At 41.8% G+C, this 576,716-nt stretch overlaps 1 protein-coding gene and 2 long non-coding RNA genes across 5 annotated transcripts; 2 read left to right on the forward strand and 1 right to left on the reverse strand.

Annotated features, from left to right (window-relative positions):
* Window positions 1–2,738: 2,738 nt before the first annotated feature.
* Window positions 2,739–472,524, reverse strand: CA10 (carbonic anhydrase 10). 3 transcript variants are annotated; one of them, XM_070226348.1, is made up of 10 exons: window positions 472,405–472,524; window positions 470,180–470,813; window positions 391,010–391,084; window positions 278,376–278,518; window positions 99,720–99,905; window positions 25,368–25,463; window positions 20,828–20,900; window positions 7,831–7,985; window positions 5,741–5,915; window positions 2,739–4,036 (listed from the first exon to the last, which is right to left on the reverse strand). In XM_070226348.1, exons 2-10 carry the CDS (start codon window positions 470,238–470,240, stop codon window positions 4,014–4,016), a joined length of 987 nt encoding a protein of 328 aa, XP_070082449.1. In that variant the 5' UTR covers window positions 470,241–470,813; window positions 472,405–472,524; the 3' UTR covers window positions 2,739–4,013. The 3 variants fall into 3 exon arrangements, with proteins under 3 accessions (XP_070082449.1, XP_070082448.1, XP_005597558.1); XM_070226347.1 differs by having other exon boundaries at window positions 471,748–472,480; XM_005597501.4 differs by lacking the exon at window positions 472,405–472,524 and having other exon boundaries at window positions 470,180–471,630.
* On the forward strand, window positions 92,016–92,617 carry LOC138916154 (uncharacterized). Its single transcript, XR_011422987.1, has 2 exons — window positions 92,016–92,184; window positions 92,276–92,617. It is a non-coding gene; the product is annotated as an uncharacterized lncRNA (long non-coding RNA).
* Window positions 271,261–299,492, forward strand: LOC111775668 (uncharacterized). The gene is made up of 4 exons (XR_002811523.2): window positions 271,261–271,378; window positions 293,644–293,785; window positions 294,303–294,343; window positions 298,478–299,492. It is a non-coding gene; the product is annotated as an uncharacterized lncRNA (long non-coding RNA).
* Window positions 472,525–576,716: the final 104,192 nt, after the last annotated feature.

The following is a 576,716-nucleotide window of genomic DNA, read 5'->3' on the forward strand; positions in this document are numbered from 1 at the left end:
CAGTGTGTCAGTAGGTCTTCAATGCAGTGTGGTTTAAGACTTTGCATTTCCATCCAGTTTCCCAGTGATGCTGATAGTCAAGGCCACAGTTTGAGAACCAGTGGCTTAAAAGAGCTGGATCTGGCTGTACCACTCAGAAGCTATGTGATGCTGAGCATGTCACCCAATATTTTTTTTTTTTAAGATTTTATTTTTTCCTTTTTTTCCCCAAAGCCCCCCGGTACATAGTTGTATGTTCTTCTTTGTCGGTCCTTCTAGTTGTGGCATGTGGGATGCCGACCTCAGCGTGGTCTGATGAGAAGTGCCATATCTGCACCCAGGATTTGAACCAACGAAACACTGGGCCGCCTGCAGCACAGCGTGCGAACTTAACCACTCGGCCACGGGGCCAGCCCCTCACCCAATCTTTAAGAAGTCCAGTTTCTGCATTTATAACGTGGGACGGCAATGGTGATTACCTCATGGGTCTCTGCGGGTGAAATGAGATGATATTTGTAAGTTGCTTAGCACAGGGCTTGGCCCACAGGAAACGATGTACCCCATAGTGGATTTTATTAGTATGTTTCCTCAGTTGGGGTTTTGGCAGATCTTGATGTTCAATCCTGCTAGATGGTGAAGCATGTTAAAGTGAGTTTCTGCTCCTGGAGGTCCTATGTTCCTTTCCGGAACAGGAAAACTGGGATGCTGGCATCAACTACGAGCGCTCTGGGGTCCAGCAGGGTAAGGGCCCACCTTCGAGGTGTTGGCATCTGTTAATTGACGATCATCCATCAAACCCTTTGGCCTGATGTGGGTGGCCCTTGGCTGTGACTGAGGACTGCTTTCCTGCCCAAACTCCAGGTTACTCTCACATTCCAGACACATTTAGTGCCCTGAGTTGTGATTGTCCTGGTGTCCCCATGGAAACTAAACTGCTGCCGAGGGAGGTGGGAGCAAGCCCTAAATGGTCTTGAAAACCACAAAATGTGTCCTCGAGAGGGGGACTGGGGACCTCGACACTGCCTTCTCTTTTTTTCATGCAATTTTCCCAGAATTCTCTTCTGTATTTACCTCCCTCCCCATTTCCATTCAAGTTCTAGTTATCCTCCCCAGGTGGAGGGGAATGCCCATGTAAGCCTGTGGCTCCGCGGGCAAAACCAGCTGGCCTGCACACACCGCAGAGCACGTGGCCCTGCTGCCCGGCCCTTCCTGAGCACCCATGGACTTCACGATGTCCAGATGTGTTTTTGTTCCTTTATGGCGTCACCAGGTCAACTCTCAGGGGCTTTTTGGTACTTTTAAAACTTCTTTTCTTTTAGAGTGGCACGAATCTAGCTAATCTTTATTACTTCCATGTGGTTTGAGGGCAAAGTGTCCCTATTTCCATGTTACAGTTTGGGCAGCCCAGTGAGTGGGGAGAAGGGACATTGAGGATTGGCCCAGAAGGTGGGACATGAGCTACTTCACTCCATCCTGAGTTCTCTTTGGCCAGAGAAAAATTCTTCCTGTGCCTAGGGACCTCAGGGGTGAGAACCTGGGTTTTCCTTTGTTCTCCCTGGAGAGACAGGGAGTGACAGGGTGAAAAGGCCAAGGGAGGTTGTCGTGTCCAAGTCATTTCTAGTTAAGGACGCTGTCCCAGGGAGGGGAGTCGACTTGCCCAAAGTCACAGAGGATGCGAATAACAGAACAGAGCTTAGAAACCCAGCCTCTGCTTTCCTTCCTCACCTGTGCTCCATCCTCTCTGTCCCGACACACATCAGGCATTTACGTACCTGTGTGCTGTCTGCTGGGTATCTATTGCTCTCGCTTGATATTAATTTGATGCCCCTCTTGTGATCAATGCTAACTGCTCCCTGTAGAGGGAGGTATGGTGTGGTCCAGATAAACCCTCATAGCTAGGCCACACATATGCTCTATAGGCACCGTTTATGGAAAAATCATTGCAGGTATTGTGCTAGCTGCCTCAAGTAGCTATACAGCAATTAAGCCTCACAATTTGTGGAGGCAGTTATTAGCATCCCCAATGTACAGATCAGAGAAGTAATGCAACTTGCCTAGGATCACACAGAAAGCAGGCAAGTGGCAGAGTGAAGTCTGAAGCCAGGCCTGGTTAATTTACCATTGATATTGTTCAACCATTACACCATATGGCTGCCTGCCCTTGCAGGCTAAGGAAAACTGACTCATAGAGGAAGCAGCAAGCCGCACAAAGAGAGACTGCCACCTGCCCACCCTAGACCTCTGCAAACAGATCTGGTTTGCTGGAAAAACACGATTGCTCAGAAACAGGTTCATCTGTCATCACGGCAAAGGCCATCATCTAACTAACATTGGTGCAAAAAGAGAAAACGAATCCAATTAAGTGTATTATTTCAAATTTGAAATATCTGGCTGCTTGCTTTTCTTTTTCCTCGTCAATATACCTAGTCTCTTGGCTGAAGTTTTCCACGGGTTTGAGAAATCACCCATCTGCATGGCCCCTAGCTGCCTGTGCTTTTCCCTCTTTCTGGGGACTGTGACAGAAAGGAGAGACGAAAGTTATTTTTAATTTGGCTGCCGAACGAACATCCAGGTCTTCCCTTCTAGCAGCTGAGTCTATATGTTTTCTCACCAGGGTATTAATTACCTGGCCCTGGGAACGGCCAGACGGGCTATTCCGGCGGCTCTGGCTACCCTGCTGGTTGTAATGCAATTGCTCGTGGACGCGGCAGGACTCCGAAGCATCCTCCTCCTCAATAAACTCAGACATGGGTACCGGATAACTTGTTAAACACATTTATTGATTTCTTGACAGTAACCAAACACAGTGAGTGACCATTATAAACAAGAAAAGAAAGGCATTCGTTTGTACTTTGTGAGATCCGGCTGCACCTGGAGAGAAAAGACACTCCTTTCCCAGGAATTTACAAGGCAAAGTGCATTCCTTCAAGGGAGCATCACAGGGGGGATGGCAGTTTTGAATCGCAAGAAATCTGTCGCCTGCTATCAGGCTGAAGCTCACCTTGTATGAATGATCGAGCCATGGAGTGGAATTAAAGTTATACTTGCTTAGCAAATGCATTCCTGATTGCCACAAACTCAGTAAAAACTGGCTGCAAATGAACCAAACATGTAGATGAAGAAACAAGTGAAATCAAAGAATGCACTCGCATGGAGCCAGGGCTTAGCCTGTAAGGAAAGAGAACAGACCCAAGCCAGAGAATGAAATGAACTCGTTAAACACATTTATTGAGCTGTTAACAATAACCAAACACAATGTATGACCTTTGGAAAACAAGAAACAGCAAATGGATCAATTCTGATCTTGGCAAATCCTACTACAGATATGTGACAAAGAGGGGAGATAATTCCATTTCTTTATAGTCTGTGGTGATAGATATATACAATGTGTATCTCTTCAATGTCTGTCCTTTTTTTTTTTTCTTTTTAAATTGTTGAGTAAACGGAAGAATCATAATCTAGAAATAAGTGTCCTTGGCCAACTTTGTCCTGGTTCACCTGTGTCACCAGCACCCTCAGAAGATCCTAGGACACTATCCAAGATGATTTGATGCAAAGAACAAAGTCTGCTGGATGCTGTCGGAGTTGCGTTTGCTCCTCTCTCTCTTTTGGAAGAATTTTGTATGTACAAAGGCTGAAAGGTCTCATTGGGTAGAGTTATTAGTTCAGGAGAATGGTATCAAAATTGTTATCAGGTTAACTGGTTATTTTCTTCTAAGACCTCTTCTGAATGAGCCTTTTGTTCTGAAACGTGACTTCCCATCTTGGAGGCTGGGTGAGTTTACATGTATACAGATATGTTTGCATGTGTGTGTATGGATGTGTGAGTGCTTGCGTGTGTGTGTTTGTGTGTGTAAGAGATGTGTTCCTCTGCCATGGTTTTGCAGACACTTTTCATGTAGAAAGGGCCGATCCAAAGAGTGAATGAGGCTTGAGGGGGGGAGGGAGAGAGAAAAAAGAAGGGGACATTCTGGGTTATGTCAATTCACAGTTGTAGCATTTCACTGAGGTGGGATTCTTCTTGGCCTAGTTTCCTATTTGAGGAGCCACTCATTTACTGGAAAGAGAGAAAGGAAAAAAAACACAAACACAAAACAAGGCATCAATGAATGAATTTGCACACAGTTTGGGGGAAGGGACAGTTCTGCTTACTTGTACGTATCCCAACTACCTCCTCTCCTTCCTCAGGAACCTCTAGGCCTGAGCTCTCCAATATGGCGGTCACTAGTCATATGTGGCTCCCATAAATTTAAATTAACCAAAATTAAATTAAAAATTTAGTTGCATCATTATACTAACCACACTGCAAATGTTCAATAGCTGCATGTAGTTAGTAGCTACCTACCATGTTGGACAATGCAAATGCAGAACGTTTCCATCATCACAGAAAATTCTAGTGGGTGGCACTGCTCTTGACAGGGGTGGGGAAATGACAGCCTACAGGCCAAATCCAGCATGCTATCTGGTTTTGTAAATAAAGGTTCATTGGAACACGGCCACACCCGTTCATTTACATATTATTTATGGCTGCTTTCACACTACAATGTCAGAGTGTGGCAGAGACCGTATGGCTCACAAAACCTAAAATATTTACCATCTGGCCCTTTACAGAAAAAGTTTGCCGACCCCTGCTCTAGACTAAGCTCCTATGGATGGGGTCATATCTGTCTTCATCACCACTATATCCCTATAACCTAGCTAAGAGCCTGGCACATAGTAGGTACACAATAAATAAGTATTGACTAAAGAGAGAGATCAGTGAATGAGTAGACTATTTGTCTGGTAGCTCTGGCTGGAAGGGAACAGAAAATTATAGTTTTGGCACTCTGCATGTATCTGAGAGAAGAAAAAGAAAGAAGGGATGTGGGGAAGTGGGAGCGATGGAGTGGGGGATCAAGGGACAGCAGTGGCAGCTGCTTCTAAAAGCTGCCTGGTAACATCCACAGCCCCTGTATTTGGGCAGCACATTATTGCTACAAAGGGCTTCCCCATCCAGCCTCTCATTTGCTCCTCACAAGTTGTGATGTAGAGGGTATACGGACTGTCATGACAGAAGCCAGATCCAGAGGGGTAAATGACTTCGTTGGGTTTGCATGGCTTGTGAGTGACAGAACCAGGCACAGAACTCAGGTGTCCTGACTCCTGGTCAAGGGCATCTCCATGACATGGTTCTGCCTGCATCTTCCTTCCCATTTGGAGGGTTTACTACAATGATCCACAGATACTTAGTGTGCAGAAGGGAAGAGAGAGGGCTGGGTGTGGACCAGAGGGTTACAGGAGGTGGGAGTCATCTTGCATGTCCCTTTAGTAGGAATAATAGTCACTTCTAGGGACATAGCACTGGGAAAAGATGTATTCACACACATTCCTCATTGGATCCTAATGGCCTGGCATTCAGAGTATTTGCTCACCTTCTAGGGGGAAAGGGTCCATCACACACATAACTAAGAGCTCTAACGCCTCTAGCTGTCCTGTCCTAACACATAACCTCAGGAAAATCAGCCTCTCTGGGCTCTCTGTAAAATGACAATAAAAAGGCTGTCTTGCCTGAACCAGAAGAGCTTTAAAGGTTTGATCTCTATCTCCGATATATAGGCTTTACCAGCAGAAAAGCCCCATGCAAATGGAAGGTGGTGATTTCAACTGTCATTTATAATCACGATTGCTATAATGGGAGATAATGCCAGGCTCTAAGAGCAGGGCTAAGCAGGAAGACTGAGCTCTGGCCCGGGTCCACTGTCCTCTGAGCTGCTGCACCCACCTCTATACTGAAGCTTCTGGGCTCGGTTGTTTGGACAGTCCTTCCCCTGTAAACTGAAGTTGATGTTGGTGCGGATGCAGCGGTTGTTGAGCGGCTGGACGGGCCTGAAGTTGTCACTCATGCTCAGAAAGATCTGAGATGGCTGATTCTGGCTGAGCAGGCGTAAGGAATGCATCTGAGGAGAGAGAAACAACCATGAGGTCCACCAATCCCCTTAAATGCACTTCGGAAGAAGTAAGACCATGCAGATTGTGACCGAACCAGGCTGTACTGGCTGTCTGGGAAAGACGACCCTGTTCCATGGGTTCAGCTGCGCTGGAGGCCCAGTGATGCCTCCATGCGTGGAGTGGGCCTTGCTTCTAGCTCACTAGCTCATGCATGCCTCAAGTCAGTTCCTCTCTTTCATCCTCAAATATGCCATCATCAAAGGTGGAAACCCAGCTAGGTGTTCTCCAGGGTCTCTTCTTTCTCTTACACCCCATGGTTCAATAACTCCCAATAATTCAGGGAATTATTCCCCTACATGGCTATTATCCCAACTATCGTGATTGGCCCAGGAGCCAAAGCTAAACTAGCTGGATTAATTTGGTTCCTTTTCTGTGAATATGACGACCAGGGGCTGGACTAAAATGTTTGCAGCCGTGTTCCACCCCAGGACTGTGAAGGAAAGGAGGGGTCTCTAGCAGGAGGAAAGAATGAAGCAAATGTGTAGTAGGAAGCAGAAGACAGCAGAGAGAAAGGGCTGCTGGGGTTCAGATTCCAGTGAATTCCTGACATCAACTTCTGATTTTAAATTCCACAAGATGCTCCCATATCTTTTGAATAAGTCCTTTCCTAAGTTGAAGTTACGTGGAGGGGTTCTTATCACCAAAACAGTCCCAATCAATACAGATCGGATCAGGGACTTTGAATGTTCCAATTGTTGTCGGGTTGTGAGGACACATCCTGTAAAGGAGATTGGATTCTGTGTCCTTTGCACCTTGGCCTCTGAGTTTTTACAGACTCTCACAATCATAGAATATCAGAGCTGGAACAGACTTGTGTAATTTACCCCCTCGTTTATAAAGAGGAGTATCCATTCACAGAAGGAGGATGGCAGGCCTAGGAGTGCATAATGAGCCATTAGCAAAGCTGGCCTCCGAGGCCAGTCTCCTGGCTCCCATTTGGTTCTGAGAAATACTAGCCAGGTTTACTAGGAATCCCGTGAGATGCTCTAAAAATTTCCGCATTCAAATACATTTGTGAAATGCTACGTAGCATGTTGCCTCCTCTTGGAGACTGACATATGTATTATCATTTTCAAGGCCCCGAGAAGTCTCCCAACAATGAAATCTATTTAACTCTTTTTGAATCCAGCTTTTTCAAACATATTTGGCTGTATCATCCATTTTGCTCCTTTGTTTTTGAGCACCATGGCTGTAGAGCACACTTTGGGAACTAATGCTGCTGTCCTTTCTCACTCAAGGGTGGAATGCTTCTACAATGAGTCTGTGCTAAGCCTTTTCAATTGCAGATTCTTTAAACAAAGGTGTGATGAGTTGAATTATGTGCTCCCAAAATTCACAAGTTAAAAGTCCTAAACACCAGTACCTCAGCATGTGACCTCATTTGGAAATCGAGTCATTACAGATGTAATTAGCTAAGATGAGATTATTGGGGTGGGCCTTAAGCTAATATGACTGATTGGGGCGGGCCCTAATCCAATATGACTGATGTCCTTATAAAAAGGAGGATTTGGACAAAAAGACACAGACACAGGGAAAATGACATGTAAAGATGAGGGTAGAGTGGGGTGATGCTTCTACAAGCTGAGGAACACCAAAGATTGCCAGAAAACCAGCAGAAACCAAGGGAAAGGCAGAGAACAGATTCCTCCTCACTCCCTCAAACGGAACCAACCCTGCTGACACCTTGATCTTGGATGTACAGCCTCCAGAACAGCGAGGCGATACCTTTCTGTGGTTTAAGCCACCAAGTTAGCGGTACTTTGTTAAAGCAGTCCCAGCAAACTAACACAATAGGCACTCCACAAAGTCAGCCAGGCTTCACACCATCTTCCCCATTAGCTAAAGGACCACAGAGCAGCTCACCTGCATCCTGGTTATATAGACGGGTTTGTTCATTATTATCCAACTTGCCGTCTCATAGCACGGTGGGATAGTCATCGACCCATCGTAAGTAATGAAACTAGAGGTCTCTGGATAGAGTGCCTCTATGTTAAGTCCCTGTAGTAAATATGCATCATCTAGAGAAGAAAATAAGAGATTTAAGAATTAGGTTTCTCGAGAAAGTGCTGCTATCGCTGGTAACTTTTTTTCTTTTCAGATTCCAGAAGACTGTAGCTGTCAGGATGGGCTGCAGTAACACACAGCCCCCCACAGCTCAGTCATTTTAAATAACAAAGGCTTATTTCTTGCTCACACTGTAGGTTGGCCGAGGGCTTCCTCCATGTCATTGGTGTCCACACTCTGGGATCTAGGCTCTTACAGTAGATACTATCTGGACCCTCATGAGTCACAATGATAGGAGGAAAAGCAAGAACAGTGACACATGCGTTGGCTCTTAAAGCTCCCATCCAGGAAGTGGCAAATGTCGCTTCTGCTCACATTTGGTAGCCAAAGAAGTCACATGGCCAAGGCTGCTGTTAGGGATTCAAAGAAGCACATTCCTCCCACAGGGTGGGGCACTGAATATCGGTGAACAGAAACGTGGTCTACCACAAGGATACAAGGAAGAGCCAAGTTCTTGGTTATGGTCTCTGAGAGCTAGACTGCTAGCATTATATTTATTACAGTCATAATGAAATGCACAATTTAAGCCTTCAGGACCTGTTGAAACGTTGTCTGGTCATCATTCTTATTTATTAACATTGCTTAATTAAAAGAACACTAAGAAAATACTCTTAGAAAGAAAAGTATATCAGGCCAAATCTTACCATGAGATTCAACAGTTAAGCTCAACAACTAATTTCAACTTTTTGTAGATCTCCTCTTTGTCAGGCCCGTGCATGTAGCCTTCTCTCTTATACCTATTTGAGGTATTCACACTCATATATCTGTTATTATTAAATATACTTTTTCAATAATAAAAGTGACATAAGTACATATCAGACTATACGGAAAAAAGAGAAAAAGAAAATAATGACAGCCCCGATCATCTAAAATAGTTGCCATGGGCATTTTGGTGTATTTCCTTCTGATTTTTTAATTCAGTGTTTCCGTCGTATTTTTATAAAAAGTGTAATGTAGCAGAGTTTTCAAATAACAATAAATTTCAAAGGACCTTCATATACAGCTGGAACCTCATACTGACCTAGTGAGATTGGTCAGACAGATAACAACATTCTTATTGACAAGAAACTGAAGATCAGAGAGGGAGAGTAACCTGCTCAAGGTCACAGAGGTAGCGGGTGACTGCAGAGTGGGAACTCAAACCTAGCTCTCCTGACTTCCAGACCAAAGTCATTCATTCATTCAGCAAATGTTCGCTAAGCACCTCGTTGTGCTGGGCACAGGGTTAAGCTCTGGGGATAGAGCAGTGAACAAGATGGATGCAGTGCCCACCCTCATTCTGGTCGAGGAGGCAGATGACAAATGGCAGAATCAACATACATGAACTCTAATATCAGGTGGTGGTAAGTGCACCTTGGCCTAGTCTGTACCTATCTATTGATCCTGAGCATTAATGCTGCTAATCCGTTTTCCTGGGCAAAGGCCCCCTTCCTTCCTCCATAAATTGCTCACTCACGTTTCTCTGATAAGAAAGAACTATCTTTGCCAAGGGAACTTGAATTTCAGTGCTCCTTCGCTTGTCAACTGAATTAAGAACCAACCAACTGATTCAGTGGTTTGGAATGATGTAAATAAAACCACTGTTTGCCTGCTCCATCCCAAACGGGCCCTCCTGGCCTCTGACAACCCTGATGGGGTAACGGAACCTCTCCAGGGCTCTGGCCACAAAATGCCCATGAGAGAGAGAGATTGGTCAAGCTAGATTTGGAGACCAACCCTAGGAGACAGGACTTCCTTTCACTTTCCATTGAGACGTTTCTACCTTTCCACCAAAACACCAGGGAATCAGGACAAGCTCAGGAGAGACGTCGCGGTTGGAATATGGCTGGGATGGGGCTGCAGTCTGGCCTGTGGGGTCAGGTGCTTCCACGACAAAGCCTCAGTGCCCAGAGCACACACTGATACGATGGTTCTAGGGAATCAGATCCAGCGTCAACACAATAAGCTTATGTTGAGTATCCGTCATATGGCTCTGTTTCTTAAGCCCCTAATATGTGTCAGGCACTAAGCTAGGTGTAGGCGAGCAGGACGTAATTAAGTGACTGCAGCAAGGAGCCACAGAGACAGTGATATGTATCTGCACTGGGTACACTGAGAGGTTGTCAGTTCTGCCTGGGGGTGGGACTCAGGAGAAGATTAATGGAGGAGCTGACCTGAACTGCATCTTGAATGACAAGAGGTAATCAGTGTGTGGCTGGCAGTGGGGGGTGGGGCTGTCAAGGGCACTCTAGACAGTCCCGCTAGAGAAACAGCTAAGGACGCAGAGAGCGGTGCACACTCGGTGATGGCTAGAGCGTGGGCGAGATGCAGGGGGAGGGGTGCTGTGAGAAAGCAGGCTGGCGGGTCAGCACAGGCCACACCTAGGAGGTCCTTCTTTGCGCTGTTGGGAGTTTGGGCTTCATCCTGTAGGCAATGTGGAGCCACTGAAGGGTTTTAAGCAGGGAGTAGCATGATCAGATTTGCAGTTAATGATGCTTGCTCTGACGGTGGTTTGGCCTGAAGATTAACATATTGAATGAGAGAAGGAAGCATTCGGCACATCTTTATTAAAGGTCAATGTGATTTGTTTAACCAAGCTTGCACGCAGAGCATATTGGGTACTCTAGCATGCTGCTATTATTGTATTTTATTTTATCGGGAGTGGTGGGCAGGAGGGTAGGAGGGAGGCGGTGGAATGAGGGACGTTCCAGTCATGACTGGAGTAAAGAAAATGAACATTTATGTTTCTCTGAAACTATAACCAGCCTGTGTTGCATCCACATTTGAGGAAAGAGTTGGTGTGGGTGGGGAGGGGCAGGCTAGGAGCAAGAGGCAAAAGGTATGTTCCTGGGTTGAACCCACATGGCAGGGTAAGAACGTGCTTCTAAAACACTGTTTTGCTGAAATCTCAGACTCCACCCGAGTGGTCCTGCCAGGGAGTCCTCTTCGTCCACATCCCCTGCGAGATGCAACAGTCGTCAGAGAACGCGGGCAGCTTCCGCCCTCCCAAGATCCTCATTCACCACTTTGTTCTGTGCGTGAGCTTGGCTAATACTCACACTTCACCTTTGCCCTTTTTATTTCCTCACGCTGCAGAATTTGGAAGGACCCAGTGTGATGAGTGTGAGCCTAGGACCCAGACCTGAGTTTGAGGGCTGGCTCTGCTGTGTGCCATCTGTGTGATCTTGGACACGCAGGTAACTGTCTGAGCCTCATTTGTGACATCTGTAGTATGCAGATGGTTGGAGTAGGCAGTGGACTGATTGTCTGTGTCCCCCCCACACTCATATTCTGAAGTCCTCACTCGAATGTGATGGCATTTGGAAGATGATTAGGTCATGAGGGTGGAGCCCTCAGGAATGGGATTAGTGCCTTTATAAAAGCCACCCCAGAGAGCCCTCTGACTTTCTTTCTGCCATGTGAGGACACAAGAATTCCGCAACCCAGAAGAGGGTTCTCACCAGAAGCCAGCCATGCTGTCTCCCTGATCTCAGACTTTCAGCCTCTGGAACCGTGAGAAGTAAGTTTCTGCTGTTTACATGGTACTTTGTTACGGCAGCTCGAACTGACTGAATACTTGCCTCACAGAGTTGTTTGAGGAACAAATGAGATTACACTTTCCAATGTCCTGGCCCATGGGAAATACTCAGCAATGCTGGGTAGCATTGATGCCATTCCTCCCTTCCCGGAGTGTCTTTGCCCAGCTTCCCCAGGATAACCACGGCTTGACCTCCCCGAGGCCTCTTGACTCTCCCTAGCAAGGTTAGTGCCTTCCTTTTTCACCATATTTACTGAGTTAGCTTGCCAATAATTACCTACCAATTTGAACGTCTCCACTAAGCCATGAGCCTTTGGGGGAAGGGCTTCCATCTTTTATCTCTGAATCCCCAAGCCCCAGTATGGGGTCTACCATATTGGATGCTCAATAAACACTGGTTGAATGAATGAATGAAATGGTTTCTGCACAAAAGCTCCACCTGCTGGTGGTTCTGAGCAGAAACTAAGGGAGGAAGAGGCAACATCATCTGTCAGATGACGGGGAAAATTGTCTGAGGCTCGTCTGTACCATTAACTTAAATGCCTGCTGTCGGCCACCATCTCCATATATATCACACCACAGAAATCAGGGTGAAACTGAGACTGTTGACTGTCTCCTTATGGTATTCCTGTGTTTCTACACCAAACCAACCTCTACCCTTATATTTACATTGCTGAAATTGGTGTGCATTTAACACATAACATTTGTCCTCATGACTCACCACACTGCCTTATAGGAAGCCATTAAGTCAATGTTCTGTCTCTTAGGGACTGGAATTTGAGAGCCACAAGCTACCGTCACATCTTCTTTTCTCCTCATTGCTTGCTTGGTGTATTAGGCAGCACAGAGGCAGTGGAACCCAAGAAAATGATATAGGCAAACCCAATAGTTTTCAGCTCTACTGTCAAGGAACACTGCGGTGTCTCCATGGCTGACCAGGCCAGGAACTAATTATTACCCACAGGCTATCTCATCCACGCAGCAGCCAACACAAAACCATTGCTTTGTGCATGTCAGTGTTCTCCTCTGGGTTGTGGCAGACAGAAAGGAGCCTAAGAACTAGCCCACCGGAAGGTGGATTCTGCTCTCCAAATTCTCATGGCTCTATTCATTTGTAAGGATGGCAAAGATCTGCGGAGGTCAGAGCTGCTTATGAACAGAGAGATACAAATTTGGGGGTGAAGCTCAGAGGCAAATGGGGTGAATCATGCAAGCTTCTGCTTGCTTTAAGGATATCTATTCAGAGGAAGTGATGGCAGAAGTTCAAATAAATTTTCATGGATAGTTTTACAGAAAGGTTTTCTTCCTTCCTATTATCTAACTCTGTATGAATCGATTGATTGATCTATCAATCAATCAGTCCTATGAGAATATAGCTTACAGAGGGCAAAGCCCTGGACTTCAAGTCAGGAGTCTTAATTCAAGTCTAAGTTCTAATTGTGGCTTTGCCAGTGATCCACTCCTCCTTCAGGGGTAAGTTACATAACCTCCTACTTGTGGGTCAGATTATTCTGGATAATTGCTGAAGTCATCTTCAGGTTAAAAAAAAAAAATCTATAGAACCCCAAATGTCCTTCAACATAAATAAGCTTACAGAGGCAAATTTATCTTAAGTAGGTCAAATTTCTGGTATGACATTGTAATTTTTTACATGTTGGCTATATCTTTATAGTACGAGAAGATCCCTCGGATAATCAGTAAGTGTAGAACACTTAGGCATAGTTTATAGCCCAATTTTATTCTTTTAATTGACTGTAAGAGTTGACAGCTTGGCTTCTGATTTTATGACATGCTCTTGCTGAATCTATGATTTATGTTACACTGAGTTCTTAGTCATGGACACAACTTCTAAGTTGACTTTTTCTTTTTTTTTTAAGAGAAACACACTATAATGAAATGCCTAGGACCACACAGTTGGGGGATCTTTATCTCAGTCTGAGCGTCCAACAGCCGCCTCTGGTAAACGCATTGTGTTTACTTATGTGGACCACTGATGAGATTTCACATCGCCCAGCTTCCTGCTTATGAAGTTCCCATTCAAAGAGAATGATGCCAATGAGAAAAAGGCACGGCAGTTCCCGAGATCGATACTGGACTTGCTTCTGATCAATATGGAACTATTTGGCAATTTACTCATACGGAATGACATTTCCTCTTGTAATCTGGGGCAAATTGAACCGAAGTGAAAAAAGGTAATGACTAAAGAATAAAGTAATATGATTTTTTGTTTTACACAAACAATAAATGAAAAAAAGGTCCTCTGAGAATTGGATTCACGCAGGCAAGCCACTCCTTCTCTGCTCCTCGCTGACTTGAGTTACTACTTAGATTGCAACATGGGAAGTGGTGCGCTGCATTTCGCCTTCTGTGAAAACATTTCCAAAGCCGTTCCTTTGAAATGAAAGTACAAGTTCAATTAAGCATAGAGAAAGGCACTGGGAGCAATAGGCTGAAACTCCCCTGTGATATTTCACCACATTTGACACCGCGTCCCTCTGCGGAGCAGGCGCACAGAACACTTTCTGAGGAACTGAGGAGCTCACGGCAGTACAGCTTGGTCCCTCCTTGCCTACACACTCATTTTTCAGCTGGCGTGGGGGTGGGGGGCCAAAGGAAAGTTATAAACAGGCAAGACTGAAACAAATGTTTTCACGGGGTCATACTGGGTGTCAAAACACCATGTTTAAAAGCCCTCCTCCAAACCCCTCCAGTCGTGTGCTTTCATTTCCTTGGAGGAAATACGTTAAGGCATTAGCCAGATCTTTCTAAATTTGGAATCTGTGATCTTTTGGATTCTTACTGGTCTGAAGTTCTTCACTGTATTTACCATCTATGAAATGAACGGAGTGTGTTGAAATTGGAAGAGAATGAAGCTACCAAAATGATACGCCGTCCTAGGAAGACATTGGAAGAAAGTGTTCATTTATACGTAATCTTCTAGTAATGACCCCCTCTTACCCACTTAAGAAGGCTCTTTGTGCTCCATTAGTCACTGGCTTCACCACTTGAAATTATCATAAAATCTCTTTTTAAAAAAATAACGCTAGCTCGATGAAATCAGGTGGGTACGAAAATGACAAGAATGTTACCTTTTATGTAATTGGGGCTCTATGCCTACTAATTGATTAACAGAAGGAAAATGTAGAGATTTGGCATTATTCCAATATACTACATTAGAAAAACTAAAACACTTGGGGTAAATTACCGATATCTCCTCCAGAAAATCCATTCAGAAAATCCATATTTCAATGTCATAATTTCAGTCTTGACTCTCAATCTGTCGAAGGGGAATTTAATTTTAATGAAATGGATTTTCTTTAGAAGACTTTCTAAATTCAGCCTGAAATGAATTCAGGCTGGTCGTTTCCATTGTCAGTCTGGGTTAGGGAGAGTGTTTTATAAGCCTTGCTCAGATGTATGAAATCTAAGCTTCTAAGGAAAATAGTGGAAGCCACTAGGCCATTACCACCCACTCCATGGGCTCATACACAGGACTCTGCTTCATTTGAAGTAAGCGAACTCTGTAGCCTGTGTGCCTTGTATCGGATTCACCTGGAACATAATTTTTATTTGGCACCATAGTGACCTGCCTCCCACTCTTCAGGAAGCTGGATTTGACCACCACATACCTTAGGACAATTTAGGAATACAAAATTATGCCCCTAGTTTATACCAGTCACTGCCCAGGCAATTGACTCATTATCTTGCTTAATCCTCACCTCAGCCCTTTAATATCAGTATGAAAATCTTTATCTTACTGATGAGAAAATTATTATCTCAGAGATGTTAAGAAACTTGCCTGAAGTCACACAGCAAAGGAATCGATAGAGCCAGGAGCCCAGGTCTGCTTTGCTCCATCTCTCATCACTAGAACACTCTGCCTCCATAAGTTTGGTGACCTTCACCAGCATGGTATCTGGCTTCTGAAATTCCCAGTCCTTGTGGCAAGATTCTCCCTTTTTCCTCCTTTTACAGGTTCCCTAGCGCACTGATTTTCTTAACTGGTTAAATAGAATGATTTTGCATGAGTCCTTTTTTTTGCTAGTCATCTAATCTATGCTCAAACCAAGCAAATGGACTGCGTCCCTACTGGCTGCCATCTCGTGATTTCACCCCACGCTTCCATATTTGCTCCCACCTCCCTGCGCCTCCTCAGCCAGTTAATGAGACAGACACATGGGAGCCTCTCCCAGGGTGGGATTTAAAAGATATCTTTAGAAATAATTTGCAACCCTAAGTCATGGGGATTTGAGCTGCTCTTTCAAAAGTGAGGACATGTCCGCCTCTCTTCTCTATTTATTCCCACTCACGATTTCACCCAGGTTTAAATGCCATCTGGATCCCAATGCCTTCCACATTTATATCTTCAGTTCTCTCTCCTAAAATCCAGGCTCATATACCCAACTACCTACTCCACACCTCTTCTTGGATGCCCAGTAGACATCTCAAGCTTAACACGTTTGAAATTTCTGATTCCCTTCCCACCCACAAATATGCTTCATCCACGAATATGCTTCATCCAGAGTCTTCCCCAAATCAGTTGATGGAAACATCTTCCTTCCAGGAATTCGGGCTAATAATCTTCCAGTCATCCTTGACTCCTTTCTCTCATATCACACATCTGATCTTTCAAGAAATCTCTTGGCTCTTCCTTCAAAATATACCCAATTGCTTCTCACCACCCCCCCACAGTAGTCTGGTCATGACTGACATTGTCCCAGCATTTGGATTGCTGCCATCATCTCCCAACTTTTTTTGTCAGCAGATCATGTCACTCTCTGCTCAGTATCTTAGAGTGACTCCTCATTACTACAGCCTCCAGGAGAAGGACTGAGGGGGATGAGTGGACCCATCCTGAACCAGTTGCTAGCCTTCCTCTGATTACTGTGTGTGCCAATAGCAACAGTGCCACTGTGTCCCTCTGGATGACACTGATTTCCACTGGGAGTCTCATGCTGAGGGACAGGCAGGAGTTGCAGAGAGCTCAGGATGTTATGAGCCTGAACTTTCAAAGTGCCCAGAAGGTCTGTGGCTAGTTTATGTCCCTTTCAAGTAGAAACAAACAAAAGCAAAAAGCAGAGAGATGGCTCTTCCAACTGAACCAAACTGGGAATTCAGAGAAAACCATGCTGACATGTTTCACGTAATGTGAAAGTTTGAAGACCTCAGAGCTAAATTTTCCTTGTTCCTTAGAGAGGAAGCACGATAGAAAGGTAAGAGCATAAAGTCCCTGGGAGGACCTATGTTTAAATCCTTGCTCTCCCACTCTGCAAGAGTAGATCATCGTTCAGGAAATCTTTCCTCTCTCCTCAACCCCACCTCCTTGGGAGGATTTTGATGTTGGGCTTGGCCACGTCACTTGCTTTGGCCACAGGAAGTGGACAGAAGGGACAGTTTGTGAATTTCAAGCCTAGGCCTTAAGTCACATTACAGGTTCTGGTCTCTACCATGAGAAGTACTTGCCCTGGGTATCTACCTGATCCTAGAAAAATGAGAGCCACGTGCAGCTACACTGCCCTAGCTGACCTGCAGATCTGCAGCTGGAAGCAGAGCCACCTGGCTGACCCACAGATGCAGCAGTGAGAAATCAATGCTGATTGCTGAATGCTTGTGCGCTACGCAGAAGTTGCCAACTTAGCCGTTTACTAGATGTGTGTCCTTGTCAAATGACTTCACTTCTTGGAGCCTTAGTTTCCTCATTTGTAAACTGGGATAGCGATCGGACCCACTTTGTGAGTACTGGGCAAAGTGCTGTCTGTAAAGCTCTTAACACGGAGCCTGGAGTGCAGAAAGTGCTCACTTAGCATCACTTCCATACTCTGGATGCTCAGCCTATTGCAGAGTGGGTACCACATCTAAATGAGTGGGGCAAGTTGAAGCTACGCTGGGGTATAATTCTGGGTAGCAGCAGAGTGGGTGGGGTTGAGGTCAGGTGTCCTGGGTAGTGTGGCTGGGTGGCGGTGGGGGGCACTGGTTTATTTCTGTCTTACTTAGAAGCATGGATGCAGAGTACTATGATAAGTGTTCCTGAGCAGGTGGCGTTGTCTCCCTCTCGCCCGGAATTCTCGGGCTGATGCCAGCATAACCTGCTGCCTCCCGCAGAGCCTCTGGAGAGTCTTCCAGCCTCGTGTTTCCCACCCACTGGCTGTGTCCTAGTGAATGACTCCTGTTTCAGAAAGTCCCCTGCTTTCCGCCAGGCCAACCTTCCCTGGGCTGGCTGCCTCAGGGAGTTTAGCAGGAGAGACCAGTGCTGGCACTTTCCTGCTGAGCAAATCAATCCCTTTCAGCCACAGTGTCCTGGGCATGTGGTGTCGAGGCTGCTTCCCTGTCTAGGGCCATCATTATCCGTGTGGTGTTTCTCCCTTTAGGTCTATGATGAAGGCGCTACCAGGCACACCTTCATTATTCGCCAAGCGTAAGAGCACAAAATACCTGTGATTAGCGGCCTAAAGCAGTTACCTCTCCCCATGAGAGATCTCTTTGTCTTGCTTTAGTTCCCCTTCTTTTCCCTTGGCCCTGACAGATAGAGGATGAGGGAGAGAGGAGAAGGGGGTGCTCCTGTTCTCTCCTGTTAGCATTTCTAGGATTGTGTCTCTAGAGAAGGCGAAGGCATTTCTTCAAATGCATCTCCTGCGTAAACTCCTCAGCGTGGCATCAAGACCTTTCAGGATCTGGCTCCAGAACATCCTTCCCACCACTCCTTCTGCCCTTGTCACTGCTACCACAGGGGGCCATTCATTCCTCCATTAATTCAGGCTGTCACCAATGTTTACTGGGTATTCTGTGGGGCACTGAGGTGAAGAGCTGAGGAAGGCAGAGTTCCTCCCTTTGAACTCTTCATAGTCCTTTTACTGCTCTCCATGCCTTCGTACATGCTGCCTTTCTAGGCTTGAAACGGCTTCCCTCCTTCCTTCCACCTCTCTCTCTCCCCTTCCCTCCTTCCTTCTTTCCCTCTCTTTCTCTTCTCCTCTCCTTTCTTCTTTTTCTTCCATTCATCCTTCTTCTCTTTCTCCTCCTCCTTCTGCTCCCTCTCTTTCTCTTTCTTTCCCCAGCAAATAGTTATTGATCTATTCATTTGAATAGTACTTACTCTGTGCAACCTCGCTATGTATGTAATTCTAGGCAGATTTTCTGTGATCCCAAAGAGTTCTGTTCATATTGTTAACACTGCATTTGTTACGCAAATCTTTATAATACACTATGATATGACTGTAATGAGAGAGTGAGGGCCTTATGGACAGGAAACGTGTTCTTTTGATCTCCCTATCTCCCGGCACTCAAGAACCACTCAATAAATATTTGCAGAGTGACTCAGTGAACAAATGAATGAAGGTCTTGGGTTTTAACATTGCTATCCTGTTCAGCTACTGCCAAAGTGTTTCCTTCTCAGTTCCCACAGACCCGATGGGGCTGGCAGTCAGCAGGGACACCTCATTTGAAGTAGATGAAGTTCAAATTCCCCTTAGCCACAAAAGGGCCATCCACCATTGGTCCCAACAAGATCTGTCACCCTGGCTCTCCAGCCCCTCTCTGTAGCAGAATCGATACCTGTTCCCGAGGGAGGCCACCTTCCTGGAGCACAGACCCACGTGGATGCCTTCATCTTCGGCAGCAACCACATCACTTAATATTAAGCAGACCAGTGCTGGGGGTGGGGGGGTGTGGGTGGGGAGGGAAGCCCCACTAATGACTTACTCTGCAGTTGGCAATCTGTTAGATTGTGTGTTGGGGCTTAATGTGTGATTTCACGGTTTTTCACGGTCTCTAAACTGCAAATTCAAGATTATTTGAAAACATTTTATTTAATTTTCATGCTTTTTTTAATCAAAAAAGTTAAAAGACTAATAATCTTTTATGGGCAATCATAAAATGTGCCATTTGCACACGAGACAGAACTGCCTCCCTTCGCTGAGCAACCCATGTGCGCTTAGAGAAGACTTCCTGGGAGTGCTGGTGAGGAAGGCAGGTGGCTGTGGAGACCACTTAAGGTGTCCTTCTAGGTGATGTCCTTCCAGGTGGAGTGCGATTCCCCAGTTTCATTTATCGCCCTCACCGCCCAGTACCCAACCTTCTTCATATAGGAGTGACTTGGCAGTGAGCACCTTGTGGGGAGGGCTGGGGTCTGGTCCATCTTTATATTCCAGGAGCCTTGCCTGGTGTCTGTCATGGGACAGCCATGTGGGAAATGTTTGTTGAATGCATGAAGAAATGAATGCGGGAAGGTTCTCCTTACTCTCCCTCCCGCAGTCCGAGGTGAGACCCGTGAGCATTCACTCTGTCTTTCCCGCATCACCTTTGGAGGCAGGAACTGCAGTAACAGCTAAGTTTCTCTCTTGGCGGACGATGCGCCAGGGGGATGCAGGGTGTTAGAATGTTTGCGTGCTGTTTTTTACTTTTGTGAAAATCATTATTTACCTATTGCTTGATTCAGAATCCTAGACCTAGAAGGACCTAGAAACCTAGGGGGTAACTTCTTCACTTTACAGATGATGGAACAGAGTCAAAGTGAGGAAGCTCCTTGCTCGAAGTCAGGACTGGAATGCCCCTTTCCTGCTCACTCCTGGTTCATAAATTTGCCTTGCCTGTGCTGACCTCTTTCCTCTCCTGGTGTGTGCTATTTCACGTAAATTTTCCCAAATCCTGCAACCCCTGAGATTGCTGTGGATGACAGTGGCACCCTTTTTCCTCTTCCCTCTTCAACTTTGCACCGTTCTCTCTTTTCTGCTTAAAGATTCTATGGAGAAAACCCTCTGGAAACCCAAGGAAACTGGACAGAGTCCTCTGGGTCAGTGGATCACACGTGGGGATGAAAAAAGATGCCACCTGCCTCTACCTGAGAGGGAGACGCAGCGACCCGGAGAGGGAGGTCTGGTCCAGCTGAGGGCCTCTGTAAGTGCTGAGGTTGGAGCCAAACTACCTCGTGAACGCTTTTTCAATCACATAATTGGCAAAGCCCCAAATGTGGCCAGCTGACACGGTGGAGTCTGTCAGCTTGTAGAGTCCCCCAGCTCGTTACCAATCCATGGGATAACGATGACCATCATCATAATAACCATTATTGCCTTAGACAGGCGTGGATGACAAAGACACCGTTGGGACTTCTGTTTGAAAATGAGCCGCTTCTTTGCCAACCCTGACTCTCCAGAGTGACTTTCTACAGAATTAAAGGATTATGAACCGGGAAGGGGCCCTCGGAGATCCTCGGTCCTGGCTTTCTGCCTTCAGACAGGACTAACCTTTATAGAATAGTTGCTGTATAGGAAATTGAACCAAACTTACTTTTATACGTTATTCTCGTGATAGTATCTCTGTTGAGCATTCGATTAAGAAATGGGTTTGATGAATCAGAAACCTAGGGGGAAAAAGAAAATAGTGATGGCTGGGCAGTACTACCCTAGGATAAACATTGCTCCATGCATTCACTTATTCATTCATATTTACTGAGCACCTCCCATATGCCAAACACTATCACGGCTGGACATTCAGAGATCAAATAGACAGACTCTACTCTCCAGAAACCCAGTCTAGAGAAAGAGGACAGGGAAGTAAACAAATGGTTATAATTAGTGTGAGGAGTGCTCTGAGAGAGTCACAGGTGGGATGATATTAGAGGGAGACCACCCACCTGGGGACTCTGGGGAGCTAAGGCATGAGCTGGGTCTTCAAGGATGGTGGAAGTTAACCAAGTGCTTTGGTGATAGAGTGTAGAAAAGCAGGAATGGTAACGAACAACATTACGTACAGGAATCTGTGCATGGATGGACATGGGAGAGTGAGAACTGCCGTGCTCAGGCAAGTATTTCAGTGTAGTTGGAGCCGAGAGTATGGGAGAAGGACAGAGGTGAGGCCAGAGGGGGAGGCAGGGGCTAGCTCATGTCAGGCTTTGAATATCAAGTTAGGGCATTTAAACTTTATTCTGTAGGGAGGGGGAAGCATCAAAGAGTTTTAAGCGGGGTGTAGGGAGTGACATGTTAGTAGGGAATAGTAATCTAAGTCGAGAGTGAGAGAGAAAGAATACCCAGAACAGAGGTATCAGGAGATGAAAAAAAATCTCAAATAATATAAAACCTTATTATATCACTGCTCATTATTGCATGAATCAAATATATCATAAGCCATGTCATTCAGTCAATCATCCATCCATCCATCCATGCATCCTTACATACAACAAATATTTACCAAGTGCCTATTATGGATGAAACATTGTACTAGATGTTCAGGGATCAGTTCCCATTTTATGCCTATGCTCTGAGGTCTCCAAATTCCTTCTTTAAGAGAACAAGCCAAGCTTCAAGGGGCTTAAGCCAGGGGACCACCATTTGGAGACTGTGATGTGCCCCAACATAACTGTGTACACTGTTTTCTTAACAACTCCCTTTTTAGTCAGCCTTTTCCGAGGCGCCATGGTTCATCCTAGTCATTTCTCTCCTACCTCGCTCAGCTCTGCTCTGCAATTTACGCCTCAGCTGCTAATCGGATGTTGTGACACATGAACATTTTAAATCTGATTTCTTCTGAGGGTTGGAAAAATTGTAGCAGATGATTATTATTATTAGATAAGCAACAGGTAATTTTTAGTTTGGAGAAAGTGCAGACTGTTTATTTTCCCTCCATCCATCTCTCCTTCCCCACACGCTTTCCTGGGTGTGTTGTGGTGAGACACACACCAGGGGGAGATGGGTGAGTGACACTGCTCCATGGAAGCAAAAGCCCATCCCCCAAAAGGAGAAAAGTCCCCAATCAAACCCTGCTGCCCCCTGGAAGCTTCAGTGCCACGTCCAACTTCTACGTTGACATCCTCTTCAGCCATTTAAAAGGTAGCCTAAAGCTGCCTGTTTGTGCCAATGCACCCCATGAAAGGAGAGCCAATAATATTTTGTCATGGGAGGTAAGGAATCTGCCATGTCCCTTACTTGGGTGCCTTGGGCTCCTGGTAGCTGGTGAGTCTGGCCAACACTAACATTGGGACTGGACCCTTTTGAGCTGATTAAAAATAATTGAAAAAATTCCAAAGTGCACACAGATGATTTGTGGGCTCTAGTGTGTTGGCTGCGTGGGTGAGAGGATAAAATATGTACTTGGTATAAGTGAGCTTAAGTGGGAAGTTAATGGTGTGTGATTGAGCAGCAATTACAGCCAAATCTCAGTTCCCTGTGGTCACGGGAAGGCTGGGGGATTAGGAGGGAACAGAGATAAATAAATCCCACAGATAAATAGTTCTCTTATTTCAGCCAACAACCCCAACCCTTCTAGGGCTCAGCTGTTGGCCAAGGTGACATCTCCAGGACTCAGCTGACCTAGACGTGGTGCCTCTGGTTCTCTGTTCCTGCCTACCCTGCACGGAGCTAGGAGGGGGAGGCAGAAAGATGAGAAGGAGGGCAGGACTACCAGAGGTTGTGCGCCCTCCGAGGCCCAGGGCCTTCTTCATCTCATTTCTAGGTACCAGTGCCTTGCACACGGCTGGCCTGTGTCCCACATTCATTCGGTGTTTTGAGATGAGTGAATGACAAGTCACAGCTTGGATAACTCACTGTGGAGCATCTGGGAGACGATTATGTTGGATAAAGATAGAAATGCTGGCTTATTTTGAGAGCTAGCCAGAAAGCCTCAGGTTTGCTCAGGGAAAGAACGGTAGCATCCCTGGCGGCCAAACTGGCCTGGGAAGATGCAGGAGCTAGTCACCATCCTTTCACGCACCTCAGGGTCTAGGGCATAAGTTCCTCCCAGCAACCCACAGGGAAGCAGCCGGGACCTGCGGCCGTAATCTCCGTGGAGCGAGCGTTTCTGCAAGAGCTTGTGAAACACGCCAGTAGTTTGCTGTTGAGGAGGCTGACTTCCCAGCATATCAATCACTCTGTCAGCTGTAATGTGCCTGTGCTTCCAGGATGACATTCACTGACTCAGGAGCTTCAAGCAAAGTGAGGCAAAGTCAGGGGCCAAGGTTGACGCACCCATTAAGGACAGGAGTTGCTGGGCAGCCCATGTTGGCCGTCGGAGTTACTCATGGATGGCTTGGCATCAGGAAAGCCATGGGGGAGGTGAGCTCCTGGACACGCATGGCATGATATTGTGATAGATCTGCAGGCTCCACAACAATGAGTGTGGCCCAGGTTGAACGCACCAGTTGGCTGTCAATGTCATAACTGGGGCTGGTGAAGGGGATACAGGAATTTTCCCCGTGCTTGTGAGCAACATGGGGACGGTGGGGGGAGATGTTTTCAAATGTCCTTTTCTCTCTTCATCTCACTTGGGTTGTCCCAGCTCGGTTAGGAAGGCATAAAGTGCGAATAACGTCATTAGTGTTAAAGTCAAGCAAGACCTGGGGGGCTTTCCTGCACGGGCTGTTATGAATTACATGAACTTGAGGGGGGATGTCAAAGATTCTCGGGACCATTTTCCTCATCTGCAAGATAGGGACACTAATGCCCAGCCCACAAGTTTATCATTAGGGTTAAATGATAAAATATACATAAAGCACATGTCTCAGTGCCTGGCATTCAGGAATCTACTGTTTATTATACCAGGTTTTTGCTGATGCCAAGAGGGGTTGGGCGGGGACCAGCGGGATCTGTGCCAGGACCAGTTTCCTTCAGGATGTCACATTAGGTTTTAAGAAGGCATGATAGCCTAAAAATATGCTTTCCCGGCCAATAGCCCCTTCCTATATTGCTAATGACAAGCTAGAGGAGTTTGGGGTTGGTGGCCAGGGGCAGCAACACATCACAAATGCCCCTGCCCAGTGTACAGCTCTGCCTGGACCACGAAGAGGCCTGACCTGACCCAGGGGAGGGAGAGGAAGTTGGGAGAAGGTGTGGAGTCTGGAGAGGGATGACTGGGCAGGGCTGGCCTGTTGCCAAGGGAGATGCTTTCAGAGAGGGAGTGGTGTCTGAGGTGCCTGTGTGCCCATTCTTTTGAGTGATGTCAACACGAGAACTGTTAAAACTCCCTAATGGCAAATGCTGGATTTCTCTTGATTATTTTCATCAGATGAAGTTCTGATCGGCCACTTCCTCTAATGGTCAGGCTGGGACTTTCCCAAAGGGCTAGCACAGTGACTGCCGAGCTTTGGAACTGTCACCTATTACTCTTTTCTCCTAACTGGAAAGACAATTTCTTATTTTCTTTTTTCCTTTAAATTTGCATTCTTTCTTCACTCTACATCTGTCAAAAACGTTAAAGGTAATTATTTTTTTTAACAAGTTAGAATTTACTGGGTTGGAAATTTGTCGTTGTTGACTCTTAGGAGGATGTGGAGCCTCCCTAGAGTGTCATAGATTCAGCAGGGGGATCTTGGCTTAATTCTCCCTGGGGATGCTTCCGAGGGAGAGGGAGAGACGATACTCAGAGCAATGGCAGAAAAGCTGGAGCGAGCTGCTTACTGCAGTGCCTGGAGGGAGGGACCTCTCAGAGCTCCTTTGTATCTCGTTTTCCAAGGGGCAACTGATGGACAGGGCTTAATCCAGTGTGGTGTCAGTAAGGAACCCCCTCCCCTTCTGTTGCATCCTTCTGGTCCTTCTGCATGAGGCAGGACCTGGGCCTGCCCCTGGGGCCGGCACCCTTTGTCTCACCAGAGCAGAAGCTGCCTGAATCCTCAGGCTCTGATGCTCTGAAATGGAACTCATCACTTTTGCATCTCTCTGAAAGGGATCTCATTTTTCATAAATCTCATGGATATAAAAGTCACCACCCTGCAGCTTTTCTTGGGCACGGACATCACCCTTTTTGTTATTTCTAAGATCCAACAGAGACTGTAAACTGATATTCCGATTGGAGTGGGAAATGGCAAGAAGGAAAGAATGAAGGAATGCAAGACACTTACTTTTATAAATATAGAAACTACCACCAATCCATTTGGGCTCTTTGCAGCTTCTGTGACATTTGTGTATAACTCATGGTTATAGTGGATGAGCTGCACCTGGCAGGAGGCAAAAACAATAATAAGAACAACAATCTAGCATTAAGAGGTGTGAGGCACAGCATAGCCACCCTACATAAGAGTAAACTGTAAAGTATATTATAGAACAATTGGAAAGACAATCTTGTAATAGAAGGGATTTCACGAAGATGTGTGTGTGTGTATATTTTGTACGTGTGTGTGTAAAATGCATGCACACACACACACACACACACACTACAAAAATACCCATACCTATTTGCAAATGTTTCCTGGTAACAATTATGCCTTTAATAGGCTTAGTGCCCATCTGGCTTTGGTTCCATCTCAGGATATTTCCCCTCAAGTGCGTGTAAAGTGAATTTCCCTTATTAGGAGCAGAACTGCCCTGCAGGGGCGGACGTGCTCTCTGGGCTGCACCACCAGCTGCCACTGGCAGCAAGTAAATCTTCCTCGTGGCCTCAGGCGAGCAGGGAATTGTCAGGTCCTGAGTCAGCCCAGTGACTCTGAGAAGAGACTGGTCAGCCTGCAAGATGCAGTGGTCCTGAGGGAGAGAGAGCGGATGGCTTAGGCTCCCAAAGCACCAGCCTGCCCAGGTCATCTGATTGTGCAGGACTTAACTTCCTCCCTGTTGAATGAAGATCTTCAATCTGCTTGTTGAGCCCCGGTGCAAGAGACAGCATAGATAGCAAAGTAGTCCTGGACCTGGGCTCCAGCAAACTAGGTTCTCCCTCTGTTACCTAATTTTTAAAACTCGTTTTTTTTTTTTAATTGTGAAACATAGCATACAAGTATGTTCAAACTAATGCCCCACCAATTTTTAGCCACATGACTAGTTACTCCATCTCACTGACTCTTGATTGCTTCCTCTGAAAAATGGGTATGATTATCTCTCCTTGGAATTCATCTCAGGCTGTGGTTTTAAAGTAGACTTTGTTTTGTTTTCTTTTTTTTTGTTTTTTTTGAGGAAGATCAGCCCTGAGCTAACATCTGCTGCCAATCCTCCTTTTTTTGCTGAGGAAGGCTGGCCCAGAGTTAACATTCGTGCCCATCTTCCTCTATTTTATGTGGGATGCCTGCCACATCATCTCTTGACAAGCGGTGCGTAAGTACACACCCGGGATCTGAACCTGCAAACCCTGGGCCACAAAGTGGAATGTGTGCACTTAACTGCTGCGCCAGACCCTAAAATAGGATTTTAAGAACAATATAGAAGTACAATTTTTGTAACAAACTAAAAGATGGAGAAATAAAAAAACTGTGATAGCCGCCCCCACCTCTGTCTATTCTCAGCAATATGACTGTTAACAGTTTAGTATATATCCTTCCAGATATTGTTTTGTGCTTATAAGTCACTCACACATGGACATATAGGGTTTGAAAAACAATGGATGGATAAATTCCTAGAAACATACAACCTATCAAGACTGAATCAAGAAGAAACAGAAACCTGAACAGATGAATACAAATGAGGAGATTGAAGCAGTAATCAAAAATCTCCCAACAAAGAAAAGCCCTGGGCCAGATGGCTTCGTGGGTGAATTCTACCAATCACTCAAAGAAGAATTCAGACTGATCCTTCTTCAACTCTTCCAGAAATAGAAGTAGAGAGAATACTTTCAAACCCATGTTATAAGGCCAGCATCATCCTGATACCAAAGCCAGACAAAGACACTTCAAGAAAAGAAAACTACAGGCCGATATCCCTAATGAACAGAGATGCAAAAATTTTCAATAAAATACTAGCAAACCAAATTCAACAGCACATTAAAAGGATTATACACCATGATCAAGGAAGATTTATTCCTGGATGCGAGGATGGATCAACATATGCAAATCATACCACATTAACAGAACGAAAAATAAAAACCACATGGCCATCTCAATAGATTCAGAAAGAGCATTTGACAAAATCCGCCATCCATTTGTGATATAAACTCTCAACAAAACAGGTATAGAAGAAGCTTACCTCAACACAAAAAGGATATACGTGAAAAGCCCACAGCTAACATCATAATCAATGGGGAAAGACTGAAAACTTTTCTTTTAAGATCCAGTACAAGGTGAGGATGCCTACCTTTGTTAAATCTATTCAATGTATTTCTAGAAGTCCTAGGCAGAGCAATCAGATAAGAAAAAAGAAAAAAGGCATCCAAATCAGAAAGGAGGAAGCAAGATTATCTCTGTTTGGAGATGAGATGATCATATACATAGACACACTAAAGACTCAACCACAAGAAAAAACTATTAGCACTAATAAATGAATTCAGGAAAGTTACAGGCTATCAATTCAGTATGTAAAAATTGCTGGCATTTCTATACACTAACATTGAACTATCTGAAAAGGAAATTAAGGAAACAATCCCATTTACACTAACAACAAAAAGAATAAAATACTTAAGAATAAGCTTAACCAAACAAGTAAAAGACTTGTACACTGAAAACTATAAAACATTGATGAAGGAAATTAGAGAAGACATAGATAAACTGAAAGACATCCTGTGTTCCTGCGTTGAAGGAATTAATATTGTTAAAATGTCCATACTACTAAAAGTGGTCGACACGGGGCTGGCCCCGTGGTGGAGTGGTTAAGTTCGTGTGTTCCGATTCGGCAGCCCAGGGATTCTCCGGTTTGGATTCTGGGCGTGGACATGGCACCACTCGTCATGCCATGTTGAGGCAGCATCCAACGTGCCACAACTAGAGGGACCCACAACTAAAATATACAACTATGTACTGGGGGAATTGGGAGAGAAAAAGCAATAAAAGTGGTCTACAGATTCAATGGAATCCCTATCAAAATTCCAATGGCATTCTTTGCAGAAGCAGAAAAAACAATCCTAAAATTCACATGGAGCCACAAAAGATCCCAAATAATCAAAGCATTCTTGAGCAAGAACAACAAAACTAGAGGCATCACATTTCCTGTGTCCAAAATATATTTCAAAGCTATAGTAATCAAAACAGTAGGGCACTGGCATAAAAACATATATATATAGACCAATGGAACAGAATAGAGGGCCAAGAAATAAATTCATACACTTATGGTCAACTGATCTTTGACAAGGGTGCCAAGAATACACACTGGGGAAAGGAGAGCCTCTTCGATTAATGATGTTGGGAAAACTGGATATCCCATGCAGAAGAATGAAATTGGACCCCGATCTCGCGCCATATAAAAAATCAACTCAAAATGAATTAAAGATTTATGTGTAAGACCCAAAACTGTAAAACTACTAGAAGAAAACATAGGGAACAGTTTCTTGACATTGGTCTTGGCAACAATTGTTTGGTCATGACATCAAAAAGCATAGGCAACGAAAGTGAAAATAGACAAGCGGGATTGTATCAAACTAAAATACTTCTGCACAGCAATGGAAACAATCAAAACAGTAAAAAGGTAACCTATAGAATGGGAGAAAATATCTGTAAACCGTATATGTGATAAGGGGTTAATATCCAAAATATATAAGGAACTCCTACAACTCAATAGCAAAAAACCAAATAACCTTATTAAAAAATGGGCAAAGGACTTGAAGACATTTCTCAAAAGAAGATACAGAAATGGCCAACTGGTACATGACAAGGTGCTCAACATCACCAATCATCAGGGAAACGCAAATCAAAACCACAATGAGATATCACCTTGCACTGTTAAATGGCTGTTATGAAAAAGACAAGAGAGAAGTGTTGGCAAGGATGTGAAGAGAAAGGAGCCCTTGCGCACTGTTGGTGGGAATGTACACTGCTACAGCCATTATGGAAAACAGCATACAGCTTCCTCAGAGAGTTAAAAATATAACTACTATATGACCTAGCAATCCCTTTCTGGGTATATGTCCAAAGGAAACGAAATCTGGATCTCAAAGAGCTATCTGCACTCCCGTGTTCACTGCGGCATTATTCTCAATAGCCAAGACATGGAAACGACCTAAGTTTCCATTGATGGATGAATGGATAATGAACATGTGGTATATACATACACAATGGAATAGTATTCAGCCGTGAAAAATAAAGGAAATCCTGCTACTTGTGACAACATAGATGAACCAGTAGGACATTATGCTAAGTGAAATAAGCCAGACATAGAAAGGCAAATACTGTATGATCTCACTTATATGTAGAATCCAAAATAAACTCATAGAAGCAGAGAATAGAATGGTGGTTGTCAGGGGTTCCGGGGTGGGGAAAATGAGATGTTGGTCAAAGTGTACAAAGTCTCAGTTATATGAGATGAACGAGTTCTGGAGCTCTAATGCACAGCATAGTGATGATAGTTAACAATGCTGTATTGTATACTTGAAACTTGCTAAAAAGTATAGATCATAAATCAAATCTTCTTAACACACACACACAATAGTAACTATGTAGAGGTGACGGATATGTTATTTAGTTTGATTGTGGTGAACTTTTCACAGTGTACACATATATCAAAACATCAAGTTGTACACCTTAAATACATACAATTTTTATATGCCAAGGGTATCTCAGTAAAGTTGTTAAAAATAGAAAACACAACAGAAACGGAATGTATAATTATGCTTCAGAACTTGAGGTTTTAAATTTAAAAATAGTTTGTGGCTATCTTTCTAAGTCAATGTGTATCGATCTACCTGTCTTTCTAACAGCTGTGGAATTCTCTGTTGCATGAATGCCTCGTAACATATTAAACCATCCTCTCACTAGCTTTTGGGTTGTTTCCATTTTTTTGTCTCTTATAAACAATGTCACAGCAAGCCCAGCATATATCTTTCTGTAATGGCGTGAGCACTTTCCACAGGCTGATTTGAGAATCTAATAAGAGAGTGCATGTAAAAGTGATTTGTGACTCTGAAAGCATAAGAGAGTGTTTATTATTACCAATATCCTGTATTACACTAAAAAAAGGAAGGGAAGTTTTAGAAGTCGGGAAAGTCAATGATCAAAAAAACGTGCTTTCCCTTGATCTTTGAAAAAAAACATTTCTAACACAGTGGTTTGTAACCTTCACTGTGCATCCAAATCACCTGGGTGCTTTTAAAACCCACCTATGCCTGGCCCCCCCCAGTCCTGATTGAATTGACTTAGGGTGGGAAGAGGGCACTGGTATTTGCTAAAAGCTCTCCAGCTAGAGAGTAGCTGGAATGGAGAACTTGTGCAACATAATCAATGAACATCAACACCCCATCAGTGCCTGCGCAGACGGATGGTACCTTGGATCAGAGAACACCCTGAATAAGTGGAGTCAGCAGAGCTTCTCATGGAGGGAGCACACAGTATTGCTGCTCTTGAAATATCCTATTTGTTTATCGCTTTTTCACTTCTTGTGAGTTTTTCCAATGGTGGCAGATGGTTATGCAGCAGCTACTCTGCCATCAGAAGGGCGACCACAGGCAGGGGCTGGTGAATCTGCTCTGCCTGTGCAGGACTCAGGCCAGGCAGGTTCATCAGGCCTGTGCTCATCAGTTGCCTCCCTCCCTTTCTCCCGCCCACACACAGAGCCAGGACTTTCTGCAGGTGCAGAAGTGTCGCCATGTGGAAGAACCAGGAGCTGTGGGGGACCTGCCGCACCTCCCTTCAATGTTGAGTAAGCTTCTTAATGAGAATCAAAACACATCTTGCCATCTGCTAAGATCTTCCTACCAGGTGACTTACGAAAACCACCTGGGGATGCGCCAGTGCTTCAAGGCATGCCTCGAAATTTCAGCATCTTCTGGGAACTAGGCCTTGGAGAGCAGGGAAGTGGAAGGCAATCCAGTGGAGTGATCCTCCTCTCCAACTTACAAGACTGAAAAAGGCAGGAAGAGTCTCCTGGGCGGGATTCTACAGGGGCCAGGGGCCGTGAGAAGGAGGCTGGCAAGGATGGGGTGAGGTTGTGCTCTGCTCTAAGCTCACGTTAACACATTTAGAATTTTGATCTGAAGTCTCGCCTCCTCTTTGTTCCGTGGTAAGTCGGCTAGGATTCTGAGATCGTGAGCTTTGGTTTCTATTAGGAGTTGTTGATAGACTGCCTCTTTTATTAGGGTGGACCAAATGAAGTTGACTCTTTGATCTACAGAAACGGTGATTTTAGAGAGTTAACATGATCTTAAAATAAAGCTATTTTGAATCTAGCATTTCTCCCCCCCTCCACAAATTAGATATTAAACGGATGACATAGTGCTTTGCTACTCAATGTGCAGTGTGGGGACCAGCAACAGCCAGAGCATCTGGGAGCTTGTTAGAAATGCAGAATCTTGAGCCCCACCCTAGACCTTCTGCATCAAGATCTGCATTTTCACAAATCCCCAGTGATTCGAATGCACATTAGTAGTAGCTGAGAATACTGGTTTAGCAGATACTGTTGGCTGGTTGGCAGAGCCCTATAGGGTCTGGCTGTTCACCGCTCCTCTGCTTCAGTTTGGCTGGGTGAAGGGGTACATACGTCATATATGTTGGAGGATGGGCTGAGTATAGACCATAGGAGACCCAGAATAAGAGCTATGGAAGAGTTCTGAGCAGGGATGAGCTCATCAGCATGGACTGTCAGAGGGCAGATTAGAGCAGGAGAGACTGGAGGTACAGAGGTTGTAATTGCAGGTGGTAGCTATTAAGGCAGAGAATGTTCCATAGGACTTTGCAGTTTAAAGAATGTGCATATGTGTGTGGTGAGTGGGCACCAAGCCATCCCCTGGGCCTCAGAACAGTCAGCATCACCAGAGGAGCCCAGGAGGCAGCTTGGCAGTGGCCAGGCTTCTTGTTCCCACTTGTCAGAACACAATTTTGGCATCAAAAGCAAGAGGGGAAGATGCCTGGGGCCTGCACTGCTTCATGCACCAACAGTAGGGCTTACTTCTGAAAAAGCGCTGCTTCCCTTCCACCTCCCCCCAAGGTCCTCTCAGTGACAATTACAGTTCCCGCAGCCATTGCCCCTGTTCTTCCCCAGCCAGGCCTAGTGGGGCCAATCTGATACCCACTAACCACTCACAATGTGCACAGGTGCGGGTGGGTCTGGGGGAAGGGGTCTGCTGCTCACCCTGCTGTTCATTTGGGCTTAGGGAGCAGCCATGGGAGATCCTATCCCACTAGGGAGAGAGTGTCAGATTGGCAGGTGGGTTCTGAAGGTGATGCCTGTAGATTACTTCTTGCCAGTTATGGGTAACATTTTAAAATCCCAATCCTACAAAGTCGGAATTTTGAATAATTTGGATGAGTACTAAGCTGTGGTTTAATTACTACTTAGTTAATGAGCCTCAACTTTGAGGTTTATTCAAGGTCATCAGGGTGTCTGACATGAAATAGGCGATCAACAAGTGAATGTTTGACCTTCTGAGCAAGTGCACGAGGCAACGACGGCTGCAGGGACAATGTTGAAACTGCTTACAAGAGCAAACTCTTTAGGGGCTCATGATGACATGCTAATTAAACACCAAGTTTAGCTATTCATTAAAGAGACGCCCCTAGGGCTTCTGCTGGCTTAGTTGGAATTACCATGTGAAAGAGCTAAACCTGGATTACTGGAAATTATTTTATAATCTCTACTTTTTTATTAATTTAGATGGGTGTCCTCCTAGAGAAGCTTTCTGGAAATTCAAGCCTGAGAAATAGCTGTCTTAGAGGAAGAAATCAGATCTTTTGGTCTTTCGATGATGCTCAGATACGGTGGACGCCATGATTCAGTGCATTCTCTGTACTTAAGTGCTCTGTGACCTGATGTAACTTTAGTACTAGCTTGAAACTTGTGTTCTCATCCTAGAACATTGTGCCTCCCCTCAATCCTTTACAAGGATCTGGAATTTGTTTGTTCAAAAAGTCTCTGAGAGCAACTATGTGCCGAGGCCGGCTGGAACAAGACTGGTAAGTGCTTGACCTCTTAGAGATAATTTCAGATGGTAGTAAGTGCTTTGAAGGAAATAAAACAAAGTTTTGGCTTGCAAAGCGAATGACAGCAGTGGAAAAATTTGGGGGAGCATGCAAGAGTGGGAACAATGTCAGGTAGTGTCATTGGTGGAGGCCTCTCTGCAGAGGTGACGTTCGAGCTGAGTTCTGAGGATGAAGAGGAGCCAGGCAGGGGAAGATGGGAGGGAGGTGCATGGCTGGTAGAGAGCGCAGCCAATGCAGAGAGCCTGAGGTGGGGATAAATGGCTGAGTACGCTGGGGAAGGGTGAAGGTGGCTCAAGATGGGACCAGCTCATGCAGGGCTTTGCGGACCGTGGGGAGGAGCTTTGATTTTATTCCAAGCGCAACGGATAGTGATTAGTTTTAAGGAAGAAATCAATTGATCTGATGTGCATTTTTGAAAGCTCCCTCTGGTCACTGTTGGAGGGCAAAGTGGAGATAGAGGAGGCCGTGCCTACCCCTCTTTACCTTACAACTCAGCTCTGGCCTCATCTTCCTCAGGACGCCTTCCATGAACCAGTGACACTGAGCACCAAGTGCAGCTCCTCCCTGCTCCACGCACTCTCGTCCAGAGGGAACGTTGAAAATATTTTACCAGGAGGGCGTGAGTACTGAGAGTTCAGAACAGACGTAAGCCATAGACAACCGGTACAGTCACAGGGTGCTGAATATTGTTGTCGACGTCAGTCATCATCATCATTTGTTGATGATCATCACTAACATTTGTTGTGTACTTCTTTGTGCCAGAGACAACGCCAGCAGTAACATCGTGTCATTTAATTCTCACAAAATTCCATGAGTTAGTGCCATTATCTCTATTTGAATCATGGGGACACCAGGCCACCAAGAGATTATTTGCTCAAGAAAGCGCTCAGAGTTGAGATTGTGCCTAGTTCCTATGACTAGAGAGTTCACACTCATGCGCCATGCTATTTTGAAACTCTTCTCTTTGTGTCTGTCTCTACTTTTGAATAAACATCTCAAGAGCAGGGATATCCATCAACATATCCCTCGTGCCTGTCATGGGCCTTGGCTTGGAGGAGATGTTGGCAAGTGTTTGCTGAATGAATCCCTGTTCTGCATCTCATAGAGTCTTCATCCTGGAAGGGGCCTTATAGAAAACCCAGGCCAGTCGCTTATTTTACAAATGAAGAAACTGAGATCAGAGAGGGGCTATGTCTTGCCCAAGATAATATAGTCATTCATCCATCCATTCATTCAACAAGAGTTCAGTGAGCAGCTACTAAGTAAAGGAGAGTGGTCTGAGTTGAAGTCAAACAGGGAGGCAGGACTAGACCACGGAGAGCCTGGCAGGCCAGGGTAGGGGGTTTTCATTCCACTCTAAGGGAGATGGACAGTCGTGTTTATGCCTAGAATTCTCTTACGACTGAAGGCAAAGCTTGTTTTGTGCCCTAGAATTGAAGTGAGGGGCCTGAAAAACATTGACGTTGGTGACAAGAAACTCAGCTTTCAACTAATAGGTAAGTACTCATTTTTACTAAATGAGCAGACTGGCTGCAAGCAAGCTTCCCAGTCGACAGCAAGCTGCCCTTGTCATCGGTTAGGCTGGGAGCCATCTCTGGTGTCAAAGTCTCACACAGAGTTTTCCCTTCGTAGCCGGGAGGTGACTCCCCAGGACGTGCCAGGCTGCTCCTGGCTTACCCCTCACGCCTCAGCAGAGCGACCAGCTGTGTTTTCAGACCCTGATGTATACACCTTAGTTCGTCTTTCTCAGCGTGATGCTCCATTAGCAGAAGCCCCTTAGTGAACTCAGGAAACAGCAGCGTTGTAATGGGAGACCACACACAGCATTCAGTGTGATACCACCACCGCCTTACTCACCCCTGCTTCAACCGCTCAGTGACTTCCCATTGCCTTTAAGACAAAGACCCGAATCTGAGCACAAGCCTGATTTTTCCATCTGCGTCTCCTTGTTCTGTGTGCTCTGGCCACAGTGACCTTCTTTCAGTTTTCCTCACGCCCCGTGCTTCCTCCTTCCTTAGAGCCTGTGCACACACTGGTCCTTCTGCTTAGAGCGCCTTCCTCTCCCCTCTGTGCCTGACTCTTCTTTATGAATTCCTTTAGATCTGAGCTCAAGGGTCAGCTCTTGAGAGAGATCCCCATAACCCACGCTCACGGCATCCTGTGGCTTTCCTCTTTGAAACACACATCACAGTTTCATTCAACATTTCTTATGTGATTGATTAATGCCCATCACTTTCACCAGACTTTAAGCTGCATCCAGGCAAAGACTGTATCTGATTGGTTCTTGTGATGGACCCAATGCCCAGCACAGTACCTGGCACATATTAGCAGTAGCAAGGTAGAAATAATTATTAAATGAATGAATGAGGCCGTGCAGGCTGGCGATAAGACAACAAAATATGTTGTCTTGAGGATCAGGGAGAGCAAGGCACTTGGCTGAGCTGGTAAAGGAACAGCCTGGAATCCTAAAGACTATCTCTAATGGGAACTCAGAAACCAAGTCTCACGCTGGGCTATGCGGACTGCGAAGCCTGGCTTCACTGCTGGTACCCTTCAGCAAGGCAGGCCTCTCGTCTATGAACAGAGATAATAACACTAGCTACTTCGTAGAATGGTGGGGACGATTTTATGAGACAGGATCCATAAAGCATTTAGTGCAGGGCCTGGCATGCAGTCAGCACTCCGTAATTAGCTATTACTACTGTTGTTGTTACCCTATAATTATTATAAAACAATAGATAATAGAGCCTTCCGCTCCGGCAGAAATAGGGGTTCGGGGTGGGCAGCCCCCTCTTCTGGGTCCTCACTTGGAGTCTGTTGTCCCAAGGAAACTTGAGGACGGTGTACCTTGTCCACAACCTGGAGCACTTTCCGATTTATTTTGTCTCCTTCAGCCATGGATGGAGCACCCCATGTTCCAGGCACTGGATGAGGTGAGAGCTGTTAAAGAAAAATACATGCCCAGTGGCTTATACCATAGTTCTGAGGTCAGCAGACTTTTTCTGTAAAGATTCAGAGAGCAGATATTTTCAGCCATGTGGGCTCTATGGTCTCTGTCACTATTCAATTCTGCTTGTATATGAAAGCAGCTGTAGACAAAATATAAAAGGGCATGGCTGGGTTCCAATAAAACTTTATTTACAAAAACAAGCGCAGGCTGCAGTTTGCCAGCCCTGCTGGTTTAAATTTGAGAGATGAATAAAAAGTGTTAGGGGCATATATTTACCAGTGAGTGTTCTATAGAACAGGAAGAAAACACATGTTGAAAGAATCTAGTATTACCCTCTTCCTTCCCTTTAAATGAGAATGATTTCCATCGTCACAGTTCAATAGGCTTTTAAACTTTTCAAGACTTATTCAATTCAACTAAGTTTATTTCCAGTCAACACAAAAGTCCCAAGTGTCGACTCCATGCCAGACTCCAGGAATCCACAGAGAAATGCTATACATTCCATATCATTGAGGAACTCACCCGTAATGCCTCATTTGTTCCTAACATAGGCAAAGGATGAAATGAAGGCACAGAGAGGTTCGGCAACTCTTCTGAGGTCACAAAGCCAAACAGTGACCCTGGCCCACTTTGCTTTTGAGTGTCCAAACATTTTCTTTCCACAAGAAGGTAAAGAGAAAAGGAAAGGTATTTATATTTAGGGGGAGCTCACATTTCAGCAGCTGTTGCTGGAACAACAATTATAAGCTAGAACTTACTTACAGAAAGTCATTAACAAGTTTGGCTTTAAGTGTAAGAGCACACACAGCCTTCAGAGAAGAACGCCGTTTGATATTTACCAATTGTCACATTCTCACCCTAAGGTTTGGCAGTTATCACCAATCTGCCTGGTGACGGATGATTTCCTGCACTTTAAGACATGGAAGGCAATTACGGCTAAAAATAAAAAGAAGTGCCAATAATTTCATTGATAGAGCCCCCAAAATGTGGTCCAGCGATCACAGCAACCTATAAAACCAGAGTGAGCTATACAGTAGTTCGCACAAGTGTAGAGGGATCTGATGGGTGCAGGATGGTGCTGGAAAAGACAAGGCTGTGAACCTCAGGGACCTCTTCTGTCCAGGTAACCGTTGGCTGGTTGATGAGCCCCTCTGTGCCTTGGTTTCTTCATCTGTAATATGTGGATGCCTCTAAGGATCATCGTGAGAAGGAAACAAGAGAACCCACTACCAAGTCCTTGAGGAACTAGGTAGGGTATAATTAAACAAGCGGCATCAATGAGGTGGCACACACTGAGTGCCACACGGAGAAAAGGCAGTCATCAAATATTCCTTCTTTTTCTTTCCATGATGCAAAGATTGGACATACTTTCCTTCTTATTGGTTGCTAGACTTGAAATTCATTATCACAAAACAGACGAGACGCCAAGAATCTTCTGGACAGTTCTTTCCTCTGAGGTGACATGTTTCCCACATCTTTATCTAGAACTACTGACTTGGAATGTTCCCTAATGCTTTTTTTTCCTGAAACATTCTGAAATAGCCACTTCTAGAAGCCAAACTTTCCTCCTACGATCTTTTTTTCAAAGCATCTGTAGCCCTTCCACTTCTCATGAAAGAAGCATCTGAAAGGCAGAGCAGGATGCTCCCCCTGAATTGTGGTCCAGATCCTCCCGGAAGTGACCTCCAGGCAGTGGCTGCTACCTGCCAGGAGTTACAGGTGAGGTCGACAGGTACTTTCTGCACCTGGGCTGATTCTAGGTGATGCTCGGCCTCACTGACGTCCTGCCACCCAGCCTTCACTGCTCACGTCCTCCTTTTCTCTGCAGTCACCTCCTCCCATACTCCCATTACCTCAAATCATCCCAGAGAAGGGCAGGGATAATGACTGTTCATCGGCTCTGGAGTCAAACGCCCTGGGTTCAAGACCTGGGTCATGTAGTCTCTTTGAGCCTTGATTTCTTCACATGCAAAACTGTGATTACAGCAGAACCACTCAAAGTGTTCTTGGGGTGATTAAAACAGCCAAAATATGTCAATAAGCTAAAGTGCCTAAATGAGATAAAGCAGGCTTTAGACGCAGTGCCTGGCACGAAGCAAGCCCTCATTCAATGGGAGTTGCGATTATTGCTATTAGAACTGTCCGGCTGCTGGGGCTCAGATAAGGGAAATGAGACGCCTGGACGATGAAGTGACTCGTTCAATCCATAGATAACAGCAGAGCCAGGCATGAATGCTTCTAGACCATATTTCTCGAGAACAGGGTCCGTATATTATTCATTTTTGTATCTTACTTTATCTTATTGTCATCTGACTGCCAAAAAGATCCTGCCAGCCTTTTCTTTCCGTAGTTCATATTATAATAACTGTAGATGTACTGAACACATTGTTTTAAACGATCTATGCACCGCCTCTCTTAGGCTCATGATCATCCCTGTGGAAGAGCTTGTCCTTTGGGTAAAACCACGGTTCTGGTGTGTTCAGGTCATTTTTGTTAAGTGTTTATTGAATAAGTAGTTCCTGAGGCCACATAAGGAAGGTTCACTTTGTTCTAATTATTGTAGAGATGTAACGTTATTCAGTTCCTTTGATTAAGTCAAGAATTATTTTCCTTTGTTTTTCTATCCACAAAAACTACTACCCACAAAAAAGCTTTGGTCAAGGTGGTTTTATAAGTACGTTCTGTGAGACTTCTAAAGGGCAGATAGGCCAATGTCTCTTACAATCATAAATGCAAGAAGCCTAAATAAATATTAGCTAATGGAAAACAACATGGTAAAAATCATTTTTATTTTTTATTTTATATATTTTTAATATTTTATTTAATATTTTTATTTTATTATGATCAAGTAGGGTTCATATCAGGAAACAAGAGTAAGTCAACATAGTAAAAAATCTTCCAATGTAATTTAGTTGAATGAAGTAGGAAAAAGACCCACAAACACCCCCATAGGGACTAGCTATACTGAAGTCACACCTGTACCAAGTTAACACCCGTTTTAGTAGGATTATTTCTCATTTCAGTCGAAGAACATGACTTTAACAGTTGGCTCTTCTGATTTAACTGTGATGGGTAGCTGTTACAACTCTTAGACACAGTAGAAATTGTTAGTAAGTTAGTTCTGTTTTATTGTCCAGGTTAAAATGAGTGCAGTTGTGAGCGGTACTTAAAAAAAAATACGCCAATACTTCAACCCCATCCCAGAAGGTTTTTGCCTGAGGTCTGATCTCTGGGAACGAACAAGGAAGGCAGCCTCCAAATGCCCACGTGATGATCTGGTCCAAAGCCTGTCCGCAGGAGGCTGCGGAATGCTCTCAAAGCCTCTTTCTCCATTGCTTGAGGCTGGCATCCACACTGCAACGCGGAGCCCAGAGCACAATGTGAAAGACATTTCAGGGGACCACGATGTACGGTTTCCGTCCCCTTATAGTTATTTGTAAATGTTATGGCCTCACCGGTTTAGATATAACTAAACTGAAGAGGTTTGTGATTTGTCAAACATCCAGGGGCAACAAGCATCAATAGGTGCCCTGCAGTAGACGCACACCCGGGATTTGACTGAGAAAGCCTTTCTCAGCTACACTGTACAGTCGGGCCTGGAATCAGCCAAGCTCAACTCACAGAGAAACAGAATAGAAACCAAATTCTCCTTTCTAATAAGAGGCAGCTGTGTGGCACTGGATTGCCTGAGGGCCTTAGACCCTCACTTTCTGCTACCCAGACTCCAAGCTCTGTTCCTTACTTGCTTAGTGACCTCAGGGAATCACCTTACTATTTTCTGCCTCAGTTTCCCGATCTGTAACAGGAGGCTAACCACTCGTGCCTTCTAGGCTTTTGGGAAGGATTTGGAAAGATAATGGACATACATCCAGTTGTATTTTCAGTATATAGCCTGATACCTGGTATATTCTAAGTACTTAAACACTTGAATGAACAAAGGCATGTATGAAAATCCTTTATAAACTGTAATGCAATATATGTATAAGGAAATACATATATTTTTCTGAAAACTGGAGTACTCAATACTCAATCTTTTTGGAACTCCAATAAATACTTCCTACAGGTATGCCAGCAGGAGCAGCTGGGGGTGGGGGTGGAAGGTTTCTTGGATGACCTCTTTAGAAGAAAAAGAAAACAACTCATCTAAAAAAGAGTGAGGCTCCTCTGGGGGCAATAAATGGAGATCACATTAGGCAAATTACAGAAGCAGAACCTGTCACTCCAGGTTCTCAGACCACAGCAAAGGGACCACCGGCTCGAGAGTAACAGCCCTCCAGTTTCTCAGATTCCAACTCTAGAAGCAGGTAATGCTACCAAGAATTTTATGACATATCACTCAGTCACATCTGCTTTCTGCAGAGGCTGAAAACACCCATCACGGAGGGAAGAAAGATTCAATGCCCACAACCACTTGCTAAGGCCCCCGCGTTCAGCTGGTGTTAATCCAGAAGAGTCCCTTTCCATGAGCACTCTAACTGTCACATTAATGGAAATAGAAACACAACATCTATCAGATAAGAGGGGAGGGTTTTCTGTCCTCTTGTAAATCAAGCTGCAGAGCAATTTGGATAAAACGTTCATAAAACTAGGCTTGATTTTCTACACATTAATTGTAGAAGGTGTGATACTTAATAACTAGAAATGCAGACTTTCAAAGCCATTAAATAGACATAAACACCATCCATGATGGATTGACGCTGGGGATGAGGAGTAGGAAGAGCCCGGAGCTGGGACTCAGGAGAACTGGGTTTTAAAGGGCAGTTCTTCCTTTTAGACCTTGGGTCTTTATCTGGAAACATGGAGATCTCAAGGACAGGGTTTTGTGATTTTTCCAAAAAGTGAAAGCACATTGGTGGGAGGTATGGGCTATTGCCTCCTGAATTTCTATCAAATTCAATTAAATTACATTGAATTGAAGTCATATATTTAAATGAAACTTTCAGTAGACAGCATGTGTAAGCCTGGGGTTGCAAGTGGAATGCCAGGCAGATTGTAAAGATGAGAGAAAGGGGCTAGGAAGGGACCGAGCTCAAAGATTTGTGGCCAGGTCAGGAACAGTCTCTGGGCCTGTTGGCTGCCAGTTTGTGATCTCTGGTTGCTTCATTTGATAATGTTTAGGCCAAACCAAATCAAATCCATTCAAAACACAATACCCTAAATCTGAGAATTGACTCCTAAGCCTTCATTCATTTATTCTTTCCATAAACACTTATTTGTGTCTCCTATGCACCAAGCCCTGTGCTGGGAATGACGTGATGAAAAGAGGAAAGATATTAAAGGCAGAAGGAAGCACATGCGCAAAGGCCCTGTGGCATCATGTAGGGATGTGTAAGAAGAAAAGGCTGAAGCCCAGAAGGCAAAGGGGATGAAGGTAGGATCACGTAGGAGAAAAAAGTCAGGACCAGACCATATCCAGTCTTGGAGACCCTGGTAAGAATTTTATCTTTATCCTAAGCACAATGGAACATCATCAAAGGTTTTAAGATGAAGGAGAGGGTGTGGGTGGAGGGGTAAGGGATGGTGACAACATCAGATTTACTTTTGGCACAGACCGGTCAACCAAAAACTGTAGAGAGACGTGACTCTTTCCTACAGAACACTTTCTCAGTATGCTGGCTGACTCTTCCAGGAATCACACTGCCAACCACCTGCCAACTTTCCCCAAATCTTGCCCTTCCAGAACCTGCCCAGGCTCTCAGTGAGCCAGCATTCCAAACCCTGGACTCAGACCACCCAAATTCAGTAACATGCCTCACGCCATGGTGCCTGATGAGTTAAAGGTAATTTGAATATCTGCCTAAATCTGTTAACCATAAAAGGCACTGCAAATTATTTGGTAATTTTATTTCTTTTTAAAAAAGAAAATAAGAAAACAACATATCGATCCAGATTACAGGGAATGGGAGACCCTCAAATAGTCTTCCGAAAAATCAGGAAAAATATTCAGGAAGATTATAAAAGATGAGTAATGAGTGAAAAACAACTTTTGGCAAACACAGAAAAGTATTTGCTTATTCTAAGATATAAGAAACAGATCATTGGAAAATAAATGGCAAAAAATACAAAGAAAGCCCCAATACCTATTTGGAAAAGTACAAAAGTGATAAATCAAGAACATTTGAACAATCCAGGGATGGCCACATTGGTTCTGGCCTATTACTGCAGTTTAAAATGAAGCCAAATGCCAGAGGATAATATGACCTGTTTTCGGGGTTCGTACATGCTACATGGGAGAGAGGGAGCCACAAAGACATACCACGTTGAAGAAGAAGGAAGGGATTATGAATGCTGAATGGGTTTACTGGCCAAGTCAATATGGTCTTAGAATCCAGCCCTCCCTCTGCTCACCAGGCAGTGTTTTATAATCAGCGAGCTGTGGACAGTTGGTCTGGACAAGTCTTCATGGGGTGTGACGGTCCTATGCACTTCAGGGCCTTTAGAACCTTTGTACTCCTCCCACTAATTGCTTGTAGTATTCCCCATCATGGTGACAATCCCAAATGCCTCCCATACATTTTCAAACAACCCCTCCAGGACAAACAACTGGAGTGTATGGGGGGTGGAGTATGGATTGGTGGTTCTGCCCAGACTGAAGGGCATGGCTGGACAGCCGGGTTCCTTATCTGTAAACTGGAGGTAATGATGAGGCTCTCACATTACACATCTGTGCTATATATCTTCATGAAGGCTGCAATATCTTGGGGATCAAGAGAAAATGACCATGAGATGCAAAACCCTTGCTGCTGCTCCCCTGTGTGGTCTGATTGTCATTCAGTGAGGATTCTTTGCACTAACCCTTTAGAGGGTATTGTTTTATAGATGGACCCTTTGATCCTGTTACTGAGGAGTGGGTCTGGGCTGACAGTGGGGAAAAGGAGACAGAAGAAGAGAAAGCTGAACTGCCCTCACTGTATGACAGGGAAGCCCAGATGGTGCCCCTGTCCCAGGCTCCCAAAATATACTCTGGGAGGGAAACAGAGACAGCGTTTTGCTGACAGCATTTGGGAACAGGCATGTGGGCAGTCTATAATAAGACTTCAACATCCATTCCAAGCGAATCTGTGTGCATGTGAGAGAACCATGGCTTTCCTTGGAAACCACTGGGCCTAAATCTCTGGGGCAGACCTCATTTTCATTCTTTCCCTCCTCTCCACTGTAAGGCAGGCTTAGCTCAATATCACGGCCCCAGGCTGTTTCCAATAGAACTGAGCCAAAGGAGAAGGTCTGAGTCTCTTGTATAGCCAGGGTCCGGGGCATTCCCAAGGGTGAGTGGGAACAGTGCGTTCACATCTACAGCAAGGTAGCACCCACTCTGTGCTAGGAACTGGGCCAGGGGTGATGATTCAAGATGGAGACCCAGTCTTGGCCTCAAGCAGTTCCCAGTCCAGGGAGGGAGAAAACCAGCTCATACACGGAGAGCTTTGTAATTTACAATGCATCTTCATGGCCATCTCCTCATTGGACCCACACAATAGCCCTGCTGTGAATTAGGCCTAGAAGAGTGGAAACTGACTTTCAGACAGGAGAAACTGAGGACCCAAAGTCGCTCAGCTGGTAAGCAGTCAATCTTAGAAATCCAGGTCTCTGATTTTCCAGCCTATTTCTCATCTCTAAACTTTTGTTCAAGCTGCTTCTTTCAACTGGTGTGTTTTCCCTACTTTTATCCACCAACTTTATCTTGCCTGACCTTCAATTAATAAAAAATTCAAAGGAGTTACCACATCCTGAGAGTTTTCCACAGGCCAGTGGGGTCCTCAATGCCCTATGGACTCATCTCACTCAATTATTGTAACCGGCAGATGTACTGGCAGAAACTGTCGTCCCCACTTAACAGATGTGGAAACTGAGGTCAGAGAGGTGGAATGACTTGCTGGAAGTCACCCAGCTAGTAAAAGGTGGAGCCTTGCGTCAAACCTGGTCTGTGGGTCACAGGAGCAGCCACTGCTCCCCGAGGATTAGCGAGATTGCCCGCCTGCTCAGGGCCTCCCTCAGCATTCTGGCCCACATTCCTTTCTCTTCCCTGGACCTCTGGGACACCAGCTCGTGTGTGAACCTGGGCAAGTCACCTTCCCTTCTTGGGACCTGGCTGAGGGCTTGAACGACCTCCAAGCCGCCTTCCAGCTCTGCCTTTCTGTGGCTCTACGTGTACTGTCCATCCTACCCCCAAGTCACATTTATCTCTTATACTCACGGTGAGCAACACCAGCACCACTAGTGAACACTATCGGGCCTGCAGTGTGAGCCTGGACTGTGCTAGCCAGTTCACGTGCATTGTCTCATGATCCTCACCAAAACCTCAAGCATGAGAACCTTATCACTACCTCCAATTTACAGCTAAGGAAACTGAGGCATAGAGCTGTTAAGTAATGTGTCCGAGTCACACAGCTACTCACGGATAGAACAAGGGCTGGTGCCTGAAGCCAAAGACAACGTGCTAACTACCAAGCTGTACGGCCCCCACGTTGGATGTGAAGGTTTTGGGACTCAGGATGGTCAATCAGACTTGGGGGCTGGCTAAAGAAGTGAATCCCTGTGGAGTGAAAGCCTCTTGCACTGCAGGATTTTACTGCGTGTCAGCTGTGGAGAAAGAGGCACAGGGGTACGTTCTCCATAATGCTCCTTCCTCATCCCCCAGCCCCCACTCCAACTGCTGGGGATCCTGCCCTCTAAGGCTGGAAGGGAGCTGGCTCGGTGCGTTGGTTGGTCGTGAGTCTCCGGTTCTCTCTTTCCCTGGTAGGAGCTACTCCGGACACACTGCTAATCCCTCCTCTGTAAGTCCCGGCCAGCGGCCAGCCTCTTAATTTTCCCAACTGCTAACGCTGTCTCCTTCTTCCCACCCCCAGGCCTGCCTGCCCTTGGTAGGCCCTCAGGGCCCTCCACAGCCTAATCCCAATAATTCCAGCCCTCTCTTGCCCACTTCTCTACAATAAACAACTACCCTTTCAGGGGCTCCTTGCTGGTCCCTGCACATGCCCCAGAGTTTCAGAGTCTGACCTCTGTCCATGTTGTTTGTCCCCACCTGGAATGGCAATTTTTTTTAGCTGTCGTTTCTGCCAGTTGGAAGCCCCTCCTAATCACCATTTCCTCCGTGCTGGCTTTCTGGATTTCCCCATCTAAATTTGTTCTCTTCCTCCTTTTGAATTCTCGTAGCACTAAAATGTAGATCTTAGTCTGCTTTAAATGATAACTTTTGTGACTTGTAGCCTCTGAGTAGTGGAAAGAGGTAGAAATCTGACGCTCATCCTGGCACTAACTCTGGCCTTAGGGTCAGCAAGTTAACGTCTCTCTCAACTTGAGTTTCTCATTTCTCCAGCTGTCCAACTTATTAGCAAAGGATTATATAAATTAATGCATGTAAAATACTCAGCATGCACCAGACATGCACTAAGCACTCAAGAATCTTAATTTACCCTTCTATCCTACTTTCTTTATCACCTTTTACCCCCGAGACACATACTTACATATATACGCCACCACCACCACCACTGACATGGCTCAATGCCTAGTGTACATGGGATCACAGCAAGTGAGAGCTGTAAGGTTCATTAAGAGTCCATTGCATTGTCATTGTTGTGCATATGAGTAACTAACACCTGGGCTAGGGGGTCCGTCGCTCTCACTTGCCTTAAGTTAGTACAGCGATATAGCTAACATTTATTGGGTTCCTACTAAATTCCAGGCATTGTATGTGGTGTTTTACAAGCATTATCTTATTTGATCCTCCCAGTGAATTCCCCTTTGAGGTCAGGGAATAACCTCTTCATCATCCACATTTTGTAAAGGAGTTGGGGAGCCAAGGCTTAAAGAAGTTAAGGAGCTTGCCCAACGTCTCACTTTGCTAGTAAGTTGAAGCACTAGAATTTGAACCCCAGAGCTTAATTCCAGAGCCTGGCTCTTATCCAGAAGCCAATGTGAACATGGACGCCAGCTATCCTGCATTCTGTCCAGAGTCCTGGCCAGAGCCTTAGGAAGGGCTGCGGGAATTCAGAAAAGCTCACTTCCCGATTCCCACACCAGGGCTATTTGCCCAGCTCTGCCCAGTGCAGCTGAGCCGAACAGAAGTGAATTCCATCAGGCTAGACCGCTTGCCCTCCCATCTCCTCCCTCAATAGCTAAAATCAGCTCCCCCAAGGAAGCTGGCTGCTTCCCAGTGGGGAGGTCCAGCGAGCTCTGCAGGAGAGGAGGCCTGGAAGGGGAACTCCAGCAACGCAGGTTGTTCCAGGCATGCCCTTAGGCCTGCCCGGGAGACACTCTTCACTTTCTCTCGGGCTGACACAAAACACACGGCTCTCTTGCTCGTCATTCTGAGTTAACAGGCTTGTGGGGTTAAGGCCTGTTGAACGGGATGGGTACCAGAAAGGGCCATTCTTCGCTGTCCAGGTTCTCAGATGGAGAGCTGGGTAGAGCAGGGATGGAGCAAGCGCAGCCTCTGCTGCTCATTCTTGTTCTTCGGCATTTGGAAAGCGGGACACCTGCAGCCCCAGATGGCAGAGACGCAGGGCTACCCTGAGGCGGTTCCCTACAGCCGCCCCAACGGGCTGCGGTGAATCACTGAGTCATGGCGACGGAGACTTGTGAGCGCGCACAGGGAATTTTATACGCCAAACTTCAGCCTATCCCAAGCCACGCTGGTGATCCCGCCGCCCGAACCTCCCTCCAGATCTGCTCCTCCTGCATCCCCTCTAAGGACACCATCACCCGCCCAGCACTGCTTCTATAAACCTAGGTGCCTAGGAAGACTCTTGTGTCTTCCTTATGCCGGGGATCCCGTTAGTCACTAAGTCCTACGGATTTCGGTAATATTTCTAACAGTCCTTGCTACGGTCCCCATCCTCTTTATTCCCAGTGCCACTAACTCAGTTCAGGGCCTCTCCTCGTCTTACCTGGAGTATTTCATAACGTCCTAACTGGCCTTGCTGCTTCCAATCTTATGTCCTTCCAATCCAGCCTCTGCACGGTGGTCATGATGATGACACTATGTCTAAATGTCTCACTCCCCTGCTTAGGGAATCCTTCTGTGGCACCTTACTCTCCTTAGGGAAATGTCCAGGCTCTTTTCCATGGCCTGACAGGCTCTCTATGGCCTCCAGCTTCACCTTTCACTTTCCTGCCAAACCACACCTGCCAGTCCTGCCAAGCCACTGCAGCTTCCTGGACAGACCTGACTGTTTGCACACCTGTACCTTTGCATATGCCTTTTCCATCACCTGAAATGTCCTTCTCCCCTGTGTCCATCTGGCAAACTCTTACTCATCCTTCAAAACCCTGCTCAGTTTTCACCCTCCAAGTGGAAATGCTCATGTGTGCCTCTGTGCCACCATCATATCTACAACATACTTCTATTAAGGCCTTTACCCCACATTACAATTACTGTCCACAGGAGCATCTCCCAAGCAGAACGACAGCTGCTTGAAAGCAGGACTATGGCTTGTAGAAGTCATTGCCCTAGGATCTAGCACAGCCCCTGTCACATCATAGGCACTAAATACACTTTGTCAATATGGATGTTCCCCAAATTGATCAAGGCCATTCCTCTCACAAAGGACAACGACCACAGGGAAGAAAAACCCTCCTCTTACTTAGGAAAAAATTTACTTGACATGTCTTAAAACTGTAAAACCCTTGAACAAGCACTTTATTCTTCTTTTGCAGTTACTTTTTCTTTTCTATTGTGTGGCTGTAGGTCTGAATAAGTTGCCTGAGTTTATTCATTTTCCAAACTCTGATCGTTAACTTGCGGGGTGGGGGGGGGGGGGCGGGGTGGGGCTGGGGGGGGGAGGTGCAATGAAACAACAACCAATATATTGTAGCTTTTTTCTTTCCCAGAGACATATATAGAGCAGCCTCTGAAGAAGTATTAATATTGGGAAAGATGCTATTATCTGCATTTTATTAATTAATCCATACATCTACTTGTCATTCTTCCTTTTCTATGGCCTTCCTCACAGCAGTGGTACACACTTCTGCTGTTGGTAAATTGGCACAATAAATCTGGGGGCCCACCTCTATTTCCAGAAGTTCACTTAACACTTTATCACATGGTTGTGGTCTCGGGATTGAAGTCAGTTAAAAAGATTAATACCATTTAATACCACCCAGAAGGAAGACGCCAGAAATCTGTTTAAAGTCTCGTTATTCATGTCTTCATTTCCTTTGTGCGTGTATTGTGATAAGCATAACCATCCTTTTTAGGCTGCTGCTATTAACTACTTAAAATGATTAAGGTAACTAGTTATTTCCTGTAAGGAAATTGCTCTGCTGTCATTAACATGGAATTAACACGGCTTCTGTTTCATCTTTACCACACAGCCTTTTGCCCCCCAGTTGCCTTAAATAAACAGAGAACCATGTCAAGGAGGCTGCGTGCTCCTTCATAAAAGATTAGCTCCGAAGAGGCAAGAAGGTAAGAAAGCAGAGCTTGCAGACGACACTGGAATGGAGACAGCTACCGGGAGGGCAGACTGAGCTTCCTTCTGTGTTGTAGGCACAGTCTCCCTGACCTGCCATGGGGTTTGCGGGAGTATAATTGACATAACTAGCATAATTATCATTATTCCCCTGTGGTCTGAGCAATGTGAATGGGATCCACGACTCTTTAAATCTCCCAATACTCCGGACGAGTGGTTCTAAAATTTTTCTCACTCAGACAGAAGCATGACATTCATGTGAGAGACACTCCTATGAGAATACTCTGCTCTTGAGAAGGACTCACAAATATCTTATAGGGACGTAAAGCACTGAGATCATCTACAGCTGCCCTAAGTATTCATGGTACATCAGTAATGGTTGGTTATTGGGGGTTTCAGCATAAACAGATTGGCCAGCGCTACTTAAAGTGGAGTGTGTGAACATGCATGTACCAGTTTTTGTTTCAGCACCATTTTCAACTCTTTTGGAGATATACCTGGGAGTGGATGGCTGGGTCATATGGTAATCATATGTTTAACCTTTTGAGGAGCCGCCAAACTGTTTTCCTACATTTTAAAGTTGAGCACTTACCTGTGCCAGGCATTGAGTTAAAGAGTTCACAATTAAATTAAATTAAATTTTAAATTGAATTAAAGAGTTTACTGTGCAAGTGCAGTAAACACCTAGAGACAGGCGGAGATCAGAGGGCTGAAGCAGACCAAGGTCTTTAGGGATTAGTCATAGTTGTTTTTCTCGCATGCTCACTCTTCTCTCTGTCCCCCACCTTAATCGCCTGTGGTGAGTGGCAGCATCCAGCGTCAGCCTCACCCAGGAGCTTGTCAGAGATGCACAGCGTAGGGCCCCACCTAGACCTTCAGTTCAGCCTTTCTGGGGGTGAGGCCCAGGAATCTGTCTTTAAGAAGCAGTCCAGGTGATTCTGATGATTTGTCAAGTCTGAGACGCTCGGAGAGAGACCGAGGTGCAGCCTTACAGCCACGCACTTCCCTCTCACATCAGAAAACCTATGGGCAGCAAAGGGAGTGAGAGAGATGCTGCATTAGGGGTGGCTCTGAGTCTGCTCTAATTTACAGAAAACAAATCACAGGCAACACTCCTCACTTTGAGCAAACTGTGAGCACCCCACTCCACTTACAATAACAATACCTGACCGTTCCGGGCAGTTCTGCACGCAGAGTTACCTCGGCCCCATGTCATGTCAGTTGCTCTCAAGTGCTCCCTGCAGAAATAATCTAGCTTCTTAGGAATTCCCGAGACTGTGTTCTAACTCAGCGCCCACGTCAACCTGCAGGTATGACGATCGCTCTGCAGCAGGGTCCACGGCAGTGGCTTAGTTCTCTACGGCTTCCTGACGGCCAAGGGCAGACTTGACATGTGAGATGTGGTGCCTGTGTTAAGCCTTTCAAGTTTCTGCTCGTCAAGAAGTAGCAATGTAGTAGTATGCTGACCATGCATTTTGTTGTTAGACAGACCAGAGTTCAAATCCTGGTTTTGGCACTTGAACCAGAACACGTTTAATTCCCCGAGTCCTCAGGACCCCACCTGCAAAATGAGTTAATAATATCCACTACATGGAATAATATTTGTCCAATAAATAGCGGTTATTGTTATTAATCCTTGCAGATGATGTGTGTGGGAGCTCTTCCCCCTCCCTCTCATCTCCTTTTAATAATAAAAAAAAGAAATACATGGAAAGAGGTAGTTGGTTAAGGTTGGGGAGAGAGCGAGAGAGTGAGCAAGACTGAGAGACAGAAAATTGTCATGGATCCCTAAAGACTTCTTGGACTGCTTCAGCCCTGTGGTCTCCTCTTGTCTCTAGATGTTTACCACCCAAGGCACTGTCTTATCAACTCTTTAACTCAGTGCCTGGTGAAGGGTAAATGCTCAATTAAAAATACAGGAAAACAGTTTGGCAGTTCCTCGAAAAGTGACACCTACAATTACCATAAAATCCAGCAATTCCACTCCTAGGTATATAGCCAAAAGAACTGAAAATATGTATTCCAACAAAAACTTGCACGTGCATATTTATTGCCACACTATTCACAATAGATAAAAGTTGAAGACGACCCAAACGTTCATCAACAGATGAATGGATAAACAAATTGTGGTATACCCATACAATGGGATATCAGTCAGTCATAAAAAGGAATAAAATACAGATAAATGCTACAACAGGATGAACCTCAAAAATATGCTGAGGGAAAGAAGTCAGACACAAAGGGTCATATGCTGTATGATTCCATTTATATGAAATATCCAGAATAAGTCAATCCATAGACGGAAAGTAGACTGGTGGAAGCCAGAGGCTGGAGGATGGGAGAGTGGGAAGGAAGTATTTAATAGGCATGGGTTTTTTGGGGGGAGGGCTATGAAAGTGTTTTGGAACCAGATAAAGGTGGTGGTTGCAGAACATTGTCCATGTACGAAGACTCATGGAATTGTTCACTTTAAAATGGTTAATTCAATGTTACTAAAATTAAAAAATAAATTAAAAAATATGTATCTATGTTTCAGGAACAATAAAAGATGAAAGGTTGAGCCTGAATGATTGATTTAGGTATTCCTGAAAGCAAGCATTTAAAAAGATCTTTTATTTCTGTTGTTTCTTGCTATAACTAAAAATCCCTCGGCCCATGTGGGGAACTCAGGTAAAGGATAAGTGGCTCTCTGGCAAGAGTATGTGGTCATAAATTTGGCCTTGCTGGTCCAGGGATTTCAGGCAAAAATCAGGAACTATGAAAGTTGTTACCTTCTAAGACAGGTGAACCTCTGAGACAGGGCCATAGGAATGGTTTAACGCAGGCAAGAGAAAAACATGAAGGAAAAGGATGCAGGCCAGCCCTCCTGAGAGACAGATTCAGGGGCATAAAATTGGCAGTTCTTCTCCATTAAGCAGTTTGGGATGATCTGAAGGCTCCTCCAGGTTCCTGTCTCTCTCTTTATCTTAATTAGCAAAGCAAAGTCTTAGGTATAGAAAGGCCTCTCCTTCCCTAACGGATTAGCCAGAAAATAGGAAACGAAGCTTTGGGGAGAGATTAATAATAAAGGAGTGAAGGGAAAGATGGAAAAGGACGGCCTAAGAGGTATGTGCTGGTAGGTGAATTAAGCTTGCCCAATCCATGAATTCACGTATTACTTCATTCACTCTCAGAAACAACTGCCTTCCTTTTTTGTGGACTGTAAGGAGTCAAAGAGATATATGACACAGCCATTGTCCACCCTCAAAGAGTTTACTCTCTACTGAGGGAGGAGAAGAAGATGTGGATACAATTACTCGACAAACCAGAGCAGTGCATGTCAGACTGAACTGTGCACACGAATCACTTGGGATTCTTGTTAAAGTGCAGATTCTGACTCATTGTGTCTGGGGCAGGGCCTGAGATTCTGTATTTCTCAAAGTACCGAGGTGAAATCCATGCTGCTGGTCTGAGGACCCCCCTGGGCATAGCAAGGAGTGAGGATATGTTAACCACAGTCAGAGAGGATGATATAAAGTGGGTTCAGCAAACAGTGGCCTGTGGGCCACATAAGGCTTGCTGCCTGTTTTTCTATAGCCCACCGATTAAGGATGTTATATGTTTTTAAATGGCTGAAAAAAAAGGAAGGGTGGTATTTCATAACATCTGAAAGTTATATAACATTCAAATTTTAGTGTCCATAAATAATGTTTCTTCAAAACACAGACACACCCATCCCTTTTTATGTTGGCTCTGGCTGCTGTCTCACTACAAAGGCAGAGTCGAGTAGTTGCAATGGAAACCATAGGGTCCAGAAAGCCTAAAATATTTACTCTCTGGCCCTTTACAGGAAAACTTTGTCTACCCCTGGTATAAAATAACAAGGGATTCCAGGAGAGAGGGAGAGACCATTTCCCGCTGGATTCATCAGGGGAGATTTTAAGGAGGAAGGGCATCTGAGTGTCGCGACCAGCGGGTAGGATCTGAATGGCAGCCCTTGGGGAAGAAGGAAATCCAGCTGGTACAAAGTCTCAGAAGTGGGAGAAGCAAGGGGTGTGACTGCAGATCTCACTGTTAAAACCACGAACAAACCAGGCCACTGTCTGGACTGCCCATGTGGAAGCACCCTCTGAACGGGAAAGAGAAATGGCCTGACAGAAAGAAACCCTGTTCCCAACTCTAGGAAGATGGCACCAGCTGGGCAAGGGTATGGTGAGCTACGTGTGTGTCTGTGAGCACCAATGAAGCCCAGGCATACCATTAACCACATGTGAGCAAGGATCTGGGATCCAGCGGTTCTCAAAGTTGGGGGGTGGCATTGCCCCCCACGGAGTGTTTGGAAATGTGTCAGGGTGTTTTTGGTTGTTACAATAACTGGGGAACATCTACTGACATTCACTCTTCAGGGGCCAGGGATGCTGGAAGGATTTGCAGTGAGAGGCAGAGGACTGTGGTTCTGGGCATCGTCGAATGGTTTCCTTCTAAACGCCAACAGCGCCTCCATTAACAAAGTCAGGCTGTGTACTCTCCTTGGTGTGGAATAGCCATGGGCTGAGGAATAAAGAGACTGGGAGAAGGGGATGCAACCTGCTTGGATACTGATGAATGGTGCCCAGGTAAGAGGGTATATTGATGGTTAGTGCTTGGCAGTTAGACTGAAAGCCTTCTATTTTTTCTCCCAGATTCCAGGAGAGCCAGAATGCCAGGGGAATGTACAAATCCAAAGAGAACCTATGTTTTAAGGGATATTTATGATGCCTATGGAAGATAAGGTTTGGGCGGTGGGTAAAGGCCTTTTACTACCATTTACCTACAACCACTCTTTCAGCCTCAATCTGCAGAGTGGTTAGATCACTGGCTTTGGAATCACAGAAAGCTGGGTATGACTTCAGCTTTGTCTCCTCCTAGCTGCCGATCCTGGGCAAATTATTTATATTTTCTTAACCTTAGTTCCTGACCTGTAAAATGGGTATGGTGAAGGGTTTTTGTAAGGGTTGATTAAGACAATCTGTGGGGCAGGCTTAACACAATATTGGGGCCCATGTTGGTGCTCAGGAAACGTGTTTCCTTCTCTCTTTGCTTCAATGAGCACAAACGGATTTCTACTGCCAACGGTGCTGCTATTATAGGCTAGTTGGCAAAATTAGAGGGAGATCAATTTTAGCCAAGCATGGCAATGATTGGAGTAAGGTAGATTTCTCACCCTCAGCAGTATTGACATTTTGGGCTGGATGATTCTTTGTTGCGGGGGCTGTCCTATACATTGCAGGATGTTTAGTAGCATCCCTGGCATCCATACACTAGATGCCCGTAGCATCCCTCAGTCATGACAACCAAAACTGTTTCCAGACACTGCCAAATGTTCCCTGGGAGGCAAAATCGCCCTTGGTTGAGAACCACTGGTTTAAGGTAAGAGAAAAATAAGTGGTGGCTGTTTTGGATGAAGGGAGAAATGTGGGATTGCTTTGTTTTTTTGTCTAAGCAAAAATTCTGACCCATAAACCTCCAAACTCCATGGCCTATAAATACCCCAACGTACCATGTTTTCATTCAATGCCCGGCACTACACTAGGTCCTGCGGACAGATGGAAACAAGGCATGGCTCCTATGGTCCAGGCAGGGGGAAACCTGTTTTGCAGAGTCTCATCTGGGGAAGAAGGTTCTTGAAACTCTGGCCACCAAGCAGCCATTCATTTTCCAAGCAGGGCCCGCTATCGGGTCTCTGGAAAACACGTGGTTGGGCAGCGGGACTGGTAATATGGGAGGCTGGGTAGATTTATGCCAGTGTTTATTCTGAAAGCTGGGCCAAGGCACAGGCTGAACCCACTGGCAAAACGAAAGTTCCCCTTGCCGCTGTGGGGAGGCCGGATTTATCTCAGGGGATACGGTGTGGTGACAAGACTGATTATGGGATGTATTGTTTATATGAGTGTAATGTACTCGGAGCCTGAGGCAGAAGGTGAGTTTTATAAATCAGCAGATAAGCAAAATTAATGCACTGGGCTAGAGATTCCTGCTCCCTTGATAAAGGTGAAGAGGGATGGTGAAATACAGTTAGTCAAGGCAATTCAATAAACTTAGTGGATTCTCCCTTTAATGATCAGTCACCGCCACCACCCAAAGGCTTTCCCCCCATCGAAGGCCATATTCTCTAGGAGAAAGCTCTGGAACTCTGGCATTGGAAACAGGCACTTGTCTTCTTAACATCAATAATCAAAAGTAAAGAAATAGAAAGACAGAACACCGCCTGATGAAGGTGGGGAGAAAAGAGGAAACGCAATGTTTATAAAGGGCTACATTGTGCCAGGTGCTTGATACAGACAGCATCTCCTTTAATTCACACAAAAATCCCATGGAGCAATTATTTCCAAACGTCTGCTTCTAAGACCCACCAGGCATGCTTATCACAAACCCAGAGGTCTGAGTGCAACTCAAAGACCTTCTGAATCTGACTTTCTGGGGAAACAGGAAAATTTGTATTTTTAACCATCATCTCGGGTTTCTGATGATGAGGGGTTTCCGATGATCAGGCTAGTATGGAAAACACTGCAGCAAACTGTAATTTATCATCCGTAAGTTACAGATGCGGAAACTGGGCTCTGCCTGACCCCTAATTCTAAACCCTTTTCATGGCTTCCCGCTGCCTCCTTAGAAATGACAGGTCCAATTAAGACTCAGACGAGATAGGCCTAAAATTGGTCTCTGCTTTGCATATCGGCTCCTTAGAGCTTTCAGAGTCAGTGTGGTGGAGAGGACAAAACCTGTGATTGGCGTCCAAGGACTCGAGTTACAGCTCTGCACTTTATTAGCTCTGTGACCTTGGGCAAGTTTCTAAAGCTCTCCTGGTCACAGTTTTTTCATCTGTAAAATGGTGATAAAAAATAATACTTGCTCCAACTGCCTCCAGATTCATTGTGTGGAGCGAATGAGATAATGGATGTGAAAGAGTTTTGCAAATGATAAAGCCGTCTGCGAGGTCTTAATATTGTGGAGTCCTGATTAAGTCGATGCCCAATTATCTGCATAACCAGTTTCTATTTTGTGCAAAGCTTTTGTAAAGGTCTGAACTTTCCTCTCACCTTTGGATCACTTCCCTTTGTGTAGTCAATGTGAGAACAAGGAATTCACGCTTATTGACAGATTAAATAAAGCATGAACAGTGCTCCCCATCAAAGGCTGCTACTCAGTGGACGCCACCCTCCAAAGGCATCTGTACATGTGTTCTGAAACTCCTGACATGTGACAGCAAATGCTCCACTGGATTAATTTGGATAACTGAATATTAACCAGGCCACTGCTTTAGCAGGGATAATTGAGCATGGCCTGAGTCATGTGAGGCCACCCTCTAGTGGCTGAAGCTGTCAGTGCACCTTCGGCCCCTAAATAATTCGTCTCCCACTGTTGCAGGCAGAATAATGGGCCCCAAAGATGTCCACATTCTGACCCCTGGAATCTGTGAATATGTCACCTTACACGGAAAAAGGGACTCTGCAGACTGATTAAGTTAAGGATCTTGAGATGAGCACATTATCCTGGATTATTCGGGTGAGCTCAATTTAATCACAACGGTCCTTGTAAGTGAAAGGGGCAGGGAGGAGAAGAGAGGAGATGTGATGTCAGAGGCAGAGACTGGAGCGATCGGGTGTGAGAAGGACTCAACAGGCCATTGTTGGCTTTGAAGACGGTCTCTTCTCCTGGAGCTTCCAGAAGGAACATGGCCTTACCAGTACCTTAATTTTAGCCCAGTGAAACCCACTTTGGACATCTGACCTCCAGAAGGGTAGGATAATAAATCAGTGTTGTTTTAAGCCATGAAGTTCATGGATCAGCCACAGGAAACTAATGTCCCCAGCTTTCCGTGTTTATCAGTGGGGTGCTGCCAGTCTCTTAGTGAAGCTCGGTCCCGAGCACAGCAGGGCATCCAGAATCCTGATGCCCCTAAGCACTAGCCTCCCTTCCAAGTCACCGTGACCACCCAACACATGTCCACATGTTCCCAAAGGCCCCGTGGTGGGGGCTGGCATTGCCTGGGTTAAAAAGAACAGCTCCTATGGCCGGAGCATCTGGGGAGGAAAGGTGCACGTGGGAGCTTGCTTCAGCGAAGCCAAATTTAAAAAACACATTTAAAGCTCCACGGTGCTCATTAGCATTACTGGCTCACCACTCCACTGGAAACTTCTTCATGCCTTCGTGTCCCCTGCACATCAGTGCCCACCACCTGGCCCCGAGTAGGTGCTCTCTAAGTGTTTGTGAAGAAAATAAATGGGTTCTTTGATTAATTATTTCTCAGGCCTCCGAGAAGGATTTATGGTGCTTTAAAATATTAAAAAGTGTAAGCTGAAAATAATGAAGTCAAATCTCATTAGAAGGAGCAGGAAAAGAGACGTCTGGGCACCCGGGATGGGAGGTAGGAGGGATGCGGAGGGAGTTGGGGTCCCATTTCTGATCCCCACCTTTGGATTTGAACTCCTGACTGCAAAATGTAGACAGGCAACACCCACTGAAGCACCCCTTGAGGTCTCACGTGCAGGTCAAAAGTAAATTGTAGGAGGGTGTCAGGAGTGACAAGTTGTGTACCAGAAATGGCCGCACGGAGACTGGCACACTGGAAATGCAAATGTATGTTTGATCTCCAGAAACGTCCCATGCAATTAGCTGAGAGATGATGGGAAAATGCGCCCAGCTTGATGAGAGATAGCCAGAGGCATGCTGGTGTGAGCAGTTTAGTAAATTTTTGAGATTTCTGGAGGTTACGGATGCCAGGGAGGATGGCGTGAAGAGTCAGAGTTGGAGTCTGCAAATCATCAGAGATGCTCTCAATGTCAGTGTCGGGACAGGAGGGGAAGCCATGGATGAGGGGAGGGCCAGAGGGCGGGCGAGGGCGTCACTGTGACTGCCAGGCAAAGAAAACAAACAAACTCGCATCCAGTCCCTCGTGTCTCTTCTTGCCTCTGCAAAGGTGCCAGGTACAGCCCCTCCGTGTTATTGATGCTAATAACCCACCTAATGGCCCTGCAAGAAGGATTTCAAATCTGCAAATGACAGTTTTTGCAGGCACCACAAATCATTGTGCCTTGCAATCAAATGCAGAGGAGCCCAGATCACTGAAGGACTTGGGATAATGGGTGATAAAATGCAGTTTAATGGCAACAAATGTGGAATAATATGTCTTGGAACAAACAATCAGAAGGAGGAACAGCTGCTAAATGAATTGGTTTGCATTACACTGACTAGGGGCCAGAAATGGCCCTGAGCAGCAGCCAAAGAGTTGACAGAGGGAAAGGCTGGAGAGGCTAGTCTCCATTGGGTGAAAAGGACCCCAGAAAAGGCAGAGGGAGGAGAATGACCAGGTTAACACCTGCCTTACAGCCACCCAAAGCTCCAGAAAGAGAAATAAAAATGGCTGACATCTGTTCTGTGAGTTAGGCACTGGCTGCCGCTCTCAGGCTCCTTCATCAGCTCTTCTGCTCTACCTCCAAATGTTGGGATACCTCAGGGCTTGGGGGTGCCCTAGGGCTTCGACCTTGGCCTTCTCTTCTCCAGTCTCACTGTCTCTCCAGAGAATCTCAATCAGTCCCTTGGCTTTAAGTATCATTTACACCTTGATGACACCCAAAGTTAAATCTTCAATTGACTTCTTGAACTCTAGTGGGTCTCAAAGTTTCCTAAACATTAGAATCACTTGGGGGATATTTTTTTTTCTTTTTATTAAGATTATGATAGTTTACAACCTTGTGAAATTTCAGTTGTACACTATTGTTAGTCATGTTGTAGGTGCACCACTTCACCCTTTGTGTCCTCCCCTCACCCCCCCTTTCCCCTGGTAACCACCGATCAGGTCTCTTTGTCTATATGTTAACTTCCACCTATGAGTAGAGTCATACAGAGTTCGTCTTTCTCTATCTGGCTTATTTCACTTAACATAATACCCTCAAGGTCCATCCATGTTGTTTTGAATGGGACTATTTTATCCTTTTTTATGGTTGAGTAGTATTCCATTGTATATATACCACATCTTCTTTATCCAATCATCAGTTGATGGGCACTTAGGTTGCTTCCACGTCTTAGCTATTGTAAATAATGCTGCGATGAACATAGGGGTGCATGGGACTTTTGGAACTGCTGATTTCAAGTTCTTTGGATAGATAGCCAGTAGTGGGATGCCTGGGTCATAAGGTATTTCTATTTTTAATTTTTTGAGAAATCTCCATACTGTTTTTTCAACATAGTGAGAAAACTATAGTTTCCTATGGTTTTCTATAGTATAGCCACATAGTGGCGGCACCAGTTTGCATTACTTGGGGGATATTTTTTAAAATCCTAATATCCAGACCACACCCTAGACCAATTAGTCAGAATCCCTTGGGGGTAGGACCCAGGCATCAGTTTTAACTCTCCAAGTGATTCCAACCTGCAGTCAGGTTTGAGAACCACTGCTCTAGACTTCTACTCCCAGCTGCCTACCTAACCTCTCCACTTGGATGTATAACTGTTCTCTCAAACTTAATATGGCCAAACACAATTGATTATTATCCCCACTCCACACCTGGTCCTCTCGATACATACATACATACATACACACATACATACATACATACACCAATTGCTCAAGCCTCACATCTAAGCTTTATTCTAGTTTCTTCTCTTTCTCTCAGTACCTACATCTAATCCACCAGCAAATTCTTCAACACTAACTTAAAAACATCCAACATCATCCTACTATCAATTGTAACCTGGGCCACTGCAAGTCTGCTTACCTTTGGTTTCTCTCTAATCCATTCTCTCTCTGGTATCCAAACTGATCTTAACATTAAAACCAGGCCATGTCACATCCCTGCTTCAAACTTCTGATGGCTTCCATCCCATGTAGCATAAAATTCATACTAATTACCCTGATGTCTGAAGCCCTCCAGGACCTTCCGCATCCTATCTTTATGACTTCATTTTGTGTTTTTCTCCCCTTATCCACCAGGCCTACCCGCTCTGACCTCAAACACATCAAGCTCATTCCCATCTTTGGAATTTTGCACCAACTACTTCATCTGCCTAGAATGTACTTTTCTTGGTCTTCACATGGCTCACTCAGTCTTAACATTTAGATCACACCACAAATGTCACCTTTTTAGAGAGACCGTCTTAACCATCCAATATCAATTAATCACATCACTCATCTGCTATTTTGTTTATTTTCTTATCAGACCTCACTAGAATATAAATCCCTTGAATCAGGGACCTTGTTTATCCTGTTCACTGCTGAATTCCCACTGCCTAGTACAGTGCTTCGCACATACTGGGTGCTCAATAAATATATGTTGAATGAATTTACGAATTTTATCAATGAAGAAGTAAGGCTCAGAGAAACCGGCTTAAGATCTTACGGTTTGTAGTGGCCAAGATCTATGGCCTATACCAGTGGTTTTCAGACCCTTGTCCAGAACAAAGTTTTCATCAATTCATGGTGAAACGAGAACAAAGAGATCATTGTGGTTCTATCAAACTTAAATAACTGAGCTATATTTTGAGATCATTTCCCTCATTCTTTTTTGGTGTTAAAATGTCCTTGCCTTTATAAGATACTATTGATAACATATGACAAGTGATTTGGGGGTTTATTGTAACCTCTTGATAAAATAAAAACTGTGCTAATGCAATAAAGTTTATTTCTTAAAAAAATTATTATGATCGTAGTATTCAGCCTCCAAGAATACCCCAATGATCCCTGCCACCTGCTGTGCACGCTCCTAGGTAGTTCCCTCTCTCGTTGAATAGGGTTGAACTTTGAGTAAATGACAGCATGTGACTTCCAAGGCTGCATCATAAAGCATTGCGGCTTCCTGCTCATACTCTCTTGGACCACTTGCTCTGGGAAAACACAGCAGCGATGTTGTGAGGACACTCAAGCAGCTCTGTAGAGAAGTGTGTGTGGGGAGGAACCGAGGCCTCAGCCATCAGTCAGCATTGACTCATCGTTCACATGAATGAGCCACCTTGAAACCAGATCCTCCAGTGTAGGAGCAGCCAGGATACCAGCCCAGGGCTGTCCATCCAAAGGCCATTCTCTTTTCAAGACATCAGAACACTCTCATTGATCTTTGAATGAATGAACATGTGATGGACTATCATCTGCCATATACACAGAAAAGAAGAAAGGTGGATGATCCATGTGCACTTATTTCTACTTTGAGATAGATACAGTTTGAAGTAATAATGAGGTTATCTAGACAAAAGGAAATGATGTCACAGGAAGTAGAATTTTGGCTTGGTGCCGGACAACTCTCTGTTTTACGTGCCCTGCTGATTGCCAATGACCATTTCCATTATACAGTCTGACATCCTGTCCTGTCTGAGCTGTCCTCACCCGCCATAGGCCCCATGGTGCTGAGAATGTGCCCTTGCTTTCCTATTGGCCTGAGTCACTTCCAGATTTTGCTGAGAAAAAAATCCCAACCAACAGAAGTGCTTAAAAATGAAACATGGCTCTCAAAACTTGATCTAAAAGTGTGCGTCTGTGTCCATGTGTTCTGACTACAGGGAATAGTTCAGTAAACCACATCATCTTGATTTTAATCTATGCATATGGGTAGGTATCCAACAGGGGCCTCTTAAGAGGTGATAATTCAATGTAACAGAAAAAGCATCATGCTCAACAGGGACTCCCCATCACCAATGTGCTATATACATGTGGGAAAATCACTTAAACTCTTAGAACCTCTGTCTTCTCATTTGTAAAATGGGGATAGTAACATCTATTTCAGTTTCATTGTGAAGATTAAATGTATATAAAGTCCTACCTGTCTGGACCTCCCATTCCTCTTTGAGCTTGTATTCTATGATACCCTCCCAATGCACACTCCTCTCCAGCTGCACTGACTTGCTACCTATTCCTAAAATTCATCAGGGAAGTGCCCACCTCAGGGCCTTTGCACCAGCTCTCCCCTTTGCTCAAACATTTCCCCTTTGGATATCTAATGGCTCACCCCTTCAAGTCTTGGCTTGCATGTCCCCTCCTCCAGAAGGTCTGTCCTGATGACCCTAATTCATTCTGCACCCTTCTCCAGTCACTCTTGAGACCTCTTGCTTTGCTTCATCTTTCCATAGCAATTACCAGCTTGCTATATGCAAAATAATGCATTTATTTATTATTTATCATCTATCTCCCAATGCTAGAATATAAGCCACATGAGGGCCAGGATCCTTGTGTTTTACACACTGATGTGTCCCTGGCAACCAAAAGAGAGCCTAGCACATAGAAGGCACACCATAAATATCTACTGAATGAATGAATGAACAAAGACATGAATGAAATCACTCAGTGTGGTGCCTGGCCTCCAATAAAGTTAGCTATTACTATTGCTGTAACAGAGATACCCCCAGTCTTCTTCATCCCGGTTTCACTACTTGCCACCCCCGCGTGGCTGCAGGATCTCACCCTCTCTCCCTCGCCACTCCCATGTCTTTCCCAGTTATTTTTGAGACCCCACAGGGACCCACGTGGCATCTGCTTCTGTTCTCCAGCTCCAGGCTTGCAGGTGGCATCAGAGATCTGAGGTCACGTGGAGGCAGCCCCTGCTCTGCCGCAGGCCTCCGTGGGACGCTGCTTCCCTGCCTCCCTCCCTGCCCAGTGGGCACTGCTGCTGCTCTCCCACTGTCCTCCCAGCACAGCAGATGCTCCCACTGCCGCGCTACCATCGGCTCTGACTGCCGTCGCTGTGTTCGCCCCAGAATCCGAGAGAACGTTCCTCTCCCCTGCCCCCTGTTGCGATGGCTCACCTGGACCCTGAATCCAAATACCTTGTGCTTCAAGCCTCTCAAGGTCGCTGGACAAAACAGTCTCCTTCAGTCTTTACTTAGGACCAGCGCCTGATAAAGAGACACCAAGCTGCTCCCCATCATCTTGCCTTCCCTCTGGTCTTGGCTCCAAGCTTCCTTTGAACCAACCTCCTCCCTCTTCCTTCAACCAGAGACGCATGCAGCGCCCAGGCCTCCCAGTTCATGTGAATGCCTGTCTGCCAGTAGGTGTCCTCCGACCCTACACCCACTCTTTGCTTAGCTTCAGCCTAGATATCCCTCCAGATCATCAAAAACAAAACCAGCCATCATTAAAAATGACATTAGAAAGGAGTATTATCGAAGAACCTAATGCCTTAACTTATTGTGTGTTGGTATTCTGCTGTTCTCGTGAAGGTCCAGTTCTGCATGACGAGGCTACTTTCACATCCCAACAGATGGCCCATGGTAACAGGGCAAAGCGGATCTTGTTACAATGAAATCTATTACATGAAAAATTCTCCCTAGCAGATGTGTACACCACTTTCATCCCCACGTGGGGATCAAACTCTTCATAAAGACACTGTTTGTGTGGTATTTATAGGCTGATGGTTGCAGGGTGAAGAGAGGGGTGACTGTTATTAGTATTAATTACAATCACTTCCATTTATCCAGTGCTTTATCCTTTTTCAAAAATGCTTCCACAGCTGTTCCCTTATTTGATTCTCGCAACATCCCTGTGAGGTAGACATTATTGCTGAGGGCACCTGCTGCTCCTGCTACCTGCCTCGTTCTTTCCCCATCTCTGCTTGGCTCACTCCCTCACTGCCTTTGAGCTTTGCTCACATCTCACCTCAGTGATGCCCGCCCCGGTTTCTCCAGACCTCGCTTGCCTCACTCACCTCCTTCCTCCCTTGTCCTTCTCACCCAGGTCTATGTCTTACTTGTCTCTGTAGTACTTACCATCTTCTCACATACTATATACATTAATTTCCCCGGGTTGTGGTCATTTGTTATGACCACAAACTGGAGGCTTAAAACAATAGAAATTTATTCCCTCACAGTTCTGGAGCTAGGAATCTTCACATGGCTGTCTTCTGTCTGTGTCTGTGTCCAAATTCCCCTCTTCTTATAAGGACACCAGCCATTATATTAGGGCCCATCCTAATGAGCTCATCTTAACTTGATTGATTACATCAACAAAGACCTATTTCCAAATGAGGTCACACTCACAGGTACAGGGCATTAGAACTTGAACACGTCTTTTGGGAAGACACGATGCAACACACAACACTATATAATTTAATTTTTACTATGTTTCTTGATTATTACCTGTTTCCCTCTGCAAGATAAGCTTTGTGAAGACTGGGACCTTTGTTACACAGACTGGTTGGATCCCAAGATGCTCAACAATGTCAGCTTCCTTCCTTCAAGTTCTTCATCCTTTAAGTATTATTTATATTCCCAAATGAAAGTCTCATAATAGCTAACTGTCAATTATCCACCCATATTTGGGAACTGGCCAAGAAAGTAATTTCACAGTCATTTCTAATGTATTACCAGAAGAATCCTATTTTGACAAATTGGACATTCTATCAAAGTTTCTAGCTTAAATTCAAGTTCTGTTTACACAGAGGCTGCCACAGCCTAGAGAAGGCTATTTAGCTTGAGATCCAGTTCTTCCATGTGTTGTCTCTCCTCAGAACCTATTTTTTCTGCACATCTTACAGTTACATGCTCACCTCCAATCACCTGTCCTGCCCTAGGTCTAACCCTCAGCTTGGTACCTCACCCACATGTCACAAGTTCTTCCTCAGAACCTGTCAACGAGTCTAGAGAATCAGACTCCTATCTTCTGAGAACCAGAAGGCATCCTACAAATCATTCATTCATTCACTCCGTAATATACTTCTTGAGCACCTATTAAGTGCCAGGAATTATGAGTTCCCCTTTAAACGTCGCAGCACCCTGTAAGGTGGGCGTTATGGTCCTTGCATTCCACATGAGGGCACAGAGGCAGAGAGAAGTTGAGAGATTTGCTTTCATCCCTCAGCTGGTAGACGGTAGATCCAGATTCAAACCTGGATGCTCGAGTTCTAAGCCCTTTGAATGACGCTGCCCTGAACCCAGCTCCTCATCATTAAGTCTGAAGACGAGGAAAGCAGATCCTAGCCTGGCTCTTCTTTTGGGTCTTCTCATCCCCTTGGGGGCACACTGAACACCCTATAGAGGGCTGCTGACAGTTCTTCTCCCCAGGTTAACCAATAACTTTTTTTTTTTTATTACTTTGGCATTCTCTATTTTACGGAGCAACTCCCTCCACGGACTCATTTCATTTTCATAAGGTCACTGTGATGCAGGTAGAGCCGGTGCTGTGTGCTGGTGGCTCCCACTTGTGCCTCCAGACTCCCTCTCCACCCCTCTCCACTCTGCATGGGGACTGTAACTGGTGCCTCCTGGCTATCCGAGGGTTCCTGCCCTGTGAAGTTGTCTCGGGCTGGCTGTGTCTCCATGGTCACTGCCCCCTCAGGGCTGCCAACCCTACAATAATCTCTCTCCTTCTAGCTTCTGGTAACTTCTTCCTCCCTTTGTCCCTTTGGACCTGGGGTAGAAACAAACAGGATGCTCTATCCCTGACTTTATTACCCCCAGTGGCTCCCTCACACTCAAACCCTTGTGAATGGTCCTTTTGTAACACACTTTCCTCAGATTATCCAGTTTTGAGGTTGTCATATGTATCCTGTCAGGAATACTGTATATAGGTTACTGTGCCCACTTAGTAGAGGAGGAGACAGAAGCTGAGGAAGGTTAAATGTCTTTCTCCAGGTCATACGTGGAGAAAGTGACTGACGAGGGGCTGGAATGAGGTCCCTAGTTTAGTGCTCTGAGGGTGAAGAGGAATGTCCAGTTGGCTTAAGATAAGCCTCTGATAAGACACCCTGTGTATACTAGGTGATCAATAAATGCTGGCTGATGACATGTTTTCTTCGTTCATTAGTTACCATGATCAAATTCTAAATGACTACAAGTAGGAAGTCAGCCCTTTGGGAATATCATTATCATGGAGAGAAAACGGGGTCCATCCCTGGTAAATCTGAGCCCGAATATCAGCCCTGTGGTGGGCAAGCCCCTTAGAGCCTATGGTCTCACTCTTCTTGTCTATAAACTTGAGACGAGTTTCGAATGAGTTTTTCTCCAGTATTGTGGTGAGGATTAAGTGAGAGGACATCTGTCAAGGCTGTCCCTGAGCCACATTCCGAGCACCTCCATGCTTCCTGTCACTCAAGATAATATTTCTTCAGTATGTCATTCAGAGTTCTCCCTTAATGGGGTGTGGGATGAACAGGAGTAGTGGGGTGCAAAAGAACGAGCTTCTGAGGAAACACTTAGGAAACTGGGCTTTCTGCCATTAAAAGAGACAAATCTTTATGGTGACCTAATTAAAGTTTTTAAAATACAATTTGGACAGTTAGCAAGCTAGGCTCCTTTCCAGAAGGGAAAAGGAGTCAGTGCAATGACTTCACTGAGCTCAGGCTGCTTGCCATCTCAAACAACTGGAGTGGGTTTATCAGCTTCTTTCAGGGACCCAGGCTGCCTGGGTACAGTCTTGGGTCATGGTCTTCTGACCTCTGTGGAGTCATACTGATGTTGGAGCCCAAGAGTGACTGCCATGACTAGAGGACATGCTTTTTGGGATGGAAGGTCATGAAGTAGGATTCTCATGAACGGAAAAATGATTTTGCTTTCAACTGTTGCTATGGAAGTTTATGGAGTCTAGAAAAAAGAGCATCCTTCCAAATCCATATGTCCACCCATTTGTCCTTCTATACTTCCATCCACCCACCCATCCATCCATCCATCTACCCACCCATCCATCCATCCATCCGCCTCTCTGTTTATCCATTCAACATATACTGAATACTTACTCCCATAAAACACTGGAGATACAATATTAAATGTGGCACAATTACTACTTGGGAAGGGCTCAGTCTTCATGCAAATACAGACAACTAAAACAATGGTTACAAGCACAAGGCTGTAAGTCAGAAGACCTAGGTTTGTGTGCTCACTCTGTAATTTAAGTGGCCATGTGGTCTTGGGCAAGACACTTCTCTCTAGGCCAATTTTCTCATCCATAAAATAATGCAGCTGGACTAGAGGCATGCTCTCTAAGACCTCTTCCAGGTTAGACATGCTAAAAGTCTACGACCAGGCAAATTCAGTGTAAAATAGGCTTATCACATGAGTGTAGATAGCACAATAATCCAGTAAGCACTCTCCTCCATCCACCCTGCCCCTCCAATCTCTCTCTTATAATGTAGGCAGAGCGGTCCTTTCTAAAGCAAACCTATCTTGTTTCTCTTTGCATTTGTCCCTCTGAGGGTGGATTCCTATTCCTCTTACACTAAAGAACAACATTCTTAAGGAGGTCTTTGTGGCAAGGTGCTCTCTAAACCCCGTCAAATGATTAAGGGTGTCTCAAATCCCCAAGGGAGGACTCTCTGAACCAGAAGGGATGTAACATCACTGTGATTCTGAAAGCTGTGACACATCACCAGCTATGAAGTCACTGCTGAGCTGTAGACTTAGGGTTTGGGTGACAGGTAGAGAAGGATGCCAATGGAAGGCTAGAGAGTCAGAATTTCACAACGGGTCTCTACCACTGGCCAAGGTTGGGGGTGTTCTCAGTCTAGAAATCTGGTTCTGTAGTTTAAAAAGCTTTAGACAAAGAAAGACCATTCGTAGTTTCTCTTGAGCTCGGTTAAAAAGCATTTTGCACGTGATCTTGGTAGCACAGTGGTTGAGAATACGAGTCTGGAAGCCAGACTTGCCTGCTTGGAGTCACAGTTCTAGCACCAGGCCAGTAGCTTTGTTCTAAGGCCCAATTTCCTCATCTATGAGGACGATGGTACGTATATCACTGGATTGTTGGAAAAGGAAACAGAGTTACATAGGCTCAGTACTTAACACAGGGCCTGGCAGGTATTCACTGCTCCGTGAATGGAAGCTGTTATCAATGAGATCAATTACGCCCTTTGTTGTGATTTTCTGCTCACTGATGGGTCCATCTGGTCTACATCTGATTCCATAGTGGATCCATTTGCCAGAAGTGGGCTCCATGGGAACTGTTCCCCTTCACAGCCCCAAACCTTGACTCCTCTGCTTCTCTCCGCAGCACACCAAGTCCATCAGCTACCAGAGCTGGCCCTCTTCCCAAAGCGTATCCAGAATCCAACTGCTTCTCTACCCTTCCGCTACCACTCTGGTCTAGGCTGTCAGCGTCTCTCACCCAGATGACTGCAGCGGCCTTCCCACTGGCCTCCCTGCCTCTGCCTCTATTTCCCACAGTCTTCCTGATACAGCAGACAGAAGAGGCCTGTGAAAATCCAAACTGGATCGTGCCATTTCTCTGCTTGAGAATCTCTGATGGTCCCCATCACACTCAAATGAAACCAAATCCAGATCCTGCCCTCCAAAATCTTCATGATTGGCCCAGCCAACCTATCTGATCCTACCCACTCTCTCCTAACACCTAAGTTCCAGCTACAGTGGCCTCCTTGCCACACATGGGGCACGTTCCTGCCTGAGGGCCAGAAGCCTTTCCACCAGGCAACTTGCAAACCGGCCTCCTCCTCTCCTTTAGGTCTTTGTTTACATGTCACATCCCTAGTAAGGCCTTCCCTGACCGCCTTATTTAATATTGCAATCCCCACCCCCATACCTGGCACTTTTTCCTATAACCCATCTCCTACGTCATTTTTCCCACAGCACTCATCGCCATTTGAGGTACTATATTTTTTACATATTTGTCCACTGTCTGTCTTCTCCACTAAGTTCCATTACAAAGGAGCTTTTGTCCTTTTTTCTGGTTCTCTGTTGCAGGCTCAGTGCCTAGATCCTCATAGAAGCAACATGCTAGGTGCTTAATAAATATTTACTGTATGAATGAATGACTGGTCAGTCCAGTTCTTGGGGTATGGATGCCTTCTGTGTATACTCAGAAAGTGTCCTGGATTATATGGTGGTGTGAGTCAGGCTCCCTGAGCCTCTTCTTTAAAGAGCGACTCCACTACCATCAAGTTACTGAATTCTCTGGGCTGCAGAGTCAATCCTGGACCATAGATGTCCTTAATACACAGCTCAAGCTGCGGCAACAGTGACACATTTCCACAAGAGTGGAGAATGAGTCAGACTATGAGATGGTATACATATTTAGCTACTTACCTCCTGAAGGCGAATTAGTTCTCTCAAGTTACCAGAAATATCTCTCAGTTCTGTGAAGCAGGAACACACTTACTGATGGGCATAAATAGCCAAGACAGGTAAGAAGCTGATGTTTATCATCTGGTCACCAGGCATTACGCTTACTGGGCAGGGAAGGAAAGTAGATGTATATATATTTATATGTATACATACATTTGTTTCTCATGTTCTTATCCTTAAGCAGAAAAATGGAATCCCTTCTGGAAGACTGGCTGGCCAAATTTAGGGCTATCCCCTCTTTCTGTTTTGGAGAATAGTGGTTTAGCTTTTATAGAAAAACTAAAGGGAATTCCAAGAAAGAAAGAGGTAAATGGTGGTGGTGGTGCCCAGAACAACTCGTGTTGGGACAGCTGTTGGTCAAAGGACAAACACTGGGAGATTCATTACAAAGGCACTTGCTGGGGTGAGATGCTTACGGAAACATTTAGAGCAAGACATCAACCCAGGAAAGATCTGGGAGTGGAGATGAACAGAAGATGGTACTAAAAGTAGTGGAGGATCCCCAAAGACATGATCACTCCTTGCTGCTTTGGTGATCAGTTATTCCAGTCAGATTCCACTGAAGACCAGCACATTATCTAAACGCTCCTCTGGAAGCCTAGCTGGGATGGAGGGAGACGGAACAGAGAGGGAGAGAGAGGAGCTCTTATGCCTCTCTATGGCTTGGCAGTGGGGTGGGGAGGGCACAGGTGCAGGATGGTAAAGGATTCACTTGCTGGTCTGATGGCCACATGGGGGACACATGGAAGCAGAGGATATTAAAAACCTAGAGTTTCATAGAAATTCCAACATTGATATGCAACTTATGATGTTGTGGTTATATAAATTTGTTGTCGTTCATCAAAGTTTTCTGCATCTTCAGGTTAAGAGAAGCTCAAAGCAGAAAATTATGGCTGCCTGTAGAATAAGAATATTTTCCCCAGATGTACTAAATGGGGCCTCTTATTAAGTGAAGAATGCTATCAAAAATAGTAGCTTGGACTCTAAGGACAGAAGCTCATTCGTTCACTCACTCATTTACTCATTTATTCATTTGTCCATAAACTTATTCATTCACTTATTTACTTACCCAGCAAATACATTTTGAGTACCTAATATGTATCAGGCATATGTCCTGTGATACAGAAGTCAACAAGATGAACAAGATCTCTGCTCTTTTAGAGCTTGAGTTATAGTAGAGACAACAGCAATAAACAGAACACAGAAAAGATAACATTAGATAGTGGTGAGTATTATATAGAGATAATAAAATCAGTGAGTGATGCAGAGTTTTGGGCATTGGAGTTCAGGCTACTTTAGACAAGATGATCAGGGAGGGGCTGGCCCTGTGGCGCAGCGGTTAAGTTTGCATGTTCCACTTCTCGGCGGCCCGGGGTTCGCTGGATCGGATCCCGGGTGTGGACATGGCACCGCTTGGCATGCTGTGGTAGGCGTCCCACATATAAAAAAGTAGAGAAAGATGGGCACAGATGTTAGCTCGGGGCCAGGCTTCCTCAACAAAAAGAGGAGGACTGGCAGTAGTTAGCTCAGGGCTAAGCTTCCTCAAAAAAAAAAAAAAAAAAAAAAAAAAAGATGATCAGGGAATGCTTCTCTGGGAAGGGATGTTGGAGCTGAGACCTAAACAAGGGGGAGGACCCAGTAACATAAGGATCTAAGGTGATAGTTCACAGCGAGCTTTAAAAAAATACTGATGGTGGACCCCATCTCCAGAGGCTTTCATTTAATCAACCTAGAGATGAGGTCTAAGTTTATTTTAATGTGTAGTCAGGGTTGGAAACCATATATCTAGACTAGAAGAAAAACTTAGTAGGTAGAATAGCACAGGCAAACATCCTGAGGTAGAGAACAGCTTGGAGTGGTCCCAGAGCAGAAAGATGGTGGGTGTGGCTGGAAGGGGGTGACTGAAGCAGATGGAGGTAACAGATAGACTTGGAGAAGGAGGCAGGGATTATATTGGCCAAGGTAAGCTGGTGAGCTTACTGTGGATCTAGAACTGGACCCCTGAGGTACATAGGAAAAAAGAGTTCCCGGCCACATGCAGGGGAAGGTATTGTCTTAAAGGCAGACAGGGAGGCAGGGTGGATGGTAGGGAGGAAACGCCACACATTGCACTTCTTCAGTGTCATCAAACAGCAAACTAATCTTAACTGCAGAATTTCTCTGGTGATCAGCTGCCTGTTTTCCTGGGGTGATCAATCTATGAAAAGTTTCCAAATTGTGTTAAAACTGCCAGTTTCTCGGCAAACAGCACAGAGCGTACTTTCCAGGGAGAGAAGTTCAATAATTAAAATGAGTCAGCACGGAAGAACTGGAGGGCGGTTTGATCTAGTTTAGCAGCCGACATTTTCTTAGGAGGAAAATGCAATATCCATAATACATTATTTTGTGCTGAACAGGAGTCAACTAGAACAGAAGTGTCTCAGGAGACACCAAGGGCAGCTTGCCAGAACATCTTTTGGAAGGCAACAGAAAATGTGGTCTTCCAAAGCTGGAGTTGGGAAGTGGTCTGGGGGCCGCGTGTCAGGTGCCTGCAGGTCAGGGGTGCTCCCCAGAGCTGTTCCAACGTGCCTCTCCCCTCTCGCTCCCTCTGCTGGAACTCTGGAGGCCAGGTAAACACAACCCCTAGGCTGTCCAAACGCTGGAGTTCAGAAGCCCAGCTTCCATCCTCACCCTCTGCTGAAAGCCCTTCTCAGTGTCGGGCAGCTCTCTTCCTAAGGGTTAGGTTTGCATCTGCCTGGGGTGTTACTACAGGAGGTGGGCGGTTGGGGTGATTTGTTTTTCTGAGAAAAAAAGAGCTGTTCCAAGAGAACATCACTTTCTCTGGATGGCAAGCGTTCCTGCAAAGCATCCTCCCACTGAGATGCCATGAAGAGTGAAATCTGCCAGAACTGAAAGTGGCTTGGCTTGAAGTCGAGGTCCCAGTGAGAGGTTACAAGAATCCCTTCCCTGTGCCCACTGCATAGACGCCCTTCCTGGGGCTGCTCTCCAACTTCAAAGGAAACAGAGAAACTGCCTCTGGTCTGTCCTCCCTAAGTTTCACGCAATTATGTGCCAAACTAAATTTGTGTTAGATGATGCCAAAGACGAAACACCATTTTGCTTTATTTTTTGCTTCACTGACAACAGTCCAAGAGAGGAAGCCTTCAATTAGAGTAGCAGAAAATACTGATTAGAATCAATCAACACCTCTGGAAGTTTAAACACTTAAGTTAATTAAATGGTTTGGTAAACTTGAAGCTAAACTTGCAAACAGAAATCGCAATGTATAAAAGGATGCTTAGATTTTTACAAAACAGATAATTAGCCAACAAGCTCAACATCAACCTCACCAAAGGCTCTGTGGAAATGATCAGGCAGCCCATTAATTTTCAGGCAGCTCACACTTACGTTAGTACCATTACTCAAAAGAAAAATTCGTGACTCCTATCAGAGCACATGCTGTTCTCATAAAGAATTGATTTAGAGGGGCCGGCCTGGTGGCGTAGCGGTTAAGTTCATGGGCTCCGCTTTGGTGGCCTGGGGCTCGCTGCTTTGGATCCAGGGCATGGACCTACACACCAGTCCTCAAGCCATGCTGTTGCAGCATCCCACATACAAAATAGAGGAAGATTGGCACAGACGTTAGCTCAGGGCTGATCTTCCTCACCAAAAACAAACAAACAAAAAAGAGGAATTGGTTTAGAGATATTACTGGGAAGTTGGCAATGACCATGTGGTTTTTAAATAGTCTTGAATATGATAAGAGACCACTGTTTCCTCACCCTCAAAACACATAAATTCATGCAAATACAAGCAGATCTTGCTGATTTTGTTTAATTTTAGGAGAAGGCCCAATCTGAATGAGTGAAAAAATGGTATACAGATTCTTTTCAAAGACCTATATTTTGTAACTCTTCTGCTAGAAAATACAGTCAAACTAGATGTCTTTGGCTGGGTTCCCGTAGACAAAGCCTGAGATGGGGAGTCTAGTTCAAGCGATTTATTGAGGATGTATTACCCAGACGAGGGGAGGGAGGGACACAAGATAGAGCAGAAGCCAATATCTAAGCAAGGATGTTGACTTAGCTGGAGATTGCTTGTCTGAGCCTTAGGGAAGCTCCGGAGTAGGAATTACACAACTAAATTAGTCCTACCTGAGGCAAGGAAGTCAACTCGTTATGTACCCTGCCCTGTATACATCAGTCACTGGCTGTGGACTTCTGCTGGGGGTGGGGTGGGCGTGTTAAGGCATGGTCTCCCGGACAATATAAGGAAGCAATTCCCCAGGGAAAGGGGCAGCTGTCAGGTGTGATCAGACAAAGTCATGGCCACTGGGGGATGAGCGCAGTGGCTACCAGATGGGATCTGAGCAGAGGGTCTGCTTTAATGGACCAAGAAACTTGTGTCTCATGGAGATCATTGGGTGATCTTAGGTAAGGGCATCTTTGATGAACAAGCTACTATAAAATATGAGCTATTCTGGGCTCCAGACACTGTCTTGTTCACCTCTGAACGTATTAATGAGTCAGTCAACCAGTGCGTATTAAATGAATGCCCAAGAGATTGCTTATAGTGTCAACTGGAGACAGAGCAGCTTTCATTCCCTTTTCCAAACATTGCACAAACACCTGTTGGAGATAAAACAGTAATATGCTACTTGTGGTTCACTCTCATCAGGAGACATGGGTTGGAGCCCAAGTGAAGCTTCTCACTGGGTATGTGGCTTTGGACCTCAGTTGTCCAATCTTTAAAATAGGGATAATACAACTTCACAGGCCTCTCGTGAGGATTAACAGAACTGGCACAGTGAAATGCTTAGTAATTTGGCTTTTTCTTATAAAATGCTTTCCTTTGGCAGACAGCCTGGAGTCCAGGAATATAGACACTTAAAGCTAAAGGATCAGAAACTTCTAATAATAAAAATTTATTCTGCAAAGATAAAGCAATACTGGAACCACGCTGTAAGTCAATGGGCATCATGGGTTGATGTTGACCTACAGAACACACTTTTAGGAATGAAACTACTACATAAAGTGAGGCAGACCTAGAACAAGTGACTCATTGTTCTATCTCCCAACAGAATTTGCACCTCAGGTTCTGAACTCCCCTTAACTAGAGAAATTGTGAGTTGTAAACAAGACATGAGTTTCCCACGTGTTGGCCATTTGCGACATCTCTATGCACAACACTTACTACTCCTTTTCAGACTATGTGGTGTGACTTCTTTTTGGGGGTTGCCAAAAACAAACACTCCCTACTACCTGCCAAGAAAGCGAAGGAAAGTGAGTCAGCTTGTCAGGTTAAGACATAGTACTGCAGGCACTCTGTGCCCTGGTGTTCCAGCTGTCTGGTGACCTATCTTGGCCTCCACAGACTCTCCTTTCCTGCTCCTGCTGGGCAGCTGTTCATGGGTCCAGGACATAAAGTCATCACAGAGACTTAGGCAAACAATAAATCAGAGGTCGAATTTTAATAATTTGGAAACAGGAAGACTTCACTTGTCCAGTTGGGTGACTTCTTGAGAAAGTATTTTCCACTTTTAGAGTTCCTGAAGAATTGCGAGCTGCTGCTCAAAATGACCTTCTTTCACACTCATTGAGTGGTCTGAATGTCGCTCTTCTCATCATTGACTAAGGGACTGGACTAATTCATGGCTGGACTTCAGGCATGGTCAGAAGGAGGAAAGAGCCTATGATTGACGATTTCTTGACTTGGTCATGACCACAGTGAGGAAACAGCTGCCTAACCAGAGGGTGTAAGAGGACACTGAGAATCCTGTATTGATATTGACTCACCTCATCAAAATGTCCATCAATGATGAAGTCATCATAGATGGGAACAAGGAGGAGCACCTGAGGACACTGGGCATGGTAAGTCATATGAGAAGAGTAGGGTCTGAGAACATACAAATTTCAATTCTGTATCTTTTGTTGAGGATGGCTCTGTAGCTATCACTTAAGCCTAGGACCAAAGGCTAGCTTCCCTGACCACTAGGCTACTTAGACTAGAGCAAAGAACAGAGTGTGGGTAGTGAGTATTTGTAGTTGTCTTGCTCAACATCTATTTATTCCCCCTTCTCTTGGTAACAGCACCCTCAAAAAGTGACATTTATTCTGGAAAAAAAAAAAGGAATATGCCAGATGTCCATCCCTTGGCTCCCTTCCCCGCCACCTGTCCTCCCCCTAGTCCTCCGACATTGAACCCTAGCTGGAGTAAGTGACAGGACTGCCCCTCAGGTGATGTCAGCACCACGGTTAAGTAATGCCTCACCACTTACTAAATGTACCAACTAGGGAACTTCATTTTGCCACTTTTAGCTGCAGTTGCCTCCATATTATCTTGTAGGAGAGTTATTTAAGCATATGCTTATCTCCCCCACTGAACTGTAGGCATCAGTCAATGTTGAATTTAATATAAAATCCTTTCCTTATACATCCTTCAACCTTAAGGCCTGCTGCTGAAGAACTGGTTTTACATTTGACAGAAATCCCAAGGGTCCTCAGGTTCATGGGGGGCCCAGCATTGGCTCATCAAGTTTATGGTCTTCAAGCTTTGACTATGCAGGCAAAGGGATCTTAAGTAGGATGTGAACATGGGCGACATGAATTACAGTGTTACTTGAGTACTTTATGAAATAGCTTGCTGCCGTCTTTGGAAACCTATGTCAGTGAGGAAGTCTTCTGCGCCTCCTTTTACACTACAGTGTTGTAGACTGGAAGCAGTGGACATTTCCCAAAATGGTCACAGCTTTTCTTCTGATCTCACTCCAGTCCCTTACTCCCTTCAGAGAGCTCATCTGAGCACCCTTCACATCAGCACATGTGCAAAACTACATTATGGAAAAGAGGGATTTGATGAATCGTAAAATCTTACATGGCACTGGAAAAAGTCCAGAATAAATGGGCTTTCAATAAAATAAATGCCACCAAAACCCCCACATAAATGATGCATGACATCGCCTGCAAATTGAGGCATGAAGGCATGAAATTTTAAACTCCCAGATAGCTCCCCCTCTGTTTCTTTTCAAGTTGTCCTCACAAAACATGTGCAATAGTCACATCACCCACCAGGGAACTTAGGTGACACCTGAACTCAGCCTATTGCTGAAAAGTAGACTGGGAAGTTGAGTCACTGGGATTTGAAGGCCATGTCCATGTTGCAGGTACCCCTGTAGCCCCAGCACCTAATATAGGATTGGGGCACAGTAGGTCTCAGTAAGTGTTTCTTGCATGTTTCTAAATGGGGAGGAGAGCCGTCTCTGTCTAGGAGAGGTTAAGACTCATCAGCAGATATCTTCCTTCATGGTGTAGGCTGTTAAGTATGTGCAGAGGAAGATGAACCTGGGTTTTCCAGCCTTTTAAGGAGGCAATAAGGTGGGCTTTGAGACCAGATAGGCTGGAGTTTGGTTCTCAGCTCTGGAATATAACAAGCATGTGATCTCTGAGCCCTGGTTTTCCACCATTGAGAGGATTATAATAATAATAATAGGAATAATGATAGTAATCAATTACACATTCACAGTATTATTTCAAAGACTGTGCTAAATTGTATAATACACTCAGCGTGACCAGAATACAACAGATACCATGTGAATGCTTGTTTTACTCACGCCCTCCCCAACCCTTCAATGATCTGGCCTGATTCCACTAGTCCAACTTTTTGCTCCAACACCAAGGTCCATTCCAACTTTGTGGGTGTGTGACATTTGACCCCTAAAAAGCATCTTTTCGACAGGACAGATGTGGGTGTCTATTTTGTATGCTTGGAAAGTTTCATTGAAGAAATGAGGAAGCGGGATGCATATTCACAGTCACAGTTCATATAAGTAATTCTACTAAACTTTAGGTGGTGGGATGGCTTCAGGGCTTCCCATCTCCCTACCCCCTTACCAAAATTAACAGTGTGCCACGATCTTTCACCCATTTTCTTATTTGAACTCACAACAGCCCTGGAAGGGAAGTTTGGACTAGACATATAATCACAATTTTCCAAGTGAGAAAATGGAATCTTAGAAAAATAGACTTGTAACAAAAGAATTAAAGCTTATTAAACCTGGAGGGCATCTTGGAGATCATGTGGTACAGTCTCTTCATTTTATGATTGGAAAACGAAGCCTGGATCAGAAAGTGACTTGCCCAAGGCCACATGGTCATTGGTGGAGCCAGGATTGAAATCTCTTTCTTTATTTGTGATTCTTAATTTGGTGTTTTCTCCCTCCGTACATCCCTTAGGTCTCAAATGCAGATTGTCTTTATAACAAAGGGCTTATCCCCTCTCCACCCCTTAATACCACCATCTATGAAATACTATAGGCTCCTCATGAAGTTAGTTCCCCTCCTGTTGAGACAAAGAGTGGCTAGTTGATTGAAAAAATATAATTAGACCAACAATACTAACTCAGCTATATCAATGAACCTTTCAAGATGGTGCGCAGTTCCCACTTAGAGGACTGAGTCAAATGGGAAGCTTGCCCACTGAACAACTTGGGAGAAGGAGAATGCCAAGATGACCAAAGTTGGGCATGTATTTATTCAAGCTATCCCAGAGCACGTCTTTAGTGGGAGAACCTGAATTGTGACAGAGAGGATCAGGGTTGTAGCTGAAAAATGAATGTCAAATGTCAAGTCCAGAGGGTGAGACTAGGGATGAAATTGGAGGATGAGCCATGAAGTTGAAGCTAAGAGGTTCGAGAACAGGATGGATTCAGTATGAGGAACAGTGGTTCAGAACCAAGGACTTGAATGGCCACTAAAGTCTCTTGGTGCCTGGGATGTGGCCTGGGGACCAGCATGTTGCCTAGAGGTACCAGGTAGGACTGGACACATGGTCTCCTGAGCGATCTTGTGGGTCATCTATGAGAAAGACATACATTTTAGGGAAGTAACTAGTCATAATTTCAAAGAATTACATATATATGTATTTTTTAGGTCTCTAAGGAAGTTTTTTGAAACTCAGTTCATCTTTCCTTTGATGTGAGAACAGCAGAATCAGACTGAAACCTTTTTTTTTAACTTACTTGCCATTCATATGGGGTACTTGCTGACCCTTTTATCTTTGCTGAAATCAGAATCCTTTCCATCTGAGGAGTGTGCTGGTGCAATGCTATTGGGCTTCGATGTGAGGCTGTTTTCCCCTCTGTCTCCTTCCCCCATCTGTCCTCACATTTCCGAGTACAGATGAAAAGCCTGGCACTCATGAGTTGGGCCCCACAGCCAGCCAGCCAGCTAGTGTTTACTGGGCGCCCGCGGGGTGCATGACATCGCCCTGGGCACCCGTGTGAGACTCCGACGGCCCCAACATCCTCTGCTCTGAATCCTGGCTCCCAACAGTGCTGCAGGGCTGCGTGGGCCTGGGGCACAGCAACAGCAGACAGACAGGCCTGGCGAATAGTAATCAGAAGGATGAGCTGGCCTGGGAGTTTGGAATTTTGAGGGGGAAGGAGAGGAACAAGGTTTTGGCGGCTAGAATTTAGGAGTGTGAGAGATTTTGTAAACAGCCACCTTAAATAAAAGAAAGAGCTTCCAATAAGTGCAGTTTATATGGTCCTGGCAGAGTGGCAGGCACACCCACTCGCATGCATTCTGTAATTGACACAATATGAAAGGGTAGGGTCATAATACAGGACATCCCCCGGTTGGGAGATGTGTTGAGATTATGGAGGCCTGCCCACTTATCTTCCACTTAAGGAAGCTGTTTTCCACATCCGTGCTTAGGAAGGTCTAGTCGGCGTAAGTACTTTTAAGCAACGTGAACACTGGGAATGAGTTTTTCTCTGTAAACACTGGCCGTTACCAATAAAAGTACAGGATGGGCTAACATCCCCATTTTTTGGATGAGGGAAGAGGCCCACTTGCCTCTGAATAAGATGCTGTTTCCCACCTCTGTCTTTGCTTAATGAAATTTCACTCATCCTGAACTTGGGAAATCAAAAACGTTTGATTTGTTGGGGTGGAGGAGTCAGGCCATATTTTTCCTTTCTTTTACTTTGTTTTCTCAGAATATTATGATGATGTCCGTGTAATGCAGGAAAACAATTACCTGCTCTCTCAAGGAATGAAGGTTTGCCACTGAAAAAACAATGTAAGAAAGAATATTTCCTTTCCTGATTTGAGAATAAACGAAAACCATGCCTATCCCTGACGGCCCAGGGAAAATTCCATCTCCTGCATGAAATTCCTCTCTTAAACATCTCGTGCCTCCCCGGGGCCCATTGGTGTGAGCCTACAGGTCTCTCAGTAAATACTAGTTGGAAATGAAGGGCATAGCGATAGCTAGTCATAATGATAATGGTTCCCACTGTTGAGTGTCTACCAGGAGTCAGCACTGGTGGGAGCAGCTTTATAACCATCATCTCTAGTCCTCATGACAAACCAGCAGGGAAGGAGTTATAATCCACTTGACAAACGGTCAGGCTGAGACTCAAAGAGATGAAGTCATTGTCTAAGGTCACAGAGGAAGTAAGTGGCAGGATTGGAACTTGATTCCAGGTTTCCTGGGCTCCAAATGTCTTGCTCTGTGTGGAGATCTTGGTGGCTTCTGCATGGGACAGGACACATGTTAGTGTGGCTGGCTGGTGAGCACGCCAGAGCCTCTCTGAAGACAGCTTTTGAATAAACCACAAGAGAAAAGACCAGTAAATTAGCCTAGTTTCTTGGGTTTCCCACTACTCTAACTTGAACTTTAATACAATGCACATCTCCCCCCTTTCTAGTTTCACTAAATGTCAAGATTTCATTAGCATGAGCCGTCCTTTTCAGGGAGGGAAGTGTGCACTGCTGCCCAGCATATCAACAGGGCAAGGGAGGCTTTCCTAGAAGCCCTCTCCATGGTAGCTGGGTGTCTCCACACATTCGTGGCAAGTGGGAGTGGCCACATGGGAGGTACCCCATGGCCTCTTGCTGGCTGATGGGTGAAGGATGATTTTTGGTTTCTCTTTCCTTCTCTGGCATTCAAGAGGGTATGTTTGCTCCTTGAGAGGGATCTTTGTTTTGTTGTGATTCCTGTCTTTTCTCTCTATTCATCCTGAGTGCCCGTCCCTCAGGTTTGAGTAGAAGGCAGACGCTGATAGTCAGCTGCATCTGGTTCAGAGCTAGTTCTTACAGTCTTCATTCATGTGTCTGTTCATTCATTCATTCACTCACTCATTCATTCATTCATTATTTATACAGTGTCTACCCTCTGCTGGGCATTGTGTCCTCTGCTGGAGATAGAGAGATAAGAGACAGGGACCTTGAACAATCATGGAGATGGAAAGATCATCCAGGTGCAAAAGAAGGTGACGTGCAGTAAGGACACATTTACACATTCTGTAGGAGCTGCGAGGAGCCATTAACCCTTTCTGAGAGCGGAAGAGGGGATGCTGTTGAGGCAGGGGGCACAGAGAAGTCTCAGAGTTGAGGTGGACATCGGAACTGAAACCTGAAGGAGAAGTGGGATTTGATAGGCAGACGAGCAGGGCAGGAGGGCCGAGTGTCCCGAGCAGAGGAGCTGCCTATGTGAAGGCCTGGCAATGGAAAGGAACATGTTGTTCTCAGAGAAGTGACTGGAAAGCTACTCTTTCATCCTCTGTTTACACAAATATCATTCATGCATCCTTTAAGGTCCAGCACGAGTTCCACTTTATGTAAGAGGCTGACCTAGACTATCCTAGGAAACACCCTGGTGTCCTTTAATATAATGCTATAGAATTATTTGTCTACACTTAATCATTTAGCACCTGTGTTGTTACTTAACTTTCCAAGGTATGTCTGTCTGGTTTTTTTTTTTCTGACTATACTGGTAACTCTTGAAAAGTATAGAGAATATCCTATATATATTCTGTTCCCCTACTATGATAAGCAGAGCACAGAGTACTTAGAAATAGTTAATACGCACCTTGAATGAGCCAGAAAAGGACTTAGAGACTTTTCTAGACATTTGGCCTCATTTGAGAGATGAGAGGCTCAGAAAGATGAACTGAATTGCCCACGTTTATGAAAACATTTGGTGGGATCAGAACTCAGGTCTTCTGATTCTCAGGTAGTGGTCTGTCTGTTGCATCAGCTGCTCCCTTATTTGTTGAACAGATGAGTGGGTGGATGGATGGATGGATGAACGGACAGATATCATGGTGTGTGTTGTGCATCAGTTGAAGCCTTGTCTCAATGCTGCCCACTCTTCAGCCATTTGCTAAGCCCCTTCACCCTTCTCCCTGGTGCCCCCATACTACCTTAGGGGAGGAGAGCTCACATTTCCAGAAGCTGAGACTCCTTATCAATGGACTGTCTTCTACCAGAGCCTCGTAAGGACACCTTTGACAGAGCAGCTGGCACTTAGGGGTCTCCCTCTTGTCTTTGGCAATTGTTTTCAGAGTAATAATCAGCTGCGGAATAGGAGAGGTAGCCCACATTCTTATGAACCCAGATTAATAAGATGTTACCAAGACGATAGATAATTTTCTTTAACTTTTAAATGAAGTTTCTTTTCTCTCAGAACCTTAGAGCTGCAAAATCTTTATGAACAGAGTTGGCTGCAGGTCAGTGATGCCCAGTAATGGTTTGATCACATACAGTGGCTTCTAGTGGTCCCTGGCTAAGCTGTCACTTTTTACAGATATGCCCCAGGAAGTGGGCAGTCTTTCTTCCATTTTAAAAATAAAAATGGGACAATGATGATATTCTTTTATATTTTTAAAGAGCTCCTTGCAAAGTACTTCGCCCTGGGCAAAGCACTTTAATTGCTTCATTTATTTTTTCAGCTATCATTACGGAGATGACCGCGTGCCCATCCTATTTATTTATCAAATGTTTATTGAGCTCCTATTACCAGCCTAGACAGTTAGGGGCACAGCAGTGAAAAAGAAGATGGACAATGTCCCTGATATTGCAGAGCTTGCTTTTTTCCAAACTTTTTTAAATGAAATGCTTTTATATTCACAGCAGAGTTGTAAAGATAGAGAACAGAGAGTTTGTGTATGCCTTTCATCCATCTTCCCTCAGTGTTACATAATCATGTGAGACTTTTAGCAAAACTAAGAAATTAACACTGGCACTACACTATTAACTGAAGTAAAGACCATGTTCAGATTCTACCAGTTTTTGCTTCCAGGACCGATCTAGGATCCCACGATTCGTTTAGTTGTGGTCTCTGCTCAGACTCATCTAGACTGTGATAATTCTTCAGTCTTCCCTTGCTTTTCATCATCTTAACACTTTTGAAGGATGCTTATCAGATATTTGGTAGACTGTCCCTCACTTTGGGTTTGTCTGCTGTTCTCTCACGGTTATACTGGGATTATAGATTTGGGGATGCAGATCACAAAGCTATTATTTCCCCTGCCCACACTCGAGAACAAATGGTGGAGCTTGCTTTTTAATGAAAGGAGATAAAAAATATACAAATAATCGGATAAATAAGGGAAATTATCAGTGAGAGATGAATACAGAGCTGAGAATTAAGAGGGTGATGTGACTGTGAGTGACTGGGTATTGAGGGACAATTTCAGCTGAGATCTGAATAACAAGGAGTTAGGCATGAAAAGGCCAGGGGAAAGAATGTTCTAGGGGGAGGGAACAGCTTCATGCAGGATCAAGCTTGTTGTCATCAGACCATGTCACTAGGCTCCAGTGACTCCCTTCCCACACAGAGGGAAAGCCAGAGGCCTCACCTTGGCCCACAAAACCAGCAGGATCTGCCCTCCCTGCCTCCACCACTCTGACCTCATGCCCCTTCTGCCCCACCCCACTGACCGCCTCACAGTTCCTCAAACACACTAGGCACAGTCCATACTAAGGCCTTGGCACTGGCTGCTCCCTCTGGGGAAATTCTCTTCTCCCACCTACCCTCATGGCCAACCCCCTGACCTTTAAGATTTTGCTCAAATGTCATCTTGTCAGTGATGCCTGCCTTGATCTTATTAAAAATAGCAGCATGCCCTCACTGCTGGTACCTCTGAGGTACTTAATCGGTTCTCTTTTTCTGTATCACCTTTAGCTTGCAACACACACACATCCAGACCCAGTGAGTCTGTAGGTACCCCCATCACTGGGAACATCAGCACTGACTCAGAGCGAAGTCCTTGTATATAATCACGTCTTACGCACTTCTTTAGCCAACGGGGCCCGCGTGACAAGCCAGTAGGCAACTGTGACTCTTGAATTTCCACTTCTTTAATGCTGTTTTTTCTGACCCTTATCACAGCAAAGTTTACAAGCAATCAACTCCCTCTGTCCTTGCTTTAGACACTGCCTATAGTTCAGGCGATCGTGAATTCTGTTGCTCTCTCTTCATTACTGGTGGCTGAAGAGGCACCTGCATCACGTTCCCCACCAGCCTATGCAGGAAAAAGCTATTTTGAGGAGAAGCTGACATTTTGAGAGGAAATTTCCAGTATTTCTAAAAGAAATATAATGCAGGACTTCTAAAACTTCCCTGAAAGTCATCTTTTTGGTTCACTTCTTGCCCACCCAGCAAATAGCCAGCCACTGCAGCCCTCTCTGGAGGCATTTCAGGTGGGACAGACAAAGCTGACCTGTTAGTAGCCACACAGTGAGGGTAGAGAGGATGCCTGGGAAGACCAGGAAGGCAGACTCAGAACTTCAGCTGGCTTGTGCTGTACTGTATCATATCATTTCTGCTGAATCTCATAAATCTCTTTTTTCTCTAATCATGGGGATACTGAGGTGACATTTCTTATCAGAAAACACAAAAGGCAAGTGAACTCATATGGTCAGATAAAGGGAAAATAGTCTTAAACAGATATCTATCTTAAATGACCAATGGACCAGGACAGAAGGTGAATCAGTGCGGCATAAGTTGGTACCACTATTATTCCCACTTTACAGATGAAGAAACTGAGCCAGACGCTGGTAAATAACTTGCTCAAGGCTAGTACTGGCAGTAGAGCCAAGAGTCAGGTCTGCGCAATCTGGCTGTGCTCACAATCCCACGCCAGTGCGTGAGTGCAGTGAATAAAGGGCTTTCCTCCGGATTCTCACTGCAGACAGTGCCGTCTCCTAGAATAGAATTTGGCAAGAAAGACTGGAAAAGTCTCCTTACCTGAACAGAACTGTGAGGACATGGATTGTGTAGTATTCATATTTGAATTTAGAGACTGGCAAAATAATTCACATAGTAGGAACTCAAATATGTGTCTATGAGGAATAAATATAAGTCATGACACAGAGTTTTGGGATTATTCATTATTTTGCATTACTCATTCTTCTGTTTCCTTTATGAGGAAGCTGCTAGACACACTGGTTGGACCGTGTCAAGCATTCTGATGTAGGAATATATTCTCCTGAGCCAGATTCTCTTTCTGAACTTATTGGCCATTATTTCCTGGTAGAAACGTTTTGTAAATCCGGCCAGAAAATCAACAGGGACTTCAGCAAGGTAAGAGGGATTAATGTGTATTTGTAGTGAAGTGAATCTTACTATACCTAAGAAGTAGTTGGTTTTGCAAAGTTAACCCTGATCCCAGCTCTTAACTCAAGCAAACATTCTTTTCCCTTTTGAAAAAAAAATCGAATATATGCCAGTATGAAAAAAAAAAATGCATCTTCAATATTAAAGGTCCACTGTAACTGAACTTTTCTTTTAATTAAAACAAGCACCGGAATTAAATAATATAACCTGCCATGTTGATTAAGCTCAGCCGCTGCCCCAGAAAGCCGTGTGCTTCTAACCTGTTGGCATTTTTCTAAATGTGAATAATGAGAAAACTATCCCAATGGGGATATCCTGGACTTTGAAATTCAAAAGGCTTTTGGAGTGTCCTACATCCGGGACTCTTAAAAAGTTAAGTCAACACTAGGGGCAGAATAAGTCCTCCAGTTGTTGCAGTCCTCAGAAGGGACAGACACTAGATACAGTTGTCACAGATTAATCACCAGGGCCCAGATAAGATGGTCCTGACTGAGGTGGGCAACAGGAAGCCAGGAGGATTGGCCATACAGGATGGCTCACACCAACAGGCTTATTATTGAGAAAGTGAAAATGGCGCCTAGTCAATGAGTAACTGTGAACAATATAAATAATTGTTTTCTTTTTGTTCTGAGGTTTGGAAACTGACAGTGAGACAAGAGATGACATGTGTAAAGGCCCATCGATTAAGGTAGAAATGTTCCTTTTTTTCAGGGGTGGAGTCTGTATTTTAACTATTCTGTCCCATGTTAGATCAAATCCATCCCCACGTCCGCATTTTCTTATCCACGACATGTCATCAGCCAAGTGGAGAAGAAAACAGACGGAGAGGGAAGGGGCTGGAAGCACACATTCTTGACAGCCACTCTGTGCCAGACACACTGCTAAGGTTCTTCACCTCATACTCCCGTTCTAGCCAAACAACAACTCTCTGAGGTTGATATTATTATTACTATTTTTCTCATTTGGGAAGAGCCTACATAACTTGTTTAAGGGCACACAGTAAGTGGCAGAGCTGGGATCTGAATGTGTGTTTGATTGATGCTAACCCCTAGGCAATTTATTTAAGCCCATCCTGTGGCTTATGCATTCTTCCTTATGTAGAAAGGAAGGAGGGAGCGCGATGACAGCAGCCAGGAAGATGGGTGACATGGTTGTGACGTGCCACGGATGTCCCTGTGATGAGTAAGATTGTTGTGACCCTCAATCACCAGATGCTAAATTCTGTGAGAGCACGTTATGGACTGACTATAGTCCTTCTTTCTGTTAATAAGTGATATTCCTATTTGTCTTGGATGGTTTTATCTTATTTCCACCACATTCATATTTCTCTTTCAAGAGCCTGCTCATGTCAGAAAGCTTTCTCCAACTCCCAGATGTGGGTCAAACGTGCCAACAGCACTTTAGTTTGTGGATTTTCTTGCGCTGAACAGAAAGGAGCTGTTGATCTCCCCCACCACAGGAGACATTTTTTGAGGTGTCTACATAGCTTACAATGCCAGCCTTCTCCATATAACTGCTCTCCCCACCACAGGGACAGGTCTCCAAGACCTGTTTATCTACATGAACTTGTCCCACATGCATAGCTGATTGGGTCACAGAGGACATCAGATCCGGTTTGGAAAATCAAATCTCTTCTTTGGAAAATTTGGAATTGGGATGAAAAGCCAGGCAGCCAGTCAGTCCAGGCTGGTCTTGACCCAAAGGAACACAACTTGGGAGCTTAAGGGGGGCCATTTATGCCCTCCACATGCACAGAGAATCAGCAAAAGGACAGCTTACAGAGAGAATGGGAACAAGGCAGCCATGCAGAGATGAGAAATGGAGTAGGAGTGGTTCCTGGGGTCATGACCTTGTTTCAGTTCCCGTTTCCAGTCTCTTCACGGCCCAGTCACCTCTGAGTCCTAGGACATATCCCAGAGGCCTTCCAGTAAATTCTCCTTGTAGCTTAACCTAGCTTGAGTGAGTTTCTGTTATTTGCACCCCAAAGCACCGTAGCTAAGATGCTCTCAGGAACTTGAGCTCCACGAGGACAGTGGCCAGATTCGTTCCTCAGTGTAGCCCTCGCCTAGCATGGTTCTTGGCTCAGCTCCATGAATTTTTGTCGAATAGCACTGACTGAATACAGCTTTTCTATCTAAGAGATAAACATAACACTACCGGATCCTCCCCCAAATTGCCATATCGTCTAGGAAATTAAATGAATTGAAACCAAGGGTTGGTTGATTCCATTGAAAGACCGGTCTTGCTTCGTTGTCATTCTATCTCATTTCCAGTTTGAGAAAGCAGGTGTGGTGCAAAGCTGAAAAGCACTCAGCCAAGAGAGACCAGCAGGAGAAAGTGACAAGCGAGACAGGGTATGAAAGGGGCTTGTTTTGTTCTGTGTGCTTTGGAATCCATTTGTTCCTTAATTAAGGGGAAAAAAATCACCCTCCAGCTAGTAAAGACACCCCTAAGAAATTAAAATAACGTAAATCAAGCTAAATGAATACTCCAGAAGCAGCACTGGAGCTTGATGGAAGAGAGTATGGATGCCCCCGAGATTTTAAAAGCAAAGCCTGCAACGGCTTTCTGGAGCAGAAACACTCTCCCTTTTGTCTGATGGCACTTAGATGCCAACACCAAGAGGGATTTATAGAGGAGTTTAAGGGGACAGCGTCTTCTTGCTGTTCTGGCTCTCAAAAGACAAGAATTGAAACAAAGCCTAAATGGATGATGATGATAATTCCCGGAGTTTCTTCCCAGGGGCACTTAGTGTAGAGAAATCACTTAAATTGTAATTAAAATACACAAAGCAAAATGGTTCAAGGGGAACGCATAGTTTCTAGTAAAATATCTTACTAACCACAGGAACATTTTACCTGGGAAGTAGCTGAATGACTGAAGTGTGACAGAACACGTGTGTGGGTGTGTGCTGGTCGTACGGTGGTGACAGCAGGGACATGGTTAGGAAGTTCAATATTTTAAGCATCATAACAAGTAAAGGTGAAATCCCCAAGTGGGCAGAAAATCTAAGCTTTAATTTTTGGTGTCACATCAAATGATCCAAATGTTCCTTAATTTCTCAAGCTTTTACCTTAAAGGAGGTATGATGGTGGCTACTTAGAAAGTATACACAATCTTGGGGGGAACCTCTCCAAGACAACATAAAGATTTTACTACAGATCAATGTTTCTGACTCTCCAGACAGCACAGTGAGCCCTCAATCAATGTTTATAGTGATGATAAAATTATGTAGGGAGATTGGACTTCCATGGGCCTCTTGGTGCTGGAAGGGCCCTGGTTGAGCTACTCTGATCCATTGATTTTTTGGACGTAGGAAAGGAGGTCTGGAGGGGTTAAGTGGCTTGCCTAGACATAGGGTGACCATTTGACTCCTTGTGCAAACTGCAGCAATTTTGAGCGTTAAAGGAGGTACCATTACAATGACACCAGGACCAACTGGTGTCAACCTGGACTGTCCCAGGCAGACCAGGGAATGCAATCATCCTATCTAGACAGCTCCAGGCTTGGCCTCAGACTTACAGGCAATGAGAAAATGCTCTACTTGGTGGTGTCCTTTGCAAGAAGGAGTTGCTATCTGGAGACAGGGAAGGGGGTTCCTAGGTGGCCAGATGGGGAGTGCACATCACACGTGCTTCAGCTGATGAGTGTCCCCCACAATTCTAAGCTGGTGTTAGCAGGGACTTGACAGGCCCATGCAGGGCCTCTGTGAGCATTAGAAAAAGGTGTAAGTCTGAGGAGGACAAACATCTTGGCCAGCAGATGGTGCCTTTTGCAAAAAAAAAGGAGACTCTTCCTCCAGGAAGTCCTATTCCAGGAAGTATTGGCACTGATGAGAAAGTGGCAATCAGGAAAGGGCTCTGGACCCATCTTCTTGGAATAAGCATGTTTGCAACCAACTCACAATGGCTGATGGAATTTTTAAGAATTTCATCTCTGGTATGGACACTACTCTGGATTCCTGTTAGATGAGGATGGAGGATAGAATGCTGACCCTGGAAGACGGAGCTCGAAGAAGCACGCCGTTGCTGATATCAGCTACCATTTTTGGAGCACTCACTGTGTGCCAGGCACTGTTCTGAGCACTTCACATATATTGATCCTCTTAATCCTCCAAACCACCCTATAGGGTGGAACCCTTCTGCACTCTGGTTGTAATGATGGTTATGCAAATCCATGCATGTGTTATACCTTCAGAGAATTGATGCCCAAAGAGAAAGTTAATCTTACTGCATGATAATTTAAAAGATAAAGTTAAAAAAATAAAGACTATACTGCTTGAGCCCATTGATTGAAATTTGAGAAAAAGTAAAAATAGTGATAGCAGATCAGTGGTTGTCAGGGGTCAGGGCTGGGGGGGATTGACTGCTGAGGGACATGAGGGCAATTTTTAGGATGATGGGAATATTCTAGATCATGGTGGTAGTGGTGGTTCCATGAGTATCTATTTGTGAAAACTGCACACTGAATTGTACAGTTAAAATTGCTGAATTTTATTGACTGTAAACTATACCCAAAAAAGCTGGGGGGAAACAACCCTATTGCATGGGCATCACTGTTAGTCTCATCTTATTCATGAGGAAACTGAGACACAAGGAGGTTGAGCAGCTTGCCCAAGGTCACAGCTAACATGTGATAGAACCAGATTCAAATATAGGAATGAATAATTCCAGCCATCTTAACCTCTCTAATTAATGCTGCTCATGCAAGTAGGTCACAGATCCTCACCTGGGGCGGGAGACACATCAGCCCTAGAGAGGCAGGTGCAACAGACAGGAAATGCACAACCCCCACAGAGGACCCTACAGAAACGACAGCTGTTCTGGGGTGGCCATTTGGGTCCACCCCAATGAGTCTTTCCTGAAGCAGACACAACTATTTGCTTTGAAAGAACTGGTGCAGAGGCACTGAGGCCCAGTGCAGGTATCTGGTGGTCCCTGGGCCTTCCCCCTTTTCCTGGCTGGAAGTGTGATTTAAAACCTCCCCAGCTAAGCTCATTTTGCCACATAGCTCCTGCAGGATTCATTTTCAAAGCTCAATCCAGAAATTTCTAGCTGAGCAAATAGATCCAAAGCAAGAAAATGTATTCACCCAAGTTACCTCTGAGACAGAGGAATATGGTTTCTCATGCTTTGCAGAGGGAAACAGATGTGTGTATACACAAACAAATTTGCAGATATATAACACTTTGCTTATTATATTTCAAAGACGTGAAAGAGAAAACAACCATGCATCTATATGTAACTTCCCAGTTGCTGTCCATCTGAGACGGGAAGGTGAGTGATCTACGGTCCTCAGCAGGTACATGAAATGATGCTGTGTCATATTTCACCTCGCAATTGTGCCACTTGGAGAAATAGGCTCCTGACTCACTTTACAGCTGGAAAAGGGACAGGCTATTCTTAAGGCTTATGCACAACTGGGAGGGGCTCAAAGATCATCTCAGGTAACACACAAGGCACTTGTGATTAGAGGGAGCAGACTTACCCATGACCAAGCAACTACTCAGAGGCAGAGCCACACAGGTGAGGTGACTTGTCTAAGGTTACTCAGCACAAAGCTGGAGTCAGAGACCTGGGTTCAAATCCTGACTCTTCCTTGTACCAACCTTCTGATCAAAGGCAGGTTCTCTAACCTCTTCAAGTTTGTTTTTTCCTAAGTAATATGCTGCTAATTAGTGCTAGCTCATAGGTGTATTGTGAGGATTGGTGGGATAACGTACTGAGCCCAATGCCTGGGTCATAGTACTTGCTCAATAAATGAAAGTTGATGGTAGTAATCGCATTAGTACATTGTGGTTATCTTTCTAAGTCTCATCTGCAAGGCTTTCGGACAAGATGAGTTCTAAGGCTTAGGCTGGCTAATAACTGACTTGTACAGCACTTTACAAAGCCCCATCACAGGAGTATTTTCTTTGCACAGCACAATCACCCTATAACGTACATAAGATTGGCATTATTAGCCCCATATCGCAGTTTAAAACGTTAAGGAAGGCCAAGAATCTCGCCCAATTCTGCCCTCACCGAGATCAATCACACAGCTAGTAAGGGACAGAATAGGGTCTTGAAATCAGATCTTCTAAGTCAAGATATTGCCCTCTGCCCGATGGACTGAGTGTCTGACTCCTAGGCCAACATCCTTTCCCCATGGTGTGCTTGTCTCCGCTTCCCTGCAGCCCTCTTCCAGGCCAAGGCAATACGGCTCTTGGAGACGGCCTCTAACAAGCCGATCCAATGAATAATCATGAGAGCAATCCTTGTGTTGCCCTTTTACCGCTGAGATGGGGACAGATTTATAGAGGCTGACTCTGGCTGGTATTTGGGAATGGATAATTACCTTCACTTACTATATTCTAGGCTGCTTCGGCTAAATATTTACTGCCCAGAATTCTGCCCTTTCCAACCAATTCTGAACACGAGCATGCCACAGGCAACTAAGTGGTGTAATTCATTCGGGGCGACCATAAATCTAAGGCTTCCACCAGAAATGATGCAAAAAATTAATGGGACATGAAATCAAGTAAATGGAATTGAGTACAGTAATTAGTTCATATTTTAATCCTCAGGTCTGTTTATTATCCGTCAACTGGTGAGCAATTAAGTCGGCACCATTGAGATGATTAGCTTTGTTTCAGCAAAAGTTTATCGATATGTCAGAGCAAATGATTCTGGGGCTTTAAACGGCTTCATTTTGAATTGTAGAGGAGCACATCAATGGAGCGGCTAGACATCTAATGATTTAATTTTGCAATATTATTATCTAGATTACTTATATTTAATATTATGGAGCTGTTCTGGATGGTTAGTGGGGAGAGTGGGCGGGAGGGGGTATTCAAACCGTAGAAAAGCATTGTTTATATCCTTAGGTTCTTAATGCCTTTTCATACTGAGACCAAATGAGGGATCTTTAAGGCATTTCACTTTCTATTTCAGTCTTCCAATCTTTAATTTCCGCATTTCTTGCAATCAGGCATTATAATGGTTCTCACACTGGGGGTATTTTTGTTGGGGGTGATTTGGTTGACTTCCAGATCCATTTCCTCATGGATGCTCCTTAGGGCTCATGTTTGTAAACTAATCTACCAGTGTCTTTGCCTTTTTGAGGCTGACCTTATAAATGCTCTTATGATGGGGTTCTGCTCACTAAAGCCAGAAATCTGAATATCAGGCTACCCTTGTTCTACTAGGTAACTAAACCAGAGCACCTAAACAGGCCTTTTGAATCTAGGATTTGATATAATTTAAAATTGTATTTGAAAAATTTAAAATCCCAAACTAAGAGTCAGGAAACTTGGGTTCTGGTGCTAATTCTGCCATTGGATCTCGGTGACTTTGGGTAGGTCTCTCGCGCTCTCTGGCACCCGATTTTTCCTTTGTCAAGTAAGCAGGTTAGAAGAGATGACCTCAGTGGGGCTTCCGACACTGACACTTCAGATGGAGGCTTCGAGCAGCCTTGCTCTTTCCAATGGCAGGTCTGTATCTTGAAGCGGGAGGTTGATCTTTCGGGGAAACTACAAATTTTAATATAGTGTTGACAGTGGTCAGACTGGTCATGAATGGGTCGTTCTTACTTTGCACCTTGTTTTTCAATTGATTTTATTCCTGTGGCTTTGGAAATGGATTTAAAAAAGAAGAGCTATGGGGCTAGCCCAGTGGTGAAGTGGTTAAGTTCGTGCGTTCCACTTCCGTGGCCCGGGGTTTGTGGGTTTGGATCCCAGGTATGGACCTACATGCTGCTTGTCAAGCCAGAGGAAGACTGGCATGGATGTTAGCTCAGGGACATCTTCCTCAAGCAAAAAGAGGAAGATTGGCCACAGATGTTAGCTCAGGGCCAATCTTCCTCACCAAAAAGAAAAAAGTAGAGCTAGTTCACACAAGTGTTAGAAGCAGTACTCATCCTCTAATTGCAGTGTTGTTGGTTCCTAAATAAAGGAAGATTCCACTCAACCCTCGTAAAGCCATGACCAGTGATGGTCTCCATGGTGACAGTTAGGTTCTAGGCTGAACCCTGATCAAGCCCCAGTTGCCCGTCTTTACTGTTGTCTTTGTGATATAACACCCCTTTGCCTGCTTTAGATGGAAGACTCGGGGATACCAGAGTCAAGTGGAGGAGGATGGTGGTCATCACAGTGCCATCCTGGTGGGACCAGGTCAGAGTTACAGTGCAGGTTGGGGTGGAGTTAATGGGATAATGAGTTGACCTCAACAGGTTGTCTTCAAGTGCAATGTCTTCTCTCTTAGGTGGCCCCACAGCGTCCATCTAAAACTAGCAATCCAGGAAGCTGCAGACTTGACTGGGCTGTCCGTTCTCAGAAGTAATTGTAAAGAAGTTCAAAGGGAAAATTCCCTATCCTTAGAGTCATCCTCTGCTGGTATCGTCATAATCTGTCCTACCACCATCTGGGCTTCTGACCTTGGTTTGCTTTGCTTCTTGAAGGCCAGTTTGCTCACTCTGGGTGGTACTGGCTCCCGAAATCCACAACTATGGCTTCTAGCATCAGCCAAGACAAGTCCCCTGGTCTGCTCCTGGGAGTAATTCCAGGGCTGAAATGAGGAATTTAAATGAATTTTACTAGTACTTCAGCTATCAATTGTTCCATTACTCCTCCCAGGTACCCTGAAGAATTCACTTACCTAGTGTTTGTGAATAATTTAACATAAAACGCCTAGAACGTCTGTTCATATTGACATTAACTTTATTAGGTTTGCCATTACAGCAATAGAATTTAATGCATGATATATTGGGCATAATTAAGGCACTCTGAAAGCTACAGTCTTTTAAATTATCTTCATTTACTCATTGAATCTCTTCGTTCAACAGCATCTACCAAGTGCTGGTCATGGGTATGGGGAGATATTAAAAAGTACAACCAATTCTGTGACTGCAGTTAACAGTTCATTTGGGAAGACAGGGTCCTCTACTAGATTGTAGGTTCCTTAAAGGCAGGCCCCATGGTCTATAGGTCTTTGAATTTCCCCCCGGGCTAGGGCCCGGAGTAGGTGAACACTCATTAGTATGGGGTTTATGGATAAAACTTGGCCTATATTAAGCCATGTTATGAATCAGAAGGCCTGAGCTACGTCCAAACTCAATCATTTATCATCTGGATGGTCTTGGGCCTTAAGTCCCCACGTGAGAAGGAGATAATTTAAGGACAAGTTCATTGAGCTAGTGTTTAGTGATTAAATGGGAGAATTTATATCATCGTGCTTTGGAATTCATTCAGAGTGGAAGCCAAAGTCCATACGAAGTCCATGCGAAGAGGACAAGATCTGCAGCAGCCCCCGGCCCCACCCCTATCTCTCTGTCTCCCCTACCCTGCACATGCGCTCATGCTGCTCCGGCTCTTCCTAGGACGCTCACAGCTCTCCCCCACTTCAAAGCCATGGTACTGGCTGCTGTCTCTGCCTGGAATGTCCTTCCCCTAGACATCCCATGGCAACTTCACAAATGTCATCATCTCAGTAACACCTACACTGGCCACCCTATTTACACTTGTAACTCTCTATCTCCACTCCTCATCCTCTGGTCCCCCTTACTCTGTTCTATTTCTTTTTCCATAGCATTTGTCATATGCTAACTTACCATGTACGCTTACTCATTTCTTACGTTTATTATTTATTATCTGTCTACCCCCACTGGACTATAAGCAACTTACAGGCAGGGATGTTTCATCTATTTTATTCACTATAGCACGTGGTAGGCACTCAGTCAATATTTGTTAACTGAATGAATGAATGAATGAAAGTAATTCACAAAGCACATAAACAGTAGTCAAGTGTTAGCTGTGACATTCTGTAGCCATCTACGGGCATGACTAAGTTCTGGACAGCACTGCACAGTAATTGACTCAAGTCTGTGCCTTGTCCCTCCAGTGGATCTAAGATTCCTCCAAGGTGACAACTGTTCAATCCTTTTGTGTTCTTTGACACATTTAGAATAGGACTAGGTTAGTGCCTCATGATTACATTCTGAATTTCTCAAAGCACACTTCTTTCTTAGAGAAAGCCTAGAATATGTCTCAGTGGTTACTGCAAACTAAACCACTCTTCCCTTTTTCCAGTTTCTAATGAAATTTGATGCTTTGGACAGCCTTTATTGAAACACTTGATCTTCAATTTAAATGAGGCCGTGTATTTCCTGTACAGTCAATGAAGGCAACACATGCAAAATTCCAGCAAAAAAAGCCTATAAGGCTTGAATTGCTAGGACTTCAATAGTTTATTGCATTATTGATTCAGTGGTTGAACGACGCATTCCACAAACATCAATTAAGCACCTACTGTATGGCGGGCACTGTGTTAGGTGTATGGTGTACGAAGATGAATAGTAAAAAACGTCTGTCCTTAAGGGCTTTCCCAAGATCGTTTACTCCTTCCTTCGGCAAACATTTACTGACTCTGCCCTCATGTGTCAGACAAGGTATGAGATGCTGAGAATACAGCGATGATCAAGATAAAACCCCTATCAACAAAGAACTACGGTTCCAACAGAAGGGAGAGGAAACCATTACAAAATCTACAGTGATGGGCAATTCAATAGTTTGGGGTCAGCAACATTTTTCTGTAAAAGGCGAGGTAGTAAATATTTTGGCCTCTGGAGGCCAAATATGGTCTCTGTTGCATATTCTTCTTCTTTTTAAAAAAACACAATCCTTTAAAAATGTAAATCATTCTTAGCTCCTAGGCTGAATTTGGCCCAAAGGCTACCGTTTGCAGACTCTTGTCATAGACGAACATACAGGATTCTCTGGAAGTCAAGAGGAGGCAGCATGTTACTGGCTGGGAGGAGGGAAGGGGGCTTGGAAAGCCATATGGGAGGAGGGGCTGTGCTGGATACAGAGGAGGGGAAGGGGCAGAGGGGACAGCTTCACCATGGCACTCGAGTAGCGCTTCCTTATGTATTACCCATGCATCCTTTATTCTTAAACATCTAAATTCTCATACCCCTCACATCTCCAGTTGTGCCAACGGAGCATCTCTACCAGGAGGTCCCAGCCTCCCAGCAAAGCGCTAATTAGATTGCAGGAGCGCTTCCCATCAGAGCCATTCAATGCCTGCTGGGGCTCTGGTCCTCAGTCCTGTGCTCCTCAGCACTTTTTATACCCTGGCACACTGCAGGACAATTTGGTGTTAGTTGCTTATGCCAACGAATCTGTGTTGCTTTAGTGAAACCAGTCTCTCAAGGATGCAAATAACTGATTCCTGTAAGAGGACAAGGTCTGCATTTTCTGTTGTTTAGTCTCAGTTGTTGGCTCTGAGATAATTGTTTTCTCGTTTCTGATTCAGAGCCACTAAGAAATATATATATTTTACATAGGACTTTTATTTCCCTCTTTTAATTAAACAAATCTTATCTACATTACCATAGCGACAGCTATGGACTTCTTCCTCCCTCAGATGTATTTGAGCAGAATCGGGGATTCGAGAGGCTGATAGTTGCAAGGAGGATGTGTTTCTACCCCACCTTCAGGGGCAGCAACTGTGTCAGGCCACACAGCTGTTCCTCCATCCTCTCCTTCATGCAATCCAGAGAGAGCCATTTCATAATCCTCTTCTGGAACAATCCTCAATATAATCCGCATTACTTTGTATTAAAAATACAAACAACTCTCTCAACAGACTGTAAGCTTCTCTGGGCAAGAGCTGGGCTGTGGAGCACAAGCACAATAGTCATGTGAAGAGTGAGTAAAATACAAAGGAGGATGTGGCCACAGGTACCCCGTGACGTGGCTGGTGCAATTCTCAGGGTACCGCCTCATCTCTTTGAAAAGAAGAACTTAAGGAAGGTTTTCAAAATGAATATTTCCAATTTCCTCCAAATAAGAAAGATCCTTCTTTGTCTAGCCTCATTCCTGCACCTTAATCCACAGGCATGATTCTTTTCAAATATTATCTTTCGCCTGGTTAATGTATTCGTTTCTTTTCATAAATACCCTACTTTATACCGGACGTTAATCTAACCACTTTAGACATGATTAGCAAGCTACTTTCTTATTAAAAACAGTTAATTTTCCCTTCTTAAAAAAATCGAGACATTTGAATCTCTGAATATGCTCATTTATCACCAACCCCCAACAAGGCATCCAGGAGTTTTTCGTGTAGGACATGAATAATTTTTATAAAAACGCAGTTGCTGACTGTGTCGTACATCCACGCAGCTTTATAAAACAAAGCAAGTGATTACCATCAATTATAATAACCTCACTAGACAAGACTGCAATTAATCTACAGCTCTTCAGAAAATGACTGTTGCACTGTGCCAAGGAAAATGCCTGGCATTAATTGACTTATCACTATCAGCAATGATAGATGGGGCAGATGGCAATGTGATTATTCATTGTCAACAAAGTAAACACATGCTTTGTTGCTAGAGGGCCTACTTGAGTCCTCACAGAGGGTAGCCAAAAATAGAGACCAAAGGTGGCTTTGAAGTCAGCACAAAATAAAAATAAAACATTAACTTACAGGACGGGATATATTTACTTGAACTGGGGCTAACCCTCAGTGGAATCCAATCCGAGGACATGTTCTTTAAGGAAGTCATCGATTGTGTAGAGTTTCAGCATTAGAAGGTGCATTAAAACTAACAGCCCATCCGCTCATTAGGATGTGAGTGTCTTTTATGAAGTTCTCAAATTCCACTCCATGCTAAATAATTCCAGTGACGGGAATTCCCTATTTTCAGAGGCAAACTCATTCCATTGATGAACGGCTCTCATTGTTAGAATGTATATTTAGCTGAACTCTGTCTTTCTAGAACTTCCCCCCATTGACCTAGGTCTTTTCTCTGATACCACAGAGAAGATGCTAAAATTTTCTTGCTCACTAAAGCCCTTTAAACATATCAAAGGCCAAATGCCTATCCAACTGCTTTCCACATGACATTGTTTTGGTGCTTCCAATCTTCTGGTTTCTTGCATCTAAACCCACACCTGTTTACGGATCACTCATACTGAGACCCTTCACACTGAGGTGCTCAGAAAGAAAAGTGATACAGCTGATGTGGTCTACCCGGGACAAGGTATGACCATGCTTATGCTGAGCCTAATGCTCAAGGTTGCCTTGGGCAACGGATGTGTGTGTGGCAGTTCTGCTTGGGAAGCTGTTCTCCAAACCCCATCTGTCTAGACAGCAGCCCAGCTCTGTCATTTCTGGGGGCAGTTGCCTCTGGGTTTCTCTTTTTTATTTTTGCTCAGTATGGTTTTATGGATTAAGTCCTCATGCTGAGAAACCTGGGATAATTCACAGCCTGAGTTGAAATTGGCATAGTGGTCACTAACCAAAATCTCTTGGGGGGATTTTTATAGACGTGCATAACTGGACCCCATTCCTGGAGACTCTGAGTCAGTTGCTTTGGGGAAGGACTCATATATAAATATTTTGATAATATTCCCCAGTTAATTCTGATTTGAAACTCTGTTTAAATGCTTTCTTCATTGAGAACACGTAAGGATGTACTACTGAGTGAGTGCTTCACAAACCTAACCATAAGACTCTCCTGAGCTTTAGCAATGCAGATTCCTGGGAGTGCCTGATACCTGTGATCTGGGTTAGGTCTAGAAAAACTAACACATTGAGAGATCAAATTGTTATAGATTCCCCTTAAGGATCTCGGAAGCACTCAATTACTGCAAAATTGTAGTTCATATACAGGTTACAAAGCACCCTTATTACCTATTGAAGAAACAAGCAACTGTATGGAATTCTACAATGGAAAGATTTTAGCCAAGTAATCATTTACATTTTTTGACTCATTCATTTCATAAATTGATTCCTAAGTGCATTTTTACTCTGAGGTCATATTGTGAGAGGCTCTGGACTATAACAGTTCAGCAGGGGAGAAAAACAAAGAAATAACAGCAAACAAATAAATGAGAAAAGAAGTCCACAAATGAAATAACTACAAATCTTAAAATAACATATATTTAAAAAAGAAGAGTTTATCTAATTCTGAATATTCTCTAGTTTGGCCTGGCCATCCACAGTCACTCTCAATTCATGAGCTTTGGCCCTGCTCTCATCATAAGCTCTGCTATACTCTAGCTCAGGGTCTGCATCGCCTGGGAGTTTCCCATTACAGTGCCTTTGGCAGACATTCCTAATCAATTCTAGCAATTTTTTCCTACAGATCCAGAAAGGAAACTCATATGCCTGCTCAACCAAGTCCTCTATGAAGCCATTACTAACAGATCACAGATGAAATCTATGGGTAGCTTCCCCAACACACAGTGCCCTACACGCCTGGAGCCTTGGGTGCCCCTCATTTCCTGCTTTATCTTTGTTGTCTATCACCTACTGAGTACCTCCAGCGCTCCCTGCATCTGGAATCCCACTTAATTTCCAAAATAACCTTGAGAAGTGTCTAAACTTAGAAGCCTTAGAAGGCTCAAGTAATCATTCTAAGATCACACAATTAGCATGTATCAAAGCAGGGGGTACAAACTCAGGCTTTTTGACTCTGAAGCTGATGTTCTTAAAATCGTTCTGCCCAGTTCAAAAGGCACCTCCTCTGTGAAGCTTTCCCTGACCCCTTCAAATAAAATTTGTCACTTCTTTGAGTTCGCCAGGGCCTTTGTACATCTCCACTGCAGCATGACACTATACTTTAACGATTTGAATATAGCACTCTTTGAGCAACTCTGGCAGGAGCTCTGTCTTTTTTTTTTTTTCTTTTTTTAATCCCTGTGTCCCTGGTAAGTAGTAGAGTGCCCAGGCAGGTTCTCAGTGGATGCATTTTGAACAATCATTAAAATCTGGCCACTGGACTCATTAAGGTTGTGGATCTCTTTCTCAGTGCATGGCCTTACTATATTAAAAACAATGCCAGGTTTAAACATGATGCTGATTTAAAAACACTTAAAAAGACCAAGTCGATAATGGATACATACTTCTGCTATTTCAAAATATTCTTGACATCAGTTATTGAGGACTCTTAAGTAGAAACCTAGTTACAGGATATTTAGCATAGAAGGACCAATGATCCCTAGTTGGTAACTGTCTTCAAGTGTAACTGAGGTCAAACAGGTCAAATTAACTACACGCTGCTTGTCAAGTGTCATAGCACAGATGACATCTGTTTAGACTATACCTCTCATCCTATAATTGAAACTGGTTTGGCTCACTGCTGTGGCCTGAGTTCTGTCTGGGTTGATGGTGGCACATAGTGACACTCACTGTTAATGGTGGCACATGATGACGTCTCCATTCTGCAGAAACTCAGGCAGACTTTTCAGTTGCCTGACACAACTATTTTACAGTAAATTATTGTTTGTGCAAATAAGACATATTCTATCAGAAGGGAAATTATAGACTCTGTGCTATCAAATGTGACATATGGGAGGCTGAGTGCCCACAGAGGGGTAAGAGAAGATGTACATGAAAGGTGCATTTGGGTTTTGAATAATGCTCTGGAGATATCTTAGGGCATGAGTCACAAGAGAGCTGTACCAATGTTGCAGAAGGAAATATATATCCAGTTTCACTGTGGCCTTTTCTGGAAAATGCTGGAAGCTTGTTATAGACTTTCATGTCAACTTGAAAAAGATAGATGGAGAAAGGAGGCACAAACCTACTTGTTTCATAGATTCAAGAGAAATCTTTCTCTTCTCCTACCTTGGGTATAACGAAGCACCAAATCTTATTAATTGGCACTTAACCTTAGTACTTCAACAGCCCCACGTACCTCCCCAGAGAAGGCTTGTCCGTTGAGGAGGTGCTCCGACCCCTGGCTGTCCTCACTCCCAAAGTGTAGCCGGATCTCCTCCAGCCGGTGGCTGTATGTCATCGGCCCTCCTGATATGTTGACCAAGTGCTCCTTGTCCAGGCGCAGGGACACGTGTCTTCCAGTGTTGTACATGGTCCCACTGACCTGCAAGGCAATGGCAGCAGGTGAAGCAAGGCTCTCCTCCTTCCACTTCTCACCAAACCCAGCATGGTGCTTAGACCAATGCCTTTTGCTTCCTCCTTCTGGGAAGACATTAGGCTAAATCTACCTGTGGAGCAGGGAGTGGCAGTCTCCCCAGACAGCCCTCCTGCCCCTACTTGGCTTCCATGGTACCTTCTGTGAGGCAAAAACCATATTATCATTTAGGAAATTGAGGTAGGAATTCAAAGGAGACTTTATCAATTGTGGCTAATATTTTGGATATTGCACCTTATAAAAAATTAACTTGTCCCTCTCGCCATAAATATTTGGAATGTAGAGATATTGCAAAAGTTAAAAATCTGAGGAGTGAGAAAATGGAGAAAGCAGTTAGTAGGGGTGAGATGCTATGAAGGCCAAATGAGGGACAAGGAAGCCAAAATGGGTCAACAGGAGTAAACTCTAGTGGGAGACCAAAGGCTCAAGTCTTAAGCGTCCGGTCCGGTGTGCCTTGGTTAGGTCCCTCTCTCGCCCCTGCAACCAGACACTGCAGAGAGTAGAGAGCGGTGACCCTTCCTCACTGCCCGTGGTCCCAGTGCTAAGCTAGAGATTCATACACGCTTCCTGTTTCACAGATTCCCAGACTCCCTCCTCACTCCTGATCCCATCTTGCTTCAGCCCCTGCAAGCTGCTAACCTTACTGCTTCCTTCCTCTTTGAACTTGATGTTCAGCTTCATCTTCCTGCCTCTGGCCTTAGCACTTCTCAACACTTGACTCTAGAACACTGATTCCGGGCTGAGACTCTACTGCCTTAGTCTCCTGGGTTGACCCAGCTCTAGGAGCAGATCAAAAGCTTTGAATGGGTCTGGATGGAATGCCTCTGGGCTATTACATGTGGATCTTCTTGGATTTTCCTCCTGCTTACTCTGACTCCTCTTGGCCCAGCCTTCTGCTCTATGGGCTTCATGTAACTTCCTTACGGGCTTCATGTAACTTCCGATATATTTATTAGATGCGGTTTTCACGTACAGCTCTATAGCACTAGCCTTACCTGCCCCTCCACCTTTCTGACACTAGTCTCATGAATGATCAGTTAGTTTAGTTCTGTAGATTGCTCTGTGTGGCAGAGACAGTAATGTTCACCAAATACTCTGTTGACTCATTATTCCACTGTCTTGCCATAAGTTAGAGCCCATGTGACTGGTGTCGGCCATGGGCTGTGTGGGGACATGTCAAGTGTCACTTCCAGGCTGAAACAGTGAAAAGCTTTTGCACAATTCTCCAGTCTCTCTCTTCCCCTGCTATATCAACCAATGGTGCAATGTGGAAGTATGTAAATACGGTGCAGCTACAAGTTGGAGCCTGTGTCAGCCTGGGTCTCTGGCAGATTGTGTGCAGATTGCAAAAATGGCCAGAATTCTTTCCCTCCCTGTAACTGCACTCCTTACAATATGCCTTTGTAGCTGTGCCCATTAAGATAGAGGTCTCTTTCTCCGCCCCTTGAATCTAGGCTGGTATGTTACTTGCTTTGGCCAATAGCATGTAGTGGATGCAACATATGAGTTCTGAGAGTAAGTCTCTAAAGAGACTTTGCACACTTCCTCACCCCTTCTTAGAGCCTTGAGACCACCATGCAAACAAGCCTGGCTAGCCTGCTGGAGGATGACACCATAGTGAGGAGAGTTATTCTGGGAGAACCCATCCTAGACTGGCCATTCCACGGCCCATCCACCAGTTGACTGGTCCAGCCAAGATCAGCTTAGCCTGGCTCAGACCAGAACTGCCCACAGACTAATAGACTTGGGAGCTAAATAATTGGTGTTTTAAGTCCCTAAGTTTTGGGGTAGTTTGTTATGTAGCAAAAGCTAACTGATATACACTAAGTCAATCATCCCTTTCTCCTGTGAATCTGGAATCATCAACAAAAACTCTGGACACTCTTTGCTGAGCACCTGAACTGGAAAGTCACATGGGCCCAGACAGTCAACGTGTTGAGCAGCTGGAAAGTCAGACCAGAGAGAGAGAAGAGAGAAGCAGATGTGCCAACAGCGACAGAGGAAACCATGCAGAGCTAGAAGAAGAATTGGAGAGAATAAGTACTTGACCCTCAGAAACCCTTCGCGCCTTCTTGTTCCAGTTCCTTCATGAGGCCTGAGCTGTGCTTTCTCAGATACTTAATATCTTAGCAATAAATGTATTTTTTTTTCTTAAGTTATCTATTCCTTACAATCAAATGATCCCTGTCAAGGGGTCTACTCCTGTTCTTTAGCCTCAAATAAATGTCTATTTAGTCACTAGGAGATAATGAGAACTTGTCTTCTTTTCATGTCCCAATTCATGACTTTCTTTGCAGTAAAATGGTTTGAGACAGGTTTGTGTTGAGATTGCTTCTATTTTTAAGTAAAATTTATTTTTCTAATTATTAAGATAATATACAGGCATTACATATGGTTAGGAAGATATAGAAATAGCTGAAGGAAATAAAAATCAGCCTCAATTCCACAATTAACCAGTAATAACCACAAATATTTTGTATGTATACTCTTCACACTTTTAACTACATATACCCATATTTTAATGAGATCATTTTATGTATATGTATGTGTATAAATAGATAATAAATGATTTTTCACATACATGTGTATATATATGACTTTATATATATAAAATAATATATTAAATATATATTAATATTATATATTAATACATTTGTTATATATTACTAATAATGTTAAATATTATTTATATTATATAAATATACAATATAATCATATTATATATTAATATATAGTAATATAATTTATTTAATAACATATATATTATGTATATAAATATTTATATAATAAGCATATTATAAATATTATTTCACTAATATTAATATTTCCAGGTCATTAACTGTTTTGCAATATCACTTGGAAATGGTTGCATAACGTTCCACTGTAAAAATGGATATCTTATTGTTGAATCTTTACATCCCCTCCACTTTTTCACTATTGTAAAAAAATACCGCAATGAGCATCCTTATAGACACGTATTTTTGCCAATCCAGGGATATTTCATTAGGCAAATTCTGGGTCCAATGGTGGACACGTTATTACAGCGCTTACTATCTATTGCCAAATCCATCTGCTGTGGAGAGTAGATCTCGCAGGGCAGGCTGGACCTCTAATTCTCTTCAAATGACATTAAGAATAGAATCATGAGATGAAACCAGTCACAACCATGGGCACCTCTGGGGTCAAGGAAGCAGAAGAGGAGCTGCTCTGAATTCTTACAGGATATACGCTCTGTCCCACGGGGCAAGTATCTTGAGCTTCCCTGCCCTTCTAGAAACCCTTTCCTCTGTGTCTGTCTAATGTTCCTAAGAAAACCATTGCCCACTGAAGCATGGCAGGGACCATGTCATACGCTTGTCTGCATTTTCCCAGTACTTTGAAAACACACTGGCACATAGCAGGTGGAAGAACCAAGGAGCCTTGAATCAAAAGCTTCCCATAAAGTAGAGATAAGAAAATTTCCCCCATGAAAATGAAGGAGAAAAAACCTGTAAGGCATATAGAAAACAAATATCGAAGTGACTGAAGTAAATCTCTCCTTACCAGTAACTACTTTAACTGTAAACGGACACCACTTATATGAAGCTCCCAGAGTAGTCAAAATCAGAGACACAAAGTAGAACGGAGGCTGCCAGGCGCTGGGGGAGAGAGGACTGGGGCTATTGCTTAATGGGCACAGAGACGCGGTTTTACAAGACGAAAAGAGTTCTGGAGATGGCGGTGACGGTGGCACAACAACACGAATGTACTTAATGCCACTGAAATGTACATGTTAAAACAGTTAAGATGGTAAATTTTCTATGTGTATTTTACCACAATAAAAAAATTGGGAAACATTGCCTCCCAAGAGGCTGTTTTGAGAATTAAATAAATAATACATATAATTTTCATTCTCTTCCTTCTCTTCCTTTTGACTTACTGCCTGGGGGCCAGCTGATGCAGAAGGACCCTTGCTGATCTTCCCCACTTCTCAGAGCCTGGTGGAATACAGTGTTGCTTGGTAAACATCACAATGAAGAACTTTAACTGACTTCGGCGCTGTGATGATCCACTTGCTTCCCACTTTGGATTTTAAAGCTCCAGGGGTGGGAAGCATCCAAGATCATTTTGAAGGCCATGAAGCAAACACAAAACCAGAAAAATCAGGAGTAGACCATTGATTGTGCCTTCTCATTCCTCCACTCTACCAGCAGACCCCTTCTGCTTACATGGCTCTATCTTCATTCATTCCCTTTGTCAGTCACTCAGAAGACGTTCAGTGCACGTGAATGTGTGCAGGGAGCTGGGGATTATATGGTGAGCAAAACCAGGCACGTCCCCGCGCTCATGGAGTTCACACTCTCCACTGTGTAGAGACCAGAGCCGGGGAAGGAAGCTATGGGGAATCCATCTGAAAGTCTGCCATTTGCCTATGTGTTCTTACAATTAAAAGCAATACCCCTTATCCCCACCCTTTCCCTAGACACCAAAATAACATTAATTTGTACTAATCAAAAAAAGCTGTGTAGCCCGGGTATGGTTTGTTGCACTTTAATTTAAAAATAAAGGCTTGACAACATTATGTATGATATCTAACCGTACATCTGCACTGTAGTAATTAACATTGCAGCAGTGTCATTTTATCTGTAACTCTAATTACTGTGTTTCCAATGAACTACTTTGGTGCACAGCATGGCAGAAGAAGTTGTATTATGCAGACCAGGAGACGGGGCTGAGCAGAGAAGTTGGACCTGCAGGGGAGAGTCGACTGCCTCTAGCTGCCTCACAGTTCTGCTTTTGTTTTATTTTAATCCACTGCAAAATGAGGTGAGAGATGTACGTGATGCCCATCTTACAAATGAGGGAAGTAAGTACGGTCGGTAAATGCTCAGTGACTTTTCCAGGATCACAAACCTGGCAGCGGCGGCAAACCCAGGTCTTCTGATTCCAGGACTAATGATCTCGATGTGAGCCAATGCGAGCATCTCAGCTCATTTCAGATGGAAACTAAGTCAGGGATTTTCGCTTCTTCTCCAGTGTGTAGACACGGGGCTTACGCAGGGGCCAAGGCAGCGGATTCTTCGTCAGGAAAGCAGAGGGCTGGAATGGATGCTGGGCTGCTCAAGTTCATCCCAGGAGGGGGCCTGGAGAAACCCGAAGGTCAGGGAAGTCCCGGCGTATCCTCACCTGCAGACGTTTACACTGGTTTGAGACTGGGTGGAGCCATATGTGTTGAGAGACACAGGTATCAGATGCTCCACAGATATGCCTGTCAAGATTGTATGTCAATCAATACCATCTTGATAACTTGAAACCATCCAGAAGCAATGTGTTCTTTTGCAAAGCAAAAAATTTACTCCCATTTATTCATTTTGTAAAACCGGGTGTCCTTATATAGCAAACACACTGCTTTGCAGCAGCTCATGACTAGCCAGGAACTCTAATAAATGGACTCGTCTCCTCTTTCATTCTGGTGACACTGCTGTATTGGAGGAAAATAAATTCAGTCAGTGTAACTTTTTTAAAATGGTAGGTTTTTTTTTTTTTTTTTTTTGCAGGGGAAGATTCACCCTAAGCTAACATCTGTTGCCAATCTTCTTTTTTCTTCCTCCTCCACCACTCAAAAGCCCCAGTACATAGTTGTGTATAGTTGTAAGTTCTTCTGGTTCTTCTATGCGATCTGCCACCACAGCATGGCTACTGACAGACGAGTGGTGTGGTGCCACGGCCTGGAACTGAACCTGGGCCACCAGAGTGGAGCATGCTGAACTTTAATAGCCAGGCCATCAGGGCTGGCTCAGTGTGTTTTTGAGGTAAGGAGAGTTTTTATGCTTTGAAAATCAAGAATGATCCCGTTCATAATAGTTGCCATCTTGGTTTGAACCTTTAGTTGGTAAATTCTGAACCTGAATTTAACTAATCCTCACAATTTCTCCCTCACCAAACTCACCACCAAACACAGCGTGGTACTTAGACCCAAGCCACTTGTTTCCACTTGGATGGGGAGACATCGGGCTACCCTGCATGGAGCACAGGCTGGAGGCCTCCCACAGGGCATGTCTGTCCTCGGCCTCGTGGTGGTTTCCGGCCTTGAGGCAAACAGCCCATCAGTGGGGAGCCAGGGCTTGACCCCACGTATCTCTGGCTCTGAAGTCTGCACTTTCAACCACTTTTAATCACTTCTTAGATTGCCTAGCCGATTACTTAAAAATTCAATATTATAAGGTTTCCTTCAAATATGGGTTGATAGTGTAGGAATCCCACAGTGGTTTAGAGTTCAGCGTCCAGGGTTACTTATGATATTAGGGTTCTCCAGAGAAACAGAATTAATAAGATGTGTGTATACACATAGAAGGAGATTTATTTTAAGGAACTGGCTCATGTGATTATGGAGGCTGGCAAGGCCAGAATCTGTAAGGTGGGCCGGCAGGCTGGAGATCCAGGAAAGAGCCGAGGTCCTAGTTCAAGGCCTAAGGCCGACGGCCGCAGAGCTCCTTGTTGCTCTGGGCAGGCCAGTCCCTTTGTTCTATTCAGGCTTTCAGCTGATCGGATCAGGCCTGTCCATCTTATGGAGGCCAATCTGCTTTCTTCAAAGCCCACGAATTTAAATGTTTATCTCATCCAAAAACACTCTCGCAGAAACATCCAGAATAATGTTTGACCAAAGACGCAGGCACTGCGGGCCGGCCAAGTTAACACACAAAATTAACCATCCTCCTTATCTTCAAATCCCATTTGCTTTCTTCACGACATCTTGCTCAAACAGCTCTTCACCAGTTGTGCTGACAGCACACGTACCAGGTTAATATATTTAATATCTGTATATTATATATTTTCTACATCACATAATTTAAAAAGTCAGCTGTACTAAATCTGTTCTCTAAACCTCAGTCATATGGTAGGACAGCCAGTTTGCAGTAATGTACGTCTGGATTATATAACAATTTTAAAGAAACAATTTAACTTCTTCTGTCAAAAGCTACGTGCACAACAAGGTAGATTTATTCTTGAGTCTGTGTGGGACCTCAGAGACGATTTGATGGAAGTCCCTCATGTTGTCTAACTTCCTATTAGCAGATTGGGAAAAAAAAAAAGAGGAGGTGTATCTTTTTTAAAAGACCCAATTCACAAAATAAACGTACTGATGGTCTTTTGGTTTAATGCGGATAGTACTTGTAGGGTTGAGGTTTATGGCAGACAGCTAAGCTTGAGTAAACCTTCCCTTCAGAAATTCTGATTCAGTAAGTAGTTACTTGCTTGGTATGATGCAAAGCTTACGTGAGGTTTCCATTATATTCTCTCTCGAGGCAGTCTGACCCAAATCTCCACTAATATACTCAGAAATAATTCCCCACAGCTTAAATGGAAATGTAACACCACAGACGGAGTAGTGGAGAGGAAATAGAATTCTAATTGTGTAAAAGGAGGAGATGGCCATCTGACCTGCATGCGAGCTACAGGGTTGGGTAGGAAAGGGAGGGCGGAGCGCACCCTCAGATTTTGAGGACTTAGCATGTGTCAGATGCTATGCCACTGTTAAGATCAGGAAACTAGGTACAGAGATGCTAAGGACTCTACTCAAGGGTATCAGGCAAGCAAGCGAGGGGACTAGAACTCAAAAGAAATCTTTATGACCCAAAGCTCACAGTCTTCCCACCGTCTCAGAGAACAATTTCAAAGCCACCGGAGAGAGGCTGCACTCCACTTCACAGTGACCCTGTCAACTGCAGAAATTTAATAATGGTCCTTTGTTTATTTTTCTATATGGAATTGGCAGAGGCCCTGTTCACTCATAAATAGCACTGCTGGCATTCTCGCTATAGGATACGGTCTTATTTAGCGATTGTCTTTTACTGTAATTTGAGTGAACACCCCGGGCTGATGGGGTACCGTGACATCCACAGCAGCAGCAGTGATTACGGTGTATTCTAGGCCTTGCACTTAGTGTCTTCATTTAATCCTTGCACCACCCATGTGAGGAAGGCATTATTATCCACATTATACAGAGCGGGAGGTGGAGACTCAAAGGGCTAAATGACTCTACCTAAAGCTCCACAGTTAGAATCAGCAGAGCCAGAATTCCAGCCCAGGCCTGTCTGATTCCAAACTCTACAGCTCTTCAAAGAGGAGAAGTCAGAAGTTGGCAGGAAGAGTGTTGGGGATATCACGTGGCGTGGCTTAAAAGTAGCTTCTGGGACCAGGGATAAAACATGGTGTCCCCATGGATATGCTAGATTGAGTTGGACTGGGCCTGGCTTGAATACCCTTGGTGGTTTCTAGATCCTGGGCAGCAGGGGAAATGCCAGTCCCCACTTGCTGGGAGTTCAGAGATGGTCATACCTGCCTATCTTAGCAACTGGGTGGCCAAGCCCTTAATGTTGGCTCAGTGCCAAGAGGGGTTAGTGAAGATGCTCCAACAGCCACGTCACATAAATTAGGTGTCCTTTCTCTGCAACTGATGTTTCCTATTATATGTCTCTGACCGCTCTGCTGATGTGTGTAATAGGTCTTCCAATGTAATTAGTGAGCCTAAGAGATTTAACACCACCACTTAGTCTGGTTTCCTGTCGAGTAGCTCAAGATGCCAAAGGGCTGATTTTTAAAGGCTGAATCCAAGAAGCCAGTGGGCTGTTTGCTCACATGGACACTTCGGAGGCATCACAGAAAAAAAAAAAACAACAAACAACCAGAGTGAAATGATTGGCTTCATTGCAGCGTAGCATATACATGGATTGGCAAATTGAGGGCGTTGGGGATTCTAGAGCTACAAGAACCTCAGAGATAATCAAGACCAACCTTTTACTCAATAAACCAGGGAACTGAGACACAAAGAGGTTGAAAGACCTGTCCAGGATTGGACAACAAGTCAGTGGCTGACCCAAGACTAGAAATCAACCAACTGACTGTTCCTTCCTCTGTGCAGCATATCTCCTCCTCCTCTTATTCTTTTGTTTTTCCTTTAAAGTATTTTATGCTGAGGGTACACAAGCATAGTGACTCAGTTAGAAATCCTGCGGTACTAAGGGTGAATATACACAAATACCATAACCCACGGAAAAGCAGAAAAAAGTTCAGCCTGAATCTGGACATACCATTTACACGACATCATTCATCTGGATTCGAGCTCTTCTCAGAGCCCGACCGGATGTTTTAAGCTATGTAGATTTCAGAGTAATGATTGGAAATGGAGGGGATTAGATTTGAGAAGAGATATAGAGGTAAAGGATATGGAGCGTTAGGAGAAGCGTTGAGGCTTTGAAAGAAAGCAGAAGATAAATATTTGGAGCTTGTGGGTGGGGTTGTTAGGAAGGAAGTGGCTGAGATGTGGGTAAGGAAGAAAATGGAAACCGACCAGAGTGATCTGCATGGAGTTACCATACATGGAGTCGTGTAGGAGGACTGAAGAAGTACTTCCAAGTCTCACGCACCACTCTTAACCCTGCAGGGAGGATGGAAGTTTCTTCCTTAGCAAGGCTCAGGTTACTCCAGTCTTTCTCTTCCCATCCATCTGAGTCAGTCTGCTTATCCTACGTGAAGAGACTAGGATTTTGGAGTGAATGTTGAAAAACCAGATGAAATGGTCACTTGTGCTACTTATTATTATATTAATCCTATTATTATTAAGATAAAAATTGAACTTGTGTATGGTAATATTGATTCTTCAAATAACAGTTAATTTCTTTGCGACCTCTACAAGGATGCTGGGCATCGCCGTTGCAGCAAAGCATCTCTTGAACATGATTGGTGCTGGTGGTAATGACAAGAGGAGTGGAGAGCATGTGTGAAAGATGTTGTCTGGTCCACAAAGGTGTGGGCTCTGGAAAGAGAATGCTCTTTATCTTCCTCAAAGGGGCCAAGGGCAGGTGGCCAGCATTGGGCTGAGCACGTTCTGCCACACAGAGCTGTTGGCACTGAAGCCCTTCACCCACACCTCAGCCTTGCCCAGTCTCTGACCAGGGAGGGGACCCCAAAGAATGGGGTCTGGAATCAGTATTTCCATTACAGTCTTGGCATATGGGTTTCCAGGTGTGAGTCCCACGCACTCGTTGTCTATTGAGCTACCACTGCCAACCAATCATTTTATTAATTTAATATTATTTTAATAATTTGATATGATGAGTAAAATTTAAATTTGTCTTGTGTGTTTCCTTAGATGCTTTATGAACATTGAAAATCCCTACCCCAAATCTGCAAGGTAGGTGTACTCTTCTCATTTTCCGGATGAGATAATTGACAAATGGAGGGTTAAGAGACTTGCCCAGTGTCACATAGTTAGTGGGTTAAGGAGCCAGAGTTTGATCGCAGACTGATTTCAAGTTGGTCTCTTTCTGCATCACTGTGCTTCTCCTAGCACTCAATGAGTAGACCTCATCTGTATCACATCACCATGGTTCATGGATTCAGGATTAGTTCTCCAATTCCCATAGTTGGGCTAAAACTCTGCTTTAAATCTTAGCCCACTAGGACTTTGAGAGCCTGCAGAGTTCTTGCCAAGCCTCTCATTGTCGGTTGCCTGCAGCCACTCCTTTTGACTCTGTAGTGAGAGGCCAGTTGGACAGACCAACCAGATCCAAGATGGTATCAGCTGATTGCCCAGCAGTACTGCCCCCACGGGAACATCTCCTCCTCTGCTCCTTTCTTCCGCTGGGAGCCCACCCAGGTGCTGCACTAGATCAAATCAAGCTTGGGTTGAGTACACTCCTGTAAATTTAAATATATGTATGTTTTTTTTTTAAGATAATATAGACACGTTTGTTTGTATTTATGCTTCCTGCGGTATCCCCAGCACCTGAAAAATGCCTTGTTTCTATTGGTTGCAAAGAAACGGACAAGATGATGCTTTGAGCGTCTCCGGGGTGCTCGGCCCCAGCTCCACCCCCAGACTGACTCAGTAGGTCTGAGGTGGGACTTGGGAACTGCCGTATTTCTCTTCTAGGCATCCCTCGGTGTTCATTTTAACCAACGCTGACAGATTTAATGCTGGAGTAATCTTCTTTATCCTTTCTCCATCCTCCATGCCTTAAGGAGTTGCTTTGATAATTATAAAGACAAAAGCATTAAAGCTCTCTTAAATATATATCACAGGCTACACACTGACTCATCTTCAGGCCACCATTTTCCCCTAAACTGTGAAAATTCAAGGTTAAGCCACCTTAATTAACATACTAAAACTTACCTTAGAAAAGTTATTTCTAGCTTAATCTCATTTAATTCAATCTCTGATTCCCAAGGCTTTAGGCAAATAACTCCCTATCTCCAGTTATTTCATATCCAAAGAGGAAAATGCCTTTTAAGGGGAGTCTGGTGGGACACAATGGCGCCTGGTGCTGGCAGGGCACATACGTCACCTTGTTAACATTCCCCTTTGTGGGGCGTCGCTGGTCCCACTGGTCATGTTAGAATCCTTGATGCCAGTTTTTCAAAGAGATTAGAAATGGCAAATGTTTGGGGGATAATTAGATAAGTCCCTTTGCTCGTTCTTCACATCATTGTACACAAGTTAATTATTTAACGTTTATCTCCCACAGTGTCCTTGCCCCCATGGACTCTTGTCCACTGTGAAGCTGTCACCCTCTGGGACATACTCAAGTACCCACAGTGGTCAGCAGGATAATGACAATAAGCGAGACAGGCCGGGGTGAGACAACAGGGGGTGGTAGCCATGGTGGGGCTCCTGGGGAGCACCATTCCTTGGACATCTCTGGAAGGATGTACAGGACACTGAGGTGATGCTTGCCTCCGGAGGACAAACCAAACGGAATCAGGAAAAGGAGGGGCAGTGATATAAGACACTTTTCATCTTGTGCCCTTTCGCATTGTTCGAATTTTAAAAGTAAACAAAGAGATCTTTACAATGAAATCAGAGACTCTGTAGACAATCACATCTGATGCTAAATCTGGGCCGTGGGGTGATGGTTATGATGTGGGCCCAGGAGCTAGTCTAGAGCAGCTGCCCATGAAGCAGAAAGCATGCTACAGCTGCAATTTTAAATTTTCTAGCAGCTACGTTAAAAAACAATAAAACGGTGAAATTAACATTAAGAATATATTTCATTTAACCCAATATATCCCAAATATTATTTCAACATGTAATATATACAGAAATTATTAATGAGATATTTCCCATTCTTTCTTCATACTAAGTCTTTGAAATTCAGTATATATTTTACACTCAAAGGACATCCCAGTTTGGTCTCGCCACATTTGAAGTACTCAATAGCCACGTATGGTTAGTGGCTACCATATTGGACAGTGCAGCCTGGTCAGTCTTCCTTTCCAGTCTGTTCTCTCACATGTAAGCAGAGCCAGATCAAGGAGTGTGCCAAGTGAGCAGCTGCAGAGGGTACCAGACTCTGAGGAGCACTAAACAGCCCAGGAATAAATTAGGAATATAGTGCCAGTAACTTCTGTTACCCACCCAAGTAGACAGCTCCCAGTCTGTTGAGGTTTTTTTCTCTTTTCTCTTCTCTTCTCTTTTCTCTTCTCTTCTCTTCTCATCTTTCTTTGTGAGTCATATTGCAAATTTTATGGGGCAGCCATGCATGGGTGCAAATGACAGTGACCTGGGTTGGTAGTTAGAATCTACTGACCTTGAAACCCAGTAAGGCATGGCCTAGTGCTATTTACCAGGAATGTATAATATGTCCCATTATCTAAATTATGAACCTCTTAATATTCCTCCTAAGAAGCTGGTTGACTCTGAAAATCATAAAATAAACTGAGAAGATAGATGAAATAAAAATGGGAAACCTTTCTTTCACAGGTGTATTTGTTGGAGGAGCATAGACATATTCCCCAGTGCTTCCATCCCACTGCTTCTTCCTCCTCCCAAGATTAGACAGCCTCTGTTTCCATCTTGAAGGCCCTTTATTCTATATTCATCAAAGCTCTTCATCTTGTTAGCCAATGACCGTGCATTTGAGATTTCGCATTGTTGCCCAGTTTTCATGTGCTCTGCCTTTCTCAGGGGCTCTGCAGGTGTCATGAACATTTCTTGTGCCCTGGAAGGAAGGCTTAGGGTCTTGAGCCAATAAATAAATATCATCCATAAGCAAAATCCAAACAGGACTGCACCTCTGATGCCCTTATTTTATTGGAATCATCACTGTTGCCACTTCCTACTGCAGCCCTTAACAAGAGAGGGGAGACCATGAAAGAAGACACTGATTTCTAGAAACAGCATGTGTCCTTTCTAGAAGCAAGAAACCAGGGGAATTACATTTTCTGACCAGAGGTCACATCTAGATATACTTCTACTACTACATCAGCAGTACTACCATCTATTGAGCTCCATGTGTTTGCCACTGTGCATGCATTAGCAACTTGATCCCTGCCACCGCCCCGGGAAACAGATATTTTTATTATCACCATTTTGATGAAGAAAGTGAGGCTCAGCAAGGGTAAATAGGTCACAGAGCTATAAGTGTCAGAAAGAATATATGAGACAGAGCCTGTGTGGACTGCCACTGAGCAGGTATATTGGCTCTGAGGTGGGAGACATGACTTCCATTCAGGAGAGTCAGCGACGTTTCCCAGAGGAGCTGGCATTCGAAATGGGCCATGGAGATGGGCGGGACACGGACATCTGGAGATACCTAGAATAGCGAACAGCATCAGTGAAGACCTAGGGACGGGAAAATACAAGGCATGTAAAGGGAATGGCAGGAGTGGCCAGCCAGTGATCCCAGATAGCCAAGGGTGGGGGTTGTACAGGGTATCTGACAGTAGGTACTAGACACCTGCCAGGTGACAGACTCCTTGCTAGTGGTTTAAATAGGTCACCTTGTTGACTTTTCAGCAAAACCTGTGAGGTACAACGTATTACCATCTCTGTTAAAAATAAGGAAAATGGGGCTCTGAGTGGTTAAGTAACCTGCCCAGGTCACAAAGTCAGCAAGCAAAGGCGGGAAGATTTGAGTGTGTGTCCGTCCCACTCTTTCCACTGCAATGTGAAATCACAACAGAAAAGGACACATTTCCTCAGAAATAATTTCCTGCTATAATGCTGTCTTATTCCAACGACTCTCCCACTTGGCCACATTTCAATATCAGAGGGAGCCCCCGCTCTCACGCCTCCTCTGTAATGCCTAGTATCACCACGACCACCATCACCACCCCGTCTCCCTTCTCCTTCTTCCCAAGTCTTTGACTAGTAGGAATAAAATCTAAAAATCAACAACCAAGAAAAACCTAGTGAAATGATTAAGTAGCTGACAGCACCAACTAGAATCTCACCTTAGGGATGAGAAGATAAATACTGCAATAACCAAAACCTCAGAAATATGTGGCTCAGTTTCATGCAACTGATACTCCATTTCATGGCTCCAAAGCAACGGTTATATCAGCCAATTTGCATCCTCAATATAGTAAAATGCCTATTGAGGGAAAGTGGTGGAACGTGTGCGCTGCAGGGATGGGACAAAAGTGCTAAGTGGCTCCAAAGTTATTTGTACAATTGATCCAGCTGATATCAGGAGAGTGTATTTGCCAGGTGAATTAGAGCAAATTAAATGCAATGCTGTGCTCCTTAAGAAGACAATCTTAAACTCAGAGGGCCAGAAAGAAGTCATTCAATCCTTTTTCACTTCTCCTCCCTGCCCCACTTCCATCATTGTGGTCCGTTGAAAACCGGCCCAGATTTTTATTCAATGAGGTGATCTCATGGTGCCTTTTGGTTATGTAACTCTCCTACCTCTTGGTCAAAGAACTTAAAATAGTCAGCAAAACTGTTTTCACTAGTTTCTTCCAGTTGTTTCTACACACACACACTCCACAGAGGAACTCTCCTCTTTGTCTCTGACATATAGTCATTCAACAACTATAAAAAATTCCACCTCCTAAAAACCTCTATAATCTTCCCCTTCTGTCTCCACAGCCACCACCTCATCTTATTCTGTCCCTTGATTTTACAGTGTCCGCCCCACTCCATCCCTCAGCCACAGGCTCATTTAAGCCCCTATATTACTGTATTTCCTCAAATCTCAGATGCCACAGATTGTAAAATGCCCCATAATTTTACGTCCCTCCATGAAAAGAGAAAATACTACAAATACAATGATGACACACCATCGTTTCAGGATGCAGGAGACATCCCAAAGAGATGTTAAAACATGAGAAGAAAATGTGTATCTTAAAAACTGACGATACACAGTATCTCAACTAAACTCATAATTGCCTTCTAACTGCTCATTCCCGTCATCTTGTAGTGGCACAGCTGACCCTTCGCAACCAGGTTCTGACCGATGTCTCCTTTTCCTCTGCTTGGCAACCTCCTTCTCATCCTTCCAGACCACCTCCTCAAAGTCCTGAGACCCCTCGGGTGTGGTGATGACGATTTCCTGTTCCCGCAGCATTGTGAACTTCCGCATGTGTGATAACACATACACACTGCTTTGTAATTGTGTGCCTATGTGTCTTCCTTCTGAGGACTATGAGGAATCTGAGGACAGGTGGCGCCTCTTGTTCACCTCAATATCCCCAGTCCCTGGCATTTAGCAGATCCTCAGGAGATATTGCTGAATGCACTTGAAGACTGCATGATGCTTCTAGTAGCTTCTGGGCACAGCCACTAGAGGGCAGTGTGGAACTATTCCATTGCCCAGAACTGCTGTTGCCAGGAATCTAGGTTGCAGAGGTTGAAGGAAGCCGGCCTCCTGTGGGCAAACTGGCTGAGCGCCTAGGAGGCTATATTGCTCTAAGGGCTCCATACCATTCTGCAGAATCTACTTTGACGATGATCCTGCATCTCCGGATCCCCTGCCAGACCCCTCCCACTAGGTGCTTTCAGGTGACTGCCTCAGCATACTTCTTTAATAAGAGCCAAACGCTCTTCCCAGCTTTCCATCCTGGGTGGGAGGGGGAGGCCATGGAGAGAGAAAGAACCATCTCCCTAACATCCCCATTCTCATTTCTAATAAAGACAGGCTTGCCGAGAAGGGCCTGCAGTATAATTGCTTCACTTTGAAGAACAACAGGTAGCAGCATCAATATTTGATTTTTAAAAGGTTGTGCGAACAGTTTTAAATATTAAAGATAAAGGCAAAGACTTGGATCGCCTTTTCATCTCAGCAGTTGAAGCATTTTAAACGAAAAACGGTGCTAATGAGCAGAATAAGACTGTTTGCCCATCAAATGGTATCGGGTTGCAATAAAGCAAAATCATTTCGAGGTGGGGAGGGAAAGGGTGGGAAGCAATATCTGCACCAGGGAAGCCTTCTGTTCATTATCTCTGTAATGAGAGAAAAGTAACACAACCCTACCCGAGTAACTTTCTTCCATCTCATTGAGGGCTGTTGAGCTCCCTCAATGAGTGGTCTGGGACAGGCTCTGAGGGAACCTCATAAATTAACTATCCAACTTCCTGGCTAATGAGCCCAATATGTCAATTTCCAGTGATCAAAATGATGCAATTCAATAAAGCACAGTTCATTTTGTAAGGAAATATACTTTTAATAGGGAGAAATGTAGGGTCATGGTCCTCCCGAGATAATTATGGGCCAGAAGAATTAGAGGCGTGGAGCTGTACTTACTCCCTGGAGATATCCCATGGGGTTTGTGTGGCAGATATTGTCTTTCAGGGACAATAAATTCCTTCATTATATTTCCATTACTGCACTAATGCAGTGATCTCTGATTTACATGTAACTAAGAAGGCTGGTTATTCCTGAAACCTGGCATTTAATGCTAATGAGTGCTTGCAAGTCAGGCAGCTCCCTCTGTGTGTGTGTGTGTGTGTGTGTGTGTGTGTGTGTATGTCTGTCTTTGACTCAGGCAATCCAGCAGGAAAGTCAGGAACCTGGGAGAGCATTAGGGTAGGTCTGGAGGGCTGAGATGACCCAGGCCAGATAGACAAATGGATATTTGGAGAGAGTCTGAGAGTTCTGAAATCACACCTGCAAAGAGAAGCTGAGTCCTCTACTAGGTAAGCAGTACCAGGTGTGAAATCCAGACTGACAAGGCAGGGGGTCCTTTAGGCAAGGCAAACAGATCTCACTTGAAAAAATGGGGTCAAGATGGTGGTGCAGGCAGAGTCTGAACTCACCTCCTCACACAGACACAACAAATTTACAACTACTCTGGGGACAATTACCTCTGAGAGAGAACTGAAATCTGGACAAAAAGAACTCCTGCAACAAGGGACAGTGCTGACTGAGGTGGAAGAGGCAGAAATTCCTTTCTGGAGAGAAAAAAAAGGCACCTTTGCAAGCTGCGGCACTTCATGGCTGACCGGAGGCAATCTTAAGGTACACAGCCTTCCCTGGAGGAGTGAGGGACCTGAGCGGGGGAGTGTTACCTCTATAAGCATCCTTCGGGCTCAGCACAACCAAGATGAGTGTCATAATATCTGGCTTTGCTGGCTAGTAACTACCATGGGGAATACCCCCAGACATAAGGGGGAAAAAGCCTGCTCTTAAAGGGACAAAGCACAAATTCACCCATTTTGGAAAGCAACCTAAAATCACCAGAAAGAAAGGTGAACAGTCCTTTGGTGAAAAGAGACTCACCTGATAGGCTCTGAGTGCATCTCGGTGAGAGGTGAGACATCTCCAGGGACTGAGATGTTGGCAGTAGCCATTATTGTGACCTAGTACAGGTGTGCTGACACAGATGCTGGCAGATGCCATTGGAGTTCTTACTCTGGCCTGTTAGCCCAGTGTTAAACCACTAGAGCACTGATTTAATCCTGCTCAGCCAGGCCAGGCAGCTTACCCTAGGGACTGGCCCCACCCAACAGCAAGCCCTCAAGCAACTTGTGGGCTTGCATAGGCTGGGTGCCTGGATCCTCTGCAGCTGGGTGAGTGGGTCCACCTCTGCAGGGCAGGGCATGCATGAGAAGTGGGTGGAGTGTGTGGGGTGTTGGTGAGGTGTATGGGGCCTTTCCAGTGGGCCAACTGGGTCCCCTTGAGGGGACCCCTGATGCATGCATGGAACAGGACTGTTTTGATAGTGTGTGTGGCCCTGTGGGAGGTGGGGCTTGTCAGCTGCAGAAGACTTGTGCTTCTCAAACAGCCACATAGTGGATTGGTCCCACCTTTCAAAGCATGAAATAATTGGGTGCTCCTGTGCCTGGGGCCAGCTCCACTCAGCTTCAATACTGAGAAAGCTGACAACAGCCTTGCAGGCTGGAGACCTACAGCAATTGTAAGCCCCTGAGCCCAGCAACCAGCCATGCTGGAGGCCTAGTCATTTATCAGAAAAACTGCAAAAGGAATGTGCTATTAGTCGTTGCAGCCAACTGTGCTAGGGCTCCCCATGCCTGATAAAGTGACTGAAGAGTCCATAGCAGCCAAACACAGCTGAGCATTACAACCAGCTGGCCAGGGAGACAGTCTAGACTTCCTGTGAACTTGCAGAAAGGGCAACCCTACCACAACAGAGGGACATATATAAGGGGTTACTCCTGGAACATTTGGAACTGGTGATGAGAGGGAAGCACACAGCTGGGCCTTATAAGGCATCTCTTACATAGGGCCACCTCTCCAAGATCCAGAGACATAGCTGACCCACCTAATACACAGATATTGAGCACAGAGAAAGAGGAAAATGAGAAGGCAAAAGAATATGTTCCAAGTAAGGGAATGGGACAAAAGCCCTCAAAAGAACTGAATGAAACAGAAATAAACAATCTACCTGACAAAGAGTTCAAACAAAAAGTCATAAGCATGCTCACTGATCCTGGGAGAAGAATGGATGAACTTAGTGAGAACATCAAAAGAGAACTGGACAATATAAAAAAAAAATCAATCAGAAACAAAGAATATTGGAAATGAAAAATTCACTAGAGGCTCTCAATAGCAGAGTAGATGATACGAAAGGATGGACCAGTAAACTGGACAAAAGACTAGAGGAAATCACCCAAGCTGAACGGATAAAAGGAGAAAGAATTAAAGAGAACAAGAACAGTCTAAGGGACCTCTGGGACAACATCAAGCACACTAACATCCATATTATACATGTCCCAGAAGAAGAAGCGAGAGACAAAGGGGTAGAGAATCTATTTGAAGAAATAATAGCTGGAAACTTTCCTAACCTAAGGAAGGAAACAGACACCCAGCTATAGGAAGCACAGAGGGCACCTAACAAGATAAACCCAAAGAGGCCCACACCAAGACACATTATAATTAAAATGTCAAGAACTAAAGTAAGAGAATCCTAAAAGCTGCAAGAGAAAGGCAACAAGTTAGAAAGGACACCCCATAAGGCTATCGGCTGACGTCTCAGCAGAAAGCTTACAGGCTAGAAGGGAGTGGCACGATATATTTCAAGTGCTGAAAGGAAAAATCCTAGAGCCAAGAATACTCTACCTGGCAAGGTTATCATGCAGAATGGAAGGAGAGATCAAGAGTTTCCCAGACAAGCAAAAATTAAAGGAGTTTATCACCAAGAAACTAGTCTTACAAGAAATACTAAAAGGACTTGTTTAAGTAGGAAAGAGAAGACCACAAATAGCAATAAGAAAATTATCAGAAAAAAATAGCAATAAAATCACAGGTAAAGGCAAAAAGACAGTAAAGGTAGCAGATAAACCACCTATTAAGATAATATGAAGGTCAAAAGACAAAAGTACTAAAATTATCTATTTTAAGGATAAGAGGGTAACGGATACACACACACACACAGATTAGATATTATTTCAAAAAATAAAATGTGGGAGGAGAGGAGTAAAAGAGTAGAGCTTTTAGCAAGAGGTCAAACTAAAGAGACCATCAAATTAATATAGATTGCTATATATGTAGGTTATTCTACATGAACCTCATGGTAATCACAAACCAGAAACCTATAATTAATACACAAAAAATTAAGAGAAAGGAATCCAAACAGAAAAGAAAGCCATCAAACCACAAGGGAAGAGATCAAGAGACAAATACTGAAGAGAGAACTACTAAAACATACAGAAGAAAAGTGACAAAACGGCAATAAATACATATTTATCAATAGCTACTTTAAATGTCAATGGACGAAATGCTCCAATCGAAAGGCATAGGGTGGTGATCAGATAAAAAAACAAGACCCATATATATGCTGCATACAAGAGACATATTTCAGACCTAAATACACTCACAAACTGAAAGTGAAGGGATGGAAAAAATACTCCATACAAATGGCAATGAAAAGAAAGCTGGGGTAGCAACACTTATATCATACAAAATAGACTTTAAAACAAAATCTGTAACAAGAGACAAAGAAGGGCACTATATAATGATGAAGTGTTATCCTACAAGAGGATATAACACTTGTAAATATCTATGCACCCAATATAGGAGCACCTAAATATATAAAGCAACTATTAACAGACATAAAAAGAGAAATAGACAGTAACACAATAATAGTAGGGGACTCATTCCACTTACATCAATGGATAGATAATCCAGAGACGATCAATAAGGAAATGTTGGCCTTAAATGATACATTAGACCAGATAGATATATACAGAACATTCCATCCAGAAATCACAGAATACACATTCTTTTCAAATGCACATGGAACATTCTCCAGGATTGATCACATATTAGGCCACAAAACAAGTATCAATAAATTAAGAAGATTGAAATAATACCAAGCATGTTTTCAGATTACAATGGTATGAAACTAGAAATCAACTACAGAAAGAAAATCAGAAATGCCACAAATATGTGGAGATTAAACAAAATGCTACTGAATAACGATTGGGTCAATGAAGAAATCAAAGGAGAAATAAAAAAAATACCTGGAGACGAACATGAAAATACAACACGTCAAAATTCATGGGATACAGCAAAAGCGGTTTTAAGAGGGAGGTTTATAGCAATACAGGCCTACCTCAACAAACAAGAAAAATCTCAAATAAACAATCTAACAGTGCACCTGAAGGAACTGGAAAAAGAAGAACAAACAAAGCCCAAAATCAGTAGAAGGAAGGAAATAATAAAAATCAAAGAAGAAAGAAATGAAAGGGAGACTAAAAAAAAAATAGGAAAAATCAATGAAACCAAGAGCTGATTTTTTGAAAAGATATACAAAATTGACAAACTGTTAGCTAGACTCACTAAGAAAAAAAGAGAGAAGGCTCAAATAAATAGAATCAGAAATGAAAGAGGAGGAATTACAATGGACACCTCAGACATACAAAAATTTATAAGAGAATACTATGGAAAGCTCTACACCAACAATTTGGATAATCTAGAAGAAATGGATAAATTCTTAGAATCATACAACCTTCTGAAACTGAATCAAGAAGAAATAGAGAATTTGAATAGACCAATCACCAGTAAGGAGATCAAAACAGTGACTAAAAACCTCCCCAAAAAGAAAAGTCCAGGACCAGACAGCTTCCCTGGGGAATTCTACCAAGATTCAAAGGAGACTTAATACCTATCCTTCTTAAACTCTTCCAAGAAAATGAAGAGGAGGGGAAGCTTCCTAACTCATTCTACAAAGCCAACATTACCCTGATACCAAACCAGACAAGGACAACATGAAAAAGGAAAACTACAAGCTAATACTGCTGATGAACATAGATGCAAAATTCCTCAACAAAATACTAGCAAATCAAATACAACGATACATTAAAAAGATCATATACCATGATCAAGTGGGATTTATTCCAGGGATGTGGGTATGGTTCAATATCCACAAATAAATCAACGTGATACACCAGGTTCACAAAATGAAGAATAAAAATCACACGATCATCTCAACAGATGCAGAGAAAGCATTTGACAAGATACAGCATCAACTTATGATAAAAACTCTGGATAAAATGGGTATAGAAGGAAATTACCTTAACAAAATAAAGGCCACATATGACAAACCCACAGCTAATATCATTCTCAATGGAGAAAAATTGAAAGCTATCCCTCTAAGAATAGGAACCAGACAAGGATGCCCACTCTCACTACTCTTATTTAACACAGTACTGGAAGTCCTAGCCAGAGCAATCAGGAAAGAAAAAGAAATAAAAGGGATCCAAATTGGAAAAGAAGAAGTGAAACTGTCATTATTTGAAGATGACACAATTTTATATATAGAAAACCCTAAAGAATCCACCAAAAAGTTTTAGAAATAATAAATGAATATGGTAAAGTTGCAGGATTCAAAATTAACATACAAAAATCAGTTGCATTTCTATACACTAACAACAAAGTAGCAGAAAGAGAAATTAAGAATACAATACCATTTACAATTGCAACAAAAAGAATAAAATACCTAGGAATAAACTTAATCAAAGAGGTGAAACATCTGTATACTGAAAACTATGAAACATTGTTGAAAGAAATTGAAGAAGACGCAAAGAAATGGAAAGATATTCCATGCTCCTGGATTGGAAGAATTAACATAGTTAAAATTTCCATACTTCCTAAAGCAATCTACAGATTTAATGCAATCTCTATCAAAGTTCCAACAACATTTTTCACAGGAATAGGACAAAGAATCCTAAAATTTATATGGAAGAACAAAAGACCCCAAATAGCCAAAGGAACCCTGAGGAAAAAGAACAAAGCTGGAGGTATCACACACCCTGATTTCAAAATATACTACAAAGCCATAGTAACCAAAATAGCACGGTACTGGCCCAAAAACAGACACATAGATAAATGGAATAGAATCAAGAGCCCAGAAATAAACCCACACATCTAGGATGAACTAATTTTTGACAAGGGAGCCAAGAACATACAACGGAGAAAGGTAAGTCTCTTCAATAAGTGGTATTGGGAAAACTGGACAACCACATGCAAAAGAATGAAAGTAGACCATTAACCTTCACCATACACAAAAATCAACTCAAAATGGACTAAAGACTTGAATGTAAGACCTGACACCATGAAACTTCTAGGAGAAAACATAGACAGTATGCTCTTTGACACTGGTCTTAGCAGCATATTTTCCATCACCATGTCTGACTGGGCAAGGGAAACAATAGAAAAAATAAACCAGAGGGGAAGGGGGGAAGGAGCAGGGCGAAAGGGGGGATTAGGCACATGTGTGTGGTGATGGATGGTAATTAGCCTTTGGGTGGTGAACACGATGAAATCTACACAGGAATCATAATACAATGATGTACACCTGAAATTTATATAATGTTATAAGCTAATGTTGCTGCAATAAAAGAAAAGAGGTTAACGTGATATATATGAATAGCAAGCATTTCACTCACCAAAATTTCTACATTGTACCATCATCATGTACAATAAGAACATTTTTAAATCATATAGTGCTTTGTGGGTTACAAGGAACTTAAAATTTTTATTTTCATCTAAAACAATAGCTCACATCTATTGAACCCTTTACTGTGGTCTTGTCATTCTAAACGCTTCATTTATGATCCTACTTGATCCTCAGACAACTATGAGTTACAGCTATTATCAACCCGATCTTATGAATTAGGAAACTGAACTCATAGATGTAGACCAACTCGAAGAATATCAAATATATAAGGAGTGTAATAGAAGATATTTGAGTCCAGGCCTGCTCTCTTATCTCTTACACCAAAAGTGTCTCTACTGCACCTGTGTTAATAAATCAAATGTTATACTAAATGAAATGAAAGTTCCTTAATGAAAACTTCAAGCTAAAAAACATTAGGGAGCAATTAGAAAAAAAACTATAAAGGAGACTAAGACTACAGGAGCAGAGTGGCAAGAAGAAAACCAAGGAAGACAAAACTGTTGAAAGCAAAATAATACTGTGTCCGAAGATAATAATAATCATAAATCAAGAAGAATGAAATAAATAATCCAGTAAAGATGATGTTGATAGATCAAATAATATAAGTATTGAAATAAATTGAATTCATGAATTATGCTTGCTGCCTAAAACAGAAATTGATACATAAAAAGATTCAAAATAAATAAATGAATGAATGACAAATAGATCATTAGTGTCTTCAACAAAAGCAGTTTCAATAAAAAGGAGAAAAGAACACAAATAACAATGTTCTGAATAATGATTGGAAAGTGAGAAAGTATATAATCTGTGTCCATTTTTCGCTCAAGTGCATTGACTTTGAAGAGAAACTTATAAAAGGGGTGATGGAAGAGGGATGATAGAGATGCATGGGTATATTTATGTCTTGAAGGTAATGCATTTTAAATGGAAGTGGCTGCATATATATGAGGAAGGGAATTAATGAAATAAAACTTGAAATACTGTGGGGCTAGGGGGAAATGGATCCAGAGTCTATTCAAAAGCAGCCTCTGACAGGATGTGTCTTTTCCAGTAGGACAAGAAGCAAGGAATTAATGTAAGCGAAATTGACATATTTAAGACCTGCTAGGAAGGAAGACTTCAGTGAGTAGCTTGGAAAATAGATGACTTCAGAAATTTTTTTTTCTTTTGGTGAGGAAGATTGGCCCTGAGCTAACATCTGTTGCCAATCCTCCTCTTTTTGCTTGAGGAAGATTGTCCCTGAGCTAATATATGTGCCAACCTTCCTCTATTTTGTATGTGGGATGCTGCCACAGCATGGCTTGATGAGTGGTGTGTAGGTCTGCACCTGGGATCCAAACCCGCACACTCTGGGCCACTGAAGGGGAGTGTGCAAACGTAAATACCACACCACCATGCCACCAGGCCGGCACCCAGAAATTTGTTTTAGTTAAATCAAATTTAACTTTATTTACTTTATATTACTATCGATATTTCTGTTTGCCGTTTTTTGTACATCATATGTTAAATCATTTATCACTTATATTTCCTGTTGTATTTGTTCTGAAGGCTTGTTTCCAAGAAGTCACAACTCTAAATGAATAAATTTTAGAATGTAAAAAAAGAAAAAAGGGGTGCTGGGCGCCAAAAGGGTGCAGGACCCAGGCTTGGAAGCAATAAAGGGTGCTGGGAACTCATGCCCATTCAGGGCTGCCCATGCAGCATAGGAAGAACCAGGCACTTCATGGTGATAGGGCCAAGGGCAGCCCAGCCCAATGGGTGTCTCTTTAAAGAGGCTCCACCTTGAGACAGGTTCTTTAAGAGCAAGCGGCCCATGGTCAGGCTCATGGGAATTGCTTGATTCTGTAATCTGCACCCAAGGGTGAAAAGATACTTGTTTGGTTTTAAAGACATAAGTGGATGGAATGAATTTCACAAGTCTTCTGCAGGAGCAGATAATCTTCTAACATGCTACCCAACCATGCCGGGAAGCTCTGCTGTTGAGGAAAAAACCATGTAGGAAAGACGAGTTCCACCAGCATTCTTCAACTTGACTCCAGGGGAGTGGACAAGGATGCAGCAGGAGCCGAGGATAGCTCCTGGAGTCAGGTTCATGTTCTGACTCCTCTCCTCTTAGCTGGATGGTGTTGGGCAGGTTGCCCAGCTTCTCTGAGCTGTAGTTTCTCCGACTGACATTTAATTTGCTTGACTATCTATTTGAAGGGAGATGGGAAGATAAATGAATACGTCAGTTTGCTTATTTTTTATTTATTTCTCCAACACCAGAGATAAGAAAAATAAGTTACAAACAAAATCAGGATTCTTTCCCTTGAAGCCATTGTTATCTATAATGGGACTTACCTAGGAAAGTAAGGTTGCTGTTAATTCAAGGAACTTGGAAATAAATTTGTGAAAAAAGAATTTTTCCATGAGTCAGAGGGCTCAAAATGATAATACATTAATTAGAAGGTGTTGACTTAAGGTGAGAAATGGATTGTGCCAAATTCAACCTTATGCAAACTCTTGCCGGAAGTCCCTGAAGGGCAATGACTAGAGATGCTGCTCAGCTTGCCCTGACCTTGAGATGAGGCTCCTGGTTGTCCAGGAGTTGTGGGAAGGGACTTGGCAAAGATTTTTCTGCTATTTAAAAAAAAATTCTTCTTTGACCTTTGACTTTTACCTTGTCTTGGCCTTTGACTAAATTCAACTAATGTGTATGGAATATTTATTACCTGCAAGTTCGACTTATACGTTCTGTCACTTAATCATCATAATAATTGAATAAAGAGAGTTTAATTATGCCCATTGTTAGAGATGAGAAAACTAAGGTTCAGGTAGGGTAAGAACTTAATGATAGGGACAGCTAATAAGAGGAGAAGGGAGCCCCATATTCACGCCTTTGGATGGATTCCATGTCTCACATTTTTTTTCATATTCCACATCTCATCCTCGGTGACCCCTGGGTTTGATCCTCCTACATTTTTAAAATAAACAATATTTTGGAATAATTTTAGCTTTATAGAAAGTTGCAAAGACAGTACAGAGAGTTCCTGTACACCCTTCACCCAGTTTTCCCACTTGCGAACATCTCACTTAAGCATTGTACATTTGTCACAACTAAGAAATTAACATTGGAACATCACTATTAACTAAACTACAGACTTGATTTAAATTTCATCAGTTTTTCCACTTGCGTCCTTTTTCTGTTCCAGGATCCAATCCAGGACATAACATTGCATTTAGTGATTCTCAGTTTTAACCTGATATTTGTTGCAACTTCATTTGGGAAAAGGTTGGAGTAGGGATAACGTTTAAAGGCTAACCTTTTTGTAGAGTGTACCAACTTGTAAAAATATGCTAGTTTTTTGTTTGTTTTTGATTCTGTTTTTGGCAGAAGCAGTTCTCAAAACTCATTGCAAATGACACTTTCATTTCGGCTCGAAATCTTGGCTTGCTTGCACCATGGCTGTGAAGGTTTGAGATTGAGATCCAGCTTTCAAAAGCAACTCTCCATCATTGTCTTCTTTCAAGGATGGGAAATTTCAAATCAACTTTAAACTTTAGCATTCACTGCACTAAACATTCCTGAAGTTTCCACGATTGCTAATAAATAAGACTTTCCATCATCTTTAAGGCGTCAAATCTTATGATAAATTGAATTTCATAAAATATTGCTTTATTGATCTTAGTGCTCAGCTTTCAATAAGGCAAGCTAGCCAGAATTGCTGGCTGGGGCTTTTCTGCAAGGAGGATGTCGTGTGCTTACATGGGTGGGGACATTTACGATGTCAGGGTCCCTGACTCTCAATTTCAGCTCCTGGCACTACGTCAAATCCAAACTGATGATAGTGACCTTCTCTCCATTGCTGTTGCCTTAGCTTCATAGTAAAATTTCAGTAATGCTTCTAAAAGAATGTGGGAGGAGCCCTTTGAATCTACACTGTAGTTAGTACCTGGCACATAGTGGGTGCACAATCTGTGTTTTGCTCCCCTTCTTCCTGGAACAAAAGAAAATCAAATTTGTCTCAGGACTCAATTTTGAGAGTTCATCATGATTACGGAAAGAAAAGAGCTAATGATGAAAACTGATGATATGGCAAGACTGAGAAGGAAAAAGTCAAAACACAGAGTCTTCCCCCATGCCAGCTTCCCCAGGGCTGCTCTTAAAATAGTCTGCAGTTATGTGCGGGTTCTTTTAAGATTTTTAAAAAAAAAAAATAGCATGTTCATCCTTTTATAATGACAACATGCCTTGAATGCCATCTGTTCTTGCCATTTGTTAACGCAACTCAATGAGAAAATAGTATTTGAATGACTAATATTTAGCTTGCTCATAGTCTTTTTAAATGGGTGGACAGCTTCCCTTGAGATAGCATCCCAGGATCCATGGGAAGCTAGTGGGATGGGAGAGCTAGAAGCAGGGCTTTGCTACCATTAAGCAAATTGGGTCATTCATCCAACATTTCTTAAGCAACTGCAATGAGCCAGTCAATGTGCTAGGATGAGAAATAGAAAGATGAAAGAGAGAGTCTCCTTAGGCTGGTGGGGACTGAGCAGTAAATCCATAATTACATATAAAATGTTAAGTGCCATGACAGAGGTTTGCAAAGGGTGCTACTGGAATATCTAAAGGGGGCCTGTGATCTAGTCTGTGTCTGTGTGTCTGGGAGGGGCATGGTGGTGGAAAAGGATGGCCAGGAGAGTTTCCCTGAAGGAGATAAAACCTGATCTGGATCTGGCAGAATTGGTAGACATCAGCTACAAGTAAAAGAGGAGAGTGTGTAGCTCAAATGAATCCTATGAGAACAGCATGATGCATCAAGGATACACATTTCATCTTCCATCTGTTTTAACTGGACCAGAGAGCAAGAGCATGCAACAGAGCTAATAAATTGAACGCCATTTCCTGTGCATCCTGACACAGTTAATCAACAAGGATTGATTGCCCAGCCCCAGACCAGGTGAAAGAGAGTAAAAGAGAAGACAACGTGGTCCACCTTGGGAGGGCAGCCACAATTTCTTCTCAGGCCACAATCAGATAGCAATGTGAGGTGGTGTGTTGAATACGGGGGTCCTTTTGTGCTTAAGGAGCAGATATAGCCTATGTTAGTCTGATGCCATGAAGTTGCTTACACAGGGTTTTTTATTTTTGTTTTTTTTAAGCCAATTACTGGAGAACCTGGTGCAGGAGGGCTAGACAGAGGATCCAGGAGGCTTCCTTCCAAAGCTGAGTCTGTATCTCCACTGCTCTCTTAAAGGACTGAGGTTAAACCCTTTTTAAATAGCCCTTGCAGTGATTTTGTGTTTCTCCTAGAGGTATTTGGGAGTACGTGTCTGTTTTTAATGAATAGGAATGCATAGTAGCTGCACATTGTAAAACTGCTTTTTTCCCTAGAAATAAAAAGTGTTCAAGGCATGACTTCCATGTTCTCTAAATCATAGTTATCTGTGGTGTGCAGCAAGTTACCAAGTGTGGCTGTAACATCCCTCATTCTTTCCCTATACCATGGAGGAGCAAAGAATCAGAAAACAACTAAAGCAAATAAGACACAAAGCCCCCCAGAGCTTGGAGGGTCGCAAAGTCAAACAAACATTAATACCAATGTTTGCTAAACTGTACTGAATGCTTCCTATGTGCCAGATCCTGCACTGAGCATGATCTCTCACTGAATCATCCCAGCAATCCTGTGAGCTGGTATCAATGTTATATTTCCCTTATAGATATGAAAGTAGAGGCTCAGAGAGGATAACTGACCTGCCCAAGATCACACAGCTAGAGGGTAATGAAACTGTACCAACCCAGCCTTGTCCACTGCAAAGCCTTCTCTCTATTGTATCACCTCCCGAGAAGTTAGTCAAGGGAGCGTCCCCATGCCATACTTGGCAATGCTTACTCCATGTAATGGCTATGGTGGATCAGGGGACCCTTTGACTTTCCATGAAACTCAATAGTCACACCCTGAGAATTCTGTGAAGTCCATCTTCCCCCCTTTAGTCATGGGCAGCTCCCACCATGTCCCAGCCTTATCATTTATTCTTCCTACATTTGAGAAAGTGCATGTCAGCCAGCCCTGGCTCTTTCCTGGTTCATTCAGCAAGCACTAAGTAAGCATTTACCGTGTGCCAATGTTTTCCTAGGTTCTGGGGTGGTGGTGTGGGGCAAGGATGGGAGGAAACCAGGGAGGTGAGACTTGACCAATCCTGAGCTGGCTAACATCACTATGGCTCCTTAACATTTACAGAGTATGTTCACATGCCCCTGGTCCTATGGTTCCCAGACAGGAAGCCCTGACGTGGGAGCAAGTAGCCCATCTCATGGAGTTTAAGTGACTATTCCATAGCTGACCTCTTGCAGAATTGAGTTTGACACCATCCATGTGATGTTACGTGGAGTGTTCTGCATTGCTGCTTCAGTTCTGTCACTCCTCTTTCTCATTCTCATACCCTATTTAACCTCTCTGTGCCTCACTTTCCTCATCCTTGAAATGGGGAGAACAATAGTAGCTACCGATTTGTCTTGAAGATTAAATAAGGTATTACATGTAAAAATACTTGGAAGAGTGCCTGCATACACAAAAATTACTTAACAAACATTAGGCACTGCTAATAGTTATTAATATTGCTAAGACTACTACTACTACGATGCCCACACAACAAATAAAAAACAATTCTAAAGAAATATGCAAATACATGCAAATGAGCACAAGCCCTTGCTTATAAAATGTGTTAAGTGATACGGGACAAAAAAGTGAGATAAAATAAAATTTTCTAGACTTGGTTGTTTTTGATACACAGCTCCAACAGCTCATGTTTAAGTAATTAAGGCCACAAGGAGACCTAAAATATGGACTAAATCCTAGAGAAATTCACAAATGGGAAAGACACAGAGGCAGACACCCACACAGGTGAGCAGGGTAAAGTGAGGCAAGGGCTACAACTGGCATGGAGCAGGGAGGAGGAGGAGAGAGGAAGAGAGAGAAGAGAAGTAATTTCCTTTTATTGGGCCCTCTAACACAGTCTAATAATTTAATTCTAATAACTGTCATGGGAGACAAGTGGTCTTATCCACATTTTACAAATGGGGAAATTGAGACTCAAACAAGTTAAGGAACTTGTCAAGGTCACAGAATGGAATGAAATTGTTTTTTGGTGAGGAAGATTGGCCCCGAGTTAACATCTGTTGCCAATCTTCCCCTTTTTGCTTAAGGAAGATTGTCACTAAGCTAACATCTGTGCCAATCTTCTGTTTTGTATGTGGCATGCCACCACAGCATGGCTTGATGAGCAATGTGTAGGTCTGAGCCCGGGATCTGAACATGGGAATCCCAGGCTACCGAAGCAGAGTGTGCGAACTTAACCATTATGCCACTGGGCTGCCCCTGGAACAGAATTTTAACACAGATATTTTACTCTGAAGCCCATGCTTTATCTCCCTCACCAACAGCAACATTCTAATCTGGGGAGCATTGTGGGTGAGCAGCTTGTGATTTCTCCTCTCCCTGAACTCTTAAGTATCTCTAATTTATACACATACTTGCACACCCAACATTTACACACAGCATGCATTGCATTATTTGCACACCAGAGCGATCTCTGCAATCAGGCTGTAAGTACCTTGAACGCAGGGTTGGTGCTGACGTTGCACAGCGCTTAACACATGGCCTTGTACATGGTAAGTGTCTACTGAAGGACGTGGGGGAGGGGAAAGATTCTGCGATGTGCAAGACAGGGGAAGAGGCAAGCACTTTCATAAGCAATGGCTGCTTTTGGACCAAAGGAAAGCCAGAGCCCCTAAGAATGTTCTTGGTGTGTAGAACTCTCTGGAAGCCAGGTCTGAGCTACAAGCTCCCACTTCTGGGCACAGGTATTTGGTCAACTCTGGATCCTTTACTGAAGTTGGACTGCTTGCGTTCTTTTCTTGCTAATTTGGGGCTAGGACTAGGAGATTCAGTCTGGGCTGGTCTCTTAGATAAAGAGGATGTAAACTCAGGAACTGTGACTGGTCATCTTGTGCCTGAGAAGCAGAGAGAAGGATGAAGTAGACATTCAGAGAGAAGACATCCTCACAGCCTGGTGGAGAAGTCACTAGATCCCCGCAGGGTGGTGCACCATGGCAGGAGCCCATTGGGTCTGTGGAGCCAGACTGGTTGGGTCCTAATCTTGGCTCTGTCCCTTACAAGCAGTGTGGCTGTAGGAATACTGTTTAACTTCCCTGTGCCTCAGTTGATCACAGTATCTTCCTCAGGATCCCATGTCACCTGCTTCAGCACAGTGTTGGACACATCCTACACCCTCTTGGAACTGTAGCTATCATTTTAAGGCTGTAGCTCCATTTTTATTCTGCTTGTTTTTTATCTGTATGTTTCTGGCATCTTGGGCGCTTTTTCTTCCTTTTTTCAGAACTCTTGCAGGCCCAATTGCTACTCGTAACACAAAGCAAATCAAGTTGCCAGTAAAGAGACTGTCTCTTCAGCAGCTTCTGCCTGAGCATATTTATCAGCCACTAGCCAGAAACACACACCTGTCTTTCCATAAGCAACACCCCAGGCCCCAGCGCATTTCAAAGCACAGACGGTTCTCCTACGGAGAAGGGGCTCTGCTTGTTTGTTCTCTCTGACTCTCGGGGCTTCTTATTAATTTGGCACATGGCTGGGGATATTAATGTCCTCTCATTGTCAAGAACACCCTCCAAAGTCATGAATAATCATGTTGTCATGCCTGTGTGACTTAAAACACAAAAGGTGCAATTTATGCAAGTTTTAAAGTTACTTTTTCAAAAGAGTTCACCAGTGAAGCTGTCAGACTGTCAGAATAGAAGCACCAGACTAGATCCTTAGCTGTTAGTTATGAATTTTCAAAGGACTTTAGCACATTTTTAATTGGAGTTTTTTCCCCCCTAGCCTGCAAATCAATCTGTTTGGCTATTATATTCTGTTGAGTGGAGTGGCAACAGAATGCTGGGCTGGTGGGAGGGGTGGGTGGAAGGCTAGCTTCATTCAAGGCCACTTTCTAGGCTCAAGGCCATGGGCCAGAGCCCAGGTTTGTCAGACAATAAATAACTTTTATTTATTTTTTTAGAGAAAGCAGGATGCTAGCCAGCCTAGGTGTGCGTGAAATATCTTAATAATAGCTTATATTTTCACTGCATTTCTCAGAGCACTCACACACACCTTAATTCACTTGACCCTCCCAACAATGGTGTTTCTGCTCATCCTCCTACAGATGTGTGGGCAGATTCCCAGGTCTTGGAGAGACCTTTGTTCCCCATGCCTCCTGACTCATGAGGAAGGACTCTTCCTAGACAAACACTTCTGGTCCCTCTGTCCTCATCTCACTCCTCCCCAAGGAAGAGGAGCCTCACTTCTCTGATTGGTGAGTTTGAGAGAAAGAAGTAGGCCTGCGAAGCTCGGTGCCTTGCTCTCTGCTCAGAATGGCCTGCCCACAGAGGTGGTACTCTGGTTGGTTCTCTTGGTCTTCCTGGGACCTCCATGGTAGACTTGTCTCCTCTGAAGTCAGGCCTACGACTTAGGAGGATAAGTTCAATTTGTGGTGATGGGTGGGTGATGTTCTCAAATTTACTTCACAGCACACCTTAGCCACATCCTCCAACATAGTTTTCATCATCAATAAAGTTGACATTTTAGTCTCCAACTATCTGATTCCTAGGTGTAGCTCTTACTTAACTTAAACCATGTAGGATGCAAAGAGGGGTAGGGCATGCTATTTATTAGTCCCCTCAAACACAAATAAGAAGAATCAAATCCAAGATTAAACAGCACATAGTGAGGCTGTTCTTTTATTTATTTCACACATACTTATTGGGTATCTACTAAGTGTCAGGCCATAGGTTTTACAATGAAGAGACCTTATCAAGCATATATTTTAATGGTGGAGAAAGGCATTCAACAACTAAATACACAATTACATGGTAATAAGGACTAAGAAAAGAAGTACAGGATGCTAAAGAAGGTACAATGAGGGGACTGACATAGTTTTGTCTGGAAATTGAAGGTTGTCTTCTTTGAGCAAGAGACATAAATTGAACTCCTAGGATGAGCAGGAGGAGGCTGGCCAAAGTATTTATGTGGAGAAAGGTGAAGGATGATCCAGCACGTGGTCCCTGGGATCCTTAAAAGAGGTCAGATGTGGCTGAAACAGAAAAATGGAAGGGGACTGGGGCACATGGCCAGATGGAGCTGGTGAGGTAGGACAATCATACAGGATCTTGTGGGTCAGATTTAGGATAGTCTAGCTTTTCTCTAAGATCAGTGGGAAGGCACTGAAAGGTTTTTAAACAAGAACAGCTATGTTGAGATTTGGGTTTCACAAGGAGCCCTATAGCTGTTGTGTAAAGAATGGATTAGAGTAGAATGAGAACAGAAGCCAGGGACCCAGTTATTAGATATTAGATATAGGAATATTAGAAATAGAGACTTATCTTTGGTTTAGGTATTTATAGTTTGAGTTGTCCCCAAAGCAAACCCTGAGATTCTAGTATGCTAATTTGTTTGGGAGGTGATTTCAGGAAACAATAATGTGGGAAGAAGATATGAGACAGGGAAGGGAAGGAGGTCAATAATGGTGAGTAATCAAGAAACCGAGGGTAACTGGAACTTGACCCTGCCAGAAGGCATGCCTTAGAGCAGCACTGTCCTGTAGAAATATAATGCGGGCCACATATGTATTAAAATTTTATACTCATCACATTAAGAAAAAGCAAAAGAAAACAGGTAAAATTAGTGTTAAGAATACATATTGTTTAGCCTAATATATCTCAAGGATTATCATTTAACATGTAGTTAAAATAAAAATTATTAGTAAGCTATTTTACATGCATTTTTGAATACTAAATCTACATACAGCACATCTCAGTTGGAACACTAAATTATCTTTGGAAATACTTGATCTGTGTTTAGATTTCATAAAACTTATAGCTGAAAAGTAGATTCATACACCTAAGTTGTACTGAACATACTTGAAACTTTCCCAATAACTGAATTGAGTGTCAGTTTTTAACTGAGTCTCCCGAGGACCCATCAACTCTGAGTGTCCTGGCCCATGGGACAAGCCCAGTACCAGGCACACAGACAGCTCTCCCCAGACTCAACTGATGGATCAGAGGAGGACCAGTGACACAGCCTGCTAGTCCTTCAGACCCGGCATTCTCTGGAAGTCAAGCTTGGCTGGCTTCTAGGCTGGTAGGCTGGTTCTGGGACATGAATCTTTGCATGGGTACCCTGCAGACAGCCTTCAAAGAACAGGGCCACTGTAGGTGGTCCAGATGATGAAGTCTTATAGGATTTCACACTTTGTTAGGAGGCCTTGTTCCATCAGTTCAGATGAGACTGCAGAAAATACACCTTGACCACATGGTAATAGCCCTGATAGCTGTAACATCACATCGAACACCTTTATATGGAGGAAATAATCCAGTGCTCAATCATGTGTTCAACCTGAAGTTGTAAAGTGCTGACATTTTCCCAAGCCTTGTGCTAGGAGGCGGACCAGAGGCGAGCTGTCTCTGCTCCCACTCAGGAGGGAGAGTCAATAAACAGAAAATCTAGAGTGTGCGAGAACGTAGGACAGAGGGGATCACAGAAATGAAGTGTCTAGCTCAGGCTGTGCAGGGAGGAGAAGATGGGGACATTTTCCTGGAGAAAACAACCTCTGAACTGAAATCGTTGAGGGAACAAGAGCACTGAAGTGCCACATTCTCAGGTCAAAGAGTTGAGAGGGGTCCCTGGGAGTCACAGAACCATTTCCTGCCTCCTGGAAGGCTCTGCCAGACATCAGTTAATTATACTAGTCACCTTCTGATCCACAGCAAGATCAAGAGAGAATTTATGGTGGAAAGTGCAGGACCTGGAGCTGAGGGGAAAAGGAAAACCTTTCTGAAATGGTCAGGGCCAGAAGAGGCATTCACGTGGGGCAGTGGTGTAGGTATGTGGGGGCTGGTGGGTTAGAAGCACTGTTTTCCCTTTTCCAAAAATGGGGGAAAGCTAAGTAGCACTAGTGGCTAGAGTGAGAGCCCTGCTGAGGGGCTTGGCATCTGGGGGCTCCCCGCCTTGACTAGCAACCTCATTCCGCCCTCCACCTGCCCTCCCCAGATAAGATTCTAGCCTGCAGATGAACACACAATGCTTTTATTTTTAACTGTAATCATTTCCCCCTAGAATGATTCATTGCAAATTCTGTGTCCATCAGATGCATTAATATTGATTAAGAAACAGGTGCTCTCTGATTCAATTAGCAAAACTGCAATTATTCACAGAGGGTTATGCTGGAAAATTGGGGAAAATATGCAGGTGTGCAAATGAGCACTAGCTGGAGGCGCTGCAGCAGGGCTCGAAAAATGCCTCCCCTCCAGCGAGAGCTTCCCTCGCATTACCCTTTGTGTGGGTGACAGATGGAGCTGCCATTTCAACCAAATAGTGATGATGAACCTCTGTGGCTTAGGAGCCAGTAGAACTTCATCCTTGACATCAGACTCCCAAGTCAGGATTCCCAAACTTGCCTGTTGAATGACTACTCGTGAATATAGATCCCTCGATGTCACTCCTGGTGCTTCAAGTTCAAGGAGCTCAGGTGAGAGGCTCAGAAATCTGTAGCTTAAAAAGTAACTCATATGACTCTTGTTATGAGACCAGTTTGGGGAATGTGCCCCAAGTGAAGGCTGGAGCTGACTGGAGCTGTGAAATGCCCTCAGTGGGGATGCATGATGCTGGGACATGGAAGGGACATTTACTATCCCTTCTGGTTTGGCTTTGCCATATGCAGTATCCTAAATGCTGAATCTCTCTGGATGCTGAGTGAATAATGGTTAATCCAATAACCACGAAAATGAGAAGAGGGCATCATGATTTGCCAGTTAATGCTCTTTTTTTTAAATAAATAAGAGAGAGAAAATAAATAGCTTTGGGTGTGTAATCATGGACACTCAATCTGGACTTCTGGAACATTCTTGGGGTTCTTGCAAATAAAACCTCCCTTGACAACAAGAGAGGAGAGTTTGTGACTTAGATCCCTCCCTGGCTAACTATATTTATAACTGTTGACCCTCAGTCACAGACGTCAGGGTCTCAGAATTTTTAGGGCAGGAAGAACATTCAAGATAATTGAGTCTGACCTCTTTACAGTGCAGATGAAGGCAGGCTGGCTCAGAGAGGTGAAGGGACTTATCCAAGGCCACTCAGATGGTGAGATAAGAGATCCAAAGATGGAAGGAGAGACACCACGGTTCCTGAACCTTGGCTTCTGGCTCCCAGTGCCTCCTTCTGGCACACCGCACTGCCTCTGAGATCCTCTCCTCACACAGCCACAATATGCTAGGGAGCAGGAAAGGCAGGAAGAACTCCAATTTGTTGCAATAAATATTAAGTGAGAACCCAATATGTTCAAGGAATTGGGTCACATGATGAGCTACGAAGATGCATAAAATAAGATTCCTGTCCTTTAGGTCACACAACATGTAAATGGACAACCGCAATATAAGGTGACAAATACAAAGTATAAGGATACATAAGACACTGGTAACTCAAGAGAGGAAGCAACTAACTCCTTGAGAAATTAGGGAAGTCTTTTCAGAGGGTTTTGAAAAGTCCAAAGTCAAAGCTCATCAGGTCCTGATGGAAGAAATGGCATGCCTGGGAGAAAGACCAGCATGTGCAAGAGTCTGGAGGTGGCAAAACTCTAAGGCAGGTGTCAACAAACATTTTCTGTGGAGAGCAAGGAAGTAAAGATTTTAGGCTTTGTGGGTTATACATTTTCTGTTGCAACTGCTCGACTCTGTTATAGTGTGAAAGTAGCCACAGGCCATATGGGAACCAACAGGCACGGCTGTTCTCATGAAATTAGGCAGCGAGCCAGATTTGGCCAGTGGGCTGTAATTTGTTGACCCCTGCTCTAGAGGATATGTATCGTAAGTAGTTCAAAATGGTTGGAGCATGGAGCTAGGGAAGGAAGAACTGGGAGGAAATACGGCAAAAGATCAATCTGGTCAGCTTGGTAAAGAGCAGATCAAAAGGGAACTTACATGGTAAAGACATGCTTGATGAGTTACTTGTGTTCTCTGAGCCTCAACTTCCTCATCTGTGAAACAGGAATAAAAGTACCCACCATCCCAACGGAAGAAGGACTGCTGGGGGTATTATCTTAGATAAATCGAGCGCGATTCCTGGCATTGGGTAGATGCTACAAAATCTGAGTTGCTATTGCTCTACAAGCAGGACACATTTAGAGATGGGGATGTGGAGTGGTCACAGATTCAGAGTAGGCACAGTGAGCAAGGGGTCTTGTTTCCTCCAGCAGGTTAATACGGAGAGATGCCGTTTGGCCGTAAGTCCAGAGGGGAAGTCTTCAATGGGCTATCTCCTTGGAGGCTGTAGGTCGAATGGCCCCTTATTATCTGACCTTATTTACATTAATCCTAATGGAAAGCTTTTTGTTCATTTCCTCCACTGGATGTGAGCTCCTTGAAAGTGGATCATTAATCTTTGTAACCACAGTACCCAGCACACAGTAGAGCTCAATTAATGTCTGACAAAGATGCCTTTGTGTCTGTCATTCTCTCTGCATGTGGTGCCTTCTTTCTCTTCTCCCTTTCAAGTCCCGCTTTTATCCCTCTGACATGTAGACCTTTGCTTTTCTAACAATCATGATACGTAACATATTTTGAATACTTACTACGTGCCAGGCATTATCCTTAACAATTTATGTACATCATTTCACTTCCTATATAATACGAGATAGATATCATAACACAATATAGTTATATAACAATGAGGTAGGTATTAGCATCACTCCTATTTCACAGACGAGGAAACTGGGTGCAGCTCAGAATACTTGCTCCAGATTTTACAGCTTGTAAATGGCAGGACCAGGATTTGAACCAGGCTCGTCTGATTCCAAAACCTGAGACAGTGCTGTGGGGTGACATGTGGTATTTGTGCACTGTCTTGTGAGGTTCCAAATCCTTCAGTGTCAGTGAGTCTCCTTCTCCAACCAGACTGTTCTTCTGAATATTTTTTTCCTCGCAATACCCAATCTAATGTAGAAAAGCTGATGTTTATTAAATACTTGGAGACTTAACTTGAAGAGATCTTCGTCCCATGGTCACCTGGATTGTTCCAAAGAATGTACTACTAACTCATTCTGGCCTTTGGGAATTACTGCTCCTTTGACATATGGCAAGAATGAAAATATTTTTCTCTCCTTATATGCTAAGCAGCATTGTAACAGCTGCCTGAAAATATAGGCCTGCCATCTATCACGCAAGCACCTGGATGTTGTAATCACAGATGACAAGCCAGCTCAGAAGTTCATTCTCTCTCTAGAGCAGGCCTGATACAGGCATCTTCTTGAAGAAAACATTTTCTCAGTTCAATTGAAATCAAGGCCCCCTGGACTGGAATCTTCCTTTTAACAACGGGGGGTGGTGTCAGGCATTGGTCCTTTCTTTTCTTCTTTTAAAATTATTTTTTGAGTTCATATTGACTTTTAACATTGTGTAAATTTCAGGTGTACATTATTATATATCAGTTTCTGTATAGACTGTATCACTTTCACCACCAACGTCTAGTTTTTATCTGTCACCGTACATATGTGCCCCTTTACCCCTTTTGCCCTTCCTCCTGCCCCTTCTCCTCTGGTAACCACCAATCTGTTCTCTATGTCTGTGTGTTTGTTTATCTCCCACATATGATTGAAATCATATGGTGTTTGTCTTTCTCTGTCTGGCTTATTTCACTTAGCATAATACCCTCAAGGTCCTTTCTTTTCTGATAAGAAAAGGCCACACTTACTCTCTTCATCTCTCCCTTCACTATGGAAACAGGACATACAACAGATATATGTCAGTTTCCTGATCACCTGGAATGCAAACCCCCTCACTAAAAGGGAATCTCTCTCCTCCTGTGTGTATGGTCTTGGCAGGAAAGCAATTCTCAGTGCCTGCCTGCTACTCTGGAAGTCTGGGGCTCAGATCCTTGCAACGTTCCCTGGTACAGCTAGAAGGCAGGACATTGCATTTCATGACAGCAAATGGCAGCCTGGTGGAGGTCAGCTCGTCCTAGCAATGGTGGAGCAGTGACAGCAGCAGTGATGTCTCAGAGTCTTTGACGGCCTCCTGATCAGAGCTGGAGTTCCTGTGCTTGGCATCCCTTGTTCCAAGTCTGGTCCTCTAGCCTCCCACTGATTTCCTTCCAACAAATCTCCTTTTTGTTTAAGATAACCAGAATTGTTTCTAGTACTTGTAACCAAGAATCCTGGGTGACACAATTTGGAACATACAATTTTATCAACCATCTCTCAACCAATTGTTGTCTATTATATTAACCTCTTTTCCTCAGAGGTGATTCAGTGGAAAGCCCTCATTTCCTTCCTTCCTTCCTTCCTGTATTTCAGGGGTGCTGAGAAGCTGGAAGGTGCCCTCAAAGCAGGAACTTAATTGGAAATGAATACTTAGTGGAGTGGCCCAGAGGGAAGTAAGAAAGCTTGTGTTTTCTCAGTTCACTGCTCTATCCCGGAAAGGTGGAGCAGTGCCTCGAACACACTGTGTACTCAGTCAATATTTGTGGCTTAATGAATGAATTAATTGCCTATTAACAGCTAGATAACCACTTAAGTATTTTCACATTTAGTCTTCCTTTTCTTTAAACTGTATGATTCCCTTTATATGAAGGTTAAGGACAGGCAACACTAATTTAGGGCAGTGGTTCTCAACCAGGGGTGAATCCCCACCTCACCCTCCACTGGGGAACATTTGGCAATGTCTGGAGACATTTTTGATTGTCACAACTTGGGTGGGAAGTGGGCTACTGGCATCTAGTGAGCAGAGGCCAGGAATGCTGCTAAACATACTACAGTGCCCATGGCAGCCCCATGACAAAGAATTATCTGGTCATAGTGCCAAGGTGGGGAACCCCTAGTCTACAATGACAGAAGTCAGAAAAGTGGTCACCTTTTGGGGAGTGCTGACTGGAAGGGGCACATGGGAACTTTCTCGGGTGATGGAAACACCCTTTGTCTGTGCTGTCCCCTCTAGCAGCCACTGTTTACACAACAAATACACAGCCAAGCTATTATTACCTACATTATATAGATAAAGGAATGGAAACTCAGCAAGGTTAAGTCACTTTCCCAAGGTCTCACAGATCATGAATAGTGGAGCTGAGATTCACAGCCAGGACTGCCAAATTCCAATTCAGGGTGTTCTACTCCCCATCCTGAGGCAGGTAAGGAGACGACTAGAGAAAGGAGAGAAGGACTGAAAAGAAAGAAAAGAGAAGTCGATGAAGTGAAGAAAAGGCCCGGTTGGTTTCCAGATGGGTCCCCTTTTTGGGATAACGAGGATTTCCTAAGGCGTCTCTTCCACTGGCCCACAGGGAGCGGGCAGCGTGTGCTGGCGCTGATGTTGTGCAGGGAGGCTGGCCCCTGCTCAGAGGGAGCCCGCAGCTTGTCAGAGCCAGGCTGGAAAGCTGGCCCTGCTCCCTGTCTTCAGAGCCTGGGATCCTTGCGAGGCTGCTGACTGGAGAACAGAGGAAAGTTCTATAGGACAAGCCTGCCTGGGAGGCTCGGTGCAGGGGCAACAGCGCTAGGAGAGGCCAGCTTCCCCAGGCTGGCGGCACTAAGTAAACACAACCTGGAATCACTTCTCTTCGCCTGCCCTGGCCGTGCCCACTGGGTTAAGTATCATTTCCCCATTTTTTAGGCAGGGAAGCCAACCGGACAGCTTCGGTTGCCCAGGGCCAGATAGATGCCAAGTGCAGACTCTGGGATAACTTCTCAGAGGAGTTGGCTGGACCCCTGGGAGCTGGCAACCCCAGACTGTGTGAATGCTGTGGCGGGGGACTGTTACCTTCTCAGCCAGGAAGGAAGACTCCAATCCAGCCACCACCCAGAGCCTGGTGCCCGAGGCGGAAGGACTCCGCAGGGCTGTGGTTCTCCTTAGCAGCTGGAAGGTACTAAGAGAACGCAGGACGCAGTTATATCTGGTTCTGGAAATTAGGGAGGTTTTCATGTAAAATGTGTTCGTTTAAAAGGGCTCTCATCAAAATCTACTATGGAGCATCTCCAGAGAACCCCATTTCTCCTCCTCCAGGAAGCTCCACCCCGACCCCTCTAGCGGGGCTTAGAAATTAATAGACTCAGGTTCAGTGCTGGCTCTGCTGCTAGTTATCCGTGTGATTCTGGGCAAGTTACTCTACCTCCCTGAGCCTCAGTTTCCTCCTCTGAAAAACTGGGATAAAAAATCTACCTCACGTACTATAGCATCCTAGATAGAATATACAGTGGCAGAATAGCTAAATAAATCTAGTTTCCTCCCCTTCTTTTCCTCTTTCCTCTGCAATTCAATGGCACTTATAGGATTTGTCATAAAATTCAGTTCTCAATTACACAGTTTTCTAATAAAGGACATTTATCTTATGGCAATGCTATATTTATCTTTAATTCACTTTATGCTCCCAGATAACGGCTGAAAGGAAAAGTCCAGTACATTCGCCATTAGCTTTTTCAATGCATCATAGACAGACCTGGCACGGAACGTCCTCTCTGATTCTGCCCTTGTGTGGAACACACCAGTACACGCTGCATGATTTACAGCTCCCTGAGCTCATCGCCCTCTGCCTCTGTGTGTGCACATGGTACAGCCTGGAAACCAGCTGCTCTGCCCACTCTCGCCCCCATTCCACCTGGCTGACCTTTTCCCACATTTCCCTGAGGAATCCTTGCCTGACCTCCAGCCTGTGATGGTTCCCGATGCCTGTTTCACATGCTGGACACTCATACACAGGTAGTCGTTACACCTGCAAACACAGTCTCATTTGTCATTTTCCATTTTAAATACCTTGGCTAACAGGTCCACCTCACCTTCTACCTGTGAATCCCAGCAAATGTCTCTGGTTCTTAGCCTTAGGAGATATTGAGGAGATGGGTCACCAAAGGATGAAGATCTTTGATGCTCCTAGACCCGAACTCTTCTTGGCATGAGAGATGTTTCTCACCTCCCTATCACCCTCTGGGCTCTTTGGTGAGTCTACAGGTTGCACCAGCAGCAGCCAGCCCCATCCTTGCCCTGCTTGGTAAAGCCCAGCCTGTGGCTCACTTCTTAGCTGCCTCCTTTCCTGCTGGCCATAGGAGGAGCCATTGCACATCATAGGCTTAGACAGACTAATGAGTGGGGAACCAGGGCTCATTCCAGGTAGTGGCCAGGGACCCAGGATCAATGTGCTGCTCCACTGGAGCCCAGACCTCCGACTTCCCTTGCTTGGCTGGGCCCCTGATGACTGTACCACAGTGACAAGAAGAGAGGGGAGCTCAGAAAGAACGTGACAGTCTAATGTGCCTGCAGCTGGGGCCGGACTCCTGCCTGCAGCAGGATGATGCTCCTCTTGTAACAACTGTCCTCTGAGTTTCAAGTAATAAACCTCTGGCTTAAGTGACTGCTAACTGGGATTGCATCTTTTGCATTTGGTAAACTCATAATGATTTGCCTTCCTTCTCTGCCTCCTTCCTACCTCAGGTGAACATTCTTTCCTCTCTGTTACTCCTCTGCCTTGAACACAGTTCTCTTCCTGAAACTCACCAAAAATAGATTGCAATTCATTTGCTGGCAAGTGTGTTTTCTCTTAGGCTGAGAGGACCCTGAGGGCAGGGACTCTGTCTATTTATCTGTCTTCTGGGAACACAGTGGTCTTAACAAATATTTTTGCTATAAATATGTGTTCAGATAAACTTGATCTCAAATTCATCCCGTTACCCTGAAAAAGTTAGATGAGTAAGTGGATCAATTTTAAAGGTTCTACCACCTTTGCTTTGCATCTTGGTCATATTAACGTCTGTTAACAATGCACTAAATGCCACTTGAAATAATCACCAACATCTGTTTTCCAACACATCACCACTTCCATATACATTATCTCCACTTTGGGAGCAGGAAAGTTATCCAAGAGGCAACTTGCATAGAAGTAGCATAGCATATTGGTCAAGAGGATATGTTTTGAGGTGAAACAGACTGAGGTTTAAGTCCAGGCCTTCCCAGCTATGTAACATGTGTCTTTGGGCAAGTTACTTGACTTCTTACAGCCTCAGTTTCTACATCTGGAAAATAGGAACCAAGATATACACCTATACTCTGGGAAGAGTAAGTGAGACTATGTAAGCACTCAGAACATCGTTTGCTCTCTGTGCTCAGTAATGGTAACAGTATAGTTGTCACATACCTAGTAAATAGTAGAGGTAGACTAAACCTTAGGCACTCCATTCACGATTTGTCTACTCTACTAGTCTAATGTTGCTAATAGAATAGTCTACCATTTTGAATTTCTATTCAAAATCAATTCGTGTGATCAAATGACAATATGACAATGAATTTTCACATTTCTATCTTCATTTACAAAGGTGCAATTAACATCCCAACTGTATATTCACTGAATTTAAACACACAGTGTCTGGCATGCAGTAGATGTTCAACTAACGTTTGTTAAATGAAATGCCCTATGGATTTTTAGCTCTTCATCTTGCATGGGCTAGACTTTCTCACTAACTACACCAGGAGGATATCGACATGGATATTGGGATTGCCTGATCTAATCCCATTCTGTGTGGCTCACATTAGGGGAACTGTCTGTGATCAAGAACCTAAAGAAATTCACCCATGATCCATAAGGAGATGGAGGCCTCTGTCTGGGAATCATCAGCACTGTGGTGCCACCGAGTCAGGTGACCAGACACAAATGACTTCTTCATGGTGCTATGTGGAATCAGCTTTTCTGGGCTAACTACCTAAGTGAATATTCTCTCTTTTTCACTTATTTGGTCCTGCTAGCCTTTGAAGACAATTTAAAGTATTTCCATTTGAACCTCTATTTTAGAACCTATTTAGCTCTATTTTGTATTGAAATTACTTATGTGTATTTCTCTTTTCTACCAGCTGGAAAGTTCTCGAAAATAAAGACATTTATCTCTGCACAGAGAAACATCATGCACGATGTGCAGGAGAGAGAAACTGAAAGACAAATAAATGGAAAGGTACTCCTATTTCAGGTGTCATGCCAGGCGCTGTATAGACATCATGGATAACTCTCCTCTCGGAGACTGGTATTACTTCCCCAATTTTACCAAAGGGAAAACAGGCACAGGGAGGTTAAGCAACTTATTCCAAGTGATGAAGACAGCAAACAGTGGAGCTAGAAAAGAACCCAATTCTGTTTGGTTTCAAAGCCTATTCTTCCACTTTCCCAGCTCCCCCCTAATGCTTTGCACATAACAGAGGCTCGGTAATTGTTGAAGCGTGACCTGAAAAACCCAATAACAGATAGAGGGTATGTGATCATAACTAAACATAATCAAATCCCTTTAACAACTTGAACATACTTGAGCAGTAGATGATGGGTGACAGCATATGTTTGTCAGAATAAGTACCTTACGAGAAGTCAGTTCATTTAAATAGGAAGCAAAGACTGAATTAATGAATGAAGCTTAGTGTAGAAGCTCAGCGTCAGTTGCTGGATGTGTGCAAAGCCATCATCATAGCACGCTGTTAATTATGGTCAAATCAAAAGTAAATTGACTGGTAGCTACAAATTATGTTTTCATGCATAGAAAAGAAGAAAAAAAATAGAAAAATAAGCACCAGCATCAACAGATCCAATGGTGAGGCTGGTCTGTATCATGCAGAAAGGAGCCATAAACCATGTGTAAATGACCTTTATGGATGATCAATGTCTCACTCAAATGCCACTATTACAACTATAATAATATCTTATGTTCATGTAGCTCGTTGTAGTTTAAACATAATCTCAAATCCTTCATCAATTTTAATCCTCAAAGCAACACTATGTAGTATGAATCACCCCTGTTTCACAGATGAGGAAGCAGAGGTTCAGGGGTTCAAGCACCTTGCCCACGTTGGCCCGTAGTTAAAGCAAAAGCAAAGAAGAGAATGCAGACCTTCAAGCAACTGCCTTTCTTCCAAGAGTTTTGTTGTTCCTAGTGAGGTCCATGGAGAGAAACTGATTACCCCGATTACTTAATTCCTATCTCATGCTATTCCATCTTCCTTCCTATCTCTATGGCTCATGCACTGAGGACACAGCCTGACTTACATCTGAGTCCACTTGAATTGAAGGCACAGGAAATGATGCTTCATGGTTTAAAATAAACTTAGGGTGGAGAGGAGGGCAGACAGAATTCTGGACCGTGAACTTCTTAAGAATCTGGAATTCCTGACAACTTCCTTTGGATCAGTGGCATTTTGGGGGGAAAAATTCAAAGAAACAACACCCAAGATGCCTGTTCTGGAAACCATGTGGTTGTGGTTTCAGGTGATGGGAATGGGTCTAAGGTGATTTCCCTGCCCACCCTGGTTAGCCACATTTCACACACATAATAAAGTCCAGAAGTCCCTGTGGTTGAAGAAGGAGGAAAGACTACAGATTGCAAAAACCCTGAATAATGGGCCACAATTGGAACCATCATTCTTGATGATCTTTAATTTGGTGCAAATATTATAATATTCTCTGGGAGGTTAGGGACCCCACAGAAACCAGGTTTTGCCCTGTATTGAAAGTATTGGCAAAGAGAGAAGGATAAAACAAATGGTTTTTGACTAGAGGTTGGGCGTAGAGAAATTTGCTGTAGCTTGGTAATAAACTTGTCTCTTGTACAATGGATGGTGGAAACACGGAACAGCTGCTGATTGGTGAATGAGTACACAGACCCACATGGTATCTGCGGAGGAAAGACAATTTCTTTTCCCCTTGCATCTTTTAGACAGACGTTTGGTGTTCGTTGTGCTTTCTTTCCTTACCGTCTCATTTCTGACCTTTCTTTGTCAAATCTTCACTCAGTGTAGGATTACCATTTATCTACCTGCTGTGCCTCCATCTGCCTTCGGATGCCTGAGCATGCTCAGATTCTGGACATCCAATACAATCTGATGGGGATTTGCTTTCCAGAGTCCTTTTCTCTTTGTACACAATACATCAAACAGTAAACGGTGACCATGGGACCCACCTCTGCAAAGTCAACAGATGCCAGGTACTTGTCCGGAAGAAAGTTGAATTGAACTAGGCAGTACAGATATTTGCAAATTAAAACAACTGCTTTTCTGCCAGGGTTTTTGTTGGGTCTCGCAAGGCCCAAGGAGAGAAATTAATTACACCAGTCACCTTGAATTTCTTGGGTATCACAAGAGGGAAAGGTATATTTTCAGTGTGTTTCTGGTTCCATTGTTAACAAAAATGAGCCTGGGCACCCACATGTATAGACCCGGCATATGAACTGGAAGGAAAGCTGCTAGATGGGCCCCTTCTCCATTTCACCAGTAGAAACTGAGGTCAGAGAGGTTACATGCTTGGCTCAAGGTCACACAGCTAATTGGTGGCAGAGGTGGAATTGGAGACCGAGGTCATTTTACCCCTGGGTCTGCAGGTGTCATCCAAGTATATTGTAATAATTTTAATTTCTACGTATTGGGCTCTAAGATATACTCTCCTATCCAGGTGGGGTTCTTTTTTCTATCTTAAATTCAATTGTATGATATTTAAAAATTGATACCAAGCAAATAAAACCAAATAAGTATTATGTATTATATATATACTAAATATAATATGCAATGTCATAAATTTCCTCACTCTTTCAACAAATATTTACTTAGGGACTTTGAAACACTGGAGTAGAGATAGAGTTTCGATATAAGAAATTTATAATAGAATGGAAAAGTAGAGAAAGAGAAAAGTAGAGTGAAACCCAGGATATGTATCCATTACAGCAAAATCAAGGATATCTCCATGAATAAAAGGCAAAATACTTGAGACTTTTTAAAAACATCTAAAAGTCCTCACTTTAAATAGGGTCTACAGAGGGAGACTTGGTTAACTAGAAGGGGATTATATGGGACTTCCAGTTAATCAGAACTGGATTGCTGGTTCTGATTTGGGAGAAAGAGACAAATCACAAAGAATATAGAGCATAGCAGGCAGGATGGCATCTGCAATGGGCCTGGATTCAGATCCAGATTTTCCAGAAGCCTTAACTTTTCTACCACTCAGTTTCATCTCCTGTAAATGGCCAATGAGAGGCTTCATTGTATGGGTGGATGAGGTCATATGTGCAGAATACCCAGCCCAGAGTCTGGCACACAGCCTCTGCTCAGTAAATGTTCATGTTCTTTCTTCTTTCTAAAAATTCACTTCCAGAGCACATTCCTGGATTTGATCCGTATTCAGAGCTGTCTCTGGCACCACCTTCCTCAGAAGATGGAGCAGGGAGGACCAACATTCAGAACGATGTGATGAGAGCACGGGGAGCCGCAGCCATCCAACTACAATTCCATTCTCACCAATGTGTTCCACTTACCAAAGGGGTATCATGGAATGACACATTTTGGAAAGACTTTTAGCCATCAAAAAGGAAATAAAAACAACTTTTAGCCATTGAAAAGTCAACTGGAAGGTTCAACTGAGCAGAACATGGCTGCTCTAAGAATTGTGGATGATTGAGGTTCTGTTTTACACTCACCTAACAAAGGTGCCTTTGGATGCAGGTCTGTGTTTCTTGGCATCGGCTTCCTCCAGGAGGTAACGGACTCGAATGCCCTTACTAAAAATAGCATCGGCTGGCTCTGACTGGTGCTGACAGAGCTCAGGGCTGACCCCGGGGAGGCACAAAGTGTCCTCTGCAAGGCCCTTGCCCACACTCGTGGTGGTCACAGGGCAGTCCCGCACTGCGCAGCTGTAGGAAGGAACAAGAGAGCATATATGCTGATGCCTCTGAAAGTGTCAAGTCTCCCCTGCTTTCCAGAAATGGATTTGGAGGCTAGGTGGGAGTGGGGAGGGTCCAAAGCACAAGAAAATCGTGGCATAAAAAAGTCCTGAAAATAAACCAATCTGAAGAGGCTACATACTGTGATTCCAACTATCTGACATTCTGGAAAACGCAAAACTTTGGAGCCAGTAAAAAGATCAGTGGTTGCCAGAGGTAGAAGGGGTTGGGATGTAGGCAGAGCAGAGGATTTTTAGGGCAGTGAAAATATTCTGTATCATGTTATAAAGGTGGGCACATGTCATTACACATCTGTCCAAACCCAGAGAATGTACAACACCGAGAGCGAACCCTACTATGAACTATGGACTTTGGGTGACAATGTTGTGTCAATGTAGGTTCATCAGTTGTAACAAATGTATCCCTCTGGTGGTGGGTGTTGATAACGGGGGAGGTTGTGTGTGGTGGGGGGTAAGGAGGTATATGGGAGATCTCTGTACTTTCCTCTCAATTTTGCTGTGAATCTAAAACTGCTTCAAAAAAATAATGTACCTTTTTCTTTTAAAAGTCTTAGGAAGCAGAGCTATTTATCTAGCTATTTTATTTTATAGAATGAGAAATTGCAGACTGGAGAAAGACAGAGGTTTCTAGTGAATGGAAGCAGTGGGACCACAACCCAGGGATGCTAATTTTTCATCCAAAGTCTTCCTGCCCTCTCTCTGATGACCTGGCTCTTGACTTTCTTTCCTAGGGCCATCCATGGACCACTAACGTGGAGTCGGATGTGACATGTGGAAGACATTTATAGACTTCTTGTTCCAGTTCTGTTCTTTTTCAGGGGAGGACACTGAGGCCCAGAAAGGGAATGTGCCTTGCCCAGGATCTCATGGAAGTTAGTAACAGAGTCTGACTAGTGCTCACCTCCCCTATCACAGGCTCAATGCCATTTCTATTTCAGTATGCAGCCAGACCTCGAAGGGGACCAATGTGCTCCTGTCACTCCCAGGAATTTCAAGTTCAAGTGCCATGTCTGCACTGTCCTGAAGACATTCTAGGGCATCATGCAGAGAAACATATGGAGTGAAGGAGATAAGGTCAACAATATAGACGAGAAGATCTACCATCCGCTGGTCTAAATCTTTTTAGGTAATTCAAGCAAAACTCATGAATCCTGGACCACTCTATAGCTTGAGGTGAAAGCTAAATTCACAACAGTCATACATCTTTTTTGTTTTGGGCTTTTTCTCTACCTGTAGTAGTGTTTCCTGGAACACTTCAAATCGGGGAAGCTGTCTCCTAATTACAATGTAGCACCTGTCATTCCATCCCCTTCCTCTTCAACTCCCTGAAGTTTTTTCCATTGCCAAGGCCTCCAGCATCTGTGCCAGGAGCACTGCTGCTTTCCCTGAAGCCACCAAGGCCTGAGAAGGTCACTGCAAAGCCAGATCCCACAGCTGTCAGAGACACTGGGACTTTTTTCTATAAAACATAGAATGAATATCTTTAAAGAAGAGGATGGTGACCTTGGTAACAATTAAAGACATCTCTCCCCACACCCCCCAAAGCATCCCAGGTACACTAAGGTTCTTACCCACAGACCATCTGCTAGCTGTGTCTGCCAGAACAGCTGCCTGTCAGGTGGAAGATGGACCCAGAGAGCCTCTGCACAGCCCTGGAGTGCTTCTCCAGCATCAGCAATGCAGGCAGGCCTGTCACAGACAGCCCCAGCTGTTGGTGGCTGACACAGCCAACTTGGGCATGAAATAGCTACTGAGGGCAATCAGGCAGCATGAAAACGGACGTGCAATTGTACACACTGTGCAAAGCGCTGCTGTTTCTGTGGACTTCCCAGGCTCGAGCTGCAAATTCCACTCTGTCCTAATTCATAACACACACACACACACACACACACACACGACCACCGACTCATGGAGTGGTGGTGCTAAAAGTGGCCTGAGGGTCATTTAATCCAGTGGTTCTTACATTTGGCCATGTCTACAGACCACACTAACCACCTGGGGAGCTTTCAGAAATCAGAGATCCCTGGGTCCCATCCCCTCAACTCAGAATATCTAGAGATAAAGCCAAAAAAAAAAAAAAAAAAAAAGGAAAAAGAAATTTATATTGGAACAAGCTTTCCAAATGATTTGGATGTAGTCTGCCCAGCATGCATCCACAGACTATCATTTGGGAGTCATTGATCATAGTTCAAATACCCTCCCTCCACTGCTATAATTTCTATTGAAGAGGACACCATGGCCCTGTGAGAGGACGTGACTTGCCTTGAACCCACGGCAAAGCCCTGACAGAGATGTTCTAGAAGTAAATCCTCTGACTTCTTATGTTTTGCGCCTTCCCACAACGTGCACTGTACTGTCCCTTATTAATGACCAACCTTCCTTCCCATTTTCCTCATGTTCACAATACAACACGCACACTTGGCTATGCAAGCTCATTTATTGATCAAAAAAAATACTTAATCTAACCCTGCCTCCCTCTGGAAGCTCAAATTCCCTCTACAACATGAGTCTTTTAGGTCTGGGACTTCAAGGCTGTAGAGAGACTTGGGGCTTTAGAGACCAGACTCTGAAAATGTAGAAATACTATTGTATACACGCGTCTGTGCTTGTTTTGTGGAAGACGGTTCCTAGCTTTCATGAGATGCTCAAAGGCATCTGTCTATATCTCTAAAATAGCTAAAACCTCTGGTTTATAATATCCCTGATAAGAGGTTGTTTGCCTACTATTTTAAAGGAGATGGCTTAGAACTTACAAAAAAAAAAGAAAGAAAGAAAGAAAAGAAAAGAGAAAAAAAAAGTCTACTTTAGAGACCCAGCTTAACATACCGTTTTTTGGCCCATCTAGCTGTGCTAAGCACAGTGAAAGTGTTTGATAAAGTGTCAACACAGAAGACATGATCATAAAAGCTACTGCAGCTTGAGAAAATTTTTTAAGTTGGCTTAAAGCTGCATTGTCACTAATGTGAAGCAAAAATATGGCCAAACCAAAATGCCTCAAGGAAAAGGGAAAGGAAGCCAGAAAAGGCTTAAGACTTAGAAGGATAATAAACCAATTTATCGGGGTAGAACTTGGGAGAAATATGGAGCAGTAACTTTTAATTAAAGTTATGCTAGTACACTAATTTGGGCAACCAAGATTCATAATTAAAACTTTATGCCAACTCTCCGCATCACCAAACATTTTTAATGGCTCCAGGAAGAACATGATGTGGGTACAGGATACATTGCAGTGAACATCAAGGGAGCCAGTCAAATGCACAAGGTGAGGAAATTCGGGGGAAAAGCTAGGAAACCGTCACTCAAGCTCGCAAAGCCTCCTTCTTTTACAAAATGGGCAGGGATAGCTACCTGGTCAAAGGAGTGTCCCAATTCTTTCAGAGCACAGACTGAACTATATTATCACTCTTCGGTACATTTCTGCCCTCCCTAATTCAATATGGTCCAGGGACTGTGTCTTTCATATTTCTATCCTCAGTACTTAAGACACTGTCTTGTATCAGTTATCTAGTCCCATAATAATGCAACAAAACAAACAATCACAAACCCTCAGTGGCAGACAACAAGAAACATTCATTTAGGTCATGAGTCCTTGGGGTCCAGGTGATCTGGGATGGATTTGCTTGCATGTCTATGCTTAGCTGCAAGTCATCTGGACAGATCTGCCAAACTTGCCGGGTTCGCTCAAATGTCTGGGAGTTGCCTGGCTATTGGCTGATCTAGGATAGTCTTGGTGGGGATGATGTGGCAACTCAGCCCTGTACCACACATCACATCCTCCAGTAGGCTAGCTTGGGTGTGATCTCCCAACATCTCATGGGACAAAAAAAGACATGTGGCTAAGTTCCAAGTCTGAATGAGAGGGTACTACCAAATTACTTGGCAAAGGGTATGGCTACAGGGAGGTGTGAAGAATTGGGGCCACCGATGCAATCAGTCTCCCATGTGCCTAGACTATGGTAAAGGCTCAATAAAGGTTCGTTGCAAAAAATGAATTGAATGTTCACCAAAGAAGATATACAAATGGCCAATAAGCACAATGAAAAGATGCTTAACATCACTGGCCATCAGGGAAATGCACAACCATGAGATGTCACTTCACACTTATCAGGATGGCTAGCGCCAAAAAGTCAAAAAAATTACAAGCGTTGGCAAAGATGTGCAGAAATGGAACCCTTACTTGTAGGAATGAAGTTGGTGCAGCCACTTTGGAAAACAGGCTGGCAGTTCCTCAAAAAGTTAAACATAGAGTTATCATTTGACATAGCAATTACACTCCTAGGTATACACCCAAGAGAGATAAGAACATATGTCCACACAAAAGCTTGTATACAAACGTTCACAGCATTATTATTCATAAGAGCCAAAGGGTGGAAACCATCCAAATGTCTATCAGTTGATGAATGGATAAATAAAATGTAGTATATTCGTCCAACGGACTAACTCATCCAGAGAAAGGAATGAAGGACTGATACACGCTACAACTTGGATGACCCTTGAGAACATTATGCTAAATGAAAGAAGCCAGACACAAAGGGCCACATATGCTATGATTCCATTTATATGAAATGCCCAGAATAGGTAAATCTATGGGGCTAGAAAGTAGATTAGTGGTTGCCTAGGACTGGTTGGGTTGGGGTAATATGGAGGTGACTTCTAATGGGTATAGGGTTTCTTTATGAGATGATAAAAATGTTCCAAATTGATTGTGGTGATAGTTGCACAACTCTGTGAATATATAAAAAATTGAATTGTAACTTCAAATGGATGAATTGCATGGTAGCTCAATAAAGCTTATACAAAAAAAATAATCAAATGAGGTAACTCTTATAAACATACCTGGCAGAGTACTTGGCCATGTTAACCATACTTCATGAAATCAATGATGCTACAGATTGTAAGATGCACTCTTATTTTATGTACACCAAGAAATAAAAAACACTGCCAAATAAACTGTGACAGATCATCAATTATAAGATGTATTCTAATTTCAGAGATGTTAAAATGTGGAAAAATATGTGTCTCAGAACCAACGAAATATGGCACATGTTGAAGAAATGTTAGTAGCATCTGAAATTAAATCTATTCAACAGGAAGACAGATCCTTCTGTCTTCAGATTCAATTTTTAGGCTCACACATCTTTCCTACATTAATGGGTTTTTTGGTATCCACTCTTAACTCCCAGTCTCCATCAAATTCAGCAGGTGTGTCCAGGTGAAGTGCCTACCCTCCCTGGTCCAATATGCCCTGCCATTGCCCCTGAAATTGTGTCCTACTCCTAGGAGTCCCTGGTCTGCTTGAAAATTTCTTGTCTCTTTGTAGGGAGGGAGGTCTGGGCATGGAAGGAGCCTGCCTTTCCTTGAGGGACTGGAGGTCATTTTTGCCTCCGAAGCCCTTCAGGCATCTTTTCTCTCCCCTGTGATGGGATGTGACTGGGACAAACAAGGAGAGCGTTTTGTTGTGGTAAGAGACATCTGGCCTCCAGTGGCAGCTTCCACAGAGGAGAGAGCGAAAAACCACATACATGTTCACTTTTGTTTGGGTGATGAGCAGTCAGAGCTGTTGACTGATGGACAATGGAATGAATAAAAGCACTACCCATCCATCTTTTGATTGTCAGTAAATCTGCAGTCTCCTTTGGGAACGGGGGAGAATTATTTTCTCCTTCTTGCAATTTACCAATCTCATCTAGGACAGATAGGAGAATAGCTTCATCGTAGGCAGGCTGTTATGTACTTTCTTAACAGCATGAATGTGCTTTCTAATTTTCACACTAGAGGAAAAAAACCACGCTCTTCAGTTCTATCTTCCATATCTACGAATCTCAAGTGAACTATAGAATGTTGTTGTGGGGAAAGGCAATTAAGAAAAAATAGTGATCAGAAGCAATCTTTCTCAGAAACAAAATCTATAAAGAGAACTGTGAGAAGCATTGTGGGTGGCATGTCTACTTTATGACAGTTCTCCTGGGGCTGGCATTTTGTTCTGAATGATTCCAGGTTTATAGGATAACTTCACGAAAATTACAGTGAGATAAAAGAAGACATTCTGGTGCAAGACGACCCATGTTTCATGAAAGGATCTAACCCAGTGACACCAGGAAGTCGTTGATCATGGTGTTTGAGCTGTGTAATGCTCATAGTGGTGCTTGTACTTGAAACACAGGAGATTGTCCCTCTGAAGCCCTAATTTCAGCCCTACTGGAGACACTGCTCAGAGAACAACCCCAAGAGACCACATTGAAGCTTCATGAGGGGAAGGATTGCAGGGTGTAGTCCACAGGGTCTGGGTGTCTGACAGTTGGGTACCATGAACTCAGACATGGCAAATTGCTTCATCATTCATCCAGATTCCAAATGCTGGGAAGTGGCTGCTTGGCATGCCATGTTGAGGAAGATTCAGAGCTGCTTTAGAACGTCCAGTGGAAAAAGAGCACTATTATCAATTACGCCTAGCTACGCTTTTAGCAGGGGCTGGGGTCAGGCTGGGTCTATCTGTTATAATGCTTCTCATTAGTTTTTCCCAGGGAGGTAGAAATCCTAGAAAGAAAAGATTTGGAATCAAGCACACCTGGTTTCACTCCTGGTTCTGCTTTTTGTCACATGACAGTGGGGCAATTTACTTAATCTCCCTGAGGCTCCATTTTCTCATTTGCAAATGGGGGTAATAATGAGAATTGCGATCTCTTGTATATTGTTCACTTGGTGCCATGCACTGTTCAAAAGGGCTTTGACTATCTTAGCTCATGTGGTCCTCATGAGTGTCGAGCACAATCAAGCCCTGGCATTGCAGAAGTAAGATGCTTTCCACGTGGGAAAACTCTTCCTCCGCAGGCCAGTGTCTTTGGACCCAGCCTAGACATTCTGCAGGCTCCGCTTGGAGGGGAAGACTTGTGCCTGAAATCTGAAAAAACAGAAGCACTTCCTACATTTGAGCCAAAGGGTATCTGATGATTAAGTTTAAAGTGAGGGGGTTGCTGAGTCCTGAGAGGCGGATGGCTAGCGGCATCCATAGTGTTAATCTGCCAGATAATCTGCAGATGACACTAGAAGATGTGGTGAGGAAGGACCTGGCCACCTCTGTTTCATGCCCATTAGGACATAACACCCAACAGCCTATGCATAGCTCTGCAACCTGTGCCTGCTTTCAAGTAACGAAGTTATATTTGCTTCCCGGTTCTGCTGAATATGCCCATATTTAAGTGCACTATCGCTTCACCAAGAACCATGAAACAATCATCTTATTGACATTAAGTGCACAGTAGCAGACAGCAAGACTCATACCCTAACATCCCAGGATCCTGCCAATTAAGCCCAAACACCCTTCTGGCTAAGGGATTAACGTGCTGCTCCTGGTTAAATGGAGCATTAGCCTGTCACGGTACCAGCCAGTTTTTCCCTTACTTTCCCTGGCATTACCTGAAACCCTACCAGAAAATGGATAGTGCTCACATCTCCGATTGGTAGGCAAGTAAGAAAGTCCAGCTAAAGGGCTGTTCAGGAGGGCGGATTTGAGGTTTGGGCTCTGAGAAGCTGATGAGCATGGGAACTCTGCCCAGTGTGTCCTGAAGCAGAAGCAGCCCGGCCCTCCATCCTCCTGGGACTGGTCTCCCCTCCCTCAGCCTCCACTGTTCCAAAATGGCAGCCGGAACTTTCCCTATTGCTTCTGCCTCCCTCGCTTTCCTAAATTCTAGGCCTCGGCTAGAGACTTCATTTCCTCTTAACTGCCTCTTCTCCCCAAATCCCGATTTCTGTCTCTCTCTCCCAGCTTCATGATCGAATCTAACAATGAAAAATTTCTGGAGATTTTCAAACTACGGAGAATTTTTGGTTTATTTTTATGTTTTTTTCTTTCCTTTATTTATTTTTTGGTGGTGTTGGGGGAAAGCATGTGTGGAGGAACGAGCAAAGAAACACCACATTTGAGAGAAAGCAGAAATCTGCACAATGCTTATTTTTAAGTGCCAGTTTTAGTCAATTTAGGAGCATAAGGCTACTTTACAACTCGGTTTACTAATTAAGTGGTGACTGGTATATTAAATTTTAAAGTATAATTTAGTCAGACAATAATTACCAGCAAACTAATTAAATTCACTTTTCAATGTTGTTAACTTTCGCCACAAATGGAGCTGCAAGTTACCAGGCTGCAAGGAATCTAGCATCTTTCCTTTGATCAGCGAACAAAAAGCAGGCAAAACAATGATCATAGAAGAGAGTTTCTTCCCACATTGTATTTTATATGACTCATATAGTAGTTAAGCGTAGAGGCCTAGGAGCTAGGCTGTCTGGGTCAAAGCTTGACTTGAACCCTGACTGGCTGTGTGATCTTGACGAAGTTACTAAAACCCTCTGCGTCTCAGTTTCTTCACATTAATCTCATAGAGTTGTCATGAGGAATAAACGAATTAGTTCTTATAAAAGTTGTAAAATGTTGTCTGGCACACACTAGATACTAAGTGTTTTCCATGATGATCTTTAAACAATCCTTATGCTTTCTGAACTTATCTCCTCCAATGTCAAGGCTACTCAAAAATACACATTTCTAGAAATGGATCTGGAGAAAAGAAGAGAACAAGAATCTACACTCATTGATGGCAGCATCTGCCACATAGGATTAGCCAATCCTTCTTAATTTGTGACTGACCTATCATTGTCTCTATTTCTGCATCCAATGTTTCTCTCTTGTCCCCTTCTTAAATTCTGACAACTGAAATTTTGTAAGTGACTAGGGTTGTTGTTCATTTCTTGATTTGGGTCAGGTCAGGACCTTCTTGGGAACAGTTACAGAGGTCATGAGAAGATAGAAGCATTAAAACCGAAACTGCTTGAGGTCCTTCGGCAATAGCCCGGTTTCTTTCACATGCTTCAAAATAGGGAGGAAGGTGGAGGTGGCAGGAGGTGGAGAAGATGAAGTTAGTCAAAGGGCGTGGCCACCTTGCTCTGGGGGGACTCCTCAGCGGAGTCACAGACCGCATTTCTGGCTGCATTCTTAGTCATGCACAGGGAGGTAGCTCTCTAGCATTCATTGTATGTACGCTGCTGCTTGGTAATCCACAACCACAATCTAATTAATAGATAAAGTGTTAGCACAATCTAATTAAGAGATAAAGACTCTCTGGCCCCCAGAAGAGTTCAAGTCCTTTCTGACTGGCAGTCTTGACCCTTGCCAACCTGTTTACCTTCATAAATACCATGGCATGTTCACACTTGAATGGATTTGGCATAAAATTTACCCATCTTCAAAGAGGGTATGCTTTTACTCCCTATAAAAAATTGGTTGGATAGCACATATCCACAAAACTTGGATATATAAAACATAAAAACTTAGTTTCTTAAGCTACAGGTCAGGGTTTCTCGTGCTAATATTTTTCTTGAGGAGCAAATAGGCTTTATTTAGGCAAAGTTCATCATCTACTGACAGCTGTCATGCTTGTTATCATTTCTGAAACACTTTTCAAGAATAATACAAAATCTTTGCAGCTTTCATTGACCTCTTCTTGACCTTTAACTTGACCTGGTATGGCTCTAAGTTACAGATTCTTAGTTACTGACATAGAACAAATCTGCCTCGTAATCCTGTTAGGAGACCTAAGGTCAGTGTGCATCCTCTTTTGAGAAATCAGATAATTATGTTTAGTAACAAAGGGCCATACTAGGAAACCTCTTCTTACCTTACACATTTACGATCTTAAATAGCTTTGCAGTCATCTGCATGCAAACTCCTCAGGCATAGAAATTAGAAGGACTGTCTTCTATGATGTCACAAACTAGGAGTGACTGAAATTGACCAATGCTTTTGCTATATAACTCTTTGCAACATAATTGCTTGACTATCAACTATACTAAAAGTTAAAAATGACTATTGGTGACAGCCATCTTCTAAAACAGAACTGGATTGTTTTCATTAACTTTATTCAATAGGATCAGCTTGTTCTTAGCTCGGCTTCTTGCATTCCCGCTCCTGAATTTTCAGCCCAAGTGGTCTGTAGTAACACGAACTAGCCCAAAAACCTTTTTTAAGGCAGGGAATTAAGATAAGAAGTACCAAATGGGAATTACATATGTAGGAAAGAAAGCCAACTACTCTCTTGGGGCAAATTCTCTCCCATCTTGCTTTCTCTAAGCTGTTTCCCCAAGATTCCCCAGTCCTGGACTCTCATTTCTGTCTACTGGGTCCTCTCCTTTGAAACCTGCCTCCGCAGCCTGTTCATGGTCAACTTTTGACCTCAGGTTGGATGCTGCGGTTTCTCCTTTTTGATGGAAGCCTCTGCTTCTCTCTGCACTCCCAGTCTTCACCCAGACTTGACCTAAGTTCCTGTCTTCACTCTTCCAACTTGGATGCAGCACCAGAGAGAAAAAATAAATTTGCTTTCCCAGGAGAAAATTACCTACAACAATGCAAAATGAAGTTATACACATCTAACTGAAAATGAGGGCGGGATAGCCTGAAAATTTTCTAGCCCATTTTTACCAATTAAATATGTATGTGACGTCATTTATATTTTATATTTTATTATTTCGTGAGCTGTCTGTAATCCACCTTAGTGAATGCAAAAACATCTATAAGGGCTTGCAAAGGTTTACAGGTGAGAGCACTTTTGTTAGCCTTCTTTTTGGTATAAGGTCATTTTTTGTTTTTTTATCCCAGCTCTGTTGAGATATAATCGACATATAACATTACGTAAATTTAAGGTGTAAAATGTAGTGAAAATATATATATATATACTGAAAAATGATGACCACAATAAGCTTAGTTAATATATCCATCACCTCACATAGTTACAATTTTGTGTGTGTGTGGTGGGAACTTTTAAAATCTACTCTCTTGACAACTTGTAAATACACAGCACAGTGTTGTTAACTATAGTCACCATGCTGCACATTACATCCCCAGAAGTTTTTCATCTTATAACTGGAAGTTTGTAATCTTTGACCACTTTCACCCATTTCTCCCACCCCGACCCTCTGCCCCTGGCAACCACCAATCTGTTCTCTATTTCTATGAGTTTAGTTTTTTGGATTCCACATGTAAGTGAGATCATATGTATTTCTCTTTCTCTATCTGACTTATTTCACTCAGCATAATGCCTTCAAGGTTCATGCAGTCTGTTATAAATGGCAGCATTTCCATCTTTTTTATGGCTGAATAATATTCCATTGCATACATATTCCACATTTCCTTTATCCATTCATCTGTCGATGGACACTTAGGTTGTTTCCCTGTCTTGGCTGTTGTAGATAATGCTGCAATGATCATGGGAGGGCAGATATCTCTTTGAGATAGTGACATAAGGTCTTAAAATCCTCAACTGCAAATTTTCCTACTTTGAGGGTGTAGAGTTGGAAAGGAAGGGACAGTATTTTCTCCGAACTCTCCATTTCTGGGCTCCTTTACTGAACACCTCTATTTCCTGTGTCCAGGGTCTTCCCACACTGCTTTACAGGGTTATGAGACCATCTCACTGTCCCTGTGGTCTCAGGGGTCCCTCTCGGCACTGACTGAATGATTCTCCGACACACAGTTCTGGTCACATGTCTGCCATTCTGTGCAGCTCTTTGGCAAACACGCCATGCTAACACTCCGTGTTCTTTCGTGTTTCTGTGCCTTAGTGAGGGCTTTCCCTCTATCCTCCACTTTTCTATTCATTTACTTAATAAACATATATTAGGCAGCTACTATGTGCTGGATACTGGAGAGTCAAAGGTGATCCGGTGACAGTCTCTCCCTTAAGGAAGCTTTTATTATGTTTCATCAGGACAATAACTTAAGTAAACAATTGAGTAAATAAGGCAATTACAGGGCTATGAAGGCAATAAACAGGGTGATGAGAGAGAAGTGGTTCTCAGTCATGGTTGTACATCAGAATTTCCTGGGGAGCTTTAAAAATTTATAGGTGCTTAGGCCCCATCCCCAGATTAATTAAATCAGAATTTCTGGGAGTGGGTTCCAAGTACCAGTATTTTGTAAAAGCTCCCCAGGTAATTTTTAAGGACGGTTTTACGGAAATATAATTCAAATACCATAAATGCACCCATTGCAAGGGTGTGGTTCGATGATTTTTAGTAAACTAGAGTTGGGCAACCATTCCCACAGTTCAGTTTAGAACATTTCCATCTCATAACAAGATCACACCTGCCCATCTGTAGTAGCTTCCTATGCCCACCCCAGCCCTAGGCGGCCCCTGAGCTGCTTTCTATAGATCTGGCTTTTCTAGATGTCTCATCGCCAGGTAGTTTTAATGCGCAGCCTGGATTGAGAAACACTAAGATCGAGTAAATGTGGGGAGGGAGAGGCTAAACTAGAGTTGAAGGATGAGAATAAACCAAGCCTGCGAGGGATGAGAAGAGGAGCCTTCCTGGCAGAGGGGACAGCAAAGGCAAAGGCTCAGAGGAGGGAGAGAGCATGGCATGCTGCAGAAGTGGAGAGGAGGCCACTGTGCACAGTGAGCGAGAGTGACAGCAGAAGAAGATGCAGGATCCAGAACAGCAGGCTTTGTGGCATGGCTAGGAGCTTGGGTTTTCCTTTGAGAGCAATGGGAGATCACTGAGAGTTTTATGCAAAAGTGTGACATGATTCTCTTTTAAAAGAGTTTCACGGGGCCAGCCTGGTGGTGTAGTGGTTAAGTTTGTGCACTCTGCTTCGGCAGCCCAGGGTTTGCAGGTTCGGAGCCTGGGCACAGACCTATGCACTGTTCATCAAGCCAGGCTGTGGCAGCGTCCCACATACAAAATAGAGGAAGACTGGCACAGATGTTAGCTCAGGGCCAATCTTCCTCACACACACACAAAAGATTCCTAGCTGCTTTGTAGAGACTAGATCAGAGAGGGTCAAAAGAGAGAAGCAGAAGAAATTAGAAATAGACAAGGCACTATTTCCCTGTGGCCAACTCCTACTCATCCTTTAAGGCTTGATTAAAGCTACTTTGGGTAGCTTTCTCAGTGTCCCTGCTTTTGCTCCCATAAAGCTCTGTTCACACTTCCATTAAAAACCAATTATAAAAGATTGTTAATCTATTTACTTGTCTGTCTTCCCTATAGGCTAAGGATGCCTTTGGTGGTTTGCATAGGGGAGAGAAATCTCACCAAATAAGTAAACTAATGGAAAATAAAACAAATAAAAATGAGAAACAAAGACGTGTTATTTATCCTTCTATTCCTACCACCTGGCTCTATGCCTGGCACAGTCACAGGTGTTCAGGAAATAAATGTTTGTTGAAGTGAATGAGGCATCTCTTCAAGGCCTGAGACCATGCCTCATGTTCTGAATCCCTTTGGCAAGCAGCATGATTTAGGGCGCAGGAGAGGCAAGGTGTAATTTCATGTTGCGTAAACGAATCTGTCTTGAGATTTGATTCCATCGGTGCATGGAATACAACATGTGATGATAATGAAAGCTAAGATTTGTGCAACAGTGTATAGCTTTCAAAGTGTTTTCATTCATTCAAGAAATAGCTGCTGAGCACCTCCCACATACCAGGCACTGTGTTGGGTGTTGGTGGGTGGTACGGGGTTTGACAGAGAGTAAGTCTTCTGGCACTGGGCTGTGGTCTTGTTAAGGATCAGAGTACGATACAGCGGGCTTGGAGGGGTGGTGAGCCAAACTGCATCATCCCCATTTTACAGATGAGAAAACCAAGGCAGACTGATGTACTTGGTTAAGATATCAGCCAAGTCCCAAAGCTGTGTCTTCTGCCTCCAAGTCCCTTTGCTGGATAGTGGCTCTTGGGAAGAAATGTCACATCTGGGACACTTGGGAAAGCAATGATTGTCTCTGGGATATAGACCATGTTGGACTCTTTTGAAACATGGAATTTATAGCTGGAAGGAATGTTGGGGAGCATTTGGTTCAACTGCTTTATTTTACAGGTAAAAATTTTAACTGAGGCCCAGAGAAATGAAATGACTTTCCTTCAGGTTACACAGGTATTTAGTCAGAAAGCCATGAACTCTCAGTGTGAAAAGTCCTCATTTATTTTATTGTTGAGAGAATTTGGAACCAGAAACATGGAACGATTTGCATAAAATTACACTGCTAGGAAATGGCAAAGCTCCAAAAACAACTCGGGTCCCCTGGCTCTTGGTTCACGGTTCTCACTATAATTTGTAAAACACCCAAAAGCTTATATCTGTTGTTCACCAAAAAACAGATTAAAAATGTCTGTAGTACCTTTAATCATAGTAGCCAAAAAGTAGAAATAAGAAAAACATCTATCAATGGTAGAATGAGTATAGGCACACAACGGAATACTATACATCGATGAAAAAGAATGAGTTACTGCTTCACAAACAACATGGGTAAATCTTAACAGATATAATGATGAGCAAAAGATGTTAGACCAAAAAAGAGTTCATACCATGTGATTTTCATTCATATGAAGTTCACGAATAGGTGAACCAGCGATAGAGGTCGTAATAGTAGTTATACTGGGGGCTGCTGACTGAGAGGGGACACGAGGGAGCCTTCCAGGGCTCTGGAAAAGTTCTGTGTCTTGATCTGGGTGGAGGCAACACAGGTATAAACATGTACAAAAATTCCCCAAATTGTCCTCTTAAGATCTGTGCATGTTTCTCAATACAAGTTACATCTCAATAGATTTGATGAATGAAAAAAAAAAGTTTCCAATTGTCATCTCCTTTTCCTCTCACTCTGAGGAACTCTGAGAGGTTAAGACCAGGCTTAGGAGAATTAGGCTCAGGGAATTTGCTGACCAACCCCGCAGCCCTTGGAACGGGCTGCCCAGTTGCTGCTCCACTTGAAAAGCTGTTGGTTTCAAGTCTTCAGTCAATAGAGAGAAGGTTTTAAGTTTCTTACAGAGTTTATAAATGTGTTAATTACAGTCATCAGGATTTTGTATTGCAATAAACGCTTATCTAACAGGCTCAGAGTAGGCAATTTACTCAACTTGCTTCTTATTTCCCAGTTAACTTCTTGAAATCTTCTTTCTCTGACTTTTCAACCTATACCAATGCAGCCAATGAGGTCTGGATCTCAGCAATTTTTCTAAAAGTAGTATGTATTGTTTGCTTCACCAGTGAAAAGTTCTGGAAGCAAGTTCAGATTTACAGCTGCATCTCTGTTTCTTGAACTTTTTGTTTTGTTTTGTCTTGTTTTTGAGGAAGAATCTTTATCCACACAAACGCCGAAGGCAGCATTATTTATAACAGAAACTAACAGAAGCAAATAAATGTCCAGTGATAAGGAATGCCTATGGGAACTATGGTGCATCTCTGCTAGGTGGAATATAATGCAGCCAGTAAAATGAGACAATACCTTGGAAAGTGCTGATGGTATGTTAAGGGGAAAAAGCAAATAAAATCGTACACACAATGTGTCACAACTCAGCAAAAGTACAAGTTTAAAAAACACATATACTCAAATGTCAAGAGCGATTATGTTTCGATATGAGAACTAGGGTATTCTGTTATTCTTTCTAGTCTTCTATATTTTCCAAATTTTCTTTAATGAGTATGTACTTTATAATTTTAAAAATCACATCTTTGAAGACAAAACAAATTAATTTTCAATATCTTTGAGGCGTACTTTCTAAATGTCCTCCATTTTTCAGAGCTATTGAGTGCTTCACATTACCAATAATATTGTATTTTTAAACCAGTAAATTGAGATTTATTAAGCCCTAACCTTGTGTCCGAGGTTTCTCATAGCACTATGCGGGACAAAATGAAAATATAACAGTGCAAATAAAAGAGACAAAAGCAACAGGAGAGAAACAGAAGTTAACATAAGAATGAAAACTAAGAGTTAATTTTGACCTATTTCCTATGAGACACTTGAAATCAGTTATCTCAAAAACATTCATTGATAAAGGTGGATATGATCATTCTCATCCACGTACTCCACAAACATTTATAAACACCTACTGTGTGCCAGGCACTGTGTTCAATGCTGGGGTTACAAAGACAAATAAGATACAGTCCTTATGGTATGTAAATTACACGTAAAGAAAAAAGTATAGCCCTTTATCTCAAGGGAGCTTGCCCCCTGAACAAACGTGAAAAACATTTAGAAAAGTTAAATGACTCATCCATTGTCTCACAGAAAGACAGCGCTGGAGCCGGGGTTGAAGGTGCTCCTCTGAGACATCCTGGTTTTGAAGACCATCACGTGATACAGGTTATGGATGCTGTGGGACTGACGAACTCTTCAGTAGCTGGTAACGCTTTCACGGACAAGGGACCATCTTTCTGGGCCTCACAGTGGGTAAGCTTTGGAATGCTGATATGACAGGGAAGATATTCCAGCAGCTCAAACAGGCAAGGAGGAGAGAATCATCCCATGGTATTACAGTCTTGTAAAGGAAACGGGCCCCTAATCAGATGGCGAAGCTAGAATATGGGACAGACTATGTTGTAACTCAGATTTTAGCCTCAGATTCTCACCTCTGCAGAAATGTCCAACCTGAACTAGGTATCCAGTCCTTTTCCACAGCACCCGATCTTAAATCTATACAGAACATTTATCAGTATTGGTGATGTGTCTTGTTTTGTAGCTTTTTTTTCCTTTTTAAATTACTGCTTATTTCCTTCCATTAGAATGTAAAATCCAAGAGAACAGGGACCATGCCTGTCTTACTCCTAGCTGAATTCTTAGAACCTGGAACAGAATCTGGAAAAGAAAACACTCCCTAAATATTTGTGGAATAAATTAATTGGTTTTATGGGCGCACCAAGGAGGGTTCCTAGCCTGGACAGGAATGGGGAGTGGATGTCAGGGGAAGGTTTCCCGCAGGAGGTGACAGTTGAGATGGGCCTTAGGATGAGTAGGTTCTCTCCAAATCTGGGGTAGGAGAGGGAGGGCTGAGAGAAGCGGGGAAAGACATTGTGAAGCAGGGGAACAGCACAGGCAAGACATGGTGAAGAAGAATGGTGCGAGAGGAGCTGGAAAGTGCGATGCAAGGGCGTGCCTACAGATGAGGCTCAAATCAGGCAGGGACCAGACTCCGGCAGGAGTTGGAATCCATTTATTTGGAGGGTGAAGGAGATCGACTGAAGGGTTTTAAGTGGGATGTGACATGATCAGATCTGTGTGTTTTAGAAATTTTGGCAGTATGGAAGGACACATTTGGGGGAGGGGGAAGATCCCTGACCCCCAGGGGCTGGTCTGGAACTATCGGCCAGGTCTTGGTGTTCTCCTGATGAATGTCAACACCGTCACAGAACACAGCACACAAGGCCACTCGGTGACTGTGATGGGTCAAGTCAAAAACAAGGCCACTCCACAATCACGTCTGAACACAGACCCAAAGCATGAACGTCATCCAAACTACAAAAATGACCAAAGCTCCCTTCTCTTGGCTAATGTGAGTGGCTGCTGCTTCTTTATCAATTACAGTTCTAACTTGCTTCATTCTTTCAGCTTCATAGATAAGATTTTCTAAGATATCCAACCTTAGAATTACCCCCGTTTCCTGACAACAAGCCATTCAGAGCCAAGCCCTGCTTTCTTGAAATCTCCAGAGAACCTGACACAAATCTGGATTCAATAACAAGTCCTTCCTAGCACCTCTTATCGAGATGCCGCATGATGCCCTCCCTCACTGGAAGGAGCAAGAAACTAAACTTGTTCAACTGCAGACGTGTTCCTGGTGGCCTCTGGCTACAAGGCAGCGACACTGCTAAAGGCTGCAACAATCAATGACGTGTCAGAGTCGCACCAGCTCGCGAGAGCCTATTGTTAAATTTTTAGGCATTTTGCAAGCCAGTTGTTGAACACATCATTATGAATAATCAAATTATACCAACTTCCAATTAAATAAATTTAATTATATTGAAACAACAGTAATGCATCCTCAAAACTCATTACTTCCTAATTCCTTTATTACATTTTGCTATTATCTCTGCTCTGGGGATTATTGGCATCTATTTTTTCTGCGTGGTGGAAACAGTACAACGTCATGTGCTACTGTGGCGTCTCTTCCAGACTCCGTGTTTACTGATGTCATGTCGTTACTGATGTCATGTCGTTAGCTGATTGGCCATAGTGAGAGTATTTACACCACGGAAATTGGTAAGTACCACACATCAAGGCTCCTCGCCTTCCTGCAGCTTGTTGGTAAACCAGCACACCACCGCTATGCTAATCCACAAATGTCAAGCCCTTGCACTGAGGCACTAACGCGGAGCAGGACATCAGTGGTGGCCTCAAGAACTAGTTAGGTGATAAGAGAGCTGAAAGAGGAGGGAGTTAATTGTCTGAATTCTTCCCCCATCCTCTGGATGAAAAGTATGAAGCCTTGATTTCCTTTGCCTAAGGAGGCTTGGCTTTAGGTACCCAGATATCCTTTCCCGATTCTCTTTACACTGTCCTGGGTCCCGCCTGCTCCCAGGCTGATTTCCGGCCTTTGGCTTGAGTACCAGCACAGGCAGGAAGTAGCTCCAGGGAGTTGTGCTGGCCTTGGAGCACTGCTGAGAGCCATCGGGATGAGGGGGCCCTGCTCAGGCATCTTCCAAGTGGCTCACTATTCTGAACCAAGAGAACAAGCAAACGTGTGTCTTAAATTTACTTCAGGGGTGGTTTAGAAATAAAGATGCATAACGTTTATTTACTTTGTAAAATTTTCAATCAGCATTAAATTTCACTTGGACTAAATCAGATAATAGAAAAGCACAGGGCCAACAGAAAAGATCAAAAAGAGAGTCACATGTAACAGATGAAAAATTACACCACGGGGAGAGTGACAAGAGCACCGTGCTCTGAAGGAAGAAGCTTCCTCCAATGATGGTACCTGGCACCTAAGTAGTCCAGGTAATTAATGCTTGTAGAATACTTCAAAAGCACAAACCACTGCACCGATACTGAGACATAACCGTTCCAGTCAATCAGGACGTGGAGCTCCACTGCACATGCTCGCGATGGAGACCCTTAAACGGGACATGTTAGCGCCGCAATTGGCGCAAATCCGTGGACTTGCATCAGGCAGTGGCTGGGGCGGTGAGGACCAGGGGTATGGGAGGGGCTAGGCTGACGCTTACAGGGACGTGGGAGGCCCTCAGTACAAGACCCACCTCCTGCATGGGGCCTTTCTAGATCACCAGGCTCTCCTCAGAACCCAGCAACTCTCCATCCCCGGGTCACCCTGGGTCAGTGTGGTTTTGTGCGATCATTTGCACGTTTCACCTGAAGGTCTGGGACCAGGCGAGCCCCTTGCTTCTGCTGCATCCTTGGCACAGGACCTGCCCCCAGCTGCAGCCCTGGGGACTCGCCATAAAGCTGCGTGTGACTGCACGGTGAGAGGGAAAGCTTTCTCCTCTGAATGGCGTCCGTCCTCACACGACAGTCCTGCGACACCAACCCCGATACCTGGTGGAATAGGCCAGTTCCTGCAACCACTCTGGGAGGCAGGGAATACACAGAACTCCCACTTAGGAGAGTGGAGAGCAGAGGCTCAAAAAGGCCAAGCAGCCTGCCGCAGAGCTCGAGCCTCGTTCAACTCCATCTAGCACCCTTTCCTCATTGTTCCCAAACTCCTGGGTGGCCCCTGCCACTGTCTGATTTCCTGCTGCCTTGTTTCGCCTACAGTCAAAATAATACCCATCCAACAGCAAAAACAACTGACATTGAAGAGTGTTGTCCTGGGCTCGGAGGGCCCCGCGCTGGTCATCTTGATTAATCTGTGCTGTGACTCCATTCCTAGCTACACGACCTTGGGCAAGACCTTCACCTCTTGGGGGCCGCTGTTACTTCAGTTATCACATTCATCAACTCCACATCTAAGTGAGGTAGGGAAGATTTTATTAGTAGTAAATTATTAATCAGGATGCATTAATAATGACCGCTTAAACTTTTATAACTCTTCGGAGTTTACAAAGCACTTTCTCAAGTGTTTTCTCGTTTCTTCTTCCAACAGCTCTGGAAGGTCACTGAGGCAGACAGTATGGCCCCAGTGGGAGGGTAAAGAAACTGAGGCCTAGAGAGACTCCTGCAGCATTTTATAAAAGTGCATTTTGGCAGCATGTTAGTCCCTGGAGATACTCTACGAAAAAGACATGAGTGGGAAATGCTGCATCCCATGTTCCCTGCTTAGAAAGTGCATGGAACATGAAAGGCTCTGATCAGTCCTGCAGTAAGGAAATGGCGTACTTTTGTTTAAACAACGTTTGCTAAAACTTAGATAACCATAAACAATAACCCCTTCTCTGAGCACTTATTAGTATTTTGTGAAACTAGGTTTCTGTGGAGCTCGTGGAATTGCCCTTTAGTAGTATTTGGACTAAACTATATATATATTTATTTATTTATTTATTTTTGGTGAGGAAGATTGGCCCTGAGCTAACATCTGTTGCCAGTCTTCCTCTTCCTTTTTTCCTCTCCAAAGCCCCAGTACACAGTTGTATATCCTAGTTGTAAGTCATTCTAGTTCTTCTATGTGGGACGCCACCACAGCATGGCTTGATGAGTGGTGTGTAGGTCTGCGCCCAGGATCCAAACCAGCCAACCCTGGGTGGCCGAAGCTGAGCATGTGAACTTAACCATTATGCCATGGGGCCGGCCCCCTGGACTAAGCTGTTTAATCCAGGTTGTGGGGCTGGGAGAGCTGATCTTTCTTTGCGTCAGTCTGCAGTTGATATGGTCACTAGCAGAAACATATTATAGCCCTCTGTTCCTAATACATTTAACTACCTGTACGGGTCAGTTTCCTGTCTGCTTGGCCTAACAGGGCTAGACCACCACTCCAGACCCTGTGGACTTTGACTTGTTGCCAAGAAAATGCTGAGTTGCCTGTACCCAGCTAACTTCCCATCACTGCCTGGTTGGTCTGAAATTCTCCTATGTCCGGGAGTACATTTCTCCTTCAACATCCAGCCCAACGTAGGGGAGTGGGAGAGTGGATGTATTGAGGCTTCTATGCCCCAGTCGTTCAAGTCTAAAAGGATCACGTGTTGTAAACATAGCTTCTGGGGTCTTGTTGGTTCTTCTTTCTGAGTTGTTCGGAACACTCCAGAGATGGTACTCCAGATACCAAACACCAAGGATTAGGTAAGGGGACGGAAACGGCGGTTCCCAGCCAGGAGCAATCCACTCCCAGCTCCTCCTGCCAGGGGACAGTGGGCAGTGTCTGGGTCACCCCTAGGGGGTGCTACTGACAGCCAGTGGGTAAAGACCAGGGATGCTGCTCAATATCCTATGATGCACTGGACGGTCCCCACAACAAAGAATTATCCCGCCCAAAGTGTCAATAGTGCTGAGGTGGAGAAACAGAGGACTATAGGAAGTGAGATGGTTTGGGTGTGTGCCAAATTCCTGAGGCCACGCAGAGCAGCAGAGGAGCACGGATTGCTGGCCTGAAGGCCAAGGTTCAAAGCCTGGCTCCACGCGTGTAGGAGGGACATCCGGGGCTCACTGCTGCGCCGTTCTCCTCTCCTCCCTGATCCAGAGAGCAAGTCCACACAGCAAGCAAGGGGGAGAAGGTGGTCACAGGATTTGCCCAAGCTGGTGTCATTAGTAAGTGGCTGAGCTGGAGTTTAACTCAGCTTGGTTCCATGCCCAGCACAGTGTATACTGCCCAACACTGCTTTCTGCCATCTTTTTCACTGCCCCTAGCATTGTCATCAAAGAACCTTCATGCAGTGTATGTGGTTATTGAGTATAACTGTGACAAGGCCTCTGCCATAATCCAGTCCTGAATGGTCTTTCAAATGAGTCAAGGTCAACTCTTGTTTATTGTCTACCGTTGAATTGCTGTGTGATCCTAAGTAAGTCACTTAACCTCTCTGAGCCTCAATTCTTTCAACTGTCAAAACAGATTTATAACCTTTATTCTACCTCACTGGGTAATTTAGCACTCATTCAAAGATGAAAGGAAATAAATTTGTTGGGTAGATTTTTCTTTTTTTAGTCTCGGCAGTGAAAAAAAAGTATTTTTCTTTGAAAGACTCACAAAACGACAGCTGCCAAAATTAGCATCTGGCTCTCTTCCTTTTATTTAAATACATCTTATTTGACTCCATTCCTTTGGCACATTGTAGAACGATCTAATGCCAGGGCTAGAAGGGAGTTGACGAGATCTTTCTAAAACAACCTTTCTTTTAGCAGTTGAGGAAACAGGGGCCCCAGGAGGCCAGGTGGTTTGCTGTGGATCAACCAGGAATGTGAGCTGAGGCTAGAACTCCGGATTCCTAGGGATGTGTGTTCTCCACGTTTCTTTACGGCCTCCTGAAGGAGGCGCCTGCTCCAAGCGTCCAATTTCGTGATGATGGTTATTCAAACAGAAGTTACAATGGGTGTGCCCCTTTCCTTTGGGGGTAGGTGTGCAATGATAAACCCACCATCTTCGATTTAAAGAAGCTTGGGCTTGAATGGTTCCTCTGCCACTGACAAACGATGAGACCTTGGGCTCATTCCCTAAGCCCTCCGGCAGGGTCTGTTTCCTTGCCTGTCAAACAGGGAGAATAATAGTACCTATTTCATAGGCTGTGGAGAGTGCAATAACATGATGTAGATAAAGCATGTATAATAAAGTCCCTGGCCTACAGCGAGACTCAGTAAAGGCTAACTGCATTACAGCTATCGTTCCAGCAGCTGAGGGTAAGGATTCTGCATCCACGCGTGCGATCCACGCACGGGGCAGGAAAGAGGCTGTGGTGTGTCATTCCGGGGTCCATACAAAGGGTGCCAAGAAACAGGGCATTAGTAGCCATGGCTATCTGCCCAGTTTTATGCTGGAGAAAGCCTGCATTCTAGAAAATCACTGTGAGTTTAGGTCTCTCACTCGATATCACTAAACGGGCATTTAAATACATATTTATTTCATGTTCTGATGTCAGCCAGTGTGAGTATGGAGGAAATCACCCAGAAACAACTTAAACCTCCCGAGTTAGACCTTCTGCGGGAGTTTCTCTCCAGCCAAGAACTCAGCGTTGGATTTGATCTGCACACGGGGCCTCATGGCGGCAGCCACCATCCTGGCCACAGAACGGGTCTTCAGCATGGGCTGGCTCCGGGGACCCAGGGCCACCTCAGTGCCTTATTACCTGTGAAATGTCTTTAAGCATTAAGCTTTGGTGAGGTCGATGCCCATGAACCAGGCCTCTCAGCCACTGACGGAGGTCACGGGCTCGCTGGTTCACACACAACCAAGCTCTCAGCGGAGCCCTGGGAGGGGGGGGCTGGGGAGTGGCAGCTGTTTGGGGCTAATTAGCCTCATTATGAAATGCTGATGAGCTAATGGAACTAAAATGTAGTCACCTTCTGAAGTCACTTAGCAGATCTTCGACCTAAAAATAAAGTAACTTTCTGGCAGTTTCGGAAGGACTTCCTCCAGGAGGAAGTATACAGGTGTGGTCTTCCTCCCCAGCTGAGCTGGGGCTGGAGCCTGGAGCCTGGTGCTCTTTTGTACTTTCTTTTGTTTTAGATTGAGAGGTCTGTCTGGGGAGCTCCCTCCCCTCTCTTCTTTTTGCCTCTGGATCCAACCCCCAGAGCTCTGCTCAAACCCTACTCCCTATCATGTGTGCCTTATTCATGCTCTTTCTCTCTTTCTGTCCTTGTCTGATTTACTCTGTGCTGAGTTCTCATATGCATTTTCTCATTTAACCATTGTAAGGACCTTATAAAGTGGTTATTGCCATCATTCCTATTTTATAGATGAAGCTCAGAGAGGTTAAGTGACTTTTCCTAAGTCCCACAGCTAATAAGTGGCAGAGCCAGAATGTGAACCCAAAATAACTGACTCCAGAACCTAAAACCCTCACCTAATACTGCCTTCAACTGTGAGCACTTAGAATGTTCTCACTCTGCATCCACATCATTTCCCACTCGAATGTGTCCTTGTTTGTGTATGAATAATGGGCCTCCCGACTGGCACACAGTAGGCATTCAGTAAAAATTTGTTGCATGACTTCATGCGTTGTAAACTTCTGGAGGGTAATGACTTTGTTTTATGCATCTGGGGTCCCTGCCTCCCCAACTTGAGTTCCTGCACAATGTTGAGCTCAGAGTCTGAAGCTATTACATTCTTCCTGAACATCAGATAGTCCTATGTATTGGGCAATTTCTTTCTCATATCCAGATGAAATCTCTGACACAGCAATTTAAACATTTCCTTTAGTCTGAACCATAGTTGAAAACTTCCACCTACACCTGCTTAGATGCTTAACACCGAGCCACCTTAGTGGGAGAGAAAAGCCTGGAGTTCACAAGACCTAAGTTTGAGTCTCATTCTGTCACCTGTTAGCTGTGACCTTTGGCACCTGGCTCAACATTCTTGAGCCTCAATTTTCACATCTGTAAAACGGGCATCGTAGCACCTGCTCACCCAGACCACCTCACAGAGCCGGTGGGAGGGTCAAGTTAGATAACATACACTGCATCAACTTGTACATCAGTTATTATTTTTACTGACCATAAGCTGATGGCAGAAGTGTTTCTTTTGTAGAATAAATTGTGTCATGGTTCATTTTGGACAGCAGAGTCAGCAGAAATCTTGAAGATGTCTTTCCCAGGTCAAGCTACTAAGTAGAGGGGCTGTGATTGATATCCTTTTTAAAATTCTTCCCTCCTTCAAATATTTCTTGTGCACTTAAGGTATGCCAGGCACTAGATGCTAAACGCGGGATATTCAGAGGCTAGATGCTGGATATGCAAAGCCATATGAGACCGAGCTGCTGCTCCTCATGGAGCCCAGAGTCTAGAACGACATACAAACAGGTGGATCCCAACCACCATGCAGTAGGCCAAGTGCCATGGAACAGGTGGAAAGAGGGGGAGCCAGTGTAGAGCGAATGTCTACAACCCTTGGAATCGCCCTTGACTTCTCCATCTCTCTCACATCCCACAGCCCAGCTCCCAGTAAATCACGCCAACTCTACCCTCAAAATCCATCGCGAATCTGACCACTTCTCATTGCCCCCGCCCCCTCCAGCCAGAACTTGTAAAAAAGGAAAGTCAGAACACGTCCCTCCTCTGCTCAGAACCCGTCAGTGGCTTCTTATCTCACTCAGAGGAAAATCTGACGTCCCAATAACAGCCTACAAGGCCCTGTACCATCTGGCCCTGGCAACCCCCTGCTCTCTGCTACCTCTCTTCCCAGCTCAGCCCACATGCTGGCCTCCTTGCTTTGCCCTGACTGCTCCAAGCACATGCCTACTTTAGAGTTTTTACAAATCCTTGGACACCAGTCCTGGTCTAGAATAGCCATTTTGCAGATATGCATGTGGCTTGCTCCCTCTCTTCCTTCACCTCCTCTGCTCACATCTCATAACTGCTTAAAACTCCATTCCTGACCACCCTATCTAAAATAGCACCCACGCTCTCCCCTTATCAGTACCGTCTTGCTTTATTTTCCTTCAAAGGACTTAAGGCCACTGCACACAGATCTAATTGTTTAGGTGTTTATTGCCCTCCACCCCGGAGAATGGAAGCTCCGTGATGGTTTGTTTGGTTCACTGATGTTTTCCTAGTGTATAGAACGGTGCCTGGCACATAGTAGGTACTCAATAAATATAAATAGATAGAATGTGAAGGGTGGTGCGCCAGAAACACAGAGAAGGGGCATCTCACAGGACTTGGTGGGGCAGAGGGAGGGCTCATGAGTCCTTTTTGGAGAAGGTGCTATCTGCTTTGAGTTTTGAAGAACTGAAAGGTAACAGCTAGATAGAAAAGGGGAGAAGAGTGTATTCGATGGAGGGCCCAAATATCATGTGCAAAGACCCAAAGGAATGAAGACCATGATGCATTTGGGGAACTTGAAGTGGTTCTAGATGGGATGAAGTCCGGAATCCTCCTACAATGGTCTAAGAGGAGATTCAGCCTTACTCCCACCGCCTCCCCCCTCCATCATCTTGTGCTCCCTATTGATTCACAAGAGGTTTTATTCACTGAGAGATTTAAAATCTTTTTCTAAGCCCTGCTCTTTCTAACCTGGGGAGCACTTTATTTTCTCTACTTTTGTATTCTTTTTTGCTTTGTTTTCTTTTCCTTGGTTTTTAACAGGCAGAAAAAGTCCAGATGAAGGAAAGGAAACTTTCATTTCTTTCTTTACATGCTGCTTTGCCGGAACCCAAACACCATGAAATGAGTTGGTGAAATGCCAGACAGTCACATCCAGAGCATTGGCAAAGGGCCACATGGGCTGGGCCGGATCAGCCAACCCATGGGAAGCCGTGGCTGGATGTGGTCCCGAGCGTGGGGTGGCCCCCTAGCTCCAGCCAAAGGCAATGGCTTCGCTGATGTTTTCTGCCCACGGATGCTGTGCTGGAAAGGAATCACATCCACTTGGGTATGCCAATTACCTAGGGGCTGTTTCTGGGTTGTGCTCATCCTTTTTACTCTTCAGCATATCTGGTTTTTCTCCTCTGTTCCCTTTGTAAGGAAAAAGCTGAAGCTCAAGTGTGCTCACTATGAAAGGAGAATAGAGTGAAACTTTTTTCAGATAATTGCATTTTCTGGACCTCAGGGCCAGAGACCTCCATGCTCTCAGAGCTGAGCCAAGTGATAAAGACAGCTGTTAACACTTTCAGGCTCTCTCTGTGCACTTAGTGGTAGAATTGTCCAGAATCCTGTAGTTTCAGCTTCCAAGGTGGCTGCAGAGCCATGTCCATTGTCCAACTTGCCTTCCAAACTGACCTTTCCCTGCTTGAGCGAGCTCCACACCCATCCTTTACTGAGGCACTAAGGCGAGGTGGGCACTGTGCTGTCCTTTGGGGATAACTATTACCTCCTTTCTTCTCCTCAATAACCCTTCTCTGAACCAGTCCCACCTCTTTCGTCCCCTCTCTGCCACCCGTCATCACTCTTGGTCACCCACCCTGCTTTATTTTTCTTCTAAGCCTTGACCATAACTATGCTACCTGATATTATGTATTTACTTTTATGGGGCATGACTCTCCCAAACTAAAGTGAAAAGGTCATACAAGCAGAGACTTTGTTTTGTTTTGATAACTACTATATCCCCTGGGCCTCAAGCACATAACAGGTGCTCAATAAATATGTATTGACAGATGAATGAACAAACCCATGGGTGAGGTTTTTGTTATCCTTTTGCTGAGGAAGAAACCAAGCATTTAAAGGGGAAGTAAACTGCCCAAGATAACATACTCAGGGTTTGATCCCAGGCCAGCTGACTTTAAAGACACCTCTTTTCATGCATCTCTTCATGCCCCCTACACTCTGTAGGGACTGCGATTAGGGTGAAGCCACTGAGGCACCCATCTCTGTGCAAAATTTAAGCAGGTAGCAAAAATCCAAAAATCAAAATAAATAATAGTCTAATGCACTTTTTTTGAAAAATCAAAAATTTTAATGCCAAAAAACCCATGATGATCAAAACATCAAAATTATAAATAAAGGATCAGTATCCCTGAGTTTTCCTTTTGCCTCAGGCTCCATGGCTCAGCCAGCACCGATCCATCTTTATTTAAAATGTTGATATCGCCCTGACCCCTGCCCTGTGCCTCGTCATAGTTATGTGTTAAATCTCTTATTCTTTAGGCACTTCTTCCCTCCAGGCCTTTGTTCAAATGCTCCTGGATCTTGGGATATTGGCCTCTTGCATCATTTGCACTTGTGAGTGCTTTACAGATCTCTCTAAGCCACGGTGGATTGGTCACGTGCCACTGTGTGACATCTCTCATGCCCTGCTGCTCTGCTGTTTTGACGCCACAAATTCCGCCTCCCTCACCGTGCTACCCAATGGCCGTTGTGGAGGTGGTGCTGGCATCGCTTGCCAACTACTAGTTCCGTGTATCAGAACCGCGGTCTGGACTGCTGTGTTGTTCAATTATTGGACCGTTTCGTTGCATTTCCTTTATTGTTTTGTGAACTTCAGTGGAAATCAGAAAAATGGAACCGCTGAGTCTAGTGAGAGGAAGCGTTAAGTCTTATCATCTAATTGAATTGAAACAAAAAAGGAAATCATTAGGCACGCCAAAAGCAACGCTTCCTGGGCTTCAGTCAGAGGCTTTGCACTTCTCTGTGGACTGTGTTTCTACACGTGGAAGAAAAGAACCGGATTAGAGAGTGCGTAAAAAAATGCTAAAGATACATTATCAGAGACTGTGTCAAAAGGTGAGGTTTAAGCAGATTTTGATGCTTTTTTTTTTTTTAGTTTTTCTGGGAACATCTTTATAATGTGATTATAATTGTTAATCTAGAATGTACTCTGTGCCAGGCACTTTATGTGTATTAACTCATGTAATCCTCTAAACAACTCTAGAAGGTGAGTGCAAATATTATCTATTTTATCTGTTTTACCTGTTACAGATGAGGAAACTGAGGCACAGAGAGCCTAAGCAACTTGCCCAACACCACACAGCTAGTGAGTATCAGAGCCAGGATTTGAACCCAGGTAGTACGACTCCAGAATCTCAGCTTTCAGGACACCAAACCTCTTATGTAACGTATACATCTATCAGACTTCATGTTATAGGGGAGGAAGAATTTTTCCTCTCCCCTTCTAGGTTCTTCTTGCTGGTCTAAGAATTAAATTGACAGGAGAAAGAATAAAAGGAGGAAATCAAACAGTTTAATAACATGAGTATATGGGAGAGACCCAGGAAATCTGAGTAACTTGCCAAATTGGTTGAAGCCACCACCTTAAATATCACCTTTAGCTAAAGACAAAGGAGGATGTTGGGGGTAGTGGTTTGGGACTTCAAATGGGAGGAAGACAATTCACATGGAGATGGAAAAGCAAATGTTTGGTAAACAAATGTTTGCCATGCCATGCAGAGACAATGGGACCTGGAGAGGACTTTGATCAAATGGGCCTTGCTAGGTTCCTCCCTGTCTATCACATGTAGTTCTTATTATGCTGTAGTTATCTCTGTGTATTAGCTCCTTCCTAGAACAGGCAATCTATCTTAAATTCTTTTAGGCAGTTAGAAGGAAGGTCAAAATTTCTTCCTGAGTCTTTTGTTCTTAAAAATAATCAGCCAGGGCCGGCCCAGTGGTGCAGTGGTTAAGTTCACACGTTCCCCTCTGGTGGCCTGGGGTTCACCGGTTCGGATCCCGGGTGCGGACATGGCACCGCTTGGCAAGCCATGCTGTGGCAGGCGTCCTGCATATAAAGCAGAGGAAGATGGGCATGGATTTGAGCTCAGGGCCAGTCTTCTTCAGCAAAAAGAGGAGGAATGGCAGCAGATGTTAGCTCAGGGTTAATCTTCCAAAAAAAAAAAAAAAAATCAGCCAGAGACCCATTTTTGGGTGGCAAATTCTGTTCCCCTACAGTGTATTTTACTTTTGCACATATTTATTTTTGTCCTTAATTCCATGAGCATTACACCCAGAAGCAGTGCCCTGCCCATGACCCTCTCCCCTTTGGCTGGTCCCAATCCTAGCCCTTTTCAAGGCTCAGATAAAAAGCTACTTCTTCCCCGTTGCCTTCTCTGGCAAGCTGGAAGCACTCCATCCTGCCTAGAATGCTCCATAGCACTTCATGTCTCCATCTCTCAAAGCACTTTATTGTCCTTTAACTCAACATACATGTGATCTCTCTTAATTGATTGTGTGGATTTCATCTTTGCATCGTGCAAAACAGCATAGTAACAAGTACTTGCTGAAGAGGGAACAGAGGCATGGGATCTGCCCAGCAGAAGTGGTCTCACAGCGTCTGGGAGGCCACAGGGTTCTGTGGATTTTCCCATGACCTTTCTATACAGCAGATGGCAAGTGTAAAGGGCTGTAAATATGGAAGAAGTGAAGGGTACTACCTACTGAAGAGTGTGGCAGTAAGTGACTAATGAGAACATCCTTTCATAGAGATGACCCTTCCAGGACACCATCAGCAAAGTGTGTCATTCACATGGTAGAATCAGCACCAGGTTGGTTCCAGGAAATTCCACCTTCACGTCCCAACTAGACCTTTGAAGTTCGGATGTGGGGAAGGCAGCTTCATGTGTAAAATATGATAATTACTCCCTCTCTGTGTACCTCACGGGGTTGTTGTGACAGCAAATGAAAGAAGACATGAAAGGGCTTCACAAGCTCCAAAGCAATGAAGAGTCAGGGCGGTGATCATATTTTCCCTGGGTGGATTTAATCGTGCTCAATCCATATTCTCACATCCTTCAAAGCCCTGCTTGTGCTGGCTACTCTGCTTCACCCTGAGGTCCCGCCTCCAGCCTTTTCTACCTGTCTCTGCTCTGGGAGGCTGACCCTCATGGTTGCCACCAGCTCTCTTGCTCTCTGACTTCTGCTTGCACTTGGTCCATGAGGGGTATTTGTTCCATTGTCCACCCACCCACTCAGGGTCACGTTGGGCTGGCTGTGTCCCTGAACAGAGGTCACCGCTCCCCTTAAGGCAGCCCTCTCTCCCGGCCTTGTCCTTCATTCATCCCTTGAAGGACAGTGACAGCCAGTGCTGGGCACTGCACTCTCCCTGTGGTTTCTCTAGACCCTGCACACACCTACATACACAGTCCCTCTACCAAACCCTCCTCAAGTTAACTTGATTTGTCTTATCGTCTCCTGCTGGGACCTTCACTGATTCACTTGCTTCATGAGGCCTTCCTAGCAGACTTCAATCCAGAAGACAGCTAATCTGCTTTTCTCTGAACTCAAAGCTCTCGTTGTTTAAACCCATTTTTGTCAAAGTGAGTACCATGAATATTCGCTCTAATGGATACTAGTAAGTGATTTCAAAAAAAAGTTTTCATGGGCTAGCCTGGTGGTGCAGCAGTTAAGTTTGCATGCTCCACTTCAGTAGCCCGGGGTTTGCTGGTTCAGCTCCCACACACGGACCTATGCACTGCTTGTCAAGCCATGCTGTGGCAGGCATCCCACATATAAAGTAGGGGAAGATGGGCATGGATGTTACCTCAGGGCCAATCTTCCTCAGCAAAGAGAGGAGGATTGGTGGCAGATGTTAGATTGGGGCTAATCTTCTTCAAAAAAAGGAAGAAAGTTTTCATGTTCTGATAACTTATAGAGATACAAGTTAAACAAACTACATCACCAACACCCCCTTTTTCATCTGCAAGACTTTTCAGAGCATTTAATTTGCTATTATGCATATTATGTACCACTAAGAGAGAAAACACACACATGCCCATATATACACACACAAGCTATGTAATTGTAAGAAGCCATCTACTGTAAAATGTATTACTATTTCAGAGATATTAAAATGTTAAAAAGATATTGGTCTTAGAACTGACAGAATATGATAGTATGCATATCTTCCAAATTTTCTTATTTGAGGAAATCTGTCCGGGTAGAAAAATCTCATTGGAATAGAGCTCTAAGGGACATATTTTGGCAAACCCCAATCCATGCTTTTATCAGCTAACAACATATATAGCACTTGTGCATTTCTTTTATTATTGAATTATTGTTTAACTATGACTTGGTTATTAATCTCCTAATGGCAAGGAAATCGCTATTAACCCCATCTTGAGAGCAAACATCCTAGGGCTCAGCAGATCTTGGCAGCTGCGTGGGTTCTGTGGCAGAGGCTGGCTAGCTGTTTACCAAGCTGGGTTCTATTTCCTCCTGCGCACACAACTAAGGGCATTTCGCACTCTTCCTTACAGGCAGGTGTGGCCATGTGAGTTCTGCTGTGGTTAGAAATAACGTGTGTGGCTTTCAAGCTTGGTGCCTAAAACTTTAGTCTTCATGCTCTCTTCTCCCATATCCTGGTGGGATGTCAACACCTGGAGCCAACTTGGAGGCCATGTGCTGAAGATGGCAGAGACATCATCAGCTTACATCTCTGAACACGTGAGCTCCCCTCCACCTATCCTCCCATTACTGCTCTTTGGACGTTGAGCAGGAAATACACATCTGCTGTACAAAGTCACTGAGATCGTCGGTTTCATTTGCTTCCTACTGTGGCTGGTGTTGCATAAACTAACACAAACGCCTTGTGACTAGGGAGTGGCTGGGGTTCAGAGAGTGGCCTGTGGCTGGAATTGCACGTAGCTTTGGGCTCTTGAAACTCAGAACATCCCTCACGTCCAACCTTCTCCTCTCTGAAGTCTTCCCCATGTCCCAGCTAGCCCATTCTTCCTGCTCCTTTGGGCGTAACTTTACTAGAACACTTGTAAAGCTGCATTTCCTCTCTTGGTGTCGTGTTTATCCCCTCATTTCACAAGTTCCACGGGGTCAGGGTCCTGAATGTATCAATGTCCCTGCTCTTAATACCCCACAGAGGGCTTGGCATTGGGTGCATACTCAAAAAATATTTTACCGAGTGAGTGAATTGCTAGAACTTTGGATAGTCAAATAAAGCATTTTGGAACCTTCCCCATATATGCAGAGTTGCTTCAAGTAAACCCCACGATCAAACAAATATATAATAAAGTGAACCCAAGAGTCTCCAAGAGGAATCAGAGTTTTGAGAAAAACAAACATTGCAAGCAAAAGTATCTTTCATCCACACACTTTCCAAAAAGACTGTTTCATAGCTATAAATATATTTTTTTCATGAAATAAAAATAAATCTTCCAAAGATTGATTGTTGGTCATGGTTTAAAGCTGGGACTCTGGAAACCATCCAGCTCTAGGCACTGAGTTGCTTAATCCTCTTTGCCTTCTTTTTCTCATTTGTAATATGCAAATAATAATAATGCATAGTTGTTATAAAGAGTTAATGTATGTAAAGTGCTTAAAATAGTGCATGGCACACAGTAAGTACTCACTAAATGTTAGCTATTTTTATCATTTCATAGGCAAGGGGCTTTATCTCCTGATTTCATAAAGATATCTGGTTCTCAGCTGGGCCAGGAAACTGTGTCCCTTAAGTCAGGTCCAGCACGCAGCCTGTGTTGTGCGGGCCCTGCAAGCTACAAACGGTTGTTGTATTTCTAAGGTATAAAACAAAAACAAAGAAAAACCAAACAGAACAGGCGACAGGCCATATGTGTCTGGCAAAGCCTAAGATATTTCCCCTCTGGCCATTTCCAGAAAACGTGTGCCGGTCCCTGCTTTAGAGTAACAGTTATTCACTGGTGGAAATGACAGTGTTACCTCTTCTTGAGAGGCAGAACAGCAGAGTAGGGAATAGGAGGAACACTGGATTCAAACTCCCGACCCTTTCAGGTCTATTAGCTTGGACAAATTATGTAGCTTTTCTAAGCCATGGTTTCCTCATTGTAATATGCAAAATTTAATATTTTATCCCTATAAATGAGAGTGGATTGGTGGTCAGGCCTACTCCAAGGGCTATTTTAAGAATTAAACATGAGAATGTGTGTCTAGACCCCACTTCAGTGCCTCACTGAGACCAGGAGTTCAGCAGCTACTGTTTTCTGTCCCGTCATGTCAGCATTGTACTATTGGGCTAGGAATCCAATGATTCTTTTTAAGGAGCAAAATGGAGGATTCAGAGCACAGTATAAGCCCTGGGCAAATATCAGCTGGCGGGGGCCTGTAGGAGACTGTGGAAGCCCCACCTTAGAGGGCCCTGATGTTATAGGACCCAGGAGGCCAACAGAGTCCTACTCTCATGGCCCGACAAGCCCCCTTTCAAGAATTGCTCTCCAGCTTGTCTTGGTTGTTCCTGATTCTCTTGACATACAGAGCCCTGCTGCAGCCTCTAAGTGACTTTCCGGCAGCGAAGGTGGTAGGTAGGAGAGAGTCGTGTTATTCAAAGACTGCCCCCAACGGATGTGTTCTGAATCCTCGGAACAGCCCATTGCAGCCTCCCTGAAGTTGCCTCCTTTAATTTCTAAAGCGTTTGAAATCTTTACCAAGTTTATAGCTTTGGTGACTGTAAACATTCAGTATGTGCATGGATTGCCGAAGCCTCAATTTCTGCTCCCAAGAAACTCAAGCACTGCCTGCCTGGAGCCGCCTGTCAGGGGCTGGGCTGCAGAGGGCAGCGAGATGCTGACGCGGTGCTCACTGGGGTCGAAGGATTCCTCCCGTGACATCTTGCAAAGACAGCTCCACGCAAATAAAAGCGGCAGCAAGGAGCTACATGTAAACGCTTCATGCTAATACTTAGGAAAGCGAGTCACAAGGGAGAAATATGTAATAGCACACCAGTGCCATCCCAGAAGAACTACAGAGAGATAAGGGAGGAGAAGGGAGCTAGCATTTGTTAAGGCGCCTACTATGTGCCAGGCATGGTGCTAAATGCTTCATTAGCAGGTTAGCACTTCAATTCTGGGCGGCGGCCCAGTGAGGCAGTTGCAGTCATTACCCCAACTTTACAAACCAGGAAACTCTGGTTTAGAGAAGCAAGTGGCTTGTTCAAGGCCTTGCTCAGACAGAACCAGAGTTCTAGGCTAGGTTGATTTCCAAGCCTTTGTTCATTTCTAGACCAGACATGGTTGAGAATCCATTATGAACTTCAGGAATGACCCCGACCCAAAGGGAGGAAGGGTCAAGGTGACATAAAGAAGTCTAGAGAGTATACATGGGCGACTGAGGGTGAGGAGGGCGCTGGAGTCCTTTAATCGAATGTGTGAGATTCAGGCACAGTAGAACAGTGACGCTTTTGTCTTTCTTTTCTCTCTCTTTAAGATGCACCTGATTTAGAAAGCATTCCGTGCTTTCTAAGAAACCATTTGAGATCCACCCAGTCTTACCATCCTATACTTCTATCCTTTGTAGCGCCTGTTAGCCTCATTCATGAAAAGTTTATGACCAGCTGATGCCAATAAGCAGCAGCTCTAGAAAACTTCAGGAATCCACCTCATTAAATGGCTTTTGTGCAGTCCTGAGCTTGGAGTGTTGGGCCCAGGTTTTCCAGGGATGGAAAGCTGATACCTTGCTTCAGCAAGGAGGCCGGCAAGCGACCTCTCTGCTTACTCCACATCAGATAGAGAGGAACAAGCCAAGAAACAGAATACTTGACTGACACTGGCTTAAGAAATGATGGCATGTGATTGTCTCGCTCTAGTGGCTATTTGTCACTTGTGGCTGCCCCATACTCTCCCTATATTTTGGTTACATCTCATATTCCGAGTCCACCTTTTTCAACAATAGAGACCAGAAAACTCATATTCCCAGACTCCCTTGCAACTAGAGTACAGGTCTGGCTTCTAGCAACTGGCTGTACCCATGGAAGACTGGGATTCAAGACAGGCCCTGTGAGCAGGTGGCCAGGTATGGGGCACTCAATACGCTGGTGATCACCGTGGGGGAGGTTTTTACTTCCTCAGAGCTTCTAGCATCCAGGCATGAGCAGCATTGGAGCTGAGGGGTAACAGCTGAGACAGTGACATTTTCACCAAAATAGTTCCCCTGTCACGTTTGGACATTGTTGTTATCTCTGTATCTTCAAAGCCTGCCTCCCTGGTCCTCCTGGAGAGTCTATGAGTCACCTAACATCCTTTCAAAATGATTTTTTTAACCAATCCACAGTGGGTGCTGTTATTTGCAACTCAGAACCCTGACCAGTGCTGTCCACTGACAAGGAGCAGGTGATTCCAGGGCCAGTGCGGTGGCTCAAAGTGTCATTAAGGATTCGCCTCCATCCTCCCAAGTTTCGTGTGTTTACTTTTTATCTTAAGGTTGTTTGTCTCATGGTCATTGTCGGTGACCAAGATGACTGTCAATGGCTCCAAACATCACATCTTCACACTGTTGTTCCAAGGAGAAAAAAAATGAATGGGCAGAAAAGGGGCTTGCTTGCTTTCTTTTTAAAAAATTTTTATTAAAGAGGAAATATTTTCTAGAAGCTCCTCCAGGTCCCCCTTATTTTTCACTGACCAGAACTGGGTCATAAAGCCACCACTAGTTGCAAAGGGAGTATCTGACAAGGAGGAATGTGATAGCCACTGAGAGAGCTTGGACCAACCATGATTTATTATCAGGGGCCGGAAAATCCAGATTCCATTATCAAGAAAGAAGGGAGGGGACTGGCTGCTGGGTAGGCAACTGATGTCTACCACCATTACATTGTAAGCTTAGCTGCTCTTGACCAGGCTTGGCAATGGGAACCTGCTCCTAGCAGTGGAAGCTTTTCTAGCAGATTCTGATTTTCATTTCCCCCAGGCCAACTTCCAGGTGCTTCAGAACCTTCCGATGGGCCCATTGTCAGAGAGATCTGGGTTTGAATCCTGGCACTGTCATATGCCCCAGTGTGGTCTGGACAGAGACCTTCTCACTTCTTTTTCTTCATCTGTAAAATGGGAACAGCAAAGTGCTGCCTTATGGGTTGTTGTGAAGACTGAAGCTGTAGGAACACACAATTCCTGGCACTTGTTAGACAATAACATTTTTGGAAGGATGGGGAGGACTACATGGGGAGGAGACAATAACTATTTGGAAGGATGGAATGTTCTGACACCTAATCCTTCTAGAGACGGTGACTTGACAATACACGCATATAATCAGGTGATTTTAGAATACAGACACCCTGATGATATCATTGGTATGATACCAATGACAAGGTAAGGTGTTTACCAAATGTGTGTTTACAAGTGTACTGTAAGAAAATGTTATGAGTATCATCTCATTTAATCTTCATACAAACCCTTTTTACAGTTGAAGAATCAGAGGCTAAAGGATGTTCATGATGGATCTGAGGGTGCATTTGGTAAGTGGCAGGGACAGACTTACTCATCCAGGTCTACCTGGACTCTTTGCAGTCTACCTCAGCACCTGGAAGCTGACCAGGAAGGTCAGTAGCAGGTTTCTTGATAACCATTGAGGGTTAATCTGGAGAAAACTCAGGAGCACAATGCTGGCTGTCTTGAAATATCAACAGGACTGGCTTGTGACAGAGTGACTTCACTCATATTTTTAGGCTCCAGAGATTGAAGACATGGATCATATTAGTGGAGGGAAATTTTGAACTACAGAAGGAATGCAGTATGAGCTAAGCAACAGTGGAATGAGTGGCTTTGGTGAGAAGTGAGCTTCCTGTCACTAGAGGTAATCAAGTAGTACTGGTCTTCTGTAGAGATGATTTGTGCTTTGGATGGAGGCAGGGAAGTAAGGCTGGGTGATTACGAGGCCATTTTCAGTTCTGATCCAAGATTTTGTGAGAGAGGGGGTAGAGCAACACCAGCCTCGTGGAAGGTTCTGGAGTGGGTGGAATCTACCCTTCCAGCAAGAGTTGCTGAACTTAGACAGGCAATCTGCAATCAAACACAGGTGTGATTTCTCTGCCCTTCTCTTAGTGCCTTTGCTGGGTGATTCCTGTAAAGTGTTTTGGGTATCCAGGTTTCTCCCTTGGGCATTAGCAGGAGTGGCCTGTTCCAAAACGAAAGCAGCCAGACCATTCTCACTGGTGAATCTCAGTACTGCCACCATCTTAGAGGCCAAGAGAAACCAGCGCACCTGTGCTCCTCCTGTCAACATTCTCTCCTTCCAATATGATGCAGATGAAGAACTCATTTGTCCGCTTTGATGTGTTTTAAAGCATTTACCCTCAGGATTATTTCTCTTTCTTTCTATCTCTCTTTTGTTCTCTCAACTTCTAGCCCGCTGATTAAAATTCCAGTTAGACTGAAATACTCTTTCAAATTGGGCCATTCAGAATTAAGGGAAAAGGACTGAACTTTCTACAGGCCCAGCACTTTGATTAATCTTTAATTAATACTTCACTTTAATTTTCAATGCTACCTTTAAAACACAGAGCTGTGTTCAAGCCTCAAACTCATTATCTTATCATTTTGAAAGGCAGGCCTGTCTGCCACAGAATAAAAAAAGGATGCTGTGTAATAGTCTCTTCCTGGAAGTCAGCTTCGGAAAATCCTCTTTGATAGACGGTAGTCCTGAAATATATATATTTTAGAAGACAACTGTTTTGTGAAAGATCTAACAAGAATCAGCTGGGAGAAAGTTATTGTAACACAGGGTAAAATAATATGGTGCCAAGTTGACATCAATTTATCTTTGTTATTTATCCTAATGATTTTATGTTTTTATTGGTATGCTACATGGCTGAAAATGTACTTTATAATTTAACTTCCACGGCCGAGTACAGAGAAGCCACTGGGGGCACCATAATGATGAAAGAACAGCCACGGTGAGACCACAGAAAAGGATGTGAAGATGATTTATGTAACTTTCTTTTCCTATTTGCAGTTCATTAAGTCGCTGCCTTCTCACAGTGACCAAGAGAAAATTAAAACACTTCAGAGAAGAGCTTGGGGTTCAGCATCATTAGAGGAAGAGAAATGGGCGCCTTGATGAACTTGACTGCAGAAATCTATAGAGCACAACTTAATCAGCCTCTACATTGATCTTGGATGCTCAGAGGCAGGTTTAAGACTGAACAAATCTTTTTAATGCATATTCTTTCCCTTTGAAAAGCGGCATATGATGCATGAGAATGATTTAAAGATTATCCCAGACTTGAATTTCATAAAGTGAAATTGCACATAGCACTTTCCAAGTTTTCATGGAAAAACAGGAAGAGGATGGATACTTTTCATGATGCCGCCTCCTTTCTTGGATTCTCTGCCCCTGCTCCAGAGAAGCATCGTCCGGACAATGGCAATTACTTAGAAGAAAGAGAAACTGCCTGCTGTCCTGATGATTACAATACCGTTGGGCCACGGATGTTTCACTTCCTTTTTAACTGTAGGTTCAGAGAAACCAGCACAATCTATGCATCTGGGCTGGCAAGAGCTGTGAGAAGGATCCTTTTCTCCAGTAGTACATCTCTCCCATCCTTGTGGGGAGTGATAGCTGCCTTGTGAGGCAGGGAGCAGGGGTACTAAGAATTTGGTGTCAGACAAGCTTGGCCTTGAGTCCTTGCTTCTCCACTTACTACAAGTCCTTGAGCAAGTTACCTAAATTAATTGAGCTCCAGATTCCTCAACTGCTAAAATGGGCTGATGAAACTTATCTTATATGGTTATCCAGGGGATTAAAGGTAGTCGTTGATGGGGACCAGAGGTAATGGCAACCATCCCAGTGTCATGCAAAAGCAGACTTTATCAGAGAAATTTACAAGCAGAGGGTCAGCAAGATTTGTCCCCTATTCTCTCCTCTGCCACAGAGAGGTGTCCAGGAGCCAAGTTGGCAGGACACAGTGTGAGGCTGTGCTCTGGGAGCAGGACCCACCGCCCTGCTACTCCAGCCTTTCATAGTGAGTTCTCAAGAGTGGAAAAACCAATCTGGTCTTGTGGTCCACCTGCTCAAGACAGTTGTAGATAAACATTTAGTAGCCGCACATCAGCTTTTTAGTGGGGTGTTATTCCTGGAATGGTATCAGCCCCAACTTGTGGGATGTCTAAGCCCCTCCAACTGGAAGAATAATAGTCAGTCACCAAGAGTGACATGTCCTGGAGTCATGGGGAACTTGAGGAGAAGGTGGCAAGGTTTCAATCTGAGTTGAGGCTGTGCCTTGGACTATATGGTTGAGCAGAAAGACCACTTTTCCTTGACCCATCTATTTTGCGAATCAAGATTTACTTTGGGGCCCCTCAGAAGTGGAACTGCGGTCTACTGACAATAGGGCTGTACTTCTTAAACATTCTAGCTATCCATGGCTTGCTACGCCCCATCTGCTCTCAGGCTTTCCTCCTCTGCTACACCATAGGTCCAGCACAGACACTGAAAGCAAACTAGCATAAGGTGAGATGTGATTAGGTTTCTAAGAAAGGTGTTTTTGTTGTTGTTATCTTTCAATTCAATAAAATAAACATTCACGTTGTACCTCCTAGGCGCCAAGGGATGTAGCAGTGGGAGGGGGTTAATACCAACAAGAATAACTCCAACAGTTATTGAGTTTTACTACCTGCAGGCAGTACTCTAAGTACATTATGTGTTTTATAAAAAAAAAAAAACAACTAACATATAACACCTGCCTTTGAGTTAGGCAGGGAGTCAGCCACTTACACAACTGAATGGGTGATGCTAGTACTAAGTGCCGTAGAGTGTAGTTGACAAATGCTATTGGAGCCCAGAGAAGGGTTAGGAGAACGTAAGAGAACACAACATTTGAGCTAGAAGATTGCGTAAGATTTAGCCAGACAGAAGAGGGGTGGAAGGAAGAGCACGAACAAAGGCATGATGGTGTTGATGATGATGGTGAGCAAAACCCAAGGAGGGGGAGGGAAAAGAGAAGGAGGAGTAGAAAGGAAAAAAATTAGGTAAGATTTAAGAGATCTAGACTCCCAACCACCATCAACACATCTCTCCCATCAACACACCTCTCAGTGCAGGTTTTCAACACACATTTTTCACTCATCAACTTGAGGGACCGTGAGAAGCAAACATATATAGGACTAATACAGCCTTTGTTGACTTCACCAAAAAGCAAGGCACCCTTTCTGTAAGCTGAGGTTGGCTCTCCATCTCTCACCTGCCATCTTGCTGGCCTAGGTAAACACACTGTAAAGCAAACATGTCATTACTTCTCCTGGGATCTTTCTTCCTAAGATCCCATGACCCCTTTGGAAATCCAGAGAGATGCTCTAAGTAAAAGTACTTTGAAAAAGGTACCAGGAGCCAACACACAGGCAAAGTTGGGGCTCTAAAGAAGTCAGGCTGCTCCTCTGCAGTCAGAGCTCACAGGATGGAGACAGCCATGGTAAAGCAGTCTAGCCCCTCTGAGTATCCTGCCCACACCCATTCCCACTAGGTAGTAAACACTCAGAGTGGGGAAAATACATAGGTTCATTTCATCCATCCACTTGCAGCCTAACATCTGTGGAATGCCTGTGCCAAGTGCTGTGGACACTATGGTCAAGGATCTCCCAGTGTATGAGGAAAATGGACATGTAAAAAATAATTGTATATGCCATGTACCAAACATTGTGAAACTGTGGTGGCACAGAGAAGTGAGACAATTGATGGGGTGGGGTTTGACAGGGAGGCGTATGGCTGTAGGAAGTCCTCCCCGGAAGTGAACATACTTGAGTTTGAAAGAGAAGGAGGAGCTGCCTTATGTTCTAATTCTTACTGTATATACATAGTCTCTTTCATGGGAAGGTTTTACCCAGGGAGTAAAACACTCGGCAGAGAGTACAGGGGTAATGAAGGAGGCACCGGGGATGTGAGGCTGGGGAGAAAGACTAGGAAGTGAAATATCAGGTGAACATTTACGATGTCACAAGAAATGGTACATGTAAAGTGGTTTAAGGTCAGATGATACACAGACACACACACAAATAACTCGGGGAGAAAGTCAGTGAAAGGATTCAGGTTAGTGCTGCGTAAAGTCCAAGACTTCAGGAAAATTCTTTGAGGAAGAAGCATCGAAAACAGAAGAGAGTTAGCAGCCCTCTGTATAATTTTCCTTTGCAAGTTGAGTTTCCAGAAAATATGAGCCTCCTCTTTTAGGCTTATCATGGCATCTGATATGGAAGTAGGACACTCCTGTACCAATTACAGTGGGATGAGGAGGTGAGGACTCACAGCTCGGAGGGTCCGCCCTCTGCCAGATGCTATATACGTATAACCCAGGTCTTCCCCACACTAGCCTGCGGGGAGCCCCCCTTAGTATCCCGCCCACCCCTATTCCCACTAGGTAGTAAACACTCAGAGTGTAGCTACATATATATATAATTTCATTTAATTCTTACAATACCCTATATTGTTGGGTATGAAAGCCTAGATCCATTTCCCCAATGGCTGGAAATTGTGACTTGGAGTTTTGAAATACTTTGCCTAACAAAGGTCATGCAGTTGATCCAAGTCAGACCTCGCTTATTCCAAAGTGTATGTTTTGTCCACTATATAATGCTACCCTGAAAACATGAGCCAACACCATTACTGAAACAGATAGTGCCTTTTATGTGTACATGATCAAATGTGAGAATGTAAGATATTTTATAGATTTCAAGTATATCTATATGAAGGATTATTATGATTTATTATCATTATTTCAGTGTTATTGAAAACTTTCCATTGTTTACAACTTCTAAATTTTATTTTTGAGTCTGGTCCATAGGAGGCTAGATTTTTGGAGCTCCTAACCAGCTAATTATCTAACAGAAATTCAATATAACACCTGCTCTTCAAGTTAATATTTCTTCTTTCCTGGTCAAGGACATATTTGGATGATGAAAGAATCTGTATATTCTCAGACTTTGAAATCCTTAAAGTGATATTTATCACCACTAATTTAAAAATCAGAGTGCAAGTGTCTTGAAGTATTTTATCATTTCAACGTATAATTAATTACCTTGGTTAAAACTCTTATGAAGGAGGTGGTGCAGGCATTATGATCCTCATCTTACATTCATCCATAAATTCCTTCCCTTTACAAATATTTATTAACAGATTCTAAAAATCTAAGCCAAAAGAAGCTAATGACAGACTGAAATCAGGGCTTCTGGCTCTGGTTCTGAATTTGGGCCATTTCTCACTAACCTGTCTTGCCTGCGTCTCAGTTCTAGTCCAGGTCTTTGGGTATATATTGTTGACGTCTTAGCTGATTTATTCTATTGTAGGAAAGATCCTGATGCAACTAGCACCTTCTAAATCAACTTCTATTTGCCTCCAAACCCCATGGAAATATGGCTCCTAGAACAGCTGTACCTTCAGAAATCCTGAGAAATGTATGCGGTGGCTTGTGTGCTAACTAAATTATAGGGGATGGGACTGCTTAATTGCTGTGAGGAGCTGAATGCAGTTATTACTCAGAGTGAAAGAGCCTTGTTTCTTATTTTCTTTGAAGACTGCCAATTATTTTCTGGAATGACTTGATATATTATCAAAACTTCCATAAAAATTCATTGAGACATTCCACAACAGAGCAAGTGCCCCCTTTCACATAGCAAATGTCTCTACCTGTACACCCTGTACTTCTCAGATAGTAGAAGGTTGGAAAACACACAACTCTTCTCAAGGGAGTCATGGACTAGCTCTCTGGCACCTTCTGTGACCCTGCTCCTGCCTTTCCCTTCTCCACTTCCCCCATCGAAGACTGGATCACTCCTTCTCATCTTTTACCATTGCCCCCTTTATAGACCTCTATGAATAATACAGTTATTTTGTTTTAATTTCTTGGGGTGTTTTTTTTCCTACTAAATTGTGTGCTTCCTAAACTCAGAGATCTTGTTTCATTAACATTTGTAGCATTGGTGCCTAACACAGTGCCTGGTACAAAGCAGGCATTCAAAAATGTTTGCTGGAGGAAGACACAAATGCATGAAATCAGAGATTTACAGTCCTTGGTTAATTACATGTCCATTGTTGAGTAAAAGAAGCAACAAGCAAGCAGGCTTTGAATATATCTATTGCTTTCCTATCATGCACAGAACGCTATGGTTAAACGGCTCGACCTTATAGAACAGGGAAGGAAACACATAAATGATATTAAAAAAATCATTGATTCTTTCATCAGATATTAGGTAAATTCCAACTTTTGTCCAGGCACTAGCTGATGACTAGGTATAAGAAGGAATGACAGGGACCCTGGAGGGGCTTACGGCTTGGTAGGAAGAGGCTGGGCTATAATTAGGTAATTAAAATAAAGTAAACCAAGGGCCTAAATGGGAAGGAAGACTGAAACAGAACTGGAAAATTTCAAAAAAGATACAAATACAGCTCTGGCAGAGGAATCCACATGAAAATCAATTCTAAGAAAGAGCAACACATACCCAATCAATGAGCAACAGGTCTCTAACATTTAGATGAAGTGTTACTCAGTATCGGCTGGTGTGGTAGATGTCTTACCTTTGCTGTATAACTTATTCCTTACACTAACCCTAGAAAGAAAGCCCTGGACTTCTTTCACAGATAAAGACTTGGGATCAAGGAGGTAAAGTAAGCAGAGTGGAGGGGTTAAGAACACCAGCTTTGGCATTTGGCAGAACTGGGTTTGAACCTTGGGTCCATCACTTAACCATGTGACGCTGGAAAAATCATGTCAAGCCTCAGGATTTTCACCTGTAATAGGGGAGGATGATAGAGCGCACCTCATTGGTGAGGCAGGTAAGGTACTTATTAGCTCAGTGGGCAACAGAGAATCCACTGAGTGCTGACTGTTTCTTTAGTCCAAGACCACCCAGCTAGCAAGGGCCAAGGCAGGGCTTCCCACCCAGCCTTTTTATTCCCAAGTTCATGCTCTTTCATGTTTATTGCCTCTCTGGGCAAACTGGGAGATTTGACACACATTCATTAGATGTCTGATATGGGCAAAAGGCAGAATGCAGCTCTTCTGATCGCATTATCAGGGCATTTCTGTCTCAACTTGAACTCTGAACACAATCTCAACTGCAGTATATACAGAGCTATACATTATGTCTCTTGTGGCTTGTGGCTATAATAACACAGAGCTGATAAATTATAAGATAGGGAAAGGGAGGAAGGACAGCTCTTCACCATGTTTTTGACTTTGGAGAGTAAATCTAAGCCTGAGGATGGGAAGTATGATTTTAGTTTTGAATATACTGGATGTGAGTCTCCAGTGGATCATGCAAGTAGGGAGGAAAGTACAAATGGGGAAGCTATCACAGGGTGTTGTCAACAGGAACTGAGCACACGAGGGAGAAGGCCGGGAGGTTTTGAGCATGGAGGCAAAACATCAGAATCACAGTCCAAAGATGTGTGCTTATTACCCCAGATGTCTTAAAGCAGGTCAGCATTGAAATCAAAGCAGCAGTAGAGGCAGACCCTGGGGAGAATAAACTCTGCTTATTCATCAAGAAACAGAAAGCAAAACAGAGCTGAGTCCATGTCCTGAGAGCCATGTGCTCGCTCAGAAGTAGAGGTGAATTAATATTCGAAAGGATTAAGGGACAGCGGCAGAGACAGGTGGTAATGGCCTCCATTTCCATCAGCCACACAGTCAGGCTCCTGCTTTCCTGGACAGGACCAGATTCTTGTACGACACAGAACCCCTTGTGCCTGCCTTCAAGAATGGCATGCTTTCTCGCTTCCTTCCCCTCCCTTTCCCACAGCAGCGACAGACTTCACCCTCCAACCCCAACGTTAAGTCTTCAGTCCATGAGTCATTTTTATTTGCCACCCCATGTGACTTTATCTGTGTGCATATACTAAAGTCAGATTTCATAGCCCCTTTCAGGTTTCATGGCCTCCAGACATATCCATGCTACTGTTATTACCTCTAAATCTAGCAGCATATTCTCCAATAAACCAATGTACACAAGAATGCATCTTCTTTCCTGGCAAACATTTAATTCACTGGTGCCCCTTGTACTATTTCTGGTGCGGATCTGGCTCTTCTGTAGGGGAACTTCCAATGCGAAGACAAACCTACAAAGAAGCCCCAGGAAACAGGAATAAATAGCAGGATGTATGCACAAGGGTTCATGAGAAATTGGATGAGGGAGGGGTCCATTCCACTCCCAAGAGTGGGCACCTTGGCTAGTCTTCAAAACCACCACGTAAACTCAGGCAGAAGCTCCCTGCAAGCAAAAGACACAGCATGGCTTGATTTATTATTTGGCTCCTGAGTCCAAATACATTGGCAGCAAGTAGCAGAAAGCCTGGACTCGACCAGCTTAAATTTAAGGAGATTTATGATCTCACAGAGCAAGCTGTCCACAGGTAGGGAAGGCTCCAGGCAGGGGACATCATGGGTCTGACCCCACTTCACTGTGGCCCTGTCTTTGTGGATTTTGCTTTGTCAGCAGTTCCAGGCATCGCAACCAGGCATGCCAATGACTTGAGAAAGGGAAGGGACTGTCTCCTCCTTGTGCCTCTTTTTAGCACCAAGGGAACATTTCCCATAAATGCCCTAACAGTTTCTCATCTCACTGGCCTGGATAGGGTCACGTGCCTGCCTTTAAGCCCATCACTTAGAAGGGGTATGAGATGACCATGATGGTCTTAGACTATTTGGGATCTGCCCCCTGGGTGGTCATATTTTCTGAGCGAGCCCACTGGAACAAAGCAGCACTCTATCCATGAAGACAAATGGGAGAACAGATTTGAAGCGAGTAGCTCACAGAGTCTGCTCTGCAGCCACTCTCTGCATATAATGCTTTTTATTTTAAAAGAGAAAAAAAAATGAAAACAAAGAGTGCTATTAGAATAGGAGCAGGCTCAGGAAGACAGACTGATTCTGGGCAAGGGATTTAGGTTATGGACAGCGTGACACAATTATAAAGAAAATCTGGAGATTTAAAGGGCCAGCTGCCTGTGAGCAGCCACTGCAGAAATCTCAAAATATCTTGGTGTATCCATTAGACATGACTGTGATTGAGGAGTGCCATGTCAGACCACTCTGCGCTCACTCTTGGAATATATGCAGTGTGACAGCCGACAGGCACTATGCATAGTTTTAAAGGGTTGGTAGTTAGCAGATTTACTTGTTGGAAACATATTCCCGTAAAAGACAAGACATCATTGGCATGAAACTCTCACATATGCACTTACACAGAGAAATATATATATATAACTAATCACTTATTTTTCATGCATATTAAACCACTTTTGCTTTTAGTAAAAGTCACATCAATAAATCAATAAGTAATTAAAATTTAAGCTTTCAGTCTGAGAATAACAGTATATGGAACCATATAACCTGACTCCCTATCTTCAGCTGGCTTTTAGTTTTTACAAAAGAATCTATGAGAGACAAGCAAAAATTCGTTTCTCTTGCAGAAAAGTGAGCAGAGTGAGGGCTGCAAAGGGGTTACTTCCAGACGCTGAGCAAGGATGCTTATACATGGTTTTGTTAAGTTACTTGCAAATGATAAGTACTATGACTATCTCCATTGCTGAAAATCCACTGTGTATGCACTGAAGCTGGGACTGACAGAGATACTGAAGTGGGCAGCCACATTCACCCAGAGACAAGCTAAAGTGAAGGTATAAAATAGCCACAGAAGAAAAGAACCATGGAGACATGCAGCAGCTACGGCAGTCTGTTCTTTGAAGCCAGTGAGGAAACTCCAAGCATCTAGCACATTCCATGTGGGTACTTTGGGACTGAGTGGGTTGCTGTGGGAAGGAGCCATTCTCTTAAGGAGAGGTGGGCAGCCTATGATGGCTGGACCCCTAATATTGGCTCAGAAAACTCCTCTAATTGGCAACTCTCTAACCACATAGCCTTTGAATAAACCACTGCATTTCTAAGTCAAGAAAGACTCTCATTTATTTTGTCACTCTAATTGCCTTGAACACTAGTTTGAAACTGCATCTGGAAGGGACTGTTAAAGGACAAATTCCAGATCTCAGCTACAGGGAAGGTTAAATCAGAATCATCCAATGCTGGTTGACTTTTCTCCCACATGAGGGCTCTCTTGGAGCCAAGGCATCACACCTCCTGGTTATCTGAAATGAGGTGGGCCCACTGTGAGGGGATGGACTATAATTAGTTTTTGGGTGGTGAACATGATGTAATCTACACAGAATTCGAAATACATTATGATGTACATCCAAAAGCTATATAATGTTATAAGCCAATGTTACCGCAATTAAAAATAAATAAATAAAATCTGAAAAAAAAAAAAGAAGTTCCTGAGGCAATTTGGTCTTAGTAATAGTCTCCAGTTGTATACACCGTCCTTTTCCTACAACAATATACCAAAGTAATTCTATCTAATGTTATTTGTTTTTTACAGTATTGCTTTAAACAAGGTGCAAATATCTTAATAATATCTTTCGTGGGATGGGGGTGGAGTTGTAGAAAGAAAGAAAAAAAGGTCAGGAGTCTTTCTTATCTGGGTTTTCACGATTATGGGCTCCACAGTTGTAAGGTTTCAGAGAGAAGTAAATTCACGACTGCATGAACATATTCATTACTGGATTGACCACTTAAAAAATCAGTTCCCATTCAAAATCAGTGCCTACTTAACAGTAGAGTCTCACTCAATGTCATTACAAGTCTCTCATTGATGCCTGTAAAATACAGGCTTATGTAAATTGATTAAAAAGTAAATTTAACAATTTTCCCAAAAATGGAAGATTTCATGAAGTTAAAAAGAAAAGTGCTGTTGAAGAATGGCTGGAATCACACAGAGAATTACTGATGAATGATGATGTGGCAGACACATAACTAGGCATTATTTGAAGAGGAAGGAATCCACAAAGATAATGACAGCCCAGGCATTATAGGCGAGAATGCCAAGAATAGCAAAGGAATTAGAGAATAACGATAAACTCCTCGAATTTTGAAAAATAATCCTCTTTATGACTATGCTGAGAAAGTCAAAGTGAAAGTGAGAGATATGTTGTGAAATCATGTGATTTTGTTGGAAAAATTAAACCAAAGGGGGAAATAAAACAAGATCATTCTTTGTTTTAAGAATTAGTGCAGTTATATTTATAACCTGAATTTTTTCAAATTTAAGTAAAATGCATTCATTTTCATAAATTTTCATTATAAATTCCAAATCAAAAGATTTTTTTATTCAGTTCTTTAGAAATTTTGATCTCCATTTTAAGAGAATTCATTGTAAATGGCCTTTTGGAATTATCCATTATTGTTAAATAAGATGGAACTTCGGTAAATGCTCTCTTTCACTGGGCCAGATTACCTCACATGACACTAGAAAAGCCCAACATATAAGATATCTGATATGGAAGCACAACGTTGTCCTTGTGGTAGTTTTAAAATACGTCCACAAATTGTTGGATCCTTCTCTCTTCAAAAGACAGAGTCTAATTTCTCTCTTCTAGAGTGTGGGCTGGTTAATGACTCGTTTCTCAGAAATAGAATAAAACAGGTGGGTGTACTGGGTTGAATATGTCCCCACCAAAAGAAAACTCATGTCCACCTGGAACCTCAGAATGTGACCTTATTTGGATATAGGGTCTGTGTGGATGTCATTAGTTAAGATGAGGTCATAGGGGATTAAGGTGGGCCCTGATCCAAAGACTGGTGTCCTTATAGGAAAAGAGACACACAGCCGGAAGACAGCCATGTGAAGATGGAGGCAGAGACTGGAATGGTGCTTCTGTAAGCCAATGAATGCCAAGGGCTGCTGGTAGCTACCAGAAGGTAGGAAGAGACATGGTAGGATTCCTCCCCCAGAGTCTTCAGAGAGAGCAGAGCTCTGCTGACACCTTGATTTGGACTTCTCCCCTCCAGAAGGATGAGAGAATAAATTTCTATCATTTTAAGCCTCCCCGTTTGTGGTACTTTGTTATGGCAGCCCTGGGAGACTCAGATAGGAAAGACTTCGGAGACTGCATTATAAAAGGCACTACAGCTTCCTCTTTGTCCACTCTTTCCTGGATCTCTCACTCTAGGGGAAGTTGGTTGCAATGTCATGAAGAATCTCAAGCAACATACAGAGAGGCCCCATAGTGAGGAGCTGACGCCTCCTGCCAAAGGCCATGGAAGTGAACCATCTTGAAAGTGGACTTTCCAGCCCCAGTCAAGCCTTCACATGACTACAACCCCTGCTGACATCTCGACTGCACTCACCTGGGAAACCCTGAGCCACCAGCCCAACTAAACTGCTTCCAAATTTCTGACCCACGGAAACTCTGTGATAATATTCATTGTTTTAAGCCACTGAGCCTTGGCATAATTTTTTATGCAGAAACAAACAACTAATCCCTTTGTTCCCTCAGATCTAATTTCCCCACCTCCGAAGTTCCCACAGATCCAACTGCAGTCAAAACACATTTAGAATTGAATAGAGATTTCCTCTCCCAAGGTTATTATAATTTTCCATAACTTCATTTCCACTGCTTATGCACCTCCTACTTCTGATAGACTAAAAAGTGGGCTTGTTTCTTCCATAGAAATCTCTCAGTCATAAAGCTCCATCATTCTTAGATGTAAAGATTCTAAATAAAGGGTGTTTGCCACTTTCATAAATGAGATTTATTAGTTTCATTATCTCAGATATTTCAAAAACGATCTGAAGCTTCTCATATCCCCTTGGAAAATTCCATTGGATGCAGATTCCAATACCAGCATTCTGTCCAGCAGGCTTCAGAGGATGTCCAAGGGGTGCATGTAGCATGTATGTGGAAAATAGCTGGTCTCTGGTCTCCCCCACTCCTTGGAAAGCTCAATGAAGACAGTTCTGCCGCTCTAGCAGCTACACTGTGAGGACACAAAGGAAGGAGAGGATCCCTGAGAAGGAGCAGAGAGAAAACAACTCTCTCTGTGTGGACACAGGTCCACAGAGTCAGGCTCTGGTCATTGCTGATTTAACAGATTTATCCAGTGCCTGCTGTGTACCACACACAAGATGTTAGGTCCTGGGCAGGCAAGAAAGAATAAGATAAGGGTCTGTCACTGTCCATCAGGTAGACGGACCCATGAAAAGATCATTACGTGCCATATGATAAGGACAATAATGGAAACATGTACAAAGTTCAACAGGAACCAGGAGGAGATGAAGTGAGCTTACCAATTTTTTTTTTTTCTGAAATCTGTTTGCCTGCAGGTTTATTTGCCATTGGAACTTGTATGGGAACTGCCTTCAAGGGGACAACTGCACCCCTGCAATGTTGGAGGAAAGGGAGGAAGAACAGGGGAGGGGAAACAAGCCCACTTACACTGCAGGCTCTGTACTACCGCCTCCTGCCCCTGGGATGAACGAACGTGCTCTGATGATCATCTGTGCGTGGAAACCCTGTGCTGGGGCTGCCTACGGTCAGAAACGCCAGCTAATCTTGTATGCCAGGTGCTGTGCAATACTCTAAGTGCTTTACAAATATTAGCTCATTAAATCCTCATAACGACTGGAAGAGGGAGGTATTGTTATTATCCCCTTTTTACAAATAAAGAAACTGAGGCACAGTAAGAGGCAGAGCTGGATTCAAACCCAGGCAATCTGTTTCCAGACTATGCCCCGCCATGTTAATCTCTCAGGTGTCCTAAATGTCGGTAAAAAGGATGTTTACTCTGGACTACAGCTGATCTGGAATTTTGATAAAATATGGCACAAGGCAGAATTTCAGGCCTTCTAAGCAAATCGCACAGGTCTGACACTGGTGAGCTTGCTACCACAACATTAGGCTGATGTGTCTGTGCTTGTTTGCTGTTTTGTTGTTGGTTCCATCCAGTCGATTCTGACTCCTGGTGACCCTGTGGACAGCAGAGCGGAACCCTGCCTGGTCTTTTTGCGCCCTCCTCTCACCTTCCGGCGCTCTCCCAGACAATGCTCTGCTGCTATTCATAGGGTTTCATGGCCAATTTTTTCACAAGTGGGTAGCCAGGTCCTTCTTCCTAGTCTGTCTTAGTCTAGAAGCTCCGCCATGGGTGACCCTGCTGGTTGGTATTTGAAATACTGGTGACATAGCTTTCAGCGTCACAGCAATGTGCAGCTGCCACAGTATGACAACCGATAGACGGTGGCATGGTTCCCTGACTCAGAAACGAACCTCGGCCTTGGGGGTGAGAGAACCGAATCTTAACCACTAGACCACCAGGGCTGGCTTGTAGTTGGTAGATATGTTAAAAAAAAATTAAATAAAGGGTAGGCAGACTCAGCTGTTTCATGTTTTGAGGCCATTCCCTAAAATGGTTAGGAAGTCAATGGCTGACTCTGATAAATGCATCAGTACACAGATTTTAAGTCTAAATAAATTTTAATATAATTTTGGAAGGCAATTAATCAGGTGTGCTCATAATTGCCTGGTGGGGTAGGCAGAGGAGTTGGGTGTGGACTAGTATGGACTGCTCAGTATTATATAACAAACTGAGACCGTTGTATGAGACTGTGGAAGCCAGCCGGGGAGTCTCTGCAGCTCATCCCAGATTTACTGCACATGGAAGCTGCTAAGGAGAGCGAGTCTGAGTCTCCAGGCAGCTGCACGGCATCAGCCCTTCCCTCCTTAATCCATAGCTCCAAATAATTTTATAAGTAGATAAAATTCTTAACCCATCCAAGAGTAATAAAATCGGACCACTAATGCTGCCATCTTGTCTCTCTCGGGGAAATCTCTCTGAGTGCAAGTGAAGCAGTCTCCTTCTCCAGAATCCTCTGCCTTCCTGTTAGTTTAAAATCTATCTCATTGCAAGAATTGCATCAGCCTTCAGCAAGCCGAGGGTGGTGAATGGACTCTGGGTATTCAGAGATGCACAGAACACCAAATCCTTTTATGTCTGTCATTGCTGTGTACTCTTGCGTCTCCCCAACCTTTTTTGAATGTCATGGTCACTTGGGATGTGATAATAACGTATTTTATCTCCTTCCAAGATGCACCATTTTTTTGCATTATAACATCTGTGAAGTTGGTATGAATTGTTAGCACCTTCCAAGTGCTGTCATCTTGGTGGCAGCAGGGACATGGTGCATAAAATCACAGTGCTTCTTATAAAGGCTGGAATCTTGGGGTTCAGTGGACTCTGGTGTTTGTGAAACATGCTGGAGTACACGCATGAGGCTGCTTCTGGCTGGAGGCGGCCAGTCTGGGGGTGCCTGTGGCACCAGGTTCTGGTCAGCTCCCCTTGGGGGCTGAGAAACTCAACATCTCAGGCACACCTGTGATTCATCTGTGACACCCCAGGAGGGCATCTTGGCCTCAAGTCTCAGACATGCTGTCTGTAAACAGAGATCATAACAGCACCTTCCTGATGAGAGGCTTCTGTGGGCCCTCTGTGAGTTTACATAAAGAAAGCACCGTTCCTCTAACATGACATCAAAGGCTCTTAGTTACTGCTGCTGGTCTTACAGGGCCAGGGCTGGGGGAGGAGAGTGAGGCATTCGCCTTGGATGCAAAATTTAAAGGGCGTCAAAATCTCGGTGATCAAGATAAACAATATTTCCATTAAGTATTTTAAAAAAATCAAAATTAATTTAAAAAATCCAGGATGAAAAAAAATTCAAAATTTTACACAAAGACAAGATCTGGCTCTTCACCGGGATGACACCCTTCTTTCCCTTTCCCTAATCTCTGCCCTGTTGGATCCCATTTTGATTATTTAAAATATTGCATTAAAATATTATAAATCTTGATTACTAAGCTTTTTGGTGTGCCCTTAAATTTTGCACCTGGGGCTAGTGTCTCACTTCCTTTACCCCGAGGCGGACTCTGGTTACATTTCTGATGCTGGACTGATCATTGCTAATTGTGCCTAAGTTGGCCTGTTGTAAACTACCCTTTCACTCATGCAGCCATTCAGCAAGCCCCTGATGTATGCCAGGTGTTGCACTGGGGATGCACAGTGACGAGACACAGCACTGGCCTGTGGAGAACACGGATACACAAACAGAGACGTGTCATACATTCTTTAGGGGCATGGCAAATGTATCCATTCATTGGTTCATTCCAAAGTGTTCAGTGAGCGCCCCCTCTATGTGCCAGGCACACAATATGGACAAGCTAAAACACGGGCCTCAGGAAGAGAAAAGTCACTTCTGTTGGCAGAAGTGGATCAGTATTTCCTTACAAAACACTCATTTACAGTGGCCTAGGGGGAGGTAGTGAGAAAGCCATTTGGAATTCAAAAATTGCTGTGGCTGCTTCAAATGCAGTGCCAGCACAGTGCCCACCACATAAGACACACTCGAGAAATAAATGTTTGCTAATGAGGGTTCGAACTAGTGAATTCCTATAAGTAAGATGGAGATGATGAAGCCACACTCAGCCCACTGGAATCCCTCTCTTTCCCTTGGATGCTGGCGGGCCTGGTGCAATGGGATGAACCAGACTTTGCAGTTGACAGATTTGAACTTGAAACTCGGCTCCACCACTTAATTAGCTGTGTGACCTTGGTCAATTTACTTAATTTTTCTGAAACTATCTCCTCTAATAAGGTTAATGCCAGCAAACTTGCAGGTCTTTCAGGAGATTACGGATCTGCAAAGTGTTTTGTAAAGAGTCAGGCTCATAGAAGGTACTCGGAGATGTACATTTCTTTCCTTTCCACTTTGTTACAGAACTCAACGGAAGCGCAGGTCAGAAAGTCTGAGTCGACCCCAGGCAAAGAGAACCATTTGGGAAAAGGGCAATGAGATTTCACAGCTGCCGTCATGCCAAGGGCTCTGACCGCACAAAGAATGGGACCATTCTGTTTCTTTGCATCAATACCCCATAAGCAAGTGGGCTGTGGGATTTGAATAATTCAAGTTCATTTCCACAAGATGGTCACAAATGGATTGGCTTCTCCAGGAAAGATGCCAAACTGGGATCTTTAGCAACAGCCTCCTGAAGCAATGTGGGCCTGAAGAAATGCTTCAAGGACAGGAGAAACACACCTGCTATGAGTAGGAAGTCCTGAGTGCTACAGCAGACATGCAAATTGGGGCTGTGTCATGAAAACAAAAGTTAAACCATAAAATGTCACTTCACATGCAATTTAAGAGAGATCTATGAGAAATAAACTTTAGAAAACTGCTTACATATATCAGCGTATTACAGGTGCCTGGCAAAACATTTCCATGAAAATATGCAGCATGGCATGTGTATAAATCTATCCTGAGTTTTATGGTTCTGTATACAAAGTCATAATGTATATAAAGTAGAGGAATATGGAGAACCAGTTCATTGCTTTACTACTGGTCAAATGGACTTGGAATAATCTATCAAACTTATATAGCATCAAACAAATACAATCGCCATCTAACAAGGGTCCAAGCAGTAAAGGCCAGTCCGGTCCCACCCATTTTATAGGGTGGCAGGGGGGTGGGGAACAGACTAAGATTTCTTGACCCCCTGAAATGGGCCAAGTCTCTGCAGAACACATTACATCCATAACCTCACTTCAGCCTCTCCACAACTCTAAGAGGCAGGTGCTACTGTCCCTAATTCACAGATGGGAGAACTGACACCCAGAGAGGTTGAGTTACATAAGTAAGGACACAGAGGCAGCAGATACTGCACTAGCTGGAAGACTCATGAAAGCAAGGGTCTTCTACACAACTTTACTCTCAGTTCAGAGAACAGTGCCTGCCAATAAATATTTATTGAGCAAGTGAGTGAAGATGGCAATCCCAGGTTCAGTTGACTGTATGTCTAGTGTTCTTCTCGTGGGGTCTTTGCAGCGATGAGAGAAATGAAGCAGCTCATGTGCACAGAAGAGAGGATTCATGGGGTGCAATGAGAGCTGTGGCCTCTGAGAAGACAGGTTATGGAGATCGTTTGGGAAATTCCACAGTTTAAGGAGCAAGCTGCCTCTTCTCCTCAGTGCCTGCCCAGACCATATCTCTAGACTAGGCTGTCCTGAATGCCCCTTCCTCGTGCTCCTACAGTAGCTCATATGGAGCAAGGTGGAGGCAGCATGGGATCTACACAGAGCACGACGCTGAGAGGCAGCAGACCCAGTTCCAACCCTCCGCAGTGCCACTTACTAGACACATGACCGTGGAGATGTCATCAAACCTCAATCTTCTTGTCACTGGCAAGAGTGTATTAATACTCATGTTATTTTCTTCCAGGCTGGATATAGCTTCACAGGCTGTACACCGCACAACTCCACATCCTATAACCTACAATGTGAATGGTGCCCCTGGCGTCGTGCAACACAGCAGCCCTGCTCTAGGATGGAGCACACGGGAAAGAAGCCACAAATGGAGCCAGACAGACCTGAGCTCAAATAGCTCTGCCACTCTCCAGCTGTGCAATCTCGCCTCTGTTTCTTCACTTGTAAATGGGAATAGAAGGAATATGTGCCTCACAGTGTTGTTTTGAGGATGAAATGAATTAATACATGTAAAGCACTTAGAAGGCATGTAGTAAATTCTCAAAAAATATTATATTATTATTATTTTATTATGTTATTTTATCATTTTTTATTCTGTATTAAATCAATCTATTTTAGAGTCAATTCTCCTGACTAGACCAGAAGCTTCCAGAAGGCAAGGCTGTGTCCACTTATCCATCTATCACCATTCTCCCACTGCTGGGCAAATACTGGACCCTCGATACATATTTGTTGAACCAATCTGAACCAGCTGTGGACAAATGATTCCGAGTCTCTTTGACCAGGTCTCACCATGAATTGTCTTCTTCCGCTTCACAGACTCTTGAGCCAAAGATCTCTTCATTTGTCTTAGTTAAAGGGCGTAGATTTCACTAAACTTTCCTTCCCCACCCTTACTCCCAACTCAAATCCTTTTCTTCTGAGAGAAATTCACACTTAACACAGGCTCCTATTTGTAAGGAATTTCTTATCTGCTGTTCTTTGGGTTATACAATCAAGTGGAAGAAATACATCGGCAACACGGTCTCCCCAGGACCCAGCATGACGCAGCCTTTAAAGCTCCCAGGGCCAGAGGTGGAATCAGGGTCACACAGCACTGTGCTTGTCTATGTTTGCAAGACAGTATGGGGGTGGGGGGCCCCTAAGCCATGACCACAGTCCAGCTCCATTCCAGAAGATTCTAGCTTCACTGAATTCAAGGGGAGGAGATCGGGTTTGTCCATGGTCTCCACACCAAAGAGGTGAGTGAAGGTGACTGATTGCCAGAGAAATTTCAGACCAAAAAACCACCACTGATTTTCTGAATTGTTTAGGAATTTGGGTAACAATTTTTAAGTAGTAAATATGTGCCAATTATGGTACTATCATAGTACTGGGCACGTGCTTATATATTGTTTAATTTAGTCATCATAGAAATTAAGGTAGGGATTATGAACCTCCAGATTACAGACTCAGAGAGGTTAAGTAACTTGCTCAAAGTCACACAGCTGAAGTTCAAATATAGGTCTGAATCTAAACACTGTGTACAGGGTTAAGATTTGGGTTCTGGAGTCAGAAGGATCTAGATTGAAATTCTAGGTCTGCCTCTTAAGAGTTGTGTTGTATTAGGGAACCTATTAAAACTCTCTAAGTCTCAGTTCCATCACAGGTAAAATGAGAGTAATAGCTGTATTCATCTTACAGAGTTGTTGTGAAGGCTAAATGAGATAAGGCATCTGATTCAATTGGCACAATGTCGCCCACAAAGTAGTAGGTGCACCATCAAGTTTAGTTATTTATTACTACTTTTTTGTTTGTTTTTTGGTGAGGAAGATTGACCCTGAGCTAACATCTGTTGCCAATCTTTCCCTTTCTTTTTTTTCCTCCCCAAAGCCCCAGGTCATAGTTGTATATCCTAGTTGTGAGGCTTTCTAGTTCTTCTGTGTGGGATGCTGCCACAGCATGGCCTGATGAGCAGTGCGTAGGTCTGTGCCCAGGATCTGAATTGACACATCTGGGCTGCCAAAGTGGAGCGTGAGAACTTAACCACTGGACCACAGGGCTGGCCCTACTACTTTTAAAATTTACTATTCCTACATCATCCTCTTAACATAATTCAGATGTTCCCCATTCCCCCCACTCTTAAGAGAACAATGGCTTTACAAGTTTTTTTTATTTTTTAGGAAGATTAGCCCTGAGCTAACTTCTGCTGCCAATCCTCCTCTTTTTGCTGACAAAGACTGGCCCCGAGCTAACATCTGTGCCCATCTTCCTCTACTTTATATGTGGGACACTGGCACAGCATGGCTTGCCAAGCAGTGCATAGGTCCGCACCTGGGATCCAAACTGGTGAACCCCAGGCTGCCGAAGCGGAATGTGCAAACTTAAGTGCTGCACCACCGGTGGGCCTGCTTTATGAATTTTTAATTTAGAAATCCTAACTGCCTCATCTGTTTTATTTAAATGAGGAAGTATCCTATTTAGAATAGGGGGCTTTATCTTACGTCCTTGGGAAAACTGGAAGGAGGTAAGTGGATACTCAACAGAGCTTGTGGCTACTTTACTGCAAGACATTAGCCTGAATACTAATATAGTAGTTGTTTAATAAAAAAGAGAATTTTTAAAAAGGTCCTGATGATATTTAACTGTATAATAAAACCCATAGAAACTGCTAGATAGAGAGTAGGGCAATGAAATACCGCCGAAACCTAATATTGCTGGAAGCTACCCAGAGCTGGGGCTCTTCAGGCTGTTCTGTGTGAGGCTGGAGACGGGCTGGTCAGCAGCAGGCATGGCCGGGAGCTTGGCTGCTGTCTCTGCTCTGGTCAGTGGCCCCAGTCCATGCACCAGAGCACCGTTACCTGGAGCGTCTGTCCCAGAGAGTCCCTTAAGCAGATGTGGCCTGCCCACGCTGGAATGCCCCAAAACCCAACAGAGGTTCTTCCCCATGACTACTTACTTAGCCCAGGTCACCCCCTAACTCATTTACTCCAACCTGCACTTTTGTTTACACTCCGTGCCTGGGTTCTCCTAGGTTCTCCATGCCCCTTAGCCCTTGGCATCCACTTCCGGCTTCCCCGGCTTTCGGATCTGTTATACAAACGTGTTTTCTCGCTGAGTCTCTGGACCTGCCCGCAGCACACTTCAGATATTTACCCTCTGGCCCTGTGCACTTGGCTGTGGAGGAGAGGCACCCTCTCCGCACCAGGATTCTGAGGGAGTGCTTAGCCAGTCTGCTCAGTGGGAGTTTTCTTTTCTTTCACCGTCCCTCCTAAGGAGGTCACTCTGGCCACCCCATGGTCCAGAATGAGAAACTGAGGCCCAGGTAAACAAGCTCACAGTGCAGGGCGGCAACAGCTTCACCCCCTGCTGGGCAGTGAGAACCTCCAGTGACGTCTAACTGGCTCTGGGCACTCAGGAGGCTGAGGGTTAGGACCGGGCAGCGGGCAGCAGTATGAACTGTGGCTGGAAAATGTTCCCCCGGGGGAGAGTGAAATGCATTTCTGTGCAGTTTTTAAATGGGCAGCAGGCAACAAACCTCTTGGGTTTACTAGTCCTGGGCTGTGTGGTTTCTGGGACTAGTCTCGTGGGAAGCTCCTATTTTGCTGGGGACTTTGGATGAAGGGAGTGGCTGGCTGAGAACTCACTGCCTAGTGACAGTGGCGTCTGAGGAAGGCAAGCTCTGCTCAGGCCGCCTTCCCAGGACTGTTGAGAGGGGTCATGGAAGGCAGAGTCATTGAGTCTTCAGTTCCCTTCCTGCTCTCTTAGAAGAGGGCACATGGTACAGGCATCCCAGAGGCTTCTGGGAACCTGGCTTATGACCTGATGGAAGGAGCTGAAGGCCATTTCTAAGCTGAAGATGATGCCCACAGGGGATTCAGCAAATCTGAGAATGACGAGATCACTCCACAGTTCCTGAACCCTCAGTGTGGGCAGAGTCAGCGTTCCCAGCACTGTATACAGCTCATCTCACTTAACCCTTACAACCGCCAGCCTACAGGAAGCTGCTGTTCTCATTTCTACTTTACAGATGAGGAAACTGAGGCACAGAAAATTCGAGTAGCTTGCCCAAGGTCCCTCGAGAGTCTGTGTTCTCACACTGCCCATCCTGCTATCCATTTGGCTCGGGGGCGAGACTGAGAGCAAATTGCGACAGGAGGAGAGGCCAAAAGAGCATCATCAACTCTGCAATAAAACCCCGCTGGGTGTGGCTATGGCTCTGCATCCTACTGCTTTGTGACGTTGCAAAAATTACTTTACCTTAGTTTCCTCATCTGTAAAATGGGATGGTGCCAGCTTGAAAAGTTGTTATGAGGAGGGGATAAAATCATTAGTGTCCACAGTGCCTAACACACACTGGGCATTCTATATATGTTAGTTCTTATTAATATATGGGAGAGCACTTCATACAATTTGAACTATCATATACTCTTCAACTCCACAATGGTAAGATTGCAATATGCACCATCATTTAAGGAAAGAAAAGACAGTGACAAACTCTCACACACCATTGACTGTAAAACACATCTCAATTTCAACAATGCTAAAATGTCAAACACAGCTAACCACATGCATGTACAAACAAGCTACAAAGAATCTAGGACTTCGCCCCACTACCACCACAGCAAGGAAGGAAAGCGATGCAAAGACACAAAGACCAAGTGCTGGTTTTATGAGGAGCACAGGGCCCAGACCGGAAGGGAACCGAAGAGCCGCGTGCAGATGTTCACCTGCTGGAAGGCAATGCACGAAGGCAATGAAGCCTAGCCAGTCTCTGCATCATTCGTGGAGCCGCAGAGTTCAACAACGGTGAAATGTGGTGCCACCTCAAAGTAAAATGGGTAATGACAAACAGGCGTGATTAATTCCTTAGGAGGACCCTTGAAATGTCAAAATTTGGACTACGCAAGCAATCCACAAATGGGAAGAGGCCACAGGGTGTAGGAGAGGAAAGAGCGGGACTTAAAGCCTGAAGACTCTTGTTCTAGCCCAAATTTTCCTCCCTCATTATCCACTGGACTTGGGCAGGTCAGTTCACCTTTGGATCGCAAATATTCTGGCTACCAATGAGGGGCTGAAAAAGGAATAAATGAGGTTGATCCTACTTCTCTGAACAAGCATGTGTCTAGGCCTAGGGCAAATATGCAATGGTTAAACTGAAGATGATTTTATGAAACTGGACTGTCCAACGCTTCAAGCCTTTCCAGCCTGTCCCCTGGACAATCCTGGCCCTTTGCTGCCTGAGCTTTTTACCTGCAGAGGGACTAACATGCTGGAATAAAACATCTTCCTAAAGCAGATCCAATCTTAATGTATTTGAGGTTTTTCTTTCATTCCATGAAGTAGCAGTGGAAGAAACTCTGCATTCCAAACTCTTGTTTTAGCTTGTTTCCCAGTGTTGATGCTGGTTCTTTAAGGGGTCACCCAGGCGAAAAACAGATGAGAGACATTTCAGTAAAACAGCAACAATGACAACTCCCCAAATCCCCGACTGCTTTCCATGAGGCCACAAAGAGTCTAGAAATGCTTAATATAGAAGGATTGATAGTTGTAAAGTAAGTGGCCGCCGAGGAGCATGAAAATAATGACAAGACACACAAATCACAAACAAACAACTAGAAAATTCAGAACAGTGAGAGGAGCAGCACAAACACTAAACTTCAGCTCAAATGAACATCCATTAACTTGGTCCACAATGAGGAGGAACATAAAGGTGAATACGCCACAGTTCCTGCACCCAGTGGCGTCTCCCATCCTTGCGAGGCAGAGAGAAAGCGTCCAGACTCCTTTACTACAAAGCTCCCCGTGCAGAGTGCTGGGGTAGAGGTCCACACAAAGCCTCCTCAGAGAAACGGGGAATCCTAACTTGAACTAGAAGGCTTGTGCAAAGATCTCTGGAGGAGGGTAGATGGACTGGAACAGCTTGATAAATTAGTTCAAGAGCTGGAGAAAGGAGGAAGTGGCATTCCAGGTGGCTGGGGCAGCAGGAGCAAAGCCCATGTTTCAGGACAATAGTCCAGAGTTGATGATGATTCGGTCTTGGATTTCACATGTGTATGTGTTTGTAAGAGGCAGAGAGAGAGAGAGAGAGGGAAGGAGAGAGCTCGATTTTATCCTACATACAGTGCAGCACAATCCATTTGTTTTGAGGAGGGAAGTGACATGACAATTAGTTAAATCAAAGATTAAATAAATTATCCTCCAAATCAATCAAAACCACCACTTTTCTTCGCAAAACCATCCACGCCATGATAATAATAAACAGCATGGACTGAGCGTCTACCATTGCCAGGCATTGTACAACTGTGATCTCATTTACTCCTCACCACTGCCGTCTGACATATGTATTATTACATCCATTTGATAGATGAGGACACTGAGGCTCTGAGAGGGGACATCACCCACCTATCGTGGCAGAGTGAGCACTAAAGAAAAGGCAGTGAGATTCTAAAGGCTGCTTTTTCCCACCTGCAGGGCTCACCTTTCACCATGTGCTACTGATTTTATCAGACAAAAACGTGGCCCTCTAGTTTCACAGAAAGAGTCACGGACGAGAAGCGCCATCATCAGCATAGCCCTTCAGGTTCACTCTCAGGAATCCCAAGAGCCACACCCTAAGGTGCTGTACAGTAAACTGGTCCAGGATTACCATTAGGGACTCGCCTAATTTCCCCGCCATGATATGGCTAGACACACATGGCTTTGTTTTTCTTCTATTCTAGCAACAAACCACTGTTGGGTTTGGGGGAAGAGCAACATTCCCACGTTTCATTCTGTAGTCATTCTCTTACGAAAGGCTGAAAATAGAATAGTCTGTCTTCATGATCTGAATGATAAAAAAGGCAGTGAATGACACAGGCACGATACTCCATTTTCATAATTTTATGATTTCTGGTCTAGTCGGCAGGAGCAAGCATAATAACAATCCTTCCGATTCTGTGATAGTGTCTCCCCTTAGAAAATACTCATTTTTAGCACAGTCAGGGTCAAGACTGGATGAGAAACTCAGGATGTTCTCTTTAGCCCCCACCACTCAATCTGCTGAGGCTCGCCTTCTGGAATTCAGAGAAAAAAGGGCTCAGTAGCTTCACATGGTCTTTTTCTGAATATGCATAACTGTGACCTGCAACTCTAATTACAATATGTAAATCGTGAAACAGAGGAGGAAAGAAATGACTCATCAAAAATCTCTCTGGGCACCTCCATCAGTAATGCAAATCACGTAAGTTTCTGGATTCTAGGTGGGCACCTGGAATCTCAGCTTGTAGTTTTCTCTGGGGGAAAATTAAAAACAAAGAAAACCATACGTTCCACTTTAGTGAGCAGGAGCTAAGGAACATAGGTATTAAAAGCAGAAGTAAAATGAGCAGCTTAGAGCTTCATTTTATACTGAGAAGTCAAGGTGCGATTCACTCCGTGCTTTTTACCTTATTTTGCTCTGTGCATGCCTTTCCCACTGGGAGGATGGGGAAAACGTGCTCTGCATGCCTTTCCCACTGGGAGGATGGGGAAAACGTGCTCCTGCAGAGGCAAGGAGTCCCCACAGCCTACCCCTTCCAACAATTTTCAGGATTTTCCTGAACAGATTTCCAGCTACAAAACACTCAGCTGCTGTGTAATAGCTCTGGTTACAGCTGAAAATGTTAGTCATTTCATTATACACACTCCAAAAGGGGTATATAAAAGTTGTTTACAAGGGCAAAGCCGTAGTTCTGAAAGCTGGCTTTAAGTACTCATTTTTGCCATATTTTAATTCTTTGAACCTGCAACAACAGTTACATTTTTATAACTGCTAGTAGAGGAAGTTATTAAAACACTCTGCTCCAGTCTGTCTTGGTCCCTGCCTCTGCTGGAATGCTGTAAATTGTTATGGCCAGCGCATTTGTGCAAACCCACCGAGAAAAACGTCATATTGAAATAATTTCTGTGGCTAGTAAAGGGAAGTTAAGGACAGACTTCAAAACTAGGCTATGTGATGTAGGGATTGAGATGACGGGCACTAGAGTCAGAGTAAGCTTGAATCCTAGAGCTATCTTTTAATCCCTGCGTGAACAAGTCACTTAGCCTCTCACAGTCCCAGTGTTGCCATCTGTAAAATGGAAGCAATAATGGTACCTGCCATATACGATGTGGTGTGAATTAAATGAGACATGTAAAGCACATAGTAAGTGCCCAATAAGAGTTAGGTATTATGATTGTTGTTGAATTAATATTATTTTCTCTTCTGCATCATAGCAGAGTTCTGGAATCTGTGGCAGAATGAAATTTCATGACCATATCCCCCTGTGGTAATCACTTACTTTTTTAAAATGACTTTGAGATATCTTTGACATATAAAAACTGTACATATTTATATGTACAACTTGATGTCTTGATATATGTGTATATTGTGAAAAAATCACCACAATCAAGCTAAACAATTTATCCATCATCTCTACCATTATCATCTTGTGAATGTGCATATATGTTGAGAAGATTTAAGATTTATTTTCTTAGCAAGTTTTAAGTATACAATACAGTATTGTTATCTGTCATCACCATGCTGTGTGTTAGATCCCCAGAACTCAATCATCTTGCATAAATGAAACTTGTACCCTTTGACCAAGATCTCCTCATTGCCCCCTCTTCTTTCCCTCCCCTGGCAACCACCACTCTACTCTCTGCTTCTATCAGTCTGACCATTTTAGATTTCACATATAAGTGAGGTCACGCAGTATTTGTCCTTCTGTGACTGCCTTATTTCACTTAGCATAACGTCCTTCAAGTTTAACCTTGTGGTCACAAATGGGAGGATTCCCTTCTTTTGTAAAGTTGAATAATATTTCTGTGTGTGTGACATTTTCTTTATCTGTTCGTTCGTTGACAGACATTTAGGTTGTTTCCACATCTTGGCTATTGTGAATAATGCTACAGTGAACACAGAGTGCAGAAATCTCTTCAAGATCCAGATTTGCTTTCCTTTGGCCATATACCCAGGACCAGGATTGAGGGGTCATATGGTTGTTCTATTTTTAATATTTTGAGGAACCTTCACATTGTTTTCCATAATGTCTGTCATCACTTTCTTAAAAGAACTGAAAGTGAACAATGATGAACTCTACCTTTTTCTCCCTTCACCAAGGGGTTCCAGCCCGTGGCAAGATTTACACTCCTACCTGGCCTTGTTGGTGAATGAACGAAGGCAGGACCTGGCACACGATTGTCAGCATCCTGCACTAGAATGTTAGTACCTCCCCAGTTGCCATGTTCATTATCCTTTACCCTCATCCTGTAATTAACGTGGCCTAGAAGGGTGTCCGGATTATCCTCTTGGCTGGGTCTGGAAATAACCTTGGGAGACCCGCCCACCCAGGGAGGCACGTGATTCCTTGTGCCACATTCCACACAGGCCACTGCGAAGCTGTAAACATGGGAGTCAGGAGAGCTGGCTTCAGTCTTAGCTCTGCTCCCTATTGATGATGTGATCTTGAACAAGTTACATAAACTCTCTGAGCCTCAGTTTTCTCCTCTGAAAAATGGAAATAATATTATTATTTATTTCACATAGTTTTTGTGAAGGCTGAAGGATGTAACACAAAAGAGCATTATGAACTGTAAAGAATGACATAAATGTTGTTTAGTATGACTTTGGGTAAGCAGGGTCACCATTGATCAGTTCCTTATATTAAGAATTCTAAGGGTTTCTGTGGCTGAAGACTGCCATGATACACATAAAAATAAATGTTACATTTCTTACTCAAAGGTCAGAGCAGTGGGATTGGACAAGGATAGGGTATAAAGATGAGAGGCAAGGGATCGTTGTATAGGGCCATGTCGGGCTACGCGGCTGTGGAAAGGGAAGTTTTCCAGCGACAGAGCAAGGTCCACGTACTTTTGATTTATTAGAAGTGAACTTCTTTATACTTTTCTTCCTTCCTTGCAGACGTATCCCATTTCATCTGTATGTTCTTTCCAAATCCCATTCCTGGAAACTCTTTCTCTTCTAGTCTCTTGAGATGCTTAGGATTTAGCACTTATCAGGCATGAATTTTTAAATGGTAGACGCTTTTACGGGACCCAGCACTGACCCCGTAAAATGAGTCCTTCCTATTTAGAACCATCCAATTATGGAGAGGCTCAAGCAGAGCCAGATTTGCAATTCTCTTGGCCTCATCAGTTCTAGAGGCCTCATTTACAGCATTCTCTTGTTTCCTTTTCCTGAAACACCCAGAAAACTGAGTGGCTGGAAGTCTGACTGCAAGCAATGGTTAGGAAAGTGGGCCGAACATACAAGATACATCTTGATGCCATGGAGGAGGTGGGCCTGCCATTTCATGCTGCAGAGCTGCAAGGATAACTATCTTAAGGAAAGAAACGACTGATGGGGGATGGTTGGCCGCTGTCCACACTCCCTGCTCTGAGAGACAGTCTGGTGAAAGGATGCTCTCCTCGATGTTAGCTGTCCCCAACACTTCCCAGTGACCCTAAATTTGGAGGACCAGTAGCAAGTAGGTTTCCTCTTCTTCCAAGACTTTTATGCATGCAACAGAAGCGTGTTATAGACGTTTAATGATATACATGCCAATGACAGCATAGCAACTATTGATTTCTCTCCTCCACTAAAATGTCATTGGGGGTATTCAGAATACAGGCCCCTGCAATGGCCACCCTGATGGGCTGAGATTTGGAAAAAAGGAAAAGGACTGAGAATGGGACTAAGAGATATTGCACTAAGAACTTGATTTAGTCCTCCTCCCCACTTTCCACTGTGTGTGAGCTGTATGGAATGACCTCCTATTAAGCCAAGTACAGATACTACACTCTGAAATTTTAACATAAAACACCTCCCGTGCCATGTATGAAGCTATTGTGCCTAAGCTTCAAATACAGCTTTCCATACTTTGCTTCGTGATGCTGGGGCTAGGACTCTGCAAACCACATTTCTGCTTTGCCAGCTGGAGCCATGTCAGGTTCTGCCAGTAGGGGGCGCTGGAGGAAACTGAGAGGCCAGGGAGAGAGGAGAAACTGGTATCCTTCAGGTGAGCTTTGTGTTAGGGGCCATGTTGCTGGCCTCGCTTGCTTTTCACTCCAGCAATAGCACTTCCTCCTTGTAGCAGCAATTTAATGCCATTTGTAGTTTCCCCAACATTGCAGAAGCAGCCCCATGGTGACCCCTCAAAGACACCAGCACCATCCGGGGCTCCTGGGGGATTTGGGTCCTCTCAGCCCAGAGATGCCAGCACTGGCCAAGCAGCACCCATTCCTCAGAGGTTTGAGTTCCAGCTATGTTGGCCAAGCTCCTAGGTTTTAATATTCCTTTTGTTTTCCCTGCCTTAGAAGTGGTGTCTGCCCCCTGCAATTGTTACCTCTGCAATAACTTTGTGTTAGCTCTTTGCCTTTTCAGATACATATTCAATACCTAGTTAACTATCTTTTATATTAAATTCTGTTACAATATTGCTGTGACTTCTTTCTCCTGATTAGACTCTGATAGATGCACTCCTTTTGCTACCTAACACGCCTGGCAGTGAGAACTAACAGCATTTCTTTTAATCAAAGACACAAGTGCATACTCTAGGGGTTGTCTGTTGAAAGGCCGTAAGATACAGCTGATATTTGAGAGAAAATCTAGGAACCATAGTAACTACTCATACCTGAAAATTCTCCATATTTGATTAAGCCAGATCACCTGAAAGCTACCTGCTGCGATCATGGGGTACACGCCCATCTCATAGAGCTACTGGGAACACTAAATGAGATAACCATAGAAAGCCTAGCAGATTATAAGTGCTCAAAAAAGACCAGGTAATCATGTGTGTGCATGTGCAAACGTGTGTGTGTGTGTGTAAATACTCTTTAAAGCAGGACAAGTGATTGGCTGTTTTCTGCAAAGTTGTTATAGAAAGGGACACCACTGAATTTGGAGATTTAGGAAAACAAAATTGGCAGCTGTATCTCTCTCCTGTTTTTGCCTTAGAAAATTAGCAGGAATAAAAAGGAGACGACTGACATTCCTTTTAGCCCAGAGAAGAGAGGGCTTGAAGAGAACAGAGGGGCCTGAAGTCTCACGATTGAAGTCTGTTTATCTTCAGGGCTCTAAAGTAAATGGGAAATAAGGCATGTTTTCCGTGACCTACGAGGTCAAACAAGGGCTAATAGGAGAAAAAGAGTAATTTTTGATCAAGATAAACAGGAATTCTATGCAAGTGAGAAATAGCCAAAGGCTTACTTCCTGGAGAAGCAGTGAGTTCCCCATCAGATGAGGTGATCAATCAGAAGTAGGTATCTGCTGGGCTAAAGTAGAGAGGCTTTGAGTAGCAACGGAAGTGACTGTTAAGGTTCCTTCCAAATGCAATACTATGTAATTCTCTGATTTTAGTCTAAGTTTTCTAAATTCATGGGTTAAAATCACAAAGGTGGAAAAATAATAAGGATGTGAGAGAGAGAAGAAAAGTTCAACAGACTCAAAGTATAATGTTATAAAGGCATTAGGAAAAGCTACATCTATGAAAAATTCGCCCCCCCCCACTTATATTTTAAGCCCTCTGAGTAGGAAAAGTGAGAAATAGGTCACAATGCGTGTGTGCGTGTTGTTTTTTTTTTTTTAAATGAGATCATTTGGGTCAACTTTCTATATACCAACTTTACATGCTGTTGTTTCAAAGGCGACTCTCGACGTAGCAAAGAGAGAACATAATAAAAAATTCATGGAAAAAAAGTTGCAATCAATGTGGAATAAGCCTTTGAAAATTAGCCAATTAATCTGGCTTTGCTTTGTTTCTCCATATCCGGGGACTTGATTTACATAAAAGAAGTCTAATGTGAACAATGAACGCATACACAGAAAATAAGAGTTGAATAAAAGATTACTTATGTGTATGACTAGACACTTCAAAGGCTCATTGTGAAAGATGAATCACTAAAGGCTACATCTGAAAAGAACTCCAGAACCATGACTTCCTTAAAACAAGCTGTAATGGACTCTGCAAGACTAGAAGGGGTCCAAAACAGAACTGCAAGACTTCTGGTATGGTTCGCCATATACAACAGCTCTCTCTCTTGCTGTTGACACTATTTCTTCTTTAATTCTCTCGCAGACAGAGCCAGGATCAATGAGAGGAAAACACACAAAGGTAAATTTCAACTCCTTCAAGAAATTTTCAGATGATCTGATCTGTAGGAAGGAGGCTCCGGCTACCTACAAAGGCAGTCAAGCTTAAGTTGGAGGACAACCTGAATCTAGAATCAGATGGGGAGGCCCCTTCTTGCACTGAGATTCACAGGGTTCTTTGGCAACTAGTTCAGTGAGCAAGAACGTGTTACAATAGATGTTTACAGCTCTATTCATTCAGATGAGAGATTTTAGACAGAACCATAACTCAACAGGACTCCAATTTTTTTGGCCTCAACCCTAGCACCTTCCCCCATCTCCAGGTGTGCCATTACACCCTAGAGAAGACAGGATGCCTTACGCTGATCATATTTTTCAGAGGCTAAGGTGCACTTTCCAAAGGAAATTCAGTGCACGCATCATGTACTGGAGTTCTGGGTTCAGAAACTATCTTGTCAGCTTGGGCTGCCAGAACAAAATACCACAGACTGGGTGGCTGAAGCAATAGAAATTAATTTTCTCACTGTCCTGGGGGTTTGGAAGTCTGAGATCAAGGAGCCAGCATGGTTAGGTTCTGAGGATGGCTTTCTTACTGTGCTCACATGGCCTTTCCTCAGTGCCCATGCATGGAGAGAGAGAGACAGAGAGAAGTGAGAGAGAAGCAGGCTCTCTGGTGTCTCTTTTTATTAGGGCACTAACTCCATCATGAGGGCTCCTCCCTCATGTACTCATCTAAGTCTAATTACTTCCCAAAGGTCCCATCTCCAAATACCACCACATTTGGGTTAGGGCCTCAACATATGGATTTTGGGGGAACAGTTTTAGTCTATAACAGAAATCAAAGTGCAAAGCAAAGGTCTGCCAACTCACTAGTTGGGTGACTTTGGCCCAACTGTGTACCTAAATCTCAGATACTTCATTGGAAAACAGAAACTCCAACAATACCTTCCAATAAGGTTGTTGTGGCGATTAAATGAGTCAATGAACATAAAGCACTTTTCACATAAAAACAGTCCAAGAGATTTTAGTTGCTACTGCTGATGTTGTCATTATTAGTATTTTTATCGTTAATTCAGATGACAAGGATGATTGTGATAGTTGTTCCATGTGCTGCTCTCCATGTCCTTGCCTTGCTTTGCTAATTACCATCTGTGCTTGAAATCAGCTCAGATTTCACTTTGTCCCGAAGGCCAGCTCTGATTATGCCCAATGAGTTAGATGGTACCTACCTTGCTCTCCCATGACTAAGCCTACATTTGTGAGCAAACAGCATTGTGAATGCAATTTTTCTTTTCATCACTCTACCTAGGCCAGGAGCTACTTGAGGGACCAGCCAGAGTTAAGCCAAACTTCATAGTTGAGGGCACAGTCTTTCACAAGAATGCCCTCACTGCAGATACCAACCACAAGTTCAGGGTCCCTTGGGCCACACTCCCTTCTGACTAGCTTGCTATCAATTCATGGGTCCTAAGGACTCCCTCTGGCTTGATAATTTACTAGAACAACTCACAGAACTCAGGAAAGTGCAATACTTATGATGAGAATACAAATCGGAACCAACCAAGGAAGAGGTGCATAGAGTGAGGTCTGGGGGGGGTTCCACACGAGAAGCTTCTCCACATGAGAAGCTTCCATCATCCTCAGGAATGCATTACCCTTGTGGAACATCAACGTGAGACAATATGTGGAGTATGGTCAACCAGGGAAGCTCACTTGAGCTTTGGTGTCCAGAGTTTTTACTGAGGCTTCAATAAATCATTGGCTACATGGTTGAAGTCGATCTGCAGCCCCTCTTCCCTCTTCAGGGCTGGGCTGATATCAGGTGGCTCAAAGCCCCAACCCATCTCATCACACGGTTGGTTTTTCTGGCATGGCCGGCTCCCATCCAGAGTCATCTCATTAGCATAAACTATTTGGGGGCTCACCAGGAGACACCTTGTTAGCAGAGACTATCAGGTGTGTGGTCCAAGGGGTCCACTAGGAATAACAAACACTCCTAACACTCAGGCAATTCCAAAGGGTTAGTGTTTACCTCCCAGAAAGATCAGCCAAATTCTTTATTACATAGGGACAGAGACTACGTGTCCTGAGTCTTTAGTAGAATTCCTGGTAGGTGGTCAGTAAATATTTGCTGAATAAATAACAGAATGGGTAATAAAGTCAAAACGAGGCCATTGTCTTAACCCCATGGAAAGAGAGAGTTGGCCACTTACCTTTATTTTTGTGCGTAGGTTCATTTCTGGCATTTGAAGCCCTTACATCCCTTAGTCTACTTCCTCCTCTCCTTTCTTCTGTTTTCACTGAGTTCTTCCCACCCTCCTCATTCCTTACTACTGTGAAATAGACTTGAAGTCCCTCCTTAAAGCTCTGCCTTTGCCTTTCACACCTTTTCAACGGGATTTTACAGTGCTGAGAGTCGAGGAAGTGAGACCGAAAACATTGCACAAGAAAATCAAATTCCTCTCTCGGTGGCAGAGGGGCCTTGATGCATGACAGCATTTCAATCCTGGTATTCATTCCCCTTCACATTATATTAATGTCACTTCAGTTGCCACTCCATTACTTGTTATTAGTCAAATCAATAAGCAACCTGCAGGCTGGGCGCTTACTGCCTGTCAAACCGAGGCACGCGGGCGGAGCTGTTAGCGCAAACTGATATTTCAGGGGTCAAGGGGCACGCTGGCTTCCGAGAGAGGTCTGAGGAGTGCAGTTTGGTTCAACAAACAATTATTGAGTGCCTAGTATGTGTCAGATGTAGTGCTGGGGGCTGGGGAAACCAGTACTAAGAAGGCACAGTTGCCTTCCTTGAGAAACCTAGTGTCTAGGGAACAGGGGAGATGGCAGATGCGCAGAATGTATTCTTCCTCCTAGGGTCTTTCTACCCAATAGAAATTCCTCAGTATCCCTATGTCACCTTCCGAGATGTGACAGGCATATTTAAGATCCCAATCTTTCCACTGCACCCTGGCATGCCTCATCTCACCTCCCCACTTTATTTTTCTCCGTGGCATTTATCACCATCTGACACCCTATATAATTTGCCTATTTGTTTATTTGCTTGCCTCTTCCCACTAGAATGTATGCTCCATGAAGGCAATGATTCTTGTCTATTTTTACTCATGGTTGTATCTTCAGTTCCTAAATCTGTGCCTGGAATGTCGAAGGTGTTCAATAACAATGTGCTGAATGAATGAATGAATGAGTCTACTAACTAGGGGCTTTTTGTCCAACCGTCTAAGACTCCTGTCTACTAATGAAAAAAATTTTAAAGATGTGTTTACGACAAGATCATCCCTCCAGAGTGGGCTGGAGATGTTCCGACTGCTGGGACACAGCGGGGTGTCCGGGCTGCAGAGAGGAGGCAAAGGGAACCCACAGGCGCTGAAAGCCAGACACTTTAGACGTGTCGTCTCATTTAATCCTCACGGTAACCGTGCGAGGCAAGATTCATCATCTTCATTTTATAAATGAGGAAATGGAGGGGAGGTGACACAGCTTGCCTGTGGTTGCACACCTCATCAGTGCCACAGCTGAGCTCTAAACCCAAGCCTATGAGACTCCATGGCCCATGTTCTTCCCATCGGGGACGTTCGGCCCTCTCTATACCAAGTCTCAGGGAACACAGAAAATGGGCAAGATGCCTTCACTCCACTGCAGGCGCTCACAGACTAAGCTGGACAAATCGGCACCTAATAAATCATACTGGTTTGTATGGTTGGGACCACACACACCCCTTTGCACCATTCATAGAAGGCTGGACAGTGTGGATATAAAATTGCTGTGTGGAGCCAGCCCTGGTGGCCCAGTGGTTAAGTTTGGTGTACTCCACTCCACTTTGGCTGCTTGGGTTTGGTTCCCAGGTGCAGACCTACATACACTGCTCTATTAGCAGCCATGCTGTGCTGGTGGCCCACATACTGAAAAACAGAGGAAGATTGGTAGGGACGTTAGCTCAGGGCGAATCTTCTTCAGCAAAAAAGAAAAAAAGAAAAAAAAGCTGCGGTGAATGAGTTATTGGCTTCCCTCATCTCCATGTTCATTGGGCTCCTGGAGACTTACTGTCAAGCAAGATCAAAGAAGCAAAACTAGGGAAGAAAAAAATAGGCTATTACCAAATAAACAAAAGGCAATGTTTTAAAAATCTCTGTCAAGTCCTGCTAGTTCTTGAACTACTCCAGTGAGCGTACTGCAACTGTCCTTAATCCTAATCTGACTCCTTCTGGTTTAAGACACCCCCTCCCCAGATCTGAGCCAATAAACTCCCAGTGAGGGGCTAGGTTAGGAGCCACTCCCCAAGCAGGGAGAGGGCTCTGAAATTAGTATTCTGTCTCCACGACTTGCTTCAAGATGGACTGGAGCTCATGTAACAGCCTCTCCATGTAAACACCCTCCCTGCTCCCCTCCCTACCACCTTGTGGCTATTTCTCCTGGCAGCTAATTTTTCCTGCAGTTCTTTCCTGTGCCTCTTCATTTGGCTCATGTCAGTCTTTCCCCAAGACTGGACCATGCTTCCAGCAAATCCTTAGCCCTAGTCTCTCTGGACCTAAAGCAGAAGCAACTAAGTGATGCTAAGACCTCTATTTTCTAAGAATCCTTGCTCCTCTACCCCCTGAAAATCACTGCCAGCCTGCACTGGACTGACTCTCAGGATGCCCCCTGGACTTTAAGATTCCTGGCTTCTCCTTTAGAGGCGACAGGAGGGCACCCTTTTTGGCTCATTAATTTCTCAGCCACTATCATACCACCTTGAGGATGGCCAGGCAGACAGCCAATGCCAGGATGTCTTCTAACAGTCATGTGGCTTATGATATTTACTTTTTAAAGCTTGGTAGAAATTTAGCCTTATTTAATGGCTTTTAAACCCCATGACAAAACACAGAAAATATTTTTAATGCAAGTTAGACAACTATTAATAGAAAAATTAAAGGGAAAATTTGAAAATAATAGTAGGAAGCATAGCTTCTCAGAAAAAGCACCCCTTGACTGAGAAGTTAAAACTCAGAAATACCTCGATTGCACTCAGCTGATGAATCCCCAGTATGAGAAATGACTACATGGTTTATTTCTGTTTGGTTGGCAATAAGATTGACATATTTCCTTGGCTCTCCTGTGCTATTAGAAAAAGGGCCTCTAAAATTGAGACTACTGCCCATTTTGGTAAGAACTGAGGCCACATGTCAATAGAATATAGGTAACTAGACATTTATAACACTGGGCAGTGATGCAGAATTGATTAGCAAGTGTAATTGCAGTAAGATGCTTTCTGCTACTGGTAATGATGACTCGTGGCATATTGAGAGGAAAAACCATGATTTGCAAGGCGATGAGATTCCCAATATTAAGACTGGGTCTAAAAGTGCCCAAATAGAGTTGGAAATAACCTAACTATTGAATGAAACTCTACAGTGTAATGGTTTAGAGCATAGGATTCAGGAGACAGATCTGACTTCAAAGATCAATTTTAACATGTATTCGTTTCTTGACATGCAGCAAATACTTTAAATCTAAAGCCTCAGTCTTCTCTATAATGAAATGGCAATGCTAATAGTGTCTACTTCTCTAGGTCAGGAATAAAAGAGGATTGTGAGGATTAAAAGAGACCATGCAGGGGCTGGCCCCGTGGCCAAGTGGTTAAGTTTGCGCGCTCCGCTGCAGGCGGCCCAGTGTTTCGTTGGTTCGAATCCTGGGCGGGGACATGGCACTGCTCATCAAACCACGCTGAGGTGGCGCCCACATGCCACAACTAGAAGGACCCACAGTGAAGAATATACAACTATGTACCGGGGGGCTTTGGGGAGAAAAAGGAAAAAAATAAAATCTTAAAAAAAAAAAGAGAGATCATGCAAGTAAAGCAAAGTTTGTGTCTCTCACACAGCAAGTGCGCAAAAAAAAAGCTACCAATATTGTTTTATTAGTTCACCAGAAATTCTAGTTACTGGAAGGCCACCATTCAGTGATCTACTGAAGCTAAGTCAGGCGACCAACGAGATGCACTTTTGTAGCTGATGAGATTCAGACCTAGAGGCAAGTGGCAGGGTGCACTCCCCAAGGCGGAATCTGAGGTCTGCCTTGTGAATTCAAGTTGCAAGTAGCAGGGAAAATCTCCCCAGAACGGGAAATGTAAAAGGGAAGTGCCAATGGTGCCTAATTATTTCCAACGAATTCTAAAAGCCTCTCAGCATGAATTTTGCATAAATGTAAATCTAAACAGCTTGATGATGATCCACAGTTTCTACATTATTCAGTCTTTTAAAAATAAATAAATCTGAGTTTTCCTTAAACAATTCTATCAAGATTCAAAGAAAACAGGTGTAAAATGCAAAAAAAAAAAAAAAGTCATGGAAGGATACTCTACTTTGGCTTTCTGTTGTATCTGGGAAACCATTCATCTTATCGGCTTCTCTCCCTCTCTCTCTCTTTTAGTAAACATTAATCCGCACAGAAGGTGAACCATGGTAATCTCTGCTACCAGCTGCACAGAGGAATTTTTAATGAAATGGGAATTTAAAGGTTTTTACACAAAGCACTAGAATCTCTTCTACTTTTTCTCATAATGCTCAAATTATTTCTACTGCCATGGGTTATAAATGCATGATTGTGGCACTGCTTCTGGAAGAAACTGGCCTAGTGCTCAGAAGATGCTTACTGCCTTCAGCATGCTCTTCCTGCCCCACCCAGTATGAGGGTGCCAAGTCCTCGGTGAAAGACACTCAGTGGCTAAAGATTAGAAGATTTAGCCCTGAACTGACCTAATTCCACACTATGAACCCTGCCCAATCTCTGTCTGGCTTTTGTTGATATGCCTCTTGATCTCTGGCCTCCCTTTTAATAAATTCCACAGAGTTGTGGCCTTGATTTAGCTGTTTCTCTAATCTCCACCTGAAAGATTTGTTTCCTCTTTTTTTCCCCTGGCCCAGCACCGCTCAGACTGACCACCTGGTATTTTAACATCTGTTTGACCTTAAGACCCTCCTTTACAAACAGCAGCATGAGCAACTCTGTTGGACATGGCTCAGTGTTTCTATAGTCACTCACCCTCCTCAGTTCTTGCCCAAGAAGGTTGATGCTAGACACTTATGATCATTCTCAAAGAAATCTCATAGGAAGGAATTCCAAGCTAGCTATGAAGCCTAAGTCTTTTTATAAAATGTTTTATAAAAAGTTATACACACACACACACATAAAACACTGAAAGTCAAGACAATGTCTAATCTAAGTCATATTAATCACTTTTAATAGGAACACATTACTTTAAAAAGATTTGTGCATCTCTAATACACTCAAAATATAGTGACACAGGATGATGTTGACACTTATAATAGTTTTTAAACATAAAATATAAAGGGGGAAAAGTCAGAAAGAAACTCTAATAGAAAAGGAGAACTATTGTCTGCTAATTAAGGTTAGACACAAAAGAATAATACAATCTTAAGATTAAGAAGTTCACCTCTTTTGAAGCTAAATTGTGAAAATTTCACTCTTGAACACTGAATTCTCACGTGTATCTCATTAATGACCAAAACCCCAATCACAAACCATTTCAAATGCCCGGGGAGAATCTTGAAGGCAAAAGGAGGAGATCAGAGGGAACCCACCATCATGGAAAGACTTGCTGCTTCAAGATCAGGAAGCCTGGGATCTGGTCTTGGTCCTGCTATGAACTCACTTTATGATCCAGGCCTTTTTGAGCCTCAGTTTCCTGATGTGTGCCCTTGAGGTCTGATTAATATAAAAGATATCAGGAAACAATACAAAACTCACCTAGAACTAATCAGGAGGCTCTTCCAGATCCTTGATATTATTTCATATGATGGTCACATGGAAGGCAGGTTTCAGAACCCTGGACAGAGCTATTTTGACTCAGGATGAGGGAAGGAGAAAAAGCAGCTCATCTGACAGAGTAGAAAAAATCAGGGGATGTTGGGTGCCAAACTCTTTAGAAAGCCTGGCCTCAGCTACCCCATATGGAATTTGTCACTGTATTCTTTTGGATCTCATAGCATAGGATGTGTATTATTATAGAGATGTCTATTAGAATCCATGTTAACATCACTGGCAAGATGAAAAGATTCTTAAAGAAGGACTCCTTGACATTAAGTGCTCACTTGAGCCCTCCATCTAGAGATTCCCATATCTAGGAATGTGTATTTTTCACAGATGCACTAGTGATTCTGACATGCACTGACATTGGAGAGATTTAAAAGCAGAGCCCAGGTCTTACTAAATGCCTGGCACCTACTACACTGCCAAGAAAGCTTGCTGAAAGAACACACACGCTGAATGAATTAGTGTGTTTTAGATGCTGCAATCCAGCACAAACACTGACCTTTATAGGACAAGTGACTCTGGGAGACTGCCCTGCTGATCGAAGAATCACCAGTAGCTTTTCTTGGGCCACGGCTTTGCAGGGCATGCTATGCTATCTTGCCCATTATGAAAGAGCTGGAAGTCCACAAATCACCTAAGGGCAGGATCCCACTCGGAAGCGACTTGAACCAATGATTTGTGTAAGTTAATGTGCACCTCCTATGGCCATGCTGTCATCAAAACACTGGGTCAAACCAAATAAGTCCATCAAGGTGCCATAAAATATGCATGCAAAGAGAATGCATGTGATGTTCTTGAGAATAATAAAACAGTCCATAAAAGCGAGGAAATAAATCAGCTGTTCTTTCAGGCATGGAATACCAAACACCGCATACAGCCATATATATTGTATATGCTGTAAGCACACATATATTATATAAGAGCACTTATTGACGCGCGCAGAGAAACACAAAATGATTAAGGTGTTTGCAGCACGAAAGCATTCGCTATCAAGGAGGCAGTGACATACTGACTGAGACAATGCTTTGGCCTCTGATCAATGGCTTTGCTAAGGACAATCTCTCTGAGGAACACATCTCATTGAGAACACATATATCCCTAGAAAGGAAGAATCATAAATAGGAAATACATGGAGACTACATTTATGTCATGAAAGAAAGTTCTTAGGTAGGTAGTTCTGAGATGTTCTAAAGGGGTTCTCTGCCTTCCTCTAAAATCATGTTTTTCATCTCAGATCATGGGGAAGAAATGTACCTCCAACCTTCAGGTCAAGCAATGAATGAGTTGGGAGGTAGAGATTCCTTCCTTCCTTCCTTCCTTCTACCTCTTTCACCTTCTTTCTCCTTCCTTCCCTCCCTCTCTCCCTCCTTCATTTCTTCCCATCTAATAGCTTCTCTCACTTTTTTTTGGAAAGTGAACTTCAACACCAGCTGCTCCTGGGCACGCTGTATTAGCAATGCCAGCATTACTTAGGGAGCATTTGTATGTGACTGGCCTTTTGCTATGTAAGCAGAGTTACAGATTTGAATGAGCCGCCACCCCTACCCTCAAAGAGTTCAACATCTATTGTCAGAAAGTCACGTAAGGGTAATTAATGAGAATGCCAGCAAGAATGAAGTGTGCACTTCAAAAGAGAACATAAGCAAAGGAAAGAATGACTAGTTCCAACTGCAGAGATTGTAAAGTGTCTCATGCAAGATGGCATTTGAACTTTAAGGAATAGGGTTTTCTAGCTAAGGAATAACACGCTGAAGACCTGGAGAACAGAAAGGCAGTGGTTACACTTGGTCTTCTCTGTGGAGCACCACTCAAATGCTGGCAGTCACATGAGTCTCCGGAATGGAGCTATCTTCTTCTAGCAGAAAGAATAGGAGCTATTCCACAGAGCGACTTGGAACCTTCATCACAGAGTTTTTTCAGCTTCATCACTCACCTACATGTGGGGAGGGCTCCCCTACAAATTGTCTTGAATCCCTAAAAGTTCAATTTTCTCTCCTTTCTAGTGCTTGTTGTTAACCCAAGGGACTAAGATCAGGGAAATTCAAGAATAGCACCCCAAATCACTGTTCCCACAGACATTATCAAGCCCATCCTGCCAGGCTCATGCCAAACTTACCGTGTTTTCTCCCTCTGAGAGGCCTCTTTGTGTCTCCCCGCTATCTGCCTTTTATTGGGATATCTCCAGTGTTTAACTATCTCAATATCTGTCAGAACTCTAAACGTAGAAAGGATTTAAGTTTCCTTGCAAGGGTATCCCGAGTCCTGAACAACAAGGAGTATTTGTGTTGCTATCTGGAGCTGACTCATTCTGGCTTGCAGGAGACAATTATTAAATTTTCAGGAATTTTGTGAGCTGGTTGATACCATATTGATATCTTGAAACTGACCACGGTGGGAGAACTTATACCATGGAAACTGGCGAAAGCTACAAATCAGGGCTCTTATTTTCAGAAAGCCAGTTGTTAAGATTTTTACTAGTACTGTACTGAATATTTGCCTTTTAAGAGTCCCCAAATATTCCACACCAGTGAGCTAAGAGCACACAAATGGCTTTCAGAGGATTATCATCTTACTCCATAGACCAATGGAATGTTGGTGTCCCAGGAAGTATTGACAGATGGACATTAACAATGGTGCTGGTCAAATACACTCACTGTCAGGACTGCAGTGTGCTGCAGGGGAAAGAGGAGAAGGGCTGGTGTCCAGTGTCTAAGAATGCTAGCTCCATTCCTCATTGACTGTGTGACTTAGGGCAAGTTATTTAAGTCTCTGTGCTTTGTTTTTCTCACCTGCAAAATGAGGATCCTAATACTAAAGTAACAGAGTTACAGTAAAGATTAAATAAGATGATATTTGAAGGTACTCAAAACAATGTATAGAACAGAATAAACACCCACTAAATGACTCTGGAGACAAACTAATATAGGATCATATGCTGGTATTACTACTTTCCAGCTTATACAACCTTGTTAAAGTTATCTAACTTCTCCGGATCATTGTTTCTTCACATAAAGAATAACATTAGCAACTTTACAGGGTGCAATGAATTAGATAGTCAGCACTCAGCATTCTTCTGGTCTTTTCAGTACTGTAGAGGCTGGAAAGGTCAAAACTACACTTCCCAGATTCCCTTGCCATTAGCATTCCCAAGTGAATCAGGTTCCACCATTAAGATGCGCTTGTGTGGGGTCTAGAATGCAGATGCAAAGTAGAGACCAATGTTTTGTTTCTTAGCTTTTGTTGTTGGCAAGCACAGTTGTGGAGACACTGGCTTTTCTGCAATGGAGTTCCAGGGTTCATGATTGGCTGTAGGGGCTTGAAGAGGCAACTGTGCTGGTTGGGGTGGGCCTCTGACCCCACCCCTCCTAACTGAGGCAGAAGGAACAGCTCCCCAGGTTCCACAATGTTCTGGGAGTCATTCCTGGACGCCCAGCCTACAGACCTCTTGCAGCCCTTCTAATGATGTTGCAAGTTGTGTTAAATAACTCTAAGTGATCAAAGAGCTGTTTGCTTTCTGCAACTGAACGCTGACCAAGAAACAGAGTTTGGGGAGGATTTCACAGGTACATGGGACATCTAGTCCTGTGCCTGGCATGTAACAGGTTCTTAATAAATGGAAGTTACCTTTTCTTTCCGTACTCATCAACCCTCCTTTCTCTATGGAAGAAAAAGACTCAGCTCACTATGGCTTGCAATCAGGATAATTTATTTTGTGACCTTTCTGTGCAGAGTGTGGGGGCAATGTGTATTCACTCCCTGGAAAGCCAGACCACTGCTCTAAGCTCATTTTTATACATGCAAATCCTCAAATGATGCCAAACGATGTTAAAAGACGGTTGCCTTCACAGACAGAGCTGTACGGTAGCTGCTAAGAAAGCAAGACCATTCCTTCTGGAAATGGAGAGAGGATAGCATTGCTTGGAAAAAGTTTTCCTTAGGATGCAGAAACAATTTTGCGTGCATTTATGACCATTTCTTGTGGAGGTAGTGTCCAACCTCCACTTGTATCTTATTAATTTCACTTTTAAACAAAATTGCCATCTAAGCATCTACCCCTAAAGTAATTATTTTTTAAAAAACTCCACAAAACTCAGTTCTCTCTTCTCTGCTTTTTTATTCAAGCTGTTTCCTAAGCAATAGTAATTGTTTCAGTGATTAAAATGTCAGGAGGTGGGCAAAGCTGAGTAGAATAACCTCTGACCACACACACCAAGAAAGCCACAGGAGAGGGAGCTGGAATCTTGACTATGACCTCATTACGAACATGGTGCATTTTATTAACCTTGTTCCAAACATAAAATGTGCTGAAAACACTGACACTCAGCTCTTCCTGGTTTTGTTTCTGGCACCTCAGGCAACTGCTCACTATTAAAGCTAAAAATTGCAAATATTACAAATCAAAGGCCTGCAGAAATGAAACGTGGATGTGAGTTGAAATAACACTGTAACATGAAACTTAATGTCTGCTTCTATCGCTCCTATAGAATGTCTGCTTTACCTAGGGATGATGCATCTTGGACCAGGTCTCTCCCGTTGGTAGCATGTCCCCACACTTCCCTTTGGGCACCCTGTGTGAGGTGGGGGGAGGGGCAGGCAGAGTCGGGAGGGTGGTTTTAATGTGTGTCTGGATTTGTGTTCACAGACAGACAGAGAACTATGGTATTACCACGAGGGTATGCAAGTTACCATGAGTAAACTTAACACTCTCATCAGTCAACACGATTGAACATCAAATACCTTTGATCCTAAAAGGTAAAAGTCATTTAGCTCAATGTCCTCCCCTGTGCAGACAGCTTTATGGAACAGGAAGAGCGCTGCCTCTGCCGTCATGCAGATCTGGGTTCTATTCCTTACTCTACCATGTCGAGCTCTGTGTCAGAGACAAGTCTCTCAGGTGCCATTCTTTGTGTTTTTTACTAATTTTTTCAACTTTAAAAATGATTTACAATAAAACTTACTTTTGGGGGAGAGTATAGTTCAGTGAGTTTTAGCACACGTGTAGACTCATGTAAACACCACCAAAATCAGGATACAGAGCAATTCCATCATCTCCAAATTTCACTCTCTGCCACTTTTTACCCTTGGAAACCACTGATCTTTTCTTCATCCCTATAGTCTCATCTTTCCCAGAATGTCACAGAGATGAAATCATACAGCAAGCAACTTTCTGAGACTGGTTTCCTTTGCCTAGTGTGGTACATTTGAGATTCATCCATGTTGTTGCATGCATCTTTCTTTTTTACTGCTGAGTAGTATTCCACTGTACACGTGTACCACAGTTTGTTTATCCATTTATCCATTGAAGGACATTAGGTTGTTTTCAGTTATTACGGACAATGCACATAGAAACATTCATGTGCAGGTTTTTACGTGAACAAAAGTTTTCATTTCTCTAGAGTTGAATTTTTCAACCACCATACTATCAGCTATTAAGCAGGATAATTCTTTTATGTAGGAGGCTGTCCTGTGCGTTGCAGGATATTTAGTAGCATTGCTGGATCTACCCACTAAATACCAGTAGGGTCCTGATCCAGTGACAACCAAAAATGTCTTCTCACATTGTCAAATGTCCCTTGGGGGACAAAATCATCTTGAGAATCAATGCTCTAGAGTAAAAGGGAGTAGTGGTCCACATGGAAAATAATGTTTAACTTTAAAAGAAACTGCTATTTTTTAAGGCGTCTATACCATCTTGCCTTCTTACCAGCAATACATGAGCATTCTAATTGTTCCACATCTTTGTCAGCACTTGGTATTAGTAGATTTCTTAATTTTTAGTGATACTAACACTTGGATGGTTTTTTCATTTTAAAATAAAGGATAACAATACAATACTATGGTGGATATTAGTGCAGCTCACCAATATTGCTAGTTCTGTGACTCTCCTCACTTGAGAAAATTTCATTTCCTGACCTCACTAAGTTGCCCTTCACTATGTGAATTGCCTTGGCCAAAGAGATGAAGTGAGGTGGGTCACTTCTGGATGGACACATATAAGAGCTGATGCACTCGTCTCTGTCTTCCCTTCTCCCAGCTTCGGCAACTGGTTACATTCCAGATGGTGGAGACTTCATCAGCGAACGGCCTTGAGGGAGCATGACATGGAAGAGTGAGTCGCCTGCCAAACCTCAAACGGACATGAAGTATGAGCAAGAAATAAACTTTTCTCATTTTAAGCCACTCATGTTTGAGACTGTTTGCTACCTCATCGTATCTAGTCTATTTGACTAAAACAAATTCCTATGTGATAGGCTCATTGAGAGCATTTCTGAGATAAATGCTGTTAATGCATTTGGCATGGTTCTTGGCTCAACATAAGTGCTCAGTAAATGGTTACTATTATTATAACTATTTACTCTTCCCTGACCATCCCACCCCATAGTGATTCCTTTGTTTACAAACTCCCAGCTTTCCTTCTGTGATGCTTTAACAGAACTACTTCAGCTCCTTCAAGGTACCCCGAGAACAGACTGACCTCAAAGAGACAGACTGCAGCAAGCACACATTTCATTGGCCACCTGCCCTTCAGGTGTGCAGGTACACCATTCAGAGATCAAGGACATAGCATCACTGTGATGCTGCAAACATATTCTTTTGAATGACAATTAACTATATCAAGTCATTTTAAAACCCGTCCCCTATAGGTCACTGTATGTGTTGAGGGTCTTACATTCGTCAGCTAACCTTTTCACATCTTCTGACTACTTGCCCATTTCCCAAGAATGCAAAGAGAGGTAAAGAAGTATAAAAACAACAACAAACAGGGGCTGGTCCCGTGGCCGAGTGGTTAAATTCGCGCGCTCCGCTGCAGGCGTCCCAGTGTTTCGTTGGTTCTAATCCTGGGCGCGGACATGGCACTGCTCATCAAGCCACCCTGAGGCAGCGTCCCACATGCCACAACTAGAAGAACCCACAACGAGAAATATACAGCTATGTACTGGGGGGCTTTGGGGAGAAAAAGGAAAACAACAACAACAACAACAAACAAACACATAGATACAGAGATTAGATTGGGGGTTACCAGAGGGAAAGGAGGGAGGGAGGAGGGCAAAAGAGATGTCAGGGCACATGTGTATGGTGATGGATAGTAATTAGTCTTGGGGTGGTGAACATGACATAGTCTACCCAGGAATAGAAATATAATAAAGTACAGCTGAAATTTATACAATGTTATAAACAAATATTATCTCAATAATAAAAAAATGCAACCATTCTCAAAGTTGATGGCAAATCTGGATTATCTGCAAAAATGTGAAAGTTCTGATTCCAAGATCTAATCTCACTGAGATTCTAAAGCAATAGATCCCGGGTGAGGCCTGGGATTTAACATATTTTTTAAGAATTCCCTCCATAATTCTGATGAGTAGTTAAGTTTGGGAGCTGCTAGATTAGTTGCAGAGGGGCAGGAAGGGGGACCCTAGAATCCTTGCAAGACTCAGAAAACCTGAAATCCTCCCAGCTGTTTAGGAATGCCAAGAGTCCATCCTACCCGCTTGGAAGAATTAAGAGTTGCTATAGGATTTTTTTTCATGTTATTGCCCAATATTGAAATTTATCCCTGGCTCTGCTTTAACTTAGCAGAGAGAACCTAGGGAGAGCACCCAGTTCTCTGGGTACCAGGGTCCATATCTGCAAAATATGTGAAACCCATGAAAGTCTTTGATCCATTATCTTCTATAATCCAAACCCTTATTTTGATTACTCAACGAGACTGCTGCATGAGTTGAGGACCCTCTGCTTTTTCCAGGATTTTAATGCATGATAGGGACCCAGTAAATATTTTTCAAATTTATAACTGTTCGTTCACTGACAAACAGGGGGTCCACTTGAGTGAAAGTCTCAACAGTTCCAGTTTTATTTCTTTTTTAAAATAATATTTTTCATCATTCCAAATATAATATATGCTCATTATATAACATATGAAAACCAAATACAAATAACAATAAAATTCCATAATCCCAACACGCAGAAATATCCACTGTTAATATTTTAGATTATTTTCTTCATTTGTTAAATAAAGTATAGAATATATAGCTCTGTACCTTTAAAAAAAATTTCCATTATAACATGAGAATTTTCTCATGATTCAGTCTTATTCAAAATGGAACTTTAAGTACTTGCATGGTATTTTATTAGATAGTTACCATACTCATGTAACCATTTCTCTACTGTCAGACATGTTAGGTAGTTTCCAATTATTTTCCATTGAACATCATGCTATGATGAATATTCTTTGTCCATATATTTTTATGTGTAGCTCTGCTTATTTCTTTAGGATAAACCACTAGAATTGGAATTACTAGGGAGTCAAACATGATGAATAGTTGCACAAGCCTTCTAAATGGTCGTCCTATCTCCACTCTCTCCCTCCCATACTCATCCTCCCTACTACTGCCAAGAATATCTTTCTAATACAGATTTTACCCCCTTTCTCTCCCATCTGATGAAGCCTAGGGTGGGATCTCTGTTCAAGATGGTGGTACTGAGCACAATGCTTTACCTCCCCTTAACCCCCCAATATTATTAAAATGAGCAAAAATGTATCAAGAATTAAATCAATTAAAGCTCTGGGAAACAGGAATGAACAGAAACTTTGAGGAATTTCTGAATAATAAAGAACAAAATGGGTTTGGCACAAAGCGAAGACTACAGGACAGAGGACCCAAAGCCCATCAAAGAAAGACTCCCTGTAGAGAGGAGAGCCAACTGCTCCCAACAGAATCCCAGAGAAATTCCACGTGCCTATCAATAAGTACAAGGAGCAGGAATGGAACACAAAGAAGCTCCCCAAATCCCTGTTAGAGACAGGAATTCTTTTAAAAAGGAGAGACAGTGAAACACTCCTAGAAATGAAATTCACCGACGGGTGGCACTCTGTGAGTGAAGGTGTATTAACTATGTCTTTTATATCCTGCATTCTGATGCTTTGACACCTGGGGTTTTGCTGATCCTGGAAGAACTGCCCCTCACAAGGTTAGCAATTCCTAGATAGTAAACAATTTGCCTGGGAGTGTGCTTTCCATACGCAAGGCACCCAATCCAGAGTCTACACCTCTACCACTTCCTTTACTGGGCCTCTCACAATCAGGTCTACTATTCATCTGCCCTAATTACACCATGGCCAGGTACCAGACAACTAGGGACAGCCCCTCTGCCCAGAGCCCGCTGAAATTACTCAAACTAGCTAATCCCTGCTTACCCTCCCTCCCTGGTCCCTTCTCAAGGAGACCACAATAAAGGCTCTGGCCCACAGTTCCCTTGTCCCCCTCTGCCTTGTGTCAGACCCTGGCGCTTCCCGGCGTGGCCCCCATGGTGTGGTGTGCCTCCTCCTCTTGGGAACTGTGAGTAACAAACTATCTTTGTAATGGCAATCGTCTCCTGATCAGGTTGGCCTTACTGTACCCTCAAGTTTTCTATTAATACACTACATTTTAGGACAGAAGCCTTCCTTAATGTGGTACTCCTGGTGTTCCCAAATTGACTGCCAACTCTCTTCCCACTCTCCTATAGGAAACCCCGCTTATTGGCATATCCAACAGGTTTTAGTAATAAAAACAACAAAGTAGAAAAGACCTATGTAGAAGCATGCTGAAAAAAAGTTAGGTGTGAAAACATATAGAATTTTGAACAGATGGCAACAATTAAACCCTGTGGCATTGGTGCATAAATAGATGACAGAAACTGAAAGAATAAGTATATTAAAAACCCATGCGCACGTAGGAACTCAGCTGCATTTCAAAATTAGTGGTGATGGATGATTTATTCAAGAAATTGAGTACCTGGAAAATATTAGATCTCTTTATCAAAAATAGACTAAAAATAATTTTCAGATGGATTATAGACATAAATGTAAAAAAAAATCCCAGTGATTAAATTAATAGGATAATGTTTCTATAAACTTATGCAAAAGGAGATCTTTCCAAGCAAGGACAAAACCCGGAAATGACAAAGAGAAAGATTTACAGATTTTATATCTTAAAAATGGAAGTTTCTGTACACTAACAAAAGTCACTGTAATCACAATTAAAAGACAAACGATAAACTAGCAAAAAAATATTTGCAACACCTAAAACAGAAAAATGGTTCATATTCATAATACATAACAAACTCATAAAAATCAATACGAAAAAGACAACCTAGCTAATAGAAAAAAAAGAGCAAAGGGTATGAATAGGCATTCACGTAAAAATACAAAAGGCAAATAAACATATGAAAAGGCGATGAGCCACACTAGCAATCGGGGAAATGCAAATTCAGTCAACAATGAGACAGCGTTGTTCACATATCAGATGGGCAAAAACTCTAAAGACTGATAATATCCAGGGTTGGCAAAGCTCAGGGGGAAAAAGGAGCATCTTGTACTGTTGTGAGAGACATACAGCTCTGGGGAGGACAATTTGGCAGAATCCATCAAAATTACAGGTTTGTGACTTCTTTGGCTCAGGAATTCCACTTACAGTAACAGATGCTACTAGAAGCCTTGCTCAAAGGGATAAAGGTACGTGTGCAAAATGTGAGATGCAACATTGTTTCTAATAGCAAAGAAGTGGAAGGTTCTAAAGGCTCATCAATGGGGGCAGGGCTGGATCCTGTTGACAATTTTCACAGTGGCTGAAAAGAAAGAACAGACTTACACGGCCTGACTTTAAAAATAGATACCTATCTTATACTGTTGGTTAAAAAGAAAAAAACAGAATGAAAGAAAGTTGCAAAATAATATAATATGTACTGCATTATCTGTGTTATATGTGCACATGTATATGTTTATATATACATATATAAAGACATGTTTCTATATAAAGGTATGTATTTATACATGTATATACATATATAAATATACATAAAGTAATTGATAAAAAGCTGTTCCATAAATTCATAGTATTACCTCATCATATCCCTGGAATCTACCAGCTCAGAGACCCAACGTGGTCACCCTCCTTCCCTCTCTAGGGAATCCACCAGGCAAGTTTTCCTTTGAAAACCTCAGAAGGCATTTCTATTCTCCTTTCCCAGAAGAGAGTAATAGCTTGGCCCTTCTTCTAGAAAAGACAAGGTGTGCTCTGGTGGGGACCATCTTAGTTAAGGTACTGGTGGGACACTTTGCTGATAGGATAGATTTTATGTGCATAGTACAGGTCTGGAGGGATTCACACCAAACTATTAATAGTGGGTGATCCCCTTGTGGGAAGGTGGTGATAGGGGAGTGGATGTTAAAGAAATATTGTCATATTTACTCCATAGAAATTTGAATGGACTAAACTTTGGTTTGATTCTATTTTGGGAGGATTAATGAACTTGCGTGTGTGTATATACACATGATTCTACTAGATCGCTCCCATCAGCTTATACACATGTTGTTATTCCTCTCAACTTAAAAAAGAAATCCCTTCTTGATCACTCTTCCCCCTTGAGTGATAACCCTATGTTTCTGCTGCTCTTTACAGCAAAAGTCAAGAACTGTATAGATCGTTTGTAAATCTCCTCCCATTTTCTCATGGACACCTGCTAATGATGTTTTCCCCCTTCCACTCATGAATACTGCTCTTGTCAAGGCTACCAATGGCCTCTATTTTGTTGATCCAAAGGTCAGTTTCAGGTTTCATTGCACTTGACACAGAAGCAGGACACTTACTCCTTCACTGGCAGCTCCATCTTAGTCTCATTGGCTGATTTTGCCTCAATTCCTTCCCATCTTAATGTTGGGTGCCCCAGGGCTCAGTCCTTGAGCTTTTTCCCTGGTGTGATTTCATCATTCATGGGTTTAAATACCATCTATGCTAAACACACATCAATATTTTACTTTCAGTTTGGCCTTCTCCTGAATTCCAGATTCATACACCTTACTACCTATTCAATATCCTCACTTGGATGTTTGATAAATATGTCAAACTCAGCATACCCAAAACTGAACTCATCATATTCTCTCTCAAATGTGATCTTCTTGCATTCTTCCACAAAACGATAAAATGGTAACTCCATCCTTTTTAATTGCTCAAGTAAAAGTCTTGGCGTCATCCATGACCCCTCCCTTTGTCTCACATTCCATATTTAACCCACCAGCAAATCCTGTTGCGTCTACCTTCAGATTATATCCAGAATATACGCACTTCTCCCCAACTCTTCTGCTTCCCCCTCGGGTCAAGACACAATCACCCACCTCCTGGATCCTTGAACAGCCTTTTCACTGGCTGCCCTAATTTGCCTTGAGTCCCTTCAGTAATTCTCAACACAGGGATTCTGCTAAACCATAAGGCAGATTGTCACTTTCCTCACAACCCTACGGAAGTCCCTCATCTTTCTCAGAGCAAAAGCAAAGTCCTTGCAATGGCCTATTTAGGCCTTACATGACCTGGCCTCTGGGATCTCTTTGACCTCATTGCCCTTTACATTCTCTGCCCCTTATTTCTGTCTCCTAGCTTTCTAGGCCTTGCCTCTGGACCTTTGCATTTGCTGTTCCCTTTCCTGTGCTTGGAACACTCTCCCCCCAGATATTCAATGGCTTACAAATTTAACCCATCCAAGTCTTTGACTTTATGTCCTATTCTCAGTGAGGCTTTCCATTACTGCAGTATTTACAATAGTATTCCTCCCACCCTCCTGCCATTTCCTAGTCCTTTTTCTGGCATTTTCTTCTTCATAGCAATTATTTCTATCTGCATTAGTTTCCTAAAGCTATGGTAACAAATTACCACATATTGAGTGGCTTAAAACAACAGAAATTTATTGTCTCACAGTTCTGGAAGCCGGAAGTCTGAAATCCAGGTGCTGGCAGGCGTAGTTCCTTCTGGGGGCTCCGAGTGAGAATGTTCCATGTCTCTCTCCTAGCTTGTGGTGGCTCCCGGCAATCCCTGGTGTTCCTGGGTTTGTAGACACATCACTCTAATCTTCTCCTTGGTCATCACATTGCCTTTTTCGTTGCATGTCTGTGTCCCTGTGTCTTCACATGAGCTTCTTATAAGGAGGTGGGGCATTGGATTTAAGGTTCATCCTAATCCAGTAGGACCTCACCTTAACTTGATTACTTCTGCACAGACTATTTCCAAATAAGTTTGCACTCACAGGTACCAGGGGTTAAGACTTCAACATGTTTTTTTGGGGGATATAATTCAACCGTTAGCACCATGGTGTACAATGTATTTTACTTATTTTGTTGTCTTTCTCTTCATCTAAGAATTCACCAGAAAGCAGAACTTTTTTGTCTGATTTTTTCCCTCCACTACTATACTCTCAGGGACTACAATGGTGCCTGGGTGGAATGTACCCCTGAAAGACTTACTGAATCACTGAAATCTCCCTGCTAGCTCCCCGTGACGAAGAGGATAATGGTCCCCCCCACTGGATAGAACATTCACACTCTGTGGACAATCTGTCCCTCAAGTTTTCACTCTATTCTCGTCACCTCTCTCAGTGTCCCTCATTTCCACCAAAGTGAACTCCTGGCTCTTACTCAAACAAACACTTCTACTCCCCATCTTGTCTCTTTCTGCCGCTCCTAAAATATGCTCCTTCTCCCCTTCACAACATGCATTTCTCTGCTAAAATCTTATACATCCTCCTAAGGTCAGCTCAGTTCTCACCTCCTTGAAACCTGCCCTGAGTCCATATGCAATGAACAGCCTCTTTCTCTGGCCCCCTCCCCGTTGTTCTGATTTCCCCATTAGAAATCTTATTATCTTATCACGTGGTTTGTTATTATGACAACCATGACCTTCCCATTAAACTGGGAGCCCCTTGAGGGAGAGGCCATTGCCTTCCTTATATTTCCATCTTTCCTTCACTTTAACCTGCAGAATCTACCCAGTGCTTGGACTGTAAGAGCTACGTGCTAAATACCTGTTGACAGAATGAAGGAAGCAAGGCAGATTTGCCATCTTGGGCTTGGAAGTAACCACAGATGTAATTTTGGCCACTGGGCCCCAGAGCATCTGTACTAGAGAGACAGGCAATGAGTAGGTTGGGAAAGATGAGGTTTCTAAGGCTTTTTTTGAAGTTAATAAGTGCCTTTCAGGAAAGTCCTCAGTCTGGGCAGAGAGTGCAGAGATTAGCACGGGAACACTCAAAATACACTGTGCAGGAGGCCAAAAAAGGGACTTTGCCTCCCCAAGCTAACAGCCATCACCAGTCCAGTAAGTGGAGTGGGCTGGGGGTGAGGGGTGAATCTTCCCCAGCCACCTGCATCGTCTCTAAAGACCCATCCCTTAGAGCCATTTCCAGAGGTATTTTGAGCACTGTAGGTGAATTTAGCAGTGTGGTCTTAGACACAGACGAGGCTGAGCGGCTATAAAATCTGCAGCTGCCAATGATGACAATTTCCTGGAGTAACAATCCCCTCCCCCAAAGTAACTCCCAAGGGCCATTGATCTGTCTCATTTTTAGGCAGTGTTCCACAAAGTCCTACAACCACTCTGTGAGAATCACTTGAATGCTTTTCAAAAATCTAATTCCTAGGTCCCCTCTAAGATCCCCCTGAGCAGATCTTTGGGGTAGAGCCCTAGAATCTGCATTGTCAATGAGCCCCCCAGGAAAATATGACACATACTAAGGTTTAAGGATTCCTATCTTAAAGGAACCCACCTCGAAATCCACCTATATGACCTACCTTGGCCAACCCTATTCTTGACAAAGCTGGAGAGAGAAAGGGGTGAAAAAAATAGCAAGCCTTTGCATCAAGTTGGGATTTCTCTAAATACTCCCCCACCTCCAAATAGAGCTATTCTTAGAGAATGGATGCCCAGAAAGAAGCCTGTGGTCTGAGGCAACCAGGCCCACAGGCCTGGGACACAGAATAAAAGAGACAGCAGTTCTTGAGAGCTTATTAGCAATTAAACCCAAAGACAGACAGGGATTCTGAGATGAGGAGACACTATGGACAGTCATTCTGTGTATTTTTCAGCAGCCCATGGAACTAGACATAGATTTCAGATGCAGGGAGGGATAGTGCAAACAGCAAGGTCTTTGGAACAAGAAAGAACAAGGTTTTAATTCCTGCTTTACCAGTTATTTCTGGGTCAGTGAATTTGGGCAAGTTATTTAATTTATCTCAGCCTTAGTTTCCTCATCTGTACAATGGGAACATCAGTTGGCTGCCCTGTTGTGAAGATTAAATGAAATAAAGTATGTGAGACAACCCAGCATAACGCTTGACACTTGGGAGGTCGCTGAAATAAGACTTCTTCTAGATTAATTTCCCTTGTCCCCAAGAAGAGATAATGAGAAGTTGGCATTGATTTAAAAAAAGAAGGAAGAAAGGAAAGGAGGTGGGGAGTGAAGGAGGAATAAAAGAAGGGAGTAGAGGGAGGGAGGGGGGAGAGAGAGAGAGAAGAAGGGAGAAAGTGAGAAAGAGAAAGGGAAAGAGAAAGAAAAAAATATACTGAAAGAAAAGAGAATTAGCTTGGTCAGTTTGGCAGATATAATAAGCTACCTGTACATAAAATGTTTCACTGCACATTTCAATTAAAACCTTTAAAGGGTACATCCTGCCACTGTAGACTGTTCCAAATAACTAGACAGTAGAATAAGCACTATTTTCTGAAGCTCAGAGTGAAATAATATGAAAGTAAACATTGGAAAGCTTTTAAAACATCCAAATTATTTTTTTCTCCCTTCAAATGTCAAAATACCTGTCTCAATAGATATTTTTAAATTACATTCGTTTTTCAGGATCCTTCCATTCCCAGTGTCTCACTTAGGAATGAAAGAAATAACTTAGCTGGAAACAGTACAATCCAGGGTGGGGTGGGAGGGGAGTTTAAATAAATTTCAATTTGACCATCTTCTAGATCTTAGTAGATATTAATTATGTTTTACCACTGAGTTTTGTGGAAACTGGAAAAAAAATAATCTTTTGAGGTTTTCTACTCCTCCCACTATCTAATGCTAAATAACAAATCATCTCAAAACTCAGTGGCTTAAAATAATGATTTATTATTGTCACTCATGGTTCTGTAGATGGAAGGGGCTCAGCTCTCCCATGGGGTCTTTCATGTGGTTGCAGTCTGGGACTACAGACATCTCAAGGCTCTCTGGGCTGGATGTTAAGATGGGTCACTCCTAAGACTGGCAGTTGGTTTTAGAAGTTGGCTGGCAGCTCAGCTGAAGCTGTCAAGCAGAACACCTACACAGGACCTCTCCAGGTGGCTTCGGCTTCTTGGTCATGGTGGCTGGCTTCTGAGAGGGAAAGTCCCAAGATTTAGTGTTTCAAGAGACCCAGGAGGAGGCTGCCAGGCTTCTTATGACCCAGCCTTGGAAGTCATGCAATGTTACTTCTACCACATTCTACTGGTTACACACAGTCAACCAAGAATCAAGTGCACCAGTACTTGAGTTCAAAAGCGTGACCCCTAGGAAGCATGGTTCATTGAGGGGCCATCTTTGGAGACTAGCTGCCACACCTACTTACCTTCTAATCAAACTTTTTTGCTCATAGGGACATTTCTACCTTTACAGCATCATTAATGGGGCCACTTACCATTTAACTACAAATTCCAAATGCAAGTTTCACCTGCACATACGGAAACAAGGTTACCATCAAAGGTAACAAAATGCATAACCAAACGCTGCTGGCTAAAGCTTCTGTGAAAGTCCTTTTATTAGATGGGGGCCCACTGGAGACACCTATCCTTTGAGAGTTTCTGATCTCAATCCCTAGACAGAAAGGGAGCTGGAGTCTCCCAGCTGCTAAACAGTCCTGGGAGAGTAAGCTGGCACAGATGAAGCATCTACGGTGAGTATCTTGGGCAACTCACTTCCCCTGGTTTCTTCACCTAGAAAAAAGGAGGGAGAAAAACTAGATGATTTTTAGGGTCTCTTCCCTCCAGACATTCCCTTAATGTGCCAGTGGCTTAGGATTTTGCCGGGAACTTCACAGAATAGAACACTGTAGTTATTTTATGATTGTTGTAAAGCATTTTTCTAAATCATCCATCTCCTTCTTGTCTTTTGGTTCATTCATGAGAATAGAGCAGGGAGGCTGGGTACAATCCTAGTTCGGTCTCAGCGTGAAGCAGAGTAGAGTACGGACCACGGGGTCAGCAGATGCTGGGTCTGAGTCGTGGGCTTTGAAATTCACAAGGGTGAGACCTGTTCCCATTTGCTCAACCTCTCTGATCCTTGGCTTTCTCGTTTGTAAAAAATACTAAGCCCATAGTTTAGTTGGGAGGGATAAGTGAGTTGAACTTTATGATTCTACCCTAGGTCTTTCTACCACAATTTTTGTTGTTTGGGTTTTCGTCTTTTTAACCTCACTTGAATGGCTTAATGGTTATGGTGTACCTGTAGCTTTCAGTTACCATGAATCTGTTTGAGAGGTAGTCAGGGTATGAATAATACACATAAATAAAAAACGAGTGAACAGTATTTCAAAGCAAAGCAACCCAATTTGAAAATGTGGACTCAAACCACAGTTTTAAACCCATCAAAAATATTTATTGGGTCACTAGCATTTACAAGGCACAGTGCTAGGCTCTGTAGAAGACAAGATTCATATTTGGTCCCTGTATTCAAAGCTTCTTCCAGTCTACTTATCCAGAGATTGCTGAAGTGGGAGCTGGTTGACAGTTATGCCAGCATCAATCTGCCTGCCAGGGAGAGACCTGAAAGTTTGCTTCTGCTCAGTGCGTAGCAGATGGCTCGGAAAGAGTCCTGCAAACCGAGCATTGCAAGCAAGGCCATTTCTCCTCCTTTCCAGGTTTTCATAAGTAGGTCAAGAACAGTTCAGGAAAGACGCACTTCTGAATAAGAAAGCTGTTTCAACGGACAAAGATTCAAACAGCAGAAGGGACAAGTAAGAGTCACCAATGATTGTCTTTGGTAGTTAAAACAAAAGGAAAGAACTCAGAACCATAACATGTGCTACCACCCAGCTAATTACCACAGAGGTACTGAGGACCCACCTGGGCAAGATGACATGGGAATCGAGGTGGTGTGGGGGCAGGCGGCAGGGGGCTGGAAGAATAACACAAGACTTTTAGGAGCTCCCCAAAGGGGAGATGAGACAGATACCTAAATAACTATATAATTCAAGAGAGGAAGCACTAAGGATTATGAAGCTCAAAGTTCTAAGGAATGAGAAGTGACACCTGTCAGGTAACCTGAGGGGGAACTGTTGGAGGAAGAGGTCACACTTCAGCCTGTCTTTGAAGTGGAGGTGGCAAGAGTAAGCCATTTGGTTTAGATGAATCATAGAGTTGGCGAATGAAAGAAATGGGAAAAAAGTCTGCATGTAAACAAGGTCAAAGCTAGACCCCAGAGCATTTTCAAGACTGACCTTGTGGGTTTACATTTTACCTCGTAGGAAATTGTATCAGATAAGAATGTGTTTAGCTGCAGTTGACAGAGAAATACAGCAGACAGTGGTCTAAATGAGAAAGGAGTTTGTTTATCTCATGTAACAAGAAGTCAGGGGGGCAGGCAGTCCACGGTCAATATGGTAGCTCAATGACAACATGGCCGACCCAGGCTCTTTCCATTTGCTCCGCTTTGTCATTCTCCACAGGTGGCTTTTGTCCTCATGTTTGCTACCTCATGGTAAAATGGCTGCTCCACCTCTAGCCTCGTGTCTGTGTGACAGGCAGGAAGATGGGTTAAGGGTAAAGGGACGTGCCGGTCAGCCACTCCTAAGACTTTCACTCACATCTCACTGGAAATATGTCATGCCATTCCTAGCTACAGAGGAGGCTGAGAAATTTCGAGTATTTTACATCTCCTGCATCGGTGGTAAAGAAAGCTAAGGGAAAGTAGCCAGCTCACAGTGTCTACATAGATCTATTGATGGCTTTGGAGCAGAGGGATAACAGAATCAAAGCTGTGCTTCTTGACAACTAATTTGGCTGCAATATATAACTGGACTTGGAGAGAATGGTGGCAGAGAAAGATGAGGCACAGAGAGGTTAAGTGATGGATTCATAATCATGTATTAGTAAGTGGTGGAATTGGGATTTGAACCCCGGCTGGTGGCTACAAGCTCTTTCAACCCATCTCTTAAAGCTGACTCTAAGGATTTGATCCTTACAATTGGGAAGGGCCCTTAACAGAATTATCTCTTACGTACAGTCATGTGCACAAGCACCAAAGCTAGTAAGCTAATCATTCACTTATTCCTTCAATCCTGCTTTAGTCTACTGGTGTCTCACAAAGGATCCTGAGAGAGACTGTAATAACGTGGAAAGAATGGGAGTTCAGAGAAAGATGGAGATGGGTTAAAATCCCAGCTATTCTCTTTCCAGCAGTATGATTTTGGGTTAGTCACATAAATCCTTTGACCTTCAATATCCTTAAATATAAAATGAGCAGGGGAATAACAACGACAGAGATACGTAAAATAAGATAATGTAGGTATGGCAAACATACAGCCAACATGGGTTAGTTGGCCCAACCTGCATTCTCACATTTCTTCTCCAAGACCATTCCAGCCAGGGTGGTTGTGCATTGCCATTCTGGCCAATCAGATACAAGTGAAGCTGGTTATATTTTTAGGAATGCTTTTACTTTTCTGATACCGATTCCTTTCTTTTTCCTTTCTTCCTGATGGTGGGTAAGATAGCTGGAGCTAATGCAGCCGGCCTACCACAATGAGGAAAAAGCCATGAGAATACTACAGGCTTCATCATAGATAACAATGAACAAGTGGACTAGCACTAGCAGCTGTCAAGCTCCCCAACCTTTTGTTATATGACAAAAATAAACTACTTGTTGAAGACATCATGGTTTCATTTTCTATTACTTTCAGTTAAAAGCTCTTAAAATAGATATAGTATATAAAAGACTTGGTGCATAGTTGACACTCAATAAATGATGCTAATTATTATTTTCGTCATCATCGATATTATTGCTATTGTTATTATAGGAAGTAGATCACATCCAGCTGCAAACTAACTTGCAGATGAAAACACTGTAATCAAAATACAGGAACAAATATGTGATATCCTCATAAATATGGAAACAAAGTCACTGCAAAAGTTCGAGATGATTCTTTTTGAGATGATCAAAAGATCATGTTGATTCTCCGGGGGTGGAAATTGTCTGTACAGATGTTGGGAAAATCCAGGCTATAAACCCCAAACCAGGATTATAGTAAAAGACTCTCTATCCAGGTGCAGAAACAGAGTGCACGTGGAGGGAGGGAAGCATTTCTCCGGGAGAATTCTGAGTGTTGGCTACAAAATTAATGCTCTGACTCTAGAAGACAGATTCTGTGGCTCTGACTTAAATTTAGTGTTCAGGGGGTTAGAGAGAAATCAAACTAGCAAAGAGAGACTGGTTTCTGGTTAAGAATTTAGAAATCAAGGAAGGCAGGTTCCATGGAAATGAATTCTCTGACCTTCAGAATTCTCTAGCCAACTACTCGAGATAAATTGTTAATCTATAACATATGCTAAATGATCAGATTTGCATGAACCTAAAGAAGAAAATTGAATCTGATGAACAATAGATACCAAGAAGAACGGAAAGACTGTTTAAGAAAAAAATGATATATTCCAGTGCATAGCATAGCCCTAGGCATAAAAATGTTTGTTAAAGAAGTGAATGATCAAATAAATAACATAGGGTTGTTCAGACAAAATCAGAGATTCTATATTCATGAGGTCAAGAGATCAAAATTCCTATCAATATATTTACCATCTATCTATATCATTTTTATTTATACATTTTCAAAAATATTTGTTAGAATTTACAGAAACACATACACAGTAGTACAATTAACAAGTGATAAAAGAATTCTGTAGTTCAAGATAGTTGACTATGTCTTCTGCCTCACATTCCATTAAATGACACAAGATATATACAAACGAGAACAAATTGTACAATCATTGGAAAAGTATAGGGAACTTGCCATTGACAGATCAGAATATTCAGGAATTTCTGAAAGGTGTAAGGTAGATGGTAACTTAGCATTGACTAAGAATCTTAACAAGCTAAATAACCCACAACACAAAATGGGGAAAAGAAGGGACCAAGAAAATATGAGTCTTCTCAGCCAAACTCTGAAGGGACCCCAAGATCAGGGAGCATGGAAAGGGTGAGGGGTAACTGAATAAAGAGCCCTGAAAGAGCTGGACCATTCAAAAGTTGATTCAGCATTTGCTCCCTGAGTAAAGCTGAAAGAACGGCTCCCTGAATGGGGTGAATGATCCATGGGAGGTTCCCAGAGTGAGCACTAAGGTCCAAAAAGATGCAGTGCTGTGCTCTGTAATAACTTCGGTTACCATGATGGGCCCCTAAGGGTAAATCCCCAGACCTCCTAAAAAAAAGACTTCCCAGTCACTGAAAGGAGCCAGCATTCCTGTCATCAGAATCCATACCCACCGTTGGAGAAACAATGATTTTTGCACGTGATGAACTTTGAGGATAAAGGAAGGGGTCACAAGCCAAGGAATGCGGGTGGCATCTAGAAACTGGAGGAGGTAAAGGAGTGGCTTCTCCCCCAGCAAACTCAAAGTACCAATTCTGTTCATTTAGATCCTGATGTGTAAGTATGAATAAGTAACATCATCACTAATAGTGAATGAAAATTCATAGTCTGAAAGTGAGTCATAGGATGAATACTGTGGGGGACTGCAATTGGCCACTCCAAAATATGTCTCTTTGGCATGAGGATTATTTTGGGCTGGTTACTTTTAAAAACTGCAGACACAGAGAAACTCTGAAAAGCAGAAGTTACCCTTTGTTAAGAGACATTTACATTTGTAAAGGAAACTTCCATCTGTAAAGGTGTCTCCCTCTCTGTACTAGGAAGAAGGGGGGATGACCTTATTATCTCTAGAAACTCTTATCAATGCAGAAAGCAAGGACTTAAATCTGCATAATAACCTTACTCTTGTTTACTGTGCTTTTCTGGTAATCTCCCATAACTGACTCCCCCCCTCCCCAACATCTTCCTTTGTCTTTAGCTGAGGACCATATTTAAGGTGAGAGTGTCCACCACTTTGGTGAGTTACTCAGTTTCTCTGGGTCTCTCCCATGTATACATGTTATAAAGCTTTGTTTAATTTTCTCCTGTTATTCTGTTTCATGCGAATTTAATTTGTTGTCCAGCCAGAAGGACCCAGAGTGGGTAGAGGAAATGTCTTCCTCCCCTACAATATACAGACGAATTCCCTAGGAAAAAGAATTAATACAGAAGACAGAAAAAACTTTAAAGCAAATAAAATTAGTATTTTCAGAGATAATTGTGAGTTTTCTCCCAGTCTAAAAGAAAAAAGATGAATCAGAATTCTTGAAAATTAAAAATATCATTGTGGAAATAAAGCGTATGCATATCTCTGAGATATGGAAAATACAAAGAACTCTTTCAGAAAAGAGTAAAAAGCCAGAGTAGACTTATGAAGAAAGCAAAGAGATCAGTATGGTAGGCAGAATTACAGCCCTTTCAAAGATGCCCATATCTAATCCCTAAAAATAGTGAATGTGTTACTTTACACAGGAAAAGGGACTTTGCAGATGTGATAGTTAAGGATCTTGAGATGGGGACAGTCTCCTGGATTATTCAGATGGGCTCAACGTAATCATGAGAGCCCTTATAATTCAAAGGAGGAGGCAGGAATATCAAAGTGAGAGAGAGATGCTATGCTGCTAACTTTGAGGATAAAGGAAGGGGCCACAAGCCAAGGAATGCAGGTGGTCTTCAGAAGCTGGAGGAGGTAAAGGAGTGGCTTCTCCCCTAGAGACTCCAGAATGAATGCTGCCTTGCTGACACCTTGATTTTAGCCCAGTGAAGCCCATTTCAGACTTCAGACCTCCAGAAATGTCAAAATAATACATTTGGTTTGTTTTAAGCCACTAAGTTTGTGGTAATTTCTTACAGCAGCAACAGGAAACTAACACACATGGAGAACAGGTCCAGCAGACCCAATAGCTCTGTAGGGAGGGTTCAGAAGGAAAGAAAGATATGTGGATGGAGCGTAGGATGTAACGAAATAAATAATAAAAGGAATGTCTCTGAGCTGAAAAGCGACTTGAGTTTTCAGAAAGAAAAAAGCCAGCTGAGTTCCTTATGGCAAAACTGTAAAACAATGAGATCCTTAAGGATAAAGAAAAATTCTACAAGCTTCTAGAGAGAAAAAACATATAAAGTTGGTATAAAGGAACTGTTATCATTCTAATCACTGAGTCCATTATTTATTTGTGCTAGGTATTTTATTTAATCTTCGTCACACAAGGACCCTGCCCCATACCCTTATCTCACAAATGTGCATGAGGAAGAAGAAACTCAGTGATGGTAAGCAGTGATACAGTTGGGAAAGTGGCGGAAATGGATTTAAAACTCAGGTTGCCTATTTCTGAAACCCATGACCTTAATTGCTCACATGAAACTTCTGATCTATAATACAGAAAGCAGAAAACAATGGGCCAATGATTACAAAGAGCTAAGAAAATATATTTTGAAGCCCAAGTCCTATCATTAAAGTACCGGGCAAGGGGCAATGACATTTTTAGATAGATAAGAACTCAGAAAGTTGACCATCCATATAACCTTTTCTGAAAACAAAACACCAAAAAAGATAAAGTTTCCAGTTGCATTTCAGTAAAATAAAGCTGAGAAACAGAAATACATAATGTACCAATAAAACGAGCAATGATACCAGTAAACCTTTCAGTTAATACTAAGTAATTGTTGAAAATATGGCAGTGAAATTTAATGGAATTGTTAAGTAGGTATTCATAAAACAGAAGAGGCACAAAGTAAAAAATTAACAATCTGGAACCAAAATTCAAGATAATTTTAATAGTACAGAGGAGATATTAAAGAAGAAATAAAGGGAAGATATAAAACACCTGGTGATACAATTTTTCTTTCGTTTAAGTGAGGTGGCTGTACGTACTGCTCTATTTTTATGGAGAAAGGAAAATAATTTTTGTTTGTGAAGAGCTTAAGGATAACACTAGCAGAACAAAAATATAAGGTGGAGCTTTTAAACTACCAAAAGGTAAAATATAAAGAAAAAATAGCCAAGAAAATATGACAGGGTATGAAAAATGTGAACTAAGAACAAACATATCAGACATAATGAATGACTATCCATTGAATTTTCTTAACTTAAAGGACTCTCAGAATGGAGTGGGGGAAACACACCAACAATATCACTATATTTGTTTAAGGAGAGATACTTAAAATAAAACCACATAAAGAAACTGAAAATAAAGAAACAGACAAAGATTTATAAAATCAATGCCACTACAATCTGGAAGTTATCGATAAAGTAGAATTCAAGACAAAAAATATATACAAAAAAAGTATAATTTATATTGATAAAAATGTATGTTTTAATAATATGTTGTAATAGCTGTGAATGTTAAGACCTGGGACAACACATCAAAAAAAATGATGAAAGGAGAATATTATTAAAAAAAATACTGGGAGATTTTTCAATTGAATTAAGTAGTCTCAAAGTAAGGATATAGAGGATTTGAATAACATAGTTAACAATCTAGAAAGAACAAGAGGGAGAGAGAGGGAGAATAGAAGGAAGAAGGGATAGAGAGATGGAAATAAGAGATGGAAGGAGGGAGAGAGAAGAAGGGATGAAGAAAGAAAGGAAAGAAGAAAGGGGGGAAAATTGAAGTGTGTTCCAGAAAAGAATCCAGCCTATGCATTCTTTTTATTTGCCTATGAAATACAAAAATTGTCACGTACTAGGCCATAAGAAACTCTCAACAAATACATAAAAGCCCAAGTCCTACAAGGTGCATTCTCTCACTACAGTGCAATAAAGTTGCATACTAAACCAAAGGTATAACAACAACAATAAAAAAGTAGAGGAAAATCAAAATTCTTGGACATTTTTTAAAGATTCATCTACATAACATTTTGTTTAAAGCGAAAGTCAAAACTGACCTTGCAGACTCCTTAGAAATGAGAACACTATATGAAACCTGAGACATAAAAGTCATAAAGAATCTCAGGTTTGGTAACAAAAAATTAAACCTTTTATGTAGAAAAAGTCACTGAATGTTTAAGAGAGAGAGGAGAAAAACACCTGCAGAATATTTAATAAAGGTTTAGTGCTCATAACATACAAAGAGAACCTATAAATTAAGGAGAAAAAATAGGCCAATAGCGAAATGGCAACGCCCCCAGGAAGAAATAGAAATGGCCAGGAAACATAGGAACAGATGTCCACACTGGTTCTGGGAGAAATGCATGTTGAAATAAGACATGGTTTTTGTCCATGAGATTGAAAAAATTTAACTGCTAATAACCAGTTTGGTTAGGATGTGGGGCAACAAGCACTCATACTTTTTGGCTGGTGTTTAAACTGGTTTAGATTTTCGGAGGGAAATTTAGCAGTACTTATCAAAATTTTATAACATTCATCCTTTGAAACAGCAAGATTAACTCTAGGAATCTATCCTGCAAGGATACTCAATGTATGATTATTTGAAGAGGGAAAAACTGAAAATAACTTCAATTCTGACAGTAGAATGGCTAGATAAAATACAGCCCAGCTATACCACACAATACTAAAGTAACTCTTAAAAACAGTGCGGTAGACCCTTATGAACTGCCATGGAAGAATGTCCATATATTGCTGAGCTAAGAAAAGAAAAGCGTGTGCACACACACACACATGCATATGCATATATATGTACAGACATTATTTATATGTGACTATATCTGCAGAAAAGCCGCAAAGTATTCCCATTGCTGAACTGTCAACAATGACTTTCCCTAGAGAGTGAACTTAGGACTTAATTTTATACAACTGTATTTTTTTTTCACCTTAACATAGAACATTACTTTCGAAATTCAAAAAGCTAACAAAAATAGAGAAATTAATCAAGGTGGAAGCAAGATAAGGATATAGTAGTAAGAGGACACCAGGGGTAGGTGAGTTCACATAAATTCAGGGCATTTGCTCTGGCTAGGTGGGTCATAATCCATTACTGAGCATCCTGGTGGTCAAAGCAAGAGGGAAAACATAACCAGTATAATGATCACAGAAACCATCAGAACCAGGTAAAACAGTTTCCATACTCTTCAGAGGCACCATTTTCCCAGGCACTCTGGCCTAACAGAAATTTCTTCTGGGGCTTCATATAAAGCATTGATGTAAATGATGTTAATAACTCTACCCTCAATAAATACCATGATTAATTTATAAAACTGCTTCTGAAACTGACCACATAGTCACTCATTAGATTAATCCCAAGGAGGAGCAAAGCCCTTTTCTGAGAAAACATTAGTGAGCCTGAGTAAAGTTCTTTGGATAGGAACATCCACAGCAGCAGCATCAGTGAAAAAAAAATCAGTACCTACTTGTACAAAGCGAAGAACAAAGGGATTTATGGCCAGGGGGCATTTGAGATGAAGCAAGCCTGTGCTCCCACCAGCTCTCTCCTCAAGGATTGCAGCGCTTCTTAAGTCAAAGCCATGACTGGGGCTGGACACAGAGTATAATGACAACCTGAAGATGTGGAGAATGTTTCTAGCTTATTCCTACCTACATGTAAGCAAATATGGGTAATTCACTCATTTATGTTAGCAAGTGACAGATTTGTTTCTGAGCAGAAGAAACAAAATGCAATAATTTATTACTTAGAAAAAACATCAGGCCAATAAATTCCAACAAAGGGACTTCTGCTATTTTATGATGTCCTACCCTTAGAGAGGCTACCAAGCAGGGTAAGGGAAGGTATGATTCATGCCACAGTGATGTGAAATGTTTACCTTGCCTTGTTTTAGGGTGGGATGTAATTATTACCGTCAATATCACATTTGTTCCTCTGCCTTCCTAGCACAGGAATCAGATTTGCCACTTCGTGAAGCACAAAATTACCTTTTCAATACTAATTCAATAATAATGTTGAATAAACTGTGAGCAATTATCACCTGAATCAGAAAATAGTCTCCCCACCTCTGTCACCTTCTAGTCACTAAGAATAACCCTCTTTGCTCACACCATAGAAGAGGATGACATTGATGTGATGAGTATTTCCAAATCAAGATAAGTAAGAATATTCCAAAGACAACTGATCAGAATCGCAATCCCCCTTAGACACTTCCTGCATCCTTGGATCTATCAGAAAGATAATAGTGTTGTCATCTTTATGATGTAAAAAATGCACTTATCAAGTCATCTAAAGGTAGTAGACCTTGTAAAAGAATGTAAAAGAGAGATCTCTTGGAGAGATCAGGTAATCAGATTACAGAATTATGCATAGAGAATAATAATGAAAATAGAAGTAAATAGTGATAAGAATTTGATAGCAATTATGGGAATACTAATAGTAAAAATAATAGCCACTCTTCAATGAGTGTTTATCATTTTCCAGGCATTTATTATTGAATCCTCACAGCCATCCATGAGGTACAGGTGACAAAACTGAGGCTTATGGAGGTTCAGAAATGTATACAAAGTCACGGAGCTATTGAGTGGCAGAGCTGACATTTAAACCAAGATCTGAGGATATAGTTAATTCTCTTTCCATTCTTCCAAACTAGCAGAAAAAGTCATAGAAAACAACAGGTTCACGACCACGTAGTTTTGTAATAGATGAAGAACCAAGAGCTCAAAGGTTGGGAACGCAAGCCCTTGATTTCAATATTTACTTTAGCTGCCCTTGCTTGGAACCAATGACAAGCGAGGGCAAAAAGTACGGATATAAGACTCAATTTGAGGATATAGGTAACATTCAATTATTCAGTACGTTTTCTTTTTGTTGGTTCCTGCTTGCTAAGTAGTGTATTGGATAAAATTATGTGGTCCCTGCCCCAATGGACATTACCGTATTGTGGGGAAGGCAGATGTCATTTAAATAATCCTATAAATGAAGGTAAAATTACAACTGTCATCATTGCTACAAAAGAATGGTAAAAGGTTCAATGGGAGATTATAACAGGGCCATGGTAAGGAATTTTATCTTTATCCTCAACACTATGGGAAACTTCTGAAAGGTTTTAAACAGTGCTAGTGTTGGAGGTGGGGGAATTCTTCTGATTTCAAAGCCTCTGGATAGAGAGAATGGAGAATGAACTGGAAGCTAAGGGAGGGGGCAATACCAATTAGAAGATTATTAAATTGTCTTGGAAAGAGACGGTCTGGATTAAGATGGTGTCCGGAGTCAACAGAGAAGTGGATGGAGTCTAGAAATAGATAGGAGGTAATATTGACAAATCGTTATTATGAAATCACACTTAGATTTTGTTCTTAGCAAACAGTGATTTTCTTTCTTCTAACTATGATGGGGACTGAGCACTTCATGTATATTATGGCTACAAATCCTCACACTCCTATGAGGGAAGTACTGTTATCATCCCATCATAGAAATCAACAAATGAAGCTTAGAAAGCTTAAGTAACTTACTCATGGCCATACAGCTAAAAAGTAGCAAAACTGGGATCTCACACGAACCCAGAGCCCATGTGCTTAACCACTGGACTACGACCTCTGTGAACACCCTTTCTGCTTTAGTCTGGCCCCCAAACCCCGTCCTGTGGAGACACCAGTCCTGCCTGACCTAGGCAGGAACCATCTATAAGAACAACGAGGGCCGGCCTGGAGTCGGCTTCTATTAGTCTTGTTTAGGAATGATGATGCAGGAATAATGATGATGACAAGAAGGCAATGGTCGACTGAAAGGATAAATGCTCTAAGCTACAAATGTCAGCAGACACATTTATGAATATGAGCACCAAGAACTCAGTAAGTTCTCGCAGGCTTTCTGATATCCCAGCTATAACACCCATGCACATGACTTGTGAATTGAGTGCAGAAAGACTAGAGAGGAAAAAGAATTACTAGTATCAACGTTATATTTTTACTTTATTTTATGTTCCTTGCATTTTGAGAGGTTTTAAGTAATCATGACAAAATAATAGTTAAATAACTCCTTAGCATTCTGGAGAAATTTATTGAGGAAGGAACTAGCAGCGTAGAACTTATCTCTAACATCCAAAATTCAGTAACACTCTATGTGTTCACCATAAGAGAACATTAAGTAAACTACAGTAATATTAATAATGATGTTGATGATGTCATCACTGATGGCAGAAGCAGCTCACATTTATTGAGCCCTCATTATTTCATCTTCACAACAATCTTATGAAGGTGAGTTATACAGTTAGTATACGATGATGTTACCAAGAGTTTATAATAGTGGAGAAATGAAAGAAGTAAGATATAAGATCTTATCCTTTGCAAGAGAAAAACCACTTACTGAAAAAAACTGGAAAGATACATGATATAATATTAATAGCAGTCGATTCTCAGAGATGAGGCTATGTGTATTTTTTTCTTCCTCCTTTTTTCTTTAATTTTTGTTTGTCTTTTATAAGCCCTTGTTACTTTCACAATGGGAAAACCCAAGAAACGTTCTTTAAAATCAAAAAGCACTGTAGAATTTCTTTTCTGGAGATGACTAACTGGGCAACATTTGTTCTCAAAGGTCTTTGGGGCCCCAGGAAACCTAGGTTAGATTTTGTTCTTCATCAGATAAAAAAGGATTTCCGACTGCTCTTTCTTGGAGGCGCTACTTCAGAATTCACCAAGAGAGGAATATGGTTAGAAAGTTCTCAGAAATGGAAGGATCCCTCTGGTAAACCATAACACAAGGAAATAAATCACCTCAGGTATCTATGGTGATTTATACTTTTCTCAGTAACTTTATTTTCATCTTTGTTCATGTATTCCTTACAAGAGCCCTGAGAGATGAGGACACCAGGTGTTATTAATGCCCATATTACAGAAAATGAGTGACAACAAGAATAGTGACCTGCCAATGCCACAGAAAGAGCCAGTAAAAATCCAAGAATGGAACCTGATCTCAACTCTTAATTCAGTGCTCTATTCGAAGACAACAGCTATCTACGCAGAGTCCTGATTACTCTTGGCAGGAAAGACAAGCTTATCAGGCCATCGGCTATCTAAAATGTTGATGGATGGAGGCTCTGTGTAACGCCTGCTGTAAATTCAGTATAATACAACTCACAGCAGAAGCAAAGGAATGCCAGTGTATCACACTCTTTTATTCAGCCATTCATGCCACACTCACTTACTGCAGGGATTCAATGATGGTAGCCTTCAGGTAGCCTATAGTGGGGAAGCAGACAATTAACTCTAGGAGTATAACACAGTGGGAGGAGTAATGTGAAGGAGACATAATGAGCTGTCATAGGCTGTCAGAAGAGGGGAACGCAGCTCCTCATTCATTCAACAAATAGTCATTGACAGCCTTCTTGTTGCCATGCTTTGTGTTGGGTTCTGGGAATCCACAGTAAAGAACACATATATTTATCCTCAAGTATTATCATCTAATGGGGAAGATAGAATTAAGCAAATGATTATACAGACCTATATTAAATCAGAAATGTGATACATTTGGCAAAGAATAGTTAATGCTGTAAAAAGCACATGATCTATACTTATGATTCAAGGGAGCGTTTCTTTGTAACCCTCCACCAGAAAGTGAGGAATTTTGTATTCTCTCCAAGGCTTGGATATTCACAGGATAGTTTCCAGGTGCTGATTGGAAGAAGCCTACTCAAGAATGCTTATACCTTTATCATAATAATTTGATAGACTCACTATTTCTTATTACACTGCTGCTTCATTCCCCACCCCCCCAACCCCCCTGCATACAACGGACGCTTCTCCTTTTGTCCTCAGTTTATGCAAAGTTGGACGCTTCCTCTCTTCCGCACAAGCCAAGCACACACTCCTGGAGAGAAAACTGCCATCATATCCCCATTACTCGTAGTAAAGTATTAGCTCCTAACCTGAAACATCCTCTGCTGAGGGTAACAGATGGCATCGGGACGCCTATGTTAGAAGAAATGAAAACCTCGTTATACTCTTTCTAATTTTTTTTCCCCTCCCACATGAAGCATGCTGTAGCCACCTCACAGAATATGGTGATGCGTCAAAACATAATTAGCCACCACTTGTACCCCTTCTACATTATGTTGGAAACCACATTTCCAAGAGCAAGAGAAAAGAGCTCAAAATATTCTGGCAGGAAGGAAATTCTTAGAACATAAGTGAGAGAGAATAATGCAATAAGCTATTTTATATTACCAAAGCCTTAATTCTTTCTTGGATAAGCAGAAGCAGGAGACAATTTCTCAGTTCCCAGGATGCAGGAGGATTGGCGGGTCTTCTACACAAAAATGGGAAATCTATGGCCTGACACGTATATGTGTATTTAGAGGATCAGGGGTTAACACATTTGAAAGAAGTACAGTTCTGTGTATCTGGGATGCATCATAGGGTGACCAACCGTCCTGATTTGCTGGGAGTGAGAGGGTTTCTGGGATGCAGGAATTTTGGTGCTAAAATGAGAAAGTCCTAGGCAAACTGAGACCAGTTTGTCACCTTCAATGCACGTAACCTATGGTTATAAAAACACTTTAATACAAACTTAGAAGGTCATGTTGACCAGGTCACCGCTGTTTCCTCTGCTCTCTCCTTTGACCAATGTGGAGGAATGAGGCTGACGGTTCACAGGAACATCAGAGATCTTCCTTGTTCTTGAAGCAGCTCATCTGTCCAAACCCCCTACTCCTCTCCCACCATCTTTCTTCCCCTTTGGCTCTGCTCCTTGCATCTTCGCTGCCACCCTCACTGTTCTGGGGCTGAATATAGGGAATTGTCCTCTACAGCATGAGAAGGGTCCCTCCATCCTATCTAGGCTCTGTCTCTCAAGTAGGCCTACAGCTTCTTTTATATTTTCTAGGTATTTTTAACCAGGGGACAGGAAAAAAAAAAAAAAACACCGAGATAAACTTTCAAAGTGATACAAAGGCCTCAAAAATCTCACAGTAAAAATACACTTTTGGAATTCTCTAATATACACATGGAGCAAGTTCGATCTCAGTTTCCTCATTTCCTAATGTCATGCCTGAGACAGTCATTCCAGCCTCTAGCCCATCCCAACACCTCTTTGCCTCTACTGTTTGCAGGTTTGATGAAGACACTTCTCTTCTAGGCGCCTTCCACTTCTCGTGCCATGGAAGGCAGTGAATGAAATGCAAACCACATCAATTTTGGAGTTCTCCGCCTGTTCAGGCTGATTTTAGATCCTGGCTCTGCCACTTTTTAGTTGGATATGCTTGGATGAATTACTTAATCCCTCTAAACCTCAGTTTACTCATTATACTGTCACAGAGATTTAAAAAGTAATATTTACAATGTTCCCAACCTTCTAAGGAGGCTGCTTGGTTTGCTGTGATGTTCGGCAGGATAAATAATTATGAGACACACAAGAATCTCAACAATCAAAGAAAGATGCAAGCGAGTTCTCTATATTTTCTTCATTAAGGCAAGTAAGTGGTTGAAGATTTGTCCCAAGATTGGAAATCAAAAGGGCTATCCATCAGTGTTCCAGAAATTGCAGTTGACTCCCCGCTGTGGCATTGAGACAGCTGTAGAATTGGAAAATGGGGCTTAGATGTGGAGTTCAGGTAAACAGTTTGCACCAAACCTCAGGTGGGGACAATTCCTCCTGACCTCACTGACTTGTTGTGAGAACTAACTGAGAATAGATCTAAAAGCAAGGGGCACGGAGTAAGCTCTGTGACTGTTGGTCAAGTTGGGCAGACATCTTTTTCCCTGTTGGTAAAGTGAATCAAAGGGTCACGGGGCTAGTAAGCAGCATTTCTCTCACTCCCTCGCCTCCCTTCTTACTTGCTAGGAATCCATGGTCCATCCCGACAATCAGTCCACTCCCCACAACTCAATTCCTTTGCTCCTTGCTCCTTTCATCAAATGCACCTGCCACACCCTAAACCCGGTTGGAACTAGCTCTCTGCCTACCTTGCTCCTGCCCCCAACTATAGAATCAATTTGGATATTTTCATTTGTAACCATAACTCTCAAGTATGCCCTCAGTGCTCCCTAGCAATCCTACCACGCTGCTCTAGTCCATTCACAACCTCACATTCAGGGACGCCTCTTTTACACCTTCTCCCCACCCTCCTCCGATTTCTCCTTCCCATTCTTCACTCTCAGTTGATGACCTTGATTATTTGACTGACAACATAAAGCAATCAGACACAGAGCTACTTCATCGTCCCATAACCAAACATACCTCCTCAGATCACTCCACACCCAGACCCTCCTCATCCCTCCAGTTATGGGGGTGAGCTTTCCCTTCCCCTACCGAAGACCAGCACCTACTTTTTGGCACTGGAGCCGTACTCCATCCTTGCCTAAAGAAGAACTTGACATCTTCAGGCAACTTGTCTTTCCTTAGCATTACCAGAGAGTTGGATTATTCCCATCAGCATACAAATATGTCCTTATATCTCTGTCTGAAAAAAAAAAAAAAAACCAAAAGCAAACCTTATTTCGATCCCCATTCCTCTCTAGCTAGCTTGCTCCCATATATATTATGTGTATATACATGAACTGTTTGTTTATTGTCTGTTTCTGACCACATCCCCAGTCAAGGAGGTAGGACTTAAACCTCCAACTGCTGTGAGCACTGCAACAAGGAGTCCTCAGCTGCCACTTCTCTCCTAGAATTGCTTTTAGCTGGTAAGAGCCTTCTGCCCAAGGTCGTGTCCCCTTCCCAGATAGCTCTGTCAGTGACTGGCCTACGCAATGGCCTACAGGTGAAAGCTCTTTCACTCCCATGGGGAGACCACTCTGAAAGGCCATCCCAGCTTCAGAACTCCCCACGGAGTCACCGACAGCCTTTGCTGAGACTGTGTTGCAGCCCACCTTCTCCCTCTGCTTACTGTTTCTTCATCTTTTCCCCCATAAAAGTTCAGCTTGCGAGCCCTCTTCCATAAACTTCCTGCACACAAATATCTATCTCAGAGTCTGTTTTCCTGGGAAACACAACCTGCCATACCTCCACTAAAATGTAAGCTCCAGTAGTGCTGGGACCTTATCTTTCTGGTTTTTAGCTATATGCCTTGAGCCTAGAACGGTGCCTGGCACATGGTAGGTGTTCAATAAATTATCAGTAAATGAATGGATAAAGCGGCAGAGCTGGTATCAGACTCAGCTCTGCAAGATTTCAAAGCTGCCAGTGCTTTCTGCCCCACAAACGCTACCATGAAGGCATTTCCAAATTATAACTTTGAGATCCAGATCAATTTGAAACTCTGCCCTTGCTTCTGCATGCACCTGGTACCAGACGAAACATGGAGTTTGCTAAGGCACAGAGATTAATTGAAAGAACTCATTCCCACAAATGCTGAACCTGGGAGAGCTCAGGCATGGCGGTGTAATTACTTTGGAAGCATCAACACCTCAGAAGGCCCCTAGAGAGTCCAGAATCAGGCTCAGCCCGAGAGGTTTCCATCTTAACTTTGAATTTCCTTGGGCTTCTATCACTTGAAGTCAAACAACATCATTTTAACAAATTTCGAGTGTGTGAATAATTTCTCCTTTTCTTCTGCCCTGGTATGTAAACTGATATTAAAGACTGGAATATTTATCATGTTGACAGCTCCTGCCTGCTAGATTAGATTTTGTAAGGGAGCTGAGTTTTCCTCCGAGAGTGTTCAACTCCATATCTTCCTATTCTTGACTTCCACTCTAGACATTTTTGGTATGAGCTAGCTCTAGCCCCAAATAAAATGGGAGGCAGCCAACAGGAAGAGTTGAGTATACTGGCCTCCTTCATTCCTGACTATTGGGGAAATACAAATTCAGTTACTAAATAAAAAGCCAGTTCAGTTAAGGAATGATGCTGTATCTTCCTCCTGTTGCATCCACTAGACTAAAACTCAGCATCACAGCTCATATTCTCGTGAGGTATTTAGTACTCCACTTCACCAAATCACTAGGAAAGCTGTGTGCGTGACATCTGTCCAAATGCAGAGAGAATCAAACACTGATTTTGCTAATCTGATATGAATGCAAGGACATTAGTAAAATAGGCTAATCTCACTGAATGAAATGTCCTTGGCTTTCATAACTAATTTCTTGACTCGACTTCTTCTGGTTCTCTGCAAAAGTCAGAGATACAGCTGCCTTTACATAACTCAACGAACGCACGCACAAGCATACACAGTGTTTTGGAGCAGCCATGCTGTCTTTTCCACAGTCAGTATAAATGTGCATCTATTTCCTAGTCAAAGGTGAGAGAGAAGGTTAAAGGCGTACTGAGACAACTCTTTCCTGGCCTCAGTCAAAGATCAAAACTCATTTTCCCAGTGAAAGCAATACCGGGTGAGACTGGGTACCATCTCTGTTTCTGCCAAATTACAGTGATGGGAGCTCAGACTTCTCTGGAACTGGAGGTCAGGCTGGCAGACTTAGTCACTATTTATCTACAGATGGAGCATAGAGCTTCCTATCATGATTTCAGGAAATGGAAGCCACACGAGGCCGGTGAAATTCAGAGGTACACACTATCAGTTTGAAAGAGGGAAACATGTTGTCCTCTGCTCTTTCTCTTGAGTTATTTTGAGACAGGAGAAGACACTGCAGAAACATGGAAAATATTAGAAATGAAAAGCAACCCCTTTTATAAAAGCAAAATTACAGTGTTGAGATGAGACTGAACCTGTCAATTTCCAATCATCCATTCAAAGGACACAGCTCATTTCAGGGACTCTTCTACAGATGTGCTTTTGATAGCTTTTTCTTTAACGGTCAACTGGAGGCCCAGCTTTTCATAATTTGGTTTCCCAGAAAAAGCATCCTCTTCTTTAGGGAGACTAGTCAGTACCTCTGAGATTTGCAGAATTCACTTTTTGCAATGTGCTTCTCATTGATGCTAACTACAGAAGGTAGAGTACTGAGAAAGACCCCGTTCCTCAACAGCCAGCTGGCCAACTCATAGCCCCCTCCTCTATTTTCACTGCATTGGGTCTTTTAAACTAGTGCAACTTCTTCTACTCTGTATGCAATTGGGAATATTTCCCGCTTCAATTTTCGAAATTGTAGACATGTAATAAAATGTTGCCCTGCACTGTTTTGCTTAATCCATCTGCTCCTGCTTATATCTGCTGTGCATTCTTTTCAAACCCTGGTGACCGAAGCTATTTAAAGCAGACCCTCTGGTCAGAAGCAGGGTGACAGGAATTAACAGCAGAAGGGGAAGCTCATGTCATTTTGTGGGCTCAGGCTGGAGGGTGGGAGGAGGAGAGGCTTAGGGCAGGGGACAGTGTCAGAGGGGAGCCTTAGAGACAATGCACTGAATCCCTTTTGATCCTGCCCTTAAGCTCTTTTAGAAAATTTAATCTCCAAAGATTTGGCTTAATTGTGGTTATAAACAAAACATCTTTCTACCAGTGGTAATTAAAAAAACTAGAAGGCAGAGAAACAGACCAGCTGATCTCCGTCTTCTTAGTTAGGTACCCCTAACAGTGCACAGCTTTATTTATTTGTTTTGTTCTTCCTTCTATCTTACCTCATTTCACAAAAGACTTGCTTTGGCTTACAGAACAGAAAAAAAAAAAAACCCACTGTACATAACACTATGTATAATAAAAAAAAAAATCAAAGCAGGTTAAAGACCAGTTAGAATAGAATGGCAGAATCGAGAGAGTAATTCAGCAGGTTATAAAGTCTCACGAATTTTATTACAGGTGAATATTTGGCTCTGAAGGTCTTGACATTCCAAGGGAAATGTACAATACAGTTACACAGTTCTCATGGAGGGAAAAAAGCACAGCCACTGTGCAGAGAAAGCAAGGTTTTTCCTGGCACTTAGTGTTACAGAAATTTCTTTCCTAGGGCTTCCTTCAGGAAGACCCAATGACACAATGTCCTTTACAAAATGCCAGCAGCAAGTCAAAGGGTAAATACTTGCCCCAAACTGCTCATAAATTTGAGTTTTGTAAAGCAAAATGAATCTTAAAGGTGTTTGGGACAAATTTTGGTCTGTAAGTTATCACCTTTCAATTTATCACTTTTGTTAACTTTGGATCGTTTTATGTGAAATTTTCTTAAGTAAAGGCCAATCTCGGTAATGGATAGAATATGGTAGAAGTCACAGATGGCCACTCAACTTGGCCAATGGAATATGGGTGGAAGTGACAATGGGCCACTTTTGCACCTAAGGCTCATGTGGCATTTTGTGCTTCTGCTTGCCCCTCTGACAGCATTTGATCTCAGCCAAAAGGACATGCTCTAGGTAGTTGCTGCCCCTTCACCCTGGGCCACAGAACACATTTGATCTTGACTTGAAGCCTGAAGGAGACCTGCTCCAGCAAACCTGAAGACCCACGAGCAAGAAATCTGTGCTTATGTTTTATACCACTGAGACTTTGTGGCTATTTGCTAAACAGCATTATTGTGACAATAGCTTACTAATACTCTGCCTTGACTACTTCACAAAGGTGTTGTGAAGATTAAGTGAGAGAATGATCAGGGATATAATTCGCATATCTAAATTTAATGAGTGAATTATAATTGCACACATCTCTGATGTTTACTCCAATACATGGCTTATAGAGGTTCCAGCAGACCTGCCTGCTGCTTGCTGGCAAAAGAACTGATCGTGGGACAGTCAGAGACCCAGGAAAGTCCTGTAAAATATTGGAAGTAACAAATAGTAGAGGAGGTGGTCTGTTCTGCTTAGCATCACCAGACCCATTAGTTGACATATCATACGGACCCTTATGTATTGCAACCGGCACTGTGTATATTTGGCCCCTCATGCACGGATGGAGGGCTGAGTTGAGACTGCTGGCTGGAATGAAGTAAAAGAACAATCCGGAAGTAGCTCAAAAGACTGGGACAAAATACTAGTAAGTTACCAAAAGGAGTTTGGAAACTCAAGTGGAAGTCTGGCTGGTCTACTGTTAAGCACTAATCATTTGATATGATCAATATTACTTTGTTCGATCAGTAAAATTCTGAACTATCTACTTGTTCTTTTCTGGAGGTAGCCATAGGAGTTATAAAGATAACATCCACCTTTCTGGATATTCTTATTTAAGCTACTTTGGTCATCCTAACCCAAATTAAATACAACAAACATTTATGAAGCACCTACCAACAATTTCAGTGCATACTTATTGGGCACCTTCTATGAGCCAAATAATATATGGCCTCAGGCATAAGCAAGCAGACCACTAGACATAGTTAAATATATGCCAGATTATAAAATACATGAGGATTATCCTTCATGAAGACTAAGAAGTACAGACATTACTGATGGGGACCAGAAAATGCCACCCCAAAATATGCCACTTTGGCATAAGGATTATTTTAAGCTGAATGCATTTGAGTTCCTCAAGTCTCTTATCTGCCTAAAAGCAGAGCCTCCCCAAAGAACTCAGTTGTCATAAACCTCCTCCCCTGGACCAATTCTAATATTCTCTTCTGGGACAGCACCATACCCAGACATTGTCACAAACTATCACATCTCTCATCTATTCTCCTAAGGGCAAATTTATCTTTCCAAAAAGTCTTTTGCTTTTCCATAAATTCCCTTTATCCCCCTCCCTTTCCCTTACTAAGTTAGTTATAGACTCCAAATTCTAACCATCCCTTTGAGTTACTCATCTCTGGGTTCTCCTGTGTGTTAACAGGTGTGATGCACATGTTAATAAACTTCTGTATATTTTTCTTTTGTTACACTGTCTTTTTTTAGTCTAATTTACAGAGCTCCAACCAGAGAACCAAAGAGGGAAGAAGGGAAAAGATACTTTTTTTCTTCCCTTACATCACGAAGCTTATAACCTACCCTATATTTTACCATGTTGTATGTAGCACTTTTTACCTCTTCTGTAGACTAAAATGTACAGTAATACTGATAGCATAAATAACACTGACTTCAAATTGCAAGCATATTACATGGGCTGTGGCCAATGTTGACATAATTTCCAGGGTCAGTTAATTCTCTGTTAAATTAAATTGTGGGAATACTATGTGCTATTGGAATGGGTGCATTCCAACACACTGTGATCCTCACCACAATTCTTTAATATTAGCTCCATTTTACAGATCAGGAAACAGGCTCTAGGAGATAAAGTTACTTGCTTAAAGACTGTCAGAGTCCAAGTACATCTCTTTCCTCCATGCATCCTGCTACCTTCATAGTTTATTTACTGTGCTCCATATGGTGCAGTCACTAAAAAGCAAATGGCAACTGGAAAAAAAAAAAACTTGCCATTTCTCTTCTTCATAGCTAGAGAAAGAGTTTACTAACATCAGTGTCAATGATCATAAAGCAAAAACATTCTAAGCCTTAAATTTGCTTTTCAAATACCAGTATTTCAGAGGCAGATTACCTGACTCCAATAATATGCCTCAAACCTCGCACTGTGTGTGCAATGAGAGGGAATATTTTCATCCATTATGAGAGGCTGTCAGAGGAAAATATTTTCCTGATATCGTACCCAAGAGAACAGCGTGTGAAGCAACATTATCATATTTTACTGAACTTTCATATATTCCATGCAGTATAATGTATATTTTATCTTTTGAAAAGCCTTGGTAACAAAAGGATAAGATATCCATCTAAAACTCCAAGTACATACTAATAATGCTGCATTCAGATTAATAGCATTAAAAAACATTCACAGGGCTTGGTCGCTCGCCAGCTTACCAGTCTGTGCTAGGAATGAATATCCCCCAGTTACTGGAGGAAAAGCTCAACTCTCTGGTTTTACCCACTCTTCATGGCAGGGGACAGGTGGAAGCTGAGGGGAAGAGCGAAGGGCATCCATTGACAAAGGCTTCCTCCCAATTGGCAAGATGGCAGGAGAGGAACTTCTTGTGTACACGAAGTTGAGTACTACAAGTTTTGCTTAATTTGCATATTCCTCTAGAAACACAGGGTATTGATTCTAGCATCTAAGGGTCCATTTACACAAAGGTTTCAGGGCGCTCTCAGGGAACAGCAAAGGGGACTTCGGAATGGACAGTGAGAATCTTGAGAAAAGCAGGGAGAGGAAATGTACTGATTTTTGGTAGTTGAGGGCTCGGAGGCCAGGCAGATTACTCTTGAGGGAGAAGAGTCTAAAGACACGTGCTTTGGGTGAAGAGTCCTTTTGTCAGTGACGGAGAACAGTGCTCCCGATTCCCGCCAGGCACAGTCACTGAAATGGCTTCCAGGCAAGTCCCCAGGATCTTGTTTTAAATTTTTTGTCAGAGGCTCCTACGAAATTGGGAGAGCCATGCTATCTTCTGAGAAACTCAAAAGCAGGCTGAAATCTCTTCAAGGAGGGACCATTCAGGCTTGGGCAAAGGCCTTTACTTGCTTTGGAGAAATAGCACTGCCAGGATGGGAGTAAGGGTGCCACCCGCACGCATCACTCTCCCAGGGAGCATGTGTCACCTATGACCATGTAGAAGGGAGGGGCCTGGGAGGCTATCTATGGTGAGCTCCCAGCGATGGTCTTCAGTGGGGATGCTGAGCCACAGACCATAGGAATTGTAAGCCTCTGATGTGATTGTCCTATGCTTGGTGTGACTTGAGAACGGAGGGTCACCTTTGAATTCCTTTCAGTCTTAACACAGGATGTGGAAAAGAACAAACCTAAAGTTTCTATCCATTATTATCCACAGAGAACTAAGGGCAGACTAACAAATGAATGGCAGGGATGTGTCAGCTTCGCCATGTTAAATTATGCACGTCAGATGAAATGACTTAAAGGATGACTGCCTGGGAGAAACAGGGACAGGCCATTTACACTGGCCAGACCCTTGAGGCTCATGACTTTAAGGGTTTTTCTTGATCTGCTGTGAGCCCTGCGGAACTTAGGAATATGCCTTTCGGGGTTTTGCAATTCACATTCTTTGGGGGAAACATCCCAGATACAGAAACACTGAGATGTATCCTTATCACAAAGTAAGAGAGAGAGAGCAGAAGAGAGAGAAAACAGAGGAGACAGAGAAAACAGTGCCACCGCTATACAGAGAGAAAGCACCCATATTTGTGTCCTGGAAATTAAAACTGTATGTCTTTCCCCTGACTCTATAGCTGCCAGATCTGCAGTGATGACAATAACTATCTTGGGCATTTTATGGGGCTTTTTTGATGAAGAATGTAGGAAAATTAACTACCCATTCAGAAACGACATTCAGTACGTGCTTTGCTACCTTGCCAGGGAAGAGAAGCGGCAGCCAGATAACAAAGCAGACCTATAACACCACCTCTAACAATAAAATATGTATGATGCTGGAGCCGAAACAAACAGGCTGCAGAGACGCAATTAAAAGGCTGAACGTGGCGAGAAGGCGGCATAGGACACCACCTTCCCTCCTTCTCTTAAATTACGGCAAAGAGAAAGAAATTGGCTGAAGGTCAGGGCTCTCCCAAGATTATGCTCTCTTTTTCCTAAAAGCTTAATACATACGGAAAATATTTCTTCCCTGTTTTCAGGTTCAGCGCAACAGTCTGGAAAAGAACACAGTGTAGGAGTCAGACAACCTCAGATTGAAACTCAGCTCTTTTTCTCGTCAACCCTGTAACTCTGGGTAAATTATTTAACAACTGTACATTTCAGTTTCCTGGTCTCTAAAACTGACCATCTCAGGTTGTTTGGGGAATTAAATGAGATTAAATATGTATGTATAAATGGATGTAGTAGACACTGAACATATTTAGTGCTTTTCTCTTTTCCTATCTATTTGTAATTCCAGGATCTGGGACATTTTTTCACTCATCTATTTATCATTTCATTCAATAAACATTTATCGAGTGTTTTCTTTGTGCCCTACACTTTGCTGCTAACCAGAAGCTGTCAGCCAAAGCCATAAAAATTAGTGGGCCAAAGAAACCAAGGCTGTAGGTTGAAAAGGGCCGCCCTTGTTCAAGATCCTATGCCTCATATCTGTTAATGCTTTCAGCACACAATCCATGGGGGAAACGCCAGACCACATGGTTAACTGGCAAGGACAATGTGTTCATCCAAACAGATTCTGTTGCTCCTATTTGAATCTGCATCAAGGGACTCTGGCTGTTGTTAATTCATCTCTGATAGGTGATCAACGTATACACTTTCCTCTCACTGTATGGGGCCCAGTCTATGAAAAGGCAAATTAAAGGCTTTACCAAACGTGTAATTATGGGTGTTTGTGTAACATTTGACCTTCTTGTGTCTTCACAGTATATTTCTAATCGCAGAGGGCAGCAAGACGGAACATACAGAACAGTTTGACTGTGTTAGTGAAGTTACTTATTTATCTATTATCTGTGATCACATACTTTTCCCCATTACATTCTTCCAAGTGGGTAACTTACAGTTATTAACTTTCAGGAAGCCCCTGTATATCATAGCATCATACCATTAAGCCTTTTGGAAATTCATCACAAATCAGTATACAGATGACATTGATGTCTTATTGCTATTCATTCCTCCTGGGCCATTTCTAGCAGTCCATTTTTTATATCCCTGCAGTGCTGAAATATGGCTCACTCCAGTATCTGTCCTTTTTGTAATCGCAAAAGGAAAGCTTGGCAGTTGTCGTATATTACACTCTTGAGAAAAACGCCAGTAATACTTCGAATTGATTGAACAGCATGGACTCAAAACTGCCTGGCACAGGGCTATTTCCTCACTCCTATTCAGATTTTAATCTTACCTTTTGGATTCAGAACCTGTGAAATAATCATTAAAAGGCAACGTGTTGGATAAGGATCACTTATCTGGAAAAGGCTAAAAGCTCCTCCCTATTCTTCCCTTTGGACTTTCAGACATGTTTATAGCATGTGTTCACGGTGTTGCATGTTGTGCTGCTGCAAACACTGCACCATTGGCAAGAAGCTGGTGGGAGCACTGAGGTTGTGCAATTGCCCAGGACATCCCTGGTTCTGGAGTAACGGAGGCTTAAAGTGGAGAAGAAATTGAGGAAGTCGCTCTGTGACTGCCACGGCATTGGGCAAAAGCTGGAGCTATAGGGCAACCTTACCTTTGCAAAGATGTCATTAGGAGAAATATAGGCTTGTAGGAGGCAAGCAAGTAAAGAAGATATACTTAACGAAGAAATAAGATGAAGGTAAGGAAAGTCAGAGTCCCACGTAATCATTTCTATGCTTCATCCCTCCTCCCCAGTTAGTGGCAACAGAGCTTGGAGAGGGGAGAACGAGGGCACAGACAGCTCAGTTTGAATGATACTTCAGGAAGTCAAACCATGGTCACCAGAGTCATTTCCAATATGAATATTTCTAACAAATCTAAAACTTTCTTTTCAACACCAGCTATAAGAGATGCTGTTGGTGACCCACCAGGATCCCCTTTTCCAGGCCAGTGCACAGGTCCTCCAGCTTCTATGAGTGTTGGCCGCAGTCAGTTCACCCTGGGAACTGTCCTTGGCTTACAAGAACTATAGTGTGCTGGTAAATGTTTATCAACAGCCCTCCAGGAAAAAAAAGCCCTGATATGTAGCATTTGCAGATTTCAGTGGTGTAAACACTCCTACCACAGTGGATTTCAAGTTACTGACTTGATGTCATTGAACACAGAAGCGGGAAGAGATGCACAAGATGGGCTCTTGAAAGCCAGTGAGAGCCAGCTTCTCCAGTACACCACTGTAGGACAGCGGCCTTGCCTGGGAATGCCAGGTGATTACATCCCTCCCAGGACATCCTCAGGCTGCCTCTCTAGCCACTAGGGGATGAGTGGAGGGCTGTTAGCGCCGCGGTGCCATTCATGCTCAAGAGCTCCCTGCGGGATCAGGCTCTAGTTGGATTCCAGTTGCACTCCAATTGGGCCCAGATCTTTGCTGAACTTCTCCCCCGTCCCGGTTCCCCAATTCCTCTGCAGTTTTCACTTGAGAACACTTCCTCAGCAAATCATTTGCACAAGAGTCTCCCTCTCAGGCTCTACACCTGGACGTGGGGGGCATGTCACTCTGAAAGGGTGATGCAACACTTATTCTGAACTGATAATTTTGCCCAAATCTTACTCTATCAGAATTTCTCAAGCTCAGAATAAATAATTTGGGAGTCATCAAACACTGAGTTAAAGGTGGGAGAAAACATTTTCTGGCAGGTGAGATGCTGCTAGTGTGAGAAGTTGCTAATGACGCACAAAACTGTGTGGGTGTGTATGTTTTCACTTCTTGGTAAAAATGAGATGATGCCCCTTCATCATATGATATCATATGTTTTATGTATGGTCAGAGCATCTGTGTTTCAGGGCTAAGGGCCAGAAGTGATTAACATTAAATTAAGTATCACATCTGATGAAGATCTGGGTAAAAAGAGGAAAAGAATCTGTTCAGAACTTTAAGTGGGTAATGCTAACATTAACAAAATGAAACTGTCACATTAATGAATAGAAAGTAGGTTTACTGTACAATAAAAACAGATGTTAGGCTGAATTTACTAATGTTTTTAAAAAAATTTACTTATAATATTTATGTTTTACTTATATATTTAAATAAAAAGTATATTATATATTTAAATAATAATAAAAATTACTTATATATTTATCTTTTTAATAAAAATTGTATATAAGGTGTACATGATAGTTTTATGTATATCTATATATATATACACACACATAGTAAAAAGATTACTACAGTCAAACTAATTAACATATCCATCTCTTCATGTAAGTTACCATTTTTTTTTTTGGTGAGAGCACCTGAAATCTACTCTCCTAGCAGTACAGTACTAACTATAGTCATCATGCTGTACTTTAGATCTCCAGATTTATTCATTCTACATAACTGCAACCTTGGGGCGGGGAGTTGGGAAAAATCGGAAGATGAACTGGCTAATCCTAACGTTGCATATGGTTTGCATCTTGGCCCTAGCATACTACAGAACAAAGAATTAGAACGCCTACATTCTAAAATGTTAAAAATATGAGATACTGGAAAAAGGAGGGTTGATTATTTTAGTTATTCTTAATCCTCATGCAACATTAATAAAGTTGTACCTATATGACATTAAATTTTCATAAGAAAATTAAAAGTCTGATAATTGCTCCGATTTCAATAGTTTCTGATGCATAGACTCCCCAAATCACATTTTTGATTCCAGTTTTTCTTTTAGTCTAGTTCTTTAATTTCAGAAAGACAGAACTTAAGAGAAAATTCGCATTTTCTTAAGCCCTTCAAACATAATCTACCTCATTTTTTTCCTGAAGTGATGGGGAAATTATTGTTTATTTTTATTTTCAGTTTAATGTTCAGACCAAAGATTCCTGGTTTCCAGGCAATGAGAGCTCTTTAACAGGATTCAACGTATCCAAAGTTCCTGTAGGTTTATCCGGACAAATGATCAGGCTTACAAGGCGTAGAGTGGCCAATTTCAGAGCCTTCTGGAGAAAATGCACAACTGATACCAAATTTTTAGTATCACCATCACTTGTCTTGAGTATGCGACTTTCTGTATCACCCAGGTGCTCCACCAGTTTTATCTTCTTGATTATGATGGAGACACTTGTTCTGAAATGCTTGGGAGATGAGGCTAGCTGGGAAGAAGTCTGTAAAAATTAGGTCACACTTTTTCCTTTTCTCCTCCTCTTCTTCCCCATATCCAGATGGTTGGCAAGAGAGCTGAGCTGCAAGCAGTGTATGCAAATAAGACATTTTGTTGTCTATTTCTGAAAGGACAGTTAATTTGTAAAATGCCTGTTAGTTTCTTCTGTGGAATCACGTAACCAGTAAATGAAAGTGTACCATGTGACAGAAACTTAACTCATGACATTCCTGGAGGAAAATCTTTCTTTTAGGAATTCATCTGCCTATAAATTCGGCAAGCGTCTAGAGTTAATTGCCCCCATATTCTCTTATAAAAAAACTTGCTCAGTTCTCAGATAACCTGAATTTTCTCTCATTTAAGTGTTGTCACCAAAATCATACAACTGTCAATCTTTTGCAAATGTAGGAAAGGGGAGAACCTATTCTACTCTGATGCAGAAGAGAGAGGGCACAGGTTCCTCGGGTAGATGTGCCTAGGACCAAGAGAAAGGAGCGACGAAGGGACAAGGAGAAAAATGGTCTAGGGAAAAGTGAAAGGGACAGAGGAGACTGGGATATAAGGACTGGAGAAGGGAGGAAAGGATGTGAGAGCAAGTCAGAGAGATGGACAAGAGGAGGGAAAATAAGGAAAAGGATAGAAAGAATAAAGGACTGAGAAGGAGGAGGGGAACGCAAAGTCTTTTCTAATACTCACCAGAGGAGTAAAGAACGAGAGAGAACTAGATACATTTATAAAATCCTAAAGCCAACAACTCAAGGTGTTTCCTTGAGACTCTTGTCTAATGACTGCATTGATTAACTGGGTGATGCTAAGAGGTACCCATGACAAACAACTGCCAACAGAGGGAGCAGTAATCCTCAGCCCAGATCTAAGCTAGGCAACGGTGCACAAGAACCTGATACCAGCAACAGAACGCCTTTGCTCTGAATCTATTTCCCAACTTAGATACAGCATCTGAGTCTTTTACATTTTGCTTATCTTTCATCACTCTTCAATGCTATGCACTGAAACCTTCCACTGACTGCGAAAAGCTCTGCTCTGAGCATAAACACAATTACCTTGGCCTCATTTCCTTATCTTTAATCAAAGTCCTTTCTTGCAACATTCATTTGGCCCTGGATGCTCCATTCTAGCTACTCAGAGCAAAATATCCTAAAGAAGAAAGAGTACTGTATGCAAAACTTTGATAGAGGATAAGAAGAAGAGAACGTAACTTTCCTCCAAACCAAAGCTAGGGCTTTAAAGGGAGTTTTCCTTTAGGAGAGTTTACATCCTAGTTAAATCCTCCTTCCAGGGTCAGCCTCCAATATATTCCACATGTCCCATCTAACCACAGCTCATATAGAATCAAAGAATTTCCAGATGAGAAGGGGATTCCCAGATCAAGTCAAGACTCTTGTCTGATGCTTGAGCTTATTCTACAATCTGAAAAGATCTTCAGTGCCTGCCAGAACTCTTTTTGTGCTGGGGTTCTCCATAAAACACATGGAGGTCACTCCCTTTGCACACAGCTCGAATTCCTATTTTGAACCGAAGTCTGGTCCAAGCCACTTCCAAACCCCAGGGCTAGTTCTCTGTATCTGAGGCAGCATAGGACAGGTACAATCAGAAGGCACCTGCAATTCCACCTTAAAAGGTTTTCCTTTCAGACAGATTGAGAGAGAGAGAAAATTGAACACAGAACATTTGATTCTTCTCATCACCACTTTGCTCCTCTTCTTCTGTGCTTCGCTTTGTCAATATCTTTCCCATTAGTTACTCTAACCATCAGCACTGAGGAATCTGTCTGTAACATCCCAGACATCATCATCTCAGTGAAGGCTGTTGCAGGACAATCACCTCACTTCTGGATGTACTACCTTATGTATCTGTAATTAGGCTGAATTTGTCTTTTAGCATCTTCCTGTGTTATTTACTCATACCGAGCACATTATCCATTAACTTCCTGTACTGATTTCACATGTAGTGATTTTACAACAAAACCAGCTCAGCCTAAGTCTGTGCAGGTTTTTATAAATGTGTACCTGAGAGGAAAGCTTTACCTTTAGGCCTACTGAATTTCAACCTTTTGGATTGGGAATACTGGCAAGGTGGCTCTGAGTTCTTACTTCTTATTCTGTCATCCAAAGAATTGCAATCTCAGCATAGATGTCACTGATTTGCATGTGAATATTAGTCTCTTTGACAGAGAAACTCAAGTGGGAGGTAAGTTGTGTGTTCTTGCTAACAGCAACAACATCTCTGACGGCAGCTACTATGTTCTGAAGGTTTGTGTCGTCTCAAAACTCATATGTTGAAATCCTAAACCCCAAGTTGATGGTATGAGGATGTGGGGCCTTTGGAAGATGATTAGGTCATAAAGGCAGAGTCCTCATCATTGGGCCTAGTGCCCTTATAAAAGAGGCCCAGAGAGCTCCCTAGCCCCTTCTACCATGTGAGGACATAGCAAGAAGGTGCCAGCAATGAACAGGAAGAGGGCTCTCGCCAGAACACGAATGTGCCAGTGCCTTGATCTTGGACTTCCCAGCCTTCAAAACTGTGAGAAACAAATTTATGGTTCTTCATAAGCCACCCAGTCTGTGGCAGTTTGTTACAGCAGCCTGAATGGACTGAGACAGCAGCTAACAATTGTGGAGCATTTTCTTCTCTGCCGGTCTCTGGCCCAATAACTTGCATTATAACCTGCCTACCAAGTGCATTATTTCATATAATTCCCTCCAACACAACCCTGCGAGGTACCATAATGGGTACCATTATGATCTCTCTTTTATGAATGAGGAAACTGAAGCTGAGAGAGGTTAGGCCTCTTGTATCTAGGTGGCTGGTGGCAAAGCTAAAATTCAAACCCATATCAGAACACCCGTGGACATCTATTCTCCCACAAATTATCAGAACACCCGTGGACATCTATTCTCCCACAAATGGAGGTCTACCTTGTCTACTGTCCCTCTTTCCTTTAACCATAACTTTAAAAGACGTTCTCATCCTTCAAGATAACTTTTGCCCTGTAAGATAACATAGGAAGTCTCAACTCATTCTGGGCCTTAGTCTCTCTGAAACCATCTTGACAGGTTACTTCCTCTTTCATCCTCCTCCTTGGCTATAAGCCCTTTCTCTCACATCTCTTATACACCATTTAAAAACATTATTTCTCGCAAAACTCCCTGTGCAGCCACTCACATATCTTTAGCTCCTACCAGTTCCTTTTTTGGTATCATCATTTGTAATTGTATTACCATAATTTCGGTTTTAAGAGCTTCCCAATCCTCTAGAGTTATCTTCCATGAGGCAATAAGATCATATCTATTTTAACTACGATATTTCAAAAATCTGCCTTTTGAAGGCATTTTGAAGTCTGACAATGCTTAGCATTTCTTTTTAACCTTGGCTACTACTATATTTTCTAAGTTAGCACATCCACTTTCTCCCAGAGTTTTACTGTCCATTCCATATCACCAAACTGCTTTTCCTTGTTGGTTAGAACTAAATCCAAATAAAGAGACCCTTTGTTACTTCCTTCTGAGAAAGGATATTATCAACACAGCAAGTCAAGAAATTTATCAAACCACAAAATACAGATGAGTAAGAATTGCACTCACTTCTTCATCAGCTCTTAAAGACCTACTTTATCCCACAAATACACATAAAATTATATGTAGCATCCCCATACCAGAGATTCAGTGTAAATATCCCTGGTATTTAAAGACAGCTAATGAGTTCCAAGTGGGTAAGAATACTTATCTATGAAAGCTTCATATCAGTTATCCAACTAAAATCAGCACCACAGCAACAGATTTAGATGGCAAAATGGATCTATCCTTACCTTTTCTTTCACCCTTCTACATGTGGAGCCAGAACATCTGACGTTTAAAGACCCTCCTGCAAACAATATTTCATTCTATCTACCTTTTTATGCTAGCCCATATTCTAGGACCTCCAAACAGCCTGGTTCAAGGAACCCAACTTCTTACCCCTGATAAAAATTAATGCCAAAATGATTGATTTATTAATCAATCATTTTACTGCTTCCTTAGTATCTATTCTATTATCTCAATAATTATTTAAATCAGTTACTGACATTTAACTTCTGTGTGTCTATATTTTCTCCCCCAATATATCATAAATTCCTTGAAGGAACATAAATGCTTCACTCATAAAATGTTTCAGAACATAGCAATGCAGACGTGTCATGAATTGCAATGATTAATTGTGGTCAACTAAATTTTGTCATCAAGTTCATGGGGAAATTTAAAAATAGAGTAGTGATAAGATTTTAAGCACCAAACCAATTCACATTCCTTATTTTCTTAAATTTATTTCAACCATATTTCAGGGAAAGTAGAATACTTGAAAATTAGTTTCTAGAGACAGGTTGTGTTCATAGCAAGGTGACTTTTCATCAAGGGACTTTCTCATATTTTTCCCACCTTGAGTCAAAGCAACTTTTGACTAATTCCACATAAACCCTTTCCTTGGTAATCAAGGATAGCTTTGGTTCAATTCAAATCAACCAGCCCCATCATAGATAACCTCAAGGGTATAAAATGAAAATATGAAAGCACATTATTTTGAGGAGCTCTTAATCCAAGAGGAGGGAGACAAGGCAAATAAGACTAATATACTATAAGCCAAGGTTCAGGGCCTAAGAGAAACATAAGCAAGGTACTTAAGAAGCCAAATGAAGAGAGATTTCACCATCAGTTAAAGAGATCAAGAGGAGTTTCACGGAGGAGGCAGCATTGGAGCCATAGACGCTGAATAATAAAAAGGTAGGGACTGAGGGTGCTAGGTACATGGAGTGAAGCCTATGCTGTGGCCAAAGCACAGATCACAAGGGAAAGGCGAGACATACCTAATTAAAAATAAAGTATTACAATCTCACTGAGAACAAAAGGTACTCATAAAGCGTAAGAGGGGTAAGACTCTGGAAAGGATATCCGGGGAAGTATTACAAGGGCTGTGAATGCCAGACTGAGGCATTTGTACCTAATTTCATAAGTGATGATGAGTTTTATTACCTCTTATTCATTTCACGGGAAATGTGGAAATGGGCTCGTGTTGGATACCTTCCGTTTGCACCTTCAGATCTGTCTTCACCTTTCTCTGCGGCCTGCAGGCTGGCTTACAGAGACTGAGTCCACAGGCTCGCTGGTCTCTGAGTTTCTCCCAATGGAGCCTTGCAGAGGCGGGGAGGGAAGGCAGTGCAATTGGGGTCTTTATTCCCCAGCTCCATCCCTGTGGGTTGCTCTGGGCTGGCTACTTCCCTTGCTGAAGGTGTTCCTACATTCAGCAAATCAGAAGTCAGAAATCAATTTTGCTGGGTTAAAACCAACGTTTCAGCAGGGCTGTGTTCCTTCTGGAGGTTCTATGGAAGAATCCATTTCCTTGCCCTTTTCATGTTCTGGAAACTGGCCGCATTCCTGGGCTGGCGGCCCCTCCTCACTATGACCTCTGCTTCTGTTGTCACATCTTCTCTCACTCTGACTCTTCTGCCTCTGTCTTTTCCTTATAAGGACCCTGTAATTACAAGGGGCCCACCTGGATAGTATAGAATAATCTTTCCATTTTAAGATCCTTAACTTGATCACATCTTCAAGATAGCTTTTGCCATGGACGATAACATATTCACAGGTTCTGGGGATCAGCATGTGGATAGTTTTAGGAAGGGACATTATTCTATCTACCATATATGCCAACCCTAAGTATTTTCTTTCGCCTAAAATGGAGAGATAAGTTAAACGATAAGTGTTTTTCAGATTATTAAATTAATGCAAGCTTGTTGGAGAAAATCTGGACATTTAGAAGAGTAGAAAGAAAACACTATTACCCTTAATCCCCGTCTTTTCTATGTATTTCACAGCCACTCTTTAAACAAAATTGAGATCATTAAGTGGATGATTTTAGATCCTACCTTTTACATTTAACATGTCACGAGCAATACCCATGTCCTTAACTGCTGAGATGTCCATTTTATTAAAAGAGCTAGAAGATGAGGAAGGATGCCAAAAGTAATTTTTGGTTAAAATGGCAGAATCAGCAAAAGATTTTAGACTCAGTTTTAATATGTTTTTTTCTTCTTTTGGATATTTTAGATCAGCAGAGAGGTTACCCATGTACCACATTTCCTCCATGAAAGCTCAACTCACCTCTTAATCCACACTCCTCCTTAATCCACATCTGTATCAGGAATGTTCCAGGCAAATATCTAGAGAAATTACCGTACCCCGAAATGATCAAGTGAGGCTATTCATATTTTGCTGTGGGGGAACATTCTCACTCTATATCTTTATTTTCAAATTACCAAGAAGCTAACTTACGTGACTAGCCATGAAAATACACAAACACATCATGTACACTCACTTTGGTGTGAGGAAAAAGACAAAGAAGGTCAAAATACATGTGAATCTGTGCAAGTTCAATGGCTAACAAGGGTCTCTATCTTTAAAATAGCCAGTCAGGCTTGAATTGAGCTTAAAACACCAGTTATGTTATAATCCAATTTCCCAAAGATAGAGACTTTAAATGATCCGAGACCACAGAGGAAGAGCATCTCCACCCGCCCCCTTTAGATTCCTGAGTTGATCTAGTAGTTTAATCTAGAATAGATTAATTAGCTCCAAGATTTAAACAAAAAACTATCTAGCCTATTGGGAGTCAAGTTTAATGGGATCAAGAATGGGATATTGGTTCCCAGGTAGGATGCTTAGATCCATATGCAACCCAACCTTAAGCGAATGTTGTTTGCAAAGGACAATTATTTTGGATTTTGTCCTTAAGAGTCCTGTGTGTCAGATATGAACAAGTGGACAAAAAGTCTTCTCCTTCAAGACGAAAAACAAACATTGCTTAAAAACTACCATTGAAAAGAAGCAACTTAAAAGGTAAAAGACATCTCATTGTTCAAGTAAAATGAATATCCTCGATTCTATTCGAGACACAGTATGTTTTGATTCTCTTATTATTCTTTGTATTCTTGGGTTCAGGTTGAATTGCAGCCCCAGCTCATGCTAAGAAAACCCTTTAATTCATCATCTGAGCCCTATGCCAGGTCAAACACATTGAATCAAACTCAGTACTGCAAGTCAGGGGTTTGCGCATAAGGTACATTTAAACACGGCCAAGAATAATGCCCACAGATAAAAATGTGACATAAAATACACAATGACTGGGATGCATTTCACATGCTGGTACCCTGCTGATCTCAGACTTCAAAATGTGGCACCTTGCCCAAATTCTACAAAACCTCCCAGTCTTTCAGCATGGTTTTTAAACCTTTTGAGTTGGCTATCTATGTCTTCAAAGCAAAACAAAATTCAGATCAGGAATATGCATCCTCACTTCCAAAATAAGTCTCCAGGGCATCAAACACCATCTTTAAAAAGCTTGCACGCACGATTCAGCTATTGTCCATCAAGTGTAGGCATCTCATTACCAGTTAGTTTATCCTACTACCATCTATATTTTATTTTTCACCTTTCACAAATGCCACGGAAAGCATCAGACAGTTCTCAGCTCTTCAAACAGCTGACAACACAAATCATGCCAGTTATAAATATTTACATCGTCAAAAGTAAATGTTTCCAAAATTCCAAACTCCAATGCATTTGAAAATTGATTTGGATCAGGTACACTTTACCGAATTGGAAATATTAAAAAAAAATCACTTGTCAACAACAAAAAACACCAAAGCAAAACATAACATATGAGTGATTTTTAACACCATGCTATCTCCTAGTCTGTTCTTTCCCACTAAGTTTTAGGGAGAAGCTGTCGTGAAATTAGTTTTTCTTCTTGTACATCAACATCTTCCTCTAAGATGGTCTAATGGAAAGTGAAAATTACATATCCATTATTTGTGTTAGCTTTTGTCCTTTCCCATCACACTCTCAATGTATCCTTTTCCTAAAAAATGCTTCAAATGTTGCCATAACTCTTAGAAAATTCCAGTTCCTTAACATGGCCTCAGGATCTGGCCTCTGCCTTCTTCTTCCATCCTTACCTCCCCACCACCTCCTCTTTGGTCTCTGTGCATCAGCTTTGCTGGCCATCTTTCAGGTAATTTCTGGAACTTAGCTACCACCTCTCATTCTGCTTTGGGCTTTACTGCTTTTCCCTTTGCCTAGAATACAATGATTCCCACCATCAATCTCCAAAATAGAAAGAATGACTGAATATTTAGTCAAACCTGCAAATTGCCCTTCTTAAATACTGGTTGGTAAACCTATCCATGCTCGTAACTTGACTTGGATGATTCACCTTTTCAGAGAGAGGTGTATGTAGAACCCACATCAAATTCCTTTTAGGGTTTGTAAAAAGAAAACTGCCAATGGAACAGTAATTAGGCTAGGTTAGTTTTCTATGGAATCAGAGTAATAAACTACATGAGCTATATAGGACCTTTCTAGAAAAATGCTTCCCATGTCATATTTACATCAGCACCCAAATACTACAGAGTGAAATAGTCTCAAGCACATGCAAGGTCTTTTAAAACCTGCCTTGTGACCTGAGTCAAGGTCACTAACAACACTTTGATGAGTCATTAGACTTTTTTGTTTTTGTGACAGTTACGTGATAGGGAAAAATATATTCTAACATATCAGGAGGGAAAAAAATTACTTACAAACTTGTGGTAAACATGGCAAGCAGACTGCATAAGTGGAGGAGAGAGCAGAGCCCAAGAAACCCAACCCTGGAGAATCAGCCGCCAGCAGTAACAAAAGTTCTCCATAATTTTAAGACCAATTTCTTGCACACAAATGATTTTCCATTCCTCTTGAGTTCACAACAGCTAAATCACCTTCAAACACAATTTTCTGGGTGTGTGTTTTTTCCATCTTCAACATTCTACTCAACGGTAAAAGCTAGCCAAATAGAAATGAACGAGCACAAGAAATGCTGGATTCCAGTGATGAGAAGACCCCGCGAGCATTATGTCCTTGCACAAATTAAGGAGGAGTGCATCATGAGGGAGGAGAGGGAAGGAGGGACGTCGGTGTGAGAGTCACAAAGCACAGCTCAGCATCTCTGTGCAGGAGCTAGGAGTCTTAGCCAACAAGACACCCCTAGGAAGATTAACTATTGATTTTCTTATAAATCATCTAAGGTGATTTTTGTTTGTTTGTTTTTCCTTCCAGAATGATAAACGTCTGATTTTACTTTTGTTAAAAAATTTTTTCACTTTCTTGAGGTTCAAAGAAGGCCCAGCAAAGAGGTTTCTGAGAGGAAGGATTTCCCCAGCATGATAGGCGGGCGGGGACAACTGTGTTTTCTGACCTTCGTGGGGTACCAAAGGATAAAACCTCAGGCAACCTCCAGGGGGTACAAAATAATTAGTAGCAGGAGGGTTTGACTAGCTATGGAGAAACAGCACAATTTAGACAGAATTATATTTGTTGGCAGTAGGCCTGAGGTCCGTGACACTGCTCCTAGGTAGAAAGATAAATTCATCACAGAGAGCAAGGCCTGGAGAACTGGCTTTCAGAATCAGCATCTCCCCCATCCTCAACTTTACAATGGAAACAACATGGCTGCTTACCTTCCTTCCCCCGGTGTTGATGCGCAGGGGCGTCAGAAAGGGGTCGAAGATCATGTGACTGGTCTCTATGTTGACTGGTGACTGCCGTTTCCCCACAGAGCAAAGATTCCAAGCTGAGTTCACCAATCCCCAGAAAGAAGGAACTAGAAACAAAAAGAAATTGTAGAATCAGGCTGGGTAGCAGGTAAAAAGAGCTATGGCACAAAAGTAGTAAAATCAAAGAGAGCCACCCAAAGTTTTCCACCTATAGAGATTCTTGAGTGTTGCTATGGTGTTTTCCTGGCCTGAATCTTAGTCAATTTCTCTAAGTCCTACATTCACAATCTCTTAACATCAGATTTTCTTGTTTCAGATAGATTCATCCTGCAATCTCTTTCATGAGTACAGTTAGCATTAACGCCTTCATGGGAGCCTTAACAGTCCAGCCATATCATCTTTGTAACATGTCTGAGATGCACCAAATATTTAGCAATTCCTGAGTTGATGCTCTGCTTTCCCATTTGGCAGGAATGATGTGAGAATCAACCTTGTCCTACATAGAAGAAGGTGGCATTCGACATACACCAGGCATTATTCTGTGGATTGTCCAAACCAAAGTAAGGGAGTAAATTATTTTTATGGCCCCCAATCAATGCCAGACTGGAGCTTGGCAACTTGACTTTGTCTCTGTTTAGTCCAGCAGTGTGTCATTAACCTAATGTACCAGGCAGCTGAAGAGTGTGTTCATTTGATAGGAAGGAAAAAATGACACTGAGTGCTGAACACAAATATCCAAAGGGAAATCGGCTACTCATTTTCAGTGTCACATTAAAATAAATTTCTACAGCAATTTCCAGTCCTACTTTCCTTTGTTTAAGAAAGTTAGCAGAGCAGCAGAGAGCCAATCTACTAATTTTATGAAGATCAGAGACTGTATTGTTAGCCTTTTCCTGCCCCTCTCAGAATTGCCATTGAGGCTCTGGATCCATGTGTCCTCCTTATGCCCCTGAGATTACATGGCCATCATTCACTCATCCATCCACAGCATCCATCACCAGCATAGCGAGTTCCTATCGTGGGTCCAGCCCTGAGTTAGGCTGAATTGCAAGGAAGAGAGATGAGCATTAGAACATGACCACTAGGGACAGGGGGTGAGGTTAAGTCAGTGTGTTACAAGACTCTAGATGGGGGCACCGAACCCTGCAGCAGCGGAAGTGGAACCAGGGAGTCATTCCTAGAGGAGATGAGCCTAACAAGCAAGTCACAACCCTCTCAAATGTACCTGTCCTCTCAGGGACTCAAATTTAATACAGCCTTTACTTTACAGCAGCTATTATTCCTGCCCATATCATGGATGGGAAAAACTGAGGCAAGGGAGGAGTTTGGCAAACACTTGGCAAAGATACTGTATAAGAGACCCATAATCCAGGAGAAGAATTGTGCTAGATTGTTTGTCTAGTCGCATCTAAACTCAAAATTCTATGACTCTTTTATTTGTTATAGGCAAGTGTTAGGCAAAAATGGGAGGAGAACTAAAAACAAGTTCCTTAGATTCCTTGAAGAATGCTTTAACACCGAAATAATACAGGCTTCATTGTGAAATATGGAAATACCTAATTTGGTTTAACACATGCCAGTAAGCCTCTAGTGGCTCCATTCCCTTTAAAGAGTTTGCATTGGCTTTCCAGCCACAACTGATTTACAAAATGGCAGCAATGGCCAGAGTTACAGAGGGAAAAAGAGAAGGAGGAGGAGTGGAAGGAAAAACAAGTATATGTGCTTCCATGGCACTCTCATTTCCGATCCTTATCTAAACTATGTTATCACCGAAAGTCACTTAACATCTTTAGAAGGTACCACACCCTAGCAAAATTATAACATTTAAAGGAAGCGCTCGCATTAAAAATGTGTTTTAAAAAATGTAAACTTCCGTCTTCTCTAAGTTGCTCTTTTTAAATCACTGACTTAATCGTATACTTATTTCCTCAATCATTTCAAGTTTATTATGAAAAGAAAGCCTCCGAAAGAGCATGTTTCTACTCCTTTGTGAGTGACGCACATAAACATGGCAGATGTGAGGATGCCAGGGGTAGTCATGACACTGCCACAAATTAGCTGTGTGACCTTAGATAAGTCATTTGTCTCCTAGGCCTTGGTTGGTCTCTATGGCCCCAGTGGTAGGCTGAACAATGGCCCCCCTTTGACGATGTCCACATCCTAAACTCAGAACCCAGAATATGCTACCTTACGTGGTACAAGGTACTTTGCAGAAATGATGAAGTTAAGGATCTTGAGGGGAGTAGATTATCCTGGATTATCTAGGTGGGCCCAATGTAATCACGAGGGTCTTTTTTAGGGAGAGGTGTAGGAGGGTCAGAGACAGAGAGAAAAGATTTAAGGAAGGAAAGAGGTCAAAGAGGATAGAAGATACTGGCTTTGAAAATGGAGGGAGGGACACAAGCCAAGGAATGCAGGTGGTGGCCCCTTGAAGCTGGAAGGAAGTAACAGATCCTCTCCCTAGAACCTCCAGAGGGAACACTGGCTGGCTGACACTAATTTTATTAACCCCACAAAACTCATTTTGGACTTCTCACCTCCAGAACTGTAAGATGATATATTTGTGTTGTTTTAAGTCACTAAGTTTTGATTATTTGTTATAGCCACAAAAGGAAACTAATACAGCCCTCTTTTATCTTTAAAACTCTGTGAGACAATAACCTCTTTGACAATCAGACCATCTCTGAGGTCTGGGGGGCCTTCTCTGGAAGCCAGCTGCATGATAAATGTAGTTACAGCTGGTGCATATTGCATTTCATCTACTCCCATGAAAATCATTGACAAAAATCATTCCAACCCTACAAATGGATTGTAAGGCTGCTATTATATGGCAGCATGGGTAGGCAGATGCTGCTGTGCCTTCCTAATAAACTTCACACTCCAAAAGTACTCCCACAAAAACACAAACAGCAAAAACTTTATGCGAACATCTGCCTTCGCTTTTCCTGGGCATGGCATTCTTTATGACAAACAGTTTTGGGGTTTTATATCCCCACTTCACTATCAAGGCCTATGTGTCTGCTTCTAACCACCTGCTCAGCCAATTGAGGAAAAATTGAGAAACACTCGTTCCTGCTGAGCTGTGTCCCTCATCAGCTCCACTCCTGAAGGGGTGTCTAAGTTTGTTCAACACTGAATTGCTGGTTCTAAATCAGCCATAAATTAATAGTCTTTCAGAAATGGAAGCCACCCTAGAGATCACCTGATCTAAACCTGTACATGAAATTAAGGCCAGGCAGAGGTAGAGGCAGGGAAGGACAAAGTAAGCACCAGTACCCAAGTCTCAGGATCCCTGGTGCTGCTAGACCTCCACTGCTCTAGACCCCCAGCAGGCTCCATACATGAGCAGATTATTGTAGCCAGGGAGCTTCAGAGTTAATGTTGTCATGGTCATTGTAAGACTTTTGCTTCCATTTCTCTTTTGGTAAGTCAAGAGTAACATGAGTTGAGTGCCTATTTTCCAGTGAAAATAAATTTCAAGTCAAAGGTTCAAATCAGACTGCTCTAAATGTGAACCATCCCAATCGAAGTTAGGATTTTTCAAAAACCATATAATTATGGCTGGGTAGAGAAAAGGCTTCAACTCAGGCATGAGGGGATGTGTTTGGGCCTCATCGCTGGGCCCCGAGGAGATCTAATGGGGATGACTGCTCAGGAAGAGCTGCTCCAGGGGTTGTGTCCATGGACCAGCTGGACTGGGCAAGGCTCTAGTCCAGATGAAAGAAGTCACTGATCTTAGAAACTTAGAAAAGTGTTGGGACAATAATTAAGGTGTCACAGTTCGTTCAGAGACCTCAGGTGCCAAATGGACCAGGAATAGGTCTGCAAATGTGGTGTAATCTAGGTTCTAGGGAAATGCTTTAGGAGGAAGGCTGTGAAACCAGGAGGGCATGGAGTGGCCACACTTACTGGGGCATGGGAGTAAGACAGCACATTTTACCTGCAGTGCAAGGCTGGACACAAGAACCAAGGCTTCAAGATTTAGAGTAAGAAACTCTCTCTCTTGATTTGCGCAAAACTCCCATTCATTTCCAAGATTCTGATACTTACCTATCCTCCATATCATTGATCCTTCAGGTTTATAACCCTCCCATGTCCCCCCTGGAAGCAGAGATGTTGTTGGAGAAGCCATAGCTTCTATGTATTCTAATAGTATTGCTTCTATTTCCAAATTTAGAGAATCATTGCTGAATTGTTTTTCTTTTAGTTTCCATGGCTGTCCAACAAATCCAATTTTTAAACTTTCTGTCATTTTTTAAAGCATTAGTTATTATGGCTTATTAGCTAACACTGTGTTTTTTTCTGGCTTGACTGATACAACTTATTGTTGAGAAAAAATGTAAATAAAGTAAAATTAAGTGAGAATCACTCTAATTAACGGACAACTGGTCAGAAAATGTTTGAATGGCATCATCCCTGGCATCCTTTTCACACAATCTTCTAATTTACATATAAACTAGAACACACAACAGACCTGGATATTTTTGCAAATTAATTCTCACAGAGCCTAAACAATGGAACTTAACTGCTGCATCACAGCTATGTGTTATCTTGCCAAAACATTTCCCCACGGCAAGGCTGTCATTGTTACCATAAACCATAAATCCCAAACGGTCTCTTGGCTCTGGGTCCAGTGAACTATGAAAGATGCTCAGTGACTGATTTCAGCTGCTTAAAACACGAGCCTTGGAAAATCCAAAGCAAAACCTATCAGTGCTTGTTCAAAACCAGTGAAACAAAAAAGCTCAAGTTTAGTTTATTAACACATCATGGTAACCCCCAGACAAAACAAAAACGTTCTCACCAAAGCAAGAAATAGGTCAGGAGAGTAAGAAGTCAGAGGAATTAAGTCTGAAAGGGAGGGCTAAAATTTGCCTTCATGACATTTTCATCCTAGAGAAGATGCTCCAAAGTCAGTGTGCACTTTTAGGCATCTTCCCTATTCACTTGTCCTGAATTGTCATTTGTCTTCTCAGCAGAATTTGCAGAGACCCTGCTGTTGTGGGCAAGAGTTTCGGCACTGGGAATTAATTTATATGGCTTATGTGAATTTGCTAAATCTTATGGGAACAAGACAAACTCAATTAAAAAGTGTTTACCAGACAGTCTTTGATGTGCCAGGCATTAGGCTTGACACTGAGAATTCAAGCAGCAAATATTTAATGAGGACCCACTATGCGCCAGGCACTGTCATCAGTTCTTGGAAGTCAGTAATGAATGAAACAGATATGGTTCCTGCTCTCATGGATCTTACAGTCTAGGGGGAATATGAGAGAGAATGTTTATCTCCAGGTTTCTACAAGTATATCTATGCAATTAGAACTTTTGGTAAGCATGCTGTAGAGACAATTAAGATGGTAATGAATTACAGAATAAGCACGATGGGGAGATAATCTAGATAGAACAGTCAGGGATAATTTCTCTGGGAGTGACATCTAGTAGACCCTGGAAGGACTGAGAGGAGCTGGTCCTGAAGAACAGCAGGGGAGAGGGTGTCTAGGGCAGAGGAGAGGAGCAGGTATTGGCAGAGAAGAACCCGCTGTGTTCAAAGAACCGAGAGGAAGCCAGTTAACTTGAACCTGATGAAGCAGACGAGAAGAAAAGCGAGATGAGATGAGGTTGTCTAGGTGGCTGGGGGACAGATGTTTCAGGCCACAGAGAGGAGTTTGCATTTTACTTTAATGTATTAGAAAGCCACTGAGAGTTTTAGGCAAGGGAGTACCATGTCTGATTTATGAATTAAAAGCATGTATCTGCCTTGGCTGGAATACAGCCAAGAGTGAGCTTGATTATCCTTGGAGTAGTTTGAGTGGGAAAAGAATTGGTTCCCAAGCAACAGTTGGGTTTTTATGTGAGTTTAATCCTATTGCTTTGGGTTTGTTTAAATTCTATCTCAAAGGCAGAACTAATTGAATGTTTTAAAAACTATTCTCTTCAACATATGTGCCAATAAAATAGCATTTTCCAGGATCCAACCAGTACTTTACAAGTCACATTTGAAGCAAGGACTATTTTCAGGAAGAGACTCAGCTAAGGGAATCGTTTTTTTGTTTTGTTTTCAACCAATAAACTAAGTCCCCAACTTTTTGGCCGAAGGAAAGCAAATGAAAGTTGAGAAAATGAATACTGGCATAAAACATATCTTTGGTGAATTCAATCTTACAAATAAAGCCTTCCACTTCAATATAGCAATCTCTACTTTAGGCTTAGAAAGCACATGAATACATTTTAAATAAGAACTCATATCTTTCCTTTGCTCTTTTCCTCACCAACGCTGATTTACTGCCCCTCTTCCTATTCTCAATTGTAATAAATCTCTACTTTGAGTCATTATTAATGAGCATGTTTAAAATGCCCACTGCTGCAGGCTTTGGGCACCTTTCTGGTTTCAGATTTATTTCATAGGGGGAATTGGCTTTGAATAACTCCTTTGCTGCTGGATTCTTCGTCCATTGCTGGGACTCTGTTCCTATCACATGAAGTGCCTCTAACTAGGGCTTCCCGTTCTCTCACTTGGGGACCTCTCAGGGGTTGTAAATATCCAATTTAACACATAATCATTAATTTGTGCGTTCATCAAAAAATTAATGGAACCTCTCCAATGAACCAGATAAAAAGTGCCCCCACTCTTAAGGACATCCTGTATGGCGAGAAGATAAGCAAAATAACAAATAGTTACAATAAAACATGATAAATGCTATAATTAAGGTGTGTGCATATTAAAGCTTAAATGTAGACAGGGGAGTAAACTGACCCTGACCGTTTTTTAAAGTGTTAGGGTAAGTCTTCCCAATAGAGGAGATATTTGAGTTCAGTGTGAACGCACGAATACAGGCCGCAAGCCATAAAAATCTTATAACTAGTTCAAAGACTAAAGTTTTTCCTCACATGGAGCGATATGCTGCTCCTAGCAACCAAGATGAATTATCATTGGAATCTGAGTAATTATTATGCAGGGAGAATTTAAGTCACTGGATCTTCTGACTTATTATGCAGGAGAAAGATCATGAGCTACCATAACCTCACCATGGAACCCTGAGCAGATGGCAAACATGGGGATAACAGTCACTTCACAGATTTGTTGGGAAGATTAAGTGAGAACATGTTTATAAAAGGTCTGGCATAATGTCGTTTCTATAATAAAAATCCAATGAATACTGGAGAAGGAATCGAGTGCTGCAGGATGGAGAACGGGGTGGCCACCAAGACTGTGATTCCGCCACTGCAGCATTCCAGAGATGACAAGGGTGAAGGATCTAAGCAGGAGGAGGAGGAGAGGCAGCTTTCAGATGCCCACACAACCCAACCTGGCTTCAGAGCAGGGAGCAGTCTAGGTCACAGGATGGCGCTTCATTTCACACTTTTAACGAGCCGTGTGCAATTATTTCTTGGATCCATAACTCTCTGTGTCTGGATGAATGGAGGGAGTAAGCAGCGAGATGGGTCACTCATGATGGCTTTCATGCGAAAGAAAATCAGTTTAATTTAGCTTTCGGAAGTTGTTGGATATTTGTTTGTCCAGCAGCTTCATCTCCTGTTTGTGCCTGGTTCCAATGTAGTGACTGGGTTGCATACCCCAAAACACATCATCTGAGGGTGAAGAGAAAGGAAGGAAGGGAGAGTTTTCATTTGCTGATCATCCACCGTAACAAGCTCTGTGCTAGAAACTTAATATATCTTATCTTGCTTAATCTTCTTCACAATTCTCTGAGATAATGTTATCATTATTTTATAGACAAGAAAAATAAGACAAAAAGGTTATGTGACTTTCCAAGGTCACTTGGCCAGTAAATAAAGGAAGTAGAATTTTGAGACCAGTTCCTTTCTTTAAAGCAAACAACCAGACAGACCAACAAATGAAGTAATGCACGCGTGGAAACATGTGAAAGAATACATAAGTGTATAAAGCAAGAGGTGATCATCTCATGCTCCCTCCTTCCAGTGACAGCCCTGAGGTAATCAGTGTGAATAGTTACGAGGCATCAGTCAGCTCAAACAAACACATCGAAATACATATACAAACCTTTAGAGAGGTTCTATTCACAAAACTACTTTCTGTTTCAAGTAACCATATGCCATGAATGCCCTCCTGTCAGTCCTTCACAGAGCCACACATTCATGTACAACTACAGAGCTTCCATTGTGTGAATGCACCCTACTCTTCCCAACCAATCCCTAAATGAAAGACATTAAGGTTATTTCCATGGGATTTTACCACGAAAATCAATGCTGCACTAAATAGCCTTGAACATAGACTTTTTCATACTAGTGCTTTCATTTCAGTAGGAAAGATTCTTAAAGGTAGTATTGTTTAGTCAAGGTATGCACACACTTTCTTTTAATAGATGCTGCCAGGTTACTCTAAAAGACACTGGCAGTACCTAAGAATATTTATGCTCCTATCAGCTAGGTGTGATATGTCCATTTCCCCATAATCTTCATAGCACTGGATGTTATTTATTTATTTGTTTATTTATTTATGGCAATCTAACAGGAAAAATGGGATTTTGCTGATTCAATTTGCATTTCCTAACTACTGCCAAGCTTGAACATCTTCTCATAATGCTCATTAGCTATGTGCATTTCTCTTCTGATCATATTCTTCATGTATTTTTCTCTAGGTTACTTTGCTTTTAGTATAAATTTTGGCTTTCATTTGAATTGTAGAAATATTAAGCATTTGTAATGTGCTATAAACATTTTCTCCTAATCTATTATTTAGCTTTTAACCTCATTTTTGGTATTTTGCTATATAGGGATTTTTACTTTTTATATGGTTGGATTTATTGATCTTTTTCCTATAAGGTTTCTGGATTTCCTCTGTTATTTAAGCTTGCATCTCCAACTACAGATTACATAAATATTTTCCTAAATGTTCAAAAAATATTTTTGTGGTTATACTTTTTACAATTTGATTTTTGTGTGTGTGTGTGTGTGAGGAATATTTGCCCCGAGCTAACATCCATTGCCAATCCTCCTCTTTTTTTTTTTTTTGCTGGAGAAAGATTAGCCCTGAGCTGACATGTGCCAGTCTTTCTCTACTTTGTATGTGGGATGCCTCCACAGCATGGCTGATGAGTGGAGTAGGTCCATGCCCAGGATCTGAACCCACGAACCCCGGGCTGCTGCAAGTGGAGTGCATGGAACTTTAACAACTTGGCCACAGGGCTGGCCCCCTATAATTTGATTTTTTAAATCCAGCAGAGATTAATTCATATATGCTATGACACAGGAGTCTAAGATTTTTTCTCAGATAGAAAGTGAATATGCCGGCATTATTTATTACATAAACCATCTTTCTCCAACAAATTGAATGTTACTTTTACCACATATTAAGTTTCCATATACACATTAGACTTGCTTCCAGTCTTTCTAGATTGTGCCACCTCTTTGCATATTCTTGTGTCAGTGCCATATTGTTTCCAGTATAGTAACATTTATGGTAATTTATAAGATCAAGCTTCTGGATCAAAAAGCCTGCTCTGTTTTCCTGTTACCTCTGTGGGACCATGAATGCCTGAGCTCCAGGGAAACCTGCTAGGATTAGTGACTCTAGGAACTTAACACAGATATAGTATTCTTGGGGAGACCAGATCTTTAGGGGTTATCTGGCCTATCCTCACATCTTCAAGTAGTTATGTACTTAAATCACACATGAGAGAGAGGACAGTGCATGCCCCTTTCCTCAGAAAGCACTAAAAGTGTACACACTCAGAGAAGCTCCAAAGTTGAGTCCTTGGAAGACAGAACAACGTGATGGAACTAGCATGGTATTCAGGGCCAGCAGAACCAGGTCCAGGTTCTAATAACAGTCACACTTACTGAGTGCTTACCATGTATTGACCACCATCCTAGGTATTTTCTATTCACTAGCTCATTTAATCATCTAGCAGGAAGACCTTGTTATTATCCTGCTTCTTATAGGATGTTGTAGGAATCTGAGGCATAGAGATGTTAAATAATGTCCCAAGGTTTAAACAAACAAACAGAAAACAACTAGCAAGTGGTGAAGTCAGGATTCAAGACTCAGGCTGTCTGGCCCAGATCCTCGATTTTAACTCCTGTATTTTTCTTCCTTCCTGTCCTGGTGCACGCGCTTGACCCAAACATGTTTTCTCTTGAGCTTCAGTCTTATTTGTAAAACCGGGACATAAGAAGATACGCTTTGCTGGACACTTGTGTCCATCTAACTGACAGTGAAAATTAAAACAACAAAAATAGCAACAACCATCACAGCCAGTTCCATTTACTGACCGAGTCATGGATTATGCCACTGGTGGTAGACTGGAAAGAGGCCAGCTTTACACCAAATTATTCATAACTGTTGTCCTCAAAGATGGGTCTTATTTGTCCCATTTTATAGATGAGGAACGGAAGCTCAGAGAGTTGAGTAACTTACCAAGGATATTTAGCTAGTACATAGCTGAGCTGGGGATCTGAACCCAAGTCTAACTCCCATCTTCATTCTGCTCTCATCCATTCCTCACAGCCAGCACAGAACTGAGCTGAACTAAGCTGCCAACGTTATTTTCTCCGCAATATTATGCTTTCTCAGAATTCATTTGCCAGTGAATCAGGATGACTTCTTCTTGAGAAACCACAGGAAGGCATAAAACAGCCTAGTTTATGTAGGCATTAAGCCCCGTGTGTCTGTGTTTAAGATTTCGCCTAACAACGGTGTTAGGCATCATCCGATTGCATTTGGGTGGAAATTTTTCTTGCCCCATGTAACTACTGGTGCTTTAGATAAAAATCTGAAATTAGTTTATTGAAGCTGGTAATTGAAACCACAAAGAGAAGAATATCTCAATGCTTGTCAATAAACCAGCCCATTAATTATTTCCACCTACTCAACTTCGAAGAAAATGACCAGGTTGATGCCTCTGAATAACCACATGACCCACTTGAAGTTTATATAAAAGCTGCATCCTCTTGGCTTCAAGAAGCGCATATCCACAATGTTGAAACCAGCTGGGACATGAGAATCAAACGCCAGGTAAAAAGCATACAGCCACTGAAAGCAGGCGCTCTTCTTCAGCCTTCAGAAATTCTGAAAGTTCACCAACACAGTATCAGACAACGATTTCCTACAATTTAAACCTCTGGTGGAACAATTTTAAAATGCTGCAAAAGATCTGGATATCTTGGAATACGGTGTCCTGGATCTGCGTGAGTATGTAAACACCTTCCTCTCCCACTCTCCCCCTAACTCGCACTCTCTCTGTATGTGTGCACAAAATTATCCCCTTATACAAATGTCAAAAGTAGGCAAATGATGAAAGTGCTGTAACCCAGATGTGTGTGGACATCAGCTGAGCCTCGCCTCACAGCCCACCCCAGCGGCGGGTATTACAGCCTTCTGCAACTTCTCAATGCGTTCACGTTTGTGTGATCCTACAGAAACCTCCAGCTGTTCCAGTCTGTCTTGAGTTTGACATGTATTGAGGGCATTTTCTTTATCATTTGCAAAAATAACAGGCCTCAGTTATCTTCATGGTACATTAGGAGAAATAATCTTCATGCCATCACTGAGCCTTGGGGCCCAAGCACAGCAGAATCAGTCACCAAACAGGGAACAAAAACACAAATGATCTGTTGGTCTCTTCCAAATTTTGCGCTAGGATGGATTGTCCAATAAATCTAAGGGGTATTTTCTGTTGAGATGCTAGACTTAGCTTCTATGATATAGCCATTTCACCAACACATGTAGCTTCTCCTTTTAACTTTCCTTTTTGACTTTTGCATTGATACGATTTCTATTAGCGGGCAAGAAAACATGCAGGCATCTCACTAATTATAGATCTCTATCATCCCCCAAATATTATCAATGATTAAAGCTGGGTGAGTTCTTTGCTTTGAAATGTTCCTGGTCCAACTGAAGTACCACTAGCCCAATGCAGGTTCCCACTGCCACGCACCTTAGTTTTTGCAACACTTCCTTAGATAAATTCCCCGCCTCCAGGGTCAGTTTCACATCACAAATGACATGAGAGCTGGGTGGAAAAGGAAGAAGCAGGACTGGAAATTGCACTAGATCTGTGGTCCACAACAGAATTTAGCGCACAGCAAGGGTCACGATTAGGTGACTCTAGACTTGTGTCCCCCTGTAGCCCCAGGGCTCTGCTTTGATGCCACCATTATATCCCCAGTTTCCAGAGCTTAGCGCAGAGTAGGTGCTCAATAACTATTTATCAGATAAATGGATGCATGGATGAGAGAGAGCAAGACCAGGCTGTCTGCTTTGCATATTGATTTCTGCCTATGCTGGTCATATTACAGTCCTTCAATACAACCATGGATGAACAGATGCACATCATTCTGTTTCATTTCCATACCCTCAACAACACAGTGTGCTCCTTCCTATTTCTGGGCTTCTTCTCCCCCCAGCTTCACTGAGATATGATTGACAAATAAAAATTGTACATATTTACGTTGTACGACGTGATTTTTTTAAGGCGTACAATGTGATGATTTAATACACATATACATTGTAAAATGGTTACCACAACCAAGTTAATTAACCCATCCACATAGTTACCTTCTTTTTTTTTGTGGTAAGAATACTTAAGATCTACTTCCTTAGCAAATTTCAAGTATATAATACAGTATTATTAGCTATAATCACCATGTTATGCATTACATCCCCAAGATTTATTCAGCTTGTAACTCAAAGTGTGTACCCTTTGACTTACAAGTCCCCACTCTCCAGCCCCGGTAACCACTATTCTCCTCTCTAGTTCAATGAGTTCGAATCTTGAGATTGCACATTTTTATTCTTCTTTTCTCTCTTGAGCTTCCCCTAGTCAAATCCTGCGCATCCTACAATTCCTAATCTAAATCCCAATCCCTCCATTAAGTCATGCTCTACTATTCAAGCCATCACTCTGGATTTCTAGAGGAGCTGGTTACATGCCAGACCATTTTGTACTTAACTATGCACAGCGATATTGTTCACCGTTTTGCAAATGCATTAGTACCATTTTCTAAGCAAAAGCAAGCACCTCAAGATCAGGAACTCGAACACGTACAGCACCTGACTACAGGGCCTAGGCCTATAAGAGATGATTCGTGAAGTGACTGACCAAGATTAAATCTCTCCAAGGGGCTTTTAAAGAAAAGCATTTGTATTTTAAAAGACACAGCAGTGAAATGGATTTAGTGCTATTTTGACCCTCCTCACCACCCAGTGCCCAAATATCTGTCCCGCCCTATGAAGCTCCTCGCAGTTCCACTCACATGCTTTGCCTGCAGTGGCTCCACTGCCTAGAATGCCCTTCCCCATTGCCCATGCAGAGAGCACATTCTCAACTTTCAAGATGCAAGTCAAGAGACCCTGGTAAGATTTTCTCATCTGCTCTTCCCTCTACTCTCCACTCTCTCTGACGGCATCACATGACCCATCCCTGTGCACCTTGAGCACTCCTCTATACTAATACTCACATCTTCTTGGAATTTTGCACATGCCTGTCTCCCTAACTACAATCGATATTTCTTGAAAACAGATTTCCGTCCCTAAATCACCATTGTTAAGCACAGTGCCTCGTATATAGCAAATTTATAGGCAATGTTGTTTAAATAAAAAAAGGCATAAAAAATACTCAAGACCTGATATATACTAGTAGAAGAAGAGGCAAAGGGGGAGGAGTGGGGAGGACTGCCATTTTACTGAGCATCTACTTTGTGACAGGCCCAGTATTAGGCATTTACTCAGGATGTCTATTTAACATCTGATCACTCTCCCCAGATGAAGTGGGAGATAAGGCCCGATCTCAGGGACATGGTTGTTTTAACCCAGGTTGTGAAGTGCGAATATCAGACCCAGTGGGGATTTGATGGCATTCTTATCAAGGCAAAAATCCAAAGTTGGGTTACCAAACGGAATAAAGAAAGAAGAATGATTCAAGATGCAAAAATCAAAGGAAGAAAGTTAGTGAGGAGATTTGCAGTGGGCAGGAGGAAGGGGAATAAAGGAATTTCATGAGTTGGACAATAAGGAGACAGAGCAATATTTTATTCATTTCTATGTCCATGAGCATGGTATGCTCTGAGCTTTTAAAAGCAGAGCCCTGAGGCAGACATTTGATCCACGTTTGTACTAATCATGAAAGGGAGACTGATGGCTGTATCAAATGATCAGATTGGAAAAAGAACTAAAATGGCACCACCACAGGAGACCCTGACATTGGTCACTATGGCTTTAGAACATACAAGAATGCCTACCTGTGCTGGCACTTATGTTTCCATTTTTAAAGGCATTTCTCATTTCCACACAGCCTTATACAAAGATTCAATGATAAACTAATGTGAAAGTGCTTTGTAAACTGTCACACATTCTTAGTTTCTTAATTCTTCATGTTTACACTGCAATATGCTTACAAATGACCAGCACTCTCTTAGTTAGTTGGATCTCTGCATTTCAGGACAATTTTGCTCTCCTGGTAGGACAACTCAAGTTCATGCACTAAATACAAGGAAAAGATCTTTGTTGTAATGCTTACTCAAACAGATAGCATGGATGTTGGCCTTTCCCTTTATCGTTGTTTCCTAAAGAAAAAGCGAGGTGCTTAACAAACCATACTCCAACTTGCAGCCTCCCCAGGAGATCCGTGGCAAAGCAGCAAAAGAAATTCATACTGATCCAAGTGAAGGTTTTTTTTAAGAGACTGATCCAAGACTCTCAAATCAATGGCTGGGAACATTAAAGTCTAACATCTTCTTTTTGAAATAGTGAGAATCTGAAGTTTCCTCATTATAGTTGGCGGCTCCCGGTCTTCGCTGAGAAGAACTCTAAGTGCCCCGAGGAAACACCAGTTCATGGTGACAAGAGATTAAAAAAGCATTCGAGTTTTAAAGGCCCAGCTGCCTAGGAGACTGCTCAGGAATTTAATCAGCAGTGATACATCCTTAAAAGTTTCCCCTGTAAGTGGCCTGAGCCTCAGCTCCCAGTTAATTCGTGATAGGGCTGCCCCCTCCGGCCTTTCTGCCTTGTCTATGCACTGGGAAATCAGAAAAATCGGCAAAGCCCTCACTCTGGAACACCTTAAGGTTTATAAAGTATGTTCTCGAAACATGTACTTCCACTCTTCTGTGATGTGGCAGTACACGGTTTCATCAACAATTTGGCAGTTCAACAAAAAACCCTTGTGCAAAGTCTGGGTCACCAAACATGAGAATGTTTACCCTCTTCTCTCAGAAGCAGGCAACTCTTTTAACTTTCTCTTTGATCTTCTAGGAAGAAGCAAAACCCAAATCCAGAAGCAATCAGAAGTGATGGATTACTGATCACTATAAACAAACACCAATGGAGCCAGTGTGCAGTGATGAGGCACTAATTTCTGTGCAGAGCAAGAAGCTATGAGCATAGGGGCACTCAGGTAATGCTTGTTCACTGAGGAGATAAGAAGTACACTGTTCTGTTCAATGTTTGAAAAGAAAAGGAGGGGACAGCCCTGTGGCCTAGTGGTTAAGTTTGGCTTGCTCCACTTTGGTGGCCTGAGTTCAGTTCTTGGGCGTGGACCTATACCGCTTGTCAGCAGCCATGCTGTGGCAGCAACCCACATACAAAACGGAGGAAGATTGGCACACATGTTAGCTCAGGGCAAATCTTCCTCACGCAAAAACAGGAAGATTGACAACTGATGTTAGCCCAGAGCAAATCTTCCTCAGGAAAAAAAAATACGGGGGGTGGGGGGGAGAGACAGTTAAAGGGTTACAAGTCTTTGTAGGATGCTCTAAATGGAGAGTTGCCCTAATGCTGTGGTTGAAAAATTAACCTTTATTAAGTGCTAACTCCATTCTAGGCCCTGTTATAAGTGTTTATGTATGAATTAACTCATTTAATCCTCACAACAGTCCTAACATGTGAATACAACTATCATCCCCATTTAACAGGTGAGCAAACTGAAACAGAGGGAGATTAAGTTTCACAGATGGTAAGTAGTTCGGCTAGGATTCAAAGCCAGGTGGTCTGGCTCCAGAACCTGCACCCCTTAAACACATGTGATCTGTGATCTTCCTCACCTTGATTCTTGATCTTTAAGGATACATAACAATCAAATGGGGAGCTCATCAAAAGAGCTGATTAGGAACCCCATACCAGAGATTCTGATTAGATAAATCTATGTGGGATCCAGGGGTTTGCATTATTAACAAGCAGCCCAGCCGCTTCCAGTGCAGGTTGCTCATAGACCATACTAATGGGAAAAACCAGCTGATAAAATGAACACATATTGGGAGAGAATAGGTCTCCCAGAGTCACAAGGTCAGCAATGTGACCTGAACAATGACAGATCTAAGGAGAAAAACATATCAACTAAAGGGTGGGTAAGAAAGAATAAAACAGAAAAACAAACATCCACACTTTGCTTCCTGCCCTGCCACACGAGAGAGGCACAGAAAGGTGTTTCTTGGGAGGGTAGAAATATTTCATCAGGACTCACCGGAGCCCTCAAGTTCACCTGCCTTCTTTTGGTCTAATTCCGTGTCCACCAAGAACCCTCTGATACATGTTTCCAAACATTATAAATCTCAAGAAAGAAAAAAGTTGTTTTAGATGGTAGACAGGAATAGTTTCGCTACTGGGAGGCGGGATTTCCCAATTTCCCCCTTATAAACTGTCATGGCGGCTTAGTCATCGTGCTGTGCTATTTTAACGAGCCCCAGTTAATCAGCCCCCAGGGCCTGATCATCTGTGGCTATACCAAGACTATCCTGTTTCTGGGTTTGAGAAGGTGCACCTGACACAGGGCCATGAGGTTTGGACCAGCATGTGACCTCCCACAGGCACTGCCAGCCACCAGACCACACCCCTTAGGGGCCTGCCTCTGTAGTAGGACCCCCACCTCACCAGAAGAGTCCATAGTCTTCATTACTTTAGAAACCATAAACCGCATTTAAAAACCAAAATGCTTTGTGCATAAAGATCTTCACCAGAACATAATTTATAATAAGTAAGCACTGAAAACAATTAAACATGCAACAATAACAGGGGGATGGGTTAGTAAATTAGGTACATCCACATAAAGAATATTTGTGCAGTCATTAACATAAATTTTAACTACATAGCAAATTTTTACATAGAATACTGTTTCAAATAGATAAAAGAATGTGTACTAGAGGGAGAAAAAATAACCAAAACGTGGATAGAAGTTATCTCTGGATAGTGGGATTATAGGTGAATATTAATGTATATGCAAGTGTGTTCCTATGTTCCAAGCTTTCTGCAATAAGCAGGTGGTACTTTTACAATTAAAAAAAAAATTTAAAGACTGTCATTTGGGTCAAATTTTAACCCTCCAAAGAATTATATTCCGTCACACTGAGATTAATTTTCTAATCATGTCTGTTCTCAGAGTGAGAATGATAAAGAAAAATTGTCGCGCTCTCTGCACCCACTTTCCAAATTTCTGGGCCACTGCGATGATCTGGGCACGTCCAGGAGTGAAATGCAGGTGATCAGCCTGGCTCTCTAAGAAAAGAGGCAAATGACGGTCAGACTTAGCAATGGCCGAGCAGGAGAGTGAGAAACCTCAAGATACGGAGCAAAACTTCTTCCTTTTCATCCCCACCCTTGGACATGAGAAGTTAACAGGGATTTAGTTAAGTGGCAGGGTTTTACCCCAATTGGCTAACAAATCTATTCTAGTCTCAAGAAAAACCAAAGAAGAGGAAATAAATAACAGGAGAGTTCAGCTGCTGATTGATGTTTAAAAGGGACTGGGTTTGATGGGTCAGGTGGTCTGAGGCCTGAGGCTCAGAGCATTAGCTTCCCTGGAGAGTAGGGGCTCCATCAAGGAAGGGGTCAGTGGCCCTGCTGGGACCCCCAGGCCTTCGTGTCTCTTTGAAGAAAAACTGAAACTGATGGCTGGTACATGTTGAATTTTATCCTCTCATACTGAATTCTGCTTAAGCAAAGGCAGACTCTCTCTGGGCTGGGGCAGAAGATTCAGCAGGGCTGAGGCTCTTTACCCTGTGGGTCCAGGGCCTTCTGGAAGGTGTGCGTTACGCCCAGCTAAGCTGAGTTTGCTCTGTCTTTTCCCACCCCAATGAGTTCTGCCATTTAACACAGGGATTAGCAATCTCATTTCCCAGGACTGTCATCAAAGGATCAGAGTCAAACCACTTAGGGGAGCTAGGCTTGTGCAAAATTTTGAGGTTGGCTAAATTGCTTTTCTACATCTTTTCACCTGCCTTTTAAGCCTCGTTCCTGCCGGGTTCCTTTACTAGGTGGTCTGCGTTTCCCTCCCTCACTCTTTCTGTTTACCTCTCCTGCACCCCACAACCGGTATTACATGTATCACAATCCTACACTCTGAACTACAACTTGGCACTTATGACCAGACGCATGCAAATGCACTCCTAGGAGGGGTGGCAGAATGCTCAAAACTTGTGCTAGATCAGAAATTCAAGCCAGAGGAGGACTGTATCCAAACTATCCCAAAAAAGGTGGCAGGCAAAGTAAAAAATTAAAAAACAAAAAAAAAAACAGACAAAGTGGAAGGGACTAAGGAAAGAAAGAGCCTATGGTGAGAAGAGCTAATGTACCACCAACCTGGACCTCAAGACCAGCTGATAAAGGTCCCAGGGCTCAGGCCATCTGTCATTACAGCACAGGATAGGGCTCCAAGGACAGCAGAGGGAAAAACCCAGGATTTACAAAACATGAAGAATGAAGTCTCTTCCACGTTTCTCCCTTTTCGTTCCTTCTGTACATCTTTGAATCCTCCTGTCTAAACGAATCATCCACTAAGAGGGCTGACAACTTTCAGTTTCTCCCTGCTTCCCCTTCCCTACATTGATCTTCACTGTGGCCTCCCTTTGTCTAGCTTTCAAGACCCTCCACTGGCTGGCAGCAAGCCGTCTTTGGGGCTTACCAGAGTCCCATGCTCTTCTTCATGCACCTTGGCCTCCAGCTGAACAAGATCTCCACCACTCCCAGTGTATCCTAGGGCTTTCTTCTCTTCATCACGCTATGCTGTTTGCCTCATATGCCTACTCATTAAAATCCCACTCATTCTCCAAGGCTGAACTCAACCATCTTAGCCTTTGGGAATTTTCCTCACTGCCCCTTCCTGCCTCAGGAAGTGGTACTCTCTTCTTCCTCTGAAATTCCGTTGTATCCAATGTCATTCTTATGCCACCTCTTGTAATATCTCTTGAGATAATGGCAGAAACCACGTTTTTATGTCCTAATATTCCTTGTAGCTTATAGTGTGATAATGGAAAATCAAGTGTTTGATGAACAAAGGAGGATTCCCGACCACAAACTCTGAGTATCCCCACACCACACTGAGGAGTCTTTCTCGTCTTCCTGCTCACTCCCTCTTGCTCTCATTGCACACAAATACAGTCACGCATTTCTGTCAGTGAGAACAATTCAGATATCTTAATCGAAACATGAAAGATTGATAAGGAAAGGGAAAAACAGTTAAAAAAATAAGGATTAATGTTTCAATTCTCTCAAATAAGACAGATCTTTTTTCCTTGGCCTTTAGAAGGTAATTATTTATGAATTTCTGTAGGTAGAATCCACTTTGTTCCACAGAGACCTTCGGGCACTTTTTACAATGCAAAATCTTGATTTTAGGATGCATCTTCGTATGCCAAAAAAATAAATCAAAGATTTTGTCTAGACTTTCTAAGCCTCCTTTATCTGTGTGGTGATGAAAGACTGGAAGAAGCAGCCCAAATTTCTATCAGGTGGCGAACGGCAGGGCCTCATTAAACCTGACGGAGCTTCACCTGTCTGAGGTTTGTAAACAGAACCTACGTTCTCGTCAGTGTAGACGTGACCTTGTGGGTCTCTTTGCAGACTATATTAGTGCTGTGCAAACACTCCCACTCAATTGTAAAGGAACATTATACTCAGGGAAATTATTCTCCCAGCAAACAGACAGATGTTTAACTTCACTTAATATGACACTATCCTCTGAATTCTTAAAGTGAGACAGGGGGCCTTTTTGGAGCTGGAGTAAAACTGTGCATGTCATAGCTGAACAACGCGGGACTTTGTAACGTCAATTAAGTCATTACCTCTTTCTGATTAAAAACTTTCTGCTCCTTTCAAGCTGCTCCCAGCAATGCCACTTGGAGAGGCCACGGCGCACTCAACAGACCTTGGTGATCGCGAGATGAAGAAGGAGGTGGCTGTGATGACATTTATTGGCCTCTCCAAGAACTTTTAAACGTTCTGCTTGCAAATCCCTATAGTATAACATGACAGGACTTATCTCCCACTGTCAGGGTCTGCTCCTGGAACACGAAACATGCCTTTTCCACAGATACTAGGAAGGCTTAAGAAACTCGAGGAAAAACAAAAGGGTGGGTGGCGTTAGACCAAACACACATAGCTAGATCCATGCCTGGGGGCCTTGGCACACAACGAACAGATCCATCTTCATTCAGCTCGTGAAGGGGCCCAGGAAACTGAGCTAGACCTGAGCTTGGACACGGTGGAATTTCTTATAGTGCTGGGACTTAGCAACAATCCCAGCAATGCTGACACTTAGCCTGGAATGACCACCCATGCGAAGTTCTCGCAGCTTCCAATCTGCTCTTCTGCACTCTGCCTGTGATGCTGCTGCTGGGCCTCAAGAAGCCACGTTTCTGCTTTATCAGCTCATTGCAGCAGACCCTGCCCATGGGGAAATCCAGAGGGACACTGGAAGGCTGGAGGGGAAGGAGCTGTTCCTTTCTGCTTCCGTCCTGTTCCAGTTGATGGGGCTTCACCCTGGCAGGAGCATTTGGCTCCACTTTGCAGGTTTTCCCTCCCATTCACCCAGCTTCACTGCACCCCTTTGAGATACCAACACCAACCAGCTGGCCACACTCCCCACAGGTCTGGGTCCCAGATGACAGGGGCCTCCTCCGACCTCATGAGCCCTCATTAGCAGCCCTGCTCTGCGAGCCCAGTTCCGTGGCCTCCTCCGCCAAGCTTCTGAATTCCCATCCTAGTCTCTTCTCCTATTTCTCTCAGCCCGGAGGTGGTAGCTAATTTCTTTTATTATGACTCCAGGGTCCGTTTTTTTCCCCAACTCTCTGATGAAACAATTATTTTATATTAAATTATCTCTGTTGAAATAATTACGTGATTTCTATTTTCTTGACTGGGCCCTAAGTGATACAATTTGTTACTTGTAAGGGAGTTACACAGGCTTTTCCAATATTGTTCATGTTATGTTTACATTTTGGAAGATGTATTCATGTGCTAAAAATGTATGGATAATTTGCATTTTTAAAAAGAATGTGACAGATCAATATTACTGTCCTGAAAGATGTTCATGCTATATTGAGTGATAAAAGCAAAGGCTTTTATAAGTGGCAAGCATGTGTCTTATAATTTGAGAAAAATAAAGGAAATGGTTAAGAAGTATAAAATAAGACGATAGTGTGATCTCTGAGAGAAAACTTTATTATCCCTGTTAGCATAACTCTTAAAATATCTTTAACATATGTAACCAGGACAGTCTGACTTTTTCTGCCCATATTTAGCTGGGATTGCAATAACTATAAAACAAGATGCATTTTTTTTGATGCTTCTGCCACAATTTGAAACCCAAAACATTTATATAATATGCGTAATTCAAAGGCATATATGCTACTGCATCTAAAATTTAACTTTTTAGCTAAATATAGCTAAAACCAACTCACATGAAAGTCCACAGCTGGGAAGAAGAATTAGCAAAAACTTTAATTATGGCCTCATTTACACTTCTATTTTCAAGCCCATTCATGAATTAATTTTAACTCTGCGCCTCTGCCTTCCATCATGCTGTAAGTACCTGTCAGAAAATGACAGTGTTTGAGTATCCGCACATATGTTTGAGATTTCTACACCTTGATTCCTTTGTCAAAATTTCCACTTACAGCTGTGTGAGTGAGGCTCTATGGCAGAGGCAAAACGGTTGGTCTCTGAATGTGGCCAAAATTCCATACCCGGAGAATGTTCATTTAATGTATAAGCCAAAATAAAACTCCTGATTAAGACAGCTGACCTTCAACACATGATAAGGCAGGAAGGGAGCATGACAGAAGGAAGCAAGTGCTGAACAAGAACTTCAGCGAACCTGAGCTCACGGTCACATTCCCTAGTGTAACCTTGGGCTAATCTTATTCTGTAAAATGGGCACTGGACTAGTGGGACTTTGTTGTCCCTATGCAGCTTTCCATTATAAAAAGATCTCTCACCTGCAACATCTTAAAGTAACTCAGGTGAAGGCAGCGATTGCCACAATTTTAGATGGCATAGCCATATCAGCAAAAAAAGTTCAATATGCAATGCCCATATATAAATATTTATTCATAAATTAGATATGGATGCTGTTGTATTAATTATTACTAGTACTGGGTATCTTCGAAGACAGTGAATATCAGCCAGCATCCTCTCTCCTTCACTTGCAGCCACACCAACCTCCTTGCTGACCCTTGACCTTGCCAAGCATGTTCCCAGCTCACGGTCTCTGCACCTGATGCCTCTCCTTCAGCTAGCCACTCTGTTCACACCCTCACTACTTCAGGTCTTTGCTCAAAAGCCACTTTCTCAGAAGGCCTTCCCTGACTGCCCTATGGAAGATTACAATCTTTCCCAGTGCTGCCGCTTGTAGAGTACTGGGACTGGGTGTTCTCCATTTACCCTGGGGATACCTCCTCCCCCATCTCTACCCTTTTCTATACCCTAGGAGGCTGTCCTGCATGGATTACATGCACTGGGCTCCTTTGTGCTCTGGCTTTCAGTTGAGTTTGGCCAATGGGAGGCACAAGCAGGGGACGGGATGGTGAGAGGAGAGAGAAGCCTGGGCGTTTATTCCCTCCGCAACTATCAGTGTAGGCCCAGAGGCTGGAAATAACTGCTGTCGTCTCCCAGGGCCACCTCTCCTGTTGGGTGCCCTCCTACATCCACAGCTGCTGCTCTCTCTTGATTTGGGTCACTGCTCCCTCCCCTGGAGGAGAGAGCTCCCCACTATTGGTAGCCCCTAGGGTGTTTCACCATTCCTTGTTGGTTTCTCTTAAACTCTACCTGGCCCTCTATAAATACTGTGCCAACTGTTTCTTTCCAGGACCCTGACTAACAACGTTTATATTGTGATATATGTTGATAATCTGATATTTATCTTATATATAATGTTATATATATTGATAATCTGTTTCCTCTCATTGGAATGTAAAATTCCTGAGGGTACAGACTTTTCCATCTGTTTCTATTGTTGTTGTTTTTCACTGCTATATCCTCAGTTCCAAGCACATAGTAGGCACTCAAGTAGTTGCCAATTAAAGAGATGAATCTTTTCCTCCTGGATCCCTATAGATTGTCTTGCATATTCCATTTTGGAAATCATCAGCTTAAGGAATAAATATATCCATCATTTGCCTGATTTTACTAACTCTTGGACTAATTTAGCCTACTCCTCATCTAATATGGAGCTCTGATTATTTTTAAATCATAAGAAATGTAATTTAGTATCACATCCTCTTGGAAGATCATACTTGCCTCCCACAAGATTCCTCTAACAATGGCCCGAACAGATATTGAGCCAATCATGAGAAAGACTTTATTAGTTCACCTTTTGGTGCTGTCTTTAACAGTTTTGTCCTTCTCCCTTCTGATTTCTGCTTTAAGATCTTGTCTTCCTTTCTTCTAATAAGGAAGATAAAAAACCACCCAAGGAAATATAGACTTGGCTGGCCCTCTTCATCCCTATTCATGACAGGAGAAAATCACTCAATGTCTTGTCCCCCAGCTCAATTATTTAATTCATATACAACGCTCCATTATTTAATAACTTATAATTTCTAGGGCTCAGTTGCCCAGAACAGACTTAACAGTTGTCTCTAGTAAAAACATCCCTTAGAGCAGAATAGCTAATTAAACAGAAAGTGAATTTTTTTTTAATCAGAAACACATACAAATCCTTTTTGTCCTTCAACGTGAACATTTAGTTGATTGCTTCTCACTGAATTACCTTATGCCTATTAAACATGACCAGCACTTTACTTTTGGATAAACCAGATCATTTTTCACATGCCTGAGTGAATTCTCCCCGCATTAATCGATAAACACAGCTGGGTTCTAAGCATAGCTACTGTACTGAACAGAACCTGATCTTCAAGACAAGCCCACAGAACCTGCTGAGCTTGCTTTGGGAGGGAGAACATTAGTGGCAAGAAACTGCTGAATCCTGCATCCAGGAGGAAAGATTCTGTAAACACAGTAACTTCCACGTGCAAGTGGCTCCATTTTTAAATGCCGTGCTCCTCTCTGGCTATATAAAGAGGCATGAGTAAGAGTTTTCTCATGTGGTTTTAAGTTTCTTGAGCTGCAAGTCAAAACATTGTGATGTTCAAACAGTCTTTGGGGAGAAAAGGAAATTAACTGCCAAAGTTATTAAAATGGAACTCTGCTTTCTATTACAACTAAAATGGATTAGCTTGCACAAAGAGTTATGTACAAAGTAAGATATAATTTTCTTTACTTGAACTGGAACAACATTTATATTTTCCCACTGTTGGCAGTGCTTTGACTCTCCAACATTATGTTAGTTTTCTAGGTCAGCTCTAACAAGTACCACAAACTGGGGGGCTTGAACAACAGAATTTATTGTCTCACAGTTCTGGAGGCTGGAAGCCCAAGATCAAGGTGTCAGCAGGGGTGGTTCCTTCAAAGGACTACGGAGGAGAATCTGTTCCTTGTCTCCCTCTTAGCTTCTGGTGGTTTTCTGATGTCTTTAGTGTTCGTTGGTTTCTCTGCATCATCTCTAGCTCTGCCTTCATCTTCACAGAACGTTCTCCTGGTGTGCATGTCCATGTCCAAATTTCCCCTTTTATAAGGACACCAGTCCTATTAGCCTAGAGGCCCGCTCTACTCCAGTATGACCTCATGCTAATTTAACTAAGTACACGTGCAATGACTCCATTTCCAAATAACATCACAATCTGAGGTTAGGACTTCAACATGAGATTTTTTTTTTTATGGGGGAATCACAATTCAACCCATAACAAATGGTAAAAATTTTTAAAAATTAGGTCTCAAGGAGATGCTAAGAGACCATTTTGTTCAACTCCTTTATTTTTTAGTGAGAAATAGAAAGATAAAGTGACTTGTCCAGGGTTTCCTGGCAGAGTTAGTAACACAGACCCAGAACACAGGACTTCTGGCTCTGGTTCTGGTGCTTTCCAAGCACACGACACTGCCTTTAGTTGTATTCTTCCTGAAGCTGAGACTCATTGGCATTTACAGAGGGGGGAGCAGCAATAATGACCTGTCTTATCTGGAAAACCTGCCCAAAGGCTGAAGTGCATGTCTACACCAGCCTGCTTCGTGAGGCTCATCCCCAATAGGTGAATCAAGAAAGAGAAAGCTAGCTGTGAGTATTGAAAAATAAACCTAATTGGAGCACTGCACACAGTACCTGGCATGTGTGCTACACTCCAAGAAAGTCTGAATCAATAACTTAAACAAATTTTAGTAGTGAAAAGAATTTCTCACATGCGTTTAGAGCTTCTTTCACATAAAGTGTTATCAAATTCATTATCTCATTTGTTCCCTGCTAACTCTTGAGAGATAAGCATTATCGCTATTTGACAGAAAGAGAAACTGAGGTTGGAAGATAAGCGCTCTTTTTAACTCAAGTGTGACAGGCAGCCTGACTTGATAAAGCTTTCACGTTCTTGCAAGTTTGGATTCAAATTCCAGTGTTCTCTTTACTGAATTCTTGTCTTTGTGAGCAAAACTAAATTAAAATTTTTTGAAGTACATAAACTTCTTAGCATTTACCTTCAATTTTTTTCAACTTTGTTCCCTCCAAGTGTAAATTTGGAAGAACTTCTCACAGGTCAACACTTTTTCTCTAATAGCTCCTCCAAGTGCTTGCATGCACTGCTTAGCACTCAGCAGATGGTCACAATATATGAGTAAATGATGAAAGTCCCTCTTCAGACCTTAAGGTGTCACAGAGTCACACAAACTTAGGATTTGAAATGGCTTAGAGGGTTTCTAAATAATGTTCTCTGTCTTAGAGATAAGGAAGCTAAGGTCTTAGGCCTTAGAGCAAGTTAAAAACCCGGTATCCTGACTCTCAGCCCAGAGTTCCGAGGATTGCAGGAGCTGGCACCATTTCAATAAGAGACTGATCAGCTGGAAGAAAGTCCTGATCAGACGGCTTTTATCCCACTTTCTCTGAAGAAAGGTCATTAAAGATGCACGGGAGAGACTGCAAAAGAGTACAATACTGTGCAACAGTGATATTCAAAATGATTAAATTGGTGGCCCCAGTGCCCTTTGCAGGCACAAAGCAGCTCCTTTGTAAGGGAATGAAAAGAGGTCACATGTCGCGGGAAGAGGCTTCTTTCTATAGAGACCCCATTACCGCTCCGGAGGAAAGAACATCAATTCCTTCCAGGGAGTCTGTGTAAAAGATAATGTATGCTTCTTTTCTGGCTGTCAAGATTCACAAAAGAGATAGGAAGTTTGAGGCTCTATTACTGATGACCTTCCCACAGAACATGCCGCATCTCGTTTTTAAAAATAGCCTCTCTCCTGGGTGGAATATTTGATGGTCTTCATAAAGAAACTGAAAGCTTTGGCAGAAGTCTTGAAAAAGACAAAGAGTGGAAAAGAGAGAGGCAAAGAAGCAGGTCTCATTGGTCCTGGATCTTTCTGGACCTCAAAGGGGTCATCTCTCTGACCTTAGGGTCTCATCACCTCTAAGTGGTTTTCTTGATGGCCTCAACACTTCTCGGCCATTCTCCATGCTGCTGAACAGGTGGGTTGTGTCATCACCCATGGAAACCTTGGTCATCTCCACAGTATAAAGTCCACCTTCCTAAGCACAGCATGCCAGGTCCTCCTCAGAAACCCAGTTTTGGCTCCATCTCATTTCCTCCTCCACTGCTCCAGGTAACTCATGTTTCAGCCACATCTGGCCACTTGTTACTCCTCAGACATGTCACTTGTTGCCACTGCCTGGGCATGCCCTTTGTTCTTTCCTTCATTAATCAAAATTCTCCCTGAGAATCAAGGCTCAGCTTGGACGCTCCCTTCTCTGAGAAATCTTTCGGACACAATGAATCACTCCCCGACCTGAGCTCTTTCTCTGGGGCTCGGTTCAGAGCCTCCTATTTTAGGCTCTGATTCTTTTGATTAGACCTAAAGACAGAGCCGTTGTAAACCAATTCCAGATCTAATACGTTTTTTAAAACTTTTTCTTTTGCACTAATTTTACAATTACAGAAAAGCTGCTGAGATGTACAGCGAGCTCCCACCTAATAACTTTTAGAATCATAAAGTATTTTAGAGAAACTTATAAAGGATGATATTACAAACACCTACATACTCACCTCCCATCTTTACCAAATCTCAACATTTTGCCGTTTGGCTGCAGATTTTTATTAAACACATAAAACATTACTGCTGTTTTTAAAGTCCTCCATGGACTTCTCCGGATCCCAATCTCTCTTCCTCCTCAAAATTTATCATGCTCTTTATTTGGCATTTATGACTAATTTGCATGTGTTTATACATTTACTACATATGCATGTTTCCCAGAAATTATATATGATTGTTTTGTATATTGTCAAACTTTATACATATAGCACCATTTGCTATATATCACACAGTTCTGCTTATTTTGCTTTTTCACTTAACACGTGTTTGTGATTCTGTAGATCTAGTTCATTCACTTAATCTTCCGTATAGTATTTTATTACACGAATACACAATCATTTATTCAATTCAATTGCTAGACATTTCAGTTTCTCATTTGTTTTTTAAGGTGGACAAGGAGTAACATACTCAATGCACATTGCAGCACTGGTTTTAACAGCAAAACCAGGAAGTGGGTCTGAACTGATCCATTAACTCCTGAGCTTTCCCATTCTAGCGCACCATTCAAGCTCTTATGGAACAAAAACATTAGAGACATCAAAATAATATTTTTGGCCGCGATGAGATGTTTCTTATTCCTTTCAGTTCAGCAAAAAATCCTTTTCTTCTTTAAATAACTAAAAAAGCAGGGGGGAATCCATCAGCATTTTCTAGGGAAATACATATCTAACAGAGGCCCCTTTAGACTCTGCCAAGCTCTTTCAAACCTGAAGAATGGAGGCAGGAGATATTGTTTGTACTTATTGTACAGAATGGTAGAATTAAATCCAAAGGGTGAGTGGAGTCTTGTCTCTCTAAATTCTGGTTTCCTGTCTCAGCACTGGCCCAGATTGCCTTAATTGTCCCTTGAAATAATAAACTCTTAAAAAAACAAAGCCAGGCTACACAAGACATGATCGTTTTCCCCCAAACAGTTTTAAAATATGCCTGTAAATAATTCTACAGAAAAGAGACGAGTAGACCCAATCAACTGTTTTGTGAGCTAATTAAAGCAGAACTTGGATTTTATTTCTTAATGATTTTATACAAATTGGAAGGAAGGTGAGAAATGCTATTTCCTGTTCGGGCAGGAAAATAGATGCCTTGTATCAACTCGGAGTTCCCCGGTCGCACTGGGACATTTACACTGGGAACTTTTTCTTTCTGGTTATTATGAGAGTACCTAATGCCATAGATAAGGTGGTAGGATTGGGGATATTGGGTGAATAAGATAGTGTCTGCTCTGAGGAAGCTACCAGCCACTCCCTGAATATGTGAAAACTATTTTTTTAAAGCTTCAGTGCGTGGTTGTGTATCCTAGTTGTTAGCTTTTAGTTCTTCACGTGAGCTGCTGCCACAGTATGACAACTGACAGATGGGTGGTGTGGTTCCACAACTACAAAATAAACTGAGGCCATGGTGGTGAAAGCACCAAATCTTAACCACCAGACCACCAGGGCTGGCTCATGCAAACACAATTTTAAAAGAAGAGACAGACAGAGAAAGAGAGAGAGAGAGAGCATGGTTCTCTGGGGGAAGGCAGGAGATTGGGAATGCTGAAAAACAGGATAGGAAGATGCGAGCAAAGATGGAGTAGTACCAACTACCACTGCCCCCAAGGAACACCTGCAAATAACACATCTGCTTGGATCCAAGTACCGGTTTCCATTGTTTGGTCATTTCCAACACTGCCCAAACCATGACATATGAGAAATAATACAAAGTAGTCCAAGAGAATAAAAGCAAACTGGAGTGCACTGCACACCAGCTATGTTGAACTATTTTCTCTTCTCCAAGAGGGCCATGAATTTTGGAGCCTCCAAGTCTTTGCTTATACTCCTACTTTGGATGACATTCTCTGTGTCCTCCATGTCTCTCTGTCCTCATGTGTCTTTAAAGCTCATAGAAAGCATCACCTCTCTAGGAAATCCTCCTCACTCCCCTCTGGAGGGGGAATCATCCCTGTGTGTGCTCCCAGAGAAGGCTACCTCTGCCTCTGTAAAGTACAGCACTCAGCACGGTCTGACAAATAGCCTCGTAAACGGTGCCTGCCTCCATATCCTCCACTCCTAGAAGATAGAGATTCGTCTAATTCATCTTTTTGGTCCCCTTAGCACCTGGCATAGTGCCAACATGTAGTAAGTGTTCAATGTGAAGTTTAGTAAATGACTTGCATAGCTGAAAAGGAAACGTAGCATTGGGAATTAGAGTAATCAACAGATCCAGTAGTGTAATTGCCTTAAACTTCACGTGGATAGGATTCCTCTCAAAATAGCTGTGATTTTTTTTTTCTTTTTTATAATTGGCATTAATTCCCTTAGCTCTACCTAGAAGTCCTAGGTTCAGTTCCTGGGGCAAGAAACCAAGTGGTGTATATTTGTGTGGGTGTATGACGGCATTCCTCATGGAGCTCTTTCACAGATTGTGTTCAAAGTAGGCCATTTCCTGCTAGATTTCTCGCCTTTCCTAGATCGCATATGGTGAAATGTTTACTTTTATTAAAGTAAATAGTCCAAAAGTATGCCCAGAAAAGAAAATTTAAAAGGCAAGGAGAAAAACACTAGACATAGAGTTTAAAAGGGTATATTATTTCCCCGTCAACCTCATGGTTTATTATATTTCTTGAAACAATTGTGAATGGCTTCTCCTTCAGTAATGTTTGGGTTTGTTCTTTTTTCTATTTTCTCTATAAAATTTATAGGAAAAGAGAAACATACCTTAGCAAGGAAGGCTGAGAAGAATTATTTTAAAACTCAAACATATCAGGCCAATATATTCATAATATAAAAACAAAGCAAAGCAAACAAATAGATGGAGCAAAAATAAAACAAAATAAGAAATAAATGAAAGTACCAATAGAAGGAAAAGTAACACGTAATTTTGTTTAGTTCCAGTTCCGGCTATGACACAGTAATAAGCATACACTACTCCACATCTCCCATTGAGCGCCACTAAAAACATAAAGACATCTATCTGAGGACTCAGAAAAGTAAATAATAGCAGATGTTTTGGGAAAGAAATCAAAATTGAAAGTACGACCAATATGGCAGTGAGTTAACCGATATTTTCTTTTTTTTCCTAATTTCTCAGCTTGGATTCCAGGGCATCCCAAACCCCAGAACTGCACATCACACAGGGAGGAACAGCTCCAAGAGAAACTTACTCCCTGTTTTCCTGACCACAGGACAGGGAAGGAAGAGTATGTGGGATGGAGATAGTAGAGAGAAAGCTCTTCCTATGTTTGTTTTTTATTGTTGTGCTTACCTGACTCAGTCCCAGACAAGCCCCAGTCACAAGGCTGCACACTAATAGATGCAGCAACTATGCATATACCTAAAAGACTGAGAGAAATTCTTTCTCTTTGAGCAGAGAAACTGGAAAACTGGGTCCCCGTGGTCCAAAGAGAATGTGTGGAGAGAGGAAATCGTCATTAATTTTCTTCCTCCCTTCTCTCTCGTTGCTTTGCCCTCAAGGTGAACCAAGTTATAGGAAGTGTGAAATGGCACAGGGAATCTAAAATCCTGACTTTTAAGTCAGAAGACCTAAGAAAGGGACTCCTGGGGACTGGAAAGAGGAGAGGAGTCAGGGAGAGGAAAGTGGGAGAGAAAAAGAGCCCCTAAATGTAGTATGAAGTCCTAGGCTCACCCCTGAGTTGCACATGCAGTGAATTACCTGAGGTAGCATAGCAAATGCTTCAAGAACTGAACTAAAGCATAAAACAAAGACTGGGTTGACCTCAAGGTGATGTCCATGTGGAGCAGACAGATTAGCACCACAAATGCTTTTAAAAGTAAACTGACATCGGAACCACAGCCTGCAAAAGGCAGGTTGTGACTTGAGGCAAGAACCACACCAAGTTGATTATCTGCTAACACAAACAAAAAACAAAAGCAAACAAAAGGAAAACATTCTCTGGAGGATTTTAACAGGAGTAGAGTCACAAACATAATTCTCAAAATCTCTATGATACAATCCAAAATCACCAGACATAAAAAAGAACCAGGAAAATCTCAATAACTCTGCAGAGAAAAGACAATTAACTGACATCAACTCCTAAGATGACCCATATGTGGAAATTACTAGACAAAACTTGAAAAGTAGGATTTTAACTATGCTCCATGAACAGAAAAAAGAATCTTTTGAAATGAACAGAAATGAAAAATACGATAACTGAAAAAATTTACTGTGTAAGCTCAATAGCAGAGTGGAAATGGCAGAAAAAAGAGTCATTGCACTTGAAAATAGATCAATAGAAATGATCCTTTCTGAACAAAACAAACAAAAAAATTTAAAAAAATATAAGCAGAGCCTCGGGGACCTGTGGGACAGGTCTTGCATTTGTGTCACTAGAATCTGAGAAGGAGAGAAAAAAAGAGATCAGCGCAGAAAAAATATAGCTGAAAACTTCTCAAATTTGTGAAAGCCATAAATGTACAGATTTAAGAGGCTGAGAGAACCCCAAAACAGAAAAAAAAATCATGCAGAGACCATCATAATGCAACCACTGAAATCCAAAGATGAAGAAAAAATTTCGAAAGCACCAAGTAAAAACGCAACATTTTACATATAGGAGAACAATTTAAATGACAGCGTATTTCAATGGACATCCTGGAAGTCAGAGGACAGTATAATAATCTATTTAAAGTGCCAAAAGCAAAGAACTCTTAATTCAGAATTCTATAGTCACCTAAAACATCCTTCAGGCAAAATGGTGAAATAAAGACATTCTTGGTGAAAAAAAACAAGCTAATAGAATTCCTACAGCAGATCTGCTCTAAAAGAAATGATAAAAAAAGTTCTTCGGGCAGAAGAGAAATGATACTAAAAGGAAACCTGGAACCTCGGGAATAAAAGAAGAGGAGAAGAGAAATGGTAACTACCTGGATAAATAAAAACAGCTGTTTTCTTCTTCCTCTTAAGTTTTTTGAAATATGTAGGACTGTTGAAGGTAAAAATTATAACACTGTCTGATGGGGCTTTCAACTTTTTATAGAATTAATACATTAAATAACTATAGCATAAAGGAGGGAGCATAAAGGAACCTACATGATTATAATGTTTCTATATTTTTCTTTAAGTGCTAAAATATGAACTGCCTGTAGATTGTGAAAAGATAGGTATGTATATTTTAATCATTTGAGCAACTAATAGAAAACTATAAAAAGAGACACAGTCAAAAAATTGATAAATTAAAATTGAACACTAAATACTATTCAAATAATCAAAAGGAGACAGAAAAGGGGAAATAGAAGAATGAAAAACAGAGCAAACAAATAGAAAAACAATAAAATAATAGACCAAAATCTATCTATATCAATAATTATATTAAAGTAAATGTTCTAGGCAAACTAAAGGAGATCATCAGATTTGAGAAAAAATTAAGACTACTACATGCTGTCTACAAGAAAGCCACTTTAAATATAATGATATAGATAGGTTAAAAGTAAAAAGAAGGAAAAAAGATATATCAGGCAAACACTAGTTAAAAGAAAACTAGAGTAGCTATACTAATAATCAGATAAGTAGACATCTGAACAAGTAAATTACCAGGGATAAAGAAGAACATAATATAATGATGAAAGGGTCAATTCACCAAGAAGATATAACAATCTTACATGTGTATGCACCAAACAACAGAGCTTTAAAAATGCACAAACCAAAACTGACAACACTGGAAGAAATAAACAAATTAAAAATCATACTTTGATTATAAACACTCCTCTTAGTAATTATTAGAACAAGTAAACACAAAATCAGCCAGGATACGGAAGTTCTGAATAAGACTCAGCCAACTTGACATACACCAAGATAGACAATATCTTGGGTCATAAAACAAACTTTAACAACTTTTAAGTGATTGGAATAATACAAAGTATGTTCTCTGATCACAATGAAATTAAACTAGAAATCAATACCAGATAGACGCTGAAAAAAACCAAAACATTTGAAAATTAAATAACATGCTTCTAAATAATCCATTGGTCAAAGAGGAAGTTTCGAGGAACATTAGAAAATATTTTGAACTCAATGAAAATGAACATACCACATGTGCTGGTCAGTTTTCTGTAGTCAACTTAGCTAGGCTATTGTCTTTGTTATTTAAGGTGCTACTGTGAGGTAGATAGGATGAAGTTTCTAGTCATTTTGCTTTAAGCAATCAAGATAATTGGTTGAAAGTATAAAATAAAGATATTTTAGAACACTGTCCCTCTAAAATATTTTCCCAACTGCTGTGAGCTTATTGAATGAAAGAATTGATTTGAGCCATAAGAAACAGTCCAGTTCTTGTTTGAACTCAGCTATATATTTATTCTTCCACCCAGATGGCTATTTATTGCATACCCTCTGTGTGCCAGGTAGTATGTTAAGCAATAAAGACAACACCAAAAATTAAAGAAAATGAATGAACAAATCTTCAAGGAACTTTTGTGTGGATCTTAGGGAATGACTAGAGAATAAGCAGAAAAGCCCATTCCAGGCAGAGGGGAACAGTATAAACAAAGAAATAGAATAAGAGAAATTATGCTCTGAGAAACTCCCGTTTCTGCCCCTTAAAAGCTCTTTGCTTCCTTCTGCGGGTCTCCAACGGTGGGGACTGAAGACACCAACTGCAGTAAGGCAGCTGAAGCATACGGAATGACTGAGTGGGCTGCTGGTAGAGTAACAGAAGTTCACAGAATAGGTAGCCAACCCAAGGCGTGGGAAAGGGAGAGATGGAACACACATCTCAGGCCAAAGCAGATTTTGTACTCCAAACGGAATTTTTATAACATCTTTAATTAAAAAAATATTATGCAAGGCTGGGCGAAAACTTGTCCAATTCCAAGCTACCCAAGCTAAGTCTTGACTTCATTTAAATCCTATTACAGCACAATCTTCTCAAATATCCTTACACGATATTTAGAAAGTCTAATTCTTCAATTTAATTTTCTGAGAGTGTGGATTAAAAATGCATACGAGCAACAGAGGGAATTAGCCAAAGAAAAGCTATTCCTTGCGCGGAAAAAAAAGCCTTCCACAAAGTAAAAGGAATCTTATAGTTTTATTATTTTTATTATTTGTTTCCCTCTTACGTATGAGGAATAGAGAATGGGAAGTCTAAAACCTCAATTAAAAGCTACCACTAGGGCTTATTTTTTATTTTATGCTATATGGCTTTAGCAGAGGAAACGTGATTCTAGAATCACCCCACATAATTTTGGTAGAGAAAGCATAGATGTATTGCTACTCAAATGCTGAAACGACTATTTGGCTTATTCAGAATTATCTGAACTGTTAGCTCACATAGGCTAAGCATGATAGGCATCAATCCTTTCATGACCTAATTCATCGGCCTTTCCAAAGTTACTAATGCAAATTTGTCAAAGATGCTTTCAAATTTTATTCTAAAAGGATTCATTGTTTGGTTTATTCTGCTTCTCAAAAGTCACAGATAAGTTTCATTTGCTCACTGCTAAGTCCCTGTTTTTAAAAAAGTAATACTTGTATTGGAAGGTAAAACACCTACATTGCAGGAATGAAATAGAAGTAGAGAGGAGTCAAGCAGCAACCAGCAATAACAGGTGGATTTGAGTCTGGGAGGAGAAGACATAGAGAAAATGGACAAGAAGTGATGAAAATTTACTTGACTACATCATGGGCCTACAAGGGAAATATTGCTCTAAAAATTCCACATTTGAATAGGCACTGCATGGTAATTGGAGTTAATTTGTTAATGGGTCTTATCTAAATATGCATTTCAAAATACATTATAAAATAAGTTCTAGATCAGATTTTGACTCAATTGGAAAATCATCATAAGTGATTTAGAAGCTAAGGACCCAGAGCCGTTCATTTGTTTCAAGCCAATAATTTTGGAGAGCCTCAGACCAATAATGAGGAGAGTCTAAAAATGAACCCAGAATAGAACATGCATATTTACAAGCAGCCATGAGCCTGCAGTTTCTTATCCATAAATGGCAACATCATGCTTGTTATCTGCATAGGCGTAGGAGCACAAAAAATATATCATACCTCTACCAAACAATTTTTTCCCTAAGAAGCACAAAATATTCAGTGAGATCTTGGGCCCTTGGGCATGGCAAATCAAAAATGTATCTATGGGTGAGATATGGATCCTTTATTATAGAAGAAATCTTTAGAAAGTCTAGCCTTTTTTTGTTTCCAGAGAAAGCATAGTCAACATTATTAGGAATGATCAATCTGGATAGCAGCCACAACAGAAAACTAAGATTTGCTTATCAGAACTTGTGATATTTCAGATAACACTGAGTGAAAGTTACCCTTATCTAACTAACTTTCAGTATCAGTAAAAACAGAATTTTAATAAGATATTGGAACTGCTAAAAAAATATTTATTGGTGCTTTTTTAAGCTTTCCACTTCTACCACTTTAAAAAGAACTCATATTTTACATAACATCTTGTGTAAATAAAAAGTTATTGTTACTTGCTTATATATAGAATAAAGCCACTATATATCTATTTTATTATCCTAAGCCAGTATAACATATATTAAAAATAATGTTTTCCTTATAATTATAAAAAATACTTCACAAGTGAAGTTTTTTCATTAGTTAAAATTTTCTTTTAGTTTATATGAGTTATTTCCTTATTCTACCAAGTAACATTGATTTTCTATTAATATTTCAGACTATGCATTTGATCACAGTAGTGGGGTACTAAAAAAAAAGTCTAGGCACAATTTTTATCTCAAATGCCTTAGTCTTGGAGGAAGAGAAAGATGGGCACACACAATTATAAAACCCAATAGAATATGAAATATAGAAAATGTGATGTGAGAATTATATAAGGGAAGGATACTATTTGGGAAATCAGAAAAAAAGCAAGGTTTCAGAAAAGATGTGAGATTTCCTTTGGGCCCCCTCCTTGTTTTCTGGTCCTGGAAAGGTCCATCCTACAGACTATAAAATTTTTCGGAGACCCACTGAAAAACAACATTGTGACCATAGTTTGCCTTGTCCTCTTTATGCTCACTGATATTCATGAATCCTCAATGTTCATTTTTAGATTCTCTATCTATACCTCTGAATACTCAAGATTATAAATAGAATTCTGAATTAAATCATACACTTTGCTGAACATCTAAAATGTCTGAAAGACAACATAGTGCTATTGATATAGAGATTAATAAGCTAAGACTACTGCCTGAGAGGTTACCATCCATTAAAGGAAACAGACACATGAGCAGATATAAATTTAACAAGCTGTAATAAGATAACAAGGTACTAGGGGAAGAAAAGGAGGATATCATTTGAAACTACCATGCATTCTTGAAAACTGTATCTTAGAGTAGGTGGCCCAAAAAGTGAAATATTATCTAGCTTGAGGTGTTACTCTTTTCACCTCTGAAGACAATGGAGAAAATGAAACGAGTAAATAAAGGTAAGAAGTGATGAAGAAAAAAACCCTCAAAAAACTAAACCAAAAAAACCTCACAAAAACAAAGCCACATTAAGCAGTGGTTAGAGAGTCAAAACATGATGACCAGCTTAGTCTCTTTTGTATGATGTCATCTACAGCATGTGATTGTTTAAATCAAGGGACCTTGCAAATGTTAAACAAAATGAGGACAAACTGCAAGCATAGCTATAAAGAATCACAGGGAGAGACTTTCATTCACCTCATTTCAGACTGATGTGGCTCTACACTGCCTGGTCAAATAGGTTAGAAAATGCTGCAAAATTGACCAATTGATGAGGTAGCATTCTACAAGGTCTAAACGGAATAAAGCATCAGGATTTTCAGTTCCCAATAGAACAGAGTAATGAGTATCAGACTAGTTTTTCTGCCATTAAACAACTATACAACTGGAAGCAACTACTTTCAGGCATTGACAAGACAGAGCACAAGACTGTAATCTTTGAGAAAGGACAAACACACAAAATGAGCTCCATATTAACTCTGAATTTCTGCTGGAAGGCACATGCCAAGACTTGACATATAGAAAGTGGGGCCCAAGCAGAGAATAGTATTTTCAACTGTGTGAAGGAGACAGACACTGGGCTACAGGGATGGTAAGAAGGCTGGAATCTTCAGGGCAAAGAGGAGAAGAGGATGGATTTCTGCAAATTCAGAACTCCAGAAATCTGCTTTGGCATCCCTAGGCATCTGCAGGGCTAGACTTCATGAGGTCTGGCAGAGAATAACTTCTGGGGAATTGTGAGCCTAACAGAGTTTCTGAAGGTTGCGTAATGTAGGGAAACTTTGGAGTTCTCATAATTTAGAGTGGGAAGACTTCACTAAATGCCCCAAGCATTCAGTTAAAACTTCATAAAAAATCACAAATAAAGAGTAGGGATACACCAGCTCTCAAGTATCCTTTAGATCCATCCTAACAAACCTCCAAAAAGCCTTGATAGCATAAATCTGATTCTCCAATAAATTAAATACTTTCCAGAAAAAAGAATCAATGCTCTTTAAAGAAAGACAGTAACATTTAGACTCTAAACATGAGGCAACTCACAAGGTACAACATAACAATAAAAAAAATTACTAGAATGTGAATCAGGGAAATATGATACATAACTAGGAACAAAACATCAATAGGAATCGACCAGGATATGACAATGATGTTGTAATTAGCAGACAAGAACTTTAAAGGTAGTTATTATAAATATGTTCAATTTTTTTAAAAAGATTGCATAAACAGTTGAAGACTCTCAGCAAGAAACAGAAACTACAAAAAAGAATTGAAAGAAAATTCTATAACTGAAAATGACAACACCTAAAATTAAAAACAAAAAAATGAATAGCCTTAATGGTTGATGGACAGTAAAAAATAATAAAAGATTAGTGAACTTAAAGATAGGATGAAAGAATCTATATAAACTAAAGCTCAAAAAGAAAAATAAGCTTGAAAAATAGAACAAAGCCTCATTGACCTGGGAGACAATATCAGGAGTCTAACATGTATAATTGAATTGCCACAAGGAGAAGAGAGAGAGAGAGATTGGGCAAAAATATGTTTGAAGAGTTAATGATTAAAAATTTCCAAGTCTAATGAAAAATTTCAAATCACAAATGCAATGAGCTAAACAAACTCCAGCTAAATAAACACAAAGAAAATGAGATATAGACACATTATAGTCAAGGTACTGATAACTTATTTTACTATTTTACTGAAAATAAAAAGAAAATCTTAAAAGCAGTCAGAAAAGGCATGTTACATAAAAGGGAAAATGATATGAATTATTGTCGACTTCTTATGAGAAATACTACATACAAGCAAGAAGATGATGGGACATCTTTAAAGGGCTGAACAAAAAAAACCCCTGTTATCCTTGAGGTCTACATCCAACAAAACAGCTTTCAAATACGAGGGTAAAATAAAGGCATTTCCATAAAAACCAAGGCAGAGAAAATCTGAAACACAAGAAATGTTAAAGATTTTTATGTTAAAGAATAATGGAACACAGATCTAGTTGAAAGCATAAAGAGAACACGAAATGATAAAAAATGTAGGTAAATAATATTTCTTTTTGGTCTTTTGGAGAACTAATATTTTTGAAGGTAGACTGCAATAAGTTAAACAAGCATTTTACAATATCTAGATGAACAATTAAATAATAGCACAAAAGAAGAATAATAAAAAAGTCAATTTAGGAGATAAAACAGAATTCTGAAGACTATTCAGTTCCCCATAAAGAAGGCAGGAAAGGTGAAACTGAAGTAAAAGAGCCGACAGGACAAATAGAAAACAAATATGAAATAACAAATAGAAAATATAGACAAACAAAAATATAAACATGATGCATTTAATCTAAACTTACCAAAAAATTACATTAAGTGCAAACGGACTAAACTCCCCAGTTAAAAGGCAAAGACTTTCAGACTGGATAAAAAAGCAAGCATCAACTATTTGCTATTTATAAGAAAAGACTTTAAGCATAAAGATATACACAGTTCAAAAGCAAATGAATGGAGAAAAACATATCATGCAAACAAGAAAGCCAATGTACTTATATTAATATCTGACAAGTAAGACTTCAATAAGTAATGTATTATCAGGGATGATGAGAGACATTTTATAATGTTAAAAGTGACAATATATGAAGAAGACAATCTTAAACGCATATTCGTTTTATAAGACATCTCTCAAATGTATGAAGCAAAAATTGATTTCACTAGAGAAAATTAGACTAGTCCACAATCACAGCTAGAACCATTAACACCAGGCTCTCGGTAATTGTCAGAACAAAAGTCATTAAGATACAGAAGGTTTTAAAAACACTATAAATCAACTTAATTAACTTTCATAAAACATTACATGCAACAACAGCAGGATACATTTTCAAGATGGACTATACACCAATTTATAAAGTAAATATCAATACATCTCAAAAAATCAAAATCATACAGATTGTTTTATCTGGCCACAATGGTGTTAAACTAGAAATTAATAATAATTACATTTTGAGAAAATACACACATACTTAGATATTTAAACAACATGGTCTTCAAATACGTATGTTTCAAAGAAGAAATCCCAACTGAAACTTTAAAAATTTATTGAACTTAGTGAAAATAAAAACACACTATATCAAAATTTGTGAGATGAACCTAAAGCAGTTCTTTCTGGGAAATTTATAGTGTTATAAGCCTACATCAGAAAAGAAAAAGACATAAAAATCCATGATCTGGGTTTTACCTTAAGAACACAGAAGAGAGAACAAATTAAACTCAAAGCAAATAAAAGAGAATGATTAAAAACAAAAAACCAGTGAAAAAAACAAACATTAAGGAAATCAACAAGTTCAAAATTTGGTTCCTTGAAAAGGTTAAGAAAATAGACAAGATAAATCAAGACAAAAAAGAAAAGAAAAATCACCATTATCAGAAATGAAAGCAGGAAAATTTCTACAGACATTATAAAAATAACAGAGGAAAGTTATATAAAACTTTTTGCTCATGAATTCTAAAAATTAGAAAAAATGGACAAATTCCATGAAAGACAACTTAGCAAAACTGATAAAATAAGAAACAGAAAGTGTGATCAATCCTGTATCCATTAAAGAAATTTAATTTTAATTCAAAATTTCCCACTGAGGCACAAATGGATTTACTAATAAATACTATGAAATATTTAAGAAATATATTATATCAATTTTACATCTACTTTTTCAGAAAAATAGAAGAGATGGGACCACTGTCCAATTCATTTTATGAAGCCAGCATATCTTTGATACCAAATCAAGACAAAGATATTATAAGAAAAAGTAATGCAGACCAACACCTCTCATTAACCTAGACACAAAAACCCTTAACAAAAGATTAGTAAACAAAACCCAGTAACATATTTTTTAAAAAGGTTACATAATGGGCTGTCCCAATGGCAGAGTGGTTAAGTCTATGCGCTCTGCTTTGGGGGCCTAGGGTTTGCCAGTTCGGATCCCAGACATGGACCTGCACACTGCTCATCAAGCCATGCTGTGGCAGCATCCCACATACAAAATAGAGGAAGAGTGGCATAGATGTTAGCTCAGCAACAATCTTCCTCAAGAGAAAAGAGGAAGATTGGCATAGATGTTAGCTCAGCAATAACCTTCCTCACCAAAAGAAAGAAAAAAGGTTATATATAATGACTAAGCAATATTAGTCTAGGAATTCAAGGTTGGTTAAATATGCAAAATTGAATTTATGTAATTCACTACACTAACAGATTAAAAGAGGAAAAGAATATGATCATTTCAATTGTCACAAAACATTATTTTAATAAAATTCAATACTCAATCATGGAAAAATTCTCAGAAAACTAGGAATAGAAGGCTATATCTTCAACCAAATAAAATACATCTGCTAAAAACCTACAGCTAATATCGTACTTAATTATGATATATTAAACTCTTTCTCCCTAAGATCTAGGAAGAGGCACAGATGTTCACTGGCAGTGTCTCTATTTAACATTCTACTAGATATCCTAGACAGTGCAATAAAGATAAATAAATGGCATAAAGATTGTAAAGGAAAAAGTAAAGCCATCCATATTTGCATATGTCATGAATGTGTATATATAAAATCCTAAGAAATCTACAAAAGGCAAATCCCTGACAAACTAAAAAGTAAGTTAATCAAAACCATGGATACAAACCAATATAGAAAAAGTACTTGGGTTCCCACATACCAGCAATAAACATTTAGAAAAAAATTTTAAATGCCATTTGCAACATCATACAAAGCATAAAATATTTAGGGCTAAATTTAATGGAAGCTATACAAACGCTCTATGCTGACGCTTAAAACAGTGCTGAGAGAAATTGAAAAAGGCTTAAGTAAGCAGAAAGATATACCATGTTCTGGGACTGGAAGGCTCAATATTATTAAAATGTCTTTTCTCTCCAAATAGATCTAAAGATTCAATGCATTTCTATCCAAAGTCCCACCAGGCTTGTATTTTTAATAGAAACAAACATGTTGATTCTAAAATTTATATAGAAATGCAAAGAATCTAGAATAGCCAGAACAAAGGTAGAGTACTTAAAAACTTAGTATAAAGCTACAATAAGAAAAATAATGAGGTTTTGACATAAACATAAACAAATAGACCAACAGAACAAAAGTGAGACTCAAGAAACAGATCTATACTTAGATGTTCAGTTTGTGTTTTTGCAGTTACCAAAGGAATACAATGGAGAAAAGAGCCTCTTTTCAACAAATGGTGCTAATACAACAGGATATCCATAAGGAAAAAAATAAGTAAACCTCAACTTTTATTTCATATCATAAGCAAAAATTAATTTTAGACGAATCATAGACTATCTAAAATTACCAAACTTAGAGAAGAAAATGTAGAAGAATATCTTTTTGAACTCAAAGTAGACAAAGATTTCTTAGCACATAAGTATTAATCATTAAAGGAAAAAATGAATAAATTATATTTCACCAAAATGGAAAATTTTCTCCTCATCAAAAGGCCTTGTGAGAATGAATAGGCAAGTAACAGAATGGAAAAAATATCTGCAAAACAAATATCCTGACAAAGGGCTTTTTAGTTCTGACAAACTAAAAAATGAATTTATCAATATCATGAATAAAACCAATATAGAAAGAGCAACTGAGTTCCTATTTAATAGTATTTGAAACATTTGAAGAACTAAAAACAATAATGCCATTTACAATATCATCCAAAACATAAAATAATTAGGGTTAAATTCAATGAAGTATTTAGGAATTCAACCAGGAATTCAAGGTTGGTTAAATACACAAAATTCTATTAATGTAATTCAATTAATATATGCAGAATAGGTAAATAACTCAATAACACAAAAACAAACAATCTAATCTAAAAACATCAGCAAAAGACTTGAATAGTCATGTCACAAAAGATGATGTACAAATGGACAATAAGCACATTAAAGTGTTCAACATCATTAGTCATGAGGGAAATGAAAATTAAAAAAACACAGTGGATTATCACTACACATCCAGTAGAACAGATAACATTAAAAACACTGGCAACATCAAATGCTGGTGAGGAGGTAGAGAACTTTAATACCCATAGATTGCTAGTGTAAGTATAAAATGGTGCAACCAATGGGGCTGGCTCAGTGGTGTAGTGGTTAAGTTCGCGTGCTCCCCTCTGTCAACCTGGGGTTTGCAGGTTTGGATCCTGGGTGTGGACCTGTACACTGCTCATCAAGCCATGCTGTGGCAGCATCCCACATACAAAATAGAGGAAGACTGACACAGGTGTTAGCTCAGGAACAATCTTCCCCAAGCAAAAAGAGGAAGATTGGCAACAGATGTTAGCTAAGGGCCAAGCTTTCTCACCAAAAAAAAAAAAAAAGAAGTTCTAGCAGTTTCCTAAAAGGTTAATCATATACCCACCACAAATTCTAGCCTCTTCACTCTTAGGTATCTACCCAAGAAAAATGAAAATGTATGTTCACAAAGAGCTTTGAACTCAAATGTTCATAGCAGCTTTATTCATCATAACACAAAACTGAAAACACCTCACATGACCATCAACAGGAGATTTGATAATCTATGACACAGTCATACAATGGAGTATTGCCCACGTGTAAAAGGCAAAGACCTACTGATTCATGCAACAGCATAGAGGAATCGCGACAACATTACCTTGCACAAAAAAGTCAAGTAGAAAAAAGCATGTTCTAAATGACTCCATTGTAACAAGTTCTAGAAGAGGCAAAACTAATATACGAAGAAAGGAACCAGAACATTGGTTCTGTCTTGAGGAGGGTGATTGATTGGGAAGGGACACAAAGAAACTTTTTGGGTGATGAAAATGTTCTTCAACTTGATGAGGGTGTATTACATAGGTGTTTACACTTGTCGGAACTCACTGAACTTTACAGTTAAGCTGTATGCAATTTACTGTTGTTAGTGCTGTCAAGGTGATTCCAACTCCTATCCACCGAGTGCAGCAGAGCCAAACCCTCCTCGGTCTTTCTATACCATCCTCTCACCTTCCAGCACTGCATCAAACAATGCCCCACTGCTATTCATGGGGTTTTCATGGCCAATTTTTCCAGAAGCTGGTGGCCAGGTCCTTCTTCCTAGTCTGTCTAGTCTGGAAGCTCTGCTCAAACCTGTCCACCATGGGTGACCCTGCTCATATTTGAAATACTGGTGGCACAGCTTTCAGCATCACAGCAACATGTAACTGCCACAGTATGGCAACTGATAGACGGGTGGCGTGGTTCCCTGGCCGGGAAACGAACCCGGGGCCTGGAAGTGAGAGCACCAAATCTTAACCACTAGACCACCCAGGCTGGCTGCACATTTTACCGTACATAAATCATATCTCAATTTTTTGAAAGTCTAAACATGTGATTAGTAAGGAAAGCTGATATTTGCCTCTGCCTGCCCTAGGACAGCATTTAGTTGCTTTTTTTTAATCTTTTTTTTCTGTTGCTGAGATGTACATCAAATGTTAATAAAAAGAGCAGATTTTGATAATACTGAAATTAGTCTGGCCACTGAATATATCTCTTAAGACAAAATAACTCATTTAAATGTTAAGAAGGGATAAGCTAAATTCAGAAAATCAACTGAATTTATCTATTGTCTCTTTCCCCTAACATATTCCACAGGTAAGCAGAACATAATGCATAAAGGTATTAAGAACTTCAGGCGCGCTTGGAAAATTACCATTCAGTTTTGCAAGCGATTAAACAAATACCAGATGCAGAGCTAGATTCCCAATCATGAATTTCAACTTATAATTTAGTGACAGGCTATAAAAATTCCTTTGAACATATCCTGTCTTCCCTCCAACACTTAGAACTATGGTGGCTATGTAAACATCAAGGAAAAAATCTTGCATAAATACTGCAGGTACCGTGTCTTTCAGTGACGTTTTTTCCTGGTGTTTAACATTTACTAGCATGTCCACTGTGTACAAACCTCCCCTGGGGATCTAGCTGGGGTGGCCTTGGAGGAAGGCAAGCAGGAAACATTCTACTCACTGTTTGAACAACGTGTTCCATTTCTTGGGCGACTTAAATTGTGTGATCAAGTCTATCCATATATTCTGTCAAATGTTATGGAGTATTTTGCATCCACAAATTAAAAGTGTCCGGGGAAAGAAATTTAATGTCCTGCTTCATTCCAACCTTCAAGGATAAAGCATTAAGAGTGAAAATATTAAAGGAAATACTCCAGTTTCATATCTTCAACCTTTGCTTGACTAATTTATAACTGCAAAGGCCATTCCACACTACGCATGGTACTCAAGATGCACTGGGCTCTTTCACATGTGTTCCTCTCTTTGGAGTGTCCTTTTCCTTCTTCTCTGCTGGTTAAAGTCCTACTCTTCACTCAAGGCTGTGCAAATACCACACCTTCTCCCCAGTAAACTACCTCACCAACTGTAGGTGTTTTAAATGTATTCGCTCACATCTCCGTCCTTTCTAGAAGATGGAGGAGCTCACTGAGGGAACGCTCTTTGTAATATTAACCTTGGCGTCCCCGTGGGCCAGCTCACAGTAGGTGCTAAATAACTGATGAAGGACCAAATGAATTATACAAAGCAGAGATTCTGGAACACCATCACACCTATAATTTCACAGGAGTCAACTTCATGAAGACACTTTCAGCTCAAGATCTTGAGTTGTTTGGATTTTTTTTTTTTTTTAACCTGAGTCCTCTCCCAGAAATATGGCTTTTTATTTCCAGCCTAATCTGGTTTCACATCTTTGAGGCGGCTTTCAATTTTGCTATAGGAAATGATATATTTTTTCTATTTTCTTGATTCCAAACTCTTTCGTGTTTTATATCTGGTCACCCTTACTAGAGTATGTCATTTATCCACCATGAAACTAACTCTGTCCAGATTACTCATTGTTTAATGTTCCCTGTCAGCTTTCCGGGCATGAGGAAACCTGAGTACTTTTCAAGCTATATTCCTATCTAGGACATTCATAACAGAGAGTGCTTTCTGCCGTCGTGAATAACTTTTCTTTCTCTCCTAAAAACAAATTGGGGATTAATGTACACAATCTCTCTCACATCAGGGTTTCTGATTTGTTTGATTGATTTCTTCCACTAAACTGTGCAATATCAAAAGTACCATGGAAATCTCAATAAATTACCTGCACCCAGACTGCCTCTTCTCTGCGTCTTGAATGCAATAAGATGGCCTACTTAAATAACTCCAAATAGGATGGCAGGTCCTATTTGTTTTCACGGATCCAAACTACTCTAGTTTCTTGCCAGATGACTGTATACGTATTTCACCTTTTATTTGTTTGCTTTTTATGGATTTAAAATCTTATGCAAAAGCAAAACAAAATGAGACACTGCCTGTGGCAGTACATCAAGCATGAAAAGAACACTATAATTAGATAAAATTTCAGCAAACAAAGCTCCGGCAACGAGATGGTCTAGTTACTCAACAATGGGAACAGGAGTCAATGACTAGTTGTTAGTCACTCACACCTTCATGAGTGAAGAGATATATACTTTCAAAGTGATGCCAACAAATCGCTGCCTGGGTGTCTCATCCTTCTATCAGGTCAAAAGGACATTTTGTCGGACAATTTTCAGGGGCACATGTGCTGCCATGTTCCCCCGGATTATTGGGCGCGTCTGTCACATGGTCCCCTTACCTGTGATTATGGGAGTTTGTGAATAGAATATAGTGAAGGATGATTAAGAAAAGGAGAGTACCTGTAGGTGAAGCAAAATATCACTGATAGCAAAAAGAAACTGGACTGATGGGGAGGGTAAAGACAAAACCGTTTACATCAAAAGCAGAAACAGCCCATTATTTAAGCCTGGGGCTCAGAGACGGAGGGGAAGTTTGCCATATAACAGGTGGAAGAATTTCCTCAGCTGCTTTGGTAAGAGTGTCTTGACTTCTCTTCTCCTTGGTAAACATTCCCAGCCTGAAGTCTCCAGGTGAGACCTGACTGTGAACAGTATAACTATCACAGTTGTTGCCGTTCAACTAGTTTTCCCCAAATTATTCCTATTCCAGCACTTCTCGACCTTTATTGATTCTGGATCCATGAGACGGCTAACTTAATGATGGCACCCTTTCACCAAAAAATGCACATCTACCCATCTATAATTCTGTATACAATTTCAGGGAATAACACGATGAGGAAAAATACACAAAGCAAAATGCAAATAAAAAGAAAGTCAATGTCACCATATGAAAAGCAAAGCAAGCTGAATATAAGGCAAAAAGCATTAAACTCCTTGATTTCAAACTATACTACGAAGCTACAGTAATCAAACAGTATGGTATTGGCATAAAAAAGGACACACGGGTCAATGGAACAGAAATAAACTCGTACATATATGGACAATTAATTTATGACAAAGGAGGCAAGAACATACGATGGGGAAAGGACAGTCTCTTCAATAAATGGTGTTGGGAAAACTGGACAGCCACATGCAAAAGAATGAAAGTGGATCACTATCTTATACCATACACAAAATTAACTCAAAATGGATTAAAGACTTGAATTTAAGACCTGAAACCATAAAATTCCTGGAAGAAGACACAGACAGTAAGCTCCTTGACATTGCTCTTAGCGATTTTTTTTAAAAAAAACATAACTGCAAAGGCAAGGGGAAAAAGCAAAAATAAATAAGTGGGACTACATCAAACTAAAAAGCTTCTGCACAGCAAAGGAAACTGTCGACAAAATGAAAATGCAATGTACTGAATGGGAAAATGTATTTGCAAATCATATATTCAATATGGTTTAATATCCAAAATATATTAAGAATTCACAAACTCCACAACAACAAAGAAAACAAATAACACAATTAAAAAATCGGCAGAGGATCTGAATAGACATTTCTACAAAGAAGACACACAGATGTCCAAAAGGCACATGAAAAAATATTCAACATCACTAATTATCAGGGAAATGCAAATCAAAAACTACAATGAGATCACCTCACACCTGTTAGAATGGCTACTATCAAAAAGAAAAGAAATAACAAGTATTGGAGAGGATGTGGAGAAAAGGGAATGTTGGTACACTGTTGGTGGGAAAGTAAACTGGTACAGCCACTATGGAAAACAGTATGGAGATTCCTCAAAAAATTAAGAATATGATCCAGCTATTCCCACTTCTGGGTATTTATCCCAAGGACATGAAGACACTAACTTGAAAAGATACATGCACCCCTATGTTCATTGCAGCATTATTTACAACATCCAAGATATGGAAACAACCTAAGGGTCTACTGATGCATGAATGGGTAAAGAAGATGTAGTAGATAAATACAACGGAATACTACTCAGCCATAAAAAAGGACATCTGGCCATTTGCAACAACATGGATGAACTCTGAGGGTATTAAGCTAAGTGAAATAAGTTAGATGAAGAAAGACAAATACTGGACAATTTCACCTACATGTGAAATCTAAAAAAACCAAAACAAGACAAAAACAAACTCATACATGGAAAACAGATTGGTGTTATCAGAAGTGAAAAGGGTTGGAAGGAGGGCAAAATGGGTGAAAGGGATCAACTGTATGGTGACAGATGGTAATTAGTCTTACAGTGGTGATCACTATGTAGTGATCACAAATATCAAATTATAATGCTGTACATCTGAAATATATATAATGTCATATACCAATTTTACAATAATTTTTAAAAAGCATTCAACTGAAAAGATAAGATAATTTCCTGGGTAAAATCAAAATTGGAACCATGACTATTCAGAACTTTTATGTACTGAAATAATATTGCATTGAAATACATAAAGCAAAATGACAGAGAATACAGGGAAATTCTAGAGAGAAACTTAAGGAAAAAATATGGTAGAGGCGAATTTCATATTTCCTTCTCAGTTTTTGACCGATAAAAAGACAAGGCAAAGGAAGAGAATGGAGCATCTAAATAACAGTTTTAAAAGCTGACCTAATATGTGTATGTGTTTGTGAGTGTGTATAATCCTTTACTGTGCAAATACTTTCTATCTGAGCATTCATGGAACACTTGCAAAGATTTACCATATATTTTTAGGCCACAGACACCTTCAATAAATTTTTTTAAATGCAGAACTGGTTAAAATAAAAACAACAGCAACCTATTTAGAATTAAATCCCTCTATCGGTTCTTGTGTCAAAAAGGAAATTAAACTTATTAAAGAATATCTATAAAATGATTGAAATATTATATATTTGACCTATAAAATGTAGCTTAAGATCCATACAAAGTTTAGGAAATTAAATTAATAAATCATAACCTCAGAAGGTATAAAAAGAACAAAAGATAGACAGTATGAGGAAAGATTTACTGGAGAATCCGTTCAACCAATGTTCATTCCGGATCTTCTCTGCTCCACATAAAGGCAGAAAATAAGAAAAGAGAAGACAGGAAAATTGCAGATTTGTGGACTAAATCTGAGACTGTTCTATGGGGAAAAAAGTAACAGCAACGGTAAAATCACAAAAATCGATGAACTATTCACCAAGATAATTAAGAAAGGGAAGAACGGAAGCACCATCATGTAAAAATCAAAATTCGAAAGGAAAAGAAAAATTGAGAGAATTTGTCATCAGCAGATCTGCCTTGCAAGAAATGTTAAAGGAAGTTCTTTAGAAGGAAAATGACATAGGTCTGAGTTCTATAAGTGGAAGTTGTGAAACTTAATGAAATGACCATAAAGTAAGGAGGAGACATAAGCAAGGCAGTAGGAAGCTGGGATAATTGCAAATTCAACCAACCACTTCCTTTACACCCAGCAGATAACTTTCATAGCACATGCATCAGCTATGTGCTTTTCAGATCCTCTTGCCTTTTGTTCTAACCTAATCAATCTAATTACATTTATTCTTCTCAGTTAACATGCCTGCACCTGTGGAAAGGGCCCAATTCTTTCTTCTTTCCTTGGCACTTTCAACTCTCTGTTTCTCGCCTGACCACACTAAAGTAGCTGAAATGCTCTCAAGGGCATGGTGTTGTGGGTAGGGAAACACCTTGTGCCTTTTGCTAGATGCCCAAGCTGACTGCCATCATCCAGCTGCTTTTCCAAGGAGGGGCTGCCAAGTCAGAAAAATCACCTGCTTCCTAGATGGCCCAAGTACCTGCCTCAACGAAAGCAGACACCACAAAGAGGGAGAAGATGATAGGATACAAATATAACTCGTGTGAATATACTTTCCTCCACTTGAAAGCTGTGTGCCCTTGAGCAAATAACTCAAACTCTCTGAACCTTACTTTTCTTAACTGTGTAAACTTGGGCTAGGTACTCAACCACTATGACCCTCATGTTTTATCTGTAATAATAGGGCGTTTTTACTTACCTCCTAGGGTTTCTGATAACATTAACCAAGAATAAAAGATACGAAAAAAATATAGTGCAGAGCCTGGCACCTGATGAATAATATCACCATAATATGCTCCCACAATTTTCTCCTATTTAACCACAGGAGTTTTGAGGCTGTGATAGCATTACTATTTTAGACCTTCTGATGGCCAACCATAAACATTTTGATGTCCAAGATTCCCCTCCAAGATGCATTTACCCTTCAAGATGCGTCTCATGCTAAGTAACATTTGTATGCAACTCTTTACTTCATTTACTTATTAACAACTATATTGCGAATATCTCTAGGACAGGGTCTGGGTCATTTCATTTTCCTTCCTGGGCACGTAATACACTGCCAGGGATTGCTTAATAAAGCACTTTTCTTTTTCTCCCCAAAGCCCCAGCACACAGTTGTAGATCCTAGTTGTAAGCCATTCTAGTTCTTCTAAGCACGGCTTGATGAGCAGTGTGTAGGTCTGCGCCCAGGCTTCAAACTGGCGAACCGTGGGCCATTGAAGCAGAGCACACAAACTTAACCGCTACGCCACCGGGCCGGCCCTAATAAAGCCCTTTTGTTGATGACAGGTACCCCCACTGCCTTTGGAAAACTTGCCATGAACGTCATAATTTGGGCACTGCTTAAGCTCTACCTTCTCATCCACCCTTGAGATCCTCCAGCACAGACCTGACCTCTTTTCCTACAAATTGAGTGGTGTTACTATAAAGCATTTCAAACATACAGAGAAGTAAAACGTCTATGTCTCTAGCAGTCAGATTTCATGAATGTTGATCTTTTGTCCTATTCCTTCAATTCTGGTTTTTAAAGATCTATAAATGTTTTAGACACAGTTTGTAAACTTTTCAATCCTATTCTCTTCCTCCCTCCTCTGAGGCATCACCTATGCTGTCACAAGTTTCATTTTTGCTGCCTGTGAAAATGGAGTTACAATATCTCTCTTACAGGGTTATGAGGGTTAAGTAAAATAAAAGATGTAATGTGGCTGACAGCGAGTTAAATACTCAGTTGCTGGATATATCATCATCATCACCATCACTATTCTCATCATCATTATTATCCTTATTACTTTTCTCTGCATGTTGATCTGTCTCCTCCAGTAAAGTCTGGCTTTTTTGAGATCTGGAACTGTCTTTCTCCTCTATATACCTAGAGTCTAGCCAAGTTCCTCTTACATAGCCAGCACACAAAACTTGTAAATTAAATGAATGCTATGAAGGCTAGCATGACTGCCATTCATTCTCTAATTTCAGGCATAGTCTTAAAACACATTAGGCATACGCTATGCCTATGCTACCTCTAAAACAGGAACTGGACCATAATATGCAGGCTGTATTCATTCTTCTTGAAAAGTCCAGAGTAATGATAATCTCTAAGTTCTTTTGAGTGGCCCCGGTTACTTATTTGTTAGTATCACTTATTCTTGTCCAATACCTGACTCCAGAGGACAATGGGATAAAATTAAGGTTCCTAAAGTTCAGAAGCTAAACTAAAAGACAACCAGGTATTGGACAGACATGCACCCAGTATTCTGGCACCCTCAATACCCTCTCAAGACAACAGCAGCCTTTTAGTTCGTTGTAACCCAACTTGCTGTCTCCTATTCAATTATTGAGATTTACAGACATAAAAAAGCAGAACTTGCCATTCATTCAAAATTATTTGCAATAAAATCCTATTCTGTTTACTCGACGCTAAATACCAATAGCCAAGGAAGCAGCAGGCAATCTTACTTGTTTCCCCCCATGCACTAATTAAACATTTTAGTGCAGAGATCAGCATAATTAAAGAATTAGGAAACAATGAGAAGTGCTCGGGATAATTTGTAATATCAGTGCACTGATGCATTGGGTCCAGATACCAGACTTTGATTGGCAGGACTTTATTAAGTTTTGGCAGCACTTAGGTAGGCTGGGAGCTCCTTTACGAGGCTCTTGCACATTAATCCAGGCTCCCGCTCTCGTTCATACTGATGAGTGAAGGCAGTTAATTGAATTATGTATGAAGCACTGCTGATTAAATAATATTTCACTCCCCACTATAGAATTAGCTCTGCTGCATTAACATCCACTGTTGTCTCTGACACTGAATGTCACAAGGACCTCTTCTCAAGCATATACTTTGATTCCTTTCCATCTGTTCAATTGATGCAGCATCTCAGTTACTACTGGAAACAGCTACCCTCTCCGCTCTGACATGAGGTCACTTTGGAGAGCCGATGCAATTATTTATTAGCATCTGTGTAACCAGGAGCGAAAATCTTCCCTGGTACCTCCAGTGTCCTAAGGATATTATTATTTAAATCCACCATGGAACGTGAAGGAAAATTCTAATAATTTACAGTTGTATTCTTCATAAGGTAATAAGAAGAGAAAATAACTCAGGGTCTTCCAAATCAGCCTTGAAAAACTGAAGTATTGTTTTGAGCACCAAATGTGGTTCTGCTTACATTTTCAGCAATTCCTCTTCTCATGTAATCCCAATAATTGCTGTTGAGAAAGCAGAAGCTTCTCGCCATGGAAGATGCATTCAAGTGTCTTCCCTCTCTCCTGTCCTCCCTCCCCTCCTTTCTTCCAATCCATCTCTTCTTTTATTGTGAAATTACTAAGTGCCAGATGCCAGGATGGGTGCTGGTATACAGAGAGAAACAAACTATGGTTATTCTTTTAAGAGGAGCTCACATCTTAATCGTCAATAAAATATGTACGTAGATATTTAATATCATGTGATAAGTACATAACAGAGATATAAACAGGGCAGAAGAGGGAGTGACTGATCTAGGTGGAGAAGTTGAAAAGGCTTTGAAACCGGAAGCAGCAAATGGGGTGAGTTTTGAAAGGTGAGTTGGAATTTCCAGCTCCTGACTCCATCAGAAAGAAGAAAAGAGTACAGGGTGAATTAAAGGGCATGTAGTTCCATCATCCGTTGAGGTACTAGAGTAGGGATTAGACTATCAAAGGACTCAGGAATTTTGTTTCGCCCTATGATTTAGATAAGCTTGAACTGTTTCCTCAGTTCTCTGAGGATGATGGTGTATTACGAAGCCTTATGGTGTAACAGGAGGAACATACACCTGGCAGGAGGCAAAATTTGTTTGTGATCTTTGTCCAGTCACTTCCCTAGTCTGGCCTTCAATTTCTTCGGCTCTAATGTAAGGAGTTTCATCAGGATACATCCTACTTAAGGTTTGAAGAAATCCTGACTGACAGTGGGAATGACGTTGGTCTGTCTCCAGGAGAGAGGCTGGAAGGCTACCTTGGTGAATTTATTATAGATCAGGGTCTGGCTTCTCACTTTCCAAGGCTAGAAAGTTCCTCTTATCAGCACTACAGAGATCAGGACTCAAGTATCTGATTTACACAGACTAAATTTACAAGAGATTGAGGTATATAAATCAAGTTTTTGATTTATAATAAATGTTCTTGTCAGCCTACCTTGAAATTTTCTTCTTATAGAAAAACTATAGGGAAAGCTATATTTTAATCAAAGATTACTTAAGCATGGATTTGAAGCAAAGGGAACTGACTGATTTAAATGTTTTATGACCTGTCCGAATGCACCCATCTTCATGGTAGAGTTGTGTCTGTCAAGGGGAACTGTTCTTTGTTTAGTAGGCTGGGCCAGGAACCTCTTTCCAAGGACAGTATTGAAGAGTCAAAGGTGAAAGGTGCCACATTTCACCTCCCAGACTTTCTTTTCTTCTAGATGTTCATTACTCACCAATTCTTCTTTCCTATAGATCTCAGTAAATATGTATTGTATGCAACTACTGATCCCTCAATAAAGTCTCCACTACATTATGGGGCATTCCTTCTCCTTAAGATGACTGCCTATCTCTAATGGTCCCTAAGTTGACTGATAATTCAAGTTGGAGAGGACACTCTTATTTCTCATATAGCTAAGTTTTTAGAGATTCCTTATTATTACTTACCCACCTACATCTTCCAACTCTGGGATTCTAAGACATACGCTAAATTATCTTCCTATAGTTTGCAAAACATTGGACCTACAGAAGATGCTTGAATGAAATTGAATGTGATGGCAACCCAGAAATCAACAAATAGGCATAGTCATACAAAAAGAAAGAAAATACAGCTGATAAGATTTCAAGATCATGACTGATAGGCAAAGCTATCTTAGAGTAGTAAAAGCATGCAATGCATTTCATCTCTCAAATCACAAGTTCATAAAATACTTAATACAAACAAAGCAATCAAAAGAAGAAAATAAAGCCCAACACTCAGCATTTGGATTATTAGAAAAACCTCATTCTTTAATTAAAATTGTTAATTGCTTTTATGCTGTGCTTCGCTTATTTCAAATAAGTAAAAATATTCAGGAAATAAAATGCTGGAAACACAACTGCTGAATTTTCAACTAAGAATTCTGCTTATGTGCCCTAGAAATGCTTTAAAAAAAAAAAAAACTTATGCAAATAATGGTTTAACCAAATAATTGAAATTTGATCATTACGAGAAGACATTGTTCAACCGTTTAAAAAACTTTAAAATCCTCAGCAGGCCAAATTAACACTTTCATTAAAGTTATATTCAATTCTTACGTTCAGTGACATTCCCTAATTAAGGGACTGGATCTAACAAAAAGAGGATGTAAATGGAGAAAAGTGTAGCTGAAGTTAATTCCAAAATTTCTATAATAGCTGAGAAAGTTGTTGCTTTGTGCAAAGGTTCTCTGTCTATCCAGGGCTAAGGATGACCCAACTGACATGGCTGGACTTTCAGAACTCATTTCCTGTGTTATTCCTTCTTTCAAACCTCTCCCATGGCTGCCTTTTAGAAATGAAACCAAACTAGGTCAGCTATTGTGTCCCCTCACATATTACATTTCTTCTTCCCTTAGGAGCTGTCACTTTTCTTCTCCTTGAAATAAATTCACCTAAAGAGTCAAAGCCATTTCTCTCAATCAACTTCCCATCATTCTCTCTGGAGTCTTCAGAACTCACCATTATCCTGTCAAAAGTGTGCCATCCATGAATTCACTAAAACACAACTATTGAAAGCCTAACAATAATAGTAGTTACTATTTACTGAACTCCTCAAATATACCTTGCCTGCCATGCTGGGGTTTCAGTGATTAATAAGGAATTTTTGTCCTTGAGGAGCTCCCAGTCAACCAAGAGAGGCAAACACGTAAGCAGATGTTCATTGCAGAGGAGGATATGTGCTATAAGAGCACAGATGAGGCAGCAACTCATTCAAATGGGAATGAGGTGACTCTCCCACATCCCTTATTCATGGTGTCATCACCTACCTTGTCCCCAACACCAAAGTCACACCCATCTCCTCTTTCACCCTTTCACATCAAATGGTGATTTCTACTTCAGAAATGTCTCTGAGGTCTCTTCTCACTGCCAGTGAACTAGGCCCTCAACATCTCTTGCCTGGACAACTACAATAACCTCTCTGCCACTACTGTCTTCCCTCCAGAAATTCTTATTTAACTTTAAGCAGCACTGATTCAAAAATTGCCATTGGCTTCAACTTTTCCACCAGATCAAGTTCCGTCTCCTCAACGTGGCCCATGGAACTTTTCACAATCTGGCCCTCACCTACTTCTCCAGATTCATATCCTACATCATTCTCCAGGCTACACAAAATTTTTCTGGATTCTCTCAACATGCCACGTTCTTTCAACTATCTGTACCTTTGAGCACGCCCTTTCTTTGCCTGGCATATCTTTCTTCCTGACTCCATCTTTCTGGGAAAAAATCTCATCCAGTAGATCAAAAATTATGCCCACTTGGCCTTTTTAGCACCCACTTGCAAAGGTCTACCAGATGGCCACTCACCCAACAGCTGCAGGCGACTCCACATAAGGGCAAAAACTTGACTTTTAAATAACAGCTGAGGACCACACTTCAGCCAAGCACAAAACATTTACATGCAGTAAAAATGTCACTGAGAGAGCTGCTATAATGTGCTCAACTATTTTCTATGGATTTAAAGATGTTAATACATTTCTCAAAATCTAACTTTCTCACAGCCAACAGGTGCATCCTAGCATCTCAGAGCTTCTACATGACAAAAACTGAATTATACACTAAAATTCCTGACTTCCAATCCATCTGTAGGGTTGGTTCATGATTATTCTTCAAATTTTGGCTTATATTCAAACTCTTCAAGAACTCTTTCTATATGTCCTTTCCAGGTAGGTCCCTGCTATCGTCTTTCTCATAGAATCCAGTTCTTCTCCTTTATAGCACTTACCCCAATTTATCATTGGATATCTATTGTTTGTTTACTGTCTTTTTCTGAACAAGTTTGTAAAATCCATAACGATAGGGATCATCTTTGTTTTATCCATACCTACCCAGCACTAGCCTGGCACAGAATGAATCTCAATAAATATGTGTTGAATGACTACAATATCGTGTTGCATCATGCTAGATGACATAAAAGCAGAAAAAAACAGGTCTACCAAAGTTACAGTCTGGTTGCTGGGGAAACCAATTATTGATGAAGATCTACACGCATCAGGGTAGCTAAGTGATTTCCAAGAGTTTTGTCTGTATGAAGACCCCATGGAAGTCCCAAGAGAAAGAGGGGCAAAGTAGAACTTTGACATTTGTAATTGAGCTCAACAAAGTTCTCCCCAAACTCCCTGGGGGACAAAAAATTCATCCTCAGGTAGAAGAGAGTCAAGCTTCTTTCATGGCTTCTTCCATGAAATGTGCTGATTTTGGGCGAGGAAGAAATATTTTTAGATGTAAACGTGGGGATGATTAAATAGTATCTGACTCAACCTGGGAGAAACTTTTTCATATTTAAAATAGCATGCTTTAAGAAACTGAAAAAGCAGGGCAATACTTGAGGGATCCCCAAATAGAACTGACACCACTGAGGAAATAACTCATCTTGTTCCCCAGGAAAGAAACACTCAGAGTAACGGTCAACATAAGCTGTTGTAACAATGTCAGCCTCCAATGGCAACCCCAAGGTCACCTTCCCAGTGGGAACCACAGGGACAGAAGAATCTGGGGATTACGGCCACGAAATGGCAAACGGAAGAGCAGCATGTTAACTGTAATATCTGTCAAAGTAAAAGAATGGCCACCCTGGTCACCCAGCCTGATGAAGAAAGACAAAAGAGCTGCTGTGGGGCTCAGTTGTTCCTCTGGGTGGGGATCCAGGTCAAAGCTTATGTTCTTTATAGAGGCCATGGCTGCCCAAGGGTTTTGTTCATTTATGCTAGACTGCTCTACTCTGGGGAACAAGGATTCAAAAGACATACCGTGTAAGAAAATGAAGGAACAATAAAAGTGGTGAAATAATTTTGTGCTCAATTACACGTACAGACTGCAGGTGCTATAGATATTTAGAGGCAAGAGAAAGAGCATCCAGAAAAGGATGGGGTACCAATATGTGCTCTTCTGCAATCCTTCACGAAGTGAGTCAGCCAATGATAAATTTAACTTTACTTTCTTTTAATGCCTGTCCCTGGGAATTCCTTATCCCATAAAACACCATCCTCATAAAATTACAGCACCATCCCATCTTCCTCTGATGCATTTCTCTTCCTTCCCATTTCCCTTCTATCAATTAAAACACACTGCTCTCAACTCTGACAGTACCTCGTTTCACTGTGGGCTCCCCCGGGCCCACTTTCCGCCAGCACATCAATTTATTTACATTTATTTGTCCTAATATATATTTTTTTCAATTGGTTTCTATTATACAACGCACCATAGGGAAAGAGCCTGGGATTAAAATCACACTGTGTGGTTTAATGTCACTTCAGCGGCAAGACTCTGGTTTTAATCAACTTATTTTGGTCATAGAGTAATTCTCAGTAATCATCCAGTGGTGGCAGGTAGGTCATAAGCTGAGAGTAATCGAATGAGTCTCTCCTCCCCTTTCCTCTCTCTTCCATACGTAATAGCGCATTTCTTCCACTCCACATAAACTGGAGCTAAAGCCAGGTTCTAAATTGGTCTGGTGAAATTGTCAGTGACTCTCCATTATCCCTACTACTAATGGGAATCAATGGAGTGGATAATCTAAAATAGTGGCTGGTTCCAAATCAATCATAGTTGTCTGGAGGAATACAATATATGTTTTTTTCCCCTCTCAAAAGATTTACCTTTCTTATTAATTAGGTTTTCTTAATCCCTAAGTAGACATCAACAACAACAAAAAAGAACACTTTTTAGAAGGCCAAACATTGTTGGGGCTACTTTATAAACATTATATGGCACAATTCCTTTATGAAGAAGGCATCATTACTTCCAATTCATATGTAAAAGGGGAAATTCAGAGGCAGCAGAGCATTGTGGGAAAATCTCTAGGCTCAGAGATAGGGAGAAGAGAGTTCAAGTTCTCGATCACCACAGAATTACTGAAAATGGAAGATATGTATCATACCAATTTAGCTATGCTGAAATTTTGTTTCCCAAAATTCCTTTTGCTATAGAGTTCTGTTAGCCCAGGTCACAAGAGACATTTTGTGAGGGATGTGGAAGATAAAGTGAAGCAGCAGCCACCTTCTTTTTATGCGGGCAAAGTCAGTGCAGTGTATGAGACACTGTTGTAGCTCAAACACATTGTCGCTTATCTGCTGGCTTGTGTTGTTAGCATGGGGCAATGAGTGGACCTGAAGAACCCTGAGTTCCTGCTGGGCACTGTATGTGTTTAGCTCCATCAAGAAGGACATCAGCTTTTCCTGCAGATAATTCCATCATCAAAGTTGAAGGCTTAGGGCTGGTGAGAGACTAATATGGGTTCATGCTGCTCTCATGAGCTCTAGCCCATCCATGTTGGCCTTGCTTCCCGCTCTTCACATCCATCTTTCCTTCTCGACTGCTTTAAACGTGGACTTCAGGCTCCAGCCCCAGACAGAGAAGCAGTAGCCTTACATAGACTGGTTACCCGGCCCCTACAACTGCATAAAGTCGAATCCCTGTAATAATCCCTTATTCTCTACACTCTGATGAGGTCTGCCTTTCTGATCAAACTCTGACCCATACAATGAGCAATCCTAGGAAATCACTTCCTCTCTTCAGATCACTGTTTCTTAATCATTAAACAGTTGCTTACGGCTCTGTGGTCAAAGTGAAGGGGGAACCAGCATTGTGCTAAGAGGTTTTTCTTTTTGTTCATAGATAAATCACAAAATAGGTAATTTGCATATGGATAATCATGCGCTAAATTAAAAGGTGATGTTGTGAAGACAAGAGTCATCACTAGGAATTAGGTCTTGGACTTCATGACGTGAACAGTATTTCCAGGGAGTCCTCAAGCCCTGAGCCACCTGTGTGAAGAAGTGTGTGATAACATGAAGGTCGAGAGCAAGATTTGTGGTTGCTGAATGTCCCTGTTTTGTGTAGGTTCAGCAAAAGCAATAAATCCACATGTGTCTAACAACTCACTTCTTTCAAGTGCTTTCACAGCCAGTGCCCACACTTGTCAAAATGCCTGCCTTAGAGGGTTGCTGTGAGAAACACACTGATAATACATGTGGAGACCTCAGGAGGAAGCTGGGCACATAATAGTAAATAAATGGTAATTATTATTTCTGAAATGTGTGTGTTTATTTGACTTTTGCTAGCTTTCTTTAGCGGTTCCTCGGGGTAATCTTGAAATGCTATTATCACCCACTTTACTTAAGAGGAAATAAGCACAAAGCACATAAATGACTTGATCGAGGTCATATGGCTACCAAGTGCTTACAAGGACCAATGGCAAGTGATAGAACAAGAACCAATAATCTGATCCTCTGAAATAAAGATAATAAAGCTCATACGTAAGGAGCAGATATTGCCTACACATTAGTTTATTTAATCCTCACCAAGAAACAAACAAAAAAAAACCCTAAGGGCAATAATATGATTACTCTTTTAAAGATCTGGAAACTGAGGTTTAAAGATTGAGAGGTTAAATTATCTGCTTTATGCTACATAGCAGGGAAATGGTAAATGGGGACTAAAATCTGGACATGAAATGATCAAGGGGCTGAGTGCGGGATGGGAATGGTGTTCCCAGCTTCCTTCTTAATGGTGGATTCATATAGTACCTGTCTCATAATGTTGCTCTGAGGACTGAACAACCTACTATAAGTAAGATGCTGGGACCACACCTGACATGGACTGAGAACTTTTCTGTTCACTATCTCATTCACTAGGCCACGCCCCATCTAAGCAGAGCTGGTGCTTTTATTGGTTATACCACAGATTAGGAAACCACGTCCTGTGGCCCAAATCTAGCCTGAGGTCTGTTTCTGTATGACCCATATTATAAAAACTGCTTTTACTGTTTTCAAGGGTTGCAAAAAAAACAAAGAAAAATATTCAGTAAAGACTTATGTGGCTCACAAACTCTCAAATATTTAATATCTAGGGGCTGGCCCAGAAGCGCAGCAGTTAAGTATGCACATTCCACTTCAGCGGCCCACGGTTCGCGGGTTCGGATCTGGAATGCGGACACGGCACCGCTTGGCAAGCCATGCTGTGGTAGGCATCCCACATATAAAGTAGAGGAAGATGGGCACAGATGTTAGCTCAGGGTCAGTCTTCCTCAGCAAAAAGAGGAGGATTGGCAGCAGATGTTAGCTCAGGGCTAATCTTCCTCAAAAGAAGAAAAATTTACTATCTAGCCCTTTATAGAAAAAGTTTGCCAACTCATGGTCTATACTATGCTGCTTCTTGGACCTTGAGATGCAGAACTGAAAGAGCCGGAGAGCCTGCATTGTTTTACTCTAAAAAAGGGCAGAGCTCCTTCCTAAAGCATGAATGGATCTCAGAAGATAGAAGGAGTGGGTGAAAGATGCAGAAGAAAGCTGTATTTGGTGTTTTTCAGTGAAGTGAATAAAAATGAATAAGAGACTAGATGTTCTCTCTGCCATAGCACCCCCACTGCTGTCTCACCTTGCTGTAAGTGATTACGGGACAAATAACTGTTGGGGAGTGGGGGTTTTTAGGGGTTATTGCTATTTGCCATGCCATGCAAACCCCTTCTACCATTTTTTTAAAAGTCTAGTAAAGACTTATATTACTTTTTGAAGGTGGAATTGTGTTTTTGTTGTCATTGTTTGTTTTTTTATGGTGAGTAAGATTGGTCCTGAGCTAACACCCATTGCCAATCTTCCTCTTCTTGCCCAAGGAAGACTGTCACCAAGCTAACATCTGTGCCAATATTCCTCCATTTTTTGTATGCGGGATGCTGATACAGCATGGCCCAATTCACAGCACACAGGTCCATGCCTGGATCTGAACCTGAGAACCGTGGGCCACCGAAGTGGAGCACATGAACTTAACCCCTAGGCCACTGGGCAGGCCTCGAAATTGTGAGGTTTTTTAGGATGTTACACTGTATGGAAATAGCCCATGAGGTGGCCCAAATATATTAGGGTTACATGCATATCTTCTCAAAACTACCCTGCCTGCAGCAGATTTTGTTTCTAGTATAAATGTGTTTCTATGATAAAAGTGTGTGTCTAAGAGACAGCAATTATCCCCATGCAAAACACACACAAAGAGAAGCCAAGTCATTGTGCTAGAAGACCCTGGGCTTCAATCAGTTTGGTTGTCTGGGAGTAACAGCCACCCAGAGGCTCCAGGCTATTGACTTGCTTTCTAGATCAAAGAGAAGCAGAAGGGGCAAAAAGAACTCAAGATGGGTAACATATAGCCACTCTGGGATTTCCCCTGGTTTTACCTGACACCTGAGGAAGAGAGAAAAGAAAGGCCAGGGAGATTGTCTTTGCATAGGGTGTGATAAATCACAGGGGCTGTGGAAGCTCAAAGCTTAATATGTGGAAAAGAGGCTACATATTAAAACAAGCACATGCTTCCAAGGCTATCATGAGATTTTAATAAAAAATATGAATCTCCTGGAATTATATCTAGGCTGGTCTACTGCAGAGGTGAGGTGTATGAGAGCAAAAAGTAGTGATGACATCACAGAGAGAGGGGAGGCGAGATGACACGTGAGGCAGGCCTGCAAGTTCACTCAGGCCCATAACAAAACCTGGGGTTCCTGGGAGTACATACAGGACGTGCTAGTGCACGGAAGCGACCAGCTCAGGGTCGTGGAACAGAAAAAGCAGAGGAGGGAAGATGGACACACATGGACCCAAACATAGAGAACCCAGGATGTACAGAGATGCTGAGACTTCAAGATGCTCTAAATTTATTCCCAGACACATAAATAAATAATGAACATGCAATATATCTAAGTTCATTTATTAGTTACTTTCCATGCATAATTTTATTTGATCCTTAAGATCCATCTAAGGGAAAGAAACAAGTCCTCCATTTTAGAAACTGGGAAAAGAACAGTAAAGGAAACTAATATGCATTAAGAACCTTTGATGGGTCAGCCTGGTAGCCCAGTGGTTAAGTGCGCACATTCCACTTCGGCGGCTGGGGTTCACTGGTTCGGATCCCCGGTGCGGACATGGCACCACTTGGTAAGCCATCCTGTGGTGGGCGTTGCACACATAAAGTAGAGGAAGATGGGCACAGATGTTAGCTCAGGGCCAGTCTTTCTCAGCAAAAGCAGGAGGATTGGCAGCAGATGTTAGCTCAGGGCTAATCTTCCTCAAAAAAAATAAATAAATAGAAAAAGGAAAAAAAAACAAAGGGGGCCACCCCCATGGCGGAGTGGTTAAGTTTGCCTGCTCCACTCTGGCGGCCCAGTGTTTCGTCGGTTTGAATCCTGGGCATGGCCATGGCACCGCTCATCAAGCCATGCTGAGGCGGCATCCCACATGCCACAACTAAGAATATACAACTATGTACCGAGGGGCTTTGGGGAGAAAAAGGAAGAAAAAAAAAAAGAACCTTTGATATGTCACGCACTCTCTAGACACTTCCACATTCTCACATGCAAGCATCACAACGACTCTGCGTATCTTATTATCGTGTATTTAGTCATTCCTATTATTATTTTTATTCCCATTATTCCTATTATTGTTTCAACAGATGAGAAACCCGAGGCCGAGAAGATTAGGTAAGTTCTCACAAGCAGCAAGTTCTAAAGTTGGAACTTGAACTCCACGTCTGGCTACAACTCCAGCCTCTCGCCATTATATAACCCTTCCTTCCCCACATAAGAGAGAGGTAGAAGACATAGGATTATCCTAATTTCAAAAATAAGAAGAGGGAGTTGGGAAAGGAATGAAGTTTGCTGTCTTCAAGTCTCTTGTTCTTTCTGGATACCTAGAGGCTTCCACTTTGCTCTTCAGGTTGCATTCCGGACCATTCAACAGACTGATCTCCCTTCGGTCCCTGACTATACTCCATTTAACCTATGGACCATGGCACATGCCCTTCCTCCTGCAGGGATAGCCTTACCTGCTCTTTACATCTTTCAAGATACAGCTTGAGCATCATCTCCTCCTGGGTGTCTTTTCTCACCATCCATTTCAACCCTCCTGGCCCTCTTCCAGCTTCATGCCTCTCCTATGGATTCTCCCGGTACCTTGTCCTCTCCCTATGGAGCACACACCACACCATGCTGTGTAGCCAGTTTGGATATTTGTTTCTCTCACTTTACTCTAACCTCCTTGAAGCCAGGGGCTGCGTTTCATTCCTTCTGCTTCTCTAGCCTCTAGCACAGTGCCTGACCTACAAGTGGTCAGTTAGTATCTGTTAAAGGAATGAATGAGTGAACCTTTATTTTTCCTGTTTAATAACTTTTTGGCTACAGTTTTGGATAATAGTTGATGAAGGAAACATACACACGAATACTCATTAGTCTTCCAATGATATTGAAGTAGGAGAAGCTTAAGACAGAAGAATTTGATACGGAACTGCACAATTCCAGGAGAAAATAAAGCACCCAGAGTTTACTCATAAGGAAAATGAGTGCAGTTAGATGCAATGACTTTCTTTAAGGAAAGGGCAGACAACGCGATCCCTCCAATTGCCCTGTTGAATTTCATTAGCTTTTAACTATATGTTCATACTCAGCCAATCAAATTAGCATCTATTCCGACTTCCATGTGTAAGGAAGCTTATTTCTAAGGGAATAACTTTCCTAAAAGTATTCAGAGTAGTTACTTATATGGAAAAAAAACCCATAACACAACACATAAATAACTTAGCTGTCTCTTACCAGGACAGTCACCAAAAATAACGTGTACATCCCAAGGGGCTGTTTCCTAGTTACATTAATAAATCAAAATATCTACTTACGATGATTTATTTGTAGATCTTGATGCTGAAAACTCATTTATCATGTGCAATGCAATTTGCCCATCTCTATGGATCATAAAAATTCATTGAATTATGCTTCTTCTTATGGTTTAATTTAATATCTTGTTTTTCAGCACCACAATAAATCCCCATGATAAGTATATAATTTCCCTACGTTATCCTTCAGCCGTCCATCTCAAACAATGTATTTTATAAACGCCACACATGTATCTCAAGAGTTAATAAAACAAACTTCTCACACCATAATTTCTGAAACCAAAAGGTACCAAAAGAAGTATCTAACCTATTTAGGGATCAGAACAACAAAACTGCCCAGTTAACAAGAAAGCCAGCTGTACATTTATGGAATAAGTGCAGTATCTTGCTCATTCCACCAAAACTGTGATTTATAACCACCCCTGTGGAAAAGACACATGTATGGTTTTCTTGGAGGTTGAGAGTAGAGATTTTTAGTGCAGCCATTCTGTGCCTCAGAGATTAACAAGAGAGTGATGGCTACTAAAACGAGGTGACATGCAAGATCTGGAATAAAGTTATGAATTTTGCGTTAATTGACATGCCACCAGCTTATATTATTTGCACACCATTTCTACAAGGAGATCCAAGTGTTTCCATAATTAAGTATTTTCCCAATGTTTTAGAGAAAGTAAGGCATGGAGAGGTTCAGAAAATATCTCAGAAAACAAGAATGAGGTAGTGAGAAACAGCATTTATCATCGACCAGTCTAGTTCTTGTTTTACAAGATAACAGATAAACCACATCCTTTGATAACGGAAAACTTTCTATTTTTTAGTATAAGATTATTAAAGTACAAATTTATTTTTAGCCTCTGATGCAATTTGCTAATTATTTTCAGACGTCTCAAAGCCAGGTCCAAAACAAGGCTCTTATTTTTCTTATTCAAATCTTAAACTTGTCTACAAAACAAAACCTTAAGACTCTCAAATACTTAAATGCTTTTGAACTTCACTGGTATATTAGCAAGTTATTCTGAACTATATAACTAGGAAACACTATAACCAGGACCTTCATAAATCCCCAAAGTTATGAATGTCTCTATAGTACATCATTTCCCCCATAAAACGAAGTAAAGCATAACAAAGTAATTTAGTTGACCCTTCAAAACCTTAATGATTCCATAAATACACTAATAAAATCATTCATAAAGCCATAAAGGAAATTCTGCTTCCAAAATAAACTCTGCATTTCATTATGCTTCCAAACTACTGTCGTAACATTAATTATGAACTTACTGGAATCTTAAAAGAAACTTTTTATCTCCATTGGTATCTACCTCCTGAGAGTTATTCTCTGAGCAATGGGTAAGAGATAACTTCCAGGGCTCACTGAAACAAAAAGGGGGTTAGACCACCAGGGCCACTCCCCAGACACACACCAACTGACTGGCTCTACTACCAGCCACATACTGCATGTTTCCAGCCCAGGCCTCTTTGTCATTATCCTCATCAAGCATTATGTTATTTGTTAATACTAAACATGATAAGTTTCCCATGTGGCCTGGAACAGCTCTATTTTACTGGTTTGGAGAGCAGCTGTCAGTCATTTCATGGATGGCCAAGTCTTTGTCAGACTTTCATGGTACAGAGTAGCTATATTAGGGTGCTGGTGGGGATTTGGTCTCCAACGTTGACATAGCAATAAGTTTTCCAAAAAGGTCCTTTTATATCCTCACAAATTCTTGGTTTCAGAGAACTTTCTTTAAAGCATGTTGATCTCTTGGCTCTATTGACCCATACTAACCAGTCACACGAGAAATAACCAGGGGTTGGAAGATGGTGGTCCACAAAACCAAGTTAACTTTCAACGTCTGGACAAGGAAGGAGAAGAGCAACAAAAGAAGAGATAGGAAAGATGAGGGGAAACCGAGTTAAGAGTTCAAGGAGAAAAAAGGGTGAAATAAGTGTCCTAGAGTATAAAGATTTTCATCCTGCTCAGAGCTTCCATAAGTCTTAGAGGTAATGGCAGACTGGAACTTTCATCATCTGATGTAGATTGTGAAGTAATGAGCTCCAGAGAGAAAAAGATGCAGAAGGTACACACTCCAAAACCCTTGATCAACAGCAAAATGATCAGAGCCTGGTCTTTGTCTCTGTAGAAGGAAGCAGCACCTCATATGATTTCCGCTTCCACCTAAGTCTGAAATTCCATGTTGACAGAGCTTGAATGCTACAGCATTAAACCAGCAGCTCCCTACAGGAGAAAGGACGAAGTCATGATGTACAACTTACTCTAGTCTCTGTCCCTTAGTTCCCAACCAACTAAACCCAAAAAAGGGGATGGGGCACACCTGTGCCTAAAATTATGAAATATTACAATAAAATATTACAGAAAATACAAAGTAATATAAAAATGCCACATACCCTCCAATACCCAGATTTAACAAATGTTAACATGTGCCATTCTTTCAACAGATCTCTTTTTGTGAAAAAATGCAAATGCAGTGGAAGACCCATTTTCAACATTTTTAACCCACTTTTCCCCTCTCTCACTAGACACAATGTCCCAAAGCTGCTTTATGTCCTTTATGATCATTTTTTTTATGTTTTTACAACTTATATGTATATCCACACAACACATAGTGTTTACTGATGTTTCTTAAGGTTTTACATAAATGTAATCATGTCGTATTCTGCATCTTGTTCTTTTCACTCAAGACTGGTTGAGATTTATCATTGTTGATATGGGCATACCGAGTTCATTAATTTTAAGTGCAGTAAAGTATTCCTACATAAATATATCTTTTCTAAAAATATCATGGAGATTCTTGAACCCTCTTGGGATTTTGATTAAAATACTATTGAATTGATTAATCTGAGAATTAGCCTCTTTGTTATATTAACTCTTGTCATTCATGTACATTGTGATTCCTTCCCTTTCATCCAATCTTTTCGATCCTTCAATTGTATGTTGTAAATTTTTGGGTTGTTTTGTTAAAGGTCTTTCACACATACTATATACATAGTTATAGGTTCCTTGTAGTCATTATTGTAAGTGGTACATTTTTTTCCCTACTATATTTTCTATTTTTATATGGCTGATGTATAAAAATACCTTCAATTTTTCGCATATGCATCTTATATCCAATAAACCTGTTAAATACTCTTCTTTCAAATTTCAGAATTTCCATAATTTTCTTTCAAATTTCTATATAGATAATCATATCATATTCAAATGGTAAAAATTATTTTTTTCTTCTTTTCCAATCCATCTTGTCTTTTAATGGCTGGGACCTCCAGTATTAAATGTAAATGCTAGCAGTGGCACTAAACATCTTTTCTTTAAGGGAAATACTTTCTACATTTCATTCATAAGTAAAGTGTTCAATATGGGTTTTTGGTGGCTACCCTTCAATAGATTAAGGAAGTTTTATTTGAACCTTAGTTCAAACAGAATTTTATTATGGATAATGCTAAAATTTAGAAATTTTTTTTCTGCTTCTATTGAGATGACCATGTAATTTTTTTTCCTTTAATCGAGGTTGGGAATTACATTGAGAGATTTTTATGATGTTGCTCCATTGTCACTTTCCTGGTAAAAAATGACTTTTTAAAAAATAATACAATGTATTTTTAATATTCTCTTGGATTTAATTTGTTAATGTTTTATTTAAGATTTTGCATATGGGATCATATATCAAAATAGCTTATACTTTTTCTTTTCTTTCTTATTCGATTTTGTTGTCAACTTTATATTGGCTTCATATAATGAATTGGGCAGCTTTCCTTATTCTTATTCTCTGATATAGTTTATTTTATATGTGCACTATTTCTTGCTCATAAATCCATTTATCTCTACATTTTCTATGAAAACTACTTCTAGAATGCTTCCTGGTCCTTTTTTTAAAGCACGTTTAATTATTTCTATTTTTCCAGAAAATTACCCATCTCCTAAAATTTTAAATAACTGATCAAAATAGTATCAAATTTTCTTTTCTCTCTCCACTGTATCTACAGTTGGATTACTGTTTTATTACTCAAATTACTTATTTGTGCAGTCTCTCATTTCTCAATCAATCTTGCTTATTTACTTTGTAATATAATCAGGTTTGCTCATTTTTCAAAGGGCCACTTTGGGTTTTGTTAATCACCTCTTGTTTGTTTGTTTGTTTCCTATTTCATTACTGCTTCTTTCCAGAGGATTCCTTTGCAAACAAAGTTCTAAAGCCCTTGAGGAAAGCTATTGCAAAGGAATTCAATAAAATCAACAATTAAGATGTGAATACACTCCAGATGGAATGAAAATAATAAAGGAAACCAAAAATAAATTCAAAATGAGAATGTTCACAATCTTTGACTAGATAAAAATATCATAAGAACTATTTTTTATTGAAAAGATAAGGCTGTAGGCAAAAATTCCCAGGAAGTTGAGAGTGCAAAAAGCGTCTTATGCATAATTGTCTTTTGGAGGGAACAGGGTGAGAAATTAAATAATTTACACTTTGGTTAAGTAACTACGTTAAAAATTTAAAGAAGTACTCTGTCTAAGCCTTTCTAATTTCTCTTTTTATATTTTTTCTCTTACTGCCACGTATTTGAAGCAGAAGGGGGGCTCAAAACATGAGCTTACAATGTCACTTGGCCAGAAATCAGTGGCAGACATTATCAGAAGCTTCAGCTCTTCCAGTATCTCTCTCTTACTTAAAGAAATTTTGAAGGACACTCTGAGTCTCAAGTGTCATGTAGATTTTATATACATAAAGCTCTTTGAACCTGCTAAGTTAAAACACAAATTAAATTTAAACACGAAAGTAGAGGCTCTCTTATCCGAGCTCATTTCTTACTCCTGCTTCTGCATAGCCTTTCCTCCTCCTAAACAGAATAGTTAATGCCCCTTTTTGCCTTTGCTCACATTCCATCTTTTCTTCAGTCCCCCACCCAAACACTAGAGGTGGGGGTCCTTATTATTTTCTATACTACAGGATAGCCATTTATGGACATAGATTCTCTCTTTTTAATAGGACTGTAAACCTCTCTTAGGCCAGGACCTAATTTGTGTTTTATACATAGCAAAGCAAATTATAAATATTTGCTGAGTAAGTAAATAGCTTAAAACATAAGAGAAACATAAAACAGTGAATTTTCCACTTGTTCAGTATTTAATTACTAGGCTCATACGGTCTTCAAGAAGGTTCCTGAACTAGGGTTTTGACTTGGAGAGAAGATGTCCTGGGGGTGTTAAGTGTTGTTTCCCCTCCCTTCAAAGCGGAATTGACTCCTTAATAGTGGCTTCGTAGCAGAGCTACACACAGTTCCCTGGCTTTTAGAGAATCTCTAAAGCAATGGTCAACTGTAATCTATAAGAGCAATTTTCTTCTGAATTTATAATTTTGAGATGTTTAATTTTAAAGGGATAAGAGAAGTTTACGATTCAAAGCTCACATTTTAAACCAAAATGTTAAAACAACTATATTATTTTTATATTTTGTTTAAGGTGCATTTACTAATATTTTTATTTCAGAAAAATGCATGTTGTCCTGTTTCAATTAGCTTTAGCAAAGCTGATATAATCAAATTGAAGTCCTAAATTCACTCTACCAGTAGATATTTAATTACAATTTAAGTTCTATGATCAGAGAATGAAGTCAAGTTTCAGTAAATTTACAGCAGAGAATGATAAGAAGCAGCATGCCCAGTGGAATGCTACAAATGCACCAGCAGTGGGGCCAGGAAGACCAAGGTGGCTATCCTCGGTCAGTCAACTACCAACCTGGGAAGGTCATTTAGCCCTTCCAATTGGGAATTGTAATTCTGACCTTGCAGAATGTTTGTTAGGGTTACAGAAAAGCATGAATGGCTCCTAATACTGTATTAGGCACCTACCATTTATGGTATAATTTATGGTCATTTATAATGATCATTTATCATTACATTTATGATGATGATGATGATGATGATGATGATGATGATGTTTCACTAAGTCAGCAATGTGTCCTGAGCTTAAAAGCCGGAGGATCAGCCTTGTAAGTTTAGACTTGAGTTTCCGCTTTGATCAGGTGGAAGTCGTTTGTCCTCAGGGTCATGAACATGACAGTATGCTCTGGTGCAAATACTTTGGGCAATTTTAAAAATGACATTCTCAATGGCATAGACATTAATCTTTTATAGCTCATCATGATAAAGTGGAATAGTCCATCATGATAGGAAGATAATGCTAAATAACTTTATTCCGTTATATTAACCAATATATAAAACATGAGATGCTTTATTAAAGCAAATGAGAAAAAAATGTCTAATTTGCCAAAAGTACATTTGGATTTTTTTTCTCTTCTTATTCTCCTCCTCTTCCTCCATATTTTTCTTCTTCACTATATATCAACGGTCTGTAATATGGAATAGCTGATTTCCCACTTTATAATGGAAATATACGTGAAATACACATAGAACACTGTAAGGACCACATACATTGCAAGTGACATGACCCAGGAAAAGCTACAGGGGATCAGAATATAGAGAAGGGATTATGGATTTGTGGGGAAGAGTGTCTTTAAGGAAACAGAGACCAGAAGTACATGCTGATGGAGAAATGACTTCAGCACATGGAAGAGCAAAGCAGAAACAAACAGAAATAAGCACTGTTTGAGCATTATTCCCAGGCCACTAGCCCCAAGGGCATGGCTGTGAACACAGCTGGGTTTCAATGTCATCCAAGGCCAAGGAGGCAGAACTGCCTGGGAGGGCAGATGGGAATGAAGGTGAGCCCACACCCAGGCTGAGCCAGGGGGCTGCATCAGGGAGCACGTGCCCAGGGTGAGGAGGAAGCCTGGCCAAGAGGACCTTCCACTTTTCAAACTCAATATGCCACGAGCTGAGTTAGTAACAGTAGCTTGTCATTCATTAAACACAATACTAGGCAACTTATTACAATTTCTCTTAAAATTCTTACAGTTCTGTGATGCTAATATCTCAATTTCACAGATGAGAAAACTGAGAAAGAGAGAGGTTTAAGTAATTTGTCCCAATTCTTTCAAAATCCAGAATTCTCAAAACAACTCTACACGTTCAGCATTATTAACCCTATTTACAGATAAGAAAACTAGAGTTTGAAGAGACTGAGTAACTTCACAATAGACAGAAGAGCGAAAATTTGAATATAGATCTGTGAACCCAAAGAGAAAATGCCACTCAGTAAATGCTGCATTGATTCCAAAGAGCTAATTCTAGCTTCTTTTTTACAGATGCTGAGACCTGGACATTTGAGTGGTTTAAAAATGGGGTCAGTTTTCTCATTCCCTTTATTTTCTTTAATAAAGAAGCTAACCTTAGTTGTAAAATTGTAATTTTTTTCTTGGAATTCAGTGTAGCCATTTGCTTTAATTTTGTAGCTTATAAACTTTTTTTTTTTTCTGAATTGCCTTTTATGCCAAAAAGGTTATCTGTCATTGCTTCGGCTGTTCCGAATACGAGAAGAGGGTTAGTTTTGTTTTGCTTAATTTAGGCAGTCCCACAAACAGCTTTCAGTAACTGAAAGCATTTGGGGGATTTTTTTTTTTTTACAAGGAACAATGTAAACATACACTTTATATTTTTTTAACTTTCTTTTTTTAAATTGATATATACTATACATGCAGAAAAGTGCACAGACCTTAAGCGTATAGCCGGATGAATTTTAAAAAAATGAACAACTCTGTGTATTTAGGACCTAAAATCTATGTTCTATGCCAAGGAATACAAGACGACCAGCACCCCAGACGCCCCAAATGGAAACCAGGATACACAAGAAATATTTTGGAATTTCCATTATAATTTCTTTTTTTGATCCATGGATTATTTAGAAAGGTGTGGCTTAATTTTCTAACATTTGGGAAGTTTCTAGTTGCATTTCTGATGTTGATTTACAGCTTAATATCCCTGTGAAGAGAATACATATTCATTCTTTTATATCTTGCCTATTTGTGTTTTTCCTAGATGTTTGTTACATCCTTTGTTGAGAGACTGTTGTAAAAGTCTATGATTGTAGATTTCTCTATTCTTTTAGTTCTGTCAATTTTTACTTGATTAAGTTTGAGGCTATGTTTTTAGGTGAGTACAAATTTAGAACGCTGTTATCCTCCTGATAAATTGACCCTTTTGTCATTATGGAGTGTCCTCTTTATTGCTCGTAATGTTTCTTGCCTTAAAGTCTACATTATATGATATTAAACTGGGAAATAGATTTTTTCCAGCTCTTCTAGGTTCAATGTTTCCTACCTGTCCTTATATTTTAAGTATTAGACTTGCTGGTTATATGATCTTCCTGTTCTTTTAGTGGTTGAGAGTATAATGGCAATATTCGAATTATTAAAGCCTAACATAAATTAGTATTTTTGCTATTTCCATGTAAGAGTCTTAGAACATTTCAATTACAATGATGTCCTTCTTACATTTTATCTTATTATATTTCAGATATTTTAGTTCTGCATACATTAAACCCAAAACAATATTAGTATTTTATTTTCATTATTGCTTTAGAAAGTCAATATTAACTTAGATGTACATTTTTTCCTTCATTCATTCTTGAATTTTCTTGCTCTCATCTAGGATCATTTTTCTTCTGCCTGAAGCATCCTCTTGTATTTGCTTTACGGAAATTCTGCTGACTTTTGCTTGTCTAAAAATGTGTTTATTTTGCCTTCATGTTGAAAGAATATTTTCCCCTGGTACAGAATATCAGGATTTCTGTAATTTTCTTTAATCCTTTTAAAATGTCATTCCATTTACTTTTCCTTCCATAACTTCTGTTGAGATAGAGACGTCTGTCTTATTGCTTTTTCTTTAAAGTAATGTCTTTTTTTCCCACTGCCAGAATTCAAGATCTTCCCTTTGTGTTTGTTAATAGTTTACTATGCTACCCCATGATGTATATTTCTTTCCTTTTATTCTGCTTGGAGTTTGTCAAGTTTTTGGATCTGTGGGTTAGAGTGCTTATCAGTTTTCGAAAATTCTCGACCATTATCTCATCAAACGTCACTTCTACCTCATTCTGCACTTGCTTTAGGTCTGGGATCTTGATCTTGTAAGTCTTGGAACCCTTGGTCACTTTATGCTTCTTTCTGAGATATTTTTAAAAACTTTATGCATGTTATCCAGTTCTCAGCAAAAGGATCAATCCAAGCTAGTCCTCAGCAGCCAGAGGGAGAACGTCCCCTTTTAAGGTGATGCTTCTTACACTGTGCTAATCCCAGGCACAGACTGAACAACAATCTGCTTCTTCTTACTGAGACATAGTCACATATGTGAAATGGGAGCCAAATTTAAGGTATTAAGAAAGTAACAATGTCAAACTTATTAAATAAAATTTAGACCTTCTGCTGTCTAGTCACCAGTTGCCCCAAGGCTCATTCACAAAGGACTAGGGCACTGTGACCCTCACTACAAATCCATGGGTACTGGAGGGCTGCCAAATTACAAGCTGGGGTCAGGAGTGGCAACGCCATTGCCAGAAATCTTAAACCAAATAGAGGCAGAGGAAGTGAACCAGGTCAAAGGAGAAGCAGAGTGATGTATCATAAGATATCCAAAAGCACTCTGGGACTGTTACAAGATACTTCCTCACCCACAGATGATGCTCAGCCTCCTTCTAAGAGCAAATAACTTCCTGTCTCTAAGCTTCAGGTTCCCTAAAATGATGATAATCATGAATAATTATCTTACAGGCTTGTAGTGATTGGAAATAATAAATATGCAGAGTGCTTAGAATAGTGTCTCATTCATAGTAATTGCTTAATAAGTCAGAGCTATGAGAATAGTGATGGTGATAATGATGATGATTGTGCTGAAGATATTGATGATTGTGATGATGATCATGAAATGAAAATGATTATCATTATTATCAGAAAGAAGTCAGAGGATATCAGAGCACACAGTCCTACATGTTATAGCTGACTTTCTGTGGTTGTTTTTTTTTTTTTAAATAAAAGGGGAAGTCTCGCATTTTCTGCTTTAAAAATATTTGTTCTACCTTAAAGTGGTCATGCTCCTGAGGCTCCATCTGACTGCATGGGCTAAGTTTTGTACTGAAGGATCAGGACCCCAAACAGACTCCATGGGACACATGACATGTCATAATCCTAGTCTTGCTTCATTGTTCTTCATAACTAATAGTAACAGGCAGGAAATAAAGCTAATTCACTCATTGTCATAGAGCTTGGAGAAGGACTCAATGCTAGTTTATATGGCTCAGAATTTCATGATGATTAACAAGCAAGGTCTCAAAGGAGAAACAGCACATACTTCAGAATGGACACATTCTTCATTGTGGCTCTTGCTGAAAAATATTGATAATAGAAAGCAATTTTCCTAAGGCTCATTCACATAGGACTAGATGGCTTTTGCTTTAAATACACTGCATTTTTAAAATGGGATAATTTAAAAAAAAATCTAACTGCCACTTAAACCAAATGGATGAGGCACCTAGACGGGAAAATCTGAAGTCAGGACACTGCCATTTCTATTCATGAACACCTTTCCTGTCTTCATTTATCTTAAAACATTTTTGATTGTAGAGAAGTGAAACATGCATAAAATAGCAGGCTTTTCACAATGTGGTAGGCAACTTTGTTGAGACAAATGGATTTGATGATTGCTTTGCAAGCTGTGGGTAAAGAGGGGGATGATGATAACAGAGAAGGGGTGAAACACACACAGGGGTGGCTGAGGAAGCTGAACAAAAGGAGAAACCAAAACTGGACCAGAGTGTACCTATATGCTCTTTTTTGATGGTCATGTAGGTGAAAAAATAATATATAAAAATAAATATTTTAAATATTACATATATAAACAATAGTCTTTCTCTAATCTGGCTGAGGTGAAGATTTTGGCAGACGTGGGCTCCATTCATGAGTAAATTAGTCTCAGTGAAGACTGAGGAAACAGTCTTGGAAATCTAAAGGATCTTCTACCGGAGTGGAGCAGAGCGATGCAGTTAGGGGGCCACATGTAGGGAGATCCTGCTTCACGAGGTAGGGGGTGTGCAATAAATGTGCACTTAAGTAAAATTAAGTCACCTCTGAGCCTCCTCCAAACCACTGCTGTCTTTCCAGACTTGGGGACTCTTACCCTCTTCTCTCACACAACTCTCTGTCCTCTACTCAATGGCACCAACTGCTGTCCCTTTTCTCCTAGCTTACTCTTCCCAATGACCTCCAGTTTTCATAAATAAAGGCAAGTGACTGGAGAAAACCTCCTCAAAGAAAGGAAAGGCAACTAACTGGCTTTCTTCTAGGAATCCCTTCACCGGATCTCAGTTTTTCTTCTGTACAAGGAGGGGTCTGATAGTTCAAATTCCCTGAAGTCTATCCCCGCTAGGTGCTCTAGGAGTCTAGGATCCCACGTTTTCTCTGGCTCTTCCTGTTAAGTACAAAGCTGAAAATTATTCCAACCTTCTCAAACCAGCACACGTTTTCAGAGTCCTATCACTCTCAGTTCTAGGATGGGATACTGAGAAAGCTAAAACAAAAAATTTGGTGAAAGAAGACACTCACATGGAACTTAACTTAGAAAAAAAATCTAGGGGCTGGCCCCGTGGCCGAGTGGTTAAGTTCGCGTGCTCCGCTGCAGGTGGCCCAGTGTTTCGTTGGTTCGAATCCTGGGCGCGGACATGGCACTGCTCATCAAACCATGTTGAGGCGGCACCCACATGCCACAACGAAGAATATACAACTATGTACCAGGGGGCTTTGGGGAGAAAAAGGAAAAAATAAAATCTTAAAAAAAACAAAAAAACTATGTGGGCAGGAAGGAACCCCTAAGGTTGCAAAGGAGAGACTGCCATGTCCTGCAACAAGAGCAAGACCCAGACCCCCACCCCTTCCTCTCCTTCACTCCTACTGAAACCCAATGCTAATCTTTCTTACAAAAGGATCTGTTCTTGGAATTGAGGCAGGTATTATTCTCTGCACTTTTCTGATGATAAAGCTGTGAGTCAGAGAAGTTGAGGAATTTGCCCAAGATCACACAGTGTCTCTCATGAGTTGCAGAAGAGGACAAGCAGGAGACAAGGGCAATCACTTGACAGGACCTCAGCTGTCTACAGCCATACCACCCTGAATGCACCAGATCTTGTCTGATCTCAGAAGCTAAGCAAGGTCAGGCCTGCTAGTCCTTGGATGGGAGACCTTCACTTTCCTTGGGCCCCTGTGCAAGGGCCTTTGGAATCAGATTCCCAACAAACACTGGTGGCCTAGAATGACTTTGGCCCACCTGAGTTCTCCCCCAGCCCTCTTGCTGATCGTCACTTTATGTTGGCTGACTTTTCAGAATTTCCCCTCTATAAATGCAATTATAATATCTGACCCAGGCCTCCCAGGGATGAGAAGATAAACGAGGTGATAAAGTGAGAACCTGCTGAGCTCTTCTTAATGACAGTGCAGTGATGCTAACACCCCATGGGGTATTATGGGATTAGTAACAAAACGCAGGGGCTGCAAAGTTATATTTGGCCAAAATCTTACACTCCCAATTCTTTAGGAAGGAAACAGAGATGTGGAATAGGTATTTCGTAATAATGAAACTGACAAGTGTGCTCTCAGTTTCAAACAAACCCATTACAGGCAAACCCAATAACAGAAAAAGTATACCAATAGGCAATTTTATTAATCTATATATACATTTCACAGAACTATTCTGGATTTTATTAAAAAGAAAACTTCTTCAATATGCTCAATATGCTTCACGCTTTGTAGCATTTCAGTGAAACTGGAATTGGAAAACAATGACTTACACAAACCCTTTCAAGGGCACACCTTTGGCATAAAGTAAGGTACAACTGAAGTTACCATTTGAGATTCCAGCAGTGGTTCTCTCCTGAGATAATATTCTACCGATCAATTCCATCACTTGTAAATGTCAGCAGTTGTTGCCCTGGGCTGGCTTTAGAACCCACAAAAGCAATAAGATGAATACTCGGGTATTAGATGAGGACCACATTTGTGCTGTGAGTCACCGCACAGCCAAGGTGCAGTGCTAGTCAAGACAGGATTGTGGGCAGAATCTTGAATTAGACAGACTGTCCCCTTCTTTAACGTGCATCCACAAAATTCTGGCTCTTTTGGATGGCCACAAAACTTCTGCTTTGATGACATGAGTTTTAGAGCCATGAAGAGGCTAAGACTAACTTCTACATTTCAATTTTTACCTTTTCTCCTGCATAGCTTGTCACTAAAACTCTCTCCCAGCTGACGGCTTGGAGAACAGATTTTCCTGGTTTTACATCCCCCATCCCACTGCCACAACCCTATTCAATTATATTCTTTTTTTTTTTTTCAAAGATTGGCACCTGGGCTAGCAACTGCTGCCAATTTTTTTTTTTTTTATTTTTCTGCTTTATCTCCCCAACCCCTCCTTGTACGCAGCTGTATATCTTAGTTGCCCGTCCTTCTAGTTGTGGGATGTGGGATGCCGCTTCAACGTGGCCTGACGAGTAGTGCCATGTCCGCACCCAGGATCCGAACCCTGGGCCGCCGCAGTAGAGTGCGCGAACTTCACCACTGGGCCACGGAGCCAGCCCCACAATTATATTCTTTAGAACTACTGGATAATTCCTTTTGAGGGTGCTGTAATAGCTCAAACATGTCAGGGTCTAAGGTTTTTAACAGGTAAACATCGAACACCTTCAGTTTTAGGTTGTAAATTAATCAGATAACTCAACTGAGCCTTTTTGTGTTTACTCATTGCTGAGGTTGCTTTCAAGTCTTTCCTTCCCTCATGTCTCCTCTATAACATCCCAAGAAACAGAAGAGACTAGTTAGGCTTTCTGGGCCGCTGTCTTGCCTTATTTAGGTATGAGCATCATAGGAGATGAACAGTTACCATTTCAAGTTCAAGTTTTCTAGAGATGATCTTGAAACATCCTTTGGTCAACAAATCCAATCATAAACAGCTTTTGAGTGTTCTTTCCAATTCTAGAATCAGCAACACTAATTTAGATTATTATGTTGCCTTACATTGAGAATACTCCTACTGACACTGAAGAAGTGGTCCAATAAGAGCACAGGATTGGGGAGTTAAAAGACCTACATCACACAGCCTCGGGCAAGCTGCTCAATCCCTCAATTTCTCATTTGTAAAATACCAAAGATTCCTATCCTATCGTGTAAATGATATTCCCATCCTTGTTGTGGGAGATTAATGAGATACAAAGTACTGGGCACATGTCTGGCCAACAGTGGGCACTTCATAGTTACCTTGAATCTGAATCTCTGACGGGAAGTAAGGACATTGAGAAGTCTGAGTCACTGAATCTTGATCACAAATATTTCTAAGAAGCTTACAACTCCTTGGCTAAAGGTACCATTTCATACCAAGCATAAAAAGTCACGTGGCTGAACTAAAAAGTGAATTTATTCTATAATTTATTGTATCACAATATTACATTTGTATTTATCTCATACACTTTACATGTGCACTCTTAGAGAGAAAGACTTTTTTAAAAGTCAAGAATTTTTATGTCAAGCAAAGGCACCTGGTCATTTGCATAGTGTGCATAGTGCTTTGTTGCAGAGTACAGAGAGAAATTACTTGCTCTTCACACTCTAAATCTGAGTCCACCAAGGATGGAAAACAGGCTTTTGGTGGCAGAGGTTTCTGTCTAGCTGAGCAGTAAATCCTAGCTGGCCACAATGATTGCAGGGACTAGCTCTTGGTAATAATTTTGATGTCATTATCCTCTTCCGGAAATGCATGAATGATTCTGGCCTTTAAAAACAGATTGAAGAGAATGCATTTATCTTGACATTATCAGCCTTGTAAAGATCATGCAGTAGGGCCTGTTGACCTTTCTGTCTTAACGATGGGCTGCAAAACTGTTGGATAACATTAATGGAATGAAGTGAGGGTGTGTACTCAGGGGCGGGCCCCATGGAGGGGAAGAGTTGAGAAAGGGATGTTTAGGATGACAAAGGAAACTTGCTTTAGTCCTATGGGTACTAAGGAGTCACATGGAAGCAAATGGGTACAAATTGGATTCCATTTCTGTCTGTATGCCATAAATACCATCCTTGGGTATACATCAAGGCATGAACCAAGAAAAATAAAATATTTGGTTCATAATGAGGTGGTTGACAATGACTCCAATTCTTGGGCATGTAAAGCACAAACATATTTACTTAACTGCACCCAATAATGTAAATTTCTACCCTTTTAAAAAATACATAATGTTCACCAATTCACCATATACTGGAAATGGCACTGGATTCTGTCACTAATCATATGAAGGATTGTGTGCAAATCACCTCCTTCCCTAGTACTGGGTTTCACAAAATTTTTTTTTCAATCAAGAGTTTCTAACATCTTAAGGACTGAAGACAAAAATAACGGCAAAGTTCTTCACACAGTTTCTTGGTTATCTCATAGATTTAAAAAATGCTACTATCTCTTTCCTCATCTCCCAACTACCCCCTTTGCACGAACTTGCTCAATCTACAAATCAAATGTTGGAACGAACCAATAAAGTTGATCAGAATTAGAAATTGAGACTGTCTGACTCCCTTGCAATCTTTGAGATATAATTGCCATGAACACATTTTCAGTGTGATACAGAGTTTTAACAGAGGGATAGGACTTTAAAATTGGAAGCCCTCTGAAAGATACAGGAGCTGCCATGGGCAGACCAAACATCTCTAATCTCATACACACATATAAAAACGGATTAAGTTAAAAGCACTGACTGTTCTGCCTTCTAAACCCAACAGGGAGGTGATATCAATGCACAAAGTGAAATGCATGATTCTATGCTTGCCCACTACCACGACAGCCCGGTGAACGTTTTAAATCCCAGATATGCTTTAAAAATATAGCTGGGTATGTGATTTTCTATTAAACCTAATATAGTGCAATGAACCACAGTACCTAACAGGAGCAGGTGAACTAGTATTTCCATGGCAACCAAAGGCTAACAATATCACTTTATTATTATTTTTACTTTGTAAGGTACCTTCTTTGAAAAGCATTTCCCTTTCTGCATGGCTCGACTTGATAGCTCCCCGAATAATTCTAATCCGTAAGCCTTTGTATCTCTTTTTGCCTGCTGGAAACACAATGGCTTAATCTAATTATCTCAAGAAACTCAACTCTAAAGTCAAAATCGAAGTAAAAACATAAAGCAGCCTCCTTCTTTTACTTTAGTTATTGACTTCATGGTGCCTTCCTCTTGGCAGAGTGCTAATAAGGAAATGGAACATGCCTGATGCAGAGGAAGGGTTCTTTACAGTTCTTCCTCGCAAGAGGAAGGTGGGTTTGGGCCAAGTCAGGCTCCATTAAAAGAGCATAAAACAGGAGAGATTGAAAACCGTCCTTGTGGATGACAAAGGAGTGGTTGGCTGAAACATTTACTGAGCGACTACTGGAGGACGGGCACTTTGGATGGAGAGATCAGCGGTCTAGAAGATCTCAGATCTGCAAGGAGAAAAATAGGCCAACACGGGATGTCAATAAACTGCAATGAAGGCCATTATGGAGTTAACACCAAGGCCGCCATTGATTGATTGTCCAAATTGGTCACTTTTGAGAACAAAAGGAGCACTATTGATAATTATTCAAGGACAATGGACATAAACATTACCTTAGCTAGGACGTAAGGGCTGTGGAATGAGAAAGCGGCAAAATGCATTTGGAGGAAGGTGGACCACCAGGGGTGTCAGACAAACTTTTGATTTGGGTCATGAAGGAAAAATAGATGTTGCTAAGTAGAGAAACAGGAAAGCATTCCAGGCAAAATGAGATGGCAAGCACAAAGATGAGAAGCAGTAAAGCTGCATCGTGTGGCTCATATCCATGAGAACCTAAAGACAATAACCACAAGATGTCACTTCCGCCCCACCATACTCAGAAAATGCAAAAGCCTGATCACACCCAGTGTCGAGAAGGATATGGATTAATACCCCATATATGGTGACAACCAATTTGGAGAGCACTATGGAAACATCTGGTAAAATTGAAGATGTGTATATCCTGTAATCCAGAAACAAAACTCCTGGTATAAATCTACATGTGTGCCCAAGAAGAAATGTAGAATGTTCATTGTACATTGTTTATAATAGTGGAAAATTACAAATAACTTAAATGCTCATCAATAGCAGAATAGAAAATAAATTGTAGTGAATCCATGTAACGGACTACCATTCTGCAGTTAAATGAACTAAAAGCCAATGCATCTATCAACAGACATAAATATCAGAAACATATCAAGTGAAAAAAAGAAAAAACCAAGTTGCAAAAGGATAGGTATTGCAGGATAGCATACCAATAACGACTAACAGCATGGAAATAGCACTGTAAATTGTTTAATGGATACACATCTACAAATATAGTAAAAGCGTATGGTAAAAAGTTTGCATGGGAATGATAAATACAAAATTTTGATAGTGGTTTGCTCTAGGTAGGAAAGAAAAGGAAGAGGATTATGAAGAGGTACACAGATGACTTTAACTGTAATTGCAGCTTTATTTCTTAGAAGAGAGAGAGATGAAATAAATATGGCAGCATTTTCAGATGTGGCAGAGCTGGGTGACAGGTACATGGGAGTTCCCCATATCTTCGTGATCAGTGGGGTCTGAAGTCAGACTGCCTGAGTCCAATCCAGCCCTGCCTCTCCCATTTCACCAGCGTGCGACCCCCAGAAAATGACTTTACCTCTCTAAGTCTCAGCTCCTCACCTGTAAAATATGGCTAATAACGGTGCCCGCATCATGGAGTTGTATGAGGACTGAACGAATTAGTGTTGGAGGAGCTCTTAGAACACAAAGTAACAACTATACATTGTTAAGTAAAAACAAACAATTTGTGTAGTGCACAGTTCAAGTGGTAGAGAACAGGACAGCTGGGATGGGATGGGTGAGGATGGAAGATGGGGCTGGAGAGGCAGCCTAAGGGAGAAGCAAAGGGCCTTAGAAGCTGGTAGCAATTCCTTGAAGTCACCTCCTTGAATTAGGGTGAATATAGATGACGAAAGAAGAGTCTGTACTCAAACATTCTTGGAAGGACTGAAATTCAATCTATTAGTTAATGTCATTTTGGGAAACAGTGTCTGGGACATAACTGTTGCTCAAAAAGAAATTATTTTTTCTTCTATCAACATAAAATATTCCAGGGGGTAAAACAGGGCCCTTCAGAGCCGTATTATTAGGAGTTATGACTAATACCATGCTTAAAGGACGGTTATGTCTTACGATACCTGGAGTGGGTGAAGAAGGCCTGAGCGAACCCACGGCATATCTATGTAATCAATATGTTTATAGAATGCAATTCTTCAAGTAGAGAGGGACCTGGAAGCTCGTCAAACTGACTGTGTTGGTTATTTGCCTGTCTCTCAGCTCCAAGACCCTTCCTTCCCCTTTCCATTCTCTGTTCTTTAATGCTGGGGCTGGAACTCTACACGTGGCATTTCTTCTCTTCCTTCTAGCTGGCTTCATGTTCTGTTCTGCCAATGAAAAGCACGAGTGCGAAACTGGAAGTTGGGAAGAAGGGAGAGGGACCCCCCTTCCAGCTTTAGCACCTGTCAGCTTTACCGCAGCAGCAGCAGCAACAAGCAATTATGACTCCACTCGTCAGCTTTTCCCAGCAATCCCAGGACCAGCCTTGAAGGGCCGCCCTCACAAGAATACCACCCTTGCAGTCCTCAGCTGCAGAGCTGCAGCCACCAGGCCATCCTAGTACCGGCCGGGCCACAGCCTCCTTGCTATTCCAAGTACTAACTGGGCCACACCCTTTTATTAGTCCAAGAAACCAGGAAGCTGTGCACCCCCCAAGTACCAGCCACAGGGCATCGCCTTCCTAGGGTAGGAGCAGCAACCTGTCATGCTGTCCCCTTAGAGTTTTAAGTTACAATTCCTCAGGGCCCACTTCCCAATTGTTCTCTGTGGTCTCTTCCTTTTTGCTCCCCAGTTCTAAGGGTGGGAGCTGCTCTCTGGTTGTATTCATGCCAAGTTGCCTTGGCTCTCTCTTTTTGCACCTTCATCTTTCAAACATCTGTGTCCCCTAATTCCCCATATGAAATTCCTTTTGTTTGAGAGAGATGGCATGGTTTCTCTTTTCCGAACTGGACCCTGACTGATTCAGCAACCTTATCCCAGTGTCATTTTCTAGGATGAGCAAAGTGAGCTTTGGAGAGTAGAAATAACTTGCAACAAGGTAGAAATGGTCTAGAACCCAGGTCTCCTGCCTGGCAGTCCACCGTCAATCAGGGCTATCACACGGTATTCATAATCAACGAATCCTAGAACTGGAGGGGCCCCCGGTGATCCTATCATTTAGGGAAGGGATTGGCATAACTTTTCTGTACAAAATCAGGCCTTGGGTGAGATTTGGCCCAGGGGCCCTCAGGTCATAGCTTTCCAACCCCAGGCTAGCAGTTCTCAAATAATGCCATGCATCAGAATCACCTGGAGGGCTTGCTACAAACGTAGGTTTCTGGGTTCCACTCTCAGAGACTCTGATTCAGCAGGTGTGGGGTAGAGCCCGAGAATCTGCATTTCTGACAAGTTCCCAGGTGATGCCGATGCTACTGGTCCAGAACTACACTTGGGGAATCATCGCTATGATCCAACTTCTTTATTTTATACACGAGGAGAATAATGCCACAGATACAGCTTCAATTTCTTACTTGAGGTCACAGAGCCAGTAAGTGATGGAATTGGGGCTTCAACCAAAATCTTATATATTCTAAAAGGATGGATGAAGTTCCAACTATATGCTGGACACTGTGTTAGGTTCTGGGTATGAAAAGATGAGTGTGACATGGGCCAACAGTCTAGTGGAAGAAATGAGATAACAGATGACACAGTGTGTGTGACTCCTGGGGCACAGGAAGAAATGGGACCACAATGAAGAAGTATCTGGCTTTTTGAAGGAGGTGACACCTGAGGCATCCTGTCAACCAGTCAAAATAAGCAGTTGGGAGGAGGAACTTCCAGGCAGGGGGAGTAGCTTGTGCGAGGCATGTGAGAAGTAACACAGCATCATGGTTAACAGTAGAAATTCCGGCTCTGTCTCTTATTGCCCGTGAACCTGGGTAAATTATTTAACCTCCAAACCTCAGTGTCCTCTTCCAAAAACAGGGACAGTAAAAGAACTTACTGCATAGGGTTGACACGCGGACTGTGGAAGATAATGAACGTAAAGTGCTTTGGCATAGTTCCTGAAACACAATTAGCCCTTAATAAATATGAGCCATTGTTATTAGCATTATTAGCATAGTGCAGCAGTGTCAGCATGATACATTCACAGTCATAAACAGACCTGGAGTATGAGGTGCAGGTGAAGATATGGGGGCAGGCAAGGCCAGACAATGACGGACTGTCTGCAAGTGTCTTTTTACATAAAAGTAATGAGCATCCGGGGAAGAATTTAGGCAGAAGAGTGACATACAAGGTCCTCATTATAACTAGAGGAAAGGAGAATTATAGTAGATGGGGGATAAGGTAATCCAAGAGGTAAGGGAAATTTTGAGGAAAAGACGATGAGGTCGATTTTGGAGATACGTGGGATATCTAAATGGAACTGTTTAGAACTCAAAAGAAAGATCTCAGCTGTGTAAATTTGGGATCTCTCAGTTGGCAGCTGAATCCACAGAAGTGAATTAAATGATTCAGTATATTATGTAGAGAGACGGTGGGCCACATCAATGCTTACACTGTCAGCACTGAGAAGTGAAAGACGCATGAGATATTATCCCAGTAATTAAGAGGGAAGAGTTTCAAGGAGATACAGTCAATAATACAGAACACTCCAGTGATCAAGCAAGATAAGGAGCATGGAGTGACACCTGGATTTAGAACCAGGAGATGTAATTTTATTTTATTTTTTTAAGATTGGCACTTGAACTAACATGTTGCCAATCTTCTTTTTTCCCCCTTCTTCTTCTCCCCAAAGCCCCCCAGTACAGAGTTGTATGTTCTAGTTGTGGGTCCTTCTGGCTCTGCTACGTGGGACGCCACCTCAGCATGGCTTCATGAGTGGTGCTAGGTCCACGCCCGGGATCCAAACCAGCCAAAACCTGGGCCACCAAAGCAGAGTGCGTGAACTTAACCACTCGGCCACGGCGCTGGCCCTGGAGAACCAGGAGATGTAATTTTAAAATCTGCTTTATACTAGCTGGACTGCTTCACAGACACTTCATAAACAACTACAGATTTGCATATAAAAATAAAAAGGGGCTAGTCATCGGTCAAAGAGCCAAAACGTTTTTCAAAAACGAACAAAAAATTCTCCTCTTGAAACCTCAAGAATAATGATTTGAATACTTCACTCTCACTTTCTGCCCGAGGACCTGTGTGACATTCCAGGCCCTCTAAAATCTGGCCATACATGACACCAGACCAGCCTCACACCCCCTAGACATCCTTCCATGAAGATGCCGTAGCCATGTGGATAGTCTGCATTTATCCATGGCTTTTCAAGCCTCTGTGCCTTTGGTCATTCTTGTTCCCTCAGTCTAGAATTCCTCCATCTTTTCCCAACGTGACGAAAAACTCTATGTAAGAAAAATCTACTCATACTTTAAGCTCGATTTCTGTGCCATGCCAGACCCTCTCACTTTGCCCACCCACCATTATCCTCTGCCCCAACACTCTGTTTATTTCCTTGACAGCACGTTTTCACAAACTATACTTCATTTTTTATTTATCTCTTTAATCCTTGTCTCTTCTCTGGAATGTAAGTGCCAAAAGTTGAAAGTCCACACTGGTCTAGGTCTGTGTTCTATCCAGTTGTACATATTGTATCCACATGCCTGGTATAGAAGGCACTCAATACCTAGTTATTTAATGGATGAAGGGAACAATCTGTCATGCTTAAAAAGCATCTTTAAATAATTTAGGACAAGTATAAGAAAACTCATAAAGAAGTAATGCATACGAGAGTTGAGTGAGATAAATAAAATTGAAGTTTGGGGAGAGCAAGTGGGAGTAGGGAAGGCGTATGAAGTGGAGAGAAGTAACCAGGTACCCACTAGACACATTCCTCATCAGTAATTTTATCCTTATGTGAACATTATCAAGTAGGTGTTATTATTCTCATTTCGTGAATGAGAGCACAGAAGCTTGGAAAACCTACTAATTTGCTGCCCAAATCACACGGCTAATAAGTGCCAGTGCTGAAATGAATCTGATTGTACAATAGCATGGTGTTGTACGGTACCACGTTGCTTTTATGAGTTAGAATGCACAAGCATAGACTGAATTAAAAATTAAACGAAATGTGAATAGAGACTCAGCGACCATTAATTGATCTAGAAAAGGGCAACTGTACTGCCAATGAGATGCAGGCAAACTTATGATTAAAAGGATGGATCATAACTAATCATTGTGTGGACAGAACTGTGCAGTGAAAACAACCCTGAACAAAGTTTAATAACCTAGACTTTGATCATGACTCAGCCACTTACAGCCGGGTTACCTTGTTCAAGTCACTCACTCCAGCCTTCGGGTCCTCATAACAGAAGGAAATCAGATCTGTCCTGCCTGACTACTCACTTCAGAGAGTTGTGATGAGGAGCAAACAAGACAAGATATTTTGCAAGCATTTTGAAAACTGGAACAAGCCGTATGTACCTAAGGGATAATTAATTCTAGACCCTCTGACTTTTTCCTTACCCTATGCTCTGAAACATTCACTTCATTTAATTTTTGCTTATTCTTTTCTTTTTGTCTTAATCATACTAATGTGATTAAAATTAAGTCCATGGTGTTTTTCTGAGCCCTGTTTAGAATCAATTTACAAGAGATGGTCTCCTTCAAGAAACATTCCAAATACACAGTAGAAATTTTGGCTGGGGGTAGGAAGGTCTGTTCTGCCACAAATCAGCTGTGTGACCATGTGGAAATAATTTTCCTTCTCTTATCTCATCTTCCTTACATGAAAAATTAGTTGAATTAAAGGATTTCTAAAATCAGTCCCAACTTTCACATTTTATGATTTGGACTCTTCTGAAATCAACTGGATGTGTGAAATATGGTTTAAACATCCTCCTTCTTTCCAACTTGGTTCTTAGGAATCTGGAGAAATCTTTATTGTCTTGCCCCTGAAATGATTCTGGGAAAGGATATACATATTAGACCACTTTCTCCATCTATGAGTATCTTCCTTACAGCATTAAAATCCAGGATGAGTAACTTTCTCCTCTAAATATTAGATTGACTCCACATTCTCACTGTTGACAGAGCTTTAAAAAAACCCTTCCATTCTTTATAGTACCTTTTGTCAGCTGGTAGCTGATAGGAAATTTCAGCGGAGACGTGATCATTTTAAACAGCAGGTACTTGCCTTAATTTAGGGAATGAAAGTTACATTGATCCTTTAAAAGTGATCTGAAACTAGCACGAATGTCTACCCAAAGCCCGTCTAGACAGATGGATGAACCAATGGGCTTCCTGCGATCACCTCTGCTACCCATGCATCAATGGGGTGAGAAATAAATGTGTTTTAAATTACCTGTGGCTTCAGATAGACCTAGAAATTAAATCTCTCCACATTCAAGCAAAAGTTAATACCACTTTAAGCTGCATTAATAGAAGTCTAGTTTCCTTGCCATGGGAAATAATTGACCCATTCACTCTATATTTAAATTAGAGTATATATTTCTGGCAATCACATGTTAAGTAAAAAAGTAACACATTAGTTTTTCATCCAAAGAATAATGACTAGCATGGTGAGAGGGTCTGAAAGCCATGCTCTTTATAAAATATCAGAGGATGTTAATCCAGATAAAAAAAACTTAAAAGGAAACCTCACAATGGTCGTCAATTATTTCACACATTATATTCTATGTTATTCAGGAGGACAGAGCAGATAAATAGGATGAAGATAAAGGAACAGATATCTGGCTGAATGGTACAGAGATGGTTCCCAATGATCAAGAACAGGTCACTGACCGGACACAGAACATATAAAACAGCAGGTGGACGGCCACCTATCAGACATGATATGGTTGGGAAATAACAGAGGTTCCTTACAGCATGAAGATTCCCTCCTGTTTTTTTCCAAGTTATTCTCAAGTGACCTCCAAAATCAATAGCTTAGGAAAACTACTACCTCTCCTAGAGAGAAAGGGTGGCTTTCCTTGCTCATTTATAACTATGGAACTTTAATTCCAAATCAATGTTACATACCTGGTCTATTTATGAGCACTCATTTTTGTTTGGCACTAATGATGTCTTTTATATTAGAGGTTCTTGGGCCCTCAACTCCTCTTTCATCATAGTAATTTGCTTCTTCTTTCACCTTTAAAGTCTTCTCTGCATTCTACAGATGTTGAATTTAGGTCTCAAAGTAGAGAACTAACGAAAAAACTTTCATTTCAGGCCATGATGGAATGGCAGGGTCCAGATTACCCTCCTGCCTTAAATGATAAGAAAACTGGAATAGATCTATAAAAAAATAGGTTTCAGACACTGGACAAGTGGTCCCTGAAAGAAGGAAAACAAACAAGATGATTTGTGTGAGTACTCTAGATCACTACCTGAAAAACGTTTCTAGGCCAAAGCACGGGAGAGGGGGAGCCAAACAGAACCTGGTAGTCTCGCTGAGTTGAGAAGACAGAATTCAGAGTCTGTAGAGGCTAAGGAAGCAAGAAATTGTGGAGCAGTTTACTGAGAGGAAGGAACTACCCCAAGAGGGAGCTCCAGAAATGTACTGAGGGGTCCCTTTGAGTCCTCGGCTAAGTATTAATCTTAGCAGCATGAGAGGAAACTATACAAAGCAGGAAAAAGACACTGGAAAGAAGTAGTCACAACAATTTCTGAAGCTCACACAGGGCTGGGAGTAGTTTGTATTCCCCATATCCTAAGTGGAAACATATGAGCGTATTATACACAGAGTACTGGGTAGAACTAAGAGAAGCATGTAGGCTTGGTGATGGAGCTAAATTCGCCCCAGAAGAAAGGTTTCTCTGGCAAGGCTTCAAAAGAATTAAAAGATTTCAAGCAACGTAACTGCACGCTGGAACAAAATCCAACACCAGAAAAGGAATATAACAAAATCTAGCAACCAGAAGTATAAAATTTTGCAGTATCTGCCATCAATTCAAAATGAAAAGTGATACAAAGAAGCAGGAAAAGACAACCTGTACCCTGGAGAAAAAAAATCAACCAACTGAAACAACTGCAGAAATACACAAATATGGAATTTGCAGACAACAATATTATAACAGCTACTCTAATTATTTTCCACACGTTGAAGGGAGGACAGAAAAACATGGACATGATGTGAAGTGGAAGCTTTAATAAATACACAAAGGGATCTCCCAGAGATGAGAAATAAAACATATGAAAGGAAAAATACACTTCATGAGATTAACAGCAGTTTAACTACTGCAGAAGAAAAGATGTGCGGACTTGAAGAAATAGTAGTAGAAACCATCAAACATTAAGCACAGAGAGAAAAAAAGAACTTAAAAAATTGAACAGAACCTCAGAGACTTGTGAAATAATATCAAGCAGTCTAAAATACATGTGACTCGAATCCCTGAAGGAGTTGAGGTGGTTGACGGGGCAGTGGTGGAAAACTATGAAAAAATAATGGCCAAAACTTTTCAAATTTTATAAAGACCTACAAACCTAAGAAGCTCAATGAACCATGAGCAGTTGAACATAAAGGAAACCAAGATAAGAAGCATCATAACTAACTTGACGACAATCAGTGATAAAGAGAGAAATCTTAAAAGTGGACAGAAGGAAAAAAGATGCATTATATACAGAGAAAGAAAGATAAGAATGACAGTGAGCTTATTTAAATATAAGTGGATCAATATCAAGGACTAAAAGGAAAATATAAACAAGCTTGCCAACCTAGAATTTGTTACCCAGTGGGAATATATTTTATAAGTAAAGATTAAATAAAGTATTTTTCAGGAAAACAAGAAAATATTCCTTGCCAGGAGATCTGCACTAAAGGAAATATTAAAGGAGCTCCTTCAGTCAGAGGGAGAATGACAGTGGATGGAAATTTGGATCTACACAAAAGAATAAAGAACATCGGAAAAGTTAAATAAGTGGATAAATGTGAGGGGCATTTTTTTCTCATTTTTAGTCTCTTTAAAAATTAACTGTTTAAAGCAAAAATAATAATTTAGAATAGGGTCTATAACATATGTTGGCATAAAATGTATGACATCAATAGTACAAAGCCAGGAAAAGAGAAATGGGTATGTACTGTTGCTAGATTCTCAAATACTAATAAAAGTTTCAAAGTAGGTGAAACAAAAACTGATAGAACTTAAAGAAGAAATCTACAATTATATCTGGAGATTTCAAGACTCTTCTTTCAATAATTGATATAACAATTAATGACAAAATCAGTTAATAAATGGAAAACCTGACAACACTTTCAACGAATGAGATCTAAATGATATTTATAAAGCACTCCACCAAACGATAGCAGAATACACCTTCTTTTCAAGTGCACTTGGAATATTTCCCAAGCAGGTCATATTCTGAGACATAAAACAAGTCTTAATAAATTTAAGAAGTTTGAAAATATACAAAGTAGTATTTCTTAACACAACAGAGATGAACTAGAAATCAATAACAAGAATATACCTGGAAAAAATCCCAAAATGTTTGGAAATTAAATAGCATACTTCCAGACAACCAACAGGTCAAAGAAAAAAGAATCACAGAGAAATCAGGAAATGGTTTGAATTGAATGAAAATTAAATCACAACATACTAAAATTTGTGGGATGCCATTAAGGCAGACACAGAGGGAAATTTGTAGCATTAAATGCTTTTATTAAAAAAGAATACAAGCAAAATTTCTAGCTTCCACCTTTAAAAAAAAAAAGCTAGAAAGAGGAGAGCAAATTGAACCCAAAGTAAAGAGAAGGAAGGAAATACTAGGTGTTGGAAAAGAAATCAATGAAATAGAAACTAGGAAAAAGAAAGAAAAATAAAATAAAAAGACGGACAATACCAAGTGTTGACAGGCTGTGGAGATGCTGGAACTCACACACTGAGAGCAGGAATGTAAAACGGTACGGCCATTTTAGAAAACAGTTTGGCAGCTTCTTGTAAAATAAAATACACTTACCAAATGATTCAGTAATCCTTCTCCTAGCGAGGTAAATAAAAACATATGTTGACACACGGACTTGTACATGACTGTTCATAGCAGCTTTACTCCAAATAGTCAAAATCTAGAAACAACTCTAATGTTCACTCGTAAGTGAATCTGGTATCTGTTGAGAACAAACCACTATGCAGCAATGTAAAGGGATGAACTACTCATATAGTGAACAAACAGATGACCCTTAAGAATCTCACGCTAAAGGAAAGAGACCAGGCACAAGAACTATATACATGCAGCCTAAACTTCCATTGATGTGAACGTCAAATTATACTGATAGAAGGTGGGTCAGTGGTTGCCAGGGACCGGGGGGTTGGAAGAACTGATCAACTACAAAGGGGCACAAATTAACTTCTTAGGAGGACAAAAATGTTATGTATCATGATCATGATGTTAGTTACAGGACTGTGTGTATATCTGTCAAAACTTGATAAATTTAAAATTAGAGAATTTTACTATGAGTGATACCTCGATAAAACAGATTTAAAAAGACTGATATTTTCACAAGTACTAAATTTTACCTAAGATCTATAAAAACTCAACACCACCTTTCATTCCCACAATTCTTCCTTTAGAAAAAAGCTGTATTTTTAATAAAGTCTTAACATAAAAGTAATGTCTGCTAATTATTAAAAGATTAGAGGGGCCGGCCCGATGGCACAGTGGTTAAGTGCCCACGTTCCTCTTTGGCGGCACAGGGTTCGCCGGTTTGGATCCTGGCTGCGGACATGGCACCACCTGGCAAACCATGCTGTGGTAGGTGTCCCACATATAAAGTAGAGAAAGATGAGCATGGATGTTAGCTCAGGGCCAGTCTTCCTCAGCAAAAAGAGAAGGATTGGCAGCGGATGTTAGCTCAGGGCTAATCTTCCTCAAAAAAAAAAAAAAAATTAGAAAATGCAGAAATGTACAAAAAAGAAAATAACCCTATCTCCCAAAGATAAACATGTTTTTTTATTTTGTGGTTTTTCTTTCCAGGGTTTTTCTTAAATAGTTATAAGAGAATATAAAAAATTGAATCATACATATATTTGATTTAAATCTTGCTTTTATTACTAAAACTATAAAGTTCAAACTTAATATATGGTGTTTACTGTCCTGGTCAAAACCCCAAAAATATCTAGTTTGTTTAAGTATTGTAAAATAACTCCTTCTCCAACCACAAAATAAACTCCAGTTAGAAAATAAGCTTTATGGTGAAAAAATATTGTATTAGCAAAATGAAAGCCTGAAAAAGTTCCATTTGTTCTTATTTAGTTGAAAATAAATGTGTTTTCAGGACTTGGTTCCCATCTATAAACCGATTACCCCCCTCCCCAAAAAAACCCACCCTTTTTAAAAAAATTTATTTCTTTTCCTGAAACATCTGAAAAGCACTTTGCTGAGAGCCAAACCGGCAGAAAAAATGCCTTGTCCGGAGTTCATCCTGTCTGCAAAAGGCGTAACTGGGGAGTCAGTCACCTAGCATTCTCAGTTTTAGCGTATTTTTGGGAAATAGATGTAATAAATCACTCCATGATGTGAATGTATTTGGGAAGCAGAATCATCTCACTGGAAAGCAAGACAAAGGGGCAGAGCTCTACAGGTACTCATCAGATAGGAAAAAGCAGGTGAGAGGAAGAGCCTGTATCTGTTTATCGAGTACATAAATACTTTAAGCACTCACTGTTAGCCAGGCATAGTGCAGGCATTATGGGGTAGGGGGGCAGGGAAAGATACAGATGACTTGCCCTCTAGAACTTGACAAGTGGTATGCACAAATTCTTATAATATTTAGAATCTGATGACTACTGTAAAGGGCACAAAGAAAATTTAAGAGTTCAGAAAGAATTTGATGAATTTCAGCTCAAAATCAAAAAATCATGAAAGGGAGGAACCCTAATGCTGCGTTGTGTGGGACAGGTAAGATTCCAGCAGGAAAGGACAGGAAGCTTTGGGGTATGGTAGAGTAGAAAGGGATTCTAAATGTGCCGAGAGGAAGACAGAGCTGGCGAGCTGAGAATGCCAAGGACATAAGCAAGGAATCGTTAATTAGTCCAGGTTGACAGCAGTAGCTATAGGCTGTGGAAGAGTGACTGATGAGCTTGGAAGTTGAGGTCAAATGACAGGTGGCTTTGGATACCAGGAGAGGATTGTAGACATTACTCTGTAAGAAGTGTGAGGTCACTGAAGGTTTCTATCTAGGAGATAACGGGAAGCGGCTGGTTGGAATGGGGAGAAGTGATTGGAGCAGGGAGAAAACACCAACCATTTAGGAGTTTATCACAATATTCTTAAAGTCCGAAATTTGGATGGTATCAGAAGGAATATGATGAAATGACAGACGTAAGAATTATTTTGGAGTTCAAAGCAATAGGGTTTCAATAAATGGTGTTGGGAAAACTGGACAGCCACATGCAGAAGAATGAAAGTAGATCATTATCTTACACCATGAACAAAAATCAACTCAAAATGGATTAAAGACTTGAATGTAAGACCTGAAACCATGAAACTTCTAGAAGAAAACATAGGTAGTATGCTCTTTGACATTGGTCTTAGCAGCATATTTTCAAGTACCATGTCTGACCGGACAAGGGAAACAAAAGAAAAAATGAACAAATGGGACTACATCAAACTAAAAAGCTTCTGCACAGCAAAGGAAATCATCGACAAAACGAAAAGACAACCTAACAATTGGGAGAAGATATTTGCAAACCATGTATCAGATATGGGGTTAATATCCAAAAAATACAAAGAACTCATATGTCTCAACAATAAAAAAACCAACAACCCAATTAAAAAATGGGCAAAAGATCTGAACAGAGATTTCTAAACAGAAGATATACGGATGGCCAACAGGCACATGAAAAGATGTTCAACATCATTAACTATCAGGGAAATGCAAATCAACACTACAATGAGCTATCACCTCACTCCAGTCAGAATGACTATAATTAACAAGACAGGAAACAGCAAGTGTTGGAGAGGATGTGGAGAGAGGGGAACCCTCATACACTGCTGGTGGGAGTGCAAACTGGTGCAGCCACTATGGAAAGCAGTTTCCATATGCCTTTTCTCTCCACTCCATAGTTTCCACTATGCAGTTTCCTCAGAAAATTGAGAATAGATCTACCACATAATCCAGCTATTCCACTGCTGGGTATTTATCCAAAGAACTTGAAAACACAAATGCATAAAGTCACATGCACCCCTATATTCACTGCAGCATTATTCACAATAGCCAAGACTTGGAAGCAACTTGGGGGCCCACCAAGGGACAAATGGATAAAGAAGATGTGGTATATATACACAATGGAATACTACTCAGCCATAAGAAAAGGCAAATCCTGCCATTTGTGAAAACATGGATGGACCTTGAGGGTATTATGCTAAGTGAAATAAGTCAGAGGGAGAAAGTGAAATACCGTATGATCTCACTCATCAGTAGAAGATAAAAACAATGACAAACAAAACCCATGGCAACAGAGATTTGACTGATGGTTACCAGAGGGGAAGGGGGGAGGGAGGAGGGTGAAAGGGGTGATTAGGCACATGTGTGTGGTGATGGATGGTAATTAGTCTTTGGGTGGTGAACACGATGTAATCTACACAGAATTCGAAATATATTACGATGTAAACCTGAAAGTTATATAATGTTATAATCCAATGTTACTTCAATAAATAAATCAATAAAAGAAAAAGAAAAAAAAAAGCGACGGGTTTTGGCAATAGATTGATTTTAAGTGGCAAGAGTTCAAAAGAATCAAGGTCTGGAAGACCCACAAGAGAAGAAATACTTCCATTCCCACCTGGCCCATTCACTTAGGATTGGGTCTTACTGAACCCACATGAGACCACAGGATGCTGAGAGCACCACGGCAGAGTGTGTAAGAGTATGAATTCTAGAACCAGACTACCTGAGTTGGCATCCCGGCTCTGTTATTCACTAGCGATGTGACCTTGAGTAAGATACTAAACTTCCACATTCTCCATTTCTTTATCTGAAAAATGGGGCTAATAATCATAAATCCTTCATGGGGTGGTTGTGAGGAATACATGAGTTAACATTTGCAAAGTTCATTTTCAAATGAACATTTGGAATCATGCCTGGCACAAAGTAAGTGTGGTATAAAGTGTATGGTTGTTAAACATACAAATGTTCACATGGTCCTATACTAATGTGAGTTGTCATAGTGGGTAAAACTTCTTCCATCTCTGCCCACTTCTTAAAAAGTTCACTTTTCTCAGTTTTTAATCTTCTATTTGTGAGCTGTATTTTCTCTTTGGGGAATCTCACTCACTCAGTGGCTTTAAATCCCACTTGTATGCTGGCAAGAGGCGAGTATATATACCCCTTCAGACCTCTCTTGCCACTATGTTGCCTCCTCTTGAATGTTTCAAAGCATGTCAGAATTAACATGGCTAAAACCGAATAATGGACTCTCCTCACTCCAAACCTACATCTCTCACAGTTCCCCGATTCAGATAATGGCAGCACCGTTCACCAAGTTATTCAAACCTCAAACTTAAGGTTCATTCTTCATTACTCTCTTTTCCATTCAGTATATCAGTATGTCCTGTCCACTACCTCCAAAACATTTCCAGAATCAGTACACTTATCTCCATCTTCACTCTGCCTCTCTGGTTCTACCTACCACTGTTTCTCCCCTACACTTCTGTAATCACTTTCTAACTGGTTTTCTTAAGTCCACCCTTGCCCTTTTCTAGTCTATTCTCCCCACAATAGCTAAAGTGATCACTAGAAAAAGTGCATATCATGCATGCAACTCCTCTGGTTAATACTCTATAATTGCTTCCTATTGAACAAAATTTAAATCTCAGTTCCTTACGTGGCCTGCAAGGCCTCTTCTTCCCAGCTTCTCATCCTTTCTTTAATGTTGCTTAGAACGTCAACCCCTTCCCTGGATTTCTCTACCATCCTCCAATGTGCCAAGGTCTTTCCTACCTCAATGACTTCCACTGTTCGTGCCCCATCTTGTTGAAATCTTCTTATCTCACTGGCCTACTGGCCAAATTCTACTTACTCTTCAGGGCTCACCTCAAATGACATTTCCCCAGTAATGCCTTCCCACTCTTACTTCCTTCAAGGACTGTACCATACTTTGTAAACATGTGTTTTAATCGTATGCCTGTTTGGTTGACATTTGCCTCCTCCACTAGATTGTAAGCTTTGAGAGGGCAAGACCATTATTTGTTCACCACTATACACCCAGCCCCTCTCCAGTGCTTAGGTCAAAACATACTTTTTGACCCAAAGAAAGAAAGAAAAGAAAGGGAGGAGGGAAGGAGGTAGGGAAGAAACAAGCAAGATAGGCAATCACTAACTCTGATGAATGGCCATTGACTTCTGGCTCTCTGAACTGACAAGCCATTAAAATAATGGGGGAGTTGGGGAGAAAGAACAAGTTTGATGGGAAAAAAGAATTTGTTCAGGATTTGGTTCATTATCATTCAGGGCACATCTGTTTACTGTCTCTTCCACCCATACTTCCCGGATATAATTATCTGTACAGCAACAATATTAGAAAAGGAATAAATATATAACAACTATAATAGATAGGAACAAGGACCATTTGCAGGGCCAGGAATTTTCAGAAGATCTCAAGCAGATAGGATCAGATTTAACAAGAGAATAAATACATAACTAGGAGAGAGAATAAGCTCCTTACAGGGGTGATAGTCTTCCTTCCTAACTTTTCAGGGGCTCCCTAGAGAACGGCCAAACCTGCAGTCAAAGGTATAGGGAACAGAAGTGGGCCAAGCACAGGGTAATGATTAGAGTTTCCCTGTGGAAGTGCTGAGCTGCTGTTCTTTCTCGTCCTTTGCATAGTTATGCTGAGGCTGGATATGGCATTTGCTCCCATGCGGAAGCCATGAGAAGGCCCTTCTAATGAAGCAGAGGTCAACTGTGTGTGTGTGTGTGTGTGTGTGGTGGGGGTGGGGATGAGGTCTTTCTTATTATGTGCCTGGGTCCAGAGAGAGAGGCTGGCCAAACCCAAGGTAACTTCAGAACCACACAGGTGACACAGACACGCGAAATAAGAGGAGCAACTCTACACAGAAATGAAACACAACCACACACGGCACTCCCTAAAGTCTTCTTTACTTTGGAGACTGAGATTCACCAGCTCATCTTTTTATCTTCTGTTCATTATACCTTGAAGAGAAGATGGCGCCTCAGGATTCTCCATTTTAAATCTTCTCATTCAAGGTAGAGACTTATCATAGAAACAGATGGGCACAGCTGCAGAGGAAACCATATCCGTCTCCAACACCAAAATACTGAGTCCTTTGTTTAAAACATGGACAGCCAAAGATAACTAGACATTTGAGGGAAATCAACAGCATGAAAGAGAGGAACCAAGATTAACAAAGAGAGAGATAACTGAGAGGACAAAAGAAAACTTTAAAAAATCCAATTAGTATCCCTGTAGGGATTTAGGAAGATAATGGGTCTATAAAACAAGAAAATATTCACAAAAAACGTAAATCAAAAATAGTTTTTAGAAATTAAAATATGATTGCCAAATTTAAAAAGTGAATAAAAGTTCTGTATAAAAGAATGGATATTGCTGAAGGCCAAAGCAGAAATATGCAAGATAAGTAAAGGAAATCACCTAGAACTTAATATAAAAAGACAGAGAGAGAAATTACGAGAGCAAGGAAAGAATACAAAAATTGTGGAGGGAAAGAAAATAAAGGCTTAGAAGATACATCCATATGTTTCAAAATTATCCAGAATTTGAGAGCAGAAGGCACAGATCGGAGAAGATAATCAAAGAAATGATAGAAGAAAATTCCCCTAAAATAAGACGTGACTTAAGTATTAGTTCATTTAGTCAATAAGAGTCAGTGAGCTCTGACTTTTGTCAGGCACTCTTCTTAGCATTCATAGATAAGAGAACAAAAGAGAAAAAAAAACTCTCTGCCTGGTTGGAACCTGAACTTTGGCATGCTGAGCACAAATAACGAAAAAAGACATACACATTTAGATACATCCCATGACATTTCTGAACTTCAAGGATAAAGATAATGTCCTAAAAGCTAGTAGGAGCCTGGCCTGGTGGGAGACATTTATCTACAAAGCCATTACACTTTTCATGTTAGACACTGTTTGCAAGCTGACAGTAGAGTAATACCTAGAAAAATCTAAAAGAAGGTAATTTTGGAACCAGAATTCTATTACCGAACAAACTATCATTCAAGTGTAAGGGCAAAGGACAGACCTTCCATTGGACATCTGAGGACCCAGAACATTGATCACCCATACACGCATTCTGTGAAAAAAAAAAACAAAAACCCCAAATATATGAAGTTTAGAAAACAATAAAGTGAATTCAAAAGTATAACACAGGGGGCCGGCCCCGTGGCCGAGTGGTTAAGTTCACGGGCTCTGCTTCAGCAGCCCAGGATTTCGCCAGTTCGGATCCTGGGCACGGACGTGGCACCGTTCATCCAACCATGCTGAGGCGGCACCCTACATGCCACGGCTAGAGGGATCCACAACTAAAAATATACAACCTTGTACCAGGGGGCTTTGGGGAGAAAAAGGAAAAATAAAAACCTTAAAAAAAAAAAAAACGTATAACACAATATATGAGAGGGAGTAGAAATAACCCAGGAGATTTAACAAAAAAGCAAAAAATGCCCCCAAAAGCCAGTGTGTGATGGCTGAGCAACAAGCTTAGAAAGCAATCAGTCTCCATTAGAACAGAATGTTTGAGGGCTCCAAGAAGAATGTCTTCAAGAAAAAGTAGCTGCCATAACACAAAATTTGTTGTTAGTGCCCTCGAGTGGATTCTGACTCCCAGCGACCCCGTGGACAGCAGAGCGGAACCCTGCCCGGTCTCTTTGCTCCATCCTCTCACCTTGCTGAGCTTTATCAGACAATGCTCCGCTGCTATTCATAGGATTTTTGTGGTCAACTTTTTCGGAAGTGTGTGGCTAGGTCCTTCTTTCTAGTCTCGAAGCTCTACTGAAACCTGTCCACCGTGGCTGACCCTGCTAGTATTTGAAATACCAGTGGCACGGTTTTCAGCATCACAGCAACACGCAGCTGCCACAGTATGACAACCAACAGCCTGGTGTTGTGGTTCCATGACCGGGAAATAAACCTCGGACAGAGAAGTGAAGGCACCAAATCTTAACCAGTGTACCACCACAGCAGGAGTGAACACAAAATGCATAATTAAAAATCAGTAAGTATAAATATGTTGTAATATTAATATATTACAGTATGACATTATATAATGTATTATAATAATATATTACTTATATATTTTCATACTGATGAAATGAAGGCAAAATTTCTTCTGACTAATCACACAAAAAGGTAACATTTTCCCAGGAAAAACAAATGCAAGAAAGGTGTGGTCTACATAAAAATCACTCTAAAATGAGGCATGATTCTGGGCAACTGCTGCAGTGTTAGCAAGATTCTTCTGGGGAAAAAACAGTCAACTCTCCCAGAGTAAGGCAGATAGCCTGAAATAAAATATAATAGAGCTCATAATTGATATTACCTGCACAACTGATATTGTGAAACTCTGGTGCTCCAAAGATGGGGAAGAGGGGCTGTTGAAACGCTTGGAAAATGAGGACATAACTGGAAAGAGGTTGGAATGAGTGCTAGAGGTTTTGGAGTTGTCCACACAAAGCAGGTGGCCACTGAGGCTCTGAGAAGAGCTAAGAAGACATAGGGTGAGGTTCTGGAACACCATCCATGAAGGTCACATGAGGAACAGTAGGCACAGAAGCCTGCCAAGGAGCCATCAGATTTAGAAACTGTTGATCTAGAAATGTGTACTCTTCCAGAAAGGAAGGGGAAATATCTGAAAGGAGAATCATTGGTGATCGGAGTCGACACTGAAGGACCCAATGGTTTGGCACTTGGCAGGAACTGGTGACCCAATTCTGTTCAGGGATGGGAGAAGACAGCTTGTGGGCGATTTGGAGTTGAAATGCAAAAATCATCACAGCTGCCATGGGGTCCAGTCATAAGGAGGCATGGAGTGGGCTGGGGGAGAAAGAAGGCCCCCCTTCCAGCTATTATCATCACACTGGGACCCTGCAATCCAGGCTGAGGAGGTGGGAGGGGAGTTGGCTCCCTCCTATTACCAGATCTTCAAAGTAAGAGCATCCCATGCTGGATACTTGCTGCATAAAAACTTTTGCTATATAGTTTGTCTTTTTGAGAACGTTAAAGAACGTTACATGCTCTAACAAAGTCCACAGGCACCTCCCTGTCATCCTTTTGCAGGTATAAGAAGTAGGATTCCCGGTTGGGGCTTATAGTCTTGCTGCTTTTGATTATCTTCCAGCAGACAAAAAGGTATCACCAGAGGGTGAAGCATCCTGCCGTGTGTTCTGTAAACACTCCCATTATCACACGACAACTCAGTGAGCAGTATTTACCCGCACAAGGTCCCTCCCAACCTCTCACCAAGCTCTTTTCAATAAAGCTGTATCTGTGGCTTGTGAAGGGAACCAAGGCATGTCTTTCAAATGGGAGGCTTTGTCAGGAGGGAGGAAAAGAGGATTTTCAGTTAGCTGAGCGGCCAGGAGAGAATGAGGCCAACGCCGCGGATGTTAACCCAGTTAGCTTCACTCAGAGAAACCCTGCGTTTCATGGCCAGGAGGCAGGCACGAGCTCTGCTTTTGGGTTGCCCACCCCATGGAAGGGTTTTCAGTGGATGCAAAGTTACTGAACCCAAGGCTCTATAGAGTGACATCCCTAAACTACGTGACCCCAGAGCAGACCATTTTGTATTACACCCTTCTCTGAACAACACAATTATTTTCAGTAATAATCACAATAATCAACAAGAATCATTTTTCTTTAGTTTTAAAATAATTTAAAGTTTTCAGCGGTAACGGCATTATTCAGGTTCAATAAAACATTTCATGGCTGAGAGGAAAACTGCACTTACCAAACAAAAATATTACACCTTACCGTTCATATTCTGCTTCAGTGTTTTAAGTACAAATAAAAATTCCAAGTAGTCCCACAGAATGGCAGAATCGCAGTAACCTGAGTTCTGTTTCTTCGTGTTTACAGTCATAGCGCCATTGTTGTTTCTTTTGAGTCAACTGTTCAGATTCAGGAATATGTAGTAGTACAGGGATTGGAGACAGGGACCATCCTGCAGTGAACTCACCAATTCCGACCCCTTAGGAATGTCGTCTTGGAACAAACACATGTCGTTGAGTCCCTGTGCGTTAGAAGCTAACTGAGTAACTGAGAGTTCCCCCATTAACTTCCGCGTCGAATGCAGTGCTTATTAAAGGATAAGTAACAGAAAGGTGCTAATTTGAAGATTACACATATATTATTAAAACACAACAGCAACCACAGGAATTGTTTAGAGTTTGGACTAATAAAACATTTTTTAAGGAGGAGTATGTCATCACTGGCAAATTTAGATTTCCAGCATATGGGCATAATAAAAAGCAGAGCAAACTTTGGGTGGATTTCATTATTGTTATTAAATTCTCTACAGACAATGTGCCCTCTTGCTGCCTGCAGCCAGTGTGGACCACTGCCACTGAGTCTCCCTTAGGATAGCTCCGACTGGATAGGTCCTGAAGCTCCAGAAGTATTCCCCAAGTGGTCGATTGGCTAGAACCACTTGTGTTGACTGGACGAAAGATTAGCGTGTGTCACCAGGAAAGCCACGTACCTCTGAGAAGTCTTCGCACAAAAGCCCATTCAACAGAAGTACTCCATATTGGATGGCTGCAACCTGACCCAAACACACCCTCTTGGTAGTGAAGTATATATGCAGATTTTATGTATACTTGTGCTCAAAGTGTATCTTTGCGCACAATGCGCTATAGTTAGCATATCTTTAAAAGGCTTACAGTGCCTCCCTGGATTAAAAGGATGTATTAGGAACTCATGATGGTACACCTGAGCAGGTCTCTTCCTTGCAAACTTAAATAGCCTAAGGCAAAATCATGATAAAAAATTAGTAATACTTTTGAATACATTCAGAGTCTATAAGGCGCATCTAGATCTAATATATAATTTTAGTTTTACAAAAATATTTGAGAAATAGGTTTTATTGTCCTTATTTTACAAATGAGTAAACAGAGGCTCTGAGAAGCTAAGGGATTTGCAGACATCATACAGTTGGTACACGATGGAGTGAGACACAAAGTATGATCTTCAGAGTCTGGTGCACTCTCCACCACACAGCTTTGGTGTACGGTAATAATAGCGACTGTCGTAAATGAGATGATGAATAGGAGTGCTCACTGCTTGCAAGACGTTTACAATCTGTTATTTAGTAGTAGGTCTGATTCCATTCCATTTAATCCACCAGCAATGCCCTTTTCTGTCTTGTCCACCTGGCAGATTCCTACATATCTTTTAAGGCCTAGCTCAAGAGAAGTCTCATCTGCAAAACCTTCTCTGAGGTAGAGTGGGCTACTTTCTCCTTTTTCTCACCACTCTAGTCTCCCAGCCCTTCCCAGGCTGAACTGTAACCCCTGATTTGCATGGCAGTCTCTAAACTTGTCTGTGAGCTCTTTAAGATCAGGAGCTTTACTTTATTCTTATTGGTACCCCCCATGTCTAGCAGGGTGTCTGGCACCGATCTGGCTCAGAGTAAATTTTGATCCCTACAAATCCAATTTCTGGGGAAAAAAATATAACTAAAGGTATTTATAATTAAGGGTGAGTCAGTGTATCATCACCCTCCTATACTGAGAAGAATATATCCATTAAATTCTATTCGCTTTCTCTTAGAGATGAGAGATCGGAAATCTAGAGACACACTTGCATCGCTGACTCCATTTCCGAACACAGATATTGAGAACATGATAAAATTATCCTGTGAATGAAATCAATATTCTATTTCTTAATGCTGCTAAATATATATCCCAAACCAATCTTATGTCACATTACCAAACTCTCGGAGAATATTGGAGCCAGAATAGGCCTTTGAAAACCATGCAGCTCAATACCCTTTATACCAGGAGGAAATCAAGACCCTGAGATACTCAGTGACTTGCCTAAGAGTTCATGGAAGAGCCAGGCCGATGAGCATTTTCCAATACTTCTTGCGGCTTCCATGACCCAAAGGAGGAAGAAGATTGGAATGACAAAAGCAAAATCCAGGAACAGAGTACTGGTGTGCTCTCTCACCTACACCCTGCTCAAGGAAATTCAATGGCTAAAACAAGAGCCTACACAGTAAGGATTGACTGCCCCCAATAGCAGAGGGTTATTCCCTTAACCAAACAATATGCCACAGGTCTCTATAAAATGCAACTTTTATCTTTTAGAGAAATTAAAACAAAATTCTACTCTGAAACAAAAAGGTTTGCATACATTTTTGCAGAAAAGAAACTGAGGCCATAAAGTGAAATATCAGCAGGGGCTTGATTTTAGAACATCTGACCTCCAGAATTATAAGATAATAAATTTGTATTGTTTCAAGTCACACTGGTGTTAATTTGTTACAGCAGCCACACGAAACTCATTCAATGACTTTATATAGCACTCATGTGGCATGTATGGAAGGCTGCTGAAGGGCAGATAAGCTCAGGGGCTGTGGGATCATCTTCCCTTCAAAGGGAGACTGAACAGGCATTGGGACAATCATGCAGTGAATTCCTGAAGGGAGGAAGCCTGTGTCCTGAGCTACACTTGACACCAGGGTCAGCAGAGCTTGTGGAGTGAAGATGGAGCAGGAGGTGGGGAGGATGGGGGAAGCAAACACTGAGCCTGAGCCGGAGGCCAAAGGGCAACATCACCAAACAGGAGGACAGAGGCCTAAGTAGGGAGAAGATCAAAAGCCAGAGTCTGAGGCTAGAAGATAAAAGGGCCAGGGAGATAAGGGCAGGGGGAAAATGGTTGGAAGTGCAATTTAGGGTGGCATCTGGATGAGCCCGAGGGCTGCTGTCCACAAGCAGCCTCTACATATCTTGACCCGCCCTCCTCACTGCTTCTTTCCTATGTCCTCACAATGGAGAACCGCTCCACTCTCCATGTGGCCCATACCAGGAACCTGGGAGTCATGTATAAAACCCTACCCTCTCCCTCACCTCCTACATTTGCTAGAAATCTGAGAAATCTATGGTGGGCTGGGCAAAGCTGGCTTTGGTTTTCTTCTGAGGATACTCTTCATGCAAAAGCAACAAAAGCAATATCCAATCCACAGAATATTATTTCCTACTTCTTAATTTGAAGATATTAGGCTAGAACAATGTCTAGTTCATTTTCAAATGCCATCTTGTAATTGATTTGAATTGAGCAGATCAGCAGCTCTTTATGCTTTTCTACTCTGCAAGAATGAGGGGCACAGTTTACCAGATGGAGGAGTGTGGGGCTCTGTGATAGACCAAATTCTAAGATGGCACCAAAGATTCCCATCTTCTGGTGTACACACCCTGTATAATCTTCCCACCTTGAGAATGGGTGGGATTTATGAGTACGATGGGATTTCACTCCTGTGATTAGATTCCATTATATGTCACAAATGAAGGGACTTTGCAGATGTGAATGAGGTCCTTGATCAGTTGACTTTGAGTTGATCAAAAGGGACATTATCCTGGGTAGGCTTAACTTTTAAAAGAGAGTCCAGGCCTTCCAAGAAGAGAAGGGAGAGATTCAAAGCAAGACACTTTCCTGTTGGCCTTGAAGAAACAATCAGCGATGCTGTGAACTGCCTATGGAGAAGGGACAGCCAACAGGAACTGAGGGCCTCAGTCCTATAACCACAAAGATGTGAATTCTGCCAAGGACCCGCCTGAGCTCAGCCCCAGATGAGAACGCAGCTGGACTGACACATTTTGTAGCCTTGTGAGACCCTAAGCAGAGGATCCAGCGAAGCCATGCCTGACTCCTGACCTAAGGAAACTGGGAGACAGTAAATATGTTGATTTAAGCTGCTAAATGTGTAGTAATTTGTTACACAGCAATAAAAAACTATTAGAGGCACCATTTACTATATGAAGAAATGAGGGGCGTGAATGATCCCAGGCAGGCCATCCTAGATCAGCAAGCACCCCCACCGTCCAGTCTGCTTCCCTTCCTGGGAGGACTGCTGGGAGAAAAAGAGAGTTCACATTCCTTCCAGGTGTCTAATGTGGGCCTTTCTTAAGCAAAGAAAATTGGCCATTTTGAACACCACAGGTAATTAAGCATCCGTGCTAAACCACAGGTGGCTGCCAATAGTTGTAATTACCTTCATCTTCTAACAATCTTGAGGTTTTAAAACTACTCAACAAGGAAGGAGTGGGAAATGGCATGTTGGGATTGTTTATTGGCCTGGGCGAACCATTCCAGCTCAGTTTTAAAGAACGCTCCAGAGGATGGTGCAGTGAGCCGAAGCAGCCCCCTGATCCCCTCCTGATCAGAAATGAAGCTATAGATTCCTCTAGTAGTCATTCGGACAGTTGGAAACTCGGTTTCACGATCGCTTGGTGATTGCCAGATCCCCGAGGAAGAGTAAATTGCTTATAACTGTTTATTGTCCTCTCGTTACTGCTAGGATGTCTAGGCAGATACTTTGAGTGTGGCCCAGACTGTGTGATCTGGCTCCTGACCAGCTCCAATCTCAAACCACCTTTTCTCTGTCACTCTACACTCTGGCCACAGTGAATTTTGTTCTGTGTCTTCGGCACGTCATGCCCACACATGCCTCTGAGCCTTTACCCAGGGCTTATTCCTGTGCCTGGAACACTCTCTGAGCCCACTCTTCACTGGTACTCTCCCTCGTCCCCTTCCAGTCTCGGCTTCCCACGGCTTTTACAGGAAGGTCTTCCCTGATTTCCAGACTTGCTGGACTTTTCAAAACCCTTTTTTGAAATAAGAAACATATATACAGTCTCTGTCTCAGTTCCCGACAGAGATCCTAAAACCCTTGTGATTTTCTAAATAATAAGAGCACTAGGAGCATCTTTGGCTCTATTGAAGCGACTCTGGGTGGGCTCCTGGATGGTTCCTAGATAGGGCTGGTCACTAGAAAGACCAAGCCATGATGAGATGCTTGCAATGTTCACCCCTCTCCAACTTCGCCAGAGAGGAAGAGGGGCTAGGAATAGAGTTAATCATTCATCATGCCTACGTGAGGAAGCCTCCATAAAAATCCCAATAGTGTAGGGTCTTAAGAGCTTCAGGTTGGTGAACACACCCCAATATTGGGAGGGTGACGCACCCCAACTGCACAGGTACAGCAGCTCCTGTGCCAGGAAGCCTCCCAGACCTCACTCTATGCATCTCTTCACCTGGCTGTTCACCTGCTTCCTTTATCACATCCTTTAATAAGCTGGTAAACCTAAGTAAGTGTTTTCCTGAGTTCTGTGAGCCGCTCTAGCAAATTAATGAAACCCGAGGATGGGGTCATGGGAACCTCCTATTTGTAGCCAAATCAGACAGAAGTTGTGGGTAACTGAGGATCACTACTTGAGATTGGCATCTGAGTGGAGGGGCAGTCTCATGGGACTGAGCCCTTACTCTGTGGAATCTGACACTATCTCCAGGTAGATAGTGTCATAATCGAGTTAAATTGTAGGACTCAACTGACGTCATGAAGAATTGCTTGATGTGGGAAAAAACCTCCACACAGTTGGTGACCAGAAGCATGAGAAGGGAAGCGTTCTGTGTGAGGAGTAAAGGGGACACAGGTGGAAAATTGAGGTGTTTCCAGTCCACCTTTATAGCATGTACTGCGGTGTGTAGTGATGTGTTTATTATTATTATTGACACCTGGCATCAAGGGCTAACAAGTCCTCTGTTCTGATCCAGGTTGATTTAGCAAACATTGAGCCCCCTGTATGCAAAGTTTGCCCTCTGTCCTGGACGGGGAAGGGGGGTTCGGAGATGAGGTTCCTGGTCCTAGACGGGGGACCCTCCCCAGAGTCCTCACTGCTCCTATCTCAGCTCACATCTCCCTGACCCGTCATCCCGAATTCTGCACCAGTTTCAGCCCGTCCCTTGGCACCCCAAGGCCTTTAGGGTAAAGTCCAAACTCCCGGCTGGTGTGACCTTCCGTGATCGGCCCCTGCTGCCTCCTCGGCTCTGACTCCCCTAAGCCCTGCTCACTCCAGCGAGCCTCACTTTCCAGCCTCCAGGCCTCTGCCCATCTTGCTCCCTTTTCTCAAACACCATTTCTTCCCCTTGCAGATCCATTCATACATGTTACCCTTAGGGACTCAGTTTGAGGCATTGCCTCCACTGGGAAGCCCTCTGTGCTCTCTTAGATGGGTAGCTCCAAACACCCTCCACAGCAATCCTGACAACACTGTAAGGTGACATTTACCCTGGTTTCTCCCACTATTCTCTGCTCCCTGAGCCCACAGTGGAACCTCCTTTGTGTCTTTACCTACTAGGGACCAAGTATGGCCACGCCGAAAGCAGGTGTTCAAAGAGAGCTTGCTGGATGAGAGAGCTGAAGAGCTCAAGGGTCGGAACCTAGGAGCGATCCGCTGGAGGTGGTGGAGTGGAAGAGAGGTTTTTCACCTGCTCTAGGGTTCCATGAAGTCGTAAAAATATAGACCCCAAGTATCATGATTTAAAGCCTTAAAATGGAAGCAAGCCCCCAGATTCTGACGTCCTAGTCTGAAAAGCTAGAAGGAAACTCGCCCTCTACTCACGGCCACGTGAAGCAGGTGCCAGGGGCAAAAGGCTGCTCATTACTTCTAGCGACTGCCTCTCCCGCTGGATTGTAAACACCGAGAAGAAGCCACGTCTTTCGAAATCCCAGCTCCTAGCATAGCGCCTCCTCTAAAGAGAAGGCCCAATTTCCCTGCTGTTTTGGATAAACGGAATGTGAACAGACAGTATTTGGCACACATTCTCCTGAAATGTGTTAAATGTGTGTGTGTATTTATGTTAAATTATAAATGTGTTATGTACATGAGTATGAGAGAGATATATACTTTAAATGCTACCAAACAAACCCCATGCTGAATCCTTCAATAACATGATAAACCCAATTTTGGGGTGTTTTCACAGTCTCTTAGTATAGGTGCCTGCCATCTCTTGCGTGGATGATTAAAAAAAAAAATCCTCAAGGATCCCTCTGCCTCTGATATTCTTATTGAAATCAGTACATCTCCATTACTGTAGCCACAACTGGCTTTTTAAAACATGCAGTTGATTGCGTCTCTCCAGAGCTTAGAAATGTCTTATATTTCCTTTGTTTTTAAAGGGATCGTGTCTAAGCTCTTGAACATGGAACACGAAGAGTTTCATGGCCTGGCCCCTGATGACCTTGCTGGCCTCCTCTCTCCTTGTGCTCCGCTGTGTACCATCCTTTAGAAGCTCAGAAGTACCCAGCACTCCACAAACCATGGTGCGTTTTCACCCCTCTTTGCCAGTGCTGTTTACTCTGATATTCTCCTCCTCCTCCTCCTTTGAGTAATCCTGAACGTTGTCAAGAGGCAGTTCCAGCTTCTGTCCCTCTTGTACCGAAAAACCTGAATCTGGAAGAATGCTTTGGGCTGCAAGTGACAGAAAGCCTGACTCAAAGTGGCTCCAAAAATAAGAGGTTTGTTACCTCACTTAAGAAAACCAATGTCAAGGCAATTCCATGGTTAATTCAACACTGAAGTGGGCCACAAAAGACCTGGGTTCTTTCCAGCTTTTTGCTCTGCTGTCTCCAGTGTGGCTTTTGTCCCCAAGTTTGTTCAGCAGACCTCTCCTCACAAGCCATGGATAGAATTGTTTATAATAAGTCCATGTCTATACTAGTGCATCAGTCAGGGTTTTCCAGAGAAAAAGAACCAATAGAATGTGTGTGTATGTGTGTGTGTGTGTAGGTGTAAGAGAAAGAGATTTATGTTAAGGAATTGGCTTATGTGATTGTGGAGACAGACAAATCTAAAATTTGCAGGGTAAGCCAGCAGGCTGGAGACCCAGGGAAGAGCTGATATTGCAGCTCGAGGCCAGAAACTTCTGGAATCACAATTTCCTCTTCCTTGGAGGACATCAGTTTTTTTCTTGTAAGGACTTCAACTGATTGGACAAAGCTCACCAGCATTATGGAGGGTAATCTGCTTTACTCAGTCTACTGACACAAATGTTAATCTCATCTAAAAGATATCTTCACAGAAACATCTAGAATAAGGTTTGACCCAATATCTCGGTACTGTGGACTAGCCAAGTTGACACATAAAATTAGCTATCCTGAAGTTGATGATGAAATCAATCACTGTCAAGAAAGAGACTGAAATCTCCATGATTGGTAGAGACATTAGCGAAGAGTAACCTTCTGGGGCTGGGGAGGGGCTCTTGCCCTGAGCACATGGCTGTGTAGGGGGTGAATGCGCAAACAAAACTGGGATTCTGCCTGCATGGCAGACTGTGGTTATGGATAGGGTTAGATGAAGATGCGGATTTGAGGAGATAAACGACAAAATCTGTTAAACACCAGGCAGCAGAATCACAATACTTTGTGGATTCCTTTACACGTTCTATAAACCCTACTAAAGCCCTTGTGATACTGAGTCATGGATGATGGCTTACTTTCCTCTTTAGATTATGGATTCACCCTGATTAAGAATCATGTATCAGTTACCTCTTTATCAACAGCCACATGCGTGGTGCTTGGCATGAGGTGGCTACTCCGTAAGTGCCACTGAATTGACCAAAGTGGGATATTCTGGTGCTAAATAAACCTTGTGCTTGCCATTGCTATAGAAATCATATATTTCTATCTACCACAAGCTTTGTTGAAGTCACAGATTCACAATTATTATGCCAACTGACCGCTATTTCCAGGTACTCTTATAAAGAACTTATGGGACAATAAAACTTGTCCAAATAGTCTAATCATATGAAGTTCTCTTCTCTTTCATACATCCAGAACCCGAAAAAAAATCCCAGTGGCAAAGAGAAGAACACTCTTAACCTTATACTCAGTACTGATAATAGCAGATAAAGGGTCCATGGTTTGCCCTAAGCACCATCTCAGATAAACTAAGTCATCTGGAGACTGTCAGATGTTAGAGCTTCAGGTCAAATTACTTAACTTAAAACTTCTCATAATTCTCATCTTTTTTAACAGGATGGGGCTTCCAAAAGTTTAGGAAGTGAAATCATCATATAATTTCTCCTTTACTAGTCTTCTTTACCAGGAAGCCAAAGAGCTTCAGGACTGTTAAATGCAGTGGATGATAAAGTCACCTCTCGGTTGGCCCCCGTGTAGAGACCTGTTGAGTTTACAAATTCAAGGAACATGTAATAAGCACCTTCCATGTTCTAGGCATCATGAGAGACCTGCCCTTGGATTATTACATTTTCCAGTTTATAACCTTTTCTCCAGCAGTTCTCAATGACATCTGACAGGTACGGACTCACGCCATGCACCAGGCATTACCCTAAACACCTTACCTGCATTATGCAATTTAATCCTCACAAAACCTTCTGAGGCTGATTTAATCCTTATCTCCATTTTAACAGATGAAGAAGCCGGGGGGCTGAGAGAGGGTAGGCAACTTGCTGACAGCACACAGGAAGCCGTAGAACCCAGACTCAGCTCCAGGTCTGTCTGACTTGAGTCCATGCTCAGAGCTCTACACCTTTCTGCTCCCCAGGTAGCAGGTTTTACACTTATTAACTCATTTAAAGCTGGATAAGAGGGAAAGTCAAACTCTTTTAAATCAACACATAAAGGAAAGATAAAGCTTTTTTCCTGTACTTGTTTTAGAAGCAAGAGCCAACTCAAAACTTGAACACCTAAAGAAAAAATGTGTCAACAGATGGAAAAACATCAAAAAAAGTGGGACAGAAAAACAAAATTTTGCAGTGCCTATTCAGTGCTTATCCACGAGAATTTCAGTCACTACAGAGGCCAGTATTAGTTTAACAAGACTCATTATAACCTGGAGGGAATGCCCTTTGTTGCTCTAATTCCATAATCACAAAGCACAAGAATAAAATTATAAATGTCATTTCTGGGATATCTTGAAAATGAGAAGCAGATTCCTCAGAAAAAAATCTATGCATCCTATCCATTGGAAAGAGATGTCCCCAACTATAAGAATAAAATGCCATATGTCTATATCACACCATATGAACATAGCTTGTGTCAATTAAGTTGTTATATGATCATTATTAGAAACCTGATCATTTCTGAGTGAATTAATCAAGTCCAGTTTCTATGCCCACTGGGCCAAGGAAGAAATGTACCATAGTAAATTTATCAAGTTAATAATACCAATTTATGAGGCTATTGGGCAGTCAGCTGGCTTTTTCCTGGGTCACCCACTCTCCCTCACCATGCCTGCTTTCATTCTACTGGAAAGCTCCAAGAGCGTGTATTCTTGTCCCACAACACACCTGAGAAAAGTGAGGCCCAGAGGGGTTTAGCCACTTGCTTAGCTCTGCACAGCTGATGGAACAAACTCTACAGAAGGACAGGAAAGAAGACATAGCCACCAAGAATGGACCAGGTGACCCGGGGGCACTGCTCTTTCCACCCGCCACCAACTACAAAGACCCTGACTGACACTTTGGGCCCTCCGTTCTCAGTGACTAAGTGGGGCCCCTACATTGGCTCCTCCTGAGAGCTTTACCTCTTTCTCTCTCACATCTAAACAGTAAAAGCACTCTGAAATATCTCACTTGCCTTCCCTGCCATCCTTCTCTTTAACCTTCTTGCTCTTTCTTTTGCCCCTCTCCCCACTAAAGTCTTGACGCAGCAGAAGGACGAGCACCATGATTAGAATAAGAGTAAGGGGAAGACAACGACCCTCCATCTTGCTTCTAAACTAAAGTCATGGTTTGTTTCAGTTCTCTCCCCCATGCTGACAGCATCTACTTTGCCTGCTATTTTTAGCTGGTGCTTGGCCTAATCTGCTAAGTCCTGACCATGAATGCTACTGATGTGACATCAGTGACAGCATGCATCCCAGCAAGCCTTGTTGCCACGGTCGGCCTTCCCAGAATTCCTGTTCCATTAATGTTAAAAAATGGCTCTTTGTCACTTAACCAAATTCCAGCAAACAGAGCTTCAACCCTCCATCCTCCATTTCCCATTCTGCGACAGAGGCACCTATAGACAGAAATACCCTGGGACATAGGCTCAGATGGAAAACGTAGTCTTGGTTATGTTGCCACTCCTTAATAAACTTTCTCTTGATGGACTATTCACCTAACACATAAGTCAGACTATGCTGCCTTTTACAAAACATTCCTTGACATGGAGCAAATGCAAAATTCCAGAAATAATACTATATTTCATTCAAGTTATTTTCTTAAAAATAAAATAACAAGAATAAGCGTACATTTACCTGGAACAAAGCTTCCCTGGACCACCTCCTTGTATGCCCACCAGCCTTCATGGATTTTTGGTGAATTCTGTTGAGCTAAAGGAAAAACAAGGAAGAGAGACTAAGACAATAGTCAAGCAGTATTGTGTCTTGGCCAAGTAAGAAGGGTGAACATACATAAAATAATCCTTTACCCACAAGTCATACTACAAAATGCAACAGCAATCCCTCCACCTTCCTTATTTTCAAATAGATTATTAACCTGTAAATATACTCTCATAGAGTTTTATAAAAAGCACTCAAAATATTTTTATCAAAGAGAGACAGTAATTATGTATTTGAGCCCATTTGAATTCCTCTGTCATTTGTCTCTACCTCTGACTCATCTCTTTTTCTCACCTGCCGCTACACACACCGACACAGAAATACACACATGCACAGACACACACATACACCCTCCACTGGAACTGAGGAAAGGAGGCTGATTCTATCCACAAGCCAGGAGAGAACTCTACACATGCGTGGAAATCTTAGGAATGGAGAGGTGGGGAGTTTGCTGAATGGGCTAAGCTAGAAGAGTGATGGTGCAATCAGCCCGCTTTCCTTAGGTCCCAGGAAAATGAAAACAAGAATATAAATAATCGTGGTGAGAGATTTGACATCACAGGGAGAAAGGGTGGAAAGTCCAAGAAATCGGGACACAACAGAGGGGTCTGTGAGTTCCCACTGACAAGACATCAGGATAATCCTTGACATTTGCAACAGCTGATAGGTGAATTTGGGCAATTCCATTACATAGGGGTGTACACCCCAAAGTGCAAAGATCAAACTTGCGTTGATCCCTTTCCTAATTAAATTACAGTCACATTTCAGCTCTCAGTCACATTGGAGGAAAACAGGTAATTTCGACCATACTTGTAATTTGGCCAGTATATAGCAAATGTTAAACCTTTACTTTAATTTCCTTTCTTTAAGCCTTGTTCTTTTTTCCGTCTCCTTCTTCAGACTCCTCATTCTGGATTAGAGAGAATGGTACAAGAAAATGGGTTCGAAAGCAAAGCTTTGTGTTGAGAGAGGAGTTGCTAAATTCCTTTAGTTTCCATATGAGCTTCTACTGCTTAACTCCAAGCATCTTCCCATAGTATAGAGAAGATACTTCTTCTGCCTACATGTTAAGACCCCCGAGGCTTGCAGCTCTGTGAAGGAGGGTTTATGACATAGGATGAAGAAAAGAGAAGCCCACGCCTTCTGGAGCTGACAGTGGGGTTAGTGAATTTTAGAAATGAATAGAAGAGGGACAAAGAATCTATTTAAGGCTCTGCAAAGGTATCCCTTTTCAAGTTGCCCAGCGCTAACCTAGGGCATGGTTACATCAAAGCACACTGGATTTCCCAGTACTCTGACTTCCCAGGGGGCATGGATAAAGGCCAGATGTTCCCACAGCCCTTGAGGAAGATCCTGAAGGCAGCTGAGTTGAAAGCCAGTGCATCTGTCCTGGGGCAGCAGGCAAGGGAGAAGTGACCTCAAAGTAGAGGATGGAGAGGTTCTATCTAGCCACAGAACCAGGTGGAACAGTCAACATAGACTCCAGGTATTTGTAGCAACAGGCAAAGACAAGGAGATCTGAAGTCAGCCAGGAGACCTTTAGGCCTGACCAAGTCGAAAAACCAGATCAAGAGTTATATGGTTGCAAAGTTCACCAAGCAGGTGGACAAAAGACACTTGTCTAGAGTTCAGAATGACTCTGATTCTCCTTCTGGGCCTTGACATTGCAGGATCCACCTTCATCGTCCTTCCCAACTCATTGAAGGGTTGTCATAGGAGCAAGATGCGAATCCCACAGGCTTAGAGATCTGTGAGATGAGATGTCACCTCATGCACTCAGACCCAGTGGCTCTTTTTTGAAACAAATACTTTGTAATGTTCACCTTGATGATAATTAAATAAAATTCATAGACAGTACATCCTACTGAAAAAGAAGGAAACAATTCTGATATTTCACTAAACTTCCTACTAGCTCTGCTGGACATGCAGCATGTTCCAAGCCTGGAAAAGAGACACATTTCTGAAAGCCCAAAAGCAATGAACTAGGACATCACCTAACAGCTTTGCATCAGAGATAAGAATTAATGTTCTTTATCAAAGACAAGAACCTCTGAGTTCTATCAAAATTCACACGATTTTATCCAATCAGGATTTTTCCCTGACGTTGAACAATTTAAACCATAAATATAGCCTCTCTTTATTCTCAGAGCCACTTGTTGGGAAGGCCACACTCTTGCACACATTTCACTATTCCAAGTAAGGATCTACATAGCACTCAAAAATTTTTCTTTTACATTAAATTTTTTTTTACCAAGTTGTTTTACAAGAACTTTTGTTTATAGTATTTATACACATTCATTTAAAAAAAAATCAACATAGTGCCTTAGCTATAATATAAAGGAGAAACAAAGGAAACGTAATTTACAATAATATATATTTCAATACATAAATGCTTAAGCATGATGCACTAGAATTAGGCAAATTATCATCTGCTAGCCAAGGATGGCCCACAGACTGTTTTTGTACCACCCACGACCTAAGAATGGTTTTACATTTTTCCATAGTTGAAAAAAATCAAAGAATAATTTCTTGTGACATGCAAAAATGATATTAAACGCAAATTTCAGTGTTCATAAATAGTTTTAGTGGAACACAGCCATGCTCCCTTACATATTGTCTATGGCTGCTTTCTCACTACAGTGGCAGAGTTGGAGAGTTGCAAAAGAGACCATTTGGCCCACAAAGCCTAAAACATTTCCTATATGGCTCTTGACTGAAAAGGTTTGTTGACTGCTAATTTACACACATAATTTCAAAAAAACGATCAATATAATCAATGTGATGCTTTAACTGTAATGTAAAGGAGAAATGCAAAGAACATAATGCATAATAAAATATATATTTCAATTTGTAAATACTTGGGTATGATGCACTAGAAGATAGAATGAAGAAGTTGGATATTTGATGGCAACAGGTACAAATGATACAGTTGTGTCGCACTGGAGATTTCAGAATCCACAAGTGGTATTGCTCTAGCAGTGTGATGTTCCCCAGATAGGGAACAACTCTTGGCAAAGTTCGGAACAAAATCAAGTACACTTTCCCTTGATTTACACAGTATTTGCATTGCTGAAGAACAGGCTATACCAAAACTACGTAAGAGAGACTTTGCAAAATGGGGTTTGTAGGCTCAGATAAATTAAACAGTTTTTCATCCACTTGAATGTCTGCTGGGACATGGGGCAACTAGTCACTGTTTGGAACTAACAAATTGCAGAGAATAGTCTCTGCCCACCCTCAGTTGGCGCTAATCGCCACCTCTTTCATTAAAACAATCTCAACTTGCCCTCACTCATTTCCAAAACACTCCCCCAGGAACAGTGACACCCCTCTTGAAAATCACCAACCTAAAAGGACTATTTGTAGCACTATTTATGTGTGCTGAATGAAATAGGGTGAAATGTCATGTTGGACACTAATCAGAGGATAATGTTTTATCCGTTGGATAAAAGATACATCTTTCCCTATATATCTGATTTGTAGGGTCGAGTTCATTTGCTGCCCCACTACGTATTCAAATATTTTTTCTACTTTTTCCTGCTTTTTTCTACTTTTCCTTATATTTGACCATATCCTTAAGAAATTATCATTTCCACCAAAGAATAAAGCAGTGAGGAAAAATGAGAAAGCAAAGATGCTTGCTCTTAAGTTGGCAAAAAGGGAAAGCTAATTCTAATACAATCCTGAATGAAATGACAAAGTTTCCAGACTTTTAGATAAATTCACGTTCTTTCTCTCTCCTCTTTCTCTCATATGCTTGAGTGCGTACACACACACACACACACACACACACCCCATAAGAAAGGCCTATCCAGTCTGACCAAGGCATCAATTTAAGAAATGTCTTTTAAAAGGTAGAAGACGAAGAAGTCCCTGGATAATTAAGAGTGCTGCAATTGAGAAAAGTCTCACGAAAGCCTCGGTTCCACCTAGACAGTTGCAAAACACTTTGCTCTCTCTTCATCTCCTGTCACTGCTTCCTCAGCTATCCTATCCATTCAGAAACGGCGTTATGTAAGATTTTAGCAGCCGGCAAGACAAGGAGACCATCTGAATAAGGTCTGTTATAATGATAGAACTGTGGAGTTTCTGTTAGCTTTCTGTGACATGCATTGTGAAGGATCCAAATTCACCCTACAAATATCGATCAGCCTGAGCAGGGCCCACTTGATGTCTATCAATTACAAAATATGCTACCTGCAGGCTAGAGTTGAAGAAAATGAAGGCATTATTTGTAATATGTTTTTGAATGCCCTTGCATGCCCAGACTGGCCTCATATTGTTTCACAATTTGGAACGACAGGACAGCACAGTTAAAAGGCACCTCATTTAAAGTTCTTCAGTACAGTAGTACCCCTAATCCATAGAGGATAGTTCCAAGACCCCCAGTGGATGCCTGAAACCATGGATCATACCAAACCCTATATACTCTATGTTTTTTCCCATACATACATATTTGAGGTGCGACAGCAAAACTAGCACAAATTTCTTTTTCCTTCTTCAGAGTTTCACGGCTAGAAGATTCGTTCTTAGCAACCTCAGCACACGATTTTATTCTTAATTCGAGAACTTTCATCTTTTCACTTAAAGGAAGCACTTTACGACTTCCTTTTGGCATATCCAAATTGCCAGCATCACTACTCTTGTGTCTGAGCCATTATAAAGTAAAATAAGCATTACTTAAACAGAAGCACCACGATACGGAGACAGTTGATCTGATAACTGAGAGGGCTACTAAGTGACTAACAGACAGGTAGCTTTTACAGTGTGGATCCGCTGGACAAAAGGATGATTCGTGTCCTGGAGGGGACAGGGCCAGAGGGTGTGAGATTTCATCATGCTACTCAAAATGGCATGCAACTTAAAACTTATGAATTGTTTATTTATGAAATTTTCCATTTACTATTTTCAGACTGCGGTTGACCGTGGGTAAGTGAAACCATGGAAAGTGAAACTGTGGATAAGGGGGGACTGCTGTTCTACCAGCAGCTTTTTTGCGATAGAGCACTAAGAGAAGTACTGGATTTCCATTTATCGCCTCCCAGCCAGATCCTCAATAGTCATCTGTTGTTTACATCTGGTTTCCAGTGAGCGGAGAGCCAATGGAGAATTCCTCAGAGCAAACAAGTGAACAGAAAGCAGCCTTAGCTTCCAGTGTTCTCTGCTTCCCTTTGCCAGTGGATCAGGATTCTTTACTCAACATGCAATCAGCCCCCGGGGAAAATCCAGGTGTCTAATCAAAAAAATTGTGTTGACAATAAAAGCTGTCATTGATGCCAGATGAGGAGATATACATAGCAAGGGCCCCTCTCTTGATAATAAAGAAAACATATTTCAATTTTATTTTCTTTTTTTCATTGTGGAAGGTTAAGAACTTGTGAGTTTCAAAAGAAAAGTCAGAATCTCAGGATTTAGAAAGAGACACACATTGCTCCAATCTCTTCTTGGACATACAAGGAAACTGAGGCACAGAGAAGGGATGCCACTTAAAAATGTATGGTGTCTTAGAACAAGAGTCAGCAAACTTTTGCTGTAAATGGCCAGAGAGTAAATATTCTAGGTCTTGAAGACCATAAGGTCTTTGTCCCAGCTACTCAACTCTGCCACTGTAGCACAAACGCAGCCATAGGCGATATATAAATGAATGGGTGTGGCTGTGTGCCAACACAGTTGTATTTACAAACACAGACAGGGATGGATTCGGCCTGTGGCAGGGAGCACTCTGCTGATTCCTGTCTTAGAGCTGGAAAGGATTTTTGTCATCTAGTTCTGCTTCCTACTCAAATTTTTAGAAATGAGCTACTTTAAAGAAAAAATCAAAAAGATTTTGTAAACATATGAGTTTCCAATTACATGTAAATGGTGTCTGATCAATAAGCACCAGAGAAAGCAAGGGGAACACTAAATCTTTTCCAGACTTCCGGAAATTGGTTACCAAAGTCTACATAAAATTCAATATGGCCCCCTCCCCACCCCATTTCCATTGGGCTAAACCACCAAAGCTGGAGGTGCCTCATATAAACACTGCGCACAACCCCATGCTGAGTTTTTCAAACCAGCCATAAGGGACCTGACTGATTCCTGGAAGCCCTTTTATCCCTCCCACAAGTCTGTAAAGCATGTCGACTCTTGGGAATCTCACCTGTTTCCATAGATAAATAAATTATATTTCACATGCTAATTCTTTCATGTCATTTTGAGGTTAACTTTTACACTCTATTTATACATATATTTCGATCCCTATCATTAGCTGCAAGACAGAGTTAAGTAGCTTAAGTAACTTAGATTCAGAGAAAGCCCAATTGTGAAACACTTCCATGTGGAAATTATAGTGCTGTCTTGACCTGGTGGAAAACGAAAATCAAGAAGAACGACTGAGTGCACCCTGGTGTGGTGGGGAAGGGAATGGAGCAGAGGGGCCAGAGGAGCCTCAAAGGGATCCAGGAGGAGAAGGGAGATTGCTTAATAAAACTCTGTCAGTCAAAATGCACCCAACTGTAAGTGTGCACATTGCAAAAATGCGCTTCTAAGCCCTGGGTCAGTACAATTATACCCATGCCAGGTGGTTTATGACCAGCAAAGATGGAGCCAAATACAGAGGAGTGGTGGTTAGAGCACACGTGCTGCTGGGGTACTTGGTTTTAATGTGATAATAGGAGATCTGAACAGTTATTTCCCTGAGAAACTGCTTTTCTCTGCCTGAGGACGTAACTCAAGGAAGGAGGGACTGAGGCTATTAGATCAGGAGAACACTGGGTGTTGGCAGGTGAAGAAAGTCCTGTTTACATTGGATGCAGGATGCAAAGTGTCATATCCCCAGGACATCACTGATTTCCCTTTAATGGCCAATTGTGCCCTCGCCATGGGAAGCAGGAACTTTGAGAAGAGCATGGATCACCAGAGGAAACCTAAATGACCACCCCAGTGCACTGCATGGCACCCACTGGACCTGCCGGGGTAATACTCTTCCCCAAGTGCTTGAATTATGTCACCGGGTAGGTCTCTCCTTCCTCTGTGCCCCCTTGATATTATGTGTTATCCTACATCTTAGCATTTAGACAGTGCCCCACACTTCTCTGCTTCCATGTCGTTCTTTCACACTAAACCGTAACGTTCTTGAGGTCAGGGAATGTGTCTTCTTTTGAAATCCCATTATTTATGCAAAGCTTGGTACATAAGAGGTGCCCAGTGAAAGTTACATGGATGGATGAAAAATGCTGTAGTCATATATTATATAAACTTGCGGTCCAGCTCGAACAGTCTTTGGGAGATTTTAGTCTATTTCCAAAGACTTGTTGGTGTGATGCCTGTATCTGTGGTCAGTGGGAATGTGGACAAAAGCATTTTCAAGGTGGTTGACAGGTCCACACTCACTTGACAGATGGAAGAACACCAGGAGCTGACACTCCGCCTGGGGAAATCAAAGCCACAGCAAACTCTTATTTGGCTCATGTGTTTCATTTAAAAGTATAGGGGGCGGGGCTGGCCCCGTGGCCGAGTGGTTAAGTTCACGCACTCCGCTGCAGGCGGCCCAGTGTTTCGTTGGTTCGAATCCTGGGCGCGGACATGGCACTGCTCATCAGACCACGCTGAGGCAGCGTCCCACATGCCACAACTAGAAGAACCCACAATGAAGAATACACAACTATGTACCGGGGGGCTTTGGGGAGAAAAAGGAAAAAAAAAAAAATCTTAAAAGTATATGGGGAATGGGAGGAGGGAAATGCCATAACTGAGAGTATTTACATCTCTGCATTCTTTACTTTTTCTAAAGTTGTGGGGCAAGTTTGAAACTCATGTCTCTCCCTGCACCTTCTGTCACCCCCACTTACCATAAAAACCTGACAGAACACTCAGATCACCAAGGATTGCACTGGCTAACTGGGTGACAGAGTGACTGTTCCAAACACAGAAGATGGATATAAGCTAGAATCACCTCACACATTGGGCCAGACCCAAGCAAGGTGATATCAAAATTTTATTTGCATTGGAAGATAAAGAAAGAAAATAATTGGTGGTGAAGCAGTCGGTATTACTTTCACTTAAAAGGCGTAGAATGAGATCACGGCTAAGAAGTCCAAAGGCAGCTGGAGTTGAAAATCAACAGGAAGAAAGTCCCTAGCATGGCTAACATGATTCCTACCCTAGTATTCCAGAATCTCTGCAGTTTGGATTTACCACTCATTCTGATCTCATTTCTCATAATCTTTACAAAATTTCTGTTCTACCTGCTGTCCCCAAGTATATCACACTGGTTACTCCCTCCACACTTTTGCTTTAGCCTTTTTTTCCCCCACAATTCTCTCTTTATCTACTTCTTCTTGACTAGTCTTACTCAATTCTCAAAGTCCTTTCCAGAAACTTCTCCTGATCATTCCAGTTCCATTGTAATTACTGACTTCCCTGAATTTCAGATCTTTAGAGTCTATTCCTCATTTGTCACTTTCACTAATTCAACAAACATTTATTGAGTTCCTACAACTGTCAGGCAGTGTTCTACACATTGACAATACAAAGGTCCTGTTTTCCAAGAACTCACGTTCCATTGGTGGAGGCAGAAAAAAAGCAAATAACTAAATTAAACCATAAGGAGAATATTACATAGAGAAAAGTCTTCTGCAGTATAATTAAAGAGGGTGAGATAATAGAGAGTGACTGGAATGACACATTAGATTGTGTGACAGTGATGGCCTCTGAGATTATGATACTTAAACTGAGATTCAAATGACAAAAAAAAAATCTGACCTTATGAAGATCAACAGAAATAGTATTTTCAGGTGGATTGACTGACCCTAAGAAGGCAGGAAGGAATTTGGTTCTTTTAAGAAACATAAAAGTGGCCATTATGGGTGAACTATAGTGTATGCATGGGGAGAGAGGTTCAAGTGGGTCAACGTTCAAGGCCTGACGATATAAGTAGTAGTCCAGGAGAAAGATAATGGTGGCTTCAACTAGGAGAGTGTTGGTGAAAACAGAAGTGGATGGACCCTGTATGTTTTAGAGGAAGAGTGAATAGGACACGCTGATGGATTGGATGAGGGAAGTTAAAGACCATGGATCAAAGATAACTACCATTTTTTTTTGGTCTGAGGCACTAGATGTTAACCATTATTGAGATGACAAGGGAGACTGGGGGAGGAGTAGCTTTAGAGCAGGAAGTGAAGTCAAGATTCCATCTGAGATGGCTAGTGAGCATTTATGGGGAGATGGCAAGCGGGCGGTTAGAAATAAAATGAGTTCTGAGGAGAGGTCAAGATGAGATCTCTGTTTTTGATCTTTTGACATATAAATGATATTTAAAATCACGAATTTAGAAGAGGTCACCAAGAAAGATGTGAAAATTTATAGAGAGAGACCAAAAGAGACATGGAATAGAGGGATGTTCAATATTTGATGTTGAATAGAGGAAAAAATCCAAAATGAGAATGAGAGGAGAAGCCACTAAGGTTGGAGAAAAAAAAGAAACAGGAGAGAAAATAGTAGTCTGATGTCATTCTTTTTTCTTTATTTACTTTCTCTCTCTCTCTTTCTCTGTGTGTGTGTATATATATATGTGTGTGTGTGTGTGTGTGTGTGTGTTATATATAGAATATATTATGTTCTGTATGTATTATAGATAGAACATATATATGGACATTAATAAACTTTTTATATTAGAATAGTTTTAGATTAATAGAAAAATTACAAAGATGGTATGGAGAGTTCTTATGAGTCTCCTTTATTAGTGACATCCTCCATTAGTAGATTTGTCACAATTAATGAACCAGTATTGATATACTATTATTAATTAAAGTCCACACTTGATTCAGATTTCCTATGTTTGTTGTTTCTTCTTTTTGAGGAAGATTAGCCCTGAGCTAACTACTGCCAATCCTCCTCTTTTTGCTGAGGCTGAGCTAACATCCGTGCCCATCTTCCTCTACTTTATACGTGGGACGCCTACCACAGCATGGCTTTTGCCAAGCAGTGCCATGTCCGCACCCAGGATCCAAACAGGCGAACCCCAGGCCACCGAGAAGTGGAAAGTGCAAGCTTAACTGCTGCACCACCGGGCCAGCCCCTCAGATTTCCTATGTTTTTAACCTAATGTCCTTTTTCTGTTCCAGGACACCATCTAGGATCCCACATTACATTTAGTTGCCATGTCTCCTTAGTCTTCTCATGGTTGCAATAATTTCTTCACATCCTTTGAATTTGTATTTTCCTATAACCCTGTCTCCCTAACTATCTGAAGGGTAGACAATCTGCTTGTCTACTATAGTTCAATATTATATTATATTATATTATATTACATTACATTACATTATATCATATTATAATAGGTGCACTAGGCACAGTGTTTAATAAATCTAGGAGAGGAAGACATGTAAAGCTCCACATAGAAATGCCATTCTCAGGTTTTATAGGAAGGCCTACTCTTCATACTCCTCTATACTTTTTCCCTAAAATAAATTTAAGGATAAACAGTCCTTAGATTTTAAGAACCATGTACCTCAAATAATAATAGTAGAACATAAAAGAACAGGGATTAAAAAGACTATCTCTAATCTAAGTAATTGGAAGACCGGAGCTGTAATTTTGTTTTCTGCTTCATTCACCAAACATTACTTTCTGAGTTGTTTTCTCCATTCTTATTTTTTTTTCTTCCCAAAGCCCCAGGACATAGTTGTATATCTTAGTTGCATGTAAGTCCTTCTAGTTCTTCTATGTATGACGCTGCCACAGCAAGGCTTGGTGAGCGGTGCTAGGTCCACACCCAGGATCAGAGCCAGTGAATCCCAGGCCGCTGAAGTGGAGCATGTGAACTTAAGCACTAAGCCATCAGGCTGGCACCTCCATTCTTTTTTTTTTTTTCTGAGGAAGATTAGCCCTGAGCTAACATCTGCTGCCAATCCTCCTCTTTTTTGCTGAGGAAGACTGGCCCTGAGCTAACATCTGTGCCCATCTTCCTCTACTTTATATGTGGGACGCCTGCCACAGCACAGCTTGACAAGCAGTGCACAGGTCTGCACCTGGGATCTGAACTGGTGAACCCAGGGCTGCCAAAACGGAACGTACAAATTTACCTCCTGCATCACCAGGCTGGCCCCTCCATTCTTATTTTTAATGTGCACATAATAGTGCGTTTAAAAAACATGCCATAATTTCCCAATTACTCCCTTTCTATTGGTCATTTTGTTGTTTGAATACTGCAATTAACTGTTTCAAGAGCACAGCATCCCCTTCTCCTCCTCTTTTAGAATCTTCCTTTAGCACAGCATGCTAAAATCTGGGTCAAAGGACAAGGCAGAAGCGTATTTGTTAAGTTACTTTGTAAAAAATTTACAGCAACTTGCATTGCCATAGTAATGTGATTATTTCCATTATTATTATTATTATTATTATATTATTAATAATAAAGTGATTATTATTAAAGGAAAATATTGGGGTAATCTCAAGACAAATAAATAATGATAGAATAATGCTAATCCCTCTAAAAATATTTTTGACTTCTGACATATAGGCAACTAATCTAGAAGCTTGGTAACTCTAATGAATGATTCTCTTCTGGCACAAATTCAGGAGACGAACATTTCATCAAAGTCAGGATACATTTTGTATTTCAATTTTTTTAATATTATTTATCATTTTGGAACCAGGTATAGATGTATTTTCCATAAATATTATAAGTCAATTTGGTAGTAGAGTCTATTCACATTTTAAAACGGATGAAACTTCAAACCTCAGAAGATCAAGGCCATGCCCAGGATCAGCTGGCCTCCCATAAATCACCATGATAAGGAGAATGTGTGTCATATTTAAGAATACTAAAAGGGTAGTAATATAATGAATCCATTTCTAAACTACAGTTGATAAACTATTGATAATTCCTAAAATCAATGAGTTAGTCAATTGTGGGATTAATCTCATTCCACACAAAACTTTCAATCACAACGAGTAGCTTTGAATGAGACTAAAATCTCCTCATCTCTCTCTTAAGCTTGAAGTGAGCAAGGCCAAGTCAGATGAAAAGAAACAAGCAGAATCATTAGTGTCTTTTGAGAGGCAGTGTGAAATAATGGAAAATATACAGCAACCTGGAGTTGAATCACAAATTTAGTACTAAATTTTGTGTGACTTTGGGCAAATTATTTCATCTTTTAAATGTTCAGTTAAAAAACAAAAACAGGACCACCCCTGGTGCCCTAGTGGGTAAGTTAGGCACACTGCGCTTTGACAGCCCAGGTTAGGTTCCTGAGCCTGGACCTACACCACTCGTCTGTCAGTGGCCATGCTGTGGTGGCGGCTCACATACAAAAAGAGGAAGATTGACAGCAGATGTTAGCTCAGGGCGAATCTTCCTCAGCAAAACAAAAAACCATAAAACACCTCAGTGTCCTTATCTGAAAATTGGAAATAACTGCCTTGAAGGACTATCAAAAGGACTAAATATGCAAATGTATATAAGACAATACTTTGTGCTTAATAAGTGACATCCATTACTTTCATTATTTGATGTCACTGGTGGTGATTTTAGGGTGGTGCAGCCAGAGGCAGAAAGGGAATCTGGCAAAAGATAAAAAGTAGAAAATTGGGGGCCGGCCCCGTGGCCCAGTGGTTAAGTTTGCAAGCTCTGCTTCGGCAGTCCAGGGTTCGGATCCTGGGTGTGGACATGGCACTGCTCATCAGGCCATGCTGAGGTGGCATCCCACATTCTACAACTAGAAGGACCCACAACTAAAATATACAACTACGTACTGGGGGGATTTGGAGAGGAAAACAAAAGAAAGATCGGCAACAGTTGTTAGCTCAGGTGCCAATCTTTCAAAAAATAAAATAAATAAATAAATAAGAAGTAGAAAATTGCTCAGAGAAAGAAACCAGAAACTATGGAACAATTTTACTTGAATCTGGTTGAAATTAAGGAAAAAAAAAAAAATCACATCCTAAAGAAGTGTCAATCCACAGTCCATGCTCTAGATTCTCAGCCTGATCATGGAAGGAAAAAGATAGCCCTGCCTGACTGAGGGAGAGTTCAGGAGCTTGAGGGCACTCGTGACGTTTCCAAGTGAAAGCACCATCACCAAGCAACCTGTGGGAACAGAACATGAGACCTGAAGCAGCAAAGCAATGGATTCAGGGAACTCATGCAGGGAACCTGTGCTGTTTGCTGGGACAAAGCCCAACACCCAACGGGCTGCTGGGGAAGCATACAAAATGACCCATTGGAATCAACAAGCCATGATAGGACCAAAGGCCAGAGGCAAATCTTAGACCATGTGGTTTTATTAATTTATTTTCTTCAGCTCAACATCTTTTTGTCCTTCTTTCAGATTCTGATCCACTGAGTATTTGCTGATCATGCACTACATGACTGGTGCTGTCACATACTTTGTCAGTGGTGGAGCCAATGAATGATGAGCACATCTGGGATGTCCAGACAAGCCAAACTGGAGTTCCATAATTTAAACAAAGATGAAAGTAAAGTTTGGAACTTGAATTATCTGGAGAGTTGTAGCTGGAAGACTTGACCATTCTACCCATCTCAGCTACTATTTCAATGAGGATGACTCAAAATTTATATTCCTCACGTGGACTTTTCATTCCAGTTCCATCTGACCTTTCAGCAGTCCACTAGATAGGGTATCCCTATTTTCCAGGACCTCATGATCACAACCATTGTCTTTTGCCCCTGTGGCAAAGACAGTGCTAAAAATCCCCTGACAGCCACTTTACTCTTCTTCCTTAACAAGAGAAGCCCTTGTTTTAGGAAGAACCATGACTTCTCAGAATAGACTACATTTCCCTACCTCCCTTGTAACTAGGTGTGGACATGTGACTAAGTTCTGGCCAATGAGATGTTAGGGTGTAAGACATCCAAAAAGTGTTAAAGGGAAATGTTATACCTCTTTTCACCCCTTTCAGCATGCTGGAAGGTGGACATGATAGCAAGAGCTGAAGTAGCCCTCTTGAACCATGAAGCCAAAGCCTCCTTTCCAGTAACAAGTCAGAAGGACCTGGGATCCCTATACTGACTCCATTTACAAGAGAGAAATAAACCTCCATCTTAATTGGTATTTTTCTATCACAGGTGAAACTAATTCCAACTGATACACACCCACCTCCAATATCCAAGGAATTAAGACATTAATTCTACTTCTGCTATAGCTCTAATCCATTTTTCTTATACATTTATACTGCCTAGACATAGGTCTTACACAGAGGCCCTCAATAATTACTTAAATGGGCGATTACAACTGCCTAATAACAAGACTCCTCATCTCCATGCTCCATGCCGCTGTCCCTACACCTGAACCATTATGAAGATTCTTCTTCCTTGGAGAAATACTCCCGTGTGAAAGATAAACAAACAAACAAACACATAGATAAGAAGAACAGACTGCTGGTTACCAGAGGGGAAGGGGGTAGGGGGAGGGTGAAAGGGGTAAAAGGACACATACGTATGGTGAACAGAAGGAAACTAGACTATTGGTGGTGAACAGTCTATATAGAAACTGGAATATAGCAATGTACACCTGAAATTTACACAATGTTATAAGCCAACATGACCCTAATAAAATAATTTTTAAAAAACAAAAAGAAAACTCTTCCTAAAACAACGCTTTGCTCACATCTTTTACCGCCCCACTGTCCTTTCAAACTTCTTTAATGATTTTCAACTACTTACAAAGCAATGTCCAAACTCACTGACCATCATTCAAGGATCACTACAATAACCCTTCAATGGCTCCCTGTTGGTTACACCATAACGGGCAAGCATCCTAAAGAGGCTTTCAATGCCCTGCGGGGTATGGTTAATTTACTTGCTTTTCAAAACTCACCGTAGTATCCTTTGGGGGTCTTTTCTCTGTGCTCTCATAGCATTTATTATATACCTCTGCCGCATCATATACACTATTTTCTTAAATTACTTCTTCATGGGTTTGTGCTCCTGCCAGAACAGGTGGCCAATAAATATGTTTGAACTGAAGTAAATTTAGACATTTGCTTTTCACTGACTGGTCCTACATCCTAGTCAGACTGAACTGTCTGTTCTTGTTTATGTGTATCATGTTCTCAAGCTATATCTTTTTCCTGGAACATCATTTTCTTCACTGCCTATCCAAAGTAAGCCAATTCTTCAAGTGTCAGCTCAAAGACCACCTTTGCCTTGAAACCTCCATGTTTCCTCCAGTTGGAAGAAAGCTTTATCATCTCTGAAGTTTCTTACCATTTTATGTATAATTTATTTAATTTCCATCCAATTCAATATGATTTGATTCAATGCAATTCAAAAAAGTATTTAGAATGTATTCACTGTATTTCAAGACCTACCCTGGATTTCTATTTTGGAGAAGCTCACAGTTCAATGAGAAAGAGATGTCTTTACTACATCTGAGGCTATTGTTTATGCAATCTATTAGTTAAGACAACGCTAGTGATGATAATGCTAATTTACCTGCTGTAAAGGTTAAAAATCTCAACGGCATAGTACAAGCTTATTTCTCACGAATGTAAAATCCCAAAATCCCAAACTGGTTTTCCTAATTGATGCACAGCTCTCCAAATCACGGCCCAGGCTCCTTCTGTCTTGTGGCTCTGCTACCTGCAACATATGAATTCAAACCACCATACTGTGCAAGTCAGGCCAGAAGGGAAAACAGCCTGGTGACTCTCTTGTAAGTTGTTTTCAAATGATACTCATTACTTCTGCCCACATTTCATTGACTAGAACTTAGCCTCCTGAATATACCTAAATGTAAAGGGGGCCAGGGAAATGTTGTCTAGCTGTGCACTGACAATGGTGGTTGACTGGATAGAACAAAGGTACGTCTTGTAGAATCCTCCACATTCCACAGTGATACTGAAGAAAATTTGAAAGCTTCCTGTTTCCCTGAGATGGACCAAGAACCAAGGAAATATGTTTTGGAGAATACATACTAGGGTGACTAAAACTTCTGATTTGCTTCAGATATTCCTAGTTTACCACTGTCCCAATATAATTATAAATAGGACCCTCTTTTGCTCTCCAAGGTGTCCTAGTTTAGATGATAAATTACATGGTCATCTCTGCACACAGCAGTTTTGTCACACGTAGCTTTAGCCATTTTGAAGAATCTGCCTGTAAGGCATTTAGATTCATATCAGATCATCCACATATTGATGAATATTTCATCGTGTATGTGTATTGCCTAGCCTAAATCAAGAATGTGCACTTTCTTCCTCCCTCTTTCTCCTGCTATCCTCATCACCATCTGTCAGCTGATAAATCAATAAAACCAATTCATTTGACCCCAGAAAAGACCCAATTACTAGAATCCTGATGACCCAAATATATTTCCTTTTATTTAAATGTTAGATGAAAAGAGGCAAATTTCAGGGAATACGTTTACTGAAGGTACTAAAGGCTGGGTGGTGATAGGGTTGAGTGGGGGGAGGGTTCCCTCTTCTCTGAGTAACTTTTCTCCGTCAGTAAACATTCAACGTGACCCCCAGTGCTTTCTTCAACTCCTGGTGTATACGGTGAGCCTGGCTGCCAGGATGAGTTGTAGTATAAGATATTGAATATAATGAATTGTAATTATCTCATAAACAAATTATCTAATTACACCTAATTTTCTTCTAAATAGGCTGTTCATAAAAATGAAAATACAACATAAAATTATAGATGTGGAGGGGAGCTTTGAAATCCTGTCTTCTGCTCCCTCGTTTATCAGATGGAGAAACTGAGACCCAGAGGAGAGAACGCCTTCCGAAGAGTTAGCAGGGAGCCAATACCGTGACTTAGGGCCTCTGGTGATCAAATTGTTGCTCTTCCAACTACATATAAAAGGATTTTTAAATGAGTCGTAAAAGGAAAGATTAGTTGCTAGTTCAACAGAATATCCAATTTCTGTTATTCAGGATTATCAGTTCAGTAGTCAGCGAAGTCCAAGGTTTTCTAATAGCACATGAACTAATTCCACCAAAGAAACCTGTAATGATGAGATTTTTTATCTTGTCAGCATGCGGAAAGGGATCCTGGAACAGAACGTGCACACTCTGCCTAGGAAAACTGAGTGGAGTTTGACAAGTTCGAGAGTTGTAAGTTCCAGAAAGCTTCTTCTGTTCTTTAATCATCCACCTCTAGAAGTCTGTGCCACGTCCCCTCAAGGTCTACTCTCTTGTAAATCAAAGACAGATCATTATGAATGAACAGAGAGGACCTACGAGAGCCTGCCTTCTCTGAGAGCCTCTGTGAAAGTTAATCTCTAAAGAAACAAAGGCAAATCTTTGAAATGGCTGTTTTTTTCCCTCAAACAATAGGTTTTCTCAAATTTCTGGGAATGTCAAGAACACCCTATCTCTGCTATAAATGTTATATGCAGGCATTTAATAACAAAACCAAGAAATGAAAAGAAAGGAAAATCCTTATAAACAAATGCCATTGAAACACATGGGCGAGGCAGATGCCATTCCTGAGAGCCACTGCACCTCGGCTTCCAGAAAAAATCACTGAGCACGAAAGTGGGAAAACACACTAAGGATTATACAGAGGTCAGTCAACAAAATGCTTTCATCGTGCTGGCCAGATTTCCCTGGACCATATTTTGTTTAGAAAGTAAGCAAATGCTCTTTCACCATTTGGTCAATGCTCTGCAATTCTACAAATCCGCTTCATTTGGGACATCCAGGGTCACACAATTGTGAATTTCAAAAGGTAGGTGAAACCAGACACAGAAAGAATATGTGGACCGCTGAAGCAAATGCTGTGCTCTAACTTTCAAGGTCAAAACGATAGGATTGGAAGAGGGAAGAAGTTCGCGTGAAATATACCAACACTGACCTCCATTGAGCTCTTGAGTCACCAGTGTACTCATGCATGGCTGCTGGATAGAAGGATGCTGGCTTTGGGGAGTGTACGGTATGTGAAGGTGCCATCACAGGGGCCAGGGCAGGCTGGCATTAGGTTTTGGGCTTGAGTTAGATTCAAAGGTGTTCTTAGCAGCCAAGAGTCAGCCAAAAGAAGAAATAACAATAATAACAATAGCTAAGATTTAAATAGCTTTCATAAGTAGGCATTGTTTAAGCACTTTATGTATACTGACTCATTGAACTCACATAGACCCTCTTTAGTGTTACTTTCATTGTCCCCATTTTACAGGTGAGGAAACCAAAGGCTAGAGATGTGAAGCAATTTGTCTGCGGTCTCACTGGTAGTAAGTGGTGGAGCTAAGGCCTACACTCAGGAGTCCAGCCTCTGAGTCTGGGCTCTTAATCACTATCCCTATTTCCTCTCAAGAGCTGGAGGATAAATACAAGGTCTTTTATTAGAGAACTGTAATTTTAAAAGAAAGGGAAAAAAAGGTTCATCAAGAAAAAGGTCGTCAAATGCCAAGGAGTAAAACGGGCTTCGAGATGGCAATAAAGCTAAGAGGTGACTGAGATTGGAGAAATACTAAGGGGGCAGATGGGAAGCAAGAGGACCCCAGTGAACAGCTGGACCATGTTTAAAATTCCTCGTAGAAAGGCATAGGTTCAGATGGACACTCAGAGAGACCATATCACCCCTCCACCAAGGCTGTCCTCATCCTCCAGCCAGGAGTCAGTCCATCATAACTACTCAGAAAATTACAGAGACTTTCTTGTGAATAAAGCTTTCCTGCATCTGTGGTTACACTCCACAGATACATTTTAGAAGTGGAATTATTTAGGTCAAAAAGGGAGAAATAACTTAAATCAATGGGCATTCCCATTCTAATCAGAAACAGGACAAGGATGATTAAAACAATAACATAAAAGAAAAGCCACCATGTATTCAGTGACTTTTAACCACAGACACCCTGCTGGGCACTTCAGATATACCATTTACCAATATACCACTCAACCAAAACAAATCTATAAAATAGAAAACATTGTGGAGATTAAGATCCAAAAACATTATATAACTTGTCCAAGGTCATAAGCTATTAAGTGGCAGATGCAGGATTTAAATGAAGTCTATTTGATGCTAAAGCTTTACTCATGGGCTTTACTCTCTATACTGCCTGGAAGCTCTGAACAATCAATAGAGGGAGATTGGGAATAATGACCATAACTATTGAAAAGAAGTGAGAAAAAATCATTATTTGTACATGATATCATATCAAATGAAATGAATAACTTCCAAATCACCTAAGAAAAGAACCAAAAAAAGCAATGAAGAAAACAATCCAGTGGAGTCAAGAATGGAGAAAGAAGGAGAGAGAGAAAGAGAGAAAAATAGAGCAGAGAGAGAGGGAGAAAGGGAAGAGCAGAAAAAATCATATAGATAGGAAACAAAATAAAATGGGAAAATAAATTCAAATATATTAGTCATCACTATAAATGTAAAGGGTTTAAACAACTATTATAAGATACAGACTCTCATATTAGGTTTTCTAAAAATAAGATATTCTATATTCTAGCGATATGCCTAAAAAAATGGCACTTGGGGCTGGTCTGGTGGCACAGTGGTTAAGTTTGTGCACTCTGCTTCAGTGGCCCTGAGTTTGCTGGTTTGGATCCCGGGGGGGTACATATGCACCACTTATCAAGCCATGCTGTGGCAGGCATCCCACATACAAAGTAGAGGAAGATGGGCACGGATGTTACCTCAGGGCCAATTTTCCTCAGCAAAAAGAGGAGGATTGGAGGAGGATGTTAGCTCAGGGCTAAATCTGCCTCAAAAAAGAGACACAAAAAGATTGGAAGCAAATAATGGAAACAATTTAAATATTCATCAGTATAGGAATAGGTCAATTAATTATCATACTCATCTGTAGGAATACTGTACAGTAGTTAAAAAAATGAATTATGTCTAAAAGTATCAAGATAGACAAAAATATATTAAGTGAAAAAGAAATTTGGAAAAGATACTGACAATTTCAAATGTATATAGTATACAATTATATATATAATATTTATAATATGCATATCTTAAAACTACAAAATAAAAATATAAATTTTATGCATCATATATAGTAAAGTTATTAAAAAATCAATAGATATCAACTTCAAAAGAGTGATTATCTCAAGAGGAGGAGAGAGAGTGGGGAATGGAATTGGGAAGGGGTATGCAGATTACTATAAATTTTATTTATTCAAAAAGATCTGAAGCAAATATGGCAAAATGTTAATATCTGCTATTTCAGAGTGATGGTACATTAGCATTTGACAGTCTTAGTACTTCTGTGGTAAGCTTAAAAGAATTCATATTTTTAAAGTAGATAAAGAGAAATAGGTATGGTTGTAAATAAACATGTTATTAGATAATATTAAACAACTATTTCTGAAAATCATCTGGGGAAAACAACCTTAGAAGAGATGAGGAAGATAGACAGTAAAATAGAGATGAGTAAGATCTTCCCTTGTTTCAGAAGTGGTAGACTGAATAGACGTCAATTCTTCCTAAATGGATCTAGAGTTTTAACTTGAAATGAAGTATAGGGGGCTGGCCCGGTGGCGCAGCGGTTGAGCGTGCACATTCCACTTTGGCGGCCCAGGGTTCGTCAGTTCAGATCCTGAGAGGGGACATGGCACCACTTGGCACGCCATACTGTGGTAGGCATCCCACGTATAAAGTAGAGGAAGATGTGCATAGATGTTGGCTCAGGGCCAATCTTCCTCAGCAAAAAGAGGGTGAATGGCAGTAGTTAGATCAGGGCTAATCTTCCTCAAAAAAAAAAAAAACAAAAACATATATACATATACAGTTAGGGACTTACATGTTCAGATACCAAAACTTTATAAAGCTACAACAACTGATATGATGAGTTATCGATAAGCAATTGGCAGACAGATAAATGAAATGGCATTAATGGTGCTGAAATATTCCCTCGCTTATTTGTTAATAAGATATAATAATGAAAATATCAAAATCTATGGCAAAGAAGTGGATTATTTAACAATTACTAGGAAAATTGGCTAATTGTAACAAAAATTTGTTAGATATGTTTGTCACAATATAAGTTCTAGATGGATTAAAAAGTTAACTGTAAAATAAAAAATAAAAAAATAAGTAAATGAAATTAAAAAATTTTTTTTCTGGGTCAAAAACAAAGCAGCTTTGGGGCCAGCCCCACGGTGTAGTGGTTAAGTTCAACATGCTCCACTTTGGCAACCCAGGTTCATAGGTTTGGATCCTGGGTGTGGACCTACACCATTTGTCAAGCGATGCTGTGGCAGCAACCCACATATAAAGTATAGGAAGACTAGCACAGTTGTTAGCTCAGGGCTAATCTTCCTCAAACCAAAAAAAGGGTGAGGGTGAAGATTGGCAACAGATGTTAGCTCAGGGCTAATCTTCCTCAGCAAAAAATTAAAAAATAAATAATAATAAAATAAAGCAGCTTCAAGTTAATGTAGGTCACTCTCTTCCCTTAAACCTAAAGGCTGTTTATGGGTTCTAGGTAGACCAGCAGCCTAACCCTCATAGACCATTCAGGGAAATGGAAACAAATGCTGGCCATGCCCTTATGGGAGATGAACCGGAACCTGCTTTAAAACTGGGGTGTAGGCTTGTGTAGATTATCTGATGGGCTGGGGAGATTACCATGAACCAATGAAGACAAAGACTGACTCACTCTTATTAACAAACTTACAAATAACCCAGTGTTGAATAATAGAACATTAACTAAATATATCACGGAACATTCATACAATGGAGTACTAAGTCATGTTTTTTGAAAATGGTTTAAAGGCACAGAAAAATCCTCACCAAAAAACACTGAAAAAAAGCAGGATACAAAAAAAATTTATGAAATACGACCCTAATTTTGAAAAAGGACAACGAAATTCGGAAGCAAAGACAAGCAAATGTTAAGCAAGGTTATTTCCAGGTCGTAAGATGATGAAGTGAAGTTAATTTTCTAACTTTCATTTTTCTGCATTTCCCAACATTTTCTTGCAATATGTATTTATTTTTTATGATTAGGATAAAAAATGTATTAAAAACTTGAAAGGCAAAATCCCCCACTGTGTGCTAAGCTGCCCAGAACCAGTGACCCAGATTTCAGTGAAGACCCTAACAGCTTGTCTTCTCAGAGGTAAAATAATGAGTTTCCCCAACATTAATTTTTAATTTGCAGACCTAGAGATGGGAGCAAGAAAACCCAAAGGACAATCATTCCTGAGCATAATTTCTCCCTCTCACACACTGGCCACTATGCTGCTGGCTAAACAATTTCCCCCCACTCTTAGCTATTCATTTTGACTCATGCATAAAAGATACATGTCAAATCAAAGAAACCTCCATAAGGACGATTATTAATGAAGGGAGCCGGGAGCGTTCCTTCAAGCCCTAGGCTCAGGAAATGTGATAACATTTTGGACTCAATTTCACTTTGCTGCTGTAAATAACAGCGGACCTCACTGTGGGGGGCCTCATTGCTACGCCAACATTCAATTTACCAGGAAATCTTGAACACCGTTGGCAAACTCAAAGCTCTCCATGACGAGAGGTCTTCCTAAAAGAACACCAGCTGCACAATGAAATGTGCCCTGGAAGGACCTGCTCTCTGCACAGCTAATGAAGTTTCACGGGGCTTCCGAGGAAGCAGGGCAGAGGACAGGCGGGCGGGAAACGGGATGAACGTTACCTGTGAAAGCGAATGCGGTCTATGCTTCACACACTCTGGTGCTTCTAAAACACTGCACAAACCTCTATGTGCCCACCTATCTCTCTGTGGGAGGGATAAGTTAAAACAACCTGTCTCGTCAATGGGACAGAATTGAAAGCCCAGAAATAAAACCACACATCTATGGACAGCTAATCTTCGACAAAGGAGCTGAGGGCACACAATGGAGAAAAGAAAGTCTCTTCAACAAATGGTGCTGGGAAAACTGGACAGCCACATGTAAAAGAATGAAAATTGACCATTCTTTTTCACCATTCACAAAAATAAACTCAAAATGGATCAAAGACCTAAAGGTAAGACCTGAAACCGTAAGGCTTCTAGAAGAAAATATAGGCAGTACACTCTTTGACGTCAGTATTAAAAGGATCTTTTCTGACACCATGCCTTCTCAGACAAGGGAAACAATAGAAAGAATAAACAAATGGGACTTCATCAGACTAAAGAGCTTCTTCAAGGCAAGGGAAAACAGGATTGAAACAAACCCACCAATTGGGAAAAAATATTTGCAAATCATACATCTGACAAAGGGTTAATCTCCATAATACACAAAGAACTCACACAACTCAACAACAAAAAATCAAACAACCTGAAAATGGGCAGGTGACATGAATAGACATTCCTCCAAAGAAGATGTACGGATGGCCAATAGACACATGAAAAGATGTTCATCATCACTGATCATTAGGGAAATGCAAATCAAAACTACACTAAGATATCACCTTACACCCGTTAGAATGGCAAAAATAACCAAAACAAAAAGAAACAAATGTTGGAGAGGTTGTGGAGAAAAAGGAACCCTCATACCCTGCTGGTGGGAATGCAAACTGGTGCAGCCAATATGGAAATTTCTCAAAAAACTAAAAATAGAAATACCATATGACCCAGCCATCCCACTACTGGGTATCTATCCAAAGAACTTGAAATCAGCAATTCAAAGAGACCCATGCACCCCTATGTTCATTGCAGCATTATTTACAATAGCCAAGACGTGGAAGGAACCTAAGTGCCCATCAACTGATGATTGGATAAAGAAGATATGGTATATATATACAATGGAATACTAACTCAGCCACAAAAAAGGATAAAATCATCCCATTCACAACAACATGGATGGACCTTGAGGGTATTATGTTAAGTGAAATAAGCCAGATAGAGAAAGACAAACTCTGTATGACTCCACACATAGGTGGAAGTTAAACTCACAGGTGGAAGACAAAGAGAACAGATTAGTGGCTAACAGGGGAAGGGGGGGCGCGTCGGGGGGGGCACAAAGGGTGAAGTGGTGCACCTACAACACAACTGATAAACAATAACGTACAACTGAAATTTCACAAGGGCGTAAACTATCATAATCTCAATAAAAAGTTTTAAAAAACCCACAAAAAAAACCTCTCTCTCCCTCTCCTCTCTCTCTCTCTGTATCCATCTCTGTCTTCTTCTGACTCTGTCTTTGATTCTTCGTCTCTCTGCACGTGTCTCTCCGCATTTCTCTTTCTGTGTCTCTGTCTCTGTCTGTCTCTGTGCATGCATCTAGGTCTCTTTCTGTATTTTCCTGTCTGTCTGTCTCTGTCTCTTTTTCTGTACAACATTCCTTGTCCTTGTTCGTGGAATTTAAACAAGAAAAGTTGGGGGCAACTAACATAGCACTTACTTTACCTGGCACTATGTTTGTTACTTTATATACACTATTTCCTTCAAGCCACTCAGCAACCCTAAGAGGAGGAAACTGAGGCTCAGAGATTTTGTCCAAAGTTACAGCTAAGTAGTGGAGATGGGGTTTGGATCCAGGACTGCCTGGCCCATCTACTCACAGAAGATGGAAGGTGGCTATTTTGTGGGGAGCCCCTGTGGCCACCCTCTGGAGGAGCAGCATCCTTGGTCCATGGATACACTTGGAGTAGGCGCCTTCCCTGTGATGGCAGGGCTTGTTCTTCCTCATCTAAGGCTGAGAAATCCATGGCCCAAGATGTGTGCTCATCTACCCAAGGATATAGAGAAAGACAGCAGAGCGCCTGGTTCTCCAACCCTCCCACTTCCACTCCCTTCTCGCCAGCTCCTTTTAAACTTCCTCCACACTGACTTTTGTTCCTAAAACAATCTAAACTTATCCTTCCAAAGGTCTTTTAATGTCTTAAGACTCAATGGGCATGACTGTCTTTACTGTTCTTCCTCTCTCTAAAGACTGAGCACCATGGAGCTCATCTTCCTAACCTGCTTTGTCCTTAGCTTCTGTAATATGACATTATATTCACCCACTTTCTATTTATCTTCTTTAAAAAAGAAAAGGTAAGCAGAAAAAAAAAAAGCACAACTAGAAGGACCCACAACTAAAATATACAACTATGTACCGGGGGGGGGGGGCCGTTTGGGGAGAAAAAGCAGGGAAAGAGAAAAAGAAGACTGGCAACAGTTGTTAGCTCAGGTGCCAATATTTAAGAAAAAAATGTTTTTAAAAATTTAAAAGAAAAGGTAAGATACATATAGACATATATATGTAAATAATACAATTTAACATGTACGTATATACACATATGTGTATGTATATGTATGCATATGTATTCTTCAGATATGTATATATATAATTATATAATACACACATGCAAACATATCAGAGAATTAAATGAGAGCAGATAGTTGAGAAAATCAAGCATTATAGATCTGGGCACACAGTAGACGCTCAATAAATATCTGTTGCATTAATGAATAAACCAACTCACAGTACTATTTCCCAATCCTCATCTCAACAAATCTTCCACTCCAGGCAACTAGAAAAGTGCCTCCTGGACATGCCATGAGTTTTCTTGCTCACATCAGTAGACCCCATCGGAGATAATTTCCTGCCGTCTACAAATGCTGTTCACTTCCTAGTTCAAATCATCACACCCACTGAAAGCCTTCTTTGCTACCGCAGACGGGCACAACTGCTCCTCTCTGAATATTTATGTTAATTTCTGTCTATTTGACAATTTACCTTGTAGTCTTCAGTGAACAATCTTTAATAAGTGTTTTTAATTATTACTTAACTTTTGTATTGTTATTTCACATTTCCCTTGTCGTCTCTTCAACTGAGTGAGTCTTAGTTTTTGTGTCTTTACTGTGCTCCTCTAATAGTACATACTCAAGAAATGTTTAAATTATGAATGTAATATTCCTAAGTACTGCTAACTTTGATAGGACAGAATGGAGGAGGGATGGTAGCTAAATTTGCTGAGTTTCTCCTGTGTACTAGATGCTTTACATGCATATCTTGTTTAGTTCTCACAACAAAATTATTAGGTAGGTTTTATCTCATTTACACATGAAGAAACTGAAACTCAGAATTACTTGAGCAGAGTTATGCAACTGTTAAGTAGGAAAGCTGGGATTTGAAACCAAGATTCAACTAGAAAGTTCATTTGTTTAAAATTATGCCACACGAAACAATAAAGCTTCTAGAAGAATACATATGAACAAATCTTCAGGACTTTGAGACAGGCCAATGTTTCTTTAAGAGGACACAAATAGCCCTAACCACTGGGGGAAAAAAGATTGATAAATTGGACTTCATTAAAATGAAGAACTTCTGTTCATCTAAAGATATCATCAAAAGGGCAAAAAGGCAAGTCATGAATTGGGAGAAGATACTTCCAAGCAAAAGACTTGTATCCAGAAAACATCAAATACTCCTACACATCAATAGGGACAAGACAAACAACCCAATTTTTAAAAATGGGCAAAAGACTTGAATAGGCCCTTCACAAGAGGACATCCAAATAGCCAGAAAGCATATGAAAACTTGCTCAATATGATTACTCATCAAGCAAATTAAAGCACAATGAAATACCACTAACACCCACCAGAACGGCTAAAATTAAAACAACTGACAATACCAAGTACTGGCAAGGAGGTGGAGCAACTGGAACGCTCATATGTTGCTGGTGGGAGTAGAAATTGGCTCAACCACTTTGGAAAACTGTTTGGCTATATCTCTTAAAGTTAAAACTACAAACTCCATCTACTCTACAACACAACAATTTCACTCCCAGGTATACATGCAAAAGAAATCAGTGTGCCCATCTACCAAATGACATGCAGAAGAACGTTTACAGCAGCTTTATTGGTCATAGCCAAAGACCATAAACAACCAACATGCCCACTGACAGTAGAGTGAGTAAATATATCGTCGTATATTCCTACAATGGCATACTACTCATCCATTAAAAAAGAATGAATGACTGCTATCTACAACAACTTGGGTGAATCTCACAAACTGGTAAATGAAAGAAATCAGACACAAAGAGCGCATTCTGTATAATACTATCTATATCAAGTTTAAGGACAGGCAAAACAAGTCAATGTTTATAAAACTTAAAACAGTTTTTGCCTCTATGGGGCAGCGGGAGTAGAGAGGTTGTTAACTGACCAGGAGGGAGCAGGAGTAGAGGGGACTCTACTGGGGTGCTGGAAATGTTCCATATTTTGATGTGGGTGGTGGTCACACGGGTGTATATATACTACATATATACAATTTATCATATATAATGTTACATATTAAAATATTGTTACATAATATAATATATTAATATACACCCATGTAATCATATAATGTAATGTAATATAATGTAACCATATTAAAAATTAATATACATTAATCAATCTTACATTTGTGCATTTTATATATCTCAATAAAAAAGCAGTAAACAAATAAAACAATATTCCGCCTCCCAATGAGGACGGTGACTGGAAATACAATTCTAACTACAGCAGTTTCCTTTATAAGAATTTATGTGTTCTCTCCCTTTTATAATTAAGGTCCAGGGAAAACATTTGTCTCTCCTGTCACACTGCCCAGCTTCCCTTTATCAGACAATAAAACCATATATCCTGGCATGTCTCACTTGGGCCAGGGAGCATACACTAATTCACTACTAAATAATCACTTTCCTGGCCCAGGGTTTGGTATATTTATTTCTATTCCCTCTTGCTTCTCCCAACTCCCCAAACTCTAACCTCATTTCCATTTGACAAATGTCTTTTATGGATGCCTTTTGCCACCTTAAAACCACATTGGATGCAAGTAAGGGCACAATACAATGCACTCAATTAATAAGGTGCTAAGGACAGAGCTGAAAGGTGGTAGACACACGATAATATTCAGTCAGAAAACTTTGGTTCGAGTCTACATTTCCTTTTGTCACCTGCATGATCTTGAGCAAACCACTTAGTTTGTTGAACCCTGCCTCCTCGCCTCTAAAGCCAGCATGCCCTGACTCATCTCACAGGTGTTGTGACTGACTCATGGGATAACGCCTATGAAAAGTACAGGAAAGCAAGGCAGTAGGGTTCATCTGGCTGCCAACAGAGGGGTGCATGGGCTGAGGTCAGTCAAGAAGCAGATCTGAGTATCCGAACCACAGCTTGAGGACCTCATTGCTCTCCATCTGTCACATTTTCCTTGACCCACATTTCCTTTTTAGAACTTGGTGGGTGTTCCCCCTAAAGAAAAAAACAGACCTCCTGCTGTCAGGAAGGAGGACTCAAGAAGAGGACTGTGAAAGTGCCTTAAAAGGCTTGGCTGGATATTGACCCTGGAACTCAGAACGTCAGGTCTACCTTCTTTTCTCTACCCTTAGGGAAAAAGTTTCAGGCCACCCAGGCATGTCTGGTCATAGAAGAAAGAGATGGGAACAGCTCAGAGGACAAGGTGAACAGGCTTCCAACAGAACCTGATGCTTTATGCTCTGCCCCTTCAACTCCCATGACAATTGGTTCCTTTTAATTTTTAAAATTCACTATGTGTTGTAAAATAGCAAAAGCTCAGGCAATAATACAATAGACACCACTGTCTCCACCACCCTTTCGGAAGAGAAGTTGACAGTGTGCTAAACATGTTAGGATCTCTTTTTAAAAAAAAGAAAATTAAATACTATGGGTAGAGCTAAGTTTCACTGCCCATCCTTCCTCCTTATCCCCCCTCCCTTGATGTACCTCATGTCTGAAGTTGGTGTAAATCATTTGCTTACATCCTTTTGATTTTCTACCCATAATCCCCATATAGTACTGTTCAGGTGTCATTAAAGTTAAATAAAACATATCCAGCCATATCCACGCTTTCAAACTTGCTTTCCTCATTTATCATATTGCAGACTCAATTCAGTCATTTGAACTGCTGTATAGAATCATATAAATTATCATTGACTTGTCCATTCCCCTACTAATAGTCGAATTCTACTCCCTTCTTTTGAGCCACTTCAAATTGTGCTGCAATGAATATCCTTGTGTAGATCTCATTGTTTATGCACAAGGATACCCCAATTTAAAAATCTAGAATGGACGCCGAAAACTAGAATCGCTGAATTGTAGAGTATGCCTATCTTGAAATAAATGAGATCTTTCTAAAGTGGTTATAACAATTTAAACCACCATATCCTTTGCCCACAGTTGGTGTAATCAGATGTTAAAATGTGTGCCGATATGATGGGTTTGAAATGGTATGCTACTGGAATTTTAATTTCCCCTGAATCCCAGTGAGGCTAAGCAAATTTTTCATCTATTTATGGCTATTTGAGATTCTTCATCTATCAACAGGCTTGTTTATGCAGTTTGTACATCAAACGGTTTATTCAATCATTTGAGTTATTCTAGTGCCAGGGAATTTGACTACTCCCATAGGAGCTCAATCCATTTTCCCATACCTCTAACTTTCACAACTTTCTTCTCTAACGTTAAACCCAAATCTGCATTGTTATTTCCATCCAGTATAATGGTTTTGCATTCTGGGATGACACAGAATAGTCTGACCTTCTTCCATAGGACTGCCTTACACATTCATTTGTTCACTCACTCATTCATTCATTCATTCATTTATTTCAGCAAACACTAATTAAGTACCCAACAAGGTCAGGAATAAGATATGGGTCATGCCATCAAAGAGAAATGATTTGGTAGGGGAGACAGACATTGAATTAACAAATAACACAAAAACATGGTTGGCCCAATAATAGTGGTACGTACAAGAAATGAAAGTAGGACAGAATGAGCATGATTTCAACTGATATGTACTGTTTCAACCCATCATTTATTAAAATAGTAAGACATTTGTATAAAATTTATCTGTGATAATTAGCCATTGTCACAAGCCCCTTGTGTATCTTCCCTCCAGCCCAATCACCTAGCCACCCTGACCCCTTCCAGGGACAGCCCCCAACATCTCCACATTAAGTAAAGGGCTGGCACGGGGTGGGGGATGCCCTAGGACCCTGCTCCTGTGCTAGAGTTGGCCTCTGCTCTGATTGGCCAGTGCCCAGGCCTGCTGTAACATACTCGGATGGTCTTCCTTGGGAGGAGGCCACCTGTACTTGGGATCTGGTTTCAGGCATTCTCATCCTAGCTACTCTCTTTCAGGCTTGTCTTTATCCCTCATAAATTACAGCACCCAAAATAATACTTAGGGCATGAGGAAATGGTCTAAGGCCAGCACTTGTCCAACTTTAATGTGTGCAAGAAACATCCAAAGATCTTGCTAAAATACGGATGATTCAGAAGATCTGGGGTGGGGTCTGAGATTCTGAATTTTTGACACCTTGTCAGGTGACGCTGATGCTGCTGGTCTGAGGAGCACATTCTGAGTAGCAAGGGTCTCACCAGTCTGGAATATAGTGGGACTAACACTACCTAATTCTAACACAACACTGCTAACAACCCAGCCCAACGTCACATCAGCTTTTTAGCAAGCGTCTCGCTAAGGACACATATTTGACCTAAGTCTCCCAAGTCTTTTCAGGAAGGGCTGAGGTTACAGTCAGCTCTTCCCCATCTTTCATTTGTGCGAATATATTTCTGGATGAACATGTAACCTTGCATCCACACTAATTTGGAGGCTAGTGATGGTGCCTTCTGGTTGCTACTCAAGCATGTAAGTTTATAGAGAAGGTATAACCAGTGGGCTTCCAACGGCGCACCTGAGCTTCTGCTAGCCTCTCTAAAGGCCCACCGCTAACTTAAAGTAATCCTCCTGTGAGCTGAGGTTCTAAGACACACCATTATGTTTCATCCATTACTTGAACGAGGAGCTTTTGAGCACTCATCCCTGGTGGTCACTGTTTTACAGACAAAGCCCCTTCTCTCATGGAGCTTCCATTCTGCTTGGGCCCAACATACTTTAAAAAAGAAAATCTGAATAAATAAGAATGTCATATGCAAGAATAACAGCAAAAGCTGAGGGAGTAGCAAGTGGCATGGTGGCCACTATGGATTGGGTCATAAGAAAACGCCTCTTAGAGATGATATCGTTGAAGCTGATGTCTTCTAGATCTAGACTAGAAGCAAGAAAACATACATAGATGATAAGAAAAAAAAACTGCACCCAGAGAAAATAGATGGTACTAGACCCTGAAGCAGGAAAGAGTTTAACATGTTCACAGATGAAAAAGGCTAGTAAGCTGCCTGGGGCATAATGAGTAGGGGTAGGGGGTAGTGCTCACTGACACTGGGGAGGCAGGAAGAAGCCAGATCCTCTTGGGCTATAGAAGTCAGCATAAGGAGTTTAGATTTTATCTAAGTGTGATGTGCAGCCATTAGAGATCCTTGAAAGCTGTGGATTTGTTTTAGAGGTACAGTCCATAAGGCTTGGCTTCTTATTGAAGTACTGAGCATCTAGATGATGATGATGATGATGATGATTGCTTTAGCAATCAGTTGGGTTTTCAGGCCATTTACCTGGTTGAGGAAAGCTGTAGTGCAAAGGACGTTTGAGAAGGAAATGTAAGAGTTTCATTTAACCATGGTAAGTTTGAGATGGCTGCTAGACATCCACGTGGAAATGCCAAGTCAACTGTGGGAAACAGCATCCTGAAGAACTAGCTGGCTCCCAGCGCTGGAGCAAAGACTTAGCACATACAGTAAGTGGTTCACAGGGCAGACCCATAGATGATACCACACTTACAGACTGATTAGAGGAGGAAAGGCCAGCAAAGGAATTTGAGGAATTAAAAAAGAGGAAGAATAAAGACATGGAGTCCTGTGAGCTCAAAGAGGTGGTTCAAGGAGGCAGTGGCTGACTGTATCTGATGTTGCTGTAAGCTCATGGTAGATAAGAACTGAGCATCGTCCACCAAATCTGGCAATATGGAGATCACTGGTGACCTTGACAATAGCAGCCCTAGTGGACTGATGAGGAGGAAAGCCTATCAGGAGAGTTGAGAAGAGAATGCTAGTGGGGAAGTGGGAACAGTAATTGTAGGCAAACAGCTCAAGATTTCATGTGAAGGAAGCAAAGAGAGTAGTAGCTAGAGGGAAACAAGAGTTTGTTTTTTTTAAAAAAAATAAGAGATCCAAGAGCATATTTGTATGATAATGGGAATGAAGGAATGGAGAGGGATAATGTGATGATTCAGGAGAGAAGGAGATCTAATTGCAGGAACAAAGACCTTGAGACGGTGAAAGAGAATGGGATCCAGACCAAAAGTGTTAGGATTGGATTTTGACAGGTGCAGTGATACTGTCTCCATAGAAACAAGAGGGAAAGAAAAGAGGCAGGGGATAGACACAGAAAGGTGGTTTTGGCACCAAATAGATGAAGGGTTCCTGTCTTCCTCCATTTTTTCTGTTTGAGATCAAAAGGCATAACCGATTCTCAAGTACAACAGACTCAAGAAAAACAGACCAGCCACCGTCTGATATGACCCCACCATAACTACAACTGAAAACTAACAAGCAACTCTGTGTGAAAGTGGACAAGAGAGGCAAGCAGCTTCTAAACAGAGAAATTGGGGGAGGAAACGTGATATCCCCAATAGCACTTAAACCTCTCAAAATTCTTGAAGTATGTTCCACCAAGCCCCACTTCTCCACTACCACTTCGGACACTTTAAATGTCTCCTTCCTGACAGCCTTCTCCCCATACCCTGCTTCTCATCTTGGTATGTGGAGAATCTCACTCATTCTTCAAGGCTCATCTCAAATATACGTTCTTTATCAAGCCTTTCCTGATATCCACCCAATGCCCCCATCATTGGTACCTGTCTTGCCCCGCTTTGATTTCTCAGGCTTATTATATCACTTAGTAAAGTCTTTCCTGTACTACAGTTTCGTACTCTTTGAAGGAAATAATGATGTCTTGATTGCCTACATGCCTCCTATGTATTTCTCTTGCTACTCTGACTCATGGTCCAGATATCGGCTGTTCCCTTATCCACACGGCCTTACTCTCTTTTCGTTCTAAGTCAACACAGTTGCAAAACTCAGATCTTTAACAGATTCCCACAAGAAGTCTTGTCTCAATAAGCCTGAAAATGGTCTAAGCCAGTGCCACCATTCACAGTTAGCAGGATCTTTTGGGTGCACATCAATGTCCTCCAGTAATGCGACACAGGTGAAGGCTAGGTCTCCTCCCCCATAACCTGGCCACTACATGGGATGTTGCAATAGAAACATGTCTCTGATTTCTACAACACATACAGACTGTTATTCACGAGCATGTACACAAAAGTTCATGCTTCTTTTGTGAGCTAGTGAAGCACCATCTTTCTGTTCTTTGAGGCACTCTCAAAAGGATCTGTGTATAAAAGAGTTACTTGAGCCAAACAGGACATTGTGTCAGCAGCAGAATCCAGCCAGTCTTCTAGCTGGAATCAAGCAACTAAATCCTCTGTTCCATGGCTGGACGCAGGACTTGACTGGAGCTCCAGGCTGAAGGCACCGCGAGAAAGGAGTATAAGGCTTTGAGGTTTGCTAGATCCTCATAGCTCATTCATTCAAGGGCAGTGGTGCCCGTATGATACTTGCAGCCAATCCACATGTCTTGAGCACCATTCATTTCACCAGTAAAAAGTGATTTCTAACCTCTCTTGTGCTAATCCACATAGTCCCCAGGTGTAGATGCAGACATGGAGAGTTGACTGCTTGTGGCGGCTGCCTTTGAACTGTTGATGCTAATCAGCATCTCTCAAATGCTACCCTCTGGAGTGTGTATTCTTTTCCAGGGCCCTTCAGATGTTAGCTTTTCCCTGGGTAGGGATAAAATTAAGCTAAACATATATAGCGCAGGGTTTAAATAGGAACGTTCTAAAGTAATTTATAGACACACAAGTTAATGAATTCCTCCCTCCTCCCTCCCTCTCTCTCTCCCTGTCTTCTGATCTTTTTTTCTTGGTAGTCTGTACTAAACAGTGGTGGAGTCATGGAGGATCATATTTTGGAAGCACACAGCACTTCTATAAAAATTAAAATCCACGGGGATTTTGCTGTTCTCCAAAATCCCTCTTAGCCACACGGTTACCTACGGCTCTTTTTTCCTGGAACCTATTCCCTCTCTTGTGGAATTTCAAATTACTTTCCTATGTACTCTGCCTCCCAACATGGCATTCTCTCAGTTCTTAATTCGCAAATCCAAACATCAAGATTCTCAGGGAAACAAAGGCTGTTCCAGGGAACAGAATCTGGCCTCATTCAAAGGTTATTCGTGGAACATCTTTAATTACTTAAACATTTCCCCACCCTCTTACTACACAATTTTTCCGAGCATTTCTCCCAAACAAATATAGTGCTTTCTTCGAGAAGAATGTTGGTAGATGAACTTTTCTCAACCACATTACAGATAGAAGAATGAGAAATCATTCTTAATTATTAAGCCTCAAGAAAAGTCCAAAATGCATCTTATCCCTGATACACACCCCCTTCCCCTCCCCTCTCTATGAAGGCACTTACTCTTGACATGAATATAATATAAATATTCCAGGGCTTTCATCTATTAGATTTTTTCCCTGCTATCCACACGCCCTCTTCACTTTTTTTTTTTCTTAATTTTAGCCTTATTGAGGCCCAACTGACCAATAAAATTGTAAGATATTTAAAGTGTACATCACAGTGATTTGATATATGGATACATTGTGAAAGGATCCCCCATCTAGTTAACTAACACATCCGTCACCTTATTTATTTATTGAATTAGGTGAGAACATTTAAGTCCTACTCTCAGCACATTTCAATTATACAATACAGTGTCATCAACTACAGTCATCACGTTTCACATTAGCTCCTCAGACCTTATTCGTCTTATAGAAAGTTTGTACCCTTTACCAGCCTCTTCCTATTTCGCCCACCTTCCCCACCCCTGGCAACCCCTCCTCTACTCTCTGTTTCTATGAATTTGACATTATTTTTAATTCCACATCTAAGTGATACCATCCAGAACTTGGCTTATTTCACTTAGCATAAATGCCCTCGAGTTTCACTCAGGTTGTCACAAATGGCAGGATTTCCTTCTTTCTCACGGCTGCATAACATCCCTTTGTAGATACCACATCTTCTTTATCCATTCATCTGTTGACAACACTTAGGTTGTTTCCATATCTTGGTTTTTGTGAATCACGCTGCAATGAACATGAGTGCAGATATCTCGTTGTCTGGTTTTCATTTCCTTGGGATGGACACCCAGAAGTGGGATTGCTGGATCCTCCTCTTCACTTCTTTTTGTTGTCCTTGACTTGAAGCTTTGAGAATTGCAGGGCCCAGCCTAAAGTCATCAGAAGAATTGGGAGAGACTTTGAAACTACTTCAGAATCTCCCCAGATCTTCTAAATCAGCCTCTGAGAGGTGACACCAAGAACCTGTGTCTTATAAAACCATCTCCCCAGGTAATTCTGGTGCCCAGGCCAGAGTAAGCACAGGCGGAGAGCCTTATGAACATCTTTCTTTGGGTGCCAGTATACTGTGGTCAGGCAGAGACTTACGGCTTCTCAGTGACCATAAGCAGAGCTCAATCATTTGCTCCATTTGCAACTTCCTCCTAGTCACTCCTGTCTCAGGCTGGCACGATCCACGGCAACAGCCAGGTGTGTACTCATCTGCACATTCAGTTCTCAGGATTGGGTGTCACCCTGATCTCATCCTCGTCCCCTCTTAGGGAGCTCGTCAGCCATGCTCAAGACCGAGACTAGGTCAGCCCCTTCCTACTCAGAGGGACTCAGTTAACCAGCCTGTGTCTGAGACTCCAAGCCTTAAATGAGGGAAACTTGGCCTTTGCTGGCTCCCGCGCTGGATAAGCAAGGGAATGATGCACCATGACTGCTTGGGAAGCTCGGTGCTGCCTGCAAGGACAATGGCGATTTCAGCTTTGAAGCGTTCCCTCAGCCACAGACCTGGGCCTACCACTTACTGAGCAACTCACAGACACAGAGGAAGAATGCAGTTCAGCACATTTCTTCTCCCATGGCTGTCTCATTTGTCCCAGTTCCTTTGGTCCACGCTTCTCCTTAGCACACGAGGTGAGGTGGTCCCCTCACCACCTGGGTGGTTAGTCTGATGACATAACTGCACACTGGTGTGGATGCTGCGTCACACATTAAGTGTTTCCACACGTGCAGGGAGCCAGCCTGAAGTAGTGGAGCAGGCTCAGGCTTCAGAGCCAGACTGATCTGGGTTCAAACCCCAGCTCTGTCACTTAAAGCACTGTGGCCGCGGGCCAATGACCACACTTGACTGAGACTCCATTACTATCTATAATAATGGAGATACCAGTAAAATAATAACTGCCTCAGGAGTCTAATGGAATTAAGATATTAGGTACATGTGTTAGGCACTTAGAATATGCTAGTTCCTCTTCAGCTCCCCTTACAAAGGAGGGCAGAGTCCACATCCCTCCTCCCCCTTCTTTGTATCTTTTTTCCTCAGACAAGGGCAGAAATAACAATAATGACTGGGAGAGCTTTGTCAAAATATCCATGCCCCCACCCCTAGAGCCAACTCTTTTTACAGTCTCTAACTTCACCTCCCCTCTCTTCCTCTCTCAGTGCCCTCTCTAAGGAGAGGGACTCAGGCACGGCAAGGGAGTGGTCTGGAAGGCACAATGTAAGGAGGTGCTCACTGACCCACGCAATCCTGAGAGCCATGCCTCCATAACTGGGCTCCCTAGGCACCTCGCTCCAGTCCTCACCTGCTGGGGAGTTCATTCCCTCAACTCATCATGTGCTGCACTGGGGACAGCCATTTCCTTCCCGTGGTTTAGATACAGCTTAGACTAATTATCAGCAGAGCTTAGGCAATTTTTCTCACTAGGGTGAACAAAACACGCAGGTTTTCACCATCCTGGGTGCCCATTAGACGCATCAGAAGCCCAGACTCCACCTCCAGAGATTCTGGATCCAATGATCTGGGGTGGGGCCAAATGAGTATTTTAAAAAGCTTCAAGGTGATTCTTATAGGTAATTAGGGTCAAATCACTAGATTAGGATCCAGGAATCTGCTCCCGGGTGATTCTTACACACATTACAGCTGAACACTCCACTGGCTTCCTTAAGCTGGCCAACTCTGGAGTCAGACTCAGGTTCAAACCCTTACTCTTGCTCTTGCTAGCACAGCACCTTGAGTAACGTACTCAACCACTTTCTCGCCCACAGAACAACAGTAACAACAGTACCTACGGCAGAAGTGTTTATGGGACTCAATAAGAGGTCCATCACTTAGCATAACATGTGGCATGCAGCAAGGCTCATTAAGTGGTAACTATTTTTATTCTTATTATTAGCATTTTAAGCATTTATTGGGCCCTTACTATAGGCAACCATTGTATATTTATACATATACTATATGTATTATATAGTATTGTAAATATATTATAAAAATAGTTTATATATATATAAATGACATAGTCTCTGATTTCCATTTGCATGACTTTGAGCTAGTTACTTAACCCCCCTGTGCATAAAGAAATTATAAACAGCACCTATAGACTCAGTACCTCATGAGGATGCGATGAAATATTGCATGTAAAGCATTTAGCAGTGGCCTGGTACACAGTAAATGTTCAATAAATGTCAGCTGTTAAAACTACACATAATAGAACTTCAATAAAGGTGGATATTCCTTTAGTATTTTTTCTTTATTATTTTTAATAGACTTATTATCAAAGAAAATGGCCCAACTTGGCTCCTTAAATGAAGCAAAATGTCTTACTCGTATCTGTTTCTCCAGCTTTTAGCACAGTGGCTGGCACACATCTGGGGTTCCACGCATGTTTCCCAAAGGTATGCATGAATGAAGGACCAGGGAATTTGCATTTGCCTTCACTCTCCACACTGATCTTGCCCATATCTCAAGATTGTGAAAACCTCACTGACCGTGGGGCCATTCATTCTCTTTCCAAACGCTGCCAAGCTGCCCACAGCTCTAATCAAGACCAGACCTGATTTATGCTCCTGTGGAGTGAGGCGGGAAGGTGGGATCCTCCCCTCGCTGGTTTGTTTATCTCCGAGTCCTTGGGAATTGAAGAGGGAGGGCGAGGGAGGTATGGAGGATGAATTAAGAGCTACTCCCCATCACATCTGATATGAGGTCCTTTCACGCTGGCAGAGTAGGGCTTTTTGTTGTTGTTAATATGAAAATTCTACAGATGTTACAAAAGCACATGGCAAGACCCATGCTGGTGACTTCTCCTGATGGCCACTAGAGCCCTGACAATGATGGAGGAGCAAGCGGCCTGGATTTCAAGGGCTTAATGAAGGAACTGCTTGCTGCAGGCGGGGCTAGAACTCTGTAATACTCCTCGGTGAATGACTACAGTATATAAAGCAAAATGTGTTTCCCTCATTTAGAGGATATTGATTAAAGAGCTCATTTTAAAACATTTAGGCTAACTTGGTTCTTTGATTTATTCATATCCATACGTTAAGTGAAAGCCCAACAGCTCAAAAAGATTGTATTAACTTGATCGCCCTCTACTGGTCACAAATGGAGTACATACCTGTTCTTGACCAGGTCCTACAAAAACGACAGCTATTTTTAGAAAGCACTGGGTTTTTAAACTCCAAAATACATCTACAGGTCAATTATGAGCATAGTAGAGAGACTCATCTGTACTAAACCCCAGACTGTCTGCCTTATTTTTGAAAACGCTGCTTCCTGAAAGGAGAACATCTGATTTCATATATTTGGTGATTTATGAAGAAGCATGGCCAGGAGCCAGGAGACATGAGTTCATAGGGACCTGTCTCCTCATCTGTGAAAAGTGAAGGTCGGGGTGAGACAGACCCAAGGCTCCTTCTCAGTTTCTCCAACTGCTGTGGTATAGAGACTGCACCCAGGTCGGGAGCCCGGGGCCGGGAGGTCTAGTCCTGATTCAACGTAATCCTGCTGTCAAGTAAACAAAGAAGGGGATGGACTCTCCAGCGTTCCCTTGAATTCGGACATGTCATGACGTGAGTCATACTAAGCCTGAGCACACAGAAATGGCAGGGAGAAATTCTCAGAAGTATAATTCCAGTTAAAACCCTTTACTTTTTTTTTCTATGAAAATTCTCTAGAAAACACAAGGTTTATCCCTTACCTAGCTCCTCATACTTGTAACTAAAGCTACTGTCTCCACAGTCTGAATAAACTCTAACATTTTCATTGTCTAGAAAATAGGGGAGGAAAAAAATCCAACACCAGACTCTAGATGCAAGTTCCTACAATTAGAAAAAAATGAAGCGATGAAGAAGTCTGAGGAAGAACAGCTTCTCTGAGTACCTCACAGATACAGTTAGAAAGAAGCTGGACTACATCCCTCTATAAAGCAGACCCAATGTGATCAGCAACCTTTGGCCTCCCTCAGTTTGTGCTGGACTCTCCAGTCCCTGGTCACAGTTCAAAGGAGACATTAGTTCAGGCAAGGTGAGCGCAGCGTAATCCTCCATCCTTGAAACAAACGCTGAGAGCATTTTAAAAAGTCAGAGCAAGGCAGCACTGGAAGAAAGTCTTTTTACCACAAGGGAAACAGAAAATGCCATGTAAATCAGTGTAAAATTGATTGACCTAGCAATGATGTGGCTGAGTGAAAATGCACCAAGTTACAAGAATTACAAACAAAAATAATAACTTCCATACATTGAATTAGCCATTTATTCTACCAGACACTTTCAAGTGCATACTTTCATTTGCCTCTTAAAACGACACCGGGAAGAGGGTGACGGAAGCATTACTGGGCACATTTTGTAGATGAAACTGAAGAGATGATTTAGCTTGCCTACAAAAACCAAATCACACAGATATTAAGTACTATTTTCAGATATTTAAAATCAGGCTCTAATGGATTTTCTGAGAAAAACACGCAAGTCCTTCTAAGGAAGTTAGGGTTATATGTATGTATCAATGTATGTTTGTATCTTTTCCAAGGAGAAATAAGCCACTGATTACCAGGGGAAAACCAGAGCAACAGAGCTGGGAGAAGAAATCTCTGAGTTTGATTCTGCACTGACTTCTCCAAAACAAGAGGCTTATTCAATGTGAAGATCACCCAGAACGTTGACTGAGCATCTAAATGGCATCGTGTAAGACACATCACAAGAAGCCATGATCCCTTCCCAGTTCATTGCCTAGTTGAGGTGCAAGCTATGCAGACTAATGCAGATTAAATTCTGTTCTCTATGAGGCCTGTGGACAAAATGGCAGCTAGTAGTTTCTAGGAGCTGGAAAATAACGGAGTGGAAGCTTAACGCAGGTCACATCCAATCCTATGAGCAAGTCCTTTAAAAAATCTATCAACTCTACATCTAAATATGTCCCACTCCCTGTCATTGTCTCCATCTCTATTACCGCATTAGACTAGTGGTCTAAAAGGTGGGAAGAGGACTATTGAAGGTATGTTTCATTACTTTCAGGTCGCCAATTACAGAGAAGAGAGCAGTGAAGAGAGTCCTCTTCCTATCTGGCTATAAAAGAATTCCAGACCCTCTTCCTTTGTCTGTGGAATCAACAGGCAACACATCCCATGCCTCCTTTGGTATCATGCTCACAAAAGTTTCATCTGCTACCGGCCTACGTAGGAGCTCATACGATATGACTGTGTGTGCTCGTACCCCTCAACCTCACCCACATTACTGTTCTGCAAGTACAAAGCTTAAAATACACCAGACAAGACACCGGCAGGAGTCCAGCTGGAAAAATTGAGAGATCATCACAGTCTCTATGTAAGCATGTGATAAAATCTCTACAAACAGTCATGCTTTTCAACTGGATGTGAGCTCTCCCTCCTCCGAATCCCCATCACCTTTCTTGGATCTCCTCGATAATATTTTTGCATTTGCTTTCTCTATTAGACTGCAAGCTCCTGTGGGTGTGGAGCACGGATGATCACGCCCACAAACTCAGGCAGCTGGATAGAATGAGGTCTACAGAGTCTGACAGACCTACCCCAGAAAGCTGGCTCTACTCACTGGGGGACTTTGAGCCCTTCCTGAACCTCTCTGAGCCTCAATTCCAACAGGAAAAGTTACTGTAAAGATCAAATGAGATAATATAGGTAAATTGTTTAGCCAATGCCTTGCCCCTAGTAATTGATGCAATAAGGGATAGTGCTGTGTCTTCAGTTGGGCTCTCCAGAGGTAACATCTGAGATGGGGATGTGCGTGCCTGTGATTTAACTGAAGGACAGGTCTCAGGAAGAAGGGACTGACGGAAGCAAGACAGGGCAGGAGGAGGAGCTAAGCTGAAATCCAGCTTCACTCTGATCCCATGGGGAGCTCTGGAGCATAAATTGCATCAGAGTTGGTTCCACCTTGGAATGGATCCAGCCTTTGCACCCTCCCCGATCCAAGCCCTCCATGTCAGTCAGTCAATGGCTATAGGCTACCCCCTTGGGGGGAGAGGGAGAGGAAGACATGTCTCTTTCCCATGGCCAGGCAGCTCCCATTTGGCTGAGGACATTTCTCTGGAGAAGAGGGCAGCTGTGAACTGACGGCAGCCAATATTCACGGTAACTGTGTCAGGGGATCTGGGCAGGCCACAAACAGCACCCACTACACTATTATTATTATATTTGTATCATCCCATGGCTGGAGCTGAGCTTTTGATATGACAGGGACTCAATAAATAGTTATTACACCGAATTAAATTAAAGGATTCAAATGATGGAGAGTATGCAAAACCAGCAGGAGTAGCTCAAGTCTCATTCACAGGTCCAAAAGCTTCGGTGGCAGCTCTCACAGCTCTCCCCTTCACTGGCCCTCATAATCACCAAGACTTCCCAAGGTCGTAGCATGTCCCTACATTCCTTGGCACACTGATTATGTCTGAAGCTGACTTAACTGTGAATTTCCTTGCTTCTCTTGTTTCAGAGACTTTTCTGGCATTAATTACACCTACACTTACATCCAAATATTTCATTGTGATGCAGATTATACTTGTACGTGCATGAATTATTCTTCAAAGGCAAAAGGAATTAATAATGTTTCACCACTCACTGTGACATGTTTCCAAGCATGTAAGTGACAGATGCACTTTTAAATGATGTACTTTTTCTTCCCCTTGACTTGCAAGAACCCAGATTTAAAGAGATAGAAGATGTAAAGGCATTGCCTTCTGGATCTACTGATGTCACACTTGGATTTCCATCTCCATCAGCAAATGCATGAATAAGTAATGTGCTCAGGTCCCAGGACCTGCTTAGATTAGATTGTATCAGCAGCCTTACACTGTGAAATACCATTAAGACAAGTCCCCAGACACCCAAGGAAGGGAGGAAGGAGGAGGGCTGAGCTGGTCATCAATAGGAGCAAGGGGAAAGCATTTCGTAAATTGTGAGGTGTTTTACAAAGGTCAATTATTAGTATTATTATTAATCCTTCTACCATCAACCTTATGTTCAATGTTCTCCAAACCCCCTGACCCCACATCTCCTTCTGAATTAATCAGCCTTTTCAGAGATTTTGCTTCTTTTCTACCGACTGGGGACAAATAAAAAACAACCAGGTCGAGTGACCAGCTCTCTTCTTGCACTTTCACCTGCTACTCTTTCTATTGTCAGGGACCAACTGAATTCAGAAAACAAGTCCCAGCAGATGCTAGGAGAGCCTTAATAGTGAGCAGCCTCTTGGCATCACATGGCAAGGAAACAGGAATCCTGAACACCATCATCACCATCACGATGTCAAGGAAATGGATGCCCGACAACCAGTTGTTGAGTTTGGGAAGATTTCTGTATGGGAAACAAGCGGATCTGTTGCCCCAATTCACTGGAGTTCATTTTAGTTCTATCAGGACTACAAGGTATTTGAGGAAAGAAGAAAAAGGAGAAAACAATATTCACTCTTTGGTATGGGTAATCCACAAAATAATTAATCCCTTACATGTAAATTCACAGTAATGGGGAAGAAAAAGACTCTATTTTGGAAGGGCAAATGGTTGAGCTCTAGAGTAGGGACTGGCAAAACATGGGCCAAATCTGGCCATCCGTCTGTTTTTATAAATAAAGTTTTATTGGAACACAGCCTTGCCCATTCATTTACACATTCTCTATGACAGCAGAGGTGAGACAGAGACCATCTTGGCTCATAAGGCCAAAAATATTTACTATCTAGATCTTTACAGAAAATATAAAGGGGTCAGCCCTTTACATTTTCTGACCCCTGCGCTACAGTTAAATTCCTTGGGATTAAATACTGGCTGTCTCACTTATTAGTTGTGTTACCTTGAAAAACGTCTTCAATATCATTATCATGAGGAAATTAACACTACCTACCACATAGGGTTGATGTGAAAACTGAATGAGTTAAAACATTCAAAGCACCTAGAGCATCTAGAATATATTAATGAATCAATAACTGTTAGCCATTATTATTATAAACAGCAAGATCAAACCACCGCCTCCCCATAAATGTCATTGGCTCTTCTGCAGACAGGGCCACCTAGACACCTTGGGGCCATTTCCCATGCATAAATACGGACTATCTTTCAGACATAACTTCCTGCGAATGTAGACAGATCATTTTCTGGGTATTCCATAGCAGTCATGCAGAGAGAAAACCATTTTTTCTTTTTCATCACTTTATTCCCAGAAGAGAACTTCAGTCAAAAGCTCATGCAGAGACTTCAAACCTCTTTCCTCTGTCTCCTACAAAAAACATTCAATGGCCAGCCTAACAACTCATGAAATAACGGGTTTGTTTTCCCAATGAAGAGTTTTTTATCACCTTTAAAATCAATTAGGGGCTCTGAAGATATTGTATGATCCAGGGTCTGTGCTTTAAAATACCAACCCTGAATTCCTAAGAGGGCTTATTAGTGCATACAGATTAGCTACTCAAGATGCACAGAGGGCCCAGACTCTGGAAAGTAGGAATGTAGGTAGGAGGTAAAATTAGTACAAGTTATGAATAACCCACCTCCTTGAAAAACATAGATGAGTAGATTATTCCTCTCTCTCTCTCCCTCCCTCTCTACTTCTCTCTCTCTCTCTGTCTCACTTTCTTTCCCCTTCTCTTTTTGGCGGTGTTCAATGATAAAAAGTCATTATTGTGAGTAAAAAACATTATATTGATACCCGTCCGTGCAAGGCACTGCCCTGGGGTCTGTGGAAAAAAACCCATGAAGTTTAATTCCTGTCCCAGAGAGTTAATAATCCACTTAGGAAAACAAGACAAGCCCATGAAAAGTTAAATAGCAATTAACAAGTTCAATGACTTTACAAGAGAACAATGGAAAAGATACTGCCATGTAATGAAGTTATTAGTTGCTAAACAGTTCCTTCAGAGTTAACGTTATAGAAATTTCATAGAAAAATAAGATCTGCATGATATGTGAATTTGTTAACCAAAACAGGAGAAAATGGCCCTCCTACTTCCTCCTACTGAAAGAAGATAAAATGCCAAAGTTAAATATGTATTTACATTTCAAGTGAGCAATTTAAGGTGTTTTAGTTTAAAATGAACATTAATTAACTAGCTTCCCAGGCTAACAATGTGTGTTAACCAGCCACTGAACATTGTTTTCTAACTTCAGTTGTACTGTTTTTGGAGGAAATGTGTCGGGTGGGCCAAGAAATTCAGATGGAAATCAGGACACGCACTACAGTGAAGCCTTGAGAAGAAGACAGCTTGCACAGCCAAAGCACGAGGATGGAATGGGGTCCTGAACAGCATCAAAGGACCCAAAAGCTGATGGAGTACAGCAGAACTCAGAGAACAGCCTCCCCAGAATCAGCATGAATGAGCAGGACTAGCTGAATTCTAGAATGTTCTAGAAAGACCAAGCTGAAACACCTGCAAGTGAGTCTCCTGAATGAAGCTTCTCTATCACATTTACTAATTCACTGTAGGCATCCATATTTCCCAGATGCCTGAGAAAGGGGTTTATTCCCAAATATGCCACCTAATTCAAGTTTAACCACACGTCCGGATTTCTGTTTCTTTTGGACCACTGAACCTTTAATTCTGATGACTCAATGATCTGCTTCTACAGACTCCACAGCACAGCGATGAAGAATGTGGCTCCAAAACCAAACTGAGTTCAAATCTCAGTTCTGCTGCTTTGATCTGGAGCAAGTTGCACATCCCAATGTGGGGAGGATGCTACTACTGAATTCACAGCATTGTCATTAGGGCCAAGCGAGTTAATACATGTGAGGCTTTTATTTTATTTATTTATTTTGCTGGGAAAGATTCGCCCTGAGCTAAGGTCTGCTGCCAATCTTTCTCTCTTTTTTTTTTCCCTCCCCAAAGCCCCAGGACATAGTTGTATATTCTATGGTAGGTGCTTCTAGTTTTTCTATGTGAGTCACCACCACAGCATGCTTACTGACAGATGAGAGGTGTGGTTTTGCGCCTGGGTGCCAAACCCAGGCCACCAAAGCAGAGCACACGTAACTTTAACCGCTAGGCCATCAGGGCTGTCTCTACATGTGAGGCTTTTAAACTCATCCCTGGTACACAGCACCTTGTAAGTATAAGCTGTCATAGCCATCCTCTATTACTTAACCTGCCAGCTCCAGAGGCAGCCCTGCTTCCCTCTCTGGGACCAACACTAGCCCTACAAAGGGAGCTATAACAAGTCAGAGTTTATCTATTTGGTAGTCCTGTTTCTGGCCATCTGTGTATCTTAACCCAACCCTGGTTCCACCAAGAGGACCTAATTTTAGTAACTTGATTTTAACTTTCTCCTTCTACCTCTCAGGTCCTGGTTTCAAAGTACCCCAGTGTTTCTTTGTTGGGTGCCCTTTGTGTTGACCCACATCAATCATTCTGAGAACCAGACCCAGTCTTTGCATCCCAGTCACCCTCCTGCCACTGGATCCCTCTGATGCTATGCTTTGCCCACTCCCAGGATCTTGTCTATGGCAGGACTGCTTGGACAAGGACTGTGTGTCTACCTGGATATCTTCCATTGTCCTGTTGAAACCTTCCCCCACCACCTCCTGTGACTCCAACAATCAGACTGGTTTCTACATCTTCGCATTGGTGGTTTGACATCTAATCCACTCAAGTTCTGTCAGACTTCGTCACGGCAGGTAGCCTCCAAAGGCTGGCCCACCCACAGTTCGGCAAACCTGTGGCAAAGGCAGTGACTTTCTTCCGAGCATTCTCAGAGCATTTGTCTTCTCTACATCACCTCACGGTCAGTTGGTTTGACAAAAATGAAAGGACAAGGATGATATTCAGAGTTCCTTCTCGATTCTGCTAATATTGGCAAATCTGTTCATCAGCATTAAAATTGGGAGAAGATACAAGTGATAGAGGATATAGCTTCAAAAAATCTGACTGCTGCTTAGCACACAAACTAAAGCCTAATCCACAGTGTGTACACAGAACAAAGCTTCTTCCATAAGTCACTCTACAAAGCTTAGGTATGTGGAGCCATGAACTCATTCCACAATTTTCACTAGAAAGAGACCTTCATGGAAAAGAAAGGAGAATTGCAGCCTCTCAGCAGACATCCAGCAATCACATAAAAGGGGAAAAATTGAGGGCATTCTTGGCTGTCTTACACATGCACATACACACACACACACACACACACACACACACACAACACGTCAAAGCGAAATAAAATAAAATGCTGGGCATTAACTTCCAATCACTGTTAAGGCATCAGGTCTATCGCAACAACTTACAGCCCAGAACACACAGCATGAGTTGTATTACAAAAAGAAAGCCCGTCTCCCAAACGACATGGCTGCCCCTGCCACACACCTGTCCCGCCTTCCCATTCAAGGGCCTCCAGGAACCTGTAGGCAAGAAGCTGGTCACGAGGAGACTTGACCTACTGGCTTCTCCCCCACCTCTGGTGCACCTTCAGAATGTAACAATGATTATCCCAGCACTGGGGTCAGCAGGCCAAAATCTCTTCCATAAATATGCTTCTCACTGTCTTTTATTTCCTAGCAAACGGCCCTTTACGCACACCTCAATCGAACTACCCAAATAACTGTTAATACAGCTTGGAGAGGGGGGAAGAGCAAGAAAAAGTTTTTTTAAAAAATGACAGACAAATGAACTGCCAAGTCAAATCTACACAAAGAACCCACAGATGCTGGGAACTAGGGTGATGGGAGGGAGGGAGGGAAGTGAGGTAAAATTTAAGGTGTGCCCAAAAACTCAGCCACTGAGGTGAATACTATTTTAATGCAATTCTTTTTTCTTTTTTTTTTTCTTTTTTTAAGATTGGCACCTGAGCCAACATCTACTGCCAGTCTTCTTTTTGTTGTCGTCTTCTTCTTCCCCCTCAAAGTCCCCCAGTACACAGTTGTATATTCTGGTTGTGAGTGCCTCTGGTTGTGATATGTGGGATGCCACCTCAGCATGGCCTGATGAGCAGTGCCACGTCCATGCCCGGGATCCAAACCAGTGAAACCCTGGACGGCCAAAGCAGAGCACGCAAACTCAACCACTTGGCCACGGGGCCAGCCCTTAATGCAACATTTTTAAAAATCCAAGTTAACGCAAAAAAAAAAAAAAATCCATTGTGAAGAAAATATCTGATTTTTAAATATGAGCGAAATTTGATGGTGCCTCAGTGGACCATCTTGAAGCCTAAGACCAAAGGAAAAATCAGTAATGCTGGTCCTGTTTTTACTAAAAACTTGAATATTTTGTTCATCATGGGTTTTTTTCCCACACTAATTTTGATTTCTTAAAAATACTTCATTAAAATATTACTTATCTTGATTTCTGAGTTTTTTAGCTCTCCGTTAAATCTGCACTCGAGGTAAGTGCACGTTTATCTCACCCTTGTGCGCACCCTTCTCCAAAACATGAGACTCTTGTCTCAGTAGGAAAAGCAAGAGTATTGGTTTCTGATAAAGCCTTCCAGCGTCCTGCCACGCACTTTATTAAAAAAACAAAACAGAGGCCCCAGAATTAGTACCATGAAATGAAGGCCAATTCTTACTTCAACATCAGTAAACAGATTAAACCTTCCCTTTGGGTTCAAACACCATGGCTTTTATTCAAGAGAGACACTGTTATGGGAAGGCCTCAAATTTAACATCAACTTCTCCATTTCGGCTACATGACGGTCTTGTTTTGCAAACAAGGTCCTTTTTAATCAGTAATTCCCAGTCTTTGCATCATCAAAGAGTAATTATTTCTCTCTGCCTCTAACCAGGCCCCGGGTTTTGAAAAGTGCTTTTCTGCTAAACATATATTAATACATTTATTAATAAATTCTGTCTCTCATTTTAATAAGCCAAGATAACTATATTTGCCAATCTCATCTTCTGATCAGTGAGAGAGAACCTATGATGGTCAGGATGAGTCGACACAATTGTGACCAAAGAGAGATACTTGACCTTCAAATTAACCCATGAAGCTTCATCAAGGGTGTTAAACTTTCCATCAGATATTTTAAAATTTTGAGAAGTTCTCAAAATAATTATGGTGAAATACTCATTAAAAGTGACATAAAAGAAATAGTAAGTATACTGTGTTTTCACCTAGGTTTATAGAAAGATAATAAATAGACAAAAAGAAAAATAGTTTGGCATACTAGTTATGCGATTATAGACAATTAAAAAAATACGCAGTGTTTGCATTTAAAAGTTGACAAAGAATTCAGATCTCATTACCACTTTCCTGGTCTTGTTGGGCCTGAGGACCCCAAGATGGAACACTGTTATGTTGAAAACAAACAAGCTATGGGGGCAGATTGAAAGAAAACTGATAGAACAACGAATTTCTCAGCAAATATTCATGAATAGAAGGCTCATGAATCTATTGTAAGCAGGCCAAGGGGCCAAAGGCCATTGACTGAACCTTGATATATTTCATTAAGAAAATGACACTTCCAGGTGCTTTTATAAGGTTACCTGCAAGAATGTACGCTTCCTGGATTCTAATATCCTGCAGAATGCCCTCCAGGGCAGACCCAATAAATATTTATTGAATAGATGATTGAGTGAGTGAGTTCCTTATTTCCTGCCATTGTATTAACATGTGAATGCACTTCAGGAGGCACCAGGATTGGAGAAGTGTGCCTTTAAGAGAGATGAGGCCCCCCATGGGAGCAGAGGCTTGGGCCCTCCGTTTAAAAAGGCATCTTGTCAAGCACAATCATTAGGAGACATGGAGCACGTCTATTCATTCGCACCCATTGGCCAACTAACCAGTGATCTGTCCCAAAGATTCTTCCTCCCGCATTTGTCCCACTTGGACTCTCCAGTCTCTTGGTGGGGCTGGTATCCAAGCCTGACCACACCCTCTTACTTTCTCATTTTGATGTGGGGCTCCTTCCTGGCTCTCCAACACTCTAGTACCTTCTCTAGTCCTACATTTATCCTCTTCTCCTTCACCCCACCCCCTACCACACACACACTTTAGTGCAGCCTGGATAATTTTTCACACACTTTTTTAGCTGGCCCTTGCAACAATCCTAGGAAATTGGCAAAGCAGGTTATCATTGGTCCTATTCTATGGATGGCAAAACTGAGGGTCAGAGAAGTTAAGTGTGTTGGCCCCAGATCTGGGATTCAGAACCAGGCCTCCTTTCTCCAAGGCAAGCACTCCACTACCACCTTCATTTGCATACAGGATTCTGTTACATTACCAAGGACCTCAGCCTGGTATATAGCATGTACTCCATTTAAGCCTGACATAGGAAGTGACATAACAAGCATATAAAAGTGTTCAGAAGATACTGGAGAACTCTATATCTTTCTGTGACTATGGAATAAAATAGTAATTCTTTTCTTTCTTTTTTTTTTTTTTTTTGGTGAGGAAGATTAGTTCTGAGCTAATATCTATGCCAATCTTTGTCCACTGTGTATATAGGATGCCTCCACAGCACAGCTGAGTGGAGTAGGTCCACATCCTGGATCCGAACCTGTGAACCCAGGCTGCCAAAGTGGAGCACGGAACTTTAACCACTCAGCCACAGGGCCAGCCCCTAAAATAGTAATTCTTTAGCATGATATACAACAGTCTCATAACTTGGCTTGTCTGACTTTCCAGCTTCTTTTCCTCCACTCCCAATTATGCACACAGTGCCCCAGCCATGGAGACCTTGCAGGATCCCACACCCACTATCTTCATGCCTCCAAGCCTTTGCATATACTGTTTCCTCTGCAATGGCCCTCCCACTCCATTCACCTGGCAAACTCCTATTCATCCTTCTAGAGCCTGCTTAAGCAAGACTAATGAAACTTTCTGACTGAGGCTTGCTCTATTTTGTGCCCACAACACTGTTACTTCAGTAGCTTCCCATAGCTCAGGATAAAGTACAGATCACTCTACTTGGCTTGTCAAGGCCCTTCATGATCTGGCTCTTATTTATATCTTCAGCCTTATCCTCTTCCTGCACTTGTCGGGCCCCTCACACTATTCTCATTCTATACTCAACCACCTTCAGTTGTCACACACACATCACTGGCTCTCTCTCCTCTAAGACTTCTTGTGTGCAGCTCCCTCTGCCTCCTCACTTGCTTTGCTGGGAACATTCCAACTCAGTCCTCCAGGAGGTCTCAGCTGAGATGTCACTTTCTCCAGGAAGCCCCCTGAGTCAGGGTTGGCGGCACTCTTCCTTGCCCTATCGAGGTACCTCCTCACTATGATAAGTACTTGGTGACTGACTCTCCCAATGTCACCTTTGGTTTTTCCTTCTTTGACACATTCCTTGTCTGTTCTAGAAGAAATTCCATGATCAGATGCTCCTTACGGGCGATCCTTCCCCATCTTTGAAATCACCACTTTGTAAGGTTTCGGGGTGACTGGTGTGGTAGAAAGAAGGCTGAACTAGGTGTTAGCTCAGGCTCAGGTCCTACTCACTCATTCATTCATTCATTCATTCAACAGCTATTTATGCAGTACTTCCAGTCTATGTGCTAAGTACTATTCTAGGCAATGAAGAGAACAGGCAAAGCTTCTGCCCTCATAAAGTTTTCATTCTAGTGAGAGAGTCAGATCAGAACAAAAAGATAAACATACATCGTAACGTATGCTCGTGATATGAGCTATGAGGAAAAACGTGGCTCTGATATTGCCTGTGTCATGCTAGACAAAATCTATTAAATCTCTCTGAAACTCAGTGTCATAGTTTGTAAAACAGCACTAATAATATCTGCTGTAAATAACAAGCAGGGTTTCTATGAGATTCAGGAATGTGGGGATACAAATGCATTTTTGAAAACATACCAAGAATATGTAATATTATTATTATTTTTATTTTGATGTAATGTGGTCTCTATTTACCCTCTCCAAGAGCCAATATATGAATAAAAAAAATCCATCAGTCATTTAGATATTTGAAAATGAACAAATGTCTGGCTGACGGCTTCAGTCTTCATCTGAATGTTTGGTTAACGGATCTAAACGGATGGAGAAGTCACGAGTTTACCACTGTGCACTTGAAAGCATCGACCTCCAGGATTATTATTTTTCCTTATACTAGTGAGATAATGGTAATTTTCCTGTCTAAATGTAAATTTAAAATGGGCATTTTCTCACCCGTCTGGGAAAACAAGCTAAACAGGACTGTCCATCTCACATAAATGTTATTTATACTTCTACGTAGCTCATTTTTATTTAGGACATATGTGCATGCCAGGAATGTGTGGGAGAACGTTAAATCATTCCCCATGAAACTCAGGAACCAAATTTAATTTTGTAACTGTTTGCAAAATTTTTTTTAAATGGCAGCATGCTTTTTTTTTTTATACTAGCTTTAAAAGGATTAGTGTATGAAAATAAACTAAGCCATCCTTTTTCTATGTTGCATCTGCTAAAGAAGAACTTGATATCCACCATTTTGAAAGGTGCCCGAGAGTGAGGTGAAGATATGGCAAACGGGGGTGAACACTTCAGGCTTCTTTATTTTACTCAAGTACTTGTTTATTTGTTTGCAATTATATAATAAAATGTGAACACATCTGCACAGTAATTCAGACGGTACCTACAAGGCCTAAATTCCTCTTTACCTCCTCACCTCCTCCATCACAACCTCACTCCACTCATGAGGTAACCACTGTTATCAATTTAGTGTATGTCCTTCTAGATTTTTTATTATTAATTTATTTATTTATTGAGGAAGATTAGCCCTGAGCTAACTACTGCCAGTCCTCCTCTTTTTGCTGAGGAAGACTGGCCCTGAGCTAACATCCATGCCCATCTTCCTCTGCTTTATAGGTGGGATGCCTACCACAGCATGGCTTGCCAAGTGGTGCCATGTTCACACTTGGGATCCGAACCGGCGAACCCCAGGCCACCGAAGTGGAACATGCGCACTTAACCACTGTGCCACCGGGCCGGCCCCTAGACTTTTTAATATGCAATATCAAACGTATATATGTATTTTCATATAAATAGGACACTGCATATTGTCTGGCAAGTTTGTTTCTTAACATATGTTCTGGAGACCATGCCACACAGGGACATAGAGCTCTACCATATATCTTTTCACTGTTGCACAGTAAAGTGGATCCACCGCAGTTTGTGTTAGTTTATCATAGTTCATCACAGTTTATTCTATTCCTTGTGGATAAATATTTGGGCTATTTCCAATATCATTATGTTCAAACCATGCCACACTGAATATCTTGCCTATGCTTCCTAATCTGTGTGTGTGTATACACCGAGAGTATAATTGTGGCTTCAGGGACATTCACATGTTTTCTTCATTTAACTTTTGGCAGACACTGAAGATTTGTTCTCTAATAATGGGCTACCAATTCACACTTTCACCAACTGGATCCACTCCAGTTAGGGGGCATCTCTGTGCTATCTAGGGAGCAAGTGGGTGGGGAAGGAGAAGCTGGTGCCCTCTGGCTCTCTAGGGGTTACATACATACATTCAGCAGGTAAATCCTAAGGGCGTAGAAGAAGCTTAGCCTGGCAATAATTCTCTCTCTTTTGTTACACTAAAGTTAATTCCTCCTTTATACTACTTTGACCTTTTATTCCATTTCAGCTGACCCTAGATCTCTGATATTGGATATCCTCTGGATTTATATTTCCCTTGGATATGACCCTAATTAAATAGTCCATTGGAATTAATAACAATCATCATTTATTATGGGACATACACTTTGCATGCACTCAGTTAATCCTCAAAATAGCTCTGTTAGATAGGCACTACTTTGATCTACTTGACAGATGAGGATATAGTCACAGAGGTTACATGTACCTACCTAGGGTCACAACATGTGTCAAGTGGTGGAGCAGAAACCTGAATCCAGGCTAGGGGATTCCAGTGCCAGCTCTGGAACTATGAGCCACCAGGCTCCCCTGCAAGCAACCACTCCCTCCTCTGCCCTCCTAAGGCTCTTCCTCTCTGCCTCTTATATCAGGTACAAAGTTATTTGTGCATAGGATTTATCTTATCTTTTAGACTCTCAGCTTCTCAAACAACAGCTACACGGCTGAGTTACCTCTGTCTCCACCATCGTTTCAAAAAACATAGTACCTCAAACACAGTAGAAACTTAATAAAAATATTTTAAAAGAAAGACATGCCATTCAATCTCATAAAATTTCTTCCCATACAATCCAAGATCACTGAGTGCTTCCCAAACTGAATCTGACAGTGGCCTTTCTGGATCACCTACTGTGGCATCTGTCCCGGCTGAGTCCCACATCAGAACCTTTAGATATGCATCTCTTCTAATCCCAACTCTGCCATTAGGAACCATTTGCCTTCTGGCCCGTTCCTCTAGGGCTCCACTGGTGCAGGATCTGATGCTTCGAGTTCATTCATCTGACGCCTTAATTAGAATTTATTTGCCTTAATTTATCAGTTGAAGCCCTATGCAGCTTGCTGCTCTCCATCTCTATGCTCTGTTTTCTATCTCTTATTCCAAGTCCTCTTATTCTAGCATTTATCCCCAGTTTCTAATCTTTTGGGTCATGCCTTTATTTTGCCTTCCAACTGAGCTACTGAGTGGAGGGTTGATTTGACTGTCCGGCTTCCAAGCCAGCTCCATCCCTGGACACTCTCTCTTCAATCACCTTCTAATCTATGCTCTGCTACCCAAAGCAAAACCACACTCTGCCCCATGACGAATGCAGGCCCCCCTTTCAGCTTAGATTTGGATGGAAATTTGGCTAACAGGCAATAACAAACCCCGTTACAAGGACCATCAGTGCTCTATTAAAGGAAGCAGACTTCATGTCAAGAAGACCACACCACCATTTTCCCTCTGCCTTTTTTCAGCCTACTCATCCCAAAAGCCATGGTCAAGTCGCTCCTCCATGTTGCCTTTCCCAATCCCCACCCCTCAAATTATTGGGAATCTCATTAAGCTTCTCATATGCATCACACAAACTAATATTTAATTGTATATGTTCTCATTTTGTTTTATGTGATTTATAGTCTGCCTTATTAGACTAAAAGCTTCTTGAGACAGGAACCACATTGCCATATTCTCCTTAATCATCAGCATCACAGGAAATATTTACTTAACACTTACTGTGTGCAGAAATGCTTTACACAAATTAACTTATTTAATCTTCACAAGAGCCCTATGAGGTAGGTACAATCATTATCCCCGTTTTGCAGATGAGAATACTGAGGCACAGTGATAAGTAACTTGCTCGAGGTCACATGGACACTATGTGGTGAAGCAAGTATTCAAGTCTGGGCAGTCTGTTTCTAGAATCTGTGAGCTTAACTTCTGAGACCCCCTCTTCCATGCAATCCCTCTATAGCACTGAAAACAGCTGAGCACAGAAATATTACACAATAAATATTCACTGACTGCTTGGTATACAATTAACACTAGTGGTCTTTTCAGTATCCTTAAGTCCACTCTACAAGTATTTCAAGACTCAAGGGCACATGGTCCAATTACTTAATTGGCCATTGTCCAATTATGGAGAAAGGGATCAGACCGGAACCAGATTTGCCCACGAGAGCTATGGACGCATTGGAGAGGCAGACACAGAGGAATGCTATCAGAAAGCTGGTTTGGCTGGAGAAGTCCTGAGCATGACAACAAGAGGACTTGCTCCAGTCGAGGCAGACAATAAAGGGCATCCCAGTTAAGAATATGGGCTTTGGAGCAAGGCTGCCTGCACCGGAATCCCAGTGCCATGGAGCGCTTTCTCATGGAGCTACTGTGAAGCCATGTGAGCTAATTCTTCTCAAGTGCTTAGCACAGTAATGGGCAGAGTAGGTACACTATGTGTGTTCACTGCTATATTCTTTATAATAATTAGGATAAAGAACAGCATCTGATATCTGGGTTCCTGACTTGTATATGGGGTGCAGCAAAGAGGAGTGAAGGCACAGTGGATATTCAGAATTCAGCATCTTTTCCTGGGGCTCTGGCAACCTGAGTCCAGTGGGTCCTAGTGAGCTTAGCCCATGGGTGGTAGAACCAAATTTAGGGAGGGCACTGGGCCCTAAACTCAGGGATTCCAAGGTCTCTGTGTAGTGCCTGCAGAAATGAAGCCACTAGGTACAGGGAGAGGGGCCTCTCATCAGGACCAAGCCACAAACCAGGACTTTAGTTCCAGATGCAGATGAAATCTTACAGCTCAGCTGAGGCAGAGCCAGATAGCAGCAAGGATGCCTTGGAACAGAGAGCAATGTATGGGGTGGGGCTTAAATCAGCCCTCCCTCAGCTCAGGAGTAGGCCAGAGAACAGGGCAGGCTGAGCACGCAGCTCAGGAGCATGTGACACTGAAAGTGAGGAAGAGGTGGGAGTCAGGCTGGACCTGATCCATGTTGCACAGGGCTACCTCACAGCCCTGTCCGGGCCTCCCCCTGTTGGTGAGCAAGCAATCTGGTGCTGTGCCCTTTGCAGAAGGCAGGCACTCGGCAGGTGACAGGCCCCAGGGAGCGGAAGCCAAGCTGTCAGTCGGCACAAACCATGGTGCAAACCTCTCCGGCAGCCTCCAGGGCCCCAGCAGTGGGGCGCACATCCTCTGGGCAGGGAGCTCGATTCACACAGCACGAGAGCCATAACATAGCGGGAGACCTGCACAAGGCTTTTAAATGTCTATTTTTTAAAGTGGTTAGCAAAGCAGGGGAGAAATTGTCAGAGACCCGCAATGAAGAGTTTAATCCAGAGAGTCAGCAGAGGGTGAAGGAAAGAAAAGGGAAGACAGTGGAAGAAAAGGGCTCAGGGTTTTGGAAGAGAAATGCAAAGGGTGGTAACAAGGGGAAAAACTAACTGTCACATCTCAGAAACGGTTCAGATCAACGTTTGTGGAAGACAGTTTTCCATTCTCCCAATTCCTGCTGCTTTTGTAGCATGTTATTTCCTTTGCTGGAAAAACCCTATCCCTCTACACATCTGACAGATTTCTTCTGGTTCTTAAGCCGAGCTCAACATTCACCTCCTCAGGCAAAGCCACACCTCTCCTGGTCTCCGTTTTCCCATGACGCAACGTCTGTAATAGTGTATGTCAAAGTATCACACAAGGAATTTATAAACTCCACGTACTATAGCCACCCCTGAGCTCCTTGAGGATGTGCATCTTCATATCCCCAAGACCCACAAGCCTTAGTACAGTTCCTGGCACTTGGTAAGTGCTCGATTCATGATCGCTGAAAAAATAAGTGAAAAAAAGAATGAATAAAGGAAGGAAGGAAAGGAGAGAGGATGGGAGGGAAGAGCATCTGTGGCTGAAGCACACGGTGTACAGAGGGGAGACAGGAAGTGAGTCTGCAAACGCATCTCAGCATGGCATGAGAGTCATGTGGGCCAAGCTAAGCGTTTGAGCTTTACCTCACTAGCAAGGGAACATAATCAAGGGTCATAAAGCAGAATGATGTTTCAAAAGGCTACCTGCGATGCCCTCTTCACCCTACATGTCATTAATCTCATTTATTTGCTCCCTACTTCAAACTACTGTACTTGCACTCAGAGATTTGGCATAGATGGCCTCATTCAAAACCAGCAGACCTCAACTTCTCCAAGCGTTCCTACAATGACCTCCTATCAGACTGTTTGTTATCTCAGTACTTTATTCTCAACTTACATCCCTCTAACCCTGCACTTGTTTATTTGTCCCTTGAGGTGACAGTTTCCCTAGGAGTTATGAGTATATTCTTTAGAGCCAGATAAACTTGGGTTGAAATCATAGGTTGGCCATTTGCTAGCTTTCTAACTGCAGCTAAATTACTCAATATCTCCGAGCCTGAGTATGTTCAGCTATACAGGGGTGATGAATGACACCCATCAACATGGTTTTTGTAAGAATTGAAGGCTATTTAAGCTTTAGACATATACTAAGCAATCAATGGCAGCTAGCAATGGTGGTGTTGTCAATATTAGTTAAAAATGGCAGTAACAGTAGGTTTGTTTGTTCTTTTGCTCTGGTATACTCTCTGGTAGAGGTCACTGTCTTCTCTTTCTTTTGTTATTATTTCCTTTTCTCCCCCTCCCCCAACTCTACATCTCCCTCTCTCCTTCAGGGTGTCTTGCAATTCTCTGGGACTCAATGCAGAGTGCATGCTATACATGATGGTCCCCCTTCCATTCTGCCCCAGCTACATGAATACCACTGCCATCCACCCAGCTCATGAGGCAGAAACCTGGGTCCCCTTCTGACTCCCCACTCTCCCTCAACCCCACCATGCACAAGTCATTAAGTTCCATTGATCCATGTCCTAAACAGCTCTTGATTCTCTCCGTTCCTCTCCATATCCACCACCACCTTCCTCAGATTACCTCCATCTCTAACTCAGACTGCCACCAGAGTTTCCCTTTCGCCCTTCTCCGGGTTACCTGTCTCCCTCATCCCACTTCACTTCCAGTCAGTTCTCTGCTTTGTAGCTGGAGAGGTCTTCTTAAAGCTCAGATATGATCATGCGAATCCTCCTCCCTCTCCCCAGCTTAAGACCTTCTCCTGGCTTCCCATTGCTCTTAGGATAAATACACAACTTGTTAACATGGTTGTTCTATAATCACAATTATTACCTGTGTTGGAGCCACACTGGTTTATATCAGAACCCCCTCTCTGCAGAGGTTATTGTCTTCTGAACCAACGAGCTCTCCAAAGAAATAAGCCTTGCACAATATTGCCTCAAAAACAAAGCTAAGCCCTGAACTCTCAACTGGGAAGGTCTCTTTTTTGGTTCAGGGTATTGCATGTAACTGATATAAAACACTGTGTGAAGACAAGTCTCAGAGAGAAGGGCCAAGCTGGTAAAGTACAAGAGAAAGTGATGGATGGAGGAGCTGGGTGCCTAAAAGCACTTCATTTCACTTTTCTAAATGTGCCCTGTCAAAGTGAAGGGAATAGACCCAGTAAGGCTTAAGTTAGTGGATGCACAATGAAGTAGAATATTTATCTTCACGCTCTTGTGTTGCAGACCATTCAGCATTAGAAAACACCACCAAGTCTGTCTCCCAACAGGCCCGGGGCCCTCGGAGTGGGGAGGATTCTGATTTAATGAACAAGGCACACCATCTGTCAACAGGACTGCTGAACGGGAACTCAGCAAACAGCAGCTCCCAGAACTCAAAGAGAAGAACACTTGGGTGCCATTTGGGGAAGAGATTTTACACACCCTAACGACTCAGCCTGGGAGTGAGCAGTGATAGCTGTGTGGCCTTGCTCACAGTCCAGCCCAGCCTCAACCCACCTGTGTGGGGGCTTGACGAGCCATTGCAGAGGGGAGGCATCCAGCTTAGGACAGGGTGCGAGAGGGCTGCATCCCTGACCATTACACTTTCTGGCAAGAGGCATCAAGAGGCATTCGTGTAAGCAACACCACTGACCAAAGCACTGAACTTGGCTCACAGCTATGGGTGGAGAGGAGGAGGAGAAAGGGGAAAGTACGACTCATGTATATTCCTTATGGAACATGATTTTAAAATTGAAATAATCTAGAATGTATTTTGTACCTAAATTAGTGAAAGCAACATAGGGGTTGCTCCTATCTCAGTTGTAAAATAATATGAACTTGAACCAAACAGACCAGAAATTATAGACCCAAATGAAGGTTTTCCCCTTTAAAATCAGTCACCTTGGAAAGCTACATAATTCTTTGTCTGCATTCTCATAGCTTATTTTACTTACTGAATTTTGAAGTTCACTTATGGGGATTTTTTTTCCTCTTACACCTAGGAATCCCTAGACCCTAGCCCAGTGCTTGGCACACAAGCAGGCAGGACAGCAAAACATGTGCACCCAAGACTCAGACGACCTGACGCTCAAATCCCAGCTCTGTTCCCTAGCAATGTGAACTTGGTCATATTTCCTAAGCCTTAGTTTCTTCATCTGTAAAATGGGGATAACAATTATCCTTAACTCATGAAGTCAATGTAACTATATGAAAATAAAGCATATAAAGTACTTAGCATTATCTTTAACACAAAGGAAGCACTCAATAAGTGTTGACTACTGCTATAATAGACATTCAATCTAAAAGTACATATATTTAGTCCAGTTATAATGCCTTTGTATATACATTGTAGGGGCTCCTCTTCTGGAATCATCTGAATATCCTAACTTCCGTTCTTCCAAACTACTCAAATGTGGATTTTTGGTGGGATTTGATATATAGAGACAACTGAAAATCAGTTCAATCTAAACCCAGGGTCTAGGAACTTCTTGACTGTTAGCTCTATGTCTTATTCTCTTATTTTCCTTTGTAACCATAATATCTTTCACAGCGCTTGGCACTTAACTCCAGCAAATATTTATTTAATGAATAGAACATTTGTTGAATAAATCATGGAATGAATAAGGTAGTTGAAGAAGCTGAATAATAACAAGCAATTTACACAGCTTGTTCCCCAACCCAGCTTCAGGATGCTATTGGAATGCTCTCACAGGGCACAGAAAGGGAGCCCTATGAATTGGTGGGGAAAACAACTGTTCTAGTTTTCCTTCAATGCTGCTGTGCTGGACATCTGTCATACTATCTGGTTTCCCGTCACATTTTGAATACTTTTCTGATGTGTATTAGTTTCCTATTGCCACTGTAACAAATTCCTACAAACTTAGTGTCTTTAAACAACACAAATTTACTACCTTAAAAGTTCTGGAGCTCAGAAGTCTCGAATGAGTCTTAGGGGGCTAAGATTTAGGTGTCAGCAGACCTGTGTTCCTTCTTGAGGCTCTAGGGGACAATCCTTGCCTTTTCCAGCTGCTAAGACCTTTGGCATTGCTGAGGTCATGGCTCCGTTCCTCCATCTTAAAGAGCATCACTCCAACCTCAGCTTCCATGGTCCCATCTCCTTTTTCTGACTCTGATCTTCTAGTCTCTCTTTTATAAAGACCCTGCGATTACATTGGACCAGCCTGGATAGTCCAGGTGAATCTCCCTACCTCAAGATCCCTAATTTAATCACCTCTGCAAAGTCCCTTTTACCATGCAAGGTAACATATTCACAGGTTCCCAAGATTAGGACATGGACATCTTGGGGGGCCATTATTCAACCAATCCACTAATGTTTGGAGTATTTCCTGCCTTTTGTAGTCAATCCCACCCAGGCAGAATCCTGAACTTTGCTTTTGTTAGGGCACAGGCATGTGACTGAAGTCAGCCAACCTCAGATGCCCGAGACTTCAGTTCTGAAGTGAAGACATGAGGACGTGGGTCTGATGTGGAATTCCTTTTCTGGTGAGGCTGGTGGCTGAACTGTCCAGCTTTCTGGACACCACTAGCGTCTAGTGACTTGTCCACATCAGAGATGGGATTTGGCTGTTTCCACCCAGAAGTGGCAGGAATAAGGTTTTTTCTAGAAAAATCTCATAGCACATTCTTGTAAGCATAGCCTCCAATTCCAATTCTTTGGCCACTCATAGATTCAGTGAGCAGCTCAAATGCTTTAATGAGTTTCCTTTCTGCTTAGACTAGTCTCAAAAGGGTTCTGTCATTTATAACTAAGGACCTCAGCGGACAAAGCCTCCTGTCCTGGGTTGTAAGAAGAGCCTGCAGAGAAGCTGATGGAGCGTGACTAGGAAACTGGAACAACAAACAATATTTTGGGGCACCTTTCGGGTGTCGAGTGCTTAGGAAAGAAGCTCTGAAGAAATACAGTGCCATCATTCAAACTAGGGGTTGGTAAACTGCACCATCGTTTGTAACAGCAGGTGTGAGGAGGAGGATGGAAAGAGAACACCCTGGGTGGTTCTCCTCTGAGACCTTGATTTTCACTCTCTTCTCAATCCAAACAGACCAATGCATATATAATGCTGTTTGCAAAGGGATAGGAAGAGAGATTTTGATTATCGACGCTGGTCAGCATGGACGCACCCCTCAGGGTTTTTTAAAGCACTTTACCACCATTAGTTGTTTTCTATTAAATTAAATCATCTTTGAATACCCATTAGTTTAGAAAGCAAAAGTACATCTGGTTTAAGACTGCTTTTCCCCCACAGCCACTCTCACCCCTGCGTTATCTACAGCTCGCTCACCCTGGGCTCTTAGTTCACCCCTTTGTAGCACGGAGTGATTGCGATTTTCCAAAATCATGTTTTTCAATTGCTCTCTCTTCCTGTGCCTTCTGCTAGCAGTTAGAAGTTCAAATCCTAACTCAGGCCATTAGCAGCTGCGTGACTTGGACCAGTTACTTAACCTCTCTGAGCTTCCTTCTTCTATAAAATATTGATATTATACCCCCAAGCAGGCTTGTAGAGAGGACTGAATAAGTGTGCAGGGGAGCGGCAGAGCTCAAACTCTGGATTCAGATACATCAGAGTTCAAACCTTAGGTTACATCTTACCAGCTTTGTACCCTTTAGCAAGTTAACCTGGGGGCCTCTCTCTCCTCGCAATAAAATGGGAGATGGATAAGAACTCTCTCAGAAGGTTAAACAATTAAATGAGATAATAGATGGAGAGCTCTTTGCACAGTGCTTGTTAGCCAACTGTTTATAACATTATAAACAGTTAAGTGGGTGTTTGGAGTGGGTGTCTGGAGTGAATTAAGGAATTATCAAACAAAATAAAATCAACTTTATGTTTTCACACCCCCACCACCACCCTCCCTAATACAGTCTCTAGTGACCCAAAATGCTCAGGAAACAAACATTTAAAAGCTGCTACTATTGACAGAGATGAGATACCTGGCTGCCTGAGTTCAAGGACAGGAGAGAAACTGACACGAAGGGGTCAAAGGGAATTTGGGGGATGATGGAAATGTTCTATATTTCGATTGTGGCGATGCTTACATGATTGTACTCTTTTTCCAAGCTCACCAAACAGTAGATTTAAAATGAGTGCATTTTATATATATTACACTTCAATAAAATTGACTTTAATTATTATATTGCATGCACCCTAGAGCAGAGGTGGGCAAGTTTTTTCTGTGAAGGACCAGACAGTTAACATTTTAGGCTTTGCCAGCCATAGGCTCTATTACCAGTACTCAACTCTGCTCTGGTAATGCAAAGCCAGCCCTGGTCAACAACCAACACATAAATGAATGGGCATGGCTGTGTTTCAATAAAATTTTATTTATGGACCAAAGTTTGGTTTCATATAATTTTCAGGTCATGAAATAGTCTTCTTTTTTTGTGTGAGGAAGATTGGCCCTGAGCTAACATCTATGCCAATCGTCCAGTTTTTGTATGTGGGATGCTGCCACAGCATGGCTTGATGAGTGGTATGTAGGTCTGTGCCAGGGATCTGAACCCACACACCCCGGGCTGCCAAAGAGGAGTGCTCAAACGTAACCACTATGCCATGGGGCTGGAACCGAAATCATCTTCTTTTAATTATTTTTCTAACCATTTAAAAATGTAAAATCATTCTTAGCTCCAAGCCTTATAAAAACAGGCAGCAGGCTGGATTTGGTTCCTGGACCATTGTTTGCCAAGCCCTGGCCCGGAGTTCAAGAGAGCCTCTGTCAAGCAGCATTCTGAACTCTGCTTTAGGGGCTTCTCAGTGCAAACGCCGTGTCTAAGAGGCCCAGAATCCAGGGCCTGTGAGCCCTGCCGGGCCCTTGCCAGAACCCACTCTCTCTGTGGCCAGGCTGCTTCTTGACTTCAATTTCCCCATCTGTCCAGGGAAGACAACAATTGTCTCCCAGAGCAGAGCAAAGCTCATTCAGCTGATGACTTGGGAGAAAATGCTCCGCCCAAGTGCCGAAATTGATCACAGCTCGGGTTGCACGTCTGGCCTGTCTCAATCATCAGGGGGAAAGGTTTGATTTTTCAGGTTGTCATTCCTAAAATTGCTTGTTTTTCCAGGTGATGTTCTCATTTCTGAATGTGGTCTGACCTTCACATTCCCAAAAGTGGAGGGTTATTTTTTTCAAAGAGCTGGCAGCAAAACAATACTCTCAGAAAGCTTATGCCTTCCCTGCCAAGCTGCCATCCCCAGCACAACCATGCCCCAGGGGAGGGAGAGGGGCTTCTCCCGAGAACGTTTTCCTGGGCAGGGCCAGCAGAGCCGCGCCAAGCTCCTCCGACAGCAGAGGGAGCTTTGCAAATCCAAACCAGCACAAACTGAGATTTCGTTTTTTAGTTTCTGACAGTGGTAGGTGCTTAAGGAACCCCTTTGGGGTGGGAAAAACTGCCCAGATATCCACAGAAGCCAAGATAATTCTGGAGTCCTAAAGCCTCATGGTTTTTTAAAAAAAAATTTTTAATATTTCATCTAAAATTTCATCAATCTTTCATGGAAGAAAATGGATTATTCAGGCATCCAGTTTATCATTCTACCTGGTGGAAGCATTCAAATCAATCGTTTGCATTAGGATTTGCAAACATTTTCTGTAAAGGGCCAGAGAGTAAAAGTTCCAGGCATTTCAGGCAATACCGTCTCTGTTGCAACTACCCAACTCGATTGCTGTGGTGTAAAAGCAGCCATAGACAATACATAAATGAATGAGCATGGCTGTGTTCCAAGGAAACTTTGTTTACAAAACTAGGCGGCAGGCCAGATTTGGCCCACAGGCTGCTGTTTGCTAAGCCTTGTCCTGAGCTATAGCATCTCTAAGAGATACTAGGTGAGTTGGGAAGAGGAAATAAAACTTAAATCAACAGACACTACTTGGAATATCTGCAGATAATCTTGTAATTATCATTACAGATTGTGGAGTCAAACCCAACCAATCAGCATATTGTGCTAGGAGTGGGGTCAGGATGTACAAGGAGATTATATGAGTCTTGACCACAATGAGTTTTCCATCGGATGGAGGAAGAAAGTCAGGTTGGTGATGGGCAGCACTGGAGACAGCTAAGAGCCAAAGGGTGCGGTGAGGCAAGGGGCCTCTGCTAACCAGACTGATCACAATGGTATTCACAAAGGGAGCCCTCTGGCTGAACTTGTAAGATGGGTGTGATTCAGGGGGTGAAAACCAGGTGAAGAAACACAATATGAACAAAGGCACAGGTAAACACGTGCCAAGCATGTTCAAAGAATAGTGAGTTGGCAAATTGGAGCAAAGTTGGAAAGGTGTTTATGGTATATCACAGAGGACTTTCAAATATCAGTTTTAAGAGTGCAAACTCTTTTCGTAGAATCAGTGGGAGGTACTGAAGGTTTCTGAGCTTCTAGGACAATATTCCCTACAAAGCAGGCAACTCAAAGACTCCGCCTTTACAACGAGGATGTGGCTGGCTGTATCTTAGATGTGATGAATGTGATGTGACTAACGGGTCACATTCGTTAAGCCATTATTATCTGCCCAATAATAATATACTAAATGCTTTACTTTCACATGTCATTTAACACATAAAAAAATCACTGAGGTGGTTATTTTTATCCCCACTTTACAGATTAGAAAACTGAGATGCAGAAGTTAATTTACCCCAAGCCATCCAGCTTGGAAGAGGCAGAGAGAGGGTGAGTTTAAACCTAGGCCTGACTGTCTGTAAGCTTTTAATCACTCTCCTAAATGTCTTCTCAGTGCATTTAAACATATTTCTGTGTTTTAATAAATAAAACTTTTTTTTAACTTCACTTCTAAATTGTCTCTTCCAGTATTTCTCCTACTCAAAAATCCCCAATACTATGATTACTTTTCTCATCTTTTTATCTTCCTACTAATTATTCTTTTCAAGAGCGAGATTCACAATTAAAAATTTAGAAATTTAAATTCTGTTTAAATTTCATCCAATTTGAGCTCACTAATTTAGCATAAAATTGTGGTTTTCATCAATGCCATATCTACCCATCTACATAGATAATTATTTTCTCATTGTTTTTGTCTATATCTTGGTGGGCCTTGCTTTAAGGCATACAAACCATATATGACTTTTGCCCAAACAGAATAGTGGAATACAATTTAAAATAAGTAAAAGTGACTATAAATAAAAACCTACAAGGGAATAAACTGTTAACAACAGTTGCATTCAGGTTATTGTGATTACAGGTGATCTTGTTTCCTTTTCCCTCTTTCTCTAAATTACTGAAAATTGGGTTATAATTTTTCATTGTAATTATGTGAAAACGTTCTGAAAAAAAATCCCAGGATGAAACAACACATTGGGATCTACTCTAATAAGCAACTAATTAAAGAATTTCCCAATGCAAGAAGTGACTATGTTCCATGAAGTTTCCATAATTCTTGGCTATATGTACTTAGAGCTGCTAAGTCTCATTAATTTACTGAGATCTAATATCAGGCAAGCTGGTATGGGTCTATCTTTGGCTTCTCTAAATTCAATCAATTTAAGAGAAACAGGAGTAGGGGTTTAGTGGATTAGTCACAACAGGCCATTAATCTCTGCATTCTCAGTTGTAATCCAGCCTCTATCAATGCGACTGGGGGAAAAAAAAAATCCCACAAAAAACCCAAACGCTCAGAAAAGCTCCAAAGCCGGCTCCCTAGAGACCAACACACTCAGGTCACAGTTAGTTCATCTTTACTTAATATCAATACAACATTTGTCATCTGTCCTATTTCTTGTTGGTTTTTCTTTTATGCCTTTTGCTGAAATTCTCAGAGCAGATATACTTGAAAAGGAACCATGTCGCAATCCCAGGATAGCCGAGCATTTAATTATCATCTTAAAAATCATTCTCTCAAGTGAATAGAAAACATAAATCAAAACTATCTTTTCATGTTGCAAATTTGTTGAACAAACATGGCTAAGGTTACCATGTGTGTAAATTAGTGCTTGGGGAAGCTGGCAAGACTGAATAAGGAACAGAAAACAGAATAACCAAAGTGCAGTCAAAACGAGCAAATGACAGTTTCAGAACATGTAAACATTATATCTTTTTTAAATGGATTGGATCATACTACCTCATTTCTTTATTACTTTGGCCAATAAGCCAGCATTTATTAATGGATCAAGCAGGAAAAAGGATCGGCTCCTTCCTGAATCAGGCTTTTGTTTACGCCACCATGGTCAAGGCTGAATATTTACTGGATCACATGAGACCATGTACCCACGTTAGCGGCCTGGATAAGTCTAAACCCTAGCTGTAAAATGAAAATATGTGGTATTAGATTTTTTTAAAAAAATTATTAAAGAAAAACGTGGGCCAGACCCAGTAAATTGCCTCTGAAGATCATTTTATGAAAAAGATAGGACTGTCTTCTTTCTTATTACCTTTAAAATATTCCCCAAACATCCCAGCTTCCCCTAGTGAATCAGATTCAACCAACCTCAACTGATTATGTGTTATGTGCAGACATTGTGCTAAACACTTCCACATGAATTGGCTCATTTAATCGCCATGTTTTACAGGATATTGCCAATTCCTTCCTAATTTTGCCCAACATGTCTTATGTTCTTTTAGCTGCAGCCATAACAATACAAAACCCACCATTTATCAAGTACATTCTATGTGCCAAGCACTATGCTGCATTTTTTAAATGTCAGTCTCCCTTAACTCCAAAGATAGATGTGATTACCTCTAGTTTATAAATGATACTAATGATTAGAGATGGTCACTAACTCCCCAAGCTCACACGACAAGTAACAGCAGAGTTGAGATGAAATTCTAAGACTCTAGCATACAGACCACCTAGACCCCAAGGTTTTCAGTAAATGCCTTTATGGAGCAGTCAAGGATGACTCCTAGGCTGTCCCACAGTCTTACTACAAGGTCATCATTCTACAAACATAGTTTGAACTATCCTCTCATCATGCCTTATCCTTACACTTGCCCATCTCAAAAGTTACTTGCCACTTTTCTGGTCACTCACAGTCTTAAAAGTTCTTCCTGTAATTCAGTCTTACTGACTCAACATTTCAAAAACTGACAACGTTTGGCATCAACAGCAAACTTGGATAATTTCCTATAAAAGTCTCTTAACACCATAAAATTCCCAAGCTGGCAAGCAACCTGAAAATTACCTAGTCCAATGTTCCTGTTTAAAAGGAGAAAGCTGGGGCCCAGAGCAGTAAATCGACTTCCCTAACACCACAGAGCTGGTAGTGGCAAAGCTAATCCTAACTTTGACATGTTCTAACCTCCATCCCAATCATCTTTTCTGCAAACCACCAACTAGCTCTTCCCTATAACATATAGAATTATGCTCCAGGAATAAGAAGTCTCAAAATTCTGGATCTAAGAAAGGTATCTGCTTGTTCTTCCATGGTTTCCTATCTCTGATCTAACTTATTAAGCAAAATAACATCTTGAATGCCATGGCTATTTGGTTTTTGTTTAACAGTTTCTGGCGTGGACCATGTTAAAAAGATCTTTAAAGGTTTAATTACTATTCTACAAACTCGTTTATTCCCTCAAGGAATTCAAGTATTTTTTTGGAGCCTCCTAAACAGGTTATACACTACTTATGGATGTAATATGGTAAAACTATAGAGGATTTTATACTATTTTACCCAGTATTCACAATACTGGGGTTATTTTAAAGAAATAACATAAATATCTATAGACATGAAAACATATGCCAAAAAATGACAAAAACTAGAAACAGCATAGATGTTCAAAAATAGGGAAAAAGATAAATATAAATAATGCTATTTTAGATGAATAAACTATATGGAACTATTACAAAGAAAATCATGAATATTAAAGTGGCAGACACTAGATAATTGTTCCCCAAATCATTTTCCCTCTGCTCCTGGGCACAAGGCTAGCCTCCAATTCTCAAGATCTTTTGCAATAAGATGTGGCCATGAAACTGACCAGAAGGGATGTACACAGCTTTCCTGCTTGGCCCATAAGAACGTCTCCCATGATCCTCCTCCACAGAATGTTGACCTTGATGCCCAGGAGAACACTGGAAGCCATAACTTGAAGAGAGCAGAGGCTCCATCAGCCTTGAGATTCCCAAGTCACTACAAGACGGGATTCCTTCCCTTTTATCACCTCTCCCTCACAAAGTCCCTACACACACACACACATTCATGCTCATCGACACCAACGGACAATTAACGTGAGTGGAAGTAGGCTTCTATTGTGTTACGTCACTGAGATTGTGGGGTTTATCTGTCAGAGTTCAAGATTTCCTGAACTGACACGACTAGGAAGCTACATGGGAAAATACTTAAGATATAAGGTAAAATTTTTTTAAAATACAGTAGTTCCCCCTTATCCGTGGGGGATATGTTCTAAGACCCCCAGTGGATGCTTGAAACCATGGATAGTCCTGAACTCCATACATTGTTTTTTCCTAAAACATGCATATCTACGATAAAGTTTAACTTATAAATTAGGCACAGTAAAAGATTAACAATAAGAAAATAGAACAATTACAACAATATACTACAGTAAAAGTTAGCATAAATCTTAGCAACCTCAACATATGATTTTTTTCTTTCCTTATTAAGAACTCTCACCTTTTCACTTAAAGAAAGCACTTTACAGATTGTCTTTGGCAGATCCAAATTACTACTCTTGCAGTTTGGGGCTATTAAGTAAAATAAGGGTTACTTGAACACAAGCACTGTGATACAGGGACAGCAGATCTGATAAACAAGACCACTACTAAGTGAGTATGGGCAGGTAGTGTATATAGCATAATTATGCTGGATAAAGAGATGGTTCACTTCTGGGGCAGGACTGAGCAGGTCGGCGATGGAAGATTTCAACATGCTACTCAGAACAGCGGACAATTTAAAACTTATGAAATGTTTACTTCTAGAATTTTCCATTTGATATCTTCAGACCTTGGTTGATCTTGGGTAACTAAAACCGCTGAAAGTAAAACCGCAGATAAGGGGTGACTACTGTACAAAGCTTTAAGGTTGCAAAAGTTGTCACTGCAAACTTTGGTAAACAAAAATTTAGTCTATGAGGAATCTGTTTTCCTAAATTTTCTTTGATCCTGTTGTTGTACCATACTTAGCATTAAAACTAACTCAATGACTTCCAGCTCATGTTTGTGACACTAAAACACTTGCATATACCGTCCCCAGCTTGCAAGGGGTGCTGGATCAAGGAGGAACATTTCACTGGAACACACGTTAGCCTAACTGGCAAATGCATAATCAAAACTCTCATTCATTCATTAATTTGTCCAACACGTTTTACCAGGCCAGACAACAGAAATTTATCACTTATAGATGCCTCACATTCTAACTATCAGTATAATCTCTGTATAACTACTGAGAGGTCAAGAGCAGAGGCCTTTTTCCTATCTCCTACCCTTATTTTTTTTCTATAATTAAATTAACAAGCAAAGAAACAAAAACCAACCATCCAGCTGACCAGTTGAAAGGGTCAACTAGGAGATTATAGACAGACTGCCCAGCCAAGCACAGCAAATCCACTTTGTTCTTTCAATTTCTAGGTTCCTGGCTCTCCCCCAGCTAAGAACTAGCGGGCAACACTACAATTGTATCACAAAAGGCCAGAGAGGAAAATAAAGTTTTCTGACACAGGACTGAAAACACCTTAGAAACCAGTCATTTCCTGAACTGCTCTTCATCAAGATTAGAAAGTGGGCAGGCTTTTCCCTAAAGCTCTCAAGTTCAGTGCTAACTAAGGGGCAAGGAGCTTTCTCAAGCGCTGGCTTCTCCCAAGCTGGAACCCAATAAGAAAATACCGTATCCTAAACAATCTCCTTTAACAGGAACAGAGATGACATGGAGAAAGGAACAACACATCCATTGATCCTTAACATCCTGTTCAAGTCTTACAGTGTGGTAGCTGAAAAACATTTTAAACAACTCTAAGCCCCCCAGCCAACAGTGGTTTGTCAAATGCAGCTATGAGTTGAGTCTGAGAAGGAAACAGAAAGCTATCCAATACGCTGCAGCCTGGGAAAGTTCCTGTTCTCTCTGACTCTGTACACTCAAAGATCCCCATGCGGTAGAAGCAAGAGGGCAGCTACCAGAGCTGTCTTCTTCATCTCCCCCTCCCTCCTAGCTTCAGATCTTCTCTCCCATTCTCCTTGGAAAGCGGAAAAGCCATTCTAAATCACTTGTTATTCATTCACATATTAATTCAGTCATTCGTTACTGAACATGTACTAAAGGCCAGGCACTGGGTTGGGCACTGGGAGAAAACAACAACAACAGTATTTGTGTATTACCAAAGATACATTCTATAAGAGCAAAGATCATGGCTGCTTTGTTCTACATTTTATCTTCTTCCTGGTCTAGTGCCTCCCTCAAAGAAGGCATTCATCAGCTTTTGAAGAATGAATAAATCAACACATTAAACACTGGGGGTGGGGGTCAGAACCCTCCCATAGGTACATCACTTTATTAGTTCATTTCAAGAATCCTATGAGACATTTATTATTATTCCAACTTCATGGAGGAGGAACGGCCTATGCTCACTCAATAAGTGCTGCCATCAATATCCTTTTCCTAAGGATGAAAGGGAGCTGTGTGTATCATAGGCAGAGGGGGCAGCAGAAGGAGAATATGTTGACTCACATCCTTCAGCAAATGTGTTTATTCCAACTCTGGCATTGCTGCCAAATGCATTGTGAAGCCAGCAGGACTTGGCTCTGGAAAACTCACCTGAAAGTCACAGGCTTCATTTCCCACTGCCAGTCCCTTCAGCCGCTGGGCATGAAGTATTGGACAAAGTTAAAGATTAATTCTGCATTTACTGTGACAAAGGTCCCACTTCTCCCAAATCAGGAGGGAAAGGCATTTGTAGGCTGTCTCCTTCACAATCACTGATAATTTCTCTGCTGCCATCCTGATGGCACCTTAATGCAAATGTAATCAAACCCAAACACTGGCTACCCCATTACCAGTGCAATCTTGCTAATAAAGAGCAATTGTGGCTTTGTTATAAAGGCAATCCCAGACCATTTCTTACCATCCACAGCTCCCCACCCCAACCCCTGCAAGATGGAAATCCTTTAAAGTTTTGTTTAAGGTTACATGAGACAAAAATTGCAAAAAGTTATAGGAAAGATTCAACTGTCAAAGAGAATAAGGTGATAATTACCATATTGCAAAATCCAGGGTCAACCAATATGGTCCTGGCTTTCTTTCTAGGGTATAAATTCACGGAGACAAACTAAGTAAGCAGATAAATTCTGTAATCTATATCTGGGTTAGCTCAAAAGCTTCTGGGAAGCCACCTGGAATTAGAGACGACAATGGAAAATAACTAGTGAACTGGGCCAAATGGAGCTTAGCTGGACTACAGCCAAAAGCTTTAACCCTAACTGGTCTGTTCCTAACAAGGAGAATGATGTAAACTAGACCTACCCTCTCGGTCCTTAAAAGGATGCTGTCCCTGCACAGAGAGGTACCAGGATGGTTTTTACTAACTATTAATATACGCAAGGTGTTATTGTACTAGAACCATAGCTCCTACAGGTTCTTCTACCTCAGTCTTATCCATCACACTCCACTCTTTTGCTGTTGTCATGCTGACCTCTTGACAGTCCCCTGAATTTATCATGTCCCTTCTAATCTCTCTGTTTTTGTAAATGCTGGCTCCTATTGTCATCCCTCCCCCATCACACTCTTCCTGGTCAATCAACCAAAATCTTCCAAGGCAACTCTTCAGCATCTTTCAAGGCTCAGCCCAAGCATCTTCTAGCTAACACTACCTACTCTCCTTCCTCTATAGCACTCCCCCCTCCACACTGAGTCAGATGGCCCTTCTCTGTTCTACTCAAATGCTGTATCTCTTTTCATTACAATACTTATCACGTTCTGCTGTAACTACTAATATTTCACTATCCGTCTCCTACTAGATTATGAATTCCTGGAGGGAGAGGTCAGTGTCTTACTCATTCCTATTGGATCCTCGATAACACACACAGTGCACCCTCAACAAATACTGAATGATTAGGTGGACAAAGGAAGCCATTTCATTTTATGTCGCTATACTCACTCTATATAGTAACTGGACCACCGAGAGGGTAAAATGGGTACACAATTTAGTAACCATAAGTATACTCTCCCAAGTGAAAATGCAATCTATTGTAAATAAGAGTCGGGCAGAGCGTAATAAGGCAAAATCGCTGTAAAACGCTTTGCAGTGCTTCAGGCATCTGCTTCATGTCAATAGTGCATCTATTGCTTAGCACGCAATTAATCTTCACAACACAAAAGCATGTATGGATGATCCATGTCTCTTAGCCTTCATCTAATGCTAAAGACATTATCATCATTATTATTATTATTATTATTATTATTCAAGCACAAAATTGGAGACATTCGCATTTGCTTCACACGGTTCATAAGAGATAGGATAATTGTCTTTTTTTCCCCTAAGTCTGTCACTCAGAATGTCCCGTAATGGACCACTTGATCTATTAGACCAGTATCTTTTTAATGGGTTTTGTGAGCAAGAAAAAAGGTTGACAAGATAAGGAGTTGGGTTTCTAAAATATTGCTTATTACAATGAAAATATAAATATATTTTATTAAATTGCACACCAACCTGATTATGTCATTTTCCTTCTCTCTCCTGTAGCTCCTTATAACTAAAAGACGTGGACTAAATTTCTTCTCTTAGCTTGCGAACCCCTTCACATTAGGCCCAAGTTATTTTTCTTGCCCTATTCCAGTCACTGACTCCAGCCCATCTACCCCACATGTCCATTGCATCTTACTTCCGATGCTTTATTTTTTCATCCCTTCTTGTCTATAAACACACTATTCTTGCCTCATGGTATGTCTTTTTTTTTCTCTGTTCTTTTGACATCTTGTGTATTCTTCAGGCTTAGTTCAAATGTTTTCTCCTCTTTAAACTCTTCCCCTTGCTCACTTGAATCCACCAAAAATAGAGTTAATTGCTCTTCCTTTATAGTCCCACAGCACTTTGTACACGTCTCTATCACATAATACATACCACCTTATAACTAAGGACCAGCAGTTGTTCATTTTTGTGATTCCTATGCCTGGCACAGAGCTGGCCAGCAATACTATTTTGTTGGACACGGAAGAAACAGCTGAATAACTAATTGGCATTTACAAGAACAGGTCCAAAGTGTCAACTAGTATTGTTATTGATGACAGTGATGAGGGTGATTTTGTGAGAGTAGCTCCAGTTCACTGAGTTACTACTACATGCCAGGCACTACGGCAACATCTTACGTACATTTTCTCCAATCCGCATTTTACACATTTTAGAGAGGCTCAGGGAACTTAAAGACCACACAGAGAGTGAATGCTGAAGGCAGGATTCACATGTAGACTTATCTTGGCTCCAAGGCCCCTGCTTACTCTCATACGATATGTATAATTTGGCCAGTGGTTACTGTATTCCACACACCATGCTAGGCATTTGACAAATAGCATTTTGTTCCTTAACAAGCACCCTGTCGGATTAACCCTGGGAAGTAAGTATCCTCTCCATTTTACAGGTTAGAAAGCTGAAGTCTCCCCAAAACTCAACTGTCTACAATCCTAAATGGGCTACAAACTATGAAAAGCATAGCAGCACTTGGAGACAGGCAGCAAAAACTTAAAATCCAAAGAAATGTCAGAATTTCAAACAAATTTTAACCAAGTTCAGTCCACTGAATCCACGCAAAGAACCATAATAAGAAAAATAAAAATCACCGAGGAATTAAATATATTAGGACACTCTATATTCTCTCCATTCATTGCTCCCTAAGTGGAGTCACCCAAGCTTTCCAGTATCCCCCAAAGGGAACCTTTTATTCCAGTTGACAGAGTCCTTACTACATATCTCACTCCTTCCTATTCCTCTCCTTTTGACGATATGGTCCCCCTCCATCTCTTCTATCCCAACCTCCAACATTTATCTATTATCTTCCTTTTCCTTCATGTCTAGACGTCTCTCTGCTATAGCACTTATGTCCTCTGGCAAACAATTAGGCATTATTCTTATTGTTTCATTTTGTGCCTTACTTTCTTGTGCATTGGCTTTTATAACTATTTCTCAACAACTAGGCATCATATTATTTCATATCACTCTACAATATGTGTATGGATCTCAACGTTGATTTTATAACTATATCTTAAGCATGGATCATTCCATAATATAGTAAAGGCACAGATACTGTACATTTGCATAACATGAAGAACATTCAGGATCATTCTGTGATGTTTCTCTCAATAATTCTTTGAAATAGGCAAATGTAATTTCCATGTTACAGATGAGGACACTAAGACTCTAAGAGGCTAAGAGAATTGCCCAAAGTCAGATAGGTAATTAAGGAAGAGCTGGATTGCAGGGTGGGTCCTCTACCTTCCATATTCTCTGCAATGGCTTGCTACCATACACATTTATGGTGCTTGGATCTTTTCCTGACCTAAACCCCAGGCCCAAATATGTAATGCTTAATTAAGGTGAAAAATTAAGGGATGTTAAGTATTGACTGCCTAGGATGGCAATCAAACCCCCTCTCACCACTCAAGAAAATGTTCCTCCACATTGACGTTTCTCTTTTCCCCAGGGATTTTCTCTTACTCAGGAAGACTCTCGTCTCACTGCCAGGAGAGTCTCATCTATGAAGATGGAATCTGTCAGTGTCGTGGCTACGTTGCATCAACATGGGAAACTGGATTTAAAGGAAGCATATGACCCAATAAGATCATCAGATAAGAATTCTTTGTTGGGGTGGGACTCTTTTTATTTAATGGAATGTTCTATTTCAAGCCAAACTGACAGCATATATAGTTGGCCACTTGGGAAGCACTTTAAAGTTGGGTCTATCCCGAGTTAGAATTTACAAGCAGAAAGAGAAAAATTCTGTTGCTCCCCTGAGTAATAAGCACTATATTCCCAGATGATTTATTAAACTTTCCAAAGCTCCCCTCAGTATTGGGCTCACAGGGATAAAGTGAGTTACACTCATGACTATGCACCAACGCCTAATGCTGCCAGTCTCATCTACCGGAGAAAGAAAATTAAGAGACATTTCAAAGCTGTTAAGCTAAGACCTCCTTGAAAGCAGGATTCATGGCCAATGTTATAAAATGCACTTGCTGAGGATTTTCTCTTTGCTTTTAAACAAGTTGAAGGGGTGGAAGGTAAAGGCTCTATTCTATCATGGCCTTACAAACTTAAAAAACGCCAGATTTGTAGGAAAAGAAAATAATTGTATTATTGCAAGCTTACTATGCCTCAGATACTGTGCTATGTGAAAATCACTGAACGTATCATCTCATTTAATCCATGTAAAAAACATGTGGGCCACGTTCTATTGTCCCCTTTCTGCATGTAAAGAAGCTGAAGTAAAACACTCCAATTTTCAGATTAGGAAAAGAATGCATGAAATATTCCTTGCTTGTAGGGACTGCTGATCATAAGGCCTTAGTGGCAAACTTGGGTAATGGTCTTATCTGTTTGAGTGACAGTCATGCACAACTCAAACGCTACCTTAATTCCAGCTCTAGACTGCAATCTCCCCAAACTTCCACTTCCAAACTCTCTACGACTTACATCCATTTAACACCATTTATTCTTCCAATTGGAGAAAGCAAAACAAAAAATGATGTATTCATCATTTAAAAAAAGAATGATTTCATCATTAAAGAGAAACATTTAAAGAAATCTTGAACCAAAACATAAATGACATGCTGAATTTTGACTCGGTTAGATGTCCAAGTTGACCCCTGGGGGCTTTGGTTGCCTTACATATAAAATTACCCTACAAATTCTGAGAATACAGGAGTTCAAATATGTGCGATATCATGCAATATATGTGGAAGCACCACATAATTCTAATTGTTATTGCTGCGATTATTATGAATAAACTGACAAAGAAGTAAAGTTATGTATAAGGAAGTAGGATGCATTCTGTAAATTAAATCAGACAGCTGTCTTTGGACCAGGCAATTCTCTCCTGGTGCTGCTAAGCATTCATTCTAGCTGATCTGAGCTGCTTTTGTAAGAAGGGAATGGTGCTCTTGCTAGCACAGGGAAAAATCATCCTAGCTCTCTCTCTCTCTCCCTCTCTCTTCCTCTCATCTCTTCACAGATCTTGGCTGCCTTATATTTTCAGTAAAACGAGATCTGAGTCTAACATGGAGCCCAGATCATGGCACTCCCTCTTCAGCCTAGCTGTGTTGTCCTTAAGTAGCCAAAATTGATTCCATCTCTCAAATGGAAGAAGGCACACATGCTACTCCCCCAGCAGCTAGCTAAGCCTGGCCGAGCAGACCCCCAGTGCCACTTGCCAGCAGCTTCATCAAACGATTAGTGCAGAGCCATTGACCATACCAATCCCAGGTCTCTGTATTGTAAGTAATATATGTACACAGGCCCAGGGAGAAAACTCCTTGGATATGCTTTTAATTTGGGGGGTAGGGTGGGGTGAGGGTAGACGCCTTTGGTTAACAAAACCCTAAGCTACAAAGCACCAGAGCATTCGTGAAACCAGATGCTACCAACTGAAATTCAGTCGATAACCTCCCATGAGCCAGATCTACTACCAAAATTTTCCTTCTGCAAAATGTTTACACTGCAGCCTTTTGCTGGCCTTTTCTAGTCTGGTATTCCCCAGTAATGAAGCCAGCTCTACCAATACATCAATCTCACGCCTGGTAACTCAGTGAGAACTGGTACCCATTTCCCGGGTAGGGCGAGTCATCCCAAGATACCAGAGAGGTGTTTTGTTTTTTTAAATTTCTTTTTTAAATTCAAGATTTAGTAGGTTCTATGATCACAGGGTTATGTTCCTTTTGGTAAAGCTCAGTCGAGAGGAAATTAAAACTGCAAATCATGGAAACATAAGGGAAAGACCTACTAAACTCTTCCTGCGACACAATTATTCAACCTGAGCACATCACATTCCTATACCTCTTAAGGCTGCCAGATGGGAAAAAAGTCCTCCTAAGTGTGGGAAATGTGAGTCATAATTATATTACTAATCAGAATTGTCACATCCATGGACATCAGTGAATGAGTGGTTCTGCTTATGAAGGGAGGAGGCTACCCTGGCCTTGGAGAAAGAATGACCTGTTAAGTTTCTGAATGTGTAAATATAGTACCTAATATTGCCTCTCTGCCTAAACATCTTCATAAAGTGCAAATTAATGCAGGTCCTAACTAGGCATTTGGAAGGCTAACCTAGTTGTCTGTGGTTAGCTACCAGCTAGCAATTTTGCTCCCACTTTTATCCTCTCATTACATAGCAATGACGATGATTTAGTAAACACAAGTGAAAGACCACGTACTCTACAGCATCCCTCCTGGGTTGGAAATAATCCCCTCCTAATGCTTCTATTTAGATAATTTAGTTGCTGATCCACCTAATCAGGTATGGCTGTGACAGGTATCCCACCAGTGTCTCTTTTGGAGGCTAAGGACAGCCCCATCTAAGGACAGTTCCCCTCTTTGAGGGCCTGACCAAATGCAGGGTAGGGGCTGAGGACAAGGTTTGCAATCTGATCCAGAACCTCAATGAATGTTAACCCTTTGCACATCTTAAAGGGACTCAGCTGGCTTGTCTGATCTGAAAATTATTTGTGATGCTGGAGAGAGGGAGGGAAAGGCTACTTTATAACTAGTGAAATATTGTGGAATGGAGAAAGAGAGTTTGGAATAGACACGTAGAAGAAAAAGATGTAAAATGTGGCCTTGTGAGATGCCACCCAGTGCATCCCTGGATATATAACTGATAGAAACCTTCATAAATCACCTGGGAATCTTTTCTCTTAGATGCAGGAGGAGGTAAAAGAGGTCCCCCCTAGAGCAGCTGGGGTGACCCAGGGCACTTTTTATGGTCTACCAGGTACGCAACGTATCTCTAAAGTGTTACAGAGGTACGTGTCTTAGTTGGGTGGCTGAGCCCCAAACAATAATTTCAAAGAAAAGATTCCCTATTCCTGCCCAAGGAAGTGAACACTGAGACTGAACAGTGGCATTTGGCACTGGGTCCAGGGTAAGGGCAGACAAGAATCAGATCTGGCTCAGAGGGTGGGGATTGGCTGGGCTGCAGGAAGATGCAGGAAACATGTCCCTCCACCCCAATGCTGCTGAAATGTGTCTGCTCACAGGGGGCAAGGTTCTGCCCTCCTCTTCTAGTGACTTCATGGGAAGTTGGCTGAGTCCTCAATTCTGCAGAGGGAATGCAGGCAGAGGGGAGCACTGCAAACGGGCCTTACCCTGGATGCTTAAATGACAGGTGTGACGGGAAGTGGGGCAGACACCGTCCATGAGAGGAGGCACTGAACTGAAGGGGGGAATACTGCTGATCCTGGGGCTTTTTCTCACGGCCCCCGTCCACACCCCCAATTCCCTGCACCAACAAAGACACTGCTTCAAAATCAGAATCCCTCCCAACACAAAGACACACGAACACAGGCAGGCACAAGCCATACCTCATTCACCTCAACGCCCGGCTTCCCATTAGTTCCTAAAACCACAGACTAGCACAAGTAGCCTGAAATCCGGGAGGCTGAGCCAGCACATCTTTGCCACAGGGATTTAGGAAAGACCATGATCTAAAGCAGTATTTATGCTATTGTGTTGTTTCAGGTGGGTTTCGCTTCTATTTGGGGTCAAGGGGGGTGTGCTGGCATGTTTCAGACCATGGCAACCAGGTCCTGATGGGTTTGGGGAAGGCATGGAGGACCTCTACATCTCTCTGGTTCCTCCTGGTACTCTCCAGTCCCGAATCCTCCCGCAGTCTCTGGAAAGTGCCTAGAAACCAGGGAGGGCTCTGCATCCATTTTGCCAGCCTGGAACCACCGAGTTTGGGAACTTTGGAAGCCAAGGGATGGGGGTGGAGGTTGCCAAGGCTCGGATTTCGGCGCCAGAGTTCTCAGCCAGGAAAGCAGTTGAAAATCAACACCCATCTGCCTCTTCTTTCTCATCTCCCACCCCTACTACCTTTCAGGACTCCATACTGATATTATCCCCACTACATACACGCACACGCACGCACGCACACACACACACACGCGCGCGCACACCCTTGAACTTCAAAGGTTTTTAATTCTGAAGGCAGCAAACCTGCAGAGCTGAAAAGGTCTCTGCCAACACCCCCCCCCCCCATCCTCGAGGCTACTTGAGTGTCTACACACAATAAACCCTACACATTCCCAGCACCACAACAGAACCCAAACCCGCCCCTGACTCCAGCGCGTCCCATACCTGATATGCAGACGATGAAATTGGCTTGAAGAAGAAAAAGCACCTCCCAGACTATTTCCATCCTCTGATTCTCATTCCAAGTGCATCACTCGACGGGAAAACAGGGGGGGCAGGGGGGAGCCCGACACGGCACACACACATACACACACGCACACACTTCCGAGCGAGCGCACACTCGCACTCCCACCCGACAGCCGGCCAGGGGCAGTCACCCCCAAGATCAATATCGCAGTTTGAATTGTTCCGGCAAATCTCCCCTTGGGCTCGACGGATGTGCGCCCCAGATGTGCTGACACATGTCCGATGCCTCGCTGCCCCGGAGGTCTGCCCGCTCGCCGGTCTCTGCTCCTCGCACGAGAGGCGGAAACAGCACTAGCAGCGGCGGCGGCAGCCACCTGAAGCCACCAGCGCTGGGCTCTTCCTGCAAAAACGAGACCCCGATCCGCCGGGCGCCCCAAGAAGACATAGACGATAGCCCCCCGCCGGGCCGCGCCGCGCAGTTCCGGGCCCCCGGCAGCTCGCAGCTCGCTGGCTATGCCCAGGCAGTCCGCGACAAGTTGCCCTCGAAGTCCGCCCCCCTCACCGGGGCATGGTCAAAGGGTGGCTGCTCCGCTCCGGGGCGGTTCTCCTCCAGCTTCCGGGGGGCGGGGGGAGGAGCAGACACAGCAGACAGAAACAGAGAAAGAGAGGCAGGGATTATTGCCCGAAATCGCCGGCCGCCAGCAGCCTCCGCCGACCCTCCCTGCTCCCCAAGTCCGCGCGCAGCCCGCCTCCTCCGAGCCCGGCTCAGGCGGAGCGTCCAGGGCGCCGAGCGGGAACGGTGCGGGGTCGAAGACCCAGGCGCATCGGGGGCCCGCGGGCTCCCCAAGACGCGCGCGCGCTTTCGGCTCCTCTGCTATTTTCCTGGGCTCCCCAGAACCCCCAGTTGCCTCGCTTCCATCGCCTGCAACTAGCGCCGCCGCCGCCGCCGAGATTTTCCGCAATGCAACTGCAGGGGTCGTTATTTCCTCGCCTACGGATCCCGATGCTTCCCGATTCGGAGGGGAGGAGGAGGGCAGGTGGGGGCGGAAGGAGGAGGAGGAGGAGGGGAGGCTCGGCCAGGTGAGCGTCCTCGCCGCCGCCGGGAGCCCCAACGTCAGCCCCGCCGCCCCCGCGCCCAGGGTCGGAGGCAGGAGGCCAGGGTGGGGAGGTGAGGCCGAACGCGGCCATAAGGAGGAGGAGAGGGCTGGGCGTCGGAGCTTTGGGCCACCGCGGCGGCCGCCTCGGCCCCAGCCCCGGGCTCCGACTCCTCACTCCGCCCTGCCCCGGCTGCCTATGTCACCCTCCAGGATTTGGGGAGTTTCTCTTCTCCTTAAAAAGAACTTCGCGCCAGCCGCTTCGGCGCGGGAGACCTGGGCGGGACTCATCCAGGGAGTGCGATGCTGCGCTCTCCCACTGCTGCGGAATATTTGAGCTTTTTTTTTTTTTTTTTTTTTGCATAATTCATTCCCTGCCCTCTCCCTCTCGTCCATCTCCTTACCCCCCCTCCTCCTTCCCCCTTTCCGCTCCAGTGCCAGAACACGACTTACCCCAGAGTCCTCCTCTCTGCAGGTTTCTAGACCGGGTGCAACTCTTGCCTGCAAGTCCCTCACCTCCCTCCTCCTGAAAGGGGAAAAAACCGTCTTCCCAAGTCCAAGTGCGAGCAGTGGCCGCTGCCCCCTGCGCCTCTGCCCAGCTCCGGGAGGATCCAAGACTATCGGAAACCCCGGTTTTAGGGGAATGGCTTTCCCTTCTTTTCCTTCTTTTATTTTCTTTTTCTTTGGGAAAGCTCAAGTGCTTTGGAGGCTTTTGCTGGGCTCCAGAATACTCTCTGCCGGCGACACTCAGCAGCTTCCACTGAAGATTTCCCTACCAAGTCCGCGCGCGCGCGCGCACACACGCCCAGCGCGCGGCTTTCCAAGGCCCCAGGGGAAGGTGGGGGCGGAGTGAGCACCACCCACCGCCCAGACCGAGGCCGGAGCCCGCGGGTCCGCAGCAGGTCTCGTGGCGGGGCGGGCTGAGGCCGGGGAGGGACTTCTACCCGGTCAGCCGCTTGGAATGTAGATGCGGGGGAAATGCGAGGAAACCCTGCGCTCGGGACTGTTCGCCTGACAGGAGGGCTGGGAGCGAGAGAAGACAGGAAAAATCGCAGCCGATTTCTATGCGTCGATCGCTGCAGGAGCGTTTTGAGAAAGCCCCAGACCTACCTCTTTGGGAGCGCTGAAGAAGAGTTGGGCAGGATAGGGGAATCCCTGGAAAGATGTCGGATTTCTCGGCGCGCCTGTCCGGATTGCAAACTGTGACTTTGGGAGATTTTGCACAAGCGCGGATGGACACACACAACAAACACAAACACACATAACCCGCAGGGGACTTTTTTTTTTTTTGCACTTTTTATTTTTTATGTTTAGAAGCCCTTTCAGTGTGAGTCTCGGTCTGATAGCCGCCTAAAAGGTGGATAAGTGGAGAGGAGAAGGAAAGAGAGTACCGTTCATCCGCACAATTTAGTGAGTCTCCCAGGCTGTGTAGCATCCGAAGTTGCGGGGTTGGAGCCAAAGGAGTGACACTGCAGCCTTCCCCGGATTCTTGAACCGACTCCAACTGCCCAGGAGGCAGGCGGGTCTTTTTGCAGACAGGCGGGGTGGGGGTGGGGAGGAGGTGGGAGGGAGCAGAGCTGAAGAGCGTGAGCTTCCTGCGCTGGGCAGACTTTGGAAGCCTCCGCTGCAGTCCTGCCGCCTCACGGGATTCGAAAAAAGAACCACCCGCAGACTTGCCTGCTCTTCCACAAGGAGGTGTGGCCGAGGGATCTGTTCTCTGAGACTTGGGCCAAGGACTCCAGGTGGTCAACACATTGAAAATCTAGGCCCAGATGAAGAAAGATCAGGATTCTTATAGAAAGAGCTTCGAGGCTCAGCAGGAAAGATAGTGAGACCTCAGAACAGTAAAAGAATGTGAGACAGTGAGAATTAGCCCGTTTGGGAAACATATGGGAGGGGGAGGAGGGGTTTGTTTCCGTGCCTTGAAAGTCGACCGCAAGAAAGCGATTTTTGAAGGAAGAGGAAAGAAAACTGGTTGCCAAAGACGAACAGATTCCACCGTGGCGAGCGTTTGGAACCATGAATGGTGACCTACCTTCTGCACTCGGCAGTGGAATCTGCTGCCAGCAGGAGAGCTGTCCGTGGAAGCAGAAGCGGGGTGCCTGGATTCTATAGCAGGATTCAATTATTCATGAATTATGCAAATATTAAGTGAGTGCCTTATATGTGTCAAGCAGTCTGGCGAGATACAGGAGTTTTGTAATTGAAAATCCATAATCCTTGCTTTCAAAAAGCTTACAAACCATATTTCCCTCTGCATTTTGCCTTAAGAGCCAATCCAGTGAAGTAATACTAAATTTTCCCCTTTTCAGCCTGTACACTGGCCTTCAGCCTTCTCACAGAATAATCTATTCTCTGTCACCAACTACTTTCAATTAAAAAACAAAAACAAAAGAACCCCATCAACTCATATGACATATTTAAGTGAAAATAATAGCATTCATGTGTTGTTTGATTGTTTGCTGTATGCCAGGCATTGCCAAATCGCTTACATGGATTATCTGATTTAATCATAACATCCATATGAGAGAAATGTCATTATAACTTCCATTTTACAGATGATAAAACAGAGGTCCAGAGTAGTTATTGGCCCAAAGTCTCACAGCTAGTAAGTGGTGGTGTAGAGGTCACAGCCAGGCATTCCAAACTCAGAGGCCACGCTGTACCATGTCCTGCCCCCTCTGTACAATGAGAAGTATCATCTTGAGGAGGTCACTTTGTAATTAGGGAGAGCAGGAGTCCACATGTGACACAGCTAGATGTCAATCAAAGGCAGGATGAAATGTAACGGTAGGTTATGCAGTTTGGAACTTAGCTACTGTTAGGAGAGAAAGAAAAGATCAGTGGGAATTAGGAGTCATCAAAGGCGTTTCTAGTGAAAGAAGCTGAGTGTCTGCTGAGTATCAAGTCTGTTCTTGGCACTTGGAATACAGCACTGAACACAACAGTCCCTCAGCATTTAGTTTCCATGTTAGCATTTTCTAGAAGAAAAAAACACAATATTTTCTTGAGTCATTTCTAGGCTTAACTTGTGTGTTTTCTAAGAAAATCTCCATCTTAATCCAGAAATAACTCAGTAAAAGCACGTATTAAGTAGGAACCTTCTGTTTTCATTCTTTATTGAAGTGTTTATTTTTTTAACCCACAAAAGAAATAAAAGAAATTTTAAAAACTCTATGAAGCTAGAAAATATTTATTCTTCACAATTTTTCTCGCATTTTAAAGAGCTTGTACCCAGGTGTTAATAATTATAAAGAGTCTCTCTCCACCATGCCTGCCTTCATCTTTTGTCTCTTTCCTGCTCTACATTTCTCCAGGACAATTCAGTGCAAGCACATAACACATATAATAGAAAGTCTCGGCTGAGCCCAAGCGTGACAGCCAACTCCAGTTGTCCCATAGAAGGCAGGGGATTATAGTTCCACTCCCCAGAAGAGGACAATATTGAAATCTTTGGGGTTCCTTCTCCACTTTCTCTTTCTCTCCACCCCATAAAAAAAGTGGTGACTCATCTGGTAACATTTTGAGAGCTTGACATCCATTAGGGCACATTCCCAAGAGCCTGGATGCCTGTATTACAAGACACAGCAGAGCTCCCTCTCTTCCCAACTCCTCTACTCTCTTGTCAGCCTGTATTCAGGCACGATGGGCTCACTATTTCAGTGTGTGTTTCTCTTCTCCATGCCTTATCTAGCTGGAGTAGAATAGTGGTTGCCTGAGGAGGAAGGCAGGGAAGCGGAAAGGGACAGGAAGGCGGGGTTACAAAGGACCACAAGGAAACTTTTTAGAGCAATGGATATATTTATTATCTTAATTGTGTTGATGGTTTATGGGTGTATACGTGTGTCAAAAGTTATCAAAGTGTGCCCTTTAAACATATACAGATTATTTTATGTCAATTATATCTCACGATTATCCATCCAAATGGATAATGAGCTTTTGCAAATATAAGACAGAGACTATAATCATAAGCAATCGTAAATAGATACTATATTTAATAAACTGTGGCTGGACTAGGTTTAGAGAAGCTCAATCTTAGTGTACTGTTGTTTTATGTGAAATGTCACTTACTACTAAATTACTCAGATTCCAAGAAATATGAAAAATTAAACGAGTTCTTAATTTGGAAGCTGTCGTGTAAAGAAGTGGCTCTGATGTTGTAGCTGTATCTTTAGCTGTTTTACAGGTATTGGAGTGTTATGTTATAATATGCTATCCTGTTCGGAACATAGGGTAAATCCCCTAATATTAAGTGGGGCGATTTCCCTTGAAGGTAGTGGAAATTATCCAGTCATTCCTGGAGAGAGGCACATCTTGGGACAGAAATGAAGACTTGGTGATGGGAAAGCTGGATTCTGCCACTGAGATGTGGGCTGTGAGATGGGGAAGAAGTTTTATAGTAAGACAGGAACATAGCCCAAGGGGAACCAATAAGATTGGCATAGAATTCTGTTAACTGGAAGTAATCATATCTAGTAACCAATTAAAAGTTAATCTCTGAAAGCTTTTCCTTCTGCTGTCTCTTGAGATGACTATTGATAAACATTATAACATACTGAGGGAAAATTTCTGTGCCAACACTTGTGCTATCATGTTAAAGGGAACGGCAGCAGTTCCCAAAACAATGTGGCAATGGTAGCAGAAGCAGAGGCAAACTCTGGGTGGTCCCCCAAACTGCAGAGTGTGATGCACAGTGACACAAAGGGCAGACCACTGGCAGAACAGAGAGCTATGTGGAAGAAAGAGGTGGGTGATGGTGAAGACCCTGGTGATGCCATGGATTGTGAGCACAGATGAGTCATCCCCGCAGGAGCTTCTCAAGAATTAGTCGTAGGGGAAGAATCTCGAAAGAGGCACCAGCTTCTGCTGTCTAGCATGCAGGTTGAGGCCATCAAGGAGCGTGTTAGTTTCCTGTTGCTACTGTGATAAGTTATTATCAATTTAGTGGCTTAAAACGGCATAAGCTTTTTCCCTTTCATTTCTGGAGGTCAGAAGTTTGAAATGAGTCTTACAGAGCTAATATCAATGTGTCTGTAAGGCTGTGTTCTCTTTGGAGGCTCAAGGGGAGAATTGGCTCCTTGCCTTTCCAGCTTCTAGAGGTTGTCTACGAGCCTTTGCTCATGGCGCTCTTTCAGCAATGGCTTTACTCCACCCTCTGCTTCCACCATCCCATCTCCTTCTTTTACTCTCTAATCCCTTTTTTCCTTATAAGGATTCTTGTGACTACATTGGGCCCCACGGATGATCCAGGATAATCTCTCCGTCTCAAAATCTTTAATTTAACTGCACCTGCAGAATCCCTTTTGCCACGTAAGGTAACATATTCATAGGTTCCAGCGATGAGGGTGTGGACATCTTTTGAGGGGGCATTATTCTGCCTACGACAGCAGGTAGATATTTGGGTCACAGGAAAAATGCCAAGTGTAGATCAGTGGAGCTTCTCATGAAGTAATTGAAGAAAGAAAAGCTTGCCACTTTTCAATGCTATTCAGTAATATGCCTTATATTTTTCAACAGTGAGTTCATGTGGGTTATTTGAGGCGTGGGTACAAGATCTTGTTCTCTAAATGAGTCCATCAAGAGAAGATGTTAATGCATTTGAGCAGATGCAGTTCAGTTCTCTGGACATAGAATGTGAGGATGGTGAAATAGCATATAATGCAAGGAGAACAGGTTATTTTCTTCTCTTTGACATTAGACTGAATAATAAGTTAGTTACCACCAGTGTTCATTATATTTTTGAAATAGGATTTCTTCTCATCCCTACTAAAATTCATAATCAACATAAGGGAATTTTATTTTTTTAAAGGAGATAGTGGACATTTTATTTCTATAAAATGCTATACCTTATTTGCTATTTAAGTTTGTGCAGGATCATGGTGACTAGGAACTGGTACAAACTAACTTTATGGCATTTTGGTCAATGATTTGGGTATCATTTTGGAAGTTAATTAAACCCATGCTACACCTTTCTTCTTTTCATCACAGTTAATGTCTCTCTCAAATATGCAGCCTCCTGAACTCAAGGTCTTACGAATGGAAGACTTCTTTGCAATGAATATGTAGCAGGCTAAATGATTGCTGAAAAATTGAATAGGTTTATTTGTTGGTTTATTCAAATAACTCAAGTCTTCCTTGCATTTTTGTCATGGATTTGATGGTAGATGTTTCAAAGTGCATTTCAAGCACACATTAGTACAGTTTCAGACCTGATCTGGTCCCAACCCCCTTAATTTTCAGGTAAGAAGATGCAGGTTTAAGCTGAGGTTAAATGATGTGTCGAAGTTCAAATATAGGCAAAAGCTGAGGCAGAGTCAGAATTTGATGCCAGCCTTCCTAATTATTTACTTTTAAACCTTTCTTGGTTTGAAAACTGTTCCCCATACACAGAGGGCAAGAAGAGACTGAAGAAAGAAGCAAATCACTCCAGATTGGTAGGTAGCAGGTTTAAGAAGCGAGGTAACTTACTTATGTGGCTTGGCAAGATGAATTGATCTCCGTACCTACTTGCCAGAATCTTGAAACTTTGCATAGAGGCCTTAGTGGGGTTCAGCCATGTATACCATCAAGAAGGTCTCAACAGCCCCTTGCTCCCTCAGGACTGCATCCTTGAATCAGCTCCCACTGTGGGAATGGTAGGCAGAACATACATTCCAAAGACACAAGAGGGGGTGAGGGGCCTCTAATTACCCTGGTCCAGCTCAAGGGGTCTTGATGACCTCCTCCAACAACCTTCCATCCCCATCCTTCTTTCTGTTGTTACCCAGCAACACACGCAGCAGCTGAAACATGGAAAATAAATATATCATCCAAATCCATACAACTTAGTTGAAGATGCTTTTCCCAGATATTCTGCTTCCTGTCCAATACACTTTCAACTCCGCCGCACCATTTGTGTGTATCTGTGTGTGTGTGTGTGTGTGGTTTTGTGGTGTGTGTTTCTTTTACATTAAACACTTTCCAGTGACAATTTATACCGGCAAGAATGCTCTCCTCTCCTCCTTAAGCCAGCTGCAGTACCTTCAGGTAGCAGTTAGAGATCAATAGAGAGGATTTTAGTTTCATAATGGTTCCCAGGTTTAAAAAAGACTTTAATTAGGACAACAGTCTGCTCCTATCTCAGCTTGTATAATTTTGGAGTTAGCAACTAACGCATTAGGTTTTTAAATTATTTGCCAAGATTTTTTTCACATTGCCTCCCCAATGATTAGCATTAAAATTACAAGTATTAAGTTTCTCTTTTTACTTTGCCCTTGAAAAATACATTCTACTTCACTACTCAGCATTTTCTACATGCTGGATCATGGAGTCATATGTCTCATTTGTTTATTAAGGAAATCTACAAATAGTGAGGGTGGCAGACCTACCCTGAATATTTGCAGGCCGGGGTCAAGAGGGCATCTGATGGGGTCTTCCAGCCTCAAGCTGGTGGTCCTTCCTCCTTCTCTTCCTACCCCTGACACTGTCTCACAGTGCAGGGCCCTCACGTGCCATCTTTCATGCTTATATGACATGCCTCAAGCTCAAGTGCCCCAAGTCGATGTTTCATCCCCACACTTAAGAGTCATTTCTCGGAGCACCCTCAGTCCTAGGAATGCAGTTACGGCACTTGGGAAAACAGCCCTGCCCCATCGCTCCACCCAACAGTATTAACCCTCAAATGCTTGTGTGAAATGACATTCCTTTTATTCAAAGCATGGAAGACATTCAAGAGTGAGGAATGGTGCCACTGGAAGGCTCTAAAAGAATGCCATTTCCAAATCGACACAGGGAAGGGGACCCTGCTGTTGGGGTCTCCGCGGCTAGCTTACTTTCTTCTCCTGCAAATAGGATTTCAGATTTTGATCCAACTTCAACAACAGAATTTTTCTCCCAGATACCGCTGTGTGGATTTAATAAAGCAGGAGTTGAGTGACCCTGGTAGGAAACCCACAAAGTTCTGAATCTGTTCTCTGATTGCTGCTAGACAGAGGAGAAAACTCATTAAATCAAAAAGAACCCCCTGCCAAGCAGAACAGGAGAGGTATGAGGAGCGATTACCCTACAACAGAGTCACCCACAGTTGAGACCAAAGAGGGTTGTAAGACTAGGGCTCTCGTTACAAAAATATAAACACGGCATTGTCGGGTACTGTAAAATATCAAGGTTTCAGTAAATGTCACATAAACTTATAATGAAGTGATGGTTTCATCTCACTGGTTTAAATACTTTCTCTTAATGAATCTTTTAAGACCCTCCTGAGCTAATATTTCCTTCTGCTGAATTTCCTCTTGGGAGGCAGAAGGACATAAATATTACATGTGAAAATATATTTCATTTTAATCTCCCATAAGTTACTGTTTCTTTAGGAAAATGGATTTTAGATGGGTGTGAAGCAAATCCTAAATATATTTTAAATGATAAACTATTTTTTAAAAAAGCATTCTCTTTTCTTCAAGTCATTAACTTCTCTCATAATAAAATAGGAGCTCCTGGAGGCTGTTTCTTGCTATTCTTCCCATGAAATGGGGAACAGACTGGCACCCTGCCCTCTTCATTTCATGTTTTTTGTTAGAAAGAAAATGAACAAAGGCACTGTTTTTCTCTCGTGTATAAGTGAATTTCAGAAGGGGGTGGTGGTAATTTTGGAGGTGTTGCCATAATGATTTTGGGATTCTTGGATTCAGTTCAGTCAATAACTACCAGAGTTAGCTTGTTCAAGACTCCTCGTTAACCAATGAGAGAGAATAGGGCTCCTTGTAAAGCAGACTGTGAGCGCTACTCCCAAAGATTTCTCATTTACCTTCAGGAATTTCATAAAATTTTCAAAGAAAATTGATTTTACTATACTTGAATTAGAAGGACTCTTAAGGAGGTACAGGGTGATAATGTCACAAAATTAAAATGATGGGAAGGTTGGATAAGGCCCATCAGTGCAAGGAAGGCTGGTCTAAAATGGTTCGGAGACTGACTTTGATCCAAACTCTGATCGCTGAATTCTGTCGGGAGAGCCTCTTCTCATCGCCTGCTACGAGCTATCTACTTTTAACCAGCAGGGTGCAACCTTGAGTCACCTTATCCCTGTGGAGAAGCAATGACGAAACTTAAAATGAAGGTAACTAGAGGTTAAGGAACTTAAGAACCTCAGCCTAACCATTCCCCACTGAGGGGAAAACATTTCTGGCTACCTAGTGGAAATCCAAACTAGAGGATGCAGACCCAATGAACCAAGCGGGGTCTTGTCAGAAACACAAAAACCAATGGTTATTTTTCTGAGAGAATTTAACGTAGAGAGTTGGCTAAACTGGCGTTGGAGGACTAAAAAGTCAACAGGAAATGCTGTTAACACAGAGAGAGTATCTGCAGGAAGCAGCCACCACCGTTATGGCTGGGGAGACAAAGCAAAGATGTTAGGGTTATCAGAGCCTAGAAGCCCGGAGGACGGGTTCCTGATGGCCTGGGACTCCTGCCTCTCAAGAGGTGCTTCCCATTGGGCTGGTACCTGAGAAGCTCAGAGGAGGAGCTGTAACTCAGACCTCTGAGGAGGGTGTGTTGCTCAGCTGGTACTGATATCTCTGAGGTGGTGCAACGGAGGCTGGTTCTGAGACTGCTGGAAGAAACTAGAAAGTGGAGCAACTGCTTCTTGCTGAAGGAAGAGCAGTTGCTAGGGAGACCCTTGCAAAAACTGGATGCAAAACTGAATGGATCAAGTCCTTTCTCCCACTTCCTGCCTTCCAAGCTCCCTCTAGCAGCCCCTGTTGGCAAAAATCTCACAGAGAGCAAACTGATGAAAGAGAAATGTTTGATAAAGACCCAGCCACAGCAACACAGAGCAGAGTGTGGAAGGATCTAGAACTAACAGATGATAAGTTAATAACCAACACAGCCACTAGTTCCACCATTGTTGGACGGATGGAGGTAAAATGATCCTCTCATGCTGTAGAGCTTCATCAGTTTGTTCCAGTCCAGGGTTTTGAAAATGAAGTGTTGCTTCTCAGCTGCTTTTCATAGAGCTTGATGACATTGAAGTACTGCTTTTCTCTCTGATTCACCAGCAGTGCTGATAAGCAGATCTTACCCACAATTTCATATATATTTGACTTTCCAAAACCTGTTTTTGTGTTAATCTGTAGCTGCCCTATGAAACTGAGCTGCCTACCCTATGGTCTCTTTTCCTACCTTCGAATTTGGCAGCTCATAGCCCTGGCTTTTTCCACCATGGTCAAAGGCGGAACCCTCCTCATAATCATGATTGGGACCAGCTCCCAGATAGCCGGTGGTGCAAGGATGGTGCCTCACTTCCATGTCCCAACAACTTGCCAGATAAGAATGTAGATGCTGAAAGAAAGAGATGTTTTCTGATCTGGAGACTTGACTCTGAGGTCTTCCAAGTTAGAGAGGCAAAACAGCTGACCTACAGAATTAGGAACTTATTATAAGAACACGGACAGGGAATTTCCAATATGAACTATAGTAGTTGGATAAAGCTTTATGGCAGACATGTGTCACCCTAAATTCTAAGGTGTGCTAACCTTAGACACTATGGAGAACACAGTGGATAAAGAGGCACTAGACCTCGAATCAGAAAGCTGGTGTTTGAATCTGAAGTCTACCATTCACCAGCTGTGGGATTTCAAAAGTCACTTAAGCGCTTTAAGCCACAATTTCTTTTGCAAAAGCAGAATAAGGACATCTTTCGTATAGAATTATTTGGGGCAATTCCATGAAATAGAATACCTAAAAGCATTTAATACATTCTAGGTAGTTAATAATTATTAATTAATCTAAATCTATAGGGAACTGTAATATGTGACCAGGGAATACAGGGAAAATACAATATGTGGTTCATGAAACATGCCAAGTAGGAATTTTAAAGCATCTTATACCAGACACTTAACATATACCAGGTTAGGATCATCATGCATCCTGTCCTACATCCCTCCCCCTCATAGCCAATACAACGATCTTCAATTAGCCGGATGGGGTTGGGGGTTAGGAAGGTAAAGTAAAGGGGAGTAGACAATTATACAGCAGATATTTATATTTTAAGCAAATATATATTTGACATTACTAACTAAGCCTTTTTTTTCTTATTCTAATCAGGGAGGAAAAACATCAGGCAGATGAGATTTGAAGGAGAACAGAAACAGGAATCAGAAGATGTGGGTTGAAATCACTGTGACGCCCCTTAGAAGTTATGTGGGCAAGTTACTTAACTTCTCTAGCCTGAATTTTTGTTTTAGTGGTTGTTTTTACTTTGTTTTGTTTTTTGACTCTGTAATAGTTTTGTTTTTGACTCTGTAATAGATGGGTTAGTGTCTAGCCCACTGGGCTGTTTTGAGGAATAAATGAGATAATATATGCAAAGCGCCTGGTGCAGAGGAAGCCCTAAATGCGTGGGGGCCATTACTGTTAGCTCCCGAGCACTCAGTTTTTGTGGACACATCGGTGGGATATGGGTTTGAGTCCTGGCTTTGTCACTTACTAGCTGTATGATCTTGGATAAGTCACTTAGAATCTCCAGGTTTTAGTTTCTTCATCTTTAAAACTAAGAGATTAATACTGAGTCTCCCTACTTCACAGAGTTACTGGGTAGTGGATCTGGTGAAAAGATCAGTGCAAAACACCTTATACATGTGTGTATATTGTCTCTATACCTGTGTGTATATGTGTATATACATATGTGTGTGTTTGTATGCATATCTGCATATATGAATGTATCTATGTAGGCATGCATGTATGTATATATCTGTATACATGTACATACACATACATACATATACCTTGATTTAGAAGGTCTCCTAATATTACATAATCTATCTATATTAGTCCTGGGATTGAAATTTACTGGTTAAGGCCAGGAAAGGGCATCAAAATCCAGGCTGTGTTTCCCTCAGTGGTCACATTGAAGGAAGCCATGTAGCCTCTCATTTGTTACAGATAAACATTAATATCTCTATTCCATTCATTAATAATTAATTGCCCCAGGCTCTGATTCATGTATAATTGTACCTTATGAAAGCCCACAGCAGAGAAATATTGTGCAAAATGCAAAACACCAATTTTATCATGAGTAATAAAAATTCAATTAAGTTTAGAATAAATGTGTGAGTTAGTAACCCAGGCTTAACATAAAGTCATAGAATGTAAATAGATTTTGGAAAGCAAAACAACAAGGATGTGACAATTTATAAAGTGTGTAGGAAATCCATCTTTGCCTTTCACGTACTGGCAAGAAAAAGCCCACATTACGGGAGAGGAGAATAATTTTTGACATTGTTATTGTGCTTTGTAGCTGGAACAGTCCAACAGGGAGGCTGAATAGGAGGCCTCTTATACAGCATGGTTTCAGGGGAAATAAAAAGTAAACCTCCCAGAATTATTTCTTCCCTGTACCTTTGATGGGACCTTGAATTCCGCAGTGTTGGTGAATGTTTTCACTCTAGAAGAACTCGGGTGTAAAACATGACCGTGACCTGGCATTATTGGGACTCTATCCTTTATTTGCTGTGTAACTATGAATAATGCCATGTAACGTCTCTGACCTTCAATTTACACATCAGAAAAATGGAGGCACTAATAATATTATTGTTATGAAATATGTTCTGAAAGAGTTCAAATGAGCTATTTAATTAAAGCCCTTTGCATATATTATGGAGTTTAATGAATATTATATAAGAGGTGAGATTATAATGTAATTTCATGATTTTAGTATCTTTCATTGTGTGCGCTTTTTTATTCACACAAAGCAGAATTTGCATGTTCCAATAATTTTGTTCTTCATAGCAAGAACCTCAGAAAAGGATCTTTTCAACAATTCTATCATTTCTCAAAATGATAAGGGAATTCTTATTTGAAAGTGGATTTTAAAATAGTCATGCCAAAAGAAAATAGCTATCTTACAGTCACAACCATTTTTAAAAAAATAGAAATTATATCAACAAGTTTTATCACCCACTTTCTTCAGTGAACTTGAACTTGTTATTCGTGAATATTTTCTAAGGCATGAGTCACAAATTTTGAAAGCAATTTCTGAGAAAGATTCTCAGAAGTGTTTTGAATAGCGGGAACATGGGTGGGATCCCTGTATTAGAGTACCTCGGGAGAGAAAGAGACCAATTAGACCACCTCCTGCGGCTATCTGTTTAATGCTAAAGCCTTTTCTACAGCTGTACCCATCAAGGGTTGTCCCGGCTGTGCTTGCACACCTTACGTGAAGGGGGACACACTGTTCCACACTGTAGCCCATTCTATCTTTAGTTATTTATGTCTGTTAGAAGTCCTTGATTATAATGGAGCTAGAATCTGTTTTCCTGTAACTTTTATTCCAAAATTTCCATTTATCCTGCCTCTATCCATACTCTATTTACTTCTCTTTCAAGTAGCAGATTTTCAGGTTTTCAATGAATTTTTCATCATGCTGTCCCAGAATCATTCTTTTTTTTTTTTTTTAAAGATAAATAGCCTGACTTCTTCAGTTTATTAAAGTTTACCCAGAAGTAAATGCATTACTTCAAGTGTGGTCTGACCAGAGCAGGTTGTGCATGTGTGTGTTTGTGTGTGTGTTGTGTAGGTGTGCCTGTATGTGTATATGTTCTCTTGCTCTTACCAGACAGTGAAAGAAGCAATGATGTTTACTTATTTATTCAATAAATATTAATTAATATCTTGCCAGGTGCTGCTCCTGATAGTAAGATGTCAAAGATGAACACAGAGGACACATTTCTTGTTCCCATGAGGCTTATATTCTGGCTGGAGAGTAATACGTGTATTAGTAGATAATTAAATACCAGACAGAAAAATGTCCAGGAGAAGATTAAAAAGCAGAGTAAGCCAACAGAGAATGGCAGAGTGGCTAGGAGTGGGTAACTCTTTGAGATCAAGTGATCAGAATAGGTCTTGCTAAGGATGTGACATTTAAATAGGGACCAAAGCAAGGTATGAACCAGTGGAATCTGAGGGAAGAGCATTTCTGGCAGATCTAATAGAAAGTACAAAGATCCAGAAGCAAAGGAGTTTGGCGTGTTTAAGGACCCATAAGAGACCTGTGTGGCTCTAGTCCATGAGCAAGAGGAAGGATAGCAAGAGAGAAGTCAAGGAGATAGGCACAAATCTGAGGCTGTCACACACTTTAGGCTGTGATTATGAATTTGGATTCTATTCCAAGAGGGATACAGAATCCATTTGAGTGTTTTGATTCAAGACTTCATCATTTTGAGGTCACTGATTTTGTCTCCAGTGTAGAGAATTGACCTGGATGATGATGGAGAGAGGAAGCAGGGAGACCACCTGAGAGAAGTGACAGTGCAGACCAGGCCGGAGAGGTTGAGGCCTGAATAGGGAAAGTGGTTGGATTTGGGATTTATTTCAAAGTTAGTGTCTAAAGGACTTGTTGGTTGTAGGGATGGAACGAAAAGAGGAGCTAAGGAATTTATTGTGGAATATACGCACAATGCTGTTTGTAAATAGGTATAAAATTAACAGGTCCAAGAAAAGTTTTATTGATGGGAAAAATAATATACTGACATATCCCATTGATGGCCTGGCACAACTGATGCAGCACTGAGCTAAGAACTCACAGCTTTTTGAGTCTTGTCACTTATAATTTGGCCTTGGGCAAGAAATTTCTCATCTCTGGGCACCTCAGTTTCCTTATATGTAAACATTAAAGAATAAACTAGATGTTCTCTAAAAGTCCATTTACTTCATTTGTACGATGTCTCTAAGGAATAAACACAACCTTTATTTCCTAATAGATATTTTGAACCCATTAGTGACATTGCTGCAGACTTTGCTTTACAGGAGCCTGTAAGGCAAGTATTTCCCAAGGGAAAAGTGTAGCGAATTCCATTAGGAATGTACCCAATGAATTGAGATGTCATTTAAACTTACCAAAAGTCCCATTTTGATGACCTGACCTAATAAAACAGAGTGAATAAACAGAAATTTGCCTCACTAATGCCTTGGGCAGAGGGACGAGGCTCAATCTAGTTATTACACACCACTATGTGTTTGACAATGTTTCTAGTTCCTTCAGCCAAAAGATTAATCTGAAAAGTCAGTAAATGTTTGTTCAGTGGGGAAAGAAATGCATGATGATTGAATTATATATTATAGCTTCATTGATTGACAGCAAAAGTACTGAGATATTTGGCCTGGTAAATTGAAACTCTGTTGCACAGAAATAAAAAAAGAGGAAATCTTGATTGTGTAATCAGAGCATGTTAACACACTGTTATCATTTCAAATATGTGTTTTCTCCCTTTTGAAAAAAAAAAATCTGAAAAAGAGTCTCGGTTTGTTTCTATAAGAGATCCTATAGACAAGGATCATGAAATACACATAGGAAAGCAGCAACAGCTAACGATGGAAGGAAGGTAGAAATGGAAAACATTTGGACAAAGTGCCAGGGCTAGCCCCGGGGCCGAGTGGTTAAGTTCATGCGCTCTGCTTCGGCGCCCCAGGGTTTCGCCAGTTCGGATCCTGGGTGCAAACATGGCACTGCTCATCAAGCCATGCTGAGGCGGCATCCAACATGCCACAACTAGAAGGACTCACAACTAAAAGATACAACTATGTACTAGGAGGCTTTGGGGAAAAAGAAGGACAAATAAAATCTTTATAAAAAAAAGAAACTGGACAAAGTGGGAGAAAAATCTAGAGCAGGAAAGAGGGCAAATTTGAACACTATGCCACCCTATTAACTTCCACTATTCTAAGTTAGTGAGAGAGAGGGAATAGAAAAAAGTTCATCCATGAATCTTGTCAGACTCCTCTTTTTAACTCTTTAACTCTTCTTGCATAGAGAAAACGTTCATTTGGAAGCCTTCCTTTAAAAATCATCCAAATAAATAACAAGTGGATTTATTTTGGGGACGCCTTTTCATTATCCTTTTGGTCAGTGGTTCTTAAGCTGTAATCACCCAGGAACTTGCTGAAAATGCAGAGGCCAGGACTCCAGCCCCCAAAGCTTCAGAGTCCATATCTGACGTGGAGCCTCCAGCTTATCTTTTCACCATGCCTCCCAGGTGATTCTGATGCAGATGGTCCACAGATCACATCTGAATACCCATCTTTTAAGAGGCAACAGAGTATGTAGTCATGCTCTTTCCCTTCATTATATCATAGCTGAGCTGAAAAGGATAATTTTTCTGGTTTAGGGGGATTTATCTTTGCTGAAATTCTATAGGCAGAGGGAAGTAGCCTTATCATCAAACTTGCTGACTGGATAAAATGCAAAGTTCAAGCCTATTCTGCTTAAGAGAAATGCACCAAGAAAATGAGGGCAGAGGTGAACATTTTTATTCCAACTCAGTAGATTTCAAAGTAAGAGACATTAAATGGAAAAAAGCTGGTTATTTTATACCACTAAAAGCACAGCCTCCAATAAAGAAACAACAATTCTGAACATTTGTGCACCAATTAATAAAATATCAAATACATAAAAAAATGTAACTTTTAAAAAGGAGAAAATTTTAAAAATTGTGAGAGCTTTTAATATAATTAAAAATTGTAGAATTGAAATCATCTGGTAGCTGATTTTATCCAGTTTCCTCTGTATTTAATTTCTATTAAAGGCAACATAACCTTTTAATGATTTTAGTAAACACATAAAAATTACTCTATGCTTAGTTAATTTAGTGGTGAAAAGCAGAGCATAGAATGTGATCAAAACAAAATTTTTTAAAAACCTGAAAATACTGTTTATTTGAAGCCAAAGCTAAAATAAAAAGCCAATGGGTGGCCAAGGTTTCAAGTTAATCAATAGCAAATAACAGTGATTTAAATGAGAGTGGATTTCAGCAGACCCTATGCTGGGTAGTTGTTACATTTCTAAATGAACTTCTAGTGGGTTCACTCTTTCCCTCCCTTCAAATGCAGTCGTGTGTGTGTGTTTATCTACCATAAATTCATGAAATGTGTGTGTGTGTTACACACACGTGGGGGAGAAACTAGTATAAACACAAAACAGTAATTAATAAAAATTCATTTCTATTTGCTTGCAGAATATATTAGTAAGTAGAAAAGCAATGTAGTCTTTGATAGCGTCCTTGTTTTCTGATATGGTGAGATGTTCTAGGCTGATCTAGTGTAATTCCTGTCTAAGATCTAGAATCAACAATTTCTCAAAGAGCCCTGGTATTTAAGCCCATAATCTGTGTGGTAGGGCTGCCTATCGCTCCTGGGTTGGCCATTGCTTCTAGGACTTTTCAGTGGACAGAATTGGGGGATGTAAATGTATGTATATATGTATTTGCATATATACATAGATGGATTTGTGTGTATATATATGTGCACATGTGTCTGTATACACATATACATCCATATTTATTTTTATATATGTATACTTAAAGATGACACACGTTGTAAACTCATACTTCCAATCAAAATTTAGGACTATTGTTTTAACTTAATCTCTTCAATCTTAGATCTACATATCACTCTCTCTGGTCAAAAATCTTCGTTCTCAATGTCAGCAACATAATTACTAATTTTTGAAATTCCAAAATTCCTGACAGTCTCAGAATGGCAATACCAACACTACCTCGAAGGCATGGTTACTGAGATTTTTAAAACGTAATCTTACTGTCCTTGGGATGTATCTTTTTAGAGATATTCAGTATAATAAATATGATTTAAATTGCCTGAAATAATTCTTCTATGTATGGCTACGCTACCAACTCAATACAAAGTTAAGTGTCTTTGTTTCATTAAAATTTTGATTTTTAGAAACTGCTTTTTAAATTTTATTTTTATTTTCTAATTATGTTAAATATTTGATCCCAAGAGCAAATGTATAAAACAACGTAATTTAGAGATTTCTAGCTTCAATCTCTGTCCCCTCCATCCTTTTGCTTCCTTCCTCCCATAGGTTACCATTTTAATTTTTAAAATTTATCAGTTTTTAAAATAAGCAAACCAAGCACACGTGTGTTTGCACACTCTCTTTTCATACACTCTTCTCCACTTTGTGTTTCTTTTTCACTTAATGATACATCATAGAGACCCCTCCATACTAGTAAATAGAGGAAATACTGTATTTCCTGTACCGAGTATTGTAATTTCATACCTGTAACACAAATCAGTCTCAAAATCGATAGATTATTTAAGTTAGGAGCTCTGACCAAACTCTGCCCCCAGTATCCTGTAATTAGTAAATGAAGCTGCATTTGACTGGCTCGAGGCTTATACTGAAATTCATATCCAGAAATCCATTTCTGTTGGCTCTTTTATAGATAGACTTTTCTGCTCAGTACATTCACTTTATTTTCTTTTGAATAAACAAATGCGTATTGAAAGCTTTGTCCCAGTACTAGGTATACCAAGATGCATGAGATGCATGAATGTTAGCAAAGAAAACATACCTATCACCATTGACATGGTGTGGTAAGTGCTGGGCACATGGTACTTAAGTCCCTCTTCAATTCATCTCCCTTTACTGTTGCCTTTGATGGCATTGGCGATGGTGTGGGGTGTGGGAGGTAAGTTGGGAGACTTCAAGGGGTGTCCGGTTGGATCCTAAAACTGGCTTAAAGGTACAGGGAGAAACACACAGTAGATACTTAATAAATATTAATGTTTCTCTTCTCCCCAAATGATCTTCCTGTAGAGCTAAGCGTTATTTCATCCTCTGACTCACCGTTGTTGTAACAGTCCCACTCTCTGCATTAAGTATAATCTCAGACTGTCACCTCATTTCTATTAGTTTATCATTTTAAAGCTCTCCTTTAAACGCCTCCCCTCACCCCTCCTTCCCCTTTCCCTAATGCTTCTGTTTTATAGCTTTCCAGCCATCCCTGCTGTTTACTCTTTTATTCTGATGTAACCAATCCCATTCGTACAAACCCAATGCATTCCGAAAGGAGACTTAATGTGCCATAAAACTAACAGGGAGATTGCTCTCAAGGTGGGCAATAAGCTGACACAGCACACAGGTAATATTTATACGGCAGTGCTACTTCGAGAAATACCAGCCACTGCACTGCTTGCAAATCACAGGGTAATTATCCGCTGTAGGTCTTTAATCACTAGAGCAAAGCCCTTCGTAAGTAAACACAAATAGTGAATGCGAAGCTGGATGCTGAAGAAAAATGAGACCGGGGAGAGACAACCTCTGGGGGTGAGGTGACGAGGGGTGGAGGGGGTCCCTCCCTGTGGTCTGTAAGGAGGCAAGAAAGTAAAGTGGTCGTTATCAGGGTCTCTAGACTCAGATAGAGACAGGTTTAAATAATGTTGTGACCTTGGGCAGGTTACTTGACCTTGGTGTGCCTTAGGTTTCTCCCACAGAAGACGGCCATGATATTCCCACCTGTCAGATGGGTTATAGGGATGGAGCTATTCAATGTGCCTAGACGGCTGGAACCTGATAAACACAAAAATGTTTCTTCCTGGGACTGGCCAGGTGTTGCAGCGGTTAAGTGCGCACGTTCGGCTTCGGTGGCCCAGGGTTCGCTGGCCCGGATCCCGGGTATGGATGTGGCACTGCTTGACAAGCCATGCTGTGGTAGGCGTCCCACATAGAAAGTAGAGGAAGATGGGCACGGATGTTAGCTCAGGGCCAGTCTTCCTCAGCAAAAAGAGGAGGATTGGCGGTGGATGTTAGCTCAGAGCTAATCTCCCTCAAAAAAAAAAAAGTTTCTTTTTCTTATCAATGGTATCATCATTTTCTTCATCTTCATTGACGACTGTCAAGTTTTTCTTATGGAATTTTCTTTATTTTGGGGAGACAGAAGAAACCACGAATTGTATTGCTCACCACATTTGCTCCTGTACCGTTTCTGGGGAGAAGGTCTAGGCACTAGAATCACCCCCGAAGAAGGGTATCCAGACAAGCACTTTCAGCTTGCTGGTGTCACCAACTTGCAAAAGGGGGTGAAGCTCTGTGTTTGGGGGGAAGCACAAATGGTGCCTTTTCAGAAGGTGTCCTTGAACTCCAGAGCTTACAACAGAAGCAAGAGTCCTGGCCTAAATATCGCTCATGGCTACTGTAGAGGACCGCCAGCACATTTTAGAACTCGCCTAACAACGACTCCCACCCCAAACGCCTCACTTTGTAGTATAGACTCATAAGCCTGAATTCTGGATAACTTGTTCCAACAGATCCAAGTCTTGCTTAAGGTCACATATATGTTTTAAATGCAAACAGAAAAAAGCAACTTTAGCTCCATGAAGGTTTGCCACTATTGTTACAAAGAGTGCCCCTTTGTGTGTATTTTCCTTGTCTTCTCTGCTATTATTTCTGCGGAAAATTTGTCACAGGCTGGAAGAACCCAGACATTTGGAAATAGGTTCAGATTCACGAATGGGCCTTGTGACTATTTCAAGGTTAGACCTTTTAGGTATAAATATTGACTCTGTAAGTCTTACAGTACTAATAACCAAATTTGTTGAAGCTTTGCTGTCTGTCAGGCATGGTAGGGAGAGCTTTGTATTAATTCATTTATTCCACCCCATAAGATAAGATGGCTATGATTGTTATCTTATAGATGAGGAAACTGGAGCACAAGGAGGTTAGGGAACTTTCCACGATTATACAGCCACTGAGTATGAGTGAGGACATTGAACCCAGGTGGTCCAGTGTAGACAGAGCTTGTGTACCTGACAATTCTATTATACCACCTCTCTTGTGGAGAGGAAATGTGCATTCTCTTCTCCTCAGGAGCTCAGAGAAATCATCTTTCAGAAGATGAGCTGTAAAAAACAAAATGCCATTTTCTATACCTAAAAACATAAATTATGTTTTTATTTTTTAAATTTTATTTATTTATTTTTTGGCCCTGAGCTAACATCTGTTGCCAATCTTCTTCTTTTTGCTTGAGGACGATTGTCTCTAAGCTAACATGTGTGCCAGTCTCCCTCTACTTTGTATGTGGGATGCCATCACAGTATGGCTTGATGAATGGTGATAGGTCCAGGCCCAGGATCCAAACTGGCAAACCCCGGGCTGCAGAAGCGGAGTGCACAAACTTTAACTACTGTGCTACAAGGCTTGCCCCTATATTTTGTGTTTTCAAATATTAAAATATAGTTATTCTATAGGGTCCTGATTAAATTGGCAAATTGGGTAAAAGTGAGGGATTTCAAAAGACTCTTTGGATTCAATATCTAACACAGTTGACAAAATATAGACTTCCAGAACTGGAAATAACCTAAGAAATTATTTTCTCTCACCTCTTGCATTTCATGATGAGAAAACCATGGAGTATGGAGTGAAGTGACACGCCCAGGGACACCAGGCAAAGTAGGGACTGGAACTCTGCTCCCTCAATCTCCAGTGCTATTCTCTTTTCTTATTCACTTTGTTTAGATTTTAATAAATTAAACAATAATGCATCTGGCTTTGATATAGACTAAGTAAGCAAAATTAGGACCAATCTTCATATGGAAATGATGGTTTCTATATTTCTTAAGAAGCTACCTTGGGCTTGCCATATCCAGCTAACTAGAGTTTGGAGATGGGGACATATGATCTGTTAGAGAGGAATAATCCATGGTTATCTCCTTCAGTGACCCAAAGTGGAAGTTTTTCATTACTGCTAAACTACTCCCTTGTGTTACAAGGAGGAAGGACCTAAGGCCTCTCGCCTGTCCAAGTAACACTATGTACTGCAGATGTCACTCAGAGGCAGAGTGGTGCATGTCACACGTCAGTGGACTTGGATGATGAAGCCTGTTTGCACTGTGTGCAAATGTTACAAACAGCATGCCTAGTGGATTATAAGATAGTGGTCTGAATTGCTTCGTATAAACATCCACCACTGTGATTTCTATTTCTGAAGCAAATTCCATTGAAATCCTGTTAAAAATTACAGTAGCAAGCCAGCCCTGACGGTCTAGTGGTTAAAGTTCCATGCTCTCAACTATGGCCCAGGTTTGTTTCTGGGTTGCGGAACCACACCACCCATCTGTCAGTTGCCATACTGTGGTGGTGGCTTACACAGAGAACTAGAAGGACTTACAACTATGATATACAACCACATATTGAGGAGCTTTGGGGAGAAAGAAAAAAAAAAAGAGGCAGCTTGGCAACAGATGTTAGCTCAGGGTGAAACCTTCCCTGCCCAAAGGAAAAAAAAAATGACAGTAGCAATGCTGTAGCAGGCAGAGTAATGCCCCCTCCCAAAAATGCCCACACTCTAACGTCTGGAAGCTGTGAATATGTTGCCTTACATCGTAAAGGGACTTTGCAGATTTTATTAAGGGAATGGACTTTGAGATGGGGAGATTACCCTGGATAATCCACGTGGACCCAGTCTAAGTACATGACTCCTTAAAGGTGAAAGAAGAAGGCAGAAAAGTGAGTCATAGAGATAGGATGGAAGAAAAAAGAGGACACATTGCGAGCACGAAAGGGACTCAACTCGCCGACTATACTAATGAAGGAAGGGGCCATGAATCAAGGAACGCAGGCAACCTCTAGAAGCTGGAATGGCTCTCTGTTGACTCTCAGCAAAGAAATGGAAACTTCAGTTCTATAAACACGAGGAACAAAATTCTGCCAACAACTTAAATGGATGAGGAAATGAAATCTCTCTCAGGGCTTCCGGAAGGAACATGGTGCTGCCAACATCTTGATTTTAACCTGGTGAGACCAATGTCAGACTTCCGACCTACAACATGTTAATATAATACATTTGTGTTGTCTTAAGCCATTCAATTTGTGGTTATTTGTTACTGCAGAATAGAAAACGAATACAAATTCTTGTTTGAAAGACTTTATTCCACGTACCTATTGATTTTCAGAACTAGAAGAGAGCTTGTTCAGACCAAATTTGCCTTCACAACCAAGTCTTTCCCTTGTTTTCCACTGTCCTGATGGCTCCTCTCCCCAACATGTATTTTACAGGTAGGTATTATCCTTTGATTACCTGCTTCTGGTTTCTTTGTTGCAGATAGAGCCACACACTGAGCTTAACATCAGTGTTTATCTTTGTATAGAAATTGAGCAAAATAATTTCTTTAAATTATAGAACTGTGGAACATATGAGCAAACAAAATGATAACCACCAAGTAATTTCATAGAGATGGATACATACTCTGCTGGTTATATCGAATTAGGGAGAAAAGAGTTAATTTTTTGCCTTTCCCTGCCATGATAGAGTTCACTTCGTTGTATCTGGGGTGGGCATGTGTGTGTGTGTCTGTGTGTGTGTAGGATTCATTGATTGGCTTAAAGCTATTCAGGGCCCATTGAGCAGATTTATGGTCAATCTAAGACAATCCACAGGACTGGGAAAGATGGTAGAGTAGTTTCCCAAAGAAAATTCATTATGTTTTTCCCTGAAGGAGGAGACATTGATGCTGGGTGAAAATGACGAGCATCCTAGAAAGTACATCGCTTGCTGTCCAAACTATATCACACGCCTACTTTTCCATACATAAAACTCACTCAGAGTAAGAAAGCTCAAGTCCAGGATTCCTCCTTAGTTGATGCATAACTCTCTTGATCACTTTAGGATATAGCATCTCCTTAGCTTTTGATACACGTCTAAATTATGAATTTATCCACACCTAGTTCATCCAACACACTGTGGGGTATAGATGGTATAAAACTCCTCTTTGGAGAAGTAGATATCGGTAAATAATTTATGGTAGCCATGAATCCGTGGCGTCTTCTCCTCACGTCAGAAAGTAGGAATGTTGATGTCTCATAGACGAGGGAATTTCTTGGCCAATCTAGTAGCCCCACGTTCTGTTTTCTGACAGATTTTTCCTTTTTTATTGTTTTGCATGGCCATATTTTAAGATGGTCTTTGGCCAGAGTTCCCTTTCTGTACCTGGGTTGTCCTTCCGTAGCAGCCTATATGGCACAGTGTGAGTTCAAGGACGTGGGAATTTTCTTAGGGGTTAAGCAATCACAGACAATAGTTAGACAAACCTGTGTTTTGTTTTGATTTGCTTGTTCCAAAACAATTCTGTTTTGTCTATTTGCTTCATTCAAACCAGAGAACTGAGTAAGCTCTAGTCTTTGAGTCTGGAACCTAATATGGGAGCTGTGGTTTGTAGCAGTGACCTCAGACCCTGTTTCTGCCTGCTTTCCTAGCCCTCACTTCCATGGCTTCGTTATTGGCCTGTGCTTTCAGACAATTCAGAGCAATAGGTTGAGAAAGGAGAGACCATGGATCTGCTCCTTGCCACAGACTGCGTGCCAGCTGCAACTTCACATGGAGATTCAGTGTGTTTTTATGATCCAGGTTTCCCCAACAGACACTTGGAAAATCACTTGCAAATTTCCCTGGGTCTGCTCATTCTTTCCACTTCAAAAAGTTGGCTTTTACTATTTGCCACCCACAGTGTGGGGTGGATATGAGGATGAATGTGGGAAAATTCTACAGAGAGCTTAAATGTCCTTGGTTTGAAGCAAAGTGCTTTTAAATACTAATAAAATACGTTATCATTAGAGCCAGACTTTAAGAGGCAAAAGTGGATATTTGTATTCTGTTAGCAATGAGGTAAAAAAACCTCCTTTCTTCTCGTTTGCGTGCAGCATATAAATGTATTATTATTTTAAAAATTGAGCCCGAGAATTTCTTTTCCCTGATGACTTTGGTGCATTTTACATTTATTGTGACTACTCATATATTTAGGATTATTTCTATCATCTTACTTTGTGCTTTCTGTTCCCCAGACTTTCTCTTTATCTCTTTTTTTCCTCCTTTTTCACCTTTTTTGGATCAATTAAATAGTCTTTATTACTTTTTTCTTTTCTATTGTTTTAGAAGTTTTATGTATGCAGTTTTTATATTTTATATGTGGATATACACGTGTGTGTGTGTGTGTGTGTGTGTGTGTTGACTCTTGCTCTCGGTGGGTGATTTCCTCCTGTTCTTTCTATTTTTGCATATGAGAGCATCCTCAAACTGGCTTTACCTATGGAAATCCTGTGTGACCTGGCTGAAGGACATGTTTTTCTAAGGTGGTATTGAATTATCTTCTGCCTACAGCCTTGAGGTGTTACAAATTGGGATCCATTTCAATATTCTTTTCTTTGTTTATAGTCCATACACCATGCATGAGGTGTAAATTCGACCTCAAACCCATGTGTGACAATGTCATAATTATGGACTTTCAAGGGAAACCTGTTTTCTCATTCAAGTATCAAACAGATGCAAAGTCTTTTTGATATAAATTTACTAATCCAACTGTCAAGAGTCTCAGCTTTATGTAGGACTTGGTTCCATTTCCCTATTTCCCATGGGCCTGAGGTTTTACCTACAATGGTAATAAATAGGGCAGTTGCAACTTCTGCTCACCCACTTATATTTGTGGTTTTCAGTATTCTCTTTAGATCTGATCCATGAGAATTTCCCTTACTTTGTCAGAATTTTAGCTATGAGTTTCAAGGATGTTCAATATATTTGTCTGGACTTTCTAAGTGTTTTTAGTGAGGATATTTTCTGGTTATCTAGTCTATTATTTTGGCAAAACTGGAAGCCTGAGACATGCTGAAGACTGAGTTTTGGCTCCAGGAATATTTGGGGATCAGACTAGCTGTCTACAAATGTATTCTAGTTGTTCTTATATGAAAAGAAAGTTCACTGGTTTCCAATCTTTAAGAGAAATCATTGAAGGTAAAAAGCCTCCTATAGGATGTAGGCTACAGGATGCCAGTGTTTTACCCAAACACTAATTTTTGTTCTCTTCTTAATATATATATATCTTAAAACTATACGATGAACCACTTGTAAATAATTGCAGACTGGTTTGTTTGGTCCTTTAAGGAAAGTGGGTGGAAATTAATTTCAGTGTGTTTCTTGTTAGGATCAGGTCTGGAGTTCCCGTTCTCTGTGAACAATGCTACCAGTATCTGGAAATCAAGTGGTTCCTAAGAGAGTGTCTGTTCTCATTCTCTCTTTTTCTCTCAAATTAATGAGCTGGCAGTGATCCTTGTTTGTAGCATTACAAGGAGAGATCCATTGACATTGTTGCCCCATAGCAACATCACTGATTTCTGTCTTACAACCAGAGTATTAGAACCTTACTATTTTAAATTATAGCATTTTAGATATTAAATTTGTACATTCTTATAGTTTTAAGATGCCTTCAGAATGAGAGAGAATTATATTGAATCTAGGATTATAATTGAAAAAATAAAAACACCATCTCTAAAACAGTAAATGGGGTATCTTCCAGCCAAGATGGACAAAATATGGCTCTCTTTCCTAATACTTCAAGCACATATAAATGCTTGACAGAAATGATGAGATTATATTAATTATCATCATAACTGAAATATACAGCCAAGCTAAATACTTTTAAAAATATTTAGAAACTATTCTATCAGAATGGAAAGGATCATCCCAGAGGTGTGTGAAGTTGCATAGCTCATGGGCAATACCACAGGATGTATGCTTTAAAGGCTGGTCTCTAAACACCTTCACAGAGACTGGTGTCAAAGTCTCAGATCCCTTTCATAGTTGGAATAGGAATTATGGTCCCTTTTTAACTCTGAAAGACAAGAAGTGAGGTCCTTTTTGAAAAATTCAACATATCACCTCGAGATGCTTCAAGAAGTAGGTAACCTCACCCAAATCATGGGTATAGACCAAGTCAACTGTGAGAAACTGAATTAAAAATATTGAACTGCATATGACTGTAATGCTTGAATTCACACACCATCCTTATGTGCAAAAGCCCATAGCTGGGAACTAATATAAAAACTGGTCTGGTAGGGGCTTCTCTAAACATGAGAACATCTGAAACTCCCTCAGAAAACAATTCTGAGGGACCACTGAAGATCAGCCCACAGACAAAAATTACAAAGCATGCAATTTTTCCTACAATGCCATGCAAAATAGTCAATTGATGGAGCAAATTAGAGAAATCATGGGCAATGCATTTTGGAAAAAGAACAGTCTTATGTGGATGATAAGTATGTGTAAATGCACAAAGAGACAAAATAAGGTACAGAAACCTTAAGCAATGAGACAATCATGAAAAAAGACATATTTGGAAAGGGACTAAATACAAATTTACAAAAAATAAAGTCAATAAACAAACAAATGAACAAACAAAAACGCTTCAGTGGACAGACAGAAGAATAGACTAAATACAGTTGAAGAGAGAATTAGTGGATGGGAAAAGGAAGATTGATAAGTAAACCCTCCCTACTATAAAAGAGAGATGAAAAGATAGAAAATATGCAGAGAATTTGATAGATCTGGCTGAAAAAATAAAATACTACAACATAATTCTAATAGGGTTTCCAGAAATTAATCCTAGATTAAATACTTGGGAACACGTGGAGGCAGAATTTAGACCTCAGTTCTCCTGAGGATAAAGCCTACACTCTCAGCCTCATGGAATATCGTCTCTTCAGTGCAGAGCAGGTGCATTGGATTTATAAAGATGGAATCTCACGGGAGGTGTCATTGCCTTGTGAGGCAGAATTTTTTGGTGATGGATCTCAGAGAATAAGGGTGATGACAACATACAAATCTTTATAATTTACAAAATTTGTCTCATTTTATCCTCACAGTAACCTGGAAAAGTCACTTTTTAATCTATTTACCTTTTAAATTTTCTCATATAATACACAGATATGTAAGTATCTCAAAGGTAACCAACGTTGACAGTAAATCTTTACTCCTTTATTTAATGTTACTTACATGACAATGGTATTTTATTGTCATAATCCTCATTTTACAGATGAAGATGTTGAGGCTAATAAAGGTTATTTGGTTCCCAAAGTCACATTCTATAAAGCAGCTTATGATATTGTGATTTATAATAAGAACTATATATTTAGTCTTCATCTCCTTCTGGCACAGAGCTCCTGAAACCCTTGGAATTTCTTAAGTGAGGAGAGCAATAAAGGTGTCTTTTGTTATGTTAATGAGGTGACTTTTGAACCTTACCTGAGGATGGGGCCTGGTTGAGAGAACCAACCATGTCATTAGAGGGTTGGAAATTTCAGTTTAACCTCTGCCTCCCCAACCTCTGGAGTGGGGAGAGGGGCTGGAGGTTGAATCAATTGACAATGGCTGATTATTTAATCAATCGGGCATATGTAGTGAGGCCTCCACAAAAACCCAAAAGGACTGGGTTCAGAGAGCTTCCTGGTTGGTGAACACATGGAGATGGGGAGGGTGGTGCACTGGAGAGGGCATGGAGGCTCCACCCTCTTCTCCATGCTTTGTTCTGTGTCTCTTCCACCTGGCTGTTCCTGAGTTAACATCCTTTTATAAAAACTGGTGATATCTTAAGTAAAATGCTTCTGTGTGTTCTGTGAGCTGCTCTAGCGAATTAATTGAACCCAAGATGGGGGTCTCCGGAAACTGATTTATAGCTGGTAGGTCAGAAGTACAGGTAACAACCTTGGCTTTCAACTGGCATCTGAAATGTGTGTGTAGGGTGTGTAGCGGGGACAGGAAGTCTTGTAGGTCTGAACCCTTAACCTGTGGAATCTGATGTTATCTCCAGGTAGATAGTGCTAGAATTGAATGGAATTCAAGACACTGACCTGGTGTTCTGAGACTTTCATGGCATTATGTGGGACCCATCCCCCCGCCCCACACACACATTGGAATTGGTCTCAAAACCAAAAGACAGCTTGAATAAAGGTCCTCTCATTCCAAATTCTGGGCTGTGTATATTACACAACACTGTGCCCATTGTTTCATGCTGCTTTACTCTAATCTTGCTGCCAACTGATGACACTTCTGAAAGGAAAGTTGAGATTTTAAAATAAATTCCTGGAAGCCAGGTCTTAAATGGAAGCTCCCCAAATGGTCCCCGATGATGAGATGAAAAACAAAGTGATGAGTAAATCCCCACTCCTCCATGCGCTGGTTACTTTCTTGCCTCCCCTCAAGTTACCTATGGAGCCTCAGCAATTGCTTATCTCCTTATAATCTGGCCCTGTGGAAACTGGGATCCAAAATTAGGTACTGCATTCAAGGATGACCTGTGTCATTAGATCACACCTGAATTACTGGTTGAAATAAAAACCGCATTAGCAAAGAAACGCTCATCAGTGCACACATCTGGCCTCCAGAGGGTGCGACTGGCATCTTCTCCTGGTGTCTGAGCAGAGCCACGGCTCTATGGTTAAAGAGGTGGATACAAGTTTAGCTTTTGCCACTTTTTAGTTCTAGGGCCTTGGTTTAGTGAATCACTGAGCTTGTTTCCTCTTCTGTATTAGAGATTTCAACATTCTTGCCTCAAAGAGCTATTGTGAGGGTCCAGTAAGTTAAGGAGCATAAGTTTCATAAACTGTATGATACTACTTATGCTGTCTCATGTAGTTTTCTGTGTCCTGTGCATTAGTCTTGTCTTGCCAGTAAGATGGTAAGACTTATGAGTTTATGTTTCAAATATATTTTTGTTCCTCCTTCAAGAATACTGAGTACATACTATGTTCTCAATAAGTACTTACTAAAATCATAGAACTAAAATTTGTGTTCTCTTATTAGCTCATTACAAACTTCTTGGCTGTCTATCTTCCCCATGAGAACACATATTCCATGAGGGACATTTGCTTGCCTTGTTCTTGGCTGAATTATAAACATCTAGAACATTGCTTGGTGCATACGGGCAGTCATTAAATATTTAATGATGAATGAATGATCTTTGCTGAATTAGGAGTTTTTTGGAGTGGGAATTCAACATAATGTCTTTTTTATATTTTCAGCACCAGGTTCTTTTTCCTGTCCATTCTCATTACCTTCACTCTTGTTCAGGTACAAATTAGATCACGTTCAGATTATTTTTATAGTCTCGTATTTCATGTCTCCAGTCGTTCTTCTATAATCTGTAGTGTACTATGCTGCCAGAAAAAAATCTACCTAAAACACAGATGTCAACTGGCCTGAATATCTTCAATGGCTTCATATCACTAAAAACCCCATTCTGACATTCAGAACCCTCCACAGTAAACCTACCTGACTTTTCATTCTTTACGACTCCCTCCCGTATCTGAAACCTCTATTCTAGCTAGCCTATCTACTCTTGCATAAGTCTCTCATTTTCCCCTTTTGATCCTTTGATCATTAGTCACTACCTGAAACGAACTCCCTCCATATCTAATATTGTTAGTGCCTAAGGTAGGGTTGTCTGCCTGCTGCAAGACATGCCAATAGTCAAGAGGTAAGGTGGCAGGAGAAAAAGAACTTTTTATTACAGCTTGCTAGCAAGAGGGGAGATGGCCAACTATTGTCCGAAAGAACCATCTTACAGAACAAAGACTACAAGCTAGTTATACAGAGAGCTGTTCTCCAGGTGAGGGAGACATCTGGTCTTAGTTCCTGATAGACTTTTGTTTTACTGGATATGCATTGGAGACCAGAGCAATTTCCTATACCATGATCTTTGAGTTGTCATTGATGATGGCTATCAACATACACTCTCTGCCTTAGGGGTCATAACATTCCTAAGAAACTCAAAAGAAATTATCAACTTAAAGCAGCTGGGAGGGGCCGATAAAATCTAGAGAACATGTCTGGGATAGTTAATTAGGTCATTCAAAGTTATAATATGGTTTCTTTTCTACAATATGGCTTCCCTTATGTCAACCTTGTGTTGAGCTGGTATCAATATGTCTATTAAATCCAGCAACCTTCACATCTGAACTCTCTGTCTATATCATATGACATTTATCCCATAGTCCCTTTTGCTTCAACTTAATATTTTCTTCAACAAGATATAGAGAATGGCAAACAAGCCTTGTTATTTTTTTATTTATTTATGTTTTTGCTTCTTTATTTATAAACATCCACTTTCAAAAAAGAGTTGAATTTCATTCTGAGTGTTATGGACAGCCACTGGAGTGATTCAAGCAGAAGAGTGACATGATCTAACTAATGTTTAAAGCAGTTTCTCAATGTCAACACCATTGATATTTTGGGTCAGATAGTTCTTTGTTGTGGGGAGTATGGCTGTGTACTGTAAGATGTTTAGCAGCATCCATGCCTTCTACCTTCCAGATGCCAGGAGCAACCCCATCCCGCATTGTGACCATCCAAAATGTCTCCAGACATTGCCAAATGCCTCTTGGAGGGTACCCAGTTGAGAACCATTGTTTTAAAGAGAACAAGAGAGAGAAGCAACTTTGCAAACACACCAGCCATCTCTGTCTTCTCTGACCTTGGATGTGCAGGAAGGAAGACAGAAAAGAAACACCCACTAGCTTTCTGGCTGAAGCTTTACTGTGATCTGAGCAGAGCTCAACAATGCATCAATGACCAACTCTTCTCTGAAAGGTAAAGAACAAAAACATAGCAGGTCCAAGCAATATAATTAGGAGATTTGTGATTTTATGTTAGATCTAATTGCATAGGATGTTATGCCATAATCCGAAAACAGAAAAAAAAATTTTTTTCCAAGTATTTATTTTCTAGTTTGGGAATTCTCATTGGTCCCCTTCTGGGATCAAGCTGGAGCTTGGGAAGCAGGTTGCAAAGTTTAATAAAGAATAAGATAATAACTTACATCCAAGAAATGTTTAAAAAGCACTGCCACCATTGCAATTCAGACTGTTAATAGTTTTATTCTTAATTGTTGTTGAGAGATTTCATCCTGAAATCAAATATGAATAATGCATTCTTAGTAACAGATGACAGGAACATCAGCTCTCTCTTGCTTTAGCCTCTGACTGGGGTGGCTATTTCTCCTTAATCCTAACCTGCAAGCCAGGATGCCCTGGACTGTAAAACGAATCCTGGCTCCGGGCAGGGGCGATAGAAGAAGCTCCATGTCATTTACTTTTTGGCTCAGCTTTGAGGATGAATTGCTTCCAGTGCCAACCCAACTTTGGAATCCGCTTCCCAATGATCTGGTTCCTAATTTGTTTTTTCCTCTGTCCTAATCCTTGGATTTAATGTGTTGTAAACCAATTCTCCCCACCTTGTTGAAATTGTTGCCACTATTTTTCTATTACTGGCTACTGGACCCCAAGACATTTTCTTATAGGTTTTTCTTTCTTTCTTTAATTTAAAAAATGAAGTTATTTTCTATAATAACTGAACTTTTGCAGTCACAAAAAAGTTTTTGAATTATTCACTGGAAGAAAGTGAGGACATGAATATTTCTTATGCAAAAACAGGTGGTTTTTAATTTCTGGAGTTTACAGAACTCTTATCTTCACTTCTAATAATGACAAAGCAATAAAAATAATAATAACAACCACCACAACAGCGACAATAATGGAGCAAGACGTATTTTTCTTTTCCACTCATCCTTTTCTGGTCTTTCTTTTTTTTTTTTCTGCTTTATCTCCCCAAACCCATCCTGTACACAGTTGTATATCTTAGTTGCAGGTCCTTCTAGTTGTGGGATGTGGGACGCCACCTCAACGTGGCCTGACGAGCGGTGCCATGTCCGTGCCCAGGATCCGAACCCTAGGCCCCCACAGTGGAGCTTGCGAACTTAACCGCTAGGCCACGGAGCGGGCCCCATGGTCTTTCTTATTCCTTATAGGACTGGAGGTGTTCAGTAAGAAAAATGATGAAACAGAGACAGTGTTTGTATAATAATAATACATTGAAGTTATGCTCTGAGAGGAAGGCAATACAGCATAGAGAAGAGTTTGTTTGTCTTGAAGAAGATTCCCTCTTTAGCAGAAGAAGGACTTAAGGTCACTAACCAGAGTGTTAAGTCTGGAAGGTCTGTTACTCGTTCTTCAGGATGGAGCACTGACCCTTGCCGGAGAGTAGAGGGGTAGAAAGAGGGAGGATGATAAGGAGGAAGAGGAGAGAACAGTTATTAAAGGGACTCCAGGATACCCATTGTATGAACTAATAGATGATTTGATGAGAAAAATAAAGGAACATTTGCCTCACCTCTGGTCTCTGTGAGTTCATGATTGCCTAATAGAATTTTTTTCATGATAATAGAATGACCTTACCCTCCCTCCCACTAACTAAGGGGAAACCACTGCCACTCCCACAAGAACAGCTCACATTAATAGAAGGCTTATTCATGCCGCCACCTTCTAAGCCCCTCACCAGCTCTTCCTCTGTGCACTCACAATACCTGATCTCTTTTGCAGGCTTCTTTCTCAATGAATTGGAAAAGCCAGTGCCAGCTGCGAGTACAGAAATACCTTGGAGACACTGCTGCCAGGGGAATTCATGAGCAAGGACCCAAATAGGGAAGACTATTTTTTCCTAGGAGCCTGTCTACCCAAGGGGCTGCCTGCTCTGCATTGAAGCTGCTCTGTTCATTTCTCAGTGACAAGAGCCTAGTGGCATCAGGACAAGATCCTTGGAAGCCCAGAGCCAAATTAGAAGGCAGCTTTCCCTCTCCAGGCTCTAACATCGTTGCTCCCTGAGGATCACTCTTGAACAAGCTCTGAGAGAGGACCACTGGGCTGTGTGATTACCGAGTCTTGTCACTTTGTGGCACACCAGAGGGCCGATTAGAGAGAGGGCTGATGACACCTCGAAAACCTGGGTTACAGATGTTGTCAGCTGCTCCGGGGGTGCTTCCTCTGAAATGGCACTGCACACAGCCCTCCCCCCACCCCGTCCCCGCCCTCCACCCGTTACCACTAATCACCTCCTTGAAGTGTTATGACTTTACAACTACTATCTGGTGAGCTGCATCTGAAGGTAGCTAAATCCTCAAAGTGAAGGCAATTTGTCAGCACAATATTAAAACAAAGTGTGGAGAAGGGACACTTCAGCAAAAGCCAAGCTCGCTAACCTTTCAAAAGTAAGTGTATTTAATTTGAGCTGAATCAGGAAGACTGTTTGGATGCCTTGTGTATTTACAAGCATTATGTGCAGGCTTCATTTTACCCCAAAGGCTGCTTGTAATCCTGTCCCTCTGCAAAACTGTCCTCTCGAGCTGTAGGCTGAATTCTGAATCCTCACTACAGTCTGGAGTACGTGTGTACGTGTGCAACCCACTTCAGGGCTGTTTCTCGAACATCACTTCCTCCATTTTCCTACCCATTCCTCAACCCTTACCATCTCACCCAAAAGGAGGCTGCTGGATATAGCTCAGAGATGGGATTTTTAATATAACATCTTAACTAGTCTTCCTGTCTCCAGTTTCTATCTCTCTCGCCAAAAGAGCAATACAAACTATTCTCCACATAGTTGTCAATGTGAGCTTTCAAAAATATATATCCACCACATTGCTCTCCTGCTTAAAACTTCTATGGCTCCCTGTTGCCTATAGAATGAAGTCCAAACTACTTACAGTGGAATTCATGGTTGTTCTCTACCTCTGCCCACAGTTGTGCCGTTTCATAGCTTCCATGCCTCTGATTACAATGCTTCTTCCTCTAATGTCACGGCTGTGGAAGTCCTATTCATCCTTCAAACCCCATGTCAGTAATCATCTCTTTTTGAAAGACTTCTCTGAGATATTGTCTGTGTTTTTAATCATTTCCTCTTTGAGATTATTTTTGTGTCTTGCATGTGCTTGTATTGGTGCACTTATTGGGTACTATAATTAGTTTATATCTCTCTCCTACTAAATTATAATTCCTTGAAGGTAGAGGCTGTATCTTATTCATTCCTGGGTCTTCAGCATGTAGCATAGTGCCTGACACACAGCAAGCTCTCCACAGCTACCTCTTGAATTGATTTATGCTTATTCACGTAACTAGTGGATGTTTGATGGAAAATAAGACATTCTCCAAATAGGAGAGGAAATGTGGCTTGAAGAGAAGGAATCATAAATCAAGTAGGGCATGCTAGTTTGACTCTGGTTTCTTCCAATCAGATAAGCTTACTTCTGAGCTGGGTGAAAATGATCATTTTTCCATTTTGATCTTCAGTCTCATCTCTTCTCTCAATTTTTCTTCTCCTTCCTAGAACTAAAGGGCACTGCTCTGAGTTCCTTCTTTCCTCATCCTCCGCTTCCTTTGTTGCTATTCTCCTGAGGGCATGATGTCAGGTTAACCCAAAACAGTTTTACACCTGTTGTCCTAGTTTCATCATGAATAGTGGACCCTTTCATTCTCAAGTTTCAGGGTTTGGACAATACATTTTGTGGCTACCTTGCATATGCACACACACACACAACACACACACACACGCACAAATAGGGATGGAGAGAGCAGGGAAAAGGTTTGGGGTGAAACTGGGAGAAGGGAAATAGGGAAGAAGTCAACATTGTTTAACGAACAAAGAGGGACAGAGAAGGCCATGTCTTGCAATAATGGTAATAACTAATTTTTATGATATTAAGTGATTTAAAATTATTTTCATGTGCATGATCTCATTGGATTTTCACAACAACTTGATACAATAGATAGAACAGAAAATATAATCCTTATTTACAGATGAGGAAACTAAAGCTTCACTTGGCCCAAATTACACAGTGAGTAGTGACGTAGGCTTGGTGAGCCTAGGAGCTGAAAGAAAGATTTCTTGGACTCTCAAGGTCTGGCAGCAGTGCTCTTTTATTCAGAGAATAGCATGGAGTAGCTTGGGGACAGGACCCATGGGCAGTAAAGAGCTGCAAACGTGGGTTGAGGGTAGGGCCAAATTTAAAGCATAGGTATGTGAGTTCTCTCTTTACAAGACAAAGGAAAGATTATGTAAAAAGAAGTCATTAAAATGGTAGCAGTGTAGGCGGGGTCTGGTTATGGGTGGTCCTATAACTCTGGATACAAATCCAGTCAGATCAGGTCAGGACGTCCTATGCCTTGCGGAGGATGATACAGTTCAGTATGTAGAGCAGGATGCCTCGGACTTCTCTCCCTGGGGCAGCCTTGATCCTCACCACGTAGCAGCACCAGGATTTGAATCTACATTTTTCTAACTATAAGTCTGCCACATTTTTGATCTGTCTATTGTGATTTCAGAGCTGTTTACTTCTAATTTGCAATGAAAATTTAGTGAGTAAAAGATGAGAACTCTTTCTGCTAGTATTCTGCTTAGAATTTGTTCAGCCTTATGGCTGAAAACTAGCGGGGACTATAACTCTCCTTTCCCCAAATCCTCCATCCCCATCTTAAGGGTCTACTACCATCCCCATCTGCAGTATAGGAAGAAGCCTCAGAGATATCTTGCAGGGCACAAAGACTTAAGAGAGACATCTTTCCAGCACTTTCATAGACATGTGCAGTATAAAATATAAACATAAATAGGAGCTAAGAAAGTGAATTCATGAAAAGGAGCTTGTAGTAGATACTGCTGCTGCTGGTGTCCACCTCTGTCACTCAAGCTTCCTCACTGTTAACATCTGTGACTCTATGCTTGGAGCTTTCTTTAGCTATCGGGACATGCTTCAGGCCACAAGCAGGTGCTGGGGGGTTAACACCCCTGGGAGCAGCTCTCATCAATGACTAACAGCTGTTGGTAGATTAATGCCCCAGTTTCCTCCTCGCCCCACTGGGGGAGAGTCAACTGAGGCCTGTTTGGCCTCATCTCCTGGAGTTCCCCAGGAACCTGACCCTCAGCTGCCCTCAGAGGGCACCTGCTTATTTGGGTACCTGCACAGACTGCCTTGTCTTCCCCACCTCACTTCCTCACTTCCCTCCCGGTGCTTCCTGGTATCACCTCCCAAATAAACCACTTGCACTAAAATTCAAACCTCAAGGTCTGCTTCCAGGGAAACCCGATTTAAGATATTCCTCCTTAAGATCTGAACTTTGAGTACTTGCAGAAAGAAAATGTAAGTTCCTTGCAGTTAACAAATCAGCTTGAAATAAGCAAGTAATTAATCCGTACAACCTGACTTCCCTCAGACTGAGCACGGAAGGAGAGGAGAGTCAATGGAGACCAATGACCAATGGTCGGCAACTATGGAGCGGTTGTAAGAAAGCTTCTGTTAGATGTGTACCAATTCTAGCTTGTTATTTATATGTTTACGTTTGTCATCAAATTCTGCGGTTGTCCATATTGCCTTCCCACTGTTCTCAGAGAAAGAAGTGTGTTTATTCCTTCAGGGCTAATTCCTCCTCCATCAGTGCAATGATCTCATCCTTTTTACCTCAGGGACCCTGCTGCACGGCTCTCATCTCTCTTTCGTTCTTATAGTTCCCTCTTTCCACCCTTTCCTCAGAGCTAGGGTCTTTACTGTGTTACAAAAATGACCCTGGGACCTTGAATGTTTTCTTCCTCTTCCAGTCAAGATTCTTAAAAAGAATAAACTTCTCTCACTGTTTTCTATTTCCTCACCTCCCACTCCATTCTCAGTCCACTGCAATCTGGACTCCTTCTGCTTTTACTACTTGAGGGAAACTCCTTTCTTAAAGGTCAAAGGTCACTAATGATTGGCTTGCGGCAGAATCCAATTGTAAATGTTCAGCCATTATATTACTTAACCTCTTCACGATAATTGACTATGCAGAGATGAAAAGCAATATTGCGTGTATAGCAAGTGCTCAATAACGTCATCCATTATTACTGGGATTATTATTGCCCACTCCCTAACTTCTTGGGACCTATCCCAAGGCTTTCTGGAAACAACTTCTGTTTGTTTACTTGCTTTTCTCCTGCCCATCTGATTTCTCTTACTCAATTTTCTTTACTGGATCATATGCTTTTGCTCTCTCTTTAAATGTTTGCGTTTCTTCAGAGTTCTTTTCTTTTCTTTTCTCTCCCTACACGTGTCCCAGTGAGATTCTATTTACTTCTATAACTTCAGAAATTTATTTCTCTAATCCAGAATTATTTATTGAATTATAGGTTTTTACTTCCAGTTCTTTTATGAACATTTCCCTCTGGATGTCTTAAAGGGTTACCAAACTCAATGCATGCAATGTGGAATTTATTTCCTTTGTTATGTCTCTCTATACCCTTCTCTACACATCTTTTAATATTTCCCATCATGAGTGGTACTACCACCTCCTTAGAAGTCAAGCCAGAAATCTACATATAATCCTATTTTCTTCCTTCTCAAACACCAACCACCCTTCCAACCATGTCTAGTTGTCTACTATACCCATAGATGGTAATACTTAAATATCTCTCTAATCTTCTTCCTCCTACCCAATCCTCAGACATTGCTTGAGTTCTTGGTCTCATTATATCTTGCTGGGAAGATTGCCCAGCATCCTTCTCGCCCCATCTCCAGTCTTGTCTACTTCCAATTTACTGCTTGATGCCAGAAGAGTATTCAAAAATATAATTCTATATATAATATGACCATGTTTGAAATCTATTGATCTTAACCACCCACAGGAATACAAAACTCCAGGACCTACAAGAACCCTTATGATCTAGACGTGATCAGCTTTGGAGCCCCATAAATCACCACTCCCCAAAATGTACACAGTCATACAAAACTGCTGACACACTGTTTGTTTCCTTGGCACTCTCTTCCACCCACCTCCTCCTCCCTTCTTCCTCCGAAGTAAGAATTAGTATTCCTATTCTGTAATGAGCATACATCCCTTATGGCCCACTCTGTACCATATTCAGAATAACTTATTTTCATGTTTGTCTTCCCTTGTAGCCTGTGAAATCCTCAGAATAGCTGATTTCCTTCAGTTCATCTTAAAAATCACAGGGCTTATAATAGTGCCTTAGTTCATTGCAGACTATGAGTTCAGTAATCTTTATCCAATTCCTGTTTGTTATCTTCTAAAGGTTGATTCACAGAAGCTTTTCAGGGATTGTTAAGAACGTAATAAATATGTGAAAGCAAGAGTTTGGCTTCCAACATGAGCAACGGAGACCCAATTGAGAAGTGGAGTCAGACGCTAAACATTCAAGTTCTGAATTCTACCACAGTCTCCTTCCGTGAGTTTAGGTAAGTTATTTAAACACTTTGGGCTTAAACTGGCTCACCTTTAAGGTTAGGATAACAATTCTTGCCTTACCATCTTATGGTGCAGATTAAATGAGATCATATGTGGCAAAACAAATTTGTAAATTGGAAGATGCAAAAAAAAAGTCAAGACAGTATAATCACCATGTATAAATGGGTTATCAGATGTTGAAAACACAATTTCTCTATCACTGGGAGTGATTTCAACTGCAAGAAACAAAACCAGAAAAACATTGGCTCTAAAAATAGAAGGCTGTTTTTCTTATCAACAAGAAATATGGAGGTAAACAGTTGATTGAGCTGGTTCAATGATGCTATCAGGGACTTAGGATCTGTCTCTATTTTTACTCTATTATCTTTAGCATGTTGGCTTTTGTATTTATGCTTATTGCCTCAAAGATGGCTGCAGGAGTTACAGACATCACATCTGCCTTCAAGGCAGAAAGAAGAGAGATAAGGGAGAAAGCACAAGCTCATTTCTTCTTTTCCTTAGAAGAGCACAAGCTTTTCTGGAAGGCCCCATCAGACTTCTTCTCCCATCTTGTTGCCTGGAACTCACAGGGCCACTTCGACTTGCATGGAAGGCTGGGGCCATGTTTAGCTTTCTCAGCCTTTATAATAGAGATGAACAAGGAAGAAGCAGCTTCGGAATGGATGTGGATGTTGGGCTACCAGCCAACAGTGTTTACCACAAATATCTTCTTGAACGTCTCAGTTTTCAATCAGTTGTTGAGCGAGCAAGCGTAGCACTGTGTTCTCAAAGCTGCTTCTGGTGGGGAAGGATTTCTCATTAGGGATAATTAAGGCAGGGTGCCTTTTCAGATGTCTGGTCTTTCCTTTCGAGGTCAATACCCTTGAATAAAGATCACAGGGTTCTGCCTTTGGTGGAAGAGAAGGTCACCCAGCTTTACACTTTGCCTTCAGAAAATGCACCCATTAGAAGCTGATCAGGAATATTAGGGGAGAGGGAGCTCCCTGAGAAGTCGCTTTCCAATACAGTTTCCAGTACAATCCAGTGTAGACGGATCAACACAAAAGGACTATGGACAGGAGAAGATTAAGAAACTGGAAAGACGTACCAGAAGAATGCAAATACCCCAAAAGACAAAACCAAACCAAATGAACAAATGAAGTTAAAATAGTTTCACTCCTCTCTCTGCTCAAGTCCCAATGTAGCATTGACTCTGTAAAGAGCAGGATGCTCTCCCTCCTTAGCCCCACCTGCTGGCTGGATATAACCTTGTGGAAACCCAGGAAGTCTTTAAGATTATTGGTGAGATCACTGGAGGTATTTATATCTTCCAGGTCTGGGATAATTATAAGTTGCCTCTTTCCTTTCATTAGTTCTGTCACATCGGGATGGAGGGCATCTTAAATAATCTTAATATGTTGCATGCAAGCACATGGGGCCATGACTCTGTCTGAGGATCTGTTTGGTGAAGGAGGTGCCTTGGGCTGTGTCTACTGTACTGGACCACACAGCATTTCAGAGTAGAACAACTCTGCAGCCCCAGCAGATGGCTACTTTCTGTTTTTAGAAGAGCCGACTTGGGATGCCTTATGCTTTTAATCTTGCTGAAAGGCGTTCTAAAAACTCAGAGCCTATCAATTGCTCTTCATGTTTCTCATTCGAGCTAGAGAAAAAAAACGCATTAAAATTAATTTATTATTTAAAATCGTAGGAATGAAATGTATAATGCCCTTCACAGAAATGTAGAAATTAATTCCAGTGATAAATCTGGACTGCAAAATCACGGTGAACTATTCTAACTGTCTGCACCCACCATCATGTGAAAAATTACCTAGTGGAAGAGTCCATTATGGATTTCTTTCCAGGTCTTCCCATCCTCTCCCTCTCTTTCTTTTTTTCCTCTCTATCTTCTATGAGGTGCTTAACTTAGCCCAGAAAGGCAATGAGATAGGTGATTTTGTAACAGCTGTCTGCCTGAAACATTCTACAGCCCTCTTATTTTAAGGTCTGTGGATGCTTTTTATCTGCAGTGCCTTCTACTAACGTTGCAGTTGCCAAGACTTTTGTGAAGGACGTGACTAAATCCGGTCTCCACTTTCTCTTTCAAATCATCTAATGACATTTTCATGGTTAAAACTAAGACACCAGTTCCTTAAATTGTACTATGTTGAAAATCCATTTCTAGATGAAGGCAAGAATTGGATTTATTGGCTAGGTGTATTTCTTTATTTTCACTGGTCAACAAAGCTTCAATAGATTTCAGTTGTCAACTTCAAATACTATAATTGCTACTCTCTTAAGTTGCATACAAGTGAAAGAAGTTGACTAACTCTTTGGGGCATATAGACAGCTGGGGAATTTTTCTTTAAAAAATAAATTTGAAGTTATATTATTCCTTATGGCTCCTTTGCAAAAGGTGGTGTTCGAACTACATAGACTATATAAAGAAAATATAAAGGATTGGACAGACCCTTAGAGCTGGGCGGGTTAGAAGAGACTCTAGAATTCAACTTTTTAGTTTCGACCATCCCCATTTCTCCTCAGTCTTTACTCCCTTTTTACAAGTGAGGCAATTTCCCCAGACAAGAGAAGGACTTCCCAAGGTCACATGACTCATTGGCATGAGATCTCCAATCTCTTTTCTAATCAATACTCGTACTGCTAACATTGCTTTTGAATATGAAAAGTGTTTTTTTTTTTTTTTTTAAAGATTTTATTTTTTCCTTTTTTTCCCCAAAGCCCCCCGGTACATAGTTGTGTATTCTTCGTTGTGGGTTCCTCTAGTTGTGGCATGTGGGACGCTGCCTCAGCGTGGTCTGACGAGCAGTGCCATGTCCGCGCCCAGGATTCGAACCGACGAAACACTGGGCCGCCTGCAGTGGAGCGCGCGAACTTAACCACTCGGCCACGGGGCCAGCCCCTATGAAAAGTGTTTTTTAAAAATATTGAATGTGTGTTCAGACCCAACTCAAGTTGAAGGAAAGTGCTAACGTTTAACTGGTCGTATTAACAACTTCACAAAGCAAAATTACATCAAGATGAGTCATCGTTTTCAAACATTTCTGAGTGAAATGTAGTGCAAGATACACTTACTTGGGAGTCAGACAGGTCTGGGTTTACTTCTCAGCTCTGTGTTTTGCCCTTGAGCAAGTTATTTACCATTTCTGAGGATAAAGATACTGATTTTGCAATGTTGTGAAAATTAGCAGTACTGTATGTGGAATACGTGCACAGTGCCTGGGATATAATAGGTACTCAAAAAAATAGCAGCTTTCATCAGATAACATCAAACCTAACTTCTATATAAGTGGTGGTGAGGGTTACATAATCTTAGGAGCACAGGGGAAAATATGTACTGTGCAGGTGTCTGTGTAAAGAGAATAGACTGATAAAATGAGTCCAGGTAAATGAAACATGCTCATAAATATTGGTTCCTGCCTTCTTTGACATGAGTCAGCTCAGATAGTAAAGGCTATTTCAACTACAGGTGCACCTGGGCAAGGTCTTTAGCCAAATCTGAGCAAGGCAGAGGACAGTGCAGCAAAATCAGCCACTCAGCTGATGGCACCTGGAACTAGTCTTTGTGTCCTGCGGCATATTGACCAACATGCTTGGGAGCCTCAACCCCGTGGTTTTACCACTCTTCTCCTTATTATTCGTTTGTCCAGCTTTGGTCCTGAACTTCTGCCTTGGTGTCCTCATTTGCACGCTAGTTCCTCTGGTGGAGCCCAGGACGCTTTGCTGAGACCCTGACTTCCTGCCTAGTCCTTAACATCCACCTTTTTCAGAGATGGGCACTGTCACTTGGAGCCCTTGATGCTGACTGGGGTCCTGCTCCATGTGGACGTTTCATTTGTAACCAGCATGCTTCCACTAGGTGTGCATTTCTATTTCCTGCAGATGGAGAGCACGGGATCAGAACAAGCTCAAGCTCACCACATCCTTTTGAACGTTGTGTTTTACTGTGAGTCTCCATCCTCAGGTGCTAATCCTCCCTTTTAGTTCATTCGTCCACCTGGACTCTATACCAATCCAACTCCTTTCTTTTCTCCCACTGATGAGTTTCCATAGCTCTTTGCACCAAGCTGTCCTGAGCTAAGAAGTCTTTAGGAGACCTGCAGGTTAAAGCAAAGGTTGATGTAGGTATCAGGGATGAAGCTGATCTGTGCAGGGCATCAATAGTCTCATATAATCCATACTTTCCTCGAGCTATAACTCTCTGCTTCTCTCTGATGTACAGCCATGGATAAGTTCTCAGAGACACATTGCGGGGTTTCAGTGATCCAACTCTTTCCCTCCCAGGAGGTTGGGTAGAGCAGGGAGTCATTTGGGTAACAGAGTCATGGCTGGGAATCAGCCCCTCATTCTGATGTTGAGCTGTATTTCTTGGACAAGGTTTATGCACGTCAAACTTTCTCCTTTGTTTCTCATTCCATTGTCCAAAGAGCCTTGCAGATATGCTGGCAAATGTCTGAAATAGCAGTCGATGAACTGATCAGAAACTCCTTTAGAGAAACGTGATATAATAAAAGCAGTTCTAACTCTGGCCTTTATTTACACAATTGATAACAGAATTGTGAAAGGTCTTGAGTGCAATGTTTGGGCCTCAAAGGGCACTTGACTGAAAATGAGTAGAACACAGGGCATTAGGTTGCCCTAATTCTCACATTTAGGCCGTATTTCTCACAGGCAACAGCTATTGTTCTTGCCTCTGTGGATAGCAGAAGCAGAAGCTCTGATGGAGACCTCTGAACGGCAACCATGGACCGTAAATATTAACTGCCAGGGGTCTATATTTGCAATTTTTCCTCAGTAAGGGCTGACTTTTTGACCCTCAGACTTGTTCCAAGGTATTTGCTTCTACTTTGAGTCATTTTTAAATTAGAAAATGAGCCTGGCAGTCCACCATTTTTTTTTTTGGGTGTGAGGAAGATTGACCCTGAGCTAACATCTGTGCCAATCTTCCTCCATTTTGTATGTGGGACACCACCATAGCATGGCCTGATGAGCAGTGTGTAAGTCCATCCCTGGGATCTGAACCCACGAACCCCAGGCCGCCAAAGCCGAATGCACAAACCCAACCACTATGCCACTGGGCTAGCCCCCCATATCATTTTTTATAATTAGGTGTACAATGATCATATTGTAGACCCAACGTGAGTAAAAATGTGTGCTTTTTGTTGTTATTCCAAAGGTAAAAGTAGATTTCTGCCCCCAATTCTTACTCTTTCCCTTAGTCCCTACTATGACCAATGACATGGATTGACAGGTGCCAGGAGTATGTCTGCAATCACAAATCAGAAGAAATGGGATGAGTTAAAGACCAGAAGGGCGTAAAGGGGACACAGGTCCCTGCAGAGCCACATATATTTGCTAAGGTTCTTTTGGTCACATGCAACAGAAAATAACTCTGGGAAGCTTAAGCACATTTAACCAAACCATTTTATTGTGATAATAATGTGATTCTTACAGAATTGAAGGAAGAGAGGAATAACTGAAGCTCATAAGAGCATTCATACTTTGTCAGCAGAAGTTTTGGCCTTTTTCTCGAGGTATCAACAAATCAGTTCTAATTGTCCTCAGTTTCTGACTATTGTCATTCCAAATATCAAAATCTCGTTGGATCTTTTTGGGTTGGGTGTCTGTCTTTGGATTAAACTGTTATGGTCAGTGGGGCAGAGTCACACAGGATGCACGAGGCTTCTGGGACACACCCCTGTGGCCCAGGGGTCAATCTCAGAGAAGGGCTATTTATTAGGAGCTGGGCAGCCACCCCCAACATTGTATGCTACACCCCTCATAATCCAACATTAATTTTCATAATTAAAGCATCCTAAAATTCTCAAGCGCAGATTGCATGGAAATGAAATGAACTACACAAACATATGCAATCTGAGGATGAAAAAATGGAAGCAGTTTGATGGTTATATAGCAAAGATGCTGATGTTTTGTTGCTGAAGACAGATTTTGTCCCTCAGCTCATAGAAGCTTGGTTGTGGCTTGGATTGTGTCTCCCCAAAATTCACATGTCGAAGTCCTAACCTCCAAGACCTCAGAATGTGACCTTACTTGGAGACGAGGTGTTTCAGAGGTAACTGGAGTGGGATGTAATCCAATATGACTGGTATCCTTATAAAATGGGGAAATTTGGAGACAGACGACAGACACAGCACACAGGGAGAATGCCGTGTGAAGATGTAGGCAGAGATCTGGGTGATGCATCCACAAGCCAAGGACACCCAAGATTGCCAGCCAACCACCAGAAGGCAGGCAAAAGGCAGGGAGCAGATTCTTCTCCACGGTCCTCGGAAGGAACCAACTCAGCTGACACCTTGTCTTGAACTTCCAGCCTTCAGAATTGTGAGACAATAAATTTTTGTTATTTAAGCCACTGAGTTTGTGACACTTTGTTACAGCAGCCTTACCAAACTAATACAATGTTATCAAAATGTGCAAGGGCACTGGCTGTGCACTTAAAAATGACTAGATTAAAATTTAAGTTTTCAGAGAAGAAGATAACCTCTTAGGAATCTCTTTACATTAGATTGTTGAGTTACTTTTCTCCTGAGGCTAGCCGTCACCTTCATTCTCATTGTATGACATGTGAGCATTCAATTAAATTCTCAAATGTATCACAGACTAAACAAGATTGATCAGGTAAACTGTTCAGAGCGTCAACCATCAAATATAGAGAAGTGGTCTAGAATTCGTATATTCTTAGAGAAAATTTCTGATGTTAAGCTATCCTTTTCTCAGTTTTGTAATAATTAGGACTTCAGCTAAACAGTCACTGGAAAGTTATAAAGGAATAGATTCTGTTGCGTTTTTAGGTCAACAGTGGACTTTTTCTCTCTATAATTACTAACATTAGCTCATCCATCTGTCCTTTTTACCAGTGAACCCACACGGTTCAAAAATTCCAGCTGAGGAAAGCTTGACTATTTCTCTTCCCCAGCAAAATATAATGATGCCCAGTAATTTATAAATGTTTGGAATAGCAAAAAATCTTGCAGATGTTACAATGGTTTGTGTTGAGGCTATCCAATGCCACCTTCACTGGCAAATGCCATGGCTCAAAAGGGGAATGTATCGAAAGGAGAATGTAGTTCTGCTACTAAAAAAAAAAAGGTAACTTCACAGATGCTTGGTGAGGATGACGGTGACGAGCTCAGCCTGAAATCTTTGTAACTCAGTACCAGCGAGCCCTGTGGCTATTGGAGTTTTATTGTAGTAGCTCTTACCACAGTCTGTAATGATTTCTTTTGCATGTTTAATGTTCATGTCCCCAGTAGATTGTAACTCCATGAGGACCAGGACTATGTTTGTCTTGATCAATGCTGTGCTCCATAAGTCTAGCACAATGCAGGGATTTTAATAAATTTTGTTGAATAAAAGGATGATAAAATATGAAGAATCAATGATTATTGCAAGGTCTAGGCAAAGTATTATCAGTTTGATATAGAATGTAGATAAGTTACTACTTCAAGAGATGTGTTTCTATCTCTCTGTCCCAGATATTTAACAAACTAATTTTTTTTTTTTTTTTTTTTGCAGAGGAAGATCAGCTCTGAGCTAACATCTATACCAAGCTTCTTCCACTTTTTATATGTGGGTCACTACCTCAGCATGGCTGACAAGTGGTATAGGTCTGTGGCCGGGATCCAAACCCACAAACCCTGGTCAGTGAAGCAGATCATGCCGAAATTAACCACTATGCCACGGGGCCAGCCCCAAGCTAAGTTTTTTTTAATTTCCCAACTTCGTTACGTCATATCTTTTCTTTAAAACCTTTAGCCGTTCTCCATTTCTTGTAGTACAAAGTTCAAAATCTGCAGCAGAACAATTCTTTTTACAACTTGGCTTCAATCTACACACCTAGCCTTCTCTCTTTCTTTCTTTTTTTTTTTTTGAGGAAGATTAGCCCTGAGCCTACTACTGCCAATCCTCCTCTTTTTGCTGAGGAAGCCTGGCCCTAAGCTAACTTCTGTGACCATCTTCCTCTACTTTATTTGTGGGATACCTGCCACAACATGGTTTGCCGAGCGGGGCCATGTCCACACCTGGGATCCAAACCAGTGAACCCTGGGCCGCCGAGAAGCAGAACGTGTGAACTTAACCACTGCGCCACCAGGCTGGCCCCAGCCTTCTCTCTTTCCATTTCCTCAGTCTTTCTTTTCTCTTACCTTTCTCTCCCCATATGTTCCTTCTGAGCTAGCCAGACAGAACTATTCTCAACCCCACATGTTCCACGTACCCTCAGAACTGTATGATGGTGTTCTTGCCTAGAATAGCTGTCCCCTTCACCTCTATCTGTTTGAATTCTATTAATCTTGCAAGACTCACCTCACTGCCTCCGTAGAAACTTCCATAATTCACTTCTCATTTTATAAAATTAACCACCTCCTCATCAACTCCCCCCAAAATAATGTTTACATAGCAAATAAATTATTTTTTCTTGATTGTCTGTATATCTTTAGTGTCTGATGGAGAATCTCTTTAGGGAATTTATTTATCCCTCAATCCTCTGAACCTAACTCAGTATGTGAAACATAATTAAATTTGTCAAATGGATCCTTTCTTGCTTTTCTCAGAATTCTCATTTTTAAATTCATTCTTTCAAAAAATATGTTGACATTTGGTTCTACTCCCACAAATATGCTTAACCCACACAGAAGTGCTTTGCGCCCTTGAGCAGAGATGACCTGATGTTTCATAGGATAACATAAGACTCAAGCCATGGATGCTACATCTTCTTTTCAGCTCATTTAAAAATAACTTAAAGAAATGTACCTCTAGTGGCTCAAAACAGCCTAGCATAGATGGCACATCTCAGTGCTGTGGGACTATTCAAATTTTACACTTATACAAATTTTTACATTTATTCCTTTCTATTTTTACAAAATAATCAAGCTAGTAAAATAATACAGCTTCTCATTCCTGTTATCCCCTTAGTCTAATTGGTTTGGATTCTCCAGAGTCAATTAAAACTGAACATGTGATCCCACCCAGTGATGGGAAAGAGATGCATCTCTCTCTTTTCTTTGTAGGTTTATATAATCTTCTGTGGGGAAATGCTCAAGGCCATGTATCTATGACACACTCAGTTTTGGGAAGGATTTGGTTGAAGTTGGGAGGTGGGATTCCTGTGGATCATTTGGGCAGCTGCCTTACTAATGTCCCTGGATGTTTCCAGATTGCTCCCAACTTGCCAGTTGGGAGTGAACTCAGCAAACCCCTGTAGGGTCGCAAAGCCTCCACCCCTGGGTCTGCTGCAGTTGCCCAGAGATGTGCCCAATTAGTGGAGAGAATGTAAATGGAGAGCTGAGCGCATCCGTCACCTTGTGACTGAGTTTTTGTAGAGATCACATGGTTTGGACTGGTGTTATTGATCTGGCACAAAATCTGCTGCATCTTTAATGGCCTCTTAATTGGGCAAAATTTTAAGAACATCCACAAGTAAAGTTGTTATAGAAAAATGGGAAAAATTCAATAGTATGGCAAGCTATTATAACAACGGAAGTGTTTATTTCTTTGGTGAAATGGGTCTTCTCCTCACTGTGGATCCAGAATACAATCTCTGGTTCCTGAATTTTAGTGAAAACTTCATATTTTTATTCCAAATATTAGTCAGCTAGTGCCTGAACTATACGACAGTATTTAGCATTTGTATATTGCAATGCAGTTTACCAAAATGTTTCCCTATACATTATATTTTTAGATCCTCATTTGATCCATGATTTGGATATCGTTCAGGGTGACATAAAAGGTTTTGAGAGATTACGTAATTTATCTAAGACCACACAACTACTAAGTGGTATTTCTGGTAGTCAAACCTAGGCCTTCTGAATTCTAAGCCCAAATCTGTTTTATTTTTTTGAGGAAGATTAGCCCTGAGATAATATCTGCCACCAATCCTCCTCTTTTTGCTGAGGAAGATTGGCCCTGAACTAACATCCGATGCCACCACAGCATGGCTTGACAAGCAGTGTGTAGGTCTGCACCTGGGATCCGAACCAGTGAACCCCAGGCCGCTGAAGCAGAACATGTGAATTTAACCGCTGCACCAGCAGGCTGGCCCTCAAATCTGTTTGATATTAAATAGTGTAATACATGGTTAGTAACTATGTGGCAAGAGCACACTTCTACCTATGTCTATTACTTGAGAAAAACTGAGGAAGGTCTGTTATAAAACTATCTAAAAAACGGCGTTCAGGAGACATACACATTTTAACCATGTAAAGGCATTATGTTACAAAAAAAAAGCCCTAGGATAAGCAGCTAAAATAATAGCATCGATTCAAGAGATGTTCACTGAGTATGGTCTATGTCCCAGGCACTATGCTAGGCTCTGGCACTACAAAGATGAGTAAGACATGGTTCTACCCTTGCGTAGCTAGCACTGAAGTCATAACTTAGAGGATACGTAAGAATAAGGAAAAATTCTGAAGAATCAACTGCCATACCAGGCTCCTAAAGAAAGATAAGTCAACCAACATCTCATTCTGAGTAAAGGTCCGGGTTCCCAAAATGTCAGCTCGCCCCTCCCAACCCCCATGCCCCCTACCTGCGTATCTGATCCCTTTCACCTCTCTGACTTCATCTCCTACCACTCTCCCCTTCATCGTTCAGCTGCAACATCACAGCTCTCTTAATTGTTTGCTGAACATCCCACTGGCAGTGGCTGTTTCTTTGGGCCAGAATAGTCCTCTTCCAGGTAACTGCTTGGCTAACCTTCTTAGCCTCTCAATCATCATCCTCTTTAGCACTCCAGCCTACACCTCCTCCTTCGCCCTCCCCTGCGCTCCCGATCCTCCTGTTTATACTTCACGTTCTCTTTGATTTTATCCATAGTACTTATCACTCTATAACATAGTGCATACTTTACTAACTTGTCGGTTGTTTATTCTCTGACTCAACATTCTAAAATAAAGCTCCAGAGCTTTGTTATGTTCACCAATGCATCCCAAGCATCCAGAAGAGAGAGCACTTACCACTCTCAATATTTGTTGAATGAATAGGATGCAATATATAATTATCATATATATTATTTTCATTAATCTTATACACTTCTGGAATATAGCATTTTACTCTCTCCATTTCAAAGATGTAGAAACTGAGAGCCAAAATGCTTAAATATCCCAACTAAGCTCATCTGACTGGTCTGTTAACAGGTTCTTTCCAGTACATCATGCTGCCTCAATTTGGAAAGGAGAAGGATTTAGACCATTGCTGCACAACTGCTCTGTCTGAGTGAAAAGAATAGACAGCTTGGGGTGAAGAATGCTCAGGTAGGGGCAAGGCTAGTTGTCAGAGACAGATGAGCAGAGGGGGCGAGAAGAGACTTCAATATTTGAGTCTAGGGGAAACAAATGGGGTGATGGAAAAAGAATCAGAGACATCCGAGAGCAGAGTTGTACCATTAAACCTTGGTAACGATCATTCCATTTAGGCGTCAGGTGGAGCAGGGTTGGAGGTGGGTCTCACAGGAAGCCAGAACAGAGTGGAAACACGGAAGCTGCTCTCAAACTGGAAGGTAAGCTCCTTAGGCATTCAATAAATGAGCTCCCTGATGGTGTCTCCTCCCCACCTCAGCCTGGTGTGTGTATCATGTCGTTTTTTTAACAAATGAGTGTTGGTTACAGACATTATTCACTCTGTATATTGTCCTCCCTTTGGATGAAAGCATACTTCTCCATGTCTCTGGCTCTTCATTTAATCACAATCTTCCTTGCTGATTTTGATTCTTAAGAAAATTTCCCACAGTGTGTCCTGGCAGAGAAGAGTGAGACGGGTGTTTGAGGGCAACGATGTGGTAAAGAGATTGTGCAGACCCTGACCCATCTGTTTGGAATCCTAGCCTCACCACTGGCTAGCTATATAAGCTAGGGCAAGGTGCTTACGTCCCTTAGCCGCAGTTTCTTGAACTGAGAAATGGGCTTGATCATACAAAATGGTACGGTTGTGAGGATTGAACATATATAACAAATTTGCTTCAAGAGCCCAGCCCAGTACAGTGACCAGCAAATAACAAGTACCGAACACATAGTAGTTACTTTTACTTTTTGCTCTCTTGAACATACATTGCCAGGATTTAGCCTTTCCCTTCAATTCCAAAACTGAACTTCTGGGATCATCCAGATAACTTAGCCACCTTGCTGGGGCATAAAGAATAACCATAATTGGGAGCAGTGAGAGTTAGCAGGAGAAAAAAAAAAACCCTTAAAGAAAAACTGCCTCTTACTTTTATCATTTACATAATCAAGATGTTTGGAATTTTAATGTTTAGAATTTAAATGAGAAAGATATTTAAGATTTGACTACAGGTGTTTAAACTGCAATTTAAAAGATTTAGAATTCTGACCAAAGAGAAAAGATGCTCCATTAAAATGGAGACACTTCGTAACTTGAAATGAATCAAGTACCACTCAGATTTTTATGGGTCCAAAGCAAGATGCACTTTTCCTAGTTTCCCCTTTATCCTAGACTATACACATTAAATGAGTCCAAAATGGTATCTGAACAGATGGCTATTTGCATAATTTTAAAAAATACCATAGTATATGTCACAATTGACCTAATGTTTCCCCTGGGGTCCTGTGGTCCTTCCAATGAGATGATCAAAATGACTGAGAGGTCCTTTTCCTAATTAGGGTGCAAAGTACAGGACAGAATCAGTGAAGAAGCTGAAAAGTATAAACTGATTCCAGTTTAGGTTTCAGTTAAAGTGCTCATAGGTAGACTTTTAGGAAGAAAAATAAAGCACTAAATCGTTCACTCATTTAACATTTACTGAGCACCTATTATGTGGAAGGCACTGCTCTAGACCTTGGAGAGTCAGAAATGAACAGGGCGGACATGTCCTTGCCCTTAAAGCACTTCCTCCTGGGAGAAGAAGAGACTCTTCCTTGTAAGTCCAAGAAGTCTTGCTCATATACTGATAGATGTACATGTAAGATAAATTTGTGGCTCTAAAGAGAGTTTCAGTTTTCCTTAAAGACAGTGGTTGGATACAGGCTTCATAGGATGGGCTGAGTTTTTAAAAATAGAGGTATTCCATGGGTGGATAAAGTCAAGAGGAGTATTTTGGGCTGAGGGAGACTTCGGAGCGGGATGCATTCAGTGACCTGCAGCTTATTGGGTGTGACTGGAGCCTAGGATTCAAGCTGGGGGTCGAGCAAGGAGCTGGGAGGGCCGGGGTGGGATGGAGGTGTAGGAAGGGTCAGATCACGGAGGGCTTTGCATGCCATGCTGAAAGACCAAGATATTATCTCGGAGGCTTGCGGTTCGTGGCAAAATGTAAACAGCCACATGCCGATCAGATTTGACACTTAGAGAAATGACTCTGGTGCCATTGTGAAGGTTTGGAAGGTTTAAGCCTAGTGTCAGGGGAACCTTTTGGGACATTTTTAGAGGAATCAGGTTAAAGATACTGAGGGTCTGTGCTAAAAGTTCTCCTTTTCAAATCATTTCTAAAAATTCTTCCAGATTTCTCTCTTCTTAAGTATTCCATGAGATGCTCCCCACTCCCCAAATATCTCTCATTTCTCCCAAGCAAACTGCCCCATGAGGTGAGTAAAAAGCAGGAGATATGTTTTATCCAAGTCACCAGAACAGAACTGGCACACGGATACCCACTCCCAGCTCCTCTGGCTCTCAGAGCCAGGTGTCTGAGGAAGGACCAAGAGAAGAAAGACATCGCCATTAGCTTTTCCTCAGTGGGCGTGAGAGAATCAGCTGAGACTAGAGGGCGTGCTCTGTGGGTGAAGCAAATGACAAACAGCTAGAGGAGAAATGAAAGAAAATGCTGAGGAATCCAGACACATGACCCTTTCAAACCTTGGCATAGGACTGAGGGCGAGACAGAAGAGGAGAGAGGAGTGGGGTTTGGAATCCTCACTTTTATTTTAAGAAATCTAAAATGGTCTGGTGAGAGACACGGGAAAAAGAAAAAAAGTCCAGTTGTTCCGCCGAGAAAAACAGGAACACTCAAGTAGAACAAATTCAGCCCCGTGCTCCTCTTCTTTCTTTCTTTGGAAAAAGAAAGATTGCAGAGAGGGCATTTACACTGATTCTGCTGGGTGTCTGTGAAATTAGGGGAGAAAAAAAAAAAAGAAAAAGAACAAGGAAATGAGAGAAAGAGACTATATTTGAAACAATGAGAAGTCTTTGGAGCTCTGCTTAACGACGTTGTCACCCTGCAGGGGCACGAGGAGGGCTGATGATGAGTAAAATGTCCTAGAAACAGACCTGTGTTAAGCAAAGAGCCGGAGAGGCATCTGGAAAGATGAAAAGTTTTTGTTTAAAACACATAAGGCCCAATTCCCTGTGGCTGGCACAGCGTGCAACACGAATTTGCAATTTCTTGCCCCCACCTCTCCCTCCACAAGTTCACATATTTTATTGAAAGCTGTGATGACATGCACGCTGGATAGTGTCTAGACTGAAAGATATACTGTACAAAGCTCTTGAGAGCAGAAAGCCCCAGCAGATCTTGTCGCTAAAGTGCAGCCAGACTCAATGAACTCGACTAAAAATAAACAAGATGCAGAAACGGATTTCACGACTCAAATTTTGAAAGGCAGTGCATTTCAAACAGGAGAGAGGAAATCAGCTGTGATCTAGGACATTTTAAAGAGTTCTATGTCACAGTTTTGTACCTTACCAATGAAGGGGTTGAAGAGAATGAGGCAGCACTTGATATTTAAAAGCCAACAGCACTGGGTTTTGAGTCTTCCTGATTTCTACTAATCATGAGGGATTTTGTCCCTTAACTATCTCTAGTGCTTTGCTACTTGTATCTTCTTTTGTAAATCCTGGAATGGTAGAAATCGAAGGGCCTTTAGAGGCCACCTGGGAAGTCCCTATAAACAAGGAAATGGAGGCCCAGAGAGATAAGGCTAATTTTCAGGGTTTCAAGACTGTCCTGGTAAGAGAATATTTGGTGGATCTGGACTCAGAACTATCTCAGGGCTGGGAATTTGGAGGTGAGGAACTGATATATTTTTTTTTCCCGGTGCTTCATCTTAATTCAGTGAAGTGATCGCTCAGGTAGCCTCTAAAGTAGTTAGGTTGGAGGGAAATGCTGGGTTTTTATAAATTTCTCTGATTATTGGAATAACAGGTGGAGCCATAGACAGCAACACAACCATGTGGGTCAATCTGCCTCTTTGAAACCCTGGGACAGTTGTTTTCCAAGTTTTAAAAGAATGTAATCTTGCTCTCTTGCTGACGTCCACGAAAAATATGTAGGGAGCAAAAACTTGTCATGTCACACAGGCAAAGAGGCTAGAATGGTGCTTGGGGGATTAGATTCTGTTCCTTAAGCAGTGAGACCAAAACTCCAAATGAGAAATTGAAAGACAAGGGAGGAAAATGAAGCTTCCTTTAAAGATCTTCACAAAATATGGACAAGGATAAATTGTTCATCATTTTTTGCTTTCTTATCTCCCCTCTGACTCCTAGTGTTTGTTCCTGCTGAAACTTTCCTAGATTATCTCAGTGCACAATTTAAAAAATGGCAAAACCATTGACAGTCTAAGTTAAATTGTTCCCGCTATTGATGCAACTTAATGAAATTCCATCTCCAGTCATTGATGAAATCCATTACCACGCTGATTGACTGCTTCACTCACGCTCTCAATATTGCCTTCTTGTTTGTCATGTAATGATTTGGTTCTTTGCTGAAAAGTTGGGAATGTCGGCTCATTTATGCAGAGTCTGATGTTAGTAATCAGTTAACTCTATATGGATAAGGCAAGATAAAGGAGAGGTACATTCTTAAAAAATATATGTAAAAAGGTTTAACTGTCCTTGCTTGTCCCGTTCATTTATTTAGCAAATCACTGAGCCTACTGTGTGCCATAATTACTCTCCTAACTATTTGCTTAGTTTCTTCTGCCTATGTTGTCTCTTGATGATCTTCTGAAAGCACAAATATGATCTTGTCACTCTGTTCCTTAAAACTCCCCAATGTCTTTCACTGCCTATAGCAAAAAACTCTACAGTCCTTAGCACGGCTTTCTAGGATTTGACCCCTGTTTAACCCTTCATTCTCACCTTCAACCAATTCTATTTCATATTTACTATGCTTTTGTCATGCCATCGTATTGGCTATCCTCATTGAACATCCTGACATTTCTGCCCCCATCCATCTGGGAAATGTTATCTCATGTTGGCGAACAAAGTCAAGAATCTCACCTTCTATGCAGACTTTCCTTAACCATCCCATCAGAGCTGCCTTTTCCTCTTGTCCTATCGTTATACCAATTGCATTCTTTCCTTCAACCAATAAGTACTGGAAGCTGACCACATGCTAACTACATTCTAGGCATGGGTGGCCAACAGTCCTAGTAGGTAGAGTCATGGGAGAGACAAACCATAATTAATGAATTACAATTACTGTAAGTGCCACCAAGGAGAAGTGCAGGATTCTTCAAGAGCATAAATCAAGGAGAGCAGGTATGTTATTGGGACTGTTGGTGAAGACTTCTATTAGAACACTCATTAAACTCTAGTACAGCTGTCAACTTATTTCACTTTGTCACCTATACACATGAGTTCCTTGGGGTTAAGGACCCATTTTAGTCATCTTTCTCTTCCCAATGCCTGGCAGAGTGACTAACACATTGTAGGAACTCAGAATATATTTTCAAATTTAACAATGTATACAATTAACCAGACCTCAAATGTTGCCTTTCTTAGTAAGTTTTGATATTTTCTATTTAAAAAAAGTGAAGTATTTGTCCCATGAGGTTGGTTTTCTTATACTCATTTAATAGATAAAAGACTAGAAGTTTGGGAAGTTAAGAATTTTTTTTCAAGTGTTCATATCCCTAAGATACCTAGAGTTCTAACAAATTGAAACATTTAAGTGAAAATAGGAATGACATAGGCAGATTAATCAAAGAAGAAAAAATATGATTGGCTCATGGCCATAGGAAAGGATGCCCTCCCAGACAGTGACCAAAGAGATACTAACTAAAATGAGATAACATGAGATCCTGTTCTTTTCTATCATAGCCCAGCCTCGTTTAAGGATTGGGCTTCTTTTCCAGGCCCACATCATGCTTTCTTCTTCTTGATTCTTACTTTGATTTCCATGCTTGTCCTCATCATGCTGATTTATTTTCTGATTGTCATGGTTTTAGATGTAGGCTGGAACATTTGCTCTCTTTTTCTGTCTTATTATTTTTTAAAAAGGTATTTAATCGATTGTCTCTTTTTCAGCAATATGAATTAAGTCAAATAAACTAATTGACTCATTCAAGAAACATAGAAGTGTCCCAAGTAAAGTAAATAGGCTCTCCCTCTCTCTTTCCAAACTCACTACCTTTGTTTATATAGTAACATGTGTCCTGTATTAGAAGTGTTTTGGTTTGATTCCTTTTTGTTTATAAAAATGAATCAGATAATATTATTTGTAATTTGTTTTCTTTAATCTAAAATATACCATGAATACTCTTCCAAGCAAATATGATTAAAGCTATATCTGCTTTCATAGCTCTTACTTAGTGTTTTCTAGTATGATGTGTTATTACGAAAACACAAGCCAAATTTTGCCCATGCAGATAGGTACCAGTGTTTTTGTCTGTATACACAACTCAGCCACTTGTCCTTATTCTTTTGTATTTACAAACTAGTATTTTTTAATCAAAAATTGTATTGTTGAGCGAAAATATATATGCACCTCTTTTATCTCAATAAAAATTGTCAGATTATTTTCCATAAGGGTTGTCGATATTTATCTCACCAAAAATGTATGAAAGCGCCCATTTCCAACATCCTTACTAGCCCTTGATGTTCACAATCTTCTTTTATTTTTGCCAAATTGATGAGAAAATAATTCCTATTTAATTTTTGCTTTGGTTTTCATTTCTATGAAGTGTCTATGACGTTGGACATCTTTTCAAATGTCTATTATTCATTTGTATTTTCTCTTCCATGAATTGCCAGGCATATTCTCTGCATTTTTTCTGAGGGACTGTTGCAATATTAATCCTCTGTCTGTTTGATATGTCGCAAATATTTTTCTTTACCATTAGTGCTTTTATATTTTACATTTGAAATTCTTAATTACTCCAAAGTCCTAAAAATATTCTTTTATATTCACTTCTAAAAGATTTGTTTGGTTTTTCATGTTTAAATCTGTATTTTCTTATATCTGTTTTTTTCACTGCATCTTATTGTTGACTTTTTTCCTTTGTTTGACCATGTAGTTCTTGCTGGTACCTACTACCTATGGTGGTATGCTGCCTTGCATCTCCTAGATGGTTACTGAATTCTGGCAGAAGTTTCAAGGCATCAATGGGGAACTGTTGACAATTTCCAACCAGAGGAGGGGCGTAGTCAGTGGCTTAATTGTTTCAATTTTCTACCATAATAAATACAGCTCCCATTTATTGAGCATCTGCTATGTTCTGGGACCTGTATGGAAACTATCTATATATTTCTTAGCAAGCCTGAATGGGAGTTGTCGTTAAGCTCATTTTCCAGATGTAGAGATTGAAATCCAGAGTGTAGGCTAGAATTAAATAGTGAAGCTGGGTTTTGTGTTCGGGTCTGCCTGACTGTGAAGAACAAACCCTCCTGGCCCTTAACCCCTGCTCAGTGCAAGTGAACGTCATGGCCCTTTCTCTCTTTTTTCCTCCTTACCACACACCATTCCTATCTCCGTGCTTTTCCTCACATAATTCTCTCCCCTTGTAATTCTGTCTTTCATCCTTGGGGCTCAAACAGAAGCAGAAAGAGTTAGAGATGGAATGATCAGATCTGGGAGTCCATAAGACCCTACGCTGGGCAAAGGATGGGGGGATACAGAGTTAACAGGGAAAATGAACAGAGCAACACAGTGTGAGGATCCAGATTAGAGAACCACGTCTGCCACATATTAGCTCCGTGAGGCCAGTTGTTGGGTGATCCTTGCTGGCTTTTAAGTTTTTATTACATACGTCTTTTTAATCTACAGAGTAAAGTTAAAAGTCATTCTTAATCTGTAAGGCTATTTTATGTGAAATATTATGTGCCTGTGGAATATGCTTTCTAAGGGGTAAAGTTTTTAAATTGAGTATTTAACTTTTCTTGTGTATATGTCTTCTCTCTTTGACATCAGTCTTGTCCAATATGGTAGCTCCCAGCTACGTGTGGCTACTGAGCTCTTGAAACGTGGCCGGTGTTGTCTTGTAAGCATAAACTGCACACCAGATTTTTACAATTTAGTACAAAAGAGAATGTAAAAAATCTTGCTAATTTTTTAGCATTTATTACATGGTGTAATGATCATATTTTTGACATATTAGGTTCTATAAAACATGTTAAAATTAATTACATCTGCTTCTTTTCACTCTTCTTAATGTAATTTCTAGAATACTTTAAATTACGTATGTGCCATACATTATATTTCTATTGGAAAGCACTGATATAGATAATACGTTTCTTGGGGATGTGAACCCTGAGTTTCACTGAACTAACTGGTCTCCTTAAGTCCAGGTTTACCCCTTCCAATAACCCATCTTCACTTTGCTGCCAGAGTTAACTTCCTTAAGCACAGATCTGGTTTTGTCCACTCTGTGCTTAAATTCCTTTCATTGATTTCTCGTTGCTTGACGAACAAAATCCAGCCCACCCCTCATCAGGCTCTCCATCATCCAGTCCTCAACTTTGCCACCTGAGGAAGGTAAGCCACTCTTTCCCCTCTCTCTATGTGCCTCATAATAAAGGTGACATGTAATTTATTGCCTAAACAACCTGGGGCACATTCAAGATGGAAAGAGACGCTGTTAATAATAATGCTGAGCCAACAGACATAAACTGGGACTGGCCAAGCAGACCCCATCGACAGTCCAGCTTTGCTAAGTCGTACATAAGTCATGTACGTTTGCACTTGCTGTTCCTTCTGCCTAAAATACTCTTCCTCCTCTTTCCTTCCAAAGCCCTCTTCCATTGTTTTCTCAGGTTTCATTTTAAGTGTTTCTTTAATGGTCCCCTAAGACCACCATCCATTGGACATTCCTTTGGAGTGATTTCCTGGCACACTGCCTTAACACACACTCTCTTGTATTAGGGCCGCTTCCAGGTTCCCCTACTGCTTTGTCTGTTTCTTGGGCACACGAAAAGTATCCTTTCTCTGTTCTCTCCCCAGCATCTAGCCCATGGTCTTGCCTGGAATTGGTGTTTGAGAATCGTTTCTGAATGAGTATTAATTGCCTCTTACCTCTTATTGCAGCGAAGATCCACAGCCACAAAGGCAAGACTGCTTTGTTGACTGAGTGATGGGGGTGCCACAATCTTCCATTAAGGGTCTCTCCAGGGGCAACTTAACCCGTCTGAGTCTACAGTTCAGCTTCTGCAAATACATGTGCAGTTGGTGATTGCAAGGAATTTCTATTTCCAATTTGTATGACACGGCCATACAGAGGAATCAGAGCATGAGAGGCAGAGGGAAGCTGTTTGCTGTGACATTCACAAAACTCCTCGCTTCTCTGTCCCTGGGAGATGCAGATGGAGGCTGCTCTGCTCTCTGCCCTTTCATTAACGGGCCGTTTGTAAGGGAAGGACAGTCACTCTCAGCAGCGCTCCTTATCGACACTGGCACAGCCTCCCCACACCAGGGATCCCTTTGTTCCTGAGCCTGGTGGAGAGGCCCTGGGATCCCTCCTCCTGGCTGACATGCATTTACAAAGTAAAAATGGTATTTTATCATACCTGGAAATAAGAAACTATAATCACTAATGAGATTTATAAAATTATGGCCAAGCCGACTTTGACTTTCATAATAAAACGTATCTTGCCTTAGCCCGCCCACACTTATTGTCATTGTGGAAGCCTCTGGAGGCTACAGGATGTCCTCTTTGAATTATGGATTGATTAAAAGGAGCACAACGTGCTATTTGAAGGTTGTGTGAAGGCTAAATAATCCCATCTGTGTGAGAGAGGATACAATAATTTATACTGTCTGTGGAGATTCGTCCAATTATGTTTTATGATCTAGACTCAAAGATTCCAGCTTCTTATTTTATTTAACTCTGCAGGTGAGTGTTCAGCAGGACATCCATTCCCCTGGGGTAGAGAAGATGGGGAAGTTGGAATCTGAACATCATAATTCAGCTTCAAATCCAGGCTTGTTTTATGGGGTGGGGAGGTCCCTTTGAGCTCTTCCAGCAAACCAAATAAGAAAGAGAAAGATGGGTCCAGATCCTGACGTGATTATGGAGCTGCTGATCAGATCTGATCATGGTGCTATGAAGGGGGTCCTTTCCGTGTCACGAAAAACCTGACTCAAAGTGGCGATAAGCTTTGTGGTCAATTATATTCTGTTTTTATGGCTTCATGGGGTGAGTGTCAGGTGAGATTTCTACCTCGAAAAACTGCCACCAATTGTCCTTCTTAGTGCCACCCCATGTTTCTTTTGGCCGTTGTTTCCAGACATTTCAACTCATTTAGGTCCTATCTTTATCAGGCTGTGATTTGCTTATTTCCTAATAGGAAGTTCACACTCGTAAATTATGTTCTAATAAACGAATTAAGGCCCGATTTCTACATATCCTTTTTATGTCTTTGTTCCAGAAAACAGCAGAAAAGGTGAGAAGGGCATAGTTTTGTCCTATAGGTTATCCACAGCCAGCCATGCTTCTTTTCAGGAGCATAAACTTTATTTATTGTGGGATAGAAAGCATGTTTTTTGATAAATGAGTTCCAAGAAGCAGAATAAACAGCATCAAACTTTCCAAAATGCTCTCATCAGCCTTCTAGAGCAAGTGATGTCCTTGTGTTTCAAATATAAATTATTGAATAAATAATTAAATGTGAATTACTGTCTTCTTAGATATCCTTTTCTCCACCAAGAATTAGTTGACCCAAGGTTGGGGACATGAGCCAAGCTGGGCTACTCTGAGCCCTTTTCCAGGTCTTTTGAATTTTGGAGAAGAAAGCAAATCCCAGTTCTTCTCAGGAGATAAAGTTGAGTGATGAGAGATTCAGGAGGTGTTGTGTCCAGGTTCTCTATCTTATGGGGAAATCTTCTTTAAAAGACTGAAGCTGATCTGTAATAAAAGCAGGAGAGAGAGAGAGAGAAAGTAGAAGCCTCAGTCACCTTTGTCGTAGAGGTTGGTCTTACCCCTGGCCTTTCCTTGGTTGTGTGAGCCAATAAATCTGTTTTTCCTAAGCTCACCAAGGTCTGTTTCCTTTACTTGCAAGATCCAACTTCCATAACCAACATCAAAATGGAGTCTTCCGCCATTCTTGGCAAAGCCTCTCCCAATTGCCCTGAATATTTATGAGTCAACTCTGTGAATCTTTTGAGATTTTTCATTTCTCTTTCTCTGAAGTCAATAGTCTACTTCCTTGGAAGGAGGATGCCCCAAGCCAGACTTACTCCTTATCTAGGGAATAGCCGTATTTTTATAGAGCTTGGCCTAGATCTGCAAGACAGAGTCTTCCCAACTTTTTCCTTGGAAGCAGTCATATTCAGCGGTCACGTAGACAGACTCTTGTTAAAACTACATAGGATAATTGCAGCTTTCCTCATTGATGGGGGTCTATGTTGGGGCAAAGACTTCTGAAATGTAGACCCTGAAATGAAATAAATGCAGTTACTCAAGCGTGAGAGTCTCTCTTTCTCTCTCTCCTTCCCTCTATCCCTCCCTTCTTCCTTCCCTCTCTCGCTCTCTCTGTCTTTCCCTCTCTCTCTTCATAGCAATCCAGAAGTCTATGGGTTGTCAGATGGAGAACAGATAGGCAGTTTCCCTCCATTAGGGGCCCAAGTCCTTTCTCTCTGATTGTTCTACCATTCCTTAGAGTGCTACTTCATCAACAAGTACACTTTCCAAATCGTGGAGAAACGGAAAGAGCTCACATAGAGGACAAGAAATTTTATCTTAAGGAAGGGATGTGAAAGTTGCACACATTATTTCTACATCACTGGTGAGAATTGGTATATGGGAAATGACAGCGAGGGAAACTGAGATGTGTAGCATCTAGCTGGGAAGCCATGTGCCTTGATAACACACAGGATGGTAGAAGGAGCTTATTACTAAAAGGAAGAAAGGGAGAACGGGTATTATGGGAAAAGTATGTCTCTGCCATGTGTTGCTAGACTATTGCTATAGGGAAATGAATGTTTTTTCTTTAGCTCATAGGTCACTCAGATTTCCCATGTCCTAAATGCACACAAACCTCAGCTTGCTGTCCCCTCACGTTACTGCCCTCTTCTCATTTCATTCACTGCCAAAGTTCCGTAAAAATGTAATGTACACTCAGTGCACCCTCTTTCCAACTACCTGCTTACTCTACAACCCATCGCAATCTGATTTCTGTTCCTATGTCTTTTAGGAAGAAGGTTCCTCATGGGTCAGAAGTGGCCTCTAATTCCCCTCTTTTTAGCTCTCAGCCACTCCAGTGTGTTGCCTGCATTGATTCTACTGAACGTTTATTTCCCTCTGGAAATGCACTCATTCATTCGGATGACTCAGCACTATCCTGCTGCTTCTTCTATTTCTCTACCCAGGACTCCTCTGTCTTGTTCTTTGCCCATCTTTTTCCTCTCATATGATAAACATGACATTATTCTGTGGGTGTAAAGTCTTGAATTCTCCTTACCTATCCTTCAGCAGTTTCCCCAGTGGCTTTGGCTAACACCTAGGTTGACCTTGATTCCACCCCCATACTCCCTTGGTCTCATATATAATTTGCCTTATTCTCCCACAATAATGCTTCAAAAAGGATCCTGATACAAACACAAGCACAGGCCCCTATTAGCTTCCAATGACAAAGTTTGTTCTGTGACTTCTCTGGTGTATCAGAGCTCTTTTGATTCCAAAGAACAGAAACTGCCTGTCGACTTTAAGTAAAAGAAAAGATTCAGGGGTATTTTGGGGATATCCAAAGGTGGGGTGACGCCAGCAAGAGACTGGAGAGAGTCCCAGAGCTTCTAGAAGAATCAAGCACTTATCTTCTCTCTGGTGGTTGTTTATGCTTCTCTTATCCTCCAGCTCAGAGATTAAACAGGTCATGTAGGACACAGCCACTAATAGCTCCCAGGGTTACTCATTCTCAATTTCAGTTATCTGAGGTGAGACTCACTTTTCTCCCCTCATCTCTGTTTCCAAAATCCGTGGACAGAATTCAAGTGTGGGGAGTGGGGGAGGAAGTAGTTGGAAGAAACCAGATGAACAGTAACCATAGAAGAAGACATTTTGGGGAAGCCACTCGAAAAGATATCTACCCAATAAAGTAAGTCATCTCTTAAACGCAAGCACTAATGTGCATAAAAGCTATAACAGAGTGGAAAGAACATCAGACTTGGTATTAAGAAATCTGCATTTGAATCCCAGGCCTGCCATTGTCTTAGCTGCATGATTTGGCAAGTTTATACGTGCCGATATTTTCATCACATAGTGATCCTTACGTCCTGTCATTATTGTGATAACTGAATGACATTATAGATAAGAAACTGAAGAGTTTAACTTGCAGCCCATATTAGACATTCGGTAAGTGTTGGTAGAATCTAGCTGGCCAAGAGGTCCCTAAGGGAAAAAAGACATTGGTTTTGAATTTGGGCAACCGCTTTCCTCAGTGCCGGAGGATAACACAACAGCCCTCTTTTCCAGTAATTCTCATCTACAAGAAACAGTATTAATGCACCTATCTGTTCCTCACTGGGTGAGTTGGCTACGGATATTCTATGTGGTGCTTAATTGGCCTTCCCAGTTCATTAGGAACTGCGGAGCGGCGTCATGACCTTCCAAAGGAAGATGGATTGTGGCCTGCTCGCTCGCATAATAGGAAGCTGCACACCAGCTGAGAAGTGCACAAAGCAAAGTTTCCTGGCTTTGTCTGGGCAGGAGAAATGTTTTGGTTCAATTCAAAGCAGACTTGTGGCCTCATTGCCGTATTATGCTGGATATAATTCTGGGAACAATGAGGGTGCCTGAAAGATTCTGGAGGAAGGATGCAAGAAAGATTATATCCTCAGACCCGAAGGTATTGATTCTGTTTGTCTGGGAATGAAAGGAGAAAGGATCTATGACTTGGGATTTTGTTTTTCTGAGGCTTCGGGTTCACAAAGCGATGGTTATCAGGACCCTTTCAATTTTTAACTTCTCCTAAATGCTGCTGATGCTGGAGATGCCCCTGGGGTCTGGTAGTATTAATATGCAAGGTGGGAAGAACTGAAGGAAGACAGGTTGCATACTTCCATGAAGCAGGGGTAGGGTGCTTCCAGTGCCCTTGGGAACAGCAAGACAGAGGGATTGTCCATCTTTGTTCACAACATTCTTACAGGCCCCCAGGTTTTTATGCTGACTGTGAGGGCATTAAGGGCCAGGGGCCCCAGATAATCACTGAGGCTCATTATGGGGTCCCATTTCCCTCGTACTTGTCAGATAAAGCAGGCGAGATCTCTAGCACGTAGATATACGGTAAAATCTGATCTATTTTCCATAAGGATCTCTTTTGATCTGCAAAAGGGCAAAGTCATAAAGTTCAACCACGCACATATATCTGTGCACACACACTTACATACCTGGCCACACAGATGGATATATGCATTCACAGACACACACATATATGTATACACAATATTTTGTGTGAAATATATACGATATTTTTTACACATATATGTATGTATGTATAGGAACATATAGATAAGAAATTGCATAGGCAAGTGTGGCATCCATGGGACCGGCCATCAGGAAGGGCAGGCTGCAAATCTTGGGCCTGAGTTGAAGCTGCAGTCCGCAGGCAGAATTTCTCCTTCCTTAGGGAGCCTTGGCTCTGCTTTTAAGTCTCTCAACTGATTGAATCATGCTCACCAGCTTATCGAGGATAATCTCCCTTACTTCAAGTGAACTGATTCTGGACTTTATCATATCTCCTTTTGTACCTTCACAGCAACACTGAGGTTAGTATTTGACTGAATAACTGGGGACTGTCGTCTAGCCAAATTGACACATCAAAGAGACCGTCACAGAAGTTTGGTTGATATATTAAATATATAAACTGCATTGAAGAAGAAATGTCTATTTCACTTAACTCTATCATAACTTTACTAATATTTACAAGCAATCTTCAAATTACATGGTATTTTGTTTAGCTAAACAGACGGTATTACTTCTAGTTTGGAAGTATTTAGCCATAGTGTTTCTGAATATATTTAAAAAATAATATACCTATGTTAGATATTTCAGATAAATCTTTCCCCCTATTTTATTTGAATCGGTGGGTGGATTATTCTGCAGATTGTTTTGCAAATGACTTTGCAGAAAGGAAATAATAATTATTGGACTGTCTTGGGAGGTTTACATTTTATATCATTCACTCTTCCCAGCAATCCTGTGAGATGGGGGTTATTAGGCCCATTTTTGTAGCGGAAGAAATTGAGGCTCAGAGAAGTTAGATAACTTGACCAAGGCCACAAAATAAGCAAGCCTAATGTTGACTGTTTCTCTTTGTTTTTCAGTATCAATCTAATCTAATTTTGGAATTAGATTGAGTTAATAAAACAGAATAAGCAGATGCTAAAGACAAATTCATCACCCACCTGTCCACAGTCAGTTAAGCGGCCTCAGAGGGGAGAGGGGAGGTGGATGGAAGCTGACCAGAGATTGAATGGAGAGAAAGAAGGGAGGAACAGTAAGAATTTAGGATTAGCTGCATTCAAGAATTTAATTAGCTGCATTTAAGAATTCACTTTGGGGGACTGTTACGAGATGTATTTGTCAACTTTACTAGCATCCTGGAAGAATGGTGACCTTAAGAAGCAGCCTCCTAGAGAAGTCCTAATTCTGAATTTCTTCCTGACTATTTTTTGACATTGGACAAATCACTTTACCTCTTTTCGCCTTCATTTCCTCTCTTACAAAATGCTGCAAATTTTATGCAACTTGCTCTGAACAGTCTCCAAGGGAAGGTATGTGGATAAAATAAACTGAAGTTGGGAAAACTCTGCAGAAAATGTCCTTTATTTTAAAGTGTTATGCAAATACGATGTGCGATTGTGGATGCAGGATAATGCTTTCGTTTCTCACCGGTTGAATCATTTATGGCCAAATCCTCTGACTGCATTTCCTCTATCCTGCTGTGACCCTGTGGCCTGTCCAGGACTTGGGTCTTTGAGCTTTCCCGGTATCATTGCAGGCATCCCTTCTAGCTGGATGCTCCTGGCTGGGGTAATTTCATAGGCAGCTCCCTTGAAGCTAGAGCCTGGTGCTCACTGTCTGAAATATCTTCTTTATCCAAACACCCAAGATAGAGCGGATCCACCCGAGTAGAGCATATACAATGCTTTTATTCCTGAAGAAGAACTGCATTTTTCAAAAGAGATGCCTTCAAATTCCCTCCTCTCACTCCTTCAACTAGCGGCTTTCTGTGGCACTATTAGAATCAGCCACAGATAAAATCTTCAGAGAGTCCCTTTCTTCCACTTGTGTGTTATTCTTATAATCCTCTCAACAAGAGCAGCTCAACCTTCATCTACTTGAACTAAAGACATTTTGCCTGTATATTGACTCCCAATTTCCTCCAGAGTCAGCCCTGGTGGTCTAATGGTTAAGATTGCATGCTCTCACCAACGTGGCCCAGGTTTGTTTCCGGGTCATGGAACCACACCACCTATCTGTTGGTTGTCATACTGTGGTGGCTGCATGTTGCAGTGATGCTGAAAGCTGTGCTACCAGTATTTCAAATACAAGCAAAGTTGCCTGTGGTGGACAGTTTTCCCCAGAGCTTCCAGCGTAAGAAAGACTAGGAAGAAAGACATGGCCGCTCACTTCCAAAAGAATGAGCCATGAAAACCGTATGAATAGCAGCGGAGCACTGTCTGATCTAGCGCCAGGTGAGAGGGTGGCGCAAAACGATTGAGCATGGTTCTGCTCTGGGGCCCACGGGGTTGCTAGGAGTCGGAATTGACTCCATGACACTAATAACAAAATTACCTACAGAAACAACAACTTTGGGGGATGAGGCTTGATACCTACAATTGTCAGGCTGCAGAAAATTCCACATCATTGAATCGTGTTCCATGAATTATTCTCTCCGCAGTACTTTGCAATGATACTCAATGCAGGATGGCGCAACCTTAAATAAGTTTACACTGCCAAACTCCCCACTGGTGGTGTTACAGAGTGAATTCTTGCAAGTTGGATCGTAAACATCCTAGATTTGTGACAGGCACTAGATTACAGATTTTTGAAATTTCTATGGTCTATTGAGATTCTGGATGAAACATATGCTAAACTGCTGACTAATGAGAGACCTGTTAACTTGGAAAGCAGAAGAATACATAATAGCATGAACACTAAAATACGTACTTTGTATTCTTGCCTGAGTGTGAGGCCACTGGACCTGTGCACAGAGGTTTCTGATAGCAAACCGGGATGTTCTTCAGGAGTACATTTCAGATATGTCCCAGAACTAGGCTGAGACTATAGTCTCAAGAATTCCACTTTGCAATTGTTGTAAAACTGTGACTAAAGGCATTGTATGTTACACCGCTCAAAATCCCCTAGAAAATATCCCAAGGAGACATGTAATAGACCAAGTCTGCAATAGCTTTAGCCAGAAATAGCAGTCGACCACATGACCTGCGGTTTCAGTAGACATATGCATATATGTGTATATATATACATACACAAAAAAAAAACTAAAGAATTAGAAAGGAATAACGAGTTCACTTTTATTCAACTCTTTTTCTCAGTTTTTGGTAAAAGTCCCTCTTCCCAGTGGCACCCTCACCATTCATTAACTGTGGCCACAAAAAATCCTACGAAATGTTTCTGTGGAGCAAAGAATTAATGGCAATGAATCAGCCATAAAAAATACATGTCTGGTAATGAATGACTATAGACAAGATGCATCCAGAATTTATAGGAATAGTAAGTGCCAGAATGTCTCTCAGGACAATAGGCTGGAGAAACTTGAATGTAGCTTAATCAATGATATTAACACATCTAAAGAAAGAATGTGTCAAACAAGTAGGTAGAGGTTTTCACAGGTTTCACAAAGACCCACTGTTGTTGAAGCATCTCTCCATCCCTGCCCTTTGCAGTGTAACTTTGTAGCTCCCCTTCAAGATATGAGTCCTTGAATAAAAACTGAATTAGTGATTTGCGTTGGCCAAAAGAAATCATGGTGTGCCACTTCCAAGCCTAAGCTTCAGCGTTTCCACTCGCTTTCTTGGAACTCTGTCATTTGAGCAAGCCCAGGCTAGCTTTCTGGAGGAGGAGAAGCACATGGCTCAGTGCCATGCATCACCCCAGCTTCTCGCCAGCCAACTGCCAGGCACATGAGTGAGGTCATTACAGACATGCCAGCCTCCAGCCACCCTGCCCATGGCCTAGATCAGCAGAACCACCTAGCTGACTGCAAACTTTAATAAATGGTTGTTGTTTTAATCCACTAAGTCTTAGAATAGTTGTTAAGGAACAACAGATGGCTCATACAGAGGTCATCGGTTAAAAATCAAACGGAACCAAGAGAGAGAAATTTTATCAGTATGAATACAGCCTTGTCCAAAGGAAGTAATCAAATATCAAAACAGTCCGGCCACTTGGGCTTTCTGGAGCTCAGGTGAGATGGTTCCAGGTACTTTCACCATAAGCATCTTTGCTGTAGACATCTTTGCCGCAAGCATTTTTGCAGCAAACATTTTCACCACAGAACTAATTGGCCCTAAGGCAATTTTGTCATGAAAGATAAAATACCATAACTGATGGACAGTTTGGTTTCATTTCTCCATTGACACAGTGCTCTCATTTTCATATTATGTAAATCTTAGCCCTCGTAATGGTCGATACAGTGATGGGCAGTAGTGACGTGGGGGCTTAAAATAGTGGATGATAACAACATATATTGATTTGATAGAAAATACGGCGATGCAACTTACTGGACGTGTGAAATAAGAGAGTGTAAAGCCAGATTGCATACTATACAAGAAAATGATAACATATCAGTTTGCAAATCTTTCGTGAGCACAGTCATCCCTCCCACCCATCAAAACCAAAAGTTTACCAGGCTATGGAAAATATAAAAGAGGCGGCTAGTCCTTTCACAACTGTCTTCGAGAGCATCAGCTATCAATTCTTTAGCTAATGTAGTTACAACAGGTTGCTCTCTAATGCTGTCTTTGCCAAATTTATCACAAAATATTAGAAGTTGGAGGCAAAAGAAGAATCGAGCTCTTCCTCCTATTCCACCGCCACCCCAAAAGAAATGGTTATCCCATTCCTGATGAGTATGTTTCTTGAAAATGGTGAAAAGTTTTTGCTATTTGATAGTGGAGAACATGATATGAACAGAATTTTGGTATTTGGCACAGAATCTGGCTTAGACGATCGGTGAAATATAAGGACTGGGCATGTGATGGGATATTTAAATGTAGTCCCGACAAGTACTATATGTTTCATCATGTCCTTTTAAATGTCTCTCCTTTATTTTATTTTCATTATTTTATCTTTCAGAGCAAAATTGTCTTACGGCCAATTAGTTATATGGTAAAGATACTTATGATGAAAACACCAGAGGTGAGGTGAGACGTCCTCCAAATTCTGACTCCCACCCAGGACAACCTGTGTGGGCATTTCAGGCACTGAGAAGTTATAGCCCTGTTGTTGATGAATACTTGGATGTTGGATTTCTATCTTTCAGTCTAATGTGAGTTTGGCTGAATTTGGGCTATAGTGTGTATGTAAAGTTTTCCTTCATGTGGAAACTTGCCCAAGAGGATCCTCCTGATTCCCTGACTACTACCAACATCCTCATTGGTGACCCCAAGCACAGGGGTCCACTGACCAATAAGGACTCTTTAAGTGTTAGAGATATTCTGCAAAAGCAATGCTTACTTTCAGACTAATGATACGCCCATGTATCAGTAGCAATGGATACTTAACCAGGATGATTTGGCCTGTGGATATTTGCTTGGAATATGGAAGAATATTCAGCCTCCTGTTTTAGTATGTTGAGAAGACACAGGTTCCAGTTCACTTCAACACAGATATAGATTTTAAAATAGCGGTGAAGTTTTAAATTATGTTCTTGTAGATTATGAAAAAATGTCATCTTCCATTAGTGGATCTTTTCTAGTTTTGGCAGTGTTATTAGAGTACAGATTTTGAAGAAATGGTAATAGACATTAACAGTTGGTAAGAAACTTGGCACATACTAAGTTGTTTGATTCCTGTGTTCAGAATCAACGGGTGATAAAAAGACAAACGAATGGGGTCGGCTCCGTGGCCGAGTGGTTAAGTTCGCGCGCTCTGCTACGCCGGCCCAGGGTTCGGATCCTGGGTGCGGACATGGTACTGCTTCTCAGGCCACATTGAGGCGGCGTCCCACATCCCACAACTGGAAGGACCTGCAACTAAGATATACAACTATGTACGGGGGAGTTTGGGGAGAAAAAGCAGAAAAAAAAAAGATTGGCAAGTTGTTAGCCCAGCTGCCAATCCTTAAAAAAAAAAGGAAGATTGGCAACAGTTATTAGCCCAGGTGCCAATCTTTAAAAAAAAAAAGTCAAAGGAAACGATAGTCTTATGTAACTTTGAACAAATTTGTCCATAAACTAAAAAAGAGAACAGCAGTTTTCATTATGATTGTGATTATGCCTGAAGCAAGCCTTAACTGCAAGAAACAATGATTTCTGCCTGGGGAGCTGGGGAAGAATTTCCAGAGCAGTGCCATTCACTTTGGTTACTGAGTATGAGTGAGAGTCTGTGAAATCCAGAAAAGAGGAAGGAATCTCCAAGAAGAGGCATCAGCGTATGTCAAGGACGGAGCATGCAAGAGGATGCTTACTTGCGCCAAGAGCTACAGTATTGTGAACACAAGCTACTTTGTGTGTGTGTGTGTGTGTGTATGCGTGCAAGCGTGTATTTATATAAAGAAAGAATATGCGTAGGGATTAACACGGCAGGGAAGATCAGTTAGCAATTTCATTAATCAGAATTTCTTTAAGAAGAATTATGTTAGCTTAATGAAGCAAATAGATGTATTAACTTTGTCAGGGACTACAGCTCCCAGGTAGGGCTTTGGACAAAGAATTTACTAACCGTGGGTACAGTCAATATTTAGTAGGTTGAACCAAAGGACTCATTGCCAGGTACTGCTTTTCACAGTCTTTGAGGAATCAGATACATTATTAGACCAGAGAGTGCCAGTGCTTTGTTATCACTATTTAATGATGTGAATTACGAGAATTTAATGCTGTCTTTGAGTGACCATATATTATTATTCCATTTGGGTCGGGCATTCACATTCTGACCTTATTAGCTGCAAACAGACTCCAGAGCCAGCTTGGCTATACTTCCCTGGGGAATGGCAACCAGCCCATTAACAGCCAGAGCTTGAACACGTGGAATCAGGCAGTCAGTCTTGAGCCTGGAAAAGCCAGGGAATAGAAAGCGAACTGTTTTCTTACTTCTCATTCAATCTCTTACCTCATGCTGTCGTAAACCTGGGTCAGACTCAACCCTTGGGCAGGGACCTATAACTGGCTTACTGTAATTGGCTGCCTGTTTTGCCTGCCCTCACTGTAGACTGAATAATGACCCGAAATGCTGGCAGAGTCTCCGGGATTTTGACATTTTGCTGTGTGGGATTTCCATATGTTATTGCCAGTTATGGAAGCAGGAGGAAAAGGTACGGAATTGCGAGTGAAATTAGCTGAAAGTCCCTAACTGGCTGTCTGTTGTTAGTTTCCTCTTTCCTAAGGGGAAGGCCAGATAGGGTAGATCCAGACATTCCGACTCCTTTTGGGGTTGGAATTGGGAAGAGGAAGGGATGGGTACAGTCTGTTGAAAAGGGGGATAAATATTAGGCATGCTCAAAGGCACACTTTAGTTAGTATTGAGTTGGAGATGAAAGTCCAAAACAGAGGGTCAGAGGTAAGCAACGCTTGAGCGGATAATCAGGAATTGAGGTGGAGAGGCAGGGAAGATGAGAATCGAGTAATAGTGAGTTAGATGGGGTGAAGGTTGTCTCCACATACACGGGCAACAAAGCCAAGATTCTGACATAGAACTTTCATAAACTTCCAGCATTTTTGCACATCTAGACCCATTTAAAAGAAAGCCAGGGCAGACTGAAATTGACAAATAATATTGAAATCTTTGAGAGATCCCACCCTCTTAAACATGCCTTTGAGGAAATTGCTCCATATTCTTCCAGGGGGACAGGCAGGTTATTTAGGATATAGTGGCTGAGAGTGTAGGTTCTGGCTTCAGAAAGACTGACGTCCCAATCTTGATGTTGCCATTTACTAGCTGTGGGAGCTTGGTCAAGTTCTTAGTTATCCTGAGCCTTATTTTTTCCCCACCTGTTAAACGGGAAATAAAAATATTACCTCCCCTGTAGTGTTGTTGTATTCTTGGAGATAAATAATATAACATGTTTAGCAAAGTGTCTGGCGTGTGGTGAATATTACGTATTTATTAGCAGTTACTGTGATTATGGTGATGGTGTTGATAAAGAAAAATTAATATTTGTGGAAACAAATTAGACTGAGAGAATTTGTATGGTTAAGTTAAAGCATCCAGCTATAGAGTGCAAAGTTCCTGAGATGTGAATTTACCCGGTGCAAGACCTTCAGTTTCTTTTATAGCAGATTCAGAGCTCACGGTGTAATTATTCTTACAAATGAGTCACTGCGCTGGGTCTTTTTCTGTGAGTTTGAAATCGATCAGTGGATGCCTAAGAGTTTGTAGGCAGAGTGTTCCACATGGCCTTTTATTAGTAGATTGTGTTAAGCTGGAGACTGGCTCTGCTGGGCAATTGCGCTGGTGCTCTGCACTCTCAGATGCCTATCTGTCATACATACAACAGGTTAGACACAGATTTCCTCTTCTTTCACTTTAATAGGTAAATGGTCAAGTTCCAAAGACTGTCTTCTGTTCGAAAACTGACACTCTTTCTCCATAGAGATATAAGCTGATGTCAGGCAGATTGAAGGTAGGTAGAGAGAGGCAACGGTTCCTGAATATTCCTCTTTAGCTCTGAAAATAAATTTAAGGATTTGAGAGAATCAAGAAAGATATGAACTCACAACTCTCACTGTTTTTTTTTTCTTTTTTTTTTTGGTGAGGAACATTGACCCTGAGCTAAAACCTGTTGCCAATCTTCCTCTTTTTGCTGAGGAAGCTTGGCTTTGAGCTAACATCTGTGCCCATCTTCCTCTATTTTGTATGTGGGACACCTGCCACAGCATGGTTTGATGAGCGGTGCGCAGGTCCACGCCTGGGATCTGAACCTGCAAACCCTGGGCCACCGAAACAGACCACACAAACTTAACCACCATGCCACCAGACCAGTCCCATTGATGCGGGGTCGGTGAGCCGAGGAGTCGAAAGAAAGATTTCTTAGATTCTCAAGCTCTGGCAGTAGTGCTCTTTTATTTAGAGAATAGTGTGGAATAGCATGGGGACAGGACCCATGGGCAGTCAGAGCTTCTGCTGCCCTGAGTTGAGGGTTAGGGCTAATTTTATAAGGCACGGGTACGTGACTTATTTTTACTGGAAAAAAGAAAAGATGATGTAAAAAGTCAAATGATTTCAGTGCAGATGGGGTCTGGTTATTGTGCGGTCATATAACTTTAGATACGAATCTGGCCATATAGATCGGCATGCAGGTGAGGATGCCCCGGGCTTCTCTCTCTGGGGCAGTCCTAATTCATACCATAAAAAAAGTCCACTGGGTCGTATAGTTTGGTATGTAGGCCAGGTCACCTTGGGCTTCTCTAGCTGGGGCAGCCTTAATCCACATTACCATGACTCTCACTTTCTGCAGACATTATTTCCAAATGTCCCTGGTGTTGATCCCCATAGCTTTAGGGCCAGCTTAGCATAGTTACATTACAAAAAAATGAGAATTTTAATTGTTGTAACATTTGTGATGTGATTTTTTTTTTTCTGGTTCATTTGGTTCCAGGCTGCCTCTTAATAAGACAAGTGTTTTAACCCACTTGGGTGCAAACATTTCTATTAGGTGAACCGAGCTCTGGCACATTCATCATACTTCCGCTTGTGGCAAAGGGATCTCTTGTTTCTTTATTAGCCTCATTCCCTGAATAATGGTGCTCTACAACAAGCTGCATATTCATGGTCTTCATCGTGTCTCTCTTTCCCCCAATACACGATCCTTCTACCTGAACCAGACTCGGCTTCCTTTGCCTGCAACAGGTGTATTCATTGAGATTTGAGCCCCAGGTTCATTCCCCTTAGTCCTACGTGGGTAAAGGAACATGTCACGAGCCATCTCTACCCATAGGTGGCAGGCAGGAGTCGTCTTGCTTTTCCAGGTTCAGGGTCTGGTTGTCTACAGAGTTATCCCGGGCCTCCACGTTTCATTGAGCTGCAGCCTCATCACCACCATAGGGAGATTTTCTTTGCCCCTCTGTGGTTGATTAGCACGGTATTGCTTGAACATCCACTTGAGTATCCAACGTTTAAAACTTGGATTTCTGAGACAAAAAATATGCTGATTTCAGGGCCAGTGGCTCAGTGGTTAATGTTCTGCACACTCTGCTTGGTGACCTGGGTTTGCTGGTTCACATCTTGGGTGTGGACCTACTCCACTTGCCAGCTGCACTGTGGAGGTGTCCCCATACAAAAGAATAGAGGAGGATTGGCACAGATGTTAGATCAGGGCAAATCTTCCTCAGCGAAAAAAAAAAAAAAAGAAGTTGATTTCTAGCACAGATCTCACAGCACCCTTACTTTCATTCTTGCACATGGCATCAGTCAGATGTACCTGAATAGCCACTGTCTAGTTTAGAGGGGACACATACTCACTGCCCTATTCCCCATCGTATCCACACAGAGGCCTGGCTGTGTAGACATATGAGCTTGGCACCCCTGATCTGGCCCATATCATGCACATTTGGGTCCACATGTTGGTTCTGGAGCCCTGCTCAGAACTTCAGCCTGCTTGGCTGGAGCATTGGCCCCTTGCTGAGCTCTTGCTGACCCTCTCTCCCAGGATGAGGAGAGGGTATCTGTCTTCTGGACCTCCAACTGCCATCCTTCTGTCCTGATCCAGATAGATCACATTGAATCATAAGAAACTAATCATTTGGGTTAGCAGACAGCCATCTAAGCCCCATTCCCTCTCCCTCCACACCCTATATGACCCCTTTTTGGGTATTGATATTGTTCAAATACACAAAACCTTCTCTGCACATTCTCCTTAGATTTCTGGACAATGCCTTCAACAGTCTATCCTACAGCTTGGCCAATTCTCTAGCCCCAATTAAGTCTATTCCTAGATGCTTTGCTGTCTAGGTGACTACTAGCACCTCAGCAAGCCTTGTAGCAAAGCCTGATTGAACAGGACACAGTCACAACCCGGGAACGCGACCTACGTTTACCCCGTTGTACGTCCCTGGAGAACCCACTAGCTCTCATTCTTCGCCGGCTGTCCCAGTTGTTCTCATGACATTTTTGTTGCCTGTGGCTGTGGGCTGGAGCCACTAGATAGATGGAGCTACAATCTGCTGGGATGGGGAAGAACGGCATTGCCGTGGGGAATTGCTCCTTCTTGCGAACATGTCCAGCAAATCAGAAAGATGCATTTGGCAGTGCCACCAAATAACCATCTCTCTTCATTTTTCTTTATTTGTGGTTATTTGATCACTGTTTAATTTATAGTTGTTGAATTTATTACATTATTTCAGATCTTGGCTCATTTACTGCACTGGAAGCTCACTGAGAAAAGAAATTGCATCTTCTTCATTTTGTATCACCTAATCAAGTTGCCTTATTTGCATATAGTAGATCCTTAGCAATATAACTATATTTGACTTGTAAAGCCCTGAATTACTTATTTTCTAAACATTTAATGATTTTATTTGAAACTTGTTAAAATTTTCTACATTGACTTTTAGTTGGAGCCTAGAGGTAAAACACTCCTGATTTGAAAGGTCTGAATATTAGAATATTCTTAAGAAATTTAATTTTACTTCTTTCCAGTTTTTTAAGATTTTTATTACCACTCCAATTTTTAAGCCACTTTAAAAATTTTAACTTTTCATTTGAGTCAATTTTCAACTTCCAAAAATGTCACAAAAATAGTGCAAGGAATTCTCTTGTATCCTCATCCAGACATCCCGGATGTTAGCATTTTACAAAACCAGAGTTACAATTATTTGTCACCGATGATCACTCCCTCCTCTGGAGATGATGCTTTGCTGTGCTCAATGTTTTCTTCTCCCGTTTTTCCTCCTGTCTCATTGGGTGTTCCTTCTCAGACCCTTTTCTCGTTCCGTTCCCATCCTTTAACTTGCTGCTGTTCCTCAGGGTTCCACGCTAGTTCCTCTTCCCCTCTAGTGACACTCAGTCCCTTGATGATATCATCCAGGCTTATATTTTAAAATATAATTTATCCTGAAAAATTCTAAATTGATACCTACCATTCCAGCCTCTCCCCTGAGCTCCAGTTTCCTATATCAGACTGTCACACCTTCACAGTATTTCCCATTTTGTTAAAGGACACCATCATTCACTATAATTCTCAGGCTTTAACCCTCTGCTTAAAAGTCTTTCCTCACTATCCAATCAGAATACCCAGACCCTTTCATTTCAATGTGACTAAGATGTCAGCTCCATGGGTGCAAAGACCTTGTTTATTTGGCCCAGTGCCTATCAGACTGCCTGCCATACAGTAGGGCCCCAGTACTCTTGGTAAATGAATGGTTAAAATAAACATGCATTTGACAAAATAAAATTCAATAGATATTTCTTATAAATCTTAGATGAAGGATTTTTTATTGTAGATAATGAGTTATGAAGGCAATTTCCAAAACCAATATATGTTAGTTGTAAACAATTTTAAAATGCATATGAATTTAACATAACATACGAAATTTGCTTGCTCTTTTCCGTAAATGGATAGCTTGGATACTTTCTTATGATACTATGAGTGATATTCTCTTAAGATAATGAAAAATGTATATTACCAACAACTAAAGGTGAAACAAAGCCTTAATGGCAAAACATCAGAAAATTTGCAATAAAAAAATAATGAGTGTTCAAACCACTGTTATACAATATTTTCCTGGAAGTTCTGGCAAATGCAACGATACATGAAGAAAACAGCAACAGCGAATTATATATATATATCAGAGTTAAGAAAAGTAATGATGGGGCCGGCCCAATGGTGTGGTGGTTATATTTGCACACTCTGCTTCAGCAGCCTGTGGTTCGCAGGTGGGGATCCCAGGCGCGGACCTGGTACCATTCATCAAGCCATGGTGTGGTGGCATCTCACATAAAATACAGGAAGATTGCCACAGATGTTAGCTCAGCAACAATCTTCCTCACACACACACACTTACACACACACACGACAATGAGACTACCAGCTATAGGCATACACCCACAAGGGAAAAGAACATGGGGGATATTGTGGAAGCAGGTAAGCAGACAGGAGAATGTTACTGGTTAGGTTGATGTTGATTATTTATCATGTAAAACTCACTTATAGACCCAAGAAATGTGAGTTCTAGGCTGCTAGAAGGGAAAACAATGAAGCAAACTTATTTTTTTTTCCTGAGGAAGAATCGCCCTGAGCTAACATCTGCTGACAATCCTCCTCTTGTTTTGCTTGAAGAAGATTAATTCTGAGCTAACATGTGTGCCAATCTTGCTCTGTTTTGTATGTGGGTCGCTGGCACAGCATGGCTGACGAGTGGTATAGGTCTGCGCCTGGGATCCAAACCCGAAAACCCAGGCTGCTAAAGCAGAGCACAGCAAACTTAACCACTACACCTTGGGGCCAGCCCTGGAGCAAACTAATTTTTACTGTGGGTCCATCAGAAGGCTTAGGAATGGGTGGCTGTAGGTATATGGGTGATTATGGACCTTAAAACAGGAAGAGGCAATAAAAGGCCCCAATCCATCTCCATCCTCACCCACATGGGTGATTGTCCTTCCCTGTTGTGGTAGCAGAAGATTGGTGATTTATTCTCTGCAGAGGGTAACTGTGGCAGCACCCAGGCTCAGTTAAGATCGTTAGTACAAGAAGAGGAAAATAAGTATACGTTTAATCATCGACTGTTGAGATCCTCAGCTTTCTTCTCTCTTCCGTTGGAAGGCTGAGAGCCAGTTAGTTTGCGTCCTCCAGTCAGGAGACTGTAAGAGACTTTCCTGGTGAATTTGACCCATTCAGGAGGCAAGACTAAAGAATATAACACTGCGGAGTTCCAAAGGAAATGGTTCAATCAGATCATTCCACTGCGAAGAGGTACCATTCGGGTCCACAAGGTTCCACTCAGCTTTTTAGCTTTCCTTTCTAAAATATGAGGGCACATGAAAGATCAAGGCCACCGCAAACATTAAAAGAACTTGGAAGAAACAAATTATTCCAAGAGATATTTCAAAAAATAAGTAAACAAATAAAAAAAAAAAACCTATCAAGAACAGGAGTAAAATCAAATAACTTTTAGAGAACAAAATAGAGCTTTAGGAAATTAAAATTATGATTCTAGAATGGCAAAATTAATAGAAGAATTGGACAATAAAATTGAGAATTGTCTCAGAAATTAGACTCTAATGTCAAAGAGATGAGAAAAAGGAGAGAAAAAAAGAATCTTAGAGAAAGAGTTTAAGAGACACAGCAGCGGAGAGGTCTCAAAAGGAGAAGAGGAAATGGACAAGGAGACAAAAATGAAATAATTCAAGAAAAAATTCTGGGATGGAAGGACTCATGAAAGACTCATGATGCCAGATTGGAAAGGCCCGCTGAGTACCCAGCAGAAGGCATGAAAATAAACCCACACCTCATTGTGAAATTTCAGAACACCTGGGAAAAAGAAGGCATCCTAAAAGCTTCCAGAGGAAATAAAACAGGTTTATGCAAAGGACCAAGAGTCTGAACGGCAAAGTATCTCTCAACAGAGACACTAGAAATTGGAAGACATTGTAGAAAGGCCTTCAAACCTCTGAGTGAAAATAATTTCCAACTTAGAATTCTATATTCAGTGTTGCTATCGATGAAGTGCGGGAGTGGAATGAAGGCGTTTGTGGACAAGCGAAAAACTACCTCCTTTCTTCAGGAAGCTACTGGAGGATGTGCTTTGACCAAATACGGTAATAAAGCAAGACAGAGGAGGAATTGCAATCCAGGAAACAATGGATCCAACAGAAGAGAGAGATCTTCAACGGAGAAGAAAGATCAGGAACAGAACTAGATGAAGCAGACCTAAAGAGCGCACAGCTCCAGGAAAAACGTCTCCAAAACAATGAACGTGATCGAACACTTGATGTTTTTGGATATCTGTTGAGGATTTTGTACCACTGGGAAATGCTGATAAATTAAAGAGCAGTAGGTGGAAAACTATGCCTTCCTCTCTCCCTCTTAACCCCCCCCCAAACAAATAAACAAATAGAAGCAAGACAATTTAATGTTAGGGAGAATAAAACGTTGATCAAGAAAATTAAACTACTGCTCAGCTGTCAATAAAAGTTATGCAAAAATAACAATGCAAATATTGATCAAATAAAAATTAAGAGATTGAGCAAAATGGGTGAAGGGAGTCAAAAGATACAAACTTCCAATTATAAAATACATGTGTCTCAGGGATGCGATGTACAGCCTGGTGACTACAGTTACTAACACTGTATCGCATATTTGAAAGTAGCTGAGAGTGTAGATCTTAAAAGTTCTCATCACAAGAAAAAAAATTTTGTAACTACATATGGTGCCGGATGTTAACTAGACTTATGGTGGTGAGCATTTCATAATATACACAAACGTCGAATCATTATGTTGTACCCCTGAAACTAACATAATGTTATGTGTCAAGGATAATCTCAAAAAATTTAAGTGATCTGAAGGATAAAGTGAAGGGATTGCAAAAGAAAGTTGAATTTGACAAATTTATAGGAGGAAATCAGTGGATAATCCTTAAAACTAAAGAAATCAATAAATAGTAGCCTAAGCAGGTTATTCAGAAACGCAGAGGTAACACCAACAGGATCAGCTCGAAAATTTGAAGGTGGTCGCTGCTGGGAATTAGGAAATGTGAACAGAGAGGGGTGAGAGTTTCTTAGTTGTAACAAGGTTTGTAGACCTAAATGACCCTTTACTCTCTGTACGTGTATCTGTTTTGATAAAAATAAAAATTTAATGACAACAACAAAAAAGAATTACTGGAGAGAAATATCACTTCACAATAGCAACAGAACCAAAAATACCTGGGATTAACTCTGAGGAAAAATGTGTTGCTGTCATGTGAAGAAAATGGCAAAACTTTACCAAAAGGAAAAAATATATAAGTTAATAAAGAAACGTAGTGTAATCTTGAGTAGGAAGACTAAATATTTTAATATTGTCTATTCTTTAACTTAGTAACAGTTTTAAGACAATATCAATTAACATATTATGAGAGGTTTTGGAGACTTTGGTGAGTTAAAATAAATAGGATAATTTCGAAAAAAAAGTAAAATAATGGGAGAATCTGCCTTTTCAAATATGGAGAGGTATTTTAAAGTTAAAGTTAAAGTAGAGTGGAATTGACACATTAGCCAAGAGATATACAGTGGAAAAGAATACAGAACTTTGAAAAAACTCCATCGTTTATATAAGAACTTCTATAATTAAAACATCAAAAATGATGTTTGCAAATTTGATATTTTAAATATGTGGTTAGATCTTAGGACACATTAAAAAAATACATTTTCAAGGGGTTAAAGTGTTAAGTGTTTAAAACTGAAAATATTATAGAAAAAAGAATCAATATTTAAATTGATTATGAGGTTAGGATGAATCTTCTAAACCTAAAAACCAATGGAAGTAATCCTGCCACAAAGGTAGATAGGTTGCACTACATAAAAATGAAAAGATTTGCATGCCAAGACAAAACTAAAGAAAACAAAGCACTCTATGCTTGCTCAGTCTATCAGACTTGACTTTAGGGAGAGTAGGCTGGGGCTGGCCATTATGCTGGTGACCTGCTGCCCTCAACCCCAGTTAAGAGATGTGCACTCAACTCTGCCTTGCACCATCCCCTCCCCATCTCCACGCTCCCTCCCCCAGCAGCCCTAGCATTCCCTGTTAACCCATTAAATTTCTTTATTTTTAAATAATTGAATTTTTAAAATAATATTATGCATATTTAATGTGTACAACATGATGATTTGATAGATAGACATAATAAAATGATTGCTATAGCTAAGCTAATTAACATATCACTGCCTCACACCATGTGGTGAGGAGCACATGAAATCTACTCTCTTAGCAGATTTCCAGTATTCTCAGTAGTCTTATTAACTATAGTTGTGATGCTGTCCATTAGACTTCTAGACTCAATTCATCTCGCATAACTGTAACTTCGTATCCTTTGCTCAGCATCTCCCCTTTCCTCACCTCCCCACCCCTACTAACTACAGTTTTACTCTCTGCTTCTATGTATCCAACTTTTTTAGATTTCACATATAAGTGAGATCACTCCATTATTTTCTTTCTCTGTCTGGCTTATTTCACTTAGCATAATGCCCTCCAGGTTCTGTTTGCTTGTTAGCCTGGGCATAAACGCCCACCTATCCTTTACTGTGGGCAGCCATGAGGAAGCGGATAGGGTGACCATCAGGGTTTTTCCGTGAGCAGAGTTAACCTTCCTCTTCATATCCATCCTTCCTCTCTTCATCAGGACCCTCCCTGATGGTCTCCTGGCCTCATGGGACTCCTCCTCTCCTCAACTCCTCTCTTGCTTTTCTGGGCTGCGGTTTCCTCTAGTTGTTTCAATTATCAATACACTTCCATCTATTGTTTATTTCTTTTTTAAGCCTTATTGAGATATAATTGATATATGAAAAATCGAGCATATCTAATGTATGTATTTTGATGAGTTTGGACATATACATACCCCCATGATATGCTTCCATCTATTTTTGATACACAAAAATCTGTTGAAATCTCTCCTCTGTTAATGCTCCCCTGGTGTTCTTTCTGTTCTTCTGATTTTATTTCCCATTTTACTACTGTATCATCATTTTAATGGGAACTCAGAAGACAGGGAGAGAAACATTGTGTGCTCAGCTGATCATCTGGAACAAGTAATCTTTTAGTAAATGTCGTAGGAATATTTGATTTAATGGAAAATGTAACAAATAAAATACCAAATAATGAAATGATTCTAATAAAAATTAACATCTCATAAAGAAATTTTTAATAAATCTCTATAAAAAACATCAATGACTCAATGGACTACAAGGTCAAGGAAATAAAATGAAGAAATTCAACTAACCCATAAGTATGTGGGAATATTTTAAACCTTGTTAGTAATTGAATGAATGCAAGTTTATGTAATCATAAAGTGTTTTTTCATGTATTAAATTGGATTTTAAAAAAATTTATATTACTTAATACTGGGGAGAGTCTGTGAGGTAGCCCCTTTATAGACTGCTAGCGGGCACGAGAATTTGAAATTCTTTTGGAAAGCACTTTAGCAAGATGTATGAAGGACACTTTAGAATATGTCTTCTTTGAATCAGATGATCCCCTTCTAGGCAACTAATTGTAAGTATAATAAAAAATGTGGATAAATCATTGCAGTTTTACTGGTTTAAGAGAGAAAAAGATGGAAAGCTCTATAACCAACAAAGGTAGAATTTTAAAATAAATTATAATAATCCATTCACTGATTATTATATAGTCATTCAAATAATATTTTAAAGAATATTTAATCTCATTAGCAAATATGCATGATAAGTTGGAGTTTTAAAAGTTACTTAAGATCTAAATTATATAAATAATTAAAGTTTTCACTTTTGGGGAAAAAATATGTATGTAGAGAAACTTCCCTGTTTTTACAAAAAGAATGGCCAGGGGAGCCCCATGGCCGAGTGGTTAAGTTGGCGGCCCAGGGTTCCGCTGGTTCGGATCCTGGGTGCGGACCTAGCACCGCTCATCAGGCCACGCTGAGGCGGCGTCCCACATAGCACAACCAGAGGCACTCACAACTAGGATATACAACTATGTACTGGAGGGCTTTGGGGAGAAGAAGAAGAAGAAGAAAAGATGGTTGGCAACAGCTGTTAGCTCAGGTGCCAACCTTTAAAAAAAAAAAGAATGGCCAGCCTTTATGCTCCCTTAGCCTTACATGTTTAGAACTGGTTACACTTTCCACTACAGTGTGTTCGTCTTGATTGACCGTGAGCTCTTTGATAGAAGGGGTAGGTTACATTATTCTTCATATTTGTGATTGTCATCAAGGGGCCTGGCACATAATAGATGTTCCTTAAATATTTGCTCAATTATAAAATGAAGGGATTAATAAGTGAATGATTGATGGAATGAACGAATGAATAATATAGAAATGGAGAGCTGGTCTTGTGGCGGTGGTCTAGTGCAGACAGCATAGAGAGGAAAAAAGAAAAAGAGAGAAGAAATAGGGGTGAAGGTCTGTCTTTGGCCAGAGGGACAATCAAAGGAAATTCAATTAAACAGGGCTATACAGAGAAATAAGTAAAGGCAAATACACCAGGGAGGGATAATAAAAATGCATCATGATATTGTGGAAAGTTCATAGGCTTTTAAGTCAAAAGTGTCTGGGCTTAAATTTTAAGTTCACTGCTTGTGGCTATCTAATCTTAGATACGCAGTAGAAAATAGACACAACAGTTCTTTCCTAGGGGATATGAAATGAGATAATATGAAAATTTCTTGGTATTGAGTAGGCCCAAACAGAAAAAAAAAAAACTGAAAAGTTCAAGAAGACGGAGAGACAAAGAGTGAAAACTTTTAATTTTTTTTTTGCTGAGGAGGATTTGCCCTGAGCTAACACCTGTGCCAGTCTTCCTCTATTTTGTATGTGGTTGCCACCACAGCATGGCTGAAGAGTGGTGTAGGTCCACGCCTGGGATCTGAACTTGTGAACCAGGGCTGCAGAAGCAAAGCATGCCAAACTCAACCACCATGCCACAGAAAACTCATTTTTGATGAGATGCAATATCAACATAAAGCATTGGAAGTATAAAGTATCATTTCTGGGGAGAGTTAGATATGGAAGCCACTATCTTGAACAACAAGGAAGCATGCCTTTTTGCTGCGGTGGCATCCTACTTTCAACCCCCTTCCCTTTGCTTGCTGGCAGTGCACCTAAATTATAGCAGCAGCAAGTAGGTAACAATCAACCTTCACAAAGTGCCAAGTCTGTAAAAGAAAATCCTTTTAAACGAGGTTTCATTGCTTGTCACAGTATTTACTCAAATTATATCCCATTGGAGTCCAAAAAAAGTATTAAAAATAATTATTTATGGTCCTTGATTTTATCTTTTGTTCGATGGGAGTGGGGGATGCAGTGTGTCTTTTGATTGGTGCGAGGGGCAGTGGAATGGAGAGGTACACATTACTTTTATTTTTGAGACCCAGCGAAGTGTTTAAGAATATATCCTGGGGTCATCCCCGCATCCTTGTTAATGAGATGGTGTGGTTGAGCCCGGACTTTGGAGACAGACGGTTCTGAGTTTAAATCTCAATTCCGATGCTAACTAGCTCAGTAACATTGTGACTAAATGTTAACTTAAGATAAGGAGTCACATTGCTTTCTTCTGGGAAAGTAATTAATGATAATAATATCCTAGGATACTCTTAAGAATTGATGAAAATTTATATAGTGTTCCTAGCATTCCCAACATTGCTTGGCTTTAGTGAGAATTCTAGTTTTCATCGGTTCTTTGGGAGGTTGGGTGGCTACCAGGAACTTGAAGAGAAATTGTTTAAAAATACTTATCTGGGGCCGGCCCGTGGCCTGGTGGTTATGTTCACGCTCTGCTTTGGCGGCCCAGGGTTTTGCTGGTTCGAATCCCGGGTGTGGACATGGCACCGTTCATCAAGCCATGCTGAGGCGGCGTCCCACATGCCACAACTAGAAGGATCCACAACTAAGAATATACAACTATGGAGGCTGGCAGGTGGGGCAGCGTTAAGTTTGCACGTTCTGTTTCTCACGGTCCAGGGTTTACTGGTTTGGATCCCGGGTGCGGACATGGCACTGCTTGGCAAAAGCCATGCTGTGACAGGCGTCCTGCATATGAAGTGGAGAAAGATGGGCATGGATGTTAGCTCATGGCCAGTCTTCCTCAGCAAAAAGAGGAGGATTGGCAGTAGTTATCTCAGGGCTCATCATCCTCAAAAAAAAAAAAAAAAAAAAGAATATACAACTACGTACTGGGGGGCTTTGGGGAGAAAAAGGAAAAATAAAATCTTAAAAAAAAATGCTTATCTATGTATCACTGCAATTGATGCATTTCCCGGATTTTGATCTGGATTTTTCTGGGCAAGCCTGCAAGGGTTTTTTCCTGCTCCCTTAGGGTTTTATGATGACTGTCTTGCTTGCTCATTCTCTGGTTGAGCCAGGAGCAGTCAGGAAATATTTCACCAGTGTGGAAAGATGAGCATCCAATTCTGACAACCAGCAATTGCCTTCTTCCAGCTCATGCTTTGGACATAAACAGAAGAGTTAGAGAAGTACATATACCTCGTTCATCATGCTTCAGAGAATCAGATTCTATCATTCTAGAATAAAAAATGAGCATTCAACTGGAGGAGAAAGAAAGAAATCAATTATACTGGTGGCGTTAAAGCATCATAACAAAAAAATTGGGAGCACAGAATGAGATCTTCTATTTTCCTTAAGTTGAAGAAGCCAACCTTCCACTTTTTATACTTGGGAAGAACATCAATGAGATGGATTGGGAAAAGGCAGTAGAATGTTAAAATTATACATTATTTTTGCAGCTCAGCTGTAATTTGTGCGCACAATGGGCTATTACGTATGCATTGTTCTACGGAAGAAAAAAATAAATTAATTGCTTCTTCCCTTCCCTCTTCCTTCCTAGAAGCCTAATCAGTGATTTATCTTCAAACTTATTGCAATAAGTAGTTTCATTACCATTTTCAGTTGTCTTCTTTAGGGAAGGAGATGAAAAGTTGACAAAGAAGTTATTGGTTTCCAAAGTTCTTGTTAGAAGAGTCAGCTGCTGAAAGAGTAGCATGACTCGTACCCAAGCTTGCTCTGGACAGTCTGTTGGGAATTCAGATTTTTAAGAGAGCAAATTAGCATCTATATGACCCAACGTTCAGAACAATGAAGATGGAATTGTGCTTAAGAATTTTCATCCTCAAGCTCTATCAGTGCATAGCTATATCAGATACATGCCCATCCAGCACAGTTTATTCTTGCCAGTCTTGGATGAAGTTCTGGCTCTTCACCTTAGCACACCTCATGGCAATCATCTTTTGGAGGCTTTTGAAAAATCACTTAACCAACAAGCATTTATTGAGAACCTACTATGTTCACTGCACTCTGCAAAGGCACTGAGTCAACCCATCGTACTGTTCAAATAACTCACTCTTTTTTTTTTAGCCCCATGAATCCTCTCTTTCCTGAAGATATCCAGGATCTCAACTATAAGTGGTACAGTGGAAAAACCTAAAGGATCTGCTCACAGGTGGACACATGCTCAAATACTGACAAACAAATTGACTGCTGTGGAATGTTGGGTAAATTATTAGTACAAAGTGGGGAAAGTATCAACTCTCCTGGAAGTATGTCTTTTATTTATTTATTTTTGTTTTTGCTGAGGAAGATTTGCCCTGAGCTAACATCTGTTGCCAATCTTCCTCTTTTTTTGTATGTGAGCCACTGCCACAGCATGGCTGCTAATAGACCAGCAGTGTGGGTCCGTGCCCGGGAACTGAACCTGGGCTGCTGAAGCTGAGCACACTGAACTTAACCACTGGAGTTGGTTAGTCCGCTGGAGTTGGCCCAATGTGTCTTTTAATTAGAGTCTGAATTAAGTGTCCTCCCCTGTGCTCCCTTAGGAACTATAAATACCATTATCACATCCACTTATGGTTTATTTAAGTTGTGAATTTACAAGTCTAGCTCTTCTGTTAAACCATGAGATCCTTGAGGCTCAGGTCTGCTCCCTATTCATCCTTGTAAACTGAGCACTGAGCACGGTGATGTGTACCTCTTATGTCCTGAAATACCTTGGAAATTGACTGTTAGTGTAAGTTAGGTTACTGGAATTCACAACAATGAAGGGTTGGCCCTGGAAATGACTGATAGTCCATTGTTGTTACACACAATAATGTATTTGACCACTTTCCTATTGATGCGTACTTATGTTTTTTGCTAATTTTTCACTATTATAAGTAATACTGCATTGATTATATTTGTGTTTATATTTCCTCAAACTTGTGTGACTACCTCCGTAATGTACATGTTTTGTGAGCAGTGGTGTTTTGGGGTCTAGAGATTTGCAGTATAAAATGATGCAAATCGCCACGCTGCCCTCCAGAAAGGTTGCATATTCCCACTAACAGTGCAGACTGTCCATTTTTACACACTTTCAAAAAGCAACATTAAATATTATAAATCATTTAAACTACTTTTTTCAGTTTGATAAATACAAATTACAGCATCTTGCTGTTTATATTTATACTGGATATGGTTGACCAACTTATCCTGCATTTATTGGCACTGCCATTCTTTCATGAATTTGTGTTCTTTACCCAATTTTCCTTTTTTCATTGTGCTTTTTATCTTTTTCTTACTGATTTGTCATATAAATTGAATCATTCAATATGTAGTCTTTTTTGGTTGGTCTTCTTTCTCTCAGCAAAATGCATGTGAAGTTCATCCCTGTGTGTGTAAATCAATAGGGTTTGGTGTTTTGTTTTTTTTTTTTTGGTAAGTAGTACTTCTTTGTATGGCTGTATCGCAGTTTGATCATACATTTACCAGTGGAAGGACTTTGGGATTTTTTCCAAGTTTTGGCTATGACAAATAAAGCTGCTACAAACCTTTGTGTCCAGAATTTTGTGTGAACATAAGTTTTCATTTCTTTTGGGTAAATGCCTAGGAGTGTGTTTTCTGGATCATATAGTAAATGTATATAACTTTATAAAAAACTGCCAAATAGTTTTTATGAATGGCTATACCATTTCATATTTTCACCAGCAATGAGAGTTCCAGTTGCTCCTGAGCCTTGCCTTGGTATAGTAACTTTCTTTTCTTAAAAAAAATTTTAGTTTTTATAACAGATGTTAGTGGTATCTCATTGTGGATTTAATTTAAATTTCCCTAACGACTAATAACGTTGAACATCTTTTCCTATAATACATACTTGTCGTCTATATATCTATTTTGGTGAAGTTTCTATTTAAATCTTTTGCCTATTTTCTTTAATTGGGTTGTTTGTCTTATTTTTGAGTTTTGAGAGTTGTCTATATATTCTGGGTACAAGTTCTTTGTCAGAAATATGGTCTGTAAATATTGTCTTCCAGTCTGCGGCTTGTCTTCTCATTCTCTCAGTGGTATCTTTTCCAGAGGAAAAGTTGCTAATTTTGAAAAGCTCCAACTTATCTTCATTTTTTCTTTTTGAATCGTGCTTTTGGTTTCAAATCTAAAAATTATTTGCATGCCTCAAAGTCATGAAGATTTTCTCCTATGCTTTCTTCTAAAAGTGTTACAGGAGTTAGGTTATATATTTAGGTTTATGATCCATTTTGAGTTAATTTTTGAATACAGTATGAGATATGAATTGAGGTTAAATTTTGTTTGCATACGAATGCCCAATTGGCCCAACATCACTTGTTGAAAAGGCTCTCTTTTGTCCATTGAATTGTCTTTGCACTTTTGTCAAAAATCAGTTGACTGCATTTGTGTGTCTTTTTCCGGACTCGCCCTTCTATTCAGTTGATATGTCTATCCTTTCACCAATATTACACTGTCTCGATTACCGTAACTTTATACTTAAACTTGAAAGTGGATAGTGTGTGTCTAACTTTATTCTTCTTTCTCAAAATTGTTTTGAGTTGAATTTATTCTAAGGTAGGAGAGTAATATCATCAAGATGGCAACATAGAATGCTTACTGACTTTAGGCGACCTCACAGGAAGATCAGACAGTAACTATCCATCGATAAGACACCATTTTGAAAATCCCAGAACCTGGGGCTGACACTGAAGCACCTCGGTGGACAACAGAGACCAAAATGGACCACATTAGAAGGGTAAGAGGAGTGGCTCCACTTTGATGGCATGCCCTTCCTCAGGCTGGCACAGTACAACATGAAAGGAACTCCGCTAGACCTACGCTTTCTCCAGTGGGAAAAAGAGAACCCAAAGTGGGCCCCCAGCTTTCCCAGCATTGCGGGACACTTCCTAGGAGGCTCAGTGGAGTCTCACCTCACAGGATCACTGGGGGAACCTGCAGATCTGTGACACTGAGGATCAGATAGAGACTGAGAAGGAGGCAGGAGCTGACGGCAACCTGCACCCAGATCTTGGCAGTCCAAGCTTCTGCTTGCAGTGGCCCCCTGGCAGAGATCCCAGCAAGCAGCTCTGCCCTTCTGCAGAGCTGAACTGCTGGTCCTATCTGGCCAGGAAGGTTGGTTGGCAATTCTGCCTGGTTTGGATACCCAGCCAATGGGCTATACCAGCAGTGGAGCACATCCTAAGGCCCTGCCTGGGCAAGGGTGCACCTTTGCACTCCTGCCCAACTGCTGAGCATAACCTCTAGTGTCACCCCTCCAGGAAACGTGGCCACACACACCCGGAAGCTGTGGAGCACATCTAGCGGCACGGTCCAGGCAGGCAGCCAAGCCAGCAGCCCTGCCCGTCTGTTGAGCGTTGCCTCTGGCCCCTCATAACCAGGGAGCCTGCACAGTGACCCACAGCAGCCATGGAGCCCAGCCTACGGTACCACTCAGCACAGAGCCAAGACTACAACCCTACCCAGCACCAGAACACAGCATATGGCCCTACCTGATCGCTGAACACATCCTGTGGCTTCCCCTAGTCAGGGAGCCTAGCCAGAGACCCCATCCAATCAGAAAGCATAACTGCAGCCCCATCCAAGTAAGAAGCCTGGACAGCAACCCCAGCCTACTGCAGAGCACAATCTCTAGCTCCACCCAACTATGGGGTACAGCTAGGGGCCCTGCCTGATCAGAGAGCCCAGCCAGCAACCTCGCCCAACAGCTGAGCACAGTAAAAGGTCTACCCAATGGCAAAGTCCAGCCTGGGGTCCCGCCCAACTTTAGGGCACAGCCTGTGTCCCCGTCCTGCCATTTGTAACAACATGGATGAATCCCGAGGACGTCATGCTAAGGGAAATAAGTCAGACAGAGAAAGACAAAATCTTCTCACTTCTATGTGGAATCTTTAAAAAAAAGAACTCTTAGAAACAGAGAGTAGATAGGTAGTTGCCAGGGGTGAGGGGATGGGGGAAATGGGTGAAGGTGGTCAAAGAGTACAAACTTCTGGTTATAAGTTGAATATGTTCTGAGGATCTAAGGTGCAGCATGCTGGCTAGTTGACAATACTGTGTTATACGCTTGAAAGTAGCTAAGAGAGTAGATCTTAAAAGTTCTCACCCCCCCAAAAAAAGTGGGATGATGGATGTGCTAACTAACTTTATTGTGGTAACCATTTCGCAATATATATGTATTGAATCACCGTGTTGTACACCTTAAACTTACACAATGTCCCATGTCAATTATATCTCAAAAAAGCCAGAAAAAAATAAAAATTATGATAGGGATCAAAATTATTTTTTTCTCACAGATATCCAATAGATGTAGTATTATTTATTAAAAATCACACTCTTTTCCCCAGTGTACTACAGTGGCGCATTTACCATCAGATGACCTTGTTCTCACATCAGGTGATAGATACGGGTCTGTGTCTAGCCTCAGTTTTCTCTTCCATTAGTTGGCCAATCATTGCACCAACACTCAAGTGATTTTTAATTGCTCTCTTTTTGCACTAGATTGGTTTCTTTCTGGAATTTCTATTCTGTTCCGTTGATCTATGTGTCTATTTTTATGCCAATGCCATGCTATTTTGATTAATATAGATTGGTGATATAGTTTGAAGTCCGGAAGTGTGATGCTTCCAGTTTTGTTCTTCTTGCTCGAGTGTTTTTTTTTGTTATTTAGGGTCTTTTGTGGTTCCATATGAATTTTAAGATTGTTTTTTCTATTTCTTTGGAAAATGATGTTGCAATTTTGATAGAGACTGATTTGAGTCTGCAGATTTCTTTAGGTAGTTTGGACATTTTAACAATATTAATTCTTCCAATCTGTCGACATGGAATGTCTTTCTATTTATTTGTGCCTTCTTTAATTTCTTTCAACAATGTGTACATACAGATAGAGGAGGCCAATGCTAAACATTCTCTCTAGCATATTCTATGCCCTGCATTGAATTAAAACGCATCAGATAAAATGCATGCATGAGAGTATTTAGTTATGCCAATCTTCACCTTCTGGAAAGTCACATAGCATCATTGAATAAGGTTTTGTTTTTGTTTGCTGCTTTGTATGTTTGTTTTTTTATCTCTAAAATGGTAATGCTATCTGGCCCACACATACCCTGCTGGGTTGTTATGATAATCAGATGAATAAAAAGTAATTTTAAATACACACACACTTTGTAAATGGCAAACCCTATACCAAAATAATGTTAGTGATAATGACGATTTTCTTTTTACTGATTTCTGGGGCTAGATATCTAGAGACTTTTTTCTTAACTCAATCTTCTTTGTTTACTGCTGCTCTCTGATTGGATAACTGGGTTAGGTCACTGTGTGTGTGAGAGGGTGCATTATATGCACTTTTTCTTCTATCACATGCTCCTTTTCATGAACAAGAGGACATATTCCCCTGAAACTGAATCCGGGGGAAAAGCACCCATGTTTCCCAAGATAACCTGTGTGGGAAGTAATTGCAGGCCTCCTGTTTGCCAGCCAGTCCCTCTCCATAATGCAGAACCCCCTGGTATGGTTAGTGTCATTCATTTGTGCCAATAAAATCCAGTATGTCCTGCCACAGAATTCTTCCAGCTGTCATAAAGGGACTCAGGTACCTTTGGATACAATATGCTGGCAATAAGTCTAGCCTAATAGCCAAGCCCATGGTCCCATCATTGCTTTTAAGTCATTCCTCAGCATCACAGGGACCTCCTCAAAACTCCCATTTAGCTGTCACACATGTCAGCAGATGCAAGCTAAGGGATGATAAATAATTGGATCACCAAAACAGCGTGGGCCAGTATGCTCCCTGTCAACTCTCTCTCTGAAAATGCAGATCTGACACTGCATTAGGATGGTGAATCCAAAGGCAACACTGTCAATGAAACTTTCCTAGCAGATCTTTTCTCTTTGTCAAGATCCCCACCTGCTTGATTCACAAGGCCAAGGATGCTAGTCTTTTTGAAGACACACCGTGAAAGGAAAGGTTAGTGCCCCAGCAAGTAGTAAAGAGAAGGCAGACTCTCCTAGGCAACTCCTTCCTTGTGTATGAGATGTAAAAATGGCCTGAGATGGCCCTGCTGCCCCTGCTGGTATCCATACATGAAGAAAAATTAGCCTGGTTTTCCCGGGCATGCCCTGCACTTTATCCAAGCTGTGATGCTTTGTCACCTTTTGACCTAAATACCCTTTCTCTATTGCTTCAAGCTCATGGTCTCCCCGTCAGCCCTCTGACCTCATCTGCTCCAGCCACTCTGGCCTCGTCGTCAGTCTCCAAACTCACCAACCGACTCTTGCCCCTTAGGTCTTTGCTATTGCTGGTTTCTCTGGTTGAAGCGCTCTTCTCCCAGATATTTGCAAGACTTGGCCTCTCCTTGGCCTGTTGATGTATCAGAAAACCACCCTCTCTTCCATTTCTTTCCCTGTTTTATTTTTCTCCATAGCAGTCATCCCTGCACACTTATTATATATTTATTTATTACCTTCTTTGTTCATCACTTGCTTGTCGTTGTCCCTCTATTTGGAATGTCGGCTCCATGAGAGCAGGGATTGTGTCTATTTTTGCACACCTGCTACGAAGCAGAAATTAAAATATTGCTGAATGTTGAAGGCAGTGCAGCTCCTTCCTCGACTCCTGATTAAAGTGCCCTTTACTCCTCTAAGCCATCTCTGATCGTCCACTTCTATCTTTAGTTTTCTCCTCTCTTCCTCTGCTTCTTCAAGACACTGAATACTGTTTACCTGATCATGTAGTTGTTCTAGGTATAATAATTATTACCATTTCTTCTTCCTCCTTAGACTACCAGCTCCTTAAGGATGTGGGCTGTTTGATTCAAGTTTGAATCTCCCATAGTATCTTGACTGTGTTAATCAATTATTTGGGGGAATGAATGAATGGTTGTAACATAATAAATTTACTTATTCACTCATTTACTCATTTGTTTAACAAGAGACTGTCAGTCGCAGCTCCAGGGGCAGCGAACAAAATAGAAAATAAAAACATTAGGAGGTCATCATATATTGACTACATGTTTTACGTAAGTTACTATTACATACATTTAATTCTAATGATAGTTGTTTGTGATAGATGCTATTATCCCCTTTTAAAGGATGAGTAAACTGAAAACACAAAGATATTGAAGGGTTTTCTTTTTTTCTTTTAATCTCTAGCTCTCCAATCCCGACATGTCTTAAGCAATATGCCATGCAGCCTGGCCTTGTACAGAATCCTGATGTCTAATAACAAAAATCATTTTGGACGTTTGATGATTACGGTTGTACAATGTTGACACAAACCTGCTGTGGGCACAGGACGCTTGCTGATTTGGGAAAGTTGTCTCAACCTCCCCTCTCCCAGAGCCCTTGTGAAGAGGTCCAGCTCTTCTGCTCAGTGTCACTGAACAGACCCTCTCCATGCTTCCCCCACATCACATTTCTCCTCCTGTCCCCAGGCCTCTCTAGGTGTCTGTGGGCTCTGCCTTCAATGGCTTGTGTCTGTGGCTCCTCCTTGAGGCCACTGGACCACTTATCCCCCAAGTACGCAAAGTGGGAAGTGCCTGCAAGTTTACCTTCTCCTCCCCTCATTTCAGGAGGGGTCTTTAGCCAATAACACTGATGGGTGAGGGGACTCAAAAGGCCGGCTCCTTCACCTCGGGTGGCAATGATGCTGAGACATAATTCACACACAGCTTCCTCTGTGGGATCAGGCCGAGTGTAAGCTCTGGAAGCTCTGTCTGAAATTGCACCCTTGCTTGACCTCTTCCCTCTGCTTCTTTTTTGCTTTCCTTCCTCACTTACTGGGTTTTCCTCAAACTTAGTTAGGAAATCACTTGTACACAAATCCTTATCTTGGGGTCTGATTCGAGGAATCCAGTTGAAGATAGTCTCCTAGTTGGAAGTGTTAAAGAAAATGATTCCCTAAGAAAGGAAAAAAATTTGCCCCGTGGACTCTACTCACCCTTCTAGAGGGAGCTGCTTGCTGCTGGGTCAGGGCCTCTCGGTCCCTGAGAGTGTCTCATGGCTATTGTGCTGATGGTGGTCCGAATCTAACCCAGATTGGCAGGAATAATAAATTGCACCTATTTATTTAGACTATATTTTGTCTATGGTTGCCCCCTACATATATATATTTATATTCATATAAATATATAAATACATATATATGTTCATGATCAAGTCAAATAAGTTTTGAGACACTTATGTTTAACTCCATTCATTCATTCCATCTAGCATTTATTGAGCATTCATCACTTTCTAGGTATTCTACTAAAGACTCAAGACACAAAAATAATACTTAGTTCCTGCCCTTGAGGAGCTCATAATATGTGGGGCAAGACAGGTGGATGCTTAATGAAACATGGTACAGGTGGAGAAATGCTACAAGAAAGGTAGGTGTAAAGTGCTGGGAGACCAGAAGAGGGAGCTATACATTCTGATAGGGAGAAAAGCAAAAGGTTTCACTGAGATGGTAGTATTTGGGCTGATATTGGAAGGAGAGAAATTACCAGAAGGAGGAGTATGCTTGGGGAGAGAACACTGGGAGTAAAAGAAGCACAGCTTATGGAGGGATGATTTGTAGGTTCTTTTGGCCCCCACGCCCACAACACTTGCTTTCTGTTCCTAAGAAGACAGCGAAATCAATTGATCTGTTAGCCAGTCAATTAGTCAGGGGATTTCTGTGTTTTGGGGCTGAAAGACGTTATCTGAAAGCACCCTCGTTCCAGTGGGAGGGATGCTGGGAGGAGCTGGGAGATGTGGGGACGCAGAGCTAGGGTGTCTGGGGGGAAGGGAATGGGGAAAGCTGGAGGTCTACAGTAGGCATGTTACCAGGGATGAGTGTGGCCAGCAGCAGAAGAGACTCTCTGAATCCTCTGCTCTATATAAAACGTTAAAGAACCCAAGGGGACATGATGGATGGGAGATGCCACCATAAGGACTAAGATTGAAATTACCTTCAACCTGGTAAAATGGGTGTAATGTTAGATTTAATTTGATTTAAAGAGGACAAAGAAATAAGACATTTCTTGCATATGTGAGTTTTCAAAGTAACGGTTAGTACTATTGCTAGCTTGATGTCCTCGGGGAGCTATATGAGTGGTTTGCACGGCTCACATGTCAGAAATAAGAGGAGGCTGGGATGTTGGGTTAGGGTGAAGCTCCTGTATGCAGTGTTTGTTTTCTGCACTGATTAAGAACCATTACATATCATTAAATAGAAAAATAGTAGGCTCAGGCCAGTGCTTGGGAGGGAGTGAAGATCAGGTGGAACGTAGTGACAGGTCCTGGTGATGGACAAAGGCAAAAGGTCTGCCCTTGCCTCAAGGCTTCCCATTTTTCCGGAGACGAGACTTATTCCAAAGAGAGATGTGTAACTAGTTCTATAGGAAAGAGCAGTCACTGGGGCTACTTTTCGCTCCTGATTTGGTTTCTAGCCCTTTGTTGCACTCTTAGAGTTGGCCACTGGGTAGCAGAGTCAACCCTACCTTGGTGGCTCTATCAGACTGAGCTGCTTATTAGGGTCTCGGATGAAGTCACATTGCCCATTTCTTGGATGTGATGGCCAAACCATGACCTCTGGACTCCCATATGCCTTCTTATATCTTTACGTTTTATCTGAATCTATTGCTGACGATCTGACTCACACTTCACTGCTGAATAAGTCATGGATCGACACACGGCCCCCACACCATAGCACTCCCTACCTCCTGGGTCAGTTCAGTCCTACAGACTGGGTCTTTATTCCTTTACATCCATAGACTATCCTATTTTCTAGAACAAATTTCCAATTTCATTCTAGAACTGGGGTTACCATCGTGCTCCCCAAATACTTGGTTAGAGTTCTAATACCCAGTTTAACTGCCCCTGATTACTAAGTTCTGTATTCCATGCCCTTAGCATGCTTTCTGGTGTGCTGACACATATGGGCAAATCATTCATAAGACACACTAATCGGGATGCTTGACTCTTAAATTTGTGATGCTCCCTTGATCTTTGGAGTGTCAGCTTGGTATGGTGTCCCAGCACAGATATCCTTTAGTTCTGAGACTGTCATGCTGTCATACTCACTCTCCTTAGATCATATCCCCAAAGCCTCCTGTATAACCAAGTAGACTTCTTGGACTCTGTCTAGAATCTTATTTATTGCCCCTCTACACAAGTTAAGAATATGGAAAGGATCCAAACGGTGGCCAGAAAGATATAGGACTAGGGTTGTGGGGAAAGAATCAAAAGAAAAAAAGATAGAGAAGATATTCTAGACGTCACTACACATTTGAGATTCTCAATAAATATTCCCCGATCTTTGTTTTTCATTTGATCTCAGCACACATAAACAACAGGACTACAGTCTTCCCAGGAGAGAGAGGTTCTGAAGGCTTTGAAGAGACTCTTTTTATGTGGTGGGACACAAGCCTGCTGTGGAGCTACTGCATTTCATGGTGACAGAATGAACAACAGTACTTGTGGGGCTGGGTGTTGAACAAGAGAATGATTTAGAGCATCACTGAGATGATGTTTTGCCATTTTAAAAGAGTTTGATGCTAGTTCTTTAAAGCAGTAGTTTTCTAACCTCTTAAAAATTCAGCATTGAAACCCTTCTGTCAAAGGAAAGCTTATGTAGAAAACTAATATAGAAAACAGACAAAAGAGAGCTGCTCAGGTTGAAGCAATTGTGCGAGCCTGAGCCCCGGCCACCGGCTCTCCTCTGCAACCCTCCAGCTATGGCAGTGACCAAGGCTGGCAAAGCTCTCAGTGGGATGTCCACAGATCAGAAGCTACAAACTGGCATCCTGAGGGCTGGCTCTGGCACAGAGATGTGTCTGGTTTGGATCTTAGAACGTTTTACAAAAACTTGAGTTAATATTTAAAAAAATGAGGGAATTCACATTAAAAATTTTAGTTTTCTATATTCTCCTGAATAATTTGAAGTTCATTCCATATGGAGCCTGAAGTCTCACACAATAACGTTAGCTTAGAAAGATGAGCAGTGTATTACTCAGAGTTCTCCAGAGAAACAGAACCAGTAGGATGGATATAGATACATCCAAATACACCTACGGATATCTACCTATTTATCTCTTTTTGTAGACATACTTTAGATAAACATGTTTCAGAGAGAAACTTACTTTAAGGAATTGGCTCACACAGTTGTGAAGGCTTGGAAAACCCAAAATCTGCAAGGTAGGAGACAGGCTGGAGACCCAGAGAAGAACTGCATGCAGTTCAAGTCCGACGACATCTGATGAGGGATCACATCCACATTATGAAAGATAATCCGCTTTACTCAGTCTTCTGATTTAAATGTAAAATCATCTAAAAATCTCATCTAGAAAATACCTTCACAGAGGGGCTGGCCCACCATAGTAATTGGGTTCGTGTACTCTGCTTTAGTGGCCACGGGTTTGTGGGTTCAGATCTCGGGTGTGGACCTGCAACTGCTCATTGGGCTATGCTGTGGCAGCTTCTCACATGCAAAGTGGAGGAGGTTTGGTACGGATGGTGGCTCAGCGGCAATCTTCCTCAAACTAAAAGAGGAACATTGGCCACAGATATTAGCTCAGGGTCAATCTTCCTCACCAAAAAAACCCTTTGCAGAAACATCTAGAATAATATTTGATCACATATCTGGATACTGTGACTTAGCTAGGTTGACACCTAAAATTACAAGCAGCTTATGACACATCACAAGCAGCTATCTCTTTCATGTATTAAAAAAAAAAAGTTATTGACTTAAAAAAATATTTTCTTTAGTTTACTTAAATTTTGAAATAATTATAAGCATACAGACAACCTGAAAGTACAGTACAAAGAACTTTCTTTTCCCTAAATGAATATAGAGTAGGTTGTCAACCTAATGTCCTATCACTACTGAATACTTTGGGATGTATTTTGTGTGAACAAAGTCGTTCACCTACGTAAGCTCAATGGAACTACTAAAATCAGGAAATTAACATTGGTGCATTACCATACCAATCCTCAGACCCCGTTCAAGCATCCCATAATGTTCCATATGGCAATAGGATCCTGCTCAGAATCAGGCAGTGCATTTAGTTGTCTTATCTCTTTACTCTTCAATCTGAAACAGTTTCCCACTTTTTCTTTGATTATTGCAACCCTGACACTTTTGAAGATTACAGGTAAATTATGGTTTAGAATATCCCTTAATTTGGGTTTGTTCAATGTTTCATAATAATTAGATTTATTTCATGCACCTTTGGTAGAAATATTACAGAAATGTTGCTTTTGTTCCTTTCATTGCAACCTATCAGGTGGAAGGAGGGTTATCTGAAATCAGACAGGAAGTTTTCAGCCCAGATGTGGAAGGCTATGGCTTGTAACAATGAACTGATATTTGAAATCTATGTGTATGTGTGGGCACATCACGTTTTGTGTGTTTCTACTTAAGTGGGTTCAACTGAGTGTGATTTTCTGCATTCACCTAATGTTTTCTCTCAGATAAAATCGTGCATAAGCAAATATGACATTTGAGGAGTACATAAATTGTTCCTTAAGATATCAATCACATTGGAATAAATTCATGTTTTCCCAACAAGTGTTATAGCAAAACTGGTTATAAGATGAACCTGAATAAATCTGATTTTATTTTATTTAGATAGCTTAACTTTGTTTTTTTCAGTAAAGATGTGGCAAAAGAGAATCTTAGAATGGTGCTGGGATCAGCCAAAACGCTTTTCGAAGAGTGCAATAATGTCCATTAACAGAGAAAACTCATGTTAGTTGATATATACGCTACCATCTTTGTCTTAGTACTTTTCCTGGAACATTTTATACCCACAATTACTCTTTCAGGGCTACCAATTTAGCATGCAGAAAAATGGTAGCAGAGTAATCTCCTTCTGCAACGTAGGTACAATCTGCCTGATAAATATCTACCAGGCAAAGAGAATATTTCTGCATGAGAAAAATGCAACCGTATCAGAATTTTACTGAATTTGCGCCCAAAAGAATATACACTGTATAAAGAGAGTTTCATGAAGAATTTACATGATAGAAGGGATCATATGAGATGATTCACGGCTATATAGCTAGAGTCATTAACACAGATACTGCAGACTAGCCCATTAATTTCCCAAAATGTCCAGAAATAGAAATTTATCTAAATACCAAAGGAAGCAGTAGACTTTGAAACTTTTTTGAGTTTTGATTTCTGTACAAGACCTCTGAGAGTTTCCTTTCTCTCCTTTCCAGCTGATTTCAATAGTCCTGCCTTTTCTCTGGGCTTTTGACAAGTGATGAGACTCACAATTCTTGACAGCCCTCAAGCTTGGATTTTACTGAACAAAGCAAGGCTTTAGCCGAACAAGTGGATTTCATATTTAGAGCTGCCTCTGGTAGTGACGCCGGTTTAGGAAAAAATCAGAGAGCGTAATTGTTCTTTCAGCACCCTACATCCATCCTTTTAATACTTCAGAATTCCCCTGGAAAGAGAAAACACGTTTCATTCTAGGTTAAGTTACAGTCCATCTTTTTGCTGGCTGATGTAGCATTTTTTTTTTAAAGTATGTGTCTTATCTCTTAGAGAAAAAGAGAGCTATCAGCCTCTTGGCCAAAAGGTACACTTTCAAAGAGCAGGCTAAATGGAGAGAGGCACACACCTGCTGTCTCATTCTACAGTTGGATTGTACCTCAAAGCGATCACTGGACAAGTGCGCTCATTAAAATGTTATTTGTCATAGGAAGGAAAGGTCCCATAAAATCTGGAAGCAAAATGAATGTCTATCAAGAGTTTAAATTATTTTCATCCGGTGGAATTATATGCATTCATTTAAAGATATATACTTCTTTACATAGAAATTCATAACATATTGTGGAAGGAAGAAAGAGGATGCAGAAGAGTATTTAAATTAATAGACATGAGTGTGTAAGTGCATTTGTGTGTATGTATGTGTGTGTATGTGCACATAAGTGCTTGAAAAGATGTTCTCCAAACTGTTGGTGGGAGCTAATTCTGATTGGTGAGATTTGTACTGATTTTTAAATTTTTACTTATTGCAATATTTTCAAAAATTTTAAACAAGGAACAGGCATATTTCTAGACAAAGAATAAAAGATAAAGTAGAATTCCTCTCGAGGACAGAAAAAGCATACTAATTCTACTGCTCCTGGAAACCGTACTGAATAAATGATGGAAACAAAGATTAGGGAATAAAACTTCATCAACAGTGATAAGAGGAAGCAACTGAAACCTCAGTCCCTAAGATATAAAAAATACCTGCAATACAGTGACTTTTCTCTCGAATCAAGATAGATGTCAAAAGGCCATTAATACCTCTCCAGATTTCAAACAAGGTGCATAGCACTCTGAAAGTTAACTTTCTTGGGAGGCCAAATGGGCAAACATCTTGTAATGATGTAGGGGTTCCAGGGGCCTGTGACTGCTTGCTGTGTGTCAGATACTGTTCTAAGTACTTCATGTATACTAGCTCATTCAATCTTCTTACCGTGCCGTAAGGCAGGTACTACTAGTGTCCCCATTTTACTGATGAAGTCACATCTAGGAGGCACAGATGGGTGAGGCAACTTGCCCAAGAGACTCAGGTGAAGCCAGGATTCAGCTGAGCCCATCCGACTCCGGAGTCTCTGGTCGTTATCATATGTAGGATACACTTTGGGAGATCCAATCCACTTTGCAGATTGGTGGAAGAGGCAATGATAAAGGAGGGATCGTGCAGAATGACACCTTCGGTGATCAGAACTAGATTGGGTGGAGGAGAGCTGGGAAAACGGCAGTGCTGTTGGCAGCTCCTGCTGGGTAATAATTGAGCAGAGCTAAATAAACATTGTATCATTAAAATTCATACGAGCTATAGAAATTCACTGATTAAAACTAATCCCCTTCCTGACTGATGTGATGACCCAGAACAGAGGGAACTCTGAAGCCTGAACCGGGGTGTGCTCACACCACAGTGTGTGTTGCTGTTTGGATAAGACAGTATTTTAAGACGACGTGTCAGGAATGAGGGACTACCTGCCCCAACAGCCTGCAGTTCCCTCCTCTTCTTGAGAAAAACAGCAGGTCACAAAAGAACTACTCCCATTCAGAAAACAAACAAGAAAAGAGGCAAAAAGTAACAATAAAATGAAGGGCTTCAACTTAAAAGGCCAATGGAAAATATGCATTTTAAAAAGAATTATTTAATTAATGAAAGAACATTTTTATTTATTTATTTATGTTTTGAGGAAGATTAGCCCTGAGCTAACATCCACCACCAATCTGCCTCTTTTTTGCTGAGGAAGAGTGGCCCTGAGCTAACATCTGTGCTCTCTTCTTCTGCTTTCTATGTGGGATGCCTGCCACAGCATGGCTTGACAAGAGGTGCGTAGGTCCGCGCCTGGGATCCAAACTGGTGAACCCCAGGCTGCTGATGTGGAATGTGTGAACTTAACCACCACGCCACTGGGCCAGCACCTAAAAGAATATTTTAGATAAGCACTCTTTTATACTTTCAAACAATCAAAGGAGAATTTCAAAAATTATAAACAATCAAAGAAATATTATTGTTTATTGAAAAAGAATAAGAGTGAGCTGCCAAACGTCAAAAAAGACAAAAATAAAATAGTTTACGTAAATGATAGCCACACTAAAATGCCGAAGGAATTTGAGTAGATGTTGATAAAAGACAGAGACATGGTGAATTGGATTGTGACATTTGTATAAAACACAGGGTAGAGCTAACAGGACAGTCGTGCATCTCTTGATGACAGGGATATGTTCTGAGAAGTGCAACACTAGGTGATGTTGTTGTGGGAACATCACAAGATGGTGCAGCCTACTACACACCTAGGCTATATGGTGCTAATCTTACGGGACTACTATCCTATACGTGGTCCGTCATTGACCAAAATGTTGTTATACTGCACATGACTGTAATTAGAGAGAAGCAGAAATATTTGAAAGATGCAAAAAATATATTTGACATATGGATATTTGCCATCCTTGTTACTAAAACAGAGAAAACAACACACCCCACACATTACATATGGAACAGAAAAAATACGCAGGAATATAATACAAGAAAGCTTTCCTCAACTGAATAAAGCCATAAATGTACAAATTGAAAGAATACTATGTAATCCAAGGGGAAAAACTGCTAAAGAATGACCATCACTAACACACACCCTAGTGAAATTACCGTAATTCCAGGATGTCAAAATTATTGTAATCTAGGCAGAACAGAAATATCTAAAAAGAGAAAAAAATCAGACTGGCTTCACAATTCTCCTCAGCAATACTTCAACAGAAGAATACATTAGAACAGCATTTTCAGAATTAAGAGAAGAAAAAAGTGAACACAAGAATTTCCTACCCCGCTAAGTTATTGTTCTTGTAAAATGGCATAGAAGAGTAATGACTGTAATTTAAGAACTTAGAGAAAAATTGCACTCAGATGGAGTGATTAAATAAATATCCTTTTGAGAGCTAGCCAATCAGAAGAGAGAGAGGGTGGAGCGGGAGGAAGACCAAATGAATAACAGAAATTCAAAAGTTGGATGATGAAAGAGATGGTAGAGATCACTGAATGCATGTACATGTAGAAATTAGACTTTAGATCCACATTAAATGGTTTACAGAATATATTGCAAAGGGCATAAAACCTGACAATGTAATATATTGTAATAACTAATCAAAATCAAGGAAAGGAAGACATGCTAGGTAGGAGACATTTTAAGTATAAAAATGTCCTTATTTTTCAGGACAAGGATCAAAGTTGCTAAATTAGTAAATAGAATTTAGGTGTATTATTTTAAAGTTGTAAGGTATTCAAGGTAGTCACTGGAAAATCTACAATTTTAATTCAAAGCTTTGAAATTACCAAAAGGGGGAAAAGGCAAAAGGTAGCAAGAAAGGAACCTAGATCACAAAGCAAACATTTAAAATCAAAAACACATTAAAAACAAAACCGAAAGCACTCACCTCAAAATGAAATGGGAAAAGAATTCTCTTCAATACGTCTTGAGGTCAATGAGTGAATCCAAAGGAAAATTTCAAAACCTTCGGAGCCTTAAACTCTTTAACATTACCATAGTGGATTTCGTGGCTGGTAAACTGGATACATTCTGCCTTTTCTTCATCTTACTGGAAACTGGATTTTGCTCAGATATTTACCCTTCAGACTCACAGTTCTGTTTCTCAGAATAAGCTAAGAATTGGTCTGAAGGGTGCAATGGAATTCTCACCCTCTTTGCTCGGGAGTGGTTGAGGAACGGTCATGTGAAATAATTCTGGCTAACAATGTGGGCGAGGAGGCATGATACAAACTTCTGGAAAGTGTTTCCTTGTTCTTGAGTGAGCCAAAGAATGCCAGTTGGGAATGAGGAAACTGGAGCTTTAATGGCAACAGAAACAAGGAGATTCACCCTAGAATGTAGCCTCTACTGGGGATCACAGAATAGAGAGATGTGGAAAACCCAGGCTTTGAATAACATCTTGGAGCTGCCAATAAATTAACCCTTAAGTCCTTCCCACATACAAGCTGCTTCTTCTGTGAGCTAATACATCTTCTCATTTTCAGTCAATTTGAGGTTATTTTTGATTGTTTTACATCTGGTATCATGCATCTAATTGATAAAATTAATAAACGACAAAAAATAAAATAAATTAGTCAATTCAATTATTCTATAAACATTTATTGAATGATTACTACATACTATGCATACAAATAGATTAGTAAATACATATGCAGGAAATGTACACACATACAAACATATATATGCACATATATCTATATATACAGCCAACGCATGCTCACAAACATACATAGACAGAGAGGAAGTAGAGGAGAGAGAGAGACCTAGAAGGATATATGACAAAACGCTTCCGGTGTACAACATTACATATCAATTGAATTCTTTACAAGCATATATTGCTTTAACAACAGAATATTCTTTAAAATTTTTAAGGGTTTTAAAAATCCATTTTCATTTCGACAATAGAGAAATCCCTGCTGTCTCTAGTATCTGCCCTTCCACGAAATGTCAACATTGTGTCTTTGGCTGTAATCCACTGGTGAGAGATCTCAGCAGGAATACAACAGAATTCTGTAGGCTGGCTCGGGTTGGATTTCCTATTTCATCATCTGAAAAAAAATCATAGAACAAAAAGCTTCAACAGCCCAGCATTTCTGGAACATTCATATATGCAGAAGAAAGAGACTGAACATCATTTTAAAAAGACAAAAGAAAGAGCTCTCCAAAAAGCACATTTGGCTGAGCTGTGGCTCCATAGACACACACATTGTGCTGGTATTTAATAAAGATCTTGTTTATCAAGGACAACATGTTTTAATGGCTTGGGAATTAAAATATGGTTTCAGCAACCCTTTTACCCTGTTGCAGTAAATTAAATTTAATGCTGACAGCAGTAATACACATTACACTCCAGAGCAATAAATTTAAGCACCAAATTGATGCCACTGGACTGAAATGAAGGGTCTAGGAAGAAGATTATGGACAGAGCAGACTCCTTTAATGGTTGTTTTTTTCGTAATGGAGAAAGTCAGACCTAGGAAGTAAAAAGGCAAAACCACCCACAGCCTCAGGAGCCTCTGGCATTGCTGATGCTGGTTTGCATGTCTCTGTTGAACTTCCATTAGCAGTATTCCATCCATTCGCTCTCCTCTCATTTCATGAATATCTTGTTAGTCCTTTTGGATATAGCAACACCATTTTAAGAGAAGAGTGAGATGTGGTCAATGAAAGGACAACAGAAACTTGTATGGAAAAGTTCAGGGTAAAATGGAAGGGTAATATTTCCTAAATAAGATTAAAAGTTTGAATTTTTTCTCTGCATCATTAATATAAATCAACTCACAGCTTTAAACTTATTTTTTTAGAGCAATTTAATTTGCAAAACAAATGCAGATCCTGGGTTTATAGGAGTTATATAAGCTCTACCAAAACTTCTAGATTCTAATCAGAGTAGTCAGAGATGAAAACAATCTTTTTGCCATCTGATTGCAATAATACCTTCATTTTATCATTGATATTCCTACAACATCTCTTGTTGAATATTGCAGCATCTGCACTGTAATGCCTAGAATTGTGATGAGCATCCTGGGACCATCAGGGAGGACAGCCCAAGAAGAGCCTCAGACCTTGATAGTAGTGCTGGCACACCGCTAGAACTACTCTGCCTCCAGATTCCTTGGTATGTAAGATAAAACATCTCTGTGGTGTCCAAGCCTTTTGAAGTTACCATTTTTCTACAGCTTGCAACCAACATTATCTTAATTAATAAAGGGCGTCAAGAACCAGAGCTTTATTCAGTCACTTAGTCAACCATTTTGATCTAATTCCTACGACATGTGAGCCAGTATGTTTGGTGCTGGGGATACCACAGTGAACAAGACAGGCATCATCCTTCTCTCATGGAGCCGGCAGCTCCCTGAGGATTCCAGACTTTGAAAGAACAATCAGGATCTCAAGGGAATCGTGTTGAGTAAAAAAAGCCAATCAAGAAAACGTTACATACAGCGTGGTTCTGTTTATATGGCATTTTTGAAGTAACACAATTATAGAAATGGAGAACAGAATAGTGACTGC

The sequence above is a fragment of the Equus caballus genome, chromosome 11, assembly GCF_041296265.1.
Source record: "Equus caballus isolate H_3958 breed thoroughbred chromosome 11, TB-T2T, whole genome shotgun sequence".
Classification (NCBI taxonomy): Eukaryota; Metazoa; Chordata; class Mammalia; order Perissodactyla; family Equidae; genus Equus; species Equus caballus.

Coding starts and splice junctions, on each gene's coding strand:
- CA10 (XM_070226348.1), bottom strand. CDS start 470,240: ATGGAAATAGTCTGGGAGGTGCTTTTTCTTCTTCAAGCCAATTTCATC. Junction 99,906..278,375: donor TCAACACCGGGGGAAGGAAG/GTAAGCAGCCAT, acceptor ATTGCCTTGCAG/GTCAGTGGGACCATGTACAA. Junction 7,986..20,827: donor CACGAGAATAACGTATAAAA/GTAAGTTTGGTT, acceptor TTTCTTCTCTAG/ATGATGCATATTTACTACAG.